This window comes from Artemia franciscana, chromosome 4 (assembly GCF_032884065.1).
Source record: "Artemia franciscana chromosome 4, ASM3288406v1, whole genome shotgun sequence".
NCBI lineage: Eukaryota > Metazoa > Arthropoda > Branchiopoda > Anostraca > Artemiidae > Artemia > Artemia franciscana.
The window spans coordinates 27,895,593-28,444,314 of NC_088866.1; the positions used below are offsets into that span (position 1 = coordinate 27,895,593).

General features: G+C 35.5%; 9 protein-coding genes across 26 annotated transcripts; 6 read left to right on the forward strand and 3 right to left on the reverse strand.

The window, feature by feature from the left end:
- Positions 1 to 27,770: 27,770 nt before the first annotated feature.
- Positions 27,771 to 54,678, forward strand: LOC136025644 (uncharacterized). Its single transcript, XM_065701631.1, has 2 exons — positions 27,771 to 27,848; positions 53,355 to 54,678. Exon 2 carries the CDS (start codon positions 53,427 to 53,429, stop codon positions 54,201 to 54,203), a length of 777 nt encoding a protein of 258 aa, XP_065557703.1. The 5' UTR covers positions 27,771 to 27,848; positions 53,355 to 53,426; the 3' UTR covers positions 54,204 to 54,678.
- Positions 54,679 to 54,844: 166 nt separating this feature from the next.
- Positions 54,845 to 158,828, forward strand: LOC136026243 (uncharacterized). Of its 3 annotated transcripts, XM_065702600.1 has the most exons (12): positions 54,845 to 54,991; positions 92,248 to 92,387; positions 96,531 to 96,766; positions 125,194 to 125,292; positions 135,011 to 135,133; positions 139,599 to 140,228; positions 143,941 to 144,026; positions 146,727 to 146,898; positions 151,292 to 151,436; positions 154,139 to 154,290; positions 155,970 to 156,128; positions 158,620 to 158,828. In XM_065702600.1, exons 3-12 carry the CDS (start codon positions 96,595 to 96,597, stop codon positions 158,670 to 158,672), a joined length of 1,791 nt encoding a protein of 596 aa, XP_065558672.1. In that variant the 5' UTR covers positions 54,845 to 54,991; positions 92,248 to 92,387; positions 96,531 to 96,594; the 3' UTR covers positions 158,673 to 158,828. The 3 variants fall into 3 exon arrangements, with proteins under 3 accessions (XP_065558672.1, XP_065558674.1, XP_065558673.1); XM_065702602.1 differs by lacking the exons at positions 54,845 to 54,991; positions 92,248 to 92,387; positions 96,531 to 96,766 and adding an exon at positions 112,766 to 112,906; XM_065702601.1 differs by lacking the exons at positions 54,845 to 54,991; positions 92,248 to 92,387; positions 96,531 to 96,766 and adding an exon at positions 122,207 to 122,382.
- A 4,850-nt stretch (positions 158,829 to 163,678) lies between these two features.
- Positions 163,679 to 256,156, forward strand: LOC136026244 (dnaJ homolog dnj-5-like). The gene is made up of 11 exons (XM_065702603.1): positions 163,679 to 163,790; positions 178,428 to 179,289; positions 195,912 to 196,064; positions 202,156 to 202,305; positions 204,539 to 204,668; positions 209,530 to 209,772; positions 213,159 to 213,312; positions 233,521 to 233,645; positions 239,025 to 239,127; positions 241,867 to 242,099; positions 250,710 to 256,156. Exons 1-11 carry the CDS (start codon positions 163,755 to 163,757, stop codon positions 250,828 to 250,830), a joined length of 2,310 nt encoding a protein of 769 aa, XP_065558675.1. The 5' UTR covers positions 163,679 to 163,754; the 3' UTR covers positions 250,831 to 256,156.
- Positions 256,157 to 259,211: 3,055 nt separating this feature from the next.
- Positions 259,212 to 365,551, forward strand: LOC136026246 (alpha-ketoglutarate-dependent dioxygenase alkB homolog 6-like). Of its 8 annotated transcripts, none has more exons than XM_065702611.1 (6): positions 259,226 to 259,526; positions 330,110 to 330,216; positions 335,447 to 335,623; positions 347,419 to 347,523; positions 360,295 to 360,393; positions 365,102 to 365,551. In XM_065702611.1, the coding sequence occupies exons 2-6, from the start codon at positions 330,142 to 330,144 to the stop codon at positions 365,375 to 365,377; spliced, it is 732 nt and encodes a 243-aa protein (XP_065558683.1). In that variant the 5' UTR covers positions 259,226 to 259,526; positions 330,110 to 330,141; the 3' UTR covers positions 365,378 to 365,551. The 8 variants fall into 8 exon arrangements, with proteins under 8 accessions (XP_065558679.1, XP_065558683.1, XP_065558682.1 ...); XM_065702610.1 differs by having other exon boundaries at positions 259,226 to 259,347; XM_065702612.1 differs by lacking the exon at positions 259,226 to 259,526 and adding an exon at positions 270,688 to 270,732.
- LOC136026245 (galactose mutarotase-like) lies at positions 310,938 to 329,904 on the reverse strand. Its single transcript, XM_065702605.1, has 6 exons — positions 329,660 to 329,904; positions 322,102 to 322,265; positions 320,998 to 321,210; positions 314,577 to 314,809; positions 313,271 to 313,451; positions 310,938 to 311,204 (listed from the first exon to the last, which is right to left on the reverse strand). Exons 1-6 carry the CDS (start codon positions 329,832 to 329,834, stop codon positions 311,130 to 311,132), a joined length of 1,041 nt encoding a protein of 346 aa, XP_065558677.1. The 5' UTR covers positions 329,835 to 329,904; the 3' UTR covers positions 310,938 to 311,129.
- Positions 364,992 to 380,487, reverse strand: LOC136026248 (uncharacterized). Of its 3 annotated transcripts, none has more exons than XM_065702615.1 (3): positions 380,297 to 380,487; positions 367,765 to 367,988; positions 364,992 to 365,404 (listed from the first exon to the last, which is right to left on the reverse strand). In XM_065702615.1, exons 1-3 carry the CDS (start codon positions 380,475 to 380,477, stop codon positions 365,360 to 365,362), a joined length of 450 nt encoding a protein of 149 aa, XP_065558687.1. In that variant the 5' UTR covers positions 380,478 to 380,487; the 3' UTR covers positions 364,992 to 365,359. The 3 variants fall into 3 exon arrangements, with proteins under 3 accessions (XP_065558687.1, XP_065558686.1, XP_065558688.1); XM_065702614.1 differs by having other exon boundaries at positions 380,219 to 380,486; XM_065702616.1 differs by lacking the exon at positions 380,297 to 380,487 and adding an exon at positions 380,158 to 380,285.
- Positions 380,488 to 388,880: 8,393 nt separating this feature from the next.
- On the forward strand, positions 388,881 to 425,422 carry LOC136026249 (zinc transporter ZIP9-like). 3 transcript variants are annotated; one of them, XM_065702617.1, is made up of 7 exons: positions 388,881 to 389,033; positions 395,298 to 395,406; positions 400,430 to 400,582; positions 404,840 to 404,902; positions 407,061 to 407,146; positions 416,886 to 417,020; positions 425,091 to 425,422. In XM_065702617.1, exons 1-7 carry the CDS (start codon positions 388,938 to 388,940, stop codon positions 425,331 to 425,333), a joined length of 885 nt encoding a protein of 294 aa, XP_065558689.1. In that variant the 5' UTR covers positions 388,881 to 388,937; the 3' UTR covers positions 425,334 to 425,422. The 3 variants fall into 3 exon arrangements, with proteins under 3 accessions (XP_065558689.1, XP_065558691.1, XP_065558692.1); XM_065702619.1 differs by having other exon boundaries at positions 400,457 to 400,582; XM_065702620.1 differs by lacking the exon at positions 404,840 to 404,902.
- Positions 425,423 to 449,742: 24,320 nt separating this feature from the next.
- Positions 449,743 to 505,183, forward strand: LOC136026250 (uncharacterized). 2 transcript variants are annotated; one of them, XM_065702621.1, is made up of 6 exons: positions 449,744 to 450,336; positions 454,360 to 454,525; positions 486,447 to 486,680; positions 494,410 to 494,547; positions 501,235 to 501,490; positions 504,853 to 505,183. In XM_065702621.1, the coding sequence occupies exons 1-6, from the start codon at positions 449,864 to 449,866 to the stop codon at positions 505,116 to 505,118; spliced, it is 1,533 nt and encodes a 510-aa protein (XP_065558693.1). In that variant the 5' UTR covers positions 449,744 to 449,863; the 3' UTR covers positions 505,119 to 505,183. The 2 variants fall into 2 exon arrangements, with proteins under 2 accessions (XP_065558694.1, XP_065558693.1); XM_065702622.1 differs by lacking the exon at positions 494,410 to 494,547 and having other exon boundaries at positions 449,743 to 450,336.
- A 6,736-nt stretch (positions 505,184 to 511,919) lies between these two features.
- Positions 511,920 to 539,421, reverse strand: LOC136026251 (peptidyl-tRNA hydrolase 2, mitochondrial-like). 4 transcript variants are annotated; one of them, XM_065702626.1, is made up of 3 exons: positions 539,228 to 539,396; positions 523,468 to 523,621; positions 512,196 to 512,543 (listed from the first exon to the last, which is right to left on the reverse strand). In XM_065702626.1, exons 1-3 carry the CDS (start codon positions 539,269 to 539,271, stop codon positions 512,439 to 512,441), a joined length of 303 nt encoding a protein of 100 aa, XP_065558698.1. In that variant the 5' UTR covers positions 539,272 to 539,396; the 3' UTR covers positions 512,196 to 512,438. The 4 variants fall into 4 exon arrangements, with proteins under 4 accessions (XP_065558695.1, XP_065558696.1, XP_065558697.1 ...); XM_065702623.1 differs by lacking the exon at positions 523,468 to 523,621 and having other exon boundaries at positions 511,920 to 512,543; positions 539,194 to 539,421; XM_065702624.1 differs by lacking the exon at positions 523,468 to 523,621 and having other exon boundaries at positions 511,920 to 512,543; positions 539,228 to 539,368.
- Positions 539,422 to 548,722: the final 9,301 nt, after the last annotated feature.

The window sequence follows — 548,722 nt, forward strand, 5'->3', positions numbered from 1 at the left end:
GAATATCGTGAGGGGGCTCATTTGAAGGGAAATTAAAAGTTGCATTGGCCTCTCTAAGTGACCAAAAAAATTAGAGGGCAACTAGGCCCCTTCCAACGCCTCTTTTTTCTCAGAATCGTCCAATCAAAATTTTGAGACAGCCAATTTATCCAGCATAGCTGAAAGGCCAATTGACAATGCTTTTGGAGATTTCAGATTAAAAAGAAAACATACCTGAGGTCTGGGAGTCTAAGCGTAAAGAAGACAACCATACACCATGAAAAAACAAACACTCTGGGGACATCAAATCCTCAGAGGATAAGGAAAAAAATGCTATTCTGTTTGATTCTGAACTAAATTCTCCTTAAGAGTCCTTTTAAAATCCCAGCAAGCCAGGGGCCTGGTGTTTTTGACTGCCGAAATCAGATCTTTAATATAAATCAGAAACAAAACAGGGTCAAGATCAGATCCCTGAGGGACACCATAACATACTTCAAAAGGGCTCTGGAAAAGCCAATCTACTGAAATACGCCTACCAGAAAGATGTGATTCAAACCATGAAAAAGCTTTTAATCTTACAACAATGTGCGATAGTTTCGAAAGAAGAATCTGATGAGTCAAGGAATGAAAAGCTTTACGAATATCCACAACTAAAGCTGCCGGATATGACCAAAATCTATGCCGAATGAATGACATTCAAGAAAGATACGCAATCATGCTCTGTAGAATGATTCACTCGGAATCCAAACTGGAAATCATGCAAAAATTCATTTGCATCCAGAAAACAAAGAAGCCTGGATTGCAGAGCTTTCTCAAAAATTTTTCTGAAAACAGATAGGAGAGAGATTGGCCTATAATTAGCAGGGTCACTAGAAAAAACACCTTTATACAGCACTATAGCCTCAGCTCGCTGGAGAGACTCAGGGAAAATTCCTATCTCGAAAAATGGATTGATTAGCTTCACGAATGGTGACAAAATAGCTGGCAGAATGGCACGGATAATCCTTGTAGGAATTGTATCTGGCCCTGAAGACGATGATCCTTTAAGAGTATTCATGATACGAGCTACCTCAAGCTTAGAAACAGAGTTCAGGACCATTAACTTTAAATATGAGGGTCCAAGATAGGCTCTTAAATCACAACGAGAAGCCTTAGAGCTTGTAGAGGAAGCAGTTGTCTTCCCTATATTAGAAAAATAAGAGGAAAGCTCTAGCTGAACACCTTCTTCTCCTTGGACGGTTTTACCATCGATTATTATGTTGTCGAAACTGAAGGCAGAGGGGGAATAGGTCTAAGAGCCAAATTATTTAAATACCATGTCTTTCTAAAATCCTTTCCACATTCAAAAACTTTCTTATGATAATGCAAAGACTTAGCCTTCCGACTTAGCCTTCCGACACAGAAAATTAAATATATTCCTATGGGCCTTGTACCGTTGAGGATGAGCTACTGGTAATGAAGTCTTGTAAAGCTTCCACAAATAATTTTCCTTTTTCCGCTTTTATGGAGAGCCGAAGTCATCCATGGATTCACCGGTGCTATCCCTTTCGATGTATGGGGCACTGGACCCTGAGGGGAAAATTCCAGGATACCTTCTTTCACTAAATCATATAAGAAAACGAATTAGCGGTTAAAATGTAATTTGGAAAACAAACTATCCCACTCAGCTCAGTATCAACAAAACACAAAAATGGGAGATTAAATTGTGATGCTATATGATCAGCACTCTTATAGCGGGAAAATGATCAGAAATATCACCAACCAGCACTGAATTATCTAAGACATCTAGTGACAAAAAAATATTATCAATAAGAGACACATGCGTGTCAGTAACTCGGGTTGGTATACCAGCTGAAGGTAGAGTTCCTGAAGAGAACATTATCAATAAAAAATCTATAGCTGAAGCCGGATTCTGATCCAGTAGGTTAAGGCTGAAATCGCCCATAAGGACTAGTTTACAGGGATACTTTTGGACTGACTCCAAAAATTCTTCCAGAATTTTCATAAATGAAGGAGTAGATTCGCTAGAGGACCTGTAAACAGAACCCACAGCTAACTCCTTACACACTGACTTAATATCAATAAAAAGGGATTCAAAGATTCCTTCCTTATTTCTGCTCAAATCACTTCGGACATTGTCTGCAAGAAGATCAGCAATATAAAGGACAAGACCACCTCTCGCAATCTGTTTCCTGTTCAGCCTCTCCACCCTATACGCTGGAATATTGAAAAGGATACCGGTATTCTTATCTAGGAAAGTTTCACATAATCCAACAACATCAGGAGTTCCGCCACTAATGATCTGTTTCAGCTCATCAAAAGACAAGCCAAGTCCCTGAATGTTAAAGTGAAACACAGAAAATATACCATCTCGTGGCAGAACCATTTAATTGCAAAACATAATTACTTTTATTAGCCGAATTAGAATCATTATTCTTCTGATTTCTACTTCCAATTGAATTATTAATTATATTGTCAATGTCTAAAGGATATTTTGTAATCAACAAAACGTTTCCCCAAAGAGTTGATACCTACCTGGTCACCGAAAGAAGGTGTCAATTTACTTACAGTGGATGGTAGATCTGCTCCGCGACCGAACCCACTGGACCAACGGTTGTCATTATCACAGCCGACCTACAGCATCTGTACAGAGATAACGCTAAACTCATTTTTGTGCACACACGACACGGAAAAACGAAAAAGAACAAGAGCTAAGAGCTCGCACGGCACTTGTGACTAAGTTGGAAGAGCTAAGAGCTCATATGGCATGAGCTCTAGAAAAATTCTAAGAATCAATAGATTAATTTAAAAGGAAAATCAGAGGCTTAGTGCCGGTCAGGATTTAAAAGAAAAGCTCTGAGACACGAGGTCCTTCTAAATATCAAAAATTCATTAAGATCCGATCAACCACCCGTAAGTAAAAAATAACTCATTTTCTCAAATTTTTCCTCTCCGTTCAGCCCCCCCCCAAGATGGTCCGATTGGGGAAAACGACTTTATCAAGTCAATTTATGCTGGTCCCTGACACGCCTACCAATTTTCATCGTCCTAGCATGTCCAGAAATACCAACCTCGCCAAACCAATGGCCCCCCCTAACTCCCCCAAAGAGAAAGGATCCAGTCCGGTTACGTCAATCATGTATCTACGATATTTACTTATTCTACCCATCCAGTTCCATCCTGATCTCTCTACTATAAGCGTTTTATAATATTTCTGGTTTCCCCCCCCCGCTCCAGCTCTCCCCCAATGTCACCAAATCTGGTCTGGATTTAAAATGGCAGTTCTTAAGTTTAAAACTTCAATTTTTTAAATTTTTCCAAATTAACACCCCCTCCGACTCCCCAAAAGAGAGTGGATTCAGTCCGGTTAAGTCAATCACGTATCCAGGACTTGTGTTTATTCTTCCCACCAAATTTCATCCTGATCTCTCCACTCTAAGCGTTTTTCAAGATATCTGGTTCCCCCAACTTTTCCCAAAGGCACTGGATCTGGTTTGAATTTAAAATAAAGTATCTGAGTTAAAAGGTCCTTCTAAATATGGAATTTCATTAAGATCCTTCGTAAGTTAAAAATACTTTTTTTCTAATTTTCCGAATTAACCCTCCCCCAACTCCCTCAAACAGAGTGAATTCATTCCGGTTATGTCAATCATATATCTAAGACTTGTGTTTATTTAATCCCACCAAGTTTCATCCCAATCCCTCCACTCTAAGCGTTGTCAAATATTTTAGGTTCCCCCTCCAACTCTCTCCAATGTCACTGGATCTGGTCGGGATTTAAAATATAAGCTCTGAGACACGATTTCCTTCTAGATATCGAATTTAATTAAGATCCAATCATCCGTTCGTAAGTTAAAAATACCTCAATTTTTCAAATTTTTCCGAATTAACACCCTTTCTAACTCCCCCAAAAGAGCGGATTCAGTCCGGCTATGTCAATTCCGATTCTAGAGAAGTGTTTTCCAAGATTTTCAGTCCCCCCTCCCAACTCCCCCCAATGACACTGGATCCGGTAGGGATTTAAAATAAGAGATCTAAGTTACGAGGTTCTTTTAAATATGAAATTTCATTAAGATTTGATCACTCCTTCGTAAGTTAAAAATACTTCATTTTTTTCTAATTTTTCAGAATTAACCTTTCCCCAAACTCTCCCAAAGAGATCGAATCCGTTCTGATTATGTCAATTACATATCTAGGACATGTGCTTATTTTTCCCAACAAATTTAATCTGGATCTCTCCATTCTAAGCGTTTTCCAAGATTTTAGATTCCCCCCTGCAACTCCCCCCATTGTCACCGGAACCGGTCAGCATTTGAAAAAAGAGCTCTGAAAGACAATATACTTCTAAATTTCAAATTTCATTCAGATCCGATCACTCGTTCGTAAGTTAAAAATACCTCATTTTTTCAAATTTTTCCAAAATAACCGCCCCTCCATTCCCTCCCACCCTAGATGGTCAAATCGGACCTAGCTTATCTAGAAGTGCCTCAACTAGCAAAACCGGGACAGTCAGATCGACAGACAGACTGACCGACAGAATTTGCGATCGCTATATGCTACTCGGTAAATACTAAGTGCCATAAGAACTAAAACAATTGAATCTAAAATAAGGAATAGGGAAGAGGAAAAAAATAAGGAAAAAAGTAAAAAGCAATAAAATAGAGGTGAGGATAAGTGAGAAAAAGTAGGGAAAGATAAGGAAAAAGAAATAAGGAAAAACTAAGAAATAAACAAAATAAGGAAAAGAGATCTTCGACAGATTCATTTGAAGATCAATACACACAAACACACAGGAGCATAATTATATTATAATAAATATAACAATAAATATACTAAAAGGATACTAAAAACAAAGGAAGGAAACAGACGGGATAATATAAGGCAATGAAACAACAAAAATCAGTTTTCATTCACAACCGAAGGGATGATGGCGTTAGACACACTAACACAGATCTTAAGCGGATCAAAACAGGCATCTTCTACACGAATCCAGTTTTTCGCTTTCAATGTTTCCTAGCTTCTAGCTAAATGTTAATCCCTTTTGAAATTACTCTGATTTCAGCCACTTTTACTAACGGAGAAGCAGAAGTGCATAAGCTATATCTGTACTTGGTACGACTGTACTTTACTGCGACGTGCTAGGTCTGGAGATAAATCGTAACTGATACTCTTACGAGAGCCTTCAGACTTTTTACTATTCTGCTTAATACTATCTTTATCAGTAATGCTTGTCAGCGTGAATACAATTGTCTCTAACTTATTCCTAGCAGAAAACCCAGTAGAAGCTTCTGTCTATCTACTACTGTTCAAGCGATAGCACATCAAAAATGGAATAGCATCAGCATTTGTCCCCCGATATCAGTCAAAAGCTCACAAGCAGCAATTTCTACATTTTGTCCAGATACAGCAGGAATTCCGTGAAGTAGAAGATTCTGCACTAATTCCTTTTTCCACACTAGCCACCAACTGCAACAGCTCTTGATGCTTCTGATCAAAATAATCCTTCGAAACAAGAGTCATCTTCAAATTCCTTAATACTAACATTAAATTCCTGCAAATATGTTATATTTTCTTTAAACGGAACATCAATCTTCTAAGAAATCCTAATCTTCTAAGAAATAAAAATCCAGAGGAGCAAAATTTTAAACAAAGTCAAAATAAACTATAGCAAACCAGCACCTTGAAATGAAACATCAATCAAATCTGATTACATCAATTGGCATTTCACTTGGCAAATATACATAAATAGATAACATTGATGCAATTAGCGAATAACCCGCTTGGTCGAGCGTTGAGATGTAGTTTAAATTAATTCAATTCTTAATCCTTAGTTTCTGTCATAAAAATTATCCACTTTCGATGTGAGAACAGAATGGCTACTAGTAGTAAGAGAAGTAGTAGCAGTACTGTATAATTGTTTGCAGCAGTACCAGTACTAGCAGCAGTATTAATAGCAGTAGTAGCAGTTACATTTTGTCTTTTGGTCAACTAAACATCTCATTCATACTGTCCCTGAAGTTTTTTTTAGATGCGATTGGCAGTTCAAATTAGTTCAAATTCCCCCTTAATGTTTTCTCACATATTCATTTTAACATCCCTAGCCTTAGTAGTATTTGGTATAGAAGAAGTAGTTTTAGTGATGGTAGTTATAGTAGTAATAGAAGTTGTGATAGCAGTAGAAGCAGCGGTAGCTGTAATATTAGTAGCATAAAAATATTGCCTTTTTTGTCAATTAAACATCTCCTTTATCATTTCCTGAGTGTTCCAAATTAACATACTCGGTCATTCCTGAGTTACACTCTTTTGACAACGCATACGCACGTAACATGTTTGATTTAGCTTAACCCTCTCCCACTCTGAACATTCCCTGAAAGACTCACCTTAATACCCTACGTATTTGGGAAAAGTAGAAGTCAAACTTACATACCTTTTCTCAATAACATATAGCATATGTAAACAATAAATAAATTGCCTAACTTGCAGGTCTTAGCCTGGAGACTTGGGTATGGGGTTGACATTCCCAAACGCATAATTACTGAAACAACTGCTTTCAAATCACTTTGACTGTTAAAAAGGACACTATGACTTCAATTTTTTTAACCAAATGAGTCCCATTTGAAGTTTGTACAACCACTCATTCCATTAAAACCTTGTATGAATCCAGGGTTTAACTTAGAGCCCTTGCTCCAGGCCTCTGTGGAGCTGTGTCAACCCTGGATGCATTGTGATATGTTGTTTGGACTTTTTTTGAACAAGATGGCTATCTCACAATTGCAATCAGATGTGTTTGGTGAAGGGAAGTGCAGTTGTGAGGGGTTTAGTTGACCTTTCCAGCTTTTGACTCTTGAAAAGGAACTAGAACTTCCAATCTTAAAAGTCGAGGATATGGCTTTGTGCACCTTCCTTTGGCCATGCATGGTGATTTTTCGTTCAGTGCACCGCAAGGTCCATGTATCATATTTTTTACTACAATACCATATAAGCCCTTATCGACATTTTCATCAGGTATTTTAGCAGAAATCACATCATCAATTTCATTAGAAGTAATTTTATCATGTAGCCAGATTAGTATATGTGCGTGTGGCAATCCTCGTTTTTGCCATTCCACTGAGTACATCCAGCATCGCACTGACCCAAACACTAACTTTTACTATGTAGTTTATCAGTGATTTCAACTTTTGCCGGAAGACGCGGGCCGTAATGTCATGTCTATGAACCGCCGATTGTCCTTGAAGTAGAAGCTGCTGTATCTCGTCCCAAGATTGATTACATGTAAATGTAATAAATAAATCGGGACGACCATAGAGACGAATATACAAAATAGCATTTTGAGCAAATTCATGCATTTGACGGGGACTGCCAGCATATGACGAAGGTAAAATCGTTGATCTTCCAACGTTTGTGGTATTACCGTCATTTGCAACTGCATCTCGCAAATGAATGTATTGTTCAGAGCGGAGCTTGGTGTGATTCATACGGATAAATAGCAAACGTTCTGATTCAATTTCTGCATACATATCAACGATGTATTGGTGAAACAATTGACGGCATTTTAAAATATAATTGTCTTTATCCTGCCGAATCATTAGTCTATAGGAATAATAATGCATTGCACTGCATTTCTTTTTCATTTCTTTGTTAGTGGCTGGATTTAACAATTTAATATTAAAGTGATAGCCGTCGGCTCCATCCCAAAAAATGATAGAACATTGTAGGGCATCGCAGCATCGATGATTTTCAGCAATTCTTACCAACTGAGCGTTTCGCTTATGAAGAATAATATCTCGAGGTAAAAACTGATCACCGACCATAACGATTGCCACTTCATCGATAGTTGAAGCATTGTATCTACGCACATGTTGGCCAGCAGTGCGTTTTGTCAGCGGAAATAACAATTTTATGCGTATCAGTAGGCATCAAATCGATGGCTGTTTTGAAGAGACGCACTAAATTATTATTTTCGTGGAAAAGATGTTGCAATTGGGAAAGTAGGCAGAAATTGATCTGGATTTTCGATTTGGGCACCAAACGACGTCATTTGGAAACATGAGTTATATTTTCTGATCTGTGATAAAAAAAAACACTTAGATTCTGACGTAGTTCCAGTAAGCAAAGTCTGCAATGGCTCTGGTGGTGCAGCCAGTAGAGGAAGTTTAAATTTTCCTGAGGCGCAACCCGTTCCCATCATTTCACCATTAAATTTCAAGGCCTTGCAATAGGGACAAATTTTAGACATAGTCCCGATTTGAACACATCTACTCAAGCTATAATCATCGACTGGGCTGTACCTGAATGCCAGGCGAAAAGTGTGTTGTTGAAGTTGAATTGTGTTTGAAGTCGTGTCCCTGTGTCCCAGTCGTCATTTATAGTCGACAAACATGACGTCAGTCGACACAAAAACACGACGTCAGTTGACACACACGTCCCAGTCGTCATCCGTTTTTGAATTGGTATATAAAGAAATAATTTTTTTGTTTTTTTTTTTGTTTTTTTCTTTTTAGTTTTTTTTTTGTTTTTACCCTTTTTTTAGCTTTTTCAGTTTTTTTTCTTTTTTCTTTTTAGTTTTTATTGTAGTTTTTACCTTTTTTATTTTTTATTTTTTTTTTTTTTTTATTTTTCTTTTGCTCCTTTATTTTTCAGTTTTTTTTCGTTTTTTAGGTTTTTTTCTTTTTCAGTCTTTTGTATTAATGCTAAAGCCGAGGTTCAAACCTGGAACCTCTCGGACCTAGAACCTGGAACATAACGCTTTACCAACTCAGCTACTTCGGCTTGAATACATTTACCTTTTTTAGTTTTTTTTTAGTTTTCTTTTTCTCCTTTATTTTTCCGTTTTTTTCCTTTTTTTAGTTTTTTTTCTTTTTCAGTGTTTAGTTTTTTGTTTTTTTTTGGTTTTTTATTAGTTTTTAGTTTTTTTCTTTTTAGTTTTTTTTTAGTTTTTACCTTTTTTTAGTTTTTTTTTCTTTTTTTGCAGTTTTTACCTTTTTTAGTTTTTTTTTCTTCTTTTGTATTAATGCTAAAGCCAAGGTTCGAACCTGGAGCCTCTTGGACCTAGAACCTGGAACATAACGCTTTACCAACTCAGCTACTTCGGCTTGAATACATTTACCTTTTTTAGTTATTTTTATTATATTTTTATTTTTTTTTAGTTTCCTTTTTCTCCTTTATTTTTCAGTTTTTTTCCTTTTTTTGTTTTTTTTTCTTTTTCAGTTTTTAGTTTTTTTAGTTTTTTAGTTTTTTATTAGTTTTTTGTTTTTTTTTCTTTTTAGTTTTTTTTTTAGTTTCTTGTTTTATACCTTTTTTTAATTTTTTTAGTTTTTTTGTAGTTTTTACGTTTTTTAGTTTTTTTTCTTCTTTTGTATTAATGCTAAAGCCAAGGTTTGAACTGGAACCTCTCGCACCTAGAACCTGGAACAACGCTTTACCAACTCAGCTGCTTCGGCTTGAATACTTTCGTTTTTGAATTGGTATATGATGAAATTGATGCAGTTTTTTTCCTAGTCTGACGTCAGTCGACAGACAGACAAACAACTTGTTTTTATATATATAGATAGATAGAAGATTAGTAAAATATTGTGTAATATTATCAAAATCTCGACAATAAATCATCAGTCACCACGCACTATACTATAAAAATCTCGCCTCATATAGCAATAATCCTCAATTGAATTATCAAAACCTGAAGTGGAATTATAAAAATCATGCTTGTTATTAACAAATTCTTGGACAATATTATCAAAATCTTACCTGGCATTAATAATACATTTTTGGTACTATAGAAATATGTTTGATATTGTCGAAATCTAAAATGGTGTCATCAAAGTCCTGTCTGCTATTACCAAAATATAACTTAGTACAAGAAAATAATATCTCCTATTTGGACGATTATCAACGTTTGGTACCATAAATCTTCTGTCTGATATTATCAAACATCTTGTAAAATATCATCCAAATATTGACGGATATAGTGGAAATTCTCTATGGTATTGTCAAAACATCACATGATTTTATCACAATTTTGCAAATTATTAACAATATCTCGCAGGATATTATAACATTAATAAATGATATTGAGAAAATATTTGCTGCTACAATCAAAACGTGACGGGATTACCAAAATCTAACATGGTGCTAACAAAATAAGGTTACCTATTAACAAAATTTAGTATATTGCTATCAAAATCATGCCTTTTATGATCAAGATAATCAAAAGCTTGTCAAATATTATCAAAACCTTAAAGGATATTATCAAAGTTTTGTATGATATTACCAAATCATGTTTAAATATTACCAGATCCAGTCTTGTATTTTCAAAGTCTTATCAGATATTATGACAACCCTTTCCGGTGCTACCAAAATCTTGCAAGCTATTATAAAAATCTATAATGATATTAGCAAAATCCTGTCAAGCATTATCAAAGTAGTGTCAAGCATTAAAAATTTTTTTGTGATATTATCAAAATTGTGCCTGAAATTATCAAATATCTTGTGCTACATTATTTTAGTACCTCATTGTATAATGTGAATCCTCTATGATATTATCCAAAATTCACTTATTATTATCAAAATTCTGCTAGTTATTAGCAAAATCATGCAAATTCTATAATAAATTGTTTGTGATACTAACAAAAACATATTTTGGTAATATCATAACATATGTTATCGTCAAATATGACATAATGTTATCTAAATCTCGTCTACTATTTTCAAATATAACATAGTGTGATCCAATCGTTTTTTTCATTATCAATATTATCAAAATATTGCCAATTACTACCAAACTTGATACTATCGAGAATAACAAAACCATGTCAAGTATCATTAAATCTTACATGATATTATTAAAGTCTTTCATGATATTACCGAATCATGTTTCAAGTTCTTGTCTTGCATTTTCAAAGTCTTGTGAGATGATATGACAGTCCTTTCCGGTATTACCCATATCTTCCTAGCTATTATCAAAATTAAGATTGATGCTAGCAAATTTGTGTCTGGTACTATCAAAATATTATCTAGCACAACCAAAATTTTTTGTGACACCAAAATCATACCTGAAAATATGAAATATCTTGGGCTACATTATCAAAATCCTACATGGTATAATGAAAATCCTCTATGATATTATCAAGTTTTGCATAGTATTATCAAAATCATGCAAGTTATTATCAAAATAATGTATGGTATTATGGAGATTCTACCAGATATTAACAAAATGTATTTTTATGTATATATCAAATCGTGTCTGATATTGTCAAATCTGACATGAAGTTATATAAATCATGTATACTATTTCCAAATTTTGAATAATACAATCAGATCGTGTCTGTCGTTACGAAGAATATAATAATCTTGCCAAGTATTGCAAAATTCTTGTATGATACTATCAACATCTTGCCTGATATTGCGATATATCTCGCATTACATTATCAAAATCTTGACTGTTTTAATGTGAATCCTTTATAACAGTATCGAAACCATACTTGGTATTATCAAAATCATGCAAGTTATAGAAAAAATCTCACAAGTTATTATCGTTTAATCTTACAAGTTATTAAAAAAAATTTTAAGATATATCAAAAGCTATCTGCTATTTCCAAAACCTAATATGGTGCTATCAAAATCATACTATCTCTTTATAAGACTTAACATAGTGCTATCAAGATCATGTTTGCTATTATCAAGATTATCAAATCTTGTCAAATATTATAAAAACCTTATTTGATAGTATCAAAGTCTATCACTAAATCTATTACTAAATCCTGTTAAACTCTGCAAAATTTTGTATTTCAGTATCAAAGTCATGTAAGATATTATGAGAATCGTGTCTAGCATTACCTAAATCTCGTTTAAAGTCATTATAGGAAATTTGACTGGTTTTAAAAGCATCAAGCTAGGCACTATCCGTATTACTAAAATCTTTTATACTTTTATCAAAATCTTGCACTGCATTATTAGAATTTCATCTGGTATAATACGAGTCCTCTGTTGCATTGTCAAAGCTTTACTTGGTATAACCTAAATCATACGAACTATGAATAAACTCTTTTAAATAGTCCCTCAAAAATTCTAGTTTGTGTGTGCAAGCTTACTTACCCCAAATAAACCTAACTCAAAATCAGTTAACGAAATGTAACCTAAGTAAAAAATCAGTCATGGTGCCATACGTAACTTTAGAGTTTTTTGTGAGACGTTTTGATTATAGCCTAAAATACTTTTGTATTAGCTTGCAAGATTCAATGATAATACTGTGCATGATTCTGTTTATAAATTGCAAGATTTTGATGATACTGTGCAAAGTGTTGATAGTATCATAGAGCATTTTCATTATGCCATGTGGGATTTTGATAGTGTAGCACAAGATATTTGATAGTCTCAGGTGTGATTTTGATAATATCGCACATTTTGGTAATGATTGATAATATTTTGATAATACCAGCGAAAATCATTGGAACCGGGGCTGGCACTGGAACGAAGGTCTAAGGCAGCAGTGTCAGAACTTTAATGGCTGTAAGTGGGGCCAGAAGCGAGGGGAGCTGAATTAGATCTCATTTTATTAAGAAAATGTATAAAAAATGTCTTAGTAGTGATTAGAGGTCTCATAATTTTCCAGAGAGCCAGTCATTGAGGGTTGGCTTGTAAAAACACAGAACAAGGGATTTAAAGCAGGATTTTCAAAAAAAAACTTGATGTAGGTCGTCAGAGGATACCAGATGGCCATTCATAGTGAGGAAAGAGGGGAGGAATGGTCATGGCGTATCAAGTTTAGGATTGCTTGCGACAGGACGAACAAATGGATTGGAAGCATGATTTTTAACAACGAAATACCTCAAAAATATTTTTGGAATGACGAGGGTGTCAGGCGCTGGCATTTGCAATCCATGGTTTGCCAGTGCGGCATTAATTGGCTTGGACTATTATTTCATGCATCTGAAAGTTAAGGTGAAAGGTATTAAAAGATTTTTCGTGAAAGAGGTCTAAAATCTAACACCCAGTCAAAGAAACAGAGAATTTTCATTATTAGGCCTAAAAAATATCTCTTAATGCGGTTCAAATTTATCTATAACGGTATTATACGAAATATGAAGAAAAATATTCTTCAAATGTGTGCTTGTCAACCAGGAATGTTTAGTCTTGGTTCAAAGAAACTATACATTTTCATTAAAACCTCTCGGAAATATCTCTTAATATGGCTCCCTGTAATGAAAATTCCCCTGGAATTGGTTGATAGGGTTCTTGCCTTTCTTTAATTCATACTTTTTTTGTTTATATTTTCTGTTATATAAGCTTTTTTTATGTTTTGTTTTTTCTTTTGTTGAGTTTGAACTGCTTTTTGCTGTGAATTGAGGATTTTATAATGTTTGTGATGCCTGGCCATCAGGAATGCATAGTTTTTGCTCAATGAAGTTTAATATTATCATTTAAACCTCTCGGGAAAATCTCTTAATATGGCTTTAATTTACCTCTAATTGGTCACTCCCTTGGTGTTCCCACTAAAAGCTCTCAAAAATATATCTTAATGTGGCTTAAAGTTGCCTCTAATGGGATTATGGAAAATACGAAGAAAACTGTTATTAGAATATGTGCTTATCAACTAAAAATGGCTAGCCTTTGCTGAAGGAAACGAGGCATTTTAATGAGACCTCTCACAAACATCTCTTAATATGGTATAAATTTACTTCTAATAACAACCCTCTCCCTGAACTGAGTCACTTGTCTTTTACCCTCCCTTGAATTTACCTCTAATAAGTCACCCCTTGGGTGTTTCTATTAAAAGCACTCAAGATATATCTTAATATTATCTAAATTTAACCTTAATAACAATCCTCCCCTAGAATCGCTTGCTAGGATTCCCGTCTTTCATTAATGCGTCATTTTGCTTATATTTTATACTCTATATGCTTTTTCACGTCTTGCTTTCACAAGTGTCTTAAAAAAGTCTTGAGATATCTTGAAACACCTCAAACAATGTCTTGAAGGAAAATATCTTGAAAACCGTCTTGGAATATTGTGAAACGTCTTGAAAAACGTTTTGAACAAAAATATCTTAAGAAATGTCTTGAAATGTCTTGAAGAAAAGTGTCTTAAAGAACCTGGCAAATTTTCTTGAAATGTCTCAAAAATGTCTTGAAATCCTGAGAAATCCTGAAGTAAAAAATCCCCATTAGGTAACAATCACCTGTATCTCTTAGAAAACTTCTCCTATTACGTAACATGCACCGCTTTCCTAAAAAAAAAACAAAAAAAAACACAGTTGTGTCTTCAGGTAATTATTGTTAAACTTCATCATCATTTTAACTTACTAAAGTAAGAAAAGAGTAGTGGATAAGGGTTTCGTGGAATCCAAAAAGGGGATACTACTGTCAAAAAGTCTAAGAACTATGGTTCCAGGGATGTCATCCCTTGCAGTCTCCGAGGCAAGAAATATAAGTTTTGCAACCTTTTCATTGCCTATACACATGACCAATCTCTGAGAAAGGAAGATATTCAATGCTGGGTGTGCCTTCAGAGGCTAAAGGTATTAAGAAAAACATTCAGATAATAATGGAAGGGGTGCTGCACTAAATCAGAGGACACTATTGATATCCAGACTATCAAAGGACATGTTTACAAATGTTGGGAATGGCTAAGGGCATTCATTTGAGAACTTCAGTGCTGCTACTACAGCTGCTATTGCACTGCCACTATTTGCAAAGGCAACTGTAATTACTTTTAATCACCTCTACGACCCCTTACGCCTATGGCTGTGACCGAGACTACTTTTAGCCGGAACTACTTTCAAAAATGTTGACGTGGCTATTGAAAAAAAAATCTAAACCAACAATGTAATACCTCCTAGGCTGTCAAGAGAACATATCGAAAATTTCTAAGGGAGTGATGAGAGTGTTGAGTGATGAGAGAAAGTTGAAACTTTCATTGTATGTCGAGAGGGGAATCCTAAAGTGGAGAGGATTGGAGAGTTACAATACACCCCATGGCACTATGTATAGAAGGAGCTATCGTAGACACTTTGAACAGGCTCATTTGATTAAAAATTGAAAGGGCTAGTGTTCTTTTTAGCGGCCAAAAGGAATAGGAGATTAACCAGCTCCTCCTACATTCATCAGTTTCCCAGACATATCCAATCAAAATTGTAAGTAACTATTCTGTTCAGCCTAGTTGAAAACTACCTGAAAATCATATCTTTAGAGGATGACAACTTCACCACATAGGAGTGCCATTTTAGGGGCAGGGGTGAGCATTTTCCCTCCCCTGATTTTGTAAGGGGGCCTGAGCTTCTGTCACAAAGGGTCCTTTGGTTTTTTTTTACTAAATATCATCCACTCTGTCCAATTGCTTGAAAATTACTGCACGCTTATTAACCATTCGCCTACTTAAGGTATTATGATATATTAGCATTAGCTAGCATAAAGTAATAATCCGTCCTGTCCAATTGCTTTGAAATTGATGCACACCTGTTAACCTTTAACCTTTCAATGCTATTATGAGACATTATTATTAGTTAGCATAAAGCCATTATCCTAATGGAAACTGGGTCAGGCAAGGGTTGGAATTGGAGTGGAATATTTGTTTATGACCTTGTTGATCCAAAATCTTATTTGTTTGTTATCATGAGTTTGACAGGAACTCTAAAGGTGAAATTGGTACCCTTGAAGAAGGAGGAAGAGGTAGAAAATCAGTCTTCTCTGAGTGGGTAAATTAAGAGGATAAGATACCTTAAACATCATTTTGTAAGCCTCAACGTCGGCTGACTGTCTCAAAGTCAAAGGGTCCATTAGTGAATTCTCCAAGGGGACTAATTATCATAGAAACATATTGATTATTTGTTATTTGATTGTGACGTTTGATTGAAAATACAGCTGGAATTGTGTCAGCAAGTTGTTCTAGTTGATCATGTTGAATTGTGTCGGCAATTGTTCAATGAAAGCGGGTTGATCCACAGGAAATTCGAAGAGCTGTCAAATGGATCAAATGACATTTCTTTTGAGGTTATTTTGGAAATTTCGTAGCAGGTAAACTGTAAAATTCTTAGGGACAGTTTAATCCTAAATTTTAAAAAGAAAATTCCGCTCTGTTTGATCGAAAAAACAATATTTAAACTTTTAAGTGATATAAGTTTCCCTCAAACTAAAAATCTGTATCTTCGGCACAAAACAAAAGAAGTTACAAGGTTTTCCTAAGATTAAGGTAAACTAGTTTTTTTCGAAACAGGTTTTTTAGTTTAGAATTTGTTAAAAAATGTCCATGTCTAAATGGCATTGCATATACTTATAACAAAAAAATCGGTCAAAAAATGAAAAACGGTATGCGTAAGCTGCTCGTGATTCTTTTTTCGAGGAGGCACACTCGTGCCTCTATAAAGAAGCGACACACGATAATGTTAAGCGATCTTTGGTTCCAGTGGTCGCAGAGGGATGGGGAGGGATGCATTTCGTAGCCCGAGCTCCAACTAAGAAACCTGCAAAATTTCATCCCCCTCCAACTTTTCCTTCATGGGGAAAATCTGGCCGAAAGTTTCGACCCGTCAACCCCAGCCCCCCTTTAACGTTGTCCGATCGGGCTGAAATTCACAAGTTAAGGTCCCCTAGGGCCCAGAAGCTTATCCGCGATATTTCAGTTTGATCCGATAACTCCTTCCCTGTTTTCCAGAAACCACGCATAGCCACTTAAAATTCATTTTCTTTTTTTTCTCGACGCCTACAGAGTCACATCCGACATCGGATCTGGGTATACGAGGACTCATTCGATGCGGAATTCTCCGAGTAAGTGCCCTTAAAAGTTTCGTAGGAAAATCTTAACCCCCCGAAAGTTTCGACCCCCCAACCCCCCCCCCCCCCTTTTGACGTTGTCCGATCGGGCTGAAATTCACAAGTTAAGGTCCCCTACGGCCCAGAAGCTTATCCTCGAAATTTCAGCTCGATCCGATAACTCCTTCCCTGTTTTCCAGAAACCACGCATTAGCTACTTAATTAACGCATTTCTCTCCATAAGAGCCCATGTTAATTTGAAATTTTTAAAAGTTTTTGAGAAGTTATATTTACACACATGTAAGTGATTAGCTCAGTCGGTAGAGCGTGGGACTTTTAATCCTCTGGTCAAGGGTTCAAGTCCCTTGCGGGCGATTTTTTTTAACAACATCAAAATAAAAGTGTATAATTTTGATAACACCTGGACAGCTTATCAATTGAGAGATAACAGAATATTAGCTTCTTATGAGCAAAAAAAACATTTCGGTCATTCTATCTATTTTTTTTTTCTATTTTATACAATGATTTAAAAGCGGGGGGGGGGGCGGCAGCCACCCAAGTTCCTCTCCTAATTCCTGTACGAGGAGTACAGGAATTATTAAATTACATCCACCATGGATTGTAGAAAAATGTACAGAAACAATATGAAAAAAACTTCGTTTTCTTAAAGAGTTAAAGAGGCTGCGTCCCAAAGTCGAACATTAAAACGTACAGGAATTAGAAGAGGCGGTTGGGGGGCTGCCGCTCCCCAAATCCCCAGCTTTTAAAGACTCTTTTGTACAGGTTTTTTTTGTGGGGGGACTTCATTGTTACTAATTACTAGTTTCGGCGCAATGGTTCTCCTGTCCTCTTGTGTTTAACATTTTTCGAAGTTATTCCATTATTCATTCATTTCAATTTTTTGTTAATTAAAAGAGGGCCTGTCCGAAGCCAAGAGCGGGGGGTTAGCAAAAAAACAAAAAACCTGTACAAAAGAGTCTTTAAAAACTGGGGGTTTGGGGGGCGGTAGCCCCCCAACTGCCTCTTCTAATTCCTGTACGTTTTAAGGTTCGACTTTGGGACGCAGCCTCTTTAACTCTTTATGAAAACGAAGTTTTTTTCATATTATTTTTTGTTAAAGTTGCACATCATTTTCTTATGTTTCTTATAATCAGTAGGGTGAAATTTACTTTAAAGTAAATGAAGTGGAAAAAACAAAAAAAAAATATGGAAGCTTGCTGCTTTGGAAAAATGATTGAATATAACTGACCAGTTTCAAAGATTGTTGTTTGCACATGAGAATCGTCTGCAAAAGAAACACGATAGATAATATAATAAACCACAACTCTCCAGTCGTGAACTATTGTATGATTTCAAATAATAATAATAAGACCGGATATATTTTAAGCAAATGTTTATGAAATATTGATGGTCCACAAGCTACTTGAGACATACTTTTGAAGCATGGGACATAATTTTAAGTATGAAAAAATATTATTTCTAAGAACTGAACTTTTCCTGTAGCTATGCCATTCATCTCCCTCAACAGGTTTAGTATCCCTTCCCTCTCTTTCCCTAGGAAACAATAGGCAAACACCTTTTGTGGGTCAAAAGACTAGTTAATCTATTGTATTGTTTTGAACAATACTAGTAGTACACTGGTAAAATAAAAACCTGTGACTCATTGTGCCAGTGAAGATTAAATATTTCAAAAAAAGTAGCCCTTCATGATAGAGTCATCAAAGTGTTGAATGCTAATAAAGACAAATATCAAAACTATGAAATGTGGTGACATCATATGAAATTTATGCATGGATTGCCATAAAAGTGAGAACTTAAATGTCTTTGGAGTACCCAAAAAATTTAAATGCCACAACAGGGATATAACAGAGAAAAAGTTTTCAGAAGAGCTTGTGTTCAAAGAGAACACAAGTCTAAAACACATAGTTAGTGGTGAGGGCAAGCTTCTGGTTAGGGATCGTGGTAATAGGTTATCAATTGGTAAGTTTTATTAGTAGTTAGTATTAGTATCTGACATTGCTATTGTGAAAAACTGATGCCTGACATTGAGAAAATCTGACATTGCCAGACATTGCAGAAGAAAAAAGAAAGAAGGAACACTGATGTAACAGTATCATGAGCCATATTTTATCTACGTGTCGAAACAGTTACCTATGCAAACATAAAGCAGTATTAGACAATGAGAGTGCAAGTAAAACAAAGCAGCATTTGCGGATAACATCAATAAGGATCTTCAAGACAAATCGATGAAAAATAAAGTGGCTGTGAACATTGCTAACACCATTGATCTTGTATCATCTGATACAGTTAATTAACCTAATAATACCCATGACATAATGCATATTGAGCAAATGGATGAAACCACTTTAAAAATCGTGCATGAATTAAAATTAATTAATGATTTCTCTACTGGTTAAAAACTAAGAGGAGAGAATAATTACGCTGTCAAGAGTGAATATAATGAAATATATTATGGAAAGATTCACTGATATTATAAATGCGTAATATGGTATGTAATATTATTTCAATAGAATATTTTAGACCTTTTATAGAGTTAGAGGTATATGAATGAAATTTTCAGTTTTTATGGTACTTTGTATTTACCAAGTGACATACAGCGATCGCAAATACTGTCGGTCTGTCGATCCCGGTTTTGCTAGTTTGGGCACTTCTAGATAAGCTAGGACAATGACATTTGGCGGGCGCATCAGGGACTAGACCAGATGAAATGAAAAACAGTCGTTTCTCTGAATCTACCATCTGGGGGGGGGTGGAGGGACGGTTAATTTGGAAAAATGGGAAAAAACAAGGTATTTATTAATTACGAACGGGTGATTAGATCTTAATAAAATTTGATATTTACAAAGGTATTGTGACTTTGAGCTCTCATTTTAAATTTCGACAGGTTCTGGCGAACATGAGGGGAGTTGAAATGTGGGAAAACACTTAGAGTTGAGGGATTGAGGGATTGGGATGAAACTTGGTGGAAAAAATAAGTACAAAATCTAGATACCCGACTGACATAATCGGACCAGATCCGCTCTCTTTGAGAGAGTGGGAGGGAGTGGGAGGGGGGGTAATCCTGAAAAATTAGAAAAAATTAGGTATTTTTAACTTACGAAGGAGTCATCAGATCTTAATGAAATTTGACATTTAAAGGACCTTGTACTTCAGATCTCTTATTTTAAATCTCGACCAGATCCAGTGTCATTGGGGGGAGTTTGGGAGAACTGGAAATCCTGGAAAGCACTTGGAGTAGAGAGTTCAGGATGAAACTTGGTGGAAAAAATAAGTACAAAATCTAGATACGTGACTGACATAATCGGAATAGATCCGCTCTCTTTGAAGGAGTGGGGGGGGGGAATCCTGCAAAATTTGAAAAAATTAGGTATTTTTAACTTACGAAGGAGTCATCAGATCTTAATGAAATTTGACATTACGAAGGAACTTGTATTTCAGATCTTTTATTTTAAATTTCGACCAGATTCAGTGTCGTTGGGCGGAGTTTGGGAGAACTGGAAATCTTGGAAAGCACTTGGAGTAGAGAGTTCGGGATGAAACTTGGTGGAAAGAACAAGCACAAGTCCTAGATACGTGATTGACATATCTGGACCGGATCTGTTCTATTTGGGGGAGTTGGGGGAGGCACCTAATTTGGTAACTCAAAAAATTAGAAAAAAGGGAATTTTAACTTACGAACAGATTATAGAATCTTAATGAAATATAAATTTAGAGAGACCTAGTATCTCAGAACTCTTATTTTAAATCCTGACTGGATCCGGTGGCATTAAGGAGAGCTGGTGGAGGAAACCAGAAATCTTTGAAAACGCTTAAAGCGGAGATATCGTGATGATACTTGGTGAGAAGAATAAGCCCAAGTCTTTGATACTTGGTTGACATAACAAGACCAGCTTGGCTCTGTTTGGGGGAGCTGAGGGGGGGGGGGGAGTTGATTAAAAAAAAATACAAAAAGTTATTTATTTTTATCTTACTAAAGAGAAATTAGACCTTAATGAAATTTGATATTTAGAAGGATCTTGTGTCTCAGAGCTCTGGTTTTGAATTCCAACCGGATCTAATGACATTGGTGGAGTTGGAGGGGGAAACTGGAAAGCTTGGAAAACGTTTAGAGATCCAAAACTAGGTTCGATGAATAAGTCCTAGATACGTCATTGACATAGCCGGACCAGATCCGCTCTCTTTGGGGGAGTTGAGAGGGATTAACTAGTTTGGGCACTTTCAGATAAGCTAGGATGATGAAAGTTGTGGTGAGTGCGTATCAGGGACCAAAATAGATTAAATTATAAATAGTCTCTTCCCCGATTTGGCCATCTGAGAGGTGGAGAGAGCGAACAAGATAGTTGAGAAGAATTTTATTTGCCTATAAAATAAATGATTTTTCTTCTTAAGTATGCCTAGTGGTCTAGGGGTATGTCTCTCACTTAGGATGTGAGAGACGATAGGTTCGAATCCCGGATCACCTCAATTTTTACAGGAATAAGATCCGGAACTAGATACGCGATCAATATAGCGATCGCTGAAGGTTGGCAGGTGTAGCATGGACCCGACCAGATTAAATAAGAAATAATCGCTTCCCTGATTTGACCATCTGGGGTGAGTAGCAGGACGGTTAGTTTGGAAAAATTAGAAAAAATGAGGTATTTTTAACTTAGGAACTGGTTATTGAATCTTAATGAATTTTGATATTAAGAAGGATCTTGTGTCTCAGAGCTTTTATTTTAAATCCCTACAGGTTCCAGCGACATTGGGAAGAGTTGGTGGGAGAAATTTGAAATCTTGCAAAACGTTTAGAGTGAAGAGATCGTAATGAAACTTAGTGAGAAGAAGCTCTTGGCTCTTTCGACCTCGTCACAAGTTCCATATGAGCTACTTTTTTTCAAAGTAAGAAACAGGTGAACGACCTTTTTCCAGTCAGAAAAATGCGAACTAGAATTTTCTTTTCCTAAAAGTTGAAAATCCCATACATAATTTCTTCAGAACGTTCAAAAGTCTAGAGCCTGTGCATAGGATTTTCTGAAAAGTCCGAAACGTAAGAATCGGGCTCCTTTTAATTTAGAGTTAAGTAGATACGAATTGAGATTTTTCAAAGTTAAAAGCAAATTTTACAGAATTTTTTCATATATAAGACGCATTACATGGATTTTTAAGGGTATTTAACAAAGTTAGAGAATCAGGTAAATGATTTTTTTTCGAAAAGTCAGAAATATATAAACCAGATTTTTTCTATTTTTCAAAATGTTGAAAAACACACAAACAGTTGGTCTTCAGGAAACTCAAAAGTCAATAACATGTGAACGAGATATTAAAAAGCTAGAGACGTACGGAACATGATTTATGATTTTTTCTGAGTCAAGGAGAGGTGAATGACATTTTTTCCAAACCCAGAGAAATGTGAACAGAAATTCTTCTGGATTCAGAAATATTGGAATCATTTTTTTCAAAAGTTCAATAAACACTCACAGATTTGTCAAGTTTATTTTGAAGATGCAGATGAATGATATTTTTAATGTTTTTCAAAGTCAGAGATAGGTGAAAACAATTTTCGAAAGTTAGAAACATGCGAGCCAGATTTTTTCAAAGAGTAGAGAAATGCAAATAGAATTTCTTCAGGACATTCTAACCTCAAATACATTTGAATGTAATTTTCAAAAGCTAGTGATGCATATAAAAAATATTTAACAATCATATTAAGCTTGGTTAAATTTGGCTACCTTTAACCTCCTTAATGCAAAAAAAAATTGTATTAGGGCAACTTTTAAGTTACCCTAATGCAACCAAAAAAGGTTTTGATGCTAATTATAGCTATAGTGGAAGAAATGGCAGCACATGTCTGCCTTTGCTTAAAATCAGATATGCTGTCATCCATCACTATAGCAGAATAGGTGGGAGCCCATAGGGTGGTCAGTATAAGTCGCCATCTATAGCTGTAAATGAATAGATGGCAGAAGTAGGGATGTAACTCAAAGGCAATTAAAAATATCACAATATTTGACTGTAAATGAATTGATGGCAGTAGTAAAAACTTGCCCGAACGAAATATAGTCTGATGTTACTTAAACTCCCCGGTTAACACGAAATATTAGCCACTTTTTCATCAAGACAATTAGATTTGGTTTTATGTTTATTAGGAAAATCCAAAAAATAATATTTTTTGTATAGATATTTTATAGAAGACAAAACTCGGTCATTTATTCTTTTTGTCCATGGTAATGTCATTAAGAAAAAACTGTCACGTTGACTTGTTTCGGACTTATGAAAATACTTTTAACGTGTCTCTGATCTACAAAAATTATGATTGCATGTTTCTTACTTAGGAGATGAATAAAGTTTTGGACTTTTTGTAAAACCTCATTCATCGGTTTCTGACATTTCAATAACCACATTCATCGGTCTCTGAGGGGGGAAAAATCCCCCCTCAAGTTTCTCACTTGAAAAATGACTTGAAAAAATCTAATCGCATTTTATGAGTTGGGAAACAAAAATCACTTCATTTATTTCGGATTCTAGTAAAATTTCGTTAAAAGGCATGTTCATATTTCTCTTACTCTTGAAAAAGACGTCATTCACTTGTCTCTGGCACTTGAAGAAACTCCGCTCCCGTCTCAATGCCTCGTGAAAAATGAATAATTTATTGGCCTTTGAATTTAGAAAAAAAAATCAGTCTTTTATGTTTGTTTTAAGTTATGAAAGAGAGCAGATCCGGTCAAGGTATTTCAATGACATATCTAGGACTTATGCTTATTCTTCCCACCAAATTATCATCACGGTCTCTCCACTCTAAGAGTTTTCCAAGTTATCTGATTTACTTGTCCAGGTCCCCCCTTTGATACTGGTTCTTGACGGGATTTAAAATGAGAAGTCTGAGTTACAAGGTTATCGTAAATATTAAATTTCATTAAGATTCAATCCCTCGTTCGTAAGTTAAATATACCTCATTTTTTATTTTTCAGAATAAACCCCCCTCCCAACTCCCCCAAAGAGAGCAAATCCGTTCCGGTTATGTCAAAAACTAATCTTGGACTTATGCTTTTTCCCCACCAATTCTTATCCCGATCTCTAACCGTTTCAAAATTTCACTCTAAGCGTTTTCAAAATTTCAGGGTCTCCCCTTTCAACTCCTGCCAAAGTCACCAGATCCATTCAGGATTTAAAATACGAGTTTTGAGAAACAATATCCTTCTAAATATCAAATTTCATTAAGATCGGATCACCCAATCGTAAGTCAAAAATACCTCATTTTTTCTAATTTTTCTAAATTAACCATCCTCTCACTCTCCTCCAGATAGTTAAATCGGGGAAACGACTCTTTCAAACTTAATATGGTCTGGTCTCTGATACGCCTGTCAAATTTCATCGTCCTAACTTATCTGGAAGTGCCCAAACTAACAAAACTGGGACCGACAGACCGACAGAAATTGCGATCGCTATATGTTGCTTGATAAATACCAGGTGCCATAAAAATCTGGTTTGCATGTTTCTGTTTGGAGAAAATCTAAGTCATATCTTTCCAATTGTTGAAACATCTTAGGGATTGGTCTTTTTTATTGAAAATCTCATTGACATGTCATTAACTTTTGAGATGTCTGAAGAAAATTCTGTTTTTGATTTTCAACTTTTGAAAAAAGCCAGGTTCACCTGCCTATGATTTTGAAAAAAAACTGAAAATACCATTCATCTGCCTTTAAAAAATATTACTGTCGCATTTTCAAGATTGCTGTTTCCTTTTTTTTAAGACTAGGTAATAATAATTTTTTCTCCAAAGTTTGTTTTCTTATACACAAATATTTCAATTTTTTTCAATTTCGTATTAGGACCCAATCCTTATCTCGAATTTGAAAACTTTTTCTATTTTATACACGTCTAGGGTCCATTTTGACTAAGGGCATCCTTTATTTTTCTATATTTTAAGATTTTAAATTTTTAAGGACAAATGTCCATACCCCTTCTGGAGTCCTTAAGGGGTTTAGGGCCGATATACAGTTCAATTTCTGTAGTATATTGTCCACTTTTTTAACAGTCCTAACGTAATTTTCAACTTTGTTTACACTCCTACACTGAGCGCTGGGCCTTCCTATTCATTTTAGAGATTTTACCTTTCGGGGTATTTCCTTTGAAGGCCTGCTTTCTTTTGGTATGGACTTCATGGGGGGGAGTAAGCATATGTCACTCTTTTCTCGTAATTTTTGATTAATTGTATGAAATATAGGGACATTTCAGTATTTCTTGAAGGTTTTACTTATGCCCTAGGGCTAAAAGAAATTTTCTATCTTATTAAATTAAACCTAACTTCTTTTGTCAAAGTGACATAAGTTTAAGTGGTAGGCACTAGGGGTTCGTGGCACTAGTGTCGATATAAAGACAGGAATTTTAATTCCCAAGACTATCTACTACTACCACTACTACTACTAATAATAACTCACTACAGCAATAAGCCGCCTATGGCCAACACAGGTACGCACATTCCTCCTCCAAACTAATATATTCAAGGTCCCCCTCTTTAAATCTTTATATATGAAATTCTCCCAACCCAGACGAGGACGACCTGCTTTCCGTGTAGCCCTAGACGGTTGGCTAAAAAGGAAAATCTTCGGCAATCTGTCATCCTTCATCCGTAGAACGGGGCGTAGCCATCTGAACCTATCGCTATGGATTTATGGTGCAAATATGAATATACTAAGCCGTTCCAAGGAGATTTCAGACTTTTAAGTTGAACTTCCTTTGAATTAGGTCTTTTTTATTATATTTTTCTTTACGGCACTTGTCGGGTAGAGAAATCCCCCAAAAGCTACCTTTTGAGTTCTTTAACTCACATATTGTATTTGTTATGAAAAAACATACAGGCATTTTTCACAGAAGAGTTTTCTTTGAGGGGGGTGGGAAATGTCGGGAGAAGTTTTCAGTGGAAAGGAAAATTTTCGAAAAGAATCACCATGAATTCTTCTTCAGAATTCGTTTAATTTTTTTTTTCCTCTTTGAATGCACAATTTTACATATGAAGATAATGATATAGTGAAAATGTTCAGGAGAAATTTTCAGCTGGGATTAAATTATATGTAAAGATTTTTCGTGGAAAAATGTGGACAACACCCACAAAAGTGCTGCAAGGTAACTCCTTCTCTTCGTATTACACAAAATATTCTTTTCATTTATTTTATTTCTTTATTTGGGAAGCATCATTTTACAGCACCCTTGACAACAATACCCATAATTTCTATGGAAATTTTCTGCTAGATAACTTGATCCCTGCCGAAGGCAAATTCTTATCAGGAAACTTTCTCTCCATTGAAAGAACCCTCTGGACCAACTCCCCCTCGTGTGTGGGCGATTACCATTAACAAATACTATTTGTAAGCAACTGAAAAATCACAAAGCTTACAGCCCTTACCTAGTGACTTTTTCTTTGACTTTTTAATTGTGATGAACCAAATGGCTATCTCAACATTCCATTTGGATGACTTTGGGGGAAAAGGAAAAGGAGGAGGTGGTTAGTTTTACTCAATTCTGTTTGGTCACTTAAGTCCCATCTGTGTGTACATGGGTCGATTTTTTTTCCGCTTCTTCTCTCTCTCTTTCTCTCTTTTTTATGTACTCTGTGTGAGTTATTGAGGTGTAATCCCTTTTTCTTTTTTCTCTGTCTATTCTTAAAGGAGACAAAACGAGTTGCCTCCCTGTCTCCTTTGTATAAGATATATGTATATCGTTTCATGTTTAATAAAGTCAAGTCAAGTCAACTTAAAAAGCCACTTAAACTTTTAATTTTTTTTTTCGAATAAGCCCTTTTCCAATCTTCCAGGATACTTGGTTTGATACGACCATCCCTAGGGGAAACAAAATAACAACAACAGACAGCGCACACCCATGACCCTTACATGACGGTAAAGAAGTCCTTTTCATCATAAGAGTAGCACTGCTCGGACTTGGGACTGTATAACACTAGAACTTACGATCGTGTAATTTTTTTTAATATCAGTTTTAAAAATCTCATTGTGTTGTAAGTATCATTTATTATATATACTTATCTTGTCATTTTGGGCTCTTAGAACCCTCCATGGAGCCAAAATATTTTCGAGGTCTAAACAAATTTCACTGACTTAGCTAAATTCCCTGTGGCTTTAGAACTCTAAACATATGACTAAAAGGGTTTTAGATCTCTAGCACAGATTTTTCTGATTTTCTTGTGGTTATATAAGGAGATAAATGAATACAAGGGTGATATTTAATGCCAAAACATGCAAATTCTCATTGAGGGTTAAGATAAATACAAAATTAGCTCTATGGTAGAAACAAGGGGAGAGTGGGGCTATAATATAATATATACTCCTTAAGGCCTTATGGATTTCTTTTTCTTTTCTTGGGGGGAGGCGAATTGTATTTTGAGAGGGTGCAGATGTTTTTTTTTTAAATGTATCAAGATGTGTCATTGATTTTTAACTTCTCTTGATTTTTGGGAATATATCTGGTCTGTGCGAATATTATAAAAGTAAGAATTATTATACAAACTTAAACTGAGCGAAATCAGTTCCGTAAGGGAACAGTACTGCCTCTTTCTCATCCCTGCCTCCACCTCAAGGTTGCAGAAACTTTGGGGGGGGGGTGCTCATTATATCTGAAATTGAGATTTAGTCCTTTAATCATAAGTCGACAGTGATTGGAGGCCAACCAGCTATGGGAGGATGTGTTTTCTGTTGGGGGGACTTTTTGGCAAAGTGGGGGACATATACTATCTCCCCTTTTTACTTGGGCAATTGCAATATTGTTCATTTAATTATTCAGCAGGAAGCCGATATCAGTTTCCCCATAAAACCAACGAGAGATATTTTGATTTTAATCTTTTTATTTGGAGTTTTATAGGTATCTATATTTTGTTAAACAAATTCGATCGTGAAGATTGTGAAAATCCCTGTTTTAAATCACAAACTTCGACAGCAGTGTTTTCCGTCCACTCGTATCTGATTTAAGACATTTCATCGTTTTAGAAACGTTCCGCCTATGTTGTAAATATTGCTTAAAGATTACTTTTTAGATTTTACAAGGGGAATATATATGGAGCCGAACATACATTCTTGAATCTCGTGTGTAGTGAGATTAGAAGTTCTTTCATTTCCTGTTTGTATATATTTTTTTTATATTTACTGTCTGTCATCTTTTATCAGAGGCTATGTTTATGTTTTATTATTATTTTTTTCCCCAGAGGCACTTGTTATCGGAGGGGATGGTTTAGTAACTTCAGAGGGGGCTCGTTTGATTGGAAATCAAAGTTCTAGTGACCTTTTTAAGATTCAAAAGTGGTCAGAGGAGAACTATCCCCGGTAAACTTCTAGTTTATTGACTTTGGGCTATCTTGGAAAGGGGTTAGGTTAGGAAAATGAAACTTTCAAGGATGGGTCTACAGGCTGAAGTATATCCTGGGAAGGTGTTTTGAGATACCCACCTCAACTCCTTCTCCCTCTAGAGAGCCCTGAAATTTGCATACATGATAGGTCTATACCTATTGAAATTTCGGCAAAATTCTAGCTAATTGACTTCTTGCTATCTCAGAAAGGGTTTAGGTTAGGAAAATGAAACTTACAGGGATGAATTTACAGACTAAAGTATGTCCTGGGAAAGTACTTTGAGGCAACAACCTCCACTCCTTCTCCCTCTAGAAGACCCTGACCTTTGATGGCCTTTAAAAATATGTGTTATAAAATTGAAACCTTGCAAAATAGATCTTCTGCTTAATTGAAGTACAAGGACATTGTTTTCAGCTTCATAACTTTGCTCAATTCCATTTTAAAAGGTTTTAAAGATATGCAAATACATTCTCTAAATTTTGAAAAAAAACATTGATATGGCTCAAAATTCTACTCAAATAACAGGAATTGCATTTTCAGAACTAAAGGCAGAGAAAAAGCAACTAGTTACTGAAAATTAAAGTAAAATGTTGTTTTGTCAAAATTTCAATAGGTATAGAGAAAAAGACCTGTCATGTAGGCAAATTTCAAGGCGCTGTAGAGGGAGAAGGAGTGGAGGTGGGTCCTTTAAAATACCTTCCCAGGACATACTTTAGTCTGTATATTTATCCCTGAAAGTTTCATTTCCTAACCTAAACCCTATCCGAGATAGCAAGAAGTCAATTAACTAGAATTTTACCAAAATTTTGACAAAACAATATTTTACCTCAATTTTCAGTTACCAGTTACTTTTTCTCTGCCTTTAGTTCTGAAAATGCAATTCCTGTTATTTGAGTAGAATTCTGAGCCCTATCAATGTTTTTTTTTCAAAATTTAGGAAATGTATTTGCATATCTTTAAAACCTTATAAATTGGGATTGAGCAAAGTTGTGAAGCTGAAAACAATTTTGTTGTACTTACTTCATGCAGAAGATCTATTGTGCAAGGTTTCACTTTTATAACACATATTTTTAAAGGTCATCAAAGGTCAGGACCCTTTAGGGGAAGAGGGAGTGGAGTTAGATACTTCAAATACCTTCCCGGGACATATTTTAGACTGTAGACCCATCCCTAAAAGTTTCATTTTCTTAACCTAACCCCTTTCTGAGATACCAAGAAGTCACAAAATTAGAATTTTACCAAATTTTAAGATAGCCTTTTTGTTAAAAATAGTTCAAAGATCACACCACAAAACACCAGGGTCGACACGACCCAGTAGGGCCAGGGGCCATGCTTCATAAATTATGGGGGCATATATCGTTCTTGAGAAAATGAATCTTATATAAACTTCACAAGGGGGTCATTTGATTAGTAACTGAAAGTTTTTGTTCATTTTTTAAGAGTCGGAAGACATTAGAAGGCAACTAGATCACCCTTCCCACGCCCTTTTTCTCCAAACCTGTCAGACACAAATTCTGAGATAGCTATTTTATTAAAAATACTTCAAAAATCATATAAAAAACACGAGGGTTGACACAATCTCCCAGAGCCAAAGAGGAATGTTTAAGGGTTATTCCCTGAGGGTATATGTTTTTTTTTGTAAGGAGTAGTCACATAAACTTCGGAGATGGCTCATTTGATTGACAATTGAAAGTTCTCGTTACCTTTTTATGAGTCAAAAGTGATCAGATGGCATCTATGCCCCCCCCCCTCTTGCAGGTTATCTCACTTAAACTGATGCCACCAATTTGTATGTAATCAAAGAAGGGCGACAGGAGTAGACCTCATCATGGACGTTGTAACGGCCATCTTTGAATTTTTGTACCCACTTACTTTCCTTTCACTCATAATAGTATCACCGTACACTTCGCAAATCTGTTGATGGATTTCTGCAGCAGAAGCGCATCACTGAGCGAACCTCACACGCGACGGGCGAATTGATATTTTTAAACATTTTGAAAGAACCAATAAAGGCTAGCTACACAGCTGAAACTTAGCACAGTTGTTCCAGAGAGATGCTAGTACACGACGCACGCGCTCTTTCTGTATGCGTGCGAACTACTAGTGTCTACAATAAACAGACCTTAATTAAAAAACACACCTCGTACATAATTATAGTCAGTAGGGGGGGGGGGGTGGTTAATATTGAGCCGGGTCGCTCCTTACTACAGTTCGTTACCACGAACTGTTTGAAAATAAGTTTGTTTTTTACGGTCTGAAAGACCGATTTGTTTCCTCTTGACTTGTTATATTGATTGCTGTAGACTTATCTGGATATAAAATAAATAAAAATCTAGTTTTTTCAACTGAAAGTAAGTAGGAACATTAAAACTCAAAACGAACAGAAATTATTCCTTATATGAGGGGGTTGACCCCTGCTCAATACCTTGCTCTTTAGGCTAAAGTTTGACTTTTTCCCAATTCTTTAAGAACTACTCCTGCAGTACCAGGGTCATTTAATAAGAGTAATAAGCTGAAAATAAATTTAGCGTAAAGAGCGAGGTGTTGAGGAGGGGGCAAATCTCCTCATATACAGAACAATTTTTGTTTGTTTTGAGTTTTATTGTTGCTCCTTACTTTCAGTAGAAAAGACTTGCTTTTTTTTATTTAATTTCTGACCGTTTTTCAAGCCATACCTTCAAGAAGGTATTCTTAAAGGACATACAAAATGTCCAAAGGGTGCACATCCTTTGGTACAAAACGTTACATTTACGACAGTGCGGAGGCTAATTTGGGCTTTGGGAAGTAAATTTCCATGAAAGGGAGGATTTCCGGAATGGTTGGGAAAACGATTAGAAATTAAATTATTATTTTTTTGACTATGCTAGGGAGAATCCTTCAGGCTGAGTCACCAGTAAGAAATTCAAAGAGTAAGGAGAGGGAGCAGAGGTAAATGAAGAAGCAATGTAAATTAATAGACACTGTATGCACCCAGGTCAACAAATAGAGTGTCGGCGATATCTCAATAAATACTTGGGAGATTGAGTTGAAACTTCCAGAGGATATTAGTGTTCAAGCGGAGTAGGAAGAGGTCAGTGGACCTTGAATACTGACTAGGGGGAGGAAGCGACCGTAAAGGTCGCTCCCTCAATTTAACGATCCTAAATATCCTAGAACTATAAAAAGAACTAGTGCACCCAAAGGGTGCACTACGTTAATGCTTTTGATACAAATGTAAATTTTGTGACCTGAACTCGGAATACTATTAGTACCACTGGAAACCTTGTCTCGAATCTGATAGAATTAAATTAAAAAAAAACAAGTTTTTTAACCTAAAGTAAGGAGCGACATTAAAACTTAAGACGAACAGAAATTATTCCGTATATGAAAGGGTCTGTCCCCTCCTCAAGGCCCCGCATTTTTCGCTAAAGTTTTTTATTGTTTTAGAAAGCAGAGTTGTGAGAAAGAGTTAAACTTCAGTGTATAGAGCGGGGTGTTGAGGAGGGGACAGCCCCTTTCATATACGGAATAACCTCTGTTCGTTTTAAGTTTTAATGTCGCTTCTTACACTCAGATAAAACAAAAACTTATTTTTTATTTAATTTCCAAAGGTTTTTGAATTAATGCAGGTTTTTAAATATAACAGTTCAAAATAGGGATGAAACTTTTAATCGACAGTGAAACAAATATATAATTTGAACTTAATATTCTGGACACATTTACTGTGTCCATCATCAGCAGTGAAACTAAAAGACATCAATAAAACAAAATTTATACCCAATAAACTAATTACATATAGTTTATTGCTCTCATTAGTTCAATGCAACACTGGAAGCGAATCACCTTGACCTTTTTGGTGCCAGTTCATTAGATTTCTCTGAAGTATCAGGTGGACAGAGGTCAAAGCTCTTAAGTGAAATGAGATTTACTTTATTTGACCTCAGTGAATTATCATAAATTGAATGTAATCCAAATTCACCTGTATCTCTGTTTATGGAATTATTCTTGAATAATTTTTTTTTTTTAATTTTCGATTGTTTCCCTGAAAATTTGCTTTAAACCTTGTTCCCTAGAAATCAAAGAAACATTTTCAAACAAAATAGAATGATTTGGAAAATTATAGATATGTTTTGAGAGGGCCCCTCCTCAAAATATATTAGGGGGTAGAATAAAGATGTGCCGCGTTTTTTGTTTTAGGTCACTCTTATTGCAATTTGGGTCCATTTTTGCAATTTGTGACTTTAAAAACCCTGTTTTCTTCGAGTCCATATAAACCATTGCAGGAATTCTGTGAATCATCTTTCGAATTAAGACGGTTTTTGAAAGCCTTGAGACTAATCCCTGGATGTAGTTGAGCAAGAGTAGAAAGTGGTACATCCATATAAATTTATGAAGTTTAGGGGGGGGGGCTCATGCCATTCTCAAACTCTCCTTTTAGCCGACTGAACGATCAGTAAAAGATAAGAAGTCTATAGAAACAGAACATATCACTCTAGAAAAGACAAAAAACTAAAAATTTAAAACTTTAAGAACCAAACGATTAAGATACAAATGGCAGCAAAATTTTGGAATGCAGTTTTGCTGCAGGAAGTCCAATACCTGAAATCAACATAGGTATTGGGACCAAGATTAACCCTTGTGGAACTCCAAATACACCTTTAAAGTTATTTAGAGGATCGTCACTAAGACGATCCTCTAATAATATTTATGGTGAATGTTTAGAGACATAGAAAATGTCTATGTCTCCTTTATAGTCAGCAGGCTATATGTAAACACAGGTAAAAGTTTTCATCATGCAGCCCAATAATTAAATTAGGATAAAAAGAATAACAGTTAAGAGCAAGAATATTGACTAGTTCTGTTTATAAACAGTGTATTGGTGCTTTTCTTGGCAATACAGGGCAAGAATTTGATCCTTGCCTAGGTGTGGCAACAAGGTTGCCACAACGGCTACACAGAAAAGTCATTTAAAACCTTAATATCCTTATAGTTCTTCTGAATTATCATTTATAGTTCTAGAATTGACTTAAAAATATCAATTCACCCGTCGCGTGTGAGGTTCGCTCAGTGATGCGGTTCTGCTGCTGAAATCCATCGACAGATTTGCAAAGTGTATGGTGATACTATTATGAGTGAAAGGAAAGTAAGTGGGTACAAAAATTCAAAGATGGCCCAAAATTGAAGGTTGAAAATTGAAGATAATAATAAAAAAAAAAAAAATCGGTCTTTCAGACCGTAAAAAACGAACTTATTTTCAAACATTTCGTGGTAACGAACTGTAGTAAGGAGCAACCTGGCTCCTTACTACAGTTCATGATAACAATGAAAACACAAATATCATGATAACCATGAAAAAGTTAAAATTATATATAATAATATGAGGTATTTTTAACTTACGAAGGAGTGATCGGATCTTAATGAAATTTCATATTTAGAAAGACCTCGTAACTTAGATCTCTTATTTTAAATCCCCAGCGGATCCAGTGTCATTTGGGGGGGGCGGAAATCTTGGAAAATGCTTAAAGTGGAGAGATCAGGATGAAATTTGGGCTCAAACTAAACTAATGAGAAATTTCAAAGAATAAAAAATCTTAAAGAATCAAAATTCAAATTTTAAAGAATTCAAAATTACAAATTAGGTTTAACTTTTTTCATGTGTGGTTTCAAGTATGGCACAGTAAATCAAGTAAAAATATTTCTCCCGAACTTATTAAATATCCTATAGATTTAAATATCTTTTACCTTCAATTTTGGGATGAAATAAACGCAAAGATAAGAACTGGGACAAAATGAAAAAGTGGATAATAATGGATTGAAAAAGTATTAGCAGATTAGCAGAAACAAGCAGCATATTATAAGGAAAAATTTAATTGTTTAGTGTTTTAGTATTAGCATATTAGCAGAAACAAGCAGCATATTATAAGGAACAATTTAATTGTTTTACTGTTTTCTTTTCGTTTTTTTTTAATATGTCCCCTCTTCACTTTAAGCATTTCCCAAGATTTCCAGTTTCTTTCCGGCTAAAAATCTTGGAAAACACTTAGAGTGGAGGGATCGGGATGAAACTTGGTGGGAAAAATAAGAACAAGTCCTAAAAACATGATTGACATAACCGGAGTGGATCTGCTCTCTTTGGGGTAGTTGGGGGGGGGGGAAATTTGTCATGGAGAAAGATCCAGATATCCCAGTATTAGCTACTTAAAAAAATCCGAAACTATTTTTTTTTAACCAGGTTTTTTCAATTCAATGCAAGGATCAGCTTGAAACCTTAAAACGAACAGAAATTATAACGTATATGTAAGAAGTTGCTCCCTCCACAAGACTTTGCTATTTACGATAAAGCTTTGAATTTTTGTCCTAATTCTTTAATTTTGATTGCTGAAACACACTGGGCATTTAATTAGAATAATAAGCTTTGTTTAAAACTATGTAAGAAAAAATTAGCGCAAAGAGCAAGGTCTAGAGGAGGAGATAACCCCTTTCATATATGTAATTTTATTTGTTTTAAATTTTGACATCACTCCTTACTTTCAGTTGAGAAACTTGTTTTTTTATTCATTTTATTACTTACAAATAGTATTTAAATTTATGATAAGATACGTTTAAATTTCTATTTAAATAAGATACTTTTAATTTTCCCTTTCCTTTAGCACTTCCCTTAGCACTTTAGCACTTCAGCACTTTCCTTAGCACTTCCTTAGCAAATCTTCTTCCCTTTCCTTAGCACTTTTCAACAACAGCAACAACAACAAAAAAGTTGAAACCTTATTTTCTATGGGGTATTTTCTGGGCGGGGGGGTTAATTTTCGGAGGGGATATTTTACAGAGAGTATTTTCCGTGATGGCTGTTTTACCACAATTTTTTTTTTTTGGGGGGGGGGGGTAAGAGCCTAGAACTGTTCCACGAACCAAAAGTCAAGATGTACATGCTATTACCGCTAATAATTCTGTTACTTCTACTATTGCTACTACTACTGCTATAACACTAACATTACAACTACGTCTCCTACTACCACAAGAACTACTATGACACTAGTACTATCAATGCTAAGTCTATGAAAATAAAATCTGAGAGAAAATTGGTGGCAAATTCGAACTAACAGAAGACACTATGTGCATTTAGATTTTCGAAATATGGTATCTGAAAAATTGTTTTGCATATTAAGTTGGAGCTCTTAGAGAACGCTTAAAGGGGAAGATCAACTGACCAAGAGACATTATGTGCACACTGCTACTACCACTACTAAGTTCACTAAATTGAATCGAAAAGACACCAGGGTACAAGTACCATCTCAGGGTAAAAAAAAACCTGAGCCCGGGGCCTGCGTCGTAAGTCATGTCCTGGGAGTATATAAAATTTTATGTAATGGATGGTCGTAAAAACTTAATGTATTTGATTGGAAATTGAAAATTCTTGTTACTTTTTAAAAGTCTTCAAAATACTGATCGGGGGCCATCAACCTCCTCCCCCAAACACCTTGTTTTCCCCAAATATATTTAATCAAAATTTTGAGATGGCTACTATTTTTGAAATAGTCAAACGATCAGATGACAAAAACTTCAGAATCAATATACTCCCCCCCCCCCACTTCAGAGTCCAGTACAAGGGTTGTGACTTATGCCCCAAGGGAATACAAGGTTTATATAGAAGACGTAGCAGTATAAACTACAGATGGGCCTCAAATGATTAGAAATTGAAAGTTCTAATTCTCTCTTTTAAGTCAAAAGTAGTTGTGAAAAAAAATTATAGAAAAAAGAGTGGTATTTTTTTTTTGGCTTACTATAAAAAAAAACTATTATTAGAATTAGACATTTGTAACAGAAATAGCAAGAAATATAAATACCATTGAGATATAAGACCCTGAAGTTAATGAAACATTCTCACCAAATGAATGAATAGTGCACTAAATTTATAAATCAAGTTGTTTTCGGGATTAGAACTTCTACTGAGACTGCACCACTAACAGAACTAAATATCAAATTTCATTAAGATCCGGTCACCTGTTCTTAAGTTAAAAATACCTAAATTTTTCTAATTTTTCCAAATTAAACCCCTCCCCTCCCCAGCTCCTCCAAAGAGAACGGATCTGTTCCAATTATGTCAATCACGTATCTTGAACTTGTACTTATTCTTCCCATCAAAGTTTTATCCGGTTTGTCCACTCTAAGCGTTTTCCAATATTTCTATTACCCTCCTCCAACCCCCTATGTCCCCGGATCCAAGTCGAGTCGAAAATGGAGCATAAATGGAGATATATCCTTCTATATATCAGGTTTCATTAAGATCCGATCACCTATTCGTAAGATAAAATACCCCAATTTTCACATTTTCCAAGAATTCCGGTTTCCCCCTCCAACTCCCCCCAATGTCACAGGATCTGGTCGGAATTTAAAATAAGAGCTTTAAAGCACAAGATCCTTCTAAATTTCAAATTTCATTAAGATCTGATCACCCGTTCGTAAGTTACAAATACCTCATTTTTCCAAACTACCCCCCGCCCAACTCCACCAAAGAGAGGAGATCCAGTCCGGTTATGTCGGTCACGTATCTTAGACTTGTTTTTATGGCACTTGGTATTAACCAAGTGACATATAGCAGTCGCCAATTCTGTCGGTCTGTCTGTCTGTCTGTCGGTCTGTCCCGGTTTTGCTACTTTAGGCACTTCCAGGTAAGCTAGGACGATGAAATTTGGCAAGCGTATCAGGGACCGCACCAGATTAAATTAGAAATAGTCGTTTTCCCGATTTGACCATCTGGGGGGGGGAGTGGGGGCCCGGTTAATTCGCAAAAAATAGAAAAAATGAAGTATTTTTAACTTATCAGCGGGTATTTGGATCTTAATGAAATTTCATGTTTGGAATGATATTGTGTCTTAGAGCTCTTATTTTAAATCCCGACCGGATCTGATGACATTGGGGGGAGTCGGAGGGGGAAAACCTAAAGTCCCGGTTTTGCTACTTTAGGCACTTCCAGGTAAGCTAGGACGATGAAATTTGGCAAGCGTATCAGGGACCGGACCAGATTAAATTAGAAATAGTCGTTTTCCCGATTTGACCATCTGGGGGGGGGAGTAGGGGCCGGTTAATTCGGAAAAATAGAAAAAATGAAGTATTTTTAACTTATGAGCGGGTGATTGGATCTTAATGAAATTTGATGTTTGGAATGATATTGTGTCTCAGAGCTCTTATTTTAAATCCCGACTGGGTCTGATGACATTGGGGGGAGTTGGAGGGGGGAAACCTAAAATCTTGGAAAACACTTAGAGTAGAGGGATCGGGATGAAACTTGATGGGAAAAATAAGCGCAAGTCCTAGATACATGATTGACATAATCGGAACTTATTTGTTCTCTTTGGGGTAGTTGGGGGGGAGTAAGTCTTAAAAATTAGAAAAATGAGGTATTTTCAACTTGCGAACGGGTGATCGGATCTCAATGAAATTTGATGTTTAGAAGGATATCGTGTCTTAGAGCTCTTATTTTAAATCCCGACCAGATCTTGTGATGGGGGCGGGGAGTTGGGAGGGGGAACCTAAAACTTGGAAAACACTTAGAGTGGAGGGATCGGGATGAAACATGGTGGGAAAAATAAACACAAGTCCTAGATAGATGATTGACATAAACGGAACGGATCCGCTCTCTTTTGGGTAGTTGGGGGGGGGGTTAATTCTGAAAAATTAGAAAAAATTAGGTATTTTTAACTTACGAACGGGTGATTGGATCTATATGAAATTTGATTTTTAGAAGGATATCGTGGCTCAAAGCTCTTATTTTAAATCCTGACCGGATCTGGTGACATTGGGGGAAGTTTGGGGTGGGGAGACTTAAAATGATGGGAAACGCTTAGATTGGAGGGATTGGGATGAAACTTGGTTGGAAAAATAAGCAAAAGTCTTGCATACGTAATTTACATAATTGGAACGGATCCGCTCAATTGCGGGGGGGGGGTAATTCTGAAAAATAAGAAAAATAACGTATTTTTAACTTACGAAGGAGTGATCGGATCTTCATGAAACTTCATATTTAGAAGGACCTCGTAACTCTGATATCTTATTTTAAATCTCAACCGGATCAAACGTAATTGGGGGGGGCAGTTGGGGGGACCGGAAATCTTAGAAAATACTAAAAGCGGTGAGATCAGGATGAAACTGGATGGGAAGAATAGAAACCTGTCTAAGATACGTGACTGACATAACTGGACCGGATCTGCTCTCTTTGGTGGAATTGGGAGGGGGGAGGTAATTTTGAAAATTGAGGTATTTGTAACTTACGAAAGGGTGACCAGATCTTAATGAAATTTGATATTTAGAAGGATCTTGTGCTATAAAGTTTAACTTTAGGTTCTGACCTTCTCACAAGTGCCAAATGAGCTCTTGGCTCTTGGCTCTTCCGACCTCGTACCATATGAGCTCTCGGCTCTTCCGACCTCGTCCAAATGAGCTCTTGGCTCTTCCGACCTCGTAACATATGAGCTCTCGGCTCTTCCGACCTCGTCACAAGTGCCATATGAGCTCTTAGCTCTTGTTATTCTTCCCATCTAGTTTCATCCTGATCTCTTTGCTTTAAGTATTTTCTAAAATTTCTGCCCCCCCCCCAATGACGTTGAATCCAGTTGAAATTTAAAATACGAGATCTGAGTTACGAAGTCCTTCTAAATATGAAGTTTCATGAAGATCCGATCACTCCTTGGTAAGTTAAAAATACGTAATTTTTTCTAATTTTTCAGAATTAACCCTCCCCCCTAATTCCCACAAATAGAGCGGATCCATTCCAAGAATATCAATCAAATATCTAAGACTTCTGCTTATTTTTCCCACGAAGTTTCATTTTAGGTTCCCCCGCCCCAAACTCCCCCCAATGTCACCAGATCCGGTCGGGATTTAAAATAAGAGCTTTGAGACATGATTTCCTACTAAACATTAAATTTCATTGAGATCCGATCACCCGTTCGTAAGTTAAAAGTACCTCATTTTTTCTAATTTTTCAGAATTAAACCCCCGCCCAACTACCCCAAAGAGAGCGGATCCGTTCCGGTTATGTCAATCATATATCTAGGACTTGTGCTTATTTTTTCCACCAAGTTTCGTCCCGACCCCTCCACTCCAATGTTTTCCAAGATTTTAGATTTCCCCTCTCACCCCCCCCCCCCCCCCAATGTCACCAGATCCGATCGGGATTTAAAATAAGAGCTCTGAGACACGATAGTAAGTTAAAAGTACCTAATTTTTTCTTATTTCTCAGAATTAACCCCCCCCCCAACTACCCCAAAGAGAGCGGATCCACTCCGCTTATGTCAATCATGTTTTTATGACTTGTTCTTATTTATCCCACCAAGTTTCATCCCGATCCCTCCACTCTAAGTGTATTCCACGATTTTAGGTCTCCCACTCCCAACTCCCCCCCCCAATGTCACCAAATCCGGTCGGGATTTAAAATAAGAGCTCTGAGACACGATATCCTTCTAAATATCAAGTTTCATTGAGATCCAATCACCCGTTCGTAAGTTAAAAATACCTCATTTCTTCTAACTTTTCAGAATTACCCCCCCCCCAACTACCCCAAAGAGAGCGGATCCGTTCCGGTTATGTCAATCATGTATCTAGGACTTGTGTTTCTTTTTTCCCACCCAGTTTCATCCCAATCCCTCCACTCTATGTGTTTTCCAAGATTTTATGTTTCCCCCTTCCAACTTCCCCCCCAATGTCACCAGATCCAGTCGGCATTTAAAATAAGAGCTTTGAGACACGATATCCTTCTAAATATCAAATTTCACTGGGATCCGATCACCCGTTCGTAAGTTAAAAACACCTAATTTTTTCTAATTTTTCAGCATTAACCCCTCCCCCCCTCCAACTACTCCAAAGAGAGTGGATCCGTTCCGGTTATGTCAATCATGTATCTAGGACTTGTGCTTATTTTTCCCTCCAAGTTTCATCCCAAACCCTCCACTCTAAGTGTTTTCCAAGATTTTACGTTTCCTCTTCCCAAATCCCCCTCCCCCCAATGTCACCAGATCCGGTTGGGATTTAAAATAACCGCTCTGAGACACGATATCCTTACAAACATCAAATGTCATTAAGATCTGATCAACCGTTCGTAAGTTAAAAATACTTCTATTTTTCTATTTTTTCTGAATTAACGGGCCCTCCACCCCCCCCCCCAGATGGTCAAATCAGGAAAACGAAATCTGGTCCGGTTCCTGATACGTCTGCCAAATTTCATCGTCCTAGCTTACCTGGAAGTGCCTAAAGTAGCAAAACCGGGACCGACCGACCGACAGAATTTGCGATTGCTATGTGTCACTTGGCTAATACCAAGTGCCAATACCATTTGCTCTCGTACCATTGGCTAAATACCATTTAGCCAAGTGCCATAAAAACCGGGACAAAACCAAAGTGTTGCTCTCGCAACACAATTACTATTTGTAAACACTGGTCAAAGTTTGTAACTTGTAGCCCCTCCCCCGGGAACTGTGAGGGAGTAAGTCTTCCCCAAAGACATAGTTTTTAGGTTTTTCAACTATGCTGAACAAAATGGTTGTCTCAGCATTTTGACCCGTTGACTTTGGGAAAAAATGAGCCTGGGAGGGGGTCTAGGTGCCCTCCAATATTTTGGTCACTTCAAAAAGGTACTAGAACTTTTAATTTACGTTAGAATGAGCCCTCTCGCAACATTCTAGGACCACTGGGTCGATACGATCACCCCCGGGGAAAAGAAAAGAAGAAAAAAAAAAATGAACAAACAAATAAACACGCACCCGTGATTGGTCTTCTGGCAAAAAAAAATACGAAATTCCACATTTTTGTAGATAGGGCCTTGAAAATTCTACAGTAGGGTTCTCTGATACTCTGAGTGCGATAGCGTGATTTTTGTTAAGATTCTATGACTTTTAGGGGACGTTTCCTCCCATTTTCCAAAATGAGGTAAATTTTCTTAGGCTCGTAAGTTTTGATAAGGAAGACTAAATTTGATGAAACTTATATATTTTAAATCAACAAAAAATCTGATTCTTTTGATGTATCTATTACTATTAATTTCCATTTTTTAATGTTTTGTTAACTATCGAGCCGGATTGCTCCTTACTACAGTTCGTTGCCACGAACTGTTCGATAGCCTGTGAAGCAATAATTTTGGGACGTTTTAAGTTTCAACTACGCTCTTTACTTCTCTTGGAAAAATTCTTCAAAAAAACGTTGTAATTATTTTGATAAATAGCCTTTTAAAATCTGTATCGGTGCTAAGTGAATCATCTAAAAATGTAAAAGGGAGATGATAGCCTTCTAGCCCTTTTTCGAACTTCCTGTATATAGTGTACTTTGATGTTGGTTAACTTTCCCTTCAACATTTTCCAAGAGTTTTGCCTTAATATGCTGCGTCTTTTCAAACACTCAAGGCTTAACTTCCCCCTTTTCCCAATAACCAGCCTTGTATTTAAGCAATGGGCAGCATTTGCAACTTACAGCACTTGTCCCAGGGACTGCATGAGCGTCACGTCATCCTCAGAGGTGTAAATTTTGACTTCGGGACTATTTTGAGTAAGATACTTCCCGAAATTCTTATCGGATATTTGGAAGTAAGGCAGCAAAACCGAGAGTGAATGGGAAATTCGATACCTTCCACCTAGTTTTATTTTTAATCCTCATCAGCATTCCCTGAAAGTTCAAATTTAATGGGCTCTACTGTTTTTGAGATATTGCAGATGCACCTTTTCAATGAGCAGGACACACATAGTATTTTCATATTTTATTGTACATACCCCTCAACATTCAACCTTTTAAAACACAAATAGAATCAAACCTGCCCCTTTTTAAGGGCGGGGCATTGCATCCTCTGGGGAAAAGTTACAAACCCTGTTGACTTCATTGAACAAAATTATACAGGGGTGGATCCAGGATTTTCTATTGCGGGGATTGCATAATAGGTTGCTTCGATAAACTTACGGACAAAAAAATACCAGCAATTTAAAAGGAACCTCAACAATTATGCGTCGTAGGTAGGTAGTGAAAATGGTCATAAATTTAATCTAAAATCTGGAGAGGGGTAAAGTTCTAATAAATGTGTTGAAATCAAAATTGTATAAAAATATTGATAAAAATTATAAAAATTTTATACTAAGTTATAAAAAGTACTTCACAATGAAAAACTAAAAAGCTGTTTACCATCTACAAAAAAAAATGATATTTAATATATTCTGCGTATTTTTTCGCCTTTGCACTTCTGACAACTATAGCAAGTAAGTTAAGCTTTGTATTGTCAAAAAAAAATATGGTCTTGAATCATCTTTTGGGGTTATGCATTCTTTATGATACAGGTCAAACAATTTAGTATGTCGCCTAACTTTGTGGCATCGCTTAGTAATTTTTGATAGTAATGAAGAGTAGGAAATGAGGATTAAGATACAACTTTTATATTCATAAATAATGCATCAAACATTAAATATCAATTCTTTTAGGGATGTAACAAGAATAATAGAACAAAGAGACAGAAATACATAGAAGACCTTTAAAACGATGGTTTTAAGTACAACTTTCACTTTTCGTAACAACGTGGTGTATCTCCACTTTTTAAAGTTCAGTATATTTTGCTTAAGTTACAGAATTCACAGTTTAAAAAAAGAGTCTATTTCTTAATTTCGACTCCCGCCATATCTATTTATTACACGGTCAATTTATAATTAAATATTTTGGTGAACGTTTATAATGGCTAGTACTGTCAGTCTAGAGTCTTGTCAGTTTAGAGCTCTTCATTAGTATTTCCTCTTCTAATCATCCTAAAATATTCGAATAAAGACCAAAATCGTCAGAAAAATATGAACTCCAATAAAAATGCATGTATGTAAGTGCTTCAAACTAAGTACACGAGTCGAAATACTTCTTTAAAAATAAATAATTACGTGTTTGTTATTTTTGTATTTGATAGGTATAGATTGGTGATTTAAATTCTCAGAGTTGCAAGCTGAGGTAGATTTCTTTTTCTTCTTTTTTTATCTAGAGATATCCAAATATTTAGTGTGAACGTTTAAATCTCGACATGTCTTGGCGATCACAAAAATGATAATTTGAAATATCGCCTTGGATTTAGCATTAAGTAAGAGAATTTTCCTGTAAAAATTATGATTTATAAACAACCAATCTTGGAAATATGATTGGATGGCATGTATTAAAATAAGTATAAATCCTCAGCGGTATATATAGCAGTTTATACAGTTTTATGGACAAATATATGCATCCTCTATACAAAAACATAACTATATTTTGTGACTGGTTGGTATTGAGAAGGTGAGAAACTCTGAAATAATATTGTAGTTTCATTCCATTTTCATGGTCAACTCAAGTAGAGTGAATTTTCACTTTTTCAACATTTCATTAATAAACGTTTGAAAAAATTGATGCCATTCCCCTGTTTCAAACTGAGAAGTCAGAAGCCCATCTATATCGGTTAGAAAAAAATAAACACACAATTATTTGCCTTCTTTTATAAGCAGTTTTTCGAAAATATATTTTTCTTAAATGACTACTCCGACCTTTGAAGGAGTATTTCGTCTTTTATCCTTAGTTTTAAGTGTATACTTATGCGAACCTTTATTAAAGTTCAGGAACTAAAGAGTTTGACCTTTCTTTTAATGTTTTAGGATGAACAGAGCAGGTTATATGCCACATTATGCAAAGCCTTAACTAGATGAAAATAAGCTGTAAAGTGGCCACCATTTGCTCAGCAAAATCCAAAACGTAAATTAATACTATGTTGTCACTTCTCATTTATTTACTTTCTATTATATAAATTCCCTTCAAAACAACAATGTTGTACAAATTATTCCGCTTCAAAAAAAAGCCAACTCGAATTCTATGACTGCCAAAAAGTAATAACATCAATTTCTTTGTCTCTCTGCCATAACGAGACTCAAAAACAAGTTTTTTACAATAAACAGAAATTAAAATTTTAAGTTTTTCAGCCCTGTTCTAACAGCACAATCTTGAAATATCATTTTGACAGCCTAAAGAAGTTGGTATTTTAAATTTCCCCTCCTTATGATTACGAAATGAAGAATTTCGCCTCCCAGTTGGCTTTTGTCGTAATACAGACTGATTCCCTTGATAAATATTTTTAGGTGGTACGCCTTATCAGTAAAATCTAACAGAAACCATACAAAGTAACTGAAACTTTGTTTCAAACTTGTTTCTGAAAAGAAACAGTCTTAACAATTAAGAACTTATTAAAGACTCGACATCTAAAAACCAATTACAAAAAAAAATTCGTCTTAAACCCAACCGTAGCAAGCGATCCCAACCCCAAATCCACCACTACGTTATGGGGCGCGTGCCCCTCGCGTCCTCCCCACCTGAATTTGCCACTGAAATTATATTTGTCAGGGTTTTAATTACTGACGAGGAAAGGTAGAATCTAAAATGACTAAGGGTCGCTGGCTGTCCTTCAATAGTTCTTCAACTTCCTGCCCAAAATCCCTTGAAATTTCCAATTTATTCCCCTCAGCTGTTTCTTAGATATTGATGATACTTCCCTCTGACAACCAGTACACAATCACGCAAACACTATTTTTTTTTGTCTTTAGTGTCCCTCTCCAAAATTGAGTGGTATTTTTTATGCCCGTAGACATGGTTATTTGACCTTTTAAGTATTTTGAACAAGATGTTTATTTAAGTTTTAATCTATTTTTTTTTAAGGGAGAACAAATAAACAGGGTATAAGAGGGGAATGGCAACCCATCAACCCCTTCTCAACATCCCCTGCAACATGCTCTGAAAGTCTCAGCTACCCTCAGCCATCCACTTATTATCTATATCTTTCTGCTAATATTAGATATTGCTAATATTATCTTTCTGAAACAAGTAAGCACATCTTACTTGTTGTCTTGGTTGAAGTAGACTACTTCCATTTCAACTTTTACCTTGGTAATGGTTGAAGTAGGAGTTGAAGTGGTAGTGCTGGAAATCCTTATACCCCAAATAATGTAAATAGATGACTTGAGCATGAGCTTGTCATTTTATTAGCAGATTTAAACTGAGGTATGGAATCTACCTTCGGAAGGAAGTAACCTTCGAATCGGAACTTTTATTAGCCTGTAATTGTCAGTACTGCTCTCACAAATGTCTTTGATCGTATTTCCTTCAATTATCACATTTTTAGGTGATAAATTACCGCACTAGGTTTACGAATTACCGCACTAGGTTTCCTTGAATTTCTACCAGATTCTCTTCACTCGAGATAGCTAGAGGCTAGAGCGTATCATTCTCGTGAGGTTTTCTTCAAATATGCCACATTTTAACTAATGTTGCTCATTTACCCCAAATATAATATAATTTAGTATCAACTATGGAACAACTGCATTACATTGAAATACCTCACTTTCCGCAAATAAATCTCCCAAATTTCAATTTGTCTTTATCTAAATATTTGGTTTTTATTTAAATACATAAGCAAGCAATTAAATTCATCAAGACTCGGTGAAAATCTCTTCCTGGGTTATAAACACAGAAGGCAAACCACCCTATCTCACAAAAATCAATATGTGCACCTCCAATATTAGTTCCTTATCTTCACAGGGTAAATTTCCACTAGATTTGTCTAAAACCATACAACCTTCATGGTAATAAATTCAGTCCTCACAAACTTGAAAATCAGAACTATTACAAGCCGGGTAGTGAAATCTTTTATAGGCTATGCCTACTAATTCTACTTAACTAATGATTATTTTAAGAAACCGTTCCTTGGTTTTGGTCAGGCCCTCAAAGTTTTAGTTCCATTGGTGTTTACATAATCCGTTCAAACTTTGTTTTGTAGGGAAAGCTAGCTTGTATATTCAAAAACAGACTCTTAAGCAGCTACTATCTATTTTTGATAGTTAATAAGTACCAAAGGTTTTATTCTGGGTCTCTGGCGTAATTATATAAGAAAAACAAGTTTTTTCAACTGAAAGTAAGGAGCGACATTAAAACTTAAAACGAACAGAAATTACTTCGTATATGAAAGGGGCTGCTTCCTCATCAACGATCCGCTCTTTACGCTAAATTTTGACTCTTCCTCTCAACTCTTCTTTTTAAAACAGTAAAAAACGTAGCGTAAAGAGCAGGGCGTTGATGAGGAAGCAGCCCCTTTCATATACGAAGTAATTTCTGTTCGTTTTTAAGTTTTAATGTCGCTCCTTACCTTCAGTTGAAAAAACTTGTTTTTTTTTTAATTTAATTTCTGAATGTTTTTGAATCAATGCATGTTTTGATTTGAATAATTAAAACGAAATTTTCATTTTTTTGGGGGGGGGGCTAAATGGCTTTCTCATAATTTTGATCGAATGATTTGAGAAAAAAGAGCGGGGGAGGAAGCCTAGTTGTCCTCAAATTTTTTGGTTAATTAAAAAGGCAACTAGAACTTTTAATTTTTTTACGAATCTTTTTATTAGTAAAAGATATACGTAACTTATAAATTAGGTTACGTAAAGAATTTTTTATTCTCATGTTTTTATTACACATATGAGAGGGTTCGCCCCCTCGTCAGTACCTCTCTCTTTACACTAAATCTTAAATTTTGTCCCAATTTATTAAGAATGACCCCTGGATCACAAAAGCCGTAGAATAAATAGTTGACATTACTAAAAATACTTTAGCGTAAAGTGCGAGGTATTAGGAGAAGGTGAGCCCCTCATATGGGTAATAATTTCTGTCTTTTTAAGTTTTAATGCTGCTCCTTACTTCCAGCTGAAAAAAAAACTTTTTCATATTTATTTTTTCATTGTTTTTTTTTAAATAATGCTAGTAAATCCTGCGCTCCCTTCATGGAAATTTTCTTCCCCCATAACAAATTCCTCGATAGAAAATTCCCCCAGTATATCCCCCTCTTCTCAACCGCTCCCTCCAACCAAAAAAATCCTCCTGAAAACGCCTGCAAACTTCCCAATAACCATTTCTATATGTAAGCACTGGTCAAAGTTCGTAACTTGTAGCCCCTCACACGGGGACTGTGGAGGAGTAAGTTGTCTCCAAAGACATAGTTATAAGGTTTTCGACTACGTTGAATAAAATGGCTATCTCAGAATTTTGATCCTTTGACTTTCGGAAAATAATTAGCGTGGGAGGGGGCCTAGATGCCCTCCAATTTTTTCGGTCACTTAAAAAGGGCACTAGAACTTTTCATTTCTGTTAGAGTGAGCCCTCTCGAAACATTTTAGGACAACTGGGTCGATACAATCACCCCTGGGGGAAAAAAAAACAAAGAAAAACAAACAAATAAACACGCATCCGTGATCTGCCTTCTGGCAAAAAATACAAAATTCCACATTTTTGTAGATAGGAGCTTGAAACTTTTACAGTAGGGATCTCTGATACGCTGAATCTGATGGTGTAATTTTCGTTAAGATTCTATGACCTTTAGGGGGTGTTTTCCCCTATTTTCTAAAATGACGCAAATTTTCTCAGGCTCGTAACTTTTGATGCGTAAGACTAAACTTGATGAAATTTATAAATTTAAAATCAGCATTAAAATGCAATTCTTTTGATGTAGCTATTGGTATCAAAATTCCATTTTTTAGAGTTTTGGTTTCTATTGAGCCGGGTCGCTCCTTACTACAGTTCGTTACCACGAACTGTTTGATTAGAACCAAAATGAGAAAACCAACGGTGATTACAATCGTAAGATACCTTTACTAAAGACTAGTAAACGTCAAAAGAAAAAAAAATAGCTCAGAATCAATCTGACTCGGTACTACTTTGATTTGATACAACTCAGTAGCTACCAAATAATTATGAAAAGGACTGGAAGAAATTTATCGATTAAGTGGTATGAGGACTTCTAGGTCAACAGATGCTCCTTTTACCTCTGCAGAAATCGCCTAATAATTAAAGGTAATCATAGTAACAAGCTGAAACTCTTACCCAGCCCCTCCCCCTACACACTTGTCATTACATAATTTCTAGCTTTTATGTCGCTTTTCCTCCAAATTCAAAAAGCTAACGACATTTAATCCTACTGAGGTATCTTAACTCAACTAAGAAAACCCACCCCACATATTTACTTAATCAAAAATTTTATACATTTAAAATATGACAATATCTAATTAAAGCATTAATACTAACTTTCACAAAAAGGCCCCAGGATAATATATTGCTAAAATATACAAAAAGAAGAATTCGTAACGGTGAATAGAGAATTTGGGAGCAATATTTGTGACTGGAATGATGCATAAAATTTACTCAAAACAAAAATGCAAAGAAAATATGAAATAAGCAGGAGCTGACTAGAGTATTGCAGGGGTATGTAAACCCTATTGACGTGTGGAATTTATTGAGATTCTTTTCTAGATTATGGTTTCTTTCTTAATTTTTCAGGGTTTACATGCCTTTGTATTATTACTATATATAATTAGCGTTATTGTTACAATTCCAAAGATGAAAAACAGACCTCAAAGAAGATTAAATAAAAAAAAAAGTTGTTTTTTCAACTGAAAGTATAGATTAACATTCAAGCTTAAATCAAACAGAAATTATTACGTATATGAGGTGTTTACCCCTCAACAGCCCCTCGCTCTTTACGCTAAAGGTTTCCAGTACCTTAGAAAAAGCTTCTTATTGTTCTGATTAAACGAACAGAGTTTTTCAGGAGTCCTTCTTGAAAGATTGAGACATAATAATAACCTTTAGCGTAAAGAGCAAGGTGTTTTAGATGAATTACCCCCTCATATACGTAATAACTTCTATGGGTTTTAACTTTGAATGTTGCTCCTTAATTTCAGTTGAAAATCTTGTTGTTTTTTTATTTAATTTCTGATCGTTTTCTAAATAGTGCCAGGAAATCTGGCTACTCCTCTACGGTAAAATCTCTCCTCCACTAGAACTTATTCTTTAGACAATTCAATCCTGGCGAAAATTTGTCCCGGACAATTTCCCTTAACATTTCCACGCGTTTATTACTTATTCTTTAGACAATTCAATCCTGGTGAAAATTTACCCCGGACAATTACCCTTAACATTTCCACGCGTAAAATTGAGACAGAAAAGAGAAAGCAAGACATAAAAAAAATTCGTATGCTAAGTCTGACAGATTCACCCAGTGTAAAACTTCTCCTGAAAAATTCACCCCGTGGAAACTTCCCACCCCATGGAAAATTATCCCCGACAAAAATACCACCAGGAGAAGTTCCCCCCTTCGAAGGATGTATTCATACTTCCCAATAACAAATACTATATGTAAGAAATATGCAAATTTTGTAACTTAAATATCTATTCTCAATGGCTGTGGGAGGGTCATGATATCCCCAAAGGCATAATTATTCGGCCTTTCAACTATGCTGCACAAAATGGCTGTTTCAAAATTTCGATCAGACGATTTTGAGAAGAAAGAGGGCTTTTGAGGGGGCCTAATTTCCCTCCAATTTGTTTGGTCTCTTAAAAAGGGCAATATAACTTTTACTTTCCCTTCGAATGATCCCTCTCACGATATTCTAGGACGATGTGGTCGATACGACTACCATTGGGAAAACAAACAAACAAATAAACACGCATCCGTGATCTTTCTTCTGATAGAAAATTCGAAATTCCACATTTTCTCAAATTTCACACCTATAGCTTCTACAGTAGGGTTACTTGATCCGCTGAGTCTGATGGTGAGATTTTCATTAAGGTTCTGTGACTTTTAGGGGGTGTTTCCCCCCTTTTCAAAAATTAGGCAAATTTTCTCAGGCTCCTAACCTTTGATGGGTAAAATTAAACCTATTGAAATTTATATAGTTAAAACCAACATAAAACACAATTCTTTTGACATATCTGTTGGTATCAAAATTCCATTTTTTTTTATTTTCAGTTACTATTGAGCCGGGTCACTCCTTACTTACAGTTCGTTACCACGAACTGTTTAATATAAAATCCATAGGAGTGAATTAGGCAACCAAATATCCGTAGATATTTCACCATTGTTGATGTGTTTACTTCTTATTATGATTTGGAAGAGAGAGAGAAAGAGATAAATGTATATTTAAAATCAATTCTCAAGTGTAACATTTATTAAGGATTTGGTGTACAAAGAAGAACTATTATTTAAAATTTCGCTCAAAAGTAACAATTGAGCATAATTAGCCTTTTTGAGGGGGAGGGTTTCTGCTCTTTCTGTTAGCCTGTTAAAAGTAAGAAGCATGAATACTATTTAACATTTGGAAAAACTGAGATAGAGTTGGTAGAGAATGGTGTATCTTCATGCTAAAAACACTAAAAAAAATAAAGGTACTAATAGAAGGGATGAAATGCTTATAGAGGCTACTCCTCAGGTTCTTAGATCATATAAATTATGAAGCACTCCTTCTGTCAGAATCAGTGAGTGTAATGAAATAGTTCTATTCTAGTAATTGCAAAAGAGCATAAAAAAAAAATATTGCAAAATTAGCGTGCAAAAAAGATCATCACTTTCCTGTAATTAGGTCAATTTGAAGCATTCATTTTCTGGTTAAAAGAGTTAGGTCTATAGTGACTCATTTTGTTCATATTTAGGTGCCTTCTTTCCTGTATGACCAAGTTATGGAATAACTTAAAATCAATATATCGCATTTATATAGTTTTCCTCCCATGTAAAATTCCCTTATGGATAGATAAATAAACCCGGCAAGAAATCTTTTTTTTTCTATAGCATATACTTACGACCGTTTCTTCTAAATGAAGTTTCATACCCCTGGTTAAATTTGCGCAGAAGTTGTTTTCTGCATATCCGTACTTATTAGGTTGTCTTTCTGTTTGAATTTTCATATGGCTTGATTCAGAAGGAAAAACCTTGCGAGCAAAACACTTTGTTACATATGGTGAGCATGTGGGGTTTTTCCCTCTAAGTTGTCATATGCCTGGATAACAATAATTTAAACTAGACAGTTTGAAGCATATTCAGTATACACTAAAAACAGACATCTAGTGATTCCAAGCTGACTTGTAGTCATAACTGTGAATAGAACAAAAATCATAGGAATGATAAGTTCAATGATGTTTTGAATAGCTGATTTTGTTTTGTTTTGATTAATAACCAGCTTCTAGGTGTAAAATTTACCTTTGATCAATAAAAATGAAGTTTACTGCATACTTTCTTGAAATTTAATAGCATGAATCTTTGCAACCCGAACAATTATTTTAGTGCTGCCACTCTGCTCCAGGTTTCAATCAGAGATTCAATGACTTAGAACATGGGTGAATTGTCTCCCTATATTTCGTTGTCTTCAATAATTAGATTTTGACATTCTTTTTATGGCACTTGGTATTAACCAAGTGACATATAGCAATCGCAAATTCTGTCGGTCTCTGTCGGTCTGTCGGTCCCGGTTTTGCTACTTAAGGCACTTCCAGGTAAGCTAGGACGATGAAATTTGGCAGGCGTATCAGGTACCGGACCAGATTAAATAAAAATAGTCGTTTTCCCGATTTGACCATCTGGAGGGGAGTTGGGGGGGCCGTTAATTCGGATAAAATAGAAAAAATGAAGTATTTTTAACTTACGAACGGTTTATCAGATTTGATGTTTGGAAGGATATCATGTCTCAGAGCTGTTATTTTAAATCCCTGGTGACATTCTGGTGAATCTGGTGAGATCTGGTGATCTCACAAGTTGGGAGGGGGAAACCTAAAATTTTGGAAAACACTTAGAGTGGAGGGATCGGGATAAAACTTGGTGGTAAAAATAAGCACAAGTCCTAGATACATTATTGACATAATCAGAACGGATCCTTTCTCTTTAGGGTAGTTGGGAGGGGGGGGGGTTAATTCTGAAAAATTAGAAAAAATGAGGTATTTTTAACTTAGGAACGGGTGATCGGATCTCAATGAAATTTGATATTTCGAAGGATATCGTGTCTCAAAGCTCTTATTTTAAATACCGACCGGATCTGGTGACATTGGGGGGGGGGAGTTTGGGTGGGGGAGCCTAAAGTCATGGAAAACGCTTAGATTGGAGGGATCGGGATGAAACTTGGTGGGAAAAATCAGCAGAAGTCTTAGATACATGATTTACATGATTGGAACGGATCTGCTCTATTGGGAGGGGGGGGGGGTAATTCTGAAAACTTAGAAAAAATGACGAATTTTTAACTTACGAAGGAATGATCGGATCTTCATGAAACTTCATATTTCGTAAGACCTCGTAACTCAGATCTCTTATTTTAAATCTCAGTCGGATCCAGTGTCATTGGGGGGCAGTTGGGGGGGACTTGAAATCTTAGAAAATACTTAAAGCGTATAGATCAGGATGAAACTGGATGGGAAGAATAAAAATCTGTCTAAGATATGTGACTGACACAACCGGGCCAGATCTGCTCTCTTTGGTGGAGTTGGGGGGGGGGTAATTTGGAAAAATGAGGTATTTGTAACTTACGAAAGGGTGGCCAGATCTTAATGAAATTTGATATTTAGAAGGATCTTGTGCTTTAAAGCTCTAATTTTTAATTCCGACCAGATCCTGTCACATTGGGGGGAGTTGGAGGGGGAAACCAGAATTCTTAGAAAACGTGAAAATTTGGGTATTTTTATCTTACGAATAGGCGATTGGATCTTAATGAAATTTGATGTTTAGAAGGAATTCATGTCTCAGAGCTCTTGTTTCACATCCCGGCCAGATCTTTTGACATATGGGGAGTTGGAGGGGGAAATCTTCGAAAATACTTGGAGTGGAGGTTTCGGGATGAAGCTTGGTGGATAGAATAAACAAATGTACTTGATACGTGATTGACGTAACCGTGCCGGTTTCGATCTCTTTGGGGGATTTGGGGGGAGGGGTTCAGTAATTTGGCGTGTTTGGTGCTTCTGGACGTACTAGGACGATGAAAATTGGTAGGCGTGTCAGGGAGCTTCACAAATTGACTTGATAAAGTCGTTTTCCCAGATTCGACCATCTGGGGGACTAAAGGGAGAGGTCAAATTTGAAAGAATTAGGTATTTATAACTTACGAGTGGGTGATCGGATCTTAATGAATTTTGATATTTAGAGACATCGTGACTCAGAGCTCCTATTTTAAATCCCGACCGGCATTAAGCCACTGATTTTCCTTTTACATCAATTTATTGATTCTTAAAATTTTGTTGGAGCTCATACCATATGAGCTCTTGGCTCTTAGCTCTTCTTGCCTCGTCACAAGTGCCATATGAGCTCTTAGCTCTTGTTTTTTGGTGTTTTAATTTAAAAAATAAAAAAATAAAACAAATTTTCCCCCTCCAATGCAAAGGAACACTTTCATTGTTTTGTCAAAATATGTGACAAAATGAAACACCTGAATCTAAGAATTTTTTAACACTATAACATAGAAGTGTAATTTTTCTTATTCTCTTCTCTTAGGTCGTCATAAAACGCTGGAATCGAGGAAAAATCATTGTTGGATATTTGCTTTTATATTATTTTGGTATAACCATGGAAACGTACAAACCCTCGGCGTTTATGAGAGTTTTGTCCGTTCTGAATGAACAGGACAGCCCGGTAATGACAATTCGGTGCAACGGTGGCTATGTTGAAGCAAAGAAGATCCACTTAGCAGCAATCAGTGAGGTATTCAAGAAAATGCTCGACTCCAAAGAGCTGGGAAAAGAAACAAATCTAATTGAGGCAGATGATGTAGATTATTATACAATGAAAACTGTTATGGATTATTATAAAGAAGGAAATGTTTCCAACTATGAAGCATTAAATAGAGATAAGTTTTCATACATAATTGAGAAATACAAGTTTATTGGCATTAAGGAAGAGATTGCGGAAAATGTGCTGGACAAATATTTTGAAAAACAAGATATTGGAATTCTTGAACCGATTTTTTTTACTTACACTGGCTATAATCAAAAAGCCAAAGCTATACAAGAGCTTGCTTTTTTGATAATAAATGGGAAGGAAGGGCCTGACTTTGTTGGTGATTTTAGTATCCCAGATTTCTATGAACTATCCCGATTATGCTGCCAAGTCTTAAATGGATGGGACATATCCAGATTTAAAGGATTTTTGGATAGACTCTTCAAGTGGCAAAACAGAGATTCTGAGAACAGATCAATTCCAGGATTAGAAATAGCTGGAATGATTGATATAAATGGATTTTCATGCAGTGATGTGAAATCTGTGGTAATGAGATTGAAACTTCCTCAAAAATTACAAGGATTCAAAAAGATTATAGAAAAAACTTGCGGTTGTGGATGCACTTAAGGGTAATTGGTACTTGAAAAGAAAAATCTTTTTACACAAAAAATAGTGGTAATTTTTTTGGTTTGCTATAAAATAATTCTTATTAGAATTAGACATTTGTAACAGAAATAGCAAGAAATATAAATACCATTGAGGTATAAGACCCTGAAGTTAATGAAACATTCTCACGAAATGAATGAATACTGCACTAAATTTATGAATCAAGTTGTTTTGGGGCTAAGAACTTCTACTGAGACTGCACCACTAACAGAACTTAACGTATTCATCTTCCGTTATCAAAAAAGTCTTTTTATACGTCAAAAATTTCTGACAAAACAAAATGCTTCCATACTGGACATTTTTTTTTAACATAAAACTTTTCACCAAAGTGACTACTTATTTAATAAATTACTTATTTAGAACCAAATCTATTCGACTGCTTACTTTCTACTAACTTTTTACATTTTAAGCTGTATTTTTTAATGTTGGTTGCTCTTTTCCGAAAACAACTATCTGCAAATTTTCTTGAAATTCTGTGCAAGTTTGCATTCTTTTATCAATAAACGATTTTTATCTCTCCTTACTTTTTTGCTACAGTCAAGATAACAGCCAAGTAGGCTCCTGTTTCTGACCCTCGCCTCCTACTTCCGATAGTCAGGCAATAACATCTACTTACTTATCAAGTGTTACCAACTGAGAATCAATAGGTTACAAAATACAAAATTTGGATTCTTGATGGTTTGGAGTCAAAAGAAAAGCAAAGAACGCATCTAATCAAAACTTTGAGATAATCATTTTGTTCAGCATAGGTGAGTGGTATAGTAATTATATCTTTGTGGTGGACACTTCCCCCAAGGGCCTCGAGGCAAGGGCTATTTACTATTCAAGTCGCCTATTATTAACATATAAGGATTCTATGGAAGGGGTGGTAGTATAAACTTCAGAAGGGGTTCATTTGATCGAAAATCAGAAGTTCTAGTGTCCTTTTTAAGGGTCATGTGTGACCGGAGGGCAACTAGCCACCCTTCTCGACCTCTTTTCGCCAAATACATCAAATAGAAATCTTGAGATAACCATTTAGTTAAAAAAAATCTAAAATTATTTAACAAGGCCTTCAGGGTTGACACAACCCTCAGAGTCTGGGGTTAAGAGTTGTAAGTTATGCTCTGGGGGCATGTAAGGTTATTAGGGAAGGACTGATCTTTTAAACGTTGGAGGAAGCACATTTGATTTGAAATTTAAAGCTCTAGTTCCCTTTTAAGAGTCAAAAGGAATAGGAGGGCAATCGTGTGCCCAAAAGCATGTGATCGAAATCGAAAGATAGCCATTTTTTCCAAATAGTCCAGAGAATCCAGAAATAAATCCGTCAAACACAGGTTCCTATAATAATTAAAACCCCAAACAACCAGAAATCATTAGCAGAAGCAAAGAGTAAGGGGGCAAAATGTATTGTTCATTTATTTATTTTTCTTGTTTTTTTTTATTCCGACCAAAGCACCTCTTGCAGAAAAACTTGTCATCGAAACTTTGAAAGGAGCTCATTCGGTTGTAAATTGGAAATTCCAGTGCTTACTTTAAGAATCAAAAGGGATTGGAGGGCAACCCAGCTTATTCTGTGCCAATCTTATGCCAAGAGTGGTTAAGAGAACTATTTATTTTTAATTTTTGTGCATATTTAGTGTTGCTTTAAGGTAGCTCAATTGCATTCGAGCTATACTCTCAGCCTTGAGTTACCTTATATTTTGTATATATTGGTTATATTAAAAGAACCTTGAACCTGTGTTGATGCATACTCGTGATGTATGCTAATTCATTCTGTAGTGATGTATTGAAAGAATTTTTTCAAATTCATTATATCTGATGTTAACTGGCCACTTTGAAAGAGGTTTACAAAGTGTCTTTTGGTCAATAACACAAGTTGTAAAAAGTTGTTTTTGAGATTTCAAGTTGGACATAAAATGGACTAAATATGGACATAATTTGGCTAGGAATGATAATTTTTTGGATGCTCAGGGGACTTATCATGGACTGAAAAATTGGCAGCCCTGATGTTATGCGGTATATATTTTCCATTTGCACGTGTCACGTGTTGAAGGCTTTAAGCTTATCAAAAAGGACCTGGTCACTGACTTGTACGTCAAAAAAATGGGTGAGTTCGATCTCCTTCTGCGGACTATCCTTGAAGTCTTGGAAAGAATTTGTCTTTCCTTTTCCTTCGAGGACCTTCTTCAGGAATACAGGCATGGACTAGGTACTCATTTATAAAGATATTAACAAACATTAATATCATTATCATTTTTTTGTTTAGAACAGACAGGACAATGCATCAACATTTCCGTTTTCTATCCGACTCCGACAATGCATATCAAAGTGGTGCGCTTGGAGCGCCAGGGACCAGCATGTCAAGGGAGCGTTGTTACTCCGAGCCACGTTCAACCAGCGAAGCGGGTTATGATCAGTTTCGACGGACCATTGAGGTAGTACGGAACCCCCCCCCCTCCCTGCGCTTTAACGCCAAAGCTTCACGCTCCACTGTCGAGTAGCGCTGTTTCGCTGGCGATAGATTTCTACTTTTATACGTCATAGGATGCTCCTCTCCATTGCGTTGAGTCAGGACTACTCCAATCCCGTATTCAAAGCACCAGTTTGAAGTACAAACTCTTTGGCAAAGTCTGAACTGCTCAGGACAGGATTAGTAGTGAGTGCAGTCTTTAGGACCACGAAGGCTACTGTCTGCTCCTGAGATAGCGTATAGTGGCTTGTATTTCGTTTCTGAAGAAGATCCGTCAGCGGCAACGCAACCGAAGAGAAATTGCACACAAACTTTTAATAATACGCAGCGATGCCAGGGAATGACCTCACTTCCTTTTTTGTGGAGGGCTCTGGAAAGTTCGTCATAGTCTCAACCTTGGTTATAAGCGGTGTGATTTCCTACTTTGTTGCCCAAATACTGAACTTCGTTTAGTCCGAACTTGCATTTGCCAGGATGAATGTGAAGACCATCATCCACTATTCTCCCCAAAAAATCCTTTACGCTCTTGCAAAGCAATGACATCTCATCAAAGTCTTATCCATGGCACGATGGAAGCCCGCTGATGCCCCGTGAATACCAAAAGGAAGTACTCTGAACTCGTAGAATCCGGACTTCATTTGGAAGGCCGTCTTTTCCATTCTCTCTGGCGTATGTTCTGCTTATCAGTAGCCTTTGGTAAGATCTAAAACACTAAAGACCCCTTATATTACCTACTTCCTCAAGCGATTCCTCTATGCAGGGAAGGGGGTAGGGATCAAACTTAGATATCCAATTTAAATCTTGGAAGTCCAAACCGAAACGAAGGTTTCTATCCGGCTTGGCAACCATGACTACTGGAGAAACCAGGGACTTGGAGAAGGTTGTATGATCCCCAAATCCAGCATTCGTTTGATTTAATCTTCAATGGCTTGTTGTAGACTTTGTGGTACCCTGTAGGATTTCTAACGCAGAGGTTAGGCATCACCTGTATCAATGTAGTGTCTGACCACTGATGTTCTTCTGGGAATTTTAGAGAAGGACTTCCTAAATCCCATTAGTATCCCAAAAAGTCTTCTCTTTCTCTTTTCAAGTGACTTAGCGAATCTATCAAAATTTGGATGTCATCCTGGTTACCAGAATTGTGTGCCTGGTCAAACACAGGCCTAATTGGAGCTTCATGATCAAAGAGAAGGAAATCCAGTGGCGTAAACTCAAACCTCCGAAGAAGATTGATGTATAAAATCTTCTTCTTTCTTCATTCTGGGAACAGGACTTCATAGTTTACAGTCCCGACTTTCCGAGATATTCTGAAGGAACCATGCCATCTGTTTTCTAATTTACGACTTCCAGTCGGCAGGAGAGCGAGGACCTCGTAGTCCACTTGCAGATCTCGTGGCTTGGCCTTCTTGTTGTATTGGGTTTTCTGCCTTTCGGACGCTTCCAGAAGATATTTCTGGGTCTCTTCTAGGATCTGATGCAGTCGTTCTCGCACGGACAAGAGCTCATGTACGGGTCTAACAGCAGAGCTTCCAGAGTTTTCCCATTATTCCTTGATGACGTCCAACAGGCCTATTGGCCTTCGCCCATAAAGAAGCTCAAAAGGAATAAACTTAGTTGGGGTTTGAAGAGTTTCTCGATAAGGTAACAAGACGTAGGGGATAAAGTGATCCCAGTCTCTTGGGTTATCTACGACGAACTTTTTCTAAAGTCTGACAAGTGTCCTGTTTAAGTTTTCAACTAGGCCATCTGTTTGTGGATGAAAGGGTGACGTCTATATAGGTTTTATTCCATGAGCTTTGGACACCTCATGTAAACTCTTAGCGACAAAATTCGAACCCTAGTCTGTCAGGATCTTTTCCAGAACACCAACCCGATAGAAGTACTGCTCAAATATTTATGCAATTTTCATGGCATTCATAGATTTCAAGGGTATTGCCTCGGGATAACGAGTGCAATAATCTGATATCACCAAGAGGAATAGACGACCGTTCCGAGGTGGTACCAATGGTCCCACCATATTTGCTGCAATCCTCCTGAAAGGCTCTTCAATGACAGCCAGTCATAGCATGGGGGCCTGTTCTTTTAGCTTAAGCCATGCCATTAGCTGGTAGGACTCACAAGTATGTGCAAACCATTTGACATCTTGATATACCCCAGTTTCAAAAAGAAATGAAGTGACAATGATTAAAGGTGTTTGTACATTTTGTGGTTTCATGAAAAATCGTTCTTAAAAAAAGGAAACAAAGACAAAAAACCCTGGATAAAAGGAAGTGGTATTTGTACTGGCAAGAGTAGCGTAGAAAACAAACTTACAAAACACTATTATTCAAACTTTTCAGGGATTTATGATTTATGTAGAAAATTAAAACAGCATGGTTTTACTGTATCAAAAACTAAAATCAGAAGAGTTACAAAATCAAAAAATTTATTCTTTACACCATCCAGCTTATCATACATTTAAAAGAAGACTCGTTTACATTCATAATATCGATGACCAGTGGCAAGCAGATTTGGTTGATATTCAGCAGTGTAAAAGTGAAAATAATAATTTTAATTATATTCTTACACTCATCGATTGTTTTAGTAAATATGCTTGGTGTATTCCTTTAAAGGATAAACAGGTAAGGAAAGTATTAATGCTTTTACAGCTTATTTAAAAATAGAAAACCTAAAAAATTACAAACAAAATAAAGGTAAATAATTCTTGGAAGGGACTTAAAATACATCCCCGGTAATGGTCTTATCGACACCCTCAGTGACAGTCGAAGATCCGCCTACACTAGACTTATTTAATTTCTATATATAAATGGCAGTGAATCAAGTTATTTCTCCTTATTGGGAAATACTTGAAAAGCCTATTACTGATGATTCTACAACCAAATATGAATATACAGAAATTGTAGAAAACAATGCGAATGTATCTCAATAATTTAATTATAATTTCATTTTAAAAGATATGGAATCCTGGATTTTTCCAAGTGATAGTTACCTTTATGCAGAAGTGAAAATAACACAGTTTGATGGAAGAAATTTGCAAAATAATGATGAAGCTACTTTAACAAACAATGGATTCAATTTGTCTAAGAATGCTGAATATATAATCAATGGAAAATATATTGAAAATATTGATTATGTTGGTATAATGACTACTGTTAAAAAATTATTATAATTTTCAGATGGATATAGTTGTAGCATAGCTACTATTATGTTTTGGTATGAAGATAAAACCCAATCCGCTGATTCGTTTAAAGCAGAAAATGAGTTTGAAAGCACTTTTACACCTGTCGCAGAATTAGTAAAACCATTACAATAAAAGGAAATAATGCTTTCAATAGTTCTTTATCTAAGAGATTTAATAAAAAAAGGCACGTGGTTAGTATGTATTTACCATTATCATGATTATTTGGATTTTGTAAAGATATTAATCATGTTCTTAGAGGTGTTACACATCAAATTATAATGAAAAGAAATAATTTTCCCAATTAGATTATAAGAACTGGAGCTCAAGATGTGAAAGTAGATGTAATGCATTTGTCATGGAAGTTACCAGTATTATATCCCAGTTTACCCGTAGTGACTCAATTAGAAACCAGATTAACGAAGAAGGCAGAACAGTCATAAGCTGGATTAGGAAAGGGTAGCTCATTCGAATTAAGATGGGAAGCGTGTAATATCTATAAAAGTGATAATAAAAGGGATAAAGAATTAACATGGAGGATAGTCAGTGAACGCTATAATACAACTAAAATTGTTGTTGTGTTACAGAAATCTGAAAAAGATAACAGTTATAGACAAAACAATATGGTATTTGACCCTATGAACACTAATAGAATTGAAGTGAGACTATATAGGTATGAATGTCCACAAAAAGATTTTTAATGTGATTCCGGTGATGCTAATGAAGATTATTCTAACGTTTATCAACGATTTTTGCAGTAAGGATATAAACGTAAAAATGTTGGTAGCGGAACAATTATAAGTTATAATGATTTTAAAACAGTATATGCTTTATTTTGTTTTGATGTTTCATAACATGAATCGAATATTTATCGAAGTGAATCAACTGCTGATATAGAACTTCAACTTTTATTAGATCAAGTACCTGCTAATCTGTATAACATTTACTGCGTTATATTTTCAGAAAGAAAAGTAATCATGGAAGTCATTGATAGCAAATTATATGACTTAAATGACTTACTGACTTAAGTCTCCTGCCGGGCACTGCTCGGCATTGAGAGTGACGTCTGCCTCCTCCACCCACTCCGGTCCATGGTGAGAATTTGCTCTTCGCCCTGTCTGATGTTTGCTATCGCCAAGAACTCGGACAGGCTGTCGGACCAACGTTTCTTCGGTCGCCCGCGAGGTCGCTTCCAACCAACTTTGATAGGGTCGAAGTCATAGATCATCTTTGCGGGTAGATGTGGTGGCATTCGAAGCAGATGCCCGAACCATCGTAAGGCTTGCTCGGCTGCTTGAGTCAAAAACCAAGACTGCTTTGTGAGCTGCAGAACCTTTTCATTGCTGACGAAGTCGGATCATCGTAGACCCTCAATTGTCCTCAGGCTCTTTGCATGAAATACGTCTATTTTCTTGAGGGTTGCAGCTGATGCTTGCCATGTCTCAGCTCCGTAAAGCATCAAAGAGCCGACTAGAGCGTTGAAGATCCGCAGTTTTGTTGTGCGACTGATATTTGGTTTTCGCCAGAGGTGACGATTCAGTCTACCCATGACAGAAGATGCTTTAGATAATCTTGCCTGCAGCTCGGGGAGAAGTAAGCCATTTGAAGAAATTACGGAGCCCAGGTAGGTGAAGTCTTTAACAACCTCGATGCTAGTGGTGCTGTCCAGGCTAACTGGAGAGTTAACAGCAGGAGAAGACGGGTCTATGGCCATAATTTTAGTTTTGTTCCAGTTTATATGCAGTCCTTCTTGGGTAGCCTCTTCTCGCAGAATTCGGAGCGCTTCCAGCAGCTGCTCCATGGAGTCCGCCAAAATGGCCAAGTCATCGGCAAAATCGACATCTGTGATGGTATAATCTCCGAATTTGAGCCCAAAGCTGAGACGTGAAGTGGTTTTTGTCATAACGTAATCTACGATGACATTGAAGAGCTCTGGGACCACTGCACATCATTGGCGCACCCCTGTCGTGATTTGAAAGAACGGGCTGCGCCGACCATTAACTTGTACACAGCTCTCCGTCCCATGGTGCAGCGCCTTGAGAAGTCTGCAATATTTTTCGGGTAGGCCAGTCAACTCTAGAATCCGCCAAAGAGCTTTTCGATCGACTGAATCAAATGCAGCACGGAAGTCAACGAAGGCAATAAATGCTTTCTGTCCGAACTCTGTGGTCTTCTCTACTATTTGTCGAATCGTGAAAATCTGCTCGATGGTTGAACGATCCGACATAAAACCAGCTTGCTCCGGTCGCCGGATTTTTCGAATGATGCTCCGACATCGATCCAGCAGGACCATTGAAAACAGTTTGACAGGGACAGACAGTAGGGTTATTCCCCAGTAGTTGGAGCAGTCGCTTCTATTTTAGCAGCTCTGAGTTTAAGCCAGAGATACCAGCAGCTTTATTCTTTTTGAGTTTTTTTTATTGCATGTCCAATTTCTGAGGGGCTAAAAGGCTCATCTGGAGGAACATCTGTTCCAGGTCTTTGACTGCAAGGTTGGTTGGGACTATCATTAGGAGGCGCAGACGGACCAGTATTGTTGAGGAGCCAACAGAAGTGGTCCTTCCACCGCTCAAGACAAGGACCTTCGTCAGAGAGAAGTGCACCATCCCTGGACAGGACGGGACCCAAGGTGGGAGTTTTATTTTCAGCGAGGTCTCGGAGATGCTTGAATAGACTGCCCATGTCTTTCTTTTTGCAGCTAGCTCAATTTCATCGGCTTTCCTTGCAACGAAATGGGTTCTATCCCGGTGAATGAGTCTATTCCGCACTCCATTGAACCTCCAATATGTGGTTATGTCCCCAAGAAGTCTTGCCTTCCGTCTTTGCTCTATGACTTGCAGTGTTTCATTAGTTAGCCACGATTTCTTTGGATAACTCCTCTTGCCAAACACTAGTTGTGCTGCTTCACTGGTCTGCAATTTAAAATGCTTCCAGAGATCTTCGCTGCTATTGAGTGAGCCAAGGGCCTCGAAGCGATTCGATATCTCGATACTGTACTTCTGGCGAGTATCTGGTTCCTTTGGTTTCCCAATATCTGCAGCGACGGGTTTTCTTTTCTATTGTTGTGCATGGAGGCGAAGCCGAAGATCGGCGCACACAAGCCTATGGTCTGCGTTTCCAAGCTCTGTTGATCTGTAAGTTCTGCAGTTCTTCACCAATGATCTCCAGCGTTTGGAAATAATGACGTAGTCAATCATCTTCTTTGTACGACCGTCATTACTATACCACGTGTGCTGATGAATAGTTTTGCGTTGGAATTAGGTGTTTGCAATTTAAAGGTCGTGAGATCGGCACAGTTCAAGTAAGCAGAGCCCATTGTCGTTAAGTGGGTCGGGGGATACAGGACCAACTGTGCCACGCCATAAATCCATATCATCGCGCACTGTCGCATTAAAGTCGCCAAGGAGAACAGTTATATCATGGGAGGGTACTGTTGCAAGGCATCTGGACAAAGCAGAGTAGAAATCCTCCTTAGTCGCATCATCAGAATCGTTGGTCGGGGCATAGCATACGATGACAGTCATCTTGCCATGCTTGTGTCCAAAGCGGGCCTTCATTAATCTGTCAGATACAGCTTCGTGTAAAAGTAAGGCCTTTCTTGTAAGGCTATTTTGTGCAAGGCCAACACCATTCCTTCTCGAGCTTCCTCCAGACCAGAGCAATGAGTCACTCTTACCTATTCGCTCTTCTCCGCTTCCGGTAATACGTGTTTCTGTAAGACCTGCAATTGACACTTTGTTCTTGCGAAGTTCTTCAGAGAGTAGGTTCTTTGACGCAGGTGCATTCAAAGTCAAGACATTCCAGGTGGCTATTCGTAGCCCCCTTCAGTCCATAAGGTTTAGTCTGTCAGTCTTTCTGACGTCGTCAGCATGTCCATTGACGTGCGATGGTCGAGATCTTAAAAGGGAATCTGGGTCCGAGGCTATATTGTCACTTTTCGTAGCACTTAATTTTCAGGTGGAGGGTCGCTAGCCCAACCGACCCTAGGCCTGGAATCTGATTAGAGCTAGGTTAATCCTTGGTACTGAGATTCCCGGGGTGGGCTCCACCCGCCACATGAGGTTGCGGCCGTCCTGATCGGAGTGTTTAGTTAGGGGAGAAACCCCATATCCAGAGGCACGTGGTCAGCAGACAGAGTCTGCCTCATTCCGGACGAACTCCATTCACCTCCAATTCACCGCCAATTATATGTTAATATACAAATCATTTTCGATTTGAAATTCTGTTTAATAGATTTAGAAATTAAAAATGGAGAAAATTTTAAGCGAAATGAAAATTGTAAATAAATACAATCAAACTATTAGGAAAGAAGATTTAGACGTTGGAATTGAATACACGATTACAGGAATGAAATGTGTTGCAACTAAATATGGAAATAAAGTCGTTATTACTATTCATTTTAAAGGTGAAATGGTTGATCTACTTGTACCTAAGCCTTTTGATTCTAAAGCAGCTGATCTTGAAAATAGATTTAAAAATTAGACAAAGGTATGATTTTAAAGGTTATTGAATGAAAAAATAAAGATAAAATAAATTATTTAGATACTGATGTCGAACTATCCATTAAATATTAAATTATTAGATTTTTTGGTACTATAGGAAAAATGGAATATAATAAACCCCTTATTTCACAAATCTGTTTTGATCTTAAAGCTCAGGATGGGAAATTATAAAAATTTTGGAAATTTTAATTTAAAATGGTGTAGATTCAATTGAATAGGTGGTAAATTCATGGGTTAGGGTCTATAACCGGTATTCACGTTGTGAAAAGTATAAAATAAGAACAAATTTGATTTCCAAGGACCTAATCTCATGTTGAATGTTGGGATGGAACATCGTAAAAATGTGCAATAATTGATGTTAAAATTATGTAAAATGGACTGTAAAGATGCAAATTAAATGACTGAGTTAGGTAGGGAAGAACATACATTTACTATACTACTGACATAACCAGACCAGATTCTATCTCTTTTGGGGAGTTGGGGGGATTTTTAGTGCTTTGACGAGTTTGAGAATAAGCAAAAGTTCTAAATATGTGATTGACATAACCGGACTGGATCTGATTTATTTGGGGGAATTGGAGGGATTTTAAGTGCTTGGGCGAGTTCGGTTCTTACTGACGTACTAGGACGATGAAAATTGGTAGGTGTGTCAGAGACCTTAACAAAATTGACTTGAGATCAGTCGTTTGCCCGATTCAACCATCTGGAGATATGGAGGGAGAGGAAATCGTAAAAAGTGAGGTATATTTATCTTACGAATGTGTGATCGGATCTTAATGAAACTTGATACATAGAAAGTCTCGTGTCTTAGACGCTCCATCTATAATTCAGATCAGAAGACATTCACATTAGCTCTTTAAAAATGTTTTTCTCCTTAATCAAAACCCTCTTCCCCACCTCTAAATGTAGGCTACAAAACTCGACCAAACTGAACCTTACTCGTGACCCAAAAAGTCCTCACACCAAGTTTCATCAAAATATCTCGTTTCCTTTGAGAGTTATAAGGCGTACAGACGGATGTCCTAGGTATCCCTCCACTTACGTTTTGCGATCCAAAACATACGTACCAGCCTAGACGCCATCGATAACTCTAGTACCGAGTCTAATTTTAGGTTCCGACCTCGTCACAATGGCCATAAGAGTTCTCGGCTCTTGTTTAAACTATGCTCGGATATACAACGCCCCCTTCATAGAAATCATCATCCCTCGTGAAAAATTCCCTTGAGAAACTTCTCTATTGAAAAATCCTCCCACGTAACCCGAATCTCTTCACCTGTAAGATCCCCCCGGAAATGTCTGTATACTTACCAATAACAAATACTAAATGCAAAAAATGGACAAAGTTCATAACTTGCAGTCCTTTACCCGTGGACTTTGGGGGATTAAGCCATCTTCAAAAACATAGTTATTTGACATTTCGACTAAGCTGTAAAAAATGACTATCTCAAAATTTTGATCCGGTGACATTGGGAAAAATGGGCGTGGGAGGAGGCATAGTTGCGCTCCATTTTTTTGGTTGCTTATGAAGGGCACTATAACCTTTAATTTTCCGTTCGAATTAGCCCTTTCCTAAAATCTAGGGCCGCTCGGTGGATACGATCACCCCTGGGAAAAAAACGAATAAACACGCATCCGTGGTCTTTCTTCTGGAAAAAAATACAAAATTCTATATTTGTGCAAATAGGAGCTTGAAACCACAACATTTGGGTTCTCTGATATGCTGAATCTGATGGTGTAATTTCTATTTAGATTCTATTAATTTTAGGTCTAGTATTTAGTTCGCATCTAGCATTCATTCAATACAGTCGCATTTCGCTAGCTCTGATAATTAGTGACGTGTGATTATTGGCGCAAGTATTTTGGATGCTCGGATATTTGGATATTTTTAGAGAATTTGGCGAAGAAATCAATTAGCAGGTCCTGCCTTTTACTGGGCCTCCTGTCAAACGGTGATTGCCACTGCTGACGTGGGCCTGCCCCACTAACAGGTATGAGTTTTTTTGGCAGGTGTTGTAAATTACTTTTGACAAGTTTGAGGTACAGGTAATGGCTAAATTTAGTATTCATGATCTGGCTCTAGCAAAGTTTCGAGGATTCCCCGATTGGCCAGTTCGTATTATTGAGGCTTTGGATCCAAAGACTGCGAACTCAAAGTCAAAAGTCTTTAAATATCTGGTTTTTGCTACGGATCACATGACACCCAGTGTGTTCTCGAATCCCAGATTATGCAGTTTCAGGCAAATAAGGCTGAAGCTATAAAATCTACTAGCAAGGGTGTAAAGGGAGCATTTGAGGATTTTATTCATCAGACGAACATTTACACAGAGCTTTGCAAAGATAAGCTAAAAACTAAAATTCCGATTGCTGGACAACAAACTATCGTGGGATCTTCGGCTATTATTACTCGTATTTCCGCGACAGAACAGGAAATCCAAAGTGTAATGGAAAATCTTGCTAAAAAGATAGACGAGAAGCGTGATGAAAAACTAGTGGCTACTGCTGCTGGTAGGCAGTCTCTATCTAGTGACACTTTGAATGCCATAAAAGCTCAGAGTTCAACTATCGTCAGTGAGGCTTATTCAGCATTGATTGTTGAGTTTGAACCGAAACTCCTAGCCCCCAGTAACGAGCTAAGATTTCTTGAGGAGAGAGTTAAGAATGCAGAGCAAAAACTAGATGTGTATTCCTTGAGGAGAGAGTTAAGAATTCAGAGCAAAAACTAGATGTGTATGATCAGGACTTAAGGCTAGACAGTCTTCTTTTCGACGGTATCAAACAGCCTCCAAGTAGTGACTCAAAGTCTGTAATCGGGGGTGTGATTTGCAATAAAATGGAAATATCTGGCGTATCTGATGGTGATATTGTGGAAGTGAGAAGATTTAAACTAAACAGTTCTACAACTCGTCAAGACGCCTCAGCTCCGGTCCTTGTCAAATTTAGGTCAAAAGAAATGGCCCAGAACGTTTTTAAGCTTAAGTCGAAGCTGGTGCGCACTGTTATATTTGTATCAGGAAACTTAACAAAGCAGAGATGGGACATTCTGGAACCTAGCACATGGAAAATATGATAATAAACGAGTGTGGTCTGATCAAGGTCGTGTTTATATACGCCTTTCGAGTGATGCTTTTCCCCGTCGCTTGTGAACGTTGCAAGATGTCGCTTAGATTGTGTTTATTTATTTTTTTTTTTTATTTATTTATGTATTATTATTTTTGTTGTTTTTATTATTAGTTTTTTTTTTCAAAGGAATCAGAACAGTTTATATTGTTCTTATTTTCTTGATAATTAGTTTTGCCGTTACACCAGAAGGATCGGTTGGATGGATCAGAAAATAATGCTTTAGATGTTAATGGTATTGAGTGTTTGATCTTTTCGAATTTATGTCCATCACCAGAGGATCTGGTATGTTGCGCGCTTTTCACTATGTCTCATGCTTTTGGATACTTTTTGGCAAGTAATTTAAAAGCAAATTATTTTGTTAAGTAATTTTTTTTATATGTCTGATAGACTGAAACGTTTTGAGAGATTCTCTACTGAGTTGAGTAAAATACTAAATTCAATAAATATAGGTAATGATCTAGCCCAAGACCATCTTGTTGATAATTTACCCCATAATAGGTATCTTTTACCTGAAGAAATTTTTGTTTTGTGAGAGCAACACTTTGGGTATATCCCGTTTTTTTTGTTTTTTTTGTTTTTTTTTCCTATGCCGCCGATGTCGGCTTATTCCTGGAAACTGGTGAGGGTCTAACCTGTGCGGGTTTTACGGAAAGTGTGGATCTCAGGCCGGATTGACGAATATGGCATTACATTTTGGAAAGTTCCGCAGAACTCTTGCCTTGGGCCAAAAAGGATGCTTTTTGCTTGTCCACGAGCTAGAGCCTATGGTTTGCGAAATGAAGTGGAGTTATGTAACCTATGTGAGAGAGGAGTATCAGAAGTTGTGCAGCCAAGCTTTCGTTTCATCAAACCATGTTTCTACTTTCGAGTGGAAAGCTCCGTTCTAGCAGGCAAGCAGGCAGGCACCACTTTCAAATTGAAGATGGACTAAAATCTATAAGTGTTAAATATATGCGGCAGTTACCCGGCCCCACAGCCAATATATCTTCTTTGAGTGTTAAATAGAAAAATTTACAGAAGCAAAAAAGCGGCATTTTCCCACGGGTCCGAAAGTGCTGCCGTGATTTTGGCTGGGTTTATCATTTGTTTTTGGGAATTGGGATTGAGGTAGAGAAATTTTATCAGATGTACCTCTTAAACTTTAAAAGTTCTGTCATTGCTAAAAAAAAAATGGAGCTTATCCTTTTCTCCTTTCTAAGTGGTGACGTTAGAAACTTGGCCTACGGCAAAAAAATCAGCTTTTGAACTAAGACAGATAGAATTTTTTATTTCGACGGCAATCGATAGCTCTAGATGAGCTGATCAAAGTGTATGTGATCCATTTTTTCATACAAAATTCCTTCATGAGATATACTAGTTTGAAAGTTTCAAGGGGTTGAAAACTTCAGTAGTAGGGTACACACTGAAACCAAAAATAAGCCGATACCAATTGTGAGACATGTAGGGGACTTGTAAAGAAAGGTCAGTTGTTAGCTCATAATAATCTTTGGCAGTGAGAAGTTTGCAAATTTTTCTATTTGGTGTACCTATTATTTGTTTCCAGTGTATTTGATGACAAGACCGAGTTGGTTCCAGTGGTAAGACATGTAGGGGACTTGTAAGTAATAATCGTCTTTTAGGCAACAATCATCTTTAGTGAAGAGCGGTTTGTAACTTTTGCTAGTTGGTGTAGCCTACCCAAACTCACTGTAACCTAGAATTAAGTGTGTACGCAACGGGTACAAACGATAACATAAAACAACGAGGCAGTTTCGTAATAATTAATAGAGTGTTATCTATGGTATTTTGATCCTGAAAAGTTACGGATAGCTTTATTATACCAACTAGATTATATAAGATATTGTTCCATGTCTTGATCCGTCACGATGTCTACGATTGAAAAGGATAAAGTTCAACTGGCTGCAAAGTCAATTTAGTCCCTTCTTTCGATATTATTTTGTTATTGTTGTTTTCTTTTGTTATTCTTTTGTTATAGTTGTTTTTTTCAACGCTGAGGAATAGCCTTTGATCATGTGATTACTGATCGCGTTCTTTTTTGAACATAACGTTTTAAAAGCTTCGATAGGCTGACAACTTCAGCGTTTAACCGATAGCAAAGAAACAAAACCAAAGTGTTGCTCTCGCAACACTTTTTTCGGCGAAGCCGGACAAAGGTTGCCACAACACTTCACGTTGCTCAGGCAACGTAGGTCTAGTACCTGTTAATAATGGCCTTTTTAGACTTGCGAGTTGGAATTGTTGTGGGTTGCTTTCCAGCCTAGATTTTTTTTTTTTTTTATCTACGCTCCTTCGTGGTAATGGGATAGGAGTTATGGGGCTTTGTGAGACATTTTTGAATGCAAATACCCTGAATGCGGCAAATATTAAGAATACCAAATACTTCAGAAAAATAGATTGAACAATCAGAAAGGAGGACTTGCATTCTACATTCATACTTCCTTGCATTTTGAAGAAATCAAAGATTTTGACTCTCTATATGAGGAAATGCTGATCGAATTTCTGGTTATTGAAGTCACCATAGCATCTGAGAAGGTTCTTTAATGCATGTTCTACTGCCCTACTTGTTCTAGTACCAAGAATATTTAGATAAATTTAAAGAATTTGCTAAGATGGTCAGTTCCAAGAAAAGAAAAATAATTATCATGGGAGACTTTAACATTGACACTTCTTCAAGTCATGACTCAAGTACTTCTGCGCCTTCGAGTACTCTGGCTATAGACTTCCTTACTACATCATTGGCTGCTGGCTTTGTTTCATCCGTCTTGATTCCAACTGGGGTTACAAATCAAAATGGGTCTATTATTGATAATCAACTTGTAAAATCTCCTGTTGGGTCGTGTGATGTAACACTTACGGATGAATCTGATCATTTTATTCTTATGGGTGAGTTTCTCCGGTATTCCGGTGAAAAAGGTCAAATGAAAAAATCTAGAATGATGGGCCAAGGTTCGGTTAAGCTATAAAATTCCGAGTTACTTTATACTGATTGGTCGCAATGCTCGGAGTCAGATGACGTTGAATTTGTATCCAGGCCGTTTAACGGAACATTTCAGAATGCTTTAAATGAAACTTGCCCTCTTGTGAAGAAAAGGTGTAAAAAGTACCAGGTGCCGGTAAAGCATTGGATAACAAGAGGCTTGCTTAAGAGTATTGAGGAAAAAAAATGACTTTACGCTGAACATATGAATTCTCCCACATCAAGTAGTGAAATTACATTCAAATCTTATAAAAACCATCTTACAAGACTGATATGATGGGCGAAGAAGATTTATTTTGAGAAACTCTTTCTCAAAGCAGAAGGATCTCCAAAAAAGACCTGGACAATAATTAACGAGTGTCTTAACAAAAGCAAAATTCAAGGGCTGCCCGAATCAATGAATGTATCAGACGAATCAACAGTGAATGGTAAGCAAAAGGTAGCCGAGGAAATGAGCCAGTACTTTGCTAGGATTGGAGAGGCCACCGTAAAGAATAGTTTGAATGACTGCTTGGATGTGGAATCTGGAATTTCGCGACTTCCTACCACATCCCGTCGATTCTTCCATATTTCCTTCTCCCGTAAGTGAAGTGGAACTTAAGTTTCTGGTAAAAATCATGAAGAACGGACATTCTCAAGGAACCGATTGCTCATCTACTTATCTACTGAAACAAACCATTGGATGCTATGCTCAAGTGCAGTTTCATCTGGTCAATTTATACTTCAAACACGGAACTTTTCCTGAAGTGATGAACACTGCTCGAGTTATTCCCCTTCATAAAGGAGGAAACAAGCAAGATCCATCCAATTATCGACCTATTTCCATTTTGTCCGCTTTTAGCAAAGTTATTGAAAAGTGTATATATAACAGGTTGTACAGTTTTTTGTAAATAGACAAATTTTTCCAGCCCATTTCAATTTGGATTCAGTTCTTCATACTCTACATAACATGCAATATTAAAGCTAACCCAGTTTTTGAATGACACCATGGATAAAGGTCTACTACCTGCAACAATATTTGTTGACATAAAAAAAGCTTTTGACACTATTTCTCATAAAATTAAACTATCTAAGCTACATAATTGTGGTGCTAGAGGACAAGCGAGTCTCCTAATTGAATCTTACCTTAAGGACAGAAAACAAATATTGGATGCAAATGGCTACATTTCAGATGAGGAAAACCTGTCTAATGCTGTGGGGGTTCCTCAGGGGTCCATACTTGGACCACTGTTATTTCTTATCTATGTAAATGATCTTCCTCTATGCCTAACCTGATATAGAACTGATGTGGATCTCAGTTTACTGTTTCCTGATGATAAAGCCAACTCTACCTGCGACATAGATCATCAATCTCTAAAATCAAATCTCGAAATATCACTGAGAAAGATGCTTCACTGGTTCCATTGTAACAAATTGATTGTCAACACCTCAAAGACTCTTTTTATGGTTTTTTCAAGAACTTCTACTGCAGCAGTACCAGCGTTTCAAGAGGTTGAAGTCACATTTGGAGGTCGAGTAATAAAAATAAATCGAGTGGAATCAACTCGGTATCTTGGATTCATTGTTGATCAGAATTTAAGCTGGAAAGCTCATATCACTAGCCAAAGGCTTAAGTTGGAAAGGAACGTAGGTGTAATGCATCGTCTTAAATTTTTCCTTCCTTTGTAGTCTTTAAAATCAATCTGTTTTTCTGTTGTTCATTCGTATATTAATTATTGTTCGATTATTTACTTGAGTACGTTTCAGTCACATATTTCTCCTATTGTGAAGTTACAAAATAAAGCAATGAGAATCCTTTAGATGTTATTTTATTCCCCAGTTTCTCTTCTGGGTAAATATCCAACTAAGAGTCTTTGCAGTTATTTTAATATCATTCCAGTCAGACAAATTTTAGCTTTTCAATGTATACTTGTCCGTGTCCGTTATCTAAAGGATCTACAACCAGATTGTTTTAAATCATTTTTTCAAGGCCCTCCCTCAGTCCGACCATATAAACCTCGTTGTCCTTTAAGTAAGCTTCCTGTGCCTTTCGTTGTCTCCGAACGGTCTAGATTTTCGCCTAAAAATGTTATTACAAATTATTGGAATACATATGAATCTTTTTTTGATCAGTCTATCGCTATTAACATTAAAAACTAAAATCAAAGCTCTGGTGATTAGTAAATATTAATTTGTGAGTAGCTCCCGGCCCTTCAGCTATCGGATAAATATTGACAATAATTTTAATAAATGTTTTTCGGCATTTATTTTTTGGTGTGAGATAGAGTGAGAAGTGGGATGACATCCGTTTCTTCTGGGTTTGTTTTTTATACAGTTTGTATTGTCGCCCGGCTTTTGAGCCAGTCTCCCTGCCGGGGATATTATGTGAATAGTTTTAAATATGTATAGTTAAAGAATACTAAAAAACTTGAACTTTAACTAGGTGGTGTTTCACTTTTTTTTTGGAAACAAGGCAAATTTTCGATGGGTAGACTAAACTTGACGAAACTTATATATTTAAAATCATCATAAAAATCCAATCCTTTTAATGCATCTATTGGTATAAAAATTCAATTTTTTTTTTTAGAGTTTGGTTACTATAGAGTCAGGTCGCTCCTTACTTACAGTTTCTTGAACTGTTTGATATATGACTAATTACAAATTAAGAAGAGAAAACAGCTTGGACATCTCAAAAACGTTGAAATGGTTTAAATCAGATAACATTCAAGCAAAATTTTGGTTGACCCCTTATATTCCCATATATGTTTGTAACAAACAGGGTTTTCAGGGTTGGAAACTTACAAACCACGATCATTTAAACTATAATTTCAGTTTTAACAAGAGCTCCGACCTTGTAAAGAACAGGCCAAGAACCAAGCTAACGAAAAGTTTAAAAAATGTTTAAAAACTAGACAGAGGAATATGCTGGAAACAGACGAGGAAAGGACCCATAGTTAGATAAATTAAACAATTCAAATCCACAGTCTTCTTTTCCAGCGTTATTGACGTAATAATGTTGATAAAATTTAGCAATTCCGAAGAAAAGGCCTCTAGACTATGGGATCTTTGAAATGGAGGATCTAAATCCACCAATTTAGTTTTCCTTATAATCTATTTTTAGCAGAAAGATTATTTCTCTGTTATGTCAAGTAATTCATATTTCATCAAACAATCGCTCAGACATATTTCAGAATGTTCTAGGAATTGGTAAGGGGGTTAATGGTGTGATCTGTGATATCAGCTGGCGTCGACCCAGTTATTGCCCTCTAATGGGTACCTAAAATAGTGCTCTTTGGGTACCATGGTTATATCTGGGAGGGAGGAGGCATAGGAAGTGTCTGGTGATTTGCCCCAAACACGTATTACATTCCTGGCAGAAGGCATTGAACAAGAAGATCGGTATCGGTACCTGCACAACGCATGCCATCGGTCAGAAGAAGAAAAATTTTTCTTAAGTATAGATGAAAGAAGTAATTTGTGGCTGGCGCCCTTTACCCAAATCTCAAGGAATAGTAATTATCTCAAACGTTTACCATTCTCCGTATAATCATGGAATGATATACATTTTAGAGTCCTCCTGTCACTTAATATGGGTTTTGAACTCATTCTGCAGGTTTTCAAGAGGCTATACTCAACCACGTTAAGAAACAGCACAAAGTCAACTTTCTCATCATAGCTTTGCAATAGCGTCAATATATTTTAATTTCAAATTAAGTTCTGAAACTTTCTTGTCTAACAAGTTAATTATGCCTTATCCCTCAACAAGAGGTAAAGGGTTTGAATAAATACAAATCAAATGCTTAAATATTTATTATTATTATGACGTACATTGCATAAAGAAAATAAACAAACAATTGAATAGATTAATAATCAGTAAAGAAATGACAAAAATAATTGAATTGCGAAAATAGCGCAATATTAATAATAGTTTGAACAAAATTAATCTTTTGAACAAAATTAGCGAATGGTTTAAAGTAGATTTACTAGAGAATTTATATATTGTTTCATTATGCTTATAAAAATAACTAATTATGAACTGAAAATGAGGAAAATTAAAGTTTCAATCATCTAAAACTTCAACGCAATTTGTTAGGGTTGATTTGTTATTTTCCCCTTGTGAGATATCAAAGATTAATATCAAGCAGGATCAATGATATCGGTAAAATTTTTGAACATGCTTAAATGTCTTGAATCAGATAAGGTTTCATAACACCTATAGATCTGATAAAAAGGAATTGCATAATGTCTAAAACTTTTATTTTGAAAATAGAAACATTTTTCGTAATTCTAAAAAGATTGAGAAATCGGTTTGATCGATTGTATGATGAAACGAACACTATTTAACCTTGAAAAAATTACCTTACTACTAAAAATAGATACTGAGGAAGACTACATTAGTTAATATAGATATTCTATTTAAAAATTCCATTATCCAGGGCGCTTTTCAATGAAATTACGAAATATAGTCAAAATTAATACACCGTTCATGCTTGAAAAGAAGACTTTGGATTTGAATTGTTTGGATTCGACAGTAGTCAAGTATGCTTCTGAAGAACGGGTGCTCCAAAAAACGGAGGTAAATATTATTCCAGAGAATTTTTCGACAGATTGTTTTATGTCAAGAATACTGACGAGAGAACCGATTAGTGACGATTAGAGAGAAGATTAGTGACGGTTATTGCCTTTAAATTATTATCATGAAAGTCTTTTAATTAATTTTTACCCCTGTTTCTTCTAATTAATCTTTCTTGATGTAAGCTAACTAATGAGCCAGACAAAATGCTGTGTGAAATCCCCCGTTTGAATTTTCAGATGCTGAACTTCAAATTATATTTCTAAAATTAACTTTAATCTATCAACGTCATAATTTTATTTAAATTACATTTTGTTAAATTAAATTAATTTTGTTCATATTATACGATAGTATTAAATATATATATATATATATATATATATATATATATATATATATATATATATATATATATATATATATATATATATATATATATACGATAGTATTATATATATATATATATATATATATATATATATATATATATATATATATATATATATATATATATACATTCCTTATTTGCCTGTGTGGGGAATTGATAGAAGCTAATGTTTTCTTTCGGGAAACAGTACTATCTAGTGCTAAACAGCGAGATCAAAGCTAATGAAAAAAGCTATCGAAAAATATTACCGTTGTGTTTTTTCCGATTTTTTTTTTCTCAAAAACTACTTTGTCGAAAAAGTAAAAAAGGTATTGCTTGTGTACATTTTCTCAAAAACAGCCATCGATCTGCATGGTAATGCGGTCAGGATAACCAGGTTTTTATTTACAATGTTTGAGTACACCCTAGAGGAGATGAATAAAAAGTAGACACATTACTGCTTCTCATGAAAAAAAGCGATTTTTTTTTGCTGTGCAAGATGAAAGGACTTTAACACTTTTGTAAGAAGTTTTCAGCTGAGAAAATTCTAATTGTGTAATTTTCCGTTTCAGTCTAACACCATTGTCGAGAGGTTTCAAGTCATTTTTCGAAATTTCCATGACTTTGTTTTTGCAATAACCTTTTACCATTAAAATTAAGCGAAATAATGGTTAACATTACTGAATAACCTTTTAATAGCTATTAATATCAATAAGGGTAGTTTAAAAACTGAAGAATCAGCCAGATTTCAGAAAATGTCAGGTTGGATGTAAACAAACTTCGAACTTTGATCAAAATCCAAATTTCATTAAACAAAAATCAATGTGGTTCTAAGAATGAGAAAGTGTGGATTGTTTCAAAGTAGTTTCTTGGATATTTTTTTTTTTTTATCTTCCTTCAATTGGTCCTGGGTCTAGAAGATTATATTTATATATATATATATATATATATATATATATATATATATATATATATATATATATATATATATATATATATATATATATATATATATATATATATATATATATATATATATATATATGTATATATTATCCATATTTGAGTGTTAATAATTCACTGCAGGTGATAGATTCTTTAACAAAAGAACTGAGCTAAAAGAATTGAGTCTTTCGATTTTGCGACAATGTATACTAATTTATCACTTAATGTAGTGTTAGATAATTTAAAAACGGTTATCAAGAAATATTTCCTCTTATCTAGTAAAAGGTTCTTAAAAATAGACTCTTATAATAAAAAAGCTATATGGACAAATTGCTTTAAGACTACAGTTAGCTTGAGATGTTACAGCTTGGATATGATTTTTGAGTTATTAGAATTTGTTTTATACAATACTTATATAAGATTTGGTGGTGATTTATACAAGACAATCGTTGGGGGGGGGGGGGGAATGCCAGCCCATTTATAGCTGACTTGTTTTTAAGTCAACTAGAATATAAATATATGATGGATATGAATAATCCAAGCAATTTAAAACATGTTTTGTCAAATAATAAAAGATATTTAGATGATATTTTGGTCTTAAATTGTAAGGATTTCATTGACATTTCTAAAAATATATATCCATCCGAGCTTACTCTTGAACCTAGTCATGGCGCTGGTCTTGAATATCATTTCTTAGATTTAAATATTAATATTTCTGATAATAATAAATTAAGTTTTAAAATGTATAATAAAACGGATGATTTTGATTTTGAAGTGATTAGTTTCCCATTCCCTGAAAGTAACATACACTCAAATATCACCTATTGGGCGTTTTTCTCACAGTTACTTCGTTATGCAAGGATTTGTAGTAATTATATTGATTTTAAAAATAGATGTAAAATCTTAAGCCAAAAATTGATATTAATTCATTCAGGTTTTTTGCAAAGAGTTAATATTTGTGATTTGGTAAAATTTATCACATTTAGTTTACCTATTGTTGCTGAAAAGAGGAGTATATTAACAGGATAAGCTTGTTTTGGTGTTACTTGGTTGTTTTACATTTGCTGGGTTTTATTTTCATAGGCATGTATTTTGGGGGTGATACCTGACACGGGGATTCCATGGATATTCTGTGGTAGGCACAACACTTGATTGGGTAGACAATTTGAAGTGCCGAAACCCTATAGGCAAGTGTATTCTCCTGATGAGCCCTTGTGTTGGGTTGTTGCCTTTGAATTATTTGTCTTTACTGTTTTATTCTTTGGTAAATGACGACTTATACTTATTGACGACATGACTGCCTCTCCATGGATTATTCTTTATGGTTGGTTGTGTATGGCTATGCTGTTTGACCTATGTGGTTGTATGGATGAGTAGGGTTAAGGCTTCATTCAAGTGCTGGTCTATATTAATCACTAATTTAGGAAAACATTTTTCCCTTTCTCCTTCTATCCCCTTTTTTTCTTTTTTTTTCTTTTTTTTTAATGTGTTTGTGCTGTTGTATTGATGATTTCTCTTTTCGTTATATAAATATATATATATATATATATATATATATATATATATATATATATATATATATATATATATATATATATATATATATATATATCTGTACTTGAAGCATACGTTGTTTTTGAAGAGGCTTTAAACTATCTAATGTTTATGAGAAAACAGTGTCAATGCAACTTTTGGTATTTTGAAGATTTTTCTTTTTTGCTTTTTTGTGATGAGATTGCTGAAGCTTTATACATACCTCACACAGAGGCGCCATTTGGGCCAAATCTTGGGGTGGGCATGAACTCCATCTTGGCCCCGCCCCCAACTCAATTGGTGTCGCGTAAGAAAAAAGGTTTTTATTGGGTTTTGGCTGGACATCGATCGAATATTCTAAGAAAAAGCGCATTTTGAGCACCCGTGTGTTGCTTGGAAATGTACTGTAAGCTAATGTGGAACTCAGCCACACTGACCTCTAGGATTAATTATAATATCGAAGATCACAATCAACGGGGTTAAGTGATTAGACTGAAAGTGGAAAATTCAACCAGACTACAGGCTGGCCTTCCCCAACAAGAAACTTTCATATTTAAGTAAACAATACATCGGTGAAAGTAATCTTCATTAACATGCTCAGGTTTGTAACCAAACTCCCGGTTTTCCTTCGGCAGAAATCTTTCCAATCAAATATATCTAAAAAAAAAGGAAAAACATAACAAGAGAAAAAAAATATTGCAACACCCAAGGTAACAGGGGGGAACCGCCAAAGTTTCATCTTTGTAAAATTGTCAACAAGCTGGTCGTACTCCAATTTTTTACTAAATCCTTCTCTGCAAATATCAAAAGGAGGTGACTGAGACGATCATCTCCTGTTGTAGACTGCAGGTAGTTTTTCACTATTTATAGGCTAGAAAACAAACGCTCATTGCTCGCTGTTGTCGCAGGAAGTGTGGCAGCAATACGAAGTACTTTAATTACTTCTCAATAAGCCACTGTTAATGCCTGAAGATGGTCGACAATGTCTAGGAAGTTTTTCGACTTTTTCTCCTCATCGAGCAAGAAACGGTTGGCAAAACCAGCTTGAGATTCGAGAAGAATGTCGTCGATATCTGGCGTAAAGAGCGGAGAAACGCTTGAGCAACTCTGTGTCCCCAAAGGTCGTCAGGTAATTACGCTCTTTGGATAATAGGCGTCCAGTAACTTCAAATCAATTGAACAGAATGGATTATGTTGGACATAATGGATTATTATGGCCGGCAAAGGGCCCTTTGTGATGGAGGCTTGGACCCCCTGGAAAATCTGGGGTGGGCATTTACCCACCCCTGACCCCCCCCCCAAATGGCGCCTCTGACCTCACACAATATGGCCATCAGACCCCTAATGCATAAATGGTCCATGTCCAGTTAAGAGTGTTCAGTCAAGTGCAGCGGCGGCACAATAGAAGATTTGCTCTGGAGGCCAAAGCCCTACCCCTACGTGTGCAAAATGATACATGAGACTGTACTCTTTGATCATATAGTGACCATATATAAGCATTGATTCAAGTTTTATTTCTAAAGGCCAGAGGAGCTAACTTAAGCAGCTTTACTGTTGGCTTAAGAAATTGTTGTTTTGTCCCTCTGTTTGTTGTGCGAAAGAAAATAAGCATTTAAATGGACTGGGATTTCGTCAAAGAAATATTGGATAAAGACCAAAAATATTTTTTGTTTTCAGTTTTAATGTTGCTCTGTACTTTCAGTTGATAAAACTTGTTTTTTGTATTTATTTTCTCATCGTTTTTTAAATAATGCTTTGAAATTTGGTGCCCCCTACATGGAATGTTTTCTTCCCCCATGACAAAGTCCTGAATGGAAAGATCCTCCCAAGTAACTTTCTCCCTGGAACTCCCTACCAGAAAAAATCCCCTCTGAATTTGTCTGTATACATCCCAATAACACACTTATTTTTGGTCACTTAGAAAGAGCACTACAAATTTTAAAATCTGTTTAATTGGGCCATCTTATGATATTTTAGGACCACTTGGTTGATACGGTCACCTCTGGAAAAAAAAACACGTATCTGTGATCTTTCTTCTGGCAAAAAATACTTGATTCTACATTTTTGCGAATAGGAGCTTGAAACCTATATAGTGAGGTTCTCTGATCTGATGGTGTTACTTTCATTAATATTCTATAATTTTTGGGGGGTTTTCCCCTTTTTTCGACAATAAGAAAAATTTTCTCAGACTCGTAACTTTTGATGGGTAAAATTAAACTCGATAAAACTTCTTTATTTGAAAATATAGAAAATTTATAATATTTAAATATATTGAAAATTTTCTTTATTTATCTTCTTAATTTCTCTTTTGATGTATCTATTGGTATCAAAATTCCCTTTTTTAGAGTTTCGGTTACTATTGAGCCGCGCTCCTTACTTAAAGTTCGTTACAACGAACTGTTTGAGATACTGGACTAAACTAGCATGAAGTAATGATGTTAAGATTAATCTAATTTTCGTTTGATTTTTATTGAAATGTTTTTTTTTGTCTTTTAGTCATTTTTATGGTTTCGTTTTAGATTTTTTTTGTGTGTGTGTGTGTTTGTGTGTGTTCTGCCAGGAACGGCTATTATATATCTAAAGTATTTACTTGTGTTGAACTGTTTGACACTGTTTGACAGGCTTTTAGAATATGTGTTTTCATTTTATCAATATTATATATTTCTAGAGCACTAATAGATTCAACAGCTAATATGATTTTGACGTTCACTGTAACTTTGGTACTTCCGACACCAGACACGGGAGGGAGATAGGCTACAAACTTGGCCCCTAGTAATGAGACAATATCAACGATGTACTAAATATTTTTTCCCACCATTGAATTTAAGGCTAATGGTCTTTTTTGTTCCCGCCCAATTTCTGAAACAGATTCTAAGAATCTTAATAACGCCACTGCTAGTATCTATTCGATAGCAAACTCGTTTATGAGACTTGACAAAAACATAAACAAGTGGGAGAAAAAAACAAAAGATGTTTGTTTAGCAAAAGCACGTTAGATTCTACGGAGATTAATTTAAATGAACAGGTTATGTAAAAGAAAATATACCCACTGCTGAGCTAAAAATAGTGTTTTCTTTTGCACATCAATTTAAAGGGTAATCCTATATTTTTTCGCTCAGAGATTTTGATTCGATGTGCATTGAATGCAAATGGTAGAACTTGTACGAAAAGTAGACAAATCTTTTATTTTCGAGATGGGTGTCTGCTTTGAAATGTAAAGCGTGAACTCTCCCAAACCTCAACCGAGACCGAGTCCGTTTGGAAATGAAAATTGTTTGGCTATTGGGAGAACCCTTGGGTATTGAGAATTGCAAGCAGTTAGCCAGGTGGGTGAAACACCCACCTGGCTATTTTCTTTTAATCTTCAGTTCTCGAAGTCCACCAGTCCCCAAACTTAAACCTCGTCATGTTACTTCTGAATTCCTTTTTACAAATTGTGATGAAAATGAAATAAATGAAATAATTATGTGTATGAAATAACAATCCTGTGGAGTAGATGAAGTATCGTTAAAGCAACAAAAACAATTGTTATTTCTATTTTGACTCATCTGATTAATTTATCACTTGAAGAGGGAACTTTTCCAGAAAGACTTAAATTAGCCTGAGTGCTACCCCTTCACAAAGGGAAGTCAAAAAATGAACCGAGTAATTACCGATCCATTTCTATTTTACCTTTTTTTCGAAGATTTATGAGAAAGTAGTCCATGAAAGAATGTATGATTACCTCCAGGAGTAGAATCTTCTGTGCGATACCCAACTTGGCTTTCGCAAAGGACTTTCTACGGATATGCACCAGCTATCTGGAATTCAATCCCCTTGGAAATCCGGAACTCAAATAACCTTACTACCTTCAAGCGAGCAGTGAAGGGTCGTTCCAGAAATACTGTTTAGATTTGAATATCATGCGGTCCTCCTCTTTTCGATCTTTTCTTTTATTTTCTCTTTTTTCTTTTCTTTCTCTTCGTCACTCCCCTTTTTTCTCTTTTTTTTCTTTTTTGATAAATCCAGTTGATTCGTTGTTTCTGTTAGTTGATTGTTTAATTATTCTTTAGTTAAGTTTCTGCCCTAGTCAAGCACTTTTGTGCTTTCCTGGCAGATTATGTACATGGAATTATGTGTTTTTATTTAAATATATATGATTGAATTGAATTGAAGAATTCCTGCGAACAAAACTCTAGCACAGCTTGCATCAAACAATAAGTGCGTAATTGGTAATTTGATGTGTGTGTGTAGACTTGTTCCTGTGTTTGCGTACGTTTGTGTTTTTGTGCTCCTCAATCTCATCCTGCTAAATAACTAAGAAGACTAATCCGCCATTCCATCATAAATTTACTATGAAAAAGTAGCACATAAACAGAATTGATGGAAATAAAACTAATTTATTGGGAAGATAACAAGAGGAAAAGTTTGTGTAAAACGAAAAACTCAATGCATACCCGTACTAATGAACTTATTTTGGAAGAAATATAGCCTCTCAGGCGCATACGGGTTAAAGCACATAAAAAAGAATTTTTATTGAAATAGAAGAAAAGCGATAACAGTAAAAAGTTTGGGATTTCCCAAAAGGAATTTAAAAACCCTTGTCCATCGTATCTGCCCCCATTAAAATACAACAACGAAAACAAACAGTCCGCACATGCAAAAGTAAACTACCCAAAGAAAAAGGATGAATGTTTGAGAGGTTTTTCACTCTCAGAAATCATATACCTCAGGTGGCTAGTACCAAGCATGGCAGAAGTGTGCCAAGCATAGCGGAACTGTGAGAACAGTACTAAGAATGAATGATCTGTGCCAAGCATGACATAAGTATCCCAAGCATGGCAGATGTCTGCTAAGTCTGATACAAGATCGTGATTTCATAGCAATCTGGGAATGTACATTATACAATTAGGCTAGTGAGTTAAGTAATTGAAAATTAAAGAGCCATTTGAAACAGACGGACAGAAAATAAAATCCTTCAATGATCTAAATGTGAAACGGTCAAACATTACTGTCTATGCATAATTGACTGAAAATGAAGAGAAATAAAAATAAATAATTATACCAAACATAAAAGAAATGGGTACTGCTATATACAAATAATTAAATCCTAAACGATTAAAAATTAAAATGAGTGCTAAAGTTAAACCAAAAAGGACACAAATTACTGCCCATAGGAATTCGACTAGAGTTCCGTTCTAACCGTAAACCAAAATAAAAAATTGTCGCTAAATAGAATCTGTAAACCTTAATTGTTGATGTTTCCTGTAATTAGTATATTAAACACTAAATAATTATACATTACACATTCAGTTCATTTTCAATATCTTTCCAGTCACCTTGATTTTTATAGTGGTTTTTTTTTGTCAGTATTTTGGAATTAATAAGATGAAAGCTATTTTCCTTGTAATAAGATTAGGGCATTAACGTTATTTTGTGTTAGGGCGAGATGCACAAGATTTCGGAAAGAAACTTAAAGACGCTTTAATTAAATACCAAAAATGAACGAATTGTACAGAAAACGTAATAATTGTAGGAAAAACTATAAAAATCACAAATACTAAGCCCAAGTAACATACAAGAAATTTATAAGAAAAAAACTAAAATTGTTTGTATTAAATGTATTTAATATACTTCAGACCAGATAAGAAACTTCATTATTTTTGGACATTGACGAAGAATGAGACAGAAATTTATGGAGGAAAAAATAATTTTCCTTGCCAATATTTTTTAACACATTTTTTTTTATCAAACACGAAGATTTATCTATTCCAAATCAGACCAAATTATTTCTTCAAAATCACTGTTTTCATGCATTGAGTTCCTGGTAAATTCACTGTTCTCCCCCGATCCCTTCTGTGCGTTTTTTTTCTTGCTGTTCACTTCAACTCGACTCAACCTTCTTTTTTTTCCTCTTTTTATTTCTTGAGACAAGCTTGAGTCCTTCGGTTGGTGGGCTGTTGTACATTTTACAGACACAGGTTCTCTGATTTCCATATTCCTTGCAACCCTTGAGTCTAAAATTTCAGGAAGTAAGGATTCATTCCAGAAGGCTTCAAGCTTCGGAAATATTTTTTCCCAGTAGTCTTTCGATCGGTGAACTGTAATTATTTCCCAATCCTCAATAGAGTTATAAACTATTAAGTGGCATACCATTTTATCCAGTATCTCGAGTTGGCCTTGTATCTGGGCGAAATACCTGTGATTTTTTTTTAGCTGAAGACCTTCACTGGATAATTCAAGAAAAAATGCTTTAACTAAATTTTTTGACTGGGCCACATCATAAATGGTTTTGAACTCTGGTATATTATGCACCGTTTTTATCTCTATAGGTGTGCCATTAGGGAGCAGCCCATCTACAGATGCAGCAAGATACTGATACTGTGGATGCACACTGAGTCCTATTTGATCTCCCTTTACGACTTTTAAGTTGAATTTGTTTTCATATGCTTCTAGTGCCACTACTTCTAAATCTAAGCCCTTTTTCATTAGGGCAGAGCAGAATCTAGGTCCCAAGTTTCGAATTTGCTTAACAATTGGGGCAACTCTGGTGCTGTTTTTTCTGGTTGCAATTCTGTGGAAGTAACTACTAGTTATTCTCTTAGATCTTTCTTCAACCCAAGTGTCATTTTTGGATTGGCCCTTGGTACTGTTGAACAAACAGCTTATACTGGCAAAATCCAATTTTAAATTCTCGTCAGTATATTTTTGTATGGCCAAATTCATTTCATCAGAATTCATGTCTGGCTTATTGCAATTTGGTCCATAGTCACGATTACCAAAGTTATAGTTTCTATTTTTTAACTTAGCAACGTGTTTTCCTCCAAGAGCACTATAATAACTGGTCAAATTACGTTTAGATATTACACGGAGTTTAGCCGTTTTATTACAATATTTTTTTGTTACGCTAGAAGGACTAAGCCCAAAAATATTTTTCCAAGCTAATTGATGCCATTTTGGACCTGAATTATAAGCAAGACTTGCTCCATGAACTCTTGCATGATATGAACCTCGTTTAGACCGGCTTATTTGCTTTCCTCCGATGAATTTAGCAACAACTGACATGTAGCTTTCAGCTAAGTTTGTAGTTGCGTCATTTCGAAGCTGCTCTGCTTTTCGACACACAATATCGACCTCTGTCATAACATCTTCAAACACGTGCAGGGGAAAATTATTCCACCGATCTTCTATTTTACTATTCACGGTCAATTCAGCAATCTTAGGACATCCAGAATCACATTTTGTGTGGTTTCCGAAAACATTTTACGGACCTCTTTTTAACAAGATTTTCAATTCTTCTGCTGTTCCATTATTTTCAGAATTTATTTTTATCGCACCCCTTAAATTTTTTGTCAGTTGCTGGATAATTCCTCGGGGAAGACATTTTGTGTACAAACCTTTTTTATTTTTGCACAAATTATATAGATGGGCTGTATAGTTTTTTGTGACGTGATTTGCACATTCATGTTTCCGTATGTTGGAACCGTAGGAAACACTTTGTTTTAGCTTATAAAAAACACTGGAATCACCGTCACCGATAAATTCTAAAAACTGTAATCCGTGCATCTCCTCACTGGAACGAAAGCCTTCAACTAGAATATCTGTTTCCATGCTCCTTGAATTTCCGTTATAATTCAGAAAGCAGAAATGATCTTTGGGAATTACTTTGGCGTTTGCAGAAGAAAAACATATATAACAGTATTTATTTTTTATGCCAACATATAACAGTTTTTTCGTAAATGCATCTATGATAACTGCAACACATCCTTTGGCCGAATAATCGTGTCCTTTGCTACGCTTATTCCAGCCTCCATCACATATCACTTTTGTCCAGTATGAGTCCTCCTTATACCTATCATCATGAATGGCTGATTTTAAGGCCTCTCGTCCATTTTCTAGCAAAATTTCCGATAAACTATTCATCCAAGCATTACCAAGCTGCCTTTCAATACGGGAATAAACTATTCGTGACATTGGTTTCACTCCAAGCACCCCGAAGAATTCACACAGTGTAGAATACCCTCCTCCACTACCCATGGCTCCCCAAACAGCCTTCGAATTCAAGCAGCCTTTAAGACTTGATTTTTTTTCGGAAAAAGCAACCTGTGTCTGGTCCGTAAAACTTGAAAGATATTCTTTTACGCTTGTTGCTGGACATTCTGGTTCACCTTTAATCCTCTTTTCCCAGTTACACTTATTACACTTAACTTTCAGTTCAGTTTTCAGGCCTTTCTTTTCTAATTGCTTTATAATCAATTTTCCGTGATCGCAACTGATTTTGTGTCTGAATGCTGAAATTACTTCAGCAAGGAAATACCTTAGATTCACAATGCAGTTTCCATCTGGAATTCCAGATAAGTCTATCTCAGTATTCGTATCGGGGCAATCAACACCGTAAGAACCACTACCGTTTCCCAATTTATTTGAATCGTCTATGAGAGGATTTGCTGAAAATTCTTCTGAAATTTTCGATCCATTTGACAAATTATCTTTATCTTGTTCTCCAAGCAGCACCTTTCTAAAAAAAATGAAAAGAACCATAGAAAAACAAAACAGCGACCCGGCTCAATAGTAAACGAAAGTCTAAAAAACGAAATTTTGATACTAATAAATACGTCAAAAGAATCGGATTTTAATTAAATTTAGTCCTACCCATCAAAAGATAAGAGCCTGAGAAAATTTGTCTTATTTTGGAAAAAAGGGGGAAACACGCCCTAAAAGTCATAGAATTGTTTTGCCAGAAGACTGATCAAGGGTGCGTGTTTATTTGTTTTTTGTTTTCTTTTTCCCAGGGGTGATTGTATCGACCCATTGGTCCTAGGGTGTTGCAAGAGGGCTCATTTTAATGAAAATGAAAAGTTCCAGTGCCCTTTTTAAGCGACCAAAAATTGGAGGGCACCTAGGCCCCCTCCCACTTTCATTTTTTTTCTCAAAGTCAACAGATCAAAATTTTGAGATAGCCATTTTCTTAAGCATAGTCAAAAAACATAATAAGATGTCTTTGGGGACGACTTACTCCCCCATAGTTCCCGGGGGAGGGGCTACAAGTTATAAACTTTGATCAGTGTTTACCTTGACCTGATGCCCACTTAATTGGACAATCTGTCTTGGCTTTTTCTACAATTGGCCATGACTTGACTTTTCCCACAACTATTCCTTTTAATTAAAAGTCAACGGTTGAGGGGTTTTGGCTGAGGGGGGGGGGGGGGGGTAGAGGGGAGGGAGCTACGTTGAAGGATCTTTACTTAGAGGAATTTGTCACGAGGGAAAAGAAATTCAATGAAGGGGCATAGGATTTTCTAGCATTATTAAAAAAAACACTGAAAAAATAATAATGAAGAAGTTTTTCAACTGAAAGTAAGGAGCAGCATTAAAACATAAAACGAACAGAAATTATTACGCATATGAGGGGTTCATCTCCTCCTAAATACCTCGCTCTTTCCGTTAAAGTAATTTCAACTATATATTCTACGGACTTGGTGATTCTAGGGTCATTCTTAAAGAACCGGGAGAAAATTTAAGCTTTAGTGTAAAGAGCGAGGTATTGACGAAAGGGCAAACCCCCTCATATATGTAATACAAATATACAAAGTTCTAGGTGCTTTTATAAGTTACCAAAAATTGGAGGGCAACTAGACCTCCTCCCCCACCCCATTTTCTTCAAAATCGTCAGAACGAAAATATGAGAAAGCCATTTAGACAAAAAAAGATATGCAAATTTCGTTGTGCGGTTAGCCAAATCAAAACATGCATTAATTTAAAAACGTTCAGAAATTACATAAAAAAAACAGTTTTTTTTAACTTCAAGTAAGGAGCGTCATTAAAACTTAAAACGAACAGAAATTATTCCGTATATGAAAGGGGTAGTCCCCTCCTCAACGCCTCGCTCTTTACGCTAAAGTTTCTTATTGTTTTAAAAAGTATAGTTGTGAGAAAGAGTCAAACTTTAGCGTAGAGAGCGGGACATTGAGGGACTACCCCCTTTCATAAACGGAATAATTTTTGTTCGTTTTAATGTCGCTCCTTACATGCAGTTAAAAAAAACTTGTTTTTTTTTTTATTTAATGGACAAGAGGGAATGAAACTTGTATATGTAATTTTTACTTACCGGTATTTTAAATTCAGCCACCTTTTGTTGATAATTTTCTTCCTCATATCTCAAATGTCTTATTGACTTCAGTTGACAAGTCAACTAATCAGAGACACAATGCCTTGGAGGCGTAATGCCTAAAATTGGATAAGAATCCCGCCTTTTTTTCTATTGGCTGATGAACAACGCTATTAAGCCGGAAACAGGGGTAAAATAAGTAAAAAGTAAGCACATTTTGAAATTGTATTTTTCTGATTTTGCTTTCAAACTATTTATGATAGACATCAGAAATTTTCTGTAATGGTTGTAGATTATAAAATCTACATATGATCCAAAATTCTACCCTCTGGAGCCAACTTCATACCTTCTAGCAAGAAAAATGTTGAAAATTAAAAATAATTTTTTGCACCGTTAAAAATAAAAATATAACAATTCTGCAACCAACATTTTTTTTTAAATACTGGCAGGATGAACTAAAAAAAAAATCTACTGTCATTTCCCATCCACTAAATTTTTATTCACCAAACTAAAATAACTTCATTTCTTTTTTTTGCACAATAGGTAAAGCATATACAGAAAAAGTGAAACCAACATTTTTTTCCTTTTTAACTCGAGAGTCATCAAAAAAAATCAGTTCAAAATCACCAAAATCGCAGAAGTTATTCATGATTTTCTATCATAGGAGAAATAGCATTGGACACAAATTAAGACCATTAGCCTTAAATGCATTATAATGAGCTTTTGGTTCAATTAATTCCTACTTATTCAGACCTGGCTCTTAATGAACCTTTTTATTGCGAATAAAACAAAACAGTTTTCTAAGCGGCAATTACTGCAGTTTAATGGGACTCAAGTGGGAGTTGCAGTTTAAATTCTCAGTTGTGTTAGAAGTCTTAGTGAAGGAATAGTGATATTAGTGAGTCATGATTTAATAGTTCTCAAAAACGAAGGCAGTCTTTAAACGGAGTTTATGCAGTATATTGAATTTTTCGTAACATTATAACGAAAAAAAAAATCGGGCTCAGTAATTGGCTAGTAGTAAGATACAAATGGCAGTCTATGCATTTAGTAACAATCCGAGTCACTTTAGCTATGAACACCATCCTAAAACCCCCTAAAGGACGTTAATGTTCACGTGTAAAATGATTTGCAATATATATATATATATATATATATATATATATATATATATATATATATATATATATATATATATATATATATATATATATATATATATATAAATAAGTTGTCTGTGTGTGTGTGTGTGTCTGTCGAGTGACGTCATGTTTGTGTGTCGACTGACAGCATGTTTGTTGATTGACAAAATTACACACTGGGACATCGGGACACAAATGACGACCGGAACACCGGGACATAGGGAATATAAATGACGACCGGGACACTCTCAGAGAAAGCGACTGGGACACAAGGAATGTTCGATTGGCAATCACCATCAACAAAGCACCGGGACACAAATAACGACCGGGACACAGGGAATATAAATGACGACCAGGACACTCAAAGAGAAATTACAGACCGGGACACCGGAACACAAATGATGATCGGGATAAAAATGACGACTGGGACACCGCGACACAGGGAATATAAATGACGACCGCGACACTCAAAGAGAAATTAAAGACTGGGACACCGGGACACAAATGACGACCGGGACACAGGGAAACAACAACAACAAGGACGCCGGGGGGCACAGGGGGATATATAAATGACGACAGGGACACAGGGAATGTTCGATTAGCAATCACCATCAACAAAGCTCAAGGGCAATCATTAGAATAATGAGGTATAGATCTGAATACAGATTGTTTTTTCCCATGGAAAATTATATGTTGCATGTTCAAGAGTCGGTAAACCTGACAATCTATTTATATGCACAGACAATGGGACATCCAAGAATGCTGTACATTCGCAAGTTTCACGTAGTTAAAAATATATATATATGTATATATATATATATATATATATATATATATATATATATATATATATATATATATATATATATATATATATATATATATATATATACATATATATATATATATATATATATATATGTATATATATATATATATATATATATATATATATATATATATATATATATATATATATATATATATATGTATATATATATATATATATATATATATATATATATATATATATATATATATATATATATATATATATATATATATGTATATATATATATATATATATATATATATATATATATATATATATATGCGAGAGCTTAAGGATTGAGTCGTATGCTGTGGGATAAAATTAAGAAAATCCATTTGGCAACATTAGACACAATAAATTATTTAGACCCCCTGCCCTCCTAAGACAAAGAAGTTTACATAAAAACTATTGACTTATTTATCTAGTGCTTCTTTTTTAGAAGTGACGAGAGCCGGACAAGATCCTATGGCCACGAGAAAATTTCTAAAAAGTGTGTAAAAGGCCATTTTAGACAACAAACAAGAGCTAAGAGCTCATATGGCACTTTTGACGAGATCGGATAAGCCAAGAGCTCATATGGTATAAGCTCTAGCAAAATTCTAAGAATCAATAGACTGATTTAAAAGGAAAATCAGAGGCTTAGTGCCGGTTGCGATTTAAAATAAGAGCTCTGAGGCACGAGGTCCTTCTAAATATCAAAATTCATTAAGATCCAATCACATATTCGTAAGTTTAAAATACATCATTTTTTCTAATTTTTCCTCAGTTTCCAATAATTACATCCCTCCCTTTTCACCCCCTATATCCTGGATCCAATTCGAACTGAAAATCGAGCATCTGGGACATAAAATCTTTCTGTATATCAAGTTTCGTTAAGATCCGATCACCCATTCGTAAGATAAAGATACCTCAATTTTCAGGATTTCCCATCCCTCCCACCCCCCCCCCCCCCCAGTTAGTTGAATTGGATAAACAAATATTATCAAGTCAACTTGTGCAGGTCCCTGACATTCCTACCAATTTTTATCGTCCTAGCACGTTCAGAAGACCCGAACACGCCAAAGCACTGAAAATCCCCCCAACTCCCCCAAAGATAGCGGATCCGGTCCGGTTATTTTAATCACGTATCAAGGACCTGTTATTTTTCTTCTCATCAAGTTTCATCCCGATCTCTCCACTAAGCGTTTTCCAAGATTTCTGATATGCCCCTCCAGCTTCCCCCCCCCCCAATGTAACCGGATCTGGTCGGAATTTCAAATAAGGGCTCTGAAGCACAAGATCCTTCGAAATATTAAATTTCACTAAAATACGATCATCCGTTGGTAAGTTGAAAATACCTCATTTTTTCTAATTTTTTCGAGTTAACCGTCCCTCCACTCCCCCCCCCTCAGATGGTCAAATCGTGGAAGGGACTATTTCTGATTTGTCTTGGTATGGTCCCTGGTACGCCTGTCAACTTTCATCGTCCTAGCTTATATGGAAGTGCCCGAACTAGCAAAACCGGAACCGACTGACCGACAGACAGACAGAAATTGCGATTGCTATGTGTCACTTGGTGACACATAGCAATCGACACATACCAAGTGACACATAGCAATCGCCAACTTCCACAGGAAATCTTTTATGACCATTGCATAACAGAAGTAAGAATTTTCAAGTAATATTTCGTATCATATGACCCGAAAAGAGGGTTCAAACCTGGAAAGCTTCCTTAGATGTAGCGTTATATCAACATATAATGAGAGAAATTTGATGTAAAGCATTCTAGAAAGGTAGATTGCATTTAAGATTATCCTCCTTGTAATTTATTAGCTCATTCTCATTTTAAGACGAATAAGTGGGTATTACATACTTCTATGGTATTAATTTTGGCTACTTATGGTACACACTGCGTTTAAGCTTGTGTATGTTTAATCACCGTTAAATTATTAAATTTAGGCAATCAATCTTAAATATAAGATGAGAAATGGCAAATCTATTAATATTCAAAGCATATTATGCCAAGATACGTTTGAAAGAACGGTTCTGAAACAAAATCTTTTATTGAATAATCCTAATCCATATATATAGTGTTTTGGATTTTTAAGTTCATTTTAGAGGCCTCTAAATGAAATTTTAAGCTATGTTTTATTTTATTCGATGGTAACACAGTAGATTGAGGCTCTGCTTGACAATACAAAGGCCAGAGATCGATTCCCCGGTTGCTAGGCTGATCGTCAAACTTGCTACTTATTCCTAAAAAATCGTACCTCAAACGTCGGCTCAGCGCCTTATGCGCTAGCAGTGGCTCTGGAAAATTATCATTATGTATATTATAGAGATAAGGTGTTTCTGGAGGGAGCTGACTCAAAGTATATGGGTCCAAGATTGATTTAAGAATGGATTTGCGACAGACCCTCTGCACCATCTGTCTCCACTATATCTTGACTTCTGCGGGAGAGAGATGAAAAAACCATGAGTAAGTAATTAATTGTTAAACTTTGGTTGACTGATTTATTTTGTATTTGTGAGGTGATTTATTACAATCCATTTAGCTTCCCAATAATTACCGCGAAATTTATGAACACCTTGCTTATAATTGGGTATTTTCATGGCTTCAGTTTGGACAGCCTGGGGGGGTTGGAACCAGATTGTAGCCCTTATTAATGTTCAATTCAAATTACATGCTCTTAAGACTCTACTCCCTCACTCAATTAATCCGTCTCATTCATCTCATTTGTTATTTTCGCCAGCGAGTCGGGCTTATTAAAGGGCTTCGCAAATCATTTTGGTACACGGACCCGTCACTCTATTAGTATTAATTGTTCTTTTCCTTTAGATTTCCTTTTTCTGTATGTATGACCTAGGTGAAGAGTTTTAAAAGCCCGCACGCATTTGTAAGGAATTCCTTAATCGTCTCGTTTATATATTCCCACGTCCACCTTTCTTGGCCCACCTTAAATTTGCACCGCCCCTCTTGCTGCAGACAACTAATTGGGTACTGCGGCCTGCAGGTGTATTCAACTCGTGTAGCCTTCTTTCTGGAAGGTATAGTACTTCGTACATATAGTTATTATTATTATTGTTAGCACATCGTTACTGATAATATTGATCATTGTATTTCCTTTCATAGTTCTAAAGCAATTTTATTAATATCTCTGTTAAGTTTTTGAATGTTCCCGCTGCTTTTTAAGCTTTTTCATGAAAATGATATATTACTACATCGTCAGTACTTAATATGTCTCTTGTCAATGACTTTCTCGTAACCTAATCATTTTCAATTCAAATCGATTAAAAGATTCAATAAGGTTGTTTATATTTTTTGCAAATATGTTTTGAATTTAGGTATTATGTTACCTCATGTTTACAAATGACCATTCTAAATGGTAAAAAGAAGTAAGCGTTACATAAAAGCAGAAAGGGACTCAGGGAAGGCAAATTAGTTTGTAAGTTGAAACCCCCTCCCCACTTCTCTGGGGTTTTAAGCCCTTGAAATTTAAAATTTGAATGCTTGAAGTTAAATTTGATTAAACTAGTTTTAATTTGGTCGAATTGTTCAATAAACAAGAGAAAACAAGATTCTTAAGCACTCAGTCAGATTCTGGAAGAAACTGTATGTTCAAAACCAATTCTTTTAAAGGGTTTGGCTTTTTAGGGGGTAGGGGTTATATTTATAATGGTAATTATTCTATAAGAAACCCTATTCCCTACAGGTCATTTTGAATTTCTGATCAGAAACTATTACTTTTTGTTTTTTTTTAATTTAGTTGGAATTAAACATTTTAGGAGAATCAATGAATAAAGTAATATTATAGTATATATATTTGTAATTTTGGAAACACAAGTTTAATATAATAAAGTGTACTTGTTGGGTATTTTAAACACAACCAGAAAGTGAAGTTAGGATTATCCTAATGGAAAATAGCAAAACATAATGATAAATAATGCTAAGAAACAAAATTAAGGAAACCTTGCGTAACCTAACGTAAGCTAACCAAACCCACATCCCCACCCCTAATGTGCAAACATATAGTCCAAATTATACAATTCCAAGAACTTTCCCGACAAAAAAACTTTTTTTCAAATCTAACCTTCCATGAAATTGGTATGCCTCCCTCCGTGGACCACTTTTTAGGAGGGGTAGGGATGGATTGAAGCTCCTAGAAGGTCCCTGAATGCATTTGACTATGTGTACATTAGAGCCATGCAGCCTATGCCTTTTTAACATTTACTCAATATTGTAAGCAATATCCTATGAAAAAAACCGCAAAAACAACAAAATTACCTTCCCTAGATTCTGAGAATAAATTTTGCCCCCTCGCTCCCCCACCCCATTATGTTCTTGAATTGACACTCCTGCCAGTATTGTGGTTAGAAGTGAAAATTCCCTAGTCATAATTATAAAGTTTTTTGTAAAGTATTTGGACAATGTGAAGTTAGAAATAATTTTTACTACACAATATGCTGAATAATTGGACCTAGCAAATTAGGCATGCAGACCCGCTATACTTTACCCGATTCCCCCTAATGTGCAAATATATAGCCCAAGTTTGTTTCTAAAGTATTATGTTTTTATCTTACTTTGGTCTTTTTCATCAGAATTGAGAGCCAGAGAAACACATTAGAAGAATATTAGGTGAGGGGTATGTCATACAAGTACCTTAACGTGTTTAATATTGTTCTTATATTTCTGACGCATCAAAGGGCTCGTGGCTGAACCCAGGTTCTGCAGTTATAAGAATCACATCGGTATTTCTTCTAGACCACCAAAGACGTCTCCCATGCCATCACTAACTTAATGCTGACACCTATTTACTCAGTTTTTGCCTATTTACCTCTTACTGAGTTTAGTGATGTAAACTACTTTTAAAAGGTATTATATTCAATACTTTCGGCATGTTTCCACCAAAGTCAAAGAGGTGTCTTCAGAACATACTGCACCAAGTTCGGGCATGTGAACTTTTATTTGCCGTTCGAGTGAGCCTTCTCCCGGTATTATAGGACCACTGGGTCTCCCCCTGAAAAAAACCAAATAAACACGCATCCGTGGTCTTTTTCCTGGCAAAAAAAAGATTCCATATTTTCGCAGATAGGAGCTTGAAAACTCTACAATAGGGTTTCTTATACACTGAATCTGTTAGTATAATTTTTAATAAGGTTCTATGATTCGTAGCATTTGCTTCAAAAATAGTAATTTCTTTTTTTGGGGGGGGGGGGTCCCTGAGGCTGAGGTGATCGCAACCTGAGGCTATCCAATGGTATAAAAAAAACATTTTTGACTGTCTGATATTCTTCATCAAGAGAACGTGACTTAACCACCTTAACTGGCTGATCGTTTCAGTTGAAACGATCCACTGGTATTATTTCTGTAACCAGAAATGACTCGTAGTTTTTTCAGAAGTAGCTGACACCTACTTTTCCAGAAATCTTAGAAAAAACATTTAACTTATTTCATTTTGTGTTGGAAATGAGGAATTACATCATCAGAAAGTGTTTTTTTTCTTCTTATTATTATTATTAAACTGAACACAATAGTCTTTTTAAAGCTCGGTAAAGTGCAATCCCTAAATTTTTTTTAGCATAGCTGCTTGGAAGAATGCTAAAAGTCGACCCAAAGAAATATCATTTATTTAATTTTACAGCTCTGGGAGTTTCCTGGGAGTTTCAATCAAAATGAAATACCCACTTTGATTGAAAAACTTGGGGATGTAAAATTTTATTTTTTTTTAGTCAAATTTTATAGTCAGGCTGCAGGTATCAATATCTTTCGACGGTGCCTAATCCCCTAGAAGAATTCACTAATAGATAATTTGTCTTTGCGGCGGTCAGTCGATGCTTAGGCTTGCAAAATGATTTCAAGATAATCCCCCTAAAATGGAATAAAATTTAATAATGGTGAAAAGTTTTACTAAGCCATTGAATTTGAAAACGAACAATACATGTAAATGTTAATGAAAGTTTAAATATGTCGGCTTTTGCCAAAGAAAAACAGAAATAAAATTAGTTGAGACAACTAAACACATATTGTAAATTACAAAATTAGATCAAAATTACAAAATATATGTTTATTTTGATGATGGCCTGGCAGTCCATTTAACAGTTATTGTAGACAACCACTTTGTGATTTTCATGTGACGCTTAGTTAGATCATTCAAGTCTTCCATTTATGTGTAAATGGTATTAACTAGCCATCGATATACTATAATCAAAGATGCCGCTGTATGTTGTTTTGGTGAAGGGGCTTCGGACTGAAATAATGCACTTTAGGCTGAATTAACTTAATGATTATCTTAAGTATATTGTAAGATGCTGACAGTAAAGCACTAGTTAAGGTGATATTTCCCCTGTACTTCCTTTAAAGATTTAACGTCCTTCATTACTTTTGTTTTTTAAGAGTGGATCGATTGTATTATGGCAATCATTATAAAATTGAAATGCTTAATTCAATTGTTTTTCTTTAGAGAACTTGCCAAATTTCAATACTGACGTATATTGCCGACACAGGGTTTATTATTTGATAAAGTGTTAAAAGTAATTGATACAGCATAATAAAAGTTTCTGGTAGTTTGCTTAGTAATGTACCAGTCCTTTTCGAAATGTGAAATTTATCTTTTATTTTCAGAGGGTTACCGTTAGAGGACTTGGTTTCTTGTTTGTGGCCATTTCTTTATCATACTCAGTCTGGTATGAGAAGATCAGTGTTGAAAACGCTTCAAAGTATGGTGGTACAATCAGGTGGAGATGGCACTTTGCTCTCTGTTGTAGCCCAAAAGCTTATGAAACAAATTATTCAGAGGGCCGTTCTTGAACAATACAATGAAGTCATTGAAGATTCCCTGAAGGCAGGCGTTATTTCACGTAATTAATATGCTTGATGATACTACTTTTCAATTTATAATTAAAATGAAGCGGAAAATACAATAGCGAGTAAAAGTTTTAATTAACACAGTAAACGTTAAAAAAAATTGTGCAGGTACTAATGAAAGGGTGAATCTTTTGGCTCCACATCTTGAATTTTATCGAAGGTAAAGAATAAATAAGATTATGGTTAAATTATCAACACTTCGTAGATAGTTGCATAAAAAGTTTAAAAAAAACATTCAATACTCTTCCTGTCTGGTATTTCACCCATTCTGAAAAAAAAGGATCTGGTTATATTATATTTCCGCTATTGTAAGTTTCCGCTTTATTTACCCCGGTCTTATAGGAACAAGAAAATAATGCGGTATGTCGGGACTTCTGACATCATTATTTCTTTGCGGAAGTTAGGCTCAAAATTGGAAAAGGACTATGTTTTTTCTCTGGGCCCCTTCCACCCCTCAGTTTGTTTATATATCCGTTAGTCTTCACCTATTTTCGTTTTATAGTTGTGTTATCTTTTAGAGGTTCTTCCGTTAGTTGAGTTATGGTTGTGTTGTATATGTTTTATCTCTCGTATAGTTGTGTTAGTTTTCTTTCATCATCTTTTATTTACTCCACTTGTCTTGTATTTTACTGTGTTAAAAATAAATTATCATTATTATTAGGTTCTGAATAGAATAGTTGAAACTAAAAAAAACTTTAGTGTATATAATAAATAACTTAATCATTTATAATGACAATAATTCAAAATAAATCAAATAATACACATATCATTTATAAAGATAATTTCTCAAACCGCACTGGCCTGTCATAATCTAAAAAAGAAACGATCATAAATGGCGTTGCTAATATCAAACGAAAATAGTGAAGAAACACATAGCGAGTATTTCTGAAGGACAACCACCTCTCTTATTCAGCACCAACAAAAAATATATTTAAGAAAAATGCCAAAAGAGACTCAGAAGAAAAACAACAGCTAACGTGGAAAGTCAATGTAAAAAACAAACCAATAAAAATCAATGAAAAAAAAAACTTAAAAGGTGAATAAAATTCAATAAAATCGTAAATTAGAAAAATTAAACCAAATACCTAACAACCTTAAAGCGAGTCATTCACCAATATTTGCGATTTTCACAAAATCGAGAAATTTAAACTGTCATCGACAAATACAAGCGAACAACTCACATGAACAAGAATAACGTTTTTGAAATGGATGAATTAGCTCAATTCCGTAATCGATTGGATATCCCTTGCCTGAGGTGGGATAGAACCGATAAACCTCAGGTTAAGAGGCAAACTTTCATCTACCGTACTGTGACAAAGTAAAATTGCAGTGCATCCCTTGTACCGTGTGGGATTGAATTTGGGAGCCCCCTATTAGTAAGCCCACCGCACCGGCACAAAGATATACAAATATAATATATATTAGAATATATAATACATACACATAAGAATATATATCCTACAATTGTTACCGTAGATAGCTTTGGACTCATAACCTTTATAATATGAAAAAAACTTCGTTTTCTTAAAGAGTTAAAGAGGCTGCGTCCCAAAGTCGAACCTTAAAACGTACAGGAATTAGAAGAGGCAGTTGGGGGGCTGCCACCCCCCAAACCCCCAGCTTTTAAAGACTCTTTTGTACAGGTTTTTTTTTGTGGGGGGACTTCATTGTTACTAAAAACTAGTTTCGGCGCAATGGTTCTCCTGTCCTCTTGTGTTTAACATTTTTCGAAGTTATTCCATTATTCATTCATTTTAATTTTTTGTTAATTAAAAGAGGGCCTTTCCGAAGCCAAGAGCGGGGGGTTAGCAAAAAAACAAAAAACCTGTACAAAAGAGTCTTTAAAAGCTGGGGGTTTGGGGGGCGGCAGCCCCCCAACTGCATCTTCTAATTCCTGTACGTTTTAAGGTTCGACTTAGGGACGCAGCCTCTTTAACTCTTTAAGAAAACGAAGTTTTTTTCATATTATTTCTGTACGTTTTTCTACTATCCATGGTGGATGTAATTTAATAATTCCTGTACTCCTCGTACAGGAATTAGGAGAGGAACTTGGGTGGCTGCCGCCCCCCCCGCTTTTAAATCATTGTATAAAATATAAAAAAAAATAGATATGACCGAAATGTTTCTTTTGCTCATAAGAAGCTAATATTCTGTTATCTCTCAATTGATAAGCTGTCCAGGTGTTATCAAAATTATACACTTTTATTTTGATGTTGTTAAAAAAAAACCGCCCGTAAGGGACTTGAACCCTTGACCATAAGATTAAAAGTCCCACGCTCTACCGAATGAGCTAATCACTTATATGTGTGTAAATATAACTTCTCAATAACTTTTAAAAATTTCAAATTAACATGGGCTCTTATGAGAGAAATGCGTTAATTAAGTAGCTAATGCGTGGTTTCTGGAAAACAGGGAAGGAGTTATCGGATCGAGCTGAAATTTCGCGGATAAGCTCCTGGGCCGTAGGGGACCTTAACTTGTGAATTTCAGCCCGATCGGACAACGTTAAAAGGGGGGTGGGGTTGGGGGGTCGAAACTTTCGGGGGGTTAAGATTTTCCTACTAAACTTTCCAGGAAAATTACTCGGAGAATTCCGCATCGAATGAGTCCTCGTACACCCAGATCCGATGTCGGCTATGACCTGTAGGCGTCGAGAAAAAAAAGAAAATGAATTTTAAGTGTCTATGCGTGGTTTCTGGAAAACAGGGAACCTTGGGCCCTAGGGGACCTTAACTTGTGAATTTCAGCCCGATCGGATAACGTTAAAGGGGGGCTGGGGTTGACGGGTCGAAACTTTCGGCCAGATTTTCCCCATGAAGGAAAAGTTGGAGGGTTTCTTAGTTGGAGCTCGGGCTACGAAATGAATCCCTCCCCATCCCTCTGCGACCACTGGAACCGAAGATCGCTTAACATTGTCGTGGGTCGCCTGTTTATAGAGGCACGAGTGTGCCTCCTTGATGTCTCAAGAATTGTCTCATTACCATAGTAATGGTACTATGGTAATGGTATTACCATTCGCTAGTATCCGTCGATGGTATTTCAAGTTTCGAAATACAGACGAAGTAATTTATCTCCTCCTCAGTACCTCACTCTTTACGCTAAAATTCACACTCCCTTCCCATCATATACGTAATAATGTCCGTTTGTCTTAAGCTTTTAATGTTGCTCCTTACATTCAGTTGAAAAAACTTGTTTTTTTATTTAACATCTGATCGTTGTTTAAACAATACCACAAAATCTGACTATACCTCCATGAAAAAATTCCTCCTCCCCATGAATTCATTCTCTAGATCATTCAATCCTGGTGAAAATTTAACTCGGATAATTACCCTTAGCATCTCCACGCGTAAAATTGAGTCGGCAAAGAGAAAGCAAGACATAAGTCGAATTTCGTATAGGAATTCTGGCAAATTTCCTCGGTATAAAATTTCTCCTGAAAAATTCGCTCCCTGGAAGCTTCCGTTCCAACGGGAAATTACCCCCATGAAAAATCCCACCAGCAAAAAAATCACCCTCTCCCCTCCCACCCGAAAAATGTGGGCATATTTCCCTATAACAAATACTATACGCAAACAATTGGCAAATTTTGTAACTCAAAGACATTTCCACAGGGACTGTAGGGGGTCATGATATCACTGAAGGCATAGTTATTAGACGTTTCAACTATGATGAACGAAATAGCTATGTCAAAATTTTGATCGGACAATTTTGATAAACCTAGGGGCGTGGGAGGGGACCTAGTTGCCTCCAACCCTTTTGGTCACTAATAAAGGCCAATACTTTTATTTGCCGTTCAAACTAGCCCTCTCTAGATATTATAGCACCACTGGGTCGGTACGACCACCACTTGGGAAAAAATAAATAAACATGCATCGGTGATCTTTTTCCTGGTAAATAAAAAAACAAAATTACACATTTTCGCAGATAGGAGCTTGTAACCTCTCCATAAGGGTTTCTTATATGCAGAATCTGATAGCGTGATTTTCATTAAGATTCTGTGACTTGTAGTGGGTGTTTCGAAAATAAGGCAAATTTTCTCAGGCTCGTAACCTTTGGTGGTTATAACTAAAGTTTTGGTTGTATGACAGTTTCGATTGTAACTCAAAATTATTATGGTTTGAGTCAAATATTCTGCAATATAGCAACTACAATAAAATAGCCATCTATTATTGTATCAAACAGTTCGTGGTAACGAACTGTAGTAAGGAGCGACTCGGCTCAATAGTAACCGAAACTCTAAAAAACAGAATTTTGATATCAATAGTTACATCAAAAGAATTGCATTTTAACGCTGGTTTTAAATATATAAGTTTCATCACGTTTAGTCTTATCCATCAAAAGTTACGAGGCAGAGAAAATTTGGCGTATTTTAGAAAATAGGGGTAAATACCCACTAAAAATCATAGAATCTTAACGAAAATCACACCATCGGAATTGTCTTTTCTTTATAAAAGAGAGATTTTTGAGACATCTTAGCTCAATCTATTATAAGTTGAAGAAGTTTTTTTTCTTGTTGAAAAAAAGTTTTTGCAAAAAAAAAAAAAAAAAGCAAAACGGTATTCAATACAACAGTTCCAACGGGTTGTCAGTTTCATGTAGAAAGGTTGGTCGTATAAACTTCAGAGCGGGATTATTGGATTGGTAATCAGAAGTTCTGGGTTTTTTTTAGGGTTCAAAGTGATCGGAGGGTGGATACTCCCCCACACCTCGTGTTTTAATAGAAATTTAAAACGGCTCATTTGATTGGAAATTGAGGGTGCTAGTGCCTTTTAATAGCTGAAAGTTAGTGGAGGGCAACTAACCCCTCTTCCTTTCAAAATTTTGATTTAGCCATTTGTTCAGCGTAGTTAAAAGGTCGAAAACTAAGTCTGAGGATGACAAACCCCCATAACCCTCGGGCCAAGGGTTGTAAGTTATGCCTCCGGGGCATATAAGGCTTTTTTATAGAAAGGGTGGTCGTATAAATCTTGGAGGGGCTCACTGGATTAGTAATCATAAGTTCTACTTCCCTTTTTAAGATTCAAAGTGATTGGTGGGTGGTTATCCTTCCGCTACACCTCGTATTTTCCCAAAATGCATATGACATAAATTTTGAGATGACAATTTGTTGTCGTAGATCTTCAAAAAACACTCATTCAATGGTAAATTGAAAGGGCCTTTTTTAAAAATTAAAAGTGATTGGAGGGCATCAAGCCCCCCCCCCTCACTAAGCCTATCAATTCCAAAAACACAAATAATCAAAATTTTGAGAGAGCCACTTTGCTCAGCGTAGTTAAAAGCACCCCATCCCCTCCGCCACAGCCCTCAGCGCAAAAGCTACAAGCTATGCCCCGAGGGCATATACGGTTTTTATGGTAAGTGTGATTGTATGAGCTTTGGAGGGGGTTCATTAAATTAGAAATCAGATGTCCTAGTTCCCTTTTTAAGAGTCAAAGGAATCGGGGGCAGCCGACTCCCCCTCCATCGTATTTTCCACAAATGTATCCGATAAGTTTTTTTAGATGGCCATTTGTTAAAAAACAGTCCAAAGATCACATAATAAGGCTTTGGAGTGGACAGAATCCCCTTGAGTCTGGGGATAAGGGTTGTAAGTTATGCCTCGGGGGCATATAAGGTTTTTATGGAAAAGGTGGTTGTGTTAACTTTAGAAGAGGCTGATTTGATTTAAAATATATAGTTCTAGTACCCTTTTAAGAGCCAAATATGATGGAGAGCAACTAGCCCCCCTCCCTGACGTCCTCTTTTCCCAAAACGTATTCAGTTCAAATTGTCAGTTAGCCATTGCGTTACCAATAGTCCAAAATCATATGACAATGTCTTTAGGGTGCACAATCCTCCAGAGTCCATGGGGAAGGGTTGTAACTTGTTCCAAGAGGATATGAGGTTTTTAAGGAATAGGTAGTTGTATTAAATTTGGATCGGATGGAGCTTCTTTGATTGGACGTCGGAAGTTTTAGTGACTTTTTAAGAGTCAAAAGTGAATGGAGGGACGCCAGCCCCCCCCCCCCCCAAGGCTATCATTCCCAAAACATGTTCGATCATAATTTTAAGAGAGCTAGTTTGCTCAGCATTATTGAAAGGTCCAGTAATTATGTCTTTGGGATGTCAACCTCGCCATAGTCCTCAGAACAAGGGGCGTAAGTTAGGGAATTCGTTCATTGTTTACACATAGTATGTTATTGAGAAAGGTATGCATGTTTAAAATTTACTTTCCAAGTAGGTGAAGAATATTCAGGTGAGCATTTCATGTTGAGGGGAGTGTTGAACTAAATCAAAATATGTTATGTGCATACGGATTTTCAAAAGGGTACATCACAGGAAAAACTGTGTATTTTAATTTGGAAAATTCAGAAAACAAGGGAGACGATCAGCCACTTATTTTTAATGATCAGCCACTATTTTCAGTGTGTAACTGCTTTGTGATGGTTCGGTTACATGCTTATTTCAGCCAAAAATCTGAGAGTTGTGAAATCCTAGACCAGACAGTCTGAAACCAGAGACCTGATAGCAACTTCCGCTCAGTTGCTATTTTCGCTGTTTAGCTGCTCTGTGATGGTTCCTTTATATGTTACGTTCCTGCTAAATATCTGAAAGCTCTGAAACCAAATCCAAAATCAGAAATCTATAAGTTTCTTCTGATCAACCGCCATTTGCAGCTCTGTTATCCGCTATTCATATGTTACGTATCTACCAGATGCCTGAAAACTCTGAAATCTGAAACCAGAAATCTAAAAGTCTGGTGTTTTTGGTAATATCCCTGTTTGGTCAGACGTTCGCCAAGGTTTTTTTTTTCCGTATTATTCAAGCTATACATAGATCATTTGTCGACTAATATCAAATTTACCTGCTTTCTAGGCTACACCAACATTTCATATTTTGCTTATGCAGATGATCTCTTGATGATTTGCAGAACGAGATTGGGTCTAGTCCGCTCGGTTGACCTTATTTCTCGTCTTTTTTTCTAATATTGGACGAATTCTGAACATTGATAAATATGAGTACCTAGCATTTAACGGAAAATCACCATCTACAGTTTTTGCACTGTCATTTGAATCTTCTTAAATTCAATGAGCTAATGTTATTAACTGGCTAAAAATCCGAGACATTGTTGATAGGTTCATTTGACAGCCAGCATGCACATAACGTGTTTTGATTTTATTCCATATCCCCCTCAAAATTTCAAGAAAGTAATGTCAAGTTAAAGCAGTTACAGTCGCAAGCAGTTGCAGTCAAAGTCACAAGCAGTCATAGTCACACATTGCAGACGCTTCTTTTTGATAACTTGGAGGCACTTAGTGCCTTTTGATTTAGCTCAACATACCCTTCAACATTCCCCAAACTGTCACTTCAATACTCCCAGCCTATTTGGACACACTAAGGATCAAACATTACCCTTTTCCTGATATAAATCCTGCGTTTAAAAAGTGGAAAAACTGCATAATTTGCAGTCCTTGTCCTGGGGCCGTGAGGGGCATGGCATCCCCAGAGGCATAATTGTTAGATATTTTGATAATTCCAGGTGTTCCTTACATATTACTGTAGTATTTTTGAAAAAAAGTATCCTGCATTTATTGTGTTTCTATTTTGTTCAACATCTCCCTCGAAATCTTCTGAAAGCATCACAACCCTCAGTTGTTAGCTTCCAACTACTTTTAAATATTCCCCTAAATATGCTCTGAAAGTTTCAACTTAATACCGTCAGCTGTTTTAAAATATTGCTGTTACACATTTTTTGATGAAATAGATACCCATAGTGTGTTTTGATTTAGTTGAACATAACCCTTGACATTCCCCAAAGTTCCACCTAATACCCTTGATCTTTGCAGACATACCCAGAATCAAACATCTCCCATTTTCTTAGTGACAAATCCTGCGTTTAAACAATGGACGGCAAATTACATAATTTACGGCACGTTGCCCTGGCGCCGTAGGGGTTATGATATTCCCATAGGCTTAGTCATTAGACCTTTGGACCACTTTAAACAACTTGGGTCTTTCAAAATTTCAATCGGTGTTGAGGGGAGGGAGTATCAAAAACAGGACGGGGGTTGGTAGGCTGGTTGCCCTCCAATCCCTCTTCAACACACACTAAAAGTTTCAATTTAATACCTTCAGCCGTCCTCTAGATACTGCCAATATTCTCTTTTGGCAACCATAATGCCCATAGTGCGTTCTGATTGAGTTCGGCAACCCTCTCAACATTTCACCTTAAACCCTAAGCCTTTTTCGAGACCCAGAATCAAACATACCCCCTTTTTCCAATAAAACTAAGTATTATTAGAGGCTTGCATAATTTCCAGCCTTTGTTCCCAGGGCTGTGGGGGTAATGTCAACATCAAAGGCATAGTTATTTGACCTTTTGAACAAAATAGCAATATCAAAATTTTAATTAGATCTGTTTGGGTAAATAAGGAGTGGGAAGGGATCTGGTTACCCCCGACAACTTTTGACTCTTAAAAAAGCATTAGAACTTCCAATTTCTAATCCAATGAGCTCCCCCCCCCCCCCCAAAGTTTACACCGCCAGTTCTGTATGAACTGAAAATACACTGATAAAAATGACAGTGAAGCCTTAATTTCTTTAGTATTCGCAAAATTTCAAATTAATACCCTTGACTGTTCCTGTGACGTTACACACCTCATTTTAATAAGATGGGTGTACATTGTATCTTTTGATTTAGTTCAACATCTTTGAGAGGCTAAACTAAATAATATTAGCCAATTAAATTCATCAAATATGTTACATTTGTAGTTCTTTGCAACTGGGATGTCAATAGATGTATTTTGACCAAGTTTAATTGCGCCGAGTTGAAAAAAAAGTCCCAAGTAAGCTTCATCGTTCTACTATGCAAGAAAAAATCTTCGGAACCTTGGCACAATTCTACCGCGCTTGACTCATGCTATCCGATGTGCGTGATTTCGGAAAGTCGGTCGCCCCTCGGGTATTGCAAAAAAATAAAATCAAAGTTCAGATCACATTTATTTTTTGCATAGAATGAAATGAGTTCTGACCGAAAGCAATGCTAAATATTTGGTATAAAGTCATTTTTGCCATCGGGTCTGAGAAAACCTCATACTTTATCCATTTTTCAAAATATAATGAGATGCAACATTTTAATAACTAAGGAAAACAAAAACTTGATATGCCATGATAAACCCTCGTCTTACCTAGGACAAATATTAAAGCTCTCACACAAAGACTGTTTTATATGCTATGTAAAAAAAAAAATTAGAACTATCTAAATGCATTGAGAACTAAACAAAATGAGAATTAAGATAATCAAATAAGCTTCGCGAATCAATCCAGTGGGCTCAGATGGCATCGAAGGCAATAATGTATAAGTTTTAATCAATATATAATAGCTAAAGATATATAATCATCTCTTGTTAATGGACAGGTGTGTTTTTAATTTGGCTTAAGTGCAATGCAGAACTGACGCCCCGATAACATGTCAAACACTTCGTGGTAACATAAATAAATTTCCTTGCATTTTCCATGCATTGGTTACGATTTCTATGAGATTTTTCTAGATTTCTGTGGACCGTTCAAAATTTTTACAGTTTCTTCTTGAAATCTTTGGTTTGGTCTGGATTTTTAGGGTTGACCGCGATTTTTTTGAACTTGTGTGGATATCTATGTATTGCTTATGATTTCTATTAATTCTTCCAGATGTTTGTGCATTGGTTTTGATTTTTATGGGATTTTTTTTGGATTTCTATGGACTGGTTTTGATTTCTACAGTTTTTATTTTCGTGTCCTATACGGCAGGTCTAAAGAGGTGGCCATTAATATTGGAGCTGATCTGTCAGAAGCAATTGCTCTCTCTTCAGCCATACCTGCTAAATCAAAATGAGTTCATAATTGTTAAAGCTGGATGGAGGCCCAAAATCAATGTTTGGCCCCCACCTAAGGTTTTCTGAAATGGCACCACTTTTTTAAGGTGAAACGTAACAATAACAGAAAATAGTTTGAAAAAGCACTTAAGGTGAAATGTAACAAAACAGAATAGACTGGAAAAAACTTTTAAAGTGAATCGTAACAAAACAAGAGACACTTTGAGGAAATCTTTTAAGGTGAAACGTAACAAAACAGAAGACTGAAAAAAAAACCTTTAAGGTAAAATGTAACCAAAATAAGACACTAAAAAAAAAAAATTAAGGTGAAACCAACAAAACAGATACTTTAAAAAAACCTTTTTTGGTGAAATATAAAAAGACACAAGACATTGGCAAAATATTTTTAAGGTGAAATTTAACTTCAAAGAAGACACTTCGAAAAAATACTTTAAGGTAAAATTTAACAAAACAAAACACACTTGGAAAGAAAGAACTTTTAATATGAAACGTAAAAATACAGAAGACACTTTGAAAAAAAACTTAGGGTGAAACAAAACAAAACAGAAGACACTTAAAAAAAAATTCAGGTGAAACCTAGCAAAACAGAAGACACTTATAATAAAAAAAAACTTTCAAGTTTTAACCTAACAAAACAGAAGACACTTTGAAAAGAAACTTTTAAGGTAAAACATAACAAAACAGAAGACGCTTTGAAAAAAAATTAGGTGAAACGTAGTCAAACACAAGACACATTAAAAAAAACTTTTGAGGTGAAACTTGACAAAATAGAAGACACTTTGAAAAGAAACTTTTAAGGTAAAACATAACAAAAAAGAAGACACTTTGAAATAAGAAACATTTAAGGTGAAACCTAACAAAACAGAAGACACTTTGAATAAAAAAAAACTTTTAAAGTGAAACCTAAAAAACAGAAGACACTTCGAAGAAAAAGCACTGAAGGTGAAACCTAACAAAATAGAAGATACTTTAAAAAATATATATAAAGTGAAACCTATCAAAACAGAAGACACTTTGAAAAAAAGCTTTTGAGGTGAAACGTAACAAAACAGAAGAAATTTTGAAAAAAAAACTTTTAAGATTAAACGTAACAAAACAAAAGACGCTTTGAAAAAAAAAAAATAAGGTGCAACGCAACAAAACAGAAGACACATTGAAAAAAACTTTTAAGGTGAAATGTACCAAAACAGAAGATACTTTGAAAAAAAAAACTTTGTTGGTGAAACATAACAAAACAAAAGACATTTTGACAAAAAACTTTTAAGGTGAAATATAACAAAACAGAAGGTACTCCAAAAAAAACTTTTCATGTAAATCTAACACAACAGAAGACAGTTTGATTTTTTTTTTTTTATTATTATTTTTTTTTTAAGGTGAAACGTAACGTATCAGAGAACCCTACTGTAAAGGTTTCAAGCTCCTAAGTGCAAAAACATGGAAGCTTGTATTTTTTGCCAGAAGAAACATTACGGATACGTGTTTTTTTCCAGGAGTGTTCGTATCAACCCAAATATGCTAGAATATAAGACGGGGGCTCATTTGAACGGAAATTGAAAGTGCTAGTGCCCTTTTAGGGGACCAGAAAATTGGAAGATAACTAGGCCACCTCCCCCACCACTTTTTTCCAAAATCATACGATCAAAATTTTGGGATAGCCATTTTGTTTATCATAGTTGAAAGGCCCAATAGCTATACCTTTGGCTATACCATAACCCCCCCCCCCTCACAGCCCCAGGAGAATGGTCTTGAAGTTACAAAATTTGCCCTTTGTTTGTACATACATTTTACGCATGCATACATTTTCGGGTTAGGGAGGAAAATATTTTATGATGTGGGTTTTTCCGAGGAGTAATTTTCCATGAGGAGGGAAGTTTCCAGGGAGTGAACTTGTCATGGGAAATTATACACGGCATAAATTTGCCAGAATTCTTTTACAAAATTATTTTTATATGTCTTGTTTTCTCTTTTCAGTCTCGGTTTTACGCGTCGAGTGATTAAGAGTAATTGTCCTGGGTAAATTTTCACCGGGATTGAATTGTCTAGCAAATAATTCTGGAGTGAGGGGGTCTCTCCGTAAAGGTGGGGTCGGATATCCTGGTATTATTCGAAAATCGATCAGAAATTAAATAAAAAATAAGTTTTTTCTACTGAAAGTAAGGAGCGACATTAAAACTTAAAACAAACAGAAATTATTCCGTATATGAAAGGAGTTGTCCCCTCTTCCTGGCAACAAAGACTGCAAGAAGTGTTAAAAATGGAAAGTTGGAAAGCCATATGAGCATTCAATACAGGGAATTACATTCCAGGCTTTTCAGCAGAGTTCAAAATAGTACAAGAAGATTTCAATATAATATAAAGAATTTAAACAGCTTTATGCAGGAGCCACAAGTCGCCCCCACTCAACAAAACCTAATACAATTGATTTCATTATATCTGATCTTTATTACACAGTTTAAATTATTGATTTTGTTCAAAACCACTTATTGAAATACTGTCAATTAAATATTAACGTATTGTGTTTCAGTGCTTGAATTCACTGGAATTCCTCCTTTTATTGTTCATATTTTCTGGGGATATTTATACATCAATATAAGCTAACAGTATTTTTGATTAGATTTGAAGCTTCAATGGAATCGCATGTTTTTCCCCACAGAAAATTTATTTTGGTGCTCAAACTTGATTGCGAAGAAAATATAATTGCATTTATTCAAAAAGTTACTACAATTAGCTTTGTAGAGAGCAACGTCGAAGTCGAATTTTTATAATTCCCTTTTTTGTTTTGTTTTTAGTATATATTAAATAAAAAAAAACAAGTTTTTTTTTAAATGAAAGTAAGGAGCGACATTAAAACTTAAAACGAACAGAAATTACTCCGTATATGAAAGGGGCTTTTCCTACTCGACACCCCGCTCCTTACGCTAAAGTTTTTTATTGTTTTAAAAAGTAGAGTTGCGAGAAAGAATCAAACTTTAATGCAAGGAGCGGGGTGTCGAGGAGGAAAAGCCCCTTTCATATACGGAGTAATTTCTGTTCGTTTTAAGTTTTAATGTCGCTCCTTACTTTCATTTAAAAAAAAACTTGTTTTTTTTTATTTAATTTCTGAAAGTTTTTGAATTAATGCATGTCTGATTTTGGCTCTCCGTACATAAATTATTAAAATGAAATTTGCATATTAATTCTTTTTTTGGCTAAATGGCTTTCTCTTAGTTTTGATCAGACGATTTTGAGAAATAAGGGGTGGGGAAGGAGGTCTAGTTGCCCTCCAATTTTTCGGTTACTTAAAAAGACAACTAGATCTTTTAATTTTTAACGAACGTTTTTATTAGTAAAAAAAAAATACGTAACTTAAGAACTAACTTACGTAACAAACTTTTATATTCTTATATTTTTGATTATATATATGAGGGGGTTGGTCCCCTCGTTAATTCCTCGCTCTTCACACTAAATCTTGTTTTATCCCAATTCTTTAAGAAAGACCCCTGAATCAGAAAGGCCGTAGAATAAATAGTTGAAATTATTTAAAAAAATTTTAGCATAAAGAGCGAAGTATTTATCTCCTCCTAAATACCTCGCTCTTTATGCTAAAGTATTTTTAGAACCCTCATATGCGCAATTTTCTCTGTTCGTTTTAAGTTTTAATGCTTCTCCTTACTTTCAATTGAAAAAACCTTTTTCATGTTTATATTTTCATTGTTTTTTTTTATAGTAATGCTAGAAAGTCCTGCGCCCTTTTCATTGAATTTCTCTTCCCCCATGAAATATTCCTCCAAGGAAAGATCCTCCCATATAGCCCCTCCCCTGAACCCCACACCCAAACCAAAAAAATCCCCCTGATAACGTCGGTACACTTCCCAGTAACCATTACTGTATGTAAACATTGGTCAAAGTTTGTAACTTGCAGCCCCTCCCCCAGGGACTGTGGGGGGTAAGTCATCCCCAAAGACATAGTTATTATGGTTTTCGACTATGCGGAACAAAATGGCCATCTCAAAATTTTGATCCGTTGACTTTGGGAAAAAAATGAGCGTGGGAGGGGGCCTAGGTGCCCTCCAATTTTTTTGGTCACTTAAAAAGGGCACTAGAACTTTTCATTTCCGTTAGAATGAGCCCTCTTACAACACTCTAGGACCACTTGGTCGATACGATGACCCCTGGGAAAAAAAACAAAAAAAAAACAAATAAACACGCACCCGTGATTTGTCTTCTGGCAAAAAATACGAAATTCCACATTTTTGTAGATTGGACCTTGGAATTTTGTGTATAGGGTTCTCTGATACGCTGAATGCGATGGTGTAATTTTCGTTAAGATCCTATGACTTTTAGGGGGTGTTACCCCCTATTTTCCAAAATAAGGCAAATTTTCTCAGGCTCTTAACTTTTGATGACAAAGACTAAATTTGATGAAACTTATATATTTAAAATCAGTATAAAAATCTGATTCTTTTGATATATCTTTTAGCATCGAAATTCCGTTTTTTAGAGTTTCGTTTACTATTGAGCCGGGTCGCTCCTTACTACAGTTCGTTACCACGAACTGTTTGAAAAGTGTAGTTCGGAGCGAAAATTTTGAGACAGTGATTCTATTCATTATAGCTGAAAAGTTCAATAGCTATGCGTTTTGGGATAGCATGACCCCCAGAGGCGCCATTTGGGCCAAATCTTGGGGTGGGCATGAACTCCATTTCGCCCCCCCCCCCAACTTTCACGTAAGAAAAAATGCGAGTTTTGGCAGCACATCGATCGAATATTCTAAGTAAAAACACATTTTCAGCACCCGTGTGTTGCATGGAAATGTACTGTAACCCAATGTGGAACTCAGCCACACTGACCTCTAAGATTAATTATAACATCAACGATCATAATCAACGAGGTTAAGTGATTAAACTGAAAGTGGAAAATTCAACCAGACTAAAGGCTGGCCCTCCTCAGCGAGAAACTTTCTTATTTAAGTAAACAATACGTCGGTGAAAGTAATAGGCGTGCAGTAATTTCAAATCAATTGGATAGAATTGATTATGTTGGACATAATGGATTATTATGGCCGGCAAAGGGCCCTTTGTGGTGGAAGCTGGGCCCCCTGAAAAATCTGGGGTGGGCATTTGCCCACCCCTGACCCCCCAAATGGCGCCTCTGTTGACCCCCACAGCCCCTGGGAAAAGGGCTGTAAGTTATAAAATGTGTCCATAGCTTACGTATAGTATTTATTATTGGATAATACACAGACATTTTTCGGGGAGGCAATTTCTTGCGCGGGAGGGGATTTGCCAAGGAGAAAAGTTTCCGTGAGGAGTCAAGTTTCCAGGGGTGAAGTTTCCAGAGCAGACTTTAAAATGGAAAAATTTCCCAGAATATCTATTATTTGTCTTATTTTCTCTTTTCTAATTTAATGTTTGGTCGTGGAGATGTCGCGAACGAAATGTTTAGCAGAGTTGGAATTATCTAAAGATTTTTTTTTTCCTGGGGAGGTGGGATTTGCCACGGAAATTTTTTTCGCAAGAACTACTTTTCACTGAGAGGGTGGGAGATTTTGAAGAATATTTTCCATGTAGGGGGATTTCCGGTATGATTTGAAAATTGTTCCGTATATGGAAATTATTCCGTATATGGAAGGGATCGCTCCATCCTCAATGTCTTGCTTCTGAAGTTTAATTTTGACTTTTTGTCCGATTATTTAAGAACGAATCTTGAAGTACAAGGGTCGTTTATTTGAAATGAGAAACTTTTTCAAAGATACTAAAAATCTTCAACGTAAAGAACGAGTATTGAGGAGGTATCCCCACTCATATACGGACTAAATTCTTTTCATTTTAAGTTTTTATGTTGATCCTTACTTTTAGTTAAAAAACTATTTTTTTTTTATAGTCAATCATTATTAGAAACTACCTGAAATCGGGCTCACTATATAATTTTAAAGTGACTATCCCATCACCTCGAAAACGTATGCTAATCGAAAAGAAATTGCAAAATTGACCTTTTAATTCCAAAGTATAAAAAGAAACACACTAATTAGCTAGCTTCGCTGGCTTCTTTAAGGTGCTCGAAACCTGTCCCTAGCTCATTGCCTGCGACTAACAAGCAGACTAATAAATCATGTAAATAACATAAGCAAGATTTCGAGGTTGAATATTAATTATATGATAAATGTGCATTCAAATAAGAGTTACAAAGCAGTATGTAAATATATAAAAAAAATAGTTTCAGTTCCAATTAGTGCAGAAAAGCAAACAGTACAATTGTGACCCAGTTTCTGTGGATTGTTTGGCATCATGCTTGCTGCTGGTAATTATTATTTCTTCTAATGTTTATAACAATAGGTCATTTTGAAAGCAAATTTGAAAGAATTTTGAAAAGGAGCCTGAAACCTTTATTAACAACATCAGATTAAAACAGAACAGGCACCATTGGATTTGTCCTTGTCAAAAATATTGGTGGATCCAGGTCCCCCCTCCAAGATTTTTTTCTGGTGCCCTGGTTCCGTTTTTGCTTCTATTTCCACTCTTTTTTCTCAAATAGACTTGTCAATTTGGTTAATTATTGGTGTCCTTGTCACTTTGCTTCCCCCCTCCAAAGATTTTGCTCTAGATCTACACTAGGTCGAATAGTTTATTCAGAAAAATTACAACCCTTCTTCTTGAACAATAAAGAAATGAGTTTTTATGGCACTTGGTATCTACCAAGTGACATATAGCGAACGCAAATTCTGTCGGTCTGTCTGTCCCGGTTTTGCTACTCTAGGAACTTCCAGGTAAGCTAGGACGGTGAAATTTGGCAGGCATATCAGGAACCAGACCAGATTAAATTGGAAATTGTCCTTTCTCCCATTCTACCATCTGGGGGAGGGAGTGGGGTACGGTTAAATCGGAAAAATTAGAAAAAATGAGGTATTTGTAACTTACGAACTGGTGATGAGATCATAATGAAATTTGATCTTTAGAAGGATCTTGTGCTTTAGAGCTCTCATTTTAAATCCTGACCGTTCTCTTTAGGGGAGCTGGGGGTTGATAATTTTGAAAAATTGAGGTATTTTAACTTAAGAACGGGTGACAGGATCTTAATGAAATTTGATGTTTAGAAGGAACTCATGTCTCAGAGCTCTTATTTTAAATCTTCTTACTTCAAATCCCGACTTTAAATCCCTTACTTTAAATGTCGTAGATACGTGATTGACATAACCGAACTGGATACACTCTCTTTGGGGGAGTCAGGGGGTGGGGTTCAGTGCTTTGGTGAGTTTGGGGCTTCTGGACGTTCTAGGACGATGAAAATAGGTAGGCGTGTCAGGGAGCTTGATAAAGTCACTTTTCTCCGATTCGACCATCTGGGGAGGCTGAAGGGAGAGGAAAAATTAAAAAAAAGAGGCGTTTTAACTTACGAGTGGGTGATCAGATCTTAATGAATTTTGAAATTTAGAAGGACCTCGTGCCTCAGAGCACTTAATTTTAAATCCCGACCGGCATTAAGCTTCTTATTTTCCTTTTAAAGCAATCTCTTGATTCTTAGAATTTTGTCAGAGCTCATACCATATGAGCTCTTGGCTCTTCCGACCTCGTCACAAGTGTCATATGAGCTCTTAGATCTTGTTTGTACAAGTAGGAATGATTTTTTTTTTCTTTTCTAGGTACTGGAACATCATAGAATGTTGTTTAAGGGCTCATTATATGTATAACTCATGCAATCTGTGTAACATATTAAATAAAAAAGCAAGTTTTTTTTAACTGAAGGCAAGGAGTGACGTTAAAACTTAAACCGAAGAGAAATTATTCCGTATATGAATACGTTCTGTCCCTTCCTCAACGCCCCGCTCTTTACTCTAAACTTTTTTATGGCACTTGGTATTAACCAAGTGACATATAGCAATCGCCAATTCTGTCGGTCTGTCTGTCTGTCGGTCCCGGTTTTGCTACTTTAGGCACTTCCAGGTAAGCTAGGACGATGAAATTTGGCAGGCGTATCAGGGAAGGGACCAGCTTAAATTAGAATAGTCGTTTTCTCAATTTGACCATCTGGGGGGGGGAGTGGGGGCCGGTTAATTCGGAAAAAATAGAAAAAAAGAAGCATTTTTAACTTATGAATGGGTGATGGGATCTTAATGAAATTTGATGTTTGGAATGATATTATGTCTCAGAGCTCTTACTTTAAATCCCAACCGGATCTGATGACATTGGGGGGAGTTGGGGGGGAGCCTAAAATCTTGGAAAACACTTAGAGTGAAGGGATCGGGATGAAACTTGATGGGAAAAATAAGCACAAGTCCCAGATACATAATTGACATAATCGGAACGGATCCGCTCTCTTTGGGGTAGTTGGGGGGGGGGGGGGGGTAATTCTGAAAAATTAGAAAAAATGAGGTATTTTTAACTTACGAACGGGTGATCGGATCTCAATGAAATATGATATTTAGAAGGATATCGTGTCTTAGAGCTCTTATTTTAAATCCCGATCGGATCTTGTGATATTGGGGGAGGGGAGTTGGGAGGGGGAAGCCTAAAACTTGGAAAACACTTAGAGTGGAGGTATCGGGATGAAACTTTGTGGAAAAAATAAACACAAGTGCTAGATACATGATTGACATAAACGGAACGGATCCGCTCCCTTTGGGATAGTTGGGGGAGGGGTTAATTCTGAAAAATTAGAAAAAATAAAGTATTTTTAACTTACGAACGGGTTATCGGATCTCAATGAAATTTGATATTTAGAAGGATATCGTGTCTCAAAGCTCTTATTTTAAATCCTGACTGGATCAGGTGACGTTTGGGGAATTGTGGGGTGGGGGAACCTAAAATCATGGAAAACGCTTAGATTGGAGGGATCGGGATGAAACTTGGTGGGAAAAATAAGCATAAGTCTTACATACGCGATTTACATCATTAGAACGGACCCGATCTATTGGGGGGGGGGGGGGTAATTCTGAAAAATGAGAAAAAATGACGTATTTTTAACTTACGAAGGAGTGATCGGATCTTCATGAAACTTCATATTTAGAGAGACCTCGTAACTCAGATCTCTTATCTTAAATATCAACCGGATCAAGCGTAATTGGTGGGGGGGGGGCAGTTGGGGGGGGGGGAATATTAGAAAATACTTAAAGCAGTGAGATCAGGATGAAACTGGATGGGAAGAATAAAAACCTGTCTAAGATACGTGACTGTCATAACCGGACCGGATCTGCTCTCTTTGGTGGAATTGGAGGGGGGTAATTTTGAAAATTGAGGTATTTTTAACTTACGAAAGGGTGACCAGATCTTAATGAAATTTGATATTTAGAAGGATCTTGTGCTATAAATTTCTTATTTAAATTCCGACCAGATCTTGTGACGCTGGGGGGAGTTGGAGGGGAAAACCGGAATTCTTGGAAAACGTGAAAATTGGGGTATTTTTATCTTACGAATAGATCTCAACCGGATCAAGCGTAATTGGGGGGGGGACCGGAAATCTTAGAAAAAACTTAAAGCGGTGAGATCAAGATGAAACTGGATGGGAAGAATAAAAACCTGTCTAAGATACGTGACTGACATAACCAGACCGGATCTGCTCTCTTTGGCGGAATTGGAGGGGGGGTAATTTCGAAAATTGAGGTATTTGTAACTTACGAAAGGGTGACGAGATCTTAATGAAATTTGATATTTAGAAGGATCTTGTGCTTTAAAGTTCTTATTTAAATTCCGACCAGATCCTGTGACGTTGGGGGGAGTTGGAGGGGGAAACTGGAATTCTTGGAAAACGTGAAAATTGGGGTATTTTTACCTTACGAATAGATGATCGGATCTTAATGAAATTTGATTTTTAGAAAGAATTCATGTCTCAGAGCTCTTATTTCAAATCCCGACCAGATCGTTTGACATTGAGGGGAGTTGAAAGGGGAAATCTTGGAAAAACACTTGGAGTGTAGGAATCGGGATGAAGCTTGGTGGATAGAATAAACAAATCTCCCTGATACGTGATTGACAGAATCGTAATGGATTCGCTCTCTTTGGGGGCGTTGGGGGGAGGGGCTCAGTGATTTGGCGAGTTTGGTGCTTCTGGACGTGCTAGGATGATGAAAATTGATAGGCGTGTCAGGGAGCTGCACAATTTGACTTGATAAAGCCGTTTTCCCAGATTCGACCATCTGGGGGGCTAAAGGCAGAGAAAAAATTAGGTATTTATAACTTACGAATGGGTGATCGGATCTTAATGAATTTTGATATTTAGAAGGACATCGTGACTCAGAGCTCTTATTTTAAATCCTGACCGGCATTGAGCCTCTTATTTTCCTTTTTAAATCAATCTATTGATTCATAGAATTTTGTTAGAGCTCATACCATATGATCTCTTGGCTCTTAGCTCTTCTCGCCTCGTCACAAGTGCCATATGAGCTCTTAGCTTTTGTTATCACTTTAAAAAGTAGAGTTTTGACAAAAAGTCAAACTTTAGCGTGAATATTGGGGCGTTTAGGGGGGGGTCAGTCCCTTTCATATACGGAATAATTCATGTTCACTGCTTAGACCTACTTTCAGTTTTAAAAAAATGATAGTTTCCGAGAATTTTTCAACAAATATAGGTTCTAATTTGGCTCACCGTACATGAAAAAATAAAGCAAAATTTCCATATTAATTCCGGCAAAGTCCCCCCCCCCATGTAAAATTTCCTGTGGGTAGCTAACTAATTGTAGGCTCTGTATCATCGGTTAGTGGAAAAAAAAAGCATCATTGGCCAAACGAAAATAGCTAACAAATAATGTTTCAAAGCAAAATAAGAGCTGAAATCATAAATATATAAAAATTTTTCTTTGCTGTAAAATTATAATGAACAAAACAGATAATGATGTGCTGTTGTTGTTGATAATAATAAACGACTGTTTAAATAATCACGCGTATATTAATTCGTTCCAGGATATATCGTTACTAAAAATTCTAGGGCTAATTTACGCCTTCATAAATCAAAGAAAATGATTAGTTGGCAATTTTATTAAGTAGTGTAAACAGCGAAGTATACGTATTAATTTCATTTTCGTTTTAAGTTTTGATGTTACTCCTCACTTTCAGTCGAAGAGACCGTTTTAAAATTAATTTCTTATCTTTTTTAAACGATGCCAAGAAATATGGCCCTCCCATCCATGGCAAATCCCTTCCCTCCATGGTAAGTAACTCCATGTAAAGTTCTTCCCATATACAATCCCCAGGCTCAGTAGCAGGAAAATTTCCCCCAGATAATTCCATTCTAGCTGCAAAGTACTCCCGGACAATTTCTTGCGGAGGATTACGGCTGAAATTTTTTACTCAGCCACCTTTCATTTGAAAAGGACTTTTATTTTTGATTAATTTTGAAATCATGGAAAACATTCCCCTCTGTAGAAAGCTCTTCCCACAAATACCCCCGACCCCTAGTAGAAAGACACTACCGTAAAAAATTCCCTTTGGAGAATTTTCTCCGTGAAAAATTCCCCCCCCCCCCATCTACGAAAAGTAAAGTACTCCCGGACAAGTTCTTGCGGACGATTACGGCTGAAATTTTTTACTCAGCCACCTTTCATTTGAAACATACTTTTATTTTGTTTGATTTTAAAATCATGCAGAACATTCCCCCCTGTAGAAAGCTCTTCCCACAAATACCCCCAACCCCTAGTAGAAAGATACTACCATAAAAATTACCCTTAGAGAATTTTCCCCTTGAAAAATCCCCCCCATCTACGAAAAGTAATTTAGACAATTTTTACTCGGATAAATATCTCCCTCTGACTATTTCCCTTAGCATCTCTGCACATAAAATTGAGTCGGCAAAGAGAAAGTAAGGCAAATAAAAATATTTTTTGATAAGAATTCTGGCAAATTCTCTCTGTACAAAATTCCCCTTGGAAAGCCCATCCCCAAGAACTTCCCGCCCCATGGAAAACTATCCCCGTAGGAAATTCACCTTTCCCTAAAATGTCTCTATACTCAAAACTAGGGCTGGGGGGGGGTAGGTTATGCTCAAAGACATAGTTGCAGGGCTTTTCAACTATGTTGAACAAAACGGCTATCTCAGAATTTTGATCGGATGAAATTTAGAAAAAAAGGTGGGTGAGAGGGGGAATAGTTGCCTTCCCCCCGATCTGTTTGGTCACTTAAAAAGCACACCAGAGCTTTTAATTTCCGTTTGAATGGGTGCTTTCTCGATATTCTAGGACCATTGGTTCGATATGATCACTCCTGAAAAAATAATTAAATACGCATCCGTGATCTTTGTTCTAACAAAAAATACAAATTCCACCCAATTTGCAGATGGGAGCTTGAAACTTCTACAGTAGGATTATCGAATACGTTGAACCTGATGGTCTGACTTTCATCAAAATTTCTTGACTTTGAGGGGGCGTTCTCCTCTTTTTTGAAAATCAGGCAAATTTTTTTTATGCTCGAAAATTTTGTAGACCCATTTGAAACCTATAAAGTAAAAGAAAGTGCATAACGAACATACTACAAATAAAAAATATAAAACTTTTTTAATGAGATTAGATTTTTAAAAAGACAAGTTTTTCAACGGAAAGTAAGGAGCAACATTTAAACTTAAAACGAACAGAAATTGTTACGCATACGAGGAGGATCACCTCCTATTCAATACGTCACTCTTTACGCTAAAGTTTGAATTTTGTTCCAATTCTTTAAAAATAACACTGAATCACAAAGGCTGTTTAATCAGAATAAATAGCTCTTTTGAAACTACTAAATAAACTTTAGAGTAAAGAGCAAGGTTTGACTAGGTGGTGAACCCCTCATATATGTAATAATTTCTGTTCGTTTTAAGTTTTAGCGTAGCTCCATACTTTCCGGTGAAAAAACTTGTTTTGTTTTTCGTTTAAATTTAATTTCTGATCCTTTTTTAAATAATATGGGGAATCTGGCACCCCTTAATAGAAATGTCTTATTCCCTTGAAAACTTCCTCCATGGACATCCCCCTGAAAACGTCTGTCTACTTCCAAATAACCGTTCTTTTAAGTTTCGATTACGACTGAGCTGGGTCGCTCCTTACAGTTCGTTACCACGAACTGCTTGATTACCAATCAAAATCCAAACAGAGATCATTGAAATATTGATGTTTTTTTTTTTTTTTTTTTTTACCAAAAGTATTGTATTCATAAAACTTTATAGTTTCCTGAAACTTAAAACAAATATGAATTGCTCTGTGTATAAGGACTGCCCCCTTCTCAACACCTTGCTCGTTAAACGAAAGTTTTTAGTGCTCTGAAAAATTTTATCTTTCCGATTTCATTTTTTTTTTTTTTTGAAAAAAGCCAAACTTCACAGTAAAGAGTTAAGAGCTAAGGAGCAGACAGCCCCCTTAATATAAAGAATAATTTATTCAAGTAGGTTTCAGGTCTGTTCCTTGCTTGCATTTAAAAAACTCTTTTTTTTATTTAATTTCTTATTGTTTTCCAAATCATGCCCAGGCCAAACCAAGATATAATTTGAGGTGCCGGTCCTTAAATCCATGATTAATTGCTTTTAAAATGTGTAAACCACTAATTGTATGTTGATTAGAACCGGCCTACGTTCACATTTGCAATACCAATTTTGGATAAATTTCAATATACTTAAAAAATTGGCAGTGAATAGTAATTTTGGATAAATTTCCTTGTTTGTATTACTACTAAAGAATTTCAGTTGGATAATAAGGAGTATTATTGTTAGTATGGATGGAAATTCTATCAGGATTTCGATCTTTTACATAACTGAAGCCATCCCAACCTCTACAATAGAATTTTTTTATCGATAAGTACATTACATACATTTCCTTAAATATAGTAAACAGAAAAAGAAAATAACACCATTTAAAATTGCTGAAAACTAAGTTACCAGCAGTATTTGCCACCCTAAAGAAGTTTCCTGGCGGGGCTGAAGGTGACCTGTCTTGTCTTTTCCACCTCTGTACTGGTAGATATGGGGATGTAACATTTTAGCTGTATAGAGAAACACTTTAAATTCATTCCTACTCCTGCCCTACTTTTTTCTACATTTATCTGAAGCCTCATGAAGAGTAATTAGTTTGTCCCTTAAAATTTTCTTTTTAGGAATCTACCCTGCTGCCACGTAAACAATGACTCCCTCCCTCCCCTCATTATAGCCGATACGAAATTACAGATCACCAAAAGTAGCCTAATTTCATGACAAATAAAGCGAATCAACTTGGTTGAATCCAGTAATGCCACCATTAGCTTCCCAGAATTTTAAATTGATTGCAGATTCGTCGTCTTTGGGATAAAATTATAGTTTCGTGCCCTAAAATGACAGAAAACAAAACTTTCCCCTGACCCAATATGTATGGTCACTTAAACAGGAGGTTTAAATTTACGTTTGAATGGGCTCCTTCCCAATTATCTTGGACCTTCGGTTTTATACAATCACCCCTCATAAAAAACAAATCAAATAAACATGCATCGACGATGTTTCTTCTGAGCCTGAGCCAAGAGCCCAAATGGCACTTGTGACGAGGTTATCACAAACTATAAGACCATATACTCTGATAAGATTCTCTTATGATGATTTTTTTTTAACCTGTTCATTTTGTTGAATTGAATAGGACAATAAAAACAAAGTGGGTTAATTTGACAGCTGGGTAGTAAGTTTAAATTTTGTTTTTCTTTCACTATTCTACTTTTTTAATATATGAATATGTAAATAACTTCGAAGACCACACTGCATCACCATGACAAAAATATAACTGTTCAAAATAGGGATGAAACTTTTTAATTGACAGTGAAACAAATGTAAAATTTTTAACTGGATATTTCGAACACATATACAGTGTACATCATCAGCAGTGAAGTTAGTTTTACTGCTGATGATGGACACTGTATATGTGTTCGAAATATCCAGTTAAAAATTTTGTATTTGTTTCACTGTCCATTAGAAGGTTTTATCCCTATTTTGAACTGTTATATTTTCGTCTGAATATGTAAGGGATTTAAGTTCGAGGGGGCACTGTCATGTTTTGAAAGAGGTACATTTTTAAAGGCCGTTATAAAATCAAAACGTGGTACCTATGAAGGTTGTATGGTTTCGAGTATCTCTACTCCTTCTGCAAACTTTTCTAGGGCGTAGAAAATTGCATAAAGACAAGTCTTCACCTGTTACAATCTATAGAAGGAATAAATTTTTCTTTAATTTTGGCTTGACTTTGATTTTCTTTTAAGATTAAATGCATAATAAGTAAATATAATATCGATGAAAAAATTGATCCCTTTGCCAGAAATCCTTTTTGTTTAAAATTTACTGTATTTTGTTTCATTTTGCATGCATTTTCAATGCTATTTTTATTTGAATTTTTTCTTAAAAATATTCAAAAATAAACTTATTCCTACGAAAAATTTCCTGAAATGTATTATATGTCACCCATCCATCAATATTTGGTGTTTGCCCCCCTCCCCCGAAAAATTTTCTGCCGGCACCCTTGATGAAGAAGTCGGAAGGTGGGCCTTCTCCAACCGAGTCAAGGCCAAAGAAGTAGTTATGACTGACTCTACCAACTTTTTCAAGAATGTTTAGACAACTTTTTTTTAGGGAAAATCAATTTTATAGAGACGAAAGCCTTTTTATTGCAGTATATTCTTATTATTTTCTAATCAATATTTAAGTTTTGATATTCAGTATCGGTGTTTTTCCAATATATCGCTGTTGTTATCGAATATCGACTAATGCCAGCGTGAAATTTGAAATCAATAAACGAGGAAAATGGTTATATCACTTGACATTGAGAGATACAAGAAATTGCTATATGACCAACCTGGTTAGTGTTTCTGCAGGTATGTATCTTTTTTAAATGTAGATTTTAGCTTTAAATGACGTGATTTGATTGTCATATTCATTTGAATAAAGACAAAGACTAGTTGGACTTTCACTTCAGCTTATCAGAAGGTTGAATGGCATCTCCCTCTAATTTGAAAAAATGTATTTTGGTTTATATTTAAAGTAGTAGCTTTCTGAAAGGAGACACGCTAAAACAAAAGAGTTTAAAATTCTAGTTTAGTGACTTCTAGCTATCTTGGAAAGGGTTAGGTTAGGAAAATGAAACTTTAGGGGATGGGTCTACAGGCTAAAGTATATCCTGGGAATGCATTTTAAAGAACCCACTTCCACCCCATCTTCCTTTAGGGGGCTCTGAAATTTGCCTGAAATCTGCCTTTAGTTCTGCAATTCCTGTTATTTTGAGTAGAATTCTGATCCATATCAATGTTTTTTTCTCAGATTTAGGAAGTGTATTCACATATCTTTAAAACCTTATAAATTGGGATTGAGCAAAGTTGTGAAGCAGAAAACCATTTTGTTGTACTTCATTCAAGCAGAAGATCTATTTTACAAGGTTTCACTTTTACAACTCACATATTATTAAAGCTCATCAAAGGTCAAGACCCTCTCAAGGGAGAGGGAGTGGAGGTAGGTACTTCCAAATACCTTCCCAGGACATACTTCAGCCTGTAGAACCATACCTGAAAGTTTGGTTTTCCTAACATAACCCCTTTCTGAGATAGCAAGAAGTCACTAAACTAGAATTTTACCCAAAAGAGAGGTGTTTTTAGATTGCTCTTTTTAATCTTAAAATTTTTTGTAATAATTCACCCTTTGATTATTTATTATTCTAGTCTTTCCTTTAATTGTATTGCCTACATATCTTAGGGCTATAAATAGGACCATCAAGCAGGCTAGAAACTAGTTTTCAAAAACAAAGATTTGACTGTAAAAAGAGCTTAAGATCCTGAAACTGTTTCCCATATTGAGGATAATTGTGCAAAATTACATCTTGTCACTAAGGTATTTAGTTCAGGATTCACAAAAACATCAGTAAAACCCATGCCCAATTCACTCCTCTAGAGTCCAAATTTAAAAAAGGAATCTGACAATTCAGAGTTCTTGATCCAGCAAGTCAATTAGATGCCTTATAATCATGATATGACTCTCAACAATGATGAATTTTCTAACACAATGCTATTCAAACTTGCAATTTTATACCTGTTATGCAATTTTATACATATTTAGGGTTTGTTCAGCCACTTGTAATTCTCTATAATGTGTGTGTTTTTTTTTGTCTGATGCCTGCTATTAAAACAAAACAAAAAATAGTCATTAGGCTACTATGTAATGTATTAAGCTACTGTACAATAAAATGTGAAAAAAGAGTTAAAATAACAGTATAGAGAAAACTATTACATTTTCTTAGAGAAAAAGTAAGCTATTATTTACTAAAGAATAAGTATCAGGTTTTTTAAGAAGGGGGGAACAGGGACAATCATGAAATTTTTTTTGGATATTTATCAAATTTTAGTGGCTGGGGGATAGTAGTAAACCCTGCAAGACTTGTTGAGGTAAAAGCTGTTTTCTAGCATCCATAATTTTGGAAAACCAAAAGCAGTAAATAGTTATATTCTCTTCTTGTTGGGAAAAGAAAACAAATATAGAAATCTAAAAATATATGGTAGGAAATAACAAAATATTCCTACTACTCTTCAAGGTCATCCTGCCACATTTTTGACCTGCTAAGGTCACCAATTTTCTATACCACATAATTTTGAGCAAGCTTTGCAATGTTGGTATAACACACTGGCTAGAAACAGAAATTGGTAGTCTTTTAAACTGTTGGGAACCATTAAGTTACAAATATATTAGGTTCTTGATTTGGAAGCAAAGACAAAGTATTGTTGTGTGGCCTTATTTCACTGCATTATAAGGTATTTATTGATGCTCTAGTATTGTATAATGTCCTATAGCACTCGATTCTATTCGCTTGGAGTTTAACTTTTGTATTAAAAGTTGTCATAGTCAATACTATTTTCACCATTTAATTCTACAGGGGAATATTCTATGATATTTTGCACTTTCTAGTCCTAAAATGAGCAACTAGCATTCTATTATTCATGCCTTCCCATTCTAAGTAAGAGTTCACAGCTTCCTTTGAACCCTCTTCCCTGTCTATGCTCCCCATCCTTACTACCTGAATAAATAAATTCTATGTCACCGAATTTCATGTTTCCTACCCCTGTGATATGAGTATCTGAAACTTCTACTAGTCCAGCTGAAAATGTCTGAAGTTGTCAATCAAATGTCAGTGCCATAGTCGTTTCTCAACATTGGAATGTTACCAAGTCACATTTTTCACTTCATTTTAATTGTTTAATTTATTATGGGCTCAGGAAAAGAAATTGTCCCATTATGAAAGATAAAATAAATTAAAAAATGAGATAATATGTTGTTTTTTTTAAATGGAAGGGGTGTGTGTAAATATTAAATTAGAGCAATATCAAAATTAGATAATAGTCTAGGAATTAAAACATAGTCTCCTAAAAGTCAAGAAATAAACACAAGATCTTGGTGTTTTCTTTGATCAAATATGTCTTAGGCAAAGGGCTAGTCTTCTTTGGCTAAATGTCTTTTTCATTACTGCTGAATATCTATTTAGTGTATCCTTCTTTGGTGAAATTGTTGTCAAATAAATACCCAACTACATTTGTTGAACAATCTAGCATTTGGAACATTTGTCTTCCAATAGATAATTCATAGTGCACCCTACCGTCCTACAGGTGGCTACATATCATTTGTAATGCTTTTTATTTGTTTTCTAGGTTCCAATGGAGTGGGTGCAATTCAGAGGATTAGAAATCTTCTAAAGTTCAATCCCAATCTTGTCTTATTGAAGCTAGCCCTCTTTCTTCACTATGGTGGTAAGTGAACTTACTTTGTCTAAATTATTTCTCAAAATAAAAACCAAAAAGTACAAATGTTATAAATTTCTCCTTAAAAAAAACATCGACAAAATTCAAAATGTCTCCTGTAAGAAACACCACAAATAAAAGAAAAATAAAGATAGGGGTCTCAAATGCTCTTAATTTTTTAATATCAAGAATCGAAATTGCAAAGTTTCCAGGAATCAATGGCATTATATATCAAATATTCAATTTATTTTCATTAGTTCTTTCCAGTCATCTTGTTTATTGTTAGGATGTTCTATTCTATTTTTCATTAATATTTTGAAAAACAAAAGCATATTGTTCAAGATACATATAGTTTTGAATATACGCAAATGACACAACAGGCTTTAAACTTTCATGGTTAGGGAAGGGAGAAAAGGGCACGAGTCAAACTAGAGTTTGTAGTAATTTGGTTCGTTTTAATGTTGACTTGAATATTCAATTTAATTTTATTCGTTTGAATTAATGAGTAAAATTTAATTTTACTCCTTTTGAATAAACGCAAATGACACAGCAGGCTTTAGACTTTCATGGTTAGGGAGGGGGAAAAGGGCAGGAGTCAAACTAGTGTTTTTAGCAATGTTGTTCGTTTTAAATTTGACGTGAATATTCAATTTAACTTTACTTGTATAAAGATTTGTTTATTCGTCTATATTAGTACCTATTACCTATGATCGTTTGTTATGATCCTTTATTTTAATTTCCCTTTGTTTCTGATTTCATTTATTCTTTAATAGTAATTCCTGGTCGTTTTGATTTTTAGTTATAAGAGAAATTTATTTTGGCTGCCAGTAGGTATACTGTAATCGATGGCCGGCGGTTATTTCCCCAGGTGTTACCCCCTGCGGAAAATATTCCCCCCATGGAAAATACGCCCCCGTGGAAAATAGGGCTTTCCAGATTTGAGAATTTTATTTGCTTTTTTTTCTTAGGGGGAGGAATTTCGGTACTTGTGAATTATGCACCACTCGTTCAAGTTTATGTTGTTTAAAACTCGAGAAAAAACCGGTTTCTTCATTAGTTTCTCCATGAAAAATTTCGGTAGTTGTGTATTATACGCCACTCACTCAAGTTTACGATGTGTAAAACTCGAGAACAAACCGGTTTCTTCGTTAGTTTTCTTTGTTTCTTTAGAGACAAATTTGGGCTATAAATTTGTACATTAAGGGCGGGGGCTAAAGTATAGCGGGTCTGCATATAAAATGTGTTAGGTAAAATTATTCTGCATATTATGAAGTAAGAATTGTTTTCTAACTTCAAACTGTCCAAATACTTTACCCCCCCCCCCCCCCTTAAGTGCAAATATATAGCCCAAATTATGTATTTCCCATCTATTCTGTCACGTGTCTTTGTCTTGTCTCGCGCTAAGCTGAAAGAAACTAACTAAGAAACCGATTTGTTCTCAAGTTTTACACAACGTAAACTTGAGTCGCGTATAATACACAAGTACCAAAATTGCTTCTCCCTGCGGAACATAAAAAAACAAAATTCTCAAACTTGGAATTTCTTATTTTCCACGGGGGTATTTTCCGACGGGGGGGGGTGTAAAGGCCTAGAACCTCTAGAAGTCTGCCCACGAATTTTCTGTTCCCAGACAGTGTGTCATGTGAAAATTTTATAATAAGGTCTCGCTTGCTCTATTTTACTATGGAAAAACTGATTCATAATGCAAGATCCTCCCAAGATCATACTCCCAAGTTTTTTTTCTTGTAAAGAAGGGTAATAATTGTAACATATTTCTTTGATCTATTTGAGAAAAGTTTTTTCTTTGAAATTCAGCCACAGCTAAAAGAATCAACAGCAAAACAAATATTTAGGAGCATGTCTGCACTTAAGAGAAATAAGTGGGAGCTCATGCTAGCAAAAACCATGAAAGAGGTGCATACCCCATCTAAAATCTATTCAGCTCTCATTTCTTTTATAATATTTTTCTTCAAATCTGATTTGATTTTTTTTTCTGTTTTTTTTTAGCACTAAACTTGAAACAAGTACGAGTAGCACCCCTCCACTCTCAGAAACGGTGTTCATGTTTTTTTAGGGTGACTTTTATTTAAATATCCCCCTAAGACTTAATTTTTTTTTAACTCTATTGGATATTAAGCCCCGTGTGCTGGATAAAACTTTAGAAATTGAATTTTTTGGCAAAAAGTACTTAGTTGCTTTCTACACCCGAAATTGAATGTCTTGGGTGAAAATATCCTCAAGCCACGTTTTTTTTCGTTTCGACCCCTGTAACTGTAGTAAGGAGCGAGCCGGCTCAATAATAAACGGAATTATGAAAAACGGAATTTTGATGCAAATAGATACATCAAAAGAATCATATTTTTATGCTGATTTAAAATATATAAGTTTCATTGGATTTAGTCTTTACCATCAAAAGTTAAGAGCCTGAGAAAATTTGCCGTATTTCAGAAAATAGGAGAAAACACCCCCTAATAGTCATAGGATCTTAACGAAAATCACACCATTGCATTCAGCGTACAAGAGAACCCTACTGTAGAAGTTTCAAGCTCCTATCTGCAAAAGTATGGAAACTCGTATTTTTTGCCAGAAGACCAATCATGGGTGCGTGTTTATTTGGTCTTTTTTTTCTTTTCCCCAGGGGTGATCGTATCGATCCAGTGGCCCTAGACTGTCCCTTTTTGGCCCTTTTTAAGTGACTAAAAAATTGGAGGGCCCCTAGGCCCCCCTACGCTCATTTTTTCCCAAAATCAACGGATCAAAATTTTGAGACAGCCAGTTTGTTCAGCATAGTCGAAAAACCTAATAACTATGTCTTTGGGGACGACTTACTCCATCACAGTCCCCGGGAGAGGGCCCGCTAGTTACAAACTTTGACCGTTGTTTATATATAGTAATGGTTATTGGGAAGTGTAGAGACATTTTCCGGGGGGATTTTTTTTTGGTTGAGGGGGAAGCTGAGGAGAGGGGTTTACGTGGGAGGATCTTTCCATGGAAGAATTTCTCATGGGGACAAGAGAATTTCCATGAAGGGGGCACAGGATTTTCTAGTATTATTTAAAATAAAAAATAGTGAAAAAACAAATATGAAAAAGTTTTTCCAACTGAACGTAAGGAGAAAATAAAAACTTAAAACGAACACAAATTATTAAGCATATGAGAGGTTCATCTCTTCCTAAATACCTCGCTCTTTACGCTAAAGTATTTTTAGTAATTTTAACTGTTTATTCTACGGCCTTTGTGATTCAGGGGTCATTCTTAAGGAACTGGGACAAAATTTAAGCTTAGTGTAAAGAGCGAGGTATGGACAAGGGGGATACCCCCTCATATACGTAATGAAAAAAATACGAATTTAGAAGTTCGTTACGTAAGTTAATTCGTAAGTTACGTGTATTTTTTACTAATAAAAACTTTCGTAAAAAATCAAAAGCTCTAGTTGCCTTTTCAAGTAACCAAAAGATTGGAGGGCAACTAGGCCTCCTCTCTCGCCTCGTTTTTCTCAAAATCGTCCGATAAAAACCAAGAGATAGCCATTTAGCCAAAAAAATTAATGTGCAAGTTTCATTTTAATTATTCATATGTGGAGAGCCAAAACCAAAATATATATTAATTCAGAAACATTCAGAAATTAAATAAAAAAACAAGTTTTTAACTGAAAGTAAAGAGCAACATTAACACTTAAAACGGACAGAAGTTACTCCGTATATGAAAGGGGCTATTCCCTCTCCAACGCCCCGCTCTTTGCGCTAAAGGTTTTTACTGCTTTAAAAAGTAGAGTTGATAGAAATAGTTAGACTTTGATTGTGTAAAGAGCGGGGCGTTGAGGGGGGAACAACCCCTTTCATATACGGAGTAATTTCTGTTCGTTTAAAGCTTTAATGCTCCTTCTTACTTTCAGTTAAAAAAAACTGGTTTTTATGGCACTTGTTATTAACCAAGTAACGTATAGCAATCACAAATTCTGTCGGTCTCTCGGTCCCGGTTTTGCTACTTTAGGCACTTCCAGGTAAGCTAGGACGATGAAATTTCGCAGGCGTATCAGGGACTGGACCAGATTAAATTAGAAATAGCCTTTTTCCCGATTTGACCATCTGGGGGGGGGGCGTAAATTCGGAAAAATAGAAAATTGAAGTATTTTTAATTTACGAACGGTTTATCAGATAAAATCTTAACCTAATCATAATCTTAACCTAAAATCTTAGAAAACATTTAGAGTGGAGGGATCGGGATGAAACTTGGTGGGAAAAATAAGCACAAGTCCTGGATACATGATTCACATAACCAGAACGGATCCGATCTCTTTGGGGTAGTTGGGGGGGGGGGCGTTAATTCGGAAAAATAGAAAATTGAAGTATTTTTAACTTACGAACGGTTTATCAGATAAAATCTTAACCTAATCATAATCTTAACCTAAAATCTTAGAAAACATTTAGAGTGGAGGGATCGGGATGAAACTTGGTGGGAAAAATAAGCACAAGTCCTGGATACATGATTGACATAACCAGAACGGATCCGATCTCTTTGGGGTAGTTGGGGGGGGGGATTAATTCTGAAAAATTAGAAAAAATGAGGTATTTTTAACTTACGAACGGGTGATCGTATCTCAATCAAATTTGATATTTAGAAAGATATCGTGGCTCAAAGCTCTTATTTTAAATACTGACCGGATCTGGTGACATTGGGGGGGGGGAGTTTGGGGGAAATCTAAAATCATGGAAAACGCTTAGATTGGAGGGATCGGGATGAAACTTGGTGGTAAAAATAAGCAGAAGTCTTAGATACGTGATTTACATAATTGGAACGGATCCGCTCTGTTGGGGGGGGGGGTTAGATCTGAATGAAATTTGATATTTAGAAGGATCTTATGCTTTAAAGCTCTAATTTTAAATTCCGACGAGATCCTGTGACATCGGGGGGAGTTGGAGGGGGAAACAGGAATTCTTGTAAAACGTGAAAATTGGGGTATTTTATCTTACGAATAGATGATCGGATCTTAATGAAATTTGATATTTAGAAGGAATTCCTGTCTCAGAGCTCTTATTTCAAATCCCGACCATATCTTTTGGCATTGGGGGGAGTTGGAGGGGGAATCTTGGAAAACACTTGGAGTGGAGGAATCGGGATGAAGCTTGGTGGATAGAATAAGCAAATGTCCTTGATACGTGATTGACGTAACCGTACTGGATTCGCTTTCTTTGAGAGAGTTGGGGGGCTCAGTGCTTTGGCGAGTTTGGTGCTTCTGGACGTGCTAGGACAATGAAAATTGGTAGGCGTGTGAGGGAGTTGCACAAATTGACTTGATAAAGTTGTTTTCCCAGATTCGACCATCTGGGGGGCTAAAGGGATAGGAAAAATTCGAAAAAATGAGGTATTTATAACTTACGAGTGGGTGATCGGATCTTAATGAATTTTGATATTTAGAAGGACATCGTTACTCAGAGCTCCTATTTTAAATCCTGACCGGTTATGTCATCACGTATCTAGGACATCTGCTTATTTTTCCCACCAAGGTTATTTTCTTAATGAAATTTGATATTTAGAAGGAATTCATGTCTCAAAGGTCTTATTTCAAATCCCGACCAGATCTTTTGACATTGGGAGGAGTTGGAGGGGGAAATCTGGGAAAACACTTGGAGTAGAGGAATCGGGATGAAGTTTGGTGGATAGAATAAGCAAATGTCCTTGATACGTGATTGACGGAACCGTACTGGATTCGCTCTCTTTGGGGTAGCTGGGGGGAGGAGCTCAGTGATTTGACGAGTTTGGTGCTTTTGGACGTGCTAGGACGATGAAAATGGATTGGCGTGTCAGGGAGCTGCTCAAGTTGACTTGATAAATTCGTTTCACCAGATTCGACCATCTGGGGGGCTAAAGGGAGAGGAAGAATCAGAAAAAATTAGGTATTTATAACTTACGAGTGGGTAATCGGATCTCAATGAATTTTGATATTTAGAAGGACATCATGACTCAGAGCTCCTATTTTAAATCCTGGCCGGCATTAAGCCTCTGATTTTCCTTTTAAATCAATCTATTGGTTCTTAGAATTTTGTTAGAGCTCGTACCATATGAACTCTTGGCTCTTAGCTCTTCTTGCCTCGTCACAAGTGCCATATGAGCTCTTAGCTCTTGTTTTTATTTAATAAATAAGTTAGAGCAGCTCACATTATAAACAAATATGTGTTGTAACATCAGTACTGGAATTTTTTTTTTTTATATAATGTGAGTTGTTCTTGTTTATTTATTTTTTTCTTCTTCGTGTGTTTAGTTGTTGTGTTTTTTTACTATGTATTATTTTTTTTTAAACATTTTTTTGTTTTTTCGTCTTTTCCTTTGAGAAAGGATCACGGACGTGGGGCCGAAATATTCAGAACATTTTTTAATTAAAGTGTTGTTTTGTTTTTATTTTCTGCTCACTGCTTTGTTGAAATTAAACCCCGTTTTTTCTTACTTAAATTTTGTAAATGGAAATGCAGTGTGGTGTAAGAAATTATTTATATCTGGGATTTGTTTTCGTGAGGGGAGTTATCAAAAAGATTTAAAACGCATAAAAAATTATGTTCATAGTCATTTTGTTACGTTTTTACGAGTCAAACATTTTTTTGGGGGGGGGGATTCAAACTCCCTAATCTCCCCTGTATACGGAGTTGATTCCCGTAGGATTTCAAAATCTCTTGTGTGACATATGCTAGATTTTCAAACCCACAAGATAGAGAATTTGGGTTTTAGCCATTGCTAAAACTGTCAAAAAGTATGTGTTGCTCTAAGTTTCTTGGAAAATGTAAATAATAGAAAGTACACCACCCAGTTTCTTGACTAGAGCCGTTTAACAGTGGGAGGGGGCATCTGGGACATCTGCTCCAGGTTTTGTGAATGGGGGTTGCCCACTTTGATCCTATTTTTACTTTGATTTGGTGTTTTTTGCTCATATTTGAGTCGGCAGGGGGTGCTGTAATTAATTTTGCCCGGACACCACCAACCCTAGGAACGACTCTGTTGTCGACTCATTAAATTTCCTGACATAATCCCTTGATGCCCTAGTTCAAACACAAAGAAGAGAAGATCCCAACTGTTTTCCAGTATTAGGTCAAAAAGGGCTTTTGGAATACCAATTTTCCTTGCTTACACATAAAGTAGTTTTCCTCTATTCAAAGTTAGACTCGTTTCAGTTATATAAAAAAAACATGAAAAAGCAATTTTTTTATGTTTACATAATTCAAAAAGAAATTTCTGAAGAAGAATTTGAATTTGCACACAATTTTAGGACAAGATGTGATCGTCAAAGCTTATTTATTTATTTATTTATTAATACCAAATACGGTAAGCTTTCAAGCTTGTCGCACTTATGAGACTGTATTCACTGATATCTCACATCTGATGTACTAGGCCTTGTCAGTGTCTTGATTAAGCTACGCAGCAAAGTTTTGGAGTTGTACCAGTTATAGCTAAATTACGATCTAAGCATCCCATCTTTAGCCTTATCAAACATTTCATGGTAACGAACTGTAATTAAGGAGCGACACGGCTCAATAGTAACCGAAGTTCTAAACACTGAATTTTTATATCAATAGATTTATCAAAAAATTGGCTTTTTATGCTGATTCCAAGTATATAAGATTAATCAAGTTTAGCGTTACCTATTAAAAGCTACGTGTCTGTGAAAATTTGCCTGATTTTCAAAAAGGGGGAAAACACGCCTTAAAATTCAAAGGATGCTAATGAAAATTACATCATCAGATTCAGCATATCCAAGAGCCCCCATTGTAGAAATTTCATGCTCCCGTCTGCAAAAATATGGAATATTGTATTTTTGCCAAAAAAGTGACCAAAACATTGGACTCCACTAGCCCCCTCCCATCCCCGCCTTTTTCCCTCAAAGTCGTCCGGTCAAAATTTTGAGATAGCCGTTTTGTTCAGCATAGTTGAAAGACCCAATAACTATGCCTTTGGAGATAAAATGACCCCCTCTCCCCGGACAGGTCTTGGGGAAAGGTCTTTGAACTATAAAATTATCCACTGTTTACGTATAATATTTCTTATTGGGAAGTATTCCTACATTTCCCAGATGGGAGGGGATGAATTTTCTGCTGGGGGATTTTCTAAGGGAAAAATTTTCCATGGGAAGAGAAGTTTCAGGAGGGTGATCTTTCCAGGGGAAATTCTACAGTGGGGGAATTTGCCAGAATTCCTTTACGAATTTCCTTTTATTAGTTTTACTTTATTTGTGCCAACTCAATTTGACATGTGGAGGTACTAAGGAGAATTTTCTGCGGGGGGGAATTTTTACCGGGTTGGAATTGTCTAGAGTGTTTTGTGTAGGAGGGGAACATTTCTTACGGGAGAAATTCGCCTTGGGGGAGTTCTTCACGGTATGAATTCTCCTGAGAGAATTTAGCGGGAGCAGCTTTCTACTAGGGGGTGGGTTATTTGCGGTATAACTTTACGAAGAAGGAGGGGATTTTCGGCATTATTTTAAAAACAATCTTTTCAAATGAGTCCTTTTCAAATGAAAGTGTGCTAAAAAAAAATTTTGAGCTGAAACCGTCCACAAGAAATTCTTCGGGTGGAATTTTCAGCTAGAATGGAATTGTGTGGGAGGAATTTTTCTTGTAAAGGGGGGGGGTAATTTTCTTGAGAGTAAACTTCAATTGAGGCATTATCCGTGGGAGAAGGAATTTCCCATGGTGGAGGAGCCGGATATCCCGGCATTATTTAAAAACGATCAGAAATTAAATTAGAAAAACAAGTTTTTTTTTCATCTGAAAGTAAGAAGCAATATCGAAACATAGAACGAACAGAAATTATTACTTTTATAAGGGAGGCTGCCCTCTCCTCAATACCTCGCTCTTTGCGTTAGAGTTTTACTTTTTATGACTTTTAGAATAATAAGCTTTTTAAAATGGTTTAAATAACTTTAGCGTAAAGAGTGAGGTATTGAGGAGAGGACAGCCCTGTTATATATGTAATAGTTTCTGTTCAATTTAAGTTTTGATGTTGCTCCTTACTTTTAGACAAAAAACAATTTTTGTTTAATTATCATGCTTAAAATGATGGTCTATGGTTGTCGACCATGAAGATTTTGATTGTTCTGCTTAGCATCGTTTCAAATGGCACTTAAACGACTGTCTATGTTCCAGTTCCCCCCTAATGATAGAAAAAACCCATAAACATTAAAAATAAGAAATCAAAAAACGATACACATCAGTGCTTCCCGTGCAAGTGTGATTTTCCTTGTTGTTCAAGTCAAGTAGGGGGGGGGGTATATTCCTTATTGTCAAGTTTTAGAAAAGGGTGATTGCAATAACGCCCTTTTCATTTTGTTCCGGTGTCATTTTTGAGATGTTTGATGCTCTTTTCGAAATCCTCATAAATTTGTTTTTGCAATACTATTTTATTACTAAGATAAATAAAAATACTAGTTACTGTTCCTGAAACAGCTGCAAATTGGTAATTTTTCCTCACTATGTGGTTTCTCTAAAAACCGAAACGGCTCCGATTCTCTGTTCGATAGGTTGCAGCTAATGCTGCAACTATGATCAAGCTTTTTGGTTTAGACTGGATCTGACCTCTCTCTTCTACTAAATGCTTCGATAGTCGCCAATTCTCTAATACCTTTTAAATCTGTCCATTAATTGATCTCATAGACATATTTGCTTCTTTGATGCATTTAAACCTTACTGTGTGTGTTTTGGTGCGATAAGATATAAAGGATGTTTGCTATTTCTCTTTTTAGGAGTATCTGCTATATTTCCCTATTACACAGTCCACATGAAAAGCATTGGCCTGAGCATTGAAGAGATCAGTACAATTTCAACGTGTCTACCCTTTGTTTCTTTGATTTGTAGCCCCATTGCTGGTAATTATAATCTGTGACCTTTTTTGTTGCAAGCAATTAGATACAATTATTCTGGGATTATCCAAGCCAGAGATAAAAATAACGGCTGAAAGGGTAACTATACTATAAGCTGAAGTATCCTCGCAGGAGAGGAGTAGGGCAAAAGGGGAAAGAGGTGTACTGTTCCCAACTTTTTACTTATGGTAAAGTTTCTTTCATAGAGGAATCATTTCAATGCTTTTGGTCTTGGAAGAGTATCAATGATAAAATGAAAAAACAAAAAATGACAATGAACTGTTAAGTTAGGATAGAAAAAAAATGAGTGTTTTAAGTAGAGAATTTAGAAATGGGATGGGCAAGACAACAGAAGTCAAAATTTGCATTTTCGTGATATAACAGAAAAGTTTTAATGATGAAAATTTAAATTAACTCATCCAAATCTTTGTGGGAGTCATAAAATGAAAAACAAATTTGTAATATAAGTTAAGTTTATATAAATCAGTTTATCTGAATCCACCCCTAATTCTGTTAAAAAGGGATTATTTTAATAATTCTATTGCATTTATTTATTCATTTTGTACTCTGGCTTTCAAACCGACTGTTGTTCTCTAACACGGTTAAAGTTAGTCGAATTCTACGCAGAGTTCTCTCCAGTACAGACTGATTGACTGCAGCCAGGATTTTTTATGGGGAGGGCTTGGGAACAAAAACTTAAATAAACCATTAAAAATCTTTTATATACATTTTGTTACGTTTTTGTGAGTCGGACAATTTTTTTGTTTTCTTTGGGGGAGGGGTCACCCCCCCCCCTAGATACGCTGTATATATATACATATATGTTTTGTCGCCTATTTCATTCAAAATTTGTATTTCTGATGTAATTAATAATATACCTCCGACATATTTTTCTGGGTTGTTGAATATTTTGTATTTTGCTTATGTTGGTGACCTTCTTGTTATTAGCTGAAGTAAAGATAGCCTCTCCGATTCTGTTAATTACGTTTATGAAGCTTTTGTTCTGATTAGTTTTTATTTAAATGTCGCTAATTCCGAGTACCTTATTTTTGTCTCTTCGTTGTTTTTTTTTTTTTCACCTGCAACACCTTTGACATGCAAATCATTTTTTGTCCCTCTGGATCGTCTTTTAATGGCCGGGTATCAATATTACTTACAATCTATGATCTTTTCGTTCTCGGCTGATTTCCACAGTGTTGCCACTTGACCGGCACCGCTCCGCGGCACCGGCCTCGTCAAAAAGCGGCATTTCCGCGGCATCCTTGAACCAAAATGCGGTAAAAACCGCGGTATGTCCGAAATTCTCGGAAAAGCTGTGTTTTGTATTTTTGAGAGAGAATGGGTGAAAAATCTCGCTTTAATATGAATGTTGATTCAGTGTCAAGTGAAGTGTGGTGAAGATCTGTCATAAATTTGAGAAAACACATGCTGTCTATCCTTCTTTTCAGCGGTCAAAGGTAAGTATGGTCAGATCAGTCCGTGAACATACATTTGTCGTTCATCGTTTTCGTCAAGCACGCAACAGAAGTAAAAGTGCCGAGGTACCACAGCAGGGAAAGTCCACGGTGGGAAAACCGTATAAATGTTAAGTGAATAGTGAAGAAATTAAAAGCGATTTTCCCTTGGGCCTTCATGCCTATCCAATAGAATATTTGATGGGTAACTAGATTCTCGTATCTCAACCTTTTTTGATTAATGTTTAATGAAAATCAATATCTAAAGCTTCAAGAAGGAACATTCAGATAAATAATACAAGACAAATAGACAAGATTAATTTCAGATACATAATACAAGACAAACAGACAAGATTAATCGGAATCGAACTATCGGAATCGCACGTGTGTCACAAACAATATCTTTGGCCAGTCCATACACAATGCTTTGGTTCAAAACGTTACAGTCACGAGAAGAGGCACTAGCCTTCACTTTGAGCACACGCTTGACTAGTCCGGGTTCTAGCTCTAGCACTGACTTGCCCGAGTTGCGCTTTAGAATTGCGCTTAAGGCCACACTTGGTTTTCAGTGTTGCCGAAAGGGTCACTGCACTCAGTCGGTTTTGCTTATCAGTTTTCACTTCCTTGAGCAAACTGAAGAGACGCTCGGCAATAACGTTTGAGAAAGGGAGTGAGAAAAAGTACTGAACCATTTTCCCGACATTTGGAAACATCCGACTACCATTTGGTGACTTCGTTTGCAAGATGTGGCGCCAGTAAACGACAATGTCAATGTCATCTACGTCAGGGAGATCGACAGTACTAGGTAGAGCTACACTCGGTATTGACCGCCATTCCTGCTCTAGCTTTGCTTTATTCCAAAGCGCAGAATCGTAGTAATCAAAGAACTGACGAAGACTGGGAACTTTCAGTTCATAACTAGAGCTTGGGGTAAACAAGTGTACCAGGTCGTAGATCCTTTCAGAGAATGGAAAACGGTCAAGAATTTGTTGAACAGCTTCGACGTAGAAATCCCTCGCGGAGCGACGAATTCGGAGACTTTCCGCTACAAAACGGCCAATGGTAACTTCTCTCGTTTCGAGCCCCACAAGGAAATCGTACCCTTTGTAGCCGATATAGACATTTTCGTCGGGAAGATAGTTCACTTCGTCATGCGGATTGATGTCAAAAGAGTTGACTGTTCTAACATATGAAGGCTTCATAAAGTTTATGGCTAATGTCCGAAGAAGTTTTTCCACCTGGGTCTTCATGGAAGATGGTGTTGAACTCATTCAGCTCTCCCAACACGTACTCGATAAAAAACATCATAACCCTCGAGTATGGGTTGTTTAGTGTCATTCTTACATGATCATTAGCATGCGAGGCGTCATCAAGTACCAACGAGTCCCAGTACAACGTAAGAGTATCCCACTGTTCGAGAATACGGCGTGCACAGTTTTGAAACGACAACCAGCGTGTTGGAGCCAAAGCAAGGAATCTGTGCTGTTCCACTTGAGTAAAGATTTGAAATTCCTTCCTATATGCATCTTGGCGTTTTGCACTGTGCCTGAAGTGATTGCACACAGTCCGACATAGATCTTCGGGGCTCTTGGACAGTTTTTTGCAAGCATGACTTGCAACTAGGGCACACAGATGGCAGCTTCATTTCACAACTGTAACCCATGGATATTTCCCTTCAACAAATGTTTTGACTGAGTGGTTTATCCCCATCATAGCATTCGTTGTGTCAGAGTAGAATCCGACCCAGTTTTGTTGAGGAGTACCCGCCTTCTTGACATCATCCATCACCATCACTAGCTGGTTGAATAGACCAGACGCTGATCCGTCGCTGCATTCGACAAGAGCGAGTAAATATACCTGCATATTCATTGCTTCGTCACAAAAGCTGACACAAACAGCAAGTTGTTTGGCTACAGAGGAATCTGTGGTCTCGTCAATTACTACGGAGAAAAGATTTGTTGTCAGGCTTTCAAGAAGCTTTTCATGAAAATGAGGGGCCAACGCTTGTCGAGCAATATTAGTTGCTTTAGTTCTACCAAAAGTGGCCTGGCTTAGAAGATCTGGGCCTGGCATACTTTTCACAAGTTTCAGCAAGTCTTCAGAAAGCGAATAGGATAGATCGTGCTCAACGAGAAATGTCACTAGCTTCGGTTCAACAGTGGCCACTCTTTCGATTTTTGAATCACCAGAAAAATGAAGACTCAATGGCATGGTCTTAGAAGACGAAGTTATCCACGCTTTTTTATTTTCTTCGTGAGCTTTGGTCTGTTTGTGCCTTTTTGCGTCGTGTTTCCCTTTTTTTACAAACGAAATCCCTTTTGCAGTAAAGACAGTGAGCTAAATATCCACTGTTTTGACCGGTCTGCACCTTTCCTTTTCGTAACCATTCATTAAAGTCAGATTCTCTTTCCCACTCAGTCTTGCATCTTTGGTCGGCCCTTTTCTTTGTGATCCTCGGTTTTTTGTTGGAGGGTTCACTATCGTCTGAGTCTTTATCACCGTCCTTATATTCCTGATCGATATCTATGACTTCTGCCATTATGTTGTAACACAGTTCCTATAAACACTCATGTCGAAATTTTCATTTACACAGTGTGAAGGCACCTCTTTGCAGACTCTTTTGATATCATCATTGTGTATTGTTTGCTCACAGTATACCTTCGAACCTGCAAGCACGCAATTGGATGTCGAGTCACTTCCCGTCTCGGGTTTTAAAAATAACAACTTATTTGGGGCCTGGCGCTGCACTAGCTCCAGATAAATGGGCTACACCCAGTTGGTGTAGTCCATTCGAGAGCTAATGTGCACAACATTTTCCAAATTGTCTTATAAATTGTCAGTTTTAATTTTTAACAATAATGAATTTGTATCCCCGTAAAAAAAACTTGAACTTGTCCCTCCATTGGAACTTACACACATTTTAATAAAATTCCAAAAATGTAATAAAATTCAATGATTAATAATGTTCTAAAAACTCTTGTGCTTAAGAACTCGCTTATCTTGTGGTCCTTTTTTAGGTATGATATCCGACAAGCTTGGTCAATATCGCTACGTTCTAATTGGGACTCTGATTGCTGCTGTTATATCCCAAACTTGTATTTTACTTGCTGATGCAAGAATTCCTGATGGATTTGAAGCCTATAATGCTTCTGCTATTCTCTACTCTATCAACAATGAAACACAAATCCAAATAACGAGTGACACGTGGAACACGTCGTCACCATTATTAGCAATGAGGTTTGTAATACCTCCTAGCGAAACTCAACATTGTGTTCGTGAAGAAACATTCATAACCTTTATACCCAAAGAGAAAGAGGGTCTTATCGCTACGGGAGATGTAGATTTAGACATAACAGAATGCATAACCCCAGTGGAAATTGAGATTATTGGGCTACGCCTTGAAGATGAAAGTCGAGATGCTGAATATCAGGCTAGTCATATACGTGGCTTTTGGATTTATTTCTTAGTAAGAGGGGTGTCCACAGCAATGCTTGCTAGCACTTTTTGCTCATTTGATGCAATAACATTAGCTATGGTCAAGGAGCATAACGGAGACTATGGAAAACAAAGATTCTTCTCTATGTTTGGACTATCGACCGTCTCCCCCTTTGTTGGCATCCTTGCTGATTGGCTTGGCTCATTGAAAGGTAATTGCTACTTTAAGTACAAACAATTTATTCTGATAAATGTAGTGATTAACAGAAAAAAAAAGCTTACAAAAGATAGGGGCTATTTTAAAAGACACTTGAGGTAAAAAATAACTGATATGTTGCGTAATACGAGCCGTTGATACTAGATAAAAAATAAAACTTGAATGACTCACGTTATATTATTACTTTTGCTTTCTAAATTACCTTTATAAAAAGTATGCCTTTGAACAAAAATTTTTATTTTTGATACGATATTGTATTTTGGAGACATATGCCTTCTTTCTGTATGCTTTCTTTTTTAAATTTTATCTCCCTTTTCTTTTTCTCAGTGCCTTTCGTGCGATTTAACCATCGGCGCGTATTGTACTCTTGGGCCAAGGTAGAAAATCGGGAGATAGGTACCTGCGTGCTACCCCTAGGTTGTTAGAAATAGGGATAGATGGTATCCTAGCCTAGGTAAATTTGGTGTAGGAAAAGAAAACAGCAATGGCTACAGACTTGCAATTTTGTAGGTATAACAATCTAGTTATATCCAGTGCGGTGTTTGATCATAAAATGGCCCATAAATTTACATGTTATTGACGTGATGGTAATACACCAAACCTTATTGATTATGTTATAGTAAACCGAAGATTGGCAGGATCAAACAGTTCGTGGTAACGAACTGTAGTAAGGAGCGACCCGGCTCAATAGTAACAGAAACTCTAAAAAACAGAATTTTAATACCAAAGTTACATCAAAAGAATTCCATTTTAATGCTGACTTCAAAATATAAGTTAAATCAAATTTAGTCTTACCCATCAAAAGTTACGAGCCTGAGAAAGTTTGCCTTATTTTAGAAAATAGGGGGAACACCCCTTAAGTCATAGAATTTAAAAATGTGGAATTTTGTATTTTTTGCCACAAGACAGATCACGGATGCGTGTATATTTGTTTTTTCTGTTTTTTTCCAGGGGTGATCGTGTTAACCCAGTGGTCCTTTAACCCAGAATGTCATGAGAGGGCTCTCTCTAACGGAAATTTAAAGTTCTAGTGCCCTTTTTAAGTGACCAAAAAATTGGAGGGCACCTAGGCCCCCTCCCACGCTCAAATTCTGACCGGATCAAGTCACCGGATCAAAATTCTGAGATAGCAATTTTATTCGGTATAGTCAAAAAACCTAAAAACTATGTCTTTGGGGACAACTTACTCCCCACAGTCCCCGTGGGAGGGGCTGCAAGTTACAAACTTTGGCCAGTGTTTACACATAGTAATGGTTATTGAGAAGTGTACAGACACTTTCAAGGGGACTTTTTGGTTGGGGAGGGGAAGGGGCTGAGGGGATGGGACTATGTGGGGGGAACTTTCCATGGAGGAATTTGTCCTGGGGGAAGAGAATTTGCATGAGGGTGGCGCAGGATTTTTTTTAGCCTTTTTTTAAAGAGCAATGAAAAAATAAATATGAAAAAGTTTCTTCAACTGAAAGTAAGGAGCAGCATGAAAACGTAAAACGAACAGAAATTATTACGCATATGAGGGGTTAACCTCCTCCTAATACCTCGCTCTTTACGCTAAAGTAATTTTATTAATTTTAACTATTTATTCTACGGCCTTTGTGATTCAGGGGTCATTCTTAAAAAATTGGGACAAAATTTAAGCTTTAGTGTAAAGAGCGAGGTATTGACGAGGGGGCGATCCCCCTCATATACGTAATAAAACATACGAATTTAGAAGTTCGTTACGTAAGTTACGTATATTTTTACTAATAAAAAACGTTCGTAAAATTAAAAGTTCTAGTTGCCTTTTTAATTAACCAAAAAATTCGAAGGTAACTTGGCCTACTCCCCCGCTCCTTTTTTCTCAAAATCGTCCGATCAAAACTATGAGAAAGCCATTTAGCCCAAAAAAATTAACATGCAAATTTCGTTTTAATTATTCATATTTGGAGAGCCAAAATCAAAACATGCATTAATTCGAAACGTTCAGAAATTAAATAAAAAAAAACAATTGTTTTAACTGAAAGTAAGGAGCAACATTAAAACTTAAAACGAACAGAACCCTCCTCAACGCCCCGCTCTTTACGCTAATTTCTGTTCGTTTTAAGTTTCAATGTCGCTTTCAGTTAAAAAACTTGTCTTTTTTATTTAATCAATACAAGATACTAGGGTATATATGAGTGCCGTTATTGATGTTAAAAGTAAAGATCACCCTATAGTTTTGTCTAAGGTTAATTTACAGCTGAAATTTCGGAAGGCTAACTACCTCCCGGGAAGTAAAGAAATTATAATGTTGGTAGACTCGGGGATGAGAATTTGAGAGAAACTTTCCAGGAACAGTTGTATACTAAAGTTGAGAGTTTAAAATTTGACAATGTGGAAGATGGTTGTAATAATTTTAGAAAAACAATTTGTGTAATTGCTGATGGTGTCTTAGGGAAGAAAGTTAAGATTGTAGCTGGAAATATTAGTGAAAAGGCTTTATGATTAATAGAGAGGAGAAGGGGTTTGTACAAGAATTATCTGAGTGATAGATCATGTGAAAATAAAAGGAATGTAAAGAAAGTGGAGAAAGCATTAAAATATGAACTAAGGAGGTGTGAAGTGAGTCCATGGATAACACTGCCGAGGATCGGGAAGATGCAGCTAGACGGCATAATTGTAAAATATTGAATTGGAATGTTAATAAATTGAGAAGGAGTAGTCAATCTGTACTTGTCCCAGTTAGAGATAGGAACGGGCCCCACAATTAGTGATAAGAAAAGAGTTAAAAAGAGATTGGCGGAACATTTTGAGAGTGTCCTAAATTGAGATACAGTTGCAGGAAAAGATATAGAGGAAAATGAAAAAGTTTGTGATACTTTGGATGTGAAGGAAGATTTGTTTTCTGAGGAAGAATTAGCGAGAGTACTAAAAGTATTCAAAAATAATAAGGCTCTAAGTGCTGATAGGGTGGTAAATGAGTTCCTTAAATATGATGACTTTGAGGTTAGAAATAATTTACATGAGATTGTGAATGGGATATTTGAAAAAGGGGAAGTGCCTAACGATTTTAAGAGAACCTTAATAAAGTCACTGTATAAGAAAGGTGATAAAAATGGGTGTCGTAATTATCGAGGCATTAGTCTTAACTCTGTAGGTAGCAAATTGCTAAGTTATATGATACTTTTTAGACTGAGAGATGCTGTAGACAAAGTTTTAAGAAAAGAACAGTGAGGTAGTAGTAAATTGTAGTAGGGCTAAACGTAAAGCAGGTCGTCTACGTCTTGGGTGGGAGGATGTCATAAATAAAGATTTAAAGGAAATGAGAACTTCCTGAGAGGTTTTAAAGAGGGAGGCTTTGAATAGATTGGGATGGGGAGGAGCGCGCGTATATGTGTTGGCCTCAGGCGGCTTGATGATGCGGTGAGATGGTATTAGTAGTAGTAGTAATAGTAGTATTTGTAGATGGTGCAGCCATACTGCATCTACTGTTGCCATGTTACTATCTGTATTCATAGATAGTATGCGGAACTAAAAGCCGCCTTCATAATTGCTGGGAATCTCCTTTTAAATGGGCAGAGTGAACAGTTCATTCTTTAATTCCTCAACTCTGTCATTCCAATTACTAGTTAATTTTCTGTATGATAGATAGTCCTTTATGGCTGTGGATTGATGATCTAGTGCATTTGAGTTGGAAGTTATCCAACTCATAGCTTAAGCTAGGTCAATTCAAATTGTGTTTATTTTTTCAGGGTACAGAGACTACTCTTCAATTTTTCTCGTGGGACATACTTTTTGGCTTGTTGCCGCACTTCTTGTATGGAAACTGGACGTTAAGGTATTGTTTAGATGAATATTTCATTTAACAGTTACGATTATTTAAAATGCTTGGAACATCATTATAAAACTCTTTTGCCTCTGTAGCCATCTTAAATAGCCATTTTGTCATCTTATCTGAGAACCGTTACTTCCAAAGTTTTTTTCTTCTGGTTGTTTGAAAACTGTGCTGGTTTTTTTTTTTTTTGGCAGTACCTCAAGCGTTTTCAAAATTGTCCCCCAGTGAGATGGGAAGATGCTCCAATAAAGTGGTCTAAAAAAAGTTGGAACTTCATGGCTGAGTGTAAAGAGTGAAGCTTTAAGTTAACTTAGACTAAGAAGGAGTGTTTGGCCCTAGGTGCCTGGGTGCTGCAGTGAGCTCCTACTAGTAGCATTGCTATTAATTTTTTTTAATCAATTTTTCTTTATGAAATTAAATTTAAAATATAAAATTAAACTAAAAAAGTAAATTATTAAAATAAATTTAGAAAAACTAATTTGTCAAAACACTTAGACAAATGGCTAAACCTGTAGTCAAACTACAGGAAATGCCAAGTTTTCATTTTCTTTTTAAAGCTCACTCCCACTGAAAAATATAAAGAGTTTGAGGGAGAGGTATGGAGAGAAGTATGTTTATTCACCTTACATTTAAATTTGCGTTTATTCTTAGCTTTCATCGCAGACAAATAGCTTAACTGTTGTTAACGTTAGTATATCTGTGAAAAGGCATTCATTTTATTTTGAAACCTGATTAACATTGAAAATTATAAAGATCCTGAAAAGAAGAATAAAAATAATTATAAGTTTATTTACTTTGAGTCGCCCTAGCCGAGTGTTCAGAGCGCTAGACTTGGAATCCTGAGGATTAGGAATTCGAGTACTGGTATCACTGTTTATTTGGTTAAGGACAGGGATCAAATGGTGGGAATCTGAAAGTTCAGCCAGAGTCAACCCAGCTCTGAATATGTACCTGGAGAAATATGGGAGGAAAACACAGAAAGCGTAGTATGTTAATCCCCCAACCGTACATTGCACTCGTGTCCGAAGGCAGTTAATAAGGATACTGTCCTAAGTATTGATCAGCATGCGAAAAAAATTCAAAGTCTTAGCGATTTACCTTACACATAAATAATAATAATAATTATTATTTTTTTATCCTCTACAAACTTTAAAAATACTGTTATTGAGGAGTAAATAAAGGAAAAAAAAGAAAATACATAAAAACACACAAACAAAAATACAACAAAATAAGTAAACAACGAAAAATGAATTTAAATACTATTCAAACAAAACCACGGCTAGGAAAATAGAAACACTCTGGAATCTTAAAGGGAGGTCGTAAATAGTCACCGGAATATCTGCATTTCTGCATTTCTTAGCGATATAAGTATTCCTGATCCCTAGGGGAAGGACAGAAAAAGCTTAAAGTACTTGAAGAACACGAATTATAAGGCTTCAGTCTCTTAATTTAACAGTTTAGTTAGTTTAGTTTAGTCTGGTTTCGTCCTAAATCAGAAGCTAAGCAGAATTGTTTTCTATCCCCATTATGTGGATCATTTTTGATGGACTTTGTCTTAAGGATCACAACAAAGGCAACAAGAGAACATGGAGCAAATCGGAGAAGAAAACTCTCCTAGACTTAGATTATGATGATGATATACGCATCCTAGATGAAAGTGTTAGCAAAATGAATGAACTTTCAGAGGTTTTGCGAGTTTAGGGTGCTAGAACATTTTTGAAAATTTATGTTAAGAAGACTAAGTCGCCAAGACCAGGAAGAAGTGCAGATGAAAAGGTGACGTTGAGTAGGGAAAACATCGATCAAGGGGACAGCTTCACTTACCTATGTAAAATTGATCGTTTTTTCCCAGAGTACCGATCAGTTTTTCGTACGACGTCGAGCAAATGAGAACACATTTTGAAAGTGGAAAGCAAGTCAACAGTTTAGCACGTGAAAGATTTATTGATTCAAGAGTTAGTGGTTCTTATCAAGAATAATCAGTTTTATCCAACACAAGTAATGCTTCGTGTAAAACTGACGCGAAAGAGGAAAATACTTGGCAAGTAATACCATTGGCTTAGAGACTTGGCGCGTACAACTGCATATTATCTGTGCTTTTCTAGGAAAAATTTTGCACTTATCGTTTTAACACTTTTCCTCTCGTACCGATCGGTTTTTCTCGTCTGTTTTCCCATGCATCTGAACGGACCATAATTGGTTCAAGCTACTTTACGTTTAGTATAATCTTTCACTCTGAAAGAAACCATTTCACGCTAAAATAATGTAAAAATTCATAAAAGTCCCAAGGTTGCTGCTAAATCGTCACTATCATCCTAAGTGAAGTATTCAAAAATGTGAAAATTGTAATTGAATTGAAAAATTCAATTGAATTTAATTCAGTTGAATTGTTTGAATTGTATTCGACCCAATTGGAATTTGAAGTGAATGCAATCCAATTGAAATTTCAGTTTAAAAATTCAATTCAATTGAATTGGAGATTATAATTATTGATGAAAAGACGCTATGAAATGCTTTCTGGGAAAATTTTATTTCATTTGTTTTTGAACTGTGATACCTGCTCATCCTGGAATTCTTTTTTTTTTCTACCATATAAGTTTCTTCGTAACGCATCCTTTTTTGTAGTTGGCCTGTATCTTGTGTTCTTTCATTTTAAATTTTAAATCAATAGTTACCTTTCTGATGACACATTATTTATTCCAGGCCGATAAACCTGAGGGGTCTTTTCTTACGAATCTCCAACAGTTGCTTACGATACCTGAGATACCGATATTTCTTGTGTTTATGTTGTTTCTTGGAACTAATTTTGGATTTATGGATAATTACCTTTTCATTTTCCTTGTTGACGACATCAAAACTCCAAATTTTTTGCTTGGTGAGTTCTAGGCTACTTTTAGTTATTAAATAAATAAAAGACAAGTTTTTAAATAAAAGTAAAGAGTTACTTTAAAATTTAAAGAGTTTCAGAACTATTTTCTGTACAGGTGTAGTCCCTTCTAAAGTGTGTAGTTCTGTAAAAGGGAACTACACCCTTTCTTAACCCTCCACTCTTTACTTTTTGCTACTGACTTACTCTAAGCATTTTTGAGTGCAATATAGTTGGTGAAAATACTGAATTACCTTATTGTTGACTGCTTTTCAATGATAATTTTCATATTAGGGCTTGGCTGGGAGTTACGGATACATACCAATTAGATTATTCAAGGTTCTCAAAAAAATAATTCGGCGAAGTCCATTACAGAATGGCCTTAAGAACATTCTCAGTCGTCAAGTATATTAGTTATAACTTCTTATAACAAGAAGTTATTATTTTTTTTTTCAATTCATGCTACCGTGGATTTTTGGCAAAAATCGTAGTCTTCAGCAATTTATTTTTATCTTTTCAAAACTGTCGAAAATAAAATCTCGTTTTTTGAAACAAATGGGAATCGAGCAAAAATTAACGTGATTAAGGCTGACAACCCCTATGCCTTCTTAAGACCAGAACATAACTTCCACTCAACTAGAAACAAATTTTATTGCTTTCACTTTTTTTACTTTATTAAGTGAAACATTACTAAATCTCTAAGGAATAGATATCAGTATATGCATATTAAACTGACAATCCCCGGTCATTTGTGTTTTTTTTTTGTTAGTAAAGTGCAGGTTATTTTCGAGTCTTGAGAAGGCAGGGGGGTTGTCAGCCCTACTCATGTTAATTTTTGCTTTTTTTGTGTTTGACTCGGTTATGTATTGTAATTTGTGTTTGTTTTTGGTTTCATTTATTTGTTGATTATCATTTGTGGTAGTTTTATGCTTTGAAGCGTGATTTTTTTTTTGTCTTCCTTACCTTAGAAATTATTATGAGTTAAATTTTGAACGCGTCCACGAATTTGTTCCATTAATCATCAAGGTTTTATAGAAATTAGTCTCAATCTTATTTGAGTTTTTTAAAATAGAAACCAATTCCCTGTAAAAACCTACTTTTAATTTATATGAGCCGTCTTCGGTTATTAGCCGTTTTTCTTGTGTGTTTTTTTTCTTTTTTTTTCTTTTTTTTTAGCAGAAAAGTTGTTTGTCTTTTGTACTCCCAAGATATATGCTAAAATCTATACGGTCTTCCAACATGCGAAAAGTGTGTTTAAACTGTTTATTGTTTGAAATTTGAAAACAGTGACAAACTGATCTTGACTGTTAGAATTAACGTTAAAAATCTCAGTTTTTAGTGGAAATGAGTTCACATCGTTTATTTCATTGTAATCAGCAAAATATTTTTGTAAATTCAGTAAAGATGTAAATTGAAAGGAAGTTAAAAAGTAATTTACATTAGACAGTTATGGTTTTCAAAATTAGTTTAAATTTAGATGTTCTAATCAAAATTTATAGTGTGTTATATATTAGGTGATTTGGACTCTGAAATTGATGATGCAATTCATAGAAATCTTCTAGCGGAAATTGCTACTTTTATCTCATAGCTATCAAATGTAGGTATATACTAAATTTGGCTTCCATTAGTACCGTTAATAAAGAGTCAACTCTCTAGAGAGACACTTTTGTGGCTGAATATTTATGGCTGGAATTCACATACATTTGAGATAATACAAACGGGGTCATAATGACGCTTCATTTTAGGGAAATTATGGGAAAATTGTGGAGAGCAGATTTTACCTCATCTTAATTCATGTATAAGACAAATAGAAGAGATCAAATCTTTTCATACCTTTATCCTTCCATTTGAAAATATAAACATATTTAAGATGTTACTGGTTCTTTTGGGCTACCAGTATATTTAAGAACTTGTTTATCGCGTTTAACATGTGCTTAGTTTCATATTACTATCTAGTCCTGCGATTCCCAACGTGGGGTACAGGCCCCTCTGGCGGGACGTGGTGATATTTGTGTGGGTCATGGGCAGGAGGTGCACCCTTTGGCTGATTTCAAAGTCCTTATTTTTGAAAAAAAAAACATTTTTCATGTGAATGACGTCCCATTCACATGCATTCAAAGAGTAGGTAGGTAGGTAGGTATGCTTCATAAAAAAATGTACTAAAATTGTACTTACAATCAATAATATGCTGCTTAATTAGGGACCTAAAATGTCCCTGTTCAGCAGAAAAGATACTGACAGTGCTGCAATAACGTAATAAAAGGTGTTTATTTTTCATTCGAATGAAAAATATTTTTCATTCGAATAAGATATGCCTAGAGGACGACTCGAAAAAAAGATGCCAAGTTAATGATCTTTTAAGCTTTCTTCAGGTAAACGCATTTAAAAATTTTGGATAGAATATTTTTATTGTCACAAAGGGGGGGATGAGGAGTTTAGAAAAACCTAGGTCCGAAATTGATTGGGAACCACTGATCAAGACACTAATTCAGTAATTTATTAGAAATTTCAAATCAATTAATCCTAAACTCTTTACAAAGATAATCAAAATGATAATCTATAAGCCGTGGATTTGCAACACACAAATCAAAAACTAACCAAAATCACGATGAAAAAACCGATGGACAACGAATCATTAGCGCTAAGAAAACAGACTGATTTTGAACTCATATCAAAAGCTAGTTTTTCAAGCCTAAAAGGAGCATCATTATGCTGGAATCGCGACACAATTCAACTATTTTTATAACGGCGCAACAAAACCAACGATATTTCACATTACGAAAATATGCAACTCTCAATTTTTTTAATCCTTTTTCTAGAGAAGACTAGCAAACCAAGAAAAAAATACTGCTAGAGTTCAAAATAAACCATACAGTCCGCAAATGCCTTTTTGGTTAAGTCGACTACGGGTGGGATGCTTCCACGGATATTTCCACGAGAAATTCTATTTTTTTTTTTTTTTTTTTATCGGTTTTTTTTTTTAACTCGGAACATGTTGAAAACAGAGTTGAACAAAAAGAAACGCCAAACCAATTAATTTTCTTCAACTGGGCAGCAAAGAATCATTCAAGTAGACGGGTAGATTTAAAGTTGACTAGAAACATAAAAACATTCATAACTAGCCAAATTTACAGATAAACTTGTATTAGCTAGTGATTCAATAAGAGAATTAAGATCGAGGTTACAGCGGCAGCAGCAATTTAGTAAAGGACGAACACGGTCATAGTGAACCAAAAAAGATGGTGCCCAAAACGGCCTGAAAATGTTAAAATAAAATTGGCACGAAACAAACAGTACACCATTGGAATCACCTTAGCCGAAAACCTCATATTGGAAACTTACAGTCCCTTAGCTTGAACAACAAGGAACATTCCTTGGCTTAAACAACAAAGAAAATCACTTTTCATTGCATGGGAAGCATGTTTTTTTCCTTCTCTGCAATTATCGGGGCACTGGAACCTCATAGAAAGCTGTTTAAGGGGTCATTTTAAAGTAAATTACTACATATCGTGCTTACATATCGTAATTAACAAAATGCGATATTTAAAATAAAATCACTTTTTGACAAAAAAAAACTGTATTTTTGTATGGTATTTTAAACACCATGACGTGTTCAACTTTTCAAAAGAACGTCATCCGCGGAAGCACCATGACTCATAACAACACCGTAATGTACTCTACCGTACTTGACAGAGAAAACAATTACAAACACCATTTTTGAAAATATATTGTGACAATACCCCACCTTGTTTGACAACTTTTTTTAATGAGATTCTGATCACAACCATTAAAATTTAAATACTATAAAAATCCTCGACAGAGAACGCAAACAATTACAAAAGACATTTTCGGAAGTATATTTTGACAAAACACCACATTGTTGGCCGCCTTTTCTAACGAGAATCTGATCAGAAATACAGATTTACACCGCACACAAGCATTAAGTTTTAAATACTAGTAATACAGCACTGACACAGCTAATGAATTAACACCAGCAAGAATAAGTGACAAAAGAGACTGAGAATGAACAGCAGTGTTAAAAGCACCAGAAATGTCAACATTACAAAATTACAGTGCATGTTTCTGTCGAGTAGCCTTCTTAGCAACCTCAAGAATATAATTAGCCTGGCCCTAACCAAATCCCTTTCGAAATTTGAGTTGGTAATCTGTGAAGTCATAGATTATAACAAACAATTTGTGAAGTCTATTGAGGTACTAGGAACGATTATAAAATTGAACGGTGTTCTGCCTCGGTGTTATTAGTATTGTTTTATTCACGATATTAGGTAAAGATTAAATAGTCCTTTTTACTGTTGTGTGCCATTTAACATAAGTATCTACCCCAACTATGACAAGAACTAACGGGTATTTTAACAAGTTTTAAATTTAACTTTTATTTTAGGTTTGTCTGTAACTGTCGGATGCATTTTTGGACTCCCTTTTCTCTGTTTTTCCAATAAAATTATAAAGGAGGTTGGAATAGTGACAATTATTGTAGTGGCATTTTGGTCGTATGCCGTTAGATACATTGGATTTAGCCTCATGACGTAAGTTGTCAGGTTTTTGCAAAGTGCTTTTACTTGAGTCTAACTGACTTCTTAGCCAGCCCACTTCATAAGCCACAGCCGAAAAAAAAAGAAATAGATCGGAAAAGACAAGCACATCCTATTCGCCTTATTCATCTTATCTACCATAAGCTATTAAATTTATGCATCTTAAATAATCACCCTAACCTTTTCAGATACACTGATATGGGTTCCTTTTCTTTTTTCTAAGTGTTGTAAAGGTTTTTTTTCTTTTTATGGCAAGTTTTAACCAATTCTTATGTACAAGAATTGACCAAAATTTAAAACATTCTAAGAGGTAATCTCAAAGATATATTTTAGTAGGGAGGGCGGGGGGACTCCTTTGGAGATCTGCACGCTCATCCTCTATCCCAAACTTTTCGAATTTTCGCTTTTTCCCTCTCATATGAAGCTGAAATATTCTTTGAAATGTTTCCTTTGACATCTATCTACCCTATTCAGAGACCACCTGCATATCTTGTGGATTGAAAAGCAGTTTCTATTATAGTTTCATTAACCTCATATTTACCTTCAAATTTAGGGCTTATTAGGAATATTTAAAAAATTTTATATTTAAAAGAGTTTTTATCAAAGGCCAAATTCTTTCTGAATCTTTTCAAGAAAACTCCTTGGCGTGTTCAACTCGTTGCTATGACTGCTATTGAGGTTTTACCTTTATTTAGGAAAAACGATTATTTTCTATTTTCTTTCCCGAATCGTTTTCGATTTTTCACAGTCAGGTTTTAAATTTCATGTAATGTGGCATTTAATGCTTAGTAGCCATTTAATGCTTAATTACACGCTCAGCTCCGAGATGAAGATCAGTAAAAAATGCTGGATGGGGAGCTCGAAGCATCTAAATGTAGATATAAAAGGCCAGATGCTCCTGTCTATGCGAAGGGGCTCCTTTTGAGCAATCTGGATATTAATTTTAGACCCTATTTTTTGTTTTAGACAAATGTATCAACTCGATGCTGAAGAGGTGGCAGCCCACCGTTTATTCTGAACTTTTATGCCTCTTTTTGCCCAAAATTGAATGACCCTTGTCACTGTAATCATCTAATTAAGACTAACCACGCTGCCAATTCAGATCAGTTTTAAGGGGCAAAATATTATTAGACAACTCTCCAGAGAACTCCGGAGAGTTGTCACTTCATCATTGCACTGGTGCTCAATTTACGCCTCCACGTCCCGCTCGTTAAGCATTGACCAATATGAACCAAGCATAGGGTAAAGAGCTGCCTTGACCATGTCGGTGCCTTGGCCAGTGGATCAAAAGTCCTTAATCTTAGGGTCGGTTGGGCTTGCAACCCTCCATCTGAAAAATAGCTGCTCTAATAAGATTGGATACTGCCTTACACATATTCCCCCTCCCTTCCCCCTATGATAGACCAGGGGACTATGATTTTATTTCTGTAGATGCTGATTGGAAACTAAGGTGCTCCAATAGCTGGCATTGTTTCCTATGCAAGGCGGTATTGAGACCTTAATATATATCTGTGTCTGTCAAAAGACCGGATGTCGTGTAGAAAAATAGTATTTGCTGTGTTTATGCTGGTGCCGATTGTGCTGGAGAATTAAAGCAAACAATTGAGTAATAAAATGTCAATTATGAAAGTATACTTTATTAAACTTTAATCATTTAATAATTCAGTCAGATTATGTTAATCAGTAGATTAACAGAAATCTACTTTTTTTTCATCAAGTCACTATCTTCCAATGTGATACAATCTAACATTGTCATAAAACATAAATTTTTAACTACGATTAAAAAAAACACGTTTATTTATTATACAGCTCTATAAATAAACATTGTTCATTCAGAAATGTGATACCGAGTGTCTCTTGTTTATGGACAAAGATTAATTTTTCTTTTTTTATTTAGAGTAATCAACCTCTGACAAAAACAGTAAGTTTAAAGAAATCTTATAGTTTAAGAACACCTGCCTTAGACCTGTATTAACAAAATTTGTCTTAAAGATAAGAACACATGGCTTAAAGAATGGGGCACATGTCAAAATACATTTGGAAGGAAAAAAAGATATCCAGTTATCAAGGGCGTATCCAAGATCTTTTTATCGGGAATAGGAGGGGGCTACAAAAAGTCTTTATAAAACGCATCACAATTTTTTTATGCAATTTTCCTACTTTTTACAGGCTGGACAAAATTTCGGAGGGCAGGACGGGGGTGTTCAAACCCGATACACCCCTCCCTCATAGACACGGCTTTACTAGCTATTAATTTTTTTTTCTTATTCGGATATTTCTCATACTGCAAGGTTAAGCAAGATTTAAAGGAATTTTGTGTCTTAAAGCAGCAAGAAGTTTCTAACGGTTATTTTATCTATTGAATTGGGGTCTTTTGTTTTGTTTTTCCATAATCCAATTTTGTATTCACAATCATAATAACTAAAAGACCTGGAGAAAAGCTGAAAAGAAGTGCAAAGACTGAGAAATGATTACTCTCATTTCAATAGTAAAAAAAAAATGTCCTTCGATATTGCTAACATATATACCTATGGTGGGCTTGCAAAACCTAATCACATTCCTTGAGATTTTTCAGCAGAAAAGTTTTCCAGCGTGCAAGATTTTTGGGGTCACAAAGGTTTCGTTTGGATCCAACCCTAAATTAAACTGTTGTATACTAACCTCAATTATTTTTTAAATCTTTTTCTTTTATCTAGAAACCCATGGAATACTTTGGTGCTGGAGTGCCTAAAATTCCTGTCTTACCATATGTTACACAGTGCAGCATGCAAATTCTGCTCAATCAAAGCGCCAAAAGGGCTTCTGGCAACCCTGACTGCAGTGTATTGTTCTACTCATTACCAGCTTGGTAAGTTACATAGTCTAAACATGAATTTCCTACGAATATCAAGTCGGATGATAGCTAAACACTGTTTGAATTCCAGTCAAGTTTTAACACATTACGTTGTGCATGTGATAAGTTGTTTAATCAGAATTTAGGCTTTGCACAAATGCACTAAAACAGAGACGTTCCTTTCGTTCTTCATATGAAGAAGAGAGCGAAAGTGGGAAGATGAGTGGGCGAAAGATCGAGAGAAAAATACCCCCCCCCCCCGAACAAAAATCGTGGATACGCCCTTGGTCGCAGTTGAAAAAGGACTGGTTTTGTCTGTTATTTTTATTGATCCAAATGCCAAAGATGTCAGCTCTATGCTAACAGTCTGATTCCGCAATATTTATGGATACTTTTATAATAACAGGGCTGCTCTTAAGGTTAATTGAGTTCATAAAGGTATCAGCATTAAAACGAGACCTAGATCAACGAGGCCATCTTGGATTTAACTGTCTCATCTAGCATGATTTACGGATTAATTATTAATTGTAAGAGATGAAAAATCATGATTCCATAATGATCAGTTTTATGTCGAAAAACTGATTACAATATTTGTAAGTATGTAATTATTCGGTTGATTAAGTGGGTCTATCTGTTTACCAGCCATGCGGGGATATGTAAGTGATACCTCTTATCATCTATACTAATAGTAATATAGGTTATTAGGAGCAAGATTGATGACACATTGAAGTTCGATATATTATGATTTAATAGGCTCTTGAAAACTCTTGATGTGTTGTGTGTTTAGCCGAGTCCATAAAAAGTTTTCCGTAAATACATTTTTGGATTCACACCCAGAATTCTTGTCATTGGTCTTACATTCTTTTTGCAGGTCAGTTATGTTTGGGGGGTGGTTTATCCAAGGGGAGTTGTCTGGGAAAATTTTCTGAGTGGAAATTACTCCATATATGAGAGCATGTGCATGGCATAAAGTACTGTTCTTAAAGCAGTTTTTTTTAGTTAGATTTTTCATTCATTTACTTCCCCTCTTTTCACAATAAATAAGAAATTTCAATTTGAATTTCACATTATTGTTTGGAAATGTGTCGACTTTCGTTTTAATTGAATTTGGATAAAATTGAATAGACCATAATATCAATTAAATCAGATTAGCAAGAAAAGTGTCTGCTAGAAATGTTTGAAGCGGGACTAAAGTTTGCGAAATAGTTTTAAAGACAAGTAAGCAATAAATTGAAATACAATTTTTCATTTCAGTTAAGTCCCTTTCCTCATTTTGTCTTTGTTAGAGCAATACCCTGAAAATAGTACTTAGGGATAGTTAGGGGGAGCTAAAGACAGGAAGTGAAGTTCTTTGAAGCTGCACTTAAACTTACCGTTTTCCTGTGAAGATTTTCAAGTGAAATTAGCTGGTAACTAAAGTGGACCAAGCAGAAGGGTCGATCCATCCTCACCGGTGAACGCCGTACTTGGTAATTGTTTTTGAATTTAGATGTCTTGATCCACCTGAAAATGAGAAAGGAATATCAAAATTAACGACATATAATAACAAAAACAGAATAGGAAAAGATAAAAAAAAATTAGTTTTGCATGGAGAAATTTTTTTTTCCACAAACAAAAAATTGACAAAAATCCGTCTGTGTTACTATACAAAAATAGGATTACTAATTCAAATAAAAGGCTAGTGTCTTTTACAGGCAGAAGCAGTGGTGCATTTGTTGGGGGAATTCTCATATCTCGTTTTGGGACAAGGGAAACTTTTAAGATACTCGCATATGCAGCTTTACTATTTGGCACATGCTATTGGTTGACTGACGTTCTTGTATTGAAACGAATTGAAAGCAAGAGGATACAGCGTAAGTTTTTTCCTGTGACTTTCTACTATCTGTTGTAATTAGATTTTATGTCGGTGGTTGTCCTTGAAGAAGTGCTGTTTAATCCCACTACAATGGGGTAAAAATTTATGTCGCAAGAAGACATAAGAAAGCTACTAATTTAAGTAAGTCAAAATTTCCTAATTATGGGCTTCTAAGCCTTTTAAACCATATATAAAGTGGGGTTCTGTTCCTAAGAAAGGAGGGGGGCAGCTGCAACCGTCCCCCTACAGTTTTCTGACATCTAATAATTATATCCTTTTATTTTATATTTTCACACTTTTCTGCTATACCTGCCCCCCTACCCGATTATGAGGCCTAAAACCGCTACTGCTTCTAAAACTTCTAAGCCTTCTAAAGGTTTCTACACCTTTTGAAATAAAATCACCTTTTGCGAATCTATCCCTAGGAGATGTTGAGCTGATGAACCCGCGGAACAGCTCATCATTATCACAATTAAACCAATCCTCCTTGAATTTCCGCGATTCCTTAGAAAAAAAGAAGAAATTCCCATCACATCCCTTAAATACCGCATAGTGGATAGGTTTGTAAGCCATTAAAATCATTAAGATTCCTGTAATTATTACTAATTGGAAAAATATTGTTCGCATCTAAGCACAAATTGCTACTCAATTAGTAATTTGAGCTGAAAATAATAATCTTCACCAAAACTCTTTAGCAGGTCTATTGAAAAAATAAACAGTTGAAAGCTCTTGGTGCCAGCACCATGAGGCTGATTCTCTGTCTTCTAGCCTACTTTTTAATCTCTAATACTGCATTTTTCACTTTCTCTTGGGCCTTGAGTATTTCAGTATTTAGGGAAAGACTCTCAATAAAACAAAATACCAAAAAAGAGGTGGAGGAAGTAGTAAATAAATTTCCAGAATATTCTAAGTAAATCTCCTTGGCTATATGGTCTACCAGAAAGAATCTATAACCTGTTGGAGAGTACTTTAATCTCAGTTAGTTTGAGGCTATTTAACTTAGTGTTGGTTTACATCGTTTGACCAAGTCCATGAACAGAATCTAATATTTCCATTTTTCGAACCCTGTGTGAAATAGTAAAGACGGTGGGTGTATATTTTATCCTTAAAATGCCCGATAGATAAAGGATGGCGATAAAATTACGAACAGAAAAGTCTAAAAAAGTCTACAAGTCTAAAAAAGTCAACAAGCAATTTAAGTAGTAACTAAAGGCTCTTCATCCTTCGACATGAATTGGTCTCTTACAATCTATTTAGACTTTGAGGGGATAAAAATGAGGTATTTGTTTTGGTAAATGTATTTCTACGATTTTCGGTAGCACCATTGGGCTGAGGCAAGTTTGCTCATTCTTACCTGTGTATTCTTACCTCTGAACTCATTAATGGTAAGGTAAGTTTTTTGAAAGTAGTTGGGCCCCACCGTAAAATTAGGACATTCGATGTTTCAACGGTTTTGTTTGCAGATGTCATTGCACTTGTGGCAAAATCAGGGGAAGACATGCAGACAAATTGAGAACTTACTTGAGATCTCAGAAAATTGAAACTAAATGGGGATGAAACGAAACTATGGTTTTAATTCGGTATTTTATGGAAAAACTAGCTAAGGTCTTGTTTGATGCAAAAATCAGCTAAATATTCATTTAGGCTGCTGCATAATTGAGCTAAGACCTAATTTTATTTAAATAAGATTTGATAGTAGTATTTTGATTGAATTGATGTAGAAAAAATATAATTTGATGGAAAACAAATTATCCAAGCTGTGGTATTTTGACGAGTATGAAAAATGTGTTTTTAAAGTTTTTTTTCGTACCATTTATTTTCTAAATTAAATTTTTTTAGCAGGACAAGGAACAGGATAGACATCTAAACTGAAGTATTTTTATTTATTTATTTGTTTCAAGTATTTTATGATTGGCTGAAAGGATTACGATTCCGATTGTTTTGTATTGTCATTTGTTCTATTTTGTCCTGTTTCTCAATCTTTTTAATGCTATCATGCAATTAGAGCGGATAAGCAAGAGGGGAGCTGGAAGAAACTAATCTTGCACTTAAGGACATATCCAGGATTTTGTTCGGGAAGGGGGGTAAAAATTGAAAAATACATCAAAAATTTAGTTATATGCATTTTCATTAGTTCTTATGAGTCGAAAAAAAATTTTGGGGTGAGGGGGGTTCAAACCCTGTACCTGTGCTAGATTCATTTCTGTGCTTGATTTTGGCTTAAAATCATCCTTGAAAACAAGAATACTGATTAATTATCGCTTACGAGAAAATATAAGATTCAATTCTATAATAGTGCCGTGTAACTAAATGAATTATCCGATTTTCTTTGGTATTTTAGTTCTTTTGATTATAGCCGCCAGACGCTGTACCAGCAGTGACTCTAGGAGTTCTAATTCATGCGTTCACTTTTTCAATCTCCGAGGATCCAAATCTTGGAAGATCGTATTCCCTTCGATTTTTTTACTTACAATATTTTCTTTTTTTAGGAATGAAAGAAACAGAAGAAGAGTCCAAAACACCTTTCTTTTCCAATTCATAGCCGAATATGCTGCTCCATGAAATCCATTTTACTCTGAAAGACGTCTGATCTTGTCTATTTAAAATTAAATAATGAGTTTTTAATAATGATTTTTTTTAACTAGATATTCCTTTAAACTATTCTAACTATTTTTTTCATTAAATATTTAAGATAAGATTTCTGTGATGTTCATTTGAACCTCGTTACTTGAGGAGGATTGAAACAAAATTATTCTAGCTCCACTAAGGTATTTCAGTTCAAAACTGAAATCCTTTTATTTATGGTTATGGTTGAAGCAAACTATAACAAATTTTAACAGTCAAATCTCCCTGGGACAAAAGGCACATCTGTTTACTAAATATAACACTAATATACACGTCATTAAAATAAATAAATCTGCTTCATGTGTCCATTTAGGGTTTACTTCCAAGCCAAATAATAATAGTGCAATTTGTCCTTTTTTTTTTCTCTGCCCTATTTGATTAAATTAGGCTTGAGGCACACTAGTCAAACTGCCTTTTTAGGAAACAAATTTTTGTGCGACTACAGTGTCACTAATAGAAAAGGGATTCATTCAGGGATGAGTTTAAAAGTGAATCAGGATAGGGATAGATGATATCTTAGCCTAAATAAATCTGGCGAAGGAAAAGAAAATAGCATTGGTTATAGACTTCTGCAGCTGTGATATAAAAGCCTAGTTATTAACAACATGGTATCACTGTCATATTCAGAAAGCCATATATATATTATGTGTATGTGCAATATACATTGTGTTATATTACATATTACATGTGACGTGTTATATCATGGTATATGCGACAAAAATAACGAAAAAAAAATGGCTACAAGGAATTTAAATATTAACTATAGGCTCATTATCTTTCGACATGAGTTAGTCTTTTACGATCTATGTAGGCTACGAGGAAATAAAAATTAGGTGCTTGTTTTGGTAAATGTATTTCTACGATTTTCAGTATTGGGCTGAGGCAAGTTTGCTCATCCTTTCAGATGAAAAAGGGAGATGCATGTTAAGGGTTAACTTCAGAAACGTCACGAAGGCTTTATTTATATGCTCTTAAAGCTCAAACCATGCTATTTATTATCCCTTGTAGGTCTAAGTTAAAAAAAAATCTACGGATTTAATACAAAATTTTGCCCCGTCGTCTCAAAGTCTCATCTCGATAACCCCAACTGATAAGTAATATCCAATCAACCCTAACTTATTATATATTAGTTCTTATAAAAGTTTCTTAATTTTTATCACCTTAATCAATGGATTTATAGGTAATACATGAGTTCATTAGCATATTCTTCAGAAGGGCCTGAAAAAGGCGCCAGCTAAATGTTGATGGCTTAATCTAAGGAGCGGTTACTGCTATTTAAAAAAAAAAAATCTAAAAGTTTATCCGAATATCGTTAACTCTTTAATAAAAGAAATTGAGAAGCTCCGAAAGTTGTTTGGTTTTAGAGCCGCCAGTATCCAGATTTTGAATCAAAATCAAGTAGTTGTAGACATCAAGCCATTGTTAATTGTAGAAAAGCCAAGACAGATAGTCAGAGTGAGTAAGAGGCAAATCTGGCATGAACCCTTTTTAGGATTATATAAAAATGTACCGATGGATGAATATACTTCTCCTAATAAATATGTTTCTGATAGAAATCGTAAGATAACTATTTTTTTTCAAAATAGTCTAGAGAATCCAGAAATAAATTCACCAGACATTGGTTCCTTTAATAATTAAAACTCAAAACAACCCGAAATTATAAGTAGAAGCAAAGAGCGGTGTGGGCAAAATGTATTATTCGTTTATTATTGTTATTTTTTTTCTATTTTTTTTTTTTTTACCAAGCCACCTTGCACAGGGACTTGTCGCAGAAACTTCGGAAGGAGATCATTCGATTGTAAATTGAAAGTTGCAGTGCTCATTTTAAGATTCAAAAGGGATTGGAGGGTAAGTGGAGTGTGGAGGGTAAAGGGAGGGTAAGTCAAGTGGAGTGTCACTTGACTCCTGGATTGTACCTTACGAAATACGCAGGAACTAATCTGATTGGTAAAAAGTTACCAAGCGAAGTGAAAATGCTGACCTTTATGCCAACCATACCCGTCAAGAGGAATTCTCATTGGAAGATGAGCCTTAAGCTCCCACAAGCAACTTATCACTGTTCACACATTTTTATGGGTTTTTCACTTTCACACTACCTCATTCTGTATTGCTGTGTTAAAATAATTTTTTCGTTTTCATTATATTTGATATTAACTTGCCACTTTGAAAAAGGTTTACAAAGTGCGTTTTGGTCAATAACACAAGTCGTAAAAAAATGTTTTTGAGATTTCAAGATGGAGATATTATGAACGTATTATAGACTAAATATGGACATAATTTGGCTAAATTGCCACTTTTTTGGATGCTCAGGGGACTTTTCATGGACCGAAAAGTTGGCAACCCTGATGTTATGCGGTATATATTTCCCATTTGCATCGTATCACGTGTTGAATGCCTTAAGCTTATCATAAAGGTCATAAGGTAGAAGCAGTGCGCAACAAGGGGAAGCAACGCTGCCTAAGCGTTGCTTCAATCAATAATCAATAGACGACAAGCCTAATTTTTATCTCAATATCCGTTGGAGTTCCTTCTCCCTATTAAATTTTTCTCTGCCACTCAGAGCTGCCTAGAAAACGTATCTCGCGAGTTCTCTGAAAGAGTGCACCAGGAGGGAGAGTCACAGGCTACTCTTACCAAATCAAATAAAGAGCGTGTTCCTGGTCCAACAAAAAGTTAATAGTATTTAGCAAAAACTAAAGGTTTCGCTCCAGGTGAGAGTGAATTAACAGCTGGAACGATCGAATTAGTATTACATTTCGTACTAAACTTTTCTAAATACGGTTAACGAGCGTTTTAAGTGCATTAAGATCTGTCCAATCCTCATTAGATACGAAAAACAATGGTGGCTGAAAGCAACAGGTAACAAATCCTTCCAGGATTGCAGATTAATTCGTTTTAAGATTTGAAGCAAATACGAATTAAATTGCAACTTTTGCATGGAACACACTCATAGAATATGAATGGTGCTCAAGCCGCTTCCTTTTCCTTTTTCATTTGCTAAGTCATTTTAACTCTGCACTGTTCATATGATGTTGACATAACCACGGAAGTCAAAACTTCAATCACACTAAAAGCACAAGTCGGTTTGACTTTTCAACGCATGCTTTGGTATACACAGTGACTTAGCTAGTCACGAGCACCTCCATGCACGTCCCCGTGTAGCTCAAAAACTACATTCATATGACAGACAAAGCGCAAAATTTCACATTTACGGCGAGTTTCTAGAGCTTTGAAATCACAATGCACGGAGGCAAATCATGTACCTGTGTATACAAAGCATACATGAGAAAGGGGCTTAATACAAAAGCCTTGGTAATTTAAAGATGAAGTAATACGTGCAGCTAAAGACTGATAATAAATAAAACTGCAAGGCTTACCAGGAAAATGTATATGACAAATCAACACGATTTTTAATATTATCATTATTACTGTTCAAGTAAAAAAAAAAAATAAAAAAGGAAAGAAAGGCAGATGGACACATCATTCAGCTAAAGGGTATTTATCGTGATATTTTAGGTTCTTTTCTTAATGCTGCAGGCCTCCCATAGGTTTTTTATCCTTCACTTCTTCTTCAAGATTTGAAAATTTATGTTTATTCACCAATTAGTGTTTGTTACTTTAAATATCGTAATTTTTACTTGGTTTTCCAATTTGTTTTAGTAATACTGAATTAGTTTCAAAATTTAAGAAGCATTGGAAATGGCCAAGGTAAAAAAATAACATCTACTGCAAATCTGAAAATATTTCTTCTTCCAATAATTAAAAAAAGGCTTTTGTTACTTTTATTTGTTGTATTCTATACAGTTATTTTTTGGGCCAACTGTAGATTGCTGCTTAGTTCATAACTTTTAGTCAAACTGAGCCGTTTTTTTTTTTTTTAAAAGCTCACATTCTCATCCCACGCCCACTCAAAAACTAACAATCCTGATTGCTAAATCAAGCCCACGGGGTGGGAAATTATGCCAATCAGGTAACATTAACAGTAGTAGCAGTAATATTAACAGCAGTAGTAGCATGTACATGTTGTCTTTTGGTCTGTTGAACATCCCCCTAATCATTCCTTGGAATTTTCACCTTCATATGTTCAGCTGTTCCAAAAATATTGCTTATATGCCTTCCTGGCAATCTGTATGCACATATTATATCTTGATTTAGTTCAACTTACCCTCAAAATACCTCTAATGTCCATTTCAATATCCTCAACCTTAACAGAACTTGCTGCAGAAGCAAAACCTTTAGTGGCAGTACTGCTATTAGCAGTAATAATAATAGTAATAGTGGTGGCATTCGGAAAAGTAAATTTAGTGTATGCGGGGGAGGAGGGGTGTTATCCGCAAATTCGTAGCTACTGGGTCCTTAAGCAATGCTGAGAAAAATGACTACCTAAAAATTTTGATTGGTCATGTTTGAGAAACTAATGGACATTGGAGAAGGGCTACTTACTCTACAATCTCACTTTACCCTTCAGAAGTGCATTAGAACTTTCCATTTTCATTTGAATGAGCTCTTTCCAATGTTTTTGAGACAACTAATTCTATATGAAGTGCCATGGCGATAAAAATAGTAAAATAAATAAATAGTTTATTGTATCCTAATCGCTCTTTACTTTGACAATCAGCTTATGAGCTCACGCTCTGCGATTGCTCATTCAAAAGCTTTTAGTTGAATATTACATTTTAGAACAAAAATCTCTTGGGATTGGAAAAAAAAAACACAGGATACAGAGTATTAGCTAAAATTTCACTAGTTTTACATAAGAAAGGCAAAAATATTTAACCAGAAGATTCAAAATACTTCTTTTTATAATGTCCATTGCAATTCACAATTTCACTCATTGTTTGAAGTTTTTCATTGTTTTGCCACGTCACCTTCTTCAATTTGTTTTAAAAATGAGTAGATGTCGCTCTTATCGTGTTCACGCCTGATTACAGAATAGAAGAAATGGTGAAGCTATAAATAATATTCACTAGTTCATGCATTTCTGAAGCCACAGCCATTCATGACTCTGGTGTACACAGTTTATTTTTTACTAGAGGTGAGAAAGAGCGAGATTGCTTTCTACGCAATATCAAGGAGAATGTTCAGCCCAGCTGAGTGAAGCTTAAAAGGGCCTATAAATGAATCTAGTTTATAATAGCCTAGTGGCTCTTTAGAAGGAGACATCCTAGGATAAAAAGATACATATGATATAAGAATAGAATTAGGGGTGAATATATCCCAGTTCATACAATTGACTTACAAATAAAGTGAACATACCACTCAATGCCTTTTTTAATGCTCTTTACAAATATAATAATCACTTCAATTGCAAATTCAAATTTAAGCACTCTTTGACCTAACTGAACTATAAATAAGGTAAAATTCTGGTTAATTGACTTTTTGCTATCTCAGAAAGGGTTTAGGTTAGGAAAATGAAACTTTCAGGGATGTATCTACAGACTAAATTATGTCATGGGAAGGTGTTTTGAAGCAACTACCTCCACTCCTTCTCCCTCTAGAGGGCCCTGACCTTTAAAAATATGTGTGTTATAAAAGCAAAATCTTTCAAAATAGATTTTCTGCTTAATTGAAGTACAACAAAATTGTTTTCAGCTTCATAACTCTACCCAATTCCATTTTATAAGGTTTTAAAGATATGCATACATTTCCTAAATTTTGAAAAAAAACATTGATATGGCTCAAAATTCCACTCAAATAACAGGAATAGCATTTTTAGAACTAAAGGCAGAGAAAAAACAACTAGTAACTGAAAATTAAGGTAAAATGTTGTTTTGTCAAAATTTCAATAGGTATAGACCTGTCATGTAGGCATATTTCAAGGCCCTCTAAAGGAAGAAGGAGTGAAGGCGGGTACTTTAAAATACCTTCCCAGGGCATACTTAAGCCTGTAGACCCATCCCTGACAGTTTCATTTTTCTAACCTAAACCCTTTCTGAGATAGCAAGAAGTCAATTAACTAGAATTTTACCATAAATAATTTTGGCCCTGAAAAAATGTTGTATTATTTTGGGTAAAATTCTAGTTTAGCTACTTTTAGCTATCTCAGAGAGGGGTTAGGTTAGGAAAATGAAACTTTCAGGGATGGGTCTACAAGTTTTTCCTTTTGGACAAAATTCTAGTTTAGTGACATTTAGCTTTCTCAGAAAAGGGTTAGGTTAGGAAAATGAAACTTTCAGGGATGGGTCTATAGGCTAAAGTATATCTCAGGAATGCATTTAAAGTACCAAAACTCCACTCCTCCTCCCTCTAGAGGGCCCTGAAATTTGCCTACATGTTTTTGGTTACCAGTTGCCTTTTCTCTGCCTTTAGTTCTCAAAATGCAATTCCTGTTATTTGAGTAGGAAAAGTATTTGCATATCTTTAAAACCTTGTAAATTGGGATTAAGCAAGTTATAAAGGTAAAAACAGGATTGTTGTACTTCATTCAAGCAGAAGATTTTATCTCAGCAGAAAATTACCATCCTATAAGCATCACCTCTACAGTTGTTAAGGTGCTTGAGAGATTTGTTTATAAAGCTCTAATTGATCATCTTGAGGTCAATAATATCCTTTCCACATGACAACATGGATTCAGATCTGGTAGATCTGTGGACACTAACCTCATCCAAACATATGAACTAGTGACTACACTGCTTGATAAGGGTTTTCCTGTTGACATGATTCTTCTTGATTTGTCCAATTCATTTGACAAAGTTTGTCATGAATTCCTCATAATCAAATTGAGGGCTGCAGGTGTCAATGAAGGTGTTGTACAGTGGATTATGGGCTTCCTTTCTGAAAGATCACAGAGTGTCAGAGTTTTGATTCACAAGGAACTCCTCATTTCTCTTCTCCTGCAACTGTATTAAGTGGCATGCCCCAGGGCACTATTCTTGGACCAACACTTTTCAACTTCTCTATGTTAATGATCTATGCACCCTTCTTTCAAATCTTATTATCCTTTATGCTGATGACTCAAAACTAGTTGTAAAAGCGGCTACTACCTCTGACCAGCAATCAATTCAAACAGATCTTGACAGTCTAGGAAGATGGGCTAACATGTGGCTTCTGACTTTCAATCTTGACAAATGCCATGTAATCCATTTTGGCAAACACAACAAGCATCATAAGTATTTCCTTCAAGACAACTTCCTTTCTGCTGTTTCCAATGAAAGAGATCTTGGGGTTATTGTAGATCACCAATTAAAGTTTAGCAGCCATGCTAAGTCTGTTTCATCTTCTGCAAATAAAACCCTTGGTATCATAAAAAGAACCATCTCCAGCTGACACCCTAGAGTTCTTATGAAGTTAAATAAGGTGCTTGTACATCCATGCCTGGAGGTTGGAATGTCATTGGCAGCCCCTTCCTTCAAAAAAGATAAGAAGTTGCTTAAGGATGTCCAGCGTTGTCCCACTAAGATGGTTAGCAACATGAATAAATTTCCATACAAAGAAAGACTACATCGTTTGAAGCTGCTGATGCTGACATACCAAAGGAAAAGGGGTGACATTATTTTAACCAAAAAAATCCTCTCTAAAAACAACCTTCCTGGTCTCTTTGCACAGCCCTTGCATTCTGGTACTAGAGAACATTCATTGAAGCTCTCCATGCAGCATTACACAAGTGGACATAGAAGCCACTTCTTCAGCCAAAGAATCATCAATATGTGGAACCAGCTCTCTGAAGAAACAGTTTCTGCTACTTCAACTGACATGGTCAAGTCCCACCTTGATAGGGAATGGCTCTGCCAGGAGTTCCTTTACAATTGGGAAGCTGCAGAGTCCTCCACAAGAGTCTAATCTAACAGCCACAATCTACACCAAACAAATTCTTTTTTTCATGGAGCATCATAAGTATGGATAATCCTTATATTGCTCCAAGCTGCAATTTAAGGTAAAAGGTTTCACTTTTATAACACACATATTTTTAAAGATCATCAAAGGTCAGGACCCTCTAGAGGAAGAGGGAGTAGAGGTAGGTACTTCAAAATACCTTCCCAGGACATACTTTAGCCTGTAGACCCATCCCTGAAAGATTCATTTTCCTAACCTAACCCCTTTCCAAGATAGCCAAAAGTCACTAAACTAGAATTTTACCAAAGTGCTTAAACTTGAATTTGTAATAGAAGCAATTATTATATTTGTAAAGAATATAAAAAAAGGCATCAAGTGGTATGTTCAAAGTTTGAAACCTGTTCTAAACCATTTTAATACCCTATATTTTGGTCATTTTTAAAAACTCAAAAAGTGCTTAAATTTGAATTTGCAATAGAAGTGATTATTATATTTGTAAAGAGCATAAAAAAGGCATCAAGTGATATATTCACTTTATTGGTAAGTCAATTATATGAACTGTGATACATTTGCTGAATTAGGACAGTTGCAAATGTATTGAGAGAACAATTCTAGCTATAATATACAGAATAATTGTAATTAGCCCATTTTGGCTGCAATTCTATTGTAGGCTTTTTCCTTCCCACCTTGTGTGTTAATTTGTCTATGTAGCCCAAATTATATATTAACTAAGTGTTTTCCTTTTCTTAGTTTCAAACAGTTAATTCAATTTAAGGGTACATAGGTTGAAACACGAGTAATTTAGTCTATAGAAAATATATAATTTGGGCTTTATATTTGCATGTAAGAGGAGGGGGTTGAGGGTTAATTACTGTACAAATACAGTAAAAAATTCTTAACCATTGCCATTTTGTATATTCTGTAGCAAGTATTGTTTTTTAGCTTATTTCCTTCTCAACAGCCCAAATTCTAGGCTACTAGACACATTTAAACTCAAACAAAACTGTAAAAATGGCAATCTAAAATTGTGTTTCATTTTGCTTTAAGATGTCTCCTTCTAAAGAGTTGTAAAGAGATTGTTGACACCGACTGAAGTTAGACTACAATCTACAAACTCAAGTTATTACCTTAAATTGCAACTTGGGGCAATTGAAGGATTTTCTATCCTGTAGCACTGCTCAGCATTTCTTCAAAAATTGCCATGTGGATTGATTTGGAATTGTTTTGAATATTAAGTTGGTTTTATTAACTAGGGTTTATGCTCTGGTCTGGGACTCCAAGGTGTCCCATTCCTTGTCAAGTGAGACTTTGAATTCTTTGACAGTCTTACTGGATACAGTATGATTGCTCAGGGAGTTCCACTGGTCTACTACCTGGCTGGTTAGGAAGTGATGGCATTCCCTCCATTGAGCATTGATGTTTATGAGCTTCTTAGAATGACCCCTTGTCCACTGTGATGAATCAATGAAAAAGAGACCATGAATTAGATTGTTGTGAATCAATTTGTAAGTGTTAATCATGTCACCCCTTTTTCTTTAGTACGTCATACTGCATAAGTTCAGAGTTTTGCAGTCTCATTGGGTAAGGAAGATGTTGGCACCTGTCTACTATCTTTGTTGCTCTCCTCTGTACTTTCTCTATCATGTCCTTGTCCACTTTGTAGAAGGGAGATGCAATTGACATGCCAGTTTCTAGCCTTGGTCTGACAAGACCATGTATAGCTTGGTGATAGTTTGTGGAGATCTAGTTGTGAATGTTTGCTTAATTGTCCCTAAAGCGCAGTTTGCACTAGGTACAACCTTTTCAGTATGACTTTGAAACTTTAACTGGCAGTCAACTATGACACCCAAGTCTCTTTTCTCTGTACCTGTAACTAGGGGCTCTCTTTGACCAGTTATTTGGTTTTGCATGGTTTAAATATGTTTTTGATTTTTATTGCCAAAATGTAAAACTTTACATTTACTTGAATTAAATTGAAGTAGTCATTGTCTAGACTAGTCATCCAGCTTGTCAAAATCGGCTTGGATTGAGGCAGCCTTCACCCAAGATGATCAAATGGAACTATGAGTTTTTAAACAAACTCAGACACAAGGGACACTAGCAGCCTCTGCCTGTTTCAAACAGGCAATGATTTGTAGGCAATTTGTGTTTCACAGGGAGTTAGCATTTGGTAAATTAGCACTAGTGCACAGCAAGCTGAAGGGGATTTGAATATTTGAGAGGAGTGCAGTAAGGGTAGAAATGCATAATGGAAGGTCAATTTTTTTCCATTCACTTTTATAACACAACTTCTTATCAAGCTTACTGCCAGTTATGGGCAACCAGGATTGCGAAAAAATAAATGGAGATGTTTAAGGATACTGGGAGATGGTTGTAATCATGCTCATCCTTGTCCACATGAATATCAGAGGAAGTCACTGTAGCAGAGCATGCACAATGGTCAGTGTTGTGTAGAGTTTCACTGTTATGAGTGTACGTGTCTCTAGAACCTTTTGGGACAATACAGAAACCAGCAGTTAAAGACTCTGAAATAACTCCAGCATGGTTTGAATTATTGCATAAATCACAGTTGAAGTTGCCCATTAGAAGCCAATTGTATCCGTGACTTTCAATATTTTTGGTCAGATTACTGATGGAGGAGCAGACAGTTGCAAGTATTGTCAGAGAAGACATTAAATTCTGGTTATAAGGAAGGTAAACATTCACCAGTACAAGATTACTAATTAAGCCAAATTAACTAATTAAACTAATTAGCCAAAAAATTATCAGCCAAGGGGTATAATACAAGAGTGAGGGACAAGGATTGTTTAACTAGGCAAGCAAGTCCACCCATGGGTTGCCCTCTGGTTTTTGAGCATTTGTTGTATAAACATTGTGATCATCACATCTACAGAGCTAATTGATACTGACTTGTGGTAGAAAATGCTCTTGGAGAGAAAAGACTTCAAAATCGTTTAATTTTTGGCTATCTTAATGATCTTTGTCCTTTGTGCCATTGATGTTGAATGAACATTAGGTTAAATCAATATTGGCAGTCATTTCTTTGCATTTTGGATTTTTTGAGAACATCCTGAATGACACAACACTTAAGACTGATAGCAAAATGAACATTCCGGCAGTTATCCCCATGACAAAGATTCCCTAAGTATGGTTGTCAAAATTGTTCCAATATAATTGAACAAAGTAAAACAGTTCAAAATAGGGATGATGCCTTTTTATTGACAGTGAATAGATATAAAATTATTTAACTGGATATTTTGAACACATATACAGTGTTCATCATCAGCAGTAAAACTAAAAGACATGAATAAAAATAAACAAAATTTATACCTAATAAACTAATTACATATAGTTTATTGCTCTTATTTTTTTTCAATGCAACAGCCGAGGCCAATCTCTTTGACCTTTTTGGTTCCGGTTCATTAGAATTCTCTGACATATTACGTGGACAGAGGTCATAGCTCTTAGGTGAGGTGATATTTACTTTATTTGACCTCGGTAAATTATCATAAATTGATTTCAGTCCAAATTCGCCTGTATCTCTGTTTATGGAATTATTGTTGAATAGAATTTTTTTAATTTCGATTGTTTCCCTGAAAGTTTGCTTTAAACCTTGGTCCCTAGAAATCAAAGAAACATTTTCAAACAAAATAAAATGATTTGGAAAATTAAAGATATGCTCCAAGAGGGCTGACGTGAAATCTTCAGGTTTGGTATTTTGGTTTAAAGACAATGAAATAGAATTATGATGTTGTAGCAATCTCGTTTTTAAATTCTGGTTAGTACGTCCCACATAAGAGCGTCCACAATTACATGGAATTTTATAAACCCCACTTTGTTGCTCTACGGAAGTCCCATCCTTTCCAGAATTTAAAAAACTAGCCAAAGTATTACTACCTCTTAAAGCTACCTTTAAACCATTATTTTGTAAAATTCTTTTAAGTTTTTCACTCAAACCTGGAGCATATGGTAGAGAACAAAAAATATCTTTCTTTTCTGTTGTTTCCAGAATATTGTCAGAACATTCCAGAAATTTTTTCCTTCAAAGTTATATAATTGAACAATTAATAAGGTAACAAATAGAGCATTTGGAAAGAAACCCTTACCTTCAGCATATATTGCTACACTTCAAGCTGAGGCTAATGCAGAAAGTATTATGATAAATGTCAAATATAATTACTGGAATATTTTGTAAGCAATCTATTTAGAGAAACGCTAAAACCCAGCTTCCAGAAGCTCTTAAGCCACATTTATGGGGGAAAAAAACCCTAACTCTCTTCACTATAAAATAACTTTTAAGCATGTTTGTCTGATAATGCAAAGACAAATCTATAAAAGCAGATATTTGTATGTTTGGTATGTTATACATATATTATTGAAAAATAAAAGAAGCTGAATTTATTCATAACTTTTTTTCATTTAAAAGGTTGTAACCAACACCCATAGTGTGCCCATCACCACAAACACCAATCGTGTTTATTAGTCTTGTCCAGGATCTGAGTATATCTCAATCCGTTTTACAAACAGAAATTATTAACAGGGAGGAATAACATGATACTTCATACTCAGACTAGTTTCAGGAAACACCATTCACCAACAGATTTTTTTCTCTCTTTAGCAAAATCTTTTTTGTTGAACTTTTTGGGACTTTATGGATGCATGTAATAATGTGGATCAACAAATTCCAATTCCCAACCTTGAGATCTTGAATACCCCCAGTGTTTCTACTTTTTGTGTAGTTTTTTATTCATAATAGATATTTTATTGTTCAGAATGGTACAGTCTCTCCTCAAAAATGCCTAGAGCAAAAGTCTTCCACATCATTCCACAAAAACAAAAGTCTCATCATCATTCCGTACAGCACATAACTGACTCTTGTATATCATGACAATCATATAAATTGGAGAATCCATGATAACATAGTATTCTCAATAGTGAGTCTCTATGGACTGAGTCAAATGCCTTCAAAATTCAATGAAGGCAATAATAATCTTGTTCTGCTATTCATTTGCTTCTTCCATAAGTACCCTCAAACTAAATATCAAAACAGTGTACAATCTCCCTGCTTAAAACCCATGTTGCTCATTTCTTAGTATTGCATCAACTTTTGGCTGAATGCAGTTCAGTAGTACTTGGCAGAAAATTTTACTCCCAGTTATTGCAGTTGGTTTCTCTGCCTTTCTTAAAGAGCTTGACAATAACCCATTTCTTCCAATTGATGGGAATATTTTCAGTTTCTCATATCTGAGTAAGAGTCTGGTGAAGGGGCTTGGCCATGACTTCAGCTCACTGTTTCAAGAGTTCAGGCTGTAAACTGTCAACTCCTGCAGATTTACCCTCCATAAGCTTATACAATACTGTATTGACTTCAAGCAAGCCTATAGATTCTTTGCTTATGTCAAGTTGGAAGAATGGAGACTCAGCTAGAGTGGATACAGAGTTTTTAGGCAGCAGAAAGTTTAGTACCTCATTAAAGCATTCTTTTTATCTCTTATCAATGTCTTCCTTTTTTGTAGGAAGTTGGCCAGCCTTTCATTCGATTGCAGGAGCTGGCTTTCTGAAATCTCTGCTAATTTCCTTTTACAATTCCAACTTTCTGCTCTTTTACAATTCCAATATGATTTTGGCCTCTTTTAGGTCATTCATAAGTTTCCAAGATTTGTTGCCCACTTCTCTTTTTGCATACCCAATGTTTTCTTTGGAAATGCATCCCACATGCATTGTACAATAGACTCAATTTCTTGTTCACTGTTGCAGTGGTGTCTTCAGTTGAAAGACTTGCAAATCTGTTAGCAAGATTTACACAGCACACTTTTCAAAGACTCAGGTCCTGGAGCTTCTGGATGTCAAAGGACTTGATAGTGTTTATGCACTTCCTCATGGTCTTCAGCTGAAGTTCGAAACTGGCAATCACCAGTTGGTGCTTGGAGTATGAATCTGTACCATGGTAAGTTTGCACATCCTCCAGCGATCGTCTACAATGCTTTTTCACTGATAAGTGGACAATCTGGCTTCTTGTAGTGCTGTCAGGTGAAGTCCAAGTATATCTGTGTACTTTATGGCGGGGGAACCATAAGCCACCTATTATCAGGCTACATCTAGCACACATATCAACCAGACGCGCTCCATTGTCATTGATAAGACCCAGGCATATTGGGCTAGCACACCAGGCACGACACTATTATCACTACCAACTTTGGTTTTAAAGTCGCTACATATAACTAATACAATGTTCTTAGGGAATATTTGAATAGTTCTAATCACACACTCTAGACGACCAGGTTGTGTGCCAGGATTAACAGTCCTAAAATTCCAAAACGCAAGAAAAAAAAGGTTCATTTGCTGTAAAAAATTATGTCCGGTGAAGGTCAGTAGTCATTTCCTGAGGAATCAAGTTAGGTCTGAGGCTTTTCGTTGTTGTTTCGAAAATCATCCAAAATTTTACAAGGATAGGGGAGTAGCCTATTGCCCAACCCTCCTTTTTTCCTCGCTTAGGACATGATGCTCTCCAAGCCCCAAGAGGCAAGGATTCTAACAGGCAGAGTTAGAAACCCCAATTGCTAAGTTTCTCCTTATAGAAAGCAGACTATCAACAATATTAGAATGAAAAAAGTTTCTCCCAATAATTACCTCAAAAATTAAAGTTAGTTGGTCATGCATGTTGCAAAACTGCCTAAGATATGCATCCATGTTCAGAGGCATCACAAATGAATTTCAAGATCAACAAAAATTCTTATCTCTGGCTGAATCTGTTGTCCCCACTCCCCTTAAGTCCTCCATGGATTTGAATATTTCCCATAGTAAATACTTACTTCTCATATTTGACAAAAGAACTCGTCCCCATCCAATATGTCTGGAAAAAATAGCTGAAGTAAATAAAATTATATATAAAGCAAATACATTTTAGCATTTCCTGATTTTTATTGATGGGTCAAAATGAAAGAAAAGATGTTATGTGGGATATATCTTCCCTTCCTTTATATTACAATGTATGAGAAATTGTTTGATTGTTTATCTATTATGTCAATTCACTTAAATGTCATTGTTATGACCCCAGGATATGTTTCAACTAATTACCCATCTAGTTCTAACATAAAAAAGTATTTAATACAGTCAGATTCTACGTCAAGCCATGGGAGTTGGACATAGATATTTTTCATTGTCTTGCTGTCAAAAATGCATTTACTTATAGGTGTATAATGACACATTTCCAGTATATTCCAAGCCTCTCAGACATTATGGGTAATCATTGATCAGATGAAATTTCTTATGCAAATTCCTAAGCATTGACCGCCAAAGTAGAAACTCCATCCTCCTCAGAGATATATGTATATGAACATTCTCAGAGGCCCCTTTGGCAAATTATAACCTAAGCTTATCTCCATTTTCCAATAAGTATTATCCGAAAATGTGCCATAGAGCATGTGCAGGGTCAAATAAGTTTAACCTGTAGGCTTTCTCATATGAATGTCTAAATGAATTTTATTTATAGCCCACCATAGAATAAAAGAAATGGGCGGAGTAACAACAAGAAAAAAAATCTACTAGTAAGGAACTTCATATTCACATATGTATAAAGCACAAAAATCGATCATTCAGCAAATGGCATTTTAGATCAAGTATGTACATAGCATAATTAGAAAGATCATTTAGAGCTTCTACCCGATCATGATCTTTGAGCTTGGGCAGCTGCATTAAAATATTGCAAAGCTTATGCTCAGTCTCCAGGTATGTATTTCTGGTAGAAAGAGAAAGTTGGAGGAGAAACTTCCAGTACTTGAAAAAAGCTGATCTAACTCTTAGTTTCTCTGTGCTAGATACCCTGTTCCACATGTGTAAAAACTAATAGTTGAAATAACTGGTAAAGCAACTGCTGCATAAAAACGAAATTTTTTTTTATTTAGAAAGAATTTCAGAGAAGCAACTTTTACATAACTTATTCTCAAATTCGTTATAACACTATCAACTATTAGTTTGACTGTTTTTTATATTTCTTCCATATGTTACACAAAGGTACTTCAGAGAATGACTTGAAAATGCAGTCATCTACAATTACAACAACGCTACTGTGCACCCCGCACATACAGAACAGTTCATAAATGAGGAACTCATTCATCGTCATTTTGCAGATTCTGCAATATAAGAAATGTAACACTGAATTATTGACTATACGTCTTCAAATGTAATGTGCTAATGCCTGTACAGGATACCCTTCAAAGTAAACTGTTTAAGGGCTTTTAACACCAAAAATTTCAACATCAGTTAAAAGCATGGCTTACCTAACCTACACACAGGGGAATATACTGGAAATATACACCTGGATTATCCAGTTCCTGGAATCCAAAGAGTTACTGCAGGACATACCATTAGCTGCTTCTTTAAGATGGGCTGATCAAATCTAAACAAAGGGTACTGAACTTTAAATATTCATTTGGATTATCCAGTTCCTGATGCCTAAATAGCTGCTCAGCACATATAACTAACTTCCACCTGTAATAGTTCAACACATTTCACACAAAGAGATAAAAGGAAAAGGGTTAAATAGTCTTCAATGAAGAGCCCACATTTCACCTAACTTTATAATAATTTTTTTAAAAACTTTATAAAAACTGTAATAATGCATAACTGTTTAATGCGTAATTGTAATTTGCGATATATAACTGTGTAACATATATTTATGTAAATGTATATATAAAAAATGTAATGTATAACAATGAGCAATGATGGACAGAGTATGGAGCTGTTCCTTGCTCAACCATCACTCTTTAAGCTAAAGTTTAACTTTTTGTCACAATTCTTTAACAAAGACTGCTCAAACACAAAGACCTGTTTGTTTTGAAGAGAAGTATTTTTATATGGCATTAATATTTTTGCGTAAAGAGCGAGGGCAGATGAAGGGAATAGACCCCATCATAAAAAAAATTATGTTTGTTTTAATGTTGGTTCTTAATTTGAGCTGGAAAAACTTTTTTTTTTTTAATTTAGTAACAAGTAGAAACAGATTCGAATCATAAGGAAGTTTTGAGTGTTGTTGATTAATTGTGTGTTGATGTTGGTGTTTCTTTGGGAGGGTGGAGTAGGGCATGTGGTTTTTATGGCACTTGGTATTAACCAAGTAACATATAGCAATTGAAAATTCTGTCAGTCTGTCTGTCGGTCCCGGTTTTGCCACTTTAGGCACTTCCAGGTAAGCTGGGACGATAAAATTTGGCAGGCGTATCAGGGACCAGACCAGATTAAATTAGAAATAGTCGTTTCCCCGATTTGACCATCTGGGGGTGAGTGGGGGGCCGGTTAATTCGGAAAAATAGAAAAAATGAAGTATTTTTAACTTACAAACGGTTGATCAGATCTTAATGAAATTTGATGTTTGGAAGGATATCGTGTCTCAGAGCTGTTATTTTAAATCCTGACCGGATCTGGTGACGTTGGGGGAGGGAAGTTGGGAGGGGGAAACCTAAAATCTTGGAAAAAACTTGGAGGGATCGAGATGAAACTTGGTGGGAAAAATGAGCACAAGTCCTAGATACATAATTGACGTAACCGGAATGGATCCGATCTCTTTGGGGTAGTTGGGGGGGGGGGGTTAATTCTGAAAAATTAGAAAAAAATTAGGTATTTTTAACTTATGAACGAGTGATCGGATCTCAGTGAAATTCGATATTTCGAAGGGCATCGTGTCTCAAAGCTCTTACTTTAAATTCCGACCGGATCTGGTGACATTGGCGGGAGTTTGGGGGGGACCTAAAATCATAGAAAACGCTTAGATTGGAGGGATCAGGATGAAACTTGGTGGGGAAAATAAGCAGAAGTCTTAGATACGTGATTGACATAATTGGAACGGATCCGCTCTATTGGGGGGGGGGGGTTAATTCTGAAAAATTATAAACAATGACGTATTTTTAAGTTACAAAGGAGTGATCGGATCTTCATGAAACTTCATATTTAGAAGGACCTTGTAACTCAGATCTCTTATTTTAAATCTCAACAGGATCCAGCGTCATTGGGAGGGACAGTTGGGGGGACCTGAAATCTTAGAAAATGCTTAAAGCGGAGAGATCAGGATGAAACTGGATGGGAATAATAAAAACCTGTCTAAGATACGTGACTAACATAACCGGACCGGATCTGCTCTCTTTGGTGGAGTTGGGGGGGGGGGTAATTCGGAAAAATGAGGTATTTGTAACTTACGAACGGGTGACCAGATCTTAATGAAATTTGATATTTAGAAGGATCTTGTGCTTTAAAGTTCTAATTTTAAATTCTGTCCAGATCCTGTGACATTAGGGTGAGTTGAAGGGGGAACCCGGAATTCTTGGAAAACGTGAAAATTGGGGTATTTTTATTTTACGAATAGGTGGTCAGATCTTAATGAAACTTGATATATATGGAAGGATCTTATGTCTCAAATGCTCCATTTTCGACTCGAATTGGATCCGGGGACATAGGGGGTTGGAGGAGGGAAACATAAATCTTGGAAAACGCTTAGAGTGGAGAGATCGGGATGAAACTTGATGGGAAGAATAAGCACAAGTTCTAAATACGGGATTGATATAATTGGAACGGATCCGTTTTCTTTGGAGGAGCTGGGGGTGTTAATTTGGAAAAATTAAAAAAATTGAGGTATTTTTAACTTAAGAGCGGGTGACTGGATCTGAATGAAATTTGATATTTAGAAGGAATTCATGTCTCAGAGCTCTTATTTTAAATCCCGACCAGATCTGTTGACATTGGGGGAGTTGGAGGGGGAAATTGGAAATCTTCGAAAACGCTTAGACTGGAGGAATCGGGATGAAGCTTGGTGGATAGAATTAGCAAATGTCCTTGATATCTGATTGACGTAACCGTACTGGATTCGCTCTCTTTGGAGGAGTTGGGGGGAGGGGTTCAGTGATTTGGCGAGTTTGGTGCTTCTGGACGTGCTAGGACGATGAAAATTGGTAAGCGTGTCAGGGAGCTGCACAAATTGACTTGATAAAGTCGTTTTCCCAGATTCGACCATCTGGGGGGCTAAAGGGAGAGGAAAAACTAGAAAAAATGAGGTATTTATAATGTACGAGTGGGTGATCGGATCATAATGAATTTTGATGTTTAGAAGGACATCGTGACTCAGAGCTCTTATTTTAAATCCTGACCGGCATTAAGCCTCTGATTTTCCTTTTAAATCAATCTATTGATTCTTAGAATTTTGTTAGAGCTCATACCATATGATCTCTTGGCTCTTAGCTCTTCTCGCCCCGTCACAAGTGCCATATGAGCTCTTAGCTCTTGTTAGAGTTAAATTTGTTTGCTCCAGGTTTCTGTGGAACATGGAGTAACCAAACCTTTTATGAAACTTAAGTAAAAAAGATAAAGTTTTCATTTGAAAGTGGAGCATACGATTGAATTATCAAAACGAGTCTGTCTGACTCTTATTTCATTGTTTTTGTTCAGTTCATTTAAATTAATACCCTCGTATGAGTCGAGAGAGTCAATTCCTTCAAATTGATCTCTTTTACTCTCTTTCCTGAATTATTCTCGAATTGAGAATTTTTAAGGTAATGTATGTTCAGTTGCACTTTGGTATTCCTGATCTATGGTATCCTGCTGATCTTCTCTTTGAGAACAACTTTGGAAACTAAATTTGGCAATTGTTTTAGGAACATATATGTTCAGTTCACTTAGGTGTTTCTTATATGCAGTATCCTTCTGATCTTCTCTTTAAGCACAACATAGGAAACTGTTTTTGGCAATTGATTAAGAAATTTAAAAACATCAAATACAACCATTAAGGGTGATAGCAACAATTTAACAGAAAATTTCCTCTTGGTATCTGTTTTCCTTATCAAGAAGGAAGAGTCTGTTAGTTTTCAATATTTAGATCGAGTTCAACAAAAACTATACAATTTTTATCTTACAGGTTGGACCAATGGCATCAGAAGGGAGTAAAGATCAGTCAGAAGAATGTGGGAGCAACAACTATTGGGGAAACCAAGAAGGAATTCGACTAAGTCCAGCTCAGTTTCTTTTCCAATCTCCCTGTGTATTCCCCACTGACATAATAACATCATCTCAGCAAAGGGGCCCCCTTTCAAATTCAATTTATCCCCAGTTTTACAGCAGTCCTTTAACATCGGGCTCATGGAAAGATCAAAAATCCGTAAATAACGACTACTCATACAGAGGGGGAGCATCTGTATTCTCTAGTAATCCTTCCCAGTCACCTATAGGGTTATTTCAACAGGGAGCTGCTGCCTCTTCTGTTGGATGTGACAAAACATACGATCTTTTTAATGGAGGAAGATGGGATCTACATAATTTGGGAGTGCATACAGAGAACCCTTTTTCTCTGCCTCCTCATCTTGCAGTTAATTCAACGTCAATAGAAAAAGAAAATGAGGAGCCTACTCCCTATCCACCGACACCAGAAAAGACTGTTGGATGTAAACCATCTTATAAAGATATTCTCAGTAAATCAGCATCATTAAATAAAATTGGACATATTTCACCAACATCATTCGCAGTTCAGTATGAAACAGTCAAACCTGGGAGCACTACTATTCCCAAAGCTCCTGAGCAGAGTAAGCATAGAATATCTCAAAGGAATTCTCTTCCTTCAACACCGACTCATAGTCTCACTCGCTCAACTGACAAAAGAAGCTTACAAGATGTTGACGATGAATTTGTAATCCTGAAGGACAATTTTGTTACTTCAAATGGACTACCTGCAAATGTTGACTCTGGAAAGAAAAAATTTAAACATTTTGATGTGACGTCAGGAGGTAAGAATACTTACCCGTAATTTTTCGACATTCAACTACCATTACCTGGGGTAGGGACGTCTTTGGTGTTTGGGTGTTGGGCTCCCCCCAAACTGCTAAAATTTTTGGGTGCTTCATATTTAAATTACGGAATAAAATTTGGTTGTGATTATCCCCCCCCTGAAATGTAATCCTTGCACAGATCCCCAATCAAGCTTACCACCATAAGACGTTTATTGCTTTTTTTGTTTTATTTATATGTTTCCCTTATTACCTATTTCTGTTTGCTGATATTAGTTTTATGCTCTTCAAAACGTTATCTTCTTGAGTTTATATTCTTTAGGGTACATTAATGGTTTGACAGTTAATGATTTATTGCTTGAAATCTTTTCAAAACTAAAAAAAATAATTCTCCTTTGTGTAGGTTGCAAAAGCTGTAAATTAGGTTAACAGTTAGGTTAACATGTTTGTCTTTTTTATTTCTTTTTATTGAGTCACCCAGTTTCCTGGTATGACCTTGTTCAGCTACGGTTGTCTGCTTAAAGACGTGACTTTAGTATATTTGGTGTTTTTTCCCATTCTGTTCTACCAATATTTTGTTGTTGTTTTTTCCATTGGCTGTTCATGTATTACTTACTAAAAAGACAATATGGTTTATTTTGGAAAGATCCATCACTAATAATCTAGATTACCAGATTTGCTTTTTGTTGTTTTTTGTTTGTTTTTTGTTTTGTTTGTTTTCTTTGCGACAAAAAAGAAAAACTCAAAGCTAGTAAAATATACAACTAGCAAATGTACAGACTTCAACAAAAATTACAATTGGGAAAAAAAAATGGAATTATACCTCAGTCTGCAAAGAAATTGGATAATATTTGATACACACAGGCCTGGTACTTAGCTGGGGCATTGGTGGCTGACATGGTAAAAGTGTATTTAAGGTCGCTTTTTCAATATTTTGGGTTATGCCTCCACGCTAATCTTGAGGGGGGAACGGGTTCACAGTACCCTTTTAATTTGTGCACTGTCCACCATCACGTCTGCATTCTGCTCAGATGTAATAATGTTACAAGATTGATGAGAATACAAAAAAATTTAGATACCAACTGAAGACTTAATTGTCAAGAACCCTGAAAGGTATCACGATTTATTTAGTTAACAAGATATATACATGAGCACACAGTTCAGTCTAATTACTTGCAGAACGAAACGTCCAGTGTTGAGTTATTGGGACCACCTCTGTTTGGTCCTGTATAACTATTTGCGACCATGTCCATGAGGTATATGTTGTTCTATCAAAACTACCTTAATATTTTTCAAGCAAACACAGGAACACACAGATCTGTTCCTTGGGAGGGAGTTGTATTTTGTTTCGAAGGAAAGGAATCACAAGAACAGCAAGAAAACAGGCTTGCGGCTAATAGAGAAAGTAAGAAAAGAAAGCGTGCCGAGGAATCACAAGAACAGCAAGAAAACATGCTTGCGGCTGATAGAGAAAGTAAGAAAAGAAAGCGTGCCGAGGAACCAGAACAACAGTGTGAAAACAGGCTTGCGGCTGATAGAGAAAGTAAGAAAAGAAAGCGTGCCGAGGAATCACAAGAACAGCAAGAAAACAGGCTTGTGGCTGATAGAGAAAGTAAGAACAGAAAGCGTGCCGAGGAATCACAAGAACAGCATAAAAACAGGCTTGCGGCTGATAGAGAAAGTAAGAAAAGAAATCGTGCCGAGGAACCACAACAATAGTGTGAAAACAGGCTTGCGGCTTATAGAGAAAGTAAGAAAAGAAAGCATGCCGAGGAATCACAAGAACAGCAAGAAAACAGGCTTGCGGCTGATAGAGAAAGTAAGAAAAGAAAGCGTGCCGAGGGATCACAAGAGCAACCTGAAAATTATCGCCTGGCATTCAGGTACAGACCAGTCGATGATTATAGCTTGAGTAGATGTGTTCAAATTGGGACTATGTCTAAAATTTGTCCCTATTGCAAGGCCTTGAAATTCAATGGTGAAACAATGGGAATGTGTTGCGCCTCAGGAAAAGTTAAACTTCGTCTACTGGCTGCACCACCAGAGCCATTGAAGACTTTTCTTACTGGAACTACGTCAGAATCTAAGCGTTTTTATCACAGATCAGAAAATATAACTCATGTTTCCAAATGACGTCGTTTGGTGCCCAAATTGAAAATCCAGATCAATTTATGCCTACTTTCAAAGTAAAAGGGCAAATTTATCATAGAGCAGGGTCCCTTCTACCATTCTCAGGCGAGAATCATAAATTTTTACAATTGTACTTCATCAGTGATAGAAATTCTGAATTGAATGCACGTTGCGAAATTTCTCCCGACGTTGAGAGGACAATCGTTTCCCAATTGCAACATCTTTTCCACGAAAATAATAATTTAGTGCGTCTGTTCAAAACAGCAATCGATGTTCAAAACTATCGGCGAAGTGGCAATCGTTATGGTCGGTGATCAGTTTTTACCTCGAGATATTATTCTTCATAAGCGAAACGCTAAGTTGGTAAGAATTGCTGAAACTCATCGATGCTACGATGCTCTACAATCTACATTGTCCTATCATTTTTTGGGATCGAGCCGACGGCTATCACTTTAATATTAAATTGATAAATCCAGCCACTAACAAAGAAATGAATAAGAAATGCAGTACAATGCATTAATATTCCTATAGACTAATGATTCGGCAGGATGAAGACAATTATATTTTAAAATTCCGTCAATTGTTTCACCAATACATCGTTGATATGTATGCAAAAATTGAATCAGAACGTTTGCTATTTTTCCGTCTGAATCAGACCAAGCTCCGCTCTGAACAACACATTCATTTGCGAAATGCAGTTGTAAATGATGGTAATACCACAAACGTTGGAAGATTAACGATTTTACCTTCGTCATATGCTGGCAGTCCCCTTCATATGCATGAATATGCTCAAGATGCTATTGCGTATGTTCGTCTCTATGGTCGTCCAGATTTATTTATTACATTTATATGTAATCAATCTTGGGACGAGATACAGCAGCTTGTACTTCAAGGACAATCGGCGGTTCATAGACATGACATTACGGCCCGTGTCTTCCGGCAAAAGTTGAAATCACTGATAAACTACATAGTAAAACTTAAAGTGTTTGGGTCAGTGCGATGCTGGATGTACTCAGTGGAATGGCAAAAACGAGGATTGCCACACGCACATATACTAATCTGGCTACATTATAAAATTACTTCTAATGAAATTGATGATGTGATTTCCGCTGAAATACCTGATGAAAATGTCGATAAGGGGTTATATGATATTGTTGTAAAAAATATGATACATGGACCTTGCGGTGCACTGAACGAAAATTCACCATGCATGGCCAAAGGAAAGTGCACAAAGCAATATCCTCGACTTTTAGTACCCAACACAATTACTGGCAATGATGGTTACCCACAATATAGAAGAAGATCTACTGAAGAAGGCGGTAAAACAGCAATAATAAAGAAGCGTAACGGTACCACCATCGAAGTAGATAACCAGTGGGTTGTTCCATATTCCCCATTATTATCAAAAACATTTAATGCGCACATAAACGTTGAATACTGTAGCTCCGTAAAGGCAATCAAATACATATGTAAATCCGTCAACAAAGGCAGTGACATGGCAGTTTTTGGCTTGCAGTCTGAAATCAAAGATATCGACGAAATCGTACAATATCAGGCTGGAAGATACATAAGCAGTAATGAAGCTGTTTGGCGAATTCTTTAATTTCCGATACATGAACGTAGTCCAGCTGTTGTTCACTTAGCGGTACATTTACAGAATGGTCAACGTGTTTATTTTTCGGAATCCAACGTGCAACAAAGAGCCCTGAATCCACCGGATACAAAGTTAACTGCTTTTTTTCCGCTATGCAAAAATGATTCTTTTGCAAAAAACTGCTGTATACTGAAGTGCCTTCGTATTACACGTGGAATACTAAAAATAAAGTATTTGAACGTCGAAAACAGGGTAAGTCAGTCGACGGCAAACCTACCATCTTCAAAGATACCACGATAGGAAGACTCTACACCGTTCACCCCAATCAACATGAATGCTTCTTTCTACGCCTGCTTTTGGTGAATGTACCCGGTCCGACGTCCTTTGAGTATTTGAGAACTGTAAACGGTACTCTACATGAAACTTACCGTAGTGCATGCCAAGCTCTGAATTTATTGGAGAATGACCACCACTGGGCTAACTGCATCAATGACGCGTGCCAAACGTCAACTCCAAGTCAAATTCGTGCATTGTTTAGAATCATACTAACAACTTGCTCTCCTTCAGCTCCTACAGAGTTATGGGAAAAATATAAATCGAAAATGTCCGAAGATATAGTCCATCGAAAACGGTTAGATACATCAGATATGACTTTTGATTTTACATCAGAAATTTATAACTACACTTTAGTTATTATAGAAGATTTGTGCGTATGTATGGCAAACAAACCCCTTCAGGATTTGGGAATGCCTTCACCTAATCGTACCGCTGCTGTTTTGACATGTGTAGAATTGGATCGTGAAAAAAGTTACAGTACGAGTGATCTATTGTCGTATGTACAAAATAATATTTCCAAGTTAACATCGGAACAAAAAGATATTTATGAAACGATAATGTATTTTGTCGATAACAACGTTGAAGAAATTTTCTTTTTGGATGCGCCAGGAGGTACTGGTAAAACGTTTGTGATAAAACTGATTCTGACATCAATTCGATCAAAAAATGATATAGCGTTGGCAATGGCGTCGTCCGGAATAGCCGCAACGTTGCTGCCGGGTGGAAGAACTGCTCATTCCGCTTTGAAATTGCCTCTGAATTTGCATTCTACAGAAACTCCCACGTGCAATATTTCGAAATCATCTGGGATGGGTAAAGTATTGCAGCAATGCAAACTTATTATTTGGGACGAGTGCACAATGGCACACAAAAGATCGCTCGAGGCTCTGGATCAATGTTTGAAAGATTTGCAAGGGAATTTGAACTGAAAACGAATGAAGGGAGTTTGACTCTTTCTCTCAATTCTTCTTTTTAAAACAGTAAAAAACTTTAGCGTAAAGAGCGGGGCGTTGATGAGGAAGCAGCCTCTTTCATATACGAAGTAATTTCTGTGCGTTTTAAGTTTTAATGTCGCTCCTTACTTTCAGTTAAAAAAACTTGTTTTTTTTTTATTTAATTTCTGAACGTTTTTGAATCAATGCATGTTTTGATTTTGGCTCTCCGCAAAGGAATAATCAAAACAAAATTTGCATATTTTTTTTTTTTTTTTGGCTCAATGGCTTTCTCATAATTTTGATCGAATGATTTTGAGAAAAAAAGAGCGGGGGACGAAGCCTAGTTGCCCCCCGATTTTTTGGTTAATTAAAAAGGCAACTAGAACTTTTAATTTTTTACGAATCTTTTTATTGGTAAAAGATTTACGTAACTTATAAATTAGCTTACGCAAAGAACTTATGTATTCTCATGTTTTTATTACATATATGAGGGGATTCGCCCCATTGTCAGTACCTCGCTCTTTACACTAAAGCTTAAATTTTATCCCAATTCATTAAGAATGACCCCCTGAATCACAAAAGCCGTAGAATAAGTAGTTGAAATTACTGAAAATACTTTAGCGTAAAGAGCAAGGTATTAGAAGGAGGTGAGCCCCTCATATGGGTAATAATTTCTGTTTGTTTTAAGTTTTATTGCTGTTCCTTACTTCCAGCTGAAAAAGCTTTTTCACTTTTATTTTTTAATTGTTTTTTTTTTAAATAATGCTAGTAAATCCTGCTCACCATTCATGGAAATTTTCTTCTCCCATTACAAATTCTCGAAGGAAAGTTCCCCCAGCATATCCCCCTCTTCTCAACTTCCCAATAACCATTACTATATGTAAGCACTGGTCATAGTTTGTAACTTGTTGCCCCTCCCACGGGGACTGTGGGGGAGTAAGTCGTCCCCAAAGACATAGTTATAAGGTTTTTCGACTACGCTGAATAAAATGGCTATCTCAGAATTTTGATCCGTTGACTTTGGGAAAATAATTAGCGTGGGTGGGGGCCTAGGTGCCCTCCAATTTTTTTGGTCGCTTAAAAAGGGCACTAGAACTTTTCATTTCCGTTAGAATGAGCCCTCTTGCAACATTATAGGACAACTGGGTCGATACGATCACCCCTGGGAAAAAAAAACAAAAAAAACAAACAAATAAACACGCATCCGTGATCTGCCTTTTGGCAAAAAATGCAAAATTCCACATTTTGTAGATAGGAGCTCGAAACTTCTACAGTAGGGTTCTCTGATACGCTGAATCTGATGGTGTGATTTTCGTTAAGATTCTATGACTTTTAGGGGGCGTTTCCCCCTATTTTCTAAAATAACGCAAATTTTCTTAGGCTCGTAACTTTTGATGGGTAAGACTAAACTTGATGAAACTTAAATATTTAAAACCAGCATTAAAATGCGATTCTTTTGATGTAGCTATTGGAATCAAAATTCCATTTTTTAGAGTTTTGGTTACTATTGAGCCGGGTCGCTCCTTACTACAGTTCGTTACCACGAACTGTTTGATATATATATATATATATATATATATATATATATATATATATATATATATATATATATATATATATATATATATATATACTAGCTGTTGGGGTGGCGCTTCGCGCCACCCCAACACCTAGTTGGTGGGGGCGCTTCGCGCCCCCCCCAAGCCCCCCCGCGCGCGTAAGTCGTTACGCGCCATATTAGTTACGCGTCTGTGCATATAAATAGCATTTATATTCCCTGTGTCCCGGTCGTCATTTGTGTCCTGTTGTCCCAGTTTGTAGTTCCTCTTTGAGTGTCCCGGTCGTCATTTATATTCCGTGTGTCCCAGTGTCCCGGTTGTCATTTGTGTCCAGGTCTGTAATTTCTATTCAAACAATCCCTGTGTCTCAGCCGTCAATTATATATCCCGCCTGTTCCCCCGGCGTCCCCGTTGTAGTTGTTTCCCTGCGTCCCGGTCGTCATTTATATTCCCGGTCGTGATTTGTGTCCGGGTGTCCCAGTCTGTAATTTTTCTTTGAGGTTCCTGGTCGTCATTTATATTCCCTCTGTGTCGGTCGTCATTTGTGTCCCGGTCTGTAATTTATCTTTGAGTGTTTTTTCTTTTTAGTTTTTTTTTAGTTTTTTACATTTTTTCAGTTTTTTTTTTCTTCTTTATTTTTCAGCGTCACTATGAAGTACATATCGCCGAACCTTCAGTCATTTTACAATTAAACATTTTTCCGTGAACGCATGTCTTAAATACCATTAATGACGCCACCGTCAAAGCAAAAATGACGACAACTAATTTCATGACGTCAGTCAACACAGAAACATGACGTCACCTGATCCACAGACAGACAGACAACTTATTTTTATATATATATAGATATATATAAATATATATATATATATTTTTTCTTTTTAGTTTTTTTGTAGTTTTTACCTTTTTTAGTTTTTTTCTTCTTTTGTATTAATGCTAAAGCCAAGGTTCAAACCTGGAGCCTCTCGGACCTAGAACCTGAAACATAAAGCTTTACCAACTCAGCTACTTCGGCTTGAATACATTCGTTTTGAGCAGCTTCCTCGGGTGTTGCCATTGTAGGTTCTTCAGTCATTTTACAATTAGAAATTTCTCTTTCAACGGTCTTCTTACAATTAAAAATTTGTCTTTGAACGATATTCTTAAATACCTGTGTCCTAGTCGTCATTTATATTCCCTGTGTCCCGGTCGTCATTTGTGTCCCGGTCTGTAATTTCTCTTTGAGTGTTTTTTTTTTTTTTTAGTATTTTTTAGTTTTTTACATTTTTTCTTTTTTCAGTTTTCTTTTTCTTCTTTATTTTTCAGCTTCACTATGAAATACATATCGCCGAACCTTTGTTTTTTTAACTAAAATCTGGTAAAATCTGGTTAACTAAAATCCCAAACCCAATCATCATCGCTATCATTTTCAGTTTTGATATGTTTGGACTCTCGCTGTCCAGGTGGATCTTCATCTAACTGAGCGGTTTTGCGTTCTTTAGCCTCAAGCCTGTTTCCTTGCTGTTCTTTTGATTCCTCGGCACGCTTTCTTTTCTGACTTTCTCTATCAGCAGCAAGTTTTTTGGCATAGACTCTTTGAGCATCTTCACCGGCTTTTGCCATTGTAAGTTCATCAGTCATTTTAAACTTAAACATTAATAGATTTCTACGTGAACATATATGTCTTAAATATCTTTAATGACGTCACCGTCATAGCAAAAATGACGACAACTAATTTCATGACGTCAGTCAACACAGAAACATGACGTCACCTGATCCACAGACAGACACACAGACAGACAACTTATTTATATATATATATATATATACATATATATATATATATATATATATATATATATATATATATATATATATATATATATATATATATATATATATATGTATATACTAGCTGTTGGGGTGGCGCTTCGCTTCACCCCAACACCTAGTTGGTGGGGCGCTTCGCGCCCCCCCAAGACCCCCCGTGCGCGTAAGTCGTTACGCGCCATTGTAGTTGTGTCCCTGTGTCCCACCTGTGAATATAGATAGATTTATATATGTGTTTCAAACTACGTAAAAATTGCGAATATACAACATTCTTGGCTTTCCCATTGTCTGTCCATATACAAAGCCGTATGTACTTATAATGACGTCATATGCAAACGCTCTTTTTACAAACAAACAAACATGCATACACACAACTCGTTTTTATATAGATAGATAGATAGATAGATAGATAGATACAATACAAATTAACTACGTAAAACTTGTGAATATACAACAGTCTTCGCTGTCCCATTGTCTGTGCGTATAAATAGATTGTCAGGTTTACCGACCCTCAAAGATGCAACATACAATTGTACATTGGTAAAGCAATCTGTATTAAGATCTATACCGCATTTTTCTAATGATTGCCCTTGAGCTTTGTTGATGGTGGTTGCAAATGCTAATCGAATTGGGAATTGCAATCTTTTAAATTGAAAAAGCAGATCCGTTGGAATCATGGGAATGCGAGGAATAAGAACAGCCACACCCTCATAAGGCCCTGTCAAGATTGTGGCCTCTATTAGGTTTTCCATTGTTTTTTTTACGGCAAGTCGCGTGCCATTGCAAAGCTTTGGTGGGTTGATATTTCTTAAAAGTATTATTGGTACGCCTATTTTTAGTTGTAGCACGTGTGGTGGAAACCCTGAAGGATCTATGGAATTTAAAAATTCAGATGGATAATTAACCGCTTCATTTGGTTCCAAAATACAAATTAACTGCGTAAAACTTGCGAATATACAACATTCTTCGCTGTCCAATTGTCGCTGCATATAAATAGATTGTCAGGTTTACCGACCCTCGAACATGCAACGTACAATTGTCCATGGGAAAAGCAATCAGTATTAAGATCTATACCACATTTTTCTAATGATTGACCTTGAGCTTTGTTAATGGTGATTGCAAATGCTAATCGAATTGGGAATTGCAATCTTTTAAATTGAAAAGGCAGATCCGTGGGAATCATGGGAATGCGAGGAATAAGAACAGCCTCACCCTCAGAAGGCCCTGTCAAGATTGTGGCCTCTATTAGGTTTTCCATTGTTTTTTTTTTTACGGCAAGTCGAGTGCCATTGCAAAGCTTTGGTGGGTTGATATTTCTTAAAAGTATTATTGGTACGCCTATTTTTAGTTGTAGCACGTGTGGTGGAAACCCTGAAAGATCTATGGAATTTAAAAATTCAGATGGATAATTAACCGCTTCATTTGGTTCCAAAACTGTTTCGACTGACTTGTAAAGGACTGCCTGGTCTCGAATCTTGGTCAAAACAATATTGTTGATTTCGTGGACGTCTATATTTTTGGGTGCGAGAATCGCTCTTTCACTTAGCCATTTATTATTTTTATAATTTTTTAGAATATTCGGAAATACTTTTTCAATCAATTCATTTTTGGACGTCACTAAATTACAGAAATCAGCAGGTAGTTGTATACGTCCTGAAATTGAGTCTACTGGGAGCTTTCCGTTTCCAATTGCCAGCAATTGATCTGAAAATGTTTGACCAGAGTCATCGTTTTGCAATCGGACACGCATATTTGTAGTTAATGTTGATATTTTTACGCGTGCCCAAAAATTAGAATTTTTCAGGCAAGCATTCATTTCGTCTGCAGGAGTTGATTATGTATTATAGGTAATGTTTGCCTGAAATCTCCCGCAAGCAATATTAAGGTGCTGCCAAAGGGTTTCGACTTCCCTCGCAAATCTTTCAAGCATTGATCCAGAGCATCGAGCGATTTTTTGTGTGCCATTGTGCACTCACCCCAAATAATAAGTTGGCATTGCTGCAACACTCTACCCATCCCATATGATTTGGAAATATTGCACGTGGGAGTTTCTGTAGAATGCAAATTCAGAGGCAATTTCAAAGCGGAATGAGCAGTTCTTCCACCAGGCAGCAATGTTGCGGCTATTCCGGACGACGCAATTGCCAACGCTATAACATTTTATGATCGAATTGATGCCAGAATCAGTTTTATCACAAACGTTTTACCAGTACCTCCTGGCGCATCCAAAAAGAAAATTTCTCCAACGTTGTTATCGACACAATGCATTATCGTATCATAAATGTCTTTTTGTTCCGACGTTAACTTGGAAATGTTATTTTGTACATACGACAATAGTTCACTCGTACTTTAACTTTGTTCACGATCCTATTCTACACATGTCGAAACAGCAGCGATACGGTTAGGTGAAGGCATTCCCAAATCCTGAAGAGGTTTGTTTGCCATACGTGCGCACAAATCTTCTATAATAACTAAAGTGTAGTTATAAATTTCTGATGTAAAATCAAAAGTCATATCTGACGTCTCTAACTGTTTTCGATGGAGTATATCTTCGGAAATTTTTGACTTATATTTTTCCCATTACTCTGTAGGAGCTGATGGAGAGCAAGTTGTTAAAATGATGCCAAACAATGCACGAATTTGACTTGGGGTTGACGTTTCGCACGCGTCATTGATGCAGTTATCCCAGTGTTGGTCATTCTCCAATAAATTCAGAGCTTGGCATGCACTACGGTAAGTGTCATGTATAGTACCGTTTACAGTTCTCAAATACTCAAAGGATGTCGGACCGGGTATATTCACCAAAAGCAGGCGTAGAAAGAAGCATTCGTGTTGATTGGGGTGAACGGTGTAGAGTCTTCCTATCGTGGTATCTTTGAAGATGGTAGGTTTGCCGTCGACTGACTTACCCTGTTTTCGACGTTCAACTACTTTATTTTTAGTATTCCACGTGTAATACGAAGGCACTTCAGTATACAGCAGTTTTTTTGCAAATTAATCATTTTTGCACAGCGAAAAAAAGCTGTTAATGTTGTATCCGGTGGATTCAGGGCTCTTTGTTGCACGTTGGTTTCCGTGAAATAAACACGTTGACCATTCTGTAAATGTACCGCTAAGTGAACAACAGCTGGACTACGTTCATGTATCGGAAATGAAAGAATTCGTCAAACAGCTTCATTACTGCTTATGTATCTTCCAGCCTGATATTGTACGATTTCGTCGAAATCTTTGATTTCGGGCTGCATGCCAAAAACTGCCATGTCACTGCCTTTGTTGACGTATTTACATTTGTATTTGATTGCCTTTACGGAGTTACAGTAATCAACGTTTATGTGTGCATTAAATGTTTTTGATAATAATAGGGAATATGGAACAACCCACTGGTTATCTACTTCGTTGGTGGTACCGCTACGCTTCTTTATTATTGCTGTTTTACCGCCATCTTTAGTAGATCTTCTTCTATATTGTGGGTAACCATCATTGCCAGTAATTGTGTTTGATACTAAAAGTCGAGGATATTGCTTTGTGCACCTTCCTTTGGCCATGCATGGTGAATTTTCGTTCAGTGCACCGCAAGGTCCATGTATCATATTTTTTACAATAATATCATGTAACCCCTTATCGACATTTTTATCAGGTATTTCAGCGGAAATCACATCATCAATTTCGTTCGAAGTAATTTTTTTTTGTAGCCAGATTAGTATATGTGCGTGTGGCAAACCTCGTTTTTGCCATTCCACTGAGTACATCCAGCATCGCACTGACCTAAACATTTCAAGTTTTACTATGTAGTTTATCAGTGATTTCAACTTGCCGGAAGACACGGGCCGTAATGTCATGCCTATGAACCGCCGATTTGCCTTTAAGTAAAAGCTGCAGTATCTCGTCCCAAGATTGATTACATGTAAATGTAATAAATAAATCTGGACGACCATAGAGACGAACATACGCAATAGCATCTTGAGCATATTCATGCATATGACGGGGACTGCCAGCATATGACGAAGGTAAAAACAATTCACGGCATTTTAAAATATCATTTTCTTCATCCTGCCGAATCATTAGTCTATAGGAATAATAATGCATTGCACTGCATTTCTTATTCATTTCTTTGTTAGTGGCTGGATTCATCAATTTAATATTAAAGTGATAGCCGTCGGCTCCATCCCAAAAAATGATAGGATATTGTAGGGCATCGTAGCATCGATGAGTTTCAGCAATTCTTAACAACTGAGCGTTTCACTTATGAAGAATAATATCTCGAGGTAAAAACTGATCACCGACCATAACGATTGCCACTTCGTCGATAGTTGGAGCATTGTATCTACGCACATGCTGGCCAGGAGGGGTTTTGTCAGTGAAAATAACAATTTTATGCGTATCAGTAGGCATCAAATCGATGGCTCTTTTGAATAGACGCACTAAATTATTATTTTCGTGGAAAAGATGTTGCAATTGGGAAACGATTGTCCTTTCAACGTTGGGAGAAATTTCGCAACGTGCATTCAATTCAGAATTTCTATCACTGATGAAGTACAATTGTAAAAATTTATAATTCTCGCCTGAGAATGGTAGAAGGGACCCTGCTCTATGATAAATTTGCCCTTTTACTTTGAAAGTAGACATAAATTGATCTGGATTTTCGATTTGGGCTCCAAACGACGTCATTTGGAAACATGAGTTGTATTTTCTGATTTGTGACAAAAAACGCTTAGATTCTGACGTAGTTCCAGTAAGGAAAGTCTTCAATGGCTCTGGTGGTGCAGCCAATAGAGGAAGTTTAACTTTTCCTGAGGCGCAACACATTCCCATTGTTTCACCATTGAATTTCAAGGCCTTGCAATAGGGACAAATTTTAGATATTGTCCCGATTTGAACACATCTACTCAAGCTATAATCATCGACTGGGCTGTACCTGAATGCCAGGCGATAACTTTCAGGTTGCTCTGATTCCTCGGCACGCTTTCTTTTCTTACTTTCTCTATCAGCAGCAAGCCTGATTTCTTGCTGTTCTTGTGATTCCTCGGCACGCTTTCTTTTCTTACTTTCTCTATCAGCAGCAAGCCTGATTTCTTGCTGTTCTTGTGATTCCTCGGCAAGCCTTCTTTTTTCACTTTCTCTTTTAGCAGCAAGTCTGCTTTTGCGTTGCTCTGGTAGTTCCTCGGCACGCTTTCTGTTCTTTCTTTCTCTAAACAGCGAGATTTCTTGCTGTTTTTGTGATTCCTCGGCACGCCTTCTTTTTTCACTTTCTCTTTTAGCAGCAAGTCTGCTTTCGCGTTGCTCTGGTAGTTCCTCGGCACGCTTTCTGTTCTTTCTTTCTCTATCAGCCTCAAGCCTGTTTCCTTGCTGTTCTTTTGATTCCTCGGCACGCTTTCTTTTCTGACTTTCTCTATCAGCAGGAAGTTTTTCCGCATAGACTCTTTGAGCATCTTCATCGGCTTTTGCCACTGTAAGTTCATCAGTCATTTTAAACTTAAACATTAACAGATTTCTACGTGAACATATATGTCTTAAATATCTTTAATGACGTCACCGTCAAAGCAAAAATGACGACAACTAACTTCATGACGTCAGTCGACACATAAACATGACGTCACCTGACAGACACGATCCAAAGACAGACAACTTATTTTTATATATATAGATATATAGATGTGCCGGCGTCCCGGTCGTCATTTATGTCCCGATGTCCCGGTCGTCATTTCTGTCCCGATGTCCCGGTCTGTAATTTCGTCAGTTGAAAACATGACGTCAGTCGACACACAAACATGACGTCACCCGACAGACAGACCCACACACACAAACAACTTATTTTTATATATATAGATAGGTAAGTTGTATGTGTGTTATGTCTGTCGAGTGACGTCATGTCATCATGTCGTTATGAAGTTAGTTGTCGTCATGTTTGTTATGACGATGACGTCATTAAAGGTATTTTAAAAATTCGTTCAAAGACAAATTTTTAATTGTAAGAAGATTTTGGACGGAAAAATGTTTAATTGTAAAATGACTGAAGAACCTACAATAGCAACAGCCGAGGAATTTACTCAAAGAGTCTATGCCTTGTGTCCCAGTCTGTAATTTCTGTTTGAGTGTCGCGGTCGTCATTTATATTCCCGGTGTCCCGGTCGTCATTTTTGTCCCGGTCGTCATTTGTGTTCCGGTGTCCCGGTCTGTAATTTCTCTTTGAGTGTCCTGGTTGTCATTTATATTCCCTGTGTCCCGGAGCTTTGTTGATGGTGATTGCTAATCGAACATTCATTTTGTCCCGGTCGCTTTCTCTTTGAGTGTCCCGGTCGTCATTTATATTCCCTATGTCCCGGTGTCTCGGTCGTCATTTGTGTCCCGATGTCCCGGTCTGTAATTTCGTCAGTCGACAAACATGACGTCACTCGACACACAGACAACTTATCTATATATATAGATAGATGTCCCGGTCGTCATTTGTGTCCCGATGTCCCGGTCTGTAATTTCGTCGGTCGACAAACATGACGTCAGTCGACACACAAACATGACGTCACTCGACACACAGACAACTTATTTTTATATATATACATTTGTGCATTTTTTTTAGTTTTTTCTTTTTTTTAGTGTTTTAGCTTTTTTTAGTTTATTTTTTCTTCTTTAGTTATTTCTTTTTTTAGTTATTTTTTCTTCTTTATTTTTCAGCGTCACTATGAAATACATATCGCCGAACCTTTGTTTTTTTTAACTAAAATCTGGTAGGCATTGATGACCTTATCCAAGTCAAAATCCCAAACCCAATCATCATCGCTATCATTTTCAGTTTTGATACGTTTTGACTCTCGCTGTCCAGGTGGATTTTCATCTAACTGCGCGGTTTTGCGGTTTGGCATTAACCCTTTGAGCAGATTCCTCGGCTGTTTCTTCTGCCATTGTAGGATTTATACTAAAATTTCTCTTTGAATTAACTATTTGAGCAGCTTCCTCGGCTGTTTCTTCTGTCATTTTAAGATTTATACTAAAAATTCCTCTTTACGTGCTAAGCTTGCTAAAGCTCAACAATTTATAATAAACCTAAAATTTTAAGTATCTGTTTGAAGGTTTTCGAATTACTTTAATCTATTGTCAAAATATTTCGAAATATTTATGCAATTTCCAGTTTTTACATTTTAGTTTGTTTTCTTTTTCTTCTTTATTTTTCAGATGTCATATGTCTGGCGTAACAGACAAAGTGTAACAGACATAACAGACAAACAACTTATTTTTATATATATAGATTGTATGAACTTCATCATTGCCCTACCAAGAAAATACACAAGAACTATATCTTTTCTGTTTGAATAGAAAGTTAAGCTCTAGAGCAAGACGAAGAAAAAAAAAGAAGAAATCAATCATCGGAATTGTGAAATATTCTTTTCCTTTTGTAGAAGAAGTGAAGAAAGTAACTGCAATGAAAGAAAATAATGTAAAATATGGTTGTTAATCTTGTCAGAATTGCCTTAAGTCAGGTTCACACGCAACATTTGTTCACGATTTATGTTTGCTGCACTTGTTACATTGTACTTTAGATTCTCACGTGGCTCCAAAGGTACCAAAAGGCATCTAAAAAGAGTTTCTAGTCATCTTTTAAGCTTGAACCTGTGGTGATTTCTTCCTATTCTTGTTGTAGTGGCATGAACAGTGTTGTGGTTTAATTTTGTACTTACGGTGGAATTAATTTTTAGAAGTTCTTCTACCTTGAGTATCTTTGAGTGAGATAGCTTATACTGTTCGTTTAGGCTACATTGTACAGGAATTCCTTGAGGTACATATTTATTTGAAGAGCTACAAAAGGGTAAACAGACTTATATATAACGTATTAAGAAATTGAAATTTTGTTCATGGACTGGGGTGATGAAACCACACTCAAATTTGTTTCAAAGGCTACCCCCCCCCCCCCCGTGTGAAAATATTGGATAATAGTGTAGAGATAAATAATAATATGCAACTTTTGGCCTGGATTTGCACTTTCCATAAATACTCACTCCCGCATCCTCGCCTGGAAGAATATTCACTTATAGGCTTGGACTGTTTACACATACGGTAAAAAAAAAAAGTTCAAAGAAATTCAAATCTTTGCTTCAATCGTAGCTTGCGTTGCTCATGGAAATTTTGATTCCTCCCTCCCTCCCCCTCCTAGAGCTTACCATTAAAAAAACAACTTAGGCTTACTTCGAAACAAATGAGAATTGTGGGTTTTTTCTTTATGCCTTTGTTTTATTAGTATGCAGAATAGTGCAATTTTGTGTTTTACAGATTTAGCAGCAGGATTACGTACTAAAACTCATTCAAAAGACAAGAAACAGTACAATGGAACTTTGGCAAACCAAGAAGTGATCACTGATAAGAAAGCTACAAATGCAAATAAGAGACAGAAAGAACATAAATCTGTGGTAGAGGAATTTTCAGGTATTTTTGAATGTATTTATATGGATCATCAAGACCAGACGGTCCGATAAATGCTCTTTTCCTTTCTGGGTTTTGCATAGCATGTCCTTACTAATTTTTCTGAGGATGGGGGGATTCATGATACCTAATGAGTTGAAAATTGACAAACTTAAATAGAGAATTTCGTTTTTACAACTTTACATGGTTCTTTTGTTGGGTGGGGAGGGGAATTCCAAAGTCTTAAACTCAAAACATGGGCAGATTGAATGAAAATCATAAATCTCACTAAAGTTGGTTTTGGTTTTGAAGCCAGTAATTAAAAATATTAAGCTAAAAGCTCCAATTTCTTTAGCAACAAAAAATTGTCGGTGCTGCATGTCATGCCCTTCCTGTGCTTGATATAAATTCAGATAATAAAATAACAAATTCAACCGGAATCATAAAAATAACTCTAAAGGGAAGATGGTAGCACTGCCGAACCCATGGCAAAGTGTCTTTTGAATTATTAAATTGTTTTTTTTATTTATAATTTATCAATAATATCAATAATGAAGTTTGACCGACGCAGGGACCTTAGTAGTCAAGAAGCGTCGTTAATTCTTAAATAAATAATAATAATAATGAAGTTTGATTATAAATTAAACAAACACAACTTGGAAACAATAGAGAAATTTTTTCAAGACAGTGGAATCCAACTCAGTGAATATTTCAGCCATATGTCCAAGGGCCGTCTTCAGTACAACACTAGAATATATATATTTATATATATATATCTATATATATAAAAATAAGTTGTCTGTCTGTGGATGGATGGATGGATGGGTCAGGTGACGTCACCTGAAAAAACTGGATCAGGTGACGTCAAAACTGAAAAAACTAAAAAAAGGCAAAAACTACAAAAAAAACTAAAAACTAATAAAAAAAATAAAAAAGCTAAAAAACTAAAAAAACTATAAAGGTAAAAACCAATAAAAAACTAAAAAAAAACTGAAAAAACTAAAAAAAGGCAAAAACTACAAAAAAAACTAAAAACTAATAAAAAAAGTAAAAAAGCTAAAAAACTAAAAAAACTAAAAAAACTAAAAAAAGGTAAAAAACTAAAAAAATAAAAAATAAAAAAAAACTAAAAAAAAGGAAAAAACTGAAAAATAAGCTAAAATAAAGGTAAAAACCAATAAAAAACTAAAAAAAAAGGAAAAAACTAATAAATGACGACACTCAAAGAGAAAGCGACCAGGACAAAAGGAATGTTCGATTAGACCGGGACACAGGGAATATAAATAACGACCGGGACACAGGGACACAACTACAACCGGGACACAGGGACACAACTACAACGGGGACACCGGGGGAAACAGGGGGATATAAATGACGACCGGGACAAAAAAACTAAAAAGAAATAAAAACTAAAAACTAATAAAAAAAACTAAAAAATCTAAAAATCTAAATAAGCTAAAAAAGAAAAAAAAAGGAAAAAAATAAAGGAGAAAAACAAAACTAAAAAACGAATTTATATACAGACCGGGACACCGGGATACAAATGATGACCGGGACCCGGGACACAGGGAATATAAATGACGACCGGGACACAGGGACACAACTACAACGGGGACACCGGGGGAAACAGGGGGATGTAAATGACGACCGGGACACCGGGACAGGGAATGGTCGATTAGCAATCACCATCAACAAAGCTCAAGGGCAATCATTAGAATCATGAGGTATAGATCTGAATACAGATTGTTTTCCCATGGACCATTATATGTTGCATGTTCAAGAGTCGGTAAACCTGACAATCTATTTATATGCAAAGACAATGGGACAGCAAAGAATGTTGTATATTCGCAAGTTTTACGTAGTTAAAACCATATATATATATATATATCTATATTCACAGGTGGGACATAGGGACACAACTACAATGGCGCGTAACTATTATGGCGCGTAACGACTTACGCGCGCGGGGGGGCTTGGGGGGGGCGCGAAGCGCCCCCACCAACTAGGTGTTGGGGTGGCGCGAAGCGCCACCCCAACAGCTAGTATATATATATATATATATATATATATATATATATATATATATATATATATATATATATATATATATATATATATATATATATATATATATATATATATATATATATATATATATATATATAGTTATAGTAGTATATGCCCCCATTGAACCAACTGATGGAGATACTAGTGACTCAGATGAATTTTACTTACAGTTACAGGAGCAAATAGACAGGGTACCAGGTAGAAATATGGTGTTTTTGCTAGGAGATTTTAATGCCCAGGTTGGTAGAAATAGGGATAGATGGTATCCTAGCCTAGGTAATTTTGGTGTAGGAAAAGAAAACAGTAATGGCTATAGGCTTTTGCAATTTTGTAGGTATAACAACCTAGTTATAACCAATACGGTGTTTGGTCACAAAATGGCCCATAAGTTGACATGGTATTCACGTGATGGTAAGACAGCAAACCTTATTGATTATGTTATTGTAAACAGAAGACTAGCAGGATCAATACAAGATACTAGGGTGTATAGGAGTGCCGTTATTGATGTTAAAAGTAAAGATCACCATCTAGTAGTGTCTAAGGTTAATTTAAAGCTGAAATTTCGGAAGAGTAACTCCCTCCCGGAAAGTTATGATGTTGGTAGACTTCAGGATGAAAATTTGAGAAAAAAATTCCAGGAACAGTTGAGTACTAAACTTGAGGGTTTAAAATTTGACAATGTGGAAGATGGATGGAATAATTTCAGAAAAACAATTTGTGAAGTTGCTGATGGTGTCCTAGGGAAGAGTGCTAAGACAGCAACTAGGAATATTAGTGAAAAAGCTTTAGGTTTAATAGAGAGTAGAAGGGGTTTGTATAAGAATTATCTGAGCGATAGGTCGTATGAAAACAAAAGGAATGTAAAGAAAGTGGATAAAGTATTAAAATATGAACTAAGGAGATGTGAAATGGAGGCGATGGATAAAATTGCTGAGGATCTGGAAGATGCGGCTAGACGGCATAATAGTAAAATATTATACTGGCATGTTAATAAATTGAAAGGGAGTAGCCGATCCGGACTAGTCCCAGTTAAAGATAGAAATGGGGTCACAATTAGTGATAAGGAAAAAGTTAAAGAAAGATGGGTGGAACATTTTGAGAATGTGCTAAACCGAGATACAGTTGCAGGAAAAGATATAGATGAAAATGAAAAAGTTTGTGATACCTTGGATGTGAAGGAAGATTTGTTTAGTGAGGAAGAATTAGCGACAGTACTAGAAGGATTAAAAAATAATAAGGCCCCAGGTGCTGATAGTATGATTAATGAGTTCCTTAAATATGGTGGCTTTAAGGTTAGGAATAAGCTACTGAAGATTATGAACATGATTTTTGAAAAAGGGGAAGTACCCAATGATTTTAGGAAAACCTTAATTAAACCACTGTATAAGAAAGGTGACAAGAGTGAATGTCGGAATTATCGAGGCATTAGTCTGGTCTCTGTAGGTAGCAAATTACTGAGTAATATGATACTTTTTAGACTGAGACATGCTGTAGACAAAGTTTTAAGGGAAGAACAATGCGGTTTTAGAAAAGGTAGAGGATGTGTCGACCATGTTTTCACTCTTAGGTTAATAATTGAGAAGTCCCTTCGTTGTCAAACACCTTTGGTCCTTAGTTTTATCGATTATGAGCAAGCTTTCGATTCTGTTGATAGAACAGCGTTAACAAAGGTCTTATCGTTATATGGTATACCAGAAAAATACATTAAAGTGATTTGCGCTATGTACGAGAATAATACTGCTGCGGTTAAGGTAGGAAATGAGGTTAGCAACTGGTTTTGTATTAAATCAGGAGTTAAGCAGGGTTGTGTTCTATCCCCCTTTATATGGATCATTTTGATGGACTTCGTCTTAAGGAGCACAGGAAAGGCAATTGGAGACCATGGAATCAAATGGGGAGGAAGAACGCTCCTGGACTTAGATTATGCTGATGATTTAAGCATATTAGATGAAAGTGTGAGCAAAATGAATGAATTTTTAGAGGTTTTACGAGTTCAGGGTGCTAAAATAGGCTTGAAAATTAATGTTAAGAAGACTAAGGCACTAAGGTTAGGAATAAGTGAAGATGAACAGGTGACCTTAGGTAACGAAAAGATTGATCAGGTTGGGAGCTTCAGTTACCTTGGTAGTATTATTAGTAAAGATGGTGGGAGCAGTGAAGATGTTAAAAGTAGAATAGCTAAAGCTCAGGGTGTTTTTTCACAGTTAAAAAAAGTTTGGAAGAATAGAAAGATAAGCCTACAAACCAAGATTAGAATATTGGAAGCTACAGTGATGACAGTGGTCAAATATGGCTCTGAAGCATGGACACTCCGAAAAGCAGATGAAAATTTACTAGATGTTTTCCAGAGAAATTGCCTACGGATTGTTCTGGGTACCCGGCTGACTGACCGTATTTCAAACAGTAGGTTGTACGAAAAGTGTGGTTCAATCCCGCTTTCTGGGGCTATAATGAAAGAAAGGTTGAGATGGCTAGGCCACGTTCTACGGATGAAGGATGACAGATTACCGAAGATTGTCCTTTTTGGCCAGCCGTCTGGGGCTACAAGGAAAGCAGGTCGTCCTTGTCTGGGTTGGGAGGATGTCATAAATAAGGATTTAAAGGAAATGGGAACTTCCTGGGAGGGTGTAAAGAGGGAGGCTTTAAATAGATTAGGTTGGAGGAGGAGCGTGCGTAGCTGTGTTGGCCTCAGGCGGCTTGGTGCTGCAGTGAGTTATTAGTAGTTGTTAGTAGTAGTATATATATATATATATATATTATATATATATATATATATATATATATATATATATATATATATATATATATATATATATATATATATATATATATATATATATATATATATAAACTTACATTAAAATACGAAAATTAAAACTAAAAAGCTTTTTAAAAGACTTTTTAAAACAGCCCCAGCATCCTTACTTCAACTAAGTTCAACCAGGACTGATAAATAAAATGATTTGAGATGATAAATTTATTCAAACAAAATAGCACAAAATAATTAAATACAAGTTTTCAAAGCTAAAAAAAAAAACTTTCAGTAAAATATATTAACTAAATCGAATTCCACTGTCTTTAGAAAATTTGTTTATTGTTTCTAAGCTGTGTTTGTTTGTTATAGAAAGGCAGTATGGTCTTCGTCGCTGAATATAAATTCTTTCCATTCATGAAAAAAAAAGCTTCTATGCTCAATACCGCAATGCGTAAGACGATCTTAATAATTTATGATATCAATAATTATATTTTAGATAATAATATACATTTTATTGTATGATTATTTTATATATATAATCGTACTCCAACTCATACTCCTGGCTGAGTGGATTGGTGCGCTGGATTCAGGATTTTTTGTCTGAGAGAACACGGGTTCGAATCCCAGTGTATCCAATCGTTCAGTTTGGGATGGGGGTCAGTGGTGTGACTCTGTAAGCTTAGCCAGAGTCGACCCAGCTCTAAATGGGTACCTGGAAAAATCTGGGGAAGGTAAGCAGGAAGGGTGTGCGAAAGAACAGGATGGTTGGCCCCCGACCCCCCATTGCACTTCCTGGCTGAAGGGCCAAGAAACGGAGATCAGCACCGCCGGTACGGACTGCAAAGTCTAATGCCGTATCCTTTACCTTTTTTTACCTTATTTTATAATAATCATTGACAAAATTAATATTATGTTTTCTTTTTTTTTTTGGTTTTGCGTCATGTGTAAAATGAAAGGGCATTTGTATCGGTGTTTATAAATGAGTCAAAACCGGAGAGATTGCCAGGAACAGCTTTAGAATTTGTGTCCTGAGACAAGTGCAAAAAATTAGTAGTGTCATGTGTATTTTTACGCATTTGATTTGTTTAAATCTTCAATGAAAAAAGCGCTCTCACAAAAAGTTTCTTCGTTTTACTTTTGCTCTCCTATTATATTGTAAAAATGCAAGTTATTACCTTTTGTTTTTATTTACGGTACTAATATATATTGTTTTCCTATATTTACTAAAGCAGTTATTCCTGGGAATGGTTTAATTTCTGAATTTAATTTTTTTTTTTAATTTCTTGCTTATAGATGGAAGTTCGTCAAAAAGTGAAGTAGTCAATTTGCCGAAGAAGCAAAGGCAAAAGGATTTTAGCCGAAAACGGGATGAAAATGAAAAGAGCTCCATAAAAGTATCATCAAAATTCGGCTCCAAGAGACGACGGGAAGTGGATAGTAGCGGTTAGTTTTATCATATTCTTTTATTCAAGGTCAAATATGCCTGCTTGTTGGCCTTAGGCCAGACTTATCAGCTGTGTGCAAGAAGTTGGTAGCTTCATTTTCATATAGATTTACGCAGAAAATTAATATTTGCTTGTTATGTCAACTGAAATGCCAATTTGTGCAAATTAAGTTGCCTTTTTTCAAGTATTTTACTGAGTTGCGAAAATTCAACCAAAGAAAAAAAGAGAGGATATTTCCTACATCTTCGTGTCGAAAAATATGCTAGAATTCTATTGACTTATTTTTGTTACGTGTTTTCGTAAGCAAATCACGTTAATCCTTATTTCTGGAGAATGGTCTTCTTAAATATCCCTTCTTGTTAAATTTTGATTGGTTTAAAACTATGTCAAACTGGTACCATGCATCACTTGAATTTGTTTTAGTTCGATGACCGTATACTAATCCAAACTTGATTGACTCTTTTGTATGAAAATTATAAGCCAGTAAAATAACCAAAAGTTTTATAATCGCAATACTTTCTGTAAGTAAACTGTGTTTTTCTGGGATTCTACTTTAAACAAAATTACTTGCATAAAAAGAAACAGCCTCTGTAGAGACTGTCCTTTGCGAACCTAACTATAATCAAAACCACTCTTTGCTACAAATTTACGAATTTTTTCCGTCGTGAATTTTTTTCTCTCTGAGTTTATGGTAACGGTACTTCTTACGCGTCTGAAAGAGTGATATAGCCCTATTTTATGAGTTACACCTCTCCGTCCGGCATGCAATTTTTTTAAAATAGAGGTTTGAAGACTGGACAGACGTAATGTTGTCTTCTGCTGTTTTGAGGGTATATTCGTGTTAACGATAATCTGGCTTTTATTGAAAGCCATATTTCGGGCAAATATTGAAATTGTGTAAAACACAACTGACAAACTGTTATACAAAGTTTTTAAACCTTTATCATCATAAAACTTCGTAAAACTATTAGCCCCCTTCCTTATGGAGGGGTGTAATTAGAAAAAAAGAATAATTGCCAGCTATTTTTGAATTTTTTGAGGGGAAGGGATATTATGGTATGTACAAGTTTTAGTTGATGGACTGGGTATTTTAAAATGATATAGATATAGGAAAGATTAGTTGGCATAATTAACTTATGTGAATCTTTCATTGACGATTAACAATTTCTGTCCTATGACAGGAACTACGGAGGGTAAGAGACCTCGGGTGTTGCCCGACCCCCTCTACCCCATCCCCCTTACTCAAAATCCTAAATTTCTCATAATTTGTATTAACTCCTTATTCAGAGAGTCCTGCTTACGTTCCTGTCCTACTATATTTGTTTTGTTTTTTTTTTAACACGGGCGAAATTTGATCCGTAAGATTACACAAGGTAACGCAAAATCTTGAGTTGTGCTAGTGTGAAAGGTTGTATGACATAGTGTGAAAGAGTCGTTATAGCAGATTTGCACTGCCATTTCTTAACATAAGCCTTTTAACATAAGATTGAAAAACGATCTTTAGTTGGTTCGCTAAAAGTAATCCACCAATCAAAAACAAGTTTACATTTTTGCAGGGCTAAAGTTCTATTCAGCTTTCTAGGACTATAATGAGAGAAAGATTGGGATGGCTAGGACACGTTCTGTAGATAAAGTATGATAGTTTGCCAAATATGGCCATTTTTAGAAAAACAAACGAAAAGCCAGTTGTCTCAGACAGAGATGGGAGGAGGTCATAAGGACAGATTTAACAGAAATTGGAACTTCTAGAGAGGATGTAAAGAGAGTGGTTTTAAATCGATTAGAATGGAGAAGAAGCGTGCGTAGTTATGTTGGTCTCAAGCAGCTTGGTGCTATGGTGAGTTGTGATTAGTAGCAATGGAGTAAACCAGTAACCTACTTAGCCAATCTAAAACTACTGTTATGCTGAAACTAGAGAACACGTGACACCTTTTTGACAAACAGATTTGTGTACTGCTTTCTTGTAAATTGAGGCTATAGGGTCGGGCCAAGCTGATTGACTTGGTTTCCTTGTATATTATTTGATTCTGAAGATATTAAAAGATCTATGTTTCTTCTGTATGTTCAGGAAATGTTTAATCAAATTATTAATCATTATTAGCAGCTAAATAACCAAAAATAATTATTTTGTTGTGATCTGTATTGCATCAGCGAAGTTGCTGCTATACAGTTATTTTTGTTCCAACTTATATTTTCCAATTTTATTAGTTGTTAATGCTTTTAAATTATAGAGAACCAGTTGGCCAAGTTGGCGAAGGAACTCTCATTGAAATGGCTCTCCACTCTGGCTGTGTTGGCATTATGGCTCGTTCGTCTTGTGATTGACGTGGCTTCATTGGGAATCGTGGTATCTAAAGAGGGGTAAGGACTATCTATTTATTTTGCTATTTATAAAAATTTGTTTGGCTATTTTAATAAGAAACACGAACTAGAGGCAAAGATAATGCATAATATTTTCCATTGAATTGTGGAAAGATACAAATTTCACAACAGAGTAAAATTTCTGAGGTGAGGGAGTAAACTCTCTAAACAGTTGTTTTTCAGTTTTTTCACCCTCTTACAGCCGTTCTCATGGGTCTAAAAAAAGCAAGGTATATCTATATATTCTTCTATGTTAATTCCAGTCAGCAGCTTTTTAAAGGTGAATATTATGAACTCGCAAGATGATATGAAACGAGAAAAAAAAGCTTTATTGACTGATTGAATTTATAAGCACAGTTTGTGTTTCTCTCCACAAGTCTGTAGCCTAATCTCTTCTAAATTAAAACTTTTCCTTCCCGAAGAGTGACCCCTTCTCTCTTTCTATTGTTAATTGAGCTGAGAATGCCAACATTGGCATATTCAGTCCGATTATATGTAGGAAAAATGTAGATTACGAAGCTATTGCATATTCTCTGAAATGTTGCTGTAGGTAAACCGATCTGTCAAAGCCATCTGTTTCTACCTTTAAAAGAAAATTTATCTGGAACATCCTAACTGTGTATGAATCTTGGTTAATTTAATGGTACAATAACAAAGGACTTGGTTTCTTGTTACAAAATTCAATGTAATCTAGCTTGGACTTGCGCCAATGCACCAAAGCAGATATTTGAGTGGATATGGGAATAAAATATGTCCACATAGTGTATGTGGTATTGGTGGTTACTGGAGACTACTGGATACGGTAGGGCCAGATCTAGGGGATGGGGGGCAAGCACTCCTGGTGGCAGGCCCGGAGGGTGGCAAAACTGGCTAAAATTGTAATATTTGTGGGGAAAAGTTATAATATTTACAGTATCGATGGTGTAGGAGGGGGTAGCAAAGTCTACCTTTTCTCCCTCCCCTGAGAAAAAACCTAACTCTGGCTCTAGGGTTTGGTGGTACAATAGTATGGAAGTTTATCAAAAATAAGTCAGTACGACCTTATCATCATGCACAAAACGAAAAATTATATTTCGCACCTTTTTTATGCTGTGATTATAGTGATTTAAGGTATTTTCGATTGACGGTCTGGATTCTCAAATTGAGGATTTTATTGTCGAGTTTCATTTCAGTCAACAACCTGACCGTTGATTTTGAACTTGGGTAACAAATCTAGCAATCAGATTCTTTTTGGGATTCAAAAATCAACAACTGTATCTTTATGTTACCGTGAATGTCTGAAATCTGGTAAATGTTGACCTTCACCAGTTAATGTCCAAGATTCCTTTTTCTCTGCTTAGATTCAATTAGCTTTGCGAGTCAGTTTATGCAAGCTATGATGGTAAAAGTTAAAGTTAGGTTAGATTATGTTAGTTTAGGTTAAGTTAGGCTAAATTTGGTTATACATATCACAAATGGGTTAAAAACAAGCTTACTTAACCTAAGCAAACGTAATCTAACCTAACATGACTTTACATCATCAAACCTTGCATTAAATTAAAAAAGTTGACGGGCAACGCTGACTAAATCTAAGGAGAAAACAAGGTATTTCGGATAGTTACCGATAAAATCTGACATTCACTAATTTTGGACATTCACGTTGACATATACATTTTCTGTTGCTCTGGAACATCGAAAACTTTTTTTTTCTAAGAAAATATACGACTAGTTTCTTAAGTTTTCTACAATTTGGATTTGATATTTTATGTCTTTATATTCAATAAGAAAAAATGAATAAAGTTTAACTGAACGAATTGTTTCTAGGTATGCAGCTCGTTGAAAAAAATGACGTCCGATACGTCCTTTCTTCTTGCGAATGAACTAGTAAAATAAAGTTGGAAAACTGTTGTAACGAGGTTTACTGTGGCTCAAGATGAGGAAAATCAACGATAAAATTTTTAATATATGTAGAGCATACAGGAAATTACTAAACATCGCTAAAGTTCCAATAGACGAAAGTCTGTCAGTTTGCTGCTCTTTGCAAAAAGGGCGTGTGATACGTCCTTTCCTCTTGGGAACAAGAATGTCTCTTGCAAGTAAAACAATGAAGAAAAGTTATAGTGAGGTTCACCGAACATCAAGAAACTGTATTCGTCAGTATAAATGTCTGGTAAAGAATATCGAATTTATGTGAAAGCTTAGAGAACCTTCAAGTTTAAAAAATTTTGCCATTGACATTTTATCCTCATCTCACGTTGAAGTTTTCAGCATTTGGTTGTTCCATATACGTGATTAAAGCTGAAAGAACAGAGTTTAAGGAATTCCTAGTTCTAGCTTAAAAAATCTCACCGTTAGCTTTATCTCCTCATTCCTACGCTAAAGCTCTCCGGCGCTTGGTTATTCCAATTGCCAGATTAAAGGTGAAAGAATCCAGTTTAAGAAAGTCCTGGTTGGATCAAAGAATCTTCCTTTTAGTTTTTTTATTCTCCTCATCTCTATTCTTAAGTTCTTTGTCATTTGACTCTTCCAAATGCCAGATAAAAGTTGAAAAAATTAAATTTCTTTCCAGTTTGAAGAACCTCGCCTTTCGCTCCTTTTTTTTTCCTGATCCTCACTTTAAAGTTCTCTGGATTATGATTGTTCCAAACGCCAGCTTAAAGGAGGCCTAGTTTCTGCTTAAAGAATCTTTGCAATCTCTTTATCTCCTCTTCCTAGGTATTTGGTTGTTCCAATTCCAACTTCACGTTAAAAGACATCCTAGCTCATAAAGCTTTTAAGACGACCTAGTTCCTGCTTGGCAAATCTTGCCATTGGTTTTTTATCCACACTTCGAATCCTATGGTATTTAGCTGTTTCAAATACCTGATTCAAGTTGAAAGAATCCAATTTAACGAAGTCATAGTTCCACCTTAAAGAATGTCACCGTTAGCTTTTTCTCCTCTTCTCAACGTTTAAGTTCTCTGGCGTTTGGTTGTTCCAAATGCCAGATTAAACGTGAAAGAATCCAGTTTAAGAATATCATTGCTAGATTAAAGAATTTTCCTATTAGTTTTTTCTCCTCATCCCCATATTAAAGTTAACTCGCATAATAACTCACCGCAGCACCAAGCCGCCTGAGGCTAGCGGCTACGCACGCTCCTCTATCTCAATATGTTCAAAGCCTCCCTCTTTACACACTCCCGGGAAGTTCCCATATCACAAAAATCTTCCCTCACGACATCCTCCCAACGCAACTGAGGACGACCTGCTTTCCGTTTAGCCCTAGACGTTTGGCCCGAAAGGTCAATCTTCGGCAATCGGTCACACTTAATCCATAGAACGTGCCCTATTTATCTAAAACTTTCTCTCATTGCAACCTTAGAAAGCAGGATTGAACCACTCTTTTCGTACAGCCTTCTGTTTGAATGGGTAGCCAAAACAATCCGTATGCAATTTCTGTGGAAAACCCATCATATTTCCCTCCGTTTTTCGGAGTGCCCATGCTTCAGAACCATATTTGACCAGTGTCATCGCTGTAGCTTCCAATATTATAACCTTGGTTTGCAGACTTGTCTTCCTATACTTCCAAACTTTTTTCAACCGTTTCATCTACTAAATTATTTGTATATATTTAAACAAATGATTACAATGATTTGAAAACCTTAAAAGAGAAAACCAAAAGTTTGAATCTTAGTAGAAATGGTTGTTAGAAATTGGACTTCGGTAATCCTCAAATATCTCTAAATAGCCTCTGTGTGAAAAGACATTACATTGTGTAAATAGCAAAAAACGGGTAATTGCAAAAATATTCTTATATATTTTAACAAGGGATTACAACAATTTAAGAAGCTTAAAAAATAAAACCAAAAGTTTGAAGCTTAGTAGATATTGTTGTTAGAAATCGAATTTGCATGTCCACTTTGTATATCTGCACTGGTATATTAGTGCAAGTCCTAGCTGTATTGTATTGGCTTTTCTGGAGCCTTGTAGACAATTTTCTTTTAATTAATTCATTATCTTAGTTCATACTTGTCAGCAAATATGGTGATAGAAATCTCCTGTAGCCATTTTGCTGGTGGTGCGGCAGCGCGTTTGGATGACATTCAGTCCAGTCTGCACTTTGCTTCTTATCAATCCGTGATAATATCTGCCTTGAACGTCTAGGAGGTTTCTGACCAGATGATTGCCTAAGAAAGGCGGGTCCAGGGGAGGCAGCATGAATAGCAAAGAAGCTTCCTCTGCTGACACCGAGGAAGACTCGGCTTCTGGATGTGACACTCTTGTTTGGCTGGCCAAAGATGAGGAAAAATTGGGATTCATTTCATTGGAGTTAGAGTATTTCACTTTGTTCTTTCTGCCAACGGTGGAAAAGGTTGGGGTTGTTTTAAAAAGTTGTTTAAACTTCAACCATTCACGCCACAATTCAATTCGGTACTAGGCTGGTACTCCCTGGAACTAACCACTTTTGTATCATGACGACATAGGATTCGATTTCTCTTAGTCCGCTAGTAATCCATCCGCCGAAAAGAAACAGGCCATTACGCCGTGGGAGGGGGAATGGCATCAGGCCTATATAATAGGAAATCTCGGGTTTTCCAATTATGACTTGTATTTCTCATATACTTCCCCCGTTTTAATACTTTTTTTTATGATCTCCACACCCTCCCCTCCAAACTGAAATTCTACTTATGTTTCTTTCTTTTCTATTATTTGAGGTGACGGATCCTAGTTAGTTGAGAATTAACAGTGACAAATTAATATAAATTTTATAAACTTGCCTCTGTAAGAGCTCTCACAAGGGAGGTGAGAAACATTTCTGTTCCCCAGTTGAAAGACCAAAGATGTACAAAAAAGCAAAGTGGTTCTTTTTCTTCTGTAATTTTATGACATGCTGCTTTTTCAGGGTGTCAAATTTTACTGACTGGTTTAGCAATATTGGAAGATCTGTAACTACTGTCATAATAGCGGCATTGAAGAAAGGGCTCCAGCGTGTTTACGACTTATATGTTATACGCATCCTAAATCTGTTCCCACGACGAAATAACGCGACCAAGAAGAATGCTATTTCGTCCAGTATATCACTGCCATCCACTGGCGAGGAGGCCATGCGTAGATTGCTAGCCTGTAGAGGAAAGGACCCTTATAGGTAATATTACTTACAAAAGGTGCTAGATATAGCAATTTTTTTCAAATGAGCCCTGAAACGTCTCTCTAGGGTGTTTCAGTGCCTCACTAGCGGCAACTAAAAAAAGAAGCGGAAAATAAAAAAAAGAGGCACGTCACTGCTTCCCAAGCGAAAAAGTGATATTCTTTGTTATTCAAGATGGGGACTGTAATTGTCTTATATGGCTTTTTCGCTACGGAAATTGAAATGGTAAAGGTTTCATTTTGATCTGACACTGTTTCGTGGGGTTTCAGACTGTTTTTTAAAATTCCTATAAATTTGGCTTTGCAGTAAACTTTTGTCATTAAGATTAGTTGGAGTAATAGTTAGCATTCTTGAACCAGCTTCAACTGACGATTCTTCCTTACTTGACTGTTTTCTTCTTTTATTATTTAAAAATTAACAACGCTTCTTGACTACTAGTCCCCTCCGTCGCCCTTGCAGTGCATTCCTGCAGCGTGATTCGATCTTTGGGTCCCGTATTACCAAGCTAAGGTCAAATCCACTGCGCCACCACAGGACAATGTTTTCTTTTCTTTTTCTTTTTTGCATGTTTTTAAATTTTTGGCTACTGTGGGCTGGATTTTGTTCTTTACTAGATTGCTCCTAAGCCTGTCCTTTTGGGGGAAACCATGATTTCTCGTTAGATCCTGTGGCTCTGACTGATTTTCTACTTATTTTCCACTTTATATTATAATTTTATTATTAGTTTATAATTTTACGAAGTTATTAGTGAATTAATTTACATAGTGAGTTTATTTTTTATTATTTTATAATTTAGACAGATCTATTCTTTTTATCGAGGTTCCACTGTACACTTTGCTCCTTTATAGTGAGTAGTAAATTTGCGTATTCTAGTATTCCTTAAAGATCATCTACATATAGACCAAAGACGTGTTAAGAACACTCAATTGAGAAATACACGGGATGAATAGGCGTGGACTGAGGATCGCAACTTAAGGTAATCCTCATGTTGTGGGTTGACTAGTATTTTGTTACCTATTTGTTAGAACTGGAAATGACCTATCAGTTCAACATTAAGTATGAACTGTAGAAACTAATAGAGAAACAAAAAATGCATAATTGAGCAAGTATTGTACATGACCTTTTTTCGGTCAACAGCATCCCCCTCCCTTATTCTGATTAATTTTGTATCTTTAAGTCCAAGAAAATAAAGTAACATTGAAATATTGCTTGTAGAGTCATAAGAAAAACCAAATCATAGTTTTATTTTCTGTTTGATTCAGTTGCTTTTTCGAGTTTAGTGGATTCAAAAGATTTCTCAAATTGTACTTTGCTTTATTTGAAAGGGTACATGATCGTGTTTTTTCTTGGTTTAAACATCTGTTGTTCTATTTTAGTTTTTATTGTTCAAAGATCGGTGTGTTTTCAAACCCTTTAAATCTTGTAAACTTTGACATCCTTAATCACCATCGGACATAAAAGAGAAAAAAACACTCACACTTTCTAGTAATTATCAAAAACATGCTGACGTGTTAGGTTGTATCTTCGGAGGTGCCATAAACGTTCGTTGTATAATACCATGCAATGTTTTCAATATTATTTGGCTAGGAATTATTGACATTACTAATTATATAAACTGATATTCTCGAAACGAGTAGGCATTACTATTTGAGCAGCTTTGCTATGGGTCGAAGAGATACTGGCCTAAACGTGCATATTTATTTCTTAATTTTTTTGGGGGGCCTGATATGGCTTTTATATGGCCCATATCTTTGCTAGTACCTTCGAAGTTTTTTGCTTCCCAATATTTTTTTTTAATATATTATCAACATATTAACTAAACTAAAACATCTTTTACTTCTTGGTAGTCTGGATTTGAGACGAATTTTTTACTGTAGTTTAGGAATGTGGCCTTTTCAAGATAAAAGATGTTGCAAAAAATCCAACATAAGATTATTTTTGAATGGACTGAAACTTTTGATTAAAAACCAACATTGTTGTTTATCAAGAGCTAGGGACTGGTTTATTTTCTCATTCGTTAAGAATTAGATATTGAAATTAATTGTAAAGTATTAACTTCCTCTCATTCAACAACTTCGTCTTCTTTGACTTCCTCAATCTTGCCAGTTGTCTGAATTAATAAGTCAATTACCGTCGTTATTCGCATATATAAAGAATTTCAAGAAGATAGTTCTTTTAGCTTACAGGAACTGTCATTCGAATATTTATAAATTTTTGGTGATTCCCTCCCTATCTCCAATCACTTCTTTCCCTCTCTTTCTTCTTCTTTCTCATTTTGAGGAGTGGGTATTTCTATTGTCGTTGGTTTCTTTTGCGTTATAGAGGAGATGGACCGAGAGTTGCTGGCGTTTTGTTCATTTTGATGATTCAGTGAAAAGTTTAAAGACTGCTTTTTATCGCCCTCTAGTATCCAAAGGATGTATTGAGATCTTCCTGATGTGTAATTTAAGCCTTATTATAGGAAGCAATTGATATTAGTACAACAAGGCTTTTTTGTATGGCCCCTATCTTTTCTAGTATCTTTGGAGTTTATCGTTCTGATGAGAAAATTAAGAGATTTTATAGAAAGCAAACCATATTAGTGCATCAAGGCTTTTTTATGGTCTCTATCTTCTCTAGTATCTTGGGAGTTTCAGGAGAATGCTCTGATGGGGAGATTAAGTGGTATTATAAAAAGTATGTGGTATACAACGTCAAGAATTTGTTTATGGTTTGTATTTTTCGAGTTTATCTTGAGAGTTTCTCGAGATTGTTCTGATGAGTAATTTAAACCATATTGTAGAAAGCAAGTAATATTAATGCAAAAAGGCTTTTTTGTATGGTCCCTATCTTTTCATCTATCTTAGGAGTTTTATGAGATTGTTCTAATGAGGAAATCAAGTGGTATTACAGAAAGCAAGTGATATTAAGACGTCAGGGATTTTTGATTGCTTGTATTTTTTCGATTATTAATTAAAAAAGAACTTACCGAAAAAGAATATTTTAAAGAAAGGTATTGGTCATATTAAACTTAAGCAGAAATAAATTCCTATGACATTTCAAAATCAAAACGATCAAAAATTATTATTAAAGAATAAATGAACCCCAAAGCGAACAGTAATTAAAAAACAATCATAGCAAACTAACATACAACAGGTATGAATATAAATGAATAAATAAATCTTAAAACGAGTAAAATTTAAATATGCAAATGAAGCTTTAAACGAACAAAAATTACTACAAACAACCGTTTGGGTGCTTCCACTTTCCTAACTATTAAAGTCTAAAGCCTACTGCGTCATTTGCGCTTTACAGAGAACGAATTATATTTCATATATTCTTTTTGTTCATACAGCATTAAAAATGAAAATTGTATTTTTTTTCATGACCTTTATCTTTTATAGTATTTTGGGAGTTTCTCGAGATTGTTCTGATGAGGAGATCAAGCGATATTATAGGAAGCAAGCGATATTAGTTCATCCAGATAAAAATAGACAAGCTGGCGCTGAAGAAGCGTTCAAGATTTTGGCACATGCTTTTGAACTAATTGGAGAGCCAGTAAGATTTTTCTTTCTTTATTAGAAGTCAATCTTTTATTACTTATGATATATTTAATTGTAATTAATTTTTGTACAATTATAAATTTATTAAGGAGTTTGTAGTACATTAAAATATATTTCAGTGCATTGTTGGTTCAGATAAGTATCCGGAATGAAGCCGTATAAATTAATTTGTTTTTTATAAGAAATTTGATACATATGAACTGTAAATGAAATTTTTAGAATACAACCTTTCTCCATCAGCGCCATTTCTTCTTCTTCATCTTTCAGTCGTCATGCGTACCCTAAAATTTGGTGACGTTAAGGCTGCAAAAGTAGCCTGTCAAAGCCACTTGAAGCGAATCAGTCCTTTTAAAATGATTTCGTTTCAGGATTTCATGAGAGCAAGTAAACGACATGAGTCAGATCTAGGCTATAGGGTATTATGGGCAGTGTTGGGGTTGTCTAGTACAACTGTCACATTAGCGACTTTCATGCAAATGTCTATCTTACGATTATAGGTTAAATTGAATACTTATTTATGTTTCTTTAGCAAACAAATCTTATGAGACAGGTTCCTGGTGAACAGTCTGTTGAGCTCATTTCTCAGTTTGCTACCGTTAGTAGCAAGTTCTTGTATTTTATCTATAATTTTAAACCTAACCTGGAAAACTCCTCCACACGACCAGGCTATGAGCTCACTGACCAGTTTGCTGGTTCTAGTAGCAAGCAATTTAATTTTGTCTATAATATAAAACCTAATCTGGAAGACTTCAGATGACCAGGCTGCTGAGCTCGCTGCTCAACTTGTTAGTTCTGGAAGTAAGCTATTGTGCGTAAAATAAACTATATTTATAAAACATAAAATAGCTGAATGTAAAAGAAAAATGTAGGATGTAAAGTGAAGTACGATTTTTTGGAGATCCTATTCTGAGCAAGAGATCTTACTTGTTTGTTTTGTTTTGTCATTTAAGGTAACTTCGCCTTTTGGTGTTTGTTGCTGTTGTTGTTGTTTTTTTATTGATAAAGTAGTAGTTATAGTTCCGAAGATTCTCTTTCTTAAGATAAACTTTTTTAAATAAAAAAAGTTGTAGGGCCCAAATATCCACGTATATACGGAGGGAGCTTAGCTCCACCCCCCTGAAATTTCCAGACTGTAATCTCTGTTTCCCATATTTTTCTTCTTCTTTTTTCATATTAAAAACTACTGGAGGATCTTAAATTTTTTTTTTGTTCTTATTTTTTAATTCTGTTGGTACGTAGGAACTACTTAAGCCCAAAGGACGGTTTTTTAGTGAGGGGGGGGATACCTTGACCAAATTCAGCGCCCCACCAATTTGTGTCCACCTCGCGCGTAAGTCGTTACGCGCCATTGTTGTTGTGTCCCTGTGTCCCACCTGTGAATAGAGATAGATATATATACATATGTTTTTAACTACGTAAAACATGCGAATATACAACATTCTTCGCTGTCCCATTGTCTGTTCATATAAATAGATTGTCAGGTTTACTGACTCTTGAACATGCAACATTTCTGTCCCGGTGTCCCAGTGTAATTTCTCTTTGAGTGTCCCGGTCGTCATTTATATATCCCGCCTGTGCCCCTGGCGTCCCCGTTGTAGTTGTGTCCCTGTGTCCCGGTCATCATTTATATTCTCTGTGTCCCGGTCGTGATTTGTGTCTGGGTGTCCCAGTCTGTAATGACGTCAGTCAACAAACAACTTCATGACGCATACAGCTCAATCCTTATAATGACGTCAGTCGACAAACATGACGTCAGTCGACACATAAACATGACGTCACTCGACACACACACAGACAACTTATTTCTATATATATATATATACTAGCTGTTGGGGTGGCGCTTCGCGCCACCCCAACACCTAGTTGGTGGGGGCGCTTCGCGCCCCCCCCCCCAAGCCCCCCCGCGCGCGTAAGTCGTTACGCGCCATAATAGTTACGCGCCATTGTAGTTATGTCCCTATGTCCCACCTGTGAAAATAGATATATATATATATATATATATATGTATATATATATATATATATATATATATATATATATATATATATATACTAGCTGTTGGGGTGGCGCTTCGCGCCACCCCAACACCTAGTTGGTGGGGGCGCTTCGCGCCCCCCCCCCCAAGCCCCCCCGCGCGCGTAAGTCGTTACGCGCCATAATAGTTACGCGCCATTGTAGTTGTGTCCCTATGTCCCACCTGTGAATATAGATATATATATATATATATGGTTTTAACTACGTAAAACTTGCGAATATACAACATTCTTTGCTGTCCCATTGTCTTTGCATATAAATAGATTGTCAGGTTTACCGACTCTTGAACATGCAACATATAATGGTCCATGGGAAAACAATCTGTATTCAGATCTATACCTCATGATTCTAATGATTGCCCTTGAGCTTTGTTGATGGTGATTGCTAATCGACCATTCCCTGTCCCGGTGTCCCGGTCGTCATTTACATCCCCCTGTTTCCCCCGGTGTCCCCGTTGTAGTTGTGTCCCTGTGTCCCGGTCGTCATTTATATTCCCTGTGTCCCGGGTCCCGGTCATCATTTGTATCCCGGTGTCCCGGTCTGTATATACATTCGTTTTTTAGTTTTGTTTTTCTCCTTTATTTTTTTCCTTTTTTTTTCTTTTTTAGCTTATTTAGATTTTTAGATTTTTTAGTTTTTTTTATTAGTTTTTAGTTTTTATTTCTTTTTAGTTTTTTTGTCCCGGTCGTCATTTATATCCCCCTGTTTCCCCCGGTGTCCCCGTTGTAGTTGTGTCCCTGTGTCCCGGTCGTTATTTATATTCCCTGTGTCCCGGTCGTCATTTGTATCCCGGTGTACCGGTCTGTATATACATTCGTTTTTTAGTTTTGTTTTTCTCCTTTATTTTTTTCCTTTTTTTTTCTTTTTTAGTTTATTTAGATTTTTAGATTTTTTAGTTTTTTTATTAGTTTTTAGTTTTTTTTTCTTTTTAGTTTTTTTGTAGTTTTTACCTTCTTTTTAGTTTTGTTAATTTTTTTTTTTACTTGTGTCCTGGTCGTCATTTATACTCCCTGTGTCCCGGTGCTTTGTTGATTGCTAATCGAACATTCCTTTTGTCCTGGTCGCTTTCTCTTTGAGTGTCGTCATTTATTTTTTTCTTTTTTAGTTCTTTTAGTTTTTACCTTTTTTAGTTTTTTTTTAGTTTTTAGTTTTTTTAGTTTTTTACCTTTTTTTAGTTTTTTTAGTTTTTTTAGTTTTTTAGCTTTTTTATTTTTTTTATTAGTTTTTAGTTTTTTTTGTAGTTTTTGCCTTTTTTTAGTTTTTTCAGTTTTGACGTCACCTGATCCAGTTTTTTCAGGTGACGTCACCTGATCCACGATCCACAGATCCACAGACAACTTATTTTTATATATATAGATAGTTTTTTTTTTTTTTACTTATGTCCTGGTCGTCATTTATACTCCCTGTGTCCCGGTGCTTTGTTGATTGCTAATCGAACATTCCTTTTGTCCTGGTCGCTTTCTCTTTGAGTGTCGTCATTTATTAGTTTTTTCCTTTTTTTTTAGTTTTTTATTGGTTTTTACCTTTATTTTAGCTTATTTTTCAGTTTTTTCCTTTTTTTTAGTTTTTTTTTAGTTTTTATTTTTTTTAGTTTTTTACCTTTTTTTAGTTTTTTTAGTTTTTTTAGTTTTTTAGCTTTTTTACTTTTTTTATTAGTTTTTAGTTTTTTTTTGTAGTTTTTGCCTTTTTTTAGTTTTTTCAGTTTTTTTTTTAGTTTTTTATTGGTTTTTACCTTTATAGTTTTTTTAGTTTTTTAGCTTTTTTATTTTTTTTATTAGTTTTTAGTTTTTTTTGTAGTTTTTGCCTTTTTTTAGTTTTTTCAGTTTTGACGTCACCTAATCCAGTTTTTTCAGGTGACGTCACCTGACACATCCATCCATCCATCCACAGACAGACAGACAACTTATTTTTATATATATAGAAGATAGATATATATATATATATATATATATATATATCTTCTATATATATAAAAATAAGTTGTCTGTCTGTCTGTGGATGGATCAGGTGACGTCACCTGAAAAAACTGGATCAGGTGACGTCAAAACTGAAAAAACTAAAAAAAGGCAAAAACTACAAAAAAAACTAAAAACTAATAAAAAAAATAAAAAAGCTAAAAAACTAAAAAAACTAAAAAAAAGGCAAAAACTACAAAAAAAACTAAAAACTAATAAAAAAGCTAAAAAACTAAAAAAAGGCAAAAACTACAAAAAAACTAAAAACTAATAAAAAATAAAAAAGCTAAAAAACTAAAAAAACTAAAAAAAACTAAAAAAAGGTAAAAAACTAAAAAAACTAAAAACTAAAAAAAACTAAAAAAAAAGGAAAAAACTGAAAAATAAGCTAAAATAAAGGTAAAAACCAATAAAAAACTAAAAAAAAAACTGAAAAAACTAAAAAAAGGCAAAACTACAAAAAAAAAACTAAAAACTAATAAAAAAAGTAAAAAAGCTAAAAAACTAAAAAAACTAAAAAAACTAAAAAAAGGTAAAAAACTAAAAAAAATAAAAAATAAAAAAAAACTAAAAAAAAGGAAAAAACTGAAAAATAAGCTAAAATAAAGGTAAAAACCAATAAAAAACTAAAAAGAAAAAAAGGAAAAAACTAAAAAAAATTTTCATCTAAAAAACTAAAAAAAACTAAAAAAGGTAAAAACTAAAAGAACTAAAAAAGAAAAAAATAAATGACGAAACTCAAAGAGAAAGCGACCAGGACAAAAGGAATGTTCGATTAGCAATCAACAAAGCACCGGGACACAGGGAGTATAAATGACGACCAGGACATAAGTAAAAAAAAAAAACTATCTATATATATAAAAATAAGTTGTCTGTGGATCTGTGGATCGTGGATCAGGTGACGTCACCTGAAAAAACTGGATCAGGTGACGTCAAAACTGAAAAAACTAAAAAAAGGCAAAAACTACAAAAAAAACTAAAAACTAATAAAAAAAAATAAAAAAGCTAAAAAACTAAAAAAACTAAAAAAAGGCAAAAACTACAAAAAAAACTAAAAACTAATAAAAAAGCTAAAAAACTAAAAAAACTAAAAAAAAGGCAAAAACTACAAAAAAAACTAAAAACTAATAAAAGAAATAAAAAAGCTAAAAAACTATCTGTGGATCGTGGATCAGGTGACGTCACCTGAAAAATTTGGATCAGGTGACGTCAAAACTGAAAAAACTAAAAAAAGGCAAAAACTACAAAAAAAACTAAAAACTAATAAAAAAAATAAAAAAGCTAAAAAACTAAAAAAACTAAAAAAAGGCAAAAACTACAAAAAAACTAAAAACTAATAAAAAAGCTAAAAGACTAAAAAAACTAGAAAAAGGCAAAAACTACAAAAAAAACTAAAAACTAATAAAAAAAATAAAAAAGCTAAAAAACTAAAAAAACTAAAAAAAGGTAAAAAACTAAAAAAACTGAAAAAACTAAAAAAAGGCAAAAACTACAAAAAAACTAAAAACTGATAAAAAAAGTAAAAAAGCTAAAAAACTAAAAAAACTAAAAAAAGGTAAAAAACTAAAAAAAATAAAAAATAAAAAAAAACTAAAAAAAAAGGAAAAAACTGAAAAATAAGCTAACATAAAGGTAAAAACCAATAAAAAACTAAAAAGAAAAAAAGGAAAAAACTAAAAAAAATTTTCATCTAAAAAACTAAAAAAAACTAAAAAAGGTAAAAACTAAAAGAACTAAAAAAGAAAAAAATAAATGACGACACTCAAAGAGAAAGCGACCAGGACAAAAGGAATGTTCGATTAGCAATCAACAAAGCACCGGGACACAGGGAGTATAAATGACGACCAGGACATAAGTAAAAAAAAAAATTAACAAAACTAAAAAGAAGGTAAAAACTACAAAAAAACTAAAAAGAAAAAAAAAATAAAAACTAATAAAAAAACTAAAAAATCTAAATAAACTAAAAAAGAAAAAAAAGGAAAAAAATAAAGGAGAAAAACAAAACTAAAAAACGAATGTATATACAGACCGGTACACCGGGATACAAATGACGACCGGGACACAGGGAATATAAATGACGACCGGGACACATGGATACAACTACAACGGGGACACCGGGGGAAACAGGGGGATATAAATGACGACCGGGACAAAAAAACTAAAAAGAAAAAAAAAACTAAAAACTAAAAAAAAAACTAAAAAATCTAAAAATCTAAATAAGCTAAAAAAGAAAAAAAAAGGAAAAAAATAAAGGAGAAAAACAAAACTAAAAAACGAATGTATATACAGACCGGGACACCGGGATACAAATGACGACCGGGACACAGGGAATATAAATGACGACCGGGACACAGGGACACAACTACAACGGGGACACCGGGGGAAACAGGGGGATGTAAATGACGACCGGGACACCGGGACAGGGAATGGTCGATTAGCAATCACCATCAACAAAGCTCAAGGGCAATCATTAGAATCATGAGGTATAGATCTGAATACAGATTGTTTTCCCATGGACCATTATATGTTGCATGTTCAAGAGTCGGTAAACCTGACAATCTATTTATATGCAAAGACAATGGGACAGCAAAGAATGTTGTATATTCGCAAGTTTTACGTAGTTAAAACCATATATATATATATATATATATATATATATATATATATATATATATATATATATATATATATATATATATATATATATATATATATATATATATATATATATATATATATATATATATATCTATATTCACAGGTGGGACACAGGGACACAACTACAATGGCGCGTAACGACTTACGCGCGCGGGGGGGCTTGGGTGGGGCGCGAAGCGCCCCCACCAACTAGGTGTTGGAGTGACGCGAACCGCCACCCCAACAGCTAGTATATATATATATATATATATATATATATATATATATATATATATATATATATATATATATATGGTTTTAACTACGTAAAACTTGCGAATATACAACATTCTTTGCTGTCCCATTGTCTTTGCATATAAATAGATTGTCAGGTTTACCGACTCTTGAACATGCAACATATAATGGTCCATTGGAAAACAATCTGTATTCAGATCTATACCTCATGATTCTAATGATTGCCCTTGAGCTTTGTTGATGGTGATTGCTAATCGACCATTCCCTGTCCCGGTGTCCCGGTCGTCATTTATATCCCCCTGTTTCCCCCGGTGTCCCCGTTGTAGTTGTGTCCCTGTGTCCCGGTCGTCATTTATATTCCCTGTGTCCCGGTCGTCATTTGTATCCCGGTGTCCCGGTCTGTATATACATTCGTTTTTTAGTTTTGTTTTTCTCCTTTATTTTTTTCCTTTTTTTTCTTTTTTAGTTTATTTAGATTTTTAGATTTTTTAGTTTTTTTATTAGTTTTTAGTTTTTTTTTCTTTTTAGTGTTTTTGTAGTTTTTACCTTCTTTTTAGTTTTGTTAGTTTTTTTTTTTACTTATGTCCTGGTCGTCATTTATACTCCCTGTGTCCCGGTGGTTTTTTCTTTTTAGTTTTTTATTGGTATTACCTTTATTTTAGCTTATTTTTCAGTTTTTTCCTTTTTTTAGTTTTTTTTTTATTTTTTATTTTTTTTAGTTTTTTACCTTTTTTTTAGTTTTTTTAGTTTTTTTAGTTTTTTAGCTTTTTTACTTTTTTTATTAGTTTTTAGTTTTTTTTTGTAGTTTTTGCCTTTTTTTAGTTTTTTCAGTTTTTTTTTAGTTTTTTATTGGTTTTTACCTTTATTTTAGCTTATTTTTCAGTTTTTTCCTTTTTTTTAGTTTTTTTTAGTTTTTACTTTTTAGTTTTTTACCTTTTTTTAGTTTTTTTAGTTTTTTTAGTTTTTTAGCTTTTTTATTTTTTTTATTAGTTTTTAGTTTTTTTTTGTAGTTTTTGCCTTTTTTTAGTTTTTTTAGTTTTTTAGCTTTTTATTAGTTTTTAGTTTTTTTTGTAGTTTTTGCCTTTTTTTTAGTTTTTTTAGTTTTTTAGCTTTTTTATTTTTTTATTAGTTTTTAGTTTTTTTGGTAGTTTTTGCCTTTTTTTTAGTTTTTTCAGTTTTGACGTCACCTGATCCAGTTTTTTCAGGTGACGTCACCTGATCCACAGATCCACACACAGACAACTTATTTTTATATATATAGATATATATATATATATATATATATATATATATATATATATATATATATATATATATATATATATATATATATATATATATATATATATATATATATATATATATATATATATATATATATATATATATATATATATATATATATATATATATATATATATATATATATATATATATATATATATATATATATATATATATATACTAGCTGTTGGGGTGGCGCTTCGCGCCACCCCAACACCTAGTTGGTGGGGGCGCTTCGCGCCCCCCCCAAGCCCCCCCACGCGCGTAAGTCGTTACGCGCCATAATAGTTACGCGCCATTGTAGTTGTGTCCCTATGTCCCACCTGTGAATATAGATAGATATATATATATATATATATATATATATATATATATATATATATATGTATATATATATATATATATATATATATATATATATATATATATATATATATATATATATATATATATATATATATATATATATATATATATATATATATATATATATATATATATATATATATATATATATGGTTTTAACTACGTAAAACTTGCGAATATACAACATTCTTTGCTGTCCCATTCTCTTTGCATATAAATAGATTGTCAGGTTTACCGACTCTTGAACATGCAACATATAATGGTCCATGGGAAAACAATCTGTATTCAGATCTATACCTCATGATTCTAATGATTGCCCTTGAGCTTTGTTGATGGTGATTGCTAATCGACCATTCCCTGTCCCGGTGTCCCGGTCGTCATTTACATCCCCCTGTTTCCCCCGGTGTCCCCGTTGTAGTTGTGTCCCTGTGTCCCGGTCGTCATTTATATTCCCTGTGTCCCGGTCGTCATTTGTATCCCGGTGTACCGGTCTGTATATACATTCGTTTTTTAGTTTTGTTTTTCTCCTTTATTTTTTTCCTTTTTTTTTTCTTTTTTAGTTTATTTAGATTTTTAGATTTTTTAGTTTTTTTATTAGTTTTTAGTTTTTTTTTCTTTTTAGTTTTTTTGTAGTTTTTACCTTCTTTTTAGTTTTGTTAATTTTTTTTTTTACTTATGTCCTGGTCGTCATTTATACTCCCTGTGTCCCGGTGCTTTGTTGACTGTGTCCTGGTCGCTTTCTCTTTGAGTGTCGTCATTTATTTTTTTTTTTTAGTTCTTTTAGTTTTTACCTTTTTTATTTTTTTTTAGTTTTTTAGATGAAATTTTTTTTTAGTTTTTTCCTTTATTTCTTTTTAGTTTTTTATTGGTTTTTACCTTTATGTTAGCTTATTTTTCAGTTTTTTCCTTTTTTTTTAGTTTTTTTTATTTTTTATTTTTTTTTAGTTTTTTACCTTTTTTTTAGTTTTTTTTAGTTTTTTTAGTTTTTTTAGTTTTTTAGCTTTTTTACTTTTTTTATTAGTTTTTAGTTTTTTTGTAGTTTTTGCCTTTTTTTAGTTTTTTTAGTTTTTTAGCTTTTTTATTAGTTTTTAGTTTTTTTTGTAGTTTTTGCCTTTTTTTAGTTTTTTTAGTTTTTTAGCTTTTTTATTTTTTTATTAGTTTTTAGTTTTTTTTGTAGTTTTTGCCTTTTTTTAGTTTTTTCAGTTTTGACGTCACCTGATCCAGTTTTTTCAGGTGACGTCACCTGATCCACGATCCACAGATCCACAGACAACTTATTTTTATATATATAGATAGTTTTTTTTTTTACTTATGTCCTGGTCGTCATTTATACTCCCTGTGTCCCGGTGCTTTGTTGATTGCTAATCGAACATTCCTTTTGTCCTGGTCGCTTTCTCTTTGAGTTTCGTCATTTATTTTTTTCTTTTTTAGTTCTTTTAGTTTTTACCTTTTTTAGTTTTTTTTTAGTTTTTTAGATGAAAATTTTTTTTAGTTTTTTCCTTTTTTTCTTTTTAGTTTTTTATTGGTTTTTACCTTTATTTTAGCTTATTTTTCAGTTTTTTCCTTTTTTTTAGTTTTTTTTTATTTTTTATTTTTTTTAGTTTTACCTTTTTTTAGTTTTTTTAGTTTTTTTAGTTTTTTAGCTTTTTTACTTTTTTTATTAGTTTTTAGTTTTTTTTTGTAGTTTTTGCCTTTTTTTAGTTTTTTCAGTTTTTTTTTTAGTTTTTTATTGGTTTTTACCTTTATTTTAGCTTATTTTTCAGTTTTTTCCTTTTTTTTAGTTTTTTTTAGTTTTTAGTTTTTTTAGTTTTTACCTTTTTTTAGTTTTTTTAGTTTTTTTAGTTTTTTAGCTTTTTTATTTTTTTTATTAGTTTTTAGTTTTTTTTGTAGTTTTTGCCTTTTTTTAGTTTTTTTAGTTTTTTAGCTTTTTTATTAGTTTTTAGTTTTTTTTGTAGTTTTTGCCTTTTTTTAGTTTTTTTAGTTTTTTAGCTTTTTTATTTTTTTTATTAGTTTTTAGTTTTTTTTGTAGTTTTTGCCTTTTTTTAGTTTTTTCAGTTTTGACGTCACCTGATCCAGTTTTTTCAGGTGACGTCACCTGATCCATCCACAGACAGACAGACAACTTATTTTTATATACATAGATATAATATATATATATATATATATATATATATATATATAAACGCGCTTCGCGCCACCCCAACACCTAGTTGGTGGGGGCGCTTCGCGCCCCCCCCCCCCCCAAGCCCCCCCGCGCGTGCAAGTCGTTACGCGCCATTGTAGTTGCGTCCCTGTGTCCCACCTGTGAATACAGATATATATATATATATATATATATATATATATATATATATATATATATATATATATTTTTAACTACGTAAAACTTGCGAATGTACAACATTCTTGGCTGTCCCATTGTCTGTGCATATAAATAAATTGTCAGGTTTACCGACTCTTGAACATGCAACATATAATTGTCCATGGGAAAAACAATCTGAGTTCAGATCTATACCTCATTATTCTTATGATTGCCCTTGAGCTTTGTTGATGGTGATTGCTAATCGAACATTCCCTGTGTCCCTGTTGTCATTTATATATATCCCCCTGTGCCCCCGGCGTCCCCGTTGTTGTTGTTTCCCTGTGTCCCCCGGTCGTCATTTGTGTCCCGGTGTCCCAGTTTGTAATTTCTCTTTGAGTGTCGCGGTCGTAATTTATATTCCCTGTGTCGCGGTGTCCCGGTCGTCATTTTTGTCTCGGTCGTCATTTGTGTTCCGGTGTCCCGTCTGTAATTTCTCTTTGAGTGTCCTGGTTGTCATTTATATTCTCTGTGTCCCGGTCGTCATTTGTGTCCCGGTCTGTTTATACATTCGTTTTTGAATTGGTCTTTTTTTAGGTTTTAGTTTTTTACCTTTTTTTAGTTTTTTTTTCTTTTTTTTTTAGTTTTGTTTTTCTCCTTTATTTTTCATTTTTTTTTTCCGTTTTCATTCTATTTTCTTTTTTAGTTTTTTTTAGCTTTTTAGCTTTTTTTAGTTTTTTATTAGTTTTTAGTTTTTTTTTTCTTTTTAGTTTTTTTGTAGTTTTTACCTTTTTTTTAGTTTTTAATTTTTTTTACTTATGTCCTGGTCATCATTTATACTCCCTGTGTCCCGGTCGTCATTTGTGTCCCGGTGCTTTGTTGATGGTGATTGCTAATCGAACATTCCTTGTGTCCCGGTCGTCATTTATATTCCCTTTGTGCCGGTGTCCCGGTCGTCATTTGTGTCCCGATGTCCCGGTCTGTAATTTCGTCAGTCGAAAACATGACGTCAGCCGACACAGAAACATGACGTCACCTGATCCACAGACAGACAGACAGACAACTTATTTTTATATATATAGATATATATATATATATATATATATAATATATATATATATATATATATATATATATATATATATATATATATGTTTTTAACTACGTAAAACTTGGCAATATACAACATCTTCGCTGTCCCAATGTCTGTGCATATAAATAGATTGTCAGGCTTACCGACTGTTGAACATGCAACATATAATTGTCCATTGTAAAAACAATCCGCATTTAGATCTATACCTTATTATTCTAATGATTGCCCTTGAGCTTTGTTGATGGTGATTGATTGCTAACCGAATATTCCCTGTGTCCCCGTCGTCATTTATATATTCCCCTGGGCCCCCCGGTCGTCATTTGTGTCCCGGTGTCCCAGTCTGTAATTTCTCTTTGAGCGTCCCGGTCGTCATTTATATTCCCTGTGTCCCGGTGTCCCGGTCATCATTTGTGTCCCGGTGTCCCGGGATCTTATAATAACGTCATATACAAAGCCTTATATACCCATAATCACGTCATATGCAAACCAACAAACAAACAAACATGCATACATGCAACTTATTTATGTATATATATATATATATATAGATATAGTTTCTTTTTTAGTTTTTCATTTTTTAGTTTTGCAGCTTTTTTAGTTTTTTAGCTTTTTTTTCTTTTTAGTTTTTTGTCTTTTTTATTTGTTTCCTTTTTTAAGTTTTTTTCTTTTTAGGTTTTTTCTTTTTTTAGCTTTTTTCGCGCCATTGTAGCTGTGTCCCTGTGTCCCACCTGTGAATATAGATAGACATATATATGTTTTTAACTACGTAAAACTTGCGAATATACAACATTCTTCGCGGTCCCATTGTCTGTGCATATAAATAGATTGTCAGGTTTACTGACTCTTGAATATGCAACATATAATTGTCCATGGAAAAAACAATCCGTATTCAAATCTATACCTCAGTATTCTAATTATTGCCCTTGAGCTTTGTTGATGGTGATTGCTAATCGAAGATTCCCTGTGTCCTGGTTGTCATTTATATGTCCCCCCTGTGCCCCCCCGGCATCCCCGTTGTAGTTGTATTTATACCTCATTATTCTAATGATTGCCCTTGAGATTTGTTGATGGTGATTGCTAATCAAACATTCCTGTGTCCCGGTCGTCATTTGTATATCCCCCCCTGTGCCCACCGGCGTCCCTGTTGTAGTTGTGTCCCTGTGTCCCGGTCGTCATTTATATTCCCTGTGTCCCGGTCGTTATTTGTGACCCGGTGTCCTAGTCTGTAATTTATCTTTGAGTGTCCCGGTCGTCATTTATATTCCCTGTGTCCCAATGTCTCGGTCGTCATTTTTGTCCCGCTGTCCCAGTCTGTAATTTCGTGAGTCGACAAACATGACGTCAGTCGACAAACAACTTTATGACGACATACAGCTCAATCCTTATAAAGACGTCAGTCGACAAACATGACGTCCCAAACAATAAGTTTGCATTGCTGCAATACTTTACCCATCCCAGATGATTTGGAAATGTTTCACTTGGGAGTTTCTGTAGATTGCATATTCAGAGGCAATTTCAAAGCGGAATGAGCAGTTCTACCACCAGGCAGCAACGTTGCGGCTATTCCGGACGATACAAGGGCCAACGCTTTGTCATTTTTGGATCGGATTGATGCCAGTATCAATCTTATTAGAAAAGTTTTGCCAGTACCTCCTGGTGCATCCAAGAAGAAAATTTCTCAATTTTGTTTGTTTTTATATTTTTTTTAGTCTTTTTTTAGGTTTTTTTTTGATCATCGCTATCACTTTCAATTGTTTGCTTTGTTTTACCTCGGCTTGTCTTTCGTCATTATGAAATACATATCGCCGAACCTTTGTTTTTTCAACTGAAATCTGGTAGGCATTGATGACCTTATCCAAGTCTATGTCCCAAACCCAATCATCATCGCTATCATTTTCAGTTTTGATACGTTTTGATTCTCGCTGTCCAGGTTGATTTTCTTCTAACTGCACGCTTTTGCTTTGTTTTTTAATGTTTTTCAATTTATGAATGTTCATTCTAACATTGACAGTTGGAAAAATCTTTACTTGCCAAGCATGCTAAAGCTCAATAATTTATAATAAACCTCCAACTTTTAAGTATCTGTTTTAAGGTTTTCGATCAAATTACTAGATTAAATTATAGATTAAATTACTTTAATCTATTGTCAAAATATATTGAAACACAAACATGACGTCAGTCAACAGACAAGCAACTTATTTTTATATATATAGATTCCCGGTGTCCCGGTCGTCATTTGTGTCCCGGTGTCCCGGTCTGTAATTTCGTCAGTCGACAAACATGACGTCAGTCGACACACAAACATGACGTCAGTCAACAGACAAACAACTTTTATATAAAAATATATATATATATATATATATATATATATATATATATATATATAATGAAAAAAGAAATCACCAATACAACAGCACAAACACATAAAAAAAAGGAAGAAAGAAAGAGAATTGACGGTAAATGACGACTTATACTTACTTACGACACGACTGCCTGCATATATACACACACACACACACACATATATATATATATACTAGCTGTTGGGGTGGCGCTTCGCGCCACCCCAACACCTAGTTGGTGGGGGCGCTTCGCGCCCCCCCCAAGCCCCCCCGCGCGCGTAAGTCGTTACGCGCCATAATAGTTACGCGCCATTGTAGTTGTGTCCCTATGTCCCACCTGTGAATATAGATAGATATATATATATGGTTTTAACTACGTAAAACTTGCGAATATACAACATTCTTTGCTGTCCCATTGTCTTTGCATATAAATAGATTGTCAGGTTTACCGACTCTTGAACATGCAACATATAATGGTCCATGGGAAAACAATCTGTATTCAGATCTATACCTCATGATTCTAATGATTGCCCTTGAGCTTTGTTGATGGTGATTGCTAATCGACCATTCCCTGTCCCGGTGTCCCGGTCGTCATTTACATCCCCCTGTTTCCCCCGGTGTCCCCGTTGTAGTTGTGTCCCTGTGTCCCGGTCGTCATTTATATTCCCTGTGTCCCGGGTCCCGGTCGTCATTTGTATCCCGGTGTCCCGGTCTGTATATACATTCGTTTTTTAGTTTTGTTTTTCTCCTTTATTTTTTTCCTTTTTTTTTCTTTTTTAGCTTATTTAGATTTTTAGATTTTTTAGTTTTTTTATTAGTTTTTAGTTTTTTTTTCTTTTTAGTTTTTTTGTCCCGGTCGTCATTTATATCCCCCTGTTTCCCCCGGTGTCCCCGTTGTAGTTGTGTCCCTGTGTCCCGGTCGTCATTTATATTCCCTGTGTCCCGGTCGTCATTTGTATCCCGGTGTACCGGTCTGTATATACATTCGTTTTTTAGTTTTGTTTTTCTCCTTTATTTTTTTCCTTTTTTTTTCTTTTTTAGTTTATTTAGATTTTTAGATTTTTTAGTTTTTTTATTAGTTTTTAGTTTTTTTTTCTTTTTAGTTTTTTTGTAGTTTTTACCTTCTTTTTAGTTTTGTTAAATTTTTTTTTTACTTGTGTCCTGGTCGTCATTTATACTCCCTGTGTCCCGGTGCTTTGTTGATTGCTAATCGAACATTCCTTTTGTCCTGGTCGCTTTCTCTTTGAGTGTCGTCATTTATTTTTTTCTTTTTTAGTTCTTTTAGTTTTTACCTTTTTTAGTTTTTTTTAGTTTTTAGTTTTTTTAGTTTTTTACCTTTTTTTAGTTTTTTTAGTTTTTTAGCTTTTTTATTTTTTTTATTAGTTTTTAGTTTTTTTGTAGTTTTTGCCTTTTTTTAGTTTTTTTAGTTTTTTAGCTTTTTTATTAGTTTTTAGTTTTTTTTGTAGTTTTTGCCTTTTTTTAGTTTTTTTAGTTTTTTAGCTTTTTTATTTTTTTTATTAGTTTTTAGTTTTTTTTGTAGTTTTTGCCTTTTTTTAGTTTTTTCAGTTTTGACGTCACCTGATCCAGTTTTTTCAGGTGACGTCACCTGATCCACGATCCACAGATCCACAGACAACTTATTTTTATATATATAGATAGTTTTTTTTTTTTTACTTATGTCCTGGTCGTCATTTATACTCCCTGTGTCCCGGTGCTTTGTTGATTGCTAATCGAACATTCCTTTTGTCCTGGTCGCTTTCTCTTTGAGTGTCGTCATTTATTAGTTTTTTCCTTTTTTTTTTTTAGTTTTTTATTGGTTTTTACCTTTATTTTAGCTTATTTTTCAGTTTTTTCCTTTTTTTTAGTTTTTTTTTTATTTATTTTTTTTTTTTTTAGTTTTTTACCTTTTTTTAGTTTTTTTAGTTTTTTTAGTTTTTTAGCTTTTTTACTTTTTTTATTAGTTTTTAGTTTTTTTTTGTAGTTTTTGCCTTTTTTTAGTTTTTTCAGTTTTTTTTTTAGTTTTTTATTGGTTTTTACCTTTAAAGTTTTTTTAGTTTTTTAGCTTTTTTATTTTTTTTATTAGTTTTTAGTTTTTTTTGTAGTTTTTGCCTTTTTTTAGTTTTTTCAGTTTTGACGTCACCTGATCCAGTTTTTTCAGGTGACGTCACCTGATCCATCCATCCATCCACAGACAGACAACTTATTTTTATATATATAGATAGATATATATATATATATATATATATATATATATATATCTATATATATAAAAATAAGTTGTCTGTCTGTGGATCTGTGGATCAGGTGACGTCATGTTTCTGTGTCGGCTGACGTCATGAAATGAGTTGTCGTCATTTTTGCTTTGACGGTGACGTCATTCAAGATATTTAAGACATATGTTCACGTAGAAATCTATTAATGTTTAAGTTTACAATGACTGATGAACTTACCATGGCAAAAGCCGATGAAGATGCTCAAAGAGTCTATGCCAAAAAACTTGCTGCTGATAGAGAAAGTCAGAAAAGAAAGCGTGCCGAGGAATCACAAGAACAGCAAGGAAACAGGCTTGAGGCTAAAGAACGCAAAACCGCGCAGTTAGATGAAGATCCACCTGGACAGCGAGAGTCAAAACATATCAAAACTGAAAATGATGGCGATGATGATTGGGTTTGGGATTTTGACTTGGATAAGGTCATCAATGCCTACCAGATTTTAGTTAAAAAAACAAAGGTTCGGCGATATGTATTTCATAGTGAAGCTGAAAAATAAAGAAGAAAAAGAAAATTGAAAAAAGAAAAATGTAAAAAACTAAAAAATACTAAAAAGAAAAAACACTCAAAGAGAAATTACAGACCGGGACACAAATGACGACCGGGACAGAAGGAATATAAATAACGACCGGGACACTCAAAGAGAAATTACAGACTGGGATTAGTTATTATAGAAGATTTGTGTGTACGTATGGCAAACAAACCTCTTCAGGATTTGGGAATGCCTTCACCTAACCGTATCGCTGCTGTTTCGACATGTGTAGAATTGGATCGTGAACAAAGTTACAGTACGAGTGATCTATTGTCGTATGTACAAAATAACATTTCCAAGTTAACGTCGGAACAAAAAGACATTTATGATATGATAGACTCAATTTCAGGACGTATACAACTACCTGCTGATTTCTGTAATTTACTGACGTCCTAAAATGAATTGATTGAAAAAGTATTTCCGAATATTCTAAAAAATTATAAAAATAATAAATGGCTAAGTGAAAGAGCGATTCTCGCAACCAAAAATATAGACGTCCACGAAATCAACAATATTGTTTTGACCAAGATTCGAGACCAGGCAGTCCTTTACAAGTCAGTCGACACAGTTTTGGAACCAAATGAAGCGGTTAATTATACATCTGAATTTTTAAATTCCATAGGTCTTTCAGGGTTTCCACCACACGTGCTACAACTAAAAATAGGCTTACCAATAATACTTTTAAGAAATATCAACCCTCCAAAGCTTTGCAATGGCACGCGACTTGCCGTAAAAAAAAAACAATGGAAAACCTAATAGAGTCATTATTAGTACATACGGCTTTGTATATGCACAGACAATGGGAAAGCCAAGACTGTTGTATATTCGCAATTTTTACGTAGTTTAACTCCTGCAGACGAAATGAATGCTTGCCTGAAAAATTCTAATTTATGGGCACACGTAAAAATATTAAAATTAACTACAAATATGCGTGTCCGATTGCAAAACGATGACTCTGGTCAAACATTTTCAGATCAATTTCTGGCAATTGGAAACAGAAAGCTCCCAGTAGTGGGAAAGCCAAAAATGTTGTATATTCGCAATTTTTACGTAGTTTGAAACACATATATAAATCTATCTATATTCACAGGTGGGACACAGGGACACAACTACAATGGCGCGTAACTAATATGGCACGTAACGACTTACGCGCGCGGGGGGGCTTGGGGGGGGGGGTGCGAAGCGCCCCACCAACTAGGTCTTGGGGTGGCGCGAAGCGCCACCCCAACAGCTAGTATATATATATATATATATATATATATATATATATATATATATATATATATATATATATATATATATATATATATATATATATATATATATATATATATATATATATATATATTATATATATATATATATATATATATATATATATATATATATATATATATATATATATATATATATATATATATATATATATATATATATATTATATATATATATATATATTTATATATATATATATATATATATATATATATATATATATATATATATATATATATATATATATATATAATATATATATATATATATATATATATATATATATATATATATATATATATATATATATATATATATATATATATATATATATATATATATATATATATATATATATATATATATATATATATATAATGAAAAAAGAATTCACCAATACAACAGCACAAACACATAAAAAACAGGAAGACAGAAGGAGAATTGACGGTAAATGACGACTTATACTTACTTACGACACGACTGTCTGCATATATACACACACACACATATATATATATACCTATATTACATATTTAACCAAAATGACCTCGGTTGGGACAGACCAGCAGGGTTAATTTATCAGTAGGACCTTCCAGTTTAACTTTAAGGTGTAGAACATGTTAGTCGAAGGCAGTTCAAGCCACCATGACAAACTGTGAATGGCACACAGCACTCTCTGGTACCCTCGTCATTCCAAAGGTATATGTATATGTGTGCATCGTCGCTGTTACACTAAGGATCGTATCTGGCAATTTCAAACGTCTGAGGAAATTGCCAAAACCACTTTCTAAGCTGGTTTCAAAGTGAAGGTAAGAAGAACAATATGGATCAGAAGAATAGAAGGGTGATTGAATATACACTGGCCTGCTGATCCTCCCTTTAAGTGTAGCTCAGCAGACCATTTTTTGGCAATCATTTCAGAACCTGAACACAGATACTTGACAGTTTCTTCTATTCAAATGTCACATTATTCACATTTTCTGCATATTCATTATCCAAAAAGACAAAAAGGGCAAGTTGATAAACCTAACCTTATAAGTTTAGAAATATGATCGTTATTTTACATGTGGGGAAATTGTTGGGATTAATGAGATCCCACTCTTCTGAGGTTTTAGGTATAAAATCCCATTCTTTTGAGGTTTTAAATATAAAATCCCACCCTATCCCCCTTTCTGGGCCTCCTTAATGCTTTTCTTTTTGTGCTGAATGAAGTTAGTGATCCCTGAACAATACTTGACAGCTCCTTCCATTCAAATGTCCCATTATTTACATTTTTTGCATATTGATAATCCAACAAGACTAGAAGTGCAAGTTGATAAACCCAACCTTTTAAATTTAGAAATATGATTTGTTATTTTACATGTGGAGAAGTTGTAGGGATTAATAAAATCCCACTCTTGCGAAGATTTTAGTATAAAATCTCACCCTATCCCCCTTTTGGGCCGTCTTAATGTTTTTCTTTTTGTGATAACTTAAGTTGCTGATCCCTGTACACAGATACTTGATAGTTCCTTCAATTCAAATGTCACATTATTCACATTTCTTGCATATTATTTATCCAACAAGGCCAGAAAGGCTAGTTGATAAACCTAACCTTTGGACTTAAAAATATGATCATTATTTTACATTTGTGGACAATGTTGGAATAAATTTTTCACTGTGTGGGAGGGGGATATTCCAGAGGGAAAATAATTCAAGAAGGAAGTTTTTCAAGTACTTTGATTTTAAAAAATAAGATCGTTTTTATACGGTGAGGGAAAGTTTTCTTCTTTCTATTGAGATCGCAGCGACGCGCAACGGGAATATATATATATATTTATATATATATATACATATGCATATATAAATTTTTGTTTTATAGATACGAAGGCAGCGATACGACCAAGCTGAAAGAGAAAAGCGCCTTGTGCAATCGACTGATGGAGAATTGTCGGATTTACTTGATGCTCTTCAACGGAAGATGGATGAAGCTATTAATACTATCAAGTAAACTAATATGGATACTCTAAAAGAGCATAGAAAATCTAAGAGAGTGGAGACTTGAATTAGTCGCCTCTGGGAGAAAGAACAGCCTATGCTGTCATGTGCTATTCAGCAAAATGATAAAATTTATTTACAGAGAATTAAATCGAAATATTAGTTGCAATTTTAAGTGGGGGTGTCGTAATTGACAACGAAAGTTTGATAAATCATAATTTAAATGTTTTGGAAATTTGCCTAGTTCTGTTGGATAATATATCACCATCTGTCGCGCTAGTTGTCTTATTCCTTGTAATCCCACATTATTGCTTCGAGCATTCTTCTCTGGTAAATTTTCTATGCTTTTAAGTATTTGTATTTTTAGAAGTATTTTCATATTTAACTCCTCTCGTGCTGAAATTCAGTTTAACCTAATTTCGAGACTTGTTTCAATCCTCTCCTGTCTTCTTTTTTTTACAGATGTTTAGCTAACGCCCTAGGAATATCCTTTGTTACTAGGTTCTTAAAGGTATCTAACTATTCGAATAACCGAATAACTCGAGTATTCGGCTTGTTTCTGCTTTGAAAAATAGTTGAAAAACTCAATTCTTCTCCCTGTAGATTTTGCTGAAATGAGTAATTTCCATTTATGCATTTGGGGGAAGGGGGTCCTATTTATGCACTGCTAACAACGTTCTTTTGGGTACTCTATATTACATAATTTTTCAGTGGAGTCTTTTTATAGATTTTTTTCAAAGACCACACTGCCTTTCCACGATGTATATATAATAGTTCAATAGGGAAAAACCTATTTATTAGACATGGAACCACAACGAAATAATCTCTGGGTATTTTGTTCACATATACAGTGACCAAAATATACAGAGATTATTCTGTTTTGGTTTACTATCTAATTAAAAGGTTTTTCCTTATTTAAATGTTATTTATAAGTCTTTTTATTGGATAATATTTTGCTTTCATTCAAAATTGTAAAGGTTTCCATTGGTAATCTGTTAATCAAACGTCTGCAATTATCAGCTGACCAAAATGATTGTTTTCACAAAGGTTTCCTGAAAGCAAATTTCACAGTGTAGAGGACGCGGGATTCGTTATTGAGGAGCTCGATGCTTGACAGTGTTTTAATCTATGGAGCATGCTGAGCTTTTATCTTTAGAACCCTTCCGCCCACAGGGGGACCAGGTGTGGTCCTACCATGATATTGCTTCGACATATCATCCAGAATTCAGATACAAACTTCACTTTCGCTTGGAAAGGTTTACGATCGTCTGTCTGAACATAGCTACATGTCAACTAGGTTCTAATCAGGATTCATAGAGCAATTTGACAGTGAGAGACCCCCATTTCTGATGCAAAGTTGTAAAGCTAAAAAACTATAACTTGAAGGTTTATTTTGTAATTTTCTTTACCACTTCCTTGTCGGATCAACAGTGGTTCTAACTGAGTGATTGGCGTGCTAGATTTATAATCCAGTGTACATCGGAACGGGACTTCCATTACTGGTGTCATCGATTATTTTGTTTGGGACAAGGATCAGTTGTGTGACTCCAGAGTTGACAGAGCTTCTAATGGGTACGTGAAGAAATCCTGGAAGGCAAACAGAAAGGTTGTATAAAAATACTGGATGCCTGGTTTCCAAACTGGATGCCTGGTGGAAGAGCCAAAAAGGGAGATAGGTAGCACCGACAGGGATAAATCCAGTGCTGTGTCTACCTTTTTTGGCCACCTTACTTCTTATTTTCCTCTTCTCATCAACCCTTCTTTCTAAAATCTTCTCTGGCTATATCTACTAATACTACTACTAACAACACCGCAACACCAAGCCGCTTGAAGCCAACACAGCTACACACGCTCCTGTTCCATCTCAATCTGTTCAAAGCCTTCCTCTTTATACCCTCTCAGGAGGTTCCCATTTCCCTGAAATCTTTCTTTATGACATCCTCTAACCCCAACCGCGGACGACCTACTTTCCATTTAGCCATAGATGGCTGGCCAAAAAGAACAATCTGTCATCCTTCATCCGCAAAACGTACCCTAGCCACCTCAACCTTTCTCTTATTAAAGCCCTAGAAAGTGGGATTGAACCACCCTTTTCATACTGCCTACTGCTTGAAATACGGTTAGTCAGCCGGGCACCCACAATAGTCCGTAGGTAATTTTTCTTCAAAACATCTAGTAAATCTTCATCCACTTTTTGCAGCGCCCACGCTTAAGAGCCATATTTGACCACTGTCATCACTGTAGCTTCCAATATTCTAATCTTGGTTTACAGACTTATCTTCCTATTTTTCCAAACTTTTTTTGACTGTGAACACCCTGAGTCTTGGCTATTCTACTTTGAACATCTTCACTGCCCCCACAGTCTTTACTAATAATACTACCAAGGTAAGTGAAGCTGTCCACCTGATCAATCTTTTCCTTGCCCAACATCACCTTTTCATCTTCATTTATTCCTAGCCTTTGTGACCTGTCCTTGTTAACATTAATTTTCAAACCTATTCTAGCACGCTGAACTCGCAAAACCTCTAGGAGTTCATTCATTTTGCTCACTCTTTCATCTATGATGCCGAAATCATTAGTATAATCCAAGTCCAGGAGTGTTTCTCCTCTCCATTTTATTCCGTGGTCTCCCAAAGACCCGTGGTCTTTCCTGTGTTCCTTAAGATTAGGTCCATCAAAATGATACATATAAAGGGGGATAGAACAACACTGCTTGACTTCTGATTTAATACGAAATCAGCTGCTAACCTCATTTCCTACCTTAACCGCAGCAGCTTACATAGCACTAATCACTTTAGTGTGCATTTCTGGTATACCATACAAGGATAAGTCCTTCGCTAAAGCTCTTCTATCAAAAAAATTGAACTCTTGCTCATAGTCTATAAAACTGAGGACCAAAGGTGTTTGATAATTCAAGCACTTCACGAAATTAACCCATGAGTAAAAATTTGGTCGGCACATCCTCTACCTTTTCATAAGTCTCACTGTTCTTCTCTTAAAACTTCGTCTGCAGTATCTCTCAGCCTAAAATGTGTCATATTACTAAGTAATTTTCTACCTACAGAGACCAGACTAATGCCTCGATAATTACCATACTCACTCTTATCACCTTTCTTATACAGTGGTAAGCTTTTTCAAAAATCGCTAGGTACTTCCCCCTTTTTCAAAAATCATATTCATAATCTTCAGTAACTTATTTCTAGCCTCAGAGCCACCATATCTAAGAAACTCATTTACCACACTGTCAACACATGGAATATTATTTTTTAAACCTTTTAGTATTGTTGCTAATTCTTCCTCACAAGACAAATCGAACTTCACATCCAAGGTATAACAAACCTTTTGCAGCAACTCTATCTCAGTTTAGCCCATTTACAAAATGTTCTGCCCATCTCTGTTTAACTCTTTCCTTATCACTAATTGTGGCCTCGTTCCTATCTTCAACTGGGACAGGTCCGAATTGACTACTCCCTCTCAATTTATTAACATGCCAGTACGATATTTTACTATTATGCCGTCTAGCTGCATCTTCCAGATCCTTGGCAATTTTATCCATGGGCTCCACTTCACACCTCCTTACTTCTTATTTTAATGCTTTCTCCACTTGCTTTACATTCCTTTTGGTTTCAATTGATCTATCACTCAGATAATTCTTGTACAAGTCCCTTCTCCTCTCTATTAAACATAAAGCTTTTTCACTAATATTCCTAGCTGTAATCCTAGTTTTCTTCCCTAAGACAACGTCAACAACTTCACAAATTATTTTCCTAATATTCATCTTCCATATTGTCAAATTTAAAACTCTCAATTTTAGTGTTCTACTGTTCCTGGAAAGTGTCTGGTAAATTCACATCCTTGAGTCTACTAACATCATAACTTCCCGGGAGGAAGTTACCCTTCCGAAATTTTAGCTTGAAATTAACCCTAGACAGTACTAGATGGTGATCTTTACTGTTAACATCAATAACAGCACTCCTATGTACCCTGTTATGTCGTATTGATCTTGCCAGTCTTCGGTTTACATTCACATAACCAATAAGGTTTGCTGTCTTACCATCACGTGAATACCATGTTAACTTACGGGCCATTTTATGACCAAACACCGTATTGGTTATAACTAGAGTGTTATACCTACAAAATTGCAACAGCCTGTAGCTGTTGTGGTTTTCTTTTCCTACGTTAAATTTACCTAGGCTAGGATACCATCTATCTCTATTTCTACCGACCTGGGCGCAAAAATCTCCTAATACAAACACCATATTTCTACCTAGGACCCTATCTATTGCTCATATAACTGGAAATAAAAGTCATCTGAGTCTAGTATCTCCGTCAATCGGTTCTACACGGGCATATACTATTATAACTGACACCCTGAACTTCTTAGTCGTAAAATGAGCAATTTGTATTATGTTATTAATACCTGCCTATGTACCCCATCCTTCTTGCCTGAGTGCACAACTTCTATGTCACCCAATTTCCTGCTTCCTACCCGTGGTCTGAAACTCCTAATAAGTCCAGTTCGAATTGTTTGAATTAGTCAGTCAATATGTCGATACTATAATTATTTTTTAACGTCGTATCGCTCCAAGTTCCAATTTTCATCTTCTTTAAATCATTGAAATTGTTTTTGCCTCAGGAAAAGTATTGGTCCTGGATACCAGTTGGACAAACACATCGTATCAAGTCTACACCGAAGCGCTTAAGCCGGCTTAGAACCGGACAGCAAGAAGTCCCTGGGACCTCTAGTACCAATGAAGGCTTTTTGCAATCCTGGGCCGATCTTGGTCACAACATGGTTTTCAGCACTTGGTGCTGTTCTTCTATCAACAAGAGTCGAAATCTTGCACAGACAGTCTCAAGCCTATTACCTCCGAATCATTATATATTTACATCTACAAATATTATGCTAATACGGGGAGGCAACCCATTGTGGATAGATTAACTAGAAAGTGGGTTTTCAGTCCGAAAACCCTCGCCAAAACAGACCAAGCCCAGAAGAATTATCCGTTAATGAAAATCTCGAGCGAATGATGTGTCCTTTACTAGGACATAATTTCCTCGGGGGGTGGGGTGCCACTCCTCAAGTGGGAATAGAGTTAACCGTAAGGTCGTCTTGCAGGTACCACGAAGAGGCGAGGCAGCCCTTTGCAGAGGCCGTTGTCCATAGATCTGGATCTTACGCTCTGGCGCAGTTATCCTCCTATAAAGGATCATCCCACGATGATGTTTTGCGTCAACATGCAATTTAACCCAATAACTGGGAGAATGTTTGGTCAAATATCAGTTTGGTCAATTCTGCTATTATCTTGCTATTGGCTATTATTACTATATCAATTTTGATTTTAATGAGGCATACTTTTTTCTTTTTTCTATTGATCTTTTTTTTAGGTGTACTAACTGTAACCAAAGGCATAGAAGAAATAAAACTGGTCGCCCTTTGTACGCAGGACGATATTGTAGAGAATGTAATATTTACCATCAAGCAAAAGACGTAAGTTATTTGTTTTTTCTTCATTATGAAACATATATCTTATATTTATCGCTTGTTATATAAAACATATATGTTTTTTAAGTATCTGTAACTATAGAAAACCTGTTTTTTCGCGTTTGTTAATACGCCAAAGTTACAAACTAAATAATAAGCCTGGCTAGCCAATAAGCTAGTCGGCTAGATAAAGTATAAGACTCCCAATTTCGACGAGTCGACGTTGGCTTTTTTCTGGTTTTCTGACCACTAAGAATGCTGAATTTATTTTAAAAGCTACCTCCTTGGAGGTATGTTGCTCCAAGGAAGTTTTTGGAACTACCTCCCTCCCCTTGAAGGTGGAAGATATACCATAGACTCGAATCAGATTTCCTTCAATCAGAAAAGTTCCAATCTGTTGTGATTATGGAATGTTTTAAATTTTTTTAATATTTTTTTTGCAATTGTGGCCACGTCTTAGGCTTTAAATATCCAGGATCCAGCAAATTCTTCTTTAATGAGGTGGACATTTACATTGTAATATCGGAAACTTATAGATATTGGTTCTTTTACAGCTATTGTTATCAATGTTATCACTACAAAACATTTTTTTATTCGTTTCAGCTATAGGTTTTTATGGCACTTGGTATTAACCAAGTGACATATAGCGATCGCAAATTCTGTCAGTCTGTCGGTCTGTCTGTCCCGGTTTTGCTACTTTAGGCACTTCCAGGTAAGCTAGGACGATGAAATTTGGCAGGCCTATCAGGGACCAGACCAGATTAAATTAGAAATAGTCGTTTTTGCGATTTGACCATCTGGGGGGGAGAGTGGGGGGTCGGTTAATTGGAAAAAAATAGAAAAAATGAAGTATTTTTAACTTACGAACGGGTGATGGGATCTTAATGAAATTTGATTTTTAGAAGGATATAGTGTCTCAGAGCTCTTATTTTAAATCCCGACCAGATCCGGTGACATTGGGGGGAGTTAGGGGGGGAACCTAAAATCTTGGAAAACGCTTAGAATGGAGGGATCGGGATGACACTTGGTAGGAAAAATAAGCACAAGTCCTAGATACGTGATTGACATAACCGGAACGGATCCGCTCTCTTTGGGGGAGTTGAGGGGGAGGGTTAAGTCTGAAAAAATAGAAAAAATGAGGTATTTTTAACTTAGGAAGGAGTGATCGGATCTTAATGAAATTTGATTTTTGGAAGGATATGGTGTCTCAGAGCTCTTATTTTAAATCCCGACCGGATCTGGTGACATTGGGGGGAGTTCGGGGGGGCCTAAAATCTTGGAAAACGCTTAGAGTGGAGGGATCGAGATAAAACTTGGTGTTAAAAATAATCATAAGTCCTAGATACGTAATTGAAATAACCGGAATGGATCTGATCGCTTTGGGGGAGTTGGGGGTGGAGGGTTAATTCTGAAAAATTAAAAAAATGAGGTATTTTTAACTTACGAAGGAGTGATCGGATCTTAATGAAATTTGATGTTTAGAAGGATATCATGTCTCAGAGCTCTTATCTTAAATCCCGACCGGATCCAGTGAAGGGGAAGTTGGAGGGAACCTAAAATCTTGGAAAATGCTTAGAGTGGTGGGATCGGGATGAAACTTGGTGGGTTGATTCTAAAAAATTAGAAAAAATGAGGTATTTTTGACTTACGAAAGAATGATCGTATCTGAATGAAAATTCATATTTAGAAAGACCTCGAAACTCATATCTTTTATTTTAAATCCCGACCGGATCCAGTGTCATTAGGGGGAGGGGATTTGGAAAACGCTTAAAGCGGAGAGATCAGGATGAAACTTGGCGGAAAGAATAAGCACAAGTCCAAGATAGGTGACTGACTTAACCGGACCGGATCCGCTCTCTTTGGTGGAGTTTGGGGGGGGGGGGTTAGTAATTCGGAAAAATTAGAAAACATGAGGTATTTGTAACTTACGAACGGGTGATCAGATCTTAATGAAATTTGATATTTAGAAGGAAATCATGTCTCAGAACTCTTATTTCAAATCCCGACCAGATCTTTTGATATTGGGGGTAGTTAGAGGGGGAAACCGGAAATCTTGGAAAACGCTTATAAATGTCGTAGGTACGTGATTGACGTAACCGAACTGGATCCGCTCTCTTTGGATTTTTAATTTGGAAATTTTTCCTGCATTTTGTTTATCAGTGAGGTTTCTCGGAAGTCTTAGGAAAGTTTTTATGCTTGATTTTCCAAAATATGGATATACTATTAGCTTTTTTTCTGACTGTTGACAATTTATACTACTGAAATTCACACGTTCATTGCTTAAACAGTGGGAATCTTCTCATCCATGCCCCCTCCCCCACCCTTGAATATTGAATTTTATGCAATTTTTCGCTAATATTTAATGCTTTCCATATTATTTGCCTGATGTTGTGCTTTTAGCACGTCTATCACTGCTACATAGACCAACAACAGTGAAACAAAGATTGTTTTTGTTAGCTTACACTCCATGAAATTCAATAGCGGATAGTCTGTTGGAACACACTGTATATAAATTAACCCTTTTATACTTTATTCAGGGTGAACTTAGCGCCGAATCAATATGGAAGGATTATATAAATATGGATGAACTAGATAATCATGGATGGGTAACACATTGCATATAATTTGAACACTTTTATATTTTATTGATGTTTTACTTGGGGCCGAATCAACATGGATGGTCTATATAAATGAGGATGATGATCACACTGTATATGAATTTTTTCACTTTTATATTTTATTAAGGGTGAACTTTGGGCCGAATCAAGATGGATGGGCTTAAAATGGATATATCTAGCTTGTATGGAGAACACAATCTTCGAAATAACAGAATGGGGCAATTGTCAATCAGGTTCGTTGAGGCATTTAAAACCCAACGTTCACGCTGTTCAGTATAAACTTAAACCTTGGAATGCTTCTAATGGCACACCCAATCAGGAGCAGAGAAAAAATACGTGCCAGGACCCAACCGATCTCAGGTAGGCTTGGTTTTTTATGTGGTTTTTTTTTTTTTTTCTTAAATTATTTCTTTGTCATCTCTCATTTGCAACTCGTTCTCTGAAATGTTTAAAATTATGCAAAAAACTTTTTCACTATTTATTGGGTATTAAGAGCTAAAAATAAATCGTCTTATATTTGAGTCCCATTTCTTTCATATACGAAAACTTGTCTTTTTATTAAATGTATGTGTACTGCTAATTAATATCATATTTCTTCTTAATTTCTGTGACATTTGTGATTTCGATGCACATTTAGTTGAAACATTTTTTTAACCTCCCATTGAAACTGTCATAAAATTGTTACATTTCTTCGTTTTAAGTTTCATGTTTTTTAGTTGCACGAAATTAATCTGTAATTTGGCTTACAATAACCACCACATAATAAGCAACTGGGGATTCCTGTTGACTTGGTATTCTAAACGTGCAATGAATTGTAGGTGGTGCTGTTATTTGAATTGCAGGGGGTGTGGTCTTTTTGTTTCATTTATTTTAGGTCACTTTTATTAATCGTTCTACGTTCGTCTAATCGAGTGTCGGCAGAGAAATAGATAAAAAGGTATAATTCCTTATACACAAATGCTTATTCAAACGCGTATTTGCATGATTCTGATAACAAAGTGTGAAAGTTCCATCATTTTTTAAATAAGTGCTTAAATAGCATGATTATCTGTATTCTAAGATGTTGTATTTTGAAATTGGATTGTCTTAGTAATACCTGAATATTCTTCTTCTAATAACGATACCCCATTGAATTTGTAAATTAACTTATTCAAAAATTGATTTTGGGGATAAGAAAAATAAAAGGGAAGGATGTTTTTTTTTGGGGGGGGTGGATATTTTAGACTAAAAATATCGAGGAGTATTTGAAATTAATGAGAAAGGAATCTCTACTGTTTAAATTGGGTTCAGTACGAATGGAAAATGCCACTGATTGGGCAGTACTATCTATCAGAAATTGAAAAATTCAAGACAAGACTGATTTCAAATAAAAAACCTTGGATTTATATTGCTAAAATGTTTGGATTCTGGAACTCTTCAGCTCCCTTTGTTTTTGAAATATTGGAATTGATTATAAAATAATTAGGGCTAGGTTAATATGAATCTTTAGTATGATAAAAAAGAAATGTGGTCCTTTGACAAAAGTGATCCTGGCTGAAAAAGAATAAAAAGTAACCCCCTTGAAAAAAAAGTACATGTGTCTAATATTTTCATTTGTTTTTTAGAATTCACTATGGTTTTACCGGCTGAGGTTACATGACTGTTTGTTTGTTTACTTTTTCTGGAAAAAAAAAATCTGTTTTTTGTTCTTCGTCATCTTCTGTTTCACCTGATCACTTCAACCCACTCTTGAGTCTAATCATTTGGGTTGGCTACAATTCTTTTTTGTCTTTTTTTTATTGCCTTCATATACTCTTACCATATACTTTGAATTGCTTTTAGTATTCAAAATAAACAGAACCCTTTATTTTGACACGCAGAATATAATCGATCGTCCAAAAGTTTTCTAAGATTTTCATTCTATGTAAAAGAATAAAAAAGCTTAAGCCATTTTTAAATTGGGATTATTATTTACTAGAATTGTATATTATAAACAATCACTCAAATGACTTCCATAAATATGTGAGGTGTGCCTTTTACTATTGATCTTGACACTATTTGATTATGTGATACGATTGTCAACGTGGTTTCATTCAATTTTTTTAATGTTGCAACCATTAGGCCTGTGTGTGCTACATACGTTCTAAGACCACACTCGCTATGCACGATGTTATATAAAAATAATTTTGAAATCAAACAGTGTGATAATGAAAATAAAACGAAAAGAAAAAGCCTATATTTCGGTAAAGACATCCGCTAAGCTGGTCTTAGCCCTTAAAATAATTTACTTCAAAAGGTTAGTTTTATTTATATATGCCATCCTTTCCTTCTCTTTTTTGAGCGCTGATGCCAGCTTAGCGGAGGTGTTCGTCGGAATATCTGTACTGTTTTTCTTCTTCATTTTGCTAAGGGCCGAAAATCCCCCCCCCCTGTTTGTTTTCTCAATTGTTTTATATTTTTCTTAATGTTCTTCTTTTTTTTGAACATATGTGCTAATCTTTTAAATAAATATAAAAAAATCGAAACTCATTTCTAGTATTTTTGGTAACTTTCTTATTTACCAATGTTTTTAAAAGTTGTTAGTGGGACCTAAAAAATTTTCAGAACTTCTATGATCTACGATATCACTGTGCTAACACATTATCACAGTTCCCTTTCAAATAACCATTGTCACTAAGTATTTCAGTTAATGACAAAGCAAAGTGTCATTCGAATGAAAATTGTCACTAAAAGTGTCATGACACTCAAATAGCCACTAAAATTTTACTTATTAAAATGTAAATTGTCATCCAAATGGTCATTTTTCCCAAAAAAAAGTCACTTGATAAAATGTGAATTGTCATTTAAAAGGCCATAGTCGCTGAAAATATCACTTAATGAGAAAGTAAAATGTCAGTCTTATGGCCTCCATGTCTGTAGTGGCAAGCATATATTCAGGTTTATTGTTTCTAAGGTTGCATTGTCTTCCAATAGTTTAATAAGGAGACAAAATGATTTTTAATAAGAAATTTTGTTGTTATAGAGAGTGAAATATCAAATTAAAGAAACCCATCAACATGGAAAACCGGAATATATCGGGACCATGGGATCCCTTATCAATGGAGAAAAGAATAACAACGGCAAAACCAATACCAATGAAAAAAACAGAAAAAAAGGAAAAAAAAACGTAACAACTTGCGTTCAAATATATTATTAACAAAAGCATAAGGATAAATTTAGTGGAAAAAATGGGGTACAGTATGACACAACAGACTGAGTTTGTAGACAAAGTGGACAGTTAGATGTTTTTTCTTTATTCTTTTGTCTTTAATAAGGATCACACGTATTTATTTAAGGATCACTGTATAGGAAGAAAAATAGAAGGATAGCTATTTGCGTTAATTTTTCTCGCTTAATAAGGGGCAAATTTATCATTTAAGGGCGAAAGTGTAAGAAATTAGACAAAATAGACAGCTAATTGTTTTCTTTTTTTCTTGTTGATTCGTCTCTTTTTTAATAAAGGTCACAGCTATTTTTTAAGGGTTACATGATAGAAGAAAACAGACTGAAAATTGCAAATGAAATAGATAGTTAGGTTTTTTGTTGTTCTATTAATCTCTTTCTTTAATAATGGCCGCAGCGTAAGATAGCAGACAAAATAAACAGTTGGTTCTTTTTTTCTTGTTCTTACTTCTCTCTCGTTTATTTGGTCCTTATTTTTTATTGAAGTGCCAAAGTGTAAAAAAGCAAATTGTAATAGTAGACAAAAAAGACAACCAAGTGTATTTTAATAAATTAGAAAAACCAAAACTCAGCCTTTAATGAAAAGGACCTCAATGCGCTGTTATGCTGTTTAGACCTGTAGGAGCAGACCTCAAATTAAAAAAAAGAAATGTTAGCGAAAAGGGCTAACAACATTTGGCACCAAGCTTCTTAAGAAGGTCTTGTTTTCCTTTAAAGGTTTAGTTTATTTTGGGGATGAGCTGGTTGTTAATGTTTGAATTTTGACGAACAAGAAGTAATGTCAAATTTAACTAATTTAGTTTACATATTTATTTTCACGACTCAACGTGGTAATACTGGCAAAAATGTCGAACACCCTAATAACTTAATAATTTTGAAACAGGCGAAGGCAAAATCTTGGCTTTACACATGAGTTGGCCTTCAAAGGAGCAAAAAATTATTCTTATTTGGTGTCCTTGGCACTTTAAGTCTGTTGATATTGGTAGCATGATATATGAACATTTTTGAATATGGTGGTTCGGTCATCGTTAATTTTGAAAGGGTCTTATTTTAAGTTTTGTGTTTGGTATAAGGTTTATTTTTCTTTTATTGTCCTGTGGACTCTTATCTAAAGACTGAGAACCACCATAGATATTACCTAAATATAGAAAAAGAATCGTAATGCATATGCATGGGAACAACCACGATGCGCCTAACAACAATGAAAATAACCGATGGGTTAAGATAGAGCTAGATGTCAACACAGTATTTGTATTAACTACTGGAAATGTTATAGCTGCTTCCTTGGGGGCAACCTAGTAAAGAAAGAACCCTAGCCCATAGTAACTGAAAATTTAAAAATGCTTTTTGAAAAGAAACTTTCAAGTGAGAAAGATTCACTATTTGAACCGATTCAAGAATGGTAGCTATTGTTTCGATCAATCTTACTGATAAAAGTTTGCTGCGAAAACAAATTTAGGGGAATTTTTTAGAAATAGGTAGAAACCCCGAAAAAATGGTGTTCGATCGAGCCGAAAAGTGCGTCATTGGAATCATCATAGCCGAAAACCGATTTAGGAGCATTACGATTTTCCATCTTGACCAGCAAGGAAAACCAATTTTTTGTGTGATGTCTTTTTTTCTTTTTTTTTTCTTTTTTTGTCGCCGCTAGTGGAGCGCTAAAACTTCTCAGATAGATATTTAAGGGCTCGTTCGAAAGGAAATTGATATATCAATGTGCTTTTGTAATTAACAAAAAAAAATTTTTTTTTTTTTAATGGAGACATAATTTATTCACAAAAAAAAATCAACAAAAGAAAGCATGAAGCCCAGTACCTTGAGATTGTACTGCCACTCCAAATAAAAACATTAATTTTCATCAGTGCATTCGGGTTCCCATTTCACAACAAAACAAATAATATATAAAACATAATGGTGTCTCAATTGCTCACGGAAGCCAGACCTTTCAGCAACATCCGCAATAGAAGATGGCGTCTGAGACCACAGCACCAGTAGAATATTACGAGCAGAGAAATAATACCTCGCAAACATTGTAATCGGCCTTGTATACATACCAACCTGTCTCGTTAGATGCCCATGGACATCAGCAGCTGTCTCAAACATATGACGAAGACAAATTGGAGCAATATTGTTAATAATACTCTATATTAATTGAAGCCTATAAAATAAGCACAACCCTGAAAACGGTAAAATATGGATTCGTGGATAAATATTTCTAACTGAGGCAAGTCTATCAATTCCATAAATAGCATGCACAGCTGAATTCTGGAGAACACGCAAAGGTTTCAGGTGAACATTAAATGTTCTTGACCAAACAGAACAACAGTAAAGTAAATAAGGATGGACTAATGAAAAATGTAAAATACGCAAAATTTTCTCTGAAAACTTATGCTTTAGCTTCCTTATCATACCTTTATTCCTTGCTACTTTTGACGATATACACTTTACAATCTCTGAAACTTCAGGTTTCATCCATTACTACACCCATGTATTTCACTGAATTCTGAATTGTTATTGCCGAGTCTCCTACTGAATTCTTGCAACCCTGGGTTATACGAAGGCGATCTACCTCAGACGACGAAATCGATTTGCTGTGATTTACTTACAGCTTATTTAGCCTTAGCCATTTTTTCCATATCATTACTCAGTGTCCCTAAAAGCTGACTTCGGTGCGTTATGCAGCTAAAAAATTCGTTTCTTCAGCAAACAGTACAAGAGATTTCCTAGGTTTATTTGTTTCGTCTCGGTCTCCAATATTCGTTTTCAAATCACACGTTGCTTGGTGGATGTCATTAATACATATTGAGAAGAAAAGAAGGCCGAGAGGGGACCCCTTGGAAACACCGCAATGAACATAGAAATCACTCGATTCATATCATTCAGTTGTACATAAATAGATCAGTGACTCAAATATGATGAAATAATTTTCAGAGCATTTCCTCTAATACCACAGTTATCCAACTTTTTCGGAAGAATCACATGGTCCACTGTGTCGAATGCCTTCAAAATGTCTAGGAATATAGCTGCCACTTTCAACTTCCCATCCAAAACACCATAAATTTAGATATCAAATACTAAACTGCATGGTCCGCAGAGTATCCTTTTCTGAAACCAAATTGGTTTGCATAAAAGAAATTTTTCCTCTCCAAGAACTCAGCCACTCGTTTTATATACTATTTTTTCGAAAATTCGAGACAGAATAGGGTATAGCGAAATAGGTCTATAATTGCTGAAATCTTCTCAGTCACCACATTTATGCAATGGCAGTACTCTTGCATGTTTAAATTGATCGCGTAATTCACCTTCTCTGAGACAACCATTCATTAAATCAATGTAAGCCGTCGTATCACAGGTAAAACATACTTTATTACTTTCAGTGACAACACATCTTCTCTGGCAGCTCTATTTCGAATTTCACTCGCAATTTGTGTCACCTCCTGTTGAATAGTTTTTTGAAGAAAAAGACTGGTATCACTAGAATACTGCTCGAAAGATCCATCTTTTGGCCGGTTTTCAACTGTCAATTTAACTTTTCCCCCAATTTGAGGAAAGTGCTGAGCCATTTCATCGGCAATTTGACTAGCAACGCGATTTCCACTCATTTCTGGTAATACCACTTTCATTTCACCAATAGCTGATCTAATAGTCTCACGTCTTAGCTGGGCTTCCGTGGTTTTTCTTAAAATTCGTTTTTAAACTATCCATGTTTCGCTTTCCGTAGTAACTCATTTAGAGCAATATTATATTTCCTATAAATTTCATGGTCAATATCACAATCACTCAAAACACTTGTCATATAAGTTGATGTCTTTATTTACAGGATTTACATGGCCTTCGTCATCTATGGTTTCCTTGGAATATCTTTGTTCTTTTTAGCGTTGCTGCCTTCACAGAAGTTTTTTCAAGAAGTAAAACCGTTCTCCCATACCACTCGTCCATTTTCTCGGCTTAAGAATGACGCTAATTTAGAGACGTCAAGTTGGCTTTTTCTAATTTAAATTTAGGCAATGACTTCTGGTCAAAATACGGTCTAGCGTTTCGGGATCCACAAGATTGTGTTGAAGATTGTGCTGCAGCTGACATGAAATCATGACGGCATAGTGATCGGACACATCATTTACAAGCACACGCGGGGTATGGATCCTAAAATTCCGCTTCATATTCACAAAAATATTATCAATAAGCGTCGCACTAGTTACAGTTATCCTCTTGCAAATATGAATAGATGGGAACAAACTATGACTCAACATACTATCACAATAAAGACGGGAATCTACATCTGTCTTATTTAAATCAATAGGAAAGTCTCCTATTATCAAACATGGATAAATTGAAACCGAGAAATTTTCCAATCGCCCCTCCAACAATTCTAAAAAACGGGGAGGGTGAGAAGATGGGGGTCTATAACTAAATAAATACTAGGCCGCATCAGCTTTATTTCCAGTACCATGCTCTCAAACAATATTTCAGAATAAACAGACAAACCCTCCCTTACCTTAGCATCCAGGTCTGATTTCATATGAGCACTGCCTCGGCTGATTCCTATTTCTCCTGAAAAATTATCACCATTAATATCAAGCAGTGCTTCATTCGAAAAAGTCAACCACGTCTCAGTCAATCCTAGAATTTGAATATCCCTACCATTTCGAACTAATTCAGACAAATATCGATTCGAACTGTTTAGCCCCCTACAATTAAGATGAAACATAATCAGCTCACTTTTACATTGAATACTTTGACCACACATCAACTCACTAGCAAGCATATACTTTGATGACTCAATCCTCTTCAAATTGCTCTCATCATCAAACCCTTCTCTCAACACAAGATCTAGTGCACTCCTAAACAATACAATCTCCGAAACGAAAAAAAAATGTCCTTTTCTCATCACACAACTATTCATTATATCCAGATTCCCAAGAATCGTGAATTACACCATTATTAGATCACAGCCCATTCAGAATGGTTGGGTCGGACCTACATCATATCACTAATCAATTACTATTTAAATTTCACAAACATAAAAATAATTTTCATTCCTCATTTCACTCTACCAAAAAACAATTTTTTACTGTCCAGTTTCCACATCACCCCCAGCTCCACCGTAGTTACGTCCTAATCTCAGCAGCATACTTAGCTTTGGTATCTCATCAAGGGAAAATTTATCCGGTGTTGCATGTTGGTGACGTTTTAAACATAAATAGGATGGTATCTCTTCTGTATTTGTAAATAGGTTGGTACAGATTTTGTGACCCATGCTTCAATGTCTTGTATTTGATATATGCGCAATTTATCTCGAAATGCGAATAACTTTACGGGTTTATCTCACAGATAGCGGAACATCATCAGTTAGGTAAACGTTCGATTGATTCGCCACTGTTTCATCACGAAGTTTCCGCGCATTCATTAGGATCTCCCGGTTAAGTTCCTTAGTTTTTACCTCTGCTTTCAAAAACATTGTTACCAAAAAAAAAAAAAAATTCATTAAAAATAAAAGACAGTTTCTGGTAGAACTGCATCTTCATATGCATGATGGTATAACATACGAATGACCTCAAATGTGGTAGTTACTTTGTCCTGGAAAGAAACGACATAGTAAACTTCTACCGAAAGTATGGAAGAAAAAGTGCTAGAAGCTCACGAAAACAGATCCTCTGTAATCTATATTTCCTAAAATACCTATTTGAAAAATTGCTCTAATACTAACATGTTACTATTTAACGTACTGTATTTGTCATAGTCTTTTAGATTAATAAATTTATTTTTCAGTGATGATGAATGGGAAAATCTACTTGCTGGAATGTATAAAAACTGCAGTTTTGGTCACGGTTCCTCCTGTGAAAGAGCCAATGGACAAAAAAATAAAAAAGCCAAAAGGAAAGCTAAATAGCTCTGGTTCAAGTTCCAACATACCTTTCTAAAAAAAACTAACTGGAACAGGCAAACTATTTCTAGACTACGGACAGCACTGGGGTTATAGCACTTCATGACAGTTTAGGTGAAATTTGGTTTAGGGGTTTCCCGTATGCTGATTTAACCTTTTTTTTCTTTTTTTTTCTGTGTTATCTTGGTCTTTTCCAGTGCATTCACGGTTGTGTAATATTCCGTTCAATAGTACAAGTAAAAAAAACGACTTAAATATCACCAATGATGGGAGTCGAACCCACGAACCCTCCTAGATACTTCTTCAAAGCGTTTTAACGTACATTTTATCCTTCAAGACAAACAAAACAATTCCTAAAATAATGTTGCAAGCGCAGGATATTTTCAGGATATAAAGTTAAGGTTGCAGGCTTGCTTCAGTTGATGCACACTTGGCTCAGTTGTGATTGTCAAAGGTACAGCACCGGGTTAATGTTGTATCTATACTGTAAAATGGCTCCTTTATCTGCCTATCCGCTAATTATTCCTAAATTAATTACCAAATGGGCTGAAACTTGGCAAACATGGCCTATTTCGGCGCTAGAAATGAAAGTTTTTATTTGGTGTGCCAAATTACCGGTATTTTTTGGGTGGCTATATCTTATTCTTTAGCAACACAAAACATTTTGAAAAGTTTGTTTTTCACAATATTGAAATTCATTGCGGTTTACGCAAATTAATATATTGGGAAATTAATTTGCTATATTTTTTGGGTGTTTAGATCTTATTCTTTAGTAACAGAAAATGTTTTGAAATTAATTTATCATATTTTTAAAAGACAGATTTTTCAAAAATTTGAAATATTTCGAGAAATTAAAGAACTTCAATTGCAAGAGCTTAAGGCTAAACTCAGTACCATCGATCAAACTGCACCGAAAATACGTAAAATTCATTATTTTCCGTTTTTCTTATGTTTTTTTTTTTTTTTTACTAAAACTGAAATTTTGTAAGATGAATTTTTTTTTTTTTATTTTCTTCAAAGAAGTATTGCGAATATAATGCTAACAATTCTATGGATTATAATATCCATCGATAGGCTATATCTAATCCCGCTTTGGTGTGTTTGTTTTTGCGAAACGAGGGGATCAACAAAATTATAATTTACTTTCACGCAACGAAACTAACTTGCAACTTCACAGGAAGAAGCCAAATTTTGAATTTATGCTATTAAAATATTAAGTTTTGAATGGGAATGCCAGGTTGTATCTCTTAAGAATGAGAACAATCATTATTCAAATTGGTGATTTGCCCCATTACTAATTTAGAAAGTTCGTAGTCTTTTTAAAGTTTGTCTATTATTATAGGATGCAGTTGCTTTACAAGTGTCCTTATGTCTAATTGATATTAGTTTATCGTTTCTTTAATTATTTTTTTGCTTCTTTTTTAATGCTATGCCTAGGATAATTCCTGCTTAAAACAAGAATTGGGGAGATGGAAATTTTCCCTAAGATTTTTCGAGACCTAACCTTTTAGGCGAGTGTTGCAAAAATTATGGTGAAAGTTTTGACTGTTTGGACTTAAATATGTGACATTTTTCGCTGGAGACCGCACATACTTCGTGAAAGTTCTTCAATCCCTCGTAAATATTGAGCTATATGTATCGATGGCTTGATCCATTCAGAACTTCATATATTTAAGTTTTAAGACAAGACCACTAAGATAACTGCTAACAATTCGCTTTAGTACCAAGCTGACTGAGACTAAAACAGCTCTGCAAGCTCCTCCTCTACCCCAATCCGTTCCAAGTTTCATCCTTCTATGAAGTTCCTATTTCCTTTAAATCCTTCTGTATGGTATCAGTATGTATCTGTTTCCAAGCCATTCGGGTGACCGCAATAGCTTACTAAATAAGGCCCTTGAAGAAATTTCGAGATTGAAGAAAGGGAAACGTTTACTTGGGCCAAAGATGCAAGCCGATTATTTGTGAGGGTAGACGGTTCAATATGTCTACTATAGCAAGCAATGGGGAGAGGGGGGGGGAAAGACGGTGGTGGCATTGTTAGTAATACGATGCTTTACTAATAAAAGAAAAATAATCATGGTGTTCAAGCTAATTTTATCTGTGGATCTTTACCGTTTCTTCTACTGGACCTTTACCGAGTCATCATCAGATTTCTTTAATTACCGCTTTGTATATAGTTTGGAGTTAGGTAAAACTGTAGCTAAGAGGAGCCTAAATGTGATTATTTTTGTTAGAATTCCTACTCTGTATCTGAGTCAAATTTGCTGTAGAAAATTTAAGGATTAACCAGTTTCCCTATTCTATTTTAATATTTTGGTTTCTGTCAAAAACATAACCTGAGGCGTTACACTTGAAAAAAAAAACTTAAATTGATTAGTTGTTATTTCTAAAATGCCCTTTTTACATCGCGCTTATTCCGCCCAGGATTATTGTTTTGTAAACCCGGGGAAAGGTTGTCGACATTGTAGGTCGTTATGCCTGAAACGTTCTCATATTGTGTTAAAATTATAGTTTTCTAAGACCTTAAAATGCCATTTGTCTTTAGCATTCTCTGGAAACCAGATGAGATTCGTAATCCATCTGAAATAATGTCCTTATTTTGACAAATACTGTCCGAAATAACGTTCGTGAACAAAATAACGTAATTTCGTCTTACGTTGCATAACTTTGTTTTGCGTACGTTGTTTTAAAAGCACGGAAAACAACAAATACTATTTGCCTTTTCTAAAGAATGCTGTTGAGCTACTGAGAATCCAAGTTGATTAAGCCTGTTAAATGAAGAATGGAAGTAATTAAAAAGAGATATATTGTCAATTGGGATTTTATGTCTCGACTTGGCGTCATTATAAGCTGTTTTTGGAATAAGAGATGGACATATTTGAGACACGTTTGCAAAAAAGCTTCCTTTCTTTAACAACCAACCATTGGATGCTAGATCGCGATATAATATCGCAATCTATATACAATAGATTGCCTTTCTATTATAAACGTCAACAACAAGAAGAACAATTGGGACTTCTTTTGACAAGACAGTGGAATTCTATACTTGAATGAATATTTCGACCCTATGTCCAAGGATCGTCCTCAGCAAAATATAAATATATAAAAGAAAAGAGACCTGTCTTAAAATTCGACCGTTAAAACTAAAATGAAAAATTTTAAACAGTCCTAGTATCTTTACTTCAACGAAGTTCAACCAGTCCTGGTTGAATTTTAAAATTTTAAAGCAGTCTCGGCATCCCTACTTCGACAAAGTTCAACCATTCCTGGTTGAACTTCCGTTGAAGTTAGGATGCTTGTACTGTTTAAAAATTTTTCATTTTAATTTTAATGTAGGTTTCTTTTCTTTTATATATTTATGTTTTGCTTAGGATGATCCTTGGACATAGGTCGAAATATTCATTCAAATATAGAACTCCTCTGTCTTTTGAAATGAATTCCCAATTGTTCTTCTTGTTGTTGATATTTATCGCTGAAGAAGCTAAGGGTACCTTATTGCAAATCTATGACCAAGATTTAAAGGTGTCTGATGACGTCATTAGTACCAGAAATGAAAGATGTCACCACTAGCTCTGCCTCGGAGCGAATGAAGAGGCTTCGTTGGCACCCTGTGCACCATGAGTGCATTATTAGTTTCATAAATAATAGATCAAGGATTTTTGGTATCTGCTTTTGCTTTTAATTATTGGGAATTGTTTAAATGCAGATAATTAGTTAATCACAATTTGCAGTTGCAGAATATTAACCACAGTCTTAGATTTAGTTTTATTTCAGTATAGATTCCATAAACTTGACCTTTTTCTGAAAATTTGGTATATGATAGCCAAAATATTTTTTGGTTATTTCGGCATTCATTCTGAACATTAGAAAACGTCCTTAGAAGCATTTGAAGTTAAGTCAGTTGAATATGTTGACGCTAAAATCTTGACACTAAAATGTATAAGCTAAAAACAATTAACTACAGTGTTACATTTAGCTTTATTTCAGTATAGACTCCATCAACTTGGTCTTTTTCTTAAAATTTATTATTTGATAGCCAAAATGTTTTGGTTTTCATTCTAGGCATTAGAAAACTCCCTTACAAGCGTATGAAGTTAAGTCAATTGAACAGGTTGATGCTAAAATCTAAACATTAAAACGTAAAAGTTAGGCTTGAATAATTAAGAACTGATAGTTTCATTACCGGTAATTTTGACTACCATAGATAAACTTATTATTTATTTACAAATTTAATAATCTTATAAATATATCTTTTTGGGTTTTTCCTGTTGGTCTCTTTTTAACTAAATAATAATTAATTACTGTATTATAAGAGTTTTTTTTTATTCCCGACGAAAAAATTCTCCAGAAATGACAGTGCTCCTTTCCAGACTAGCTCATTTACTTATATTTTCTCATATATTAAGAAGTAGAATTACCAATTTTTAGTGAAATATTGATCTTGGTCGGTAAAAAAAAGGCTGTGAAATCGCCAGACAGTTAGTGAAATTTATGGCCAAGATTTAAACACTTCCTTTTCATCAATGCGCTTATGTTAATATTTTGATTCCTATTTTGTAAAATGATCTTCAATCCCACTTGAAACTTTCTAAAATCAATAGCTTTCTTTTTAGACTGAGTTATATACTTCAATTTTGGTTTTATGCCTATTTTGCTGCAGAATTCCCAATTCTCGGTGAACTATCGATCTTAATGGGTAAAAAAGTTGTTAAAAATTACCTGTTAATTACTAAAATTTAGCAGCCATTTCCAGACTGATCTATTTATTCCAATTTTTGCAATGCCAATTTTCTGAAAAATTTCCGTTTTTGGTGAAATATCTACCTTAATTAGTATAACGGCTACTAAAAAAAAATAGTCAGTCTATAAAACTGACCTACAAAATCTAACAGTCATTTCCAGACTGATATATTAATTTCAGTTTTAGCTATATGGGGATTTTGTGCAAAATTACAAATTTTTTTAAAATGTCTATCTTAATCGCTAAAAAATCTGTTAAAATTAATATTTTTGGTTGAATATCTGACAATTCTCCTTTCTAGGCTGACGGATTAATTCACTTTGCCTGAACGTACCTTAGGTAAAATTTTCCTAGGCATAGCATCGAATTTTTATTTACTGAGCAGATTAAGCTATGGTTATTTTTTCTCTGTTTTTGAATCTCTTAAGGATCAGGTAACAAAATTATCTTATAGAGTAAGTAGGCTTAATTATTGTTTAGAAGATGTTGGTTAATCGAAGTTACACAAGTTATTGGGAAAAAAAAATGTTCCTTTATCCCTGACCTTCTGTATTACTTTATCTGGTGACGCAATAAAAATGTTTTAACAGATTTCGGTTTTATTTGATATAAAGCTGTATAACTATCTTCTGCCGAAGTCCTCCATTTGTATTTTCAAGTTTTGAAGAAATCGCAAAAATCTGTTGATTCTATTTCTGGAATGGAAAAAACAGAGGAACACAGAATTTTGTCAATACTTTTTAGCTAGTCCGTTTTCTTCCCGTCTTTGCCACTCCGATTTTTCCTGGACATAGATGCCAGGTTTGTACTTCTAGCACCGTCCGTACTAGGATTTGGCCATGAAAAACTGATGGTTTATGTTTCTACCATTGCAGATACTTAGTTGTATCCGGAAAAGATATGAGATAAAAAAACAACAAAAAAATCAATTGTGCCATTGGACTCGCAATTTCAAGATTAAGGAAGGTCCATCCTTAATTCGGAATTGAATTTCTCAGGGGATAAGTTTTGGCAGAGGGAATCCGTATTATAGTGCTGGTATTTTAGACAACTCCTACCACCATACCCATTGATGGCAGCACAAGCTACACACATTCCTCCTTCACCTCTCTCTATCCATAACTTGAATTTCATTCTGTAAAGTGCCAGTTTCGTTTCAATATATTCATACGAACTCTCCCCACTTCTTATTCGTGTTCTGTCCTGACTAGATGGCCCAAAAGCGCGGCAACCTGTCATCGTTTGTAGGCAAAACTTGACCTAACCACTGTGGCGGTTCTAGGCCTGGACATGGGGGGGGGTGCACCTGCCCACCCAACTGTTTTTCTGACACTAAATTGTTTTTATATTATACCTGTTATGGTATACTTGTGTCATAGGCCCATACCCACCCAGATTCTCAGGCCTGAAATTGGTACTGCCTGACTTAATTTTAATTTCATTATAGCCCTAAAATATGAGATTGAACCTCATTTTCGTTCAATATTTGTTTGTTTCAACACATGGTGATACAAAGGGGACTTAAAACTGTCTAGACAATTTCCCTGGAAAAGATTTATTATATCATCCTCAACGCTTTGAAGCACCCGAGTTTCAGAGTCATTCTCGACTATTGTCATTACCCGTTTTGCGAGTATCATAATCTTAGCTCTAAATTTTTCGTCCTTTTCTTCCAAACTTTTCAACTGCGAAAAAAACACGCTGCGTGTTGGCTATTAGGTGGCTTTGAATAGTGAAAATGTGTATATCAGTAAATATGATTTTATAGGAATAATTATTTTAATGAAAATGCGCAGTTTTTGAGTCTTAACAATTTTGAGAATAAAGGATAAGCTAAAAGCTAATTTTATTACCTTTTTCAAGTAAAGAGTCCACTGAAAAAATTTGTAGTATTTAAGGTTTCTGTTCTAGCAAGACCAAGCGTAGAGGTCACTGACCCTAGAGAAATTGTTCACTTCTAGCAAGGTTTCATGTCAAGGGTTTTTTATATTTTGTATGTTTTTAAAAGTTTGCTGTGAATTTTTTCAAACGGGACTGATTGTATGGCCTGAGCACTGAGCAGCACTTTAGAGATGATGCATATTATGCTCAGATAATCAACCAGATCATCAGAAAACCACAAATAAAATAGACAGTACAAAATAAGGCTTTAATAATAATGTACAATCAGGGCATGATTCCCTGTAACTGCCTCCTGAAAAGGTTTAAATGAAACAGTCTGGCTGGGAGGAAAGACGCTTTGTGTAGAAGGTTTACGCTTAAGGCTATTCATGATTCTAGAGTTTCCCGTAGCCCCCCTCCCCCTTCACGCTCCCGCTTGCTCCCAAAATAACCGTAAATGCACAAGGAAAGTTTTTTTATTTGTCATCTACCGCCTAGCCATGACAGGCGTAGGATATCCTCCTGTTCTATGCCTTCTACTGTCTAGCCATGATAAGCAAAGGATATCTAATACAAGGTGGTAATGGAAAATAACCTTTTATCTCTCTCTCTATTTAATTGTTTTTCATTTCTCCTTAGTGATAAAGGCTATAAATTTTTCTAGTTAGATTATTTGTCTGTATATTAGACTGACAAGTAACCAGTATGACAATATATTATACAATTATTGACTGTGTTGTTTTTAATCTCTATATTTACTTGACGATAATGCAAATTTGGCCACTTGAGCTTGTAAGGAACTGTTTTGAAATCAATGGCTCGTAAAAATCACCATAGTTTTTGTATGTAATAGGCATCATTTAAGATTTTGTTTTCCAGATTTGATGAATATGAAATTTGAGTTACTATTTCTTTTGAGCAAAATTTTTTCTCTGTAACTTTCAAAAATATTTATTTGCTACTTGATCAGAAAATCCAAATGGAACCAAATCTTTCGTCCAAAACCTCTCGCCATCTACTATTGAACAAGGTTTTGTTTAGATATTTCCTTAGAAAAGGACTCTAATTGATCATATTTCAGTTTAATCCCACAGCCCAGAATTCCTACTACTAGTCTTCCTTCATTACCATCATTGCGCTAAAAAGTATTCTGACTTGTGCAGCCAAAGATTAGCCTAATATAACAAAAAAAGGTGAATCAATCCCTCCTCAATGAAGCATTAGCTCTGTTATTATTACTCGCCTTATTCTGTTCTTTTTAAATGTTAATTTTCCCAATGATAGTGAAGAAACAAAGGAGGGGGCTAAGCCAAGTTGATCTTTGGTTCAAGACCAAGCATATATTTTGAAATGAAGTGGATTTTTTCGCTGGGAGGAAAGACGCTTTGTGTAGAAGGTTTACGCTTAAGGCTATTTATGATTCTTGGGCTTCCCAAAGTGGATTTTTCTGTTTTGCTCAGAAAGTTACAACCTTGCTTTACTCTTGTGACTGCTCAAGTCTTTGACCCTCACTGTAAACACCAAAGGTTCATTATGCTGGAACCTTTCACTCTAGTCAATAGAATATATTTCGTCTTTGATCTTAAGCACTGCTGTATCGGGACCAGGGGGAACATTACCTCTTCGCCTAGGAAACTATTTAACAAAAACTATCAGAAGGAGATAAATGAGGAACACTTTCATTTAACACTTGGTATAGACATTAACGTGAATTTCAATGATAGTCGAGAATGTGGCTTAATATGTTTGTTTCGCCATCTAATATGAAATTCAGCAAAACATTTAAAAGATAAAATGCTGACTAGCCTTGCATAGATATTGTGAAGTTGGTATTTAGTAGATAAGACATCAGTCAAAGTATTATTCAAATAAACATTTAAAAGTCTAATTTTGAGAACCGAGTAAGTTTTCTGGCTAGCTCTGTTAGATTGCCTCTGCCTCCATTCTTCCATCTCTAATAGCCTAATTAGGCTTGAAACAAAACATTGATATGGCTCAGAATTCTACTCAAATAACTTGAATTGCATTTTCAGAACTAAAAGCAGAGAAAAAGCAACTGATAGGCTGACTGAAAATTAAGGTAAATAGTTGTTTTGTCAAAATTTCAGTAGGTATAGACCTGTCATGTAGGCAAATTTCAGGGCTCTGTAGAGAGGGAAGGAGTAGAGGTTTGTACTTTAAAATACCTTCCTGGGATATATTTTAGCCTGTAGACCCATCCTGAAAGTTTCATTTTCCTAACCTAACCCCTTTCTGAGATAGCAAGAAGTCACTCAACTAGAATTTTACTGCTTAAAGTATTATTCTAATAATAAAAATCATATTCTTACAAATTGTAAGTAAACCAGTATGATAGGTTTACTTAGGTCTAGCCAATAGGCTATGAAACCCAAAGGAGCCTAGACCTAGGCTGCCCAATTTCAGTAGCCTAGGCTAGCCTAAGTTTACTACAATTGATGGTAAAATTATAGGAGTTCATATAACTGGCTTTCCAATTAAGTGAATATACCACTTGGTGCCTTTTTTATGCTCTACAAATATAATAGCATAATCACTTCTACCTTAAATTGAGATTTAATCACTTTTTTAACTCTTAAACATGATAAATTTTCAAAAAATTATGACAGTTCATAGGCCTATAACTGATTCATCAATAAAGCAAACATACCACTTGATGCCATTTTTGTGTTCTTTACAAATATAATAATCACTTCTACCACAAATTCAAATTTAAGCACTTTTTAAGCTCTTAAAAATTATGAATTCCAATTAAAGTACAAGTTATCTATTACCTTAATTACCTTAATTTGCACTTCAGAATGATAAGGTCCAATGGATCTGTGTTGCTCTGTGAGTGATGATGACTTACATCTGTTACTGATCTGGATCTTGCCAGCAGTATTTCCAGTTCCTGCATGACCACTTGCTATCCAGTGACTTCTTGAAAGTTATAGGTGAGGTTGCTGACACTGTAGACTTGGAAAGGGAATTCCAGTCTTTGAGAATTCTTTTGGAGAAGAAGTTTTGATGCATTCTTGTGTTCACATGGCATTTAGGAAGTTTCTTTGAATGGGCTCTTGTATGGGATTGGTAGGACATATTCAGGTTGAGGAGACTAGATGTGTCATTAGAGAGTTTTTATGGGTAAGCAGCATGTCACCTTGTCTGCAGTGGTACACCAGAGTAGGTAATTTGAGTTTTTTTTAGTCTTTCATTGTAGGGGAGGTCTTTCAACCCATTTATAACCTTGGTGGTGTGGCTATGCAGTTTCCAAAGTCAAGGTTCAGTCTTATGATGACCTTATAAAGTTTAAGAAAGACTTTGGGTGATCTACTTGTAATAGATCTCTTGGGTAGGCCAAGTCCTGTATTAGATTTAGAAACCACATTCCTTATGTGGGAGTGAAACTTGAGCTGATTATCAATGAGCACACCTAAGTCCCTTTCTTCATTGTGGGGTTGAAGATCAATCCTTGTTTGCTTTGCAGGATCCCACATTGAGTACACTGTGTTTTCATTCTTTGGTCCAAAGTGCAAGATGCAGCATTTGCTGATGTTGAATGACAGTAGCCACTCTTCAGCCCACTCATTGATATGGTCAAGATTATTGTTTCCAACAAAATAATACTATGTTTTCTCTGCATTGTTTTTGACAAAATAATACTGCATTTTCTCAGTGCTGAAATTATTTGTAATTAGGTTAGGTTAAAAAGTGCTTAAATTTGAGTTTAAGGTAGAAGCAATTATTATATTTGTAAAGAGCATAAAAAAAGGCATTAAGTGATATGTTCACTTTATTGGTAAGCCAGTAATATAAACTGCTATAATTTTACCCAATTGACTTCTGTAAGTTTTGTCTGTAAAAGCAATTTTAATTATTGAGTTATATTTAAAAGCATGTAGCCTATTTCAACCTATTATAGTGAAGCTAGAATTGGTCCTTTGCAGATAGTGTAGAAAATTCCCTACATATTTATCTATCAGCATAGGCTAATCTAAGAATCTAGATCAGAGCTTTTGTCCGTCTTAGAAATTAGTTAAGAAATGTTCTTGAAGCTCTCAGGAATCAATCCAGAGCCTTTGTGATCACCTAGGAATTAAGTTTGAAGTAGGCTACCTACCTTCACTTTTCTCTCCTTTAAAGAGTTCTGACCTTTTACAATTTTATTGTTGTAAAAGTGGAACCTTGAGGAATTGATGTACTGCTGAAAGGAGATGCACTGGGTGTTAAAGATTTGAAATTCTAGTTTTCAAATAGCCTATAGGATAAAAGTCCTGATATGCCTTAAAATCCTGGAGAAATAACAAGAATCAAATTTTCAAAAACCATAGTCAATCTAAAAGAGACTAAAAATCCAAAAGTAGGCTAAGGTAAATGCTTATATGTACAAATTCAGAATTTGACCTCTCACCTGTGCAATCTTGTAACCCTAGAAGTAATAAATACCTACAGATGATAACTTGACAACACGTTTCTAGGGTATATTTAAGACCCTGGATTCACTCCTTGAAGTTTCATTCACCTATGTCAGATACTCTCCAATATAGCAAGAAGCTCCTCAAATAGAAATTTATCTGCAAGAAATTCATTTTTATGTTCAACTACATCCAATATAGCATAATAGTTATGCTTATTTAATAAGCTTGGCAATTAGAATGAGCTGTTTTTAACATGAGGCTAGGTCACTATGGCGTTTAGGGTAAATAGTTAATTTCTAGACAAACTTTCTTAATATCTGAAAGACAGTAGAGTAGCTGGCTGAATAAGTACTTTCAAGATTTGGTATATGAGTTGATTCCTGAAATTTTCCTTCACCTAGCTCTTGACCTACTCTTTTCTTTAGACCACAGTATCAAAGAAAGTGTGGTAAATTCTAGACATTGGGCTTTTTGCTATATTGGAAAGTAGTTGTGCTATAGAAATAGAAAATTGAAGAAAGGGTCCAGAGTTTAGATTATGAGTAAATTTTGCCATTTCTCATTTAATTTGCTGGCTAAAAATGAAAAGACATTCTAGGTAAGGTACTATCTTGAAAAGCAGTATAAAATAGGGTGGCTATTTGTACTTGTCCTGGTTTTTAGTCTGTGACCATTAAATAAGCTTTCTTTTGTTTTTAATTACTCAATACCATCCTGCTGATATGTTACCTTACTTAAAAAACACTATTGGAAAAGAAACAGTTTTTTGTTTGTTTCTATATTGGCTCAAAGGCATCCCAAGGATTAGGATGACTTCACCTTAAACATTTAAAACCTTTTTTGAGGTCTTTACTGACTAAAGGCAACTCTCAGACAAGTCAGATGGTATAGCCCCTTAGTGTGCTTTGTTATCAGAAAAGATAATTTGCTATATACCTTAAATTGTACTTGCCAGCAAAATAGACAAATCCAGAGTATGCCAGTTAGTGAGGATAGGGTTTACCTTAAATTTACCTTAAATCGCACTGGCCGGCGAATAAGGTTGGGTGAACATCCTGTAGATTCGCCGGTTGAGTGATGGAGGTGGAAGTGCGTTGTCTAGTTCTGTTGAGTAGATCCACTGGCCTCCCAGTGTAGTTTCCACTCCATCGCTGCCCAGTCTCGGTCAATTGCTTTTTTGAAGTTGTCAACAGTTTTGGACTGAACTGTTTCTTCACTAAGGGAATTCCACAGTGGAACAGCACGAGTTGAGAAGAAGTTGGAACGTTCTCTCCGTGAGCTTCTTTGTTGCTGGAGCTTCTTGGTGTGGCCCCGGGTGTGGCTAGAGAGCGACTTATTAAAAAGCCCTGGTGTGACACCATTCTCCAGCAGCTTGTGGGTCAGGATTGCATCCCCGCGTTTCCTCCTGTACGTCAGGGTTGGGAGCTTGAGTTTCTTGAGGCGTTCAGGGTACGAGAGGTTCTTACATTTGGTTGGTAGTTTTGTAGCCCTCCGCTGAACGCTCTCAAGGATCTTCTTGTCCACGACATAGTGGGGAACGGCAAGAGAGACTCCGTACTCAAGTTGCGGTCTGACCAGTCCTGTATATAGCTTCCTGATTGTCCTGGGAGATCTACTGGTGATATTACGTCTGATGAGACCAAGGGACCTGTTGCCTTTTGCAGCTAGGTATTTGCTGTGACTATGGAATTTCATTTTGTCATCAACAATGACCCCAAGGTCTCTTTCTTCGGTGACAGTTTCCAAAGTTATGAGCTTCCCAGTACGATCTGTCATTGTATATGTCATTCCTGGGTTCTTAGGGCCAAGATGTAGGACTTTGCACTTTTCAGCATTAAACTCGAGGGACCAGGAAGAGGACCAGTTGTTGAGGGTGTGCAGATCTGCCTGCAGAGCTGCGCACTGTTGGTTGTTTGCGACTGGGCCAAACAATTTCGAGTCGTCTGCAAACAGTTTAAGGTCATTTTGCACTGACTGGGCTGAGTCATTGATGAACATGTTGAAGAGGGTAGGTCCCAGTTTAGTTCCTTGCGGAACTCCGCTGAGCACTGGAGTTGGGTTTGACATGATTCCCCTCCTCATCATACATCATCACCCTCTGTATTCTATCCTTGAGAAACTGGATAATCCATTCCCTTACATCTTGGTGGAGTTGATAGAACTCTAGTTTCCTTTCCAGGTACGAGTGTACTACCTTCTCGAAAGCTTTGGCTTGGTCCAGCAAGAGTACGTCAACTGGAAGGCCTTCCTCAATCATCTTGGTGATTATGTCGTATGATTGAATTAGGTTTGTCTCCACAGAGCGACCCTTCCTGAAACCATGTTGTCCATCGTATAACAGGCTGTTAGTTTCCAGATGTGCAACGATTGCATCATTTAAGACGCCTTCCATGACTTTTGATGGGACAGAAGTCAGGCTGATGGGTCTGTAATTCTGTGGTTTATCTTTCTGTCCTTTTTTGAAAACTGGCATGACATTTGCTGTTTTCCAGTCAGAGGGAATAGTTTTGGAAGCTATTGACATCTGGAATATTCTTGTCAGGGGTTCCGCTATTTCAGCTGCGGTCTCCTTCAGCAACCTAGGATGGATGCCATCGGGTCCCTTTGCCTTGGATGGGTCCAAAGTTTTTAGGCGCTTGTAAGTATCACAAGCTGTGAACTGGATCGGTGGCATAGGGTGTTTGATGTGGGTGGTTGGCATATCCGGTGGGGGGCATCCAGGGTCTTTAGAGAAATTTGACGAGAAGCATTGATTGAGGGTATCTGCCATTACCAATGGGTCGGTTATTTTGGTTCCATCGCTGGAGGTAAAATGATGGATCGACCTGCGGCTTGGGTTGTTTGAAGTGACATATCTCCAAAACTTTTTTGGATTGGTTTTTGCCTCTAGTGCTATCGACTCCTCATATCTTATGGTTGCTTTTCTGGTCGCATTTCTCAGTTTGTTCCTGGCCTTTTTGTACTGCTCTAGATGGGCTGCACTCTCACAATTTTTATACTTTTTCCAAGCTTTCTTTTTCTTATTAATGACTTTTTTTAGCTGTGGTGACATATACGGAAGGGTTCTGGGACGTTCTGAGAAGTAAGTTTTCGTATGCTTCAACTCAAGACTCAGTAGTATGTCCTTGAAAAGCTCCCAGGATGCTTCAGTGTCTTGTTGCAAGGAGTTTTCCCATTCAATCTCTTGTAGGTCCTGGCGTATTTTCTTGTAATCAACAAACGTTCGTTTGATTTTGTTGGTTGGTATCCGATTCAAGATTATTGCACTCAGGATACAAAGATGGTTGCTTGCTCCAAGGGGGGGTAAGTTTGCTGTTGACATAATTTTTTCGGGATTATTTGACAGAACGAGATCAAGGAGAGATGGAGTTTGATGATCTCTATGTCTGGTAGGGAACTCAACTGTCTGGACCAGCAGGTTATCAGCAAAGGCTTCAAGAGTTGGATTGGTATAGTTGTTTTGAAGAGTAAAGCCTAAACCATCGACCCACCTGGTGTCCGGCATGTTAAAGTCTCCTGCGATGATGACATTTTTGGGGTTACATATTGTCATTTCATTTATAATATTTGCCACATACTGAAATGATTCTTCGGAGTTGGGGGAGGAAGGGCTACGGTAAATCACGCCAATTCTAAACTTTTCAGACCCTACTGTCAATTCAACCAGGATAGACTCTACCCAAAAATAATTGGCACTTGTGAAAAGGTCAATGTTATTTACCTTCAAGGCTGACTTGATGTATATGGCAACTCCTCTCCTCACATTGGGTCTGTCCAGATTCGAAATGACTGTGTATCCTGGTATCTGAATATGGCTATCCTCCAGTCTATTTTGAGAGTTTTTTGGGCAAATTTCACTTAAGCACACAACGTCTATATCTTCGTGAGCCAGCAACACTTTTAGCTCATTCAGCTTGTTTGGCAAGGAGTCAATGTTTGTTGACAACACTTTCATCACTTGTTTCTGTCTGCTTCTTCTTCTTCCTGAGCCCGCTGGAACTAGCACGTCATCGTTGGATGACGGACTTTCGTCTGCTTCGCTAGATGCTGCGTCAGTTGAATAAGAATCTGGCGAGTTGTATTCCGATTCAACAGAAAGAACGCAGCTAGTGTCAGATTTGGCAGTTTCAAAACTGCATTCCGATGAATGTTCTTGAGCTGATATGGAACTACTATATAATACACTGTTAAATGACACTAAACTACTATTTACATGTCTTTCGTCTGGCTCTGCATCTAGTGCTCCATCGCCCCCAATGCTGGGGGTGGAGCTCGCTGACCGTTTTTTGAAACGACTTTGCCGTTCCGTACTCCGAGGTCAGTCTCACCGTTTGCAATCCGTCTTTTAAGTTCCTCTGTAGCGCTCTTACGTTTAGCTCTGTCCTCTCGGGACTCATCGCTGTGGAACTGTATGTCTGCTTTCAGCTCGACGGATTTTTTCAAGATCTTTACCTTGGTGGCAATGTCTGTAACACTAAAAAGAATCGGGGGAGGGCGGTCTGGGACTTGCTGGGTGGGTGGGTTGTTTGCACCGAGTCTTTTCAGGTTCAGAATTTTGACGCCGGGGAGACTATAATCTGAGGCTAGGTGCTGGATCACAAAGTTTGTATCATCGTCTGTAGGTGAGACACCGTAAGCGATGAGGTTCAGTTTCCTGCGTTGTCTGTCCCTATCCTGCCTCATCACTTTTAGGACTTGGTCCTCTAGGTCAGTACCAACTTTTCCCTCCGCGACTAGTTTAGAAATTCTGCTATCGACATCAGCAACAGAACACTTAGATGCCATGTCTCTTTCAATGTTGGAGATCCGATCACTGAGTGGGTTTACTGCCTCGCTTATTTCTTTTGTGATACTGTCCTTAAATAAGTCGAACGAATCATCAAACTTTTTTGTGATTCGATCTTCAAACTCGGAAAGGAGGGTTTTTACTTGGTTACCAATGTTACTTTGATTGGACGACTGCGGTGCCCTGAGTTTGCACACTGGGCATACCCACTGGCAACCAATTCTCCTTGTCATCTTTGTGAAAAGATTGTACTCAGCTAGGGGCATCTCCAAACACTTTATACATAGCCAATTTTCACAAGAATCACATTCAAGGGCAGATGAGTTAGGGTCTAATGCTACCGCGCACGCTGAGCATTTGTCTTGGCCTTTAATCGGACTGTCTTTCTTCCGCTTAGATGACTGCGATGCCATCTGTGGTTCTTTCTCGAAAAGTCTGTAATTAGTTCGTACTCGTAGGTGGCAGCACTTTTATTCACAACCGCGGTTCTGGAAGTCTAACACTGGTCCATATTACACAGGAAAAGTTCTTTTTTCTGGTTCTACAGTTTTGGTTTAGTATATTTGCCAATTTTGTTCTTTGGTTAGTGTTCTATGTCCGCCACAATTCACTATTATTCACAGAGCAAAAAACAGCTGGTGTTGCCATATTGCATCACCATCATCACTCTTGACATCTGTTGCTAGACAGATGTCAAGTTGCTAGACATCTGTTGCATTCCATTGAGTGAGCCATGATTCAGTCACCCAATCCGTGTAGAGATTAGATTTGCAGCTATTGATAGTTGTAGATCCCACTGTTGTCTTGCATAGATTGTTCCTCAGACATATGATGTGGTTATAGAAGAAAGGGTTTTTTTTTGTCTTCGCATGCTTGCAGAACAGCTTTACTGAATGACCTCTTGTATTTGACAACTGGGCTTGTATCACCTGTATCAGACTGGAGCAACTTGTATGTCATCATTATAATGCCTCTTTGTTGAGGGTATGTCAAAGCTGGTAGCTTCAAGCCCTGCAGGTCTGTCTGCCATCTGGTCTGTTTTATTAATTGGTGTGGCAACACACATTCCGTACTCTAATCTAGGTCTCACCAGACTCTTGTAGAGTTTTGTAACTATTGCTTGGGATCTACGGGTGACTGTGAACTTGATGATACCAAGAGTTTTGTTAGCCCCTGCTACTGCAGCTTGGGTTTGGCAGTTGAATTAAAGGTCTTTGTCTACAACAACCCCAAAATCATTATTTGAGGTACTCTTGGAAATTGGTTGCCTCTCGCTGGCATTTGATAACATTGAGTATTGCTATTGCAGGTTATTTCTTCCAAATGGAGAACATTGCACTTTTCAAGATTAAACTTGAGCCTCCATATATTGGCCCATGTGCAAAAGCTGCCTAGATCTGACTTTACTGAGGTTACACCCTGCTGTGTGTTGACAGGACCAATAAGTTTCAAGTCATCAAAATATATGCTAAGTTCATTTGTAATGTTTCTTGGAGTGTTGTTAATGTAGACATGGAAAAGTGCAGCTCCCAAAAGAGTTCCTTAAGGCACTCCATTTAGGACCTCTGCTGTTTTAGAGTAGAAAGCTGTACCACCTTCACCAAAAACTCTGACCTGCTGCTTTCTTCCCTTCAAGAAAGATATTATTCAGTCCACCACACCCTCTTCAATACCAATTGCCTTCAGTTTCAACTGGAGTCTTTGATGAAATACTTTATTGAAGGCTTTAGCAGAATCTAGTAGAACCATACCAACTATGAGACTTCAGTCAAGGAGCTCAGTTATATAATTGTATGAGTCATTCTAATTTATTTCAACTGATCTACCTGGTTGGAATGCATGTCGGTGTTTTGATAGAAGGCTACTTGTGGCCAAATGTCTGAGAATAGCAGCATTTTCAATGTCTTCTAGGATTTTCCCAATAGCAGAAGTAATACTGATTGGCTGATAATTGGGAGCTTTGGTCCTGTCACCTCCTTTGTGTGTTGGCAAGATATGGGCAACTTTCCAGTCCAATGGTATGACTTTGGTATCAATACACTTTTGGAAGAGCCTTGAGGGTGGCAGAGCTAATTTGGCATGAGCTTCCTTTAAGAGTTATGGATGGATGTCATCTGGCCCAACTCAGGGCCAGATGACATCAACCTTTTCCACTAGTATTGGAGACACTTGAGGGTTAATTATGTTGTGTGGTATTAAGAGAGGATGGCATCTGTAGATGTGAACATTGATGTAAACTGGTGGTTCAAGGCATCAATAATTTTTTGGGGGTCATATGACTGGATTCCATTACAAATCAGCTCAGTAACTGTGTGTCTACGAGGCGTATGTGCACAGGTGTATTTTCAGTACTTCTTTGGGCTGGTTTCTGAGGTTGCCATAATGGCCTCCTTGTAATTCTCTGTCAATTTTTTGGAGGGTGCTTGAACTATGTTCCTTACAGCTTTGAACTTAATTAGGTAGTCAGCCCTATAAGAACTCTGGTTTATGAGCTTTGACAGTTTCTTTTTCTTGTTCCTGGCAGTTTTCATTTCTCTGGTCATAAAAGTTCTTAGTTTGCATTTCTCTGTGATAGTTGTGTCTTTATTGATGGTGTCCAGCAACACATTTTTAATTTTCTCCCATGTGTCATCTACCTCCATTAATTTGACAAATGACAAATTACAATGACTGAGTTCAGGCCTGATTTGACTGTAGTTTGTGTATACACTATTTAATTATATATATATATATATATATATATATATATATATATATATATATATATATATATATATATATATATATATATATATATATATATATATATATATATATATATATATATATATATATATATATATATATATATATATATATATATATATATATATATATACTAAAAATATGCATTCTGGTTAAAGAGATTATAATTTATTCTTTTTTTTCAACAAGTGTTTGAATAATAAGTTACAGCTGTAATGAATAAGTTATATATCTTGTTGCAAGCCATTAGCAACATAGCATTAGATCGAAATATTCAATATATAGCCATTTTTACAAGTACAATAAAAAAAAATGCATGAGAAAACCACCAGAGGCAACATTGCACATTAATTTCAATGGGTAAGGACCCCAAATTATGCAAATCAGAAATTTGCCAAGATTTTGGTTTGCGTCATTATAGGGCCTAACCAGGGTTCCTGATATAACTCTAAACACTTCTTTGGGGGATTCATCATTTCTCTGTGTGGGTATGATTTACATTGATGAAGTGCTAAGTATATATAAAGACATCATTTTTTGAAATAAATTGATGTTGAAAACATCATTTACCAATGTTTAAATGGCAAGCTTAATGTCCTTTCATATAAGTTCTCACTAAATTACTCTTCTGTGCTGTATTTTTGTAGCCTGTGTCCAACTTACTTTTGGATCTATTTGGACTATAGATAGATTTTGTAGAAGAGGTTATGTTGATTTCATTTATCTATATAACCTAATACAGCTTTATGTAATGTTCATTCTGTATTACTATGGTTAATGCTGGTTTACTTTTTACCTGTGGCAAAATTTGCTCCTCGTGAATCCACAAAAAAGTGTAAATTTGGGTGATTAAAACTCTTGAAGTTAGTCCTAATTATTCTTCCTGTCATATTTTGTATGTTTTCTTTTTATAACAAAACTGTCTTATTGCATATGATCAGGACCCATCATAGTTGGCCATTTTGTTTTGGGAAAGATGTTGGCCAAAGATTTTGTATGAAATCATACCAATTAGTTTAGAATATACATAGTGGACATCCTTCTCTCGGCTATTAAAAATTTCAAGGAAATTTCATGTCTTTTCTGCCTTTTTTTGGCATCTGACTTGTTAATGTATTATGGTTCAGCTGGAACTCAAATTTTGATTCAAAGATCACTGTGTGTTTTCCGAAGTTTTTTAGTTTGTATTTGGCTCTCGTTCGAATATTGGCCATAGACTCGTGATTAATGTAAGTGAAACTGCTTCTTTTCTTCATTAAAATTGTATTATCTACAGATTTGATGGATACTTGGATGAAATTAAATTCTTCTGTCATTGGCAAGGACAGACTCATTAGGTAAGTTGGAATTTTCTGATTTTTATAGTTTAGTGTTCTATCTTGCTTTTGTATGTACACTGGGTGACATTTTGTCTATACAGACGCTGTAGACTAGGCCCATCAAAATACTAATAATGCTGCTCTTATATGAGATTTATGAAAAACGCCCTTAAACTACCAAGGGCATAGAAATAAAAACATTTATTTGCCTTCATGGTCCATTTTAAGCTTACTCTTAAACTACCAAGGACATAGAAATAAAAACATATATTTGCCTTCTTGGTCCATTTTAAGTTTACTCTTTCCTGAAAGTTGCCACATTCTATGATTTTTCTTTTGGCTGTTTCAAATTTAAGAAGTTTTTAGGACAGTATCAGATTCTGGCAGCATTACTACATTGAACCATGAAAATAAATAAGCAAAGCTAATTATTTATATTTGACAATGCTTTTCATTCATGGTATCTTAAGCTGATCAGTGGCATGTGTTTCTAGCTTTATTTTTGTTATTTTAGCTGCCAATTTTTTGCCCATGTTTTTTTTTTATAAAGTTGTCACCCACTCTTACCAAGAACTGTGTATCTGCATATAGATGCCTCTTTTATTAAAAATTGAATTTCTAATTTTTTCCAGTTTGTAAGATATATATTGTTTTGCAAGTTTCCACTTGACCATTTCATAAAATCAGGATTCATTTCCAATCCCTTCATTACTTTAAGATACAATTTTCCTCTGAAGAAGTTCATCTGTTCAAATTTGGTGTTCTGCTCTGGTATTTGTGACAACTCATTAATCACTTAATAAGGATGAACAGCGATGGGGGGTTTTGATACTTGAATGGTATAGGATGGTAAACATTTGGATTTTGTTTGAGTTTCTACAGGACTTAGGCTGTGACAACTCATTATTCACTTAATAAGAATGAACAGCGATGGGGATTTTGATACTTGAATGGTATAGGATGGTAACGTTTGGATTTTGTTTGAGTTTCCACAGGATTTAGATTTAATGTAATAAATGATTTCTGCAATTATGATCAAAATCTATAATTTCTTCTGTGATTATGATCAGGAGCTATTATTTCTGTACAATTTAGAAACAGCGTTGTTATTCTGGAAATGCTTTCATAGCTGTTATCCCCTTTGCCCAATAAAATTCTACTTGATGGCTTCAGAAAATTGGAGCTGTTGTAGGTTACCTCATTCAGACTGTTCACTTATATGGCTGCAAAATTTGTTAACAAAGAGCAATTTCCAGTCATCTAGTGATTTTGCCTAATAGACTTTAGTTTGCTGGCTCCACAAAAGAAGATTAGTTGTTGATTCTTTCAATCCAGGCCAGTCACTGCTATGACTCCAAAGACACCACAGAGTTTGTTACCACAGATCAATTTCTGGTCATCTGATGATTTGGGCCAATGTTGCCCATTAAACTTTAGTATACTGGCGCCAAAAAAAAATGGGGTTTTTGGATTCCATCATCAAGACTGTTCGTTGCTGTGATTCTAAAGATACTGCAGAGTGTGTTAACGCATAGTGGTTTCCAATTGTTGAATGATTTGGTTCAGTTTTACCACCTAGATGTCAGTATGCTAGCTTCATAAAAGAAGAATTGTTGTCAATTCTTGACTATGGCTGATTGAATCAGCTATACCTTCACTGCTATGGCACTGAAGACATTGGAGAATTTGTTAACACATAGTGATTTCCAGTCATCCAATTATTTAGCCCAATTTTGCTCACTAGACTTCAATGTGCTAGCTTCATAAAAGAAGCATTTTTGTAAATTGAATTAGCCATTCCTTCACTTCTATGGCACTGAAGACAATGGAGAGTTTGTTAACATATAGTGATTTCCAATCATCCAATTATTTAGCCCAATTCTGCCCACTAGACTTCAATGTGCTGGCTTCATAAAGGAAGAACTGTTGTAGATTGAATCGGCCATACCTTTGCTATTATGGTACTGAAGACAATGGAGAGTTTGTTAACACAGTGATTTCCAGTCATCCAATTATTCGGCCCAAATTTGCCCACTAGACTTCAATGTGCTGGCTTCATAAAGGAAGAATTGTTGTAGATTGAATCGGCCATACCTTTGCTACTATGGCACTGAAGACAATGGAGAGTTTGTTAACACATAGTGATTTCCAATCATCCAATTATTCGGCCCAAATTTGCCCACTAGACTTCAATGTGCTGGCTTCATAAAGGAAGAATTGTTGTAGATTGAATTGGCCATACCTTTGCTATTATGGCACTGAAGACAATGGAGAGTTTTTTAACACATAGTGATTTCCAGTCATCCAATTATTTAGCCCAATTTTGCCCACTAGACTTCAATGTGTTAGCTCCGTAAAAGAAGAATTGTTGTGGATTGTGCTACTGAGGCCATTCACTACTATATTTGTAAGGGCACTGAAATATTCATAAATATGGAAGATTTTTAGTCATCCAATGGATCGATTTCAAAATAAAGATTTTATCCTATTCTCGATAGGAAATGTGAAAGCTAAGCTTTGATTGGCCAGTTTGTCTTTATTGGTCTTCTAAATTCCAAATCAAACTATGAGCAAAAAGCAACAACCTACTTAGGTTGTTGTTTTTTTCTTTTTTACAATGAGAATAAGGAAGTAAATGAAGAAATTTTAGTGCAAGAAACTGACAATAATGTCAGCACTAAAGCTTTTTGGTTAGTAAAAATAAATTTCCCCACCTGTTACAGTCTTTGGAAGTAAATTGCGAATATACAACATTCTTGGCTTTCCCACTACTGGGAGCTTTCCGTTTCCAATTGCCAGCAATTGATCTGAAAATGTTTGACCAGAGTCATCGTTTTGCAATCGGACACGCATATTTGTTGTTAATTTTAATATTTTTACGTGTGCCCATAAATTAGAATTTTTCAGGCAAGCATTCATTTCGTCTGCAGGAGTTAAACTACGTAAAAATTGCGAATATACAACATTCTTGACTTTCCCATTGTCTGTGCATATACAAAGCCGTATGTACTAATAATGACGTCATATGCAAACGCTCTTTTTACAAACAAACAAACATGCATACACACAACTCGTTTTTATATAGATAGATAGATAGATAGATACAATACAAATTAACTGCGTAAAACTTGCGAATATACAACATTCTTCGCTGTCCAATTGTCGCTGCATATAAATAGATTGTCAGGTTTACCGACCCTCGAACATGCAACGTACAATTGTCCATGGGAAAAACAATCAGTATTAAGATCTATACCATATTTTTCTAATGATTGACCTTGAGCTTTGTTAATGGTGATTGCAAATGCTAATCGAATTGGGAATTGCAATCTTTTAAATTGAAAAGGCAGATCCGTTGGAATCATGGGAATGCGAGGAATAAGAACAGCCTCACCCTCAAAAGGCCCTGTCAAGATTGTGGCCTCTATTAGGTTTTCCATGTTTTTTTTACGGCAAGTCGCGTGCCATTGCAAAGCTTTGGTGGGTTGATATTTCTTAAAAGTATTATTGGTACGCCTATTTTTAGTTGTAGCACGTGTGGTGGAAACCCTGAAAGATCTATGGAATTTAAAAATTCAGATGGATAATTAACCGCTTCATTTGGTTCCAAAACTGTGTCGACTGACTTGTAAAGGACCGCCTGGTTTCGAATCTTGGTCAAAACAATATTGTTGATTTCGTGGACGTCTATATTTTTGGGTGCGAGAATCGCTCTTTCACTTAGCCATTTATTATTTTTATAATTTTTTAGAATATTCGGGAATGTTTTTTCAATCAATTCATTTTTGGACGTCACTAAATTACAGAAATCAGCAGGTAGTTGTATACGTCCTGAAATTGAGTCTACTGGGAGCTTTCTGTTTCCAATTGCCAGCAATTGATCTGAAAATGTTTGACCAGAGTCATCGTTTTGCAATCGGACACGCATATTTGTAGTTAATTTTAATATTTTTACGTGTGCCCATAAATTAGAATTTTTCAGGCAAGCATTCATTTCGTCTGCAGGAGTTGATCTAGGTATTATAGGTAATGTTTGCCTGAAATCTCCCGCAAGCAATATTAATGTGCTGCCAAAGGGTTTCGACTTCCCTCTCAAATCTTTCAAGCATTGATCCAGAGCCTCGAGCGATTTTTTGTGTGCCATTGTGCACTCATCCCAAATAATAAGTTTGCATTGCTGCAATACTTTACCCATCCCAGATGATTTGGAAATATTGCACGTGGGAGTTTCTGTAGAATGCAAATTCAGAGGCAATTTCAAAGCGGAATGAGCAGTTCTTCCATCAGGCAGCAATGTTGCGGCTATTCCGGACGACGCAATTGCCAACGCTATATCATTTTTTGATCGAATTGATGCCAGAATCAGTTTTATCACAAACGTTTTACCAGTACCTCCTGGCGCATCCATAAAGAAAATTTCTCCAACGTTGTTATCGACACAATGCATTATCGTATCATAAATGTCTTTTTGTTCCGACGTTAACTTGGAAATTTTATTTTGTACATACGACAATAGATCACTCGTACTGTAACTTTGTTCACGATCCAATTCTGCACATGTCGAAACAGCAGCGATACGGTTAGGTGAAGGCATTCCCAAATCCTGAAGAGGTTTGTTAGCCATACGTACGCACAAATCTTCTATAATAACTAAAGTGTAGTTATAAATTTCTGATGTAAAATCAAAAGTCATATCTGACGTCTCTAACCGTTTTCGATGGAGTGTATCTTCGGACATTTTTTACTTATATTTTTCCCATAACTTTGTAGGAGCTGATGGAGAGCAAGTTGATAAAATGATGCCCAACAATGCACGAATTTGACTTGGGGTTGACGTTTCGCACGCGTCATTGATGCAGTTATCCCAGTGTTGGTCATCCTCCAATAAATTCAGAGCTTGGCATGCACTACGGTAAGTGTCATGTATAGTACCGTTTACAGTTCTCAAATACTCAAAGGATGTCGGACCGGGTACATTCACCAAAAGCAGGCGTAGAAAAAAGCATTCATGTTGATTGGGGTGAACGGTGTAGAGTCTTCCTATCGTGGTATCTTTGAAGATGGTAGGTTGGCCGTCGACTGACTGGCTTCACTATGAAATACATATCGCCGAACCTTTGTTTTTTTTAACTAAAATCTGGTAGGCATTGATGACCTTATCCAAGTCAAAATCCCAAACCCAATCATCATCGCTATCATTTTCAGTTTTGATATGTTTTGACTCTCGCTGTCCAGATGGATCTTCATCTAACTGCGCGGTTTTGCGTTCTTTAGCCTCAAGCCTGTTTCCTTGCTGTTCTTTTGATTCCTCGGCACGCTTTCTTTTCTGACTTTCTCTATCAGCAGCAAGTTTTTCGGCATAGACTCTTTGAGCATCTTCATCGGCTTTTGCCATTGTAAGTTCATCAGTCATTTTAAACTTAAACATTAATAGATTTCTACGTGAACATATATGTCTTAAATATCTTTAATGACGTCACCGTCATAGCAAAAATGACGACAACTAACTTCATGACGTCAGTCGACACAGAAGCATGACGTCACCTGACAGACAGACACACAGACAGACAACTTATTTATATATATATACTAGCTGTTGGCGCCACCCCAACACCTAGTTGGTGGGGCCCTTCGCGCCCCCCCCAAGCCCCCTGCGCGCGTAAGTCGTTACGCGCCATATTAGTTACGCGCCATTGTAGTTGTGTCCCTGTGTCCCACCTGTGAATATAGATAGATTTATATATGTGTTTCAAACTACGTAAAAATTGCGAATATACAACATTTTTGGCTTTCCCACTACTGGAAGCTTTCCGTTTCCAATTGCCAGCAATTGATCTGAAAATGTTTGACCAGAATCATCGTTTTGCAATCGGACACGCATATTTGTAGTTAATTTTAATATTTTTACGTGTGCCCATAAATTAGAATTTTTCAGGCAAGCATTCATTTCGTCTGCAGGAGTTAAACTACGTAAAAATTGCGAATATACAACATTCTTGGCTTTCCCATTGTCTGTGCATATACAAAGCCGTATGCACTAATAATGACGTCATATGCAAACGCTCTTTTTACAAACAAACAAACATGCATACACACAACTCGTTTTTATATAGATAGATAGATAGATGGATACAATACAAATTAACTGCGTAAAACTTGCGAATATACAACATTCTTCGCTGTCCAATTGTCGCTGCATATAAATAGATTGTCAGGTTTACCGACCCTCGAACATGCAACGTACAATTGTCCATGGGAAAAACAATCAGTATTAAGATCTATACCACATTTTTCTAATGATTGACCTTGAGCTTTTCTTAATGGTGATTGCAAATGCTAATCGAATTGGGAATTGCAATCTTTTAAATTGAAAAGGCAGATCCGTTGGAATCATGGGAATGCGAGGAATAAGAACAGCCTTACCCTCAAAATACCCTGTCAAGATTGTCGCCTTTATTAGGCTTTCCATTGTTTTTTTTTACGGCAAGTCGCGTGCCATTGCAAAGCTTTGGTGGGTCGCCTATTTTTAGTTTTAGCACGTGTGGTGGAAACCCTGAAAGATATATGGAATTTAAAAATTCAGATCGATAATTAACCGCTTCATTTGGTTCCAAAACTGTGTCGACTGACTTGCAAAGGACTGCCTGGTCTCGAATCTTGGTCAAAACAATATTGTTGATTTCGTGGACGTCTATATTTTTGGGTGCGAGAATCGCTCTTTCACTTAGCCATTTATTATTTTTATAATTTTTTAGAATATTCGGAAATACTTTTTCAATCAATTCATTTTTGGACGTCACTAAACTACAGAAATCAGCAGGTAGTTGTATACGTCCTGAAATTGAGTCTATCGTATCATAAATGTCTTTTTGTTCCGACGTTAACTTGTAAATGTTATTTTGTACATACGACAATAGATCACTCGTACTGTAACTTTGTTCACGATCCAATTCTACACATGTCGAAACAGCAGCGATACGGTTAGGTGAAGGCATTCCCAAATCCTGAAGAGGTTTGTTTGCCATACGTACGCACAAATCATCTATAATAACTAAAGTGTCGTTATAAATTTCTGATGTAAAATCAAAAGTCATTTCTGACGTCTCTAACTGTTTTCGATGGAGTATATCTTCGGACATTTTTGACTTATATTTTTCCCATAACTCTGTAGGAGCTGATGGAGAGCAAGTGTACGAATTTGACTTGGGGTTGACGTTTCGCACGCGTCATTGATGCAGTTATCCCAGTGTTGGTCATTCTCCAATAAATTCAGAGCTTGGCATGCACTACGGTAAGTGTCATGTATAGTACCGTTTACAGTTCTCAAATACTCAAAGGATGTCGGACCGGGTACATTCACCAAAAGCAGGTGTAGAAAGAAGCATTCATGTTGATTGGGGTGAACGGTGTAGAGTCTTCCTATCGTGGTATCTTTGAAGATGGTAGGTTGGCCGTAAACCCACTGGTTATCTACTTCGATGGTGGTACCGTTGCCATTGTAGGTTTTTCAGTCATTTTACAATTAGAAATTTCTCTTTCAACGGTCTTCTTACAATTAAAAATTTTTCTTTGAACGATATTCTTAAATACCTGTGTCCTGGTCGTCATTTATATTCCCTGTGTCCCGGTCGTCATTTGTGTCCCGGTATCCCAGTCTGTAATTTCTCTTTTTTCTTTTTTCAGTTTTCTTTTTCTTCTTTATTTTTCAGCTTCACTATGAAATACATATCGCCGAACCTTTGTTTTTTTAACTAAAATCTGGTAGTCATTGATGACCTTATCCAAGTCAAAATCCCAAACCCAATCATCATCGCTATCATTTTCAGTTTTAATATGTTTTGACTCTCGCTGTCCAGGTGGATCTTCATCTAACTGCGCGGTTTTGCGTTCTTTAGCCTCAAGCCTGTTTCCTTGCTGTTCTTTTGATTCCTCGGCACGCTTTCTTTTCTGAGTTTCTCTATCAGCAGCAAGTTTTTTGGCATAGACTCTTTGAGCATCTTCATCAGTCATTGTAAACTTTAACATTAATAGAATTCTACGCGAACATATGTCTTATATAACTTGAATGACGTCACCTTCAAAGCAAAAATGATGGCAACTAATTTCATGACGTCAGCCGAAACATGACGTCACCTGATCCACGATCCACAGATCCACAGACAACTTATTTTTATATATATATATATATATATATATATATATATATATATATATATATATATATATATATATATATATATATATATATATATATATATATATATATAGGCATATGCGCTTCTCTAATAATGACCAAGGAACAATATGCGATCATCAGAATCTATTGCTATGTGCAGTAATGCGCACTTTAGAACACTTGAAACATTTACCTTGTATACAACAAAAAATTGTAATTTTTTTATTATGATTACCTACGAATTTTTGTTGAGAGGTGCACTTGCTTTCCCCATAATGGAAGGAGGAAAATGGATACTAAATGCAAATCTCATGACAATTTAACTAAAAGCAACATTAAACAAGCTGTTTTTTGACTTGCTGCTTTCTATAAAAATGTTCCAGCAGATTACCATGACAATAAATAGAATAGCATTTACAGATTACATGTTTTGTAGTGAAGATTTTGGATGTAGAATGTATGTACTTTGTTCTGGTAGACTGCCGTGCCCTTGACGATAAATGGAAAACAACCGTAGATTGCCATGTACTGTATTGGAGATCGCATTGTGGGTGGTACATGTACAATACATGCATTGTAGATTGCTGTGGTAAATGCATTCTGGTAGATTACCATTCCCTTGGCATTACACAGAGCAACGATTGTGTGGATTATAATATTGAACTTCATGCTCGAAACAAATTGAAATCATTTTTCGAAAACAGGGAAATTTGATTTCAAATTGAATGATACATTAAGTGGCTTTCGCACTACACGCGTAATTTTTATGCTAAATGGCAAGTTACGTTACAATAAGTATAACCTTCCACACCTACACAAGTCCTTTGACACCAGAGGCATTTTCTGGCGAACTTATTGTCGATAAGCAATGTTGATCAGCAATCGATGGAACAGATTTGTTTTGTCAACAACTGAATCAAAAACACTTTTCTTGAGAACACAAGTTTTTATTATTGTTGGAAATAAATGCCAATATTTTCATAGTCAATTGAAGATAGATTCGCCATTTTCTATAAGACTCACGTTTACGCAGGTAATTCTCAGTAATTATACAGCTTTTCACTCTTTGAACAAATTCTGACAGTCTTAGCTTTACGCAACGAGATTTCTGCAGTAGTCTAGCTGGGAGATCAAACTAATCATAAATGTAACAACCTCTATGGCAAAATAACTGTTTTTTCTCTTTTAGAATTAAAAAAAAATCCCCGTTACATTATCCCTTGATATTTTCAGCTTAATCTGACCAACAAGTTTGACTAATAACGATTTCAATTATGTGTGGTTTTCATCTACACTGTTTTATCAACAAATCCCCTACAACACGATCGGTAGAACACGATTATTGATAAACAGTGTCTCGCCAAAACAGATTATTGGTCAACAACGTGCCCAGAAAAGGCCTTAGGCCAACGTAAAAATCAAAAAATGCATCATAATCCTTGTCGGAAGGCATCTCTATGATCACAGGCAAAATGTTCAACAATGAAGTATTTGTAATGGAGGTGTGGATCCAATCTACGGAAATGTTTGTCAATTTATTTTCGAAATTATTTAATTGCTTATCCATCGATTTCTTTTTGTTGGTGCTGTATCAGCTTTTCGATAAGGTGACATAAGTTTACATAACGCAGGTCTATGAAAACTTGAATCTAATCGGAACTGCCTGCGTTACGTAAAAAATTTTCTATTTAAAATTGCATATCTTAACAGAATGTCATAACTCTTGCTTGTGTAAAAGAATTTTCGGCATATATGATGAAAAAATCAATAGCTATTAATAGAGGGGTAACTTAGTAACTAATTCTTTTATGAACATTATTTTTTTTTTCTGTTGCTTTTTAGGCTATTCCAATATGGAAGTAAGTTATTGTGGTATATCCTTGAGCAAAGGAAGTATAGTCCATCCATTATTTCCAAACTGAAGAACTTGGAGTATCATTTTGGAACTTTTCGTAAATGTATGCTTTTTCTTCTCTTCTAAGGAAAAACTAAACATAAAATAAAGGAAATAGGTAAACATATGGGACCATCTAAAAGAAACTGAAAAAATTCTGAAAACTGCTTTAGAACAGTCATAAATACTTTCTTATCGTATTTTCTTAAGGCATATCGCTGCATTTTAACCCCTCTCTCTCTAATGAAGTGGGGGGGGGGTAAATCCAAACAGCATAGAAAAATGACTAGGAAAAATAGTTAGTGCCTCAACGTGAGCTTGATATGAATTAAAAAAACGCTGCTAAAATAAAAAACAATCCCAGCTGAATAGTACTCAGTAGAAATACAAAAATCCAAAACAAATCTAATCTTATCAATTCAGATTTTGTTTTCAATAATGTTTTTTTTTGCATCCAACCGGGTATTGTCTGAAAAATATGCAAATTCATATGTTTTGAACTCTTCTTTATTATATAAAATAGTCATTTGTACGGCTAGTATGCAGGTTAGAAAAATTAGGCGATAGTAGGTTAGTTTAAAAAATGTACATAAAAATACATTTTGTGCCCTTCTGGCAAGACTGTTTTGTTTTTTTAAATTTTTGCCCCAATATAAAGCAGAAGTGAAAAAAAAAATGCAATTATAATTTTCATTCATTTTTGTTTAGTTAGTTTTATGATTTTGCTGTTGTAATGCTAGATCGCGTTTGTTTTTGTTTTTTTTTTGCTACAAAAATCCAAAACAAACTTAATCTTATCAATTCAGATTTTGTTTTCAATAATGTTTATTTGTTGTTTTTTTCTATTTGCATCCAACCTGGTATTGTCTGAAAGTATGCAAATTCATATGTTTTGAACTCGTCTTTATTATATAAAATAGTCATTTGTACGGCTAATATATAGGTTAGAAAAATTATGCAATAATAGGCTAGGCTAGTTTTAAACAAGAGTTAAGAGCTCATATGGCACTTGTGAACGAGGTCGGCAGAGCCAAGAGCTCATATGGCATGAACTCTAGCGAGATTCTAAGAATCAATAGATTGATTTGAAAGGAAAATCAGACGCTTAATGCCGGTCGGGATTTAAAATAAGAGCTCTGACACATGGTCCTTCTAAATATCAAAATTCATTAAGATCCGATCACCCACTCGTAAGTTAAAAATACCTAGATTTTTTCTAATTTTTCCTCTCCTTTCAGCCCCCCAGATGGTCGAATCGGGGAAAACAACTTTATCGAGTCAATTTGTGCAGGCCCCTGACACGCCTACCAATTTTCATCATCCTAGCACATCCAGAAACACCAAACTCGCCAAAGCACTGGACCCCCCTAACTCCCCCAAAGAGAGCGGATCCAGTCTGGTTACGTCAATCACGTATCTATGACATTTGTTTATTCTACTAACCAAGTTTCATCCCGATCTCTCCACTCTAAGCGTTTTCCAAGATTTCTGGTTTCCCCCTCCAACTCCCCCCAATGTCACCAGATCTGGTCGAGATTTAAAATAACAGCTCTAAGACATGAGTTCCTTCTAAATATCAAATTTCATTAAGATCTGGTCACGCGTTCTTAAGTTCAAAATACCTTAATTTTTCTAATTTCTCCGAATTAACACACCCAACCCCCCAACTCCCCCAAAGGGATTGGATCCGTTCCAATTATATCAGCCATGTATCTAGAACTGTGCTTATTCTTCCCATCAAGTTTCATCCCGATCTTTCCACTCTAAGCGTTTTCCAAGATTTCTGTTTCTCCCTTCCAGCCCCCTATGTCCCCGGATCCGATTCGAATTGAAATGGAGTATATGAGACATGAGATCTTTCTATATATCAAGTTTCATTAAGATCTGATTACCCATTCGTAAGATAAAGATACCTCAATTTTCACATTTTCCTCCTCAAACTCCCCCAGTGTCTGGGGGACTGGATCTGGTCGGGATTTAAAATGAGAGCTCTGAAGCACAAGATCCTTCTAAATATCAAATTGCATTAAGATCTGATTACCCGTTCTTAAGTTACAAATACCTCATTTTTTCTAATTTTTTCGAATCCCTGATATGCCTGCCAAATTTTATCGTCCTAGCTTATTTGGAAGTGCCTAAACTAGCAAAACCGGGACAGACCGACCGACCGAAAGACCGACAGAATTTTCGATCGCTATATGTCACTTGGTTAATACCAAGTGCAATAAAAATGTACAAAAAAATACCTGTTATGCCCTTCTGATAAAACTATTTTGTTTTTTTCAATCTTTGTCCCAGTACAAAACAGAAGTAAAAAAAAATGCAATTATAATTTCATTCATTTTTGTTTAGTTAGTTTTATGATTTTGCTGTTTTAATGCTAGGTCGCGTTTGTTGTTATTTTTTAGAGAGGAACTCTAGGGGACGCCCTTTCCGCCACCTGGTGTGTATCTCAGAACGCCACCTGTGCTGTTGAACTCTGCCTCGCTTGGCAGTCGCCAATTGGTGCAGGTAATATCTTAAAGTGGACAACTCTCGGACGAACTAAATTTTTCTCGGTAACCAGTTTCCCACGCACCTTGCTCGTACCTTTAGTCTTAATCATAATTTTCTACTGAGGAGAGGCCTTTGATATGTCAGGAATGCATGTCAAGCTCGAGTATTTCAAATTTGTCTGGGGAGGGCGTCTGTGACCAGAAATTGGGCAGAGGGGTATTGGTTTGCCTCCTAGATGTTAAAAAATAACTTTTTTGGGGAGTATTTTCATTATTTTCCCTTTTTGGGGAGAAATTGAAAAAACGACTAATTTGTCCCTCATATATATTATGAGAAATATATCCCCCCCTCAAATCAACAACATCGGTTCACATTGTGTTTATTCATAGATGTGAGGAAACTCTAGTTCTGGTGGACAATTTTATTACAGTGAGAATTTTTATTCTAGGTGTGTGAATAACTTGGTTTATTTTTGAATTGAAAATAGTTACCAATAATTGACTTGACTAATCGTTTTGTGTAATTTCTAATGCTTATTTGTTAAAACTGATTTTAAAAATATTGAAATAATTAACATTTTATAAATATATTCAAGAGGGTTCAGACATAGTTAACAAAGTATTGGCTATTTAAATAACTTAGCAAAGGCTATAAATTTTTTCGCCGATCGTATTTGATGGTTTTTGAGAGTTGTTTCTATTACAGTAAAAAAAAAAAAAAAAAAAAAAAAAAAAAAAAAAAAAAAAATGATCTACTTTGTTAACTGTGTGATTATGTTGACTTTGGCTAAGTAATAAATTAGGATTAAATTAAAAAAGTACAAAGAAGGCGAAATCTGATGGTTTAGATTCATTAAGTAGAAAAATAAACAACTGTGTATATTGAAAATTTTGGAAACATCGGAGGTTTACAGGAAACATTAAGTTACTCACTTTTTGGCAGGAGTGGATGCCAAATTTGCGAAATTGTAAGAATCAATAGATTGATTTAAAAGGAAAATCAGAGGCTTAATGCCAGTCGGGATTTAAAATAAGAGCTCAGAGACACAATGTCCTTCTAAATATCAAAGTTCATTAAGATCCGATCACCCATTCCGAAGTTAAAAATATCTCATTTTTTCTAATTTTTCTTCTCCCTTCAGCCCTCCAGATGTTCGAATCGAGGAAAACTACTTTTATAAAGTCAATTTGTGCAGGTCCCTGACACCCCTACCAATTTTCATCGTCCTAGCACGTCCAGAAGCATCGGACCCGCCAAAGCACTGGACCCCCTAACTCCCTCAAAGAGAGCGGATCCAATCCGGTTACATCAATCGTGTATCTACGACACTTGCTTATTCTACCCACTAAGTTTCATCCTGATCTCCCCATTCGAAACGTTTTCCGAGATTTCCGGTTTCCCCCTTCAACTCCCCCCAATGTCACAAGATCTGGTCAGGATTTAAAAAGAGCTCTGAGATGCAACCTCCTTGTAAAGATCAAATTTCATTAAGATCCGGGTCACCCGCTCATAAGTTAAAAATGCCTCAATTTCTCTAATTTTTCCGAATTAACACCCCCCCCCCTCAAAGAGAGTGGATTCAGTCCGGTTATGCTAATCACGTATATAGGACTTGTGCTTATTCTTCCCATCAAATTTCACCCCGATCTCTCCACTCTAAGTTTCCGGTTTCCCCCTTCAACTCCCCCCAATGTCACAAGATCTGGTTAGGATTTAAATAGAGCTCTGAGATGCAACCTCCTTGTAAAGATCAAATTTCATTAAGATCCAGGTCACCCGTTCATAAGTTAAAAATGCCTCAATTTCTCTAATTTTTCCGAATTAACATCCCCCCCCCAAGAGAGTGGATTCAGTCCGGTTATGTTAATCACGTATCTAGGAATTGTGCTTATTCTTCCCATCAAATTTCACCCCGATCTCTCCGCTTTAATCGTTTTCCAAGATTTCCCGTTTTCCCTTCCAACTCTCCCCCAATATCACCAGATACGGTCGGGATTTAAAATAAGAACTCTGAGGCATGAGTTTCTTCTAAATATCAAATTTCATTAAGATCTGATCACCCATTCGTAAGTTAAAAATACCTCATTTTTTCAATTTTTCTTCTCCCTCCAGCCTCCCAGATGGTCGTATCGGGGAAATGACTGTTATCAAGTCAATTTGTGTAGATCCCTAACACGCCTACCAGTTTTCATCGTCCTTTTACGCCGAGAAGCACCGAACTTGCCAAAGCACTATAAATCCCCCCAACTCCCCCAAAGACAGAAAATTCGGTCCATTTATGTCAATCACGTATCTAGAACTTGTACTTATTCTTCCCATCAAGCTTCATCCCCATCTCTCCACTCTAAGCGTTTTTCAAGATTTTCGGTTTCCAATTTTTCCGTTTCACCCTACCCCCCCCCCCCCCCCCTATTTCCCCGGATCCGATTCGAATTGAAAAAGGATCATCTGAGACATATCTTTCTATCTATCAAGTTTCATTAAGATCCGATTACGCATTCATAATATAATGATACCTCAATTTTCACGATTTCTCATCCCTCCAGCCCCCCTCCCCTAGATGGCTGAATCGGGGAAACAACTGTTATCAATTCAATTTGTGCAGGTCCCTGAGACGCCTACCAATTTTCATCGTCCTAGCACGTTCAAAAGCACCGACTTCACCAAAGCACTGAAAATCCCCCCCAACTCCCCCAAAGAGAGCGGATCCGATCTGGTTATTTTAATCACATATCTAGGACTTGTGCTTGTTCTTCCCACCAAGTTTCACCCCGATCTCTAAGCGTTTTCCAAGATTTCCGGTTTCCCCCTCCAACTCCCCTCAGTGTCACCGGATCTTGTCGGGATTTAAAGTTAGAGCTCTGAAGCATGAGATCCATTTAAATATCAAATTTCTTTAAGATACGATCACCCGTTCGTAAGTTAAAAATACCTAATTTTTTATATTTTGTTTCCGAATTAACCGTTCCTCCACTCCTCCCCAGATGGTCGAATCGGGAAAGAGACTATTTCTAATTTAATCTGGTCTGGTCCCTGATACGCCTGCTAACTTTCATCGTCCTAGCTTATCTGGAAGTGCCCGAACTAGCAAAACCGGGACCAACAGACAGACAGACAGAAATCGCAATTGCTACATGTCACTTGGTAAATACCAAGTGCCATAAAAAGAAAAGAAATGGGAGTGAAAAAATTGGAAAAAAAAAATCAAAATTGGAAGTAAACAGCTTAAAAGGAACAGCTTTCTTTTGAAGGTGCAGTTGTCTCTAGGAATCATCAGCTTGGGCATGTGGAAATTTTTATTATATTACCAATTTATTTTGCTTATTTGTTTTCACAGTTCAACGTGGCAAAACTGACTTAAAGCAGCACTGCCCAAAAACTTCATAATTTTGATGCAACCAAAAGAAAAATATTAGAAAATCACAGTTTTCAGGTAGCCTATTAAAGGACCTAAGATGGGTCTAGGGGGTAAAAAATGCTTTTATTTTCATGACAATAGTACTTTCAAACTTTTAGTCCAATGTTCTAAATTGCTTTTTTGTATTTTTAGTACTCCGATTTGGAAAGTTTCTTGAAGCTATCAAGGGTGCTTGGATCACTTTGCACTGTGCAGACGTGATTTACAAAGTGCTGTTGACTTTGAGCAAGTTAGCACAGGCTGTGTTTTTGTTTGCTGATCATATTTTGTGGATTGGCAGAGTTGGCCTTGTTAAAGTTAAAAAATCCCGGTGGTCCACCTTGTCAACTAGATGCTGGCTCTATGCCATTCTGCTGAATTTGGCTAGGTGAGCAAATTGAATTAAAGCTTCTAAGCAAAATGTTAATTTTTGTCAAAATGATGCTTTGGACATGCATCTAGGGTAAAGGTGACACAAATCTAGGGTAAAATGATATTGGGCACATATTTCTTTGACGTTGTGGTCTTGGTTAAATTAGGGGGTTGTGATCCCTCAAGTGGATTTTGTAACTATAAACGACAGGTCAAAGTTGCTGAAGAAAATTATAAATGTTGTGCATAATTTGTGGTCAAAATGACGCTTTGGACATGTGTCTGGGTTCTAGATGACTGAGATGATATAGATCTAGAACAAAACGACCTTGTGAACATAGGTTTTTAACGTTGGGGTTTAGGTCAAATTGGGGGGTTGTTGTCCCTTAGGGAATCGTGATACCATAGACAACAGGTCACTTTCACTGAAAAAAATGGTATCTTTTCGAGGGAACCTTCGAGGGAACTTATTGGCGAAAAAAGTCATAAAATATAAAACTAATCGCTTTAATAAATGTACATTTTAATAAGGCTAAATGTATTTAAATATCCAATAGGTAAAAGACATTATGCGCAATTCCCAGTCTCAAAATAGTATCATAATGTCTGATCTTTTTTTTTAATGAACCAAAAATAATGTACCACGTCAAATAAATATCAATCAATCAATCAATCAATTTATTCAAAAAGAAAACACATAACAACAATAATAATAAAGATCCTAGAAGCGAACTTGTTAAGGACCAAAACAACAAAAAATTGTAAATGAAAAAGAGAGAGAAGAAAAAAAAAAGAAAAAAAAAGAGAAAACAAGGGTAATTAAAGCAAATTGAACAAACATTTAGAGAAATATAATATCAAGATTTTAGTACATTATTATATAGCGTCCGAAAACTTGTGGATAGCTCGACACTGGAGGGTATTACATTCCATTGAATTATAGATTTATAAATTGGGGATCGCTGTGCGGAACTAGAGATACACCTGGGGACAATGAAGGAACGGTTGGATGAACGGAGACAGTGGCCTTCAGAATTATTACTATTAAAATAAGTTAATAAGTGGGGAGGAAGATTTTTATGGTAAGCGGAATATGCAAGGGATAGATTTAACTTTTTGATGATTTGTTCAAAAGGGATAATACCAAAATCGGAGTACAAGTCCTTGGTGGGATATAGTCGTGGCAACCGAAACACTGCTTTGACGGCACGGTTTTGAGCAGATTTTAATTTATTGGTAACTGAAGGATAAGTATTGCCCCATACAGATCCGCAGTATGAGATATATGGGTAAATAAAAGAATAATAAAGGGTGACAAGGATATCGAGAGGAAGAAAATAATTCACACGATTAATTATACTTACCTGTCGCAAAATTATGGCTCTAACATAGGACACATGTGTTGCAAATGATAGGCAGGAGTCTATGTGGACACCAAGAAACTTGGCAACTTCGACCTGCGGGAGGAGATTGGTAGAATATTTTAGGCCAAGTGCTGGCTGAACTTCATTTTTTTTGTAAGGGGTTTGAAATAATACCACCTGACTTTTCTTGCTGTTAATGGTCATGCAGTTAACGAGACACCACTCCTGTACTCTATTCAGAAGGGTTTGAGTAGAGGTGACGACGGATGGTAAATTAGGACCGGTGATGAAAAAGTTGCTATCGTCAGCAAAAAGTACTGGGTGCACTGATGGGCCCAGGTCCGTAATCAAATCATTAATATAAAGGAGAAAAAGTATTGGACCAAGAACAGAGCCCTGTGGGACGCCCCTCCGGACAGGTAGGGGATGTGAAGTCACCCCGCCCAGTCTCACACTCTGTACTCTACCAGAGAGATAAGAGCCGAACCATGAGAAAGGAACTCCGCGAATCCCTAGGTTATTGAGTTTACTTAATAAAACACTGTGATCAACCATGTCAAAGGCCTTTGAAAAATCCAGAAATAAGCCCAATACAGTATTTTTAAGGTCAAGTTGGGAACGTATAAACTGTGTGGCGTCTATTAGTGCATGAGCAGTTGAAAATTTGGCACGGAAGCCATATTGATGAGGAGAAATCAACGAATCTGATGACTGATTCCCAAATACAAAGGGAGAAAGACGTCGGAATATAATTCTCTCGAGCACCTTAGATATAACTGGGAGAAGTGAGATTGGACGATAATTGCTTATCTCAGACGGATCGCCTTTTTTATGAATCGGGATAACAATTGCTGATTTAAATATTTCTGGGAAGACTCCATTGGTCATAGACAGGTTTGCTATGTGCACAATGGGTTCACAAATATAGGAAGATACGGTCCTAAGAAGCTTATTACTTATGCCAAAGAAGTCAGGTGTACTACTATTAGAGAGAGATACGATAACTTGAAGCACCTCTTTGCGATCAGTTGGAGAGAAAAACATGGATCTGGGATTCTTGCTAGGGTGTACTGACTGTGAGAAGGAACAGGAGTTAGCATTTGGAATATTAGTGAAATAATTATTAAAAGCATCCGGTACTAAAATTGGGTCAATTAATCTGCCACTGATGTCCCTAAGATTAATAGGAACAGATCTTGAATTCCTTTTTTTTGAAAGGATTTCATTTATTGTAGACCAAATTTTTTGCAAGTTCCCTTTGCAGTGAGAGATTTTTGAATAATAATAATTTTTCTTTGCTTCCCGGATGAGTTTGGTATATATGTTTTTGTATTTTTTATAATTAGTCAGGTCAATAACGTTACTGGTTTTGCAAGCTAACTTATATAGGTCATTTTTTCGGTATGAAGAGATTATCAGGCTATTTGACATCCAGGGGCGTATATGGGTAGTTTTTCGGTTTGATTTACGAACTGGAAAGGTTGAACTAATAAGATCACTCAATCCCTGTGTGAAACTACTTGTGGCTGAATTAACATCCTGACAATCCAAAGTCTTGGACCAGTCGAAGGATTTCAAACAATCCGTGAACCGGTTCATATTCACAGTATTATATATTCTATTAGACGTAGGGGTATTAGTTCTACGGGGTTGAGTAGCTGATAGGGAGGGTAAGGAAAGATAGATTGGAAAGTGATCTGACAGGTCAGAAAATATTATTTTGGAGGACAGGTGGTTTCCCAGGGAAGTGGATACAAAAATGTTATCAATTAAAGTAGCGGTAGACCTCATGGGATCAACTCTAGTAGGAAAAAGGATTGTGGGAAGAAGACCACTTGAGGTAAATGTTTCAAAGAAGGTATCACTATCATTGTTATTGCTAACATTTAATAAATTACAATTGAAGTCCCCAAAAACTATTGCCTTCTTTTGTGGTAAATTAATAAAACTAGAAAAATCATCAAACTGATTACAAAAGAAAGGTGTCGGAAATGAGGGTGGTTTATAAAATAACGAAAAAATAAAAGAATTCTCGTCTACACTTATGTCGACGATTATTGAATAAATGCATCTATTATTTATAGGTTGCGAGAACAAGAATTCACAATCGAATAGTCTGGTGAATTTTAGACTTGATCGGATGTAAAGAGAAATGCCGCCAGAGGACTTGGTTAATTTTCTTTCAATATGAATAGCTTGAAAGCCAGTGAGGGAAAATTCATTAGTATCATCAATTTCTGAAAGCCACGTCTCCGTTATTCCAATTACGTCGAAAGGGCAGTAACCATTTGTTAAAATTAAATCTTTAAAATTAGCCCACTTATCCCGTATGCTTCTGATATTAAAGCAAATTACATTAAGTTTGGTCTCTTCCATTAGCTTAGGTTTCACATTTTTCACAAAATCAAAAGTGTCGAGATATTTACAGTTAATTTGGTTTAAAGGGCTATCGGGGCTAGCTAAGGTGTTGGTGGACAGATTAGTTTGGTCATCGTAATAATTAAAAACAACATTATTGCACAGTGACAAATTATTAAGAAACGTAAAATCTTGTAAAGTACTTGTACTTGTGTTTGTTTGACTGTTCATTTCTTAAGCAGTAGTTTCTGTGCTTCTGGACATTTATACGAATAACAGGGGTGGTCGGAGGAGCCACAGAGAGCACATTTCATGACAAGTTGACACGGGTTTTCTTTGGAGTTCTGGTGGTCACCAGCACATTTAGAGCATCTCGGGGAAGCTTTACAGTTATTCGCAGTATGGCCGTAGCACTGGCATTTGTAGCACTGGGTAGGCAAAAACTTGTACTCAGTTATAGGTAGACGCTCGTAACCAATAACAAGGGGATTCTCAGTGGCATAGTTTAGGTGGTCACGTGACTCAAACTTTAATCGAAAAGACCTCGTACTTCCTAACTGAACAACTTCTATACAGTTATTAGCGAGATCACATAGGTCACTTTTAGATGTTCCGTCAGGCACTCGGCGTACTATACCGAAAAAGGCAGGACTCTTCACTTTAGCATTCATGGATTGGTCTACTTTGCTTAATGCATCTGCCAAAAGTATTGGCGGCACCCTTGTCCGACAGAACTACTTGCCATGCATCCCTCCTAGGCCTCAAAACAACTATGCTTGAACTGACACCCCCACAAGCTTTATCCAGGAAATCTTTTCGAGCGTCAGGATTATTCAAGTTTTTTGGTGGATTTTTCACAATAACTGAATAGGACGGTTTTGCGGGTGGGGGAGGTTTCATATCAGGAATAGTTTGCACGACTGACCTTGCTTTATGGTGCTCAGCGAAGCTTTTAAATTCCATGTAGAGTTCATTAACCTTTCGAGTTAACGTAGCTGTTGTCTCCCCTGGCACACATGGGACCTGATCTGGCTCGAAAATCAGATACTGAGGTAGGCTGATCTTTTTCTCATCACAAAGATCAAAGGCTCGAACCATATCACTTACATTATCAGTCACTTTGGGGCGCTCAGTTACCCTAGTAATAGAGGCGTCAGCCCACAAAATCTTCTTTGCTTCAATTAACATATCTCCTTTGAAAAAATCGCAAGCAATTTTTACAATATTATCAGCTGAACAACCTGCATTTCTAGCCCGTGAAATGAAATTCAACACGGGATTCAAGACAAGTCTTTCACCTGGCATCATCCGGTGAAATGATCAAATTTCATCAAAATTCGTGGGCGGGGCCACAATAGTTGTCAGTAAAAACAATAGCAAATCAGGTAGTAATACTCACAAGATATATATTCAGAAGTTGCGTACACAATTTTAATTATCCAAAATCCAATTATTCAAAGCAAATTGTTAACAGCACGTTACACAACTTAAATAGTTGCGTACACGATTTTAATTATCCAATTATCAAAAGCAAATTGTTCACAGCACTATATAGCATTGTACACAATTTCAATAGTTGCGCAATGAAATAAATATCCAAACAATAATCCTCTGTAAGTTAACCAACCAATATAAACTGGTTTTCATCCATATATAGTTAGCAATTCCTTCAATAATCCTATAAATCATTGACCCCTCCCCTCCAACCTCCATAAGCAAATATTCGAAAGCGAATTTAAAAATAAACTGTGACAGGTGATAGAAATGCCTCTGTCAATAGCTTGATAGCTATGACGCATGAACAAAGTGGGGGATATGAGTATTTAGAAAAATTATGTTTTGATAGACATTCTTATTAGAAGACAGTCTTGTTTGTTATAACATATTATGTATATATATATTATAGTATATTTACTATATTACTCTGTTTCTACTCGGTTTATAGCAATTCTTCTGTACAGAGTTTTTACGACTTGCTTTATGACGCACTGTGCTTGATATTTTGATTTACATACCATTATTGTTTGCTTTAAATTATTTTATTATTATTATTGTTTTTATTTTTATAGCTCATGTTCCTGTTGAAAAAGATTTCTGAATATGAAATCCTGATCCATGTGTTCTTTCTTTTTTACCTATTTTCTCTGTAAATAGCGATGAAGGCCACACTGCCTTTCCTTCACAAACACCAAAAACAAGAAGAATAATAGGGAATTATTTTCGCAAGACAGTGGGAAACAAATTAGAATGAATATTTTGGTCCTATGTCCAAGAGCCGTCCTCAGCAAGACATAAATATATAAGAAGAAAAAACTTACAACAGGATAAAATCAATACAGCTAAAAAAAATTTTTTTTCAAAACAATCCCAACATCCTTACCTCAGCGAAGTTCAACCAGAACTGATAAATAAATTGTCATGAAACGAGGCAATTCATTAAACGAAAGAGAATGATAAAATGTTTTTAATGCTAATCTTGCTTTTTTGGCTGCTGATCTCGTAGGTTTGTTTGTGACCTTCTTATTTGAAAATTCGTCTTCTGCTGATTTTACCAAGTTGCTAGATTGGAAAGAAATTTGTTTAGTCACGATTTCCGCTTATCAAAGGAATGACTTATTAAAAAATTGGAAAACCTACGATGAATCTTCAATGAATAACTCTATTTATGCTCCAAGATTCATTCCTGGACCGGCTGTTGTTCGTCTGTCCCCTAGAACGCTTGAACCATTGGAAATTCAAACTCTCGAAAAAGGTCCAAAATTCTCTTTTCTTCAAAATCAAGTTCCTATGGCGGGTTTGATTTCCTCTCTAGAGTCTTCTTTGCGCAAATTTTATACATCTATTTCCAACCCTGACGAAGTTAGGGCTAGTCTTATTGCTACCCTTTATAATAATCAAAAAAAGGCTAATTCTCCCGTCAATATAAAACCAGATAATTTGTGTGACCTAAGAATTCTATTATTCTCCGCAAAAACCTGTCCATCATTATAACTAAAGTAGATAAAAGCAATTCTTTGATCGTCATGGATACGATAGATTACGACACAAAAATTCGTGCACATCTCAATGACAAAACTACATATACAACTATAATCCACGATCATACTCATGAGTTTGCTAACAAATTATACATGAATTGAAATATCTACAACAAAATGGTAAAATTACTCCACAATTATGGAATACATTTTTCCCCGGAGCAGCCTTTGTCCAAAATTCTATGGTCTTTCTCAAAAATCTTACATATGTAATCCGGTAGATTTAGTTGAAAAGCTCAAAAACGTAAATATCTCAGAAAATACAATTATCAGTAGTTTTGACATTGTGTCTATGTATGCAAATATTTATTTAGCAGTATCTGAGCCATTATTAGAAAATAAAATAAACGAAAATTATTACTTAATAGAAGTTTCAGCAACAGGATTGGATTGCGACGTCTTAGTGACCTTGGTTAAACTTTGTAACAAGTATTCAATGTATTTCCAATTCCGTAATTCTTTCTACCAGCAAATAAATGGCTTATCCATGGGCTCGCCTCTCTCTGGGTTACTGGCAATTATTTATGTTGAGCATGTTCAAAATTGGCGTTAAATTCGTATTCCTTGAAACATATCTTTTAGGGACGTTACATGGATGACCTAATTTCACTTTGGAACTATGGGGAAAATGAACTTAGGGTTTGTTTTTTTTAGATCAGCTTAATACATATGATAGGAATTTACAGTTTACCTTATAAATTGAAATTGCAAATAAAATCTCATTCCTAGATGTGCTAATTATTCGTAGCTTAGATAAACTCAGTTTTACTATTTACAGAAAACCAACATAAAACAATAGATATTTACATTTTAAATCAAACCACCCCCCACAAGTTAAAAGAGCTGTCGTAATCTCTCTCTTCGATCGTGCCCTAAACATTTGTTCTGATTCCTACATCACAGCAGACCTAGACTTTATCAGGGACATACTTTTTGGAAATGGTTATCCTCTTTTTTTTATTAGTAATACAATTAACCGTAGACTGAAAAGACACTTCCGTAAAATCAACAATAATTTACCATGTGAGAATCCCTATAAGCCTTCAAACATAATTTAACTCCCATATATCCCAAAAATCAGTAGGAATCTTAAAAAAGTATGAACACAAAATAATCTGTATATTGTATTTACGAATAATTTGAAAATCATAAATCTCCTAAATTCTGGTAAAAACAAAACTCCAGTTACTCGCCAAAGAGGTGTCTATCCATGGGATTGTGGCAAATTCTATGTAGGAAGAACTCACCAGAATTTAGAGAAACGCCTACAACAGCATAAAGATGATATCACCAAAGCTCTAAATTCTAATATTACTTCTGTTTCTTTTGATTTTACTTTAAGCAGCCATGTGTTTGAAAATCCTAGCTACAAAATACTTTGTGAAGAATCCGCCATTATTAGCAATGACCTAGGCATAAAGCAAGTAGTTCGAGAAGCAGTTGAAATCAGACTTAAGATTAGTAATAATATTTCCTTAAATAAGGACTTGGGAGAATTTTCAATAAATCCTCTATGCACGAATTTAATTAAAAACGATCTTACAAAATATTATAAAAAAAAACAAAAAATAATTGATATTAACACAGAACCTATCACAAATAGACCTACGAGATCAGCAGCCAACAAGCAAGATTAGCATTAAAAACGTGTTTTTTTTAAATCATTCTCTTTCATTTATATGAATTGCCAAGTTTCATCACTATTTTATTATCAGTCCTGGTTGAAGTTCGCTGAGATAAGGATGCTGGGACGGTTTTGGAAAAAAAAAGCTCATTTTAACTGTAATGAATTTATCCTGTTGTCAGTTTTTTCTTCTTATATATTTATGTCTTTCTGATGATAGCCCTTGGACACAGGGCCAAAATATTCCTTCTAATTTATTTCCCACTGTTTTGCGAAAAGAATTCCCTATTGTTCTTCTTGTTTTCGGTGTTTGCTATTTTCTCTATCTTTATGAACATGTCTTTATTTGCAATTAACAAAACCTGAATCTTTCGAAAATTAGTAATTTTGAACTGAATTCTGATTCTATGAACAAATCGTAAATTAGAGCAAAGTCTCAATCTTTGGGGAGTTGATTTTTAGTAATCAACTCCCCGATTTTAAGTTTGAATTTAAAAAGAGGGAATAAGTTGTGGGAAAAGTCAAAGTCATGGTCCATTGTAGAAAAAGGAAAAGCGAAAAAAATACCGTGAAATATCTAGTGATGAAAAATCCGAATGTGAAAGGTGTACTGATGATTATTAAACAAATGCTGGAAATACTAGAAAAATTTCTATTACATGTTGGATTGTTTAAGAAGTTGCAGAACCAGATTTTTTCGGTCGAATTATTTTCTAGATTCAAAACCTGACAAGCTTCAGTTCTGTTCTTATTATTATTCTGCAAAACTGTTGGTGACAAAAAATTATGATTATTCGTCACCATATTCATAAATAAAACAGTTACTAGTGATGAAAACTTTGAATTTGAAAGTAGCACAGAAAATTGGTCAAATACTACTCGCTAGTGATAAAAAATGACAAGTCAAAAATAAGAAAAATTCATAGTCATTGAAAGAAAACAAGACTAAAAGAAAATATTTTAGGAAAGACTTGAGCAAGTGTTCGGGGTAGATCTGTTATGTTAAGTAAAAAAGTCCAGCCTTTGATAATAGAGATTTGAAATATTTTATAACAAGAACAGATAGTCATCATGTTTAATCTTTCCGTCTGGCTGGATTTCTCTGACAACTTGTTTATTAATAGGGTGCTCCCGCATAAAATCGGCAACAAAAATAGTATTTGGCATACCCATGGTCTCAGATTTGTTTTTATGCTTCTCATATATTGGTAAAAAAAATAACCCTAATTCTATTTAAATTAATCCATAAATAACAAAAATTTAGGTTATCTTTCGTAGGAGCTTCCTTGGGTCTTTCAAAAATAATCTGAAGAAATATTTAGTGAAAGATAAGAAAAGCTAAAGATAAATTAGATTAAGCTTAATTTTTTTTCTTTAATTTTAGTTGAAGTATTGAACCTTCTCAGTTAGTTTAAATCGATGAAGTGAGTTTCTGTGGAGAAAGGGAAGAACACTATTTTTAAGGTTAAAAGAATTTATAAGACGGTTCCGAAAGAAACCAAAATGACATTGTGGTACGCAGAGTTTCTGCAATACGCATTTTTGCTCATAGGTGCGTATAGTGCAACCATTGTCAGTATCGTTACATCCTAGAGATGGGGGGACGCCCTCCGCCTCCAGGAGGTAAAAATTCAAGTTTGTAAAACAATGGAACGCCACTTTTTTACTGGTCCAATTTTTTCTATTAGTGCAAAGGAGCTGATCAAAATATATGACGTCAAATCAGTCTCACAAGATCAATCTCAGTCGGTGAAAACAAAAGATGAAGTAATTTTAATAGCAATATGCCCCCAAATCAATCGGTATAAATAACCAGTCAGTAAAATCCATTGCCCCCTCCAAAAATTTGCCCAGTGATGCCTCTGAACAGATCTGGATCGAACAGGAGCAAGGCCCGAATGGATTTATTTTGGGGGAACCTTTCGAAAATATCCAAAATACAAAAACATTTATTGAGTCTAAATTTACATCACCGAGTGTGAATACGTGAATTTACATATCTCTAAGTTTTCGTTCTGTAAGTTCTTCAAAAAGTTTTTGAAAATATATTTTCCTTGTGTCTTCACTTTCAATCCACATATTTGCTGAACTATTTAATTTATCCTGATAGTTTTTATAAGTTTTAGCCTAGAAAATGATCTCTCTTCAGAAGCAACGCTCATTGGCATTGCTAAGAATATTCAGAGAGCAACAAACAAGTTTGGAAACCCCGTTGCTCAACATCCGACAAAGATTTAAACATTTTAATGGATTTTCAAAAAAAAAATTGAAAGAAATATATATTTCAAAGTTTCCATTTCTTCAACTAAAATTCTCTTTCGCAATTATGCATTACAGTTTAAAGCAATTTGCTTTGAATTTTTTTTTGCTTTTTATTCATTTTGATAGTAGCGCGGGGTCCTTTCAAATGCCGGGCCCCGTTGGGCCCAATTGCCCTTTAGCCGGCCTTGCCTCTGATACTGCCAGGGTTGTCGATCTTGCATTGTGTGCCTGGGGTTACCTAGATGGGAATCAAGATGACAGCCGAGGCCCTCTCTTAGCACGGCTATGGTGCGGTTTGGGTCGCCGAAGCTGTATCTCCGTCTCTAGTGTATCCTTGGGAAGTCGACCACACTACCTCAAAGTGGTGAAGCGGTGGCAACATTCCGTAGCTACATGCCTAGCGAAAGAATGGCTAAAGTGTGGAGGCGCCGACGGACTGGGGACCTGTCGGTCAATAATATTCCCACGAAACGTTATGAAAAAAGCAGATCAAAGAGTGTTAAAACAAGCTACGGCATTCCCGACAACCGATGCGTTGGATGATTTACCGGCGTCTCCTTCGAAAAATTGGCGAGCTGGACACCTGTTGAAACGAAGACAATCCCTTGCAATAGGGTGCTGGAACGTCTGTTCGATGAAATGTTTGACGACCCAGACTTTCATAGCTGGTGAAATACATCGCCTAGGCCTCGACATCCTCTGTGTATCAGAGACAAGAATAAATGACACACTAGAAAACCATGAGATAGCAACACCAGATTCAGAGAACTCTTTCTTCTTTTATAACTCAGGACCCAAAGATGGTAGTGGCAGTGCAGGGGTTGGATTTCTCCTTAACATCCAAGCACAAAAAGCTCTAATAGAATGGGAGCCCGTATCATCTCGCCTTGCAAAAGCTAGATTCCGAAGCAAACTGTTTAATGTTACAGTGTTTGCGGTCTACGCACCCACAAGGGTCAGCTCTGAACAAGCAATAGATACGTTTTACGCCGAACTCAACGAAGCTGTAAAAAAGACCCCCAAACGTGACCTCCTCATTATCGGTGGCGACCTCAACGCACACGTCGGCAGCAGACAGGCAAACGGCGACAGGAGCCTTGGAATTCACGGGTACGGCGAAAGATGCGAACGAGGAACCAGATTGGTCCAATTCGCCCAAGCGAACAACCTCGTAATAGCAAACACCCTTTTCAGACACAAGCCCTCACACGTCATAACCTGGAGATCCAGAGATGGAAGGACATCTTCCCAGCTGGACTACCTACTCGTGTCGTCACGTTGGAGAAGCTCGATCCAGAACTGCAGAGCCTACAGAGGACCTGACACAGGTTCCAAGGGCGGGTCGGATCATACCTTGGTCAAAATGTCTGTGAAGATCAGGCTAGTGGCTCGTAAACGGAAGGAACCCCCAAAAAGATTTGACGTTGCCCGTCTTAAGGACCCGACAGTAGTAGAACAATTCCGTGTTCAACTTTCAAATCGTTTCACCGCCCTCGAGCATGAACACTCAAATGAGTCTCCTGAGGACGGGAACTCGAGCGGGTCGTCGGTTAACGAAGATTGGCAGAAGTTCCGAAATACACTACAGGAGGTAGCTCTCGAAACTCTTGGAAGAGTGAAGCGAAAGCGAAGACGGTGGATGTCCGAAGAGACCATCCGACTTGCAACGAAGAAAAGTCTGTTACCATCACGCCACTCAGCTGAATTCAAACAGCTACGCAAGCTATGTCACCAGTCGGGCAGAAAAGACAGAAGGAAGTACTGGGAGAATATGGCGGTGGAGATGCAAAAAGCAGCTAGCCTGTCTGATACTAGGAAACTGTATCAGCTGCTTAAAGAGTCCACTGGGAAGAGGTCGAAGAACTCGGCCTCTGTAAGAGACGAACACGGTAACATCCTAACGAGTCGTGACGAAGTCGTTGACCGTTGGAAGCGCCATTTCCAGAAACTCCTAAATCCCCAAGTCGACCCTTCATCACCTGCTCCAAATCTTCAAGTGACCCAACCTCCCCCACCTCCTTCATCAACGCTCATTAACCAATACGCAGGAGTCAAAATAGAGCCCCCTGACGAAGAGGAAATCCTGGCAGCAATAAAGAAGCTGAAGAATCATAAAGCGCCGGGAATTGACGCCATACCAGCAGAAATCTACAAGGCAAGCCCCAGGCTTCTTGCACAGAACCTAGAAAAACTGCTCAAGAAAATTTGGGTACAGGAGGTTCTCCCAGACGATTGGAAAGTTTCAATTATCATCCCTGTATAAAAAAGGGGATAAAGCTGAATGCAAGAATTACCGGGGGATATCGCTCATAAGCATCGCTGCCAAAATATTTGCCATGATTTTACTCAACCGCTTCAGCTCAATCAGAAACACGACCACACGCCCGAACCAGGCGGGCTTTCGGCCAGGAATGGGCTGCATTGATCAGCTCTTTACACTCCGGCAAATTCTCGAACACCGCATGAAACACAATCAGATTACTATAGCCGTCTTCATAGATTTTATAACGGCCTTTGACTCGATCGTTAGAGATGGCATATGGGCTGCGATGCAAGAGGACGGCGTCCCTGATAAGCTGATACGCCTTATTCAGGCATACTACCAACACGTTCGTGCCTGTATACAAGCTGATGGAGAGCTGTCCTCCCTCTTCGACATCGATTTCGGGGTGAGACAGGGCTGCATCCTGTCCCCCATCCTCTTCAACTTTGTTATCGATTGGATCATGAAGCGCGCCATGCAATCTGCCAGAGGCGTTGAAGTAAGCCCTGACTTCTCCATCAAAGACCTTGACTACGCGGATGACATTGCCTTGCTAGAAAACGATATAGATCATGCGCAAGCCATGCTGTGTAATGTTGCTGCTACTGCAGATTTGGTTGGGCTAAAGATCAGTAAGGATAAAACCAAAATTCTGACAAATTCTGAGGATGTACTCACAAGGGGCATCTCTATCGACAACTCCCGTTTAGAGGTCTTTGACCAGTTCAAGTACCTGGGATCCCTCATCGACATTTCCGGCGGCTGCAGTACGGAAGTCCAGAGCAGAATATCATCAGCATCGATAGTCTTTGCTCAACTTAGGAAGAACCTGTGGAGACAAAGAGACGTCCTACTAAAAACAAAAATCCAGATCTTTGAAGCAACCGTCCGCTCCGTACTCCTTTACGGATGCGAGACATGGCCCCTGAAAGCAGCGGATGTTCATGCTCTCAAAGTATTCGACCACTCCTGCCTGAGACAAATCCTCGGTGTCTCCCTCCGAGACAGAATTAGCAACGTCGAAATTCGTAGACGATGCCACCAGAAGCATGACATTGAAGCCCTAATAAAAAAACGCCGCCTAACTTGGTTTGGCCATGTTTGTCGGAGGTCAGATGACACCCTCACTAAAAAGGCGCTATACTGCAAACCCCTCGCACACTGGAAGAAGAAGCGAGGTGGACAAGTCAAGACCTGGCTTAACACACTCAAGGCGGACCTAGAGCCGATTGGTGGTTTCCGACGACACGGCCGAAGATGGGACAAGCAGTGGCTTGAAATATGTGCACCACACACACACGACCGAGCGGCTTGGCACTCAACCGTCTGCCAGATCATAGCGCCAGGGAGAGCTGAAGAGCTTGTGTCCTGAAACAAGTACAAGTAAAGTAAGTAAGTGTGCTGAAATGGTTGTGATGTTCAAAGCAGATGATAAGGAGGATGATACGACAGAATTGTCCGAATATTGTGAGTCTGCGCTTAGATTTTTCCACAGAAAAGATCAATTGTCAGAAATTATTCGGACATCTTAAGCTCGGTTCAGCGAATTTTAGCCGAAGATTTTAGCATGAAAAGAGTTGCTGCCAAGTTTGTTCCTCGTGTTCTGACTGATGACCAAGAAGGCTGACTGACTGTTCGCCAGTTTTGGCTAAGAATAAGACGGTCCCGTTGACCCACTCACCCTACTCGCTCGAACCGATTCTTTGTGAATTATTGCAACACTTGTAAAGAGGCATTTAAGGATCCAATTGAGAACATCGTTGTAAGATTCGAGAAGAAAATGGTGAAAAATTGCCTACTGTTTCTTAAGGTTAATGTCTGAATGCTGCAGAAGTTGAGGAATATGTTCCAGGTGTCTGCTATGTGGATTTTAAATTGTTTCCTTACGGTGTTTCTGTCAGAGGAAGGTATGAAAAAGTCAGAGTGATACCAGTGAAAGTTTGTTTATCATGGGATTGAAAAGCTTATTGATTGGATTATGAAACGTGGTTGCAGCAGTAGCTGGAACCTAGTAAGGAACGAACCACGGCTTATAGTAGCTCAAAATTAATTATATTGAAAACAAATCGGATCAAAATAGTAATCTAGGACGTTATTTTTGTACAGAGTTTCAGCTATGAAATCATGTCAGTTTCTTCTTTTTGTCAAGAAATTAGATGATTAAAGGAGATAGTTAGATAAAAGATAACTAAATTAGATCTTAAGTTTGTTTTTGTCCTGTTTGGTTTATTAAATCCAATAGACCTTGAACTTCCAAATGATTTTCAGCACATTGTTTGAGTCTTTAAAGCAGGGATTCTTGGAGGGTTTGCACAATCTTGATATTCTGCATTAGGTCCCTAGAGAACAGATGTATCCCCTTCTCAAAATCCGTTGGGGAGAACCTCTGTAGAGCAGATGTATCCTCTAACTTCAGATATTTGAAGTTGACAAATGTTGATATGTTTATTTTACAGGGATATCTACGAAATCCACCTGGCTTCAACTTATGTAAGAAGAACTTCAAACCGAAGTGTATCTTGGCCTCATCAAGGACATTTCTTACCTTATATTAACGATCCTTCGGCCCAGAGGATTATGGAACCCCTTCTTAACACAACCAACTATGCAAAGCTATTGGCAAGAAGTCGGCCAGACGTTGCTATTGATTTATTGAAAAATCTTTGTGATGTTTTTATTCCTCTGACATCACAAGGATACACAAAACTTAGTGCTGGTGTTATCGGTGGGTTGGGTGTAATTTCTTCTTTGGCTGGGTTGTTGACTGTTGTAGATTCGAGATTTAAGCTTTAATCTCTTTTTTTAAGGCAAAGAGAAGGGGATGCTTAGAGGAACAGGTTCGTCGGTGATTTATAACGAAAAAAAAAGATCAAACAACTAGCACCACTGACAGTGTAGGGGTCGGCAACGCCATTATAAAATTGAAAATTTCAGAGAAAATCGAGTAATTAATTCAAATCTAGTCTGCATAAGTTGGAATAACTAGGAAAAAATCTTGAAAGGCTAGATAGGCTAGTTAACATGAAGCCAGCAAAATTCTGTTTATTTTTTTCTTTTTACCCTCCAGTATATTTAATATACCTGAAAAGGCAAGTATGTAGCAGTTTTAGATGAAACAAAATCGCTGAACCCTTGATGTCGTTGTTTTTTGCTGTTTTTTTTCCACTTGTGCGAGGTTTTGTTCTTATGAGCGTCCCAAACTCTTTGGTTTAGGGTACAAGTTGTTTTGATTACTAAGCTGTTTCGAGATAAAAATATGTATATAGCACATTTATAACAGCCCTAGGCTTGTTCTTAGGGCTGTGTTCAAAAGGATTGACTTAAACCGATTTTTTAAAATCAAGTAATGCTTCTTTATTTCCTGCGATTTGTTTGCCTAGAACATTGTTTTGCTTTAAATTGAAGGTAGCCTCGGAGAAAAAAATTTGAGGCACTTTTATCCTCCTATGAGGCTTAATATAGTCTTCAATCCAAGGCACTATTTGGCCTCGCCAAAATTGTTATTTGCCTTATACTAACGATCTTGGAGCTCATCTAACTTTATTTACGTTGCAAATCCTATTACCTTCATTATGCACACTTGCTCGTCTGCACACCACTGGATACGAAGTTTGTATTGTGTCGTCTCCTGACATGATCCATCATAATATTCGATTTTTCTCTATTGACTGCATCTACAGACTCTAAACGTATTAATTTCAGCGCACTCTTGGCCTTAGGGAAAAGTTAGATGAGGGGAAGTCTGCCGAGTAGGGCAGGTACTCCAATAGAGGAATTATATACTTCTTGAAAATTCTCTTGGCCGTTAGTGCTGTGTACATATTGTCTTGATGAAAGACCTACGGACGAATCTTTCATACTTCAGGTCTTCTACGTACGTTCCACGAATAGGATTCAAAACCTCTGTGTAGTAAAGTTGGTTTGTAGTTTGAACTTCAGACTTGTATTCAATAACCTCTTAGATGTACAAAACATTATCATCATGGCTTTGAATTTTAACTTGCTCTTCCATACATTTTTCGCCTTGGCTTGCCAGGGCTTTTCCGATGAATGGATTTTCGCTTGGTTTTGGGGTTGTAGGTGAAAAACTATGGCTCATCGCATGTTATTATGTTCTTTAAAAAAATAGGGTTAGCTTCATTTTAATTTTTTTTGGGAATTCAGCAGAAATGGTCATTCGAATTTCCGTTTGATTAGCTGTGATGTTTTGGATTCCAAAATTGAGCACTCGTTCTTCATGTTAAAATTGTCATGTAAAATTTGCCCAACAGTTTATATGTCAATTTTGTTTAAATCATTAGCTGCTTTTATCTTCTCAAACCACGATTTTCTCGAATTACTGACTTTTTCAATAATTTTCTCAGTTCTTGGTGTCCGTGGTTGACCAAGACGTGGACCGTCTGTAACATCCTCTCTTTTCTCTTTCAATCTTCTAACCCTCTCAAAAACTTGATTTCGTGATTAACAGTCATTACAAGACACTGTTTGCACCAGATTTAATATCCACCCTGAGTCAAATTTGCTAAGATTAATGACAACTTTCACATTAACATGTTGCCCCAGGCCAAAACTAAGCATCTTTTTGACCAGGTAAACACACTCTTCAAACGACTGGTATGAGCCAACGAATGATAGACGAAGTAGAGCAATCATTGAGGGTCACCGCTCTAGAATTGCTATTGGCACAATGAGTGTGTGTAAATGTTGCTGTGAGTGTCCGAAATCTGGTTAATGTCGACATTCACCGATGAATGTCCGAAATTCCCTTTTCCCTGCTTGAATTCAATTAGCTTCGCGAGTCAACTTTTTCAGTTTTATGCAAGCTATTATGGTAAAAGTTAAAGTTAGGTTGGATAATGTTAGTTTAGGTTAGGTTAAATTTGGGTATAAATATTAAAAATGGGTTAAAAATTGAAGCTAAGCTAACCTGTCATGATCAAACCTTGTATTAAACTAAAAAAGTTAACATTCTAATTAAGTCTTAGACGAAGTCGCCAATTTATTTGGGAGGAATAGTACATCTTGTCGAGGTTTTTTTTTTCTGAATTCACCAAACTTTGGCAATTACTCAGAAAATCTTCCAGTCCATGCCCATATGTCGATTTGTATGTATGTATCCCAGTTTGTCAATTTTAATTTTCGATTTTCGATCTGGTTTTGTAAATTTCGTAATTTTCAATTTACTGCTATTGACAAAGTTGAAAATTTTTAGCTGATTCACTTTGTTATTTCTGTTTTAGTTTGATTCTTTGAAACAATGTGTTTATGTATATACGTGAATTCATTCATGTATACGCATGCGACAGAATCGAAGGCTACTATGCAGTCCTGTCATAAATCTGCTACTACATTGGACCGGTTATTTCTTGAAATTGCTATCTCTCTTGATATTATCAAAGTACATAATGCTTATTGTTTCCTTTGTACGGCTGTATATGACCATCTCTGGCTGTCTCTGATTATCTAAAACCATTATTGCTCGAAATAAGCATCATTCCTCTGCTGTGTCACAAATCGGGTCTGAAATATGTTCTGATGCAAGGGGCCATAAGCTTGGAGCTGTTGCCTTACTCAGTACAGAAAAATGTGCATGTATGTATTTCTTCTTTTGGATGGCTGTACTGTTCATTGAAATGACAAAATGTTTGGGAATGCTAAAAGGAACTTGGTGTAATGGGAGTATGTATACCGGAGTTATTTAATGTTTCTTTGTTGAAGCTGCCATTTCTTTTCACTAAAAGTTATATTTGTGTATATACGTACTCAATTCGTTTGTTTTGAAATTCACTCTAAAATAAACAAGAAAAACTCTCCTCCTCCCCCTCGATCTCCTTTCCCAGAAAACTTAGTATTTTTTACAATTTTTCTTTGTACTAGAATATTGCTAGCAATATTATAGAAATATGTTGCAATATATTACAATATGATAATATAACAAAATAATTTATTGTAGCAATATATTATAGAAATATATTGCTAATATATTTAAGAGGCAAACAAATAGTGAATTCAGTTTAACTAATAAAAGAAGTACTTTTTTCACTAAGTAAATTGAGTAAATAACTTTTGGAATCGTTTTCTTCTTCTGACGCAATGCATGTATACAGTGCTTTTTGTCACGGCGTTGCTGGTGCATTGTCGGGGGGGGGGGGGGCTATTTGCATTTTTGAATCTTTGATTTGAAGTTCAAGTTACTTTATGGCTATTTGGGAATTATTTTTAAAAATGCCTATTTCAATAGTAATAGTAAAGTCAAAATAGATTGCTGAAATCTGTTACAGATTACATGTGTTACAGAATGGGTTAATTTGTTTTAGTTTGTCATTGGCAATCTGTAAGTAATCTCTTGGTTAGTTAGGAATTGTTTTAATCACTACTTATTTCAATAGTAATACTAAAAAGAGTATAAATCGGTGAAATTTTTCACAGGCAACATGTGTCATAGAATGGGATAATTCAATAAGATGGAACTGGTCATATGGTCTTAGATATTTGTCCTTGATACCATTTGCCATAAAATGGTGAAGTATATTATAGATGATATTTGTCGTAGATACGATGAGGCTTATACATTCCGAATAATATATTCTGAACATTGGCTCGTCTCTTACTAGGGTTGAAGCAATAATTTCAGAGCCATATAGGATGTCAATTTGATTGTTTGGAATACTGTTGGTTTTGTTTTACATACTCTAATCTAGAAATTAACCTTCCTTAACCTTTCCAAAGCTGTTGAACTGCAATAAAATGCACAAACATAAAACTGTACGAGAAGATAAAACTTAGTGTATAGTTCAGCAAGTAAACGTTACCATTTTTGATAAATTAGCTATTAATAGCAGTGTTTTAGTTATAATGCTGCTATTTCTATGGGAAATTTCAAATTTATAAAAAAAACATTACATATTTACAATAATGTAGGCTATAATGCATTATGACAACAATTATAGAATAATTTATAAAACATTTACAAAAATAATTTACATAACATTATAAAAATAATTTATAAATGATTGTGTATCTGTAAAATATTTAGTAAATACTTTAGCCTACTCTTTGAATGTTTTTTTGCTGTGAATAGTAAGTTAAAATGTAAATTCCGTTGGATTTTCTGTTTAAAAAAACCAACTGGTTTTTCAAGGTTTTAGTTTTCCTGGTTTACAACTTAATTTTTGTGGCTTTAATTGATAAACACTATTTTTTAATCTTGCGCACAGTAACTAATGTATTTGTCATCCTATTGTAAGGCAAAAAATACGCTTAAAAAAGAATTTACTCAGAAGAAAATAAATGAAACTGGAAATGGGAAAGAAAAAGGAAACTCTGTCATTAAAATATTTATTCACAGAACCCTTTTATTTACTTCTACGTCTCTGTCGACAAAAATTCGAAATTTTTTATTTTTTTTTCCAAGAAAGATTGTCACAGATACTTATTTACTTATTTGTTCTTTTTGTATACTTTTTGTCAAGGCTGACCGTTCAGACATCTAGTAATTTAGCCTTACTAGAATGTTATGTTATCCTCGGACTCAGGCATTTTGTGCTGTAATGGCGGGAACCAACTTAGAAAAATTCTCTAAATGGGCACTAATTTTTTTTAATTATACAAAAAAAAATAATATATTTTGGTATCACTGAGGCGTTTTTGTGTTTGCTTTCTTTAAAAATATTTAGTTTAGTAAAGTTTACTAGTTAACGTTTGAAGGCCTGGATAGGCATAGTGTTTTCCTCCAACGTTGGGTGAGCGTGCATGTCAGAGTGATAGTACGCAATCAGTTTAACAGGAACCAATCATCTAACAGTTATGGTGTTAATAGAAAAGGAGATATAAACAACCGGTTTTGCCTCCTTCAAACACCCTAGGAGGCGTTTAATGGCGGCATGGTAGGGGCTGGTCAAATCACATCTTGTAATTTATTATTAATTATTTTGGTAAATCGTTATTTATAAATAATTATATTATAAATTAATGTGCCTTTAGTTCGGCTAAGCCATCAGTCATCAGTTGGTTCTTTGACCTTGAACTTTTACAACAAATATTTTAATCTACTTAATATTAAAAGCATCTAGTTTTACTGAACCCAACTCTCAAAATTATATAATTAGATACAGCACAAAAGCACAAAATCTTATTCTAAAGACCCTGGTCGAAAGCTGGTGTAAAACAGGCAAGAAATAGATTGAATGTGTCCATGCTTTAGCTTAAAAGATATAGGTCAATCCAGTCCTTAAGGCACGACGTATATGACGTGCTCAGTAACTATATAAACGATTTTTAATTATGATCGAAATAACCTACTGGCATAAGCGCTACTTTATCTAAAACAGTAATATTCCCTTATTGACTATATTTACTTGCTCTGCTAGATTCTTGCCTTTGCATAGCTTTTGCTCATTTCAGGACATTAACGAATGGGTTTTGTCTTTCCTTAGTGCTTATTTATGTCTTCCTTAGTGCTTTATGTTTGTACTTTTTTGCAGTTTAATAACTTTGGATAAGTCAAGAAGTCTATTCCCTGAGTAAAATATTGACTGAAATAGAATAAACTAAATGCATAAAATTATCTCAAGATTATAGTGAATCTGAGGCAGTCATGTATGTAATGGGAGGTAGGGGTTAAGACCCGTGTCCTAGGTTAAGTTACCTCTTACTGAGATTTATCAACGATGAGTGTGATGAATTGAGATTTTAGTTTATTTTCTGTGATGTATTTCTATTGGTATCTTATATTTGCTTTGTTGTTAACGTTTGGGGACAAATAAAGTTTATTCATCAATTGTATTCTTATCACTTACGTCCCATTTATTTATTTAGTGCAAAAAATGGAGAATCAGTGTTCGTCTCCTAATTTCTTTAATAATACTTATAACTGCACACAGGGTAAATTTACCATGGGAATGATGACCCCGTGTTCATCTCTTAATTTGAGTCAATAATACGGAACCTTGCACATAGGGTAGATCGCCCTTGAGAATGATGGAAGTGTGCTTACCTCTTAGTTCGGTTAATTATGCTCGTTACTGCACATAGGGTAGATGGCCCTTCAGAATGATGGACCTCTGCTTGTCTCTTAGTTCGATTATTTATACTCGTTCATGCACATGGGGTAGATGGCCCTTGAAAATGATGGATTTGTACTTATCTCTTTGTTCGGTTAATTATACTCGTTACTACACATAGGGTTGATGGCCCTTCAGAATGATGGACCTCTGCTTGTCTCTTAGTTTGATTAATTATACTCATTCATGCACATAGGGTAGATGACCCTTGAAAATGATCGATTTGTACTTATCTCTTAGTTCGGTTAATTATACTCGTTACTACACATAGAGTAGATGGCCCTTCAGAATGATGGACCTCTGCTTGTCTCTTAGTTCGATTATTTATACTCGTTCATGCACATGGGGTAGGTGACCCTTGAAAACGATGGATTTGTACTTGTCTCTTAGTTCGGTTAATTATGCTCGTTACTGCACATAGGGTAGATGGCCCTTCAGAATGATGGACCTCTGCTTGTCTCTTAGTCCAATTAATTATACTCATTCATGCACATGGGGTAGATGGCCCTTGAAAATGATGGATTTGTACTTATCTCATAGTTTGATTAATTATACTCGTTACTACACATAGGGTTGATTTCCTTTGAGAATGATTAACCTCCCGTATCTCCAAACGCAGTTGGATTGTACTCATACTAATCGTTTGAAAATTAATGTTAAGAAGAATAATTCGCTGAGACAATGAGGATGGAGAGGTGATGCTAGGTGACGAGAAAATCGACCAAGTGGAAAGCTTCACTTATCTGAGTATTATTACTAGTGTAAAGGTAGTGGATCCAGTGGTGATGTAACTTCATCAAAATCCTTGGGGGGGGAGCTGGGAAGTTGGAGCTAATTTTGCCAAGTTAAGTGAAAAATTAGCCGTACAGTACCATAAAGGCTAAGGCATATTAAAGAAACTGATCTGTTTCCTTGGATGCCTGAATTATTTAGGCCTATCTTAGTTTTGCCAAGATTTTTGAAGATGCTAAATTTCAGTTTGGGGGTAGGGGCATAACTGCCCCATAGAAAATTACGCCCCTTGGTTGCAGTAAAGATGTAGAAAGCTGAATAGCTAGAACGCGGGGTGTTCTCTTGCAGTTGAAAAAAGTTTGGAAGAATAGGAAGATAAATCTTCGAACTGAGAATAGAATATTGGAAGGAACGGTAATGACTGTGGTAAAGTATAGTAAAGCTCTAAAATGTAGAGCCTTTGAAAGGTTGAAGATGAGACGTTAGATGTTTCCCAGAGGGTTTGTTCAAGAATAGCTTTAAGTACTCGTTTCGCTGGCAAACAATTTCCTTAATCAGCGGTCCTAGAAACGTAGTTCGATCCCACTTTCTACGGCTATAATGAAAGACAGGTTAAGATGGCTAGATGATAGTCTATGGATGAAGACAATAGACTGTCAACGATTGAGCTTCTTGGCCCAATGGAAATTAGGTCGATTCTTATTGGGGTGAAAGGAGGTGATAAAAAAGGATTTACAGGAAATTGAAACTTTATTAGAGGGATTAAATTTGAAGCATTGAAATTGTTGGGAAAGGAGGAGCATGCGCGGCTGTGTTGGCATCAGGTGGCTTGCTGCTGCAATGAGTCGTTAGTATTAGTAGTAGATTAGTATACATTTTTTGATTCTAGATAGTAGATTGAGATAAATTTTCTGTGGTAATTTGTTGGTAGTTTTCGATAAGCTCTAAATGAGGAAAGCTTTCATATATTCTCTTCTCTTAATATAATTCTTCAGTGTTTCTATGATGATAAAGTCTAAAAAAAGAGATTTGCACCTTTTATATTTGCGATAGCAGTACACTCCATTTTTGCTCTGTTAATTATTTATAATAGTAATAGTAATTTTTTGTACCACAACGCAAATGGCGAAAATAGCAGGGTATCAAAATCGAGAGGAAAAGAAACAAACATTAAAAAGACAAACGTCGGTGTATTATCTTTATTCTCTTGTGGAACAAAAACAATGGCGCGTCCAGGATTACAAAAATACAATAAAAAACGAATCGAAAATTCCTTTATATGCATCTTCGGTATGTTTTTACGAGTCGTGGAGAGATTTCGAGTTCGGGGTGTCAAACCCTACCCCCTCCCCCTGGATACGCCCTTGAACAAAAACATTAGAAAGTGAAGTGGAACTCAGTAATTTCGTTGTAGACTTCTCCCGGACGTAGTATGCAGGTTGGAAACTCGGCCTAAAGTAAGAAAAAGGACAAATATTAGTAATGAATCGTAAACGTATAAAACGATTGGGAATTATCTTAATGCAGTTTAACATGATTAGTTTCTATGACCATGCTATCTTTCTATTATGAACATTCGAAAGCAAAAAAAAAACTGCTAAAAAAATAAACAGGAATTTCAGGTTCACTGAAATTAATATTAGCTAGTTTTACAAACGAGGTCTGATCTCGACAATTTTGACGTGTGGGGTTAAATGAATATTAGCTTGTCGGTATATCTATTCTTGACACATAATTTCTTAGGCCACACTACCTTTCTATTTATAATAAAAGGAATGAAAACATAAAGACAGTTCATCACAGATACAATCTTCATTTGTTTTATCTAATAAATATTAGCTTGCTTTATATAATTGTTTTGATCTGTTTCGACATCCTAAATATTAGCCAGATTTTATTTGATTTTATTCTCTTTTACCCAATGAATATCATTTATGTAATTTTGATCTGTTTTGTCTAACCAAAATTACAATTAGTTTGGTTTTCAATAATCTCGATCTCTGTGATCTAACAAAATAAATATAAATATTATCTTGTTTACATACAATGCGTTTTTACAGTCTATTGTCTACTGTTTTTTGGTACCGAAAAAGGGCGCCGAAAATGGTCTGAAAAAATCGATTTTTACTTTTGATTAGTGAATAATCAATAATTTATCTATTAATTTTTGATTGTATAATTATTGATTAATTATTGGTTATATTAATTAATATTGATTATACAATCAATAATTATATAATTATTGATTGTATAATCAATAATTTATAATCAGTATAAATATCCCATTGTTTCTCAAATGGGAATTATTAGTAAAATCTTCATGTTTCTGAAAATTTTTAGTTTTTAAATAGCTGGTAATTGACGTAGGTCAATATCATTTTTGGAGGTTTGCACACTTTGATATTTGAGCTGAATCCTGAAAGTGGTACTTTTTTGCTGTCTTTGGAATATAAAGAATTATTTCTTTTAAATATTAAGGAAAGTTTTTCCGAAAAGCTACATGTTACCCAGCTTTCAAAGTTCACTCACATGATGAAATTGCAAGACTGCTTTCTGTGAAATATCACGGGAAGTTTTTTTTTTCAGAATGTTATTTTTTACCCCGCTAATTCTTTGAGCTTGTTCCAAGTGGTAATTGAATGGTGAATGAAGCTTGTCGGTAAATATTTCTGTTTACACTGTTCATGGTGAAAGTCGTCAGTGGAATTGAGGCTGGGATAAGTTACTTTCGTTGGGCCAACTCTTGTTGGGATGTTACTGGAAATTCCCTCGGAAGCATGTTGAACGTCAGTCTACATTAGGTTTTTCTGCCTATCTGCAAAGGTATAATTTTTGGAATTCATTAGTCACCATATTTCCGTATTCACCAGTGTTGTGAAAAAGTAAAGTTTTTGGATTTTGTTTTTGCTAATCCACCAAACTCGAAACCAGAGCCACTTTTCTATTTGGCTTTTTACTGACGAAGCGCTGAATTAATCAGCTGAATTACCAATTGCTTTCGCGTGAAAAAATTGACTTATACTTTAAACTAGGAATGTGAATTCTTAATTTAAACGTTTTTGGATAGGAAAATTTTGATGTGATCATTTAAAAATACTACTTCTAAAAATGCACATTCTTGCATTTACAGCCCCGTTTTAATGTACTATGATGAAAAAAATGTTTTATTTTCGAATTTTTCTGCAACATTTGGTTTTTGGCACCCACTTTGCGGATTTTCAGACTTGAGGGGGGGGGATGGCTGGTCATTTGGTCTTTCTTCATAGGATGTCCTTGGCCAACGATTGTTTTTTATAAGACAAAAGGTTATAGATAGGCTTCTTAAAAATAATTTTACACAGTTTTTTTTTCCTGTTTTTGGTCACGTTAGATCATGCCACAAATGAGAAGAAAGACATGTATGACTTTAGACTCTGACTTTCAAATAATTGAACTTAGGATTGTAGTTAATAAATCTGGAACTGCTGCTCTATACCAAAACCTATATAATGATCTGATTAATCTGTGACTTATTTTACCTGATTAATGGCATCAGGAAAATTTTGGGTTTCAAAGCAAAATCCGCCATGTTTGCTGTATATTGCTCCATCCTTTCCTTTTAAGGTGTCATCATTAGGTAAAAAATTACCGGTATAAAATTGAACTCCCGGTTGAGTTGTATAAACAGTCATTGCCCTTCCACTCTTCTGGTGCTCAAATCTGTAAATAATCCATTTTATTATAAATTAAAGTGATTATAGCCAGCCAATAGAGACTTTCAAAACGTCAGTACAAGATTAGTGGAAATGTTTATCCATTTGAAACTTTTGAAACCATCTAGTAAAAAATCCGTCTATCCCTATGCACCAGTGGTTATGGGTCGCAACCCACGTGTGGGTCGCGAACGATTATTGAGTGAGTTGCTCTAGCGAGCTTTAATATTGGTAATGCCAGATTCCGTTGTGGCGAGTAGTGGAACTTATTTGCTCTAGTTGAAATGAAAGAAAATTACGAGTCTTACCAATATGAACGTATTTATTTCAAAACCCATCTACAGCTACATAAAAATATATTGAGAAATAAATAAGAAAAAAGAACCAAAAACAAACATTTACTTTAACAAAACAACGATAAAAAAATGTAAGGGGTAGGCTAACGCGAGGAAAAAGTCAAATACTAAATTATAACTGAAATAAGAATGCTAAAGCAGGGTTGAACTACTGTTTTGTGCTTACACTTTTCAGAAAATTTGAAACTGCAATATTTGAATCTACGATGCTATGCTTATTGGTAGAAATTTGAGTTTCGAGTCCATGGTGTCCATCTATTGGTCCATCATTAAACGACACTAAACGTCATTATAATCAAGCTATCACATAGAATTAACTCAGACAGTAACTACTGTCTGAGTTAGTATATTCTGTGTTTCCAGAAAAAATGTATCAAGTATATATGGATAATATTATATCAATATTACACTGCGGTATATATATATTTATACATTTTATATGTATATATATTTATTCTTTTCTGAAACAACTAAAAATTTCAACTCAGATGGTAACCCTTTGGAGCAACTTGGTAATAGGTAATATTTAACATGTGTTTGAGTATACGCTCTTGCGTCAACTAGGACACCTATCCATTTTTTCCTGAAAAGACTAGAGATTCCAGCTCAGATGGGAATTCTTTCGGTTAGCAATATTTGATTGTTGTATTATATATATATATATATATATATATATATATATATATATATATATATATATATATATATATATATATATATATATATATATATATATATATATATATATATATATATATATATATATATATATGTACCTGCCACATAATCGTAGCCGTCCACGCTCACCATCCAAGACAAAGTTGTGGTCATAGCCTCCTCCTTCCACTTTGTCAATGACTGAACTGATTCTTGTTGGCTGTTTCAAGTTGAAGATACTGTCACCCACCGGCCGAATTTCTCCTGTTGGTATCTGTTGACCATCTACAGGTGTATAATGGCTTGCGTTGATTGTTGCAATGTGGTCGTGGAGTTCTTTCCTTCCTCCTTTCTGAAAAAAGGGACTGCTAAGCAAGAACACTCAAAAAACAATGTGTGAATAAGTTCCAAAACCACATTGCCTATGCATGACAAACGGAAGCAAATTGTGAAGAAGGGATTTGTTTTGCTAAAGAAGAAATGTAGGGAATTACCTTTCATATTGAGTGCTTAGATTAAGACACAAATTCAGAGACTTCGGAAGGATTCTTCTTGTCTCACAATTTTGTAAAAATTCTTGCTAGGTTTTTAAGTTAGACTGTTTTTTGGGCGAAGAGAAATAATTAAGGACAGACTTGATCATGTGCTCCCTTTAAGTCTGTCGTAAGTAATTTCTAAAACCACACTGCTTATACATGGCAAAATGAAGCAAATTCTGAAGACTGTGATTTTTTTTTCACTGCCTGGAAATATCCTCGCATTTTCTTTCTTCACAATGCGGTTCATTTTATCATCAATTTTCAGAGAGGCAAAGGTTAACGACTAAGGATATTTTCATAAAATTATTCAATTCAATTCAATTTCGTTTATTAACAAAAAAAACAACAAATCACACACTATAAACTAACTACACCCTAAGAGAGCACTGCCCGTAACGGGTGACAGTATTCATTCAATCATCAAGAATAGATTTATAAGGTAAGAAGAGAAAAGAAGAAGAAGGGAAAAGAAAAGAAAACAAACGTAAATTAATAAAACAAAACATAGAGAACTATCGGTAAAAGAAATTAGGATCTAATTCAATGTTTTCCATTAAGAAGCTTTTAATCTTACTTTTGAACTCTGGTAGGCTATTAGCATTTCTCAAAGTATTTGGCAAATAATTCCATATTTTCGGTCCGGTAAATCTAATTGAAAAACCAGACGTCGTGAGACGTCTCGTTTCTGTAACTAGTTGCGATGCAAGCCGAGTATCATGTTGGTGAATTTCATCATTCCTTCGAAAAACTGACATAAACGACTCAGGTGCGGTATTTGTACTTACTTTGTATAAAGTTTCGGCAATCTTTTTTTCTCGAAGTCGAGCCACATTTGATATCTTAAGTCTTATTAAAAACGCCTTCACACTCTGACGAGGCTCAAGCTTGCAAATTGCACGTATAGCTTTATTCTGAAGAATTTGAACTTGCTTCCATTCTGACTTATAATTTGAAGCCCAAATGCTTATTCCATATAAAAGATATGAGTGGAATAGACTAAAATATAGAATCAGTAATATTTTATGGGGAAAAATAAATTTCAGTCTATGGAGAATACCAACAGCTCTTGACAGCTTCATACAAAGAAATTTAATGTGGATTGCCCAATCCAGCTTTTCATCAATTATTATACCTAAATATTTAATGTGGTCAACTCTTTCAATTTTTTCGTGGTCTGCCGTATTTATCTTGCTATCGTAAACTGGGCCATTTCCATGTTTAAAAATGATATACTTCGTCTTTTTTGTATTAAGGGAAAGCAACCGCTCTTCAAAGAATTCGGTTGCTGCCTGGAGGCAAACTTCAGCGTTTGTAATTAGTTGCTCACGGTTTTTATGTGTTTTAGAAATAGTACTGTGTCGTCCGTAAAATTTATTATATATGCAAAGGGAACATCAGCCGAAAGTTCATTCACATAAATTAAAAAAGTAATGGTCCAAGAACTGATCCCTGGGGCACCCCACAAGTTACATCGAATGAATCTGATAAGATACCATTAGCAAGTATTTTACAACGTCTATTTGTTAAATATGACCGAATCCATTCAAGAACCGTCGACTTTATCCCATATCCTTCTAATGTTTCAAGAAGGATGTCAAAATCAACGCAATCAAAAGCTTTTGTTAAATCTAGAAAAATCGCCAGAGAATATAAACCATCATCTTGCGCCGATTTTATATTCATTAAAAGATCCGTAATTGCGAGTTCAGTAGATCTGTTTTTCCGAAATCCATATTGTTTATCAGAAAGAGTTTTATTAACTTCAAAGTATTCATATAGTCTTTTTGCAGCAAGCTTTTCATATATTTTCGAAAAAATTGGAAGTAAGCTAATCGGTCGATAGTTATCAATTACTGTTGGATCTCCTCCTTTAAAAAGTGGAATTAATTTGGATTCTTTTAGTTTGGTAGGGAAAACACCTCAATAAAATTATGAAAATGTCCTCTCCAGATATATCGTTAGACTTCCCAAAAGAAGGTTGATAACCCCTTCCCCAGCAACAAGCTGGAAAGAAAGAAAATAGAATAACAAAAATTAAACTATTTGATAAAAAGTAGTATTTATTTTCTGTGTACGTTATATTCAGTAAACAAACGCAAAAAGACTAACTTAGAAAGGGTATGAAATTTATCAATTTGAAATTTTTGTTTAGCTTAGCATTCATTGATCAAGTTTTCGTCTATCAAGCAGTTCGTGGTAACGAACTGTAGTATGGAGCGACCCGGCTCAATAGTAAACCAAACTCTAAAAAACGGAATTATGATGCTAAAAGATACATCAAAAGAATCAGATTTTCCTGCTGATTTTAAATATATTTCATCAAATTTAGTCTTTGTCATCAAAAGTTACGAGCCTGATAAAATTTGCCTTATTTTGGAAAATAGGGGGAAACACCCCCTAAAAGTCATAGAATCTTAACGAAAATCACACCATCGCATTCAGCGTATCAGAGAACCCTATAGCAAAAATTTCAAGCTCCTATCTACAAAAATGTAGAATTTCGTATTCTTTGCCAGAAGACAGATCACGGGTGCGTGTTTATTTGTTGTTTTTTTTTCTTTTCCCCAGGGGTCATCGTATCGACCAAGTAGTCCTAGAATGTCGCAAAAGGTCTCATTTTAACGGAAATGAAAAGTTCTACTGCTCTTTTTAAGTGACCAAAAAAATTGGAGGGCACCTAAGCCCCCTCCCACGCTCTTTTTTCCCAAAGTGAACGGATCAGAATTTTGAGATAGCTATTTTGTTCCGCATAGTCGAAAATTATAATAACTATGTCTTTGGGGATGACTAACTCCCCCACAGTCCCTGGGGGAGGGGCTGCAAATTACAAACTTTGACCAGTGTTTTTATACAGTAATGGTTATTGGGAAGTGTATAGACGTTTCCAGGGGAATTTTTAGGTTTGGAAGGTGGTGTTGAGGGGAGGGGGCTATGTGGAAGGATCTTTCCTTGGAGAAATACGTCATGGGGAAGAGAAATTCAATGAAATAGGCGCAGGATTTTCTAGCATTACTATGAAAAAATAAACATGAAAAAGTTTCTTCAATTGAAAGTAAGGCGTTGCATTAGAATTTAAAACGAACAGAGATTATTACGTATATGGGGGGTTCTCACAATACTTTAGCATAAAGAGCGACGTATTTAGGAGGAGATAAATACCTCGCTCTTTATGCTAAAGTATTTTTAGTAATTTTTTACTATTTATTCTACGGCCTTTGTGATTCAGGGGTCATTCTTAAAGAATTGGGACAAAACTTAAGATTTAGTGTAAAGAGCGAGGTATTGACGAGGGGACAAACCCCCTCATATACATAATAAAAATATAAGAATATAAAAGTTTGTTAAGTAAGTTAATTCTTAAGTTACTTATATTTTTTACTAACAATAACGTTCGTTAAAAATTAAAAATTCTAGTTGCCTTTTTAAGTAACCGAAAAACTGGAGGGCAGCTAGGCCTTCTTCCCCACCCCTTATTTCTCAAAATCGTCTGATCAAAACTAAGAGAAAGCCATTTAGGCAAAAAAAAAGAACTAATATGCAAATTTCATTTTAATAATTTATGTGCGGATAGTCAAAATCAAACATGCATTAATTCAAAAACGTTCAGAAATTAAATAAAAAAACATTTTTTTTAACTGAAAGTAAGGAGCGACATAGAAACTTAAAACGAGCAGAAATTACTCCGTGTATGAAATGGGTTGTCCCCTCCGCAATCTCTCGCTCTTTACGCTAAAGTTTGACTCTTTTCCACAATTCGTCTTTTTAAAACCATTAAAAACTTTAGCGTAAAGAGCGAGGGATTGCGGAGAGGACAATCCATTTCATATACGGAGTGATTTCTGTTCGCTTTAGGTTTCTAGGTCGCTCCTTACTTTCAGTTAAAAAAACTTGTTTTTTTTTTACTTAATAAAATTCTAAGGGGAATGCAAGATAATATCATCGCATGCAAAATAAAATGGCGCATGAATCCACGATGCTATGCTTATTGGTAGAAATTGGAGTTTTGAGTCCATGGTGTCCATCTATTGGTCCATCATTAAACGACACTAAACGTCATTATCACCAATCTATCCCAAAGAGTTACCGTCTGAGTTAGAATATACTGTGTTTCCAGAAAAAATGTATCAAGTATAATATGGATAATATTATATCAATATTACAGGAAATACCAATTTATAATAAATAATAGAATCATTATAATTTTCCATCCATGCTTTCTCAATTTAGATCTGGAAGTAGCTTATCGTGGGTTCTAGTTGATGAGTTGGAATCTCCTGAGTTTTCAGAAAAAAATGGAAAAGTGCCCTGGTTACCACCTCAGCTGATACTTGTACAGCTTTAGATGTAACATATTACGGAGCTAAAGTTACCAGTTTTATACTCCTGTGTTTCCCAGAAAAATGAAGAAATGTCCTATTTAACGCCTTAGCTCATATTCATATACCTTTCGGAAATTACCCATTACCAAGCTGACTTCAAGAGTTCCCAACTGAGCTGAAATGTTTTATGTTTTCAAGAGAAAATTAAAAAGTGCTCTAGTTAACGCCTGAACTGATACTCATACGCCTATTAAATGTTACCTGTTACCAAGCTGTTCCAAAGACTTGCTATCTTAGTTTGAATCTCCTGTGTTTTAAGGAAAAAAAACGGAAAAGTGCCCTAGCTATTACCTAAGGTGATACTCATGCATCTATTAAATGTTACCTAGTACCAAGCTGCTCCAAAGAGTTACCCCCTGATCTTGAATCTCTTTTGTTTCCAGGAAAAATGGAAAAGTGCCCTAGTTAACGGTTCAGTTGATACTCGTACACAGTGCTAAATGCTACCTATTACCGAGCTACTCCAAGGAGTTACAATCTGAGTTGGAATCTTCTATGTTTTCAGGAAAAAATGGAGAAGTGCCCAAATACACCAACCGAATACTGCTGACCCAAAGAGTTCCTATCTGAGCTGGAATCTCTTGTCTTTTCAGGAAAGAATAAAGAAGTATCCTAGTTGACACAAGAGCTGATACTCAAACACATGTTAAATATTACCTATTACCAAGCTGCTCCAAAGAGTTACCATCTGGGTTGAAATTTTTAATTGTTTCAGAAAAGAATAAAAGATATCCTAGTTACCGCCTGGGCTGATACTCACATACCTATTAAATGAAACTTATCGCCTAGCTGCCCCAAACAGTTATCACCTGAATAAAAAAAGAATTAGAAAGTTCCCAGAGTTACCGCCTGAGTTGAATACTCAGACGGTTAAATTTTATGTTCCCTTTGGAAAGTTTGTCCTGCCATTTTTCTGCCATCCTGTGGTTTTAGTGTTTCAATGTAAGCGGGCAGTTTTGCAATCATTGAATAGCTGAGATTCAGCTTTTACACTTTGTTTTAGGAGTTTACATCTTAGGGGTTCGAGTCCAGTTGTCACTGGTTATTTGGTTTGGGATGGGGGTCAATGGTGTGACTTGATGCTCAGCCAGAGTCGACTCGGTTCTAAATTGGCACCTAGAGAAATCTGTGGGAAAACCACGGGAGGCTTTAGTTGATTTGCCTCCAAACACGCATTGTACTCCCGGCCGAAGGCATTGAAAAATCGGTAAGAAACATGCCAGAGACGGCGAAAATATAGATATTTTACGATTTTGAATAAGTTCTTAGATCATTTTCTAAGAAAAGGTCTTGGCAATTTCATAATTTTAGCACAATGAATGATGGATCTGAAACTTGAATCCAATGACTTAAGTATGTTTTCCCTCTGGTGCAAATCTGTAAGCTAATCACAAAATAGCTAGTTTCAGAGGGAATATAAACCTTAAACGGTGCCTGTTACCGAATATGAACCACTTTGGATGGAGATATTAATAGATAATCAAGATCGTAGTTCCCCATCCATACTTTTTTAGATCTGGACTGAGTTGGCGTCTCCTATGTTTTCAGGAAAACAATATAGAAGTACCTATAGTCACTGTCAGAGTTGAAATTCTATTTAAACAAAATCAATAAATACATACATGGCCAGCAAGATTGAAGTACGAATGATTTGTTAAATTTATCGGTGTCAGAGCATCAGAGGTGGCATTATAGGTTATCTTCACGACATCGTTATCCGTTAACGTAAATATAACGTTTACATTTAACGTCCCTGGATATCCTTCTTCTCCATCTCTGCTCATATAAAAGAATTTTATTGTCCTGTCGTCAAGAATTTCAGCATCCCATATAACCTGGAATAAGATACTTTTTAGCAATTGTTTGAAAGAACCTTTATTTTCATTTCAGTCGTTCGCTTATTAGTGTTAAACAATTGAGGATAAATCCATTGCAATTAAATCATAAGGCTCAAAAGCAAAGTTTGAGTGAGCCGAATGCTGAAACTATACTTTAATAAAGAAGAGTAAAGAAAGGACACTTAAAGAACGCAATAAGAAACATGCACCACAAAGAAACTTAATACTCTAAAAAATGAAAAAAAATTAATGCACTACAAATTTAAGAAATGAGCTTAATGCACTTAAGAAAGATATTTAATCAATTCAAAGCAAAGTCCGAATGAGCCAAATATTAAACTTTACGCTTTAATAAAGGGGGAGAAAAAAGGAAACTTAAAGAGCACTTTAAGAAAGAAAACAAATGCAACAACAAGAAACTTAATACACTACAAACTTAAAAACATCATGCTTTCAAGAAAAAAACCTTAATAAACTACAAAACAAAGCTGGAATAAGCCAATTATTTAAATTTTAATAGAAGAGAGGAAAGAAAAAAGACTTCAAGAAAACTTAAAAAAGAAACAGATACATCAACAAGAAATTTAATTCTCTGTAAATTTAAAGATAACTTGATAGACTACAAACCTAAGAAAGGAATTTAATGTACTCAAGTAAAAAACTTAATAAGCTTCAAAGCAAAGCTCGAGTGACTCAAATATTTAAACTTTACTCTTTAGTAAAGGAGAAGAAAGGACACTGAAGGTTTGATTTTCTATTTCTACACACCTTGTCGAAACCGCCAAGATCACCTATGTTCTATAGATATTCTACGTTGCTGTATTTTATTGCTAAATTTTGTTCTGTATGGCCTATATTCAATTGCTGAATGTTTTATTTTATACAAACCTTGTCGAAACCTCTTAGGCCGCCATGTAGGCTATTTTCATTATTGTTCTTGTTCAAAACATATTCTTTACCGTCTAATTCAAATTTCGCGCTTTTGATTCGATTTGCGAACCTCCCGACGGTTGATCCCATGTAAGGATTTCTTGCTGGTATTCCACGGTACCCTAAAAATAAAGAGAGAAAAGAATCCCTGTTAAAGCTAAAGTTTCACTAACTTTGGTACACTTTTAACAATCTATCTATCTATGATCTATCTATCTAACAATCTATCTATCTATGACAATTGTATTGATAAGTTATTACAAAAACACAAAATAGTACTGATAATACACTACCAATGTTAAACAAAACAACGAAAAGGAAGATATACAAAATAAATACAAAATAAAATATGGAAAATGAAGGGACATCTCGAAGTCTTTTGTCGAGGTGAATGATTAAATTACAGTTATTCTGATCAGATGTATATGTTGATCAATAATTGTAACTGTGCTTGATAGTCTTTTGACTTAATAGCATAAATTGGAAATCCATTGCAGCTTGGACAGAATGTAGCATAGACCATATGTCCTTGATATTGCATTGCACTTAATAGTCCTTACCAGTAGTGCTGATCTCCATTTCATGGCACTTCAGCTAGGAATGCAATGGGGGTTGAGGCTCAGCTATTCCATGCTTTTGCACACCCTGTTTACCTTCCTCAGATTTTACCACGTAACCGTTTAGAGCTGGTCAACGCTGGCTGAGCTTATAGAATCACGCAGTGGCCCCTATTCCAAAAAAAAGCCAGCGACATTAGGCCCAAACCCCTTGCTCTCAGACAAAAATTTTCAAGTCTGGCGTGCTAACCGACTAGGGTGGCTCTTAAGGGAAGGAAATATCCATGATATATTCAAAAGGTTAAGGATATATTACTTCTGGATCTGACATTTTCTTCCGCAAACTTGTCCAGAAAATACTAGGCAATTAGCCCAATTACCGCATCTTCATGTCACATGCCACTACCGCAATCCGAATGCCACACCTTTATTTATTTATTAATTTTTAAAAACTAGATTGTAATTTATGTTTTTTACTTAAGAATTAAAATTCTAGATTGTCATTCGAATTTTGAACAAAATTTCAATATTCTGTCAGAATTATCGATTAGTTGTAGTTTTGTGCCATGAATGTTCAACAATAATTTTAGTATAGAATTTTGGGTGGATGACGAGTAGGATTATTATTTAAATGAATTGAAAATCTGTGTAATGTTTGGTTTTTCATAAGAACAACGCCATCCTGACCCACAGGTAGTAGAGATACCTGAACAAAGACGTACCTTATTTGACTCTTTTTTCAAAGAATCTTATTTCATTACATTTCTTTTTTATAACTATATATCTTGTATATTTAATGCACATCAAGTTCACTTTTAAAATGATTCTGTTCTGTTGCCTTAAAAAAAGGCGACACGCATCAATGCAACCAGATTTGATCCCTTAATTTTTATCTTAATTGAGGTTTCCATTGTCCTGAAATTCAATTGAAGCATATACATGCCCTGAAATTTCTAATTTTCATTTCAAAAATTAGGAAAACCCTAATTTTTCGTGCCAAAGGTCTAACACTGCTAAGACGTTTTCCTTTCAAAATGTCTTTGTTCTTTTTAGTGTTCCCTTGTTCTAGTATACTTACCCTCAAAGTTTTATGTCGGTCAAAGAAAAGTAGTGTTTAACCTATCTTGGGTTTTAAGAATCAATACAACCTATTTTATTTTTCACATGTTTTTTTTTCTTTTAGGTTGTTTTGCCCAATAAGCTGCTACCCAATCAGAAGTAAAATAAATTTGGTCCTATTTTGGAAATCACAAATAAGTACAACAATATTTTAATTAAATTTTTCAAACAGTTCTTGGTAACGAACTGTAGTATGGAGCGACCCGGCTCAATAGTAAACCAAACTATAAAAAAACGGAATTTTGATACCAATAGGTGTATTAAAAGAATCGGATTTTTATGCTGATTTTAAATATATAAGTTTCATTAAATTTAGTCTTACTCGTCAAAAGTTACGGGGCTGAGAAAATTTGCCTTGTTTTGGAAAATAGAGGGAAACACCCCCTAAAAGACATACGATCTTAACGAAAATCACACAATCGCATTCAGCGTATCAGAGAACCTTACTGTAGAAGTTTCAAGCTCCTATCTACAAAAATGTGGAATTTCGCATTTTTTGCCGGAAGACCGATCACGGGTGCGTGTTTATTTGTTTGTTTTTTTTCCCCAGGGGTGATCGTATCGACCAAGTTGTCCTAGAATGTTGCGAGAGGGCTCATTCTAACGGAAATTAAAAGTTCTAGTGCCATTTTTAAGTGACCAAAAAAATTGGATGGCACGCCCTCCCACGCTCATTTTTTTTCTCATAGTCAACGGACCAAAATTTTGAGATAGCCATTTTGTTCAGCATAGCCAAAAAACATAATAACTATGTATTTGGGGCTCACTTACTCCCCCACAGTCCCCAGGGGAGGGACTGCAAGTTACAAACTTTGACCAGCGTTAACATAAATGATTATTTGGAAGTGTACAACCTTTTCAGGATGATTTTCGGTTGGAGGGGGGTTGAGGGGAGGGGGCTACGTGGGAGGATCTTCACTTGGAGGAATTTGTCACGGGAGAAGAGAAATTCCATGAAGGAGGCGCAGGATTTTCTAGCATTATTAAAAAAACAATGAAAAAATAAATATGAAAAAGTTTTTTTCAACTGTAAGTAAGGACCAACATTAAAACTTAAAACGAACAGATATTATTACGCATATGGGGGTCCATCTCTTCCTAAATAGCTCGCTCTTTATGCTAAAGTATTTTTAGTGATTTCAATTATTTATTCTACAGCCTTTGTAATTCAGGGGTCAATCTTAAAGAATTGGGACAAAATTAAAGCTTTAGTATAAAGAGTGAGGTATTAACAAGGGGGCGAACCCCCTCATATACATAATGAAAATATACGAATATAGAAGTTCGTTGCGTAAGTTAATTTGTAAGTTATGTATATTTTTTACTAATAAAAACGTTCGTTAAAAATGAAAAATTCTAGTTGCCTTTTTAATTAGCCGAAAAATTGGTGGGCAGCGAGGCCTCCTCTCCCACTCTTTTTGTCAAAATCGTCTGATTAAAACTAAGAGAAAGCCATTTAGCAAAAAAAAAAAAAAAATAATACGCAAATTTCGTTTTAATTATTCATTTGCGGAGAGCCAAAATAAAAACATGCATTAATTCAAAAATGTTCAGAAATTAAATAAAAAAACAAGTTTTTTTTAACTGAAAGTAAGGAGCGACACTAAAACTTAAAACGTACATAAATTACTCCGTGTATGAAAGGGGCTGCTCCTCCCTCAATGTCCCGCTCTTTACGCTAAAGTTATTTACTCTTTAAAAAGTAGAATGGAGAGACAAAGTAAAACACGCATCCGTGATATATTCTTCTGGCAAAAAATGTGAAATTCAACATTTTTGTAGACAGGAGCTTGAAAATTCTACAATAAGGTTCTCTGATACGCTGAATCTCATGGTGTGGTTTTATGACTTTTAAGTCATATGACATTTTTATGACATGTTAATATTGTATGACTTTTAGGGGGGGGGGTTTCCCCTATTTTCTAAAATGAGGCAAATTTTCTCAGGCTCGTAACTTTTGATGGGTAATACTAATCTTGATGAAATTTATATATTTAAAATCAGCATTAAAATGCAATTCTTTCGATGTAACTATTAGTATCAAAATACCATTTTTTAGAGTTCCAGTTGCTATTGAGCTAGGTCACTCCTTACTTCAGTTCGTTACCACGAACTGTTTGATTTGTTAAAAACCGAAAATAGCTGTTTTTTGAACATTTAAAGCTTAAAGAAGGAAGAGTATAGGTGATAAGTTTTGGTTTATTATCACAAAGATAATAATAGCATCATTTGTTCAAGTCTGAAAGCTTATCACTTAAGAATGTGTACGTTATTAGTATTTTGGACATTTTTCGGGTATACTGCTTTCGCGTGAAATAATCGGCGATCAAAATACCGGTTCGCTCAATACACTAGTATTAGGTACGGTAAGATGCCTTAAAGCGATACCTGGCAGTTCCGGAAAGATTTCTTCGTTTTGGGTCCAGGAAATAAATGAGTCTCTAATATGAAAATATTAAATTTTTGTCTCACATTAACTTTTGATCAGGATTGCTACTTGTAACGAGTAGTACTTTTCTCTAAAAGCAATATTTTTGAGAAAGTGCAGTTATATTGCACTACATTTTACACAAAAAAGAACAGTTTAGTCAAAAGAAAAAAAAAAGCATGGTTTGAGGGTAGTTCGCATATTTTGACGTCTTTTTTTGCCAGAAAATACTATTCTAGGCCACATACTGAATTCATTCGTTGATTCAACTCATTCATTTGACAAATAAGTAAATTGAAATTTCTCAAATTCGGAATTGTAAAAGAACTTAGACCCTTCGCTGCATAATAATTTCTTTAATTATTATCTTCTCTTGAATAGCTTTCAAAGGGATACAAATATATGGACAATTGCACTTTTTAATAGCTTATTTCGAAAACTTCGGTCGTTTTGCGGCAGAAAGTAATTTCTCCAACCCATTCACTGGCTCTACTATAGATTAAATTAGAGAAAAAAGCAAGTTTTTTCAACTGAAAGTGAGGAGCAACATTGAAACTCAAACAAACAGAAATTATTATGCATATGAAGGGGTTTCCCCTCCTCAGTACCTTGCTGTTCATGCTAAAGTTCTTATCTTTTATAAAAAAAAAGAGTTCCCTATTGTAATTGAACAATCGTGCATAAAAAATTCAGATAAATATTTAAACTTCTTACTTTAAGTTGAAAAAGCTTGTTTTTTTTTATTTCTGATCATTTTTCAAGTAATTAATACCAGTAAATCTAGCTCACCCTCCTTAAAAAATTCAGTCTCCTCACGGGAAATTCCTCCTTGGAAGTTCCTCCCACATAAAATATACCCCCCTCTAAAATTCATTCCAGATAATTCCATCCTCGCTGATATCCCCCCCCTCCCGAAAAAAAGTCTCGCAGAAGAGTAAGCTTGAAAAATTCTCCTTAGCTTATTTTCATTTGAAAAAGCATAAGTTCTAATCATTTTTTTTAACACTCTGGTAAGTTCCTTTCCGTGCTTTCAGTTTTTCCCGGAAATCCAAACACACTGAAAATTCCCTCCCGGACAATTCCCACAGAACATTTCCACGTACAAAATTGAGAAAGCAAAGAGATAGTAAGGCAAATAAAAAGAATTTCGTATAGGAGTTTTTTTTTTAAAGTTAAAGCACTAACTTAGCACTAACTTAATGAATCTTATATATTTAAGGTGATATGTAATTTTGATGCTGTTAACACTTCAAACTTTTGTTTTAAAAATACGTGTCGGCATGCTTTGATTATGTAGGCCTGTTTTTGTGATCCATTCTCAATGGAAAGGCCTCCAGAAACTCTGGATCTACCACTAAATTCAAAGGTGTGTATATAAGAACAATTTTTTTTTGCCCCCTTCCCCAGGATTTTTATAAATTTGCGCTACTGTATTTATGACGAAAGAAGAAAACCTCATTTCATTACAATAGAAACGTGTAGCCAGGGTTCTTTACAATTTCGAATTATGATTTGAAACACTATTTTGTAAGTATCCAATTTCCGAATATTCCATTTTCGTAGCACTGAAATAAACTCAGGAACAGAAAAATGGGAAAAAATGCTTTTAATCTCCTGTCAGGCCTCTTTTTTGGGGATCCGCTGTTTTTTCTTTCTTCTGTATTGGGGCTACGAACGGGTAATAGGATAGATGATTAAGCCAATATTTTGAGTCAAGGGGAAAAAGTGATTTGGCCCTTTTTGGCCCCATTTTTAGGGGGGTGGGTAGTGCCATGAAAGATTTTTATGCCTCTCGTCTCATAGGCTCTTTTCCTAATTAATGCATGAAATGCAAACAGGTACGAAGTGGCAAAACTGAATTTTATAATAAGTCATTACTGCATCTCTGCCCTGTCTTAAAACTAGATATAATGAAAATTTTACTGACATTCCTTCATGGCCTACGAGTTGGGAGGGGGCGAGGTGGGTGAATAACTATCAAGAATAATGGAGCTTTCATATCACAATATAAGAATTGCTACGCTAGTGGTCTTACGCAGCTAAGCTTTCAGATTAAACTACTTTCTTTTCAAAGTATTTAAGTTAAATAATCAATGAAACCCTTTTCTTCCTATCAAAAATATTGTTTTCGTTGACTGTTGTTTTAAACATTTTCAACATGACCCATTATGAAAAGAGTTCCGAACAACTTTTCGTTAGAGGACGTGGTGCAGCTAAAGCGCCCTCGCCAATAACATGTGATAGTTCCGATGACAGCGTATCTCTTTAGTTATAAATAAATATATTTTTTTGAACAACTTAACATTTTTTTTCAAGCTCCTCGGGGTGATCGTATCAACCCAGTGGTCCTAGAATGTCGCGAGACGGCTCATTTTAAAGGAAATTAAAAGTTTTGTGCCCTTTTAAAGTGACCAAAAAATTGGAGGGCAACCAGGCCCCCTCACACGCTCATTTTCTCCCAAAGTCACCGGATCGAAATTTTGATATATGAAAGGGGCTGTCCCCTCCTCAACGACCCGCTCTTTACGCTAAAGTTTTACTCTTTATCACAGTTCTTCTTTTTAAAACAATAAAAAACTTTAGCGTAAATTGTGGTGCGTTGATGATGGGACAGCCCCTTTCATATACGAAACAATTTCTGTTCGCTTTAAGTTTCAATGTCGCTCCTTACTTTCAATTAAAAAAAGCTTATTTTTTTATTTAGTGTCAGATAAACCCTTTTTTAAGATACGGAATGCTTAGCCTGACTGTAAGCCCCGTAATAATCGGTAAAAAAAAAAAAAAAAAAAAAAAAAAACAGTCCAACCCTTTGTTCCCACATATTGCGAACTTGCAAAAGAGTGCAATTTGAACGACTCATTTATCCTAAGAAAGAAAAAGAAACGCACAAAAATACTTAGAAAATCGCCAGCGGCTTTCCGTCACCTAGTCCATATCTCAAAACGCCACACGTGCCACATAGTTCTGCCACCCATGGCATAGCTCTTGTCACACTTCGGAGTTTCTGTCACGCTTGGCACACTTCTGCCACGCGTCACCTGGTGTACACGGTTTCTGAAAGTGGCCGCCCTCAATAAACAACTGAATAAGGAGTTGAATGAATAGGTATTCATTCAACTCCTGAGTATATTTATCGAATGCGGTGGAAATTCCAATTCAAAGGCGGATTTTCATTTTTCTGCAAAAATGTTGGTAAAAAAAATCACTCACAATCCACAAAATCGCCACTGTTTTCTGCAAAATGCAGTTTATTGGAATTAAGGATAAAGGGGTTATTTAAGCCACATATTTGGTCTGAAAGCTCTTTAACTCCCAAAACTTTTTTTTTACGGAAAATTTTGAATTTGGGCATTATGAAAGAATAACAACTTCACTTACCGCTACTTAACAACAACTTACCCAAACCACTTACCTTCAAGTGTATCAAATCCAAGGATAACATCGTTGTTAAGATTCTTTCCTGGTAGTCGAAGAGACTGGATCGCTGCACCATATGTATGAACAACTAACTCAACACCATTTTTATTGGAAATTGTGTAACTATACACCAGGACGCTGTCGACTTCACCAAAAATGTTCTTCTTCATAATTCTAAACCTATCACAAAGAAGATTGGTGTCAAGAGTTTAGATTCAGACAGTTACTAAACCGGTTACTTATCTTTTCAGTTGATGCACAATGTCTGGCTATAACGAGCGAAATTAAAAAAAAAAATAAGGATCGGCGTGTACAATTTTAAGAGGAAATACATTTATATTTCACGCTGTAATTTTTCCTATCTTTACTGTGGACAAATTATGGTGTTTTCCCTTTCATGTTTAGTAAATATTGTACTATAAAATTCATTTTTATTGTTTTATAGTTAAGAAATAAATTTGTCACTTCTCGAAAAGGATGGAAGAAGCAAGTCTTTTGTTGAAAGATGAGAGTTTTTCGATGGACAAGCTAGAGAAGTTCCGCATTAAAGGGGTAAGATTTGTTCTGATTTTATATGTTTCTTTTATATAATCATATGAATAAACTATGTTTTATAACTTTATACTTAAATGATAATTGTGCATAATTTTCTAAATATTAATGACGCGTAAGAAGACTTGTGCACATAAAGGGGGAAAAGAGTTGGTGTAAAAAAGGTAAACGGTAAAAGATATGGCACTAGACTCTTAAAGTACAACCACCGGTGCTGGTCTACGTTTCACGGCCCCTCAGCCAGGAAGTGCAATGGCGGGGTAGGGAGGCCAGCTATCCTGTGTTTTCGCACAACCTTCCTGCAAAAGAGGCGATTCCCCTGAGTAGATTGATTCAAATGAATCTAAAGGAAATAAAAAAATAATGGCATAAAGAAGTATCTTTTTCGTGGTTATTCCCCCCCCCCAACTGCTAGTAAAAAGCCTCTGAAGCACTGATTAAAAGAGGTAAGATTTATTTTTTAAGTATATGTGTTTATTCATAGAAACACCACTTCTGTGAGACCTAGAGATTTCTAAATATATTTATACGCAGAAGAAAAGGTGCGTTTTTTATACATTGGCCTAAAAAAAAGTATGGGCAACTAAAAAAAGAGTGAAAACTGCCACTAGTGTCAGCAAAAAATGGCCGACGCAATCTAGCGCTTAGCGTTTCTTCGCATATGTTCCAAACTCCGTAAATGATTTTTTTCCAGAAACTGAGATTATGTATTTATTTATGTATTTTTTTCCAAATCCAACTAATTACATGGATTTTTCCTTATTATAACATTAAAAATGCCAAATACTTGCTAGTGTTGGTGATTTATTTTTAAGCTAGCGTCAGTTTTTAAGGCATTCATACTTTGGGGTGGTCTGAATAACCCTCGATTAGAATAATTTTGACAAAAATACGTGAAAATTCGTGTTACTGACCATAAGATTTCTTTATGACTGAAATTTGTCATTTTTTCCGATGCATACAGAAAAAGAAAGAAAGATGCCAGAAAGTTTGAGGTCTTTGAACTTCTCAGACTATCTTTCCTGAAAATTGGAATTCATTCTTGTCTAAGGACTTTAGTGAGAATATCGTCATATTCTCCTGTTTAATGTCCCGCTGGGTGTAAAAATAAAGAAATGAAGTAGCTTTGACTAAGATCAGTGACCTATTAGATATTAGGACTTTGATTAAGCGAAAATGAAAATCTATGCAGAATGATATAAAACCGTGGCACCAAAATCGGAACTATTAATTGTCAAGCATAAATCAGATTCGGATTTGAAAAATACAAGTGCAGAGAGGAGGCTCTTTCTGATGGCGTGAACGACTCTCCAAGAGAAGAATAAATAAAAAAAAACACTTTATAATGCAAACAAGTGACCATTGAATTTTTGAAGGGGAATGAGTTTTTTTGCTTTGTCTGATACACAGATTTCGCAAATTTTCGCCCACAGATGTTGCCTTAACTTAGAATCATCCATTTCTCGAAATCAAGTCGAAATTTAAAGAACTTCGCATGCAAGCTGCTCTGCAGTTGTACGGTCTAGGAAAGAACGAATATATTGATGTTTAGTGATCTCTTGAAGTTACGACCATTATTTCAAATTTTAAGAATTAGTGTGATTCCGGGTTAATAGTGAAGTTGGGCAGATTCTGGCCTCTATTTGTTTATTCTCAATGGTTTGATGTGTTTCTTAGGCAGCATCCACATGTATGTCTTACTTGACCCTGTTGAATCTTAAATGCTTTAACTCTTTGGCCACGAAGACTTGTACTCTCGAAAAAAATTCAGAACAAAATCTGGTTTCCCCAAAAATGGGGAGCCACAAAAAGGGCCAATTATTTAAAATTAGGGCTCAATCTCCAGAAATTTGGACCCGGAAATTGGTCGAATACATTTTTTTCCGACTGACTTGAAACTTTAAAGAGTCGTTGCCTTAGCTAAGGGGATACATGTCCAGTCTTGATGACAATGTTCAAGCAGCTCTCATTCATACATACGATTTGTTGCATAAATTACAGTGAAGCATATTATTCTAGAGTTTAGACCTTTGTGGCTAGTGTATTTAATTTCTGACAATTAGTATGACACTGTTGCCACTGTATTTATTATTTGTTTTTAGAATGACATTTACATGCATTTCCGTTTGAACTTCCATGCGTAAGCAAGTGCCTGGTAAGATATAGGTATTGTAGCATAGAATTTTAACTGGACCTGCGTTGAACCTGTTGAAACGTACTCTTCAAAATCTAAGGACAGTCGAAATGTACATTTCGAAATCTAAGTGCAATATAAGTGTATTTTCAATGAAAACACCAAAAAAAGGAATTTTACAGAAAAATATCACAAGAGGTGTTTTTGAAAATCTTGGAAGAATGGCAAAAACCTAGGAGCGAAATTTCCTCAGATCCCCCTCCTCTTGGAGAATTGGTGCCCCTGACTCCAAATGCACCAAAAAAAGAAAATATTTTTTCTTTCCTACACTGAAAAATCGAAAATGGAGACCAGAATGGAGACCAGCTTTGAACGGTAAATACATAGGGGAAGCTATCCTTAAATAGTTTAAAAACATGTCATTTCTTCCTCACTTGTTCCTTTTTTAATTTTCAATTTTTTCGCGTAACAGGAAATACTCTTTACTTTCTAATGCGGTTGGATATAAAATCGCTTTTAATATTTTTCACTCTTTTTAGTCTTTGGTAAATCTTTTTGGACAGAAATGTTAAATATTTTCATATTTTATGCTAATATATTAACCAAGACCGTATCCAAAGGGGGGGGGGATAGGTACTGGTTTTGAACCCCGCTGCCCTCAATTTTTGTTCTGATTCATAAAGACACAATAAAATGCCTACACAAATTTTTAATGTGTTTCTAAAGTTTCTCTGCAAAACCCTCTGAAAAAATGACCCCCTCCCCCCCAAAAAAAGCATATCCTAGATACATCCTTGATAATGACTCCCAGCAATGAGCGTGGAAACATATAAGAGTGAAAACAGGCCCTAGTAGTCGAAAAAATCATCAATGTCATTCTAGAGTTGGTTTGTTTGACTCAAAACGGCTTCATGCCTGTCTTTTCGTGCAATTATTTTAGAATAACTTTTTCCACGAAAGAAGTTCTTCATAGAAAAGAGCTATAGTAAACCAAAGACAAGTAGATATAAAGTAAAATAATAATTAAAGCATAAAACCGAAAACGAACATAAATTACGATAAATAGCCAATTCAAACTTAAAATAAAAAGTAATTACCACAAACAGGAGTAGGGCCAATGGCTCCAACGCCTTTCAAAGGCCAGAAAGTCATTTGTACCTTACCAAAACAATTTTATTTCGAGCTAAGTGTTTTGATTAATCATAATATTGAATTAAAAGTCACCCTAATAAGCATAATTACTGAAAAGAACAAATGAACGTAGATTGACAGTTTATTATATACTGATATGTTCCTGAAAACCTCAGCATTTTCAGATTTATTCATGTTGTAAAAGAGGAAATATTTAAAATTCATTTTACTTTCAGGAAAGTGCAAATGACGTTATGATCTTTAGAAGACACAGGGGCGTTAAGCTTACTCCTGTTTGTGGCAATTTCTGACTTTGACTGAATCATTATAAACATTATTTAACTTTATTTCTGGTCGTATTTGGTTTAATTTAGTTTTTTGCTTTGCTTTGAAAGACTTCTTTTATATATTTTTTTTTTTTAAAGCTTAATTTCGGTTCTCCTTAAGAATCAAAATTTAAGCTTACTACTTGCATTTTCGACAAGGTTTTGTAACAAATTTTAAATATAGTTGAACCAAGACACTTTGGATGGATGGGTACGAGGAATATTTTTTTAAAGAAATAGATTGAATATCTGCATAATCTTTGATATTATTTTGGGGTTGAAAGAATTTTGACCTTCCATCCTGTAACAACCTTGAGTACAGATAAATACTAATCGATCCCCCCTCTCAACATGCCTTGAAAGTATCAAATTAATTCCCCAAGTCATTCCTCATATTGAACCAGCGATCGTGGAAGATCGAGAGAGGACTCATTTGGTCGGAAATCCATAGTTCTAGTTCTCTTTTTAAAAGACCAAAAATATTGGAGGGCAGCTATTTCCCCTCCCACGCTCAGTTTTTGCCAAAGCCACCCGATCAAAATTTTGAGATGGCCATTTTATTTTGCATAGTCGAAAAAATTTAATTTCTATGTCTTTAAAGATGACTTAAATCCCCGGGAGAAAGGCTGCAAGTAATGAACTTTGCCCATTGTTTACGTATAGTATTGATTATTGGGAAGTATACAGGCGTTTTCAGGGGGATTTTTCTGGTGAAGGAGTCGGGGGGTTACGTTGGAGGATCTTTCCATGGAGGAATTTCTCACAGGGGATAGAAATTTTCCAGGGAGGGGGCACCAGATTTCCCAGCATTTTTTAAGAAACGACCAGAAACTAAATAAAAAAGCATTTTCAACTCCTCCATGGATGAATTTATCATAGGGGAGGATAATTTCTATGAAGGGGGCGCTGAATTTTCCAGCGTTACTTAAAAAAACAATGAAAAATAAAGAAAACAATGAAAAATAAAAAAAACAAGTTTTTTTAAATGAAAGTAAGGAGCAACGTTAAAACTTAAAACGAACAGAAATTATTACGTATATGAAGGGGTCACCTCCTCGTCAATACCTTGCTCTTTACGCTAAAGTTTTTTTAGTGCTTTTGAAAGAGCTATTTATTCTAATTAAATGGTCTTTGTGATTCAGGAGTCATTCTTAAGGAATTGGGACAAAATTTGAACTTTAGCATAAAGAGCGAGGTATTGAGGAAACAGTGACTTGTCTCACATACGTAATAATTTTTGTTCGTTTTAAGTTTTAATGTTGCTCCTTACTTTCAGTCCAAAAACTTGTTTTTTTATTTGTTTTTTCATACTGAAACAACTTCCACCTCTATCTACGCAACCAATAACCACATATGGTGAATGCTGTGCCTGTATACGGTTCTGTGATTTCTTTTGAACAACTTTTCTTTGAGATTTTGATCTCCTAACTGAAATGACTAAGTTAAATGAGAGCGTTTAAAAGAAATCCTGGAGATGAAAGGATAAGCTTGAGAGTGAAACAACTCAAACAGAAGAAAGCATGCAAAATAAATAACTGAAAGTCAATACAGGAAATTTTCAACCTCTGCGACTTCAATTTTTATTAAAAGTTGAAGAAGTGCGCTTTTAAAAGTTTTACTGACATCTATTTAATTCCAGGCGTTCAACACTTTGTACTATGTTCCAGACTTCATAAATAACCGAGAAGAGGAACAGTTATTAAGAAATATATATTCTGCACCAAAGCCAAAATGGACCCAGCTAAATAATAGGAGGCTCCAGAACTGGGGTGGATATCCTACTACGAAGGGGATGATAGAAGAGCCTATACCAGAGGTGAGCTTTCAAATTTAAAACAAATGACGATTGTTCTTAGAAGCAACAAACCAAGACGAAAAACTGGACAATTATTTATTGTTGTACTTTTGTCTAATTCCTGCTTTTCTTTACATTTACGCTATTGCTTCTTTCTTTGTTAAATTAATTTTAGAAACCTTTTCCACAAAATAAGTTTTTCAAAGAAAAGTAAAGAGCTAACATCAAAAACAAGAAGAACAATAAGGAAATTCTTTTCGTAAGACAGTGGAATTCTAATTTGACTGAATATTTCGGCCCTATGTCGTCCTCAGCAAAACAAAAATATATAAAAATAATATATTTTTGAACTTCGCTGAAGTAAGAATGCAGGGACTGTTTTAAAAATTTACATTTTAGTTTTAATGGTCGTATGTTCTTTCTTTTATAATTTATAAAAGAAATTTCTTTTATGTTCGTTATTTATAAAAGAAATTTCTTCTATGTTCGTTCTTTCATTCATTCAAATTAGAATTTAACTGTCTTACGAAAAGAATTCCCTATTGTTCTTCTTATTTTTGATGTTGTGATGGAAAGGCTGTGTAGTCTTTGTCGCTATTTAAGTAAAGAGCTCCATTAAACTGAAATAAGCAGAAATAAACTGATATAATCTTTCAAGCATAAAACTATTGCATATCACCATCAATAAATACATGAAAGCCAAAACGAACAGAAATTTTAATAAATAACCAAGTCAAATTCAAAACGAGTAGAAAAACTCAAAACAAGCAGAAATACTAAAAAAAAAACCAAAAAAAAAGACAAAACAAATGAACTTAGACTGACAGTTTAATATACATATACTAATATTTATTCCTTAAAGTCTTAATAATTTTTGATTTATTAAAGTTAAAAATGGAAAAACTTTTCGTCAATGAACTGCAAATTATTTTCTGGTTTCCAGAAGGCATACAGGATGTCAGCCCTACTAATTTTTGGTCGTTTTGAGTTTGACTAGGTTATTTATTGGAATTTCTGTTCGTTTCGGGTTTCATTTACTTACTGATTGTGATTCACGGTAGTTCTGCGTTTGGAAGATTATATTTCATAATGTATGCTTAGTTTTGGTTTAATGGAACATTTTACTCTTCCTTTAAAAACTTATTTTGCCGAAAATTTTTTTTTTAATTAAAAATGAATAAATAAATCTTAAAAAGAGTAAAACGTACATTGAATATCCAATGTATGCAAGTCAAGCTTAAAACAAACAAAAGTTACGATAAACAATAGTCTGGCTACTGTCCCCTTCCCTAATTGTCAAAGTCTAAAGCCTATTGCGTCACTTCTCCCAAAACGAATTATAGTACAAATATTTTCTTGTGTATTTATAACATTGAGAAAAAAAAATATAAAAATTATAGTGAAATAAAGTCTTGAACCACTGAGCTTACAGCAGTTATTTTAGTTATTTTATTTACACTTTATTAGTTATTTGCAAGGACTTTTCAAGACATATACAGTTTTCAAACGATTTATAGTACAAATATTTTCTTATGCATTTACAACATTGAGAAAAAAAAATAAAAATTATAGTGAAATAAAATCTTGAACCACTGAGCTTACAGCAGTTATTTTAGTTATTTTATTTACACTTTATTAGTTATTTGCAAGGACTTTTCAAGACATATACAGTTTTCAAACGATTTATAGTACAATTATTTTCTTATGTATTTACAACATTGAGAAAAAAAAAAAAAAAATTGTAGTGAAATAAAATCTTGAACCACTGAGCTTACAGCAGTTATTTTAGTTATTTTATTTACACTTTATTAGTTATTTGCAAGGACTTTTCAAGACATATACAGTTTTCAAACGATTTATAGTACAATTATTTTCTTATGTATTTAGAACATTGAGAAAAAAAAATAAAAATTATAGTGAAATAAAATCTTGAACCACTGAGCTTACAGCAGTTATTTTAGTTATTTTATTTACACTTTATTAGTTATTTGCAAGGACTTTTCAAGACATATACAGTTTTCAAACGATTTATAGTACAATTATTTTCTTATGTATTTACAACATTGAGAAAAAAAAAAAAAAATTATAGTGAAATAAAATCTTGAACCACTGAGCTTACAGCAGTTATTTTAGTTATTTTATTTACACTTTATTAGTTATTTGCAAGGACTTTTCAAGACATATACAGTTTTCAAACGATTTATAGTACAATTATTTTTATGTATTTACAACATTGAGAAAAAAAAAATAAAAATTATAGTGAAATAAAATCTTGAACCACTGAGCTTACAGCAGTTATTTTAGTTATTTTATTTACACTTTATTAGTTATTTGCAAGGACTTTTCAAGACATATACAGTTTTCAAACGATTTATAGTACAATTATTTTCTTATGTATTTACAACATTGAGAAAAAAAAAATAAAAATTATAGTGAAATAAAATCTTGAACCACTGAGCTTACAGCAGTTATTTTAGTTTTTTTATTTACACTTTATTAGTTATTTGCAAGGACTTCTCAAGACATATACAGTTTTCAAACGATTTATAGTACAAATATTTTCTTATGTATTTACAACATTGAGAAAAAAAAATTATAGTGAAATAAAATCTTGAACCACTGAGCTTACAGCAGGTATTTTAGTTATTTTATTTACACTTTATTAGTTATTTGCAAGGACTTTTCAAGACATATTCAGTTTTCAAACGATTTATAGTACAATTATTTTCTTATGTATTTACAACATTGAGAAAAAAAAAATTATAGTGAAATAAAATCTTGAACCACCGAGCTTACAGCAGTTATTTTAGTTATTTTATTTACACTTTATTAGTTATTTGCAAGGACTTTTCAAGACATATACAGTTTTCAAACGATTTATAGTACAAATATTTCTTATGTATTTACAACATTGAGAAAAAAAAAATTATAGTGAAATAAAATCTTGAACCACCGAGCTTACAGCAGTTATTTTAGTTATTTTATTTACACTTTATTAGTTATTTGCAAGGACTTTTCAAGACATATACAGTTTTCAAACGATTTATAGTACAAATATTTTCTTATGTATTTACAACATCGAGAAAAAAAAAATTATAGTGAAATAAAATCTTGAACCACCGAGCTTACAGCAGTTATTTTAGTTATTTTATTTACACTTTATTAGTTATTTGCAAGGACTTTTCAAGACATATACAGTTTTCAAACGATTTATAGTACAAATATTTCTTATGTATTTACAACATTGAGAAAAAAAATTATAGTGAAATAAAATCTTAAACCACTGAGCTTACAGCAGTTATTTTAGTTATTTTATTTACACTTTATTAGTTATTTTATTTACACTTTATTAGTTATTTGCAAGGACTTTTCAAGACATATACAGTTTTCAAACGATTTATAGTACAAATATTTTCTTATGTATTTACAACATTGAGAAAAAAAAAATTAAAATTATAGTGAAATAAAATCTTGAACTACTGAGCTTACAGCAGTTATTCTAGTTATTTTATTTACACTTTATTAGTTATTTGCAAGGACTTCTCAAGACATATACAGTTTTCAAACGATTTATAGTACAAATATTTTCTTATGTATTTATAACATTGAGAAAAAAAACAAAAATTATAGTGAAATAAAATCTTTAACCACTGAGCTTACAGCAGTTATTTTAGTTATTTTATTTACACTTTATTAGTTATTTGCATGGACTTTTCAAGACATATACAGTTTTCAAACGATTTATAGTACAAATATTTTCATATGTATTTATAACATTGAGAAAAAAAAAATAAAAATTATAGTGAAATAAAATCTTGAACCACTGAGCTTACAGCAGTTATTTTAGTTATTTTATTTACACTTTATTAGTTATTCGCAAGGACTTTTCAAGACATATACAGTTTTCAAACGATTTATAGTACAAATATTTTCTTATGTATTTACAACATTGAGAAAAAAAAAATAAAAATTATAGTGAAATAAAACCTTGAACCACTGAGCTTACAGCAGTTATTTTAGTTATTTTATTTACACTTTATTAGTTATTTGCAAGGACTTTTCAAGACATATACAGTTTTCAAACGATTTATAGTACAAATATTTCTTATGTATTTACAACATTGAGAAAAAAAAAATTATAGTGAAATAAAATCTTGAACCACCGAGCTTACAGCAGTTATTTTAGTTATTTTATTTACACTTTATTAGTTATTTGCAAGGACTTTTCAAGACATATACAGTTTTCAAACGATTTATAGTACAAATATTTTCTTATGTATTTATAACATTGAGAAAAAAATAAAAATTATAGTGAAATAAAATCTTGAACCACTGAGCTTACAGCAGTTATTTTAGTTATTTTATTTACACTTTATTAGTTATTTGCAAGGACTTTTCAAGACATATACAGTTTTCAAACGATTTATAGTACAAATATTTTCTTATGTATTTACAACATTGAGAAAAAAAAAAAATTATAGTGAAATAAAATCTTGAACCACCGAGCTTACAGCAGTTATTTTTGTTATTTTATTTACACTTTATTAGTTATTTGCAAGGACTTTTCAAGACATATACAGTTTTCAAACGATTTATAGTACAAATATTTTCTTATGTATTTATAACATTGAGAAAAAAATAAAAATTATAGTGAAATAAAATCTTGAACCAATGAGCTTACAGCAGTTATTTTAGTTATTTTATTTACACTTTATTAGTTATTTGCAAGGACTTTTCAAGACATATACAGTTTTCAAACGATTTATAGTACAAATATTTTCTTATGTATTTATAACATTGAGAAAAAAAAAATAAAAATTATAGTGAAATAAAATCTTGAACCACTGAGCTTACAGCAGTTATTTTATTTATTTTATTTACACTTTATTAGTTATTTGCAAGGACTTTTCAAGACATATACAGTTTTCAAACGATTTATAGTACAAATATTTTCTTATGCATTTACAACATTGAGAAAAAAAAATAAAAATTATAGTGAAATAAAACCTTGAACCACTGAGCTTACAGCAGTTATTTTAGTTATTTTATTTACACTTTATTAGTTATTTGCAAGGACTTTTCAAGACATATACAGTTTTCAAACGATTTATAGTACAAATATTTTCTTATGTATTTACAACATTGAGAAAAAAAAATTATAGTGAAATAAAATCTTGAACCACTGAGCTTACAGCAGTTATTTTAGTTATTTTATTACTTTACACTTTATTAGTTATTTGCAAGGACTTTTCAAGACATATACAGTTTTCAAACGATTTATAGTACAAATATTTTCTTATGTATTTACAACATTGAGAAAAAAAAAAATTATAGTGAAATAAAATCTTGAACCACTGAGCTTACAGCAGTTATTTTAGTTATTTTATTTACACTTTATTAGTTATTTGCAAGGACTTTTCAAGACATATACAGTTTTCAAACGATTTATAGTACAAATATTTTCTTATGTATTTACAACATTGAGAAAAAAAAAATAAAAATTATAGTGAAATAAAATCTTGAACCACTGAGCTTACAGCAGTTATTTTAGTTATTTTATTTACACTTTATTAGTTATTTGCAAGGACTTTTCAAGACATATACAGTTTTCAAACGATTTATAGTACAAATATTTTCTTATGTATTTGCAACATTGAGAAAAAAAATAAAAATTATAGTGAAATAAAATCTTGAACCACTGAGCTTACAGCAGTTATTTTAGTTATTTTATTTACACTTTATTACTTATTTGCAAGGACTTTTCAAGACATATACAGTTTTCAAACGATTTATAGTACAAATATTTTCTTATGTATTTACAACATTGAGAAAAAAAAAAAAAATTATAGTGAAATGAAATCTTGAACCACTGAGCTTACAGCAGTTATTTTAGTTATTTTATTTACACTTTATTAGTTATTTGCAAGGACTTTTCAAGACATATACAGTTTTCAAACGATTTATAGTACAAATATTTTCTTATGTATTTACAACATTGAGAAAAAAAAAATAAAAATTATAGTGAAATAAAATCTTGAACCACTGAGCTTACAGCAGTTATTTTAGTTATTTTATTTACACTTTATTAGTTATTTGCAAGGACTTTTCAAGACATATACAGTTTTCAAACGATTTATAGTACAAATATTTTCTTATGTATTTACAACATTGAGAAAAAAAAATAAAAATTATAGTGAAATGAAATCTTGAACCACTGAGCTTACAGCAGTTCTTTTAGTTATTTTATTTACACTTTATTAGTTATTTGCAAGGACTTTTCAAGACATATACAGTTTTCAAACGATTTATAGTACAAGTATTTTCTTCTGTACTTATTGCAATATTGAAAATAAAATTCTGAACTGATGAGATTTCAGCAACTAATATCATTATATATCTAGTTTTTACTTCAATTTTGTAGACTGTTCAAGACACATAGTTTTCAGTAAAGTGCCAATGATCCAGTAGGCTTTAGACTTTTACAGTTAGGGAAGGGGCAGTAGCCAAACTCTTGTTTGTCGTGATTTTGTTTGTTTTAAGCTTAATTTAAATAATCAATTTAAGTTTTACTCGTTTAAAGAGTTATTTATCCATTTATACTAGTACCTGTTGTATGTTTGTTTGCTATGATTGTTTATTTAATTTTTCTTTGTTGGGTGGATAAAAGTGAGTGGAGAACAACTAGCCCCCTTACGCCCTCTTTTCCCCAAATGTATGTAATCGAAACTTGGAGATAGCCGTTTGGTTCAAAATAGTCCAATATCATGTAACAATGCCTACGGGGTTAAACAAACTTTGAGATAGCCATTTTGTTCCAAGTAGTCCGAATGTCAAATAACTACGGTTCCAGGTTTGATAACCCTCTTCCCCAGCTCTCAGGGCAACGGCTAGAAATTATATAAGTTGTCCATTGTTAACATACAAGGTTTTTTTTGGAAGGGGTATTCACTTTGGAAGGGGTTCATTTGATTGGAGATTGATGGTTCTAGCTCTTTTCAAAAGAGTCAAAAGTTATCAAACGGCAACCAGACCCCTCCTCTCACCACTTCTTTTCCCTAAATACATCCACAGATAGCGCCATTTTGCTCAAAATAGTCCTAAGATAAAGAAACTATTCTTCCAGGATTAAAATACCCCCCTCAACCCCAGGGGCAAGGATTGTAAGTCATACAAGTTGCTTATTGTTACTTTGATTCTTTTTTTTACTTTGACTGATCGATTTCGGTGCAGCTTTTATTTACAGGCCAAGGGCTATAAGTTATGCATGTTGATTAATGTTACTTTGATACTTTTTTTGCCTTGATACTTACATATTTTGATATTATTACTTTGATACTAGTTTTGATACTTTGATGGAACTTCATATTGAAAAAAAATTGATTTTGAAATGGGAGTGTTGAAAAACTTGAAACTATGGCAATAAAAAAAGAAACAAAAATTAACAAAAAAAAAACTTTCGGAAAAAGATTTTTTCTAAGATAAGTAAAGCCCATTAAACTAAATATCAGCTGAAATAAAAACCATAATTCAAACTCAAAATGACCAATTACTATTAAAGTATATATGAAACCCAAAACGAACAGAAATTAAATAAACAATCATAGCAAGAATCTACCACAGTTACTAAAATAAATGAATCTTCAAACGTGTAAAACTTAAACTGAATATGGAAATCAAGCTTAAAACAGGAAAAATTCGTTACAGCTGAAGCATAAATGAAACCCAAAAGGAACTGGAATTAAAAAAAAACAATCGTAGCAAACAAATACAACAGGCACAAAATGCAACTGAAAACAAATTATACTACAAATATTTTCTTTGTACTTATTACAACAACAACATTGAAAACCAAAATAAAAATTACAGTAAAATAAAATCGTAAACTGATAGGCTTTCAGCAATTAATACCATTATATGTCAAATACTCAGTTTAACTTTCTTAGTTCTTTCCAAGACTATTCAAGTCACATATAGTTTTCTGCAAAGCGCCAATGACGCAGTAGGTTCTGAACTTTTACTGTTAGGGAAGGAGGCAGTACCAAAACTCTTGTTTGTGGTGACTTTCGTTTGTTTTAAGCTTGATTTGCATTTTCAATTTAACTTTTATCCGTTTTAATATTTATTTACTCATTTATATTAGTATCTGTTGTAGGTTTTTTGCTACGATTGTTTATTTAATTTCTGTTCGCTTTGGGTTTCATTTATACTTCAGTAGTAAAAGATTTTTCATCGCTTTAAGCTTGATTTCCATATTCAGTTTAAGTTTTACTTATTCTAAGATTTATTTACTTATTTATATTAGTCCCTCTTGAATGTTTGTTTGCTATAATTGTTTTTTTTTTTATTTTCCATTGATTCTTTAATAGTAATTTTTGGTTATTTTGAGGTTGAATTATTATAAGTTTTCATTTCTCCCGCTCTTAAGTTTAATATGACCTTTACTTTTCTTGAAAATGCTTCTTTTTCAGAATTTTTCTTTAGCTAATATAAGATAAACAAATCAGGTTTATACGGCCAATCCTTCCATAAAAATCTTATATACTCTGGGGGTATAACTTCCAGCCCTTGCCCTGGGGTTCTGGAGGGTTTTGTCAACCCTGGATGCAATGTTATGACATGTTTGGACTATTTTAAACAAAATGGCTATCTCACAGATTTGATCAGATGTATTTGAGGAAAAGCGGGTGTGTTTGTGTGGGGGGAGGGGGCTACTTGGCCTTCATCACATTTGACTCTCAAAGAGAAACTAGAATTTTCAATTTCGAATCAAATGAGCCTCTTCCAAAGTTTATACGACCATCGATTGCACAAAAACTTTATACGGTCCTAGGGCATAACTTACAATTCTGGCCCCGGGCTCTGGGGGGTTGCATCCCAGGGACGCAAAGGCATGTCTTGTTAAATTAGTACTAAGCAATTCAAACGATTGGATAGTATCGGTAGCACCATACTTCTCAATAATACGTGTATTACGATATGAAGTGGGAAGGTACAGTAAAAATTTGCAATATCTAAAATAAGCAATGCGAATCTGGCGCAAATCTTTCTTATCCAATAAAGAATACATTCCACTTAAAAATAAGACAGAATGGTCACAATATGTGGAATAAATTTTAGCTAAAGTCCGGCTTGAATATTTTCCACGGTTAGGTACAATTTTCGAGTATCCAATCTTTAGCTTTTCTTTAAAATCGTTTAGAACCTGAAGTCGTAAAAAACGGAGTGTAGAACAAATACTAATCCCTAACGACCGTAAACTCCCAACGTTGCAAATTACTGAGGATCCACAGGACAAATAATGAGCTGATGACTTGGGATTGAAAACTAAATATTCGTATATATCAACATTCAAAAACAGATTAACGTCCCGAAACATCATAGAATTAGATTGCACAGATAATGCCAAAATAGAACTGATCCGGCTTAAAACTAGCAGGTCGACCGCGTATGCAATATAAGCCATATCAGATAAATTATAAAAATATGAAGGCTTGATTTCTGATAGCACATTTTGAATACAAGTATCAAATAGATAAGGTGATAGCACTCTACCCTGTCGTACTCCAGATTGAACTGGTTTATTACCGTGGTACTCTGCATCAGATTTTAAACCAAGAAACGAATTACTATACCAAAATTTAACTACATGTATGACAGAAGGGTTCACTCAAACTCTGACAAAGAGTGCCACACTTGTGCATGGCAAACGTTATCGAAAGCTTTAGACAAATCCAAAGAGCAAATATGTAATTCATAACCTTTATGCTGGGCATCATGGAGAATTGAAGGTAAAACCTTTTGCGCATGTTGGCACCCAAGACGAGGTTAAAACCCAAATTGGTTTGAGTCTTTCGCAGTTCGTTCAATAATATATGGGAGCAGAACATATTCATAAATCTAACTAATATTACAAGCAACAGAGATGGGCCTATATGAACTGCAATCAAAAGAGTCTCTTCCACGTTTATAGAAGTTAACATTCCGCAAAGAAAGGAATGAAGCAACATTGACGAACATAAGCAGAACTGAAAAAGTAACTGGAGCTGAGCGACCCGTGCCGGACAATCACAATGTAAATGATGAGCACTAATCCCATCAAGATCGCTGGATTTAGACTTAAGTTTAAGCATACAATTAACAATACTTTTAGTTGATACAGGATTAATATGACGTTGTAAAACTTTAGGCGGCAAAAATTTAGAAACTAAGCACTGAAAATGAAAATGAACACTATACTCGATCTTACAAAAAATATTTTTATAATGGCTAAGCTAAAACAAATGTCGGATAACATCACTGGTCCCTAATGAATCAAATTTAGACGCATTAATGACTTATTTCCATTCTACTGCACATTTAAGGAACTCAGCATCATCATATCGAACCAAACGAAGATACCGCTTAAACTCCGCTTTTGTCTTTCTTTTTATATCAAACACTCAGCCACACGCAATCTAGATGCGAAGCCAGGACTTTAAGACCCGGGTCTTCTTTCCAAATTGGACTTCAAGTTTTTAGTTTAACCCGGAAACCTGACCAAAGTTCAATTGAGCAAATATTATAAACTAGCACATTCACCGAAAGTCATCTAAAACCTGTATAGAAACTCCATCCCTCCCAAAATCCCTTCCCTCGAAATATCAAGTTTATGCAGTTTTCCCTATAAACTGTCCTCCTATACCCCCTTTAGAATAATACTCGTCAAACCGTGCTTCAGTTTTCTGAAGTATGGACCTCCGCATCCGTTTCCCGTGAAAGCACGTTCAACTTTGATGAAATGGGACAGACTTCGTACTTATCATATAATATATTTTCGAGCTTATGAGATTAATATTACAAAGATGCAAGTCTTGAAGACGCTAAGTATTTTTTCAAATAAACTAGCAGATCAGTGACAAAGCATGGACAAATAAATTCTAATAAGCCTGATCATGAGAAGAGAAGGACCAGTAGAATTGTCATTTGATTGAACAATTAATGTTGTATAATCAATAGCAGCAGGGACGGGGGAGAGGGGTCTCCATCCGGAGAGTCAAGGGGCATGGGCTATCTATATATATATAAAAATAAGTTGTTTGTTTGTGTGTCTGTCTGTCTTTCCGCATATGACGTCTGAATTATTTCATCATATACCAATTCAAAAACGAATGTATTCAAGCCGAAGTAGCTGAGTCGGTAAAGCGTTATGTTCCAGGTTCTAGGTCCGAGAGGTTCCAGGTTCGAACCTTGGCTTTAGCATTAATACAAAAGAAGAAAAAAACTAAAAAATGTAAAAACTACAAAAAAAAATAAAAAGAAAAACCTAAAAAAACTAAAAAACTAAAAAAAACTAAAAAAATGTAAAAACTAAAAACTAAAAAAGAAAAAAAAACTAAAAAAAGGTATAAACTACAAATAAAACTAAAAAGAAAAAAAAACTAAAAACTAATAAAAAACTAAAAACTGAAAAAGAAAAAAAAAACTAAAAAAAAAGAATTTGGAAGAAATAAAAAAATAAAATTCTAATAAAAAAGAATTGGAAGAAATTCCAATAGAGGGTAGAATCAAGTCAAATCTAATGATGAGCAATTTGTGCTGCAAGAATTGCAAGTTATATAGCATAAAAAATTATATAATCCTAATCCTAATCAAAAACATAATCATCTAAAACAGTTCGCGCTTGAAGCTGTTGAAGAATATAAACAAGAATCTTGGGCCAAAATTAGGGCTGGATCGAAAAAATATCTCCCTTAGCAATTTTCTGCTCTCTCCAACAGGCATTCTCAGTTGCTGTTCGTTGCTAAGTGTCATTAATGGAAATTATCTGTTTGTTTCAGTGGTTAAAGCAAGTAATGAAACGTATTGACGATTTAAACATTTTTGGTGGAAAACAATCAAACCATGTTTTGGTTAACGAATACCTACCTGGACAAGGAATAATGGTAAGAGCGTTACCCCATGCTACAATTTGACTTGAAATCAACGCAACGTTTTATAGTTTAATTAAAAAAAAAAGTTTCGAAAAATTTTATCTAAAAAAAAGTAAAGGATATTAGTGGTATCCCCTCAATCTTTTTAAAGATACCATATCTCTGATTTCAAAGACCTTCATATCCCTGACTTCAGAGTAACACCCATATCCCTGATTTTAAAGACAACCATATCCCGTCATTCCATGACAGCCAGCAAGTGCATGTTACGTCATAGGGAATGTTTTCTAAAAGATGTAGATGTTAATTACTTAAAAACTTAGGGGACAGGGAAAAATCTTCAGAGGCCCCCACTAAATCAACATTTCCTTGGATGTCACGTCATAGGGTTTGCTTGTTACATAACAGGTTTTTATTTTACTTTTAGTTTTGCGTAATAGGACTTGTTAGAGGGCCAGGAAAGAAGCTGTTACGTTAAAATGGTTTGTTTACTTTTGTTTGTTATGCAGTAGGGTATGTTTACTTTTGGTTGTTACGTAATAGAGAGTGTTAGAGTCCACTAGTCAAGCGAGGGAGTTTTACTAAGACATGGTTTCTTCAAGACACTTTTCAAGACGTTTCAGGACATTTCAAGACATTTTCAAGACATATTTCTTTAATAAGTTTTCAAGACATTTCAAGATGCTTTTAAGACATTTTTCTTCAATACGTTTTTCAAGAGGCTTCAAGACCTTTCAAGACATTTTTAAGAAGTTCTTCTTCACGATGTTCTTTCTTCATGATTCCTTTAGTTCTTATCTAATAGTTTCTCGGCTTCTTAAAAAACCTAAGAAGGCAATGCGGCAAAAATCATCAGGGTCCTCTATTGGGGAACCTTCAAGACGCCGGACCCCTAGCAAGCAATTCCACTACCCTCTAGCGAGCAATTGCATCAGCCACCTAGCATTCAATTAAACCGGGACCCTAGCATCCAATCTTGCCGGGGGCCGCTAACCTAACCACTGGGGCCATAGCATCCAATTTCCATGGGGGTACCCTGGCATCCAAGTCCAATTTAATTGGGCTCCTAACCTAACCATCGGGTCCCTAGCAACCAATTTCACTGAAAAGACGTTTTTCAAGATATTTCGACATTTTGTTATTTGTTCTGTAATAGGGAAATGTTTGCTTATGTTAAGGATGACCCAAATTCGAGTAACATGTTATACTACAGGGGGCCGTGGCGCTCTCCGCTTGTAACTGTAGAGGACACACACGTGGGGTGTTACTGATGACAATGTACACGCGGAGTATTGCATAATACTTAAAGAGATTTCATTTTCTTTCAATGTGTTTTTCTCAGGGAACCTTTATATTCCAAAGACTTTAGGTCCACAAAAGGATTCGAAAGGGCTTCCCTCTCAAAGGAATGGAGCACTAACCAGCTGGACCAACCAGCCATTCTAATATTAGGGTTCAGCTAATATATTCTACATGATAACCTATTGCACTCAAGGAGAATCCTCTGTTCACACATACAAAAATGAATAAATGATTTGCTTGTACCCAAATGGCTATAATAATTGACACGCAGGGGGGGAAATCAATTACTAAAAATTGCAAAAAGTTCCACGTACAAAAATCAGCACGCAACAAGCTGTGTGAACAAAATCAGTTTCACGAGGAAAAAAATCAATGTAGAAGTTTCACGAAGAGAAGAAGCGACATACAAAAAGTTTCACGAGCAAAAAATCAGCATGCAGTATATTCCACGAACAAAAAAACAGCATGCAGCATGTCCCAGGAGCACAAAATCAGCACGCGACAGCTACCATGGACTAAATCAGTTTCATGAGGATAAGAATCAATGTACAAGTTTCACGAAAATAAAAATCAACGCGCAACAAGTATCACGAATACTTATCAGTACGCAACAAGTTCCACGAACAAAAATCAACACGAAGCAAGTTCAATGAACAAAATCAGTTTCACAAGCAGAAAAATCAATGCAGGAGTTTCACGAAGAGAAAAATAAACATGCAATAAGTTTCATGAACAAAAATCAGCGCGCAACAAGTTCTGTGAACAAAAATCAGCGCGCAACAAGTTCTGTGAACAAAAATCAGCACGATACAAGTTCCATGAACAAAATCAATTTTACGAGGAGAAAAATCAATGCAGAAGTTTAAGAAAGAAAAAAATCAACATACAAAAAGTTTCACGAACAACAATCAGCGCGGAACAAGCTCCATGAATAAGAATCAGCACGCAACAAGTTCCATGAACAAAATGTGATTTTTCTCTTCTTTATACTTTTACATTGATGTTTCTCCTTGTGAAACTGATTTTGTTCATGGAACTTGTATCATGCTGATTTTCGTTCACGAAACTTGTTGCGTGCTGAATTTTGTTCGTGTAACTTGTTGCTTGTTGATATTTCTCTTCGTGAAACTTGTGCATTGATTTTTCTCCTCGTGAAACTGATTTTGTCAATGGAACTTTGTTGTTCGCTGATTTTTAGTCCGTGGAACATGCTGCGTGCTGATTTGTTGTTCATGAAACTTGTTGCATGTTGGTTTTTCTCTTCGTGAAACTTGTAAATTGATTTTTTTTTCTTGTAAGACTGATTTTGTTCACGGAACTTGTTGTGTTCTGATTTTTCTTCGGGAGACTTCTTGCTTATTGTTTTTCGTGTCCATGATACTTGTTGCACGTTTCTTTTTCTCTTAGTGAAGATTTTAAATTGACTTTTCTCCTCGTTCAACTGGTTTTGTTCATGGAATTTGTCGCATGCTGATTTTTGTTCGTGGAACTTGTTGCGTGCTGATTTTTGTTCGTGAAACTTGTGCATTGATTTTACTCCTCATGAAACTGATTGAATAATGCTTGAATCAACATTCAACAAGTTTCACGAACGAAAATCGGCATGCAGCAAGTTTCATGAACAAAATCAGTTACACGAGGAGGAAAATCAATGTGCATGTTTCATGAAGAGAAAATTCAGCACGCAACATGTTCCACAAAAAAAAATCAGCAGCCCATAAGTTCCACGATCAAAAATCAGCAGGCAGAAAGTTCCATGAGCAAAATTAGTTTTACGATGAGATGAATTAATGTATAAGTTCCACGGAGGGAAAAATAAGTGTCCAACAAGTTTCACGAACAAAAATCAGCACGTAACAAGTTCCACGGTCAAAAATCAGCACGCAAAATGTTCCATAAGTGAAGTCAGTTTCACGAGGAGAAAAATCAATGTACAAGTTCCACGAAGAGACAAATCAGCATGCAATAAGTTTCTTGAACAAAATGAGCCCGCAAGACGTTCCACTAACAAAAATAAGCATGCAGCGAGTTCGATGAACAAAATCAGTTTCACGAGGAGACAAATCAAGGTGCAAGTTTTACGAAGAGAAAAATCTACATGCAGCAAGTTCCATGAACAAAATCGGCACACAACAATTTTCCTGGACAAAATCAGTTCTACGAGGAGAAAAATCAATGTAAAAGTTTCAGGAAGAGAAAAATCAACATTCAGCAAGTTTCACGAACAAAAATCAGTACGTAACAAGTTCCACGAACACAAAAATCAGCACGCAACAAGTTCCATGAGCAAATTCAGTTCATAAGGAGAGAAATCAATGTACAAGTGTCTCACGAAGAGAAAAATCAACATCCAACAAGTTTCACGAACACAAATCAGCACGCAATAAGTTCAAATAAAAGCAATGGTCATTTTTAGTTTATAAATTTATTTTTTAAGGAGAAAGGTTGGAAAACCCTTAGGTGTGATAATTTGCGCCAGAAGGGTATTATCAGGGGTGGTACATCGTGCCAATCTGGCCTCAATTGCTAGGAGTCATCAGAAGAAACGCTAATGGGGATTTTTTCATTAAGTTTAAACGGTCGATTCTAGTGCAAATGAATATCTTTGCAGGAAAATGTCCGAAAAATGCCATATGTGCGATAATGTATGCTAGCCATTGAGCAACAAAGACAGGGAATTTAGAGAACTGGTTACTAGGGTTCCCACCTTTCTTTAATTCAATGTTCTTTGTGCTTATATTTGATGTATTATAAGCTTTTTCACGTTTTTGTTGTTCCATTTGTTGATTTTTAACTGGTTTTTTATGTGTTTTAATATAATGCTTGTAAATTTGTTTTTATTTGTATGTACAAAGGTTTGTATCCTTTAGATTTATTTATCCAGGATAAAACTTCCATCAGGTATGCTCATTCAAGAATGCCCTTAATATATGTGTGGAATTCTGTGTAGTAAAGAGGAAAAAGAAAAAACTTTTGATCTTGTATGAAGGTTACCATATTCTACCCATAATGGTAATCTCGCTTTTATTCCATCTCTGATAGCAATATTATCTGATAAAACTCACTAAAGCGTTACTTAACATGCAGTTACATAATGATTCTAAACAATTTCTAGTAACAGATTTTCCCTCTGTGTGTCAATTATTGCAGCCATATGGGAACACGCCATTCATTTAATCATTCTAGTATGCACGAACATGAGATTCTCCTTGCGGGCAATAGGTTACCATGCAGAATTTATTAGCCGAATCAAAATATTAGATTGGCTTGTTGGTCCAGCTGGTTTGTACTCCATTCCATTGAGGGAGAATCCCTTTCGAATCCTAAAGTGGAAATAAAATCTTTGGAAAATGAAGATTCCCTGGGAAAAACTTATTGAAAGAAAATGAAAACGATGTACACTCCGCGTGTACATCGTCGTTACGTAATACCCCAAGTATGCGCCCTCCACAGTTACAAGCGGGGATCTCCCACGCCCCCTTAAGTCTAGCATGTCACGCGAGATTGTGTCATCCTTAACATAGATAAACATTCCCCTATTACATAACAACCAAAGAAATCTTGAAATGTCTTGAAAAACGTCTTGTCGGTGAAATTGGTTGCTAGGGGTCCGGTTGTTAGGTTAGGGGTCCAATGAAATTAGAACTGGATGCTAGGGTCCTCTCAGTGAAATTGGATGCTATGGCCCCCGGTTAAATTGGATGCTAGGGCCCCCAGTGGAATTGGATGCCAGGGCCCCATTGGAATTGGTTGCTAGGGCCCCGGTTGACTTGAATGCTAGGTGACTGGTGCAATTGCTCGCTAGAGGGTCCAGGGTCAGAAGGTTCCCCACTAGTGGGCCCTGAAGGTTAAAACACTTTGCTATCGTAGGCTTTTTAAGAATCAGAGGAACTATTAGGTAAGAACTAAAGAAATCGTGAAGAAAACACATCTTGAAGAAAAAATATCTTAAAAAAATTTCTTGAAGATTGTCTTGAAAAACTCCCTCGCTTGACTAGTGAACTCTAACATTCCATATTACGTAACAACCAAAAGTATACAAACCCTATTACGTAACAAGCAAACCCTATGACGTAACACCCAAGACAATCTTGATTTGGTGTTGGGCCCCTGAAGATTTTTACCCTGCCCCTTAGTTTTAAGTAATTAACACCTGTATCTCTTAGCAAACATTCCCTATGACGTAACATGCACCTGCTGGCTGTCTTGGAATGATGAGACATGGGTGTCTTTAAAATCAGGGATATGGGTGTCTTTAAAATCAGGGATATGGGTGTCTTTTAGATTGAGGGGATACTACTCATATAAACTTAAGATCAGCAGAAATAAAAACATATTATAATTCAAACTCAAAATGACCAGAAATTACTATTAAAGAATAAACAAAACCCATAACTAGCAGAAGTTAAATAAACAATTATAGCAAACAAACATACAACAGGTACTAATATAAGTGAAAAAATAAATCTTAAGACGGATAAACTTTAAATTGAATAAGCAAATCAAGCTTAAAACGCACAAAATAACTGCAAACATCAGTTTAGCTACTGTCCCGTTCTCTAACTGTAAAAGTATAAAGCTTACTGCGTGTTTAAAAGCAAAACAAAAAAAAACCAAAGAAATGAACGTGAAAAAACACACAAAGAATGAATGAGGATTGCCAGTTTAATACAAATATATTCATATTTATTCCTTCAAGTTTTGATAATTTTTGAATTATTAAAGTTAAAAAGTGAAAACATTTAAACATATTTCGTTTTCAGCGAAGTGCAAATTATTTTCTGATCTTTAGAAGGTATGCAGTCTGTCAGCCTTCCTCGTGTTAATTTCTGCTTGTTTTAAGTTTGGCTTGGTTATTTATTGTAATTCATATTCGTTTTGGGCTTCATTTATTTATTAATGGTGATTTGTGGTAGTTTTACGCTTAGAAGATTATTTGACTTTATTTCGGCTCATTTTTGGTTTAATGGAGCTCTTTTCTTTTCTATGAAAAGATTATTTTGTGGAAGAACTTTTTATATATAATTTTCGTTCCCTTTTTATTGACATAGTCTTTTTCATGTAAAAAAAAAATATTTTACATCTTTTCGTCTTTTTTTTCAATAGGAACCCGTAGTTTGGCTTGCTATTTGTATGTTGGAGAAACTTTTCCAACAATTTTTAACAACCTGCACACTTTGGTAGATCTTGAGCTGAAGTTGACCTGAAAAATAAAACTGAATGCCATTCCCCAAAAATTCCATCTATGGTCTTGAGAACCAGGTTGCATTTACACTTTTTTTTTATTTAATTAAATTCTAATGACAGAAGTAGTAATAGTAGTAATCCTGAAAGTTTCAACTTAATACCCTCAGTTGTTCTTGGGAATTACTGAGATGTCTTATTGGCAACCACAATACACACAGTGCCTTTTTATTTAGCTTTAAATCAACATTTAATTTTAAAGCATAATAGGAAAATTTCATAACTGTGGGGGGTTTGACATATCCAATTTTCCTAGAGACATAGTTACTGGGCCGTTTGACTATGCTGAGCAAAATGGATGTCTCAAAATTTTGTCTGGACGTGTTTCGAAAATTAATGGGCTTGGGTGGAGGATTGCTCACCCTCCAATCACTTTTGACTCTTAAAATGTGCTCTAGAACTCTTAATTTCTAATCTAATTATCTCCTTTAAAAGTTTTAATAATATTGCTACCTATGACATTGCTTATGTGCCCTTTTGAAGACCTATATTTTTATAGTTTTTTCGGTTGAATTGAAATATATATCTTCAATAAGAGTCATATTCCGCAGTATATTCCAAAATAATGTTAGGCTACCTCTAATTCAATAATATTACTGCTATTTTCTAGAAAAATTACTGGATTTTCTATAATAATATTCAATTAAAATCCAATGCTAGTTGATATTTTCAAGTATTTCTAACCTCAATTTGACGACAATTTATGATTCTTCTTGAAAATTAAGCAGAGCTGAGAATATAAGGAAAGGTCTATTTATTGTAAGCTGATAAAAACGCCAATAAAATACTACCAGCAAAAGTGGAGTGCCGGTGGCCAGTGAACAGGCAGTAAGGGCCATAAATTTTGAAATACAGTCACAAGTACACCGCTCTAAGACACATCACGATCCTTTTTTAATATTCTATTCCTCTGTATGGTATATGCATATCACAATAAAGTAAACTAATGAATAAATTTAGTTTTTCAACACGAGAAAAGAAGAAAATAGTGTCTCTATTAAAGTTCTACAAATAACAGCTACAACAACTGGGGCTAGGAACAGCTATAACCACAATAAGACTAATTTTAGGAAAAATTACACATGTATAAAGAGAATCAGAATGAACCAAAAATGCAATTGAAGAGCAAAGAAGGCATCTTAAGCAGTTTCATAATACCTAGAGGAAAGAAACGTAAATTAGCAATTGCTCAAAATGAACAAACTGGACCATCAAACAAAATGGATCAAGAGGAGGATCTGAGAAATGTAAATTCAAGGGTGAAAATGAACAGCCCAGACCGTCAAATATGACAATACCAATCTGAGCAGCTAAGGTAAAGGGTATTGAAATAATGTCTGAAGTAATGATCAACGAAAATGAAGAACGAAGAAATATGTGGTTAGAAAAGTTGCGGAACCAATAATGACAAACACTGAAAATTACATAGTCAAAACAGAAGTGAACAATAAGAAAATATGCGATTACAAGACATTCGACAATGAGGACCAGAATGAATGAAAAATAAAATGAAGAACAAAGCAGCCTGGGGTTGGAAGATATGCAACAGCTAGGAAAAAGAAAATGAGGTTAGAAGATAAGTGGCAGCGAGAATTACAAGAGACAGCGAGAAGCAGAACATGTAAAAATGAAAGTGAAGAGCAAGAATTGCACGATTAGCAGACAAGAAACAGCGAGAATCTGAACGAATCAAAAATGAAAGTGAATTAGAAAGATATATTAAGTTAAATCAACGACGCCATTACAATCTTCAACGCCAACAAACTTTGGCACAAAACCCAGTACAAACCTATGAAGATGATGGAAACTGCACTACTGCTGATTAAAAGTCATTAGGACACTTCAGGGTTGTATGTATTCACTCTGGGATCCTCCATTTTCCCGAGGAAAGCGTAGCCAACAATGGTGATTCATTTGAAGGTTGCTGCTTGCTTGGTCGAATTGCATTGACACCTCCACAATATCCAAATGAATTGATTTTCCCTTTACAGGACGTTACTTGCTCTCTAAAGAGTTTCACGAACAAATTTAGAAATTGAATTCATGTTTTGCTCTAGCTTCATTCAACGTCAGCAATGATTGAACCATCAATAGTCGTAATGCTTTCAGATTCAAAGTAGCTGGACAAATTTATCACAAAATCAATGTAGTTGCGCATCCATCACAAACCCCTGAAGGTGATTATGAACCACATTCATATAGTCCTTTTTAGACCCGATAAAGCTGTTGAAGAATTCGTAGAAACAAACCATTATGCCAAAGGTTGTATCAAAATGCGAGAACAGGAGGATGATGAAAATCAACCTGCTGATTCACTGGGACAACATGTTAGGTTATTGGATATCTCAGAAACTAATTTGATCTCTTGGAAGAAATATTGCTAGAAGCAAACCACTCTTTCGAAGGTAGCATCAAAATGAGTGAACTGGAGGACTGTATAAATCAACCTCCTGATTCACTGGGATAACTACTTCAGTTAGAAGACAAGCGACAAAGAGAATCAATATACAAAAGTCTGCCACGTAGACGTACCGGGACCCGGCGGCAACACCACCGGGCTCCTGTTACATATATCTAAGATTTTCTTATCTCTTTAAACGAGCAATAATTGTGCATATATATATATATATATATATATATATATATATATATATATATATATATATATATATATATATATATATATATATATATATATATATATATATGTATTTTTTCTCGACAATGGCTCTATATTTTTGGGGGAGAAAATTAGCACCCTGAAATTTTCCGGCCAAAAAACGGTCTATATAGGTTGCAAGTTTGAGAAATGCATTAAGAGCCCTAATTTTAGAAAAAAAAATCACGAAGTTGACGTCTTATTTACATAGATTTAAAGAGCAAAACCGCCGTTTTACTCTAGCAGTGGTCGTATTGTTTTTGATATCTGTGGCGCACGCAAAATTACAAAAGATGAGAAACTGCTCTGAACAGCTAAAAAAGGGCATGGAACAAGACTCAGCAAAAATCCCATTTAATTGCAAACATGTTACACAAAAAAATTTTTCGGGTAGAAGATGAAGCAAAATTACAATGGAATGAAGGAACGTGTTAGTTTTGCTTGTGTGATTGATAGAGTGGAAGGAGGAATTAATACTAAGCATCTATGAAACATACAACATTACACAAGATGTCAAATGATTAAATAGATAAAGAAAAAGGCATGGAACAAGAAACAGTAACAAACCCCATTGAACTGCAACAGAAAATGTGGCTTAAACTTAAGAATAGAACAATAATTATGCTATTGTGGAACTTAAATATTTCAGAAAATTACGATTGAATAAGGAATGTATTATTTTAGCGCCTGTAAGGGATAAGCATTGAATTCACCAAATCCAACTAAAATTGGTGATTTGCCACCCTCCGACTTCACCTAAAAAATAAAATGATGATTGTGCTATTTTAGTATCTATGAAGCATGCAAAATTACACAAAATGATAAACGACTCTGAATAACTAAAGAAAAAGGCATGAAACACGAAACAGCAAAAATCACATTGAATTGCAAACCAAACTGTTGCACAACAAAATTTACGGCTAGAAGAAAAAGCAAAATTACAATGGAATGAATGAACATGTTAGTATAGCGTGAGTCAGTCTGTAACTGATAACAGGAAGGAGGAATTAATATTTAGTATCTATGACCCGTGCAAAATTTACTCAAGATGACACATGACTCTAAACAGCTAAAGAAAAAACACGGAACAAGAAACAGCAACAAACCACACTGAATTGCCAGCGAAAATGTGACTTAGAACTAAAGAATAACACGATAATTATGCTATTACAGAATTTAGATATTTCAGAAAATTTACAATTGAATAAGGAATGTGTTATTTTAACGTTTGTAAAGGAAATGCAGGAAGGAGGAACTGAATTGACGACAAACTTTCTTAATTCATCCGAAATCGCTGAATTGCCGTTCTACGACTTGAAACTAAAGAATAAAACCATAATTTTGTCAATGCGTATTTTAAATATTTCAGGGGGCATAGGCATTGGAACATTCCAAAGTCGGAGGTAATGATGCCCAAAAATGAAGCGCAAACGAGATATGCAGCCAGAATACATGTGACAACCAACATCACGACGAATACATAGAATCGTAAATGAAACGTGTGGTTAAAAGAGAAGCAACAGCATGGATCACAATGAGCCCCAGAAGAAAACAAATACTATAAAATGGATGATTATTTGATGTATTAAGAGGAAGGAGGAATTGAATTCAAGCCAGAATTTCTTAACACAATTGAAATTACTTATTTGACACCTTATGACTTAAAACTTTAGAATAACCTGTTTGTATACTGCTGAAACGGAAAAGTGTGTTTATTTATGCACAGGGTGACCCAAAAAGATTCGTACCCATGAAAATTTCAATTATGATTTTGTTTAAAAAGTCATTGCTATTTTTTTAAAGCCATAAATTGAATAAAAATTGATAGAAATAGCTGAAACTCTGGTGAATGGTCTTCCATAAACTGAATAATGTGTCGTCGTAATTTGAAATAAATAGCTTTTTAATCAAAACTATAATTGAAATTTTCATGGGTACGAATCTTTTTGGGTCACCTGTATGTCTGTATGTATAGTTTTTCCTTAAAACGATTTTGAAGGAATCCGAACAACTAATATCGATTTAGTACATTAGCTTTTTCTTTTCGGTTTATGGACTCGATTTCCCAATGAAATGGAATTGACGGGGGGGGGGAGGAATTTACCAGGGGATAGTTCCCCGCAGAGAGTGAAACATACATGGGGAGAATTTTTCCAAACATTTCAAATTAAAAAAAAATACCATCGTTATTAACACGCGGGGGTGGGGGGATTTTTCGCGGGGGTGAAATTCTCCGGGGGGACTCTTTAAATTTTCTTATATATATATATATATATATATATATATATATATATATATATATATATATATATATATATATATATATATATATATATATATATATATATATATATATATATGTATATATATATATATATATATATATATACATATATATATATATATATATATATATATGTATATATAGCTATATATATACTATATATATAGCTATATATATACTATATATATAGCTATATATATATATATATAGCTATATATATATATATAGCTTAACTAATCAAAAACTTCTGAAAATATGATAGTGGTACGCTTTCAAATAATGTACAGTAAGACCCAGTTCCGCGGTGAAGTTCTCATAAACCTAGAGATTTACTGTATGTTCATCCCCAAGCATGACATTAACTATCCATTATGAAAAGATAGCACGTTGGTATACTCTTTTATTTTTAGCCCCATCTTGATGTTCCGCTGGGTTTTTTTTCTACGATAATAACTACCAATCTCAAGTCTCATGCTGTTCTAGATTATTATAATAATAATTTATTTTTTGCCTGCTCGTTTTAAAATTTAAGCGGAGTAAAAACACCAAAGGAAAGAAAAACAAAATAACACAGACAATACAGTCTAATCAATGGGCGGTAAGGACACAACCGTAGACAGGGATCAGCACCTAATCTAGCATGAAGTTTTTTTTTTTAAATAAATATAATATCAGTGGCACAAAACTTTCTAGTAATCTTCCTATTTCTATAAGAACGCGGCAGATACAATAAATATTTGCAATAACGAAAATACAGAATGCTTAACTTTGCAAATCTTGATTATTGAAAGACGGGCGCAAACCGGACAGAAACAATAAAGAGTGATCGCAATATGTAGATAAGTCTGGATAAAGCCTTTCGTGAAAATCTGCCTCGGTTCGAGACAATTTTCGCGCACCCAATTCTAAGTTTACTTTTAATATCATTAAGCCCACAAAATCGAAAAGCCGATAAAGATGAACAAATACTAATACCAAGGCACCGAATCGAAGAAACAAGGATAACCGGAAAAGAGGCACAAGCAAGATCACTACTTTGATGTTTAGCATTAAAAACTAAATATTAATATTTTTCAGTATTGAGTTTGAGGGCGATTTCCTTAAAACTTCTTGAAATATGATACTGGTACGTTTTTCAAATAATGTACAGTACGACTCGTTTCCGCGGTGAATAACGCTTTTCTTTCTTATAAAAAAACATACACTTAGAGATTTACTTTATGTTCATCCCAAGGATGACATTAACTATTCCTCATGAAAAAACAGCGCGTTGGTATACCCTTTTATTTTTCAGCCCCATCTTGACGGTCCACTGTTTTTTCCTACGATAACAACTATCAATCTCAAGTCTCATGCTGTTCTAGATTATTATGTCGAAGAAGAACATAAAGACGTGAGTTTTTGCTTATTCTGTCAAAAGTCAGTTGTGATGATTCGAAAGACAGTATATCACAATTTTTGATGAAGAGACTTACCACAATGAAAATTTCCCTAATGAAGGTTTTATCGGCTAACCGGGGTTCAATTGTTTAATCTGCGGATTTTTAATTTATTTAGTTCTCAAAGGTTATAAGTTCATGTTTCTATCAAAGGTGTGCGACACCTCCTTTTGTAAAATGCAGAAATAGTTAGAATTGAAGCTGCTGGTGCAGCACGTATTTAATTGTGAATGCCAGACTCCAACTTTCCTTTTGCGAGAAACTGTTTTTTATAAGTACCAAGATCATCAAAATAAACCCCTCTGGACATTAAGTTCTCAAGGTAATAAGACTCCGTTTTCTCTAAGGTATGTGACACCTCCTTTTATAATTAGGGTCTAATTAGAGTTTGGAGCTGCTGGTTTCAAATTTGCACATATGTTATGTTGAAGGCCAGACTTTTCTTTTACAGGCAACTGTTCTTTAAAGTACGAAGGTCATCAAAATAAAGATTGTTTTCATCCCTAGACCCATCTAAGTCTACTCATACCTTAAAACACGATCTTCTGAACCTTTTCTTTTGGTTGTTGCAAAATTATTTATTTTTCAGGGTGGTACACATCTTTGCCAGTGTTGCCAGGTTGAACAAGAAAAAATAAATAAACAAAAGCAATTTAGGTAAATCTGAACAATCTTTTCGTGCGTAAAAATTCGCACTGTAATAATTTACTGGTTCTTAACCCTTTGATGCCTGAATATTGAAAGAAGAGAAGGAAAAATTCCGCGCCTGTTTCTGTGCTTTATTTAAGGTCATTCCGCGATAAAAATGTCAAGAAAAATTTCTTACTGATGAAATGAAGAAAATACAAAATGGTTCCCACAGACAACATCCAGCAGTAACAGCACATAGTCACACATTGCCTAGCTAGTGTGGTAAGATAGGAAACAGTTTCTGTTTGGCGTCAAACACAAAGACAATTCGCACTCCATACACTTCACCTTGGAGTGGGCTTAAACACAAGCTCGGTACCTCTGTTTGCTGTCTATCCAAGCTGGAAAGTGCTATTGGCCTTCAAGTCTCGTCGAAATTTGTGACCAGCAACTATACTTTCTTTTCTTTTGGGATAGAGCCTTGTTGACTAGTTTACCCTCTTAGGTGTTGCCGAGAATTTGCGAAACAGTAAGGCGCAAGCAACGTCCGTTTTGGACTGCATTAGGTTCATGGGTTTTTCTCCAGTAGGAAGACACCTGCGATACAGGATCCTTCCATTTACAATGGAAAGGCCAGACAAGAAAAAGTAAATTCACATGTACTACTTTTTTCGAGACTTGAAGTTAATTCTGTACAGCTCTATCAGCATATCGTCTAGATCGACGCTACCCGAAAAAAGCGATTGTATTCCTTCACACAGTGTGGTCTCTTCACTTCTATATGCTCTTTTCGCATGCCATCCCACCTCTCAAGGATCCACAGCTGCATATGTCGATATCAAGTTGTTGATATCACTTCACCGCTACAACATTCGACTGCGTTTCCACTCACCATTCATACGAGCCTCTTCCTTACGATTCCATTTTGTAATCTAGTTCTAAAGCACAGCTTTTTAATCTGTTTACCCTAACTGTAGCCAGTGTAAGTATACCCTGTTCATTTAGAGTCTGAGAAAGGTCTAGTGACAAAAACCAGTTGTCGTAAAAGAGCTTGTAGTTCATATGGTTTTGGGATTACAAGCCCAAGTCGGAGGACAAAATCAGCACCAACCCCCAATCGCTTGTACCAACTGATCCCTTGCCAGCCTACATTTCTAAATCATGCAAAAATTCACTTATTCCTGCTCTGGAGATGAAATTCTATCCCCGTTTATGTAGTTTTTCGGATTGTACTGCTTCAGCGATATTCGCAGCTTCGTCGGAATTATTTGCTCATCAATGACCTGGTGTTCTTCCAGGTGTATCTTTATGAAGGTGGCTCGAACCTTCTCTATCAAGGGACGAACTTTATAAGTCTTATCGTAACCAGGTTCTCTGGGAGGCTTCTGCGACACATTGTCATTGAAATGCAAATACTTCTTTATCAGTTCAAATATGTCACGTGATATAGCACCGGCTATCACAGAGTACCGAGTTTTATTTTACCAGTGGCTGTGACAGGAGGGCATTTTCACTTTTCCTATAAACAAAAGGACTCCCAGGAAACGCTCAATATTAGCCGAAGAAACGCCTAATTGCTTGCCATCTTCCTGAAGTGCACATATATTCGTCTGGTCACGTATGTGGCTTATTACTTCGTTCTCAAAGAACAACCTGACATATTCCAATGGGGTCTTGCCACTCATTCCTTGGTCGACTCGAAGCTGATCTTTCCACAGAGTGTCTGGTGGGATAAAATCTACTTTCCTCCTAACAATGTCTCGTCGTCTCATTGGTTTGGAAGTAGGGATACTTTAAGCTTGTAGTAGGATTTCTTCGCCTCCATCAGCTTGAGACTCATCCTAACTGTCACAAACGTTGGCTTCGATTCGGCCGGTTTCTATTTCAGCTTCGAGCAGTTCTTCTAAAGCTTCATCAGGAGGAACATACTGCGGATCAGAAGGGTCTTCACTTGGCAGGTCTTCCAGGTCAGAAGCATCATCTGGACAAATTTCTTAATAATTGTACTCATCTTCAACTTATTTTGGTTCAGTGGATATAGATTTGTCGATTGCAACCCTAGAAGACATATTGGTTTAGGAACTTAGTCAATCTTACTAATTGGATATACAGGAAATTTAGTAATTTAGCTACAGAAAGTTAAGTATTTTACTATTGACACTGGCAACCCCCAAGCTCAAGCTGTTCCGGGTGGTTCCTCAGAGTTACAAATACTATTCAGCAGGGTCGAACCATCAGAAATTATAATATATTGGTGTAAAAATAATGCTTGTTCCCATTTCTAACAGATAGTTCCTCTAGGAACCACGATTCTTAGGATCCCTCCCTTCTCTTGTTTTGCACTCTATCGGTACAACAAGACACTTTATTAGAACTTTCAGACCTTTCTCTCTACCAGGGCAGGGAAATAAAAACTCTGGAACAAATCATTACGTTGTCAGTTCCAAAAATACATGCCCACCTATCTGTAAAATGCAAGGAGGCATAATGTACTTACTTTGACCGTGATTATATCGCCCAAGAGCGGACGATCATAAATTGAGAAAAATACCGAAAATGGAGCTCCTTAGCTATCACACAATGATACAAACCTCGAGGGGTAGCTTGTGTAGTTTGGATAATAAAAATTTCTGAAATTTGTTGTTCCTGAGGGAATCACCAGGCATCAAAGGGTTAAGGACAACTATACCTTCAAAGGAAAACTACGCCTTCTTTAGGCGTTAGGTGTTATTTATTTTTAGCATAGTTTTGCTGATTTTTCAACTATGGTTCTCTTTTTGAATTTGGCACCTGCTATTACCAGAAACCGCATAGCAGCATATGGAGGTCTCTTTCATTAAAGATTGATTCGCCTATTTTTCTTAATTTTTTAAGACACACATGGTTGTGTAAGGTTCCCTTAACCAGTTCAAATAATCAAAATACCATTTCCACTGTCCTTGGTACTTATTAAGAATAATAATTTTAGGTTTTTTTTTTGTATAACGCAATGAAAAAATATTTCGGATTTCAAATTTTTAATAATATTTTTGTATTAACCATGGTCCACAAAGGCTTTTGGTGTTATACGTATCACATCATATCGTCCAGGTCAATTATGATAATAATACTCTACTAAATATAATTGGTAGAATCGGCAAGAAATTCCGTTTATTTGAATTAATTATTGCACCAAAAGTGTATTACTAAATATCCAGCCCCGCCAGCTAAGATGGTCGAACAATAGACCCCCACTATGGGGGTAATAAAAGTAGAGAGGGAATTCAAGTAGGATATAAGTTAAAAGCTCAATGGACAGTCTTTATTAAAAAAAAATTCACTTTATAACTTTAGATAAATAAATAATTAAACATTGACTAAAAAAATATTACTTATATTTTTTTTGGAGGGGGGGAGGAGGGTTAACAAATGAAAATATTTGTTTTAAATCATGTACAATAATCTCAGAAAGGTTATTTGGATCATAAATATGGAGAAATTATGCCTCCCCTTCCACCATTGTTTACATTATGCACCTAGATAGTATTTATAGTTATTTATAATATAAGATACATTTGGTATTAACAATTTTAACTATATAACAAGTCCATCAGAATGAGACTTTTACAGAAACCTAAGAATAAAACCTAAGTGAATGATATGGTTTGTTGTTATTTTTTGGATGGTTCTCTTTGATTACACCATTTCATGTTTTTTATTCAGTCATTAATCTTTGCTGATGATGTTTGATGAATATACAGCTGAAATATTTGCTTAAGTTTCATTCTAGTCGCTGTCTTTCCAAAATTACCCACTTCTACATAACTTTGAATTTTTCTTGTGATTTTTAAATCTTGATTAAATCTTAGCCTAAACTTATATTTTGGAAAATATACAATAAAAACCTAAAAAAAAAACTTGAGGTTTTCTTTAACAGACCGCATGGTGTTGAATACACATGTATTGAAATTTGGTATATAAAACAAGAGTAAAAAATATGTTTACATATATTGGATGAAAAAACAATAATAATAATAAATATTCGATTTCCAGATCAGACAAGAAACAAAGATGACTCGAACAAAACTCGCATCAATACTACTATTTCCAAGAAGTTTGCTTGTAGTGAAAGATGAATTTTATCAAAAATATTTGCATGGCATAGAAGAGCAGAAAGAAGATGAAGTCAATCCTAATCTGCTAAATTGGGATAGTCTTCCAGAAGAAATCAAGAGCAGAACTATCACTAGAGGAACACGCGTATCAGTCACTATACGACATGTGCCGCATACAAGACGCATTAATATTTCATCACTTTGCAGACGATGATGCATCTTGTTCATCATCTTCCATCAGCTATAAAAAGAGATATTTAGATTATTTTGGGCGATTATAATCATACTTTATGCATTTGGTAAGTGTCTCTAACAAAAAAATCATGATTAGATTATTATACACATGCAGTTTAATAAAGAATCCGATTAAAGGCTTTACACTTTGAAATGAGTATGAATTTTTATAAGCCAACCCTATTTTGTCTAGTGGGTGGAGGATCCAGAATCCAAACTTTCAGGGACAATTTTTTTAGAGAGAGGGGGAGGCGAACTTGAATTCTTTGTCTTGGGAAAGGTCAAAACACCGTTTCCCTAATTACGAGAATTCATATTTGTAAGAAAATAACAAATACAGATTGGAATTTATCTCCCTAAAAGCGTTTATTCTTTTCATTTATGTGTTTGACATCCCAAAATTTGATGCCTAAATTTTAAAGCCTATGTCTGGCAACAATGATACAAAAGGCTTCTTTGGACTACAAAGTTTAGTTACAAATATTCGTGAAACTTTATTTTATACACCAATAATTAAGGACTAAAACATCGCTAATAGTTTGGCATCCGAGATAGACAATCATCATTTGTCCCTCCAGTTATGCCTAGGTCACTTTGACTAATTTAGTATTGAAAAATAATGCTAGGAGATTGATATTTTATTTTTTAATTTTTCATCATATTTTACTATTGATACAAAAAATTTCATGAAAAATAATTTGATTCCATTTTTTATCACTAGAGAAACAATTGAAATCATTAGCGAAAAACGGCTGAATTACAATGTCAGTTATAGTCACACGATTTTTTTTTTCTTATATTAACTAAAATGTATTCAAATCAAGTGAGGAAAATATTCCATGGACCTGGGAGAAACTTTTGCCCTTTTTCAAGAAGTGTATTAATTCCTGGAAATTGTACATGTATAACTCCTCATTCAGCAAGGCATTGTCTTTCCTTATTGGAACCACACATCAATTCCAAAGATCCGAATGTTCCACATCTGGGGGGCTCATACCCTTTCTTATGGTCACAAGACTGGTTAGGCTATTTTGTTAAACCATTAAGATTAATTTTTAATAATATTGAAGACGTTTAAAATCAGGAAATTCTAAAGTATTGGGAGTTCTGAAAATACTCCAAACAGGCTATCACAAATTATAATAGCGCCACAATGCAAGAAGTGCCAGTATTTGCTTCCACAAAATTTTTTACCTAGTATTTAATTCAACTGAGCAAATTTTGACAAATTTTAATAGCTGATGTAATTTGAATGAGCTTGACTTACAGTTCTTTGGTATACTTCAAAAATCTTACTATGATTGCACATTTCCAGCTGTAGCACTGGGTAATACCTTACATAAATTTTAACAAAAACCTTGAAAATAAGAAAATTAGCCTCCATCCAACAAATTTTAATCCCAAAATGGTGTCAAGACAACAGAAAAAAAGGTTGCTAGTTTTTCTGGGATATATAAAGAGCCTTACGGAAAGACAAAGATATATATAGTTAGACAACTAAAAGTAGGGCAGACAATAATTTTAGAAACACTTTCTTTTACATTTTATACAAAATAGTAAAACTAGGTGAGCAAATACTTCAGAAATCAGCTTAAATATCAAACCCTGAAAACTCACCAGCTTTCATTCATCTTGCCTAACATATTAAAGAAACATGTCGTCTTTGCATCTTTAGATACATTTTGTTTCAAAGTAATTAATTAATGATAAATATTCAATTTAGACTTGTCTTCATTGAAAAACGTCTTTGTTGTTACGTCTTTCAATACTAAATTATTCTATTAATTAGTGAACGAACTAATTTGAATTAAAAATATTAAGTACTACATTAAATTTTAATCTTGTCTTTAAAATGTTAAAAAAACGTCTGAAAAGTGAGTATTTACCCTGAATTCAAAAGCTTCTCAAAGCTTATAACCATCAAGATAAACACTGCATAAAACATAATATGTCAAGACTGATTGAATTTTGAAAACAATGTCATATCCCTTATGAAATTAAATCATACAATGTTACAATGATAGCTAAGATTCCTTATCAGGAAAAAAAAAAATCATGCAGTGCTAAGTGACAACAGTTGGTTATGACCATAACCAGCCATATATGAAACAGCCATATAGGCTGTTTCAAAAGTTATAAAGAAACTTATGTGTTTAAATACGACATATATCAAATAGCCTATTTTGGGAGTGAGGTGTCAAAAAGACCAAGAAGAGGCAAATCGCATCAAAACTATAGGACACATGAGAGAGACTGCACTTATTACAAGGTATTGCGGAGGGAAGCAGTCCTAAGTTATTTTCTGCCCCTTCTCCAGCAAGCGTTCCTAGTTCAAATAAATTCTGAGTTAAAAAGGATTATACTCACCACTTTGGTAATTGAAGTCCATTGTTTTATCTGTTGCATAGTATCGTCTTTACTTGTAGGCATATCCCAGTTCCAGTAACGGAATTGGTCGAATTTTGAAACTGGTTTTAGTTTTGGCAAGCTACTGTCTTCATTTGTGGGTTCCAATATAGCCCCAACATATCCCTTAGGAATGGAAATGTTTTCACCATGTAAAGGGTAGCCATGAAGAGATACTTTGTATTCTGTAAATATTTTATGAGTAAAAATTGAAAAAAAAAAATCATTTCATTTTCTAAATATTTACAAATAGCAGTTTGCTAAATGTGCAGGCAACATATTTTTTTTATTGCTGATTTTGTAGAACTAACTTGGGTGCCCTAAAAAAGAATCAAAGGTAAAAAAAAGAATCAAAGGTCACCTTTGAAGTGGATCAAAGGTAAAAACTGCTTGAAGTCTAATAAATAACGTATTTTTAACCCATTACAAAAAATCAAAATAAAAAGTGGAGTATCACTAAGATTAGTACCAAAACAAATCCAGATGAATAAGGCAATGTGGGGAACAGACACTTGTCTGTAGACTGAGGAAGTTTTTCATCAAGCTCTGCAAGATCCTAACTCATATCCAGGAGTCCATCACTTAGAATTTAATTTGAAGATTATTATCTAGCAATGCTTGGCTAGATAGTATGTTGAATCAACATTATCTAGCTGCAAACTGAAATTTTCATAATTTTCTTTATGTGAATTTCCAAAGACTTACCAACCTTATTTATGCTTGCTGTAAAATTAAAAGACACACCCAATGGAAATATTTATTTCAGAAGCCAACATCCTTATGGATATTAATTTGCAGCATCCACAAGGACACTCCCTAAAATTAAAGACTAATATATGAAAAAACATACGAACAAATTTTTTGCCTATGAACTACTGATACTAACAACTCACTACAGCACCAAGCAGCTTAAGGTCAACAGAGCTGTGCAAACTCCTCCATTCCGATCCATTTAAAGCCTTCCTCTTTACACTCTCCCACAAAGTTCCTATTTCCCTTTAATTCTTCCTTACAACTTCCTCCCGCCCAGTTTAAGGACAACCTGCTATCTGTTTGGCCCTAGATGGTTGAAAAAAGTGTAATCATTGGCAATCTTTCATCCTTAATCTGTATAATGTGTCCTCCACACCCAATAACCTTGGTTAAAGTGATAAATTTGGTCTCTTTGTTCTAATTTGAGTAAATTGTTGCACATTGGACACTACTTTCTTAATATTCAATCAAATTCAGATGGTAAGTACTTGTTTATTGGACAATACATTCTTAAATAAGGTAATGTGTCAAACCTATAGGTTATACTAGTGATTAAGGGTACTTAAAGACTAGGACAGAAATCAGATAGGATAAAAAGAAAAAGCCTATATATCATTGAATGCTTTTCCATAGGTAATCTTTTAGGGTATCAACTTAACCTTATAAAATTATGAAAACTACTTTAAGACATTCTAAAATGCTTATGTAGCTTGCTCCTTAAGTTTTTCTCGTTTTAACTTTATGTACCCCCTCCCCTAATGGAGAAGTATATGTTCAAGTTTACATGTTGCAATTCTATTTCATCTTTTCTTCCTTGTTCTTTGGTGGCATGTGGTAAGCCTAATCAAATATGATCTTTTTCAATAAAGGAAAGTTCTGTATGTTATTTAGACTCAGAGAAAAATAATTTTTAAACTAAATCTAGTCCTAAAAGACAACTGGATGATGAACATGATGATGTTTCTGACTTTCACCTCCTGGCTACTTCTTCAAAAGGAAAGCATGGTTCATGTGGAAGTTCTCAAAAGAAAACGAGCAAAATTTTGTTGACAAGTCAAATAAAACTTATGTACCCTACTGCAAGTTCTGTTTGAAGTATGTGTGTTGTAGGAAATCAGGTTGACCAATTAACATATAAAAGCAAGCAATGAAATTGAGACAACGTCTGGCAATGGCACCATCAAATAACTTCTATAGGAAGTCCTTCAGGCTAGGTTAACCTAACCTGAATATTTTTGGTAGAAAATAATGTGCCATTACATATTACAGAGAACTTGATCCATCTCCTGAGAAAATTATTTCCTAAAGACCAAGCCCTGCCAGGGATCACTGGGTTGACAGAAAGCAACAAGTACTTCATGACATAATTTTTTGTTTGTGTTAAGAACCAGCGAGTTGAGTTGCTCAAAATCACTCTTTCTTTGTGATAATTGACAAAACTGCTGATTTACTATTGATAAAACAACTAGCGACCATTTTAATATTCTTTAGTGAGAAAGGTCTAAAACGTCATGTCAAAATACTGGACATGGTTAAACGTAGTAATGGGTTGGCTGACAGTCTGATTGACAGATTGACACTGATTGACAGCTTGATTCCAAGGCAAAATATAGTAGAATTTTGGGGAGATACAACTAATATCATGTATGGACCAAACAAATCTGCTTCAAGACTTATAAAAACTTTGTTGTCTTACATTTTGAATGTGAAATGCTCAGACCATCTTATTCATTGATATCCTATGCATGCTTGTTACTTCCCAAGAGAGCAGAAGACTTGGCATGAAATACATATGCCCACTTTTCCAGAAGTGTTTCTAGGCAAGGTAAGTATGTTGAAACTGTAGCTTTTTCTATGCAAAGCACACTCAATTCTTCAACCAAGGCAGACATGTTGATCATTTCGTCAGGCCTGCTTAAAGAGGCTTATTGAGCAATGGGTTGATCATATTCAGTATCTCATAGAAACCCTGCTTGACAACCAAATTGTAGCAAATGACCCTATCTTGTTGGCATTACAAAGCAAGTAGACAACACAAAACAATACCAAATTTTCAATTCATGAACTACTATTTGGCCTCTCCAATTAATTCAATATAGTTTTCTATATGAGCTCCTGCTTCTTCACTCCTTAAAGGCAAGTTTCAGAAAACTTTAGAATGATACTGTATCTAAGATTCTTTAAGATTCGTTTGCTGATCTAGATCCTTATCATTCAAGTGAGTACCTACTTTCAAACCAGACATGTGCGGGAATCCCTGAATCTATTGCAACCCAAATGTTGATGAAAAATTATATTATTGACATCATTTAATTTCTCAGTAAAAGGAACTAAAGCTTTTGATTTTCCTTTTGTTTAAGAAGTATTCTTTTGCTTTTTCCTCTAAGTTTATTCTGTGGTAAGAGATTTCTGAATTTTTCTTTCCTTAACTCAATGTTTCATAGCTCTTCTAGCCCCTTAGGGAAGGGGGTCAATCATCTAATTGGCTTTCAGAAGCTGATATTCCTATTTTTGTATCTCCAATATCTAGGGATGATAGCCAGAATGATACCATGATTACTGTCTCAGAGTCCCCAATCTCCAAAACTGATACCCAGCCAAATGATGATTTTCAGACAGTGGGCAGAAAACAGAAACATAAAAAGCCTTCTACAAGTCCAACCGAAATAATTGGAATCTCAAACTTTGTCCCAGCTATGGAGATAAAGGACAAACCCATCATCCTTTTTACTCCAATAGTTTAAGACCAATCCTTTTCTATCAAATATATTGCCCACATTAGAATGAATCTTTTCAAATCTTTTAGATGCAGCTTCAATGTGAAAGTAAACAGAGATGGTTCACTAACAGTTATGTTCCTAGATAGAATATCTCTATAACATCAGAATGGTGAAAACCACCTCAGAAATATTCAAAGAAAATAGTATTGCATAACATACCATTAGAACTGTAAACTGAAGACGTGAAAGATGGTCTCATGAACAACAATGGGGAAATGCTAGAGGTTCTTGAAGTTCATTGTGTGGGCAAACCAGATTCTAAGGGACTACTAAGCAGTAAGAGTGTTCTCTTTATCTTACCTGCCAGTTCCCAATTTGATTCATTCTTCCTTTTTGGTCAGCTAAAAGCTAAAAAAAAAAATTCCAAGAAAAGCCTCTCCTATGCTCAAAATTTCTTAAGCTTGGCCACTCATCTAAGTACTGTTCTTCCTCTGAATTAGGGTGCCTCAATTGTCTTGGTAATAACTCCTTGTCTAAAGAAAGTAGACGTACTAAAGTTCCTAAATGCACCAATTGTGATGGTAGTCATCAATCAACAGACCACAATTTATGTCCAAAATATATTTAACAGGCTAAAGTTTTAAGGATTGCCCATCCAGAAAATGTTCCTTTCCCTGTAGCTGCAATGGAGCTCTCCAAAGTGCCATCAGGTCTGAGATCTAATGAGGTTAAGGAAGTGAATTCAACCTTTCCTCCAGACCCCTGGCTACAGGTCCCCCAAAACAACCAAAATCAGGCACTCCTACCTCCTATTGAGACATCTCTCCTGCATGTGGTTAAGGAGCAACCCAATGTTTTAAAAGTAAGTCCAGCCCTACACAATCCTAGAACTAATCCCAAAACTTTGTCTGAAAGAATGGCAGCTTCTCCTAATATATCTACTCAAATCAACACTATGCAAGATAGAGTTGGACCTCATATAACAAATTTAATTAAATATGTTGTGTCAGTAGACAAAATCTTCCAATCAAATTTGTCTAAAGACAAAAAAGCTAGCATAACAAAAGAAATTGCAGAATACTACTTTTCCAATTCTAGAGATAGGAACAGAATTATCATCAATTCTCTCAAAGTACCATGCATACCATCTATTCAACTTCTCCATGTTAGCTAAGCTGCAGATCCTACAATGGAATTGTGTTTCTTTAAATTCAAATAAACTTGCTGATCTTACCAATGTGCAAATAATAATAGAATTGGGATTATTTGTCTACAAGAGACTAATCTTCATCAGTTCAAGAAAATCAAAATGCCTGGGTATAAGTGCTACAGGAAAGATAGATCAAATAACAGAAAGGGAGAGGATGTGCCATCTTTGTTCATGATTCAATCCAACATTTCCCATAACCTTTAATTATTTACATGTATGAAATAGATGTTGTAGGTATAATAATTAACCTAGCTAATAGCAATCATCTTGCCGTAAAATCACTATATAACCCATACAGGAGCAAGGACATCCAAATTGTCTTAGAATCTGAATTATCAGGTAATAATACCTTTTTTGGTGATTTTGATGCCCATGGCCCTCCTTGGAACAATCAGCTGGTAGCAACAAGGCAGGAAGAGATATAGAGTACGTTTTGTCTAATTTTCCAGACACTTTGATTTTCACTCCATTTAACTTCTAGATCAGGTACAACATTTCATCTAACTCTTTTTCGACTATAGATCTGCTTCTGGGTGCTTCTTCATATTATGATCTAGTTCAGATGGTAAAGGTTTCGTCTCTGCAGTCTGATCATTCTGCAATTCTTACATCAGTTCAAGATTTATACTATTTTCCCAAACTAAAACTATTCTCCCAAACAGTTAATAACTCGAAAAGAAACTGGTACTTTTTTTGTGAGATACTAAAGGAAGTAGACTTTTTCTTTGTGTCTTCCAATTCTGATATTAATGCCATTGAGTCTAACTTGAAATCAACCCTGTTGCAGTCAGCTAAATTGGCAATACCAATTACTAAGTTGCATTTTTACAATGGCTCCAAAAGACCCCAGAACTGATGTAATGATGAGTGTGGGGTTGCAGTTAAGGCAAAAAAAAGGCTTGTAAAATCTTTTAAAGCACCCATCTCAGTCAACAGCAATCTTTTATATGCACTCATGTGCTAAGGTGAAACTAGTTTGTAGGAAAGCTAAGCAGGGTACAGCCCATGGTTGAACTTCAGCTCAAGTATTAGCTTTGGAACCCCAATTTCAAAAGTTCACCATTTCATTAGCCAACTGAATAGTGTGAAGCAGTAAAATGATAACCATAAATATGATATCAGTCAGGATGGCTATCCAATTGTCTCAGATACAAAGAAGGCAGACATGTTTACTAATATATATTTAGTTCCAAAAATTGTAGGGAGGTATATGGAATAACAACAAGTCCTTTCACCTGTTTGACTTCTTCAGAAAAAACTAGCCACTGGAAGCGCTATTCTCCACCAGTCTGCAAACAATGAATATATGCAATATATAACAATGGATATGTGCATATATAAGGATGACTGCTCAGATTTTCATTCAACCTGATCACCTTTTTGCACTCTGCCTCTTACCTGTTCATGTAAAAGCTCTCTGATGAAACCTTTTTCCCAAGACGAATTCAGTGTAGCACTTAATTCTCTTAATATCAAGTCTTCCCCATGTCATGATGGTATTTATATAAAGTGGATTCTTGAGTCCCCAAAGGTGGTTCATACTGCCCTTTTAAGTCTTTATAATCTTATTTGGTCAAGCTAAAAGTTCCCAGATGCTTGTAACATTGCTCAGGTATTTCAACCTTTAAATCCCTCTTACTCATCTAGTGATTCCAAGTCATGCTGTCCTATATTGGTTTTACCTGCCTTCAGTAAAGTTCTGGAAAGATTTTTCCTATCAAGAATTCAGTGGTTTGCTGAAGTCAATAATCTCTTTCCTAGTGACCAGACAGGTTTCAGAAAAGGACATTGCTCTTGAGAGAACATTACCCAGCTAGAAATTGGTGTTTCTAATGTTAAAATAAGACATGTCACAATGGCTGTTCTGTTTGACTGGTAAGATGTCTATGGCAATGTAGTTCACAATAAATTACTGAAACTTTTAATTAATCTTGACCTCCCTTACTCTTTCGAAATTTTTATAAAGTCCTTTCTAACTGATAGATAATTTTATGTTCAAGTAAATCTGTCTAGAGGTGAGTGAAGTCCCATTATGAGAGGTCTTCCTCAAGGTGCAATATTGAGTCCTCTTCTATTCAACTTGTATGTCTCTGAATTTCAAGTATCTCATGCATCATTTGGCCTTCATGCAGATGATATGATTATTTGGAAGTCTGGAAGGGATATTGGCCTTCTTCAAAGTCTTATTAACACAATATAAGATTAGTCCAGAGATTCTCTTTAGCTTTTGGCTTCAAAATCTCAATCAGTAAAACTAAAGCCATTATATTTACTAATGGTACTACAGATCCTTCTAATCCACTCACAATTTTCTCAAGGGAGATCCCATATTGCAATTCAATGAAGTTACTTGGTTTGTGGATAGATTCTAAAATGCATTGGCATGATCATATTGATTTTTTGAAATCTTTGATTATTCAGAGACTTTGCATTCTAAAGAGACTTGCTGGAAGTAAGTGGGGATGTCATCCTGAAGTTATATTGGATTTCTAAAAATTATACATTTGTTCAAATCTAGAATATGGGATCCAATTTTTCTCAGCTTGTCCCCCATCCTCATTTAAAATTCTTGAATCTTTACAAAATTCTGCTATTTGAATAGCTTTGGGTGTGCATAAGCATATGTGTCTGTCCAAGTTAAAAATATTGTCTGGATTGGTGTCCCTAAGTGAAAGAGCATTTAGTCTAAGGATTAAATATTTATTGTAAATCCAGGCTTATGAAACCAAGCATGCTTTATATGCATACAGCATTGCTGGGAAATCAGCCTGTCCCAATGCCAATTCATCATGGAATCAATTTCAACTGGGGGTGCCAAATTGGAATCAATACTCTCTTTATGCATATCCCTTTACTGAGTCCCCTCCATGGGAAATGAGTTCACCAGGTTGTCAAGTAGAACTTATCTCAATTAATAAAAACCTGATTCCTATTTATTAGATCCAGACTATTTTGGCTGAAGAGATCTCAAAGGCATACCCCAATCATAGGAAAATATATACAGATGGATCAATCCAGAGTGAGAGACCTGGAGCATGTATCCCATCCCTGAACTTGTGTTCTCCTCTCTATATATGTGCCATTTACCTGGCCCTGTATGCTATTTATTAGATCCAGACTATTTTGGCTGAAGAGATCTCAAAGGCATACCCTAATCATAGGAAAATATATACAGATGGATCTGTCCAGAGTGAGAGACCTGGAGCAGGAGCATGTATCCCATCCATGAACTTGTATTCTCCTCTCTATATATGTGCCATTTACCTGGCCCTGTATGCACTTATAAATTATGATATAGAATCTGAAAATATATTCTGTTTTTTCTGACTCCAAATCAGCATTACTATGCTCCAAAATATTAATAGAATTGCCAAAGACAAGGACTTACATGATATTAGAAGACAGCTTCTTAATCTTAAGACTAAAGGCAGTCAGATTTATTCCCAACATATTCCAAGTCATAAAAGCATCATCCCTAGTCCTTCCTCTGACCTCAATTCACAAGATATTATCAGGCAAAGATCTATTGTTAATCACAGTAAATTAACTTTATCCCTGTTTCATTCTAGATTAAATACTGTGCTATATTACTGACTGAAATCAAGTGCCCTTCTTCTAAATTGCTGGTTATTTAATTGGAAGCAACAATATCCCCCTTTATGCCATGTCTGCTTCTCAACAGATGAAACAATTCAGAATGTATTATTCAATTGCCAGGCTCTGAGTGAGGAGACTATTTCTCTAAAGCGTTTCTGCTTCTTGGCTAAGATTCCAAATACTTATACAGCTATCCTGAATTCTAACCTGCCTTGGCACATTAACTGTAAGATATTTAAGGCATCTGTTAATATCTTAAAAAGAGACAAATTGTTTAGTGATTATTAAAGCATGAAGAAATCAACTGAAAAGGAGATGACTTACTTATAGATTTTGATTGCGCAGAAGAGAGCAGGAGTGAGAAGGAATAGCTGAATTGGTACTGGCAAGCCTAGTGGCCCTAAATTACTGGGGATAGGCAGCTCAGGTACCCGCACTTCCCACAATCAATAATAATGAATTAATGTATATAATAGTGTGCACTCATTGTTTGCTGACTGGAGGATAATAGGTCTTCCAGTGGCTAATTTTTCTGACAAAGGAGTCAAAGAGGTGAAAGGACTTGATGATAGTCTATATACCTCTCTATAATTTTTGTAACTGGAACTGTAATCAATCTCATGCAAGAAACTCAAATACCCTCTAGAGCCACAGACAACACTCAACTCTTTCACCAGTCTTGTTGAACACACTGCAAAGTACTAACCAAGCAGACAAAAGACTAGTTTAAGTTGAAAGAAAAAATTTATGAAATCTTTAAGACCATTACTCATAGGTCCTGCCAACACCCCTTCTGCCCGCCAATCCCTCCAAACTGATCTCAACCACACATGCTCCTGGGTCAAAAGATGGTTGCTGGAATTCAACACTGAAAAATGCAAGGTCATACACTTCAGACACCATAACCCAAAGCAACAGTACCTAATGATCCAAAACCCTGGGAGTCACCACATGCTGGAGCATGTTCAGGAGGAGAGAGACCTTGGAGTTGTTGTAGACTCCCAGTTCAAATTCAGCTCCCACTCACAGAAGATCTCAGCCAATGCTAGCAGAGCACTAGGCATCATTAGACACAGCATTACCAGCAGAAGTATACATGTAATCACCAAGCTCTACAAAGGACTGGTAAGACTGTGTTTGGAGGTGGGGACCATCCTGGCCACCCCTCAATTCAAAAAGGACAAGGTAGTGCTTGAGCAAATTCAACAAAGGGTCACTAAGCAGATTGCCAGTATGGAAAATAAGCCCTACAGTGAACAGCTGAGGGAACTCAACCTCCCCTCCTTAGTCTACAGGCGGAAACGTGGGGATATGATCCAGGCACACAAACTCCTCTCTACCAATCAAGAAAATGAGCTCCTGGAGATTGACCCCTCCCACATACTACAAGGACACCAAAAACAAATCCACAAACTCCATGCAAGGACCAGAGCAAGATGCAGCTTCTTCTTGAACCAGATTGTGAACCTCTGGAACAATCTCAAGGAGAACAGTATTTCTGCTGAATTAACAGATGTATTCAAATGCTGTATGGATGCTAATGGAGTGACAAACCCTGGAGATTTGACTGGGATGCTGGGAATCTAATCACCCATGAATGCCAATGTCATCACAAGGAGTGATTCAACAAGATCAAAAATCCTTATTTCACTCCAAGCTGTGATTTGAGGTAATTATTTGTGAGATTCCAAGTCCTAACATGATAACATTCTGCCCAAGAAACAGATTTAGAATAAAAGTCACAGGCAGTGATTGATGTAAGTGCACTTGACTTGGAAGATGCCCAAGTTGAAGAACTGTCAGTTAAGCAGTACTGGTAGGAAATCTGAGAGAAGATATCCTTTTGATTCTAGGGAGAAATCAGACTTTGACTCAAGGAATTTTAGGGAATATTGGTATGAAAATAGGGAGAATCAAAGTCAAAAAGCAGAAGCACAACCTTGCCATCTCAAGATATCTCTTACTATAGCCCTAGGTAGCAGGATAGAAACATGTTTTCATACAGCTTACTCTTTGGTATATTGTTAGTCTGACAGGTACCCAAAACAATCTGTAGATAATTTCTCTGTAAAACATTTAATTAATTTTCCTTTAATCTTCTTATACTTCCAAACTCAATTGTGAAAAAACACCCAGGGCCTATCATTTTGCCAATATTTCCATCTAGGATGCTCAAATCATCAGTATAGTCTAAGTCTGATAGAATTTGATTTTGCCATTTAATTTCAATGCTCTACCATAGCTTTTGGCGTGTTTCTTAGGAAATGGTCCATATAAATGAGGATAGAATAGAACCCTGCTTAACTCCAGACTAAAAAAAATCTGAAGAAAAAACAATCAAAAATGTTTTTTAAGGCCAACAAAAATACTGAAAAACAAAGCAAATATTTTGAAAAGACAACTGCCTCCCTTCTTCAACACAATCAAAAATTTCAAGAAAAATAAAAAAAAGTGTGAAAAGACAAAGAAAACCAAACAACACATAGAGTCAACATGAAAATCAAACCAATGAATCCCAAAATTAGAAGATAAATAAAATTCAATAAAACCAAAATTAGAAGAACTAAAACCACACATGGAAGGCAAGTCACTCACTTTATTCCAAAAACTAGCAAAAGAATGAAAATCTTTTACCTTTCTTGTTAGATATTAGTGAATGAATACCTCGTGAACCATCTATTTGCCAAGCAAATGACAAACAATTAATCAGTAGCAGATCCAGGGATCAGGGTGACTATGCCCCCCCCAAAAAAAAAACAGATCCTGGGGCCCTCTTTCCCTGTTTTTCACTCTTTTTATGCAATAAACTTGTCAATTTTGTCAATTATTGACACCTTTGTAACATCAGGCTCATTCAAGATTTTGCATCTTGACACCCTTGCCACATTGGGCCTCCCTCAAGATTTTGCTCCAGATCTGCCCCAGCAAAAATTACATGGAAAAGCTATTTCAACTCCTGATTCAATGCAAAACCTTCTAGTAGCCTCATTTCTTACCTTACATGCAGCAATGCTTTTTTGGTACTTACCACTTTAATGCATTTGTATGTTATTCTATGCAAGGATAGGATTTTTGCTAAAGCTCATCTATTGGCTGATTCAAATGTGTGGCCATAACCTATAAAGCTAAGGACTGAAAGGGTCTGATGACTCAGGTTCTTCTTAATTATTAATCTAAGGATGAAAATTAGGTTGATTCTTCTTCTCCCCTTCCTAAAAGCACACAGTTCTTGTAATAAAACTTTATCTATAGTATCTTGAAGTCTAAAAAGTATCATTATATAGAGTATCTTACTTCATCTACATACAGCTAAGAAGGCTACCTTTGTATATTTGGAAAGGGTATGAGAAGGTACATAGAGTAATATGTCCGGTCTTTAGCTTGAAAAAAAAATTACCTTTGCTGCTCCTTGTAGCCTAGGTTAGGCTAAAATAGGGGCTACATAAACCGTAAACATTTTAGGTAGCAAACCCTCCCAAAATAAATTCTTATACATTAGTAGTTTAAACATAGTCAACTCATATATTAAAAGCTAATCTAATTGCTTGTAGGGATCAACAATTATATTCAAGCAAAGCTTTCTTATAGGTTAACATTTCAGAAAAAATACTTGAGCTAGGTAATGAAACTTCTGTACATTTTCCTTTGAAAACTGATAGTATCAGGATAAATTTGCAGTTTTGAACACAATTTAGCTATGATGAAAGTGAATACAGGCTATCACTTGATGCCTTTCATAATTCAATAGGCTTAAAATATTCCATAGTAACCAAAAGTTTACAAAAATACTTCTGAAAAAACTGTCAAATGAGAAAAATTACCATTTATTATATATTTTCTTCAATTTTGATTTTTAATTTAGTTGAAATTGCTTCTTTGATGTTAAATCTTACTAGTAGTCTAATATAATCAAGAAATAGGGGAAAATATAGTTTGGCCAGTATATTCATGCCATTAGGAGGGGGATAAAGTAAGTTGAAGTGCTTATAGGAATGATATAGGCTAGGCTAAGTATCTATTGAAGGTTTAAAAAAAAAAAATCAGAATTTTATACTGTTTCTTTCTCATCAATACCAAATATACACTCATACGAAAACGAAACTGATATCTGAGCTTTAGAATGTTCTTCAATAACCATTCAAGGCACTTCTTCCAGAAATTAGCCTAACTTTTACTGCCAAAATTAAACACATTTCCAGGAAAAAAAACTGACTGTCATTGACGTTACTGCTGATGTTGCTTGTAAAGTATTCTGTAACTTTAGCCGAGCCTGAGAAAGAAATTTTACAGGGAATATATTCCACGTTACAATTCCCTTTAGTCTCCATTCCATTTCCAGTCTCCATGATTTTTAGCTTAATTTTGAATTTTTTTTTATCTTTCATTGTTGCCATGATTTTTTTTTGTATAGTCCAAAGTTGTGTTTTCAGGCACTGGGTTTGAAGCGTGTTTTCATCGAGTTCAACAAAAATCGTTTTCAGGTTTTCCGTGTTCAACCCAACAAAACTTTAAAGCGTTTTCATGTTACAGGTTCCAAGCATGTGGTTTTTCAAAATTTTGATATGCTAAAATAGCACAGGTAGCTCAGGCACTCGCACTTCCCACAATCAATAGCAGTGTATTATTGTACATAATTGCATGTATTCATTGTTTGCTGACTGGAGGAGAATAGTGCTTCCAGTGGCTAGTTTTTCTGAAGAAGAAGGCACATCGTTTGGAACTTGAGCACGGTTGAACACGGGTTCTGAGAAGATATTCGCCATGTTGAACACGTTACTCAAAATGATAATCTACATAGCCTGTGTCAAACTCATAATGGATGTGGGTGACCTGAACACTGAATTGTTTGCTTGAAACGTTTGCGGTGGGAACAAAATTGTTAACAACTGTTCACACAGACAGGTGAGTTACAGTAAACGCAATGCTGTGTGCATTCCGTACGTGTCGTCGCAACGGTGAAACCGCAGACTCTGTTCACATTAAAAGTTGCATCTCCTAACTCTCTCACTATGTTCCTATATTCAAAATTAAATGAAAAAGGTTTTTTTAACTGAAAGTAAGGAGCAACGTTGAAACTTAAACGAAAAGAAATTAAACTCCATATATGAAAGGGGCTGTCCTCTCCTCAACACTCTGCTCTCTACACTAAGGTTTTTTGTTATAAAAAATAGAGTTATGAGAAAGAGTCCAACTTCAATGTAAAGAGTGGGGTGTCAAGGAAGGAACAGTCCCTTTCATATACGGAATAATTTCTGTTCGTTTTAAGTTTTAATGTCACTCCTCACTTTCAGCTAAAAAAAAATTGTTTTTTATATATTCAATTTCTAAACGTTTTTCAATTAATACAGGCTTTGATTTTGGCTTACCGTACATGAATAATTAAAATGAAACTTGTATATTAACTTTATTTTTTTGGCTAAATGGCTTTCTCAAAGTTTTTATTGGCAGATTACGAAAAAAAGGGTGGGGGAGGGGGCCTAGTTGCCCTCCAATTTTTTTGTTACTTAAAAAGGTAACTAGAACTTTTAATTTTATTTACGAATGTTTTTATTAGTAATACATATAAGTAACTTAAAAATTAACTTATGTAACGAACTTCTATATTCGTATGTTTTTAATACATATATAAAGGGGTTTGCCCCCTTGTCAATGCTTCGCTCTTTATACTAAAGTTTGAATTTTGTTTCAATTCTTTAAGAATAATCCCCGAATGACAAAGGTCGTTTAATTAGAATAAATAGCTCTTTTGAAATTATAAAAAATACTTTAGCGTAAAGAGCGAGGTATTGAGAAGGGGATGAACCCACTAACGTACGCAATAAATTCTGTTCGCTTTATCTTTTAATGTTACTCTTTACTCTCAGTTGAAAAAAACTTTTATTTTCATTTAATGTCTGAACGTTTTTGAATAAATACAGGTTTTGATTTTGGCTTTACCGTACATGAATAATTAAAACAAAGTTTGCATGTTAATTTTACTTTTTTGGCTATATAAATTTCTCAAAGTTTTCATTGGACAATTTTGAAAAAAAGGGGCATGGGAGGGGGCCTAGCTTCCCTCTAACTTTTGGCTACTTAAAAAGGCCACTAGAATTTTTAATTTTATTTATGAACGTTTTTATTAGTAATAAATAAACGTAACTTACAAACAAACTTGCATAAAGAAATTCTATATTTATATATTTTTATTGCAGATATGAGTGTGATCGTCCCTTTATCAATATCTGGGTTTTTACTTTACAGTTTGAATTTTGTTCCAATTCCTTAAGAATGACCCTTGAATCACAAAGGCTGTTTATTTAAGATAAATATCTCTTTTGAAATTATTAAAAATACTTTAGCGTCAAGAGTGAGGTATTCAGGAGGGGACAAGTCCCCTCATATGCATAATAAGTTCTGTTCGTTTTATGTTTTAATGTTGCTCCTTACTTTTAGTTAATAAGACTTGTTTTTTTTTTTATGTAATTTCCCATCGTTTTTTTTTCAAAATGACACTGGAAAACTCAGCGTCCCCTTCATTGAAATTATTTTCCCCTATGATATATTACTCCAGGAAAAGATCTTCACACGTAATCCTCTTCGCTAACCCTTCTCCCCTATACCAGAAAAAAATATCCCCCTGAAAACGTCAGCAAATTTTCCAATAACCAATACTATATGTAAGCAATGGGCAAAGTTCATAACTCAAAGCCTTACTCTTGGGGACTGTGGGGGATTAAGTCATCCGCAAAAACGCAGTTATTAGAATTTTCGACTACGCTGAACAGAATGGTTATCTCAAATTTTGGTCTGGTGGCCTTGAGAAAAATGAGCATGGGAGGGGGCCTTGATGCCCTTCAATTTTTGGGGCACTAGAACCTTTAATTTCCGTCGAAATGAGCCCTCTCGCGATATTCTAGGACCACTAGGACATACGATTACCCCTGGGGAAAAACAACCAAATCAAAAACCAAATAAACACACATCTGTGATCTTTTTTCTGGCAAAAAATACAAATTCCGCATTTTTTTGGAGATATGAGCTTGTAACCTCTACTCTAGTGTTTTCTGATACACTAAATGTGATGGTGTAATTTTCATTAAGATTCTACAGCTTTTAGGGGGTGTTTTTTTTTTACCTTTTTTCAAAAATAAGGCAAATTTTCTCAGGCTCGTAACTTTCTTTGGGTAAGACTAAACTTGATGAAACTTACATAATTGAATCAACATAAAGTTCCATCTCTTTTGATACATATATTGGTATCAAAATTCTGTTTTTAGAGTTTCCATTACCGTTGAGGCGGATTGCTTGTTCGGGGGTTGTGGTGTAAAAAGCACTTTTTGTGTTCCGTAAGAGCATAAAAAGACGCAGGGTGTGTTGTGTTCACCTTTGTACTATGTTTGAAATGTGAAACTTTTAAAGGTATCTTGGTAAAGTAGCAAGCTCTTATCATTACTTTACTTAGTTGGACAGGGAAAATACCACTCCCTAGTAAAACAATAAGGAAGCAATATTCCTTGATACAACGTAGAAAGTGAAGATTGGCATGGGATGAGGCTTCCTTAATAAAAAAAGGTCGTAAATTTAAAATTAGGTGTTTTAGATTGACTACTTTTCGTTGTACAATCACATAGGATTGTAAAAGGAAAAGTAAATTTACAATCCAAATTGTAAAAGAATCCTCGAAGTCGGATAAAGCAAAGAAATTTAGATTAGCACATTATTTAAAAGGCTGAAAAAATATATATTTCGTACCTTTTTCTGTGCTTATCTTTTAAGCCCTTCAAGAAAAATAGCATCAAATTTTAAAGACAGAATTAGAAAAAAAGAAACTAGCATTATAATTTCTTAGAAAAATGCTTGTAATTTTATGAGCTTAGTTTGGCAACAGCAAAATTGCAGCCGTAATTTTTTTTTTCCTTGACAATAAAAACCAAAGCACATAGTTTCAAACAGTTGAAGGTAACGATTTCTAGCTGTAAGTAATGAGTGATTCGTGCTAATAGTCACCAAAACTCTAGAAAAAGGAGTCTTGACAACAATATATTTACAGAAAATTAAATCTTTATTGGAATTCTAAATATATAAATTCTAAATTTGTAAATTTTGTTTTGTTTATAGTTTCCCACGAAAAGTTACAAGCCTGAGATAATTTGCCGGAATTTCAAAAATTTTAAGTACACCAGAAATTAGAGGAGTGACTTTGATAGCAATTGCATCATCAGATTTACATTATTGGAAAACCTTATTGTACAGTTCATCATATTCTATGTATAGAAATGTGAAATTTACTGTTTTATACGAGAGAGATGACTCAACCGTATGTTTATTTATTTGTCGTTTTTTCCCAGGAACGATACTATCGAGCCAGTGACCCTAGATTGTCTGGATAGGGTACAATTGAACAGAAGCTGAAATTTGTATTGCCTGTATTACTATCAAAAGACATTTTGCCACGACAAAGTAATGTTGTCTGCAATTTTATGGCGCAAAGCAACAACTTTGGCCCAAAAAGGGCCAAGAAGTTCTCGAATGAAAATTTTGTGCGAGCCAATTGATATAAGACTATCTAATAACTGTGTATTGAATCTCCCAGTTTTAGAGATGCCAATTCCAAGCGATGATACATTTGTTCTCAAAGATCCAAGTAATTTTTTTGCAAAATAGATGATTGATATAGGCAATTATCTTAAAGCTTCAATCAACTAATTTCATTCCTTTGAGGGTTGATAAAAAACTATTTACAGTGGTGTATGGTTGGACATCAGCTCGTACGAAAAAGTATCGGTTTGTTTTTATGTAGGTGGGGGTAGGTGTAACTGAAACCACAAATAGTGCGTAATGCGGGATGACATTTCTACGCCTATTGCATAAATATTTTGCTTTGTAAAAAAGATTATAGTCATATCCTTACCTGTACAAATGGAAGACATGGGGAGAGAAAGAGACCGTGAGTACCACAAGAAAATTCCCCAAGGGGGAATGCAATTAGGGGTTTATTTTTATCAAAATTTTAGTGCTTCTCAGTTTTCTATTTATTTTATTTTTTCCTACTTTTTTGTCTTCCTGCTATTTTGGTCTCCTTGTTTCTTGCGGAAGTGTTGCCCTTTTGCATTTATGGGGAACTTTTTATAAAAAAAAGAATAATCCAAAAAACTCACCTTGACAACTGTGGAAGAAATCCCTCTAACTCATATTTCTTATTTCAGACAAGCCTCCTCCCTCCTTCTGAAGATTAGTTGAAAAGGTTCAATTTTTCACGGATGATTATTAATTTTGTTCAGATACTAAAGCTGAATTTAAAAAACAGGTTTAAGGTGGGAGTAGTAGCCGCCGTTAGATTTAAGAGAGCCTCAATTACAATAGTTTGTAGTCACCGTAGTGATAAACTAGAAGTAAAGAGTGACTCTTGTAAATAGAAACCAAGAATAAAAAAAAAAGTTTGGTCATTATACAAGCAGCAACAAAAATCAATTATTTATGCTAATTCTAAATATTTAACTTTTATTCATTCTGAACCTGCTCATTATGTGTTGTTAGCGAATAAATATTTATATGTAACTTTAGAAACAGCAGTCAAACTCTCTCAAAAGGTATAATCCTAGTATACGTTATACAATGGAATTCAATACTTAGAAAAAAAAGTCGCAATCAATTGATTATGAGTCTTTATTTTCCTAAAGCGGACTAGACATGCACTGTAATTTGTTTAAAATTTTTTAAAATAGACACTTTGTTTGAACCAAATGATTCTTAGGATTATTTTTGTATTTAACCTCTAATTTCCCATATTTATGAGGATGAATACTGGCTTAAAGGTAAGTATTGGTGCTGGGTGACTCAACTAGTGTGTTAAAGATGAAGTTTATTTTGAAAGATTATACGTGATCTTAGAAAGCAAATGCACTAAGTGAATCCATTTCTAGAAGCATTATTCCGCAAAAGTTCAGCTGTTATTTAAAGAATGGGGTCTTAGGGGTGATTAATCTTCTTATATTTAATGTAACCTTTGGTATGATACTAAAAAAAGAAATTATTGAAAACAAAACTAGTTTTATCACGTTTAAGTCAAGAGCAGTATTAGAACAGAGCAAACAGAACTTTTCCACTTGTGAGTGGGATAACCATTTCCTTAAAACAACAATCTTTGGATCACATTTTTTGGTGCTATACTAAACCCATTTATTACAACAAACGTAGTTAATGGACAATTAGAAGTATCTATATTTCATTACAGTAGCATTTTTGTTTGAGTAGTCGTTCATAAAGTGTTGGGGAAGAAACGTGGAACTTACTATAAAGATTTCAGTTTAATGAAGGGATAGCATGCCTCATGTAGATAATAAATTATGTTCTCTTTGAGTATTAATGACGGTCAGCACTTTTATTCGATAAAAGTTTTTTTTTGTATTGCACACGTTATGACTTATTATGACTTTATCACCATGACAAGGAAATTCCTGCTTTTTTACATTTAATTTTTTTTCAATTTTTTGATTTCAAGTTTACAGTTCGGTTTAATGGCACTCGAGTCGATTTTTCAATTTCTTTATATAGCTCTAGGCTGTATCCAGAATTTCCTGATTTGGTTTTTTTTTAGAATTAGCATTATTAAATAACTGCTAATGAAAATTGCTACTACTATTACTAATAACTCACTACAGCACTAAGCCGCAAGAGGCCAACACGGCTATGCACGCTCCTCTCCCATCCCAATCTATTTAAAGCCTAACTCTATATACCCCCCAGAAAAATCTGCTTAAGTATTCCCTTATGACATCTTGTCACGCCATTCAGGGAGTAGGTTCTTTTTATTTGACCCTAGAAGGTTGGCAAACAAGGACAATCTTTGGCAATCTGTCTTCCGTAGAACGTAACATAGCCATCTCACCCTTTCGTCATAACAACCCAAGAAATCAGGACTGAACCACACTTTCAAAGCAGCCTACTTTCCAAGTACTACTTTTCCAAACAGTACGGTCAGTCAGTCGGTACCTAAGACAATTCGTAGTCAATTTCCTTGCAGCTCCTCTTTCGTTTTTAAAGAACCTATGCTTCAAAACTATACTTGACCAGCAGTGTCATCACTATAGCTTCCAAAGTTCTAATATTGGCACATAAGCTTATCTTCCTATTCTTCAAAACCTTTTCAACTGTGAAAGATAAACTCTGGGCCTTGGCTAATCTACTTTCAACATCTTCACTGCACCCACCATTTTTACTAATAATACTACCTAGATATATGAAGCTGTCCAATTGATTAATCTTCTCGTTACCCGACATCACCACTTCACCTTTACTTATTCCTAGCCTTAATGACTTAGTCTTCTTGACATTAATTTTCAAATCTATTCTTTCACGCTGAACTCACAAAACTTCTAAGAGTTCATTCATTTTACCTACATTTTCATCTAGGATGCTTAAATCATCAGCTCAATCTAAGTCCAGAAGAGTTTTACTTCCCCATCTAATTTCGTGTTCCCTCATGGTCTTTGCTCTGCTCTTTAGGTAAAAGTCCGACATAATGACCCTGATTTTGTACAAAACCTGGTAATAACCTAACTTCCTTAACCGCAATTATGTTGTTCTCGTACATAGTAATAATCACTTTAATGTGTTCATTTGGTATATCGTACAGGAATAGGAACTTCTCCTAGGTTCTCATATCAGATGAATCAAACGCACGACCATAATCTATAAAACTAAGGACTAAAAACGTTCGATGACCTAGGAACTCCTCAGTTATTAAACTAAAAATAAAAATTTGGTTGATGCATCCTCAACTTTTCCTAAGGCCACCTTGTGCTTCTATTAAAAATTTATCAACATCGTCCCTAAGTCTTAAAAGTGCCATGAATATTGTTAATTTGATTCCTATCAAAGAAGGCTAGTGCCTCTACAATTACCGTATTCACTCTTGTTACCTTCCTAATAAAGAGGTTTGATTAGAGCTTTTCTAAAATCCTTAAGTATACCTATTCTCACAACCATCATGTTAAAAAAAAAAAAAAAACATTTAAGATACTTTTAGCGCTTGAAGCCTTAATGTTTTTTATCCTTTTAGTGCTTTAATTAATTCTCTCTCATAAAATAAAGCTTCTTTCACATACACAGTGTTACAAAATCGTTTATTATTTTCTATATTTCTCCATGTAACTTCATCATGGTTTAGCACGTTTTCAAGATGTCCTACTCATTACTTGCTTAATTCTTTTCTTGTCAATAATTTTGTCTCCGATCCTATCCTTTCCTGGGTCAAGCTCAGATTGACTATGTTCTCTCAATTTATTAACATGACAGTACAATATTAAGCTATAATGGCCTCTAGCTGCATCTTCTTGATCCTTCGCAATTTTATCCATGGTCCCCACTTCACACCTCCTTAATTCACATTTTAGTGTTTTTTCCGCTTTCTTTACATTCCTCTTATTTTCAAATGTTTTATTACTCAAATATTTCTTAAATAATGAGAATTAGACACGCAAAAAACACAAACCGACAAAGCCAGTGAACTTTTGATTATATCTTATGGCTAAATTCAGGCACTAGGTGGAAGGGATGGGATGTAATTAAACTGGAAGTGAATCCGATAATATAATATATAAATTTTCTGAATATAATGAAGCACAAAGTTTGTTAACATAGCCTTTCGTACAGGAGCGACAATCAAGTGACTGCTGTCGTTTTCTTCAGTGTTTTCGTGTTTTTTTTTCAGAGTTAGAGAAGGCGATCAGATTTCTTAAATAGCGCCTAAAGAGACTTTCTGGCCGTTGAAGTAACCGCCTCGACCAGAGATAGTAGACAGTCGTCTAGTTAAATTCAAAATCTCATAAAACAGATGTCGTGTACATGGCAAATTATTTTGAAGTTGAAAAATGACTGACTCAGCTGGAATTGTAGTTTTGTCGTTTTTGATGTTTATTGGGAGCTTGGCTGCTGGCTTGGTTCCACTTGTATGCAGTTTTTCAGAGGTAACAAAAATTTAAAATTTGCTGTTAATTTTTCCGGGTTTTAAAAAGTCATTGTAAACAGCTTTCTTTTTTTTACCAAGGAAAGTTCCTTTGTTTTAGCCAGAGTCTTTTGTACCAAATTAGCCAAAATTTAGCCACCAGTAAAAAAAAAAAAACACAAGTAATTTACAGTAACTCATAAATAAACTAGGTTTCTAGTATTTAGCCCCCCCTCCTCACCCAAAATATCCTCTCCTCACAACAATGGAGTCAAATTACCTAGTTTGGTTGCTATTCAAAAGGTGACATCTTAGTAAAAGTAGGGTAGATATAGTTGTAAATTTTTTGCAGTTCATATTATTGACTTACCAATAAAGTGAATACACCACTTGATGCCTTTTTATGTTCTTTACAAATATAATAATTGCTATTATTGCAAGGTCAAATTTAAGCACTTTTTAAGCTCTTGAAAATGACCAAAATATGGGGTACAAAAAAGGCATAAAACATGGGGTAAAATTCTAGTTTAGCGACTTCTTCCTATCTTGGAAAGGGGTTAGGTTAGGAAAATGAAACTTTCAGGGATATGTCTACAGGCTAAAATATGTCCAGGGAAGGTATTTTGAAGTACCTACCTCTACCCCCTCTCCTTCCAGAGGGTCTTGACCTTTGATGACCTCTAAAAATATGTGTGTTATAAAAGTGGGTCAATGTTCCTATTACCTGAACAATTGTTTAGGGTCATGAAATTATTGTTAATAGATGCATTTTGACTTTTGGATCATATTTTCTCTCCTGCAAAGTTACCACAAACTCACCATTATGGAGTTATTATGTATTTGCACATTAGAGGGGGGGGGGGGGGTAAAGCATAGCATATATTAAATACAGCAATGGTTAGTTTACATATTTAATATATGCTATGCTTTACCCCTACCCCCTGATGTGCAAATATATTTGTTTCTAAACTATTACAGATTTGTGGTTTCAAATATCCAATCAACAAAAACAGAAATGCTTGCAATTCTATATGTGTAAATACAGGATATTTGGGCTAGAATACCTCCATAATGGTGAGTTCATGGTAGTTGTACAAGAAAGAAAAGATGTTCCAAAAGTCAAAATGTATCTATTAAAAATAGTTTCATGACCTTAAACAATTGTTCAGGTAATAGGAACATTGACCTAAAAGTGAAACCTTGCAAAATAGATCTTCTGCTTGAATGAAGTACATCAAAATTGCTTTCAGCTTCATAACTTTGCTCAATCCCAATTTATAAAATTTTAAAGATGTGCAAACACATTTCCTAAATTTTGAAAAAAAAACATTGACATGGCTCAGAATTCTGCTCAAATAACAGGAATTCCATTTTTAGAACTAAAGGCAGTGAAAAAGCAACTGGTAACTGAAAATTAAGGTAAAATGTTGTTTTGTCAAATTTCAATAGGTATAGACCTGTCATGTAGGCAAATTTCAGGGCCCTCTTGAGGGAGAAGGAGTGGAGGTGGGTGCTTTAAAATACCTTCCCGGGATACACTTTAGCCTGTAGACCCATCCCCAAAAGTTTCATTTTCTTAAGCTAACCCCTTTTTTCCAAGATAACAAGAAGTCACTAAACTAGAATTTTACCAAAGATTGGTCTCAAACTTTAAAACATTAGTCTTGAACTTTCTGTTTCATTATGAATTCATCTTTTAATGTTGTATAATCTGCAAGCACTGATTTTCCATGATTAAGTTGGATAAATAAATTTTATTTTGCTCTTTTCTTCTTCCTTGACTCTAAATTTCAATTAAAGTATGCATTTTTGGTTGTTTTTGACAAAATACTGCATTTTCTCAATGTCAAAATTATTGATAGTTATGTTAGGTCAAAAGTGCTTAAATTTGAATTTACAATAGAAGCAATAATTATATTTGTAATGAGCATAAAAAAGGCATAAAGTAGTATGTTCACTTTATTTGTAAGTCAATAATATCAACGGTGAAAAATTTACCAATATAGACCTAAAAGATGATAATTGACATAGAGATAAGGTGAAAAACCACTTTATTAATTTTCTATATTCTTTTCAATTATAATAATCAGTCCACTTGTAGTAGATATTACCATATATGGTACAGTCCTAGGAATGCATTTCTCCCTAGGCCTAGTCATATGTCACAATTTCTTTTCTCTATAGAATTTATTATTATGTTTGAATGAGTATATTATTTATCAAAATATTATCCAAAATGTTTTTAAATTTCAGAGAACAAAGGAAGGAAAAATTGTTATTTCAGAAAATTCTTTTGCTTATTTTTTTTATAGTTGAATATGTTCTTCAGGCTAGGGGAGTTGGAATTTGCAATTGAATTGATTGTTAGCCTGTCTTTTGAAAGAGTAAAAAAATAGGAATTGAATAGTATGTTCAGTTTGTCCAATATGTCAGATATAGTTTCTCATATGTATTTATCAAAAGTAGTACCAGTAGATTTCTTCTAATATGCTCTTCCTGTCTATCACATTCAGTTTTCTGACAATACACCCCCCTCCCCTTTCCTGCTTCTGGTCTAATATATAATTGTAATTATATGTTTCTCAGCATTAGTTTAATAATCCACTCTCCATAAGAAAACTCTATAAAATTCCAGAAAGATCTTGAAAATATTCTAAAGTATTCCTAAATGTTAAATGCTTTGCTTTACCAACCAACAGCCTCTAATCAGCATATATATATCCCCAATTATATACACTCTTTGCATTATCATTACTATTACAACTAACAACTCATGCAGACATAAGCCTCCTGAGACCAACATAGCTATGCACACTCCTCCATCCCAGTCTATTCAAAGCCTCCTTCTTTAAGCCCTCCCAAGAAGTTTATATTTCCTTAAGATCTGTCCTTATGACCTCCTTCCCCCCTTTTCAGGGATGATCTGCTTTTTTGGTTCTAGATGATTGGCCAGAAAGGGTGATCATTGGCAATATGTCATCCTTCCTCTGCAGAATGTGTCCTGAGAATCAAGTATCAACTTGATTACAAATAGACAATGCAAAAGCTAGGAACCAGAGCATGAAAAACCTGTTTGTAATCTATTCTATTTAGTAAAATTTAATGCTTTAATTGCTTAAGTTTGTTACAAGATTTACACAATAATCTGCTATTTGACAGTCAGTAGATGAATAGAAACAAATAAATTCAACATGAAGTTTTCAAAACTAAAAACTAAAAACTAAACAAAGCTTGAAATGTGATGCTGATATAACAATTGGTCAAGAGCCAAGGGCCCAAATTCATAATTTATTAGAGCAAAATACATAAGCTTCCTATCTTAGCAAGCAAAAGTAGGCAACATGAGGCTATATCTGCAAAAGTCAAAGGCCCTTGCTCAATGCTGGCAAGACCTATTCTGTCAAGCATAGCTTGCTAGGGCTAAAGGCCCAAGCCAGGTAAGTAAGGTGATGAAGGACAATATTTGCAAAAGGCCCAAGCAAATGGAGGAAGCTGATGCAAAGCTGGCTTTGAGTTAGCTAAGTAGTCTTTTGTCTCATGCTCTTCATAAAAAAAAATCTTGACTTAATCTTAAGTTTGTTAAAGTTAAGCTGCCTTGAACCAACAATTGTAAGTTCTCCTCTTGTGTAAAACTTGACAACTCTACATTGGTCAGAGGCATAGTATTTTTTTCCCTCCCCTAGTACAGATCATGGGTGGATGAGGTAACCCCCTCTTATCCTCCCCCTTTAAAAATAAAAATAAAATCTTTGACTCTTTGTTTAAAAAAAACAACTAAAAGTTTAAAAAAAAGCCTTTTCACAAAACTTGACAACTATACATTAGTCAAATGTAAAGCATTGGTTTTGAACTAATTTAATTCTTTTGCTGTGCAAGATCTATACAAAAATACTTAACCCTTGCAACATGTATTAAATTATTTGTTTTTCTCATCCTGAATTTTGCCTGCTCACACCAACCATTAGATTAGATTAGATTAATTTTATTTCAAACATGTATACAAAACATTTTGCTGCACCTGCTAAGAAAGCCCTGAGGGGCTTGTTGGCAGCAGGTGGCAGTCATCTCTACTCTACATATTACTACATACAAAGATTCTACTTATGACACTCACGCATTATTACTATACTTTTGCATCATTACCATACTATTCTTTTGCAAGGAAGAATCTCTTAAAAACAGCCTTGAAGGAAGCCAAATGACTCGAATTTCTTATTTCAATTAGAATAATATCCCATACAGAGGGGGGAAAATTTCTAATCACGAAAGAAGCTCTAGCCGTATTTCTAAATGGGTGTACCAGATTTGATGCCCCTTGTGTATCATGGCTATGAAGATCACAATTAATGGAGAAAAAATTTTTGAAAGAAGAGGGAAGTATATTATTAATAAATTTATATGTGAAAATACTAACTTGGTAGTCTCTTGTTTTTGAAATATCAAAAAGTTGATTCTTAGTATAAAGTTCATTAATATTATGAGTAAATAAAGTTTTAGGTGATAAAAGTTTAATGGCTTTATTTTGGGTTTTTTGGATTTTTTTATAACATGATACAAAATTACTAGCCCATAAAGAGCAACCATAGCAAATATACGTGTAAAAAATAGCAAAATAAAGTAACTGAAGAATTTTATAGGATACTAGGTTTTTAACTCGGCGAAGCACACCCAGAGATCTGGACAACTTTGAAGCTATAATATTTGAATGTGTTTTCCATGACAGATTTTCATCAATCATAAAACCTAAATACTTTGTTACTTTTACTCTTTTTATTTGATTTCCGTTTATTATTAATTCTAAATTAGTTTCAATACTAGATATCCGAGAAAATAGAATGTAGTTAGTTTTATTATAATTTAATGTCAAAAGATTGAAATCTGCCCACTCAATAAACTCGGTCATTGCCTTTATCATTTTATCAAAAAGTAGATCAACTGATGGAGCAGCTACAAGTAAAAGAGTATCGTCTGCAAAAAGGATTATACCATCCTCTGACAAATAATACTTAATCCGATCTATAAATGTTAAAAATAAAAGAGTACCTAGTATAGAGCCCTGGGGTACTCCGCAAGTTATCGTACTAGCTTCAGAAGTAAAACACCCATTCACCACAACCTGCTTTTGGTCACTTAAATAAGATTCAAACCAAGACAAACTCTTTCCGGTAACACCGATTTTTTCCAGCTCAAGTAATAACTGTTTATGGTCAATCGTGTCAAAAGCCTTTTTCAAATCCAGGAATAAAGCAGCTGGAATCAGACCCGCTTCAAACGACGTATTTACCCAGTCAACAAGTTTAATGGTTGCCATTTCTGTAGACATTTTTTTTCTAAAACCAAATTGAGTATTTATAAGAATTGTATTATTTTCAACATAATCAGTTAGCCGGCATCCTATCACCTTTTCATATATTTTTGAAAAAAAGGGAGGATGGAAATGGGTCTTTTGTTTGAAGGGTCGTCTCTCTTACCTCCTTTGTGCAATGGTATTATTTTAGCCACCTTCAAAACTTCTGGGAAAATTCCTTTTTCCATAGACTTATTAATCAAATTACATACAACTGGTGTTATAACTGATTTAACTGATTTAGCAATCTTAAGAGAAATCCCGTCTACGCCACTTGAGTTTGATTGGATTCTACTGATAATTGTACTCACTTCACTTATGCTACAAGCATTAAAAACCAGCTGATTTTCTACTGGAATTTCCGACTGAACTATTTTGGGAGGCCGCTTAATTCTTTTCCGAGCATCGTCACAAAGTTTCGCTCCCTCACTAGAAAAATAATCACGTAAATAATTCGCAACATCATTTGGGGTAGTCAAATTCCCCCTCTCTGTTTGTAATTTATTAATAACTTCTATTTTACCCTTTTGACCCAGGAGTGAATTTACTGTTTTCCATGTTTTTTTCATATCACATTTATGCTTCATAAATTCATTTTGTAAATACATTTTTTCAGCTTTCCGTTTTAATCCGTTTAAAGTATTCCGGTAATTTTTAAACTGCTGAAAATTAATGACAGATGGTTCACCTAGGTATATTTTATACAATTCATTTTTCCGACTTATAGAATTTAGAATGCCCTGTGTAATCCATGGTTTCTTTGGGAATTCCGTACTACCTCTTTTAAGTCTTCTTAGAGGACACGTATCATTCAATATCTTTGTAAATGATATTGTATAATTTATATATCATTATATATAATAAGAGTGCAAAAACTACTTTTGCTTAGTTGAAATATCAATTGGTGTATTTAGTCAAAATGGTTTGGTAATATTTTAGTCAAACCTGGATCTTGTTTCTACATTTGGGGCTGGCTTGCTGGTTGGTGCTGCTTTGGCAGTCATAATTCCAGAAGGAGTGAATATGCTGTTCTCTGAGAAGATAAGAGGTTAGATTACTTTAAATTTTTAGCTTTGTATTGTTTCTTTGCAATCATATAGTACCTGCTCAAAGGGAGATGGAATTAATAGATCAGTTTAGTACATAAAATTTCTTAAATTTTGATGTAAGTTTTAGAAATGAAAATAAAAATCTTTTGAAATAATTTAATAACTTCAAATAACTACAGAGCTTACAAAATTATAAAATTAACTGTGACAGTCTAAAGTGTGTTTTAAGTAAGATTGTATCCAGGGAGAGGGGGGAGGGTTGCCCATTTTGACCCTCCTCCCCTCCAAACTTTCCTGGCACATAAATTGGTATTGAAGTTGCAGGCAAAAAACACTTTTATTTGAGACCATTTGACAAATTCACAGGACTGGAAGTAAACTCCTTTGTCTTTATTCTTTTTGGACTCCCCATTCGTGGACAAAAATTTCTTTTGATGGTTCTCTCACCTCCCTCACCCCTGACAAAAATAAAGATACTTTTCTGTAGCCAATTTTGGTACATGTTACGTTTTTGACAGTTTTGTGACATTATTAATTTTGTGAATTTTTTATGTATTTGGCTTTGCTTGCATTCTCTCTTCTGTCCCAACCTTTATTGTCAATCTTGCAAACTTCTATATTGTACTCTAATATTGGTTCAAAAGGGTGATTGCATTGTAATTGATTAGATTGACATGAAAAATTTTTCATCAAACAGTTTGCAGTTCAATGTTCAAAAACCAAATTTTAAGAAAATCAAATTATCAGGATGTTTTGGAATTTCGATTGATTTTTTTTTCTCTCAGCCAAATTTTGCATGTCCCCTATTAAGCATTTTGATATTATTGTGATATGGATTATCTAGGGCAAACGTAGCTAGGGCCAAACTTGTTCCTAATAAGATCTTAGCTTCTCAGATGTTTTTCAAGAAAGAGGGCATTTAGAAAATCTTGGGTGGGAACATCTGTCTTCTCACTATGTTTTGCAAGGGAGTAAATAAGGGACAGATGGAGAAAATTACCCTCTATATTTTGAATAGTACTTTTTTTGTATTATTTAAAAAAAATATTAAAAAAATCCCCCTCCCCCGACACAACGGGGTATACTCATAAGCCTAAAAATTGTTGCCCTAAAACAGACTATTCTCATATTGGATCCCCCCCACACTCTAGGAAAAACCTTCTGACTTCTGTCTTCAATTTTGAAACATTTGAACATAAATATATGTAAACAAAGATAAAGAAAATGGGAATTAGCAGTACTACATAGTTCAATTATAAATAATATAATTTACTGATGCTAAGTCTTTTGTATGGAAGAATTTGTTAGATAATTAGTTAGTTTCCTTAAAATAGGTGCCTCTTACCCAAAGGTAATTACAAAATCACATTGTGGTGCATACACGAAAAGATTTGTTACTTTTTTTGTTCAAAAATGAAGGACTTTGCTTATGACACTTTTCTTAGGTTTTTATGGCACTTGGTATCTACCAAGTGTCATATAATGATTGCAAATTCTGTTGGTTGGTTGGTCTGTCTGTCCTGGTTTTGCTAGTTTAAGCACTTTCAGGTAAGCTAGGACGTTGAAATTTGGCAGGCGTATCAGGAATAAGACCAGATTAAATTAGAAATTGTTGTTTCCCCGATTCGATCATCTGGCCGGGGGAGTAGGGGGATGGTTAAATCGGAAAAAATAGAAAAATGAGGTATTTTTAACTTATGAACAGGTGATCAGATCTTAATGGGATATGATGTTTGGAAGGGTATCGTGTCTCAGAGCTCTTATTTTAAATCCCGACCGGATCCGGTGACACTGGGGGGATTTGGGGGGAACCTAAAATCTTGGAAAATGCTTAGACTGGAGGGATCAGGAAGAAACTTGGTGGGAAAAATAAGCACAAGTCCTAGATACGTGATTGAGATAACCAGAACGGATCCGCTCTCTTTGGGGGAGCTGGAGGGGGAAGGATTAATTCTGAAATTAGAAAAAATGAAGTATTTTTAACTTATAAAGGAGTGATCAGATCTTAATAGAATTTGATGTTTGGAAGGATGTCGTGTCTCAGAGCTCTTATTTTACATACCGATTTGATCTGGTGACATTGAGGGGATTTGGGGGAGGAGGAACCTAAAATCTTGGAAAACGCTTAGAGTGGAGGGATTGGGATGAAACTTGATGGGAAAAATAAACACAAGTCCTAGATACGTGATTGACATAACCGGAATGGATCCGATCTCTTTGGGGGAGTTTGGGTGGGGGCTAATTCTGAAAAATTAGAAAAATGAGGTATTTTTAACTTACGAAGAATTGATCGGATCTTAATGAAATTTATTATTTAGAGAGACCTCGTAACTCAGATCGGTTATTTTAAATCTTGACCGGATCTGGTGACATTGGGGGGAGCTGGGGGGACCTAAAATCTTGGAAAACGGTTAGATTGGAGGGATCAGGAAGAAACTTGGTGGGAAAAATAAGCACAAGTCATAGATACGTGATTGACATAACTGGAACGGATCCGATCTCTTTGAGGGAGCTGGGGGGAGGGTTAATTCGTGTCTCAGAGTTCTTATTTCAGATACGGACCGGATCTGGTGACACTGGGGGGATTTGGGGGGGAGAACCTAAAATCTTGGAAAACGCTTAGAGTGGAGGGATCGGGATGAAACGTATTGGGAAAAATAAGAACAAGTCATAGATACGCGATTTACATAACCGGTATGGATCCGCTCTCTTTGGGGGAGTTGGGGGGAGGGTTAATTCTGAAAAATTAGAAAAAATGAGGTATTTTTAACTTACGAAGAAGTGATCGGATCTTAATGAAATTTCATATTTAGAGGGACCTCGTAACTCAGGTCTCTTATTTTAAATTCCGACTGGATCCAGTGTCTATGGGAGGGGGGAGGAACCGGAAATCATAGAAAACGCTTAAAGCGGAGAGATCAGGATGAAACTTGGTGGGAAGAATAAGTACAAGTCCAAGATACGTGGCTGACATAAACGGACCGGATCTGATCTCTTTGGTGGACTTGGGGGGGGGGTAATTAGGAAAAATTAGAGAAAATTAGGTATTTGTAACTTATAAACGGGTGATCAAATCTTAATGAAATTTGATACTTAGAAGGATCTTGTGCTTTAGAACTATCTTTTTAAATCCCGACCAGATCTGGTAACATTGTGGGAAATTGGAGGGGGACCGGAATTCTTGGAAAACGTGAAAATCGAGATATCTTATGAATGAGTGATCGGATCTTAATGATACTTCATATATAGAAGAATCTTATGCCTCAGATGCTTCATTTACAATTTGAATCGGATCCGGGGACATAGAGGGTTTTAGGGGGAAACAGAAATCTTGGAAACCAGAAATCTTGGAAAACGCTTAGAGTGGAGATATCGGGATGAAACTTGATGGGAAGAATAAGCACACGTTATAGATACTTGATTGACATAATTGGAACGGATCCGTTCTTTTTGGGGGAGCTGGGGGTTGTTAATTTGGAACAACCCCCTGTGAGACAGTGACTGGATGTACTATTGTCGAAGTGTTGCACTGGACTGTGCCTCATGGATAACTTCTGCTAGTGAAATTCTGTATGTTGGGTGAGATGGAGCAGCATCTATTTCCAGTCAAAGTAAGAAAGTCTAGTTCAAGTAAAAAAGTAGTGCTAATTGTCGTGTACTTATTGTAAATTGGTACAAAGTGCCGATTTTGGGTGTCATTTCTGGAATAGAATGGATTAGAAAACTGGAAAGTACCCTGGAAAATGGAAATAGGAGAGTTCAAACAAGTTTTGATATTCCAGCTCACAGCATGCTTCCTTCAACTCTCAAGTTCCCTCCCATCTCGTGTCCCAGAAACAATAAAAAATGTTTTATTTCTTTTATCGATAGGATTACCACATTATAGTTTTTACAAGATCTGACTTAATGTCTGGAAAGCTTTTAAGACTATGTTACTCCCTATTTTCTTCTGTAAAATCCTTGTCTAGAAATTTTTGTGTTCTGTTAACAATTTGTGTCGACCATTGTGGCCCATGGAAGGGGGACCTGACCAAATATTTACCCGTCCCTTCTGGAAGATCAAGATATATATATATATATATATATATATATATATATATATATATATATATATATATATATATATATATATATATATATATATATATATATAATTAAGGGAGAAATCACCAATGTAACAGCACAAACACATAAAAAAAAAAAAAAAAAAAAAAAAAAAAAAAAAAAAAAAAAAAAAAAAAAAAAAAAAAAAAAAAAAAAAAAGGAAGACTGTTTTCCTACATTAGTGATTAATATAGATCAGCGCTTGAATGAGGCCTTAACCCCACTCATCCATACAATCACATAGGTCAAACAAAATAGCCATACACAATCAACCATAAAGAATAATCCATGGACAGGCAGTCATGTCGTCAGTAACTATAAGTCGTCATTTACCAAACATTAAAAACAATAAAAAAGACAAATAATTCAGAGGCAACAACCCAACACAAGGGCTCATCAGGAGAATATGCATATATATATATATATATATATATATATATATATATATATATATATATATATATATATATATATATATATGTGTGTGTATTTATATATATATATATATATATATATATATATATATATATATATATATATATATATATATATATATATATATATATATATATATATGCAAAGTTTGAGATCTGGTGATCTGTTGAAAAATGTAACGATTCTGGGAAACTGGCTCTGTGTGATATTTGACCCCTCCCTTTGGAAATGTTCTTAGGCTCAATCCTCTTCCCCTTCTTGGAGGGATTTCTTGTGATGTCTCTTGTCTGTTATACTCTATTTACCAGAAGAACATTCAAGGACCTTCATTTTGTTGTCGTATTTTTTTTCTATTCAATAAATGATTAACTTTTACAAAAGCTGTGTAAAGGGGGTCACATTTCAACTTATTTGAGAATAAGACGTGATATGTATGTACTTGTTACAGTATAATTTTTTTATTGTTTTACATGTTTTGATTAGAATTGAAGATTGCTACTCTTCCGCCAGGAGTTACTGTTGTGGGTCAAGATGTTGAACAAAGGAATCCAAATTTACATGTATATATTGGAGCATCGCTTGTCTTTGGTTTCATTTTTATGATGTTAGTGGATCAATTATCTAGTCAAAGAAAAGGTAAGCTTTTTTCATTGTAAAACTGTATCATTTTTGTTTTTTCTGAACAGAAAAAATACACTTAATGTAATAATGGAATACACTTATTGGAAGCATTAAGGGTATGTTGCGTGATATGACAGCAGTCTTTCCACTATGCCCGAATTTTTATGATTTCTCGGAATATCCCCAAAAGAAAATTAGGTTCTCTGAAATCTCCATGACAATTAACGTTCGTAAATCCACAAACGTTAACAAGGTATGTAAATCATAAATTTTAGTTAACATTAATTTTTGAGAAGATGTTGGAGAAACCAATTTTCTTTTGGGGAAATTCTGGGAAAGTGGAGAGGGAAATTCTGGTAAAAAAAAAAAGGTTGGTTTTGTAGACCTTATTTGAACCAGATTCATAGCAGCATGTTTAATTTTTATTGTTATTGAAATAATAGTATTGTTAAAAAAAAGTTTAGCTTAAGTTTCGAAGACTGAAGATCTGAGGGTGACTGTGGTCCTCGTAAATTCTCTGGTAATCCTGAATATGATAGTGAACATTTGCTGGAAAACCTTTAGGTTGCCAGTTTAGGTGCATAGTGCTCTTATGCACCTTGAATTATTCGAATTTGCTTTTTATGACAATCCCGATTTTTTTTGTATTTTCTTTTTCTTACTTGAAATTTAAGATTTGAATTTTTTTTTCTTTTTTAAGCTAAATGAAGCAACACAGATTTCTGAAAATCTAATTTTCTTCTTTAACCTAATTTCTTAGAACCTAATTTTAACCTAAACCTCTTATGGGATAATACAAGGTGATAGAATGTCAAAAGGAAAGATTTAAGGGACATGAGTACTTCTTTGGAGGGTGTAAAGAGGGAGGGTTTGAATAGATGGGGACGAGGAGGACCGAGCGTAGCTGTGTTGGCCTCAGGTAGCCTGGTGCTGCAGTGAGTTGCTAGGAGTAGTAATAGTAGTAGTGAAAGCACTGTATTGTAACTGTATTTGTATTTACTGTTAAAAAGCACTTTATGACTCCCTTAGAATCTCCCTGATTTTGCAAATGTGAGAATTCTAACTTTCTACTAACGGCGGTTTGTTGTTAGAAAGGAGTCAAATGCTTTTTTTGAACTTGAAACTTTGAAGGGTATTATTCGGTTTTATAGATATTCTTCTACCTATATAATTGGTTTAGTCGATTACTTTCAGCCAATCACCAATCTTGAGATCTGAAAACAAATATGTAATATTATTTAAATGGTATTTTGAAGCTAAGTGAGTATTTCACAAGCGAGTATACTATCTGTAGGCTTACTAAAAATTTAACCAATTTTCGGATAGTTTTAGTAAATGATTTTCAATCATTTTTTCTGCTTTAGTACAGCTTTTGTCCTATTGAGTTTTGTTTATGCCAATAAATTATTGTGAAATAGCAGATTTCCTGGTTACTTCTGACGAAAACTGTATGTGAAAAACAAAATAATACAATATTAAGTGTGTTTACCTGGGTTTCAAATCTTAGTTATTTACCAAACAACTTTGCCATTTAATTACCAATTGAGTGTTATAACCACTAAATAACCATTTGTCTTTTTAAAACGTACTAGACTTTAATTAAAGTGTGTTAATTAAAAGCTCTTTTTTGTATACAATCTTAATCCAATAGAAACAAACGTTATTTTTTAGTCACAACATTTGTCAGTAGGGAACTTTATTGCTCTGCGACTGAAGTTCGTATTGTTGAGGTAAGAAACATGGAAATGATCTGCACAATGTCTGTAAAAATTGCTGAAGTGTAAAAAATGCAAGAAAAGTCCCGACCGTTATTTGGAGAATGAATGGCAATCTTTATACCCCTTACATGAATTAGTGCATGGCCCGTAGAAGACCTCCTCCTTGGGCAACTTCTTACTTGTGTTTGTCATATTTCATTTTAGTCCTGATTGTGATCAGCATCAATGACAAAATAGTCTAAACAGGTCTCTTGGCTAATAGAAGCATCTGTTTTGAAACTAGATTAATTTCAATTATAAAACCAGAGTATGCACTAGCCTAATTGACACAGACCCTAATAAACGTTGTGAACATCAGGGATACTGGCAAAAAGCTTTTCCAGTAAAAATGTATCTAGTTGTTATAACAGCAGCGAGGATACGACCTGTATCTTCAAATATAAAAGTAACCGAATAGAGAGAATGCCTTTTCATTTAAGTTCAATTCTAACCATCAGTGATAACCGGAAAATTCTAGCACATTCAGATAAAATTATCAAGGCAAAGACCTCTTCTATGTACTCAGTGTTAAATCTTGACACTAGTTCAGAATATTCCTCCCCTAGGTCAAAACTTGTCCAATTAGTCTCTTCCATGATGGTGATCGGTGGTGTAACTAAAGAGGGGGTGCAAACTGCTCCGGGTCGCACTTTCTAGGGATGGCATGGGGAGAAGAGAAGAACAGAAAGGGTAGAGAGTCACTCCTAAAGTATATTAAAACCACGAGAGACCGAGCTCCGATTTTGTGAAGACATTGAATCAACCGTTAGGAATTATTGTTGTAAAGCCTGGTCTGTATTCAAATTTGGAAGTCGTTGGTACTAAAACTGAATGTGCGCTAGAATTCTCAAGCTCTCTTCACCAAGATTTATGCGACTGTCAACAGAGAAGAAGATGCCAGTAGCAGCCAAGGTTGACGATGGAGACTAGGCCTCCAAAACCGCGATCACTACTACTACTAACTCACTGCAGCACCAAGCCGCCTGAGGCCAACACAGCTACGCACGCTCCTCCTCCAACCTAATCTTGTTAAAGCCTCCCTCTTTACACCCTCCCAGGAAGTTCCCATTTCCTTTAAATCTTTATCTATGACATCCTCCCAACCAAGACAAGGACGACCTGCTTTCCGTGTAGCCCCAGACGGTTGGCCAAAAAGGACAATCTTCGGTAATCTGTCATCCTTCATCCGTAGAACGTGGCCTAGCCATCTCAACCTTTCTTTCATTATGGCCCCAGAAAGCGGGATTGAACCACACTTTTCTTACAACCTACTGTTTGAAATACGGTCAGTCAGCCGGGTACCCAGAACAATCCGTAGGTAATTTCTCTGGAAAACATCTAGTAAATTTTCATCTGCTTCTCGGAGTACCCATGCTTCAGAGCCATATTGCTCTGATCACAGGGAGCGATCACAGCGATCACAGGGAGTTATAAACCTGGATTTCATAGTATTAATTTATTTTCATCCCAGATGATCATAGACGAGTCATTTACTATGTTTTATTACTTGTGTAAATGGTTCCACTCTATTGTAAGTACCATTAAAAAAAAAGAAATATGCAGTTGAATTGTGTTAATGTTATCCCTATCATTTTTCAAAATGGTCCGTTTCAAGACATGGAAGAAGAATTGTTTTTATGAGGCTTAGAAAGAGGGTGTTAATTTTAGACTCCACTCCGGGAGGCACCCATGCTAGTTATGCCACTAATTGTGACAAACTAGCATAACATATAGGTAAGTATAAATGCACGGTTTAAAGTACGTTTCCGCAAGAGACATTGGAGTTAATTTTGAGGGCGTAGGTCTCAGCTGTATGCAGGTATATCTAGTGAGCAGCCCAAGGATAATTTAGTATAGTATCTTCTCACAAGTTTGCACCAATATATATATATATATATATATATATATATATATATATATATATATATATTTTCAAAGTACGCACAATGAAGTATTTTTTTTCACATGTGCTAGGCATTTCATGAGAGCCTGCCACCTCAGGTTAATCATTATGTTTGGACATCTATAGAACCTTTGCATGGAATAATAAACTTTTCAGGACCTCTTTGCTAGACCTTTCTTCCTTATGCGAGTCAGAGTGAGCTGTTCGCATACAAGTTTGTCCCAATGCCGTTGTGAACGCTGGACCAAGGAAAGGAAGAATTTTAGAAGGAGGTATATTTTCGTATTTGGCTCTTCCTCCTCCCTGTCTGCCCTTCCAAGATTGGTTTGTATGGGAATAATAAAATGGGAAGTACTCTGGTTTAAAAAGAAAATTAAGGTTTTGGTTCTTTTCTCAGGACTAACTCTTGATGAATCCTCGTACTAAATTAGCCTATCACTTTAATACTTTCATATTTTTTTTTCAATCGTTACTTTCATTTATTTTATGGCAGGAAACACGAATTTGATTTTATTTAAGATTCGTGATCGTTGTTTCGTAAAAAAAAACAGTTTATGTAAATATACTTACTATGCTCTGCTTGTTGAAATTACATTTAATTCTTTCTTTTAGATTCCGAAGGTTCAACCAAGAAAACATTTACTGCCACTGTTGGCCTTGTTGTCCATGCAGCAGGTATAGTCTAAAGATTGAAAATTATCCTATTTGGCAGGTTTAACTTTCACGACGAAGGGGGAGATGGAACTAAAATTTTATAGAATCGAGGATATTAGAAAGTTATATTTGATATATGTATATATTGATATATATCATTATATTTGAGTTATATTTGAGTTATAATTGATATATATCAATTCTGAAGGATACTTTCAGATCTTTTTGAGGGGGGGGGCCCTCCCCTCATTGTATATAGCATTTTTGGATTTTTTGGATCTGGTATTTTTGGTTGAAATTGAAAATAATTACATACTTTGTCATTTTTTTTCAACGGTTCATGTAAAATGATATTTTCCTTAACAAAAAAAATTAAAGAAAAATAAGGAGCCATATTAAAACTTAAAACGAGCTTAAATAAGATTTTAGTAAATCAAACTTTTCAATGACTCATTAATTACTCTCAGTTAATTTTATCATGTTAAAAGAACACTTCTTTTGTTAAAACTTTTCTTTTTGAATCTATTTAATTCAAATACAATTGATGCCTAAACAAAATCTTTAAAATTAATATTAGTTACTTTCAAAGCAAACTCGGTAGTTGTTGAGGTATTGTTCTGAATTAACGAATTAATACATGGTTTACTGCTTGATTTGCAATACTTTTGGAACAAGTATGTTTAATGGGAAGAAAGAATGGATAAACATTTGCTATATGTATACATACCATATTTACTTATACATTATATATAATAGATGTATTATATATAATGTATATATAGTTATATTATATATACATATAATATAAAATTATATGTAATATAATTTTATTTGCTTATTCACTAAAAAATTATTATTTTTATCCAGAAGCGGGCGTGCGAAATCAAGTTTAGGGCAAATTACACATATTATTAAGGAAACCTGCAACCACTGAGGATTCAAAAGCTATCTGAAGCCACCATCTCATATTTTTTTTTTTTGGGGGGGGGGGGGGTGGAGTGCCTCATTTCTTATGCCCATCACAAAATTTTACCAGATTTTGATGAAACGCAAGCCAGTCGACCAAAAACACGTAGTATTTCGTCGTGTGATTTCTTTTCCTCCGCCACGAAAGGCATCAAAACGGTGTCTATAGACCTTTTTTCTGTAATAAAATTATGATATACTTTAGAATGCTGTTTAAAGTTTGATTTTTTTATTTAATTTATTGTTTGCAATATTTTCTTGTCGTTTGGTGTTCACTACTAGCTTCGTGCTATTATGGCAATACAGAGCATCTAATATTTGTATATACCTGACTGATGAAAATAGATAGATTGGTTCAAATATAATAATAGTAATTCCTGTAAACTTCTATAATTTCTTATTTTATTGGGGGGGGGATTGTTTTAGTAACTCGCCGGAACTTGTTCTTACGAGCTTCATCAGTTATATAAAGGTGTCCCCAATAAAGGTGTCGCCAAGATCAGAATAGCGCTGCAAATATTGCTGAATAGAACTTAGTTGAATTTGACTAATGAATGAAATAACCAATTGGAAAAGAATAATGGCGTCCCACTGCAAGGCTCACTATCTATTCGGCTAACACAAACAAAAAGAAAAATAACACTGATATTCATTAGCAATAGAGGGAGAATATGGTAGTAAATGTGTTTTGAAAACTTTGGTAATAAAACATCATTCAGAAAAAAAGTGATCATTCAGAAAAATAAATTCAAAGCAAGCAAAAACAGGTGAGAGAGAAAGAGAGAGAATTGGGGGGGGGGGAGTACCACAATTAAGTGATTTAATACCGTCTTAATTCTTCATAGATTTGGGACTAGATTGATTAAGACGTGTCAAACTTTCAATTCCTAAAATTCATTTCAGGATTGAGACACCAGAGGCAAACACAGCTACGACGTTCCTGTTCCACCCGTATAAACTTTCAATTCCTAAAATTCATTTCAGGATTAAGTCACCAGAGGCCAACACAGCTACGACGTTCCTGTTCCACCCATCTCTAAAGCTTTTATATTCCTCTTTCCCATCAAGTTTCCTCTTCCTTAAAACTGTTTTTCGTGATCATTTCCTGCCTCACTCAAAGACGTATTGAATTTCTTTTCTTTTTTTTTAACCTCTGCTGGGTTGCGATTGTTCATTCATAAAATATGGCTAATAAGATTTTTATTACTTTTAGCTGATGGAATTGCGCTTGGAGCAGCTGCAACAACTGCACAAAAAGATGTTGAAGCAATTGTTTTCTTAGCTATCATGCTTCATAAGGTATTATCATTAGCTAATCTGATCTAGTTTTCTCTTTTTTTTTCTCTGAGATCATCTCTTTCTGGCTTTTTGCTATTTTTGGTTTGTGCGTCTGTACTTCGCACATTTATAACTTGCCAAAGAGCCTCTCGGTCGGTAGGTGTAAAAAAAAAGTTGAACATATTATTTGGTTAGCACCAGAGAAAATGCTTTTTTCTATCCCCACAAAGCGAAACTCGAACTCTCCTTACCCAGGGGTAACAGTTCATGAAAATTTAGAGGAGATCCAACGTATTTTCAATTTTTTTTGGGGGGAAGGGGGAATTTCTTCTTATTTTCAATTTCTTTTTCTATGAAAAGTCCCCAAAATAGTATTTTCAAGAAAATAAAAAAAGGCATATTTTAAAATGTATTGGGGCGATTTTCATCCGCTTCCTTGCCCAATTTATGCAAACAATCAAAGAATCTCGGGACAGTTGTAACAATCTTGAAGTATCAAGTTAGCATGGACTCGGAGGTCCCTCTTCCACCCTTTATGCGTGCTAGCTTACATAAGACATATGTGCTTGGGACGTTTGCAATAATATTGCAGTTGATTGTAAATGGAGTATGAGATCATGTTACAAGATTGAAAAGGGTAAGTAATTAAAGATTAAAAGCTCTTAAAGGTTTAAGCCAAAAATCCCTTGGGCCATGGTACTAAACAGATTTTGAAGTTAATTTCTTTTCGTTTTTCATTGACATAGTCTTTTTCATGGAAAAAGAAAATAATATTTATATCTTTTCGGTTCTTTTTCTATAAGAATCCATAGCTTTACTTTCTATTTGTAAGCTGAAGGAATATTTTCAACAATTTTTAACAACATATACCCTTCTGAAAATCTTGACACAAATAGTTTTGTTTAATTTAGTTTTATACCTCATTAGTTGACCTAAAAAATAAAACTTCATAGTATTCCCAAAAAAATTCCATCTATGCCCTTTGACAGCCTGGATACACTTACCCTCTTTTGATTTATTTACATTGTAAGAGCAGGAATAGTAAGAGTAGTAGCCCTGAAGGTTTCAACTTAATACCCTCAGTCGTTCTTGGGACATCACTGAGATATCTTATTGGCACCAGCGTACACAAAGTGCCTTTTGATTTAGTTTTAAAGCAAGATTTAGTTTTACAGCATAATGGGCAAATTGCATAACTGTAGGGGGGTTGAAATTCCCAATATCCCTAGAGACGTAGTTACTTGACTGTTCAAATATGCTCAACAAAATGGCTGTCTCAAAATTTTTATTGGTTGTCTTTGGATAATTAATGGGCTTGGGAGGGGGCTGCTTGCCATCTAATCACTTTTGACTTTTGAAAAAGGGCACTTGAACTTTTAATTTCCAATAGAATTAGTTGCTTTAAAAGTTTCAATAGTGTGGCTATGTGCGATTGAGCCTATGTTGTCGCTTTTAAGCCCTTTTCAAAACCTGCATGGACATAGTCTGTTCGTTTAATTGAAATTCCCCCTGAACGTTCCCTGAAAGTTTTACCTTTATGACTCTTTACTATAGGCAATGATATAGCATTGCCTCTGACTTAAACAGGGAGTTGAACTTTCAGTTTCTCTTTTAATGAAGATCCAAAATTATTCAGGGGGTATATGGAGGGGGAGGAATTTGTGGGTGGAATATAAGGACTATTTTGGATTTTGTAAGAACTATTTCGTATTTTGTAAGAACTAATTTGTATTTTGCTTGCGCTATTTGGTAAGAACTATTTTGGTTTGTGTAAGAACTATTTTGAATTTTAAGAATTATTTTGTATTTTGTAAAAAAACATTTTGTATTTTGTAAGAACAAAACCATGCATTCCCATGTGTCTCCTATAAAAATCAGGTAATCTATACTGTAGCTATGACAAATTATCTGTATACCTTTCAAGATAAATTGATAGATAGATAGATCGGTACATGTTTATTTACAACAAGAATTAAACCATATAAACAAACAGCGCAAACAACTAATGGCATACTTAAGCGCGTGGTATATCACCAAAAAAAGAAGAAAAACCGTCATCACTTCAGCTTAAACTAACGTGTACTTCTTACGAACTATAACACTCAAAACGGAAAATATTACGGGAGACAAGCAACATGATTTCTCAATAACTTCAGAAATTGGTTTCTTATCTTTACGATTTCTCACAGCTATTGGGATTAAATTCCAAACTTTCGGACCAGTATGACGTAAACTAAATGGCGCTCGCACCGTTGGCCTAATTTCAAAAGGGAAATCAGAACTGTGAGATGTTTGGTAATTGTGGAATTGTGAGTTTGTCGGGAATAATCTTGGGAAATTTACTGAAAGTTGTCCAAAAACACAATTTTGGCAAATATTAGAAATGGCAATAAAATGATGTTAATGAACAGAGAAGAAACCAGAAGATTCATAAAGATGGCTAACTGAGGATCTATTATTAATATAAAAATTAATCTAAGGGCTTTATTTTGTAGAAATTTGAAGAGGCTTAAACGTTGAAGGAAAATTTGATGCCCAAACAGAAACACAATAAAGAAAATATGGATTAACAAAAGAAAAATATATTGTCTTTAAAATATCCCTTGGGAAAAAATGGCGTAAATGAGAAAGAATGCCGATATTTCGCGGGATTTTTAGAGGCATTGTTTTCACATGTTCGTGGATCAACACGTTTTAGTACTCTATCATTCAGATAAAGAGAAAACTGTTCTATTTTCAGAGAACCAAGTCGAGAAAACAGCATGTGTTAGCATTTCTTCTCATTGAACAAAAGTAAATTTCTGGCGTACCAATCCTCTGCGGATAAAAGTGTGTTATTAAGATTATGATGAAAAAGTATGGATAAATCAGCATGAGATGCAAAAATAACAACATCATATGCAAGCATTACAATTTTACAAAGCGGCAATATCTCGGGCGAATCATTTATAAATAGAAGGAATAAGGTAGGTCCAAGGAAAGACCCCTGATGGACCCCACAACTTGTCAAAGAACTTTCTGAATGGATACCATTAATTCTATCATGACATTCAAGTTTTCCGCCTGTAAGATAAGTTTTGAAAAATTTAAGGATTTTAAAGCTAAACCATATTTTTGGAGTTTCATTAACAACAGACGGTTATCAACTGTGTCAAAGGCCTCGGCGACATCAAGAAATACCGCCAACACATATTGATCACTGTTGATTGCATCATTTATCTCAAGCAGAAGTTGATGAATTGCCAACTCCGTTGATTTTCCCTTAATGAAATCAAACTGAGAAGAATGAAAAATGTTTTTACCAATTAAATAATTATGGAGCTGGTGGTTAGCTATCTTTTCCAAAGGTCTACTAAACACTGATAAAAGTGATATACCTCTATAATTTAAAGGATCACTAGTAATTCCGCCTTTATGTAGTGCAATAACGTCAGCTTTCTTCAACAAATCGGGGAAAACTCCCTGTACTAATGACAAATTATATATGTGTGCAATTAATGGGGCAACATCAGTAGCTACCTGCTTTACTGTTCGAGTAGAAAAACCAAATTCATCAGACGAAAAACTTTTTTTAAGCTTCATGAAAAATTTTTCTCATATGTTGGGGCGTCGTTTCAGAAAAATCAAAAGGGTTTTCAGTTTGATGATCATTATCAAAAGATATGGTAGGCTCATTTAACAATGGAGAATAAAAATCCGATGTAAGATTTTTTCCTACTGAACTAAAATAATCTCCCAAAATATTCAGGATTTCTGTACGGTCAGTTACTTTCCTTCCATCAACTTCTAGACACTCAACACTAGATCTAGATTTATGGCTAGGTCGAATTCTTTCATTAATCAACTGCCAAATTTTTTTCACATCTGACTTATACTGAATAAACTTATCTTTATAATATGTTCTCTTTGCATATCTAACAATCGAATTTAACTTATTCCTATATGCTCTATATTCTTCAAAAGAGGCATCACTTGGAATTTTTAAGTACCTCTTATATTTTATATTCTTAATTGAAATCAAAATTTCATCGGTAGTCCAAGGAATTTTTTTTTTTTTAACATTTCCCATGCATAAACTTAGTTGTAGTAGCCTCCTCTCTGAGCCGTGTCGTATTAGAAATAAATTTAGAAAATGCATCATTAACATCATTTGAACCATAAACTAGACTCCAATCGTTACTATTAATTAGTTTATGTAGTACCTTGAAATCAATCCACTCATATCATTTATATGAAGTATCATCTAAATCCAGAAGAACAAACCAGGAAATAGTCCGACATATCAGATAAAAATTACAGAGGCTTTCAGTGCCTTAACTGGATTAACAGAAAAAATATCTTATCAGTCAGAGTAGCTGTAGTATTTGTAACTCTATTTGGGAGAGAAACGATTGGAAGAAAACTAGCACACAGCATAATATTCAAAAAATCCTTATGAGTACTAAGATCTAAATTCAGCAAACCAAAATTGAAGTCCCCTGATATAATAATAACTGGTTTCTTTGACTCGCTGAGTTTTAAAAAAACTGACTCGATAACCTCGAAAAAACTTTTTGGGTTACTCGATGGAAGTCTATATACTGAGCCAAATATAAACGAATCACCACTCGTAGGGTTAATTTCCACAAATAGCGTTCCACATAAACCCTCTTCCCAAATTGATATATCTCTTTTACACTAAAAGACCAATCCTGGCGAATACAGATCACCTGTCCACCTTTTGCATTCAATTTCCTACTGTGAGACACACTTTCTATCATAGGAACCTCGAACATAGACATTGGTGAAGAACTAGACAAAAATGTTTCACATATGGCCACAATATCTTTTGGACTAGATGATAGCAAAAACTTGAGTTCATTATACTCACTCTGTAAACCTTGAGCATTAACATGAAGCACTGTGACCGGGAATTTACATCTGTCGGGCTCACACTCTAAAGTGCCTTCTGAAGAAAAAATCACAGTCGGGTAAATTTTTAGCATAAGGCACATTCTACACCACCAGTAGACGTATTCAAAATCGCATCTAATTTTAAACGGGAATCCAAAAAATCTGGAAGCAGTCCATACTTCACAGTCACAAGGAAGACAAGAAACCACCATTTATTTATGATATAGGCGGCTCGTTAGCGGAATCATGGATTTCAACTACATCACTAATCGACTTATACGGAATATTTTGCGAGCCACTTTTCACATAAATAACTCCTCTCAGGGTCCACACGTTCCTCTTATCGAATTTGTTGCGCGCTAGTTTGAAAACTTCCTGCCTTTGTTTGGTGAGGGCCTCGTTGACAAAAATAAGCGAACCTTTGAACTTTTTTCGATTACGCAGGATTTCGACAGATGTCACTTCAGATACAAAAGTAAGTTCAATTGGCACCTGAGACTGGTCAAAAGACCCTAAACGCCTTACAGTCTTGATAAAAAAAACACATTTAAGATACAAATAGCAATAAGAATTGCCACTAACAGCAAACAATTCTTCTTAATGCTAAATAGGGTTCTGATGTATGCTTAGTGGATGGTACCCAATACTTTTTCAGTAAACAAGACTTTTAATACATATTCTAACACACGTCCGCTGTTTTATAGATCTACTACTTTAAAATATCTAAAAAAGTCCGAAAACTGGATTTTTATTGTGTTACACTTACCGTTGTATTTCCTTACATTATATTAAAAAATAAACTTGTCCCTTAAAGGTGCTTGATATGGGAATACTTGGGCTCTAATGTAGGTTTTATAGACAATATTTAATACTTTTTCAAAATATACGTATATTAAATTTGAATAAGCACAATCATGGAAAATCGAGCAAAGGATTAGTGGGTACAGTAGCCATCTAGTAATTTGGGTACTGGTCTCTTACTCGTTTGGACTAGTTACAAGTAATTTTTGAATAGTATTAACGAGTAAAAGAGATTGGCGATACTTCTTTGTAAAAGAGTTTATGCACCTCTACCTTTTGGGTGAAGTGCAAAAGAAATTTTTTTAATTTAATATATGCGTGGATTGGAATTTCGCTAAAATTGGGCCTTCAGTACCGAGGTTGGTGCACTTTTGGATCTAAACTTGGTGCAGCAGCTTAAAATTAAATAAATATTAACACATTAAACCCGTATCGCTAAATACTGTAAGCAACGTTATAAGATTGCATCTGATTTTAACAGCTGAGTAGAAGATTCAATGTCCCTTCTAATGAACATCAGAAATTATCCAGGGAGAATATGGGGGGAATTTTTCGCGGGTAGAGGGGGCAACGTAAGGCAACATGTAAGATTGCATCTGATTTTAACAGCTGAGTACAAGATTCAATGTCCCTTCTAATGAACATCAGAAATTATCCAGGGAGAATATGGGGGGAATTTTTCGCGGGTAGAGGGGGCAACGTATCTTCAAAGGTCACTTCAATATCCTGACCGTTGGTAATACTCGCTAAAGAAGCAGTAGTTGTAGTGGTAGTAGTGGTAGTAATAGTAGCTTTAGTAGCATGAATGGAACTTTAGCGCATATCAGCCCGATGGAATTAGTTTGATGTTTAAAAATATAATCGAATTAATTTTGGGAGCTTTCGCTAATCTATTTATTTCTCAATGTTATAATGATCAAAGAGAAATCACTTAGAATATATATTGCTTCCAGTAAAGCACACATGAAAATCGCGCTATAATTGGGGTACAAGATGGGCGACTTCCCAGTCCATATATCTTGTCAGAAATTGACGATATGTCCTTTTGATAACCCGTATATCCATTGCGTATTTTAAATTAGTTGAACTTTCCCCTCAACACTTCCTGAAATTTTCATCTTAGTACTCTTAGCGCTAGTTGTAGTTGCAATAGAAGTAGTAGTTGAAGTAGTAGTAGTTGTAGTAATAGCAGCGGTGGTAGTATTAATAGTAGTGTGCACATACTGCCTTTTGGTCAATTCATCTTCCCTCTTAAGAATTCTCTGAAAGTTCCAACTTAATTCCTTAATCCATTCCTGAGATACGGCCTTTTGACAATCTGCATGCACATAGTTTGTTTTGATTCAGTTCAAAATTTCCCTCTATGTTCTCTTCGAATTATCACCTTCATACCCTTAGTATTAATAGCACTAGCATCAGGGTAGTAGTGGCAGTTGTAGCAGTAGTAGTGATGTATTAGCAGAAGCAACCACAACACTAATAACAGTAGTAGTATAAACAGGTTGCCGTTTGGCCAGTAGAACATCCCTCTTATGATGCCCTGGAAGTTTCAGCTTGTTACGGTAAGACGTTTCGAAGATATTGCTGATACGCCCTTTTGACAATCTTTTTGCGCATAGTATGTTCTGATTTTGTTCAACTTTCCCCTCAGCTTTTCCTCAAATCTTAACTTGGATATCCTCACCCTTGGAAGCACTTGCTGCAAAAGCAGTAGTTGTAGTGGTAGTAGTGATAGTAGTAGTAGTTGTTGTTGTAGTACTTCCCGAGGCTTTTTCCTTTTAATTTCCAAAGAGCCACTAGAACTTCTGATTTCCAATCAAATTAAGAGTATTAAGATACTCTTAGCCTTACGAGTTGCTGCAATTGAAGTAGTAGTTGGAATAGTTTAGTAGTAGTATCCGAAGTAGTAGTAGTAGTAGCAGTAGTATCAAAAGCAGCAGTGGTAATAGTGTTAGTAGTAGCAAGCATATTTTACCTTTTTGTCAATTGATCTTCCCCTTTAAGCATTCTTTGAGAGGTCCAACTTAATAAGCAAATCCACTCTTGACATTCCCCCTTCCGACGATCTGCATGCTCATTGTGTGTTTTTTTATTTAGTTTAAAGCCCTCCTAAATATTCTGTCAAATATTCACCTTCTTTCGCGCAGCCGTCATAGTAGCCTACTGGTATCATAGTAGTAGTTGTAGTGGTAGCAGTCATAGTGCTGTATTACAAGTATCAGTAGCAGCAGTATTAATAGCAGTAGTAACAGTTACATGTTGCCTTTTGTTCAGTTGAGCATCCCCACATGATGTCCCAGAAGTTTCATCTTGATAAGGTAAGCAGTTCCAAAAACATTGCTGATACGCCTGTATCAGCAATCTGTATGCACATTGTATGTTTTATTTAGCTCAACTTTCGACTCGACGCTTCCTCAGATGTTTATTTCTAGATCCTCAGCCTTGGTAGTAGTCTATACAGAAGCAGTAATTTCAGTGGCAATAGGTGTAGTAGTAAAAGTAGTAGCTGTAGTTGTAGCAATAGCAGTAGCGTGTAAACACTTCCTTTTTGGTCAATTGATAATCTCCCTTACCATTTTCTTAGTTCCAAATTAATATAGTTAGTCATTCCTGAGTTACGCTCATTTGACAACCCGTATGCACATAACATATATTGATTTATTTGAACGTTCTCCGAAAGGCTCGCCAAAATGTCCTTCGTCTCTTTGGAAATGAAAGGTCAAACATGCCGACCTTTCTTAATAACATAGTAAACGATGGACGAATTCCCTAACTTACAGCCTTTGCCCTGAGGATGACATCTCCGAAGACATAATTACTGGACCCTTCAACAATGCTGAATAAAAAAAGCTCTTTAAAATTTTGATTGGATGTGCTTTGGGAAATGATGGGCGTGGGGGTCTGGTTGCCCTCCAGTCACTTTTGACTCTTAAAAAGGGCATTAGAACAATCAAATGGGCTCCATCCGAAGTTTATACGACCATCTGTTCCATGAAAAAACTTCCATGCCCCGGGATATAAGTTACAACCCTTTCCCATGGGCTCTGGGGGTTGTGTCCACCCTGGAGGCATTGTTATATGTCCTTTGGACTATTTTGATCAGAATGGATGTCTCAAATTTTTTGAAAAAATGGCTGTCTTAAAATTCCTATCGAATGCATTTAGGTAAAAGAGGACGTGGGGGGGGGCGACTAGTTGTCCTCTGATTACTTTGACTCTTAAAAAGGCCACTAGAGTTTCTGATTTCCCATCAAATGAGCCCCCTCCAAAGTTTATACGACCACCACTTCCATAAAAACCTTATATGCCTCCTGGGCATAGCATACAACCGCCCTGAGGGCCGTGAGAGGATTGTCATCCCCAGAGACATACTGGAAGTTTCACTATGCTTAACAAAAGGGCTATCTGAAAATTTTGATTGGATGTGTTTGGGGAAGTGATGGGACCGGGAGGCTAGTTGCCCTCCAATCACTTTCGACTCTTAAAAAGGCCTTATTGTTAATCGAATGAGCCTCTTTCGAAGTTTCTACGACAAATCCTTCTATACGAAGTACGTTGGTCAGAAGAACTAAAAATATAATAGTCAGAAGAAATAAAATAGGTCAACAAAAATAAAAAATATAATGATACATTGTAACCACATCGCTCTTCACTTAGGCTCTATTGTGCCTTTTAAGTTTGAAAAGCTACTAAAGACAAGGATTTTTCTATTGTCAATGAATTACAGTTTGAAAATCTACTAAAAATACGATTTATGTCTTATCTGTCACTTCGATCCCAATTAAATTGAAAGTAAATGAAGACCTACTTGGGACAAGATTTATGTACTATCGTCAATGACTCCAATTCTAGTTGAGTTAGAACTTTAAACTGACAGAGAACTGAAAGAAAAATTCACTTTTATTCCGATTTAGATGTTATATGATCTGGCCCAGTTGTGCTTGTTGGCCTGGCAGTGATGTATCTAAATGATATTTTTCTTTATGTTTTTTTTTTTTCAGTTCCTAAAAATTAATTGTTTTAAATTTTATGTTAAGTTATAATCACACATTTTTTACAACTTCAGGCGCCTGCTGCTTTTGGCTTAGTTACATTTTTGATGCATGAAAATTTGGTTCGAAATACCATAAGAAGACATTTATTTGTATTCTCTTCAGCTGCACCAATGGCAGCACTCATCACTTTTTATGGATTAAGTCAGGTAAATTCTTCTTATTTTTCTTCTTTTGCTATGGGTCTCTGAGCAAAGTCTGTAGAGGTTCCTTTAAGTGTGCTAACACTGCATAAAATTTCATTGGATCATATGTTCTTCTTACTTATGCGCAAGCGTCCATGAGACTAATACGTCAAGATTGAATCTTTGAATCCTTATATATTCTGCTATAATGGTACTTATAGCCCTCGTAATATTTTTTTATTATCAAATATTCCACAAAAGACAAATTCGTTTAAATAGTTTTTCCTGTATATACAAATCTTGCTAAATACACCAAAAACGCAGAGATAGTCTTTGTGATTACACTAAGAAACATCATGATTTCTAGGCCCCCCCCCCTATTTAATCTTTATGTTTGTGAATTTCACCTGTGCTTTGCTATTTTGATGAATCCCCCTCCCCCCTCTCCACAGCTAGTTTTAAAACTCACGTGATCAATTCTACCGTTTATGATAGATTTTTGGCCATGAATGAATCTTGGATTCTTAAATTAGCCCCTGAATTTAGTTTAAATAAAAATATTATTTTAATTGAAGTAAATAAGTGTCTAGAATACGTAGACAGTAAAAAAAAAATGTTTTTACAAATGAAAGTAAATATTGACGTTAAAGTAAAAAATTAACGCTATTACTTCCAATAACTCACTACAAGACCAAGCTGTCTGAGGCCAACACAGCTGTGTACGCTCCCCCTCTGTCATAATCTACCCAAAGCTACACTCTTTGCCCCCGTGAACTTTCAATTTTTTTTAAATCATCCCTTATGACCTCTTCCCTCCCCATTTAGGGACAACTTGCATTTTTTGGCCTCAGATGGATGACCAAAAGTGAAGAAAAATTAGCCTATACGCTGAAGGTGTCTTGTATCCAGTGCAAAATCCTTATGTATCTTTTATATCCGGATAATTTGTTATAAACATTTTTAGATGTTACCTATACATCACGTACAAAGGCAGTTTTTGGGGTGCATGCTCGTCCAGAAGGTTGAAAGCTGCACCAATTGAAGATGTGGAGTTGCAAAAATACCAATGAGAGATCCCAGCTTTCGTTGCCCCTCCCCCTAACAGTAATTCTGCATCTGCCCTTGAGCGCGAACGGGTTGCAACCTGATATTGAATTAAGATGGTAAATGGAAGTTTTCCAATAAACTGAAGTATCTTTCGTTTTACTGTCAAAATAATAAGAAAAGACGGACATTGCAAAATCTTTTTCACCACTTTTAGTTGTTTTTATGGCACTTGGTATTAACCAAGTGACATATAGCAATCGCAAATTCTTTCGGTGTGTCTGTCTGTCTGTCGGTGCCGTCTTTGCTACTTTAAACACTTCCAGGAAAGCTGGGATGATGAAATTTGGCAGGCTTATCAGGGACCGAACCAGATTAAATTAGAAATAGTCGTTTTCCTGATTTGACCATCTGGGATGGGAGTGGGGGGCCGGTTAATTCGGAAAAAATATAAAAAATGAAGTATTTTCAACTTACGAACGGTTGATCAGATCTTAATGAAATTTGATGTTTGGAAGGATATCGTGTCTCAGAGCTCTTATTTTAAACCCCGACGGGATCTGGTGACATTGGGGTGGATTTGGGAGGGGGAAACCTAAAATCTTGGAAAACACTTAGAGTGGAGGGATCGGGATGAATCTTGGTGGGAAAAACAAGCACAAGTCCTAAATACGTGATTGAAATAACCAGAACGGATCCGCTCTCTTTGGGGTAGTTGGGGGGGGGAGGGTTAATTCTCAAAAATTAGAAAAAACGAGGTATTTTAACTTACGAACGGGTAATCGGATCTCAATGAAATTTGATATTTAGAAGGATATCGTGTCTCAAAGCTCTTATTTTAAATCCTGACCGGATCTGATGACATTGGGGGGAGTTTGGGGTGGGGAACCAAAAATCATGGAAAACGCTTAGAGTGAAGGTATCGGGATGAAACTTCGGGAAAAATGCAGAAGTCTTAGATGCTTGATTGATATAATTGGAACGGATCCGCTCTATTTGGTGGAATTGGGGGGGGGGGAGGGTTAATTCTAAAACATTATAAAAAATGATTTGGTGGAGATTGGAATGCTCTCTTTGGTGGAGTTGGTGGTGGGGGGGGTAATTTGGAAAAATGAGGTAACTTACGAACGGGTGATCAGATCTTAATGAAAACTGATAATTAGAAGGATCTTATGCTTTAAAGCTCTCATTTTAAATTCTGACCAGATCCTGTGACATTGGGGGGAGTTGGAGGGGGAAACCGGAATTCTTGGAAAACGTGAAAATTGGGGTATTTTTATCTTACGAATAGGTGATCGGATCTTAATGAAACTTTATACATAGAAGGATCTTATGTCTCAGATGCTCCGTCTTCGACTCAAATTGGATCTGGGGACATAGGGGGGTGGAGGGGGGAAACAAAAATCTTGGAAACCGGAAATCTTGGAAAACGCTTAGAGTGGAGATATCGGGATGAAACTTAATGGAAAGAATAAACACAAGTTCTAGATACGTGATTGACATAATTGGAATGGATCCGTTCTCTTTGGATTAGCTGGGGGGTGTTAATTTGGAAAAATTAGAAAAATTGAGGTATTTTTAACTTAAGAACGGTTGACCGGATCTTAATGAAATTTGATATTTAGAAGGAATTCATGTCTCAGAGTTCTTATTTCAAATCCTGACCAGATTTGTTGATATTGGGGGGAGTTGGAGGGGGAAATTGGAAATCTTGGAAAACGCTTAGAGTGGAGTAATCGGGATGAAGCTTGGTGGATAGAATAAGCAAATGTCGTAGATACGTGATTGATGTAATCGTACTGGACTTGCTCTTTTTGGGGGATTTGGGAGGAAGGGTTCAGTGCTTTGGCGAGTTTGGTGCTTCTGGACGTGCTAGGACGATGGAAATTGGTAGGCGTGTCAGGGAGCTGCACAAATTGACTTGATAAAGTCGTTTTCCCAGATCCGACTATCTGAGGGGGGGGGGTTAAAGGGAGAGGAAAAATTAGAAAAAAGAGGTATTTATAACTTACGATTGGGTGGTCGGATCTTAATGAATTTTGATATTTAGAAGGACATCGTGACTCAGAGCTCTTATTTTAAATCCCAGCCGGCATTAAGCCTCTGATTTTCCTTTTAAGTCAATCTATTGATTCTTAGAATTTTGTTAGAGCTCATACCATATGAGCGCTTGGCTCTTAGCTCTTCTGGCCTCGTCACAAGTGCCATATGAGTTCTTAGCTCTTGTTTTTTTAAGTAAATTGCAATAAACAGTTTACTATGTAAATCGCGCAGCATTATTAACAGTTTTAATCGTTTACATAGTATAGAAGTTTTCGATGCAGTGCAGCATCGAAAGAAATAATGTTCTCTGGCAAACTCTTTTTGACATTTGAAAAGCTTTTCGTATAAAAATGTAACAGTGTTTCATTGGTTGTTTTGTTAACGCCTTGTGAAAGTAAAATGCGTTTAAATCTTCGATTGTAAGTAATATGAAACAGAACACCCCAACCTTGCAAGGACAGGGTGCTTAAAACCATTGTAGGATCTTGATCAGCTTCTTGGTGTCAGGGATTACACACTGCAGCGTCAAAAATAAGTTTTTTTTAATTTTCTTTACTGCTACGTGCATTTTATTTTTTGATTTACTATCAAAAGGTAACAAAAAGGTAAACCTAAAAGGTTCACCTTTTTGAAATTTACTTTTTTATTGCCAAAGGGTTGATGATCAAATATGTTGGGGAGTACTACTTAATGAAAAGAAATTAATGAATCCCACAAATAAAAATGCATAGTGCAACAACAAAAACTAAAAGATGATAATAAAAAAGAAATTAACCACCTCTGCTGTCGAGGCTACAAAATGGAAGTGAAATGAAGCAAAAAAAAAAAAAATCTGTTTGTCAAAGCAAAAAATAAGAAAAAAGACGAGGGAAATTTGTACTTGGTGTTAGACAGAATTTTCTACGTTTTTTTACTTTTTTTATTATTATTTTTATGTGCTATGAGTCTAGTTTTAGAACTTGTCAATTTACCCTACTTTTGTTCCAGTTAACCAGCCAGTGCCAAAATGCCAAAAAAATTTGAAAAATAACTGTCAAGTTAATAGCTTGTGTTGGCTAAAAAGTATGATTTTCAGCCAGTACTAGCCATCATCCTCCTCGTTTTTTGTTTTTTTTTGACTATTATGTTTAGCCATTTTGGTCTCAAATCTTACCAGTTTATCCCAAGCCTAATTAGCTAGTGTGACACATAATGTGGTAGTCAAAATGAAAATATTAGCCAAAAAAGGAAATACTCAGTTAGCATTAGCCAAACTGTCCTTGTTTTCGTTTGTTTGACTGTTGTGTGTCAGTCTATTGTGTGTTCAGTCTATTCGGCCGAATTTTTAGGTAAACCAGAGTTGAGCTAAGAAAATGTTTATTTTTTGTGTTTACTACTATATTAGCCAGTCTAGTTTCAGATATGATCGGTTTATCCCACTCTCAATTTGTTTTTGCAATTTTTTGAATGGGGATCTTGGAATAATTGTTCTTACTTGTACTTGTTGCGGGACCAGACCGAAAGCCTAGCTCCATCTCTTCGGCAAACCGGATCGAACAGCACTCTTTCACCTTCTACCAAACTTTCGAAATCCGCCATTGAGTTTGAATTTATTTCCGTGAATTGTCAAACAATTTTCCAATTTACCACCTGGTGGCCCACGCCAATCAGGGCCAAGGAGTAGCTAGAAGTGCTAGCTTGTTTATCCAGTCATTGGGTCTTCTCTGGCATGGTCAAGCCAAAACAGTCTTCTCTGTTTGACAGTGGTGGCAGTGGATTTGAGGATACAGCGATGGTGGCAGCGTACGTCAACATTTGAAATTATTTTGGAGCAGCATAAACCTCTGGAGTTTTTGTAGACAGTGTTGGTCAAAGACTTCCAAATTATGAACCTGATGCCATTTCAATGGCCAAGTTTCAGCTCCATAGAAGAGAACAGATTTAACTGCAGTTTCATGGATGCTTGTGAGTATTGGCGTAGCTTCCAGTTTTCTCTATCTTCTTATCATTCAATTTGATTTCGAATCGTTCATTTTTAATTAACTAATTACTGATTTTTTGTGAAATTTCGAGTCTGGAAATGTAGAAGTCGGAATTTCAAAAGCGTTTTGGATCCACAGTGTTATTTAATAGGGCCTTAAGAATACTGGTGTGTTTGAAAAATTCTAGATCATTTTGAATAACTAGTCGCATATCTGTTATTAAGCGAGAAGGTTGTTTTTGTTATTCGTAGATATTTACGAGTGACTCGCTTTTGAAATTAGTTTTTTTTTGCTTCGCTTTTGAAATTAGTTTTTTTTTTGCTTTTAAAATTTTAAATTCTCTGAATTTTGATTTTATCTGTTGTTGGTTTTTCCCCGTTGTTTGTTATTTTAGGTTTTTTAATTCTTCCAATTTTGGTTTTTATTAATTTTTTTTTTTAGATTCCCATGTTTTTTTTTGTTTTTATCCGCTTTGTTTGGTTCGGAAAACGTGGATCTATTTCCTCGTAACTTTCACTTCTAGCGCTGAAGAAGCGGAACAGTCGTCCTCCCGATACTTTCGTTTTCTTTCGTCCAGTATTTTCGTTGGCCTTAAAAAAAAACCCATTCTCTAACTTAATTTCTTCAATTCACCATATTTACGTGTCATAGGTTCATAGGTTCAATTTGTCTAAGTAAAGAACGATGTTGGCACAATGTATTATTAATTTATTTTTTGTTTGTTTGTTTTAGGCCAGGATGCTTCGTATAGAAGGAGTTGTTGTAGAAACTTCAAAAAGGGCTCATTCGATTTGAAATTGAAAGGGTTATTGCCCCTTTTAATGGTCGAAAGTGACTGGAGGGGAATTATCTCCCCACCTCATGCCCATCATTTCCCCGAACACATCCAATTAAAATGTTGAGATAGTGATTTTGTTCAGCGTAGTTGAAATTTGTGGAAATTATGGATTTGAGATGACCAGCCCTCTGGGAATGGATTGTAAGTTGTGCTTTGGGGGGATATAAATCTTTATTGAAAGGGTCGTCGTAAAAACTATGGAAATGGCTCATTCGATTTGTAATCAAAAGGTTCTAGTGTGTTTTTTAAGAATAACAGTGATTGGAGGCAAGCCCCCCTTTCCCCATATGCACACACTTCGTATTGTCCTAAAATGCATACAATTTAAAATTTGAGATAGCAATTTTATTCAAAATAGTCCAAAGATCATATAAAAAGGCTTTTGGGGTTGAAACAAACTCCCAGAGCTTGGGGGCAAGGGTTGTAAGGTAAGCCCCGGTGCATTTAAGGTTTTTATGGAAGGGATGGCTATATAAATTTTAGAAGAGTCTCTTTTGGTTGAGCATTGGAAGTTCTAGTTCCCTTTTAAGAGTAAAAAGTGATGGAGGGTATTTAACCGCCCTCCCCCGATTACCACTCTTTTCACCAAACGCCTCTGATTGAAATTATAAGATAGCCATTTTGTTCAAAATAATCCAAAGAACATATAACGATGCCTCTAGCGTTGGTACAACCCCTCAGAGCCCGGAGCAAGGGTTGTAAGTTGTGCCCTGGGGGCATATAAGGTTTTTTGGAATGGCCTGTTGCATAAACTTCAGTTGGGGCTCATTTGATTTGAAATTTAGAGTTATAGTGCCCTTTTTAGAGTCAAAAGTGATTTGAGAGCAACTAGCTCCTCTTACTTCCTCTTCCCCACGACCATTATTTCCCATAACAAACATTTAAGACGTCTATTTTGTCAGTATTGTTGAAAGGTTCAGTAATTACACATTTGAGGATGTCAACCCCCCCCCCCCCGCCACCCCACCCCCAAGGCCTCAGGGTAAGGGCTGTTAGTTATGAAGTTTGTTCATTGTTTACATATAGTATACGAGATTGAAAAAAGGTACGCATGTTTGACCACTGCTTTTCCAAAATGTGGAGGGCACTATGGTAAGTCTTCCAAGAAATGTTGAGGGGAGTGTTGAATTAAACCAAAACATGTTATGTGTATATGGGTTGTCAAAAGGCTGCAACTCAGAAATTACTGAGTATATTAATTTGTGACTTTCAGGGAAAGGATAAGGGAGATGATCATTTGACCAAAAAGGCAATATTTTCACTTTACTACTACTACAACTACCGCTACTTCTACTGCTACCACTATTATCTCTACAACTAGTACTTCTGTGGCGGGTACTACTAAGGCTGAGGATATTGAACTAAACATCTGAGGAATGTTGAGGGCAAACATTGAACTAAGTAAAAGCATATTATGTTCAAACAGATTGCTGATACGGGCATATCAACAATATTTTTAGAACGTATTATTGTAGAGGAAACTTCAGGGGTATCATGTTCAGATCGTTTTACCCTCAATAGTAAAACGAACAGAAATTAATTAATAACTTTTTCCACAAAATGATATTTTCAAGGAAAGGTAAAGAATTCTATTAAACCGAAAATGAGCAAAAAATGGAATCAAATAACCTACCAAGCGTAAAACTACCACATATCAATTTAAATAAATAAATGAAACCCAAAATGAACAAAAATTACAATAAATAACCAAGTCAAACTCAAAACGAGCAGAAATTAACATGATTGGGGCTCACAGCCCCCATGCCCTCTCAAGGTCGGAGCATAATTTTCACTTTACTAAAAAAAATTATATTTTCACTTTTATAACTTTAATAAATCGAAAAGTATTAAGATTTTAAAGAATGAATATGCCCATATGCATATTGGTCTGACAATACAGATTCATTTGTATTTTTTCCAGTAAAGTACAAATTATATTCTGGCCTTGAGAAGGCATAGGGTTGTTTAGGGTTTTATTTATTTATTGATGTTGATTTGTGGTAGTTTTACGCTTGGTAGATTATTTGATTCTATTATTGATCATTTTTAGTTTAGAGAAGTTCTTTACTTTTCCTTGAAAAACTTATTTTGGGGAAAGGTTTTTTTAACTAATTTCTTGAAAGATCATATTAGCCAACAATTATATTTGAAAAATTTATATGTTTAAACTTGCTAAATTTAATATTATCAAATCACTTTTTATTCTAGGAGGGCAAGGCCACATTATCGTCCGTCAATGGTACTGCAATCGCAATGTTATTTAGCGCTGGTACGTTTTTATACGTAGCTGCAGTGCACGTGTTACCAGAAATCGCTTACGGTGGCGGATCTCATTCGTCTAGTCGAGATTCTTCTAGAAGAGAAAAAAATGGTTTCACTAAGACAGAGTTGGTTTGTCTTGTTGTGGGATCAGTTTTACCTCTATTCTTGACAATGTTCCATGGACATTAATTTTATATTGTGATATTAAGCTCTTTTTCTAATGTTGAAGGTTGTCCTCCAATTAATATAGGGATTCTAATATAGGTGTTAAATTTTAAGATATGTTGTTAAACATTTAGGGATATGCTTTAAAACCTATTTTGAGTATTTATTTTATATTTCCAAATTGTAGGCACTTCAAACCCTGGAATTCAATGAAGTTTTTTTTTAATTTCAAAGGTTGTCCTTCAGTTAATACAGAAATTTTAATTTGTACCAAGTTGCGTGTACTTGGAACCCTAGAATTCATTTCTGCATCCTTTTTCTAATTTTCACACTAAATTCTTGTATTATTGCTGAAGTTTGTCCTCCAATTGATTTAGATTTTAATACACCACTTAAAATTTAAAACATTGCAGCATATATTTTCAATTTAATTAGTCTTTATATCCAAGGTCCCAGTCTGTGTGCATTTTTTTCTTCTGATTGTCATATTTTGATCTTAAAAGACTATACATAACATTATGGGTATTATCGGAAACCAATGTTGAAGGTTGCAGTCAAATTGATATGAAGACTTTAAGAATATTAACAACTCGCTCTGTTTATTATTATATTAATAAGCTAGTAGCTGTGTCAATTGATGACTTTGATGGTTAGTACTTTTTTGTGATGATGCCAAAATTAGGGAGGTGGGTATCATCGTTGCAAGCAAAGTGAATTTATGTGCCTGTTATCTTCTTCTACTTGCACAATGGACAGCTGCCATTTGGAACAAATAAAATAAACTTGAAAACGAAATAAAGCACCTATAAATTGTGCATTACCGTTGTGTAATTGTGCATACATTTTACAAATAAAGGATTATGATTTACAATTTAAAAATTTGGGGTTGGGGCACAAGGGGGCGTACGCAATGTAAGTTCGTGACTCTCTTAATTACCTTAGCCCTGGTAGACCTCTGTATACTAGCCTCTTGACATTAAGTACGTTTCAAAAATTGGGAAATGTTAATAAAAAGGTTATCTTAAAAATCAATCCTCTCGTGTTAGTCATTTGTCATTTGGAAGTTCGTTTTAATCTACTATAGTAACACCAGCGCTGATTTTCGATGATCTTCTAATGTCTACTGACCAGTTATGTTTGGAATTTGTCTGTTATCCTATTTTAGTCGGTAAAATTCATTTCATGATAAAAGTTTTCCGGCTTAAGATAATCTTTTAAAAAACTTGAAAATTGCTTACAACAAAAACTTGGGAATAAGGTAAAGGAACATAACATGGCACTTGACTTTACAGTCCCTACCGGTGGTGCTGACCTCTTTTTGATTGCCCCTCAGCCTGGAAGCTCAACGGGGGGCTGGGGGCCTATCATCCTGTGCTTTCGCATACCCATCTTGTCTACGAGTTTAATTAATGAAAAATAATAATTCAATATAGCCCTTAAATAAATCAAATTTTATTAAATTTTGCCATTGTCGGAATGATGCCAGTAATCTGGACTTAAAACAGACTAATACTGATTAAACGATAATGGCCTAACACAAGGTAATGTCACTGTCAAACTATTCCTTCATTAAATTTTTATTGGGCATTTGGAAGCGGTCATTCCACGGCTTTGGGTCCTTACGATTTTTCCTAAAAGTCTCGAAATTATCTTCCCTAATTTTCCTTTTCAATATTCTCCCCGAGATAGAAACCAAAAAGAAGTGATCGGAAATGAAGTGAGAATGAAGTTTTTTTGCGTAAAATGTTTATAGTGTTGTATACAACAAATGACGAGAGGAATTAATTTATTTTATTGGCTATTGGTAAGTTAACACATAACAATAAAACAATCTCTCAAACAGGGTTGCCACTGTTTGGGATTTCCCTCATGATGTCAGAATTTCAGTCCTGGTCTTGGGATCCTAGGAAAAGTACGTGTATATTAAATATAACCACGAAGGATCATATTTACTACAACTAACGACTCGGTATAACACCATTCCACCAGGTGCCAACACAGCTACGCACGCTCTTCCATCCATCCCATTTAATAGAATCATATTTAGTATCTTAGGAATTGTTTTACACCTCAGGATCTTTCGCAAAAGGATCTTGCTCTATATTGTTAAACTCTCAGTGGCAGCCCCGGGTATAATTCACGATGTGTTGCTGACTTTTTTTCTAGAAAATTCATAATTGATAGTTACTCTTGATATCAACTATTTTTAAGTGGAGGCTCTATCATTTTCCGAAAGCAACTGGTCAATAAGCATCGAGGGTTCTTCGAAGCTTGGCGCTTCTATTATTGTACCAGGGGGAAAGTTCAATTAACGTTATAGCTGTCTAAGTTGCAAGTGGGCTGAGATGTGCAAACCTACCTTGTTCGAGCCTTTTTCGAGTTTTAAGCAGTGTTGTAAAAAAACTTAAAAAGTAACTAAATATAAAACTAATGACTTGACAAAAATATACTTGAATAGTCTCTTACGAATGCCAAACTAATTATTTGGTATTTAATTATTATGAAGACATCAGTGGTGCCCATTGGGGGGGGGGTATATTCTTTAATCCCTTTTTAATATTTTTGTTGAAAGAAACAAACAACAAAATTGCCCCTCTCGCTCCATTTTCCTGAATTGGTCCCACGGGAAGAATTTTCCTGTATTTAAATACCCCAAAGCCTCGTCTTGATTGACATCATTAACCCTCTTATGAACTAGGCCGGCTTTGACTGGACAGCCAATTGTAGCCTTCGAAACTTCAGAAGGCCGTCGAATCATAGGCGGCTGTCCAAAATTAATCCACCTGCAAAAAATGCTGCTGGCAGGGTGAATGATGTCAATCAAGACTAGGCTAGGCACTTCGCATTAGTTATTGTCTGCTTTTCCTTCAAACGCACTTCAAATACAGCATGTCAATGCATGAATGACTTTACTAGATTAAATGGGATGTCAAACTGATTTGGAGTAGGAAATGTAGTTCTGAATTTGCTTTTAGTAACAACAGCTTCTCAAATATTTCGTCATCGAATAGGCTTCTCTTATTAGTGATAATGTCTCCTGTCCACGTTTCCAACCGCACTGTAAAATTTCACGGCTTTCGAATTTTTAGCAACCGTCAAATAAGAAAATGTTAATTTTATCAAAATGAGATCCACTTACCTAAAAATGAGCCGGAATCGAGGGATTCATAGTAACAAAGCGGTTTAAAAAAAAAGCTTCAGTAAAAAAGTATTTGAAATACTTTTACAACACTGAAATCAAGATTACGGATTTTATCCATCATCGTTTATAATTTATAATATATAAATTGTGTGCTCTACCTCTAGAACTATGCTTGTATATATGAAAGACTTAAAGGGGAATTTCTCCACAGATTACTTAGGGAAAATACATGATGAAAACCAAAGGTTCAGGCTGAAAAACCATTATTTTGAAGTATTGTTCTTCTTTTGTAAAACTCCTCGATCCCCCCAGTCGTTCTCTAATCCATTTCTCCCCACTCCCAGCTCCCAATTAAGGTTGGACTATACTCGCCACCGATTCCAAGATATTGGGCATGTTATACAGTTTATGTCGCTTATCCTGATAGTCAGTGTTTCAAGCTGATTTTACCTTGCAACCTCATTTTTAAGCGTGGCCCTATGGAGCAGGGGCATGCGCAACATATGGGTTGATTATATTCAAATAGCAATCTAACTCTGGCTTGTGAAGTCGTAAATAAGATAGTGTTAGGATTATTTTTCGGACAAGAAAAACAAAGACGTAAATTTAAACACTCATTTAAAAATTCTGATGTTGTTTTGTTTTTTGCAAAGGTGTTTGCTAGGAGGCTCATTCAAATATTGTTCTGAAATCACTTTTTGTATAATCTTTTGAAATACTCTTTTTCTCAAAAAAAAAAAGAAAATAGCATCATCAATCCCCCCCATTGCCTCATGTATGTTGAGTTGCCTTTCTATTACTGTGTTAAACAGTCTTCCCGAGAATAGAAAGATGTTCCAAAATCCCCTCCCTTATCTCTTGGGTACGACTTGATATATCTATATATATAAAAATAAGTTGTCTGTCTGTCAGGTGACGTCATGTTTCTGTGTCGACTGACGTCATGAAGTTAGTTGTCGTCATTTTTGCTATGACGGTGACGTCATTAAAGATATTTAAGACATATATGTTCATGTAGAAATCTATTAATGTTTAAGTTTAAAATGACTGTTGAACTTACAATGGCAAAAGCCGATGAAGATGCTCAAAGAGTCTATGCCAAAAAACTTGCTGCTGATAGAGAAAGTCAGAAAAGAAAGCGTGCCGAGGAATCAAAAGAACAGCAAGGAAACAGGCTTGAGGCTAAAGAACGCAAAACCGCGCAGTTAGATGAAGATCCACCTGGACAGCGAGAGTCAAAACATATCAAAACTGAAAATGATAGCGATGATGATTGGGTTTGGGATTTTGACTTGGATAAGGTCATCAATGCCTACCAGATTTTAGTTAAAAAAACAAAGGTTCGGCGATATGTATTTCATAGTGAAGCTGAAAAATAAAGAAGAAAAAGAAAACTGAAAAAAGAAAAAATGTAAAAAACTAAAAAATACTAAAAAGAAAAAACACTCAAAGAGAAATTACAGACCGGGACACAAATGACGACTGGGACAGAGGGAATATAAATAACGACCGGGACACTCAAAGAGAAATTACAGACTGGGATACCGGGACACAAATGACGACCGGGACACAGGGAATATAAATGACGACCAGGACACAGGTATTTAAGAATATCGTTAAAAGACAAATTTTTAATTGTAAGAAGACCGTTGAAAGAGAAATTTCTAATTGTAAAATGACTGAAGAACCTACAATGGCAACGGTACCACCTTCGAAGTAGATAACCAGTGGGTTGTTCCCTTTTCCCCATTATTATCAAAAACATTTAATGCACACATAAACGTTGTATACTGTAACTCCGTAAAGGCAATCAAATACATATGTAAATACGTCAACAAAGGCAGTGACGTGGCATTTTTTGGCTTGCAGCCCGTAATCAAAGATTTCGACGAAATCGTACAATATCAGGCTGGAAGATACATAAGCAGTAATGAAGCTGTTTGGCGAATTCTTTCATTTCCGATACATGAACGTAGTCCAGCTGTTGTTCACTTAGCGGTACATTTACAGAATGGTCAACGTGTTTATTTCTCGGAAACCAACGTGCAACAAAGAGCCCTGAATCCACCGGATACTAAATTAACAGCTTTTTTTTCGGTTTGCAAAAATGATTCTTTTGCAAAAAAACTGCTGTATACTGAAGTGCCTTCGTATTACATGTGGAATACTAAAAATAAAGTATTTGAACGTCGAAAACAGGGTAAGTCAGTCGACGGCCAACCTACCATCTTCAAAGATACCACGATAGGAAGACTCTACACCGTTCACCCCAATCAACATGAATGCTTCTTTCTACGCCTGCTTTTGGTGAATGTACCCGGTCCGACATCCTTTGAGTATTTGAGAACTGTAAACGGTACTATACATGACACTTACCGTAGTGCATGCCAAGCTCTGAATTTATTGGAGAATGACCAACACTGGGATAACTGCATCAATGACGCGTGCGAAACGTCAACCCCAAGTCAAATTCGTGCATTGTTTGGCATCATTTTAACAACTTGCTCTCCATCAGCTCCTACAGAGTTATGGGAAAAATATAAGTCAAAAATGTCCGAAGATATACTCCATCGAAAACAGTTAGAGACGTCAGATATGACTTTTGATTTTACATCAGAAATTTATAACTACACTTTAGTTATTATAGAAGATTTGTGCGTACGTATGGCAAACAAACCTCTTCAGGGTTTGGGAATGCCTTCACCTAACCGTATCGCTGCTGTTTCGACATGTGTAGAATTGGATCGTGAACAAAGTACAGTACGAGTGATCTATTGTCGTATGTACAAAATAACATTTCCAAGTTAACGTCGGAACAAAAAGACATTTATGATACGATAGACTCAATTTCAGGACGTATACAACTACCTGCTGATTTCTGTAATTTAGTGACGTCCAAAAATGAATAAATGATTGAAAAAGTATTTCCGAATATTCTAAAAAATTATAAAAATAATAAATGGCTAAGTGAAAGAACGATTCTCGCACCCAAAAATATAGACGTCCACGAAATCAACAATATTGTTTTGACCAAGATTCGAGACCAGGCAGTCCTTTACAAGTCAGTCGACACAGTTTTGGAACCAAATGAAGCGGTTAATTATCCATCTGAATTTTTAAATTCCATAGATCTTTCAGGGTTTCCACCACACGTGCTACAACTAAAAATAGGCGTACCAATAATACTTTTAAGAAATATCAACCCACCAAAGCTTTGCAATGACACGCGACTTGCCGTAAAAAAAACAATGGAAAACCTAATAGAGGCCACAATCTTGACAGGGCCTTTTGGGGGTGAGGCTGTTCTTATTCCTCGCATTCCCATGATTCCAACGGATCTGCCTTTTCAATTTAAAAGATTGCAATTCCCAATTCGATTAGCATTTGCAATCACCATTAACAAAGCTCAAGGTCAATCATTGGAAAAATGTGGTATAGATCTTAATACTGATTGTTTTTCTCATGGACAATTGTACGTTGCATGTTCGAGGGTCGGTAAACCTGACAATCTATTTATATGCAGCGACAATTGGACAGCGAAGAATGTTGTATATTCGCAAGTTTTACGCAGTTAATTTGTATTGTATCTATCTATCTATCTATCTATATAAAAACGAGTTTTGTGTATGCATGTTTGTTTGTTTGTAAAAAGAGCGTTTGCATATGACGTCATTATTAGTACATACGGCTTTGTATATGCACAGACAATGGGAAAGCCAAGAATGTTGTATATTCGCAATTTTTACGTAGTTTAACTCCTGCAGACGAAATGAATGCTTGCCTGAAAAATTCTAATTTATGGGCACACGTAAAAATATTAAAATTAACTACAAATATGCGTGTCCGATTGCAAAACGATGACTCTGGTCAAACATTTTCAGATCAATTGCTGGCAATTGGAAACGGAAAGCTCCCAGTAGTGGGAAAGCCAAAAATGTTGTATATTCGTAATTTTTACGTAGTTTCTATATTCACAGGTGGGACACATGGACACAACTACAATGGCGCGTAACGACTTACGCGCGCGGGGGGGGCTTGGGGGGGAGTGTGAAGTGCCCCCACCAACTAGGTGTTGGGGTGGCGCAAAGCGCCACCCCAACAGCTAGTATATATATATATATATATATATATATATATATATATATATATATATATATATATATATATATATATATATATATATATATATATATATAATAAATAAGTTGTCTGTGTGTGGATCAGGTGACGTCATGTTTGTTCGCATATGACGTCTGAATTATTTCACACTAATACAAAAGAAGAAAAAAACTAAAAAAGGTAAAAACTACAAAAAAAACTAAAAAGAAAAAAAAACTAAAAAAGCTAAAAAACTAAAAAAAGGTAAAAATCTAATAACTAAAAAAAAACTGAAAAAAATAAAAAAAGGCAAAAACTACAAAAAAAATAAAAACTAATAAAAAAACTAAAAAAGCTAAAAAACTAAAAAAACTAAAAAAAACTAAAAAAAGGTAAAAAACTAAAAAAAACTAAAAACTAAAAAAGAAAAAAAACTAAAAAAAAGGAAAAAACTGAAAAATAAAAGAGAAAAAGAAAACTAAAAAAATATGAATAAATATATATAAAAATAAGTTGTTTGTGGGTTATGTCTGTCTGTCTGTCTGTCGAGTGACGTCGTGTTTGTCCGCATATGACGTCTGAATTATTTCACACTAATACAAAAGAAGAAAAAAAACTAAAAAAGGTAAAAACTACAAAAAAAAACTAAAAGGAAAAAAAACTAAAAAAGCTAAAAAACTAAAAAAAACTAAAAAAAAGTAAAAAACTAAAAACTAAAAAAAACTGAAAAAACTAAAAAAAGGCAAAAACTAAAAAAAACTAAAAACTAATAAAAAAACTAAAAAAGCTAAAAAACTAAAAAAACTAAAAAAACTAAAAAAAGGTAAAAAACAAAAAAAAACTAAAAACTAAAAAAGAAAAAACTAAAAAAAGGAAAAAACTGAAAAATAAGAGAAAAAGACAACTAAAAAAATATTAATAAATATAAAAAATATAAATATAAATATAATATAAATTAGCAATCAACAAAGCACCGAGACACAAATGACGACCGGGACACAGGGAGTATAAATGACGACCAGGACATAAGTAAAAAAAAAAACTAAAAAAACTAAAAAAATGGTAAAAACTACAAAAAAACTAAAAACTAATAAAAAAACTAAAAAATCTAAAAATCTAAATAAACTAAAAAGAAAAAAAAAGAAAAAAGGAAAAAAATAAAGGAGAAAAACAAAACTAAAAAACGAATGTATATACAGACCGGGACACCGGGATAGAAATGACGACCGGGACACAGGGAATATAAATGACGACCGGGACAAAGGGACACAACTACAATGGGGACGCCGGGGGGCACAGGGGGATATAAATGACGACCGGGACACAAGGAATATAAATGACGCCCGGGACACTCAAAGAGAAATCACAGACTGGAAAACCGGGACACAAATGACGACCGGGACACAGGGAATATAAATGACGACCGGGACACAGGGACATAACTACAAAGGGGACGCCGGGGTGCACAGGGGGATATATAAATGACGATGGCGACTCAGGGAATGGTCGATTAGCAATCACCATCAACAAAGCTCAAGGGCAATCATTAGAATCATGAGGTATAGATCTGAATACGGATTGTTTTCCCATGGACCATTATATGTTGCATGTTCAAGAGTCGGTAAACCTGACAATCTATTTATATGCACAGACAATGGGACAGCAAAGAATGTTGTATATTCGCAAGTTTTACGTAGTTAAAAACATATATATATATATATATATATATATATATATATATATATATATATATATATATATATATATATATATATATATATATATATATATATATATATATATATATATCTATATTCACAGGTGAGACATAGGGACACAACTACAATGGCGCGTAACTAATATGGCGCGTAACGACTTACGCGCGCGGGGGGGCTTGGGGGGGGGGGGGCGCGAAGCGCCCCCACCAACTAGGTGTTGGGGTGGCGCGAAGCGCCACCCCAACAGCTAGTATATATATATATATATATATATATATATATATATATTATATATATATATATATATATATATATATATATATATATATATATATATATATATATATATATATATATATTTAATTCCGTGGAAAAACTCAGTTCAACCTATAAAGAAGAAAAAGTGGCATCAAGTTTTCCTTCCGGCCTCTCTTGTGTTTAACCTCATAAATGTTCATTTGTTTGCAATACATGTTGAATTTTCATTAAAATGGTGCTGTTATCGTGTTATATATTAGTTATGGCTCGTGTCTTCTTTTCTCTTTCTTTTTTTATCCTTAGATTAAAATAATGTCTTTGCTGTGTTTTGAGCTTGGACCCTGTGTGCAGTAAGTCTTCCATTTTTGACAGGGTCCAACTCATTTCGGGGTTGGGGGCTAATAGATTAGGCTTTATATAGCTATTAGTCCAAGTGTTGGTTGTTGCAAAAATTTTCCCCGAGGTTTAGGTGATCCAAATTTGTATTTTAAGGCATGCGCATTCCTGGAAACTTCTTCATATTTGTGTTAGTTGGGACGTAGCCTGGAATATGGGTAGCGGTAGATCTAGACCCTTCTCCCCCTTGCCAAGAGATGGTTGAAATCATATTTGAACATGAAATCACAGATGAACAAAGAAATAAAAATACAAGTAATTTTGAATGTACCTGAACATAGGGGAGGGAGGTGGGGAAGGTTGCAGTCAAAGTTAGTCCATAGGACTGGTAAGGCTGGACCAAAATCCAATATTTCTTGTTTTTATTTTGACTTGGAAAATATAACACAGCTGTTCCTTTTTGTTATAGGTTGTTTTTTGTGTGTGTTTTTTACAAGTGTTATTTTTATAATATTTTTTACTTGGGATTATTTTTCTTTCGCCGGTATCAAATTTTAAAACTTTCTAATTTATTGTCCATTTTTTTATCTTGGGAGGGGTGAGCTAGCAGACTAGATGTATTTTGCCATGAATCTTTAGAGGAATATAGGCATGGTTACTTTTTTGATCTGAATTTTCTTTTTGATGGTCGGTTTACATGCAAAATAAGGAAACGTACTAGTGATTTTAAACGCTAAGTATTTTCCTCCATTCTCGAAATTGTTCTTTTTTTTAAATGATTGATATTCAGAAGCTAAATCTTGCCTCTATTCAACGAATTTTTGACTTTCTTTTGTATTTTTGAATTTTCATTTTATTACTTTAGCCTTCAAACAAATATAGGCATAGTTACTTTTTTGATTTTTTGTTTTATAATCGGTTCAAGTATAAAATAGGTAAAGCTACTCATGGTTTCAAAAAAGCATTTCAATGATTGACATTCAAAAGCTAAATTTTCACCCTTTTTTTTTTTAGTTCTTACTTCTGACCCAATGTTTGTCTTTGTTTTACTAAAGGCTTTTTTTTCAATAAATTGTTAAACGTCTTCCATATTTTTTTTTTATTTGCATTGCTCAAGATTTCACCAATTTTTTTTAGAATGGGTATGTTGGCTCAGCGTATCGGTTTACACAGCAACACTGTACTAATTCTAACTTGTTCCTGACAGGCGGATTGTTATTTGCTGACCAGTCATAGATCATTATGCGTCTTAACGTTAAGCGGCTTACATAATGGCATGCTAATAGAGAACCGGCAAGATCTTACACTAATAAACTTTATATATTTGATATGATATTTATTGGCTAAAAACAACATTTATTTGCGCAGTGTATTTTTTTAAAATTAAACAATGATGTAAGGCTATGGTTTATAAACAGATTTCTTTGCAAATAACGTGCTGATATTTCACAAAATTCATTTTAGCCAGAAAAAAGTAATGATGGACCAAGCTGGATGATCCAATCAACAGTTTGCTCCAATGAGATAATATAGACCTGAGTAGGGGTCGGCGCCGTTTCTGTTTCTTTTTTTTCACTGTTTTCTGCCCTGTATTTTCGGAGAAAAACAGGTAACATTTTTTACTACCGTTTTGTTTCTATTCCGTTTTTTCTTACTGTTTTTGACGTTATTGTTTTTCTTAGATCCGTTTTTCCATGTTTTGGTTGCGAATGACATGAAGATATGAGTAGTCTTGTCTTTAAATGTTTTGAAGATAAGATTTGCCACTGAGAAAATTAATCCAACATTAAAGCCAGTGTCTTCTACTTCTATTTATTTAGCAAAAAGAATACTTAATTTTCACCTATTCTACTTCAAAATTTTTATAAATCTAATTGTCTACTTACTTTCTACTTATCTTTGGCATTTTAGGCTGTATATTTTAGAGTTGCGCCCTCTTCTCCAAAGCAAGCTGTCTGCAACTTCCTTGGAAATACTTTGCATCTTTGTATTCTTTTGTCTATGAATCTGTGGCGTTTTTCAAAAATGGTCTAAGTCCATTTTTTACTAATTTTACAAGAGCGCAAAATGAAGAAATCTTTGTCACAAATCAGAATTTAAGAAACTTGAAACTTTAAGGACAGATTCGTAGTTAACTTTTCAATCAGAGTTCACTCTAAATTTCAAAATCACTGAATTAATCATTACTTAGAAGATCAGGGACCTGCACTCTTTTTATGCCCTTTTGGAACAACTTGGAACAGCAAAGCCCTTTTTGAATAAACAAATCGATAGATCACTTTATATATCTATATATATAAAAATAAGTTGTCTGTCTGTGTGTCTGTCTGTGGATCAGGTGACGTCATGTTTCTGTGTCGGCTGACGTCATGAAGTTAGTTGTCGTCATTTTTGCTATGACGGTGACGTCATTAAAGATATTTAAGACATATATGTTCAGGTAGAAATCTATTAATGTTTAAGTTTAAAATGACTGATGAACTTACAATGGCAAAAGCCGATGAAGATGCTCAAAGAGTCTATGCCAAAAAACTTGCTGCTGATAGAGAAAGTCAGAAAAGAAAGCGTGCCGAGGAATCAAAAGAACAGCAAGGAAACAGGCTTGAGGCTAAAGAACGCAAAACCGCGCAGTTAGATGAAGATCCACCTGGACAGCGAGAGTCAAAACATATCAAAACTGAAAATGATAGCGATGATGATTGGGTTTGGGATTTTGACTCGGATAAGGTCATCAATGCCTACCAGATTTTAGTTAAAAAAACAAAGGTTCGGCGATATGTATTTCATAGTGAAGCTGAAAAATAAAGAAGAAAAAGAAAACTGAAAAAAGAAAAAATGTAAAAAACTAAAAAATACTAAAAAGAAAAAACACTCAAAGAGAAATTACAGACCGGGACACAAATGACGACCGGGACAGAGGGAATATAAATAACGACCGGGACACTCAAAGAAAAATTACAGACTGGGATACCGGGACACAAATGACGACCGGGACACAGGGAATATAAATGACGACCAGGACACAGGTACTTAAGAATATCGTTCAAAGACAAATTTTTAATTGTAAGAAGACCGTTGAAAGAGAAATTTCTAATTGTAAAATGACTGAAGAACCTACAATGGCAACGGTACCACCATCGAAGTAGATAACCAGTGGGTTGTTCCATATTCCCCATTAGTGCGAAACGTCAACCCCAAGTCAAATTCGTGCATTGTTTGGCATCATTTTAACAACTTGCTCTCCATCAGCTCCAACAGAGTTATGGGAAAAATATAAGTCAAAAATGTCCGAAGATATACTCCATCGAAAACAGTTAGAGACGTCAGATATGACTTTTGATTTTACATCAGAAATTTATAACTACACTTTAGTTATTATAGAAGATTTGTGCGTACGTATGGCAAACAAACCTCTTCAGGATTTGGGAATGCCTTCACCTAACCGTATCGCTGCTGTTTCGACATGTGTAGAATTGGATCGTGAAAAAAGTTACAGTACGAATGATCTATTGTCGTATGTACAAAATAACATTTCCAAGTTAACATCGGAACAAAAAGACATTTATGATACGATAGACTAAATTTCAGGACGTATACAACTACCTGCTGATTTCTGTAATTTAGTGACGTCCAAAAATGAATTGATCGAAAAAGTATTTCCGAATATTCTAAAAAATTATAAAAATAATAAATGGCTAAGTGAAAGAGCGATTCTCGCACCCAAAAATATAGACGTCCACGAAATCAACAATATTGTTTTGACCAAGATTCGAGACCAGGCAGTCCTTTACAAGTCAGTCGACACAGTTTTGGAACCAAATGAAGCGGTTAATTATCCATCTGAATTTTTAAATTCCATAGATCTTTCAGGGTTTCCACCACACGTGCTACAACTAAAAATAGGCGTACCAATAATACTTTTAAGAAATATCAACCCACCAAAGCTTTGCAATGGCACGCGACTTGCCGTAAAAAAAAACAATGGAAAACCTAATAGAGGCCACAATCTTGACAGGGCCTTTTGAGAGTGAGGCTGTTCTTATTCCTCGCATTCCCATGATTCCAACGGATCGGCCTTTTCAATTTAAAAGATTGCAATTCCCAATTCGATTAGCATTTGCAATCACCATTAACAAAGCTCAAGGTCAATCATTAGAAAAATGTGGTATAGATCTTAATACTGATTGTTTTTCCCATGGACAATTGTGCGTTGCATGTTCGAGGGTCGGTAAACCTGACAATCTATTTATATGCAGCGACAATTGGACAGCGAAAAATGTTGTATATTCGCAAGTTTTACGCAGTTAATTTGTATTGTATCTACCTATCTATCTATCTATATAAAAACGAGTTGTGTGTATGCATATTTGTTTGTTTGTAAAAAGAGCGTTTGCATATGACGTCATTATTAGTACATACGGCTTTGTATATGCACAGACAATGGGAAAGCCAAGAATGTTGTATATTCGCAATTTTTACGTAGTTTAACTCCTGCAGACGAAATGAATGCTTGCCTGAAAAATTCTAATTTATGGGCACACGTAAAAATATTAAAATTAACTACAAATATGCGTGTCCGATTGCAAAACGATGACTCTGGTCAAACATTTTCAGATCAATTGCTGGCGATTGGAAACGGAAAGCTCCCAGTAGTGGGAAAGCCAAAAATGTTGTATATTCGCAATTTTTACGTAGTTTGAAACACATATATAAATCTATCTATATTCACAGGTGGGACACAGGGACACAACTACAATGGCGCGTAACTAATATGGCGCGTAACGACTTACGCGCGCGGGGGGCTTGGGGGGCGTGAAGCACCCCACCAACTAGGTGTTGGGGTGGCGCGAAGCGCCACCCCAACCGTCGTCATTTATATATCCCCCTGAGCCCCCCGGCGTCCCTGTTGTAGTTGTGTCCTTGTGTCCCGGTCGTCATGTCCCGGTGTCCCGGTCGTCATTTGTGTCCCGGTCTGTATATACATTCGTTTTTGAATTGGTCTTTTTTTAGGTTTTAGTTTTTTACCTCTTTTTAGTTTTTTTTCTTTTTTTTAATTTTGTTTTTCTCCTTTATTTTTCTTTTTTTTTCCTTTTTCATTTATTTTCTTTTTTAGTTTTTTTTAGCTTTTTAGCTTTTTTAGTTTTTTATTAGTTTTTAGTTTTTTTTCTTTTTAGTTTTTTTGTAGTTTTTACCTTTTTTTAGTTTTTAATTTTTTTTTTACTTATGTCCTGGTCGTCATTTATACTCCCTGTGTCCCGGTCGTCATTTGTGTCCCGGTGCTTTGTTGATGGTGATTGCTAATCGAACATTCCTTGTGTCCCGGTCGTCATTTATATTCCCTATGTGCCGGTGTCCCGGTCGTCATTTGTTTCCCGATCTGTAATTTCGTCAGTCGAAAACATGACGTCAGTCGACACAGAAACATGACGTCACCTGACTGACAGACAACTTAAAATAAGTTGTCTGTCTGTCTGTCTCTGGATCAGGTGACGTCATTTTTCCGTGTCGGCTGACGTCATGAAATTAGTTGTCGTCATTTTTAACAACTAACTTAGTTGTCGACGACCGAGACAGAGGGAATATAAGTGACGACGACCGGGAACCTCAAAGAGAAATTACAGACTGGGACACCCGGACACAAATCACGACCGGGACACGGAATATAAATGACGACCGGGACACAGGGACACAACTACAACGGGGACGCCGGGGGCACAGGCGGGATATATAAATGACGACCGGGACACAGGGATTGTTCGAATAGAAATTACAGACCGGGACACCGGGACACAAATGACGACCGGGACACAGGGAATATAAATGACGAGCGGGACACTCAAAGAGAAATTACAAACTGGGACACCGGGACACAAATGACGACCGGGACACAGGGAATATAAATGACGACCGGGACACAGGGACACATCATTAGAATAATGAGGTATAGATCTGAATACGGATTGTTTTTCCCATGGACAATTATATGTTGCATGTTCAAGAGTCAGTAAACCTGACAATCTATTTATATGCACAGACAATGGGACAGCGAAGAATGTTGTATATTCGCATGTTTTACGTAGTTAAAAACATATATTTATATCTATCTCTATTCACAGGTGGGACACAGGGACACAACTACAATGGCGCGTAACTAATATGGCGCGTAACGACTTACTCGCGCGGGGGGGCTTGGGGGGCGCGAAGCGCCCCACCAACTAGGTGTTGGGGTGGCGCGAAGCGCCACCCCAACAGCTAGTCTATATATATAAAAATAAGTTGTCTGTCTGTCTGTCTGTGGATCAGGTGACGTCATGTTTCTGTGTTGACTGACGTCATGTTTTCAACTGACGAAATTACAGACCGGGACATCGGGACACAAATGACGACCGGGACACCGGCACATAGGGAATATAAATGACGACAATCAAAGAGACAGCGACCGGGACAAAAGGATTGTTCGATTAGCAATCACCATCAACAAAGCACCGGGACACAAATGACGACCGGGACGCAGGGAGTATAAATGACGACCAGGACATAAGTAAACAAAAACTAAAAAAAGGTAAAAACTACAAAAAAATTAAAGGAAAAAAAAACTAAAAACTAATAAAAAAACTAAAAACTAATAAAAAAAAACTAAAAAAGCTAAAAAACTAAAAAAACTAAAAAAGAAAAAAATAAAAAAGGAAAAAATGAAAAATAAAGGAGAAAAACAAAACTAAAAAACGAATGTATATACAGACCGGGACACCGGGATACAAATGAAGACCGGGACACAGGGAATATAAATGACGACCGGGACACAGGGACACAACTGGAACGGGGACGCCGGGGGGCACAGGGGGATATAAATGACGACCGGGACACCGGGACACAAGGAATATAAATGACGCCCGGGACACTTAAAGAGAAATCACAGACTGGGACACCGGGACACAGGGAATATAAATGACGACCGGGACACAGGGACAAAACTACAAAGGGGACGCCGGGGGGCACAGGGGGATACATAAATGACGATGGCGACACAGGGAATGGTCGATTAGCAATCAACATCAACAAAGCTCAAGGGCAATCATTAGAATCATGAGGTATAGATCTGAATACGGATTGTTTTCCCATGGACCATTATATGTTGCATGTTCAAGAGTCGGCAAACCTGACAATCTATTTATATGCACAGACAATGGGACAGCAAAGAATGTTGTATATTCGCAAGTTTTACGTAGTTAAAAACATATATACATATATATATAAATATATATATATATATACATATAGTAGCAGGTGCCCTGGGACCTGGCAGGATTGTATATATTTATTACGCATTAGTATAATTATTACGTTATTCGTTAGCTTTAACTCATGAGTTGCCAAATCAGCAATTTCAATTGAATTAAGAAACTCTTGCGTGAATTTAATCCCTCCGTCCTGTTAACCAACCATTTTATAGGATTTTCATTCTAGGACTTGATGTGATTCTCATTGCTGCTTCTCTTCTAACCGCAGATTTCATTTGCGATTTGATCTGATAGTCCCTGTCACTTTTCTTCTAACTGTAGATTTTATTTTCCATTGTTTTAATTTGGAATTCGTTACGATGCGTGTTATGGCACGTCTGCTAGTCGCAGATCTTGCTTGCGCTTCATTTTCGTGCATCATTATCTAAGATATATTTTCATGCCTTTTTTTTCGCTGTTTGGATTCAATCGAAATAATTTTTAATTTCGCTCGACATCATAGATACCAAAAAACTCCTTTCCCAGCTTTCCCCCCAGTGGTTATGTTTTTGCTTTAATGGTGTTGCTATATAATTCAGTACCATAACAAGCGGAAATGTTCCAATGCATACGTCCTCTGATATAGTGTTCTCTGCAGTGTGTGCAGTGATATAGTCTTCCTCTGAGTGTGTGTTCTGTGCAGTGTTGTATTATTAAATCATTCTAAATATTAATTCCTCCATCCTGTTCATCCTTCACAGACTCACGCGCTTTAAACTAGCCTTCCATGGTAATTTGCTATGTCTTTTAACCAAGAATTTTGCTGCGCAACATTTTGTTTGCAAATATGTGTATTTTTTTTTAGTTTCTTGTTCCATGTCTTTTTCTTTAGCTGTTTGGAGTCATTTGTCATCTTTTGTAATTTTGCATGCGTTATAGATACTAAAAACAGTACAACCACCCTAGGAAGATAATGGTGTAGTTTTTTCAATGTATAATATAGATGTGACGTGACTCGCATGATATTTTTTTTTGCTATAAATTCAATCCCTCCTTCCTATTTATCCTGAATAGACGCCAAAATAACTTCATCCCATTTCAAAGTGGCTATGAAATTCTGGTATGGATTCATTTTCTCCTTTCTGTGTATGTTTGCTGACGCTACAACAACATTTCTTCATTTAGGGTGAAAAATAAGCAATTTCTATTGAATTAAGTAATTCTGGCGTGAACTCAATTCCCTCTTCTTGTGCATCTTTCACAGACTCACTCATGCTGAACTAACACGTTCCTTCATTCGACAGTAATTTTGCTTTGTGTTCTAACAGCAGATTTTGCTGTTTAATTATTTTACTTTGCAATTCAAGGTTATTTTTGCTGTTTCTTGTTCCATTTCTCTTACTTTAGCTGTGTAATTTTTAGCTGTGTAAATTTATTTAGTCATCTTGTGTAATTTTGCTTGCTTCATAGACACTAACTACAGTACAACCACTCCCCAAGGAAAATGATGTAATTTATGTTCTTGAAATGCGTATAAATATGGCGTCACTCACATGAGCGTTTTGTCAGAATTAAGGCTCTAAACGAATCTTTGTAAACTTGCGACCTATCTAGATAAGTTTTCCAGGTCAGAAAATCCCAGGGGTCAATTTTAAAAAAAGAATATGGAGTCATTTTCAGGAAAAAATGTATGCATAAATAAATAGAAATATAAATACATACACAGTTGTTCCTTTAAAGAGAGTAGATAGATATACTGCTGAACAAGATGACTTTCCCGTCCCGAACTAAATGTAGGAGACAATGACAATAAAGAAACTAGATATACTGACTACAGTAATGATTATGATAGTAGATCAGAATTAAATGATTCTGACCTTAACAGCGAAAGTTAGAGCTCAGTACCAAGACAAAAATGAGTTTCCACTAAAGTATTGACGCTGAGAGAAGCACTGGTTAAAAAAATTGCGAAAATTTGTTAGAATCCTGAAAGTGTCTTCCAAATCCAACGATCTTTTTGAATTTATCTGCGGGACATATGATCTTAGTCTATTCATCACAAAGAACATAAATGTTCGATGGAACAGTACTCTTGCCATGATAGAAATGTATTCTATCCGAAAAGAGCCATTTTGTGGTTTATTCAACCAAAACTTTCATGACGCTAAAATCAGAGAACTCAAATTTCACTTCACAACAATGAGTGGTCCATTGTGGAAGCTGTCATTAAGGTTCTTCGCCCGTTCAAACATGCAACGGTGATAGTGAGTATATTTATGTTTTGGCAGGCTTAGTTGTGTTGATGGTTAAAGGAGTTCAGTTTTTTTGTCAGACATCTGATAGTAATGCTATGACTGAGTAGGCCAATAACCGGAAGGAATTATTGGCTGTTCAATGCAGGATAAATCTTTCTTTTACCAGTCCTAGGTCTCATAGACTACTCTTCCCAAGAGATGTTTTTTTCCAAAACAAAATTAGCGATATAGACAGAGATTCAGTTTGTCAGTCTCTCTCCCCACTTTTCCTGCAGTTTATTCTCTATCAGAGAAGTACAGAAGAACTTAGTCAAATCCGATTGAGCTCTCCAAATCTTTACCAATTGACTTCGCTCCTATCAAGACAGAAATCAACCAAAATACATCACCGGCTCCAGATCAGGAAGACAGCTTATTTGCTAAGTTCTTCAACATGGCTGGGATACAGATGAACTCTTCAAGTCAAAATGCTAACAGTATAAGCTCGGCTTGCGTAGTAGCATATATTATCAGGGCATTTGAGGAGAGAGCTCCGGTCTATCCGGAATGAGGAACTTTCTTTAATTCTGAAGATTAAGACAAACTTGGAAGATGAAGAACCGTTTTGAGTAGTGAGCTTGTGGAAAAGAGGAAACACAATTCCAGTTGCGCTGAGACCCAAACATCCAAACTGGAAATCATTCTGTAAATAAAAATATGGTTATATTATATGGATCTTGTCACTATTTAATGAGCAGTATTCGTTTTATAAAGCCTCCTATAAAACTAGTCCAGGACACTTCATCAGTAGACGTAATGACTGAGGAATCAGAGCCCCTTGAAGATCTTTGAGCATGATACTTCTTGTTCCTATACTTTCTGGCTTGTTTTTATACTTTATACTCGATAGGAATTTCTGGCTCTTGCCATTTTTACTTTTTTTATCATAAAGAATAAAAGTTAGGCGGACAAAACAGGCTCTATTTTTCCTATTTCTGATAAAATAATATTTTGTGTAAAGGTGTTCTTTCCATTTCCGAGATAACTATGAGCAATCGACTAATTAAAATATCACCATTAGAAAAAGCAGATGCAATTTGCCTAGATAATTGTTCTGAAAAGACCCTTCAACCTTATTTCGGTTTGCTGGAATTTTTTCAAGTCTATTTTCTCTCCCTGTAAAATTTGAAAAAAGTAGACTTACTTATAGTACCCACTGCTGCGTCAATCCCGACACGATTTTTTTCTGGCGGAACAGATACGACAGAATCGGACGGAGGCTCACAAAGAAACACAAACTTTTGCGTCGTTGCGACAAACTCTAGAAGAATTCAAATTAGGTTCTCAAACTCGCGATCTTTCGTGATCACATCATGATCCTTGAAATATAATATGGGTTGGCACCCAACTGCCAAAATTAGCTTTTCAATCAGTTCCATGACTTTGGTTATGACTTATTTTTCTGTTTAAATCAGAACAACGCATGCGGTTTGTCTAATGAGTCGAAATTATTCAACGCATCCGACATTACAGCGAAACGGATGGTTTTGCGTCGTTTGTCGCAAGATTTGTCTCATTTGTCGCATGTCTTAGGATTTTGCGCGAAACCGCAGCAATGGGAACCAGGGGTTAGTACGTTTCTGCATAACAGCACGGAAATTGAATTTTGGCTCGCTCGAAAGATGTTTGGATGCACTTATAAATTATAACATGGAATCTGAAAATATACTCTTTGTCTCCGACTCTAAATCAGCATTACTACTGATCCAAAATAATAGAATTGCTAATGACAAAAATTTATATAATATTAGAAGACAGCTTCTTAATCTTAAGATCAAAGAAAATTAAGTTTATTTTCAACATGTTCCTAGTAATAAAGGCATCAAATATAATGATATGGCTGATTCTTTAGCAGCAAAGGCTTCCATGTTATTTCCTAGTCCTTCCTCTGACCTCAATTCACGAGATATTATCAGGCAAAGATCCAAAGTTAATCACAGTAAATTAATGTTATCTCCATTTCATACAAGATTAAATACAGTGCTATATTACCGGCTGAAATCAGGTGCCCTGCTTCTAAATAGCTTGTTATTTAATTGGAAGCTACATCATTCCCCTTTAGGCCGAATCTGCTTTTCAGCAGAGGAAACAATCTAGCATATTTTATTTGATTGCCAGGCTCAGAGTGAGGAGACTGTTGCTCTTAAGCGTTTCTGCTCCTTGGCTAAGATTCCAAATACTTATACAGCTATCCTGGATTCTAACCTGCAATGGGAAATGGATCGTAAGATATTTAAGGCAGCAATTGATACCTTAAAGAAGAGAAATATTGTTTAATAAAGATTAAAGCTTGAAGAAGTCTATTTTTAAAGGGACGCGATTTATCCATAGTTTTTGATTGTGCAGAAGAGAGCGGGAATGAGTAGGAAGAGCCGTATTGGTACCGGCCGGCCTAGCGCCTTAAACTGCTGGGGACAGGTAGCTCAGGTACTCGCACTTCCCACAATCAATAACAGTGTATTATTGTTCCTAATCGTATATATCCATTGTTTGCAGACTGGAGGAGAATAGCGCTTCCAGTAGCTAGTTTTTCTGGAGAAGAAGTCAAAGAGGTGAAAGAACTTGTTGTTAGTCCATATACCTCCCTACAATTTTTGGAACTGGATGTTTTTTTTCTTCGCCGGGACTTTCTGTCACAGCGTTGGTGTAGTGCTTTAGCAAGAAATAACAGAAAACATTATAACTTTGAGGTTAAGGGTGTGTTCCAGGGACTTACTGTAGTAACCGAATGGTTACTATTTCCGTTCCTAGCGGGAAAATAGTTACTACCCAACCCACTGGGAACGAGAATAGTTACTGCCGGCAGTAACTCCAGTAAGTGATTTTCTTACCGTGCTCAAAAGAATGGTTAGCGCAGTAAGTACATAATTCACCTTCTTCAAAAATCTCATTCAACAAAAAATAAATATGGACAAGAATGAAGTAATGGAATATGAAGTTATTTGCTTGGAAGAAGATGGGACAGTGATTTTGCAAAAGAAAGAGGGATCTGAGCCTGGTTAGTAAATCACCATATTTTGGGATCAACATTAAAGGACACCCTGAGTAGTAGGCTATCTATTAGCAAGTAGGTTAAATCAACGAAAAACGTATTATTTAATTTAAAGATTTCCATGTTTTCTGGCATATCCAGGCATAATTATTACCTTAAATTGCCATTTGGAATCATTCTAAGGATTGACTTCTTCCAGGTAACATTGAGGCTCCATTAAATTGCCACATGGTAGCATTTTAAGCATTAACTCCTTTTAGGCTGTGTAAACAGGCCTAGGTGAAGTATTACAGATAAGTTGAGGATTTATGGGCTGCCAAATCATTATTCTGAGACTATCTTTAATCCTATTGAAGAAGTAGGCTAGGGTAGACTATTCAGAGTCTATTCCGGAGGATGGTAATTTTATCCAGTAAAATTCTAGTTGATTGACTTCTTGCTATCACTGAAATGGGTTAGGTTAGGAAAATGAAACTTTCAGGGATGGGTCTACAGGCTAAAGTATGTCCTGGGAAGGTATTTCAAAGTACACATCTCTACTCATTCTTGCTATAGAGGGCCTTGATCTTTGATGACCTTCAAAAATATTTATAGCTGAAGTTACATGTTTCCCATTGATTCTGCCAATCTATCCCTCAACCTTTAACTCCCTGTTAATTGAAGCAACTGTAAACAAAGCAAGAATGGGGAAAAGGTAACAGGTGACTGAATACATTGGAACTACATAATTTTGGCTATATATTTGCACATTAAGCAGGTTGGAGGTAAATTATAGTATAGAGATGCATGCTTTTCCCTTGTGTATGTAGGCTAAGTAGAAGGTCACTTGTACCTGATGCTGTCCATGTTGTTTTTAGTTGGGTGGGAAACATCCAAAGAAAGTTTCCTTTGAAAAGGAAAGGTGAGAATGCCCAAAAGTGAGATTGAATTTGTCAAAGCTTGGAGGTTTGCCCCTTCAGTCTGTTTAAAGGAAAATGGATTCATAATTGAAGCTTTGTTCATTTCAATCTTAAGGGTGACCTACATTTGTGACAATTCATTAAATGGTTGTAAAGGGGTACTTTTGTTTATTCATTTGTCTTCTTTGTTTTCTAACAGTTTTTTTTAATCTTTAAATTAATATCCATTTCTTACAAATCTTTATTGATACCAGAGGTTCATTTGCAAGTTTTCACCTACTTTGTAATCCCTGGTCTCATAATTACATTTAAATTTACTGAAGCTAGGAAACTTAGAGCTACTATCTATTTAAAGAAAATCAATGGATATAAGTAGGTTTTATTGTATTTAAGCCCTAGGGCCATGGCAATTAAAGACAAATTAAAGAAGATTAACTTTAAAATACTGGACATTAAATAAGCATGATAGTCACAAAGAAAAACAAATAACAAAATTATACTTCTGTGTTCAGTTGCCAACCTGAGCAACAGTCATAATTTTTTTAAATCTTGCAGAACATTCACCCCAATTACATTCACAAGCTATCTCTCATGACCCACACTCTTGTCCATACATCCACATTTCAGGGAAATAGAAGGACCATCATACTGGTATTCTTCATTTTTACTTATATTGAATGGTTTGAAAGAAAGTTTCTATGGCTAAGTCAGTAGGCCAGTAAAGGACCTGGTGGTCCTTTAGCCAGGTAGTGCAATAGGAAGCTAGGGACCATCCAGCCTATGCTCTTGCATGCCCTTCCTTCTGACTGTCCCTAGATTTCCATCTGTACTCATTTAAAGTTAGGCTAATTCTAGCTGAGGTTAGTCATATCACCAACCCCTATCCAAAACAAAATAAACTGACAATGCCTGGAATCGAACCTGTACCCCTTGGACAAAGCATTCCAGCCCAGAGTGCCTACCACTTAGCAAGGAACACAAATTTGACCAGAGAACAATAATTATTTAAAAAAAAGTAGAATATTGAAAAAAAACTTGCTATAGTTGTCCCACTACTATCCTGTAAATGCTATAGGCCCATTTTATTTAGACAAATCAATTTAAGACAGGTATCAACAAAACTCCATCAGGGATTGTATGTGCTTAAGATACAATCAAGCTATTTGAATGCTTAGTTATGTGATATTCTAGTCTTCAAATAATAAAAAAAGAGAAAAAGTATATGATCTATTTATTTTTCACCAGCTCATTTGAGCAAAATCATTTGTGACAGCCAAATGCCCATGGTTGGCTTAGAACCTCTCTAAATGCTCTGAAACAGAAGGAATAAAAAAATTATACTAATCAGCATTAAACTGCCCCTTAAATTTAAACACGTGCATTTAATTCGAAAATGACGCTACTACTAGTCAGCTTACTGTGCCGTTCCCACTGGCTCTACCGCAGTTAGAAATGGGCAGTTACCGCGCAGTTACTGCAGTTACTGAAAAACCGTCAGCTGGAACACACCCTAAAGTGCTTGATAGTCTTGTGTGATGAACCAAATAACTCTTTGGATATTTTTTATTGAAAAATCCCACTGAAGATATGGAACAGAATGATTGGAATAGTCACACTCACTATTTTTCTCCACTCCTTTCTTTCAGTTGAGCTTCTCAGGATTCAAGGAACATGGGATACTGGACAGCAATTTTTTCATTTTATCACAAAGTTTGGATTTCAAAAGACTTTACTGCAAAATCAATTAGAGACTCAAGGCTATGTCTTTGGGAACATATCTTCAGATGGACATGGATCTAAAACATACACATTTGCACTCCTAGACAGAGGATATTTTCTTGGCTACTATGGGAATTCTTCTTTAATAGATAGGAATAAAGCATGTCAAACAATGTTTTATAAAATTGATAGTATAGCCTATGATTCAACATGTAATGATGAAGGAAAGGAAGATTTTTTAAGAAAAGTCCCATGTCCAGTTAGTGAAGTTTGTGTAGATGAAGATCAACCTAATAATGTGATACCAGGATCTCAACTGACTTTTGCTGTACAAGACTTAATACAGCCAAGGTTTGTCTAACTTACTTCATGTCTTTTTTGGTAAAATTATAGCAAACCATATAACTGGCTTTCATAAAAGTGGATATACCACTCAATGCCTTTTTTATGCTATTTATGAATATAATAATTGCTTCTACCTCAAATTCAGATTTAAGCACTTTTTGAGCTCTCAAAAATGACGTAAATATGGGGTATAAAAAGGCAGAAAAGATGTGTCTCAAACTTGAAAACATTGATCTCAAACTTACTGTTTCATTATAAATCCCTTTTTTAATGTTATATAATCCACAAGCACTGATTTTCCAATATTAATTAGGATAAATTAATTTTACCAATGTGATGGTGTTTTCTTCTTTGCACTGAGAAAATGTAGTATTATTTTGTTGAAAAGAATGCAGAGGAAACAGTAATATTTTGTCAGAAACAATGGATAACTTGTACTTTAATTGAAAAATTCATCATTTTTAAGAGCTTAAAAGTGCTTAAACTTGAATTAATAGTAAAAGAAATTATTATATTTGTAAAGAACATAAAAAAAGGCATCAAGTGGTATGTTCACTTTATTGGCAAGTTAGTTATATGAACTATCATAATTTTTTCAAATTTTGTAATTTAAGAGCTAAAAAATGCTTAAATATCAATTTAAGGCAGAAGTGATTATTATATTTGTAACGAGCATAAGAAAAGGCATCAAGTAGTATATTCACTTTATACAAAAGCCAGTTATATGATTTTGCTATAAATTTACCATCTTTTTATCAACAAAGATTATAAATCACCATTAAAAAAAAAACAACAAAAAAACAATACAAATCTGGTTAAAAGAAATTGTTGTCATAGTAGCCTACAAACTGCTTAGCTGCAAAGTTTTTTGTAATATTTATTAGTTGACCTCATTCAAAGGAAGCATTCCAATTAAAGAAAAAAAATTATCAATGCACAATTAGGGCTATTGAGAAGGAAAAACACTAGAAAGTTCTGAAAACAAATTTAAAAATCCTGAATCAATTAGGCTAGTCTTCTTATATCATTTCTAAAAGCTTTTGACTTTACTATACCCCTCCCCCTAATAATGAAATATACATAATAATTAATAAATTTTCTATGTAATTTTCCATTTTTTGATGGTAAATATAGAGCAGTCCACATTTCCCACCTACAAATAAAGTAAACATACCAGTGAATGCCTTTTTTATGCTCTTTCCTAATATAATAATTGCTTTTGTTGGAAATTTGGTCTTAAACCCTTTTTGAACCCATGAGAATGATAATTTGTTTCTGTAGTTTTGGGTATGAAAGGGTTAAAATATTGATTTCAAAATTCATTATGCTGGAGTTATATAATCTGCAAAGCATTAATTTGTCATGATTAAGTTGGATAAGAAAAAATCATAACAGTTTTTCATTTTTTGACCCTCCATATTTTGTCTGTTGGCTTTAATATTTTCTACATTTAGTCAAAAACAGCAGTTTTTGTGAAGCCTAGCAGAATAAGAAGAAAATATGGTGGAATTGTTTAGAATTATACAACTTTGGTAAAATTCTAGTTTAGCTACTTTTCACTATCTTGGAAAGGGGTCAGATTAGGAAAATAAAACTTTCAGGGATGGGTCTACAGGTTAAAGTATGTCATGAGAAGGTATTTTGAAGTACCCACCTTTACTCCTCCCTCTAGAGGGTCCTGACCTTTGATGAGCTTTAAAAATTCATGTGTTATAAAAGTAAAACCTTGCAAGATATATCTTCTACTTAAATGAAGTACAACAATCCTATTTTCAGCTTCAAAACTTTGCTCAATGCCAATTTATAAGGTTTTAAAGATATATAGGTTTTCAATGATTGCTCCATATTTACCTTTTTGATTTCATCAATATTGTTTCAATTTAAATAATTAAAATGAAATAGGTGTGAAGCATGTGATATATATAATTGGGGCTATATGTTACATTCATTTGGATCAGAAATGAACTTTACCCTTCCTTCCATCTGTCCCTAATATACAAATCTATAGCTTACCCTGATTTATATATATATGTAATGGATTTTCTGTTATGTTGACATAGCTGTTTAATCAATTTCAAGAAAAGAATGAGATATAAACCTAGGTTTGAGGCTGTTGACAAGGAAGCATTTTAAGGAAACAATTCTTACATTTTAGTGTGTAGGAAAATTGTAGATGACACATTTTGACTGTAATTCCCCATATATCCCCCCCCCCTAATGTGTAAATGTATAGCCCAAATTATATCATTCCTAACTATTTTTACATTTTCAATTGAATCAATGTTGATTTGATTTGAAGGTGTTAAGTTGAAGCATCAGCAAAACATAGGAAATATATAATTTAGACTGAGCATTACATTCATTTGCATCATAAATAAACTTTATCTCCCTCCCCCCTAATCTGCAAAAATATACCCTGAATCATATATGTGCAATTTATTTTTTTATTATTTTGACAAACTGTCAAATCAATTTCAAGAAAAGAGTCAATTATAAGCCTTAAATTGAGGCTGTTGAGAAGGAAACATTTTAAGAAAATAATTTTTACTTCACAATATGTAAGAAAATTGTGGTTTAGATAACTTCAAAGACCACACTGCCTTTCCATGACGAAAGTAAAACAGTTCAAAATAGGGATGAAACCTTTTTATTGACAGTGAATAGATATAAAATTATTTAACTGGATATTTCGAACAGCAGTAATCAGTAAAACTCAAAACTCTGTATATGTGTTTGAAAAATATCTAGTTAAATAATTTTATATCTATTCACTGTCAATAAAAAGGTTTCATCCCTATTTTGAACTGTTTTACTTTCAAAATTGTGGTTAATGTATTTTGACTACAATTCTGCTACACTCCCCCCCTAACCTTCCCCATAATATGTAGCCTAACATATATTTCCAGTGTATTTTGCCATGCATCACTCTTGCTTCAACCTGTCTACCTGTAAATTGAATCAACAGTAATGAAATAAAGAAATGGAGAAACACATGGAAAATGTAATTTTTGCTATATATTTGACATTAGGGGGGATGAGTATTGTGGAATTGTAGTCAAGTTGTGTTTGTTTTCTTAACATATCTCCTTCTCAATAGCCCTAATTCTAGGCTTACACCTAAAGTGACTTACCAAGAATTCAGTGAATACACAACTCATGGTACATATTTCAAAATTATGATTCTAAAGGTCACCTGTGTCTATTTCTTATTGCATACTACTTTAAATGTATCCTTAGATTCACTCCAAGCTGTAATTTAAGGTAAATGTAGGCTACACTCTATTATGACCTAGGAAACCTAAGCCAATTCAGTGAACTGGCTGCTAAAACAAATTAAAGACCTCTAAATTACACTAATTATTAAAAAAAAAACTCACAAAGGCAATTACTAGTTAAAATGTGGTTTAGCCAGGCCTTAGAACACAAGGGACGTAGAGATAGTGGTTGAAAACTTCAGTGAGTTTTGTGACAAAAAAGAAAACCAGATCTCAGAGTTCGTAATCGACTGAGCCCCCTCCATTATTCCATAATTATCCAGTCTGTATGAAGAGTCCAGAAAAAAACCACATGGGTGACTCATTGTCATTTTCTAAGTCAATAATTATTTTGACCATGGTAACGTACCATGTACCGCCTATGGTGCTAGTATAGTAAGTAGCTTTATTTTTTAATAAATTTTAAAACTTAAAAAACTGATCAAACATTTGTTTATGTAAGTTTTTGTTATGTTTACACAAATTGGACAAAATTTCGGGGAGGGGGGAGGGTTGAAACCCTGTACCCCATGGATACACCCTTGCTGTTAGTAGTGCTAGTGATTTTGAATTCCAATAAAAGTATCATATTAGTAGGCTAACTGTTTTGTTCAAAATCGTTTTTGCTTCTATTCTGTTTTGCTTTTGGACAATAGTTGTATCACTTGTCATGTTTTGGTCTTGGACAAAAGGCTAATGAAAGTGTCTAATTTAATATATCAAATTTTAGGCTTAGCAATATATAATATATATATTGAAAACATCATTCTTGTAGGTTTTGGTATTTGAGTCTTGTTGCTTGTACAAGAAATTCAACCACGTGTCAGTGGGAGGCTGTAAAAGACAATGCAACTATAAACTATGACTTGTGGCTAGTAAATGGGAATCCTCGCACAAGTAGTCATCCAACTTTTGACTATCATTTTTCGGTTGAAATGCAGGTAGGGTTTGTTATTGCATTTTTGTATTTATAGTTAATGTTGTATGTTATATTGTATTAGTAAGTTATATATATATATATATATATCTTCTATATATATAAAAATAAGTTGTCTGTCTGTCTGTCTGTGGATGTATCAGGTGACGTCACCTGAAAAAACTGGATCAGGTGACGTCAAAACTGAAAAAACTAAAAAAAGGCAAAAACTACAAAAAAAACTAAAAACTAATAAAAAAAATAAAAAAGCTAAAAAACTAAAAAAACTAAAAAAAGGCAAAAACTACAAAAAAAACTAAAAACTAATAAAAAAGCTAAAAAACTAAAAAAACTAAAAAAAAGGCAAAAACTACAAAAAAAACTAAAAACTAATAAAAAAAATAAAAAAGCTAAAAAACTAAAAAAACTAAAAAAACTAAAAAAAGGTAAAAAACTAAAAAAACTAAAAACTAAAAATAAAAAAAATAAAAAAGCTAAAAAACTAAAAAAACTAAAAAACGGTAAAAAACTAAAAAAACTAAAAACTAAAAAAAACTAAAAAAAAGGAAAAAACTGAAAAATAAGCTAAAATAAAGGTAAAAACCAATAAAAAACTAAAAAAAAACTGAAAAAACTAAAAAAAGGCAAAAACTACAAAAAAACTAAAAACTAATAAAAAAAGTAAAAAAGCTAAAAAACTAAAAAAACTAAAAAAACTAAAAAAACTAAAAAAAGGTAAAAAACTAAAAAAAAATAAAAATAAAAAAAAACTAAAAAAAAGGAAAAAACTGAAAAATAAGCTAACATAAAGGTAAAAACCAATAAAAAACTAAAAAGAAAAAAAGGAAAAAACTAAAAAAAATTTGCATCTAAAAAACTAAAAAAAACTAAAAAAGGTAAAAACTAAAAGAACTAAAAAAGAAAAAAATAAATGACGACACTCAAAGAGAAAGCGACCAGGACAAAAGGAATGTTCGATTAGCAATCAACAAAGCACCGGGACACAGGGAGTATAAATGACGACCAGGACATAAGTAAAAAAAAAAATTAACAAAACTAAAAAGAAGGTAAAAACTACAAAAAAACTAAAAAGAAAAAAAAACTAAAAACTAATAAAAAAACTAAAAAATCTAAAAATCTAAATAAACTAAAAAAGAAAAAAAAAGGAAAAAAATAAAGGAGAAAAACAAAACTAAAAAACGAATGTATATACAGACCGGTACACCGGGATACAAATGACGACCGGGACACAGGGAATATAAATGACGACCGGGACACAGGGACACAACTACAACGGGGACACCGGGGGAAACAGGGGGATGTAAATGACGACCGGGACACCGGGACAGGGAATGGTCGATTAGCAATCACCATCAACAAAGCTCAAGGGCAATCATTAGAATCATGAGGTATAGATCTGAATACAGATTGTTTTCCCATGGACCATTATATGTTGCATGTTCAAGAGTCGGTAAACCTGACAATCTATTTATATGCAAAGACAATGAGACAGCAAAGAATGTTGTATATTCGCAAGTTTTACGTAGTTAAAACCATATATATATATATATATATATATATATATATATATATATATATATATATATATATATATATATATATATATATATATATATCTATATTCACAGGTGGGACATAGGGACACAACTACAATGGCGCGAAACTATTATGGCGCGTAACGACTTACGCGCGCGGGGGGGCTTGGGGGGGGCGCGAAGCGCCCCCACCAACTGGATGGTGGGTTGGCGTGAAGCGCCACCCCAACAGCTAGTATATATATATATATATAAATAAGTTGTCTGTGTGTGTGTCGAGTGACGTCATGTTTGTGTGTCGACTGACATCATGTTTGTCTACTGACGTCATTATAAGGATTAAGCTGTATGCGTCATGAAGTTGTTTGTCAACTGACGTCATGTTTGTCAACTGATGAAATTACATACCGGGACACCGGGACACAAATAACGACCAGGACACAGGGAATATAAATGACGACCGGGAACTTCAAAGAGAAATTACAGACTGGGACACCAGGACACAAATCACGACCGGGACACAGGGAATATAAATCACGACCGCGACACAGGGACACAACTACAACGGGGACGCCGAGGGCACAGGGAGGATATATAAATGACGACCGGGACACAGGGATTGTTCAAAGAGAAATTACAGACCGGGACACAAATGACAACCGGGATACCGGGACACAGGGAATATAAATGACAACCGGGACATTGAAAGAGAAATTACAAACTGGGACACCGGGACACAAATGACAATCGGGATACAGGGAATATAAATGACGACTGGGACACATGGACACAGCATTAGAATAATGAGGTATAGATCTGAATACGGATTGTTTTTCATGGACAATTATATGTTGCATGCTCAAGAGTCAGTAAACCTGACAATCTATTTATATGCACAGACAATGGGACAGCGAAGAATGTTGTATATTCGCAAGTTTTACGTAGTTAAAAACATATATATATATATATATATATATATATATATATATATATATATATATATATATATATATATATATATATATATATATATATATATATATATATATATATATATATATATATATATATCTCTATTCACAGGGACACAACTACAATGGCGCGTAACTAATATGGCGTGTAACGACTTATGCGCGCGGGGGGGCTTTGGGGGGCGCAAAGCGCCGCCCCAACAGCTAGTATATATATATATATATATATATATATATATATATATATATATATATATATATATATATATATATATATATATATATATATATATATATATATATAGTCGTTACGCGCGAACAACATAGTCGTTGGTGGGGCGTGAAGCGCCCCACCAACCTGAAAGTTATCGCCTGGCATTCAGGTACAACCCAGTCGATGATTATAGCTTGAGTAGATGTGTTCAAATCGGGACAATGTCTAAAATTTGTCCCTATTGCAAGGCCTTGAAATTCAATGGTGAAACAATGGGAATGTGTTGCGCCTCAGGAAAAGTTAAACTTCCTCTATTGGCTACACCACCAGAGCCATTGAAGACTTTCCTTACTGGAACTACGTCAGAATCTAAGCGTTTTTTGTCACAAATCAGAAAATACAACTCATGTTTCCAAATGACGTCGTTTGGAGCCCAAATCGAAAATCCAGATCAATTTATGTCTACTTTCAAAGTAAAAGGGCAAATTTATCATAGAGCAGGGTCCCTTCTACCATTCTCAGGCGAGAATCATTAATTTTTACAATTGTACTTCATCAGTGATAGAAATTCTGAATTGAATGCACGTTGCGAAATTTCTCCCTACGTTGAAAGGACAATCGTTTCCCAATTGCAACATCTTTTCCACGAAAATAATAATTTAGTGCGTCTGTTCAAAACAGCCATCGATTTGATGCCTACTGATACGCATAAAATTGTTATTTCCGCTGACAAAACGCCTCCTGGCCAACATGTGCGTAGATACAATGCTCCAACTATCGACGAAGTGGCAATCGTTATGGTCGGTGATCAGTTTTTACCTCGAGATATTATTCTTCATAAGCGAAACGCTCAGTTGTTAAGAATTGCTGAAACTCATTAATATTAAATTGATGAATCCAGCCACTAACAAAGAAATGAATAAGAAATGCAGTGCAATGCATTATTATTCCTATAGACTAATGATTCGGCAGGATGAAGAAAATTATATTTTAAAATGCCGTGAATTGTTTCACCAATTTGTCGTTGATATGTATGCTAAAATTGAATCAGAACGTTTGCTATATATCCGCCTGAATCAGACCAAGCTCTGCTCTGAACAATACATTCATTTGCGAGATGCAGTTATAAATGACGGTAATACCACAAACGTTGGAAGATTAACAATTCTACCTTCGTCATATGCTGGCAGTCCCCGTCATATGCATGAATATGCTCAAGATGCTATTGCGTATGTTCGTCTCTATGGTCGTCCAGATTTATTTATTACATTTACATGTAATCAATCTTGGGACGAGATACTGCAGCTTTTACTTCAAGGACAATCGGCGGTTCATAGGCATGACATTACGGCCCGTGTCTTCCGGCAAAAGTTGAAATCACTGATAAACTACATAGTAAAACTTGAAGTGTTTGGGTCAGTGCGATGCTGGATGTACCCAGTGGAATGGCAAAAACGAGGTTTGCCACACGCAAATATACTAATCTGGCTACATAAAAAAATTACTTCGAACGAAATTGATGATGTGATTTCCGATGAAATACCTGATAAAAATGTCGATAAGGGGTTACATGATATTATTGTAAAAAATATGATACATGGACCTTGCGGTGCACTGAACGAAAATTCACCATGCATGGCCAAAGGAAGGTGCACAAAGCAATATCCTCGACTTTTTGTATCAAACACAATTACTGGCAATGATGGTTACCCACAATATAGAAGAAGATCTACTGAAGATGGCGGTAAAACAGCAATAATAAAGAAGCGTAACGGTACCACCATCGAAGTAGATAACCAGTGGGTTGTTCCATATTCCCCATTATTATCAAAAACATTTAATGCACACATAAACGTTGAATACTGTAACTCCGTAAAGGCAATCAAATACATATGTAAATACGTCAACAAAGGCAGTGACATGGCAGTTTTTGGCTTGCAGCCCGAAATCAAAGATTTCGACGAAATCGTACAATATCAGGCTGGAAGATACATAAGCAGTAATGAAGCTGTTTGGCGAATTCTTTCATTTCCGATACATGAACGTAGTCCAGCTGTTGTTCACTTAGCGGTACATTTACAGAATGGTCAACGTGTTTATTTCACGGAAACCAACGTGCAACAAAGAGTCCTGAATCCACCGGATACAACATTAACAGCTTTTTTTTCGCTTTGCAAAAATGATTCTTTTGCAAAAAAACTGCTGTATACTGAAGTGCCTTCGTATTACACGTGGAATACTAAAAATAAAGTATTTGAACGTCGAAAACAGGGTAAGTCAGTCGACGGCCAACCTACCATCTTCAAAGATACCACGATAGGAAGACTCTACACCGTTCACCCCAATCAACATGAATGCTTCTTTCTACGCCTGCTTTTGGTGAATGTACCCGGTCCGACATCCTTTGAGTATTTGAGAACTGTAAACGGTACTATACATGACACTTACCGTAGTGCATGCCAAGCTCTGAATTTATTGGAGAATGACCAACACTGGGATAACTGCATCAATGACGCGTGCGAAACGTCAACCCCAAGTCAAATTCGTGCATTGTTTGGCATCATTTTAACACCTTGCTCTCCATCAGCTCCTACAGAGTTATGGGAAAAATATAAGTCAAAAATGTCCGAAGATATACTCCATCGAAAACAGTTAGAGACGTCAGATATGACTTTTGATTTTACATCAGAAATTTATAACTACACTTTAGTTATTATAGAAGATTTGTGCTTACGTATGGCAAACAAACCTCTTCAGGATTTGGGAATGCCTTCACCTAACCGTATCGCTGCTGTTTCGACATGTGTAGAATTGGATCGTGAACAAAGTTACAGTACGAGTGATCTATTGTCGTATGTACAAAATAACATTTCCAAGTTAACGTCGGAACAAAAAGACATTTATGATACGATAATGCATTGTGTCGATAACAACGTTGGAGAAATTTTCTTTTTGGATGCGCCAGGAGGTACTGGTAAAACATTTGTGATAAAACTGATTCTGGCATCAATTCGATCAAAAAATGATGTAGCGTTGGCAATTGCGTCGTCCGGAATAGCCGCAACATTGCTGCCTGGTGGAAGAACTGCTCATTCCGCTTTGAAATTGCCTCTGAATTTGCATTCTACAGAAACTCCCACATGCAATATTTCCAAATCATCTGGGATGGGTAAAGTATTGCAGCAATGCAAACTTATTATTTGGGATGAGTGCACAATGGCACACAAAAAATCGCTCGAGGCTCTGGATCAATGCTTGAAAGATTTGAGAGGGAAGTCGAAACCCTTTGGCAGCACATTAATATTGCTTGCGGGAGATTTCAGGCAAACATTACCTATAATACCTAGATCAACTCCTGCAGACGAAATGAATGCTTGCCTGAAAAATTATAATTTATGGGCACACGTAAAAATATTAAAATTAACTACAAATATGCGTGTCCGATTGCAAAACGATGACTCTGGTCAAACATTTTCAGATCAATTGCTGGCAATTGGAAACAGAAAGCTCCCAGTAGACTCAATTTCAGGACGTATACAACTACCTGCTGATTTCTGTAATTTAGTGACGTCCAAAAATGAATTGATTGAAAAAGTATTTCCGAATATTCTAAAAAATTATAAAAATAATAAATGGCTAAGTGAAAGAGCGATTCTCGCACCCAAAAATATAGACGTCCACGAAATCAACAATATTGTTTTGACCAAGATTCGAGACCAGGCAGTCCTTTACAAGTCAGTCGACACAGTTTTGGAACCAAATGAAGCGGTTAATTATCCATCTGAATTTTTAAATTCCATAGATCTTTCAGGGTTTCCACCACACGTGCTACAACTAAAAATAGGCGTACCAATAATACTTTTAAGAAATATAAACCCACCAAAGCTTTGCAATGGCACTCGACTTGCCGTAAAAAAAACAATGGAAAACCTAATAGAGGCCACAATCTTGACAGGGCCTTTTGAGGGTGAGGCTGTTCTTATTCCTCGCATTCCCATGATTCCAACGGATCTGCCTTTTCAATTTAAAAGATTGCAATTCCCAATTCGATTAGCATTTGCAATCACCATTAACAAAGCTCAAGGTCAATCATTAGAAAAATGTGGTATAGATCTTAATACTGATTGTTTTTCCCATGGACAATTGTACGTTGCATGTTCGAGGGTCGGTAAACCTGACAATCTATTTATATGCAGCGACAATTGGACAGCGAAGAATGTTGTATATTCGCAAGTTTTACGCAGTTAATTTGTATTGCATCTATCTATCTATCTATCTATATAAAAACGAGTTGTGTGTATGCATGTTTGTTTGTTTGTAAAAAGAGCGTTTGCATATGACGTCATTATTAGTACATACGGCTTTGTATATGCACAGACAATGGGAAAGCCAAGAATGTTGTATATTCGCAATTTTTACGTAGTTTGAAACACATATATAAATCTATCTATATTCACAGGTGGGACACAGGGACACAACTACAATGGCGCGTAACTAATATGGCGCGTAACGACTTAAGCGCGGGGGGGGGCTTGGGGGGCGTGAAGCGCCCCACCAACTAGGTGTTGGGGTGGCGCGAAGCGCCACCCCAACAGCTAGTATATATATATATATATATATATATATATATATATATATATATATATATATATATATATATATATATATATATATATATATATATATATATATATATATATATATATATATATCATGAAAAGAGAAATCACCAATGCAACAGCACAAACACATAAAAAAAAGAAAAAAAAGAGAGACAGAAGGAGAAAAGGAAGACTGTTTTCCTAAATTAGTGATTACTATAGACCAGCACTTGAATGAGGCCTTAACCCTACTCATCCATATAATCACATAGGTCAAACAGCATAGCCATACACAATCAACCATAAAGAATAATCCATGGACAGGCAGTCATGTCGTCAATAAGTATAAGTCGTCATCTACCAAACAATAGAAAAAATAATAAAGACAAATAATTCAGAGGCAACAGCCCAACACAAGGGCTCATCAGGAGAATACACTTGCCTATAGGGTCTCGCCACTTTAAATTCTCTACCCAGCCAAGTGTTGCGGCTACCACAGAATATCCATGGCATCCCCGTGTCAGGTATCACCCCCCAAAATACATGCCTATGAAAAAAAAACAGCAACTGTAAAACAACCAAGTAACACCAAAACAAGCTTATCCTGTTAATATATCCTTCTTTTTAGCAGCAATAGGTAAACTAAATATGATAAATTTTACCAAATCACAAATATTAACTATATATATATATATATATATATATATATATATATATATATATATATATATATATATATATATATATATATATATATATATCTTCTATATATATAAAAATAAGTTGTCTGTCTGTGGATGTGTGGATGGATGTGTGGATGGATGTGTCAGGTGACGTCACCTGAAAAAACTGGATTAGGTGACGTCAAAACTGAAAAAACTAAAAAAAGGCAAAAACTACAAAAAAAACTAAAAACTAATAAAAAAAATAAAAAAGCTAAAAAACTAAAAAAACTATAAAGGTAAAAACCAATAAAAAACTAAAAAAAAAACTGAAAAAACTAAAAAAAGGCAAAAACTACAAAAAAAAACTAAAAACTAATAAAAAAAGTAAAAAAGCTAAAAAACTAAAAAAACTAAAAAAACTAAAAAAAGGTAAAAAACTAAAAAAAATAAAAAATAAAAAAAAACTAAAAAAAAGGAAAAAACTGAAAAATAAGCTAAAATAAAGGTAAAAACCAATAAAAAACTAAAAAAAAAAAGGAAAAAACTAATAAATGACGACACTCAAAGAGAAAGCGACCAGGACAAAAAACTAAAAAAAAAGGCAAAAACTACAAAAAAACTAAAAACTAATAAAAAAAATAAAAAAGCTAAAAAACTAAAAAAACTAAAAAAAGGTAAAAAACTAAAAAAACTAAAAACTAAAAAAAAACTAAAAAAGGTAAAAACTAAAAGAACTAAAAAAGAAAAAAATAAATGACGACACTCAAAGAGAAAGCGACCAGGACAAAAGGAATGTTCGATTAGCAATCAACAAAGCACCGGGACACAGGGAGTATAAATGACGACCAGGACACAAGTAAAAAAAAAAATTAACAAAACTAAAAAGAAGGTAAAAACTACAAAAAAACTAAAAAGAAAAAAAAACTAAAAACTAATAAAAAAACTAAAAAATCTAAAAATCTAAATAAACTAAAAAAGAAAAAAAAAGGAAAAAAATAAAGGAGAAAAACAAAACTAAAAAACGAATGTATATACAGACCGGTACACCGGGATACAAATGACGACCGGGACACAGGGAATATAAATAACGACCGGGACACAGGGACACAACTACAACGGGGACACCGGGGGAAACAGGGGGATATAAATGACGACCGGGACAAAAAAACTAAAAAGAAATAAAAACTAAAAACTAATAAAAAAAACTAAAAAATCTAAAAATCTAAATAAGCTAAAAAAGAAAAAAAAAGGAAAAAAATAAAGGAGAAAAACAAAACTAAAAAACGAATGTATATACAGACCGGGACACCGGGATACAAATGATGACCGGGACCCGGGACACAGGGAATATAAATGACGACCGGGACACAGGGACACAACTACAACGGGGACACCGGGGGAAACAGGGGGATAACCTGACAATCTATTTATATGCAAAGACAATGGGACAGCAAAGAATGTTGTATATTCGCAAGTTTTACGTAGTTAAAACCATATATATATATATATATCTATATTCACAGGTGGGACATAGGGACACAACTACAATGGCGCGTAACTATTATGGCGCGTAACGACTTACGCGCGCGGGGGGGCTTGGGGGGGGGCGCGAAGCGCCCCCACCAACTAGGTGTTGGGGTGGCGCGAAGCGCCACCCCAACAGCTAGTATATATATATATATATATATATATATATATATATATATATATATATATATATATATATATATATATATATATATATATATATTTAACTACGTAAAACTTGCAAATATACAACATTCTTTGCTGTCCCATTGTTTGTCCATATAATTAGATTGTCAGGTTTACCAACTCTTGAACATGCAGCATAATAATTGTCCATGTGAAAACAATCCGTATTCAGATCTATACCGCATTTTTCTAACGATTGCCCTTGAGCTTTGTTGATGGTGATTGCTAATCGAACATTCCCTGTGTCCCCGTCGTCATTTATATATCCCCCTGTGCCCCCGGCGTCCCCGTTGTAGTTGTGTCCCTGTGTCCTGGTCGTCATTTATATTTCCCGTGTCCCGGTATCCCAGGAAATTGACCCTCGGAAAAATCTTTACGTGCCAAGCATGCTAAAGCTCCAACAATTTATATTAAACCTCAAATTTGGGGTATCTGTTTTAAGGTTTTTGAATTACTTTAATCTATTGTCAAAATATATTGAAATATTTGTGCACAATTCCCCAGTTTTTTTTTAGTTTTTTTTTTTTTTAGTTTTTTGGCTTTTTTTAGTTTTTTTTTCTTTTTAGTTTTTTATCTTTTTTATTTTTTTACATTTTTTCTTTTTAGGTTTTTTCTTTTTTTAATTTTTTTAATTTTTCATTTTTTTTTAGTTTTTTCCTTTTAGTTTTTTTTTAGTTTTTTACCATTTTTCTTTTTTACGAATTACTTTAATCTATTGTCAAAATATTTCGAAATGTTTATGCAATTCACAGTTTGTACATTCTAGTTTGTTTTTCTTATATATATATATATATATATATATATATATATATATTTTTAACTACGTAAAAAATATATATATATATATATATTTACGCGATATTAGTTACGCGCCATTGTAGTTGTGTCCCTGTGTACCACCTATGAATATAGATAGATTTATATATGTGTTTTGAACTACGTAAAACTTGCGAATATACAACATTCTTGGCTTTCCCATTGTCTCTGCATATACAAAGCCTTATGTACTAATAACGACTTCATATGCAAACGCTCTTTTTACAAACAAACAAACATGCATACACACAACTCGTTTTTATATAGATAGATAGATAGATAGATACAATACAAATTAACTGCGTAAAACTTGCGAATATACAACATTCTTCGCTGTCCAATTGTCACTGCATATATATAGATTGTCAGGTTTACCGACCCTCGAACATGCAACGTACAATTGTCCATGGGAAAAACAATCAGTATTAAGATCAATACCACATTTTTCTAATGATTGACCTTGAGCTTTGTTGATGGTGATTGCAAATGCTAATCGAATTGGGAATTGCAATCTTTTAAATTGAAAAGGCAGATCCGTTGGAATCATGGGAATGCGAGGAATAAGAACAGCCTCACCCTCAAAAGGCCCTGTCAAGATTGTGGCCTCTATTACGTTTTCCATTGTTTTTTTTTTACGGCAAGTCGCGTGCCATTACTTTGGTGGGTTGATATCTCAACAGTATTATTGGTACGCCTATTTTTAGTTGTAGCACGTGTGGTAGAAACCCTGAAAGATCCACGGAATTTAAAAATTCAGATGGATAATTAACCGCCTCATATGGTTCCAAAACTGTGTCGACTGACTTGTAAAGGACTGCCTGGTCTCGAATCTTGGTCAAAACAATATTGTTGATTTCGTGGACGTCTATATTTTTGGGTGCAAGAATCGCTCTTTCACTTAGCCATTTATTATTTTTATAATTGTTTAGAATATTCGGAAATACTTTTTCAATCAATTCATTTTTGGACGTCACTAAATTACAGAATTAAGCAGGTAGTTGTATACGTCCTGAAATTGAGTCTATTGGGAGCTTTCCGTTTCCAATTGCCAGTAATTGATCTGAAAATGTTTGACCAGAGTCATCGTTTTGCAATCGGTCACGCATATTTGTAGTTAATTTTAATGTTTTTACTTGTGCCCATAAATTAGAATTTTTCAGGCAAGCATTCATTTCGTCTGCAGGGGTTGATCTAGGCATTATAGGTAATGTTTGCCTGAAATCTCCCGCAAGCAATATTAATGTGCTGCCAAAGGGTTTCGAATTCCCTCGCAAATCTTTCAAACATTGATCCAGAGCCTCGAGCGATTTTTTGTGTGCCATTGTGCACTCGTCCCAAATAATAAGTTTGCATTGCTGCAATAATTTACCCATCCCAGATGATTTGGAAATATTGCACGTGGGAGTTTCTGTAGAATGCAAATTCAGAGGCAATTTCAAAGCGGAATGAGCAGTTCTTCCACCAGGCAGCAACGTTGCGGCTATTCCGGACGACGCAATTGCCAACGCTATATCATTTTTTGATCGAATTGATGCCAGAATCAGTTTTATCACAAACGTTTTACCAGTACCTCCTGGCGCATCCAAAAAGAAAATTTCTCCAACGTTGTTATCGACACAATGCATTATCGTATCATAAATGTCTTTTTGTTCTGACGTTAACTTGGAAATGTTATTTTGTAGATACGACAATAGATCACTCGTACTGTAACTTTGTTCACGATCCAATTCTACACATGTCGAAACAGCAGCGGTACGATTAGGTGAAGGCATTCCCAAATCCTGAAGAGGTTCGTTTGCCATACATACGCACAAATCTTCTATAATAACTAAAGTGTAGTTATAAATTTCTGATGTAAAATCAAAAGTCATATCTGACGTCTCTAACCGTTTTCGATAGAGTATATCTTCGGACATTTTTGATTTATATTTTTCCCATAACTCTGTAGGAGCTGATGGAGAGCAAGTTGTTAGTATGATGCCAAACAATGCACGAATTTGACTTGGAGTTGACGTTTCGCACGCGTCATTGATGCAGTTATCCCAGTGTTCGTCATTCTCCAATAAATTCAGAGCTTGCCATGCACTACGGTAAGTGTCATGTATAGTACCGTTTACAGTTCTCAAATACTCAAAGGACGTCGGACCGGGTACATTCACCAAAAGCAGGCGTAGAAAGAAGTAATCACGTTGATTGGGGCGAACGGTGTAGAGTCTTCCTATCGTGGTATCTTTGAAGATGGTAGGTGGTTGGCCGTCGACTGACTTACCCTGTTTTCGACGTTCAAATACTTTATTTTTAGTATTCCACGTGTAATGCGAAGGCACTTCAGTATACAGCAGTTTTTTTTGCAAAAGAATCATTTTTGCAAAGCGAAAAAAAAGCTGTTAATGTTGTATCCGGTGGATTCAGGGCTCTTTGTTGCACGTTGGTGTCCGAGAAATAAACACGTTGACCATTCTGTAAATGTACCGCTAAGTGAACAACAGCTGGACTACGTTCTTGTATTGGAAATGAAAGAATTTGCCAAACAGCTTCATTACTGCTTATGTATCTTCCAGCCTGATATTGTACGATTTCGTCGATATCTTTGATTTCGGACTGCAAGCCAAAAACTGCCATGTCACTGCCTTTGTTGACGTATTTACATATGTATTTGATTGTCTTTACGGAGTTACAGTATTCAACGTTTATGTGTGCATTAAATGTTTTTGATAATAATGGGGAATATGGAACAACCCACTGGTTATCTAATTCGATGGTGGTACCGTTACGCTTCTTTATTATTGCTGTTTTGCCGCCATCTTCAGTAGATCTTCTTCTATATTGTGAGTAACCATCATTGCAGGTAATTGTGTTGGATACTAGAAGTCGAGGATATTGCTTTGTGCACCTTCCTTTGGCCATGCATGGTGAATTTTCGTTCAATGCACTGCAAGGTCCATGTATCATATTTTTTACAACAATATCATGTAACCCCTTATCGACATTTTCATCAGGTATTTCAGCGGAAATCACGTCATCAATTTCGTTAGACGTAATTTTATTATGTAGCCAGATTAGTATATGTGCGTGTGGCAAACCTCGTTTTTGCCATTCCACTGAGTACATATCTACGCACATGTTGGCCAGGAGGCGTTTTGTCAGCGGAAATAACAATTTTATGCGTATCAGTAGGCATCAAATCGATGGCTGTTTTGAACAGACGCACTAAAATATTATTTTCGTGGAAAAGATGTTGCAATTGGGAAACGATTGTCCTTTCAACGTTGAGAGAAATTTCGCAACGTGCATTCAATTCAGAATTTCTATCACTGATGAAGTACAATTGTGAAAATTTATGATTCTCGCCTGAGAATGGTAGAAAGGACCCTGCTTTATGATAAATTTGCCCTTTTACTTTGAAAGTAGGCATAAATTGATCTGGATTTTCGATTGGGCACCAAACGACGTCATTTGGAAACATGAGTTATATTTTCTGATCTGTGATAAAAAACGCTTAGATTCTGACGTAGTTCCAGTAAGCAAAGTTTTCTATGGCTCTGGTGGTGCAGCCAATAGAGGAAGTTTAACTTTTCCTGAGGCGCAACACATTCCCATGGTTTCACCATTGAACTTCAAGGCCTTGCAATAGGGACAAATTTTAGACATAGCCCCGATTTGAATACATCTACTATAATCGTCGACTGGGCTGTACCTGAATGCCAGGCTATAATTTTCAGGTTGCTCTTGTGATTCCTCGGCACGCTTTCTTTTCTTACTTTCTCTATCAGCCGCAAGCCTGTTTTCTTGCTGTTCTTGTGATTCCTCGGCACGCCTTCTTTTTTTACTTTCTCTTTCAGAAGCAAGTCTGGTTTCGCGTTGCTCTGGTAGTTCCTCGACACGCCTTCGTTGACCTAAATTGCACATTCTTAATCTGGCCCTTTCTCTTTGAACCGCAAGCTTGGTTTTGCTTTTTGGTAACATTCTACCTTTTTCAATGTTTTTCAATTTGTCAGTGTTCATTCTAACATTGACTGTTGAATAAGAACAGCATCACCCTTGGAAGATCCTGTCAAGATTGTTGCCTATATTACGTTTTCCATTTTTTTTTACGGCTAGTCGCGTGCCATGGCAAAGCTTTGGTGGTTTAATATTTCGCAACAGTATTATTGGTGTGTCTATTTTTAGTTGTAGCACGTGTGGTAGAAACCCTGGGAGATCCAGGGAATGTAAAAATTCTGATGGATAGTTAACCGCTTCATTTGATTTCAGAACTGTGTTGACTGACTTCTAAATGACTGCCTGGTCTTTAATCTTGGTCAGAATAATATTGTTGGTTTTGTGGACGTCTTTGATCTTGGCTGCCAGAATCCTCGTTCACTTAGCCGTTTATGATTTATATAATTGATTAGAATATTTGGAAATACCTTTTCAACCAATCATTTTTTGACTTCACTAAATTACAGAATTCAGGAGGCAGTTGTATACGTCCTGAAATTGAGTCAACTGGGGACATTTCATTTCCAATTGCCAGTAATTGATCTGAAAATGTTTCACCAGAGTGATCGTTTTGCAATCGGACACGCATATTTATAGTTAATTCATTGCGCTGCATTTCTTATCCAATTCTTTGTTAGTGGCTGGATTTATCAATTTAATATTGAAGTGATAGCCGTCTGCTCCATCCCAAAAAATGATAGGATATTGTAGGGCATCGTAGCATCGATGAGTTTCTGCGATTTTTGTCAACGAATTGATTCGCCTATAAAGAATAATATTTCGAGGTGAGAACTGATCACCGACCATAACGATTGCCACTTCGTTGATAGTTGGAGCATTGTATCTACGCACATGTTCAGCAGTAGGCGTTTTGTAAGCGGAAATAACAATTTTATGCGTCTCAGTAGGCATCAATTCGATTGCTGTTTTGAACAGACGCACTAAATTATTATTATTGTGGAAAAGATGTTGCAACTGGAAAACGATAGTCCTTTCAACGCCGGGAGAAATTCCGTAACCTGTATTCAATTCAGCATTGCTATCACTGATGAAGTACAGTTGCAAAAATTTGTGATGGTCACCTGAGAATGGTAGGAGAGAGCCTCTTCTATGATAAATTTGCCCTTTTACTTTGAAAGTAGGCATAAAATAACCTTGGTCTTCAATTTGGGCACCAAACGACATCATTTGGAAATATGAGTTGTATTTCCTGATGTTTGATAAAAAAAAAAAAAACGATTCGATTCAGACGTATTTCCAGTAAGCAAAGTATTCAATGGCTCTGGTGGTGCACCAAGTTGAGGAAGCTTAACTTTTCCTGAGGCGCAACACATTCCCATTGTTTCGCCATTAAATTTCAATGCTTTTCAATAGGGAAAATTTTCAGACATGGTCCTGATTTGAACATCTCGGCTCAGGCTATAACAATCGGAAGGGCCGTACTTGAATGCCAGGCGATTATACACGCGTTGCTTTTGTAATACATCGACACGCCTTCTTTTTTTACTTACTCTGTCAGTCGCAACCCTGGTTTCGCGTTGCTCTGGTGGTTTCTCTATACGCCTTCGTTGACGTAAAGCCGCAAGCCTGGTTTCGTGTCGCTCTGGTGATTCCTCGACACGCCTTCTTTTTTTATGAATAAGACGTCATATTGAATATGATGTCATGTATTAAAATGTATTACAATGAAAGCTTTCATATATATATATATATATATATATATATATATATATATATATATATATATATATATATATATATATATATATATATGTATTGACGTCATATTGTAACGGATAACAGATAACAGACTTAGTGATACTTTCTCTCTGAGTATACATATAGATGACACCATATTGTAACAGATAGGTAACAGATAACAGACACTACATTTTTATATATAGATATTTTCATTTGGATTACTGGTATAATTTTCTTTCTTATTTTTATTATATTATGTAATTGTATACAGCTAAATCCTACTCCTTTAACTATGAGTTGATATAAGTACTACCATTACCAAGAAGGACACCTCTCCCTCTTTCAAAATCGATCTTAAGAACATCCACCTATTTTTGTTTAATGGCCCAATCCTTAGGAAATTTGGGCTCTCACACGCACTAAAAAGTATATAAAAAGTGAGAGAACCCGCTCATCGAAAAACTGAGAGGCTAGCCCAGGAACGGATCTAGAGAAAAATTAAATAATAAAAAAAGTAGTTTTTTTTTAACTGAAAGTAAGGAGCGACATTAAAACTTAAAACGAACAGAAATTACTCCGTGTATGAAAGGGGCTGTTACCTTCTCAACGTCTCGCTCTATACGCTAAAGTTTGACTCTTTCTCTCAATTCTACTTTATTAAACAATAAAAAACTTTTGCGCAAAGAGCAGGGCGTTGAGAAGGGAACAACCCCTTTCATACACGGATTAATTTCTGTTCGTTTAAGTTTTAATGTCGCTCCTTACTTTCAATTAAAAAAACTAGTTTTTTTATTCTGAACGTTTTTGAATTAAAGCATGTTTGATTTCGGCTCTCTGTACATAAATTATTAAAATGAAATTTGCATATTAATTCTTTTTTGGCTAAATGGCTTTCTCTTAGTTTTGATCAGACGATTTGAGAAATGAGGGGTGGGGAAGGAGGCCAAGTTGCCCTCCAATTTTTCGGTTACTTAAAAAGGCAACTAGAACTTTTAATTTTTAACGAACGTTTTTATTAGTAAAAAATATACGTAGCTTAAGAATTAACTTTCGTAACAAACTTCTATATCCTGATATTTTTATTATGTATTTGAAGGGATTTGTCCCCTCGTTAATACCTCGCTCTTTAGACTAAAGCTTAAGTTTTGTCCTAATCCTTTAAGAATGACCCCTGAATCAGAAAGGCCGTAGAATAAATAGTTGAAATTACTAAAGATGCTTTAGCATAAAGAGCGAGGTATTTAGGAGGAGAAGAACCCCTCATATGTGTAATAATCTCTTTTCGTTTTAAGTTTTAATGCTACTCCTTACTTTCAATTGAAATTAACTTTTTTATGTTTATTTTTTCATTGTTTTTTTATAGTAATGCTAGAAAATCCTGCGCCCTTTTCATTGAATTTCTCTTCCCCCATGACATATTCCTCCAAGGAACGATCCTCCCACATAGCCTCCTCCCCTCAACCCCCCTCCCCTCAACCCCCTCCCAAACCCAAAAAATGCCCCTGAAAGCATCTGCACACTTCCCAATAACAATTACTGTGTGTAAACAATGGTCAAAGTATGTAACTTGCAGCCCCTCCCCCAGGAACTGTGGGTGATTAAGTCATCCCCAAAGAAATAGTTATTATGGTTTTTGACTATGCTGAACAAAATGGCTATCTCAAAATTTTGATCCGTTGACTTTGGGCAAAAAATGAGCGTGGGAGAGGGCCTAGGTGCCCTTTAATTTTTTTGGTCACTTAAAAAGGGCACTAGAACTTTCCATTTCCGTTAGAATGAGCCCTCTTGCAACATTCTAGGACTACTTGGTCGATGCGATGACCCCTGGGGAAAAAAAACAAACAAACAAAAAACAACAAATAAACACGCACCCGTGATCTGTCTTCTGGGAAAAATACAAAATTCCACATTTTTTGTAGATAGGAGCTTGAAATTATTGCAATAGGGTTCTCTGATACGCTGAATGTGATGGCGTGATCGCCGGGTCGCTCCTTACTACAGTTCGTTACCATGAACTGTTTGAAAACCTTTGTTTTTTTTATTTAATGATTCTAAAGCAAGCCGCCGACAAGAGATTTTAACCTGACGGTATGAAAGGACTCCTGCCAGATTTTTTCGCAAGCTTTATCGGGGTAATTACGTGGTTTTTCCAAGATAAAAAATGCCAATAATATAGTAAAATCTATGAACGACCTCTTAACTTTTCTGAGTTTAACGAATTCATAAAACATTAGATTTCTATTGTTCGCAATTTTTTCTTTTTTGTTCCCGAACAGAGAGTAAAAAACAACAACAATAATAGCAAAAATTCAACTGAGGTACCTCTACGTTTATAACCGGCAGGGCTGCAACCTCGTGTCGTATTTTTGGTACACTCGATGATATTTGGTAAATAAGATTCTTCAACAAAACACACCAACAGTTATTAAATCCTCCCTTTTCAACACAACAAGGGAGCTCAAAAATATTTAGCAACTCCCTTCTAGGAAAAGTAAACGTCAACAAGTCACACAAGCAAACGTCAAAAAATAGCACAAGCTAACGTCAACAAGTAGAGTAACAAAAATTGTTTAAACTAAATTAATATAAAAAATTAAATTAATAGCCTACTTATGATTAAATAATAGTCTACTACATTAATACTTAGCAGTGAAAAAACGAACAATCGGATTTAATGGGTAAGCTTATCATGAAAATATCTAGAAAATGTCTTAGGAATGATGAGGGGGTGCCAGAGGGGCCAATGATAGTGTGACACGGCGGTGTGAATTGACATGGTGTATCACGGAGGGTTGGCTTGCAAAAACATGAACCAATGGATTTCAATTTCATTAAAACCTCATAAAAATATTCAATTTCATAAAAAGGTGATCGTTTCAAAAAATGAAACGCAATGCGTTCATATATCCTAAAATCACCTATGGTGTATTGAAAGATCACCTGATGAACTTTGGGTGAATTAACCTGTTGGGCGTCAGACTTGCCTGTCTTATGGAAATAGGAAAAGTATTGTCAAATTACCGAATTAGTTTCCGATTATTTTTTTCACAGTTCAATGTGGCAACAATGGTAAAACTTTGCGCAAGGTTTGTAATCTTCATAATTATCGTAACAATCAAAGGAAAGTAGATATGGAGCCAATGGGGGCGGGAATGTTTTCGTTTTAATGTCCTCGGTACTTTAAGCTGATAAAGATAACAAAAACTATTTTTGATTCGTATTAATTTTTACAAGCACACTCTCTGTCGAACCTTAATAAGCTGCCAGTATACAGATCTTAATTGAATCAATCTTCGTATTGTTAATGAAACCAGATATAGGTACACCTACATGCTAAGAACGATATTGATATCAAATTACCTATAGCCTAAATCATTTCAACAGGAAAATCAATACAGAATAGTTGATTTATCAGTTGCCAAACAAATAAAACATAACAAAGAAGAATACAGGGGTGACACGGGTGCAACACCCCTTTCCAGAACTGTACAAGAATTTTCTTCTTTTTTTTTCATCTCAAGTAAAAGAGTAATAGTCAGACCATCTTACTCTTTCTTTTGAAGCATCATACCTTCCCTGAAATTCTCTTCTGACAAATCTTCTTACCCTCCGCTCCTATTAAAGTTTGATTTAGCGTAGGCTACTTGCATTTACTACACTTCAAAAAGGACCAAAATTAATCTTATGGGATTAAAAAACTTCTTTTATGACAAATTATATTTAGTATAAAACCAAATTCATTATTATATAATTACCACATTATTATTATTTTTATGTTACCGCAATTATATTACCAAATTATATTCGATAAGAACTTCACGCCTCAACTCCACTATCTTTTCCCCTATTTTGAGCTATGCCTAGCTAAAATCAAACGTTTTTCTCTTCGGCTGCAGAGGCTATTCTTGAAAGAAAGATCAATGAGAACTTTGGTAAGCCTGGGACAAATACAGGTTCTAGGCCCTTCCTATAGCAAGGCCCAAGCTGTACACATTCCTGCTTAAAGTTTGAAAAAAAAGAGATATTTTCAGCAATAAATTATAAGGTTTGCTAAAATTTTTGACAGCCTTGTTTTTACAAAAAAAAAAAAAAGGACGGAGCGATTTCGAAGAATCAGGTGCACCTTTTATATATTTTTTGAAAATGAGTTAGATATTGGGGAAACTATGTTTACCGAAGTACACAAATATGCACAGAAATATTCATATAAAAAGTTTAGTAGACTTTATTTCGTCCTACAAAAAAGTTGTTATCTATATATATAAAAATAAGTTGTCTGTGGATCTGTGGATCGTGGATCAGGTGACGTCATGTTTCGGCTGACGTCATGAAATTAGTTGCCATCATTTTTGCTTTGAAGGTGACGTCATTCAAGTTATATAAGACATATGTTCGCGTAGAATTCTATTAATGTTTAAGTTTACAATGACTGATGAAGATGCTCAAAGAGTCTATGCCAAAAAACTTGCTGCTGATAGAGAAAGTCAGAAAAGAAAGCGTGCCGAGGAACTACCAGAGCAACGCGAAAGCAGACTTGCTGCTAAAAGAGAAAGTGAAAAAAGAAGGCGTGCCGAGGAAAAAAGAAGGCGTGCCGAGGAATCAAAAGACCAGCAGGGAAACAGGCTTGAGGCTGATAGAGAAAGAAAGAACAGAAAGCATGCTGAGGAACTACCAGAGCAACGCAGAAGCAGACTTGCTGCTAAAAGAGAAAGTGAAAAAAGAAGGCGTGCCGAGGAATCAAAAGACCAGCAGGGAAACAGGCTTGCTGCTGATAGAGAAAGAAAGAACAGAAAGCATGCCGAGGAACTACCAGAGCAACGCAGAAGCAGACTTGCTGCTAAAAGAGAAAGTGAAAAAAGAAGGCGTGCCGAGGAATCAAAAGACCAGCAGGGAAACAGGCTTGCTGCTGATAGAGAAAGTAAGAAAAGAAAGCGTGCCGAGGAATCAGAGCAATCTGAAAGTTATCGCCTGGCATTCAGGTACAACCCAGTCGATGATTATAGCTTGAGTAGATGTGTTCAAATCGGGACAATGTCTAAAATTTGTCCCTATTGCAAGGCCTTGAAATTCAATGGTGAAACAATGGGAATGTGTTGCGCCTCAGGAAAAGTTAAACTTCCTCTATTGGCTGCACCACCAGAGCCATTGAAGACTTTCCTTACTGGAACTACGTCAGAATCTAAGCGTTTTTTGTCAAAAATCAGACAATACAACTCATGTTTCCAAATGACGTCGTTTGGAGCCCAAATCGAAAATCCAGATCAATTTATGTCTACTTTCAAAGTAAAAGGCCAAATTTATCATAAAGCAGGGTCCCTTCTACCATTCTCAGGCGAGAATCATAAATTTTTACAATTGTACTTCATCAGTGATAGAAATTCTGAATTGAATGCACGTTGCGAAATTTCTCCCAACGTTGAAAGGACAATCGTTTCCCAATTGCAACATCTTTTCCACGAAAATAATAAGTTAGTGCGTCTGTTCAAAACAGCCATCGATTTGATGCCTACTGATACTCATAAAATTGTTATATCCGCTGACAAAACGCCTCCTGGCCAACATGTGCGTAGATACAATGCTCCGACTATCGACGAAGTGGCAATCGTTATGGTCGGTGATCAGTTTTTACCTCGAGATATTATTCTACATAAGCGAAACGCTCAGTTGTTAAGAATTGCTGAAACTCATCGATGCTACGATGCCCTACAATATCCTATCATTTTTTGGGATGGAGCCGACGGCTATCACTTTAATATTAAATTGATGAATCCAGCCACTAACAAAGAAATGAATAAGAAATGCAGTGCAATGCATTATTATTCCTATAGACTAATGATTCGGCAGGATGAAGAAAATTATATTTTAAAATGCCGTGAATTGTTTCACCAATTTGTCGTGGATATGTATGCTAAAATTGAATCAGAACGTTTGCTATATATCCGCCTGAATCAGACCAAGCACCGCTCTGAACAATACATTCATTTTCGAGATGCAGTTATAAATGACGGTAATACCACAAACGTTGGAAGATTAACAATTTTACCTTCGTCATATGCTGGCAGTCCCCGTCATATGCATGAATATGCTCAAGATGCTATTGCGTATGTTCGTCTCTATGGTCGTCCAGATTTATTTATTACATTTACATGTAATCAATCTTGGGACGAGATACTGCAGCTTTTACTTCAAGGACAATCGGCGGTTCATAGGCATGACATTACGGCACGTGTCTTCCGGCAAAAGTTGAAATCACTGATAAACTACCTTGTAAAACATGAAGTGTTTGGGTCAGTGCGATGCTGGATGTACTCAGTGGAATGGCAAAAACGAGGTTTGCCACACGCACATATACTAATCTGGCTACATAAAAAAATTACTTCAAACGAAATTGATGATGTGATTTCCGCTGAAATACCTGATAAAAATGTCGATAAGGGGTTACATGATATTATTGTAAAAAATATGATACATGGACCTTGCGGTGCACTGAACGAAAATTCACCATGCATGGCCAAAGGAAGGTGCACAAAGCAATATCCTCGACTTTTAGTACCCAAAACAATTACTGGCAATGATGGTTACCCACAATATAGAAGAAGATCTACTGAAGATGGCGGTAAAACAGCAATAATAAAGAAGCGTAACGGTACCACCATCGAAGTAGATAACCAGTGGGTTGTTCCATATTCCCCTTTATTATCAAAAACATTTAATGCACACATAAACGTTGAATACTGTAACTCCGTAAAGGCAATCAAATACATGTGTAAATACGTCAACAAAGGCAGTGACATGGCAGTTTTTGGCTTGCAGTCCGAAATCAAAGATTTCGATGAAATCGTAGAATATCAGGCTGGAAGATACATAAGCAGTAATGAAGCTGTTTGGCGAATTCTTTCATTTCCGATACATGAACGTAGTCCAGCTGTTGTTCACTTAGCGGTACATTTACAGAATGGTCAACGTGTTTATTTCACGGAAACCAACGTGCAACAAAGAGTCCTGAATCCACCGGATACAACATTAACAGCTTTTTTTTCGCTTTGCAAAAATGATTCTTTTGCAAAAAAACTGCTGTATACTGAAGTGCCTTCGTATTACACGTGGAATACTAAAAATAAAGTATTTGAACGTCGAAAACAGGGTAAGTCAGTCGACGGCCAACCTACCATCTTCAAAGATACCACGATAGGAAGATTCTACACCGTTCACCCCAATCAACATGAATGCTTCTTCCTACGCCTGCTTTTGGTGAATGTACCCGGTCCGACATCCTTTGAGTATTTGAGGACTGTAAATGGTACTATACATGACACTTTCCGTAGTGCATGCCAAGCTCTGAATTTATTGGAGAATTACCAACACTGGGATAACTGCATCAATGACGCGTGCGAAACGTCAACCCCAAGTCAAATTCGTGCATTGTTTGGCATCATTTTAACAACTTGCTCTCCATCAGCTCCTACAGATTTATGGGAAAAATATAAGTCAAAAATGTCCGAAGATATACTTCATCGAAAACAGTTAGAGACGTCAGACATGACTTTTGATTTTACATCAGAAATTTATAACTACACTTTAGTTGTTATAGAAGATTTGTGCATAAGTATGGCAAACAAACCTCTTCAGGGTTTGGGAATGCCTTCACCTAACCGTATCGCTGCTGTTTCGACATGTAGTAGAATTGGATCGTGAACAAAGTTACAGTACGAGTGATCTATTGTCGTATGTACAAAATAACATTTCCAAGTTAACGTCGGAACAAAAAGACATTTATGATACGATAATGCATTGTGTCGATAACAACGTTGGAGAAATTTTCTTTTTGGATGCGCCAGGAGGTACTGGTAAAACGTTTGTGATAAAACTGATTCTGGCATCAATTCGATCTAAAAATGATATAGCGTTGGCAATTGCGTCGTCCGGAATAGCCGCAACATTGCTGCCTGGTGGAAGAACTGCTCATTGCGCTTTGAAATTGCCTCTGAACTTGCATTCTACAGAAACTCCCACGTGCAATATTTCCAAATCATCTGGGATGGGTAAAGTATTGCAGCAATGCAAACTTATTATTTGGGATGAGTGCACAATGGCACACAAAAAATCGCTCGAGGCTCTGGATCAATGCTTGAAAGATTTGCGAGGGAAGTCGAAACCCTTTGGCAGCACCTTAATATTGCTTGCGGGAGATTTCAGGCAAACATTACCTATAATACCTAGATCAACTCCTGCAGACGAAATGAATGCTTGCCTGAAAAATTCTAATTTATGGGCACACGTAAAAACATTAAAATTAACTACAAATATGCGTGTCCGATTGCAAAACGATGACTCTGGTCAAACATTTTCAGATCAATTGCTGGCAATGGGAAACGGAAAGCTCCCAGTAGACTCAATTTCAGGACGTATACAACTACCTGCTGATTTCTGTAATTTAGTGACGTCCAAAAATGAATTGATTGAAAAAGTATTTCCGAATATTCTAAAAAATTATAAAAATAATAAATGGCTAAGTGAAAGAGCGATTCTCGCACCCAAAAATATAGACGTCCACGAAATCAACAATATTGTTTTGACCAAGATTCAAGACCAGGCAGTCCTTTACAAGTCAGTCGACACAGTTTTGGAACCAAATGAAGCGGTTAATTATCCATCTGAATTTTTAAATTCCATAGATCTTTCAGGGTTTCCACCACACGTGCTACAACTAAAAATAGGCGTACCAATAATACTTTTAAGAAATATAAACCCACCAAAGCTTTGCAATGGCACTCGACTTGCCGTAAAAAAAACAATGGAAAACCTAATAGAGGCCACAATCCTGACAGGGCCTTTTGAGGGTGAGGCTGTTCTTATTCCTCGCATTCCCATGATTCCAACAGATCTGCCTTTTCAATTTAAAAGATTGCAATTCCCAATTCGATTAGCATTTGCAATCACCATTAACAAAGCTCAAGGTCAATCATTAGAAAAATGTGGTATTGATCTTAATACTGATTGTTCTTCCCATGGACAATTGTACGTTGCATGTTCGAGGGTCGGTAAACCTGACAATCTATTTATATGCAGCGAGAATTGGACAGCGAAGAATGTTGTATATTCGCAAGTTTTACGCAGTTAATTTGTATTTCGGAACCAAATGAAGCGGTTAATTATCCATCTGAATTTTTAAATTCCATAGATCCTTCAGGGTGTCCACCACACCTGCTACAACTAAAAATAGGCGTACCAATAATACTTTTAAGAAATATCAACCCACCAAAGCTTTGCAATGGCACGCGACTTGCCGTAAAAAAAAACAATGGAAAACCTAATAGATGCCACAATCTTGACAGGGCCTTATGAGGGTGAGGCTGTTCTTATTCCTCGCATTCCCATGATTCCAACGGATCTGCTTTTTCAATTTAAAAGATTGCAATTCCCAATTCGATTAGCATTTGCAACCACCATCAACAAAGCTCAAGGGCAATCACTAGAAAAATGCGGTATAGATCTTAATACAGATTGCTTTACCAATGTACAATTGTATGTTGCATCTTTGAGGGTCGGTAAACCTGACAATCTATTTATACGCACAGACAATGGGACAGCGAAGACTGTTGTATATTCACAAGTTTTACGTAGTTAATTTGTATTGTATCTATCTATCTATCTATCTATATAAAAACGAGTTGTGTGTATGCATGTTTGTTTGTTTGTAAAAAGAGCGTTTGCATATGACGTCATTATTAGTACATACGGCTTTGTATATGGACAGACAATGGGAAAGCCAAGAATGTTGTATATTCGCAATTTTTACGTAGTTTGAAACACATATATAAATCTATCTATATTCACAGGTGGGACACAGGGACACAACTACAATGGCGCGTAACTAATATGGCGCGTAACGACTTACGCGCGCGGGGGGGCTTGGGGGGGCGCGAAGCGCCCCACCAACTAGGTGTTGGGGTGGCGCTTCGCGCCACCCCAACAGCTAGTATATATATATATATATATATATATATATATATATATATATATATATATATATATATATATATATATATATATATGTATTATTCTTCGCTGTCCCATTGTCTGTGCATATAAATAGATTGTCAGGTTTACCGACTCTTGAACATGCAACATATAATGTCCATGGGAAAACATTCCGTATTCAGATCTATACCTCATGATTCTAATGATTGCCCTTGAGCTTTGTTGATGGTGATTGCTAATCGACCATTCCCTGTGTCGCCGTCGTAATTTATATATCCCCCTGTGCCCCCCGGTGTCCCCGTTGTAGTTGTGTCCCGTTCGTCATTTATATTCCTTGTGTCCCAGTCGTCATTTGTGTCCCGGTGTCCCAGTCTGTAATTTCTCTTTGAGTGTCCCGGTCGTCATTTATATTCCCTGTGTCCCGGTGTCCCGGTCGTCATTTGTGTCCCAGTGTCCCGGTCTGTAATTTATCTTTGAGTGTCCCGGTCGTCATTTATATGTCCCGGTCATTATTTGTGTCCCAGTATCCCAGTCTGTAATTTCTCTTTGAGTGTCCTGGTCGTCATTTATATTCCCTGTGTCCCGGTTTTTAGTTTTCTTTTTCTCCTTTATTTTTCAGTTTTTTCCTTTTTTAGTTTTTTTTCTTTTTCAGTTTTTAGTTTTTTTAGTTTTTTTTATTAGTTTTTAGTTGTTTTTTTCTTTTTAGTTTTTTTGTAGTTTTTACCTTTTTTTAGTTTTTTTAGTTTTTTTTCTTTTTTAGTTTTTTACCTTTTTTTAGTTTATTTTTAGTTTTTTTTAGCTTTTTTAGTTTTTTTTTAGTATTTTCTTTTTATTTATTTTTTTTAGTTTTTACCTTTTTTAGTTTTTTTTCTTCTTTTGTATTAATGCTAAAGCCAAGATTCGAACCTGGAACCTCTCGGACCTAGAACCTAGAACATAACGGTTTACCAACTCAGCTACTTCGGCTTGAATACATTCGTTTTTGAATTGGTATATGATGACTAACTTCATGACGACATACAGCTCAATCCTTATAATGACGTCACTCGACACACAGACACACAGACAACTTATTTTTATATATATAGATTAATCAATAATTAATTTGCTTGCTAGATCTTCATCTTCAGAATATGGTTTCTTTTTTTCTTTTTTTGGCAGATTTGTTTTATTCTCTTTCTTGTGAGCCCGTCGATTTAGGGTATGGTGTATGGGCTGCAATGATGAGGATATGACAAGGCGACTTACAACATTAATTTATATTAAGGAGTAATTTTTTGAGCTGCCCCTGTCCACTCCCCACTCAAAAAAATCTTAATTTTTGTTTTATGACTAATTAAATAGCGAATAGTCCAATAGGGCTTTCGTGATAAATGTGTTTATTTAATTTGACTATATGGCCAATTTGGTTGAAACACAGCTTAGATACCAATATACAGTTATTAAAACTCGATTTATTTTTGGGACACGGCTGGAGACAGGAAACTGGTATTGGTATTTAATTGGTAACAAGAAACTGGTATTGGTATCTAAGCTGTGTATGCAACAAAACAAAATTGCGTTCCCGCCTATGGTGTTGTAGCATCTACGCGTCGGAGCGCGGGCTTGGAGGAGGCGCCAAGATCAGATCTTTGCACCAAAAGCTTCATGGGCAAGATGGGAGTTTTCATAACTGTATTGGTATCTAAGCTGTGGGTTAAAATTAGATGAATAAAATAGTTAAAAGCAATTTAGGTCAAGAACAGATCCATGGGGTCGAGGGGGGGGGGGTTGACCCTTCCCCCAAGATATTTCTGGCACCCTTATTCTGTTCTTTTTTATTTTTTTTTAATATTTTTTCATCTCGAGGCACACTGGCACCCTTGGTCCAGTGGCAACCAACTGTAGTAAACTGTAATAACTGTAGTAAGGAGCGACCCGGCTCAATAGTAAACGAAACTCTAAAAGACGGAATTTTGATACTAAAAGATACATCAAAAGAATCGGATTTTCATGCTGATTTTCAATATATAAGTTTCATCAAATTTAGTCTTTGTCATCAAAAGTTACGAGCCTGAGAAAATTTGCCTTATTTTGGAAAATAGGGGGAAACACCCCGTAAAAGTCATAGAATCTTAACGAAAATCACACCATCGCATTCGGCGTATCAGAGAAATTTCAAATTTTCAAGAGAAATATATCAGAGAAATATAGCAAAAATTTCAAGCTCCTATCTACAAAAATGTGGAATTTCGTATTTTTTTTTGCCAGAAAACAAATCACGGGTGCGTGTTTATTTGTTTGTTGTTTTTTTTTTTCTTTTCCTCAGGGGTCATCGTATCGACCAAGTGGTCCTAGAATGTCGCAAGAGGGCTCATTCTGACGGAAATGGAAAGATCTAGTAACCTTTTTAAGTGACCAAAAAAATTGGAGGGCACCTAGGCCCCCTCCCACGCTAATTTTTTCTCAAAATTCAACGGATCAAAATTTTGAGATAGCCATGTTGTTCCGCATAGTCAAAAACCATAATAACTATGTCTTTGGGGATGACTTACTCCCCCACAGTCCCTGGGGGAGGGGCTGCAAGTTACAAACTTTGACCAGTGTTTACATATAATTATCGTTATTGGGAAGTGTAGAGACGTTTTCAGGGTTTTTTTTTGGTTTAGGGGGTGGGGCTGAGGGGAGCGGACTATGTAGGGAGGATCTTTCCTTGTAGAAATATGCCATGGGGGAAGAGAAATTCGATGAAAAGGGCGTAGGATTTTCTAAAACTACTATAAATAAAACAATGCAAAAATAAACATGAAAAAGTTTTTTCAATTGAAAGTAAGGAGTAGCATTGACACTTAAAACGAACGGAGATTATTACGCATATGAGGGGTTCCAAAAATAATTTAGCATAAAGAGCGAGGTATTTAGGAGGAGATAAATACCTCGCTTTTTATGCTAAATTATTTTTAGTAATTTCAATTATTTACTCTACGGCCTTTCTGATTCAGGGATCATTCTTAAAGAATTGAGACAAAACTTACGATTTAGTGTAAAGAGCGATGCATTAACGAGGGTATAAACCCCCTTAAATACATAATAAAAATATAAGAATATAAAAGTTTGTTACGTAAGTTAATTCTTAAGTTACTTATTTTTTTACTAATAGAAACGCTCGTTAAAAATTAAAAGTTATAGTTGCCTTTTTATGTAACCGAAAAATTGGAGGGCAACTAGGCCTCCTTCCCCACCACTTATTTCTCAAAATCGTCTGATCAAAACTAAGAGAAAGCCATTTATCCAAAAAAGGAATTAATATGCAAATTTCATTTTAATAATTTATGTGTGGAGAGTCAAAATCAAACATGCATTAATTCAAAAACGTTCAGAAATTAAATATAAAAAAAAGATAGTTTTTTTAACTGTAAGTAAGGAGCGACATTAAAACTTAAAACGAACAGAAATTACTCCGTATACGAAATGTGTTGTCCCCTCCTCAACGTCCCGCTCTTTACGCTAAAGTTTGACTCTTTCTCTTAACTCTACTTTTTAAAACAGTAAAAAACTTTAGCCTAAAGAGCGGGGCGTTGATGAGGAAGCAGCCCCTTTCATTTACGAAGCAATTTTTGTTCGTTTTAAGTTTTAATATTGCTCCTTACTTTCCGTTAAAAAAACTTGTTTCTTTTATTTAATTTCTGAACGTTTTAGAATCAATGCATGTTTTGATTTTGGCTCTCCGCAGATGAATAATTAAAACGAAATTTGCATATTTTTTTTGTGGCTAGTTGGCTTTCTCATAGTTTTGATCGAATGATTTTGAGAAAAAAAAGGAGCAGGGGAGGAGGCCTAGTTGCCCTCCGATTTTTTGGTTACTTAAAAGGAACTTCTGGAACTTTTAATTTTAACGAAGCTGATTATTGGTAAAAGATATACATAACTCACAAATTAGCTTACGTAACGAACTTCTGTATTCTCATGTTTTTATTACGTATATGAAGGGGTTCATCCCCTCGTCAGTACCTCGCTCTTTACACTAAAGCTTAAATTTTGTCCCAATTTCTTAAGAATGACACCTGAATCACAAAAGCCGTTGAATGCAAAAGCCGTGAAATTACTAAAAATGCTTTAGCGTAAAGAGCGAGGCATTAGGAGGAGGTGAGCCCATCATATGCGAAATAATTTCTGTTCGTTTTAATTTTTAATGCTTCTCCTTACTTTCAGTTGAAAAAAATTTTCATATTTATTTTTTCATTGTTTTTTTTTTTTTAAATAATACTGAAGAATCCTGCGCTCCCTTCATGAAACTTTTCTTCCCCCATGACAAATTCCTTCAAGGAAAGTTCCCCTAACTTATCCCCCTCTTCTCAACCCCCCACCCAACCTAAAAATCCCCCAGAAAACGTCTGTACACTTCCAAACAACCATTATTATATGTAAGCTCTGGTCAAAGTTTGTAACTTGTGGCCCCTCCCACGGGGACTGTGGGGGTCTAAGTCGTCCCCAAAGACATAGTTATAAGGTTTTTCGACTACGCTGAATAAAATGGTTATCTCAGAATTTTAATCCGGTGTCTTTGGGAAAATAATTAGTGTGGGAGGGGGCCGAAGTGCCCTCCAATTTTTTGGTCACTTAAGAAGGGCACTAAAATTTTCATTTCCGTTAGAATGAGCCCTTTCGCAAGAGTCTAGGACCCCCGGGTCAATATGATCACCCCTGGAAAAAAAAAAAAAAAAAAAAAAAAAAAAAAACACGCATCCGTGATCTGCCTTCTGGCAAAAAATACAAAATTCCACACTTTTGTAGATAGGAGCTTGAAATTTCTCCACTAAGGTTCTCTGATGCGCTGAATCTGATGGTGTGATTTTCGTTAAGATTCTATGACTTATTAGGGGTTGTTTCCCCCTATTTTCTAAAATAAGGCAAATTTCCTCAGGCTCATTACTTTTGATGGGTAAGATTAAACTTGATAAAACTTATATATTTAAATCAGCATTAAAATGCGATTCTTTTGATGTAGCTATTGGTATCAAAATTCCATTTTTTAGAGTTTTGGTTACTATTGAGCCGGGTCGTTCCTTACTACAGTTCGTTACCACGAACTGTTTGATTTTCTAGTTGGAGATAGAAGCACAATGCCTTGCGAAGACTCGGTTCGCATAGACCTCGTATTAAATAAAATTGCTTAATCGATTAAAGGAAAAAGCAAAATTTTCAGTGAAAATTGTAAAGTTAAAGAAAATTACATTTTGTACACCTTTTATTAAAATGTTAATTTAGCGGCACAGTAGCCTTTATTATTTCAATGACTTTTGTGCTCTTCCTATATAATTTTTGGATATGCTTGAAAACCTCGCGTGACTGCAACGTATACAACGAATAGTTGAAGCCATTGTAGGCTCTGCTACGATTCTGAAGAATATTTAGAAATATCATTGATTTGTATGTAGTTATAATAAGAGTAATTAAGTATTACTGTTATATCACTTAGCATTTTATACAGCTTGAAAACATCTTTATTTTTGTTTAATGGTTTGGAGGCTGCAGGCCAAAAAACTGATTGAGGTGTCGGCAGTTCCTGAAGCAGAATAAAATATGCCACATAATTTAAGGTTGTGAACAGAAGAAAGTACTGAAAGAAAATGTCATGAGTACGAGTCTGAAGGCCCTTGTGATTGGAGAGTGGCAACGAAAAGCCGGGAAGGTCTCATCTTTATGCTAGCCTAAAGGTCGACGAAATGAGCCTTTTTGGTTTTATTTATTATGTTATCCTTTTTTAGGGAATAGCAGAAATCTATCTTGTCTGTTTTGCTTGTTATGGTTTCCTTGCACCCTTACAATTATACGCCATTTGGAGACAGAAACACGCCATTCCCAAGCTCTTCACTGCCAGCATTTTGTTTGTCACTACTGGTCTATTTTTCAATATGGTCCAAGCCATTGAATTTGCTGGCGATGGCACAGGGATAGACGGGCTTCAGATTCTTGGTGATATTTTAGATATTTTGTCACAGGTGAGTTGATTAATGGTCAAGACTAGGAAATTCATCATTGTAATTTAAGAAATTAGAATGATGGAGATGAGAAATCTTGTGCTTCGGTTTTGGGTTTAAAAAGAAAAGGACGGAACATTGTTGAGTCGGGGGAGGGGAGGTAAGCGTTACATGCTCCATAAAAATGTTGTTGCCGCATTAGAGTTTGCTTTTGCTCTTGCGATTTCACACGTTTATTCTCAATTAAAGTTTTTCTGGATGCATATTTCTTTTGGAGTTGTAATCTAATTAGAATTATATGTTTATCATGGAAAAGGGTTGAAAGCAAGTAGAGTTTATCATTACTGACTTTCTCATTTTGTTTCTCATTTATTCATTAAGCATCAAACTGAAAGTTAATAATGTAAAAAGTGATCTTAAAACTCGACGAGTAACATATCAAATAGCGTTAGTGTTCGACTTAATATTGAAGTAAGGTAGAGAGTCTGGGATAATCAGCAACAGCTGATTAGACTGGAATAATATGACTATTATCCTTTTCTTTAAAATGAAATAAGCGTAGGTGACCTTTTTACGAAAATAGAGGGGGGATAAGAATTTTTGGTTTTTGAAGTTTTTTACTAAATGTACAACAAAAGTATTCTTTTATATCTACGGGGGGGTGTTCAATGTTTTATTTTTAAAAGTTATTAATCTGCTAGAAGTTTTCATGTGTTAACCTTTATCGTTCATACCTATAACTGAACCCCAGTAAGAATTCTTATTGACTTTACTGTATTCAGATAACCTACCTATATAAGAATAAGAAAAAAGAATTAATAGCTGTTGAATCGTCCAAAGAAGTGCGAGCCACTAATAATAAACCACTGAGAGCGATAAAAACGGCTCGTTACCTGAACAATGATAAGAAAAACCAATGGTGATAATGTTTTTGCCTTGAAAATCCCATAACAAGGAATTATATCAAGCAAACAGTTGCTTTAAAAAAAAAAAAAAAATCTCCAACATAACGACAGTCTCCGACATTAATGTTTGTTCTATTGTTTAACGAGCTCAAAGGAAGCTCTCTCTTTATTTGTTTTTAACACTATGAACATTTCAAGCAGAAATACTCGATTTCTGGGGCTAAAATTTTGTTTATGTGACAAGGGGAGGATTGAAGGGCAAATCTTACACTAAGATCACTTGTAGATAAAGATAATCAAAAATGAAACATATGATCCAATGCTTTTTATGAATTTAATAATTGCTACGATTCCAATTGTAGTATGTTCCTCTGACTTTGAAACAGCTAGTTCAATTTAAGTTCAATTCATTTAATTATAAAATGGTTTAATTGATTCAAGTGGCTGTCCAAAGAAAGACATAAAAGCAGTTGATGCTGGGTGACCACATATATAAAAATTTTTTAACGAAACAAAGAAAAAAGGAAATAAAAGAAGAAACCAGCCTTTAGCCTATTATTTATTAAGGAACGTCTTACTGAATGTAGCCACGTTTCTATAAATCTCAAGTAAGTTCAGGAAGTTTTTGAAAAATGTAACTGTATTTTGAAAGTCTCAAAAACCTTTAAACACCTATTCTTTCTGTCATTGTCCGGTGTTATTTGCTTTTCTCAAAAATGGTCAAAATACTTTTTCGAGCAACTTGGAACTTGGATCATTAAGTACCTAAGGCAAAAAGACCCATATTTTTACATGCTCGGTTGACGTTGTTTTTTTTTTTTTTTTTTTTTTTTGTCTGGTGAGGCATTTTTTTTTGTCCTCGTTTATTTTCAACCAGTAGGGAGGGGAAATTGTTTCGTATCTTCATTATCGCAGTGCATCAGGTGTAACTAACATTACATCCCAAAACTGCTTTAAAAACTATAATGATGTTAATAGCTACTTTGTAAGAAAAATACAAAGAATTGTTGCCTAGTTAAGATAAATTTTGTTGTCAGTCTAATTTGTGGACAGTCACATAAGGAATAAAATAGGCCTTTCCGTATTGACATAGTACACTCGTCTTTGTCAAGTTCCCCGTATCATTGCAACGTAATAACCGCATTTTTATCTCCATGTGGCTATTGTGTAATTTCGTGTTTGTAGACTTCTTGTAGAGAGGCTTTTTGAAGATTGGCGAATCTGATTGTTTGCTAGAATTCGGTAAGAGGTCTCTGAAATAATAGAGAGGCTTTCAAAATAACGATTTATCTTATTTTCTCTAACACTTCTTAATTTGTTGCACTGTAGCCCTTCCCCCTTTTTTTGGTCTCATAACACGCTTTGCACGAGAAAGGTTCTCAGAAGGTTAGGAAACTGCTCATTCGATTTCAAATGTTGATTAAATAAAAAAACAAGTTTTTTTTTTAAATGAAAGTAAGGAGCAACATTAAAACTTAAAACGAACAGAAATTGCTTCGTATATGAAAGGGGCTGCTCCCTGTTCAACGCCCAGCTCTTTACGCTAAAGTTTAACTCTTTCTCTTAACTCTACTTCTTAAAACAGTAAAAAACTTTAGCGTAAAGAGCGGGGCCTTGAGGAGGAAAAGCCCCTTTCATATACGGAGTAATTTCTGTTCGTTTTAAGTTTTAATGTTGCTCCTTACTTTCATTTAAAAAAACTTGTTTTTTATTTAATTTCTGGAGGTTTTTGAATTAATGCATGTTTTGATCTTGGCTCTCCGCACATACATAATTAAAACGAAATTTGCATATTAATTAATCGGAAGATTTTGAGAAAAAAGGAGCGAGGGAGGAGGCCTAGTTGCCCTCCAAGTTTTTGACTACTTAAAAAAGCAACTGGAACTTTTATTTTTTTTACAAACGTTTTCATTGGTAAAAAATATACGTAACTTACGAATTAACTTACGTAACGAACTTCTATATTCGTATGTTTTTATTGCGTATATGGGGGGATTCAACCTTCGTCGTTCTTTGACACTAAAGCTTATATTTTGTCCCAATTCCTTAAGAATCACCTTTGAATCACAAAGGCCGTAGAATAAATAGTTGAAATTACAAAAAATACTTTAGCGTAAAGAGTGAGGTATAACGAGGGGGTAAACCTCTCATATGCGTAATAATTTTTGTTCGTTTTAAGTTTTAATGTTGCTCCTTACTTTCAGTACAAAAAACTTCATATTTATTTTTTCATTGTTTTTTCAAATAATGCTAGAAAATCCTGCGCCCCTTCATTGAAATTCTTTTCCCCCATGAGAAGTTTCACCATGGAAATATCCTCCCACGTAACCCCCCCCCCCTCAACTCTCCCCCCTAAACCAAAAAATTCCCGCTGCAAACGTCTGTACACTTCCTAGTAACCATTACTATATGTAAACATAGGTCAAACTTTGCAACTTGCAGCCCCTCCCACGGGGACTGCGGGGGAGTAAGTTGTCCCCAAAGATATAGTTATTAGGTTTTTCGACTATGGTGAATAAAATGGCTATCTCAGAATTTTGATCCGCTGACTTTTGGGAAAAATGAGCGTGGGAGGGGGCCTAGGTGCCCTCCATTTTCTGGTCACTTAAAAAGGGCACTAGAACTTTTAATTTCCGTTAGAATGAGCCCTCTAGCGACATTCTAGGACTACTCAGTCGATACGATCACCCCTGGAAAAAAAACAAACAAAAAAACAAATAAACACGCATCCGTGATTTGTCTTCTGGCAAAAAATGCGAAATTCCACGTTTCTGTAGATAGGAGCTTGAAGCTTCTACAATAAAGTTCTCTGATACGCTGAATCTGATGGTGTGATTTTCGTTAAGATGGTATGACTTTTAGGGGGTGTTTCCTCCTATTTTCTAAAATGAGGCAAATTTTCTCGGGCTCGTAACTTTTGATGGGTATAACTGATCTTGATGAAACTTATATATTTAAAATCAGCATTAAAAAGTGATTCTTTTGATTAACTATTGGTATCAAAATTCCATTTTTTAGAGTTTCGGTTACTATTGAGCCGGGCCGCTCCTTACTACAGTTCATTACCACGAACTGTTTGAAAAATAGGGCCCTTTTTCAATGAGAAAATGGATTTAGTGGTAAACAATAATTCTTTTGCAGTCTGGGACCTCCTACGGTAACGTACCGAAATGTCAATATAACCATTCGAGTCGGAAATGGAGTTTACATTAAGGATTGTATTTTCATCCTAGACGATTGCCTTACATCTTACAACTAAATTTAATCTACCAGTATAATACCTGTTACCCGGGGGTAGCATAGGGAATTGATACTTGGCAATAGAGAGCCCAGGGCTCGATTCCAGGTGCCGCAGGTTGAGTGACTGTGTTGCTACCTGTAAAAAAACTTCATCGACTAAACCGTTGTTCCGACGCCCTACGCGCCATCAGTGGCTCTGGAAGATCTTTATCCTTATCTTATAAGCCGTCTATAAAACTTCTAAACTAGACTCTTTGTCACGTGCATTTTAACGGGTGGAATAAAACATTTCAGCACATGCGTCGACCCGTCATAACCAAGGCTTCTACTTCTAGAGAAATTACCCTATTTTTGGGACAAACCACTCATTTTGAATCTAGGGATCTGGGGTGAAGTAAGGATTTTCTGGGATATTTTGGGAAAGCTTGATTTTTCAAACGAAAGACTGAAAAATTCTCAAAGATTGCGTGTGCTTAATTTTTTTTAAGCTTGTGTTACAACACGCCTTAAGACTGTGGAAACAAATCTGATCCTTAATCTAGAAATAGTAGGGATCACAAGATTTTGCCTGCGTAAATTCAGAGTTTACACCGAAATCAGAATATGTTGCATGTGACATCTGTCTCAAAGCTAATGTTGATACAGGCAAGATACAGGGAGGTGACCTTACGCAGTCAGGAGCACAACATTTTTTATATCTTCTAAAAGATATCAGAATTTCCTGCAAGTTTCTAGTAAGTACAGTCCTGAAAGACGACTGGATAATGATGATGATTATGAAGTTCACTTCCTTGCCACTCAGCCCCAAAAAAGCAGGGCTCAGGGCAGAATTCCAAAAAAAAACCAAGCCCGTGACCAAGCAGCATATAAAAGCAAGCAATGAAATCGAGACGAAGTCTGGCAGTGGCAGGATTGAAAAACTTCTGATTCCAAAGAAATTGCAAAGCGGATCTGCATAATTTTGGCAGAACATAATCTGCCATTACGTCTTGCAGACAGCTTGATCCCTATCCTGGTAAAATTATTTCTAAAAGACCAGGCCCTGGCAGAGGTCAGTTTGGGTGAAAAGAAAGGTAAAAACATTTTGTGACACATTTTTCTTTGGTGCTACGCTACCAGTTAGTCGAGTTGCTCAAAACAACTTATTCTCATGAGATAATTGACGAAGCTACTGATCGCACTGTTGATTAGGGAATAGCTATCATTGTAGTATTTTTTATTGGGAAAGATATAAAACCTCATGTCGAAACATTGGACATGGTTAAGGGTAGTGTTATATCGGCTGAGGGTCTGACTAACCGCATCAAACAAGTCATTGAAAAAAAAACTCAATTCTCTCGTAAAATATTGTTAAATTTTGTGCAGATACAACTAATGTCATGTTTGGATCCAACAGGTCTTCTTCAACACGAATGAAAGCCATGGGGCCCCGTATCTCGAATGTGAAATACTCATGCTATCTTATTCACTTGTGTTCATCCTATGCATGCTTGTCGCTTCCCAAGACGCTAGAGGACATGGCGCAAAATATGTAAGCCCACTTTTCCAGAAGTGCTGCCAGGCAAGATAAGTATGCCAAATTTCGGGAATTCTTTCAACGCAAAACACATCGAATTCTCGCAACAAGACAGACACGTTGGTTTGCTCTGCAGGTCTTCGTAAAGAGGCTTATTGAGCATTGGGTTGCTCTTATTCAGTATTTCATAGAAACCTTGTTTGACTACCCAACTGCAACCAATGACTTTATCTTGTCGACATTACAAACCAAGTTGACACTCTCTCAGTCTCTCCAACGAACTCAACAAAGTTTTTGAACCTGAGCTCCCACTTCTTCACTCCCTAAAGCCAATTTTCAGGATCTAACTTAATGGAACTGAACTAAGTTCGAAGTGTTAGTTCGTTTAATGAACATGGATCCTTACTTTTCAAGTGAGTACTTACGTTTAATCTAGAAATATGTGAGAAAAGCTGCAAGCGATTTAATGTTAGAACTTGAAAATGCTCAAGAGTGAAGTGATAACATTGATCTCAATTACCAGTCTAGTCAAAATTATATATAGTCCTAATTAACCAGATATAATACCACTTCAAGTCTGGAGACAGAATTTATGACAATATGGCTTTGGTTGAACCAAAGAATGTAAGAAATTTGAAGCCAAAATCTTTAAGGCCATTATTTGCGAGATTTCCTGTTTCAAAAGAAAAGTGTTGCCTCCAGAAGACGGACGTAGAATGGAGGTTACAGGCAATGACTGATGTCACTGAGCTTCATTTGGGAGATGTCTAATTTGAATACTTGTCAGTTGAGCACTACTAGATGAAGATACTTGGTCTGAAAACTTGCAGTGGCGAAATCAAATACTTGGAATTGCGGAAGTGCATGTCGCTGATCTCGCTACGTTTTAAATCAAAACAGATATCCAAAATAGTCTCGAGTACGTCACCATAGTCTCACTTATTCGAGTCAATTACTGGTTGAAAAACGAAGATAAACTCCATCAACTGTTAGCATACCAAAAGCTGTGGCTGGTTTCAACACGAAGGCAAACACTACGTGTGATACAGTGGTGGAGATGATACTCAATTGAATCTTTTTTTTATGTATTCTCGTTAGTGTAAAAGATATCATATAAATTGTTATCTGAAGTAAAAAAAAAAAATAACAATTTGATGCTGCGCTTTGCTTTTTCTTCTAAATTATATGGAAATATAGGGCAAACATCACTTTCTTCTTGGGAGAAAAATAGTGAGAAATCAGAAAAAAACTCGGAATGTTTAGGAAAATTGAAATGAAAATAGGAAAAATTGGAATTGAAAAGTGGAAGCACTGGTTATAACCCAGGAACAGGTGTCAAATGACGATCTATCTTGCATGATCAAGCAAAAATGTCCGCTTCTATGCGAGAACATAGCAGTGCGAACCAAGGATTAGGGCAATGAACTTTCAAATCAAGGGGAGTATTTTGTTATTAGTATTTATGGTGAGCTGCTTCGTTTCCCAGAGGAATTGTCGAAGGATAGTCTTGAGAAACGTGTTACAGCAACTGCATATCGAGCAATAGGCCTGACAAAAAATATTTTTCGATTCTCCTGTCTTGGGCTATGATGAAAGAAATTCCATGACGGTTTGCGTTTTACGGAATATATCCGTTCTAAGGAATAATGCGGTGTAATATATTGAGTAAAATTTTACTATTTTTTTATATCAGCCTAGCCTGTGTGAAAAGAAATGCATGATGTCCTCAAATGAGGTAGAAAATGGCTCTGAGAAAATATTTGAAGGAGATGTAAACTACACAGGAGGGAAAAGAGCTCTGAATAAAGTGAGGCAGGGAAGAAGTATGTGCAGGTTTATTTCCCTCAGGTGGCTTTTTGCTAGGATAAGTGTCCAGTAGTAGTTCTAAAAATAGGAATTTTTATATATAAAGACTAAAGTTAGAAGGGGAAAAAACACAGTTAAGTATCACCTACCTCTCTGTTATATTTAGCTCTTTTTTTAGGTATCCATAGGCGTATTTAGTGTTAAACCACCCTCTCTCCTTCTACGTCGCTATGTCAACTTGAGAAAGAGCAATCAAACCATCTTATTCATTTCTTATTTCTAGGCTCTATTCATGTTGGTTCTACTTTTACTAGCAAAAGGCTGGGCGATAACTAAAACTGAAGTAACCAACAAATTCGTGTTATTTAGCGTGTGGACTATTTACGGAATTGTACATATTCTACTTTATTTTTGGGATAGAGTAAGTTGCTTGTTTGTCTTCAATCTTTTTACTTGACGTAAAAAAAGAAAGTTGGGAGGTGAGTTTTTTTTTGGCATTTTAAAGAAAAAGTTTAATGAACAACACGTTTTGAAGTGTTTGGTAATTTGTATTGAAAACGGGCTTCTTTTTTTTTAGAAACAGTCAAAATTGAAAACTAACAGATTCCTACATTTTTTTTTTATCTAGAGGTTTTCCTAATTTATTGGAAGTTTTGAAATCCAGATGATAAACTGGAATAAATTTTTGGTTAAAAATAAAAGAGCTACCAGTTTAGCAAGAAAAAGACTATGGATTTTGCAAAAAAAAACAAAGCTAAGTTTTATAACAAGTTTTTATTATTAGAAGTTCTAACCGGCTTTTTTGTCGAGTTCTTGAACTTCTGAAATTTAAAAATTCTTATGAGTCTCAAATATAGAAACTATTTACTTAGTTATTTATTCTAGTCAGGGACAAACAGTCCTAATCTGTAAGCAAACGTGATTTGGGACCTTTATAGAGACGTCTGAAGTTTTTCAAAGTCAACTTATAGAGTTTTTCAAAGTCAACTTCTTAAGATCCTTTAGAATAAACTTGTCAATTGCTGGGCCTGAATATTTTAGGCTGGTCTGTCTTAGACCAATATCCATTTTCGTCCAATAGCGAAAACGACTGGCTGAGTTAATTGCAACAAAAAGAAAGTGAAAAAAACAGGTGAATCAAAATTGTTGAAAATGGGTTGAACTTATAAAACCGTTAGGGACGATGCTACGCTTTGTAATTCTTTTAATCTATAGTGTTGTGAATTAATTTTTGAAGCAGTTTCTTCTCTTTTTTTCGTTTTTTTCCATTTTTAACCATCCTCGTGCTTGTTAGGCACCATTTTTTTTTTGTAACATCGAGTTTTCAGTATGATTGAATTACACACAGGACTGTCTTTCCCTACTTATTCATCTCTCCCAACTGATATTCTTTCTTATAGTGATTTGTTCTTCTTTTTGCAAAAATATATTTTCATAGTAGTTTGACTTTTAAGGATGGTATAATGTAGACACGCGCATTTAAGTTAAAAAATCATGCGTGATATCGCTTCAAAAACATGAATAAAAACCTAAGCAAAAAAATATTTTCAAAAATCTGTAAATTAATTGTATAACTTTGATAGAAAGGCCAAAAGACGACAAGACTTCTGCTTATTTGTGCCTTTTAGTGATTTCGCACAAGTTGGGGGATTTTTAGACCCGTTTCCATTTAGTTTTTTTCTCGGAAAGCTTGGGAACTCACTGAATTTCGAGGCTATGGAACCTATTGGTTTTTATGGCACTTGGTATTAACCAAGTGACATATAGCAATCGTAAATTCTGTCGGTCTGTCTGTCTGTCTGTCGGTCCCGGTTTTGCTACTTTAGGCACTTCCAGGTAAGCTAGGACGATGAAATTTGGCAAGCGTATCAGGGACCGGACCAGATTAAATTAGAAATAGTCGTTTTCCCGATTTGACCATCTGGGGGTGGGGGGGCGGTTAATTCGGAAATAATAGAAAAAATGAAGTATTTTTAACTTATGAGCGAGTGATGGGATCTTAATGAAATTTGATGTTTGGAATGATATTGTGTCTCAGAGCTTTTATTTTAAATCCCAACCGGATCTGATGACATTGAGGGGAGTTAGAGGGGGGAAACCTAAAATCTTGGAAAACACTTAGAGTGGAAGGATCGAGATGAAACTTGATGGGAAAAATAAGCACAAGTCCCAGATACATGATTGACATAATCGGGACGGATCCGCTCTCTTTGGGGTAGTTGGGGGGGGGGGGTAGTTCTGAAAAATTAGAAAAAATGAGGTTTTTTTAACTTACGAACGGGTGATCGGATCTCAATGAAATTTGATGATTAGAAGGATATCGTGTCTTAGAGCTCTTATTTTAAATCTCGACCGGATCTGGTGACATTGGGGGGGATTTGGGAGGGGGAAACCTAAAACTTGGAAAACACTTAGAGTGGAGGGATCGGGATGAAACTTGGTGGGAAAAATAAGCACACGTCCTAGATACATGATTGACATAACCGGAACGGATCCGCTCTCTTTGGGGTAGTTGGTGGGGGGGGGGGGTTTATTTCTGAAAAATTAGAAAAAACGAAGTATTTTTAACTTACGAACGGGTGACCGGATCTCAATGAAAATTGATATTTAGAAGGATATCGTGTCTCAGAGCTCTTATTTTAAATCCCGACCGGATCTGGTGACATTGGGGGGGGGAGTTGGGAGGAGGAAACCTAAAACTTGGAAAATACTTAGAGTGTAGGGATTGGGATGAAATTTGGTGGGAAAAATAAGCAGAAGTCTTATATACGTGATTTACATAATTGGAACGGATCCGCTCTATTGGGGGGAGGGGTTAGTTCCGAAAAATAAGAAAAAATTACGTATTTTTAACTTACGAAGGAGTGATTGGATCTTCATGAAACTTCATATTTAGAAGGACCTCGTAACTCAGATCTCTTATTTTAATTCTCAACCGGATCATGCGTAATTGGGGGGCAGTTGGGGGGCCGGAAATCTTAGAAAATACTTAAAGCGGTGAGATCTGGATGAAACTGGATGGGAAGAATAGAAACCTGTCTATGATACGAGACTGACATAACCGGACCGGATCTGCTCTCTTTGGTGGAATTGGGGGGGGGGGGTAATTTTGAAAATTGAGGTATTTGTAACTTACGAAAGGGTGACCAGATCTTAATGAAATTTGATATTTAGAAGGATCTTGTGCTTTAAAGCTCTAATTTTAAATTCCGACCAGATCCTGTGACATTGAGGGAGTTGGAGGGGGAAACCGGAATTCTTGGAAAATGTGAAAATTGGGGTATTTTTATCTTTCGAATAAATGATCGGATCTTAATGAAATTTGATTTTTAGAAGGAATTTATGTCTCAGAGCTCTTATTTCAAATCCCGACCAGATCTTTTGACATTGGGGGGAGTTGGAGGGGGAAATCTTGGAAAAACGCTTGGAGTGGAGGAATCGGGATGAAGCTTGGTGGATAGAATAAACAAATGTCCTTGATACGTGATTGACAGAATCGTACTGGATTCGCTCTCTTTGGAGGAGTTAGGGGGAGGGGTTCAGTGATTTGGCGAGTTTGGTGCTTCTGGACGTGCTAGGACGATGCAAATTGGTAGGCGTGTCAGGGAGCTGCATAATTTGACTTGATAAAGTCGTTTTCCCAGATTTGACCATCTAGGGGGCTAAAGGGAATCTTAATGAATTTTGATATTTAGAAGGACATCATGACTCATAGCTCTTATTTTAAATCCTGACTGGCATTAAGCCTCTTATTTTCCTTTTTATATCAATCTATTGATTCATAGAATTTTGTTAGAGCTCATACCATATGATCTTTTGGCTCTTAGCTCTTCTCGCCTCGTCACAAGTGCCATATGAGCTCTTAGCTCTTATTTTCTCTTAAGGTTAATGAACTCTATTACAAACCAACTTTTAAAAAACCTATTAAAACTTGACTTAATTTAGAAATGAACCATGTGTATAAATAACAGAATGAGATCAAAATACAATGCAAGATCATAATTTATTGATTTTAGCCCCGCTCAGTTGCACTGAGGTTGGCAAAGACGATAGAGAACCATTAAAAAAACGAAGATAATTTCAGCCAGTGGCAAAAATAAAAATAGTATGCAAATGTTTCGGTCGAAAGTATGGTAAATATTGCAAGGTGTTGGTTCCAAATACTTGTGAGCGTCCTTTGCTATTCCTTAAATTCCTTACGGGGCATTTTCGACCCTGGCGGACAATTTTCTTTTTCAAGTTCGTCTATTAAGAATATATGCACATCAACAGTAACCCGTGGTTTTATGGCTCGAGAAACAGGTAAAGAGCAAAGAAAAAATGAAAACTAAAACAAACACTAAGAAAGAAGAAGAGCAACCAGTTGCAATTTATCATTATTAGCCAACTCAGATCAGGCGATACGGGACTCGACAAGCATAGCAAAATAAAAAGCAAAAACAGGAAAGGTGACACCAGCCTCATAAAACCAACTCAAACATTCCTATATAAGGACCCAAAATAATGTCATACCATGAAATAATTGAAGTTGCTGGGAATTTCGCTATATAAAAGTGACTGTAATTGCCAGGGTTCATTTGCTTCTTTTTTTGCTAGTGTTTATGAATGTTTTGGTGGGAATTAACTTTTTTTCTTCGACAACCTGTTTTTAAATCACCGTTTTAAAACGTTGACTTCTAAACGGTTTTAAATACCGTTTTAATAGTGTTACAATGGGGGCAAATTTTCCGTTCACTTCTTTTCCGGATGGTAATATTTTGTTTAAACAACAGAAGATTCATGGTTGAAAAATGTGGCCTACTATTGAATGCGTTATATTAGTAGAATGTATTATTGGATCTCTTTTGACAAATGCACAGCGGCTTCTAAAAAAAAGCCAAAATAAAAGCAGGGACACACCACTGCTTCCCATGGGAAAAAGTGATTTTCCTTGTTGGTCAAGATCAATGACTTTAATTCTCCTAAATTAATTTTTTTGACTGTGCAATTTATAATTTTGATCTGACGCCATTTTTGTGGGATTCTATTATTTTCGCAATTAACTTTTATCATCAAGTTTAATTTAAATAATCGTTACCATTCCTGAAAAAGGTTCGAATAGCGATTGTTCCTCACTTGACTTCACAGTTACTATGGGCTACGGTTTCTTCTTTACTAGGTTGCCCTCAAGGGAGCAACCAAGATTCAAAGAACTCATTTTTCAAGAAACTTTCTAGGATGATTTAAACGAATTTTGCTTTCAATCTCATATACGAACCAACATTCCCATATTGGCATCGCTTGGTCCTTTTCGCGTGGTTAAATATGCACCCTTCTGTAAGAAATCAACTTCAATGTAAAGTGGCAGTGTGATTATGAGTAACCAGCATAAGATCGTCACATTCACTGCTTATATATTTCATAATGAAATGAAATTATTTGACTGAAACGAATTTGGATTTGAAGATTAATCTGAAACTGAACTCATGATCAGTTAACGTTGAGGTTCACCTCCTCTTAACGCCTTCACCTTTCCCCTCTTGATAAAGCATGTTTGATGGTAGTTATGGTGATGGTTTTAGTGGTCTGGTCTGGTTCTAAAGATGCTGGACTCCTCCCATATTTTTCTACATGGCAGAATAGATTTTTTTTTTCCACAAGAATCAGATAAATGGGATATAGTGCTCATTTAAAAATTGTTTTCGTTTAGTGATGATTTATGTGTCAATGGCGATTTGCTGATTGTAAAATAATCGGATTTTTATTTTAGAATTTTCTGCAAAAGTGGCCGCGCTTTAATCTGAAATTTCATTAGTCTGTTCGCAAATTAAACATTAATATTTCGATATAGCCTTGGACTATGGTAGTTATTTTTTTCCTTTTTATTGAATTTATGCACGTGTATCTTCATTTGCAGTTTGTTTTTCAGTAAAGTTTTAATGAGTCCAAAGTAGAAATAAACTATGCTTTTTCTCACTTATGAACGACTTTCTTGTTTCCATCTACAGTGATTATCTCACAGCTCCTTCCCATTCGTTATGAAAAAACAGATTTCTTTTGTCTCTTGCTAGCAATTTTCTCATAGTCTTTTAAAATAAAAACAACCCCTATTCGTCTCTCTTTAGAATCGTTTAAATTCTCGCGATTTTTAATCGACTTTACGTATTTCTATGTGCATTATTAATGACTGTTTCATAGCTTTAAGGGATGAACAAGCCACTCCCCCTGCAAATCTTATATTTCTAGATTTTTTTTCCAATGATTTGCGGAGTTCCTGCTTTCATGCTATTTCAACCATTTTTTATAGTCTTGATAGTTCTTTTGCGAATAGAAAGTTCATTTGCAATTTGTTCTGGGATAATGTGTGAGGGGTTTGAATTTACAATTTTATGTTGTTCATTGATAATGATCATCTCATAGTAGTAAAATATGAACCTCACCCCTCCTTATTTGTGAATCAAATTTTTTTCTAACAAAAAGTAGGCTACCTTTAATTTTCATATGATTCGTCTGGTTGTAGGTTATTTTGATGAATATTCCCCCAATGCTCCACGAGTTTTCTTTATTTTTGCCTGAATACTGTGACTGTTTTCTTTTCCCAAAAATTGGGAAAGTTCAGTGGTGATTCTGTACTCTCTTGCATCGGGGACAAAATGTTGATTAGTCCTCTTCCCTGTCTCCCAAACATTTTCAGGCTAAATTTAAAAAAAAGACATTTATCAACAAAATTTTCCTTTTTTTAAAAAAATTTGAAATCAAACTATCGCAAAAATATTGAAATTAATCAATGTCGGTCTACATAATTGTATTTTCTAGAAATGGTGAGGAGGATATGGGAAAAATAAAAATTTCACGATTCAATTTTCTCATACTTACTGCAAACTGCGCCCTCTGCTTTACTTTAATAATAATAAAACTTCAAAAACTACAGAATGATGATAACCGTTAGATTGTTAGTTTGAAATTTTGTGCCCCTAAAATTTTTGCGTCCAGGGCAAGTACCCCCTCTGCCCCCCTTAAAACCACCTCTGTATTTATTGCAGTATGTGAAGTATTTTTTTTTGCAAACATGACAGCTTGTGAAGAAAAAAGGAAGACAAATAAAACTACACTTCTTTTTTCCTTTTAGATTGAAGTAGCTGTAATTGAAAATATAAACCCCTATCAAACATTACCCGGTTGGCTTATTCTAGTCTTGCGAGTCGCCATCATGATTTGGTTTCTTCTTTGTCTTCGTCAAACGATGATTCAGGAGAAAAACAGACGAAAATTGGATTTTTTTCTTCATTTTGGTGCATCGTCACTTGTTTGGTTTATATATTTGCCAATTGTTGCGTTGATCTCTTTTCAAGTTTCGCCGTTGTTCAGACAAAAGCTATTGATTGGTAAGGAAACTCCTTCAAAATAGCTAAGATAATAAATATATATAGAGCAACAGCATGCCTACACACAGTGAGGGGGGCTACCGACTAGAGATGGGTCAAGAGGAACTCCCTCTTTCCTGAAATTTGAAAAAAAGCGGGCTGAAAATACGCATTTTTCTGTCTTTACTTCTTCCCCTTGACATATACCCCCCTACTGTTAACTTATTGCTATTTAGCTATTCATCACTGAAATTATTTTCATCCATTCCGCCTAGTGTCGACCGCCTGTACGTATTTTTAGGTGATTAAATATAAAAAAAAACAAGTTTTTTTTAAACTGAAAGTAAGGAGCGACATTAAAACTTAAAACGAACAAAAATTACTTCGTATATGAAAGGGGCTGCTTCCTCATCAACACCCCGCTCTTTACGCTAAAGTTTGACTCTTTATCTCAATTCTTCTTTTTAAAATAGTAAAAAACTTTAGCGTAAAGAGCGGGGTATTAGGAGGAGGTCAGCCCCTCATATGAGTAATAATTTCTGTTTTTTTTTAAGTTTTAAGGCTTCTCCTTACTTCCAGCTGAAAAAACTTTTTCATATTTATTTTTTCATTGTTTTTTCTTTAAATAATGCTAGTAAATCCTACACTCCCTTCATGGAAATTTTCTTCTCCCATGACAAATTCTCGATGGAAAGTCCCCCAGCATATCCCCCTCTTCTCAACCCCTCCCCCAACCAAAAAGATCCTCCTGAAAACGCCTGTACACTTCCCAATAACCATTACTATATGTAAGCACTGGTCAAAGTTCGTAACTTGTTGCCCCTCCCATGGGGACTGTGGGGGAGTAATTCGTCCCCAAAGACATAGTTATAAGGTGTTGCGACTACGCTGAATAAAATGGCTATATCGGAATTTTGATCCGTTGACTTTGGGAAAATAATTGGTGTGGGAGGGGGCCTAGGCGCCCTCCAATTTTTTGGTCACTTAAAAAGGGCACTAGAACTTTTCATTTCCGTTAGAATGAGCCCTCTCGCAACATTCTAGGACAACTGGGTCGATACGATCATCCCTGGGAAAAAAAAAACAACAACAAAACAAATAAACACGCATCCATGATCTGCCTTCTGGTAAAAAATACAAAATTCCACATTTTTGTAGATAGGAGCTTGAAACTTCTACAGTAGGGTTCTCTGATACGCTGAATCTGATGGTGTGATTTTAGGGAGTGTTTCCCCGTATTTTCTAAAAAAAACGCAAATTTTCTCAGACTCGTAACTTTTGATGGGTAAGACTAAACTTGATGAAACTTGTATAAAATCAGCATTAAAATGCGATTCTTTTGATGTAGCTATTGGTATCAAAATTCCATTTTTTAGAGTTTTGGTTACTATTGAGCCGGGTCGCTCCTTACTACAGTTCGTTACCACGAACTGTTTGATTTTTTCCAGTTGAACGAAACTGAATATGATAACTGCTTAAAGATTTCTCTCTCTCTCTCTCTTCTCTATATATATTTATATACATTCCATATTTTATTAAAATTTTTGTAGGAACACAGTCTCTAATATTATCAGATAAGGAAAAATAGCAACAATCCACTTGATACTAACATAGGAGCGTGAGTTTCCCTCCCACTCCGCTTTTTAAAAGCTTCACTCTGTTCTATGCAGTCCTTACTACCTCATCATCCTGTTTAAGGTGGCCCGAGCTGGATTGCCAAAAAACTCTATTTTTGGTGGCGTACCATCCCTTTAGATTTATAAAAAGACGGCTTAACCAAATAAACCTTAATTTCCTTATGCTCCAAGATAGTGGGGTTAGACCACATTTTCGCACAGGTTATTCTTTGACCCCAAGATATTGGGATCAAACCACATTTTCGTAAAGCTTATTGTTTGACATACGGGGTTTCGTTTAAAGGGGTATTTAAAATATTCCGTAGTATACACAATCCGGACAAAATCTAGCAAATCTTTCTCAGAGTTTTGAAGTGTCCACCTGTCAATGCCTTGCCTGACCACTGTCATTACCTCGGGGTCTTAGCCGTTCTTGTAAAAAAGTTTCCAGCTGTGAAAAAGAATCCTCGGAATTCTAAATTTTATGTCTTCACTGAGACAACTGCCAATACCAATAGTGTTAGCTATAAGAGGATCGTCTCCTTGGAATCCGTTTCAAGTCACCTTTTCATGCCGAAATACTCCAAGTGGGTTGTATAGCAAGTTGCATGGTCAAAAGGGCCTCAAAGTTGAGGCAAGGATTTCTTTTTAATGAAGTCACTATTTTTTTTTAATCTGGGATTTTGTTTTCATTCGATTTATTAACGAAAGTACCAAAGGTGTTTTGAAAAACCCAGGCTCTTCCTAAATTACGCATCTGGCAGGTAGATTTATGTAATTTGGAATCGGGTATTAATTTTTGAAGTTGCATGATCAAAAGGGCTTCGTGCTCGTAGATTAGTCTTCAGTTTCTTCCAAAAATAGAAATACAGCAATATTTAGAAAAACAGCAGGTTTTATTGGGAAACAAGGGAGCATGGTTTTTGATTGCGTTTTTGCACAAAATTCTGTTATTTGTCGTATTTAGTTAATATTTCTTTAAATTTCGTTGGAAATGGGAATTCGGTGTGTTTATTCTCCATTTCTGATTTTCTGCGAATAATAATTATAAATCGTTATAACATTGAAGGGGGATACCTATCCTTTGTGGGACTCACGTTGCAGGTCTGGTTTTATTTCCCATGTAACTCTGTTTCTTAGGCACTCTCTGTGTCTTAAAAATTAAAGTAATAAGATTGTTTCTTTAATCGTATTGAGCTTGCGATAACATTTTTTTCTGTTTTTGCCGAGAGCGTAATTGCGATAGGTATTGGCAGTGATTCGCTATATTTTGAAAGTTTTGTATAGACAGCCCCCCCCCCCCCACAAAAAGGGGAAAATCAGGATGCGGTTCTTATTTGAAAAATCTTTTATTGCGGTTATTTTTAATAAAAAGTACATACTAAATAATTGATACTAACTTAATTTTAGGCCTTCATCTACCTTTAGACCTTTAAGCAATAGTTGACCTCCATACTATACTGAACAGTTTTTGGCCAAAGTTCACATATTATTAAATTTTAGTTTTACATTCAATGGATTGGTCTAGTATATTATTTTGGCCACCGCTTTTCTAACAGTAGCAGTTTTAGGCCTCATAATCTGTTGGGGGGGGGGGGCAAGGTACAACTCAGGGTCCAGTAAGGGTTAAAAAAAAATTTAAGGTCATGTGTAAAAAGAACGGGGGTTGGCAGGTGCCTCCTGGCCCAGACACCGGTACTTTTATGACAGCCACATGACACAAAATGTTTTTCAGGTTAAATTTCTCATCAGTGATTTTTTTTTTAGGAATCACTTATTCTGCGAATTTTTTGGCAAATGCTGCCTTAGTGCAACTGTTATGGCCAACGAGATCCGAACAATATTTTTTACTTTCTCATGAAAAGTTCTACGATGAGGAATTAGAAGAATTTAACGAAGCACCGCACGTGCTAAATAGTGCAACAAGTCAAGACAGTATTGCGACACAATATGATAGAAATCCTATTAATTTGATTCCTGCCATTTCCCATAATGGGACATCTAATTCCACCCAGGAGTTGATAAAGATTTGATTGTTGAACATGTTTTTGTTACTTTATTTGTATGCAATGATTAATATCTGCCATATTCGTTTTCAGAGTTTTTTTTTGTTTTTTCGTTTTTTAGACTTTTGTGTTCCACGTCATTTAAAGCCTTCAATTACAAAATAATTTTTCACCAATCATTAGAACTATTTTTATTAATGAAACTGCTAAGATATCAAATTCCTAACCTTAGAAATTTTGTCCGTTTCTCAACTTGGTTTCTAAGGCATTAACGTAAGAACGCTAAAGATCCTCTTTAATGTGAACTGGGAAACAAACTTATCTTCAAGCACCAAATGAATGCAAAAACACTAAAGATCCTTTTTAATGCCAACTAAGAGAAACAAAGGTATCTTCAAACACTAAAATTTAAAAACACTGAAGATCCTCTTCAATACCAAACTAAGGTAAACAAATGTATCTCCAAGCACTAAAGATCCTGTTTAGTGTGAACTAGGGGAATTAGACGTGTCTCCAAGCACCAAATGAATGCCAAAACACTAAAGCCTGTGTTTAATGTCAACTAGGGGAAACCAACGTATCTTCAAACACCACTAAATGAATTTAAAAACATTAAAGATCCTCTTTAATGCCGACTAGGGGAAAGAACCGTACCTTCAAACACTAAATGAATGTAAAAACACTAAAGATTCTCTTTAATGCCAACTAAGGGAAACAAACGTATCTTCAAACACTAAAGATCCTCTTTAATATCAACTAGGGGAACAAACGTATCTTAAACACAAAATGAATTTAAAAACACTAAAGATCCTCTTTAATGCCAACTATGGGAAACAAACATATCTTCAAACACTAAATGAATATAATAACAACAGTAAACACTAAAGATCCTCTTTAATGCCAACTAGGGAGAGTAAAGGTATCTTCAAACACTAAATGAATGTAAAAACACTATAGATCCTCTTTAATGCCAACTAGGGGAAACAAACGTATCTTCAAACACTAAATGAGTTTTAAAACACTAAAGATCCTATTTAAGGCCAAGTAGGGGAACAAACATATCTTAAACACTAAATGAATTTAAGAACAACACTAAAGACTAAAGATCCTATTTACTGCCAACTACGGGGGGGGGGCAAACGTATCTTCAAACACTAAATGAATGTAAAAACACCAAAGATCCTCTTTAATGCCAACTGGCGGAAACAAACGTATCTTCAAACACTATGTGAATTTTTAAACACTAAAGATCCTCTTTAAGGCCAACTAGGGGAAAAAATATATCTTAAACACAAAATAAATTTCAAAGCAATAAAGATCCTCTTTAATGCCAATTATGGGATACAAACGTGTCTTCAAACACTAAATGAATTTAAAAACAACACTAAAGACTAAAAATCCTCTTTAATGCAAACTTAGGGGGGGGACGTATCTTCAAACACTAAATGAATATAAAAACACTAAAAATAATTTTTAATACTAATTAGGCGAAACAAACGTATCTTGAAAAACTAAATATCCACTTTAATGCCAACTAGGGGAAACAAACGCATCATCGAAAAAGTATATTTCTGCCGACTCATGTATACTGCCCTGTCTAGCGTAAAAGACGTTTATCTTCTTATTGTTTTTAGCGGGAATTTGCAGCAGGACCAGGTGTTTTCTGACACACCTGCCCTCTAACATTTAAATGTTTTATGCTAACTTGTTTAACCTTAAGCTTCCGGCTAGGAATATCATACCGGTACTAGGAATATCGGGAAGTTAGTTTACCACTTTTTTGCATAGAAAAACCCTTTATTACATGAAAATTGCCTATAATAACAAATATAAGTCTCTAAAAAAGGTACTATGTGCTTGGGATATCATAGCGTCGTAATCCTCAGGAAAAACAAAATGGAATACTGATCATTTTGATGACTTCAAGAACTATAATCTATATTAGGCTTAAGCACATTAATTTTTAAGGATGCATTAAAAGTTTATATGAAAATACTGTTCTCCTTGTGGTAAAAAGAGGCTTTATTAAAACAGATAAATTGAGTTTTACACATTTTCTGTATCATATTTTTAAGCTGAATTGATTGGTAAAGTTGACCTATCTATATTCCTTCAAATTACTTAGTCAAAAAGGGAACAAACTAAATATTTCTGTATATCAAATGGTACGTTTAATGCACATTTATCATTTTCTTCCTTTTTTTTCTTTGATGTTTATCGGTACGGCAAACGAATAGGATCAATGTAAAACATTAAAAATCCTCTTCAATGCCAACTAGGGGAAACAAACGTATCTTCAAACAATAACTGAATTTGAAAACACTAAAAATACTCTTTAATGCTAACTAGGGGAAACAAACGTGTCTTCAAACACTAAATATCCTCTTTAATGTGAACTAGGGGAAACAAACCTATCTCCAAGCACCAAATTAATGTAAAAATACTAAAGATCCTCTTGAATGCCAATTAGGGGAAACAAACGTATCTTCAAACACTAAAGATCCTTGAATACTATAAAAATAAAGCTAAAGATTTATATTCTAACAAGTCCAAGCAATGGTACAGGAAAATTAAAGAGATACCCGGAAAAAAACCCTTCTGAAATCAGTTTCCATTTCCGTGAGCCCCCCAATACGATCGCTAACAATTTGAGCTTAAATCTTGCTTCTATTCTTCAAAGTCTTCCTCTTTTCCCTGGCTCTTGTTCTACTATTTCTCTCAATACCTCCTTCTCCCTAATTTCTCCCTTTAATTTTATAATAAAATCTAAAAGCTTAGAAAATCAAGCACTTGCCCCTTGGACATCCCAATTGCTGGAAACCGGGTTTTATAATACCTGTCCCAAAAAAATCCACTTCATCTGACTTTCGCTAACGTACGTCACATTACACTCACTCCAGTTTTTTTTTAAAAAACTTTATGAAGGTTTCCTTTGTAGCTGATTTCAAGTTAAAATTAGTCCACGCATTGACGTCCAACAGTTTGGTAATTAAGGAAAACCTTTACCATCCATTACCTTGGGCGGCTGGTACATAGCCTACCATCCCAAGTAACCAAGAGGAACCAAATGTTTGGCTAAACCAAATCTTAGTCGATTTCCCAAAAAGCTTTTGACTTGGTTAACCATAACATCAAAATTCGATTATCACTGGATAACTTTGAGCTTGACCATCTCTTAGTAAATATTGTTATAACGTTCCTGTCAAACAGATCACAAGCTGTAATATACAAAAACATTTTCTCTAACCCCGTCTCTATTTACCATGGAATTCTATAAGGAACCTTATTGAGACCAATCTTATTTCTAGTCATGATTAATGAAATTGGCAAGAAATTCCTCCAAAGATGGAAATATGTGGATGACCTGTCGATCCTTGAAATATGTCACAGGAATATTAAAAGCAACCCCTAAAAATCCTGAAGCATGTTTCGGATGAAGCTCTAAGATGCATTCCCTCCGTGTTTACTTATCCTTTGTCAGCCTGTTATTGGAATATTCATGTCTGATATGGCATACGCAAGTTTTAAGTGAACTTAGCAACAAAATCGGGTCGGTTCAAAAGCGTTTGCTCAAAATCATTTACAATTTGTTTGCATTTTGCTAAATCCGCCATTTCTAACACCCGCACTGAGTACATTTCCCCTGATTTTCACAACACCATTAGACCCCGACACCCCGCTTAGCCATCCCAACTTACTCTCTGATCCATGCTATTACAGAAAGGTTCAAAAAAAGTTTCATCTCCTTTATTCTGAAGCACCTTAGTAATTCCTGACATATGTCCTGGACCAAAATTAATTCCTCTGTCTCTCATTTTAGTTGATGGCGTTTGGTCACAATAACTATGCTCATTTTTTTTTATCTATTGAGTCTTTTGTTTTGCCCATTCGTGATGCTTATTTGAGCTCTATTTCTTTTTTAAATCTAGTCGCTTGAGTGATACTTTCTTTAATTGTAAATATTTCTTTTTGATATTTAATTGACATTTTCATTTTAATTGTTTTTATTTTTACAGCATTTGACTTGGAATACAAGTCTGGCTGTTTTTTTCTTCTTATTTTAACAAGTGATAGATGTTATTCATAAAGTTTTATCATTTTTATCCCCCCCCCCCCCTCTGTTTTTTTGCCATTAATCGCATAGTTCATTTCAGTTCTTGGACATGGATTTTTTTTTCTTGTTATACATTACTAATTTGTGCTAAATTTCTATTGACCATTTTTATGCTTGATGGATATATTTAACTTTTTTCTTGTCATATTGGTTGCTTCTTCGTTTTGGTTTCTTTTGCTGTACATATGAAGCGAATTCAGCTCTATTAGAACTTTTTATAACCATTTGGAAACAAAAATTATCTTATCTCTCTTAAAAAAGCTGATAACATTATATGAGCAATACTATGGTACATGCAAGGGATAACATCAGGGGTGTCAATTCACAAGAATTTTGATACGAGGGCAGGACACGAAATTGTTTTTCAAAATATAAAGGGGCAAAATGATTGTTTTCGATTTTTATCAACAAAAATACCGAGAAAAGGTATTTTCAGTGAAAATAACAAAAAGCATTTTTAAACATAGGGCGCAAATTAGATAAAAACAGCAATTTAAGAAAATGTTAGAGTACAGTAATACTTACTCCTTCCTAATTTTCCTTAATCACCACAAAGGGTTCTTCCAGGGCCTTAAAAATCGTTGTTTACCACTGCAAACTAAACACACAAAGCACCAATATTACTAATACAGTTAGATGTATAGAATAGTGTTTTCAGTCCATATCAGAGGCTCTTTCGCTTTCACCTCACTTCAGATACTCTTTTAAATTTTGAACATCAGGAGAATTTAATAGCGACATGATTCTCAGAAGTATTCTGTTTAAGTGGTTCGATTCCTTTGCTGATGTTGGTGGAGGGATGCAACACACTGCACATGAATACATTGCATACAGTCTTTGTCATGCCGACAAAGACTGTAAACTATTCTGCCACTTAAGAAATAAAGTAAGAAAGCTAACACGTTATTTTGCAGTTCAAAGAGAAAAACAAGTCACCAAAATATAAAAGAAAATCCCAAGGATTTCTGGCATTATGTAAGTTCAAAGCGACAAGACCGAATTAGCACCCCAGTTCTAGCAGATCTTTTATATGGAAAAACATTGGAAAACCTCACTTAAAAAGCCAATCTATTTAATTATCATTTTGCATCAGTTTCTATACCAGAATCAGAGGATAGAAGTGAAACAGCAAGAGTAGAGAAAGAAACTGTTGACTTCTCAGGGATACATTTCGATGAGAGTCCATCTACCAAATACTTAAAAAGCTAAACACAAATAAATGTGAAGGCCGAGACGGCATACACCCTCGCATTCTTAAAGAACTTGTAGCAGAAATCACAAGACCCCTGTCTCTCATCTTTGTGGCATCTATAGATACCAGAAAACTCCCTAGTATCTGGAAAAAGGCAATCATCACCCCAATCTTCAAGAAAGGTGAAAAACGAAACCTAATCAACTACAGACCCCTAAGTCTTACATGCATCATGTGTCAAATCCTTGAGTCCATCTTAGCACACAGATTACTAGCATATCTTCTCACCGAAAAGTTAATCAAAAATATGCAGTTAGATTCCTAAGACATAGGTCAGCTGAATCCCAGCTACTTCTAGTTATAAGAACCTGGAGACTAAACCTCAACAAAGGCATACAAGTTGACGTGATATACCTTGATCTTAGTAAAGCCTTAAGAAAAGTTTCTAACTCAAACTCCTTCATAAGGTAAGAAACCTTGGAATTGCAGGAAAAGCTCTTGGCTGGATCATGAATTTTCTGGCACGTAGAACTCAAGAGGGTTAAAGTAGACGACCACATTAGCACAGTTATGACAAGAGTATCTAGCGGTATCCCATAAGGCAGCGTCATTGGGCCCTCCTCTTCAATCTTTTTGCAAAAGACCTGCCTGACAATATTAATTCAGATACTGCACTCTATGCTGACGATACAAAGCTTTTTAGACCAATCAAATCCACAAATGATATTCAAGAACTGCAGACCAACTTGAACAAGATAGCCGATTAAATGAGGACGTAGTAAATGAAGGTCAACACAAACAAAAGCTCCCACCTCTGCCTTGGTCCATAGAATTTCAAGTCAACCTCTAGCATCAAAACCAGTCTAGTACGAAAAACATATTTTGAGAGGGACCTTGGGGTAATAATAGACACTGAGCTAACATTCACCAATCACTACGAATCCTTCATGAGCAAAGCTTCGAAAGTAGTTGGACTTATTCGTAGAAACTTAACCCTAAACGGTTCTGGCTTTTTCAACTCTATTCAAGTCTCTCGTGCGGCCTATCATTGGATATGGTCACACGACAATAAGACCTCACAAGAGGCTTCTTCTACTGTGAAGGATTGGAAAAGCTGTCACTTCCTTCCATCTCCTATAGACTACTCCAAGGTGATCTTACTGAACCTTTCAAGCTATGTCACAAGTACTACAATAACACTGGGCCAGAGGAAATGCTCTTCTTCCACAGAAACAATCTAAGAGCACACAACTTTAAGCTAAAACAAAACACTTTCAATACAAAAGTTGGAAGGTAGGCTTTCTCAAACCGAGCAGTCAAGGAATGAAACAACCTCCCCCTAAAAGTAGTTATGACTGACTCAACCAACTCTTCCAAGAATAGTATTGACAAGTTTTTTTTGTGAAAGTAAATTTTTACAGAGGCGAAAGCCCTTTTATTGTAACATATTATTATTATTATGAACACCTAACAAAAGAATTGCTAAGAATTCTCTCACATCTGTTCAAACAAAGCCAAAAAGTACATCCAAATATATATTTAACAGAAGCAGAAGAGAACTAATAAAGCTTTAAATGGCCACATACAGCATCAATACTAGTAATAGAATTAGGTCCTATACCAAGGACAGTTATAGAACCAGGGGCGATTTGAGTCCTTCCAGCATCTTTAATTAAAGCAGTCACTAATCCAGCCCTCTTTGCTTTCTCATATAATGTAAGTAGCTCCCCTTCAGAATCAACTTTTAAAGTAATCTTTGGCATCCCATACAGCATCCATTCCACAATTGTATCAGGATTACTTTTCTCAGTATTCATATAACAGTTAACAGCTGCATGAGCGACTTGAGCTGCCACCTTCCCTTTGCCCATTCCTAAATCTGTTCTAACTAAGAATACCATCTTAGATTGCTGTTTCTTCACTTTAAGAGTCTGTTTACATAGCTTCACTACGAGGTGGCGATAAATGAAGAGATAAGCAGCAGTGAATCCAAGAATAAATCCAGTACCAAGAGTCATGAAGTTGGTATTGGAAGCCATTGTTAATTAACAATTCCTGGTTTCTTTTGGTGTTCTGCAATGCACTTCTTAAATTCTTGCACTTGATCTTGACACTTCCTCCAATCCTTATGCTCAAACATGCATTCCTGCAATAGGAAATATTTATCAATGTTTTATACACAAACATTGTGGAAAAGAGAAAGCACAAACATTCTAAAAGCATAAAACAAAAGCAAAAATGTTTTAGCAGCAGAAAAATCAAGAAAATGAGAAATTGATTCCCTTATTAACTATTACAAAACTATGCTTGAAAGAGAGCATAGGTCTCCTTTTCATATTTTTTAGGAACAAAGAAAAAGGCCAGAAAACCCACACATTGGTGGTGGGCGTTTGCCTAGCGAAGAAACCGGTTTGTTCTCGAGTTTTACGTAACTCAAGCGTAAACTTGAAGGGGGGGGGGGGTAAAGGCATAGAGCCCAACACATTATACACAGAACAGTAATGGACAGGCGAGTTTGTGGGATAAGTCAAAGGTATCAAACATTTTTTTTTCCCTGAATCTATATTGATTCTACTTTTTCTGGCCAACTTTTATTATTTTTCTAAAGATTTATACACTTTTGCAATGTATTTTTTTTTTATTGCTAATTTTTTCTTAGGTAATTTTGGTTGGTTTGTTTAGAATTTTCATTTAAAGAATAAAAAAAATCCCCCCTCCCTCTTCACTTTTATTTATTTGCAAAATGCTGATGGAGAGAGATGATTATGGTCATGCAACAAGATAACCAGAAGGGGCCTTCTTCCCAAGTAGCTATGGTGATATTGTGGTGTAGGTCAATAAGTGGGTCACTATTTACTTTCAGAATTATGATTGGTGTATTAATGTCTGATGTTTCTTTGTTTGCTTGCTTTAGTTTTGTTTTGCTTGTATGTTTTATTTATTGGTACCTGGGCTTTATAAAGAATAATCTAAAAATATTACATGGTGTCAGAAGCGGGATCACCAATCAGCCTCACGAATTTAATCAGCCAGTAAGCAGCAACAGACGAGAAGACAGCCTTCACCATGGAGTCTTCAACTGGAACGCCCTATGCCTGGCAGACGAATGGAAGAGATTTGAGAAAAACATCAATCCAATCTTGGTCTTTCACCAAGGTCTTTCAAACATCAATAATTTTGGTCTTTCTCAGGAAAGACCAAAAAAAAAAACAATGTGTGCACACCTCTTAATCCGGACAGGTGGCAAGGGACGTGAGATTTTTGAAACGTTTACATTCACAGATCAAGAAAAAAAAATAAACCATACCTTAACAAATTCAGAGAACCTGCTGCACAAAAGGTAAACAGCTTGTTTGCTTAATTGAATGTCTCATAGAAGAGAACAGTTAGGAAACGAGAGGGTTAAAATTTCATAACAAACCAGAAGAGACTAGTAAAACTATGGGCATATACTGACCCTGACGAAATGGAGAGATCGTATAGTGATTGAACAGATACCCGAATCAGAGAGCGTCTACTCGTGGAAGGAGACTCCCTTATTCTATAAATTACCGAGCAGAAGTGTCGTCATTTCTAAAAAATAACCCAGGCACAGTTGCGGACATTCAAATGAAAGGAATTGGTTGTGAACAAAGGGACTGATGCTATTCAGAAAAGCAAACACTACCAATCGCCTAAGCAGGATGACAGACACAAAACGGAAACAAAACCCAGGGGGTGTGTCTTCTGTATAGGAACCTACTTTCCTATCAAACCAACTGCCCAAAAACTAATAAGCTAATGTGGATTAAGAATATCAATCAGAGGAGCATGTCAGATCACAGTCAGCTACCAGTCCCAAGTAGCAAAGGAAAGACCAGCACCAAGTACAACTAAATCAACTACTTTGATCAAGAGTGCAAAAACGAGAGAAGCGTGAACATTCTGACAGATGCTAACAACAGCGGAGCTGATTCTGAATAGGAAGACGAAGTATTTTTATATATGATGGACCAGTCGAACAACAGAGACGAAGCATTCACCACACTGAGCCTAAATAAAGAAACTCCAGTTCGATTCAAACCAGACACTGGAGCTCAGCCAAATATACTTCCTACTAAGTACTTTGACACCTTAAAGCCATTAGCGGAAACCAAACCAACTGTTTAAAAACTAACAAGCTACTGTGGATCAAGAATCCCAGTCAGAGGACCATGTCAGATCATGGGCAGCTATCAATCCCAAGTGGCATCAAAGCTACAATTCTATGTAGTCCAAACAGGTTCTATTCCTATTCTAGGGTTCAGGTGAAGCATTGGTCTGAATCCAGTCACACTGGTCCTGAATGTAAACAAAACCAAAGAGACGAATACCAACAGTACCATTGAACAATTCAAAGATGTATTTGAAAGCTTCGGAAAAACTTGAGGGGGAATACCCATTCTACCTGAAAGAAGGCACCATCCCTAAAGTTCATCAAGCCTCCCTTAGAGATAAACTAAATCAAGAACTCGATCGAATAGAACAAGAAGACATCATTGAAAAGGTTGCTACACCCACAGAATGGGTAAATTCAATGATAGCAGTTGAAATGATGGATGGTAGTATGAGAATCCGCATTGACCCCATTGAACTGAACAAGACAATCATGCACCCATTCTACCCCATACCTATTCTGGAAGATACAACTACAAAACTACAAGGAGCCGAGTACTTTAGTAAGATAAACGCCAGATTGGGCTACTGATCACTCATTCTAGGCACACAAGCTTCCCTTATAACAACCTTCAACACTATCTGTGGCACTTATCACTCCAAAACAATGCCATTTGGTGTAATATCAGCTGAAGATGAATTGCAAAGGAAAATTGGATAAGCATTGGAGGGCCTTGAAGGTTTTGTCGTGATTGTCAAGGACCCTTAATCTATGGAGCAACAATTGAAGAGCACGGCAAGCACCTCCTAGCTATCCTAGAAAGAGCAAGACTGGTCTGTGTCATGTTTAACAAGGAAAAATGTAAATTCCGAGTCTCAAGCGTACAATACTTCAGACATGTCGTCAGTGTTAGTGAATTACAACCTGACCCCAAAAAGCTGAGATCCATCAACAAAATGCCCAGCCTGACCAACAATAAGGAGCTAGCTACTCCGTTTAGCATGCTAAAATTTTTAGCAAAGTACATACCAAACCTCTCCTAAAAGAAAAAGGAGCTTCGTGTCCTGCAAAAACAGAGGGGGCTCTTCTGGGGGGAAAACATGATGAAGTCCTGAAGGAAATAAAAAAATCAACAGGGTCGGACCTATATTTCATTGACTCATCATGTAGCTCCATTGATCTCACAATTATGCCACATCCCGTGGACTTAGAGCATATCTTTAATCCAATAGCAATGTCATTGCTTACGCCTCTAAATCCCTGAAAAAGACTAAGCAGAAGTGCTTTTAACTATTACATGGTGGACAGACAGATTAATGCTGCAACTAACAACAAGCCCCTAGAAAACATATTCTCCAAGCCCCTACCGAAAGTGTTGGCAAGAATTCGATGGATGTTGCTAGAGATCCAACCTTAAGACCTGATGCTCACCTACCGACCTGGCAATGACATTCTAGTCACCGAAGTTGGATACCATTAGTATGAGTACTTTTGTTTGTTTCCACATCCCTGATCGCTGCTTTGATTTGTTAGCAAAGAGAGGGATAGCTGGGGCTGTAACGTTTATGGAGGATCTGGCAAGTACTGGACAGTCAATGAGAATGACTGAATTCAACTTAATTTCAAAGCGTTCTTTTTATCTGAAGCAGATTCTACTCAGTTGTCATGTTTGTCAATGGGGGAGAATGCCTTGTTTTCAGCCAATTCCTGCGCTCTTCTCCATACAAAGTGTGAGTCACCTTTCTTGAAGACTATTTCGTACTACTTACAATTATGAATACTGTGGACTATTGTGGACTATTTCCAATCTTCAGACCAAAGGATACAAGGAGTCTAAAGGTTAGACTCCTTAAATACGCATAATTTAATTTTTTGCATACTACTCTAAAGAATTGTAATTCTCATTAGCCTGAACTCAAGCTCAATATGTTAAACTTGGCACTTAACTATCTAGCAAGTGTTGATAAATTAAACGTTGGTTTAACTTGTTAAAAGTCTTCTTTTACTATCACAATTATGGTTGGATACCATCAGCATCAGCAGTTTTGTTTAGACCCAAGGACACAGTCGATCAAAACAAGGATGTAGTCTAAAGGCACACACTCAAAATCACCTATTGCATAAGCCATCTAAAGAGTTCTAATTTTCATTAGCCTGAACCCAGACTTGGAATCTTGAGATGGGCACTAAATTATTTTCCAAGTGTTGATAAGTTAAACATTTTCTTAACTTTTAAAAAGAGAAAATTGAGTCATTTATGTGGGCAGGGAAAATCTCCTGGTTGGGGAAGATGATAGGCTTTTTGCTACTTTGGACTATAAATTCAGCAAGAGCTGGGCAGTATGAGCCAATTCAGAGCTTGAATTAGCTCATAGAAGGTATTTTTATGCTCCTTTCTCCACTAATCCACGCTTCTAAGCCTTAGAGCATTGCTAAGAAAATAATTTCCCTATATATTAGTCTTAAAAGACTACAAAGACTGAACAAGAGCTAAGAACTCATATGGCACTTGTGACGAGGCGAAAAGAGCTAAGAGCCAAGAGATCATATGGTATGAGCTCTAACAAAATTCTATGAATCAATAGATTGATTCAAAAAGGAAAATAAGAGGCTTAATGCCGTTCAAGATTTAAAATAAGAGCTCTGAGTCACAAAGTCCTTCTAAATATCAAAATTCATTAAGATCGGATCACCCACTCGTAAGTTATAAATACCTAATTTTTTCTAATTTTTCCTCTCCCTTTTGCCCCCCAGATGGTCGAATCTGGGAAAACAACTTTATCAAGTCAAATTGTGCAGCTCCCTGACACGCCTACCAATTTTCATCGCCCTAGCACGTCCAGAAGCACCGAAATCGCCAAATCACTGAACCTCTCCCCCCAACTCCCCCAAAGAGAGCGAATCCAGTACGATTCTGTCAATCACGTATTAAGGACATTTGTTTATTCTATCCACCAAGCTTCATCCCGATTCCTCCACTCCAAGTGTTTTCCAAGATTTCCCCCCTCCAACTCCACCCAATGTCAAAAGATCTGGTCGGGATTTGAAATAAGAGCTCTGAGACATGAATTCCTTCTAAAGATCAAATTTCATTACGTTCCGATCATCTATTCGTAAGATATAAATACCCCAATTTTCATGTTTTCCAAGAATTCCGGTTTCCCCCTCCAACTCCCCCGAATCCACCCCCCCCCCCGCAATTGAGCGGATCCGTTCCAATTATGTAAATCACGTATGCAAGACTTCTGCTTATTTTTCCAACCAAGTTTCATCCCAATCCCTCCAATCTAAGGGTTTTCCATCATTTTAGGTTTCCCCACCCCAAACTTCCCCCAATGTCACCAGATCCGGTCAGGATTCAAAATAAGAGCTTTGAGGCACGATATACTTCTAAATATCAAATTTCATGGAGATCCAATCACCCGTTCGTAAGTTAAAAATACCTCATTTTTTCTAATTTTTCAGAATTAACCCCCCCCCCCCCAACTACCCCAAAGAGAGCGGATCCGTTCTGGTTATGTCAATCAAGTATCTAGGACTCCAGTTATGTCAGTCACATATCTTAGACAGGTTTCTATTCTTCCCATCCAGTTTCATCGTGACCTTACCGCTTTAAGTATTTTATAAGATTTCCGGTCCTCCAACTACCCCCCCCAATTACGCTTGATCCGGTTGAGATTTAAAATAAGATATTGGAGTTACGACGTCCTTCTAAATATGAAGTTTCATGAAGATCCGATCACTCCTTCGTAAGTTGAAAATGCGTCATTTTTGCTTATTTTTCAGAATTACCCACCCCCCCCCCCGCAATCGAGCGGATCCGTTCCAATTATGTAAATCACGTATGCGAGACTCTGCTTATTTTTCCAACCAAGTTTCATCCCAATCCCTCCAATCTAAGGGTTTTCCATCATTTTAGGTTTCCCCACCCCAAACTTCCCCCAATGTCACCAGATCCGGTCAGGATTTAAAATAAAGCTTTGAGACACGATATCCTTCTAAATATCAAATTTCATGGAGATCCAATCACCCGTTCGTAAGTTAAAATACCTCATTTTTTCTAATTTTTCAGAATTAACCCCCCCCCAACTACCCCAAAGAGAGCGGATCCGTTCTGGTTATGTCAATCAAGTATCTAGGACTCCCACCAAGTTTCATCCCATCCCTCCACTCTAAGTGTTTTCCAAGTTTTAGATCTCCCCCTCCCAACTCCCCCCCCCCCAATGTCACGAGATCCGGTCGGGTTTAAAATAAGAGCTCTGAGTCACGATATCCTTCTAAATATCAAATTTCATTGAGATCCGATCACCCGTTCGTAAGTTAAAAATACCTCTTTTTTTTATTTTTCAGAAATACCCCCCCCCCCCAACTACCCCAAAGAGAGCGGATCCGTTCCGTTTATGTCAATCATCTATCTAGGACTTGTGTTTATTTTTCCCACCATGTTTCATCCCGATCCTCCACTCTAATTGTTTTCCAAGTTTTAGGTTTCCCCCTCCCAACTCCCCGCCCCCATCACCAGATCCGGTCAGGATTTAAAATAAGAGCTCTAAGACACGATATCCTTCTAAACATCAAATTTCATTGAGATCCGATCACCCGTTCGTAAGTTGAAAATACCTCATTTTTTCTAATTTTTAAGAATTACTCCCCCCCCCCCAACTACCCCAAAGAGAGCGAATCAGTTCCGATTATGTCAATCATGTATCTGGGACTTGCGCTTATTTTTCCCATCAAGTTTCATCCCAATCCCTCCACTCTAAGTGTTTTCCAAGATTTTAGGTTCCCCCTCCTCCAACTCCCCTCAATTTCATCAGACCCGGTCGGGATTTAAAATAAGAGCTCTGAGACAATATCATTCCAAACATCAAATTTCATTAAGATCCAATCACCCGCTCATAAGTTAAAAATACTTCATTTTTTCTATTTTTTTCCGAATTAACCGGCCCCCCACTCCCCCCCCCAGATGATCAAATCGGGAAAACGACTATTTCTAATTTAATCTGGTCCGGTCTCTGATACGCTTGCCAAATTTCATCGTCCTAGCTTACCTGGAAGTGCCTAAAGTAGCAAAACTGGGACTTTAGGTTTTTCACCTCCAACTCCCCCCAATGTCATCAGATCCGGTCGGGATTTAAAATAGTAGCTCTGAGACACAATATCATTCCAAACATCAAATTTCATTAAGATCCCATCACCTGCTCATAAGTTAAAAATGCTTAATTTTTTCTATTTTTTGCGAATTAACCGGGCCCCCACTCCCCCCCCCCCCAGATGGTCAAATCGGGAAAACGACTATTTCTAATTTAATCTGGTCCAGTCCGTGATACGCTTGCCAAATTTCATCGTCCTAGCTTACCTGGAAGTGCCTAAAGTAGCAAAACCGGGACCGACAGACAGACCGACAGACCGACAGAATTGGCGATTGCTATATGTCACTTGGTTAATACCAAGTGCCATAAAAACCTATCCCTACTTTGGCAGAAACATTTTTCTGTAAGTTTAGTTCAAGTTGCCATTTCTTTCACTGTCATTTGCGAAAATAGATTCGAGTGACTTGAATAAGATTTTAATCGATACTAGGATTTTCTTTCCAACTGAAGATGTTTTTAAACTTCATACTTTATAACCTTTGTTTAAAATCTTGTTTAATCTTTAAACTTTATACACAATGATTTAGTGAAGGTATGAGGCTCAAAACACTTTGCTTGGGCCTTTTTTGGTTCAAACTGTATATGATGGGGATGGGCTTTTTGCTATGACAAACTTTTGGAAATGAATCCAGAGCCTTAGAAAACTGTTTTCAAGCTCTTATCTCCCCCACTTCCCTGCTTCTTAAGCTTAGAAGATTACATCAAGGACAAAACTTTAGAACATGCCTCAACTTTAGCAAGACAAAATGCAATATTTAGCAATGGCAAGATTATACTTCTGTTCAATTCAAGATTTCAAAAACACAAAACTAATGATTTAAGAAGGATTTTATTTTTATTTTAGAAACTTCATCAAATAAATTAATAATCCTATTAAATCAGGATTTAGTGTCGATATGAAGCTCAAAATCTTCCTTGGGCCTCACTTGTGCTGTTCATTTATTTCTGAAAACTTTAATCTTATAGCAAAACTTAGCTCATCCATTATCATCAAAAATCATTTGGAGACCTTCAGAGAAAGAAGGTAGATATTTCCAGAGTCTCCCAGGGAATAATTAAGGGAAGCAAAAAGCCCATCTTTTATTTTTGCTCTTATTTGTAGTGTAGCGAATTCATCTTTTATTATCGGATTTCCTTTTTTTATTGGTGTCCAACCTACTGGAAAACTAAGCACCTTTTTGTTTAGCTATTTTTTATTAATTTTTTATTGAAGTTTTCTTTAGTTTCAACACTTAAACAGTGGCTTCTTGGTAGAGACGGGTAACATCTTTCAATGGCATGTGTCATACGAAAAGATTGTTTAAATTCAGTGATAGAATTTGTGATAGTTTTTAGCAGGTTTTTGTTAGTTTTCTGCTGTTTGGTATATTGATCACCCTATCTGTGGACAATTAATAATTACACGGCAACATTTTTTTTTACACAGTGTTGAAATTTTTTACTTCCTATTCCATGCACTCTGGAATATTGCTAGTGCATGCACTTTGGAATTGGTCTAGTTTCCTTAAATTTTAGTATTAACAGTCCTTACTTAAAATCAAAACCAAGAGTTTATTTGCATATATCTGATGTATTACCATTCATCTGTTTCTGAGAATCTTCAATACAAGTTTGTCCAAGGTCATCAAAGGTCAGTACTCTATAGAGGGGAAGAAGTTAAAGGCATATACTTGAAAACTTAGCTAAGAGATAACCTTGGTTCTAGATCTAAAGTCAAACTAACCAAATCAACTGTTTTCCAAGATAGCGAAAAGACAATCATTTAGAGTTTTGTTATGGGTAAGATGCTGGGTGAAGGGCTGTATACTCTCTTTAAAAATAGGAAAGGAGCAGAGATGAGAGCCTGAAAGCACTTTCCCAGGGCGTAACAATTCTGTTCAGCTTCTTTGACACAACTTGACTAATCTTAAAGGTAAGCTACTGAAAAGCCAATGATCTAGAATTTTACTGTACAAATAATTATTAAAGAAAATATTGACCAAAAAGGTGATTTCCTGAAGCATCCGTAATGAAATGAGACATCTTGAGCAATCAGACTTTACTCGCCACATATCTATGGATGACTTTTAAACACTTCTATTAAGTTGGTCTATGTAGATAGAAGGTGAAGAGGTCAAATCTTGGTTAAATTTGTCAAATGCTGGATTAAAGTCAATAGATTCATAAATTGGCCCTTCACCCCTGAACACCTAATAGGTCTAAAAGAAAAACGTTCGGGTATACAGGTAAGCCTAAAAAGTGTTGAGACAATTTTGCCAAATCTTGAGTCCTTTGCTAATGAGCTAACTTCCTTTACTATTTTTGGTAATGATCAACAATCTTACAAATGAATCAGCTGATCAAAGGAAGTTTATGGATGACATGTCATTGCTCAAAAAGTGTAAAAGAAATATTAAGAGCAGAGCAATGGAAATTCTCAAAGACGTTGCAAGTGAAGCAGCCCAGTCAAAAATGAAACTGACATCCCATAAATCTCATGTTATGACCTTTAGTTTTCTTAAATCAAAGCCATCATTTATAACCCCAATACCTAATTGAGTATGCTTGTCCAGTGTGGCATTTTGGCCTTACTGGATCAGTCCAATAGGCTAGAAATTATCCAGAAGAGAGCCCTTAGGATCATTTATGGTCAGGACAGTGCCTTACATTCTCCTCCTCAAGGAATTCCACCTCTCTAACTTGGCAGCCCAACGTGTAACTTTTTGTACCAATTTCGGAAATAATCTGCATTGTAATTTTTCATATTTTCAATGCTTACCCCCAGCCCCTTATTTGCCCTCCAAAGCCCCAATTACCCTGATCAAAGTCACAAAAGATTCCAGTTTTAAATCCTATTAATGCAAGAACTGAGAGTGACAGGAAGAGCTTTGTGCTAGCGTTAGTTGAAATCATAAATGAATGAAATTTGTAATGCATCACATTAATGTGTCATTTGTATTGTTAATGTGTTAAGTTTTTTTTTTTTTTTTTTTCATTTTCATTTGACAGGCCAGTGGAATTTATCACTGTATGTTTTTTATAATGTACTTATGTTTTTACTTATGACCTCATTTTTTTTCATTTTACTTATATTACTTTCTTTTACTTATTTTACTCACATTTTATTTATGTACTTATGTTTGTGTACTTAAGTACTCATTTTATTTGACAGGCCAGTTTGGTTCATCACTGTAGGCAATGTTTTAATATTTCACTTATGTGCTTATTTTTTTTTGTATAAAATGTAAGCTAGCTGACTGAAGACAACAAGTTTGGCAGTTGTTTATGTTGTGAGAGTGCTTGATAATAAAGTACTATTCATTCACTCACACTTCATCAGTAGCACTAACCCCAGAATCTATTATGAACACAAAAATTCTGTGTAACAGCATATTGCTGCCAAACCAGCATGGCTTCACTCTGAGAGTCAATACCAGGGTAATAGAGTAAATGGGAACACAATAGACATGCTGAAGGTGTCCCTATAAGCCTACATATCTGTGTAGACTCCTCTCCCATTGGTTATCTGTGAATAACAGCATACTAAAGCAGAAGTATACTAGTCAAACTTTTCAAGAAGGGCAGTGCACTAATCTGTGACACCTGGAGGAACATAACTTAACATCTATGCAAAGTAAAATACAGTACTTGCCACACCTATACAACAACACCAAAGAGCAGCCCTAGGCTCACAAATCAGGGAAGAGCAACATATGTTTCAAACTGTTAGATCTTGCTCTGATCTTATTTTCATTATTAGACAGATTGTGGAAGAATCCAGAGACTAGAACAAAAAACTATACCTGCTCTTGAATGATCTTGACAAGACTTTTGGTTCTGTTGACTGAGACACTTTTTGGAAGATTCTGAATTATCACCACCATAGACAAAAAGGCCAAGAATGTAGAACTTATCAGGATGACAAAGGTTATGACTGCATCTGAATACCCACTGATACTAAAATACAAAGATACAACAATTTAGCATGTCAAGCACTTCAAAATTTTGTGAGAATTGTGTTGAATATGATGGTGAAACAGCTGAAAAAATCAAGAGGAGAATTGGACAAGTACATCAGCTTTTAACAAGTTGAAACCAGTTTGGTGCAGCAGAAAATACTCAACATACATGAAGTGTTTAGAAGAATCTTGAACATATTGTGGCAGGAAAAGGTGATCAACACAGGATGACCTGAACCCAAGAGGTGCGGAGTTGTCTCTTTAATTATAATAAGACATCATGGCTGCAGATCAGCTCTGAGATGTCAGTCAAGGTTTTGTAGATATCCTATGCAGCATCCCTGACTCCAGGGGACCAATACCTACAAGAATAAACATTGGCTTAGCAACAACCCTGGAATCTATCACAAACCTCAAAATTATGTTGCATCTTTTGTCTAACAGTGTATTGTTGTCAAACTAGCATGGTTTCACTCTGAAAGCCAGTGAAGACAAACCATCTAAAAACTTAAAATTTCATCACTAGCCTTCTTGGCACCAAAGCATCTGTCAACATGATTTTACTTGATCTTTCCCAAAGCATTCAACAGGGTTTCTTAAGATCAAACTATCAAAATATGACATCCTTACTGATGTAGTAGACTGTGTGATTTGCTTCCTAACAGGTCCAATTCCTCATTAATAATTGTAATGAAGTTTCACTAAACCATGGGATGCTGTTAGCAGAGTACCTCAGTATATGGCCCTGGGTCCAAGACAAATCAGTAATCAAACCTCCAGAAAATCCAGAAGTAAGCAAATGAATGTCAATATCAATAAATTGAATTTGTCATCTTTTTATCAGTCAGTAAAGTAGCAGTGCTTCCAGCCATTATTTTACCAACTACCTGAAGACATGGACAGGGCTTATTCCCTACCCCCATTCGTGATACCTCTGCCCTCACCACCAAATTGCCACTTGTCACTGGTACTTGCAGGCTAGTTTTTTACTTTAAACCAGCTGTAAAAAAGAGGTTTCAAAGGTCTTATCAAAGAGCATCTAAAGTTCCTTAGGTCGTGGCAATGATTGATGTCAAAAGGTAACTGAACTCTCAGCCAATTACAAAATACAAACACTAGTAGCTCCCATAGAATCTTTCAAAGACTTTGCAAGGGTGTGCTGCCAAGTGTATTACAGGTTTTCAAAGCATGAATTATGATGAGAGAATTGAGCAACTAAGATTTCCAAAGCCTATTTATATTGCCAAGGCAGTATGAAGCTGACATCTATATATATAAATACAAATATAACAGCAAACAAACCAACAATCATTTCATCTGCAATGTATGTCATTACCCTGCTAGAGGACTCTTATTTACTAGCATTAGCTAGTAAATAATGAAGAATAGAATATGCCATAATTTTCTCACCAAGCACATTGTTAATAAATAAAACTGCCAGTAAGATAAAACAGTGACTGTCCTCATTACTGCATCTTTGAAGTCAAGACCTGACAATGACTAAATCAATAGGTCTAAGAAGTATAAAGGGGACACTATATAACTCCCAACTTCTGACTAATACCAAATCTCTACAACAGCATCTTGCTTTCAGGCTAATGATCCTCTTCAAACCCAATCATCTTGCATGCCCTATGCAAAATTTATATTGTCTTGGCTTTAAACCACATGATAACAGTTTCTCAGGGCCATACCTACCTTGTTGCCCCTGGTACCAAAAGGGCTTGGATAGAATTTCTCATCCTCCTATGACATATCACTGGACCAGCAACACACTGACACTTGGAAAATTATCATCACTGACATAGTAGTCAAAAAATCCTATCTAGAACGGATCCCAGGCTATCAAGAACTATGAATAAGGTATGTATATTGTTTTTTTCAAAACCTAGAGCTGAAAAAAAGTGGCTTAAACTTTAAAGCATTTTTGGGTACAATTCTAGATGAGGGGTTTTTGCCTGTCTGGGAAAGTAGTTGACGATAGTGAATGAAACTCTCAAAAATGAACCCAGAGATTTTAATAATGCCTTGGGATGATATTCTGAAATACCTGCCTCCATCCCTTCCCTCTCCAAAGGATATTGACCTCTGATGACATTTAGCAATCTTTATGTTGTAAAAGCTAAACCTAGAGAAACAGATGTACTGCTAGAGGCATGTAGAAAGTGTTTTGAGCCTTATTTGTTTACTCAATCTTGACTTATGAGGTTTTAAGGATTTGTACAAAACTTGTCCTTATATTTAGAAAAAAGAAGCCTAGATATGGCCTCAAATTCTACTGAAATAAAAGGAATTGTATTTTTGAAAACTAGAGTAAACAAAAATTTACCAAAAACCCAGAAGTAAGGTAAAAACGTTTTTGTCAAAATTTTAGATGGGTGTAGACCTGTCATCTATGCAATCTTCTAATCCTAGAAATAAGGAATGTGTAGAGATAGTAGCTTGATAACATCCTAATGTGGTATAGGCTGTTCTAGGCCCTGGATTCACTACTTTACTGGAATTTTTATCTACCTAACTCAGCTACTTTCCAGGATAGCAAATGGGTAACTAGAGCTTTGCTCATTTTTTCAAACTTTTGATAAATATTAAATTTATCTTTTAGATGATTTCCTAAGCCTTGAAAAGACAAAAGGAGCAGATATAAAAGCTTGGAAGTAGCTTCCCAAGGCAAGATTTACCTGAAAGTTTTGCACAGAAAGTTACATCTACCTAACTCAGCTACTTTCCAGGAGAGCAAGAAGCCTTTTAACTAGAGCTTTGCCCTTTTTTCAAACTTTTGATAAATATTAAACCTATATTTTTAATTTTTTCATAAGTCTTGAAAAGAAAAAAAGGAGCAGATATAAGAGCTTGAAAGTACCTTCCCATGCATGATTTAGGCTTTCAATTAAAAACTCAAACTTTCAATACTATCAACTGAACTACTTTCCAAGGAATCAGAAATACTTACTTACTTAAGTCCCGTCCATCCTCGCGGGACGTTTTGGGCCACTTCTTTTGACAGGGCATGAACTAGGGCTCGGTACATTGATCTATCGTGTGCAGTTCGAGTCAACTCAACGATGCGCTTTCGGTCAAAGTTTTCAATCCACCTCTTGCGAGGTCTTCCTCGTGGTTGAGATCCATCTATGGTTCCTTCGAGGGAGATTTTTGGTAGACGGTCGTGGTCCATTCTCTTGACATGCCCAAGCCATCGCAGTTGTTGTCGTTTGATTTTATTTAGGATTGTGTTGGGGGACTTCAGCCGTCTTCGCACCTCCTCATTCACATGTTCAGTGTAGGTGATTCTTGCGATGCGATGGAGACATCTCATCTCAAATGCAAGTAGGTTGCGCTCATTTTCGATCTTCAGGGTCCAGGTCTCACACCCATATATAGCAATTGGCACAATCAGGCTGTTGAAAAGTTGAGCTTTCAGCTGGTTCGACAGGTTTCGGCATTTCCAGATATTTGTGAGCCTTTTAAAACTGGAGCTAGCACGAGCTAGGCGGCGTTTGATGTCGGAGGTATGACAATTGTCCTCTGTGAGGAGACTGCCCAGGTAGAAGAATTGGTCGACTGTTTCAACTGGCTGGCCGTCAATCATTATGGAAGGAGTAGCTGCTTGTTTTTGGCTCGACGTGACCATAACTTTCGTTTTTTTGGCGTTAATTTGCATGCCAAAAGGTTTTGTGGCTTCGTTGAGACAGTCTGCTTGTCTTTGGAGATCAACGGCCGCTGTAGAGAGCTGGTCGATGTCATCAGCATAGGCGAGCTTGTTTACTAGGACTCCACCTATTTTGGCTCCATGTTCGTCTGGTATCAGTGACAGTATGGCGTGAAGAAACAGGTTGAACAGGTGGGGCGATAGAATACATCCTTGTAAAACTTTCGAGGATGTTGAGAATACATCAGAGAGTCCATCAGTGGTGAGTATCTGGCTTCTGGATTGGCTGAATATATTCTCAATAATCGTGACGATTTGGTCAGGGATACTGTAATGTCTTAGGATGTGCCACAGACCTTTCCTCCAGATTAAATCGAAGGCTTGCCGAAAGTCAATAAAGAGATGATATAGGTCTCTGTTGAACTCGACAAAGTGTCCCATGAGCTGACGAACGGTGAAAATTTGGTCAATGGTCAATCGTCCAGGTCGGAAGCCAGCTTGGTATTCACCCAGAACGGAGGCTGTAATTGCTTGGATTCTACGTAGGAGAATTTTGGTCAGTATTCTAGTTTGATGACTGGTCAAGCTGATCAGGCGGTAGTTCTCACACTCTCTTCTTGGGCCTTTTTTGTGGATTGGTACCACTGCTGCCTTACACCATAGCTGTGGGACGTGGTCCGTTGACCTTGCGGCTGACACAACTTTGTGGTACAATTCGACAATGTTCTCTGAGTCAATGTTAATTAGTTCAGCAGTGATACTGTCCGGTCCTGGGGCCTTCCCTTGTTTCAGGGATCTTATCGCTGCCTCAGTTTCTGATTTTAAGAGTGGTGGTGGAGGTTCTCGATCATTAATGGGGAAGGAGTTTAGGATGCTGGGATCAGCAATGATCTATGGATTCAATTTATCTTCAAAATATTCCTTCCATCGTTCAAGTTTCATTTTTGCGTCGTTGATGGGATTGTTTTGTTTGTCTAGGATTGCTGTGGAGATGGGGTCTTTCCTGCTAGACAGTTCACGAACTGTTTTGAAGAGTTTTTGACTGTTTCCGTTCCTAAACTGGGTTTCGCATTCCTTGCATTTCTTGGTAACATGGTTAGGCAAGGCCTTTCGGAATTCCCGTTTGATTCTCCTTTTGAGATATTTATAGGTGTCTCGGCTGCATGGGTCAGCTGTGTTGTTCCAGAGACGCTTTGGTTACATAGTTGGATTATTTCTTCAGTAATCCATGGCTTTTCGTCTTTCGTTTTCCTCCTGAGGACATCATTTGCTGTCTCCAAAACTGCAGAAGTTGCATGCTCAGCCAGTTGATCAATCTCTTCGATGGTAGCGAGGGAAGCGAAGTTCTCTAGGATAGCTCGGAATTTTGACGATAGGCTGGTGGTATATGCGCCTTTTTTATGGGGTCGCGAAGCAGCTCTGTCTGGAATCTAGGGATTCTTGTCGTCTTAGGGAGTCGTTTCAGTCTTAGCTTGAGTTTGGACATCAGGAGTGAGTGATCCGAATCAAAGTCTGCACCAGGAAGGGATACAGTATCCATTATTGAGGACTTCCAGCGTTTAGATATCAGTACATAGTCTATCATGTTTTCAGTTACTCCATCAGGGGATCTCCAGGTGACCTTACGGTGGTGTCTGTGCTTAAAGGCGGTGTTAGTTACAGGTCGTTTTCTCTACAGAAACTAATTAGCCTTTCACCTCTTCTGTTCAGTCGGCCATGGCCATGCAGTCCCATTACATCTCTCCAATCAATCTGATCGTTGCCCATGATAGCATTGAAGTTGCCCATGACGATAAGCTGTGTTTGGTCGGTGACGCTTTGAGGTTGAAAGTAGAACTGTTCACATTCTTCATTACTTCGAGCAGAGTCAGGAGCATATACCTGGATGATGGTAAGGTTTCACATGGATCCCTTTAGTCTGACGGTTGCTATCCTTTCTGATATGGGAGTGAAGGAGATCAGCGCCTTTTTTGTAATTGGTGAGAGGATGAATCCAACACCCTGTCTGTGAGTACCATCAGTATGTCCCAAGAGTAGGAGGGAGGTTCCAAAGATAGTTTCTTCACCAGTTTGGGGGAGGTGTGTCTCAGATAGCCCAACTAAGTCCCACTTGTATCGGTTTAGTTCTCTCAGTAGTAGATCCATTTTTCCTGGTTTGGCTAAAGTCCGGGTGTAGAGTGTTACTATTTTGAGTACAGTTTTAATGGAGATGAGTTGCAGGGTATCCTCATCCTGTCCAGGAGTCGTCATAGGCCTATTATGATCGTCGGCTTCCCTGTACGCGGTAGCATGTTTGTCGGTTTCCCCGTACGCGGTAGCATGTTCGTCGGCTTCCCCGTACGCTGTAGTATGTTCAATATTACTTCCATTCGCCATTATCATCATCATCATCAAATCACTAGGTTCGTTGGTTTCCCCGGACGCGGTAGTAATTTTGCTTTGATTCATAGAGCCCATAATTCATTGGTTAAAAGGAAAGGTTTCAAGGCTGGTTAGGAGTCAGCGGTAAGCCACTCTTCTCCGTCAGCTTGCAGAGGCTGTTGTTCGTCACTGAATCATCTGCCCTTTCGCAGTTGTCCTCCTGAAGAGGATCCTCCCACGATGATAATTTGCCATACCATACGATTTTACCCATTGTTGAGACAAGGTTTGAAGCTGACAGGACATATCCACACGCTGGTGGGCCCAGCTCAGTCTACATCAGAGGGGCCTTCTTCCTCCTCTGCCTGAATTTATGTCCCCCAGGCAAGGATATCCCAGTTATATTTTAGGACCCCCAGGGGCTGGGTCCCCCCTTGGTCCGCGCCTCCATCACCACCGGAGGTACCCTGCATATCTGCAAGGCTTTACCCTATCCGCCACCTTGGGATGCGCTGAGTGGCCTGGGGTGGGCCCCTACTGAGAAGGTGACTCAGTAGGTACTTTCAATACTATCAACTGAACTACTTTCCAAGGAATCAGAAATCTTATGATCTAAAATGTAGCCCAAACTCAAATAATGCAGCTTAGGCTGGTAAATATATAGTGGTTGGTCACTTCAGAAGGAAAAATATTAAACAATTAAAATTTATCCAATCTAACTTCTTATTTCTGTTCTTTCCAAATATAATGGTTGATTTTCTGACAATTCATTTATTAGTTTCATTTACTAATCTCAACTACCTTTCAAGGTAGCAAGAAGTGTCTAAACTTGAGCTTTTCTTTGTTAGCAATCCTTAAGTTTTGAGAAATGGCATATCTTTTTGGTGTTTTCACTGAAAATAGTAAAAAACTAAAATAAGAAATTTTGTGAAATAGCTTATCCTTTTGGAATTTTCATTAAAAATAATTAGAAAAACTAGGGTTTTTTTTTAAAATGCAGAAAATATATAAACTATACATTTGCATAATTTATTTAGGAAGAAAGTGGATACATCACTTGATGCTTTTTTATGCTCTTCCAAGCTCAATAATTTCTTCTGGGGCAAATTTTATGCTAAGCCCTTAATAGGGCTAAAAACAGCACATAGTAACCAAAAGTTTAAAATGTGTTTCTAAAAAAAAAAATTGTAAGAAAAAATGCCACTTGTAGCTGGTTCAGAAATAGTAACTATTTCCATAATCAGGGCCTAACTACAGCATTTTTATGGGGGGAGGGGGAGGAGGGGATGCTATTAAAGTAGGTGCTATTCAAGCCTTAGTGAATAAAGTAACTATTTAACAAAAATGCTACTTGGTGAATTTAAAAACATGACACAATAAACTGTAAACAATAAAAACAGATTAAACAATCATAAATATAAGTGGTGGTGCTTGGCTTTTACTAAAATTATCAGCAATGGACTACACCAGATGACAGTAGTTTAGTGTAAACAAGTTTTTGGGTGGGCAAAGATGAATGTCATATACACAACTTTTTCAGCAAGATTCACCACTAATGCTGCAGTACATATCCCCTCCACTTCCCTCAACCCTCACATCTGGCACAAGATGCTCAGTCTCATAAGTGAACCAAGCTCTATTCTAACAACTATTCACTTGCTCATAATTTTGAATGGATAAAGACTCTGTAAGATTTCATTTGTTGTACTAAACTTTTTATATACATGATTTATTTAAACATTATTTTTTTTTATTACATGATTTGCTTTATTATGATTTGCTTGTCAGTTTGCCAATTTGTGGGTTTGCAGCATTGACATCAGCAATTCAAATAAAGCTGAAACAAATCATAGGCAGTAGAATAGCACTGTCCAAGTAAAGATGTAGGATAATTCAAATTATTACCACAGATTCTGGAACAATATATTATGAAATATTCTGCACATTTAAATAGTGACCATGTTTCAAATCTGAAAGTACTCAAAAAAATAAAGTTAGAGTTATTGACTCATCTGTTGGGCATTGTTTGACTGAGAATATCCAGAAAATCTGAACAATTCTTGGCATTATTCCAGCAGAAACCTTGCATGAATTAGAAGTTGACAGTGATGTGAATTAGAAGGGAAAATTGACTCCTAGAGATTGAAAATTATCTTTCCCTTTGTATCTTTGCTTTAAAAAAAATGTATTCTATAAAAACTACACAAAATGTTTTCCTTGAGTAAATCAGGGTATGGGGGGGGGTATACATTTCCAGAGGGGTATTGCATTGAATATCATTTTTATGCCCCCCCCTCAATAATACCATTGTCTATTATAGTGATATTAATAGTAAAATGTTACTTTGTAAACAAAATTTCAGAAATATTTAAGTACAGCCTGAAACCCTCCAAAAAAGGCATCATGGCAACACTAAAAGCACACCATTGCAATCACGCTTGGAATTAAAGCTCTTGTGCCCATAGGCCTAATACATTTTTTTTTTTTTTTAGAGACACAGAGCTTTACAGGGAAATCCCCAGATATTGGGGGAGAAGTGATACTGAGCTCTCAGTTATCACTCTTGGGAGACAACTGACATTTTATAACTGACTACAGAATTCCCATGTTGTTTTAAAATAACTTTCCTGTGAATAGGCAGCACAGAAGCAAAATGCACCTGGCCCTTTGATGATAAATCAAATCAGTCTATTTTTTGTCAAGAAAAAAAATCTTCAGTGTTTTTTTTGTGCCCCAAGGCATGCGCTTATGCATAGATCCTGGCCTGGTTGGAATCTTTATTGTTAAAAGCCTTGAACAGGAAACTTACAGCCCCCACATTGAACAAGGAAAAATCAGATTTTTGCATGGGGAGCACTGATGTTGTATAGATTGTTCCTTTCTTTTTTTGTTCTCTTATTTTTCTTTTTTAGGGCATTGAAACATCACAGAGAGTTCTTTAAGGGATCATTTAAAAGTTAGTTCTTATAAATGGTAAAATTCTAGTTAATTGACTTCTTGCTATCTCAGAAAGGGTTTAGGTTAGGAAAAATGAAACTTTCAGGGATGGGTCTACAGGCTAAAGTATGTCCCAGGAAGATATTTTAAAGTACCCACCTCTACTCTTTCTCCCTCTAGAGGGCCATGATATTTGCCTACATGACTGGTTTATACCTATTGAAATTTTGAAAAAACAACATTTTACCTTAATTTTCAGTTACTAGTTGCTTTTTCTCCACCTTAAGTTCAGAAAATGCAATTCCTGTTATTTTAGTAGAATTTTGAGCCATATCAATGTTTTTTTCAAAATTTAGAAAATGTATTCGCATATCTTTAAAACCTTATAAAATGGAATTGAGCAAAGTTATCAAGCTGAAAACAATTTTGTTGTACTTCAATTAAGCAGAAGATCTATTTTGCAAGGTTTTACTTTTATAACACACATATTTTTAAAAGTCATCAAAGGTCAGGGCCCTCTAGATGGAGGAGTGGAGGTAGTTGCTTCAAAATACCTTCATGGGATATACTTTAATCTGTAGATTCATCCCTGAAAGGGTAAAATTCTAGTTAATTGACTTCTTGCTATTTCAGAAAGGGTTTAGGTTAGGAAAATGAAACTTTCAGGGATGAATCTAGAGACTAAAGTGTGTCCCGGGAAACTACCTCCACTCCTTCTCCCTCTAGAGGGTCCTGACCTTTGATAACCTTTAAAAATTTGTGTGTTATAAAAGTGAAACCTTGCAAAATAGATCTTCTGCTTAATTGGAGTACAACAAAATTGTTTTCAGCTTCATAACTTTGCTCAATTCCATTTTATAAGGTTTTAAAGATATCCAGTTCCAGTTCCAAAAATTGTAGGGAGGTATATGGACTAACAACAAGTCCTTTCACCTCTTTGACATCTTCTCTAGAAAAACTAGCTATTGGAAGCGCTATTCTCCTCCAATCTGCAAACAATGGATATATACGATTATGAACAATAATACACTGTTATTGATTGTGGGAAGTACAAGTACCTGAGCTACCTGTCCCCAGCAGTTTAAGGCACTAGGCCGGCCAGTACCAATACGGCTCTTCCTACTCATTCCCGCTCTCTTCTGCACAATCAAAAACTATGGATAAATCACGTCCCTTTAAAAATTGACTTCTTCAAGCTTTAATCTTTATTAAACAATATTTCTCTTCTTTAAGGTATCAATTGCTGTCTTAAATATCTTATGATCAATTTCCCATGGCAGGTTAGAATCCAGGATAGCTGTATAAGTATTTGGAATCTTAGCCAAGGAGCAGAAACGCTTAAGAGCAACAGTCTCCTCACTCTGAGCCTGACAATCAAATAAAATATGCTGGATTGTTTCCTCTGCTGAAAAGCAGATTCAGCATAAAGGGGAATGATGTAGCTTCCAATTAAATAACAAGCTATTTAGAAGTAGGGCACCTGATTTCAGCTGGTAATATAGCACTGTATTTAATCTTGTATGAAATGGAGATAACATTAATTTACTGTGATTAACTTTGGATCTTTGCCTGATAATATCTCGTGAATTGAGGTCAGAGGAAGGACTAGGAGATAACATGGAAGCCTTTGCTGCTAGAGAATCAGCCATGTCATTATATTTTATACCTTTATGACTAGGAACATGTTGAAAATAAACTTCATTTTCCTTGATCTTAAGATTAAGAAGCTGTCTTCTAATATTATATAAATCTTTGTCATTAGCAATTCTATTAATATTTTGGATCAGTAGTAATGCTGATTTAGAGTTGGAGAGACAGAGTATATTTTCAGATTCCATGTTATAATTTATAAGTGCATCCAAGGCCAGGCGGATGGCACATAATTCAGCAGACAAGATAGAAGATCCCAATGGGAGAGGAGAATAAATATTCAAATTCAGGGATGGGATACATGCTCCTGCTCCAGCTCTTTCCCTCTGGACAGATCCATCTGTATATATTTTCCTATAGTTGGGGTAAGCCCTTGAGATGTGTTCAGCCAAAATAGTCTGGATCTTGTAATTAGGAATCAAATCTTTACTAATAGAGATAAGTTCTACTTGACAGCTTGGAGGAAACATTTCCCATGGGGGGGGACTCGGTAAAGGGATATGCATAAAGCGAATGTTGATTCCAATTTGGGACCTCCAGTTGAAACTGATTCCATGATGAATGGGCATTGGGACAGGCTGACTTCTCAGCAAAGGTGTGTGCATATACAGCATGCTTGGCTCCATAAGCCTGGATTTGCAAGAAATACTTTATCCTTAGACTAGATGCTCTTTCACTTAGGGACACCAATCCTGACAGTGTTCTTAACTTTGACAGAGGAGTATGCTTATGCACACCCAAAGCTATTCGAATAGCAGAATTTTGTAAAGATTCAAGGATTTTGAACGAGGATGGGGGACAAGCTGAAAAAATTTGAATCCCATATTCTATATTGGAACGAATATATAATTTGTAAAATCCAAAATAATTTTTGGGTGACATCCCCACTTACTTCCAGCAAGTCTTTTTAGAATACAAAGTCTCTGAATAATCAGAGATTTCAAAGAATTCATATGTTCATGCCACTGCATTTTAGAATCCATTAATAAACCAAGTAACTTCACCGAATTGCAATATGGGATCTCCCTTGAGAAAATTGTCAGTGGATTAGGAGGATCTAGAGTACCATTAGTAAATATAATGGCCTTAGTTTTACTGATTGAGATTGGGAAGCCAAATGTTAAAGAGAATCTCTGGACTAAACTTATATCCTGTTGAATAAGGCTTTGAAGAAGGCTAATATCCCTTCCTGACTTCCAAATGATCAAATCATCTGCATAAAGGCCAAATGATGCATGAGATACTTGAAATTCAGAAACATACAAGTTGAATAGAAGAGGACTCAATATTGCACCTTGAGGAAGTCCTCTCGTAATGGGGCATTGCTCACTTCTAGACTGATTTACTTGAACGTAAAAATATCTATCAGTTAGAAAAGACTTTATAAAACTTATAAAAGGATACGGGAAGTCAAGATTTATTAGGATTTCCAATAATTTATTGTGGACTACATTTCCATAGGCATTCGACCAGTCAAACAGAACAGCCATTGTGACATGTCTTATTTTGAGAGAGTTACAAACATCAATTTCTAGCCGGGTAATGTTGTCTAAAGAGCTATGTCCTTTTCTGACACCTGTTTGTTCACTAGGAAAGAGATTGTTGACTTCAGCAAACCACTCAATTCTTGATAAGACAAGCCTTTCAGAACTTTACTAAAGGAAGGTAATACCAATATAGGACGGTAAGACTTGAGATCATTAGATGAATAAGAAGGTTTTAAAGCTGGGAATACCTGAGCAATCTTCCAGGCATCTGGGATCTTTTGACTTGACGAAATAAGATTATAAAACTTAAGAGGGCTGTATGAACCACCTTTGGGAACTCAAGAATCCACTTCATATAAATACCATCATAACCTGGGGAAGACTTGATGTTAAGAGAATTAAGTGCTACGCAAAATTCATCTTGGGAAAAAGGTTTCATCAGAGTACCCTTATAAGAACAGGTAAGAGGGAGATTACAAAAAGGAGGTCGACTGGGATGAAAATCTGAGCAATCATTTTTAAAAACATCAGTAAACAGATCTGCCTTCTTTTTATCTGAGACAATTGGATATCCATCCTGAATGATATCATATCTACGGTCATCATTAGGCTGCTTTCCACTATTTAGTTGGCTAATGAAATTATGGACCTTTGAAATTGGGGTTCTAAAACTGATACTTGAGCTGAAATTCAGCCAAGTACTCTGTTTAGCTCTCCTACAAATTAGTTTCACCTTAGCACATGACTGCTTATAAGAGATTGCTGTTGACTGAGATGGGTGCTTTTGAAACATTTTACAAGCCTTTCTTTTTGCAAGAACTGCAACTGTACACTCATCATTCCACCAATTCTTGGGTCTTTTGGAGCCATTGTAAAAATGTACCCTAGTCATTGGAATTGCCAATTTAGCTGACTCCAGCAGGATTGATCTCAGATTAGACTCGATGGCATTAATATCAGAATTAGGAGAAACAAAGGAAAAATCCACTTCATTTAATATCTCACAAAAAAGGGACCAATTACCTTTGGAGTTGATAAATGTAGGGACATAGGGTTTGGGAGTGTAGCATAAATCTTGAAATGATGTAAGAATTGCACAATGATCAGATTGAAGAGACAACACCTTTACCATCTGAACTAAATCATAATATGAAGAAGGACCTAGAAGCAAATCTATAGTTGAGAAAGAGTTTGAAGAAATATTATACCTGGTCTGAAAGTCAAATGGAGTGAAAATCAAGGTGTCAGGAAAATATAACATATTTAATTAAATTAGTAATATGAGGTCCAACTCTATCTTGCATAGTGATGGCTTGAGTAGAAATATCAGGAAAAGCTGCCACTCTTTCAGACCAAGATTTAGGATTGTTGAGGGATGGACAAGCTTCAGCCACCTTGGGATGCTCCTTAGCCAACAGAGGGTAAGAAGTCTTAGTAGGAGGTATGAGTGCCTGATTTGGGTTGTTCTTGTGGACCTGTAGCCAGGGTTTTTGAGGAAGGGCTAAATTCCCTTCCTTGGCCTCATTAACTCTTGGACCTGATGGTACTTTGGACAGCTTGGCCAGCTCCATTGCAGCTATCAGGAAAGGGACATTTTCTTGAAGAGCAATCTTTAAAAGTTTAGCTCATTAAACATACTTAGGACATGAATTTTGATCTGTTGATTGATGTCTACCATCACAGTTTGTACATTTAGGCACTTCAGTACATCTACCTTCTGTAGACAAGGAGTGATTACCAAGGCAATTAGGGCACCCTGGTTCAGAAGAAGAACAATACTTGATGAGTGACCAAGCTTAAAACATTTTGAGCATTGAAGAGGTTTTTCTTGGTATATTTTATGAGCTTTTTGCTGACCAAAAAGGAATACCGAGTCAAATTGGGAACTAGCAGGTAAGATAAAGAGGACACTCTTACTACTTCTTGTTCCCTTAGAATCTAGCTTGCCCATACGATGAACATCCAGAATTTCCCCCTTATTGTTCATAAGACCATCTTTCAAGTCATCATTTGACAGTTCCAATGGTATGTTGTACAGTACTATTTTCTGAGAATTTTTCAGGGTTGGTTTCCACCATTCAGGTGTAACAGGGATATTGCCAATTTTATGTAGGCTAAGTGCTTTGCAGGCTTCATTTCTGTCTAGAAACATAACTATTAGTGAACCATCTCTGTTCACATTCACAGTGAAGCTGCATCTAAAAGTTTTGAAAAGATTCATTCTAATATTAGTAATATTTTGATAGAGAAAGATTGATCTTTTACTGTTCGAGTAAAAAGGATAATGGGTTTGTCCTTTATCTCCACAGCTGGAACTGAGTTTGAGAGTCCCATTATTTCAGGAGGACTCATAGAAGGCTTTTTTTGTTTCTGTTTTCTGCCCACTGTCTGAAAATCCTCATTTAGCAGGTTGTCAGTTTCAGAGATTGGTGACTCAGAGACAGTAATCATGGTTTCATTCAGGCTATCATCATTGGATATTGGAGATACAACAATAGGAATATCCGCTTCTGATAACCAATTAGATGCTTGGCCCCCTTCCCTGAGGGGGCTAGAAGAGTTAGGAAACATTGAGTTCAGGAGAGGGAAATTCCAGAAATTCTAACCACGCAATAAACTTATATGACAAAGCAAAAGAATACTTCTCAAACAAAAGGAGTAGCAAGAGCTTTATTTCCTTTCAATCAGAAAATTAATAAAATCAATCATGTAAGTTTTTCATCAATTGATTTCTTCTTTTCTTCAGGCAGATATGCAAATACAGTTCCTAAATTTTGAAAAAAAACATTGATTTGGCTCAAAATTCTACTCAAATAACGGGAATTGTGTTTTCAGAACTAAAGGCAGAGAAAAAGCAACTAGTAACTGAAAATTAAGGTAAAATGTTTTGTCAAAATTTCAATAGGTATAGACCTGTCATGTAGGCCAATTTTAGGGCCCTCTAGAAGGAGAAGGAGTGGAGATGGGTACTTTATAATACCTTCCCAGGACATACTTTAGCCTATAGACCCATCTCTGAAAGTTTCATTTTCCTAACCTAAACCCTTTCTGAGATAGGAAGAAGCCAATTAACTAGAATTTTACCCCTGAAAGTTTTGTTTTTCCTAACCTAAACCCTTTCTGAAATAGCAAAAAGTCAATTAACTAGAATTTTACCCCTATAAATAATTAGTTTTTAATCAATTTCAAGCTTTACTAGATAGTTTATAACTCTAGAAAAAACAATAGGTTACCATTTGGGACCCCATTTAGGGTCAAAATTGAATTTACCCCAGAACCAATTAGCCTACCAAATTTCACAAGAGCACAAAAAAGGCATCAAGTTATGCATTCACTTTCTTCCTAGATAATGTTTGTGAATATGAACATATTTATCCAAAAAATTTTACACTTCCCTTTAAAATCCCCCACACACATTTGGAGACTTTACATCATGCTTGTCTACACAAAGCTTATATAACTAGTTTAATTTGTCTTAAAGATTACTTGAACTTTGTAATGTTGTTCAAGGCAACCTGACTTCTTTAATGCTTCCTCGACTTTGTCAACCTCGTCGTTTCCCATCAACCTTTTGATAAACTGCAAAAACAGACTCCTTTTTTCTCTTATTCTTAAAAAACAGATTCCTTTTTCTGTTCCTGTTTCTGGATAGAAAAATGCATTTTATTTTATTTTTTAATTTCTAGGTAAACACAGCTTAAATATCAATGAGATGGCAGCATAAATATTATGTATTTTCCACCGACAAACCAAGCTGTAAAATCGCAATCAGGTTTGTTAATTTGCTGTTCCACTGATAATTCTGATTATAAAATGTGTTCGACTGACAGTTGAGGTTATAACTTCAAAATCTAGATTGTAAATTCAACAATTATGAACTACACTTGTAAAAGACTGTGGATCTGGATTGCTTATGCCTAGTCGTGAGTCAGGTTTCTAAACTTTGTTGTTCCACAAGTTCCGATTTAACAGTCCGGTTTTTTAAAACTGATTTGGTAAACTTTGTTTCACTGACAGCTGTAGCAGTTTGGGTGGAACCGAAAATAGCAAAAACTGTCGTTTGTATTGAAAACAAAAATAAAGTCTAAAAATATCAATCATATAATTTGACGATTTGTAATTTCTTCCACTTATGGAAGGTGTCCCTGATCGGTTTGGAGGTTCCATTCGTAGCAAGATTTCCTTTTATGGATTACCCTAGAAGTAGGCAATTACAAAATAATCTCTGGCTAGGGGATAATATTAACAAAATAAAAGAGTAAATAGTATGAATGTTTAAACTAAGTAATCAATGTGATTTTTCATCATCAAAATAACAGTCTTTTCTTGCGCATAGGGTTTTTAATTTAAATTGACCGCCAATTTTTAGTTAGAAAATCTTACCAGCTAGTATTCATTAATATGCTTAGTCACGACCTTTAAAACAGTTCGCTGATGAAAAGATCAATTCACAAACCAAAAAAAAAACGGCATGTTGATCAACAATCCAATTCGATGTTTATTGTTCGATAATAAAAAACGCCTTAAGCCGAAAGTTCCTGAGAAACCCATGATTCTTTGATGCAGTTTTTTCCGAGCTTCCTAAAATCCTTGAGGCTCTGGAACTCATCAGTAAGTGGAATGAATATTTTACCACACCAAAGGCGAATACTCTCCTTACTGCAATACAATATACAAGGTTTGTGGTATCACTGGAATGTCTCCTACACATCTTCCATACTACATTACCTCTACAGAAAAATACTTCTGACCTATGTGTGGTGGATGGCCAAGTAGCTGATCTTCTCTACATTTTAGAGAAACAACATAGAAAGTATAACATGTATTTTAGTATGATACTGAAAAGTGTAAGAGCTTGTAGACCAAATAGAAATAATGGCTTAAGTTCCCAGAACTACCTGAAGACCGTTGCAAAGAAATAATGTACCCTAATCTTCTCCCAGTGAACATTATCAGTGCGCTGTTTTATGCCCATGCTCGACTCCACTACCAATGTTTTGAAAAGTAGATCCTCAAAGGATACACCTAAATCTTTTCGCCTAGCAATTGTTTCACCTCAGAACATTGTGAATACCACTGACAAATCGTTAAAGACCACCGTTGTAGATATTCCTAATATGTCTTGCCATAGGTTATCTCTGCCAGATGCAAGAGTAGTACTTATATTAGCAGAGATATAAATGTGGAAAATAAGGTTGCTGCTGATTAAAGAGTGAAGGACGGTTGCTTCCTTCTTTGTTTGAAAAAGCTCTCAAGGAAAGTGATTGGGATGTATGTACTATAGTCAACACGCTGATTCATATTCTTATTTCACTCACAGTGAGTGTTGCCTCTGAAGATTTTATACCATGTAAAGATTTAAAGCTTGGCTATGGAACATAAAGTGGAACAAGCTATGATCGCCCATTTAGTTGTTTTGAATGTCCATCATGACATTCTCACCAACACCAACAAAATTGTCACTCGATTTGCAATCAGTTATCCTATTAAGTTTGTCTTCACTTTACAACTATAAAGGCAATATTCAAATCCTTAAACATATTCGATTTTAATGCATTTGTATTCAAATATGTATGTAAGTTTAAGCTGCAATTTCATGCGTCATTAAATGTCTTTATTTGGTTTAACAGTCAAACATAGATTTCGAACCTTTTGAGGAAGAATTCACCATACTTAGACCAAAAAGCTGGATCCACGCCTGCCTTGGACTCTCAAAACCTCCAAAAACAATTCTTTTTTCTTACATTTTCATCTTGGACACTCAAATCATAAAGCATAATCTATGCGTAGCACAGTTTTACTCTTCCATTTTATTTCAAGCTCTCTAATTACTTTAGTTGTGGTCTTTAGGACAAAGTCCATAAGAATGACCCAAATTAATGGGAGTCGAAAGTAACCCTGGTCAACTCCTGGTAATGTTTTTTTTTTTTTTAATGTTGTTTTTAGTAATGTTGTTTTTGAGCATAGCATTGCCAGCACTAAAGATCTTCTATTGTCTGAATCAATCACTTTTTCAAAATCTATTATGTTGAGTACAAAAGCATTTTGATGACTGAGAAATTTCTCAGTTAATAATATACGAATGAAAACTTGGTTTAATCGTCCTCTCCCCTTCCTCAAACCTATTTTAATGCTTTATCTATATTTATGCTTAATACTTATGGAAAAACTTATTTTAAGGCTTTATCTTTTGCATCTTTAAATCTAAGAAAGTAGCATCATACTAATTAATTTGCTCTTTACAGAAAACTAAGCTTATGCCTCCTATAATCACCACTTTCACTCTTGGCATCTTTCATTAAAAAAAAGGTTTAATTAAAATTTCCCTAATGTAGCTAGACGCTTCCCCTTTTCAAAAACCATCTTCAAAACCTTCATTAATTTACATTTAAATTAATGACCACCATATTTAAAAAACGCATTTACAACACTATTAGCACCCAAAGTCTTATTATTTATTACACCATTTTAGTAATGCCTGTAATTCCTCACAAAATAAATTTTCCCTCACTCCAAAAGTGGTGAAATTCCTTTCTTTCTTTTCTGTATAATTTGTTGCATCTGCATCACTGTTAGTATTTTCTTAAAGTATTTGGCAGATTTTAGTTTGTCACATTCCTTGTCACTAATGGAGACGGAATACTTTTTTTATAGCTAGGACGGGTCCAGAATGACTATTTTCTTTCAATTTTTTAAAATGCCAATATATTATTTTACCGTAATGCCGCCTGGCTGCATCTCCCAGATCATCGGCAATTTTATTCATTGCCTTCACTTCCCATTCTTCCTCTTCACCCAAATTTGGACCTTAGGGAAGGTCACAAGAGATTGGAGCAGAGGCATTTTAGTCAAACTCTTCAAAAAGGGAGACTTGATAAGCTACCATAACTGGAGAGGCATAAGTCTTCTCCTTGTTTGATCCAAACTATTAGCCTTGGTCATTTTTAAAGCGTCTGTGAGAAGCATTAGACGCAACTCTACGAAAAGAACTGCTTGGCTCCAGAACTGAGAGATCATATTCTGATCTATTGTTTGTACTGAGAATGCTTATCAAAGAATTAAAAGAAAGTAACAAGAAGCTCTACCTCCTATTAATTGAATTTGAAAAGGCTTTTGACTTAGTTGACCAAGATTGGTCTGAATTACTGCCGAATTCCCGAGAAAATAGTAGATATGATTATAGCGCCCTATAAAGAAACATAATGTTGTGTAAAGACCAAAAACGGTACAACCAGATTTTCCTAGATCATATCTGGTGTTCCTCAAAGGTGTGTACTGTCCCCCATGCTCATTATATATATAATGTATTATGGCCTGACATTCGTTTGGGCTACACGGTATAAGTAAGCAGCCTGTAACTGTTTGATCTGGACTTCGTGGACGACGTTGTCCTTCTCGAAGAGTCTAAAGAATGGTTGCAGCAGATACTTGACACTATCAGCAAAAATACAGAGAATGTCGGGCTAAAGATAAACATTGACAGATCAAATAGCATGGCCGTCACAAGTTCGTCCCTTGTTTCCATTGAAAACCTGGATCTAGAACAAGTTCAAGAGTTCAAATACCTGGGTAGCGGGATTGCCTGTGATAAAGAGATTGGCACTATGACGGAGAATGCAGAGAATGTCGGGTTAAAGATAAACATTGGCAAAAGAGCATGGTCATTACAGGCTTGCCACTTGTTCTCCATTGCAAAAACAAGGATTTAGAACAATTCCAGGAGTTCAAGTACCGGTGTAGCTGGATTGCCTGCTATGAAGAGATTTCGACCGAGATGAAACGTAGAATTGGACAAACTGCATGTGCCTTCAATAAAATGAAGCCTATTTGGAGAAGTAACAAACATTTAATTCAAATGAAGCTTGAAGTTTTCAACAGCAATGTATTTTCAGTTCTCCTTTACGCAAGTGAATGTTGGAAAATAAAAACCCAGCATGAAAAAAGGATCCTTGCATTTGAAAATATGATCCTCAGAAGAATCTTGAATACAAGCTGCCAAACAGGTCAAAAACAAGTCAACCTCCAGTCGCTGAGTTGCTGAAAAGAAGGCGGTGGACATACCTTGGAAACGTTCTTCGTATGAAAGAGAGTCGCCTTCCTCAACCAACCTATGAATGGAAGCCGGAAGGTAGGAGAAGGCAAGGCCACCCCAAAACACATTGAGAAGAACATATAACCGAGATCTGAGGATGGCTAGTACCTCACTACTACCTGAACAGAAAGACGTCATCACTGCAGTATCAATGGAGGACGAATGGAAATATTTTGTCGACACCCTATGCACCACTGATGGCTCTGAAGGAACTATTAAAACCAGTTTAATCTAAATTTTATTACTTTTTTCTACTATCATTACATTGCTCTTACTCTCATATGATCTATCACTCAACTATATCTCGAAAACACCTCCTATTTCTTTTACTAAATTTAAGGCGCTTTTGCAAATTCTCCTGGTTACACTTTTAGCTTTCCTTCCTCAGACAGCATCTTCTTCTTCACAAAACTATTTTCTTCCAGCTATTCTATCCATTTTCTACCTGGTCAAATTTTAGACTCTCTACTTTAGTATTTGTCTGCTCTTTTATTTCAGATCTCCGCTCTATAGTCTGACCAAACTTTAAATTTTCGGATAGCAATTACCATTGCTAAATTTCAACTTTAGCTCAACCTTAGATATTGCTAGTTACTCTTTACATTGATAGCACCACTCCTATTTATCCTAGCATCTTTTATCGATTCTGCTGGTCTTCGGTTTACAATAGCATAATCCATAAGAGCGGTATAGTAATTGTTGATTTTAAATGTTTCTCCATTTATTAGTAAATAATTTTATTAAACGAATTTCCAAATCGAAAATAATTTATATTTTAACATATAATTTACAGTCAGTGACTTTCGTGATTGATTTTCTTTATGAAAATATCACGTAATAGGTATTATATGGATTAACAGGTACTTGATCTTATAAAAGTTTAATTTCTATATCAGCATTCTGCCCACTTTGATAAATATTCTACTTATGCTTTGAAATATCAAAAAAAAAAAAAAAAAAATACAGGATATACTGTTTTAAATTCATTGTAACTTACGATTGTCCCACTATCAACATTTATATCCTAACTAAAAAATCGTTGATAAGCGTTAGAATAATCTTCAATACCATCGCTGAAATCACATTTGAAATTTTCTTCTGGATATTTATATCCATTTACTCTCACTTTAATTCTATGGTGTCCATATGGTCAAATACCATATTGTTTTGGGTATAACTGTTATCTTTTTCAGTTTTCTGCAACACAACAACAATTTTTATTGTATTATAGAGATCACTGACCACCCTCCATGCTAATTCCTTATCCGTTTTATTATCACTTTAATGTGTATTTCACGCTTCCCATCTTAATTCAAATGAGCTACCCTTTAATAATCCAGCTTTTAATTATTCCTCATTCTTGGCTAATCAAGCTTCTAGTTGAGTCACTATGGGTAAACTGGGGTAAAATACTGGTAAAATTCATGATAAATGCATTACATCTACTTCAAAATTTCTAGCTTCAGATTTTATAATCATATCGGAAAAATCGTTCCTTTTTAATATAATTTGATGCCTAATGCCTGTAAAAAAACGATTAATATCTAGACAAAATCCAAAAATCTTGATAATGGTAAATACTCGCTAACCACGTGACTTTCTTTTGTTTTTGTTTTTTTTGTCTTTTAAATAAACCACTATTAAAAGCATTATTTCGTTTTGTTGAGCATAACGATTGAGTTAGAGCATAATGCAAAGCGTCGAGATGATGAGCGACCCTACAGATTTAACAATATTCCAGATTTAAATTAGGGTTAGAAAATGAAAGAATAGAAAAGGATAAAACCATTTTAGATTTACGAAATCAATTTAACACTATGAGAAAAAATATATTGTAGAACTTAAAAATATTTGAGATTCAAAACAAATTCAGACTGCTGGAAATTATAATCAAGTAAAAGGTTAGTTGATAAATATGTTGAGATTAACAAGAAAGTGAATGAGAATACTCAAAAACTCATTAGGGATTTAAGCTTCAAAAACAGTGCTTTTATTAACAGTTCGAATTTATTTGTAAATAAGATAAAAACAAAAGAAGTTCCAGATATCCCAGAGTGTATGTTTAAAGAAGAAAACACGATAATCATCAAAGTATTCAATCGATGAAAAGCAAAATCCCATCATAGTTACTGTTCCAATAAATGCAAACGGAGATGATTTCGGAAGACATTTAGACACTGTTTTTAGAGATATAAAAAATAGAACAAACAATAGAGACAGTTACGGAGTTGATCTTACAACACGTTTAATGTTTCATTTTCAGAAGAATAATGAAGAACTTCAACCCATCCATTATCATAGCTATTCCTGAATTTTTGAGAAAATAGTGATATCGATCAAAGCCAACTAAATACTAATCACAGGAACTTTCATATGTGAGAATAGAAAATACACCCAGATTAGGCCTACAATTCGAAAGAGTCGATGGAAAAGTTTATAGAATGAAAAGATTACCAAATTATGCGGGTTATAGAGAACTATCTGAACTTGTGAAAAATAGAAAAGGTTGAATTAACTTAAAAAATAATGATAATATATACTTTCTTTGGTTAATGCTCGTTTGTCCAGCGAATGTTAAAAATTTTGATAGGCAATCAAAATATAAACCCTATGAAAATAAATATCCGCAGGGGAAGGGGGGGATAATTTCCCCATATAGGTGGAACCTGGTTAAAAACAGCCTTATACATTTTTAAAATAACAATTTGGATATAGCCGGGCACATGTGGTTATGCGGATTGCCTACTATCGTTACTGAGAGGAAAATGTCCAAGGACACTGTTTGAATTGGGACAACAAATCCTAAATAAAATCCAAATATGGTCACAGCATGATAAACCACACTTAGCACTTAAAAAGAGTGAAGTAGTAATATTCACAATACTCTAATTCTCTAACTCACTTTGGTCAAAAAAGATATGATCACCCAATATCCTTAAAAAAGTAGGTGAAATACCTAGGGGTCCTAATTGAGCTCCAACTGAGCTAGAAAGCTCATTGTCTTGAAAAGGCCCGGAAAGTCGAGCTTCCATAATTCAAGGCTAACGAATGGCGATAAAGAACTGGGGCTTAATTCCCAATAGGGTCATATATTTATATAAGATGGTAATTAGACTGATTCTATCATATAGAATAATAGCTGATGTCAAGTCAACTTGAATTGTGAGCCATATAACCCGCTTAATAACGGTGCAAAGGCTAGAATGCCTAATGATTACTTGAGCATATCATGTAACCGCTGTGGCATCCATTTATCTTATCTTGGGACTTCTACCCGTAGAAATTTTTTTTTGAAAAAGAACCCGTAAAAAGTACTGTTAGACTAATGATAAACGGTCAATCTACCCAAAGACGGCACATTTGGAAAGAGAAAAGTAAAGATTTTGTCGGCATCTGTATCCCGTTGTTTTAGTGCAAGGAGCTGCAGATGCTTAAAGATAAAACTATCCCAACAATAAAGCCAGAAAGGCGATTCTAATTTGTCATGAAGGACAGAAAGGGAGTGGGGCAGCAGATAGAGTTGCTTCACAAAACTAACACTATAATATGACTGTATTACTGATGTCATTGAGAACAGAAAGGGGTGAAGCAGGAGATAGAGTAGCTCCACCGCTACAATATAACTGTAACACTGATGGTTTGCAAATTGATAGAAAATCGGGTAAAGTAGTTGTAATATATAAAAATACTTTTGATATGGACAAGGAGGTTATCAGTTATCACCAGGAAAACGTTTCTACAGTTTTTTCAGTCTGAAATGTTCAGAATAAAACGGTCAGCTAGAAAACTGTGAGAAGTAAAGGAAAAGATATATATATATATATATATATATATATATATATATATATATATATATATATATATATATATATATATATATATATATATATATACCTGAACTAGCAATCCAGTGCGCATAAAGGCTCTATAGAATGTAAAAAGTCGGAAAAATAGAGAAGGTGAATCCTATGAAGTCCTGAATAGCTTGGCATCCAAAGGAAACCAAAATACCCTTATGTGGGTCCCATGGTACTCTAAAAGAGAGGGTAGTGCCATATCAGCAGCAGGTGAAGCAGCTAAGGCTGGAACACTACTGAGGAATAATGATCCGGAAACTTTCATCCCAATTTCAGAGTTACGAAAAAGTGGCAATGATGACTTGGAGCAATGATAGAGCGGGTCAAAATAGGCATAGGAAGGTCGAATATATAGAAAAAAAGGAATTCATTCCAAGATTGAACACTGAAAAGGTCCGAAACGAGAATGGTTACATAAGCCATGATAGAAACTAAGGATTTTGAGAAACAACTTTTCCGACTAGGGAGGGGTGAATCCCCATTTTATCAAAAATGTGGAATGGCCACTAAGGAAACAAGAAGGCATCTGATAAAAGAATATCCATCTAGGATTAAACACCGGATTGAGAAATTTCATAATATTATTGATAATTTAGAGGACTCATTAAGGGAAGGAGAGGTCCGACAGCTGGCAAAATATATTGTAAGGGTAAGGAGACTGACCCTATCATTGTTCCCCCTGCCATAAATATAACGTAGTTTTAGGGGTGGAGAGGAAATGGACCTTGAAGGCCTGAGGCTCAACCCACTGATAGCGAGTCAACCCTCATAATAACAGCCTCTTTAATGAGCGTAAGGTTCAGGGTTGCCAATTGGTCACATTCTGTGTCATTAGGGCATATTCCCATTTTCCGAGATACAATGACAAAAAGAATGTAAAAGGGACACATTTTTCAGCTGGATGTATATATTTTGATAAAAAAAGTGAGTTTTCGGTATTTTATTGAGAATCCAGGTTTTTCCTGAGATTTCTTAAGTAAAATATTGTTTCAAAGTAAGGGATTTACATGTTTATATGACTTTCGCACTTTCACACTAAGTAGTTTTGAATGAATGTTTCTCATTG

Excerpts from the sequence above, each read along its gene's own strand:
- LOC136025644 (XM_065701631.1), top strand. The coding sequence starts at position 53,427 with ATGGAAACGTACAAACCCTCGGCGTTTATGAGAGTTTTGTCCGTTCTG.
- LOC136026243 (XM_065702600.1), top strand. The coding sequence starts at position 96,595 with ATGAGAAGATCAGTGTTGAAAACGCTTCAAAGTATGGTGGTACAATCA. Across the intron at positions 144,027-146,726 it reads TATGGAAACTGGACGTTAAG|GCCGATAAACCTGAGGGGTC; the intron begins GTATTGTTTAGA and ends TATTTATTCCAG. Across the intron at positions 156,129-158,619 it reads TGAAAGCAAGAGGATACAGC|GAATGAAAGAAACAGAAGAA; the intron begins GTAAGTTTTTTC and ends TTCTTTTTTTAG.
- LOC136026244 (XM_065702603.1), top strand. The coding sequence starts at position 163,755 with ATGACTCTGGTGTACACAGTTTATTTTTTACTAGAG. Across the intron at positions 163,791-178,427 it reads CAGTTTATTTTTTACTAGAG|GTTGGACCAATGGCATCAGA; the intron begins GTGAGAAAGAGC and ends TTTATCTTACAG. Across the intron at positions 196,065-202,155 it reads TGTGGTAGAGGAATTTTCAG|ATGGAAGTTCGTCAAAAAGT; the intron begins GTATTTTTGAAT and ends TCTTGCTTATAG.
- LOC136026246 (XM_065702607.1), top strand. The coding sequence starts at position 270,677 with ATGGATACTTGGATGAAATTAAATTCTTCTGTCATTGGCAAGGACAGA. Across the intron at positions 270,733-280,732 it reads GGCAAGGACAGACTCATTAG|GCTATTCCAATATGGAAGTA; the intron begins GTAAGTTGGAAT and ends GTTGCTTTTTAG. Across the intron at positions 287,066-302,414 it reads ATTCTGCTGAATTTGGCTAG|GGATATCTACGAAATCCACC; the intron begins GTGAGCAAATTG and ends TTTATTTTACAG.
- LOC136026245 (XM_065702605.1), bottom strand. The coding sequence starts at position 329,834 with ATGAAGAAGAACATTTTTGGTGAAGTCGACAGCGTCCTGGTGTATAGT. Across the intron at positions 314,810-320,997 it reads ACTTCAATCTTGCTGGCCAT|AAAGGAGGAAGGAAAGAACT; the intron begins GTATGTATTTAT and ends CCCTTTTTTCAG. Across the intron at positions 313,452-314,576 it reads CGGCTACGATTATGTGGCAG|ATTTGAGCACCAGAAGAGTG; the intron begins GTACATATATAT and ends GATTATTTACAG.
- LOC136026248 (XM_065702614.1), bottom strand. The coding sequence starts at position 380,477 with ATGGCAACAATGAAAGATAAAAAAAAATTCAAAATTAAGCTAAAAATC. Across the intron at positions 367,989-380,218 it reads TGGAAGAAGTGCCTTGAATG|AATACAAAGTATCTCTTCAT; the intron begins GTTATTGAAGAA and ends AAATATTTACAG. Across the intron at positions 365,405-367,764 it reads GGACTTCAATTACCAAAGTG|CTGATGGAAGATGATGAACA; the intron begins GTGAGTATAATC and ends CTCTTTTTATAG.
- LOC136026249 (XM_065702617.1), top strand. The coding sequence starts at position 388,938 with ATGACTGACTCAGCTGGAATTGTAGTTTTGTCGTTTTTGATGTTTATT. Across the intron at positions 400,583-404,839 it reads ATTATCTAGTCAAAGAAAAG|ATTCCGAAGGTTCAACCAAG; the intron begins GTAAGCTTTTTT and ends TCTTTCTTTTAG. Across the intron at positions 407,147-416,885 it reads TAGCTATCATGCTTCATAAG|GCGCCTGCTGCTTTTGGCTT; the intron begins GTATTATCATTA and ends TTACAACTTCAG.
- LOC136026250 (XM_065702621.1), top strand. The coding sequence starts at position 449,864 with ATGATTGGAATAGTCACACTCACTATTTTTCTCCACTCCTTTCTTTCA. Across the intron at positions 450,337-454,359 it reads CAAGACTTAATACAGCCAAG|GTTTTGGTATTTGAGTCTTG; the intron begins GTTTGTCTAACT and ends TCATTCTTGTAG. Across the intron at positions 454,526-486,446 it reads ATTTTTCGGTTGAAATGCAG|GGAATAGCAGAAATCTATCT; the intron begins GTAGGGTTTGTT and ends ATCCTTTTTTAG.
- LOC136026251 (XM_065702623.1), bottom strand. The coding sequence starts at position 512,436 with ATGGCTTCCAATACCAACTTCATGACTCTTGGTACTGGATTTATTCTT.